The 566,546-nt window shown below is 46.8% G+C and overlaps 2 protein-coding genes across 3 annotated transcripts; both read right to left on the reverse strand.

Moving 5' to 3' along the window:
* Window positions 1-133,825: 133,825 nt before the first annotated feature.
* Window positions 133,826-201,757, reverse strand: LOC126523450 (neprilysin-1-like). 2 transcript variants are annotated; one of them, XM_055066963.2, is made up of 11 exons: window positions 201,675-201,757; window positions 168,523-168,635; window positions 165,479-165,537; window positions 164,722-164,773; window positions 158,032-158,115; window positions 157,028-157,095; window positions 147,549-147,679; window positions 146,610-146,675; window positions 142,409-142,516; window positions 135,584-135,660; window positions 133,826-133,996 (listed from the first exon to the last, which is right to left on the reverse strand). In XM_055066963.2, exons 1-11 carry the CDS (start codon window positions 201,708-201,710, stop codon window positions 133,897-133,899), a joined length of 894 nt encoding a protein of 297 aa, XP_054922938.2. In that variant the 5' UTR covers window positions 201,711-201,757; the 3' UTR covers window positions 133,826-133,896. The 2 variants fall into 2 exon arrangements, with proteins under 2 accessions (XP_054922938.2, XP_072144975.1); XM_072288874.1 differs by lacking the exon at window positions 158,032-158,115.
* A 23,720-nt stretch (window positions 201,758-225,477) lies between these two features.
* Window positions 225,478-395,191, reverse strand: LOC140219130 (neprilysin-1-like). Its single transcript, XM_072289020.1, has 12 exons — window positions 393,671-395,191; window positions 392,711-392,916; window positions 379,354-379,437; window positions 372,145-372,306; window positions 358,526-358,612; window positions 351,567-351,769; window positions 273,431-273,616; window positions 255,920-256,006; window positions 229,515-229,645; window positions 227,352-227,583; window positions 225,668-225,766; window positions 225,478-225,507 (listed from the first exon to the last, which is right to left on the reverse strand). The coding sequence occupies exons 1-12, from the start codon at window positions 393,775-393,777 to the stop codon at window positions 225,478-225,480; spliced, it is 1,614 nt and encodes a 537-aa protein (XP_072145121.1). The 5' UTR covers window positions 393,778-395,191.
* Window positions 395,192-566,546: the final 171,355 nt, after the last annotated feature.

Consider the following 566,546-nt stretch of genomic DNA (forward strand, 5'->3'; position numbering starts at 1 on the left):
CCGTCCCTGACAGTTCCGGACTGCCTGAGACTGCTTTCCCGCATTCGATTTTCTCGAACAGTTTCGGAATCTCCGCCTACCAGTTCGAGAGCTGCAAGAATCGCATTCGTTCTTTTTGCGCACCAAAAGTGGCGCACTGTCCGCGGACTCTCGAAGCTGCCCGCAGATTTTTGCCCGCACAAGCGCAAGCAGCTAGCTGACGGCGGCTGCCTTAAGGAGATGCGCGCGGCGTCTGACTCCACGTTGTGAAATACGCCGTGTGCTTCTGTGTACGTTGCGCGCTCGAGACGGCAAATATTGTGCACTTAGCTGTAGCTCCTGTTACATCGGTAGTTTGTGTGCCATCGTGCGATCTTTTTGACGAGCGCTCTAATTGCTGCAGCTTTAATCTTAGTTTTCATTTAAGAGAGAAGCACAGCAATCACGCGCACAAGATTCCTTTTCTTGATGCGTTTCATGAAACCTGACCTGCTCATTCCTATTGCGACGTAAACTGGTGGATTTCGCTTCTCAAGTGAGTGAAACTGGTGCACGATTCAGTAGCATATCATAATGCATGTGGCTATCTTATGCCGGTAGCTGGGATCGTACACAGTCGGAGGTTTGCCGATTGCTGTTGACGTTTATGTTGGTCCCGTCTGTTGGAGCGCTTGCTTCTGGACATGCCGGATGGCACGCACTCTCCTTGACACGCATCGGGCCTTCAGTAGACGATCTTGTCGGCTTCGAGAAGGGAGCTTTCTGCGTGAACAGCGACGTGGCACGACCAGGATTTGCTGATGTCCGTGTGGGAATTCCGCTTAACTTTCGCGGGCAATGAGCTAGCGTGCATACAGTGGTTAAAGGGCAGGAAGAGCGAGAGCCAGACGTAAACTGCCGTTTGCGACCACCTTCTGTGCGCTCAGGCTGCGGTTTCACTATGCAAACTTTATGTATGTGTCAGCGACGTGACCCCTGGGACTGCACCATTTCGCGCACCACGCTAATGACTTCGCTGGGCAGGGGGCTATCTAGAAGTAGCTAAGAGAAGATGACGACAGCCAGGAGAGTGATTTCCGGTCACGGTGCTTTCGAACAAAGCGTGGGACAGTCATTGACAGCTGCATGCCGTGTATGTGACGCGCCTTTCTGTCAGGGCTGGTAAGACTGGAAGCCGCAGATGGTTTGCAGACAGTCCGGGACTGCATAATCGAAGCTGCCCAATTAGGTACATTGCGCTCATCCGCTTACGGCATCGGCAAGCGGTCCAATCTCACGACTACTACTTTAACTGCGCGCGTCCTCGTTCTCGCACCCACAGCAATTACAACATCGCGGCGCTCGGCGTTAGGCCTAAGTGCCATCTGCATCATTAGTATCGACATCATCATCAGCCTACATTTATGCCACCTACATGTGGGAGGTATCTCGCAGCCATTACAAAAATGACTTTAGACTGTCTATAGAAAGTCTATAGACATTTTATAGACGACCTTGTCTTGTCTTGTCTTGTCGATCTTGTCTATTCCCACTCCACCTAGTTCTTCACAAACACGCACCTGCACACACACACATACACAAACACACACACACACACACACACACACACACACACACACACACACACACACACATATATATATATATATATATATATATTGCTGCGTGACCGGCGGCTCGAGTCACATTGCGTGTAATCGCGGGTTTCTTCACGCTCGGACAAACACTTCTATGGAGCTCGTATTGAGCGACAGAAAGCTGTATCGGGAGTTTCTAATCTTGCTCTACAAGTTTATCATTGAGAATATTCATCTAATTAACATAATTGAGAAGTTAATTAACACTGATTATCCAGTCAGGGGAATGCAAAATAATCTGAGTATCTCCAAGCGATTGCAAACAACATTACCTTGGTTCACTCCAGCTACGTAGCATTTGCATATGTGAAAGTCTGGCTCAAATTAACTGAAACATCCCGTATACTTCTTTGCAGTTCCAATTATTCTCCACGGTTTCCTATATCACTGCCGATGAAGCCCATAGCGTGGGACGTCACCAAGGGTCATGTTAACATGTGCGAACAGCCCGTATACTGATTGTGGTAAGGCGTGAGGGGAAGTAGAAAACAGCCGATACTGTAAGATTCTTATTGCTTCAGGTTTACATGCCGTCTATAGATTGACAATAGACAAAAATCGCTAATCTGGGCCCAACCCGTTTACGCTGTAACCAAGCGCATGTACCGATGGATAATACGGAGCTGTGTTTGATATAAGCCACTAAAGTTGTATACTGCTGAGATTGCTGTAGAGCCTATTTGTAGACTTTATTATACACATAGCGTATACCTCCGCATTTGTTGACCACATGATCTGATCCACGTAGTCGCTCTTGGCAATCCCAAGACAGTCTTCACAGTTGTCATAGCATGACTTTTGGGGCAGTAGAATAAAGAAAGCAGAACGCCGATCCAATTGTGATAATAGATGGTATGAACGCCAACTTTAGCTACAAGCGGATTCCAAACAGGCATCAAGCAAACATCACAGAGACTGGTAATGTTTGTAGCTGACAACGCGGACTTTTTGAGTGTGCGATGGACCGACGTCGCGCATGTGGTGTGCGCGTTGTGTGTCATCCGATTCTGCGATACTTTTCACATTGTCTTCATATCTCGGCTGCATCACTAACATCGCGCGGTTTTTCGTTGACTGATATTCTGCACTATAAACTCAACAAAGTTTGTCATTCACTTAAAATATGTGCCAATTTCTCTGAGCCCACCCAGTATTTCGCAGGCGGTATGCCTGCGCGGCCACGCATATGTGTACCTCATTGCCATGCTGATTGCTTTGGCCTATCATCGGAGCGGCAAATTAGCACTAACATACGTGCGGGCATCACATATGGCGGTACGCCGGAAGATATGCTACAAATGCGCTGTATTACTTATCGTCGCTGGCCATAATACAAGCGCCTGAAGGGCCCTGTAACGGCTTTTACAAACGGCGCATTCATCCATGTGGGCGTTCCAGTCTCAGACGATAGCCCACAGCGTTTGTAATATAATCTGCCAGCGCATTTCCTTTGTTCATGAAAAAAGTATGAAAAATGGAAAAGAAAAGCAACCTGTTCCGGCGCGCATGGCGCGCAGAGAGAGAGAGAAAGAGAAAAAAAAAAAGGCGCTCACACTCCTCGGAGCGCGCACGCCCGGCGCGCGGAGCTCCTGCGCATGCGCGGAGTTCTTGCGCATGCGCGGCAATGCGCCATCTGTCCGCGTCAGTTTGAATTCTCAACGAATGCGCCAAGCACGTAAACGCTTGTAGCCGTGTGCGGTGTCTGCCTGAACGTTGGTGTCTGTGTACGCGTCTCTTCTTTATGGCGTCACACGTCAACTACACTGAACGGTAAGCTTAGCAAAGCTGTTTTGCTTCAATAGATCATGCATGATTAGGTAAGCGCATTTCGTAGCGCGAATCGGCTGCATGTAGCGCAGGCGACTCGGGTATAGTGTCGGTTTGTCGTTGACATGATTTGATAACGCGCTCTTGTTTTCGCTTCTACGATACGGTATGTTTTACGGCGAGCGATCGCTCGGGCTTGTTGATTTAAGCGTTATAGTTGACGTGCGTAAAAAAGGAAGTACGCCATGCTTTAACTTGATGCTGAGCTGACACTAAGCGGATTGTGTGTGTTGAGCAGCCAGTGTGGTAGATCTCATTTCGTGGCGCTTGATCGGACCGCGATGAATGCTGCGCTGCTTGTGTAGCGAATATATCGTGGCACGCTTTACGTATATATCTCGAAATTGTGTTAGCATGAATTTTCAAATAGAGATGTATAGTTGTATAACTGCTAGCGTACTCGGATAAAGCGCCGTGTTTGCGGGGCATGCTCCAGCAGTCTGTGAGCTGCCGTTTTCGTATAGTTTAATAGTATCAGTATTTTTAAGCTTCCTGGCAACCAATCTAAATAATTTTTGTTAGTTACCGCAAGCAAAACACGAGACTTGAAGAAATATCTAGCAGAAATATCTAGATTCACAGTATCTAAATATATGCAACCACAAACGCTTTTGGAGCATGAGACCTGTGATAAGCTCAGGTACTCGCCGCTTCGCAACTTAGGCGAAAAAATTAGAGAACAATAAATTAGGCGCTCTGGAAAGCACCTTTACACGTTTTAAACTGGAGGTATTGTGTTTGACGGTAGTTAGAAAGGTTTTTTTTTTTCTCTTTTATAAACAGTTCAGCAGCAAAAGTTAGCTTTCGGGCTATATGAAAAGCGTTACCCGCCTTTCGATGCTTCGGCGTTATGCAGTTTACGTGCTGTTAATCACTAGACAGCTGCTTGCGCAGATTCCCTATGTGGCAGTCGTGCATGGTATGAAGCCCTTGTGGAGCGTAATAAGTTTTGCGGTTTTCATTACTGTTGCACTTGGTGGCGTCGTCTTGGACAGACTGTATAATATATGCGCTGTACAAAAGAAAAAAATATAGCCAGATTATCCATTTGGTGGGGTTTTCTTAGTAGATAACGCACAGATTATTCAAATAATTTAGTGGACATTGCACTTGTTCTAACCTTATCAACAGACCTAAGAGATCGTAACATGTTTTAGTTGGTAAGTAACCATATCAATACGTCCCCATTTATGTGCATTCTACTGAAAGTGTGGCAAATGTATTCATCTCGAAGTATGAGAAAAGAGACATTGTAGACTGTTCTAAGTGGAAATAAATTGCAATTATTAACGTGATTGTTCATAACTGAAGTCACTATGCTGAGGATGTTCGTTCGGCACGGGCTTATTGCATTAACACCTGAAAATGTGCCCAGTCAAGCCGGGTATCATTGTTTCAACAATTATTAGTAAAGGAATCGTCTGGGATTCTCGCATTTCTTTTATTTTTATAAGTACACTGTGTGTAACATGAACCTGTCTTGAAACGAAACGTACCGTTGCTGGCACCGGCGACCATTACGGTTGTCTAACTGCTTATCATACTGTCATAATGGTACGTCATAATGGTACTGATTTATATTGCCAGGTAGTCTTTAGTCAGAGGTAAACAAAGTTAACTAGAGGCAAACGTGATGAGAGGAAATTATATAGAAAAGTACTATTAAACTGTAAAAATTACTAATTGAATAGTTTTCCCTCACCTTGTTGCATTTGCTTTACGTGTGTGTCTGTGTCCTTGTCTTCCGTGCTGTACTCATGTGGCCATCAATTACGAATTTGCCCAATCCCTTGTCACCTTTATTAAACAAGGCATTCAAGTCAGTTGGATCCAATACTGCATGTCAAGTGACTGACGTGTTATTTGTTTTATTTAAATATTATGGACTGGCAGTACTTGGCAAGCATTAAACCACAATATTTTTTTTATTGCACTTAAGCTGCGGGCGTCATAGATTGCCAGAAAATTTTCATGAAAACAGCCAGGGAAGGCTTGGAAAAATATCCTGAAATTTTAAAAGGACCACATAGGTATGCTGTCTCGTTATAGGTCATACAAAGCTTCGAGAGAATCCCTCTGGTAAACATACTTTTAAAACGTTTCACTTCACAGAAATTTCAGGGAAATTTGCCCATTTATTGAAAAAAATGAAAGTGAACCATACTGACATGGCATATCCTACTGAATTTGTCTTTTTCTTGCGTTAACTAAAGGTCCTGAACCTCGAAACCCTAGAAAACATTTTCATCTTTGAAAGCACCCTAAATAATTTACTGTAATAGAATTCATTCTAACTATAGTATCAGTTCTGTTTCCTAGGAGGTGCATGTCTGTCGTGCCATGACACAAAGTGCTCGCGTGGTATTTCGGGTGCTCATGTGGTATACCTAACTTGGAAACCTGTTAGCATGCCCAAGAGGACTCATTACCTGTAAGAAACTAAGTGGCCATATCAATACAATCAATCCATCTGCCTCCTGTAGAAGTTATAGCCAAAGACCCGTTCATTTAAAAGTAGGAGAAAGACATTTCAATGTGTATTAAGCAAAATAAATTAAATCTTTGGCATGATACTGTGAATAATTCAGTCACGTCTTCTGAGTATATCCCTCTGCACGGGCATACTTAACTACCAGCCAAAAAAATGTAGACAGTCCAACTGGGTAACGTTTCAGCAATAAATATAGAGAACATTTGGGATAGGTACATTAATGCATCATACATGAACTTGTCATAAAAGGGAATATACTGTTGCTGGCACGAGCAGCAGTTGTGACTGTATAATTGTTCACCATACCATAAAATAAAACATTGTATAATGGTACTGATTTCTATTGACAAGCAGCCATTAGTCATAGTTAAACCGCATGAAGTATTGACTTATATGGTTTGAGCAAATATATTAAGCTGCTTAATGAACACACAAAGAATACACACTTGTTATGTTTGTCTCATATTGCTGCATCTACGTTTTTGTAGCATACACCTGCATCTCCTTTGGGTCTAATGACACAAAGGTCAAGGCCAGCCTGGCGACTATGCTTACCAAGCGGAAGTAGTGTATATATTTCGTGTCTTTCTTTAATAGCACAAGACATGTATTTTAAGAAATTCGTCTATTATATCGCGCAATAAAAACAGTTAATTCATTGCCGGTGAATGTGTTTTCTTTTTTGCACTGCATGATTCAGCAGTCAATTCTTTCTGTTTATGCAACATATATGAGAGTATAGCTGGTTCAGGAGCACTAGTAATCTACCAACATTAAAGGGAAGCTGAAAGGTTTTCCAGAAAAAAATTAGTGAACATCTGTACATAATGGTTTTCAACCCTCCGAATTCGAATATCGTATCGAAATTGAGCGAAAGAAAGCGCAAATATATTTTATTTCGACGAAAAGTGCAGCAGCGGACACGCCCAGCTCGCGCGTCTCGTTTCCGCCTGTGATTGGTCGGGCGCCTCGTGAGGTCAACACTAGTAACCGACCGCTGCCGCTACACATGAAGCGCGGTGCCAGGTAGTTTGGTGCTGTTTTTCTGAGGCGGTAATGGAAAATTTAGAGAGACCGCGTTTTTCTGAGGAGTTGGGCGTTACTCCCTACATGTACGAGCCGATTGCGAAGAGCCGGCCTCTCGAAGAAGCAAACGATGCTGCTCTTTGGTGAGTATGTTTTTTGCAAAGCGATCTAGTGATCTCGCCGACCTTTCGCCGATCTAGTGAGCTCGTTTCCGGTCAAACAACTGTAGTGTTGTGTTCCTGCATGCCTCCTCGTGGAAAGTAAGCGGGGATGCGATCGTCGGCATTTGTGCGCTGTCTAAAGCTGTCAGCAATCTACAAAGACAGTTTAAACGCGTGAAAAGCTTCCCGGTTCATGCAGTACGTGTAGTGGCCTTCATCTGTTGACTACCACGTTGACTACCACTCACGTTGATTACCACTCACGTTGACTACCACGCACGTTGACTACTACTCTGCATACACGCAGACGCACCAACAAAGGAATGCAGGGTCGATCAAAGCAGATTACGATGGCACGCACGCAGAAACAAGCGCGGTCAGGCCCTGTCGCGGACGCTGCGAAGGAACGAAACACTAGAGTTGACGTCGCAACACCGCGGTTTCCGGTCTCCGCTCGCATTGTCAGCGTCAGCAGCAGCGCGCGGCATTCGACGGGGGGCGGGGCTGCAGCGCAATTTGAACCGACGATCAGGTCACTCCTAATTGAAAAAACAAAACCCCCAAATTTTACCTACATGGTTTATAGGGTTCCCGCATCCGTATATGAGCGTCTTATTGAATTCGACAGACTCTTCAGCTTCCCTTTAATGCATAAGTACAGAATAAAAGCAGCAGTTGCACATGCATAACACATTCAAAATTTTATTGCTACCTTATGTAAAGAAAAATGTAAAGTAACTTGTAGATAGCAGATAGCTATGGACTTATGGCCTTATACACTCCTCGTAGACTTGTCTATAAAATGTCTGTTTCTATAGATTAATCAAAATTCATGTTTGTTGACAAATATCTGCAGAATATCATAGAAAAAAAAGTGTATAGGATTATATAGTTCTGTTCTTGTAGACTATAGATAGTCTATAGACCGGCTGTAGACTATATATAGACATTTTATAGACTTAGTCTACAAAAGAAGAACTGTATAACCCTATATGCTTTTGTCTATAAACATTCTGCAGACATTTGTATCAAACATAAATTTTCATTAATCTATAGACTCTCTATAGATTCAGACTTTTTATATACTAGTCTATAAAAAGTGCATGGCCATAAGTCTATAGACTGTCTATAGACTGGTCTATAGAAATAGTGTATAGATAGTCTACAGACATTTGTCTATAGACATTCTATAGACTTCAGTCTACAAAAGTAGAACTGTAAGACATTCTGCAGACAACTGTCTACAAACATGAATTTTAGTTAATCCAGACACTTTATAGACAGACTATAGACTCAGACATTTTATAGACTAGTTTATAAAAAGTGTATGGCCATAAGTCTATAGACTGTCTATAGACTAGTCTAAAGAAATGTCTGTAGACTTCATAGACAAATGTCTACAGACTGTCTATGGACTTTCTATAAAAATTTTTGTAAGGGAGCGATCTACAGTTACTCTTGTCTTGAATCAGAATCAGAATTTATTATTAAAAATTTGGTTACATTATATGTATTTAGTATCAGAAGGAGGTCCCATATTCAAGGGATGTAATGGGGCCTCCTATAAAAGAACAACTATGCTAGTTAACATCTCAAAGCAACAGTAGCACATAGTAGGGTAGTACACGAGCAAAAAGAAAAAAAAAACGTTAACAAAAGAAAATACAGAATTGATAACAAATAATGACAAGCTGTTAGCATATCACATGGTACCAACAAAAATCGTATGGAAAAAAATTAAACATTTCTCATCGTTACAAGAACACTGAACCACCTACCTCCCCACCTCCCCCAATGATAGGACACGTTAAATCTTAGCGTTAATCTGTCCAAAATGAGTGAATTTCTAGTTCTCCTTTAAATTAGCGTAAATATCTTCCGGTTTTCATTAATAGTGGAACAGTGTTACATACTGATGTGGAGGCAAATTCTACAGTCTGTTTATCATAGTTAGTGTGGGCGTACGCTTTGTAAAATGAAATTGTTATTCAACGCGAATCTGGAGGCCAAATAAATCATCAGGCTAGACAGTGAAAAAGGATCGGTGGTAACCCATTATTCACAAATCCATAGAAAAAAATAGCAAGGTTGTGTTCAGCGAGTGTAGAAATGGTAAGGCTGCTATTTCCCTCTTTGAGGTATTTGGCACTCGAAAAGCGTAAACTTAAAGTAAATATTATATTGGCTGGGTTTTGGAGTATCTGGAGAGACGCAATACGACCGTCATAGGTGTTTCCCCAACATAATATACAATAAGTAATAGGAGAGTGGACAAAAGAGTATTAAAGTGCGAGTAATGTGTTACGTGTAAAGTAAGGGCGTGTTATAATTAAGATGCATATACCGAAAGCTATGTAGTTTTTTATGTTAGCAAATGGTTCAGATGATATAAAAAACAATCGAGTAGAATGCGAAGTAAACAAGAGCTTTAACTTGGAGGAAAACAGCGAATACCAAAATTGATGGCTGGAATGGATGCCAAGTTTCGCTGATGTGAAGAAAATGCAACAAATTGAGTTTTAGTAGCATTAGTAGATATGTTGACCTTACACCACCTTAGCATATTTTCTAAATCGGCATTTAGTTTATTAACGAGAAAATAGGATATCTCTACGAAAGGGAAATATAGTGGTATAATCAGCATACAGAATGCTCTTTGTGAAAGAAAAACGGAGCCCCTTTGTCTTCGCTCGTGGGGTGCGCGAGCCCCGACCAGCAGGACAAAACCAGAGGCGGAAGGAACAGAAACCGCTTTAGTTTACGACGTCATGCAGCACTAAAACAATCACCGTAGTCTCGATGCCAATAGCAGAAAGAACAAGGCGAAGAAGCAACCACAGAAAGAGCGAGGCAACCAAGTGTGCCGGCAAAGGGGAGCGACTAAGGAACAGCCGTAGCAGACGATCAAAGACCACAATCTTGCGGTCGAAAACAACACGTAAGGCGGAAAAGCAAACGTCAAACCGTGCAGGCATACACAGTCGCAAATGGGAAAAACAAATACTTTTTTATTAAGCAGGGACTGTGCGAACGCTTTCCCTCGCTCCGCAGCACGCTCTGAAAAAAAAAAACAACACTGGATGGGTCGCGCCGCACCAATGCCTTACCAGGCGCACCTCTCAAAACAGCCTCGACTGCAGTCTCGGCTGCCTTCTTATGGCGTATCCACCTTCCCTGCCGCTCCCGCGCGATTTCTAACGCTTACGGGATCAGTGCACTTGCTCATTGCGGCGCCTCCTGTTGTGGCGCCCGTTTCAAAGGCTTCCACGACGGCTGCTGCAGAGGAGGGTTCAAAGGCCCGACAAAGTTAGGTAAACCACTTTTGTGTATTAAATACACAAGTGAACCAAGGATAGAGCCTCGGGGCACACCAATGTTAGTGGCTCGCTGTGGAGAATAAACATTGTAAATAGAAACAACAACTCTCTTGTATCAGTACTTGTTCAGTAGTGAAAAGGTAGAACCACAAATGCCAGCTACCTCAACCTTAGCCAATAGGATATTGTAACAAACAGTTGTCACATCCGTTTCTATGAAAACTAATTTATTCTGTCTGAACTAGTGCCCGTCAACAAAAACCGACTGTACACTCAATAAAAACGTCCCTCGAGCTTCGCTTCTTCGAACGTCGTTCTCCTCTTTTGTCACCTCCTGTCTCTTGCGAGTCGTCTAATTCTCGTGCACGAGCCGCCGGTCTGTGAGCACCGGTCCAGCGTGGCCTTGTGGTGCTTTGTTTGACGTTTGCGGTGTGGCGGCTCTTTGAAACGCAGTTGGAATGTGGCGGTCATCTTTTTGTTCTCGCAATGCTGGTGGCATTAGCCCTCTCTGAAGAAACATCGTACCGATGCGTAGAAAAGGCCTAGAGAGGCCAACTGCTTTAAAAGGACAATGGTCAGAGGATGGCCGGTGCTAGGCTTGATCGTATGTGCAAATTCTTTTATTCAATGCCTTTCATGGTAAGGCTTCATTCGTACAGCGATGTGTACGACCTCTAGGTGAGCCCTACGTCGTGTGGAGCAGACTTAGCCTTCAGGAGTTACCTTGTAAATTAAGGGACTTAGCCGGCGAAGTACCCTGTAGGGGCCAAAGTAACGGCGCAGTAACTTCTCCGAACGACCGGGCGTACGTATAGGCGTCCATACCCACACTTTGTCTCCGGGGTTGTACTGTACCTCTCTTTTCCCTAGGTTGTACCGGTTTGCGTCGACGTATTGATGTTGCACGATACGGTGCCTTGCCAACGGCCGTGCTTCTTCTGCCCTTTCTATGTACTCACTAACGTTAGGGTCGTCTTCACTACTGTTTACAGGTAACGTCGCGTCTAGTGTCGTTGTTACTGTCCGACATTAAACAATTTTAAATGGCACGAAATGTGTCGTCTCTTGTACTGCAGCATTATACGCAAAGGTAGCCTATGGTACAATACTGTCCCATGTCCGATGCTCGATGTCCACGTACATTGAGATCATGTCAGCGAGCGTTCTATTGAGCTGATCAGTCAGGCCGTTTGTTTGCGGATGGTACGCTGTAGTTTTCTATGAGCAGTATGTGCTTGTTTCACAACAGACTGCACCAAACGGGCCATAAAAGCTGTTGCTTTGTCTGTTATGATTACCTTAGGTGCGCCAGGTCGTAACGCCATGTGTGTGACAAAAAATTGAGCGACTTCAATGGCGGTTCCCTTTGTGAGAGAAGATGTCTCAGCATACTGGGTCAGATAATTGCTTGCTACCACAATCCACCGCTTTTCTGAGGTTGAAAGGGGAAATTGTCCAAGTAAATCCGCTCCTATTTGTTTAAAGGGTGCTGCTGGTGGCTGTATCGGTTGCAGAAAACCTGCTTGTTTGAGTGGCGGTGTTTCGCGTCGTTGACAATCTTGGCACAATTTGACATAGTGCTGCACTGAATTCATCAACTTAGGCCAGTAATATTTCTGGCAGATTCTCGCAAGAGTCCTACGAACGCTTAAGTGGCCAGCTGCAAGATTATAATGGCAAGCTTCAAAGATCGCAGCTCTCAGCTTTGATGGTACGAGAAGCAGAAACGTCTCACCAGTGTGCTCGAAGTTTCGTTTGTAGAGGACGTTGTTCCGTAGGACATACGAACACAATCCGCGGGCGAAAACGCGAGGCACTTTCACTTGTCGACCCTCCAGGTACTCGATGAGCAGGAGTAATTCCGGATCAGTACGCTGATGATGAGCCATTTCCGTCGTATTCACAGCCCCAAGAAATGGGAAATCTTGCTCTGTTCAGGTGACGTAGCTTCGATCGGTACGCGTGATAAGTAATCAGCATCATTGTTCTTGAAACCGGACTTGTAAACGACCGTCTTGCCATACTCCTGTAGACGAAAGCTCTATCTAGCGAGACTTCCAGAAGGGTGCTTGAGGTTCGCCAGCCAGCACAATGAATGATGGTTGCTGATGGCTTCAAACGGTCTGGCATATAAGTATGGCCGGAACTCTGTGATGGCCCATGTAACCACCAGGCATTCCTTTTCTGTAGCTGAGTAATTTGTCTCGGCTTTCGATGAGGTACGGCTTGCGTACGCAATAACTTTTTCTTCTCCATTCTGCAACTGAATCAATATGGCACCGAGAAAAACGTTACTCGCGTCAGTGTGGATGTCCGTTTCGGCATTTTCATCAAAATGGGCAAGTATAGGAGGACTCTACAGACGCCGTCGTAGGTCAGAGAAGGTGCCTTCTTCTTCTTAATCCCACATAAAAGGGACATCTTCTTTTGTCAGTCGCGTGAGTGGTTCGTCCATGTTAGAAAAATTGTCTGCGAAACGCTTGTAGTAGGCACACAGTCCCAGGAAACGTCTAAGAGCTTTTTTGTCTCTTCGCTTCGGAAACATTTCTACTGCAGTGATCTTCTCAGGATTGGAGCGGACGCCTTGAGCACTGACAATGTGTCCGAAAAAGCGGAGCTCGCGAAATCCGAAGTGAAATTTTTCGGGTTTTATGGTCAATCCCGCCGTGCGAATAGCATCCAGAACTGCTCTCAGTCGCTGCATGTGCTGCTCGAATGTAGTGGAGAAGACCACCACATCATCAAGGTAGAGGAGGCACGACTGCCATTTGAGTCCGGAGAGAACAGTGTCCATCATCGGCTGGAAGGTGGAGGGCGCAGAATACAGACCAAATGGAAGCACCTTAACTCGTATACACCATCCGGCGTCACAAATGCAGTTTTTTTGCGATGTCGCTCGTCCACTTCTATTTGTCAGTATCTGCTTTTGAGATCTAAAGAGAAGTAAGCATTGCGTAGCTTGTCCAAGGTGTCATCGATGCGTGGGAGTGGATAAACATCCCGCTTCGTGACGAGGTTGAGTTTGCTGTAATCAACACAAGATCGTAGGGTGTTATCGTTCTTTTTGAGCAGGACAAACGAAGATGCCCACGGGCTATTGGATGGCTGTATTACATCGTCCTTGAGCATTTCCTGTACTTGACTTCTTATCGTTTCTCTTTATTATAGAGCCACTCGGTACGGTGTGGGTGCACTGGTCTTGCAGGTTCTTCGACCACAATGCGGTGTTTTGCGACGGGAGTACGACGGAGTTTCGATGAAGTCGAAAAACATTCAGCAAACTCTGTGACGAAGTTCACAATCTTATTTCTTTGTGGTGATGACAGCTCTCGGTCAATGTCGGTAGAGGTAAGGACACTGTCTAAAGTGACAGAAGCTGGTGATGCTGCATAGAGGGATGACACATCCGCAAGTTGTGCACAGTCAGGAAGAGACGCTATGGCTGTTCCCTTCGCCACGTGTTGTGCCTCATTGCCAAAGATTCTCAAGAGGACATCCGCACATCCGTTATACAGGTGAAATAGACCTCTTGCCACTCATATTTGCTTTTCTAGTACAGCTCGATATTTCCGTCTGGAAGCCCTTCATATTCACGAAATACGTCGCTCCTTACAACGACAGTCACACTGCACTGTGCTGATACCGTCACGTATTCATCCACAATACGGAGAGAGGAAACATGTGGCTGCTGTTCATCAGGAACGGTAACAGCATTTTCTGTAGAAAACAACACGCGTGATTTTTGCAAGTTGGTAATTGCGCCATTCGTTTGCAAAAAGTCCATGCCCAGTATCAGATCACCGGAACACAGGGAGAAAAATAAAGCTACTGAATTATTTAAACCCTGTAATTCCGATTCTTGCTGTGCACATTTCTACGGTGTCGACTAAGTGTCTCCCCGCTGTACGTATTGGAGATCCGGTCCAATGGGTCAATACCTTTTTTCATTTTTTGGCGAGTACACTGCTAACAACTGAATAGTCCGCACCAGTGTCTATCAACGCAGTCACTTCAAAGTCGTCGATGATGACGCGCAACTCAGATGTAACGACGTCATCACTACACTTTTTTGTCATTTCGTCACTGCCGTCGTCTTGTCGGATTGGCGATGGAGGGCCTTCGGTGTTCCGGGCGTCAGCGGCCTTGCCTCCACAGGTCGCTGGCTCTAGTTTTCCCATCGCGGACTTTGTGAGCGAAGCCTCAGTGAAATGGAAGAGGGACGAGGACTGGGCGACCTATAACGCATAGGCGCTGCCAATCGAGGCTCATAAGTGCCAGTTATGTGGAATATCCATGCTGAATACCAAACTGGAATGAAGAGGTGACATTCAATTAAGAAACTAATTTCATTAGTAGGCATTTCAATTAAGTTTTCAGTAACCTTCCCGAAGAACGATAGAATACAAATAAGTCAGTAGTTGTGTAATAATTAGCTGTCGTCTTTTCTTATAACTGCGATGATTTCGCCACGCTTAAGTTCAAGAAGGAGATATATGAGTCTGGAATAATAAATTAACGAGGAGGTAAAATATATCTGAAATTATTTGCGCGCTTTATATAATGTTAGTAAGGTGGATCTCATCAATTCCAGCGCTTGTCACTTTTGGATTACTTATAACAATGGGTGCTTCTTACGGTGTTGAAGCAAATAATAAGGATGAATGAATGATGGTTTAACCTGAACTTATCCGCAAGAGAGGGTAAATTTTTATGAAACGAAATAACTACTGAAAGCCTCAGCTATATCAAGAGGGAAATGATGCCATACTTTATCATTTAAAATTCTGGATACCTGGTCCTGTTATGTGTTTCTGTTTACAATATCCCATTTGTTAAGTGGCACTAGCCATCTTGTAAAATTCTTCGCCCGGAATAGAAGTGCTCAGGTAATTTTTGTTTAGAATTACAAGTCTTACAGAAGATTTTATATCGGGCACGTAAGTTCGTGCTATACGGTTGCTTCTAAGCTTTGCACTATGAGTTATCCCGCTTGCACAATGCTGATAATAACTGATGCAAGATTCTTGGATTGTGAGAAAATGTCAGGGCATATTTACTTTATTTTTCGAAGATGAACTTTGCGAAGTATGACATCGTGACACTCTTACGTGCGTAGTGGGTTTACGCCTCAACAATATGGGGCGCATCTAAGAGAGGTGGAGGAGAAAGACGCCGTGCGGCTAGCTTGCTGAATCTCGATATGCGCTCAGCTTATCAAGACCGTCGCGTTCAACTCTACCTGGCTTGTCAATAAACGCGTTTCGTGGGCGTAACAGAGTGGTGGAGGTACGGGGTACGACACAAAGTACCATGCAGTCGCAACACCTGGAACGTCGCTGGAGCCGTCGTCTGACTGGTCTCTTGCCAACGACCGTCCCTATGGCTCAGGACGGAAGTGGGCAAACGCCAGATCTAGTTTTACCTGCTTAAAGGTCAGTGCCACTTGCAACTTTGGAGCACTACATGGAACCACGACCGTGCGCAGGAAACGCGGGCGAAAACGTCCACGAGTGGTTGACGCACTACGCAAGGGTAAGGAGCTAGAACCGTTGGGATTCTGCCACTCAGCTTGAAGATGTTCTACTGTTTTTGAGTGACTGCTGATGTGGTACGAAAATCACGAATACTCCCTAACAACGTGGGAGCGCTTCGTTGAGGAAATTAAAACGTCTTTGGTGACTCGTACGCCAAACAGAAACGCGCGGAGAGAACACTAGCTCAAAGAGCGGAAGCTCTTGGAGAAACACACACTGAATACATAGAATAATTCCTCAACCTGTGAAAAATAGTCAATTGGCAGTTGTCTGAGGAACACCGAGTTGGACATCTCCTGAAAGGAATTGCAGAAGATGTCTGCAATTTTCTTATACGCAGGCAACATGTTCATTCCGTCTCAGATGTTGTACGTCACTGCCGCATGTTTGATACGTTGAAGACACGTCGTATTACGCGAAAATTTGGATGTCTGTCGCATGTGACAACCGTCGCCAGCGTCTATGAGAGCCCGTCCGCTGATCTTTCGTCTACTGTAGGGCAGATCGTGCGTGAAGGGCTGCTGAGACACCAGGTACTTGCGCGCAACCTTATGCAGCAACCTTATGATTATTACCCGCAACATACGGCGCCTGCTTTTTCTGCGCTTCGTGCCAACCACCGGTATGTGTCACAGATGTCAAAGAGAGAGGAGCTCCATGGCCACCTGAGGGCACATTTACGCCCGAACACCCACTTGCAGAACACACAATCGCTGCCAACCACTGAGTTTCGACCGATCGACGACGTTTAGGCGGTACCGGAACTTCACTTGGCGAAACCTATTCGCCCTCGCACACATATCCAGGAAAAAATGGTACATGGCGATTATGTGTTGATTACCGCCGCCTCATCAGCATCACTAAAAAGGACGCGTATCCTCTTCCGCATACTGATGGTGCTATCGATGGCCTTTCATCAGCGTCTTACTTTTCTTCTGCTGACTTGAGTTCAGGGTACTGGCAGATTCATATGCAAAAGGCAGACTCAGTAAACAGAATTTGTAACACCAGATTGACGTTTTGAATTTAATGGGAGGCCATTCGGACTATTTAATGCACCTGCAACTTTCGAGCGCTTTATGGACAACATCCTGAGTGGTTTGATGTGGGAAGTATGCAAGTGCTATCTAGACGATGTACTGAATTTCGAGCGCACCTTCAGTGAGCACAACGCACGTCTCGATTTTGTGCTAGACTGCTCGGGAAAAGCGAGTTTGGTGGTCAGCTCGAAGAAATGTCATTTTGGAGGGTGCCATGCACTGGTTCTGGGTCATCTTGTGGATAAGGACGCTGTACAACCCGATCCAGCGAAGACTGCTACTGTGGAAGCCTTCAAGCAACCTTGCCATGTAAAAGAGCGGCGCAGTTTCATGGGGCTTCGCACATACTTCCGCCTGTTCGTGGATTTGTCAACATCGCGTATCCGTGGACATTTCTCCTCCAGAAGGGCGTTCCCTTTGAATGTACTCCTGAATTTGAGGCTAGTTTTCGTGACCTGAAGTTTTTTCTCACTTCCAATCCCATTGTCCGACACTACGACTATGCGGCTCCCACAGAAGTTCATACGGATGCTAGCGATATAGGCATCGGCACTGTGTTTATTAAACGCGTCGACACCAAAGAACACGTCGTCGCCTATGCGAGCCAATCTTTAATTAAGTGCGAGCGCAACTACACCGTTACCAAACTAGAATGTCTTGCAGTGATTTTCGTACTACATCGCTTCCGGTCATACCTGTACGTGCCCCCCGTCACTGTGGTGACAGACCATCATTCTCGCTGCTGGCTGGTTAACATCCGTGATCCGTCAGGCGGGCTTGCGCCTTGGACACTTCAGGGACTTTACAGGGATATGGCTTTACCGTTTCTTATTAAAGCGGCCGATGGCACGCCGACGCAGACCGCCTTTCGCACATACCGCTTCCAGTGATGGACTTCGACGCGGACATCTTCGACTGCTATATCGCATCACTGGAGCCGGGATTTCCTGATATATATACTTTCAAGGTCGAACAACAAAAAAGACAGAACTTTAGAGCCACTCCTCATTACTGCAAGAAGATAAGCACAATCCACTCGTTTCTGCGTTGGTGATGGGGTTCTTTCTAAAAGGACTATTCTGCTACAGGCCCACAATCTCTTCCAGTGGTCCCGGAGAACTTTCGTGTCTCCATCTTGCGTGATATGCCTGCCGACTCAACATCTGATCATTTGGGCTCTGCGCGAACGCTATACTACGTTCAAGGAAGGTTGTACAGGCCTAAAATGCGCTGGACAACCGACCGGTACGTGTCCAGCTGCAGCGAGTGTCAACGTCACAAGCCTCCCACAAGTGCTCCTGGTCGACTACATCAAGTACCAACCCCCAGAGCTCCGTTTGAGCAAGTTGGCATCGATCTTCTTGGTCCTTTCCCGGTGTCATCTGATGGGAGTCGCTTGATTGCCGTGTGTGCCAATCATTTGACACGCTACTGTGAGACAGCTGCGATATCATCGGCTACTGCAGCATAAGTGTGTATTCTTCTGCTGCGTTTCGTCATTCCCCGACATGGACCTCCCCGAGTCATCAGCGATCGTGGGCGGCAGTTCAATGTAGACGGGGTCGAAGAGATGCTTCGGCTATGTGCTTCAAGTTTTCGACATTCCACCCCGTATCATCCACAAATGGCCTTATGGAACGCACGAAAAAAACTCTTAGTAACACGGTGTCCATGTATGTCGCGTAAGATCATAAGAACTGGGACAGTGTGCTTCCTTTCATTACGTACGCATTTAACACATCATAGCACGAAATTACGGGCTACAGTCCCTTCTTTCTTCTTCATGCTCGTCCGTGTCGTTATACACTAGACACTATCTTCCCGATTTCAAGCCACGATAATCGTTGCATACACGACACAGTCTCTCTTGCTGTACAGGCACAACGACTTGCTTCCTTGCGCACTCTTGTTTTACAAGACCGTTCCGAGGCACGCTACGACCGCCGACGCCGACACGTGATATATGAACCTGGTGACTTAGGCTCTGGAAACACACCAGAAAACGTGGATTATGTGAAAAACTTCTGGCGCACTATGTTGGATCCTATTTTATTACCGACCGTATAAGCGAATTAACCTACCGCGCCGCACGTCTAACGTCAAATGGCCGACGGGCTGCAAATACTGAACTTTCGCATGTCGCCCTTTCAAGCCCTTTTATTCTCGACAGCCTGTTTGACTTGTCCAGCGGGCTTCGTCAGCGCGGTGGGGAAATGTCACACCCTTACGTGCGTAGGGGATTTACGCCTCAACAGAATGGGGGCATCCAAGAGAGGTGAACGAAAAAGACGTCGTGCGGCTGGCTAGCTTAATCTCGATAGGCGCTCAGCTGGCCAAGGCCATCGCGTCTAACTCTACCTGGCTTGTCCATAAACGCCTTTCGTGTGCGTAATAATATAGACAGTGGAAACAATGTGAAAAAGGTCTTCTGTGGGTCGTGTAGCGATTTAATTTCAGACCAATTTGTATTAGCAACAGTAGTTATGAAGCCGTCTTTGTCCAAAATGTTTAGTATGTGGAGGTGGGCAAGGCCGTATATTAACTTTGAAGCGTAAAAGCAGGGTTTAATGATCAATTAGGTCGATGCGGATAACTTTCGTCCCGGTAAATAAAGCAAGTGAGAAAGTACATGATTAATAAGCCTACCTTTGCCGTTAGAAAATGCGCGTGTGGGAACTTCAATTAGACAATCACATCCGTTACTGTGGAACAAACTAGTACAGTTAATGCAGATGGGTGATGTTTCATCCAATTAATTGATGTTTATATCACTCATTATGCTAACACTTTTATTTCCCAGTGATACAGTATGCAAAATATGATCCAGGTTGGTACATAATTCGTTGCTGAAGATGAAGGAGAACGGTAAATGCAGTCAAATATGAAATAGTTGTGGCCTTGAGCAAGAAAGCAGTTACGGAATTCAATACAAACACATTCGCAATTAGTAACGGTTAAGCAGAAGTCATGTCTTCTACAAGCAATATTAAAAATAACATATTGACGCAAAATAAGTTTGCACATGATGACACGGGACGCTTAAGGCGAGAACGACGAAGTTCGTTGTGGCGCGCGCGCTCTCCGAGGACCAGCCATCGCAAAAAGGCAGACGTTTCTTTGCCAATCTGTCGGTGGTAAGCTGTTTTAGTTGTAATAGCTGGGTGACAATATATGGCTGCACCGCCATGACGCTTTGTTAATCCATTGCAGTGTTCCAATTCATAGTTGGGGAACCAAACTAAATTTTGTCGTCGACAGATAACCAAGTTTGAGATATGGTAATTCATTCTATTGCCTTCGGTTATCCATGTACCAGGGTATTTATATTCTTTTACCTGAGGTATTTCCAGGCCCGGTATCGCCACTGCCTGTTCACTGTTTTCATTGAATAGCATTACGCCCTATTTTCTAACGCTGAATTTCATGCCTAAATTCTCGCCTTCCTGTCCACAGATATTAGCCAGAAATTGCAATCACTTTGATTTTTAGCAAGCAACACAATGTCGTTCGCATAGAATAAACCTGGAAGGTGCTGCTCTACTACACTATACCACCTGTTCGTATGAGATAATACAGATAATACCTGATACCTGATACCTGATAATACAGAAATTTAGCTAGTCCGGCAAGGCACCCCGTGGGCGTATTACCAGACTCCCGGGGACCTTTTACCGGGTTTCCGGAGGAAAGCGAGCGAACCAGTTTTAGAACGTTTTCCATACGCCTGCACGCCCCAACGCCCGCGTAGTTACGCTCTAAGCTCGGATTTACTGCCAAATACTGATACCCAGTAAACCATACTGTCGTTTTTTTTTAAATAAGTCATTTGCTTGCTTTATTCAGCTTGCGTTATTATTTGAGCGAAGCAATAAACAAACCTCAGCATTGCGTTTGCTACGCGCCAAAGTAGCCGACATTAAGCCCTACCGAGACAAGCCTGAACTCTGAACGCTCCTTTGTGACCTACCTAGGCTATATGCAAAAGATCTCGTTAATTAGTCTTTGAATTGTGTGCACAATTGTGTCTGCATTCATCAGCGATGCCCCATAGCGTGCTTCACGACGAACTGCTGCTGCGATCTGTGCACTGGGACAATTTTAAAGATGTGTACTTGCTCCCAGTGGAACCACGGCGGCATCTTCGGAAGCATGGCCTGCCTACTTTGGATGCCTTGAACAGCACGATGTTCTACCAAGTGTTCAGGTTCGAGAAATAGGACCTGGAAGATCTTATGGCCGGCCTACTGATTCCAGAAGAGGTAGAGAGCGCTCAACGGGTTTGAGTTCCAGGCCGCGAGGCGCTGTGCATCACGCTGCGGCGTCTTGCCTATCCAAACCACCTGTGCGATCTTCAGGGCTTCTTTAGCCGCCACAGTTCCGTGATATTCAGTGTGGTGCCTAAGGTTTTTTCTCATAATAAATACTACTTTGGACACCTCCTAGCGAACCTCATGGAGCACAGGTTGCTCAAATTACAAAACCTGGAGCTGTTTTCCCAGGTATGAGCACGCTTTCATCAGAAGTGTAAAACACAGATCCTTCCTCCTCTTCCCTCCACCCCCACTTTCATTTGTTCGTACTTCTTTTTCGTTTAAGCGAAGCTACCTTTGTTCTTACTTCGACTTTACCGCGGGGATAGCCGAGAGCGTGCAGATTGTACACATGACCAGCAGGCTAGAGGGGCAAAGGCAGCGCCAGGAAGCATGCCCCGTTTGGCGGTCTCTTCAGTAAAAGGGAGAGAAAGGATATGCATGGTCAGTTAGGGTTCCGACGAATTTTTTTATTATTGCACTGAAAAAAGGTAACGATACGGCCAAATCAACAACATTGGAAAATGTAACCTGGTAGCTTCTCGAAGCAAGGAACTCAGGGACATTGGCTGAAGGTTTTAGGGTTTTATGAATACGCTCTCGACGTGCAGAAGTATGCTTGCATACATCATCCTGCTAATGCACAATGCGGTTTGTCCATATGCCATACAGAATTAGAAGGATTACAGCATCATAAGGTATGCCATGTCCTTTCTCAGCAAATGAACCTATGAATGTAAAGTTAAGCCTTGTTTTAAATTTTGCTGTAGTAATCCCAAAGAACATTTGACTACACCTTTTGCCTCCATACAAGATTTAACCAGCCGTATGAGACCAGTACACTGGAACAGTGTGTGTCTTACGCTTGTCCTGCCACCATTGCTAACACACGTGTTGTAGTATGGCGCGCACAAGCACACCATGTGATCAGTGTCGTCACTTTCAACTGTGTGGTAAATAAATCAGTGAAGAGCCTTACTGCTCTTTACTCATAGCAAATTGCGAGGCGACACTACAAATGTACGAATGCTTCAAAGCATGTGAACATGGAAGTCATATGGAGGTATGGTATGGTATGATGAACTTTATTCATGTCCGGAAGATCAACCCTTATGTTTACGCAGGCGGCTACCACGTCGGGACAGTTGGTTTAACCTTACCGCCGTATCGTGGGCCTTCTGGATGGCCTCTACATGAACAAAAGAACTCCGCTGTGAAGGACTCGTCGCCACCAGTCTCTGTCCTTGTCACAGTCTGTGAAAGACACAGGACACTGCCAAAGCATATGACCCAGAGGAAGGATGTCATTACACTTCTCGAAATTGATTGGTAGCTCTCTTTCTGAATATAGCTTGTGAATAAAGTTTGGACTCGGATGAGTTCTTGCCTGTGAGGTGCTTTATGAAATTTTAGAATTCGACGCGAGAACAGTTTCATCGGAAAGTGAGAGCTGTGAGAGTATTAACATTAAAATGGGCACTGGGCAAGGCTAACTTGATAGACGGCAAGGAACTTGTATTTAGGAAAAGCCGAAACGTTCTGGCTGCCAAATTTTATGGAAGATACCATTGGTGCAAATGTCGTGCGCTGACAGTTGAACCCACCTTTACCTGCATTCAGAGCTAGTGGTGGTGCCGAATATCGTTTTCACAAGGGGGACGTAATACTTTTCCATTACAGAGCCCTTGCTCACACCCAGATCGTGACATCAAAGTGACACTAATATGCAAGGTGCAGTCCAGCACATAAACAGTTGTGCCACGATACAGTGTGCTGTGCAAGGTGGCGACAGCGCGCAACTGCATACTGGACTAAAATTGTGCAGGAAAAACTGCAATAAAACGTATCACTATGTATTCTTTGTACTGCGTAGACAAACAGGTTTTGTACCGATGATAATGTTTAATATAATTTAACACTGTCACAATTCACTAAACTGAACATGAAAAGTCGGCACTAATTAAATGTTAGCCAGTGCCAGCATTAAAGGAAACTTGCTTCAACTGATTCCCATAGCGTGTGGGATATTCATGCTTTTGCACCAATTTGTGTGCTTATATGAGTTTGCGTTTAAGAGAGCGAGGGAGACCCCTAGTTTATTTCGTTGTAGTGATGCTAGAGTTTTGATGTCAAAAGTGCAGGCAGTTAGGTATGCTTTTTGCGTCGTGAGCGGCAGTGCTGGCTGAGAAAATAAGTTTAATACATGCTGTAAGGCATATATACTTGTTAAGTGTGCGCACAGGACAAGGAATGTCGTCGCGAGCGCTTCCAGATAATGTACCTTCACCTTGCCCTTAAGCATTCCGGTCAAAGCACCATCCGGTGAGAAATCAGTAGATCGCACCAAGAAAAAAATTTTATAAAAGGAAATGGTCTTGCTGCCAAGGTAACTGGTACACAGTTCACTCTCTTATCACGCACAAGAGCGACGCGGATATTTCGGCCTGGTCAGTGGCACGCTGGTATTCATTACTTATGAAAAATAGAATAGTGAGCCAAACAGTATCCCGTCTCAGTACCTTCTAAAATAGTTTGTTTTACTTCTCATGCGACCATGTGCAGATGACGCAGATTTGTCAGAAGAACACAGTGAAGTACATTTGTTATTGCACACAAGTGCATGTTTGAAACGACGCCACAAGAGCAGACATTTGCACTATACAAGCATCGCCACCTCTAACGTGAGACGCCTTTGGTTGGAGAGACATCTTCTGGCACCATTTCAGAATAGGGACTTAATTAGCTCTTCTCACAAGGCGCGAATCCCACACCTAATCCCATTATAATAATTTTTTACGGTACGTTAGAGTTATTTGCTATAGTTAGCTGTTTACCGTTCTTTCTTTTTCTTTTTTTTAACAGGCCATTCACACGAGATGTGCTTCAAAGAAGAACCATTGGGCCTTAATTGGTGGTACAGCGCGACAAATTTCCTGGCCTTCATTTGGGCAGCAGGAGCATTTCTCTTGCCACAAACATAATCACGTTCAGAAGTATCAAGCCGTGGTGTGCCCCAATGGCTTGATATGAAAAATGGATGGAGCATTTAACGGTCGGCGCCACAATGTTGGCGCGTGAGCTTTGCTCTTATCACTCCTCGAATGCACCATGTAAATTAGCTTCAGTAACTGAAATACCTAATCTATTATTGTAATATTCAATGTTATAAACGCTACCAAGCTGCCTAAGCATGTCCTCCCTGGCGTGTTCCGTATTTTCAGTGCCATTATACTCTTGCAGGAACACTTACACCAAATATCTAACTATAGATGTTTGTGTTGTTCAATTCCCGTGCTTACTTAGGTATGTTTGACCGAGAATTAAATGAGTCCTTAACCACCCCTCGGGCATTGCGAAAAAAAAAACACATTCAGCGGATAGCATACGCTGCTGTGAACATTTCAGCTAAATTATTCAGTCATGCGTGACACACAAAGTTCACACGGTTGTAAGGCGAATTTTTTCACAAACACACTCTACTTAAACACAGGCCTTCTGCTCAGCGATTTTGAAGCTGCCACCACCTTCCATGCTTAATGATGGGAATGCATACCTTAATTTCCCTTAACTTTTCTTATCTCACGCACTGCTTCTGTTTGTGCAAGACAAGTGCATTTTCATGAATCTCTATTTCATCGACTCTCAGAAGAGGTGTAACCTTGTTTTTGGAATTCTGAAGAAGACGGCCCTCTACCGCAACCTGGAGAAACTCACCCAAGGCCACAAATACGTGATCTATGGTGACCCAGCCTACCCACTCCGGCCCCTGCTCCTTAAGTCTTTTGGAGGTGCACCTACGCAGCCGCACGAGGTTAATTTTATTAAGTGCATGAGCACCGTGCAGCAGGTTGTAGAGTGGGGGTTCGGCATACAAGCAGCCGGTTGCGTTCGTTGATTTTCAGAAAAATCAAGAAATGACACATTACAGGGTAGGGCGACTGTATAAAGTTACAAAACTTCTCTCCAACGGCCGTAATTGCGTGTATGCCATTCAAGTGTCTGCATATGTTTGCATTGCACAACCGTCCTTCAGAGAATGTCTGGTACCTTCTCAATAAGTTGCCCGAGATAGTACTTAGAAAAAGAACGAGGTGAAAGAAAGAGTCGACGTTTCGGCAGGTGGATGTGTCTTTTGACCGGTGGACTTGCATGCACCACTTTCATACTCCGAGCTGTGTGTTCCTGGATCACCAATCAATGAACGACCGACAAGAAAATTGGGCTGGACATACTTCTGAAGGATTCCGTCACCTCAGTATACGTGTAGGTCAAGTGTTATGAAATGACCGCTGCTTCCACTTTCAGCAGTACTGTCTCGGTCTATTTGCTATTCAGGTAGCTTTTTTCAAGCACTTTGCATACTGAAGACTCGATTGAGCGGATCGACCTCCCCACCGGGGTTTTGCTGGCACAATGGAGTTCCACTGAACGCTGCTGCTGTGGAAAGATGCAAAATGGGAGTGTTTTGTAATACCTAATGTCTCTTAAAGGGGGCCTTGAACCACCCCTCGGACTTGGCGAAATAACGTAGTTCGCTGGTAGCATTCGCTGCTGTGAACATCCGAGCCAAGTTTTGCTGTGGTACGCGGTGCGTGGAGCTCACAAGCGGATCGCGAATTCACATTTATCTCAAACGCTCGCTTTTCAATAAAGGACCCTGTGCTTACTCTCTTCTAGACATATGATGTCCTCATTGGATGCAACTATTTCGTAATTCCTTTGGATGGCTGCTATCGACCACTCCCTGACATCAAGCTGGGGTCTGCTACATGGCGTGGATACGGCGGCCGCTGCGGGGTACCGTCACGAGTCCACTGCCTAAGTGCACTGCGCCTCGCTGAGGACAACCAAGTTTGCTTATGTTTAGTGCCCCATAGGCACCAAAGGTGGAAGTCGTGGCGTCTACCTTAACATCCAAAATGAAATTTAACCTGTGCGCCAAGATGACATTTAGAAGGCAGTGTGTTGTGGGCACGCCCCACTGCGCAATTTAAGACATTGAAGGAGGAATGGGAACGCAGCGGAGGCGGCGTTTGATTGCCAATAACTTCGCTTCTGCTGAACGCATTGAAGTACTTTTTGCAGCATTTCTGAAATAGCCGATCTTCACTTCAAATGCTTTTCTCCATTTCCATAAAAAGTATTTCTGGGTCCCTTCTGAGCCCCTGGATTTGTAACTGCGGCATGATTGGATGTAATAAATATTATTATTATTAATAATAATATTATTATTATTATTATTATTATTATTATTATTATTATTATTATTATTATTACTATTATTAAGTTCTGTGATGCCTTTTTCAAGGCCAATACTTTATCTAAGTAAAGTATCAACGGCACTCCTGTCCAAGCTACAAAACTTTAAAACGCCAGGAGGAAGGTTTCTGCTCGGAGACCACTCGTCAATTTCAGGTGTACAGCTAGGGTGGTGACACATGTGAATAGCAAACTGTATCCTTTGCGGTGACAGTCTGTTTGCTATATGTAGAGGGGTTCTGCAAAATGTAGTCTAGTTAACGCCTTGTGTCATAGAGAGCTAGGACGGGTTGTGAAGTTAAGGATTTCTTATTTTGTTGAAAAGCCTGCTTTTGAGTGGCACACCAGATGGAATACTAGTTGGATTAATGCAAGAGCTCCATCAGAGAGACTTTGTAGTTTGACATGAAGGTGTCTAACTTGCGGCCGAACGCTGATGTTTGGTCATATCCCCAAGAGGGGTGTCGACAGTTGAAGTCTCCGAGGATTAGGACAGTATGGTGAGGTGTTAAGCGTTGCTGGGAGGGGTTGTAGCTTGATAACGGCCAGATATTTTGGTTTGGCGTCCAATAACAGTTTAAAATATCTAGACTGTGACCATGGACGTCTGTCCTGGTGCTCACGTGCTCAGTAGTCGGTGTATTCATATGCGTAGTGTCGAGTTGGATTGTGGGCAAGGAGCTCTTGACGTAAGTCACCGTCACTGTAGGAGTAAGTGGGTCTGACGTGCCCCGTTGTTTGTATGTAATACTAGGAGCAACAAAATGTTCATAGCCAGTGAGGGGAAAGGCACCGTGGGTCTCCTGCAACACAAGAATGTCCGGTTCTGTTTTCATGAATAGCATATGTTGCAGGAGATGTTGTTTCTTGCGTCTGAAACCACGACAGTTCCATTGCCATATCGTGAGAGATGGGGATGGTGGGGTTGGGATCGGAGGTGTTTGCCTAGAGTTAGTGGCCATGTTGTGATTCAGAAGGGTTATGGGGGATGGGGCGTTTGTGTGGGTGCATAGTGTCCTCTATATGTTGGAGGCGGGTGGAAATTTGCGCAAATTGGTTTGACAAGGGGGTTAGAGCGGTCAGAATGGCGCGTTGCATCTGTTCAGTAATTATAGTTGCGATAGTAGATTCGATCGCTTGTTGCACGATGCGACGAATACGTGCATCTAACTCCTCTGACAGAAGGTCTGAGCTCAATGGGGAGGGCTGCGGAGCGGGGGCAGTTTCTGGGAGAGCTGTACCACTCACCTTTAAAGGCGTAGACTGCGTCTGTCGCTGGTTAGGTAGCGCAGGCCAGTTTGGGTCGTCAGCAGCAGGCTTGGGTTTAGGTAGTTGCTGCCACGAAGGACGGCGCGGATCGTGTTGATCACTTTGTGATTTAGCTGGCTGGCTCTGTCTGAAGTCCATCTTCTGCTTGTGGGCGGGCTTCGGTTTTTGTTTGGGCCCATTTTGACTGGGCTTGCGGTTGTGACTTTGACTCTGGTTGCGACTGCGGCTACGGCTACGGCTGCAGTCGGTGTCGAGTGCCGAAAACCGGTTGCTGGTTGGCACGCGGGAGTCTTCTCGAGTAGGCGGTCGTGAGAGGTGGGGGGCTGCTCGGTGATTTGGATTGATCCGTGTCGGTGCTTTGCGCCGGCGAAGTGCCTCCTCTGCAGCGCGGCGGTGTGGGCAGTTTGCGTCCGTAGCCGGGTGGTCACCCCCGCAGTTGCAGCAGCGCATATCGCACTCGTGAGGAGTAGTTGACGTGTCAGTTCCAGGGGGGAAATGTTGCCCACAAGATCTACAGCACGAATATGTCGAGGCGTTGGGGCAGACATCAGATCTGTGTTTCAGGCTGTAACAATGCCAGCACTGAAGGCATTTCGGCTTGGGTGGGTAAAGCCGGTAGACCGCTGAAAACAGGATGGCGCTCTTCGGTATTTCAGGCCCCTCTACCGTGATGATGAGAGACGCCGTCTTGCCAAGTCGCCGAAAAGACAGGATTTTTCGGCCCGGACTAAGAAGTTCTTCCCGTACGGCATCTTCAGAAAAGGAGAGTGGTACACCGTGCAGGACGGCGCGGGCGTTCTGTGGGTCGTTGGCGCAGTACGCACTCACAGGGTGCGATTTTCCGCAGACATCCACGGACTGTAAGGCGAGTAGTTTGGTGGTGGCCGATGCACGGTACGTGTCGATGGCGATGAGGTTTTGGGTAGTTCGAATTTTCACGACTGTGTCCTGCCTCTCGAACTTGACAAGGTGGGCCGCCCGACGAATTTGTAGGCTCAACTCGATTGGTGTTACTGGGGAGAGGTTGAAGCCATCGGTCAACTTCACAACTATGGTGGTGGCCTCGTCCTGCCGTGGTGATGAAGGGGTCACGCACGTAAATGCTCCATGTGAAGCGTCACCAAAGTCCATGCCCTGTGGGTTCAGCGTGGTGGATTGCGCAGGCTGCGATGCAGTCGTAGCTGTTGAGGGCGGCGGATCCATGCCGAGCACGGCGGCGGCGGCGGCGAAGCGCCTGCAGTGCGGCGCGGGGTCGGGGGCCCTGCGCTGGGGCCGACCGAGGCCGCCGGTGTTTAGGCGAGGCGCAGTGCGGCGGGCCAAGTTTCGCCCAGCGATGACAGGGAGCTCTCAGAGTTCGGCGGAGCTCTCGTTGCGCACGTCCGCTCGGGGCGAGCACTGAGCGCCGAATCTCCATCAGCGGGTGCGCGGTATCACAGAAGTTCGGAATGAACCGATGCGAAGTTGGTCCTCGCCAGGAAGTGCTTGAGCTCTGTCATGCCATGAGATGTCATTTTAACGATGGCTTCTATATCCACGGTGTTGTTGCGCCATCAGTGATCGCTCCCAGGAAGCTCGTACTTTCCGGAGATGTGCTAAATTGCCTATGATAAAGAATGCATGATGATCAGCATACAGTGGCGCAATGTCCCTTTTGGCTGCACCTCTTGCGGTACACTTCTGATGCTGGACTCTTTCTTGCGGTGCCTTCCTTCTCTACCGCGCCAGCCACAGGAACGCTAGTCTGAGGTTGCTCAACTGTTTTGCGTTTCCTGTTGATGCGTCGCGTTAGGTGTTGTATGCAGACAATCGATGGCTACTGTTGTTTCCGATGAGTCGGCAGCATGAATATGCGGTTACTGCTTAAGGACTTCCTCAAACTGCTTGGCGCAAAGTACTGCTGTGAGGTCTTTTTCAAGCTGTAGTTTCATCAACAACTTTTGGTCACGTACGCCGATAACAAGCCTGTCACTGATTAATTAGTCCTTCAAGTCGCCGTATACGCACCACACGGCTAAGGAGTGCAGAGCTGTGATGAAGTCTGTCATGGGTTCACCTTCGTCTTGTATGCGTCAATTGAAGACTGCTCTGTCATAATCTTGTTTTTCTTGATTACGAATTGACTGTCGAAGGCTTCCATGGTCTTAGCGTGTTTCTTAGCGCTGGCTGATGTCAGGCAATGTGCTGTGAGGGCGTCTTCAGCTTTGTCACCCCTAATGTACGCTGAGTTTATCAGTGCCGGATTGTTGGTGAAAACCACTGGCGATTCGCAAACGCTCGCACCGTCGCTTCCAGGCATTCTATTGCTCGGCGATGAATCTGAAGGCTTGTGGAGGCTGGAGCTGGTTGCGCTGAACGCTCTCATTTCCCGGCTCAGTCATGGTTAGGATTCTGAGGAAGACTCACTTAGTGACTTGAGGTTACGCTCCTCCAATGTGTGCCACCATGTTCAATAGTGATACGCACTAGAACTAGCTCATTTAGTGCAAGTTTTGAAGGAACAGAAGTGGTAGTCGCCTGGCGCATCATACCCAGTGAAACGAGCGACCCAATTACGCAGTAACTCACGCACCTCTCACCCTCAAGTTACCTGAGCCCCGTGCGTCGCTCTCCGCATCTGTGAGCGCCCATGGCGCAGGACATCCGTAAGTAATCTTGGAGGCCGGATACTGTCGCTTCATCATCATCATCATCATCATCATCATCATCAGCCTGGTTATGCCCACTGCAGGGCAAAGGCCTCTCCCATACTTCTCCAACTACCCCGGTCATGTACTAATTGTGGCCATGTTGTCCCGGCAAACTTCTTAATCTCGTCCGCCCACCTAACTTTCTGCCGCCCTCTGCTACGCTTCCTTTCCATTCGAATCCATTCCGTAACTCTTAAAGACCATTGGTTATCTTCCCTTCTGTCGCTTGTATTGGGCCAAAGGAGGCGCCTGTTACAGTGCCTGTTAGAGTGTGCCTGAAGCACCATGATATGCGGCACCCCAGTCTCATAACCATATGTGACATTTCCACCAGTTGCTGCTCTCCCGCAAGACTCTTGCAGATATTGCCCAAGTCAATAAGTCGGATGGATTGTGTTTGCCTGGTCAGCAACACCACGTTTCTAGGCCAGTGGCGTATAATATTTCTGCCACTGTAATTTTGACAAATTGGCCTAACTTTCATTGCCACAGATCCAGTTCCGGGCGCTCATGGAGTAAGACCACATTACATAGGGCAGAAACGTCGAATCCCATGACCGGATATATTTCATTAGCCTTGCTGCTAGGACTACTCACATAAGGTAAATTCTCGGCAGCGCTAAAGGTTTTATTGGCGCTACTCGCTATTTGGCTGCTATGAGCAGCATGGCTCTTGCCATGGGTGTCAACTGCCTTCAAATAAACGCAAGCTCTAAAATAAATTCAAGCTCTCTGGGCTTTCAAGCTCGTATAAGAGAAGCTATGAAGCTCAGCAGTCTGCATCTGTGGCCAGCTCTTGCATATCGTGCAATCGTCACAGAAAAAAGGTGCATGACGTCGGCACACCACTCTTTCCATTAGGTTCTTATCTCCTCAAGCATTTCTTCATCCCATGAGCTCTTTAAGACCAGTAAGCGCTGAAACAGCCGCTTTGCAGTCGCAGTAAACATGGAGACTATGCCAGCGGAGTTGAAGATTCAGTGAGCTGTTTTTAGTACAGTGCGTTTCGTGTCACCTTGGGCTTGGTTCGTGTATTCGAATAAAAAAATTGCAGAGCACTCCAAAAAGGTTATTCGATGTGCCCCAGTGTGAAACATACCTTTTCTGTGCACCTTCTACTTGTTCTTTCTTGCAATCAAATACCTTTTGCTTGCCATGTTTTCACTTGCGCAGGTTTATTCTTGCATCCCTGATAATGGTTTTCCATTTCTTGTAGGTGACCAAACCTTCTACACAATAAAAAAACGTTTACACGCTTTGGGTGTATGTCTGGCACACAACAATAATCGTCATCTGCCTTGCTTGCGTTTGCTTTTTTGAAAACACCGCGGCTGCTAGTTTCCTGTCGGCAATGCTATGTCATGCTGATAACCTGCTTGCCGTTCTTTACTGGAAAGTACCGGGCCCGCAGCGTTAAGGAAAGGAAATGGGAACTACATAGATGACGTTTATTGTTCTGTGGCAAGATACGACTCAAAGGGTGTAAACTTTTCTTAGAGTGTATGAAAGTGTCTACGCCAATCAGACATAAAAAGCATTATTCCGGATGGGTGCTTATGTCTTGTTGTCACTACATACGGTGTCTAAGTGATGATGTACCGTCACCATTAGTAGAAATGGACTAGATGTTGATCTGCAGGGCACCTGAGTCATATGCCATGGTACGATGTTATCGCTTGGGCTACCAAGGGCTATATCAAATCAAAGAAAGCGGGATGCATCTTGATCAGGCTCCTGTATCTCAGTTTGCAGAAACGCCTTCTTGATGTCCAAGTGGAACGCGATGGTGTACCAGCGAAAGCGTATCAGGACCGGCAATACGTCCGCATTCAGATTTTTCTCTTCATCCAGATATTCAGTAAGGGATGGGAGACCTAGTGAATGCAATGTCGCGTCCAACGCAGCTTGAGCTTCATATTCAGTGAATCCTCTTATCACTTGTATATGAGGCATATAGCAGACAGTTCATCCATTAGGAATGTTTTTGGGCGCTAACAGTGTGTGTCGAAGCAAAGGATATTGGCTTTTGACCATGTCGAATCGCTGTAGTTTTCTGCCACGCAGCGAAAGAATTTTTACCAGCATGCTAAGGCAAGTGAGAGCTGTATCACGGTTATCTCCGAATAAATGCTTGCGATGTCCTTCTTTAAGTAGCCCAACAAAATACCTGCCATTGATTTGTTGTTCTTCTCGTGAAATCGCTCCAGAGACTTGTACATGAGAGTCACTTTCATAAGTGCAACACATTGCTTCGTGTCACTAAAAGGACTGCAAATTTTAACGTTTCTTCGTGATCAGAAAGACTTGCCACTTATAGGGCACGGACCATCAAGTTCGTATTGCGTTCGATGAGTGCGTCACTTTGACTTGGTCCTTGAAGTGTCCATCCAAACGTGCAATTTATTTCGGCTAATCCTTGGTTACCTGTGCTCTATTAGAGTTTTCCAGTCAATAACTTCCAGAGATGATCTGACAGCGGAGGAAAAAAAGTCCAGCTTCGGCATCTGCTTCAAAGAAACGCCGTTTATGCGCAAGAAATTTGCCTTCAAGTCGTAGCTGTCCCAGAAAATTGTTGTCGATGGATGCTGCAGAAATGTAGTGGCATAAATACGGCACGATGATTGCTTGCACTGCTCAGGCTTGAGCATTGTACTAGTTACGTGAAGAAATTTGCACAATTCTACTCTTCAGCCCTTGATGGAAGCACATGCACCTGTGTTGAAAGCAATTTTGTCTCACCAACAAACTTCAGTCGTAACCTTATTGGGAGACTAAGTGAGCTCTACATGACAAGATCTTGACTCGTTAACTCATGACATACACCCGAAGCAACGATTGTCCTAGACTAGCTGTTGCTTTTTCTCAGCCAAAGAGAGCTTAGCATCGCAGGTGCGTGTGGGATGATTATTTGATTAGCAGAACAAATGTGCGTCTCACCAAAGGCGCATTATGCAGAAGTCGTGGTGCGGTCTCGTGACTGTTCGATGTATGTACATCTTGTGAATGCGTGCTGCTGATGTGAAGCACTTCACCTGGCTTTCTAATTACACCCTGTTAAAGTTGAACAGCTCCTTCAACTTGAAGGCCACTGTCTGTCCGGAAACCTTTCCCGAAGGTTCGGCAATGATAGGTAACCTTGGCGTCTTTCTGCACTTCTCGTGCACAAGATCAATCACATGTCACATGGCAAGACATTCCACATGGTATCTACCAGCATTCCCGAAAAACTAAAAGCTAATAAGTTCACTGCAGCAAGGACACAAACATCTGGAGACCTCTCACATCGTGCTCCCGACGTGACGTGCGGAATGTTTTTTAAGGTTTGACAAGCGACACTGTACGGTCTCCGTTCGGTCACCGAACCTGTACTTAACAAGCGCGACGGCATCCACATGACATTTTGGGGCCACTAAACCAATAATCGATGCTGCTGCCTTATCGACAAGGTAATAGCACAAGTAGCAGAACTTGGTCTTGTGCGGTAATACCTCACTGAGTTGAACAGTTTTCTTCAAGTTGTTCCTAAAATTATTACAATTGCGGAATGTCTCCTCTAAGTATGGGAATGACCAGCATGCCTATGACCTGATTTTCGTAATCTGCTGCCGTGCTGTATTCTTCCTCAAGCTTGGTTGTCAGGAATGTGCCCTTCAATAGCAGCATTAAGACATGAATTTCAAAGTTGGGGCGACTCAGGCAGTTGAGAATACGTGTGAGACTGCCGATTTTCAGTTGTTGAGCAGCACTTCAACCTCTTGCAGCCGCTTGGTGTTCTAGGCACGTCAAGCTGTCCGCTTGTCCTTTAGACGGTCCACCAGTGAAACACTTCAGCTGTGATTACACAGGCGCCCAGCTTCCATGGTGATGCTCGGGAGCGTTCGCCGGTCTCTCGGTTCCCTCCACCCGCAGCATGAAGTAGTCGAGTATAAGGTCCCTCGAATCGAGTGAAGGAACGTAGTGTTCTGCAGGGGGTATTCGGCCCCGAAAATATAAGGAAATTGAGCTGACGCAAGAAGCAAGACACCGAGCCAATTTCCGTTGCGTGCTGAACGCTCCTTTCTTCCATATTTTTAGCCAGCGCGCAGTTATTATTATTCGACAAGAATAGAAGAGTTATAGCATTCCCGTATTGTGCGAACTTTTTATTTTGTGACCCAAATTTGTGCAATTCCTAGCTTCCATTTTGAATTTAAAGCAAAGGCAGTAAATTGGGCACACGTAAGCAAGAACATGTTTCATTCTCCACTTTCGAATTAGTTACAAATTTCACTCACAACAACGTAATATTCCTTTATTCTGACTGAGTATGACCACAGAATAGTTTTCACAAGAAACTGACAGCTCCCATATATTTGTATATTTGAAAACGTCACATGTTTCCCGTAGTTGCATTGGTCGCACTTTAAACGATCAGACTTTCCTTTATTGACATTTTGGTGCAGTCCCGTGGCCGCTGCCATGTTTGATCATGTGGCGACGCGTCGAGGGCTTGCCCCAACTGCGTCCATTGCCTCCGCGTTTACAATGGGTGTGTATGACGCCGGTACGGCTTAGCAAACCTCTTTTTTGGTGGGAGGTCATAGATGGTGTCATAGTGGACAACACGAAGCTTTGACTACAGTTTTAGAGGACAAGCAAAAGTGCAATGCAAGCTGATTAAGCTATGTCCAAACAGCGCATATGGAGCTTGTATTAAAAGTGAGGCTAAATATGCAATTTCAAGCTATCCAAACTTGCCACTCATGAATTGAATCAGGATTAGTGTTTTGCTATTCGTTCTTTATTTGGAAAATATTTTGAAGCATCGGCTTGTCACATTTCTTACCGTAAACTTCCTTGGTGCGGTCACTATCTGATTATTTCTGCCTAAACGCTCGCAGGTGTGCTCAGTTACGATAGATTTTTTTTCTTGCGGCGCGCGCGGTTTGAAACGTAGCCATTTTGAACATTGTAATACCTTGCAGCAAAGATGTATTATTGCTTGGAGCTCACTTGCTACTGTGGGGCTCTCAAAACATTCGGGTTCGACCATTCGTGCGCTTTCGGTGCAGTCCCTCATTTATTGCGTGTATATGGCGCGCATATATTCGAGTGCGTGCCCATTCACTTATTGACGCGCTGGCAATTGAGTAGATGTAACATTCCGTGCCAGGTGGGGTAGATGTTTGTAGATACTATGCGCGAAACGTGCTGTGACAGGAAGGGGCGCTAGTCTCTTCGTCATTATTTAACAAGCGGTGCTGACTGTTGCCGACATCCTGGGACTTTCTTTGAAGGTAAACGGTAGAACGCTGTTGGATGAGCAAATTTCTGTATCCTCGAAGAAAGGCGTACATCTCGAAGTGCCGATAAGATGCACGGAAAGTTGAAGGAACGGTCTGCTAACTTCACTGCACAGATTCATTCCATTCCTTGGTATGCCAGTCACTACTTTTGGAGCCAACTACTGTACATGTCTTCAATCTACATGATTCTATCCGGCATGATTAGAGCAAAGTGCGTTAGCGCAAACTCAATTTCATTTCCGACAGCTGATCGCACAGAAGGAAGGTGGAAGCGATAATGGTTTCGTATTTGTGCGCTGTCACTGAGGCGATGTGCGGCGCGCTGCTGAAAGCGCCAACTCATTTTACTACAACAAAGTGCTCCGTGAAAGGGGTCAATTTGGTAAAGCTTACTATATATGTACAATGTTTAATTTTATGTTTCTGCATGATGTAGAGAGAGAGAGAGAGAGGGCTCTTTATTAGAAAAACAGAGAATTTTGCCGGCGCGTATATAACTGCTGGCATGCTACTCTGTATAGGGTAGGGGGAATGGGATTAAAAGATTCCAGAAAAGAGTTGGAGATGCATGATGTACTTAAGCATGTATAACATAAGACCCTTTCTGTTTTATATGTTTTTCAGTGTTACTCTTTCACTTTTTGCTCTGTAGGTGTTTTTTTGGGATTTGTGTTACTGTGTGTTTCTGGACCTATTGAAGCTGTTAAAATATGTTTTTAGTCCAGAAACCTTCGTCTCAAAGGAAAATAAATCTGAATTGACTTTAGGTGAGTGAATGTCAGCAGGAATACAAAAACAAATTAAATTTTGCTTAGAAAAGGTGTTTCACTTGTTGGTTTGTGAACTGTCCGTCGGAATTGTTTTGTTGGTGAGAGGATCCAACACTGGTGTTTACATTGAGCAAGCTTATATTGACAAGTTACTGAAGCATTCATAATCTACAACACGAAAGTAGAAAAAAGTTCTAAATACCGTACGTTGCTTGTATTGTTGTTGTGTCCACAGGAACTGGTTAGAATTAAGGTTCACAAGTGTGTTAACACAAAGAAGGCTGCCCAGTAACGTGTTGCAGTGTTGATCTGCAGAGGAAAATATAACGACCCATTCCAACATGGCTTTTGGCAATGAACAACTTCATGCGATGGACTTCGCTCGAGCCGCACATGACACGCAAGGAATACAAGTTGTTAGAGAGTTGTGCATTTAGTTGTACATACTAAAAATGAAGGAAAACCAGAGAACAAGAGATAGACTTTGCGTACCAAGAAAACTAAGCATTCTGGCAACATGGCAGCAAGACAACAGGTAAACGGCCAAGATTAGTCAGTCTTTTATTACTCAGATTACTCAAAAATCTTATTTTAATACAGATGTAATTCACAGTCAAAATATTGCACCTCAAACTGCAACGCAGCGTACACTTCGCTGCCCTGCCCACCCTGCCAAATAGTACCATGATTTGTGTGGACAAAGCACTGGACACACAGCACAATAGATCATTTTTTACATAAACAGAACTAGAAAACCACAACTGATGAACGCCAACTTAAACTTCAAATATGACTATTCATTCTCATGGCCTGAAAAGATCGCAGCATGGATATTGTACTTGAACCTGTGTATCGTGATCTGTACGAATTGAGACTAACAAAAAAATATTTGATCAAGTAATTGGGGCATCGTGCATTCTGATAACTAGACATATTTAAGAACACCTGAACATCCAACAAATTGGTTCCTAAATTTACTTTCCATGAAAACACCAAGAGTTGTGGTACACTAAGGCGGTAAAGAGATTACAAGGCGAAACCGATTGTTTAGTGCTGCTAAGCTGAGAGCCTCGTTAATGCATGGCAGCAGTATTATACTGCTGAGAATTCCTGACTGATTGCTTTGTGCAATGCTAAGCACAAATTTTTCAACTGAGATCTGACAAAATTTTAAATGATAAATCAAGAAAATTTTCGAAGGTCATCAATGCTATTTAATCACGCTGTCACTTTATTTAACCAATTGGGAGAAACCGTTGGAGACCTCGAATGTGTTAATACCTTTAACATTGTTTTTGCACTGCCTTTACCAAAGAAACCAGCACATTTTTGCCTACGCAACTGGGTAGAAATCTGTCTTCTATGCCTGCTATCACAATCTCATGATGGAATTTCATCTTTGTTATAAAACGTTAAGTTTTTTTCCATTGACAGGTGTCAATGAAATGAATTCCAAGCTGTTAAATAACACCAGACATACCATCACTACTTATTTTTGTATTTTCTTTTATCATTCACTCGCTCTAGGCCACATGCCAAATGACTGGAATGTGGAAGGTCATTTCTATTTCCAAATCTGGGAAAAAAGATTCCCCGCTAAATTACTGCACCATATATTGAAATGAATGAAAGTGTGGTTTTATTGGCGCAAGGGCCAGGTATGGCCAAAGAGCGTCATGCCACTGTTAGTGACTTCACAGTGGAGTGATATGAGTGGAGTATGCGGCATGCTCGCCATCACAGTTGACACCGTGTGGAGTGTTCTGGCACGTTTCAGAGGAATATTCATTGTCACTACACTTGGCACTTGTCAGCCGGCCTCGACAGTTCTGTGAACTGTGGACGAACCTTTCGCACCTAAAGCCTCTGAAAGAATTGGGCACGTATGGCCTAACACGAAGTTTGATATAACCGATTTCGTTGTACTCGGGAAGGACACTTGAGCGGAAGCTGAGTATCAGGCGCATCGTCTGGATCACTGTGCCATCCCGCCTCATCTTAATGCCTTAAACACTTATGACACTCTATTTAAAATTAAATTATAGGGTTTTACGTGCCAAAACCACTTTCTGATTATTAGGCACGCCGTAGTGGAGGACTCCGGAAATTTTGACCACCTGGGGTTCTGTAACGTGCACCTGAATCTAAGTACACGAGTGTTTTCGCATTTCGCGCCCGTATTCTGACACTCTCTTCACTGAAGCCTTCCAAGAATTCAGCCTAAGTGAGCTCCAGTATACTATCGTCCGACGCAATGCCGCGGGTGGTGTTCGTAGTACGGTGCGCGGTTACTGTTATATGAGTCTCCCGAAATGATACTAGTTTCTCTAGTTTTTCATATTGCTTCTGATCGCCGAGCTCCAAGAGGAGGTCACCGTTTGCCATCCTCGACGCCTTATAACCCGTACCAAAAACATCAGTCAAAGATTATGAAACAAGGAACGGTGAAATGGTTCGCACTGGTTTGTCTGTCTTTTCAGAGTGAATAATGTGGAAACGGGGGAGGTTCAGGATTTGGCGCCCGAAAAACTGGAAGACATCTTCGGTGCGCCCTCGTTTCTGAGGGCGATATGAAAGTTTAGGGAAAGCATTTTCCATCAGTAGAGATGGGGTTTTCAGCAGCGATGTAACCACCCATCATGGAGCCCAACGTGGGGACGGGACAGAAGTTCCTGCGAGGGAAGCCCTGCAAACGTCAGCCGTACATCGCTGCTAAAATCAAATAGAGCATAACCAAGACCGGCTAGCCACACATGGTTAACCCTTGCCGCCGAGAAACTCGGACGTGAGAAGTGAAGAAAGACCGGAAAGATGAAAAGACGATAGAGAAAGACGAATATTGGAGAGGAGAATAGGAAAAAGCAAGTACCGATTTCGCCCGGGTGAATCAGGCCAGGTGTGCCGTCTACGTGAAGCCGAGGGGCCGTAAAGGCCCAAACACCCGGCATCCCCTTAACTCCTATGATCCCCTTTTTCCCGGACACGGCTAAGCCGCGCGCGGTTAGCCGCAGGAGGCTAACCGCGCTACGTGGTGCCGCAACAAACCAAACGCCTGCTGACGCATACGCACCTGCGGGGCCCATATATTAGAAGTTAGAAGGGCCTTGCAAGACATGAAATGAGAAAAGCGGCAGGAGAAGATGGATTACCTGTCGATTTAATCAAAGATAAGGGAGGCATAATGCTTGAAAACCAGCGGTTCTTTATACGAACATTCTATCGACTTCAAGGGTCCCAGAGAGCTGGAGGAAAGCCAACATTATCCTGATCCAAGAAGAGGAAGACGTTAAAGAATTGAAATATTATAGGCCCATTTGCTTACTTCCAGCATTATATCAAATATTGACGAAGATTATCTCCAATAGAATAAGGGCAAAACTGGAATTTAGTCAACCAAGTGAACAAGCAGGTTTCAGGAAGAGATACTCTACATTGGATCACATTCATGTTGTCAATAAGGTAATCGATAAATCCGCCGAGTACAATCAGCCTTTCTACATGGCTTTTATAGATTAGGAAAAGGCGTTTGATTCAGTACAGATACCAGCAGTCATAGATACATTACGCAACCAAGGAGTACAGACAACTTACGTAAATATCTTGCAAAATATCTAGCGAGATTCCACAGCTACATTAATTCTACACAAGTAAAAAGATAGCTGTAAAGAAATGGGTCAGACCAGGAGACACAATCTCTCCATTGCTATTCACTGCGTGCTTGGAAGAAGCATTCCAGCTGTTAAACTGGCAAGCCTTAGGAGTAAGGATCAACGGCGAATATCTCAGCAACTTCCATTTGCAGATGACATTGTCCTGTTCAGCAACACAGGGGACTAGTTACAACAAAAGACTGAGAACCTTAAGAGGAAGTATAAGAGTGGGGCTGAAGATTATTATGCAGAAGAAAAAGATAATGATCAATAGCGGAGCAGGGAACAAGAGTTCAGGATAGCCCGTCAGCCTCTCGAGTCTGTGAAGGAGTACGTTTACCTAGGTCAATTACTCACAGGAGAAGCTCATTATGGGGAGGAAATTTACAGGTTAAATGGGCTGGAGCACGTTTGGCAGACATTGTCAGGTCCTGTCTGGAAGCTTACCATTATCACTAAATAGTGGGTTGTATAATCAGTGCATTCTGCCTGTGCTGACAAATAGGGCAGAAACTTGGAGACTGACAAAGACTCTCGAAAACAAGTTAAGGACCGCACAAAGAGCGATGGAATGAAGAAGGTTGGGCTTAACGTTAAGAGCCAAAAAGAGAGCAAACAGGGACGGCCGATATTCTAATTTACATAACAGAAATAAATGGAGCTGGGCAGTTCATGTAATGTGTAGGTTACACAACCGGTGGGCCGTTCGCGTTACGGAATGGGTGCCAAGAGAAGGAAAGCGCCATGGAGGACGGCGGAAGACTAGGTGGGATGATGTTAAAGGGAAGCTGAAACACTTTTCGAAAAAAATGAGTTCTCTGCGGCATTCTACAGTTTTGAGTCCCCTGAACACGAATATCTGGTTTAAAAAGGGCGGAAACAAACGCAAGCGGCTGTTTTTCCAAGAAAACGCGCACCAGCGCCTCAGGGCATCGCACGAACGCCGCTGTTGCCCGTGATTGGTCGGGGCCGCTGTGACGTCTTTCGCGGCAGTCTCCGGTCGGCGCCGCCGTTTCAGAGCGTAGCACGCTATTCTGTTCTGGTTTCATAGCTGAGTTGTAAGCATTATGGAACGTTCTCGCTGTCTCGGACAGCTTGTATTTTCGCCGTACATGTTCGAACCGACAGCCGATACGGAAAACGATGGCGGCAACGGCAGCAACGACGATGTTGAGTGTGCCAACAGCGAGAGCGATGTGTGCACCTTCTCGCGCGTTGGAAATTTTAGCTGGTACTTATGTTTTTTTTTTTTTTTTCATGTAGCTGCAGGTTCCAATGCCGGGAGAAAAAATGCGCTAAAGTGTCACTGCGAACTTGCTGCTGGAAGAATGCCGAAGCACTAACTTCTCATTAGATTGTAAACACGGGTGCAATTCCGCGATGACAAGCACCTTGCCGCTGCTTGTCTAAAGTAGGCCCGTGGTTTTTGAGTGCTGATGCACGATCGCGAACATAAGTGCCGCGTTTCAAAGCGCGCACATGCAGTGCTGCGGGGTACAGTCATGGAAGTTGCTTATCATACAAATCCAGAGATGGCCAGTGGTATTATATGCGCAATATTCATACTATGGTTCGACGACTTTGCCATTGTGGCTCGATCAAGAATCCGTATGCGTGCTCCATGCTAGTGTTGACATAAAGATATTAGGCAGTTTTAGCACCGCCATGTGGTAAACACGATAGCTGCAACCGTACGTTGACTGACACTAGGCAAGCATATACTCCATTTCATACCTCAGGTGCAACGCTGTGGAAGCTACGCATGAAGTCCGGTCACCAAAATTTATTACTGCGCGCGTTTCCGTCTATGCTTCGCAGCGTGCCAGCGGCGTTTGCTCGCGCAAGCATGCATGTGAAGCTGTCGCGACGGGCTGCAACTAAAAAATACCGAAAAGAAAATTGATTTAAAAGAACGTGTTAGCAGCCGTATAAGTACACGGATTGTTTCTGTGGGTAAATTCTTTCTTTTTTTCATTCAGAACTGAGCTTATATATAGAAAATTTTCTCATAAATCGGGTCAAGCAACACCGAACTTTTTCCAAGTGCGAACGCAGCCACTGCAAGAAGTATCTCAAGCATCCACAGCGTTGCACCTGATGTATGAAACGGAGTATAGCAACGCTAGCAACAACGTGTTTCCGCATTTGTCGTAAGGCTATCCGGCTACGCTAAACCTCTGTTACCAGAAGTTATTGGCTGCGAATGTTCGCATTTCTCGAGTGCATCAATCTGGGCCTAATCAGGCTTTCATTAAACTAGGTGCACCTGCATGTGCTGCATATTAAGGGAAGATGAAGAGCACAGCACAGTTGATTTCATCGGCACGAACTTATCTCTCCTCACCGAACGGACCCACTGCGCTACAAGCTTCTTGTCCTTCGGGAACCTGTGAAACACCACATCGTCTCGCCCGCCTGTGTTCGCGCAGCCGAATGCTGCACAAAACGAGGGCATGTTGGGCGCCCTTGGCTGTAGGCACTCACGCTGCACAGAAGGAAAGAACAGTTTACGAAAATCGCAAAAGAAAACAAACGTGAGCGGCGGCGGTGGCAGATCTCTCATAGCGTCGTTCAGTAAAGCGCAGGACGGAAAGAGGCATGCCAGCACATGCCAGCACGCCGGTCCGGCAGCTCGGTCCCCGCCAGTGACGTCACTCTCGCCGGTTCTCTCCTCTGGCAACCACCTCAACCGGCGCTCTGGGAGGCGATGGGGGCGTGTCCGCGGGGGTGATTTAGAAAGCGATTTCCGCCCCTTATATTAATAAAACTAAGAAAAAAATTACGGAGCCTTCAATTATTAGGTCTGTTCTTCCCAATCCCAGCAATTCATGGAAATTGAAAACCCTTTCAGCTGCCCTTTAAGAAATTCGTACGCGCTAGCTGGAATCGGTTGGGGCAGGTCCGGGGTAATTGTAGATCTGAGGGTCGTCCTGCATTGGACACAAAATAGGCTGGTGATAGTGATGATGATCATTAACAAGTGGCCAATGCAAAATTGTTGAGCATGTCAATTATTCTCATATCGTGGCAATTCTCGATAAAAATACTTTTCATTCACCCAGCATGGCTTTAGAAAGGGCTGCTCATGCTCTGTACAACTGGCCATTTTCATTCGTGACTTGCTTGTTAACTTCGACACCAACATACAAATTGACGCAATTTTTTGAGATTGCGCAAAGTGTTTGACCAAGTGCCGCATCAACTATTGCTATACTAGAGCCACAACCTTCTGGTTTTGATAAAAGAATTCTTGTTTAACCAATTTCAACACGTTTTTGTTAATAATCATACCTCAGACCCTGTTCCTGTAACATCTGGTGTACCCGAAAGTTCTGCTCTCGGTCCTCTGCTATTTCTAACATATATTATTGACTTGCCTCAACACTTGCCAAATGCGCCGACGACTGTGTAATTTACCGATCAGTTTCAAACCATTGCAACGCACGAAAACTTCGGCATGATCTAGACTGTGTCCAGGAATGGTGCGACCAGTGGCTGATGGCGCTTAACCAGACTAAATATAAAATTTCCAATTCCGCCTAAAGCGCCCCACAACACTCCCGTACACAGATACCAATGAACCTACACACCCAGTAACATCTTTCAAATACTTAGGCGTTACATTATCCAATGATGTGTCATGACATGCACATGCTACATACATCATATTGGGGGCGAAATGCGAAAACACCCGTGTACTTAGATTTAGGTGCACGTTAAAGAACCCCAGGTGGTCGAAATTTCCCGAGTCCTCAACTACGGCGTGCCTCATAATCAGAAAGTGGTTTTGGCACGTTTCGCCGCCTAACAAATGTTATCGCACAGCGCGGGACGCGTCTGCATGTATTCGAAATTTCTGGAAAGTTATCGATGCTTCTATCCGCTGTCTGTTGTAGCCGAACCTTGTGTTATCTGATTTCATCGCGTGACTCGAATGATGTAGAATATGTGAAAGGCATGCGGGTCCCAACGATTAGTCTGGAACATTCGATGACTGCTGCATAAAAGCCGACGCGCTTGACCCACTGATCAGATTTTTCGACGATCGCCGACCGTGTTCGCCGCTATCGTTGTGCTATAAGTGTAGCCTCTTTTTGTGGGCACAGGTTCGCCCAATAAAGGTAATTTTGTCTTGGCGAGCAGAAGTGTCTTGGTGCTCGTCGAAGTGCGCAAGTACTGGCGGCGACTGCATGCGTCGTTTGAGTTATTGAAATGCGTCGGCCTGCGGCGTTTCCCTCTTGAACTCGACATCACATTTCGATAGATGTGTTAGTGGCTCAGCGATGCGTGAAAAATCCTTGACAAAGCGTCTGTAGTAGGCACACATGCCAAGAAATCTACGCACTGCCTTCTTGTCGATGGGCTGCGGGAACTTTGTGATGGCAGCTGTTTTTTGCGGGTCGGGGTGGACTCCAGACTTGCTGATGACGTGGCCTAGGAACAGAAGCTCATCGTAAGCGAAGCGGCACTTTTATAGCTTCAGAGTGAGCCCCGATGACTTGATGGCCTCTAGCACTGTCGCAAGCCGCTTAAGGTGATCATCGAAATTTCCGGCGAAGACAACGACGTCATCCAAATAAACGAGACAGGTCTGCCACTTCAATCCTGCTAAAACCGTGTCCGTCACGCGCTGGAACGTTGCACGCGCTGAGCACAGTCCAAATGGCTTAACCTCGAACTCGTAGAGGCTGTCTGGGGTGATGAAGGCGGTCTTCTCGTGATCTATTTCGTCGAATTCTATTTGCCAATATCCAGACTAGAGGTCCATCGACGAGAAGTATTTGGCGTTGAAGAGCCGTTCCGATGCGTCGTGTCCGTGGTAGGGGTATACGTCCTTCTTCGTGATCTTGTTCAGACGACGGTAATCAACACAGAAACCTAGGGTTCCGTCCTTTTTCTTCAACAGGACAACAGGGGATGCCCACGGGCTTTTCGACGGCTGGATGATGTCGTCTTTCAGCATTTCGACGACTTGTTCTCTTATAGCTTCACGTTCTCGCGGCGAAACTCGGTAAGGGCTCTGGCGGAGTGGTCGAGCGCACTCCTCGGTGATTATGCGATGCTTGACGACTGGTGTTGGTCGAATCCTCGATGACGTCGAAAAGCAGCATTTGTATCGTCGGAGCAGACTTCTGAGCTGCTGTTGCTTAATCACGGGGAGACTTGGAATAGTGTTGTAGTCTGGTTCGGGATCCATAGTCGTCGGGGTAGATGCGGCGGAATCCCAGAGGACAAACGCATTACTGGTTTCTAGAATTTCCTCGATGTACGCGATCGTAGTGCCCTTGTTGATGTGCTTGAACTCCTGGCTGAAATTTGTCAGCAACACTTCAGTTTTCCCTCCATGCAGTCGAGCGATCCCTCTTGCGTTGCAAATTTCACGGTCTAGCAGTAGACGTTGGTCGCCTTCGCTGACGCCTTCTACGTCAGCGGATGCTTCGGTGCCGACCGAAATAACAATGCTGGAGCGACGCGGGATGCTCACTTGATCTTCGAGCACACTCAAGGCGTGGTGACTACGAGGGCTCTCCTTTATCTTCCGACAGCGTTAATGACTTCGACTTCAGGTCGACGATTGCGCCGTGTTGGTTCAGGAAGTCCATACCGAGAATGAGGTCTCGTGAACACTGTCGGAGGATAACGAAGGTGGCAGGGTAAGTCCGGTCATGAATTGTAATTCTTGCCGTGCAGATTCCCATCGGCGTCATGAGGTGTCCTCCAGAGGTCCGAATTTGAAGGCCTTCCCATGCGGTCTTAACTTTCTTTAACTAGGCGGCGATGGTTCACTCATTATGGAGTAATCAGCCCCTGTGTCCACTAAGGCAGTAACTGCGTGGCCGTCGAGAAGCACGTCGAGGTCTGTGGTTCTTTGTCTGGCGTTGCAGTTACGTCTTGGCGTCGGATCACGGCTGCGTCGTGTTGAACTGAAGTTGGAACGTCGCGTCGTGAAGTTGTCTTTCGTTGGTGTAGTCTTGGCTTCCTGACTTCGTCGGGAACCCGGCGTGTCGTTATTATGTCATCGAGATGGTCTCTTTGTCGTCTTCGTCGGCGGCGGAGGGTCTTCGTCAGTTCGACGAACAGCAACCACACCTCCATCGGTTGGTGCTTTTAGTTTTCCGGATATGGGCTCGCAGAGGGGCCCCGTGCTCGGCCGGTGTATGCAAGGCGCTGAGGCGACAGGTAGCGGCCTGCTGACGGCGACTGGGATGACCGTCGAGGTAGTCAGCGATGTCACGAGGGCGTTCACCTTCCCGAGGGCGCGGTGCGTTGACGGCGAACCGTCGCAATCCCAGGTCGCGTTATGGGCATCGGCGGTACACATGGCCGGCTTCCCCGCAGTGGTAGCAGAGCGAGCGGTGGTCAGGAGCGCGCCAAACGCCTGTCTTCCTCGGGTAGCTGCGATGGGCGACGGGTGGGCGTGCTGGCGGCGGCGGCGGTGGTCGACGCAATTGCGTTGTTACATGGGCCTGGCGCGGTCGTGGAGGGGGACCTTGACGGCGGGCGACGGCGGCGTAGGTCATCGCTTCTGGCTGGGGCTGCGAGGATTGTGGTTGTACCTCGGGAACTCCGAGCGATCGCTGGACTTTTTCTTTAGCAATTTCGGCGATTTAGGCCACTTGAGGTTGCGATGAAGGGAAGATTCTTTGAAGTTCCTCTCGCACGACTGCCCTGATGGTCTCGCGCAGGGCGTCGGTAGCCATTGATTGAACTTGGCGTAGCTTGTTGGCTTGGTGCGTCGGTCGAATTGCCGGTTCCGCAATTCCAGTGTCTTCTCGATGCTCGTCGCCTCACGAAGAAGGTCGTCGACGGTCTTCGGTGGGCTTCTTACCATTCCGGCGAAAAGTTCTTCCTTTACACCACGCATCAGTAGGCGGACTTTTTTCTCCTCGGACATTTGCGGGTAGACGTGGCGGGCCAGACGGCTCATTTCCTCAGTTAAGTTCGCGATCATCTCATTCGGCAGCTGCGCTCTAGTCTCCAAGAGCTTGGGCTCGTTCTTTTGGCACGACGCTTGTAAATGTTTGCAGGAAGCTCTTCGGAATAGGTCCCACGTCGTCAAGGTGGCTTCTCGATTCTCGAACCACGTCCTGGCGGCGTCTTCCAATGCGAAATAGACATGTCGCAGCTTGTCGTCACTTGCCCAGCTGTTAAACGTAGCGACCCTCTCATACGTTTCCAGCCAGCTTTCCGGGTCCTCAAATGTGGAACCGCGGAACGTCGGTGGTTCCCTGGGCTGCTGCAGCACGATGGGGGACGCTGGGGCTGCCATTGGGGTTGCCTTGGCCACAATCTTCCTTGTTTTACAGGTATAAGTCCGTGCTCCGGGGGCATTTGTTGAAGGCGGCGGCTTGCTCGATTGTCCAGGACTACGTTGGTGTTCTCTTTGCGGTCCGGGCTGGGATCACGGCTTGTCGGTTGCATCCCGAACAAGAACGAAAAGCACCTCCACCAGTTGTCACGTGGTAGTTACGTTGAAGAACACAGTAGCAATACTGTGAAAGACAAAACTAACTTTTATTGGGCCAGCCTGTGCCCACAAAAACAGGCTACACTTATAGCACAACGATAGCGGCGAACACGGTCGGCGATCGTCGAAAATCTGATCAACGGGTCAAGCGCGTCGGCTTTTATACATCAATCGTGGAATGTTCCAGACTAATCGTTGGGACCCGCGTGCCTACCACAAAGTTCTCCACCATTGGCGTCAGGCGATGAAATCAGATAATATAAGGTTCGACGACAACAGACAGCGGATAGAAGCATCAATAGCTTTCCAGAAACTTCGGATGCATGCAGGCGCGTCCCGCGCTGTGCCATAACATTTGGTAGGCGGCGAAACGTGGTCGCCCGATGAAGATAAGTACACGTGTCAGTATTTATGACTCGGTTATGCACTGTAGTTACCAAATGACACACCGGGGCTGCACATTTCATTTAAATAAATACAGGGACACACTTTCGAACCTATGGGGAAGTTGGAGAGAGACTGCTGCACGCGCGCTCTGCTGCGAGAGAGAACCGACGTCACTATCGGTGTAGCCAATGGCCCACCACACCTTTTCTGCGAGCCTGGGCCGTTCCCGGCGGTCAGCTCCAGCTGCAGGCAGACAGCAGTGGGCGGGCAGCACCAAGCAAAAAGCACTAGGTGGACAGCAGCACTCTTGAAACATGCTTAAGACCCACCCAACGTCTAAAGTTACTGCCGAATAGCACTGAGAAGCTGCTTATGCAAACTCATCCGAACAATGATAAAGCGTCTTCTTTGGTATATTTTAAACTGAACAAAATGCTTGACCCTAATCAGTGCGGCTTCAGGAGGGTCGATTGATTACCGACCATCTCGTGCGGAATGGCGCAAAAATTCGCATCGCCTTTATTCATAAGTAGTTCTTTCTTTCCGTGCTTTTTCATAAGGTAAAGGCACACGACACAGCTTGGTCATATGGGATTTTACGAGATCTCTCAAAAATGGGCATTCGAGGCAATATGTTGAATGTAATTGGAAGTTACTTATCACGCAGTACGTTTCGAGTTACTGTAGGCAAAACTCTATCCAGACCGCTTATTCGTGAGACTCGGGTACCAAAGGGTGGGGTGTTAAGTTGTACGCTGCTTATAGCAAAGATGAACGCTGATTTCATGTAACCACGGAATATGTTTCATTCTACATACGTAGATTATATAAAACTGGGATTCAAATTACGTAAACCAACAATCTGTGAGCGACGTGTTAAGCTTGGCTTGAACAAAATATGTAAATGGGCAGAAAAAAAGGTCTAAACTAAGTCCTCCCTAGAGTTCCTTCCTTTTGTTCATACGAGAGTGTTATTTGCACAGCCTATTTAGAACGGCACAAACAGCCACGTGGCAGTGACATCAGAACACAATTTTTTAGGCATCATACCGCATTCGAAGCTAACTTTCATCCCACATGTAAAGACACTTAAGAAGAAATGGCTGAAAACAGTGAACACTATTCAAATACTGTCGAATTCTAGTTCGCGTAGTGACAGTAAGTGCGTCATGAAATTTTCCCAGCAGGGGCGTCTGCATAAGCAGACGTTTGGTGCGCTGTGACACCACATAGAACCACTAACACGAGGGTTGGACTTTTCGCATTTAACCGTGCGTGGCTCAGCCATGTCCGGGGAAAATTCGATGGTGGGAGTTTAGCCGATGCGGAGTATTAGGACCTTTAAGGCCGCTCAGTGAAGGCAACACACCCCTTTGGCTTCGGCTTCACGTAGCTGGCCCCCCAGGTTAACCCACCCGGAGAAATCTGTAGTTGCCTTTTCCTGTCCTGCAGCCTTTCTCTTTTTCTCACTTTCCAACTTTCCTGTCTTCTCCTGGCTTGCCCCTTTAATTTTTCCAGGCAGCAAGAGTTGACCTTCTGAGAATAGCCGACCTAGGTTACTTCAAATTAGCGTATTATGGTAACGTACAGCTGGCGTTTGCAGAACCTGTTTTACAGTCTCTGCAGCGTCCCCTTGTAAGGCTACATGGTGGGTGGCTGGCTGGCGTTACTGCCGAGAAAGATACACCCACTTATGTCTGCTTTTACTCCCCTCTACCCGATGTTCCTTGAAGAGTGGTCGGGTAGTGAAGTTTTCAATAAAGTCTTCCAGTTTTTTTATCATCAAAACAACTATTTCCCCCAGTTTCATGTTATTCAATCTGAAAAACCAGACTAACCCATGGGAACACGATCTCAGCATTCCACGTTTTTAAGTCTCTTACCAAAGTTTTTGGTACACGTTATAAAGCATCCAGGATGTCAAGTGGTGATCTCTTGGAGCTCTGCAACCCGAAACACTATGAGAAACTAGCCAAGCTAGTGTCATTTGGGGACGATTAAGTTACAGTAACCTCGAGCCCAACTATGGACACGACCCGTGGCGTAGTCTCAGATGATGACCTGTTTGAGCGACTGAAGCTGAACTGGAGGGTTTCACCGAGCAGAACGTTATCAACGCTAAAGAAATTCGGATGAAGCGTGACAAGGAAACCCAGACCAAGCACCTGACAATTAATTTTGCCACCAGTGGTCTGCCCGAGTCCATCGAGGCTGGGTACGTCAAGCTCCGTGTTAGGCCATAATTGCCAAATCTCCTCAGGTGCTTCAAATTTCAGCGCCTCTGTCACAATTCACAAAAACGGCCGAGGCCGCCAAAGTTGTGGGACATGCAGTGCCCAACAGCATACCTCTGAAGCTTGCGAGAACTCTCTCCACTGTGTAAACTGTGATGGGGAGCAAGCTGCATACTCGCGGTCGTGCCCTTCATGAAAAAAAAAAGAAACGGAAATAGCAACAATTAAAGTAAATGAAAATATAACTTTCAAGAAGGCACGCAGGCTTGTGTCCTACCTGCCCAAGAACACCTTTTGCCGCTGTGACGCGACAGTGGGCGCCGACAGAAATGCTTCCGGTTGCTGTCCGGCCCACATGCAGGGAGCGGACGATGCCGCCATCCGGCCCCCGGCGGCTACCCCAGAAGAAAGGACCATCGACCTCCGGGCCGGTTGCCTCAAAGGTATCGTCCAACGTGTCGAGGGCGCCACATAAAACGCAGTTTTTGGAAGAGCGCGTGTCCAGCGCCTCGCAAGAGGCTATGGACACAACGACCAGCCAGATCACCCCGCTAGCAGCAAACGAGCGACGAGCTTCGCGATCGCTCCAAAACAGATAAAGCTCGTGTCACGGCGCCTGGAAAGGGCCTGTGACCTAATCTCCGTCTCTTGAACGCACAACACAAAACACATTTACAATAATGGAAGCACAAATCCTATAATGTAATGTCAGAGGACTTCTTCATAACCTAGACGACATTATAGAACTACTACATGAACTCAAACTAAAGTGGTTGTGTGTTCAAGCGACACATCTGAAAGCTACGAATACCAATTATCTTTGTAATTGCAGCATGTTCCGGAAATACTGCAACGAGGCTAACGCCTCCGGTGGTGTACCCATAGCAGCTGACAGGTCTGTTGCTCGCTGAGACGTCGGCCTTCAGACGCCCCTTGTTGGCATTGTCAGTTCGGACCATTTGTTTAATTGAATTAGTCAATTTGTGTTCCATTATTATAGACCCGAATCATCATCTTGAAAAAAAAAAAACTTTTGTAACAACAGTTATCACCTTCCCGTGCCTTACCTACTTGTGGGAGATTCTAACGCTCACCACAAGATCTGGGGAAACTCAAGATACGATGCCTGGCTAATAGAAAACTTTCTTGCATCCTCGGGTGCATGCCTCTTTAATAAAAGAGAGCCCATTTATTAGAGGGCCCAACATAATTTGTGCTCTTCATTATATTTAGTAATTGAAATCCCTTTTGAAATGACCAATTACCTGTAACACTAAACCTGACACATCCATACGAATGCCCTCCACTTGTTCCTCGGTAGAAACTATCACCTGCTGACTGGGGCGATTTAAAAAAAAATCAAGGTATGCATCATAGGATTTTATCAGTGAATTTAGCATAGATGACACAGTAATATATTTTAACGGTTTTAACGGTGTAACGGTTTAGACTTAGCTGAAAATTTCATCCCGCAGACAAATGGGAACCCATGCAAAAGATGAGTCCCCTGGTTGAAAGGTGGCTGTTGGCAGGCGCCAAAAAAAAAAAACGAAGCATGGGGCATTTTTTGCTAATGTCCTAGTGCGTAAAAGCTGTAGTGTTCAAGCAGATAAAATCGCAAAGGAGGAGCACCCGAGGGCAAAGAAGGCGGGCAAGTTGGGAAAAATTTCCTTCCGGTATTACTTCGTACACACAGGACGTGAAAATTAGAGACGGGCTGAGAAGGCTGTTGGGGCTGCAAATCCATTCGAGAAGACAGTCCGAAGGACCAAGCTGACTCTCTTCGTGAACACTTTGAGTGCGTTGCTAGCTCTATGCACTATTCCTTGTCTATCTTGAAATATATTAAAAAGAACGGAAGCCACTCAACCGCAAATGTAGCCCAGCCACAAACGTAGCCCAAACGAACCTGTTAACCAGCCTTTCTGCATTGCTCAGCTGAGAGCTTCCTTAAATGCATGTCAGAATTCTGCTCCGGGTCCCTACAGAGTTATGTACAAGATTATTAAACACCTTCCGAAAGACACGCAAATTACACTACTCGCAGTTTTTATTGTTCTCTGGGCAGCTTGGCATTTTTCTTTCCAATTGAAAGGAGCAATTGCCATGCTTGTTTTAAAACAGGGCAAAGATCACGCCTCAGTCCGATGGCGCTAACACGTTGCCTGTGAAAGTTGTTTGAAAAAGTAATAAATCGTCGCCTTCTACATTACCTGGAATTAAGAAAATGCTTGATTCTTGCCAATGCGGATTTAGAGTGGGCCGGTCAACAATTGACCACCTCAGTGCGTGTTGAGGCCAATATTCATGATGTTTTTGTCCATAAGCAGTTCTTCTTATTCTTTTTTTTCACATGGCAAAGGCCTCCGACATCACGTGGTGGTACGGAATCCTCCGAGACCTGTCGCGCATGGTTATCAGGGGAAACATGCTGAATGTAATTGAGAGTTACCTCACTAAACGTACTTTCCACGTAAAAATAGGCAACACACTCTATCGTTCATTTATACAGGAAACTGGAGTACCCCAGGGAAGTCCTTAGCTGCACGCTTTTTATTGTGAAGATTACGAGGAACCTCAACAAAACAATGGCTGTCCCACTTTTTGAAAACGCGCTAATGGCTCCAGCCAAACCATTGCCACCGTGGCTGTGGAAGTTGATAGATTGCGACATGTCTTTTGTAAAAGGTACAAAGAATGCCCCAGAAATACACATAAAAATGCACTTACTAGAAATTCAGTCAAAGCACTCGTGCCCAGAATTCTACATACATGCTTCCAATATGCATGACGGTATTTTTTATGCCGCAGTTGGCCCGTCCTTCCCAGAATCAGGCTGTTTGCAGCTGGAAACGAGCATCTTTACGGCGGAGACCTACGCATTCTTGTCTGCTGTACGGCACATCAAGGAAACAAAACTAGAATGAAGAATAATGTTTACAGATTCATTCAGCGTCGTCAAAACCTTAATTTTTCTACTGAAGAATAAAAATCACGTCTTTACTGAACTTTATTCAACCATCTGCACTTCACACGTATCATATTAAATTTTCATATTGTGCTGGGTACCGGGCCAAAGAGGCATTGAGGGTAATATACTAGCCGACCACATAGCGACAGCAATGAACCAAGTAATCCTTCTTTATATGTACCTGTTGTAGATCAAGGCCCTTCATGGGAACGAAACTAAGGGGCCAGGGGCAACGCACGTCGGACACTGAAATGCTTAGTAAATTTCACGTTATCAAGCCAAACGTAGGGAACTGGCCACCAATAACAAAGGCACGACAGACTGAGATCTTTTCTTTCGTCTTAAAAGAGGTCATACTTATGGAACTCAATGCTACCTACTAAGCTGCTGCTGATTCTCCTGTATGCGATGTGGAGAGGCGCTTTCGGTCACTCACGTCTTTTTTTACAGTGTCCAGAAATAGAAGCTTAACGACAAATGTACTTTTTTTCTCACCGTATAGTCAACACATTCCCCTCCACCCCGCCATGTTTTTCTGCATAGAGCCACTATGTAACAAGAAGTAAATTTTCACAATTTTGTGAGATGTTGGCACATTTCAACTTATCAAACCAAGGTATACGTTGCACATCCTCTCACTAGAGGCGGCTGTTGCAATGCCGTTTTAAGCACATGCCTCCCAACCCTTGCATTCAAGGGCTCATTGATGAGATACATGGCCTACTCTTACTCATTTGTTCAGTATATCATCACTTCGTATTATAACTTTTATGTTCATAGCATACGTCAATGGTCGTTGTAATTATCTTATAGCTCGTACATTTTTTTGTTCTTTCGAGCGACTTAAATTATGCCTGTCTACAGCCAAGTTACATGTATCATTCACATCCGCATTCGCCACTCTGTCATTTATAATCTTTTACCATTGGCACTTCATTTATTATATTTGGCTTGGCGCTCTTCGGCCATATTTGGCACTTCATTTATTACATTTGGCTTGGCGCTCTTTGGCCATATTTGGCACTTGCGCCAATAAAATTCATACATCATCATCATCTCTACAAGAGCCTAATACGTACGCGACTGGATTACGGCCCCACAGTGTACCAATTTTCTGCGCCAAGCGCTCTAAAGATACTTCATCTCGTCCACCATCTAGGCATTCGACTGGGCACAGGCACCTTCAGGGCAAGTACTGCGACAAGCCTTTCACTATCATCATCATTATCAACCTGTTTTATGCCGACTGCGGGAAGAAGGCCTCCCCCTGCGATCTCCAATTACCCTGCCCTGCGCCAAGGGATTCCAACTAGCGCCCGCGAATTTCCTAATTTCATCGCTCCACTTAGTCTTCTGTCGTCCTCGATTTTGTTTTCCTTCTCTTGGTACCCATTCTGTAAGCGTAATGGTCCAACCGTTATCTAACCGGCGCATTACATGACCTGCCCAGCTTCATTTTTTTTTCATATTCATGCCAATTAGAATATCGTCTATATCCGGTGGCTCTGCGCTCCAAACCACTCTCTTTCTGTCTCTTAACGTTATGCCTAGCAACCTTCGTTGCACCGCTCCTTGCGCGGTCCTTAACTTGTTATAAAGCTTCTTTGTCGGTCTCCAAGTCTCTGCCCCATATGTCTGCACTGGTAAACTGCACTGATTGTACACCTTTCTTTTCAATGATAATGACAAGCTTTCAGTCAGTAGCTTGTAATGTCTGTCGTATGTGATCCAACCCATTTTTATTCTTCTGTGAATTTAGTTCTCATGATCAGGGTTCCCTCTGAATAAGTGACCTAGGTAAACGTACTCCTTCACAGACTCTAGAGGCCGACTGGGGATCCTACATAAAAGGTAATGAATGGTCATTCCACGTGCAATAGTCATATTCGAGCTGTTTTTACTTTGTGAAAGTAAATGCCAATTTCATACTTGCCTCTTCTTATAGCACAAACGATATCACCAGCGCTACACTGTTTTATAATTTGCCAGCAGTGGGAAAGCCTTTCTCCTTGCGTGTGATAAGCCTCAGTGAAGAAATGAATTTCGAACTTTTTCAGCATAGTCTGCTTGCTCTAGTACCGCCGTGGCTCCGGCATGACGTAGAATGTTACACATCATTTGTAGACGTTACAAAACACGCTCTAGGGGCATATATTCGAATGCAGCGGTGGCGTAGAGGTAGAACACCCGCCTCGCGTACAAGAGGTCCGTGGTTCGAATCCCGGTGCCGCGCAATTTTCCACCGGATTAAAAAAAAATCCGCGTGTTGATAAAATTGCATAAACAGGCCTGGAGTGTGGCCTGATCCCGGTGACCAGAACCGGTAACGCACTCCCTCACCAGAGCAGGATTGGCCATCCTGGTGCAGTACTTGGCCACAACCTCCTATATGAACACAACAATCAAACCCCGGCCGTCAGTCCCCAGCAGCTGCGAAGCAACTGACCACGGCGGCGGTCAGACCTGCGACGCTGCAGAGGGTGCTAAGAATCCCTGGCTCCGGACAGGCCGCCATTGGAATATGAACCTGGCAACGTTTAACGCTAGAACGTTATCTAGTGAGGCGAGTCTAGCAGTGCCATTGGAAGAATTAGAGGGCAGTAAATGGGATATAATAGGGCTCAGTGAAGTTAGGAGGCCAAAAGAAGCATATACAGTGCTCAGAAGCGGGCACGTCCTGTGCTACCGGGGCCTAGCGGAGAGACGAGAACTAGGAGTCGGACTCCTGATTAATAAGATTATAGCTGGTAACATACAGGAACTCTATAGCATTAACGAGAGGGTGGCATGTCTTGTTCTGAAACTTAATAAGAGGTACAAAATGAAGGTTGTACAGGTCTACGCTCCTACATCCAGTCATGATGACCAGGAAGTCGAAAGCTTCTATGAAGACGTGGAAACGGCGATGGGTAGAGTGAAAACAAAATACACTATACTGGTGGGCGATTTCAATGCCAAAGTAGGCAAGAAGCAGGCTAGAGACAAGGCAGCGGGGGAATACGGCATAGGCACTAGGAATAGCAGGGGAGAGTTATTAGTGGAGTTTGCGGAACAAAATAATATGCGGATAATGAATACCTTCTTCCGCAAGCGGGATAGCCGAAAGTGGACGTGGAGGAGCCCGAACGGCGAGACTAGAAATGAAATAGACCTCATACTCTGCGCTAACCCTGGCATCATACAAGATGTGGACGTGCTCGGTAAGGTGCGCTGCAGTGACCACAGGATGGTAAGAACTCGAATTAGCCTAGACTTGAGGAGGGAACGGAAGAAACTGGTACAAAAGCAGCCGATCAATGAGTTAGCGGTAAGAGGGAAAATAGAGGAATTCCAGATCAAGCTACAGAACAGGTATTCGGCTTTAACTCAGGAAGAGGACCTTAGTGTTGAAGCAATGAACGACAATCTTGTGGGCATCATTAAGGAGTGTGCAATAGAAGTCGGCGGTAACTCTGTTAGACAGGATACCAGTAAGCTGTCGCAGGAGATGAAAGATCTGATCAAGAAACGCCAATGTATGAAAGCCTCTAACCCTACAGCCAGAATAGAACTGGCAGAACTTTCGAAGTTAACCAACAAGCGTAAGACAGCTGACATAAGGAAGTATAATATAGATAGAATTGAACAAGCTCTCAGGAACGGAGGAAGCCTAAAAGCTGAGAAGAAGAAACTAGGAATTGGCAAGAATCAGATGTATGCGTTAAGAGACAAAGCCGGCAATATGATTACTAATATGGATGAGATAGTTCAGGTGGCTGAGGAGTTCTATAGAGATTCATACAGTACGAGTGGAACCCACGATGATAATGGAAGAGAGAATAGTCTAGAGGAATTCGAAATCCCACAAGTAACGCCGGAAGAAGTAAGGAAAGCCTTGGGAGCTATGCAAAGGGGAAAGGCAGCTGGGGAGGATCAGGTGAGAGCAGATTTGTTGAAGGACGGTGGGCAGATGGTTCTATAAAAACTGGCCACCCTGTATACACAATGCCTCATGACCTCGAGCGTACCGGATTCTTGGAAGAACGCTAACATAATCCTAATCCATAAGAAAGAGGACGCCAAAGACTTGAAAAATTATAGACCGATCAGCTTACTGTCCGTTGCCTACAAAGTATTTACTAAGGTAATTGCAAATAGAATCAGGAACACCTTAGACGTCCGTCAACCAAAGGACCAGGCAGGATTCCGTAAAGGCTACTCAACAATAGATCATATTCACACTATCAATCAGGTGATAGAGAAATGTGCGGAATATAACCAACCATTTTATGTAGCTTTCATTCATTATGAGAAAGCGTTTGATTCAGTCGAAACCTCAGCAGTCATGGAGGCATTGCGGAATCAGGGTGTAGACGAGCCGTACGTAAAAATACTGAAAGGTATCTATAGCGGCTCCACAGCCACTGTAGTCCTCCATAAAGAAAGCAACAAAATCCCTATAAAGAAAGGCGTCAGGCAGGGAGATACGATCTCTCCAATGCTATTCACAGCATGTTTACAGGAGGTATTCAGAGACCTCGATTGGTAAGAATTGGGGAAAGAGTAAATGGAGAATACCTTATGAACTTGCGCTTCGCTGATGATATTGCCTTGCTTAGTAACTCAGGGGACCAACTGCAATGCATGCTCACTGACCTGGAGAGGCAGAGCAGAAGGGTGAGACTAAAAATTAATCTGCAGAAAACTAAAGTAATGTTTAACAGTCTCGGAAGGGAACAGCAGTTTACGATAGGTAGCGAGGCACTGGAAGTGGTAAGGGAATACATCTACTTAGGACAGGTAGTGACTGCTGATCCGGATCATGCGAGTGAAATAATCAGAAGAATAAGAATAGGCTGGGGTGCGTTTGGCAGGCATTCTGAGATCATGAACAGCAGGTTGCCATTATCCCTCAAGAGAAAAGTTTATAACAGCTGTGTCTTACCAGTACTCACGTACGGGGCAGAAACCTGGAGGCTTACGAAAAGGGTTCTACTTAAATTGAGGACGACGCAACGGGCTATGGAAAGAAGAATGATGTAGTATAGTGTCGCCCCCTGTCAGATCTCTGTCATCGTACATGTATGTTTTGTAGTTGTTTAGCTAGATGGCGCACCCCCCTTCTGTCATGTGACAAGCTTGGACCAATCGGGAAGTGCCATCTAGCAGGTGAAGCCTTTATAAGTAATAAACAGCCGCAGGTCGGCGGAGTCTTCGTTCCGGTTTTCATCGGGAGCAGTTAGCTCCGTGTCTCCTTTACTGCGCCGGCGCTAGCCGCGCGTTCGCCCGTCGGGGCCCCCCGCTTGCCTGCCGCTGCCGACACAACATCTTTTGGCGACGAGGATGGGATTCCCGCAGCGGTTCCGACCGAAGCCCCGGGACACCAACAAGCTTCGTAAGTGAAGCGACCCTTCCCGTGTCCGCACGGCAGGCAAACGCCGCCGACGCACTTGGCGTCGCGAGGCTTCCGAGCCTAGGCCTACTCGCCCCCTTTGTTCTTCCTTGCCCCATTCCTGCTGCGAGCTCCGGCTTGTTTTCTGCACTGTCTCCTGCACGCGCTACCGGGCATGGCGTCTTTCACGGCGAACCTTCCCGTTTTTCTGGAATTGCCCGGGCCACCGTTAATTCCATGGCATCGATGGAAAAAAATTTTTCAGGCCCACCTCGAAGCGGCCGGCGGTGGCGACTGGACAGACGCGCGACGAGCGTCCGCGCTCGTCAGCGCTCTCGGGCGTGAGGGACAACGGAAGTACTTTGCAGACGAGGAGCAGGAAGCAGCAAGGCAGTTAACCAGCGCAGCGTCAGCTTCAAGCGAAGCAGCAAGGCAGTCGACCGGCGCAGCGTCAACGTCAAGTGATGCGGTCCCGCCAGCGTCAGAGTTTCCGAGACTCTTGGAGCGGCTTGACCGGCTGTTCGCCGCGTCAACAAATGTCCTGGCGGAACGGCACGAATTCACCAGTCGGAAGCAGTTCGAGGGTGAAGGATTCCTGGAATTCGTGACCGCATTGAAGGAGAAGGCGGTACAGTGCAACTTCGGCACAGCCTACAACGAGCGCGTCCGAGACCAGATAATACATGGCGTAGCGAACGTCAGCGTTCGCGAAAAGTTGCTGGCTCATGGCGAAACCCTGTCCCTGGACAAGGCAGAAGAAATTGGACGCTCGTTAGAAGCCTTGCATCGAGCGAACCGCGCGTTCGGCTCCGAAAATGTTCGAAGAATTGAAGCATCCCAGCTTGGCGTTCCGTCGACGGGTCAAGATGGCCGACTTCTTCCGGGGAGCCGCCAAGATGGCCGACGTAGTCCGGGAGGCCATGAAGATGGCCGACTTCTTCCGAGAAGCCGCCAAGAGGGCCGACTTCTTCCGGGAAGCCGCCAAGAGGGCCGACTTCTTCCGAGAAGCCGCCGAGACCACGGCCTTCTTCCGAGAAGCCGCCGAGACCACGGCCTTCTTCCGAGAAGCCGCCGAGACCACGGCCTTCTTCCGAGAGGCCGCCGAGACCACGGCCTTCTTCCGAGAGGCCGCCGAGACCACGGCCTTCTTCCGAGAGGCCGCCGAGACGACGGACATTTCGCACATGGCTTCTCCGGGAACCGTGGTGCATGCGACCGGTGTGGCAGCACGAAGCATATTGCAACGTACAGGAATTGTCCAGCAAGGAACCGGCGGTGCAACGCCTGCCACACGTTGGGCCATTTTGCATCAGTTTGCCGAAAAACCCGTACTGTTCAACACGTCTCTTCCGCAGAGACGCTGTCTTCAACTTCCGCAGGGCAGCCGTCCGCGTCTGTCTTGACGGTAAGCGCTTTCGAAACCAAAAAAGATTTGGAAGTTCCAGTCGTAGTGAACGGCGTCGCCATGCGACTGCCGGTGGATACGGGAGCGTCTGCCTCATTGATGACGGCCGAGGATTTTGGAAAGCACTTTGGTCGACAGCACAGACTGTCAAATACAGCAGTGGACTTGAAAAATTTCTCCAAGCAACGCATCGACATTCAAGGCCTGTTTCAAGCCACTGTCCAGTTTTTCCAAAGGTCATGCTCCGTCACGTTCCACGTAACGACTACAGGAACATCACTGCTGGGTTTAGACGCCATCCAACGCTTGGGCATACAGATCGACGGTACGTCGCTGACATGTCGTCTACCATCGCTTCCTTCAGTACAGAGCCCCACAGGTGTGCCTCCGGGTTTTGATCACCTTTCCAGTGACGAGTTGGGCCTCGTCAACAACTTTGTGCACCGAATTCATCGGCAGCAAGATGCGAAACCAGTATCTTCAAAGTTGCGCCGACTACCCCTGGCTCTCCGTGACCAGGTCACACATGAATTGCGACGTCTCGAGGACTGTGACGTCATCGAGCGCGTCGAGGCTACTGAGTGGGTGTCTCCACTCGTGGTGGTGCGCAAGAAGGATGGAACCATGCAGCTCTGTGTAGATCTACGAGAACAGGACAGTCTTGTGTCTCAAGTCCAAGAAAGGGTCTTGCAGAAACAGTCGCAGACTAAACAGTACGTAGACAAACGTAGAGGTGCTCAGGCAACTCGTATCAAGGTGGGAGACACCGTCAGAATTAGATTTAACAGGAAAGGAATTTTTAAGTACAGTAAAACTCGTAAAGTCCGGGCCCAGATAGGACCATCTATTTTTGTACTCAGTGATGGGAAGACGTGGCATGTGTCTAAGTTAACCGTAGTGATGAAGGATCCAGCAGATAGTACATTGTGTACAAGTAATAGGGACTTTTTGTACTCATATTCAAACTTGGATAGTCATTCCGATGACTTGTCTGTAGTGACAGCGTCTTCTCATAGTCATAAGCTTCAGTTAAGTTGTGCGTCTGACTGTATCACTTCAGAGTCTACACAGTCAGCAGTCGTCTCTGATTCCGTGGAGGAATCAGCAGCCTCCCAGGACTTGTTGGGACTTCGAGAGGAGCCTCCTGGGCAACCCTCTCCAGCTTTGAGCGATAACCACATTCAATTGTCCAACCAGGGGGAGGTAAATAATAGTGGGACGACTGGGTCTTTAAAGTTGACCGATACGCGTCGCAACCCCCAAAGTTCTTCTGAGGTACGCACGCGTCCTCATAGTGACAGAAAACTGCCTCCGTGGCTCGATTTTGTTTCTGTACTGTAGACCGTATTTCAGTCTTCGAAATGCCACGGCTAGGGGCCTCGTTGAGACAGTCCACATGTTTCATTAACACAGGTATAAAATGTGCTCCTTGTTGCGGTGCAGTGAGTTTTGTGCCGTGTTCTTTGTCAGACTTGGTGACTGCCTGTGTTTTGTTGCCCAAGACTGGTGCACGTGTATGTGAACTTGGGCGGGGATGGATTGAATTTGTTGTGGACTTAAGTGCGTGCTTGTGTGCATCTGGTGCACGTGTGTGTGAACGTGGGGGGGAACGAACTGAAATTGCTTTTGGACTTAAGTGCGCGCCTCGTGTGCGCGTTTCACTGTATGCTTGCTTTGTTTCCAGGGGGGGATGATGTAGTATAGTGTCGCCCCCTGTCAGATCTCTGTCATCGTACATGTATGTTTTGTAGTTGTTTAGCTAGATGGCGCACCCCCCTTCTGTCATGTGACAAGCTTGGACCAATCGGGAAGTGCCATCTAGCAGGTGAAGCCTTTATAAGTAATAAACAGCCGCAGGTCGGCGGAGTCTTCGTTCCGGTTTTCATCGGGAGCAGTTAGCTCCGTGTCTCCTTTACTGCGCCGGCGCTAGCCGCGCGTTCGCCCGTCGGGGCCCCCCGCTTGCCTGCCGCTGCCGACACAACAAATGATAGGTGTAACATTAAGGGATAAGAAAAGAGCAGATTGGGTGAGGGAACAAACGCGCGTTACGGACATCTTAGTTGAAATCAAGAAAAAAAAAAATGGGCATGGGCAGGACATGTAATGAGGAGGGAAGATAACCGAGGGTCATTAAGGGTTACGGACTGGATTCCGAGGGAAGGGAAGCGTAGCAGGGGCCGACAGAAAGTTAGGTGGGCAGATGAGATTAGGAAGTTTGGAGGGTCAACATGGCCACAATTAGCACGTGACCGGGGCAGTTGGAGAAGTACGGGAGAGGCCTTTGCCCTGCAGTGGGCGTAACCAGGCTGATGATGATGATGATGACGATGATGATGATTCGAATGCATTTGCTCAAACTGCAGTCAAAATATTCCTGCCATGAATTTTACACTGGCGTATCCAACTCTCATGTCGGCGTGTCTTATTTAGCAGTTAATCCATCCTTCTCCAAAGCAGACATTTTATATCCGGAAATACGTGTCTTTACGACTGAGGTGTATGGAGTATTGTCGGCTGTCAAACATATCAAAAAACAAAAATACAAAGAGCTGTTATATTAATTCACTGTTAAATTGTCATAAGAGCTATAACACCGTAGACTAAATATAAAGATCACATGGTTAATTATCTTTATTTCTTTCTGTGTACATTTTATATCCCTAACCAGGATATCACAGCATGCTAGGTACCTGGCCATAGAGATATTGAGGACAAAATTCTTGCAGATGAAACTGCTGCATCAATAGCTACAAGTCACAAACTTCTCTGAAGCTGGCCCCAGCCGATTTAACTCTTGGGACACTGAAATATCTATTAAACTGCATGTTATTAAGCCATAGTTGTGAAATTGCCCACCCATAAAAAAACACGACTAATCGACGAAATTACGTGTCGTCTAGGAATGGGGCATACATATAACACACACTCACACCTGTTGACCAGCGGTGAGCCACCTGTATGTGGCAAGTGTGGTAAGATGCCTTACGCATCGGACATTTTACATCCAGAAATGAGTATCTTTGCGGCTGGGGCCTATGCATTACTGTTGGCTGTCAAACGAAAACGAAGATACAAAAATATTGTATATAAGTCAGATATTGACAGGGATTGGCAGGGATAGAATCCAAATTGCCAAGTATGGATTCGAAATTGCCAGTGACATATTCGAAATTGTCAGGAATAGATGCCGAATGGCCAGGGATGGAGTCCAAATTGGCAGTGACAGATTTCAAATTGCAAGAGATGGATTACAAATTGCCAGAGATCTCATGTTGCTAGGGATAGCTAGAGATTTCAAAGTGATACAGGTTCGAAATTGTTGTAGTTTTCAAATTTATGCAAATTTCAGAATGCGAGAACGTGGAGGACGTTGAGCCTCTCGCCACATCTACGACAGGTTGGAGGTTCATTACTAGTCTATAAAAACTGCCAGTACCATATGTGTGCCTTATTAGACGAGATAATGGGACATCAATTCGTCATGTTTTCGTGGCCGAGGGCCAGAAGCCTAACTGCGATTTATAGTAAAGCTTGTTTGTTTGAGCGTTCCAGAAGCGTTGCCAGAGGATTCGCAGTTTCGTTTGTGAAAAGGCTTGAGATCTCTGCTACGAATAGCAGCGTTAGGATTATTAGCTCTCGGTGTATTTTATGTGGCCATTTAGTCTGTTAGCACATTACCGTCTGTGCATCTGTAGCCAGGAACGCAATGTATTCTCACATGTCTACGAGATAAATAAATATTGCAGGAGTATGAGTAAAGCTCAATAAAAACAGGAATTTTGTGCTTTCTTAAGGATATTACTTTTTTAGGACACATATTAGCGTAAATATTATTGCCTGCTCTAGTTTTAATTTCTTAATGTGTTCAACCACACAGAACTGCATAGGTTTCTGCAGTAAAAATACACGTATGAGGGTTCAATACGTTTGATTCAGAGAAAGGTGATCAAATAGCTGCATAAGATACGCCAACATCCAACTTTGATGTATCGGTACGAATTCTGAGCAACAGTACTTGGATTGCAGTTCATGGAAATACATGAGAATTTCGAGCTCTGGCGCCTGCTTTGTAAGATTTACAAATGATATTTGACGTTCTGTTAGCTGTAACTTCCAAGGCGGTAGCAGCTTAGGTAGAGGCATTACGTGATGTTCGAGAAGTGGCACGTCTATTTCAACACTCAACTCCATCACATGCAATGAAGAAGGTTGTCTTATAGAAGGACGATTCTTTAAAAGTGTTGCACATGCCAAATCCTCAATGGTTCTAGAACACAGACGCTCAGGCGACTGCATTTTGAGGAAATATCTGAAGCTATTGTGTGATCTTTGCAGATGGATGGACCATTAATTCAATTTCAATTCTACGCAAAGCGTTTTAATACAGTTTGCTTTAAAGGTGCTGGTAGCCAGGCGGACACCTAGATGGTGAACAGGATGTAGCATACTTAAGGTGCGCAGGGGGGCAGAGTGATATAAGACAGCAATATAATTTAGTTGCGATCGAATGAGGTTCATTGTTATTAGGAATTTCGCTTTGACATATTTTAGGCTGGCAATAAAAGTAAGCTTCCAGTCAAGAATATTGCATAAGTACTGGCGTTCTTTGATTACAGGTATCTGTGATACATACAGTTCTACAGCGGGATCGGGAGTTAGTCCTCTCTTTTAAACACAGCACCAAAACTATTGTGGGGGTCAACTTTAAACCAGTTTTGTCTGCCCACCTAGAAACGTTGTGTTCAAGCACTGCTGTACTTGTCTTTGATGCACTGGATTTGAAGCGTGTTTGTATATCGTCTACATAGAGAGAATAAGATATAGCTGTTGGTATTGAAGCCCACACCAGTACATCCTAATGATAGAGTGTATGCGACTCAGCAGGTCTTCCTGGGGTACTCTAATTTCTTGTATAAACGGACGGGATAATACATTGCCGACTTTGACGCGCAAGGTACCATGGGATAAGTAGTTTTCTGTTAGGTTTAGTACATTGGCCGCGATGCTCATTCCCGGCAAGTCCCTCGATATTCAGTAACGCCACATTGTCTCTTACATATTCTTCATATCTAGGAATAACATAGGAAAAACATGTTTATGTACAAATGCACCAGGAATATTTCCTTCAATGTACACAAGATGGTCAGTTGTAGACCACGCACCTCTGAAGCCACACTGAGGGGGATCAACAATATTGCAGATAAATCTTCCAGCTTTAAAATTATTGAATGATTTTACTACGACTACTTTACCCTATGAATATTTGAGCATTAGAAACGGTAAAAACATGTTTGGCATTGTGTATAGGCCACCAAATGGCAGGATTCCGGCATTTATTATTTTCTTTAGCAATTTTTTTTCACATCCAAATGAAAATTGATACACGCTAACAGTAGGTGGTGATATCAATATTAATATCTTAAGCGACTCTGAACCTGCTATAGATGTACTACTTATTTTACATTGCAATGGTTTTCGGAATCAAATAGTATCTCCAACACGAATTACGACTTCACGCACATATCTACTAGACATATTTATCACGAACTCTCGCGTCGAAAAATATGTCTCCAATGTCCTAAGCTCAGATTTGAGGGATCATTTGTCCACTGTATTAATGATGGAGAGACTGCAGCCAATCGAGAAACAAGAAGCTGAAGAAATAGCGTATGGCGATATTTCAATATTCGCGTTAGAAAATTTCCTACAGAACATCAGGAATGTTGACTGGTGCAAAGTACTGGCGATTACAGATGCAAATGCGTCCTATGATAAATTCCTAGATCTTTTAAAACAATGATATTAGGCCTCTTTTCCAATAAAAATTTACGTAAGAGTAAAAAATCAAGGAAACCTTGACTTACTCGACACCTGCTGCAAATGATTAAAATTAAAGATCAAATGCTTCAGGCGTTTCTTCTGTCTCGTGACCACAGTAAGTTTATAGAATTCAAGTCATTTAGAAATCAGCTTAGCAAAGCAATTAGGATGTTCAAGAAAGAATACTACAGACGTATTTTACTAATGATTACCTGCACAACAGTGATGTTCTTTGGAAGAAATTAAATACAATATTAAACCGAAAGCCTATGTCTAACTGTATTGATCATCTTGTCGCTGATAATACCATATATAAAGGAGAGGAACCTGCGAACCGCTTTAATGCATTTTTTTACATATAGGTAACACAGCGAACATTTCTGAATTTACTGCGTGTATCTCTAGGACTCCGCATTCTCTCTTCCTTCAGCCTACTTCGATCGCAGAAGTTATAAGAGTTTTCGAAGGCCTTAAAAATAGCCATAGTCGAGATGCCCATGACTTACAAATTAAGCCCATTAAGTATGTGTTAAATGAGATCGCACCTGTCATTTCACAGATCTTTAATATCGCCATTTCTGCTGGCATTTTTCCAAATAACATGCAGGTAGCTAAGGTAACCATAATCCATAAAGGTAGGGATAAAAATACTTTTTCTAACTATCGTCCAGTCTCAATTTTACCTGTTTTCTCGAAAGGGCTTGAAAAGGTGAATAATGCACGAATAGACAGTTTCTGTAGCAAACATAACCTTATAACAAGTCATCCATTTGGGTTTAAGAAACATCGTTCCACATAGAGTGCTTTTTTGCCGCAAAAAGAAATTATTTTAGAGAACATGGAAAATAAATTGATGACATTCGGACTATACTTAGATTTCAGTAAAGCTTTTGAACTTGTAAATTACACCATTTTATTAGATAAAATGGAACGCTATGGATCTCGAGGAGTAGCGCTGGAATTAATTCGTTCATACCTCGCGGGTGAATCACGATATACTGAAATAGGAATGCACAAATCGCGCATGATAAAGATGGTATCAGGGGTGCCACAGGGAAGTATTTTGGGACCTACCATTTTACTCTTCTATATCAACGATGTAGTACAAATAATCAAAACTTGCAAAATTGTTATCTATGCAGATGATTGCCCTATGTTTTTTGCGGGAAAATATCTAGTGCTCGTTACTTTAGAGGCAGATGCGTTTTGTTCTAGAGCAAGTGAATGGTGCAAGACAAATTGTTTTACACTGAACGTATCGAAAACAGTGTGTTGTTTCATGCGTTAGGAACATTGATTAAGGTACCTGATCCCCTTATGAATCGCCAGTTGTGGGGTTCTCCTCCCGTCCTCTTGGGACAAAGGAACGACAAGACAGTAGTGCAAATAATCACAAGGGTATTTATTGCACCTTTCATAGATGAATGCCAGCTAGCCGAGTTGCTATCCCCAAAACATGGCGATGGGCGCGCGACAAATCTAGGAAGTCCGACTCACCGCGACCGCATAGCGAGCGAATATGTTCGCCCCATGCTGGATCCCATCGCCTGGTCGTTCGCGTGTACGGTCACGCCAACGGTAGCGCGTTCGAAGGCGGCCACGCGAGACGGTCTCGCAGAAGCATGGATCGGCGCACGCGCGGCACGTCCGTACTGCTTGTTGTCCCGACCCAAAGAGAGCAAGCGCCTTCTCTTTCGGCGCCCAAGTAACCCCGCAGCAGCGCGATACTCGCGTCATCTCTCGCACCGCGCTTGTACCACTCCGACCACCGCGGGCCACGCGGCGCAGCCGCACGGAGACGGGGGCTATGCGGGAAAAACATATCAGGGGACGCGTGAGAGTCACGCATCCCCACACAGTTCAATTTTCAATTGAAAAGTGTGTAAAAAGACATGGCATTATATTTATTGAACATGTGTCCTGGAACCAGCACATTCAGTCAATATTGCCTAAGTTAAGCAAAACAGTAGGCATAATGAATACGTGCAGACAGAATCTCTCGGTGGCAATTAGAATATTGCTTTATGATGCCCTGTTTAGTTTTTATTTGTGTTATTGTGTGATAGTTTGATGTAACACTATAGCTGAGAACCTACACAAACTTGTTTAAGTACAGAAAAGGGCAGTTCGCGCGGTATCAAGTGCTTCTTGCTTAGAACGCACCGCACTTATTTCTGAAAAACATAAAATCCTTAATGTTCGAGATTGGTACACGTACACTCTACAGTGTTCCTATAAAAAGGCAGTTCAGGGCAGATTAGATGCTTTTCTCGACATTGCACAACTTGAGCACACCCCGACAACATATCGTTTTCGGTATCAACCATCATGACACGTTCCTTTTTCGCGCACACAGTACGGCCGACAGAGAATTCGGCCTACATTGCCAACGACAACAAATCACCATGAAACACTAAATATTGACATGACAACGTTAGTGAAGAAAGACATAAGGAGTTTATTCACGCAATAAAAAAATGTTTTGTTTTGTTGTCTCTAGCCATTGTGTTATGTATGTTAATTATGAGCACTTAGCCTTTCTATTTCATTCTTACTTCCTACATGTCCTTAGAGAGGCGTGTTTGAATGTAATGTTATTTTTGGATTCATTGTATGTCTGGTACAGTGCTTTTTATGAAGCTTGCAGTCATGCTAAATGTGTTTCGTCTCCATTGCTGATCGGTGGCTGGAGCCCAGTCAAGCTACAGTGTGGCAGCTTTTTTTAAAAAAAAAATTAAATTATTGGGTTTTACGTGCCAAAACCACTTTCTGATTATGAGGCACGCCGTAGTGGAGGACTCCGGAAATTTAGACCACCTGGGCATCTTTAACGTGCACCTAAATCTAAGTACACGGGTGTTTTCGCATTTCGCCCCCATCGAAATGCGGCCGCCGTGGCCGGGATGCGATCCCGCGACCTCGTGCTCAGCAGCCCAACACCATAGCCACTGAGCAACCACGGCGGGTGAGCTTTTTTTTTTCGGCCACCCTTTTCGCCTTGTAAAGTTGCGAAATAAATTTGCTTTGATTGATTACTTAGTTGTTCAAGGAAATGTGTGAGTCCGATAATTATTTTTCAATTAGCCCGCAAAGGCAACATGTAAGTGCTATCGCATGGCTCCTCATGAACTCATACTAAGTTACTATCAGTTTTGGAATAAAGTCTCCGACAATAAGAGTGTAAGAAAAAATTTGATAAAACAAAATAAGGCATACGCAATGATTGTTAGTGTTTGGTTTAACTGTGCCCCCTTTTAAATTCCCCTTCGTCTACAGTTTTACGACGTACAAATGTGACCACCCGCATGCTTTCGTACGTTTCCATTAAATAAACTAAAATGTCGTTTGTGGTATATTACATCAGTTTTAAACAGTAATGGAAATGTAACGACGCTATATTTTTCCAGTAAGTGTAACACTAAGAAGTTACTTTTGGAAACTAACCTCAACCAAGTTACTTTTTTGCCTTAGATGACTAACTGTAGCACCGTTACTTTTTACTCGTAACATTGCTATGATTGCGGCCTTTCATGTTGTGGGCCTGCTGCCCGCCTGCTGCTTCCCGCCTATTCCTTCCCATCTGCTTCCGCCCCCCGCTGCTGCCCGCCTGCTGCTGTCCGCATCCTGTCCGCCTGCTGCTGCCCATGGGCTGCTTTCCGCCTACTGATGTGCGCCTGCTGCTGTCCGCCTGCTGCTGTTCGCCTGCTGCTGCCGACCTGTTACTGCCCACCTTCTTCTGTCCGCCTGCTGCTGGGCGCCTGCTCCTGCCCAGCTGCTTCCGGATCCCTGCGGCATTGTGCCTGTTGCTGCCCATCTGCTGCCACCCGCCTACTGCTGTCTGCATCGTGGCCGCCTGCTGCTTTCCGACTACTGCTGTTCGCCTGCTGCTAGTCGCCTTCTCCTGCCAAACAGCTACGGCCCACCTGCGACTGTCCGCCTGCTACTGTCCGCCTACTGCTGCCCGCCTTCAGCTGCCCGCCTTCTGGTGCCCGCCGGTTGCTGCCCACCTCCTGCCGCGCGCCTGCTGCTTTCCGTCTGCTGCTGTCCGCGGACTTCTTTCCGCCTACTACTGCTGTCCGCCTGCTGCTGCCGACCTGCTACTGCCCACCTGCTGATGTTCGCCTGCTAATGTGCGCCTGCTGCTGACCGCCTGCTGCTGCCCGCCTGTTCCTTGCCACCTGCTTCCGCCCCCCTGCTGCTGTCCACCAGCTGCTGCCCAACTGCTGCCGCCCGCCTGCTGCTGTCTGCATCCTGTCCACCTGCTGCTGCCCGTGGGCTGCTTTCCGTCTACTGCTGTCTTCTGGCTGCTGGTCGCCTGCTGCTGCCGACCTGCTATTGCCCACATTCTGCTGCCCGCCTGCTGCTGCCCACCTGTCCCTGCCCACCTGCTTCCTCCCCCGGCTGCTTTGCGCCTACTGCTTCCCACCTGCTGCCGCCCGGCTGCTGCCGCTGGCCTGCTGCCGCCTGCATCCTGTCCGCCTACGGCTGCCCGTGGGCTGCTTTCTGACTACTGCTGTTCGCCTGCTGTTGGTTGGTCGCCTACTGCTGCCGACCTGCTTCTGCCCACCTGCTGCTGTCTGCCTGCTGCTGCCCGTCTGTTCCTGCCCACCTGCTTCCGCCCCCCTGCTTCTGTCCCCCTCCTGCTGCCCACCTGCGGCCGCCCACCTGCTGCTGGCCGCCTGATGCTGGTCGACTGCTGCTGGCGACCTGCTACTGCCCGCCTGCTGCTGTCCACCTGGTACTGTGCGCCTGTTCCTGCGCACCTGCTTCCACCCCCTGCTGCCGCCCTCCGGCTACTCCCCGTATCCTGTCCGCCTGCTGCTGGCCGTGGGCTGCTTTCCGCCTACTGCTGTACGCCAAGTACTGGTCGCCTGCTGCTGCCGACCTGCTGCTGCCCGCCTGCTGTTGTCCGCCTGCTACTGCACGCCTGCTGTTGTCCGCCTGCTGCTTCCCGCCTGCTGCTGCCCGCCTGTTCCTGCCCACCTGCTTCCGCCAGCTCGTGGTGTTCGCCTGCTGCTGCCTGCGTGCTGCTGTCCGCATCCTGTGCGCCTGCTGCTGCCCGTGAGCTGCTTTCCGCCTACTGCTGTCCGCCTGCTGCTGGTTGCCTGCTGCTGCCGACCTGTTATTGCCTACCTGCTGCTGCCTGGTTGCTGCTGCCCGCCTGTTCCTGTACACCTGCTTCCGCCCCTCTGCTGATGTAGCCTGCTGCTACCCACCTGCTGCCGCCCCCCTGCTGCTGTCCGCATCCTGTCCGCCTGTGCTCCCCGTGGGCGGCTTCCGGCTACTGCTGTCCGCGTGCTACTGGTCGCCTGCTGCTGGCCGCCTGCTACTGGCTGTCTGCTGCTGCCGGCCTGGTGCTGCCAACCTGGTGTGTGCCTGCTGCAAAGTTTCCATGGTTTCCTCTCGCCGGATGTTTGTACGTTTTCCTCTCGCCAGAAGTTTCCACGTTTTCGTCTTGCCAGAAGTTTCCACGTTTTCGTCTCAGGCAAACAAAGCACTTAACATCCTGATGGTACAGCATTGGTAAAGCATTGCGGCGCCGACCGAGCACGCCTATTGCGTATTTACCGCACTGTCATGAATATTACTCATGACTATGGCTGTATAGCTTACGGGTCAGCAAGGCAGTCGTACTTCAAACGTCTTGATCCCACACAAAATCACGGACTACGCTTAGTGACTGGTGCATACAGGCACTCACCAGCAGAAAGCCTATATACCGACAATAACGAACGCTGTTTGGTACACTGAAGTGTCTCACTCGCATTTTCATACGTACTGAGAATCACAGCTCTACGTAATCATATATGCTACACTCTTGCCACATAAAGCACGAATAGAATACACTATATCAATAAACCACATAGCGTGAAACCATTTATCCTTCGTTTCAAAGAAATTTGCAGAAACTACCATATTCTGAGCGAGGCTCTCAGGGTCGCCGAAAGACCGAAGATACTACGTCCATGGTATGAGTTTGCACATTTTTGTGATTACGCTCTTAGACACTTTGAGATAAAAGAAACACTGCGTGGCCACATACTAGAAGATTTATAAGAAATACAAGAACAATACAATGATTACATTGAGGTTTACACTGACGGATCCAAGACAAATGAACATGTCGGAAGTGCAGTCGTATCCAAAAACTGGAAAAATTGTCTTTGGTTGCCACAGTTTGCTTCAGTTTTTACAGCCGAAGTATATCCCCTGCTAATGGCTTTGGAACAAATATTAACAAGAGAGTATAAAAATTAGCGGTCTGCAGTGATTCTCTCCGTTTACTTAATTCCCTCCTTATAAAATCAGAGTGTGACCCTCTTCTCGTCGCCATCCTGCGTTGTAAATCATGATAAATCATGGTAAATAAGATTGGTAAATGATTGGTAATATGGTAAATGTTGGGTTGCAAGCCACGTCGGAATCCCGGAAAATTAACAGGTGGACCATTATGCAGCAAATACAGCGCATGAATTTCTAACAGATAAATATTTCACTCAAAGACCGTGTTCGGGTAGTCCGTGCTGCAATTATCACAAAGTGCTAAAAGGATTGCGGCTGTCAAGTCCCAACAGACTACCAATAGTAAAGCCCATACTGCAGGAGTGGAAGACATCCTACCAGCAGGAAGATTTCATGCAAGTTTTCCTATGTTGTATTCATGTCGGATACACATCTGACGTAAAATTTTCATTGAAAAATCGAGAACAAGTGCTTTGTAGTTAATGCAAATAAACTCTACCAACGAATCCCATTTTCATGACATGTCCGGCGTTGGATCAAAAGATGCTAAAATATTTTTATGAACTTTACAAAACACTAACACCACCTTACCATCTGTGATCCTAAATGAAAACGCACTTGTATCCCTGGACGATATCTTTAAGTTTCAAAAGAAGCAGGTTTCTTAATCATACTCTTAAGTATTGAATTTGTTGCTTGGAGAACTTTCATAAAATTATATATACCCGTCTTGTTCATGGCACATCATAGCCTTAGTTGCTTTTGCGCTATAAATTCCTCAATAATTAATAATATTTGCCTGAAGATGTGCCTACCTTCGCTTTGATTTAGTGTGCTTAAATGCTGTGAGATTTCGCGCATTCAGCGATCTACGTATTGTGCCCCATTCTTCTTTCTGTCTTTTTCGTGCATACCTGCAGTCTTCAGTTCAACCAAGTCACGCACCTTTTATGTGAAAGTGCATTCGTTAGGAGGATAAATTGTTCGGCTGTATGAATAATAAAAGCGACAAAATATAAGATATTATTGTATGTACTAAAATAATTTATATCATATAACCAACATTTACCTAATTAAACAAGAGGAGACAGCTCACGTTCTCCTCTTGAGCGGTGATGTGGAACTAAATCCTGGGCTTCGTAAGCCCAGCAAGGGTAAGGGTTGCCTGGTGGCTGATACTGGCGTGCGAAGCTCCTCCCTGCCGATGAAGTGGGTACTGCGGTTGGCAAGGACGTTGATTTGTCTTAAGTGTCTCAAATGCTTGCCGAATTAGTTAAGGGTGTGAAACGTATGTCACAAGGAATCGCATACAGCGCGGACTTCCATCAGGTTGTTAATTCAAGGTTTGATGCCTTAGAGACGCGGGTCTTCGCGTCGGAATCTCTCCGAGACACACTTCCATCTACCGCAAGCAATGGTAACATGAATAGCGAACTTCAGCAACTACAAATGGAAATCAACCAACTTGCCTTGCGTAATGACGATTTAGAAAATTGATCTCACCGTAACTTGCTGCTGCACGGCTCACTGCAACACCTGATGAAACCTATGATCTTCCCCTGTCTAAAATTTCCGCGAGGTTCAAAGAAAAACTTCAAATCGATTGTCCAAGTATTGAAAAGGCCACAGGATTGGTCGAAGGCACGTTGATTCTCCACGCCCCATTATCATCTGCTCGACTATAGCTCGACTGCTCGACTATAGAAACTGCTCGACTGTAGCGAAACGATAAAGGTCCTTAAAAATTGTCACACACTTGAAGGTTCGGACTTTCGTAATTCCAACCATTTTTCAATGCGCATACAATCAATCAGAAAAAAAGATATGAGAAGCGTCTAAGCCATTTCGGGATGGTGGCTCCATCGTTCGCTTAAGCTTTCACCAATCATTTATGGGTAAAGTGAGGTAAAAAGATAACGATCATACTAGTATCCTCACTAAGGTTTTCTCTCATCTATCAAAAGTTCTTTACAACGTCTCCACTATTACCCCCTGACGCCTGAGTAGCCAACCACAAGAACCCCTACGTATCTTGAAAGTAAATGACATAAGCTTAAGTAACAAGTTTTCAAAGTTCCTTCGCTTCGTTTTCAAAGTTTTCAAAGTTCCATTCGCCACATATTGCTGGTGCATAAGAAACATCTTGGCAGGATAACATATACGACTGCGAAATAACACCGCCAGGTTTTACACTCGTTAGAACCGATCGACGTCATAGAAGAGGAGGTGGCGTTGCAATATTTTTGCGATCTGACCTTAAATTTTTAATAGTCCCTATCCCAGCTGATACAAAATCAGTTTGGTGTGAGGTCTTTTTCAGAAGTATTTCTATAGTATTTGGTGTTATCTACTATCCGCCGTCATCGAACATAGTTCAGCTGCTCGCTTTGACTACATTCATACACGAGCGTATCTTGTCTTCTTCAAGATTGATCTCTTGGTGATTTTAACGCCCCAAGTATTTAATGGCATCTTTATCGCTCTCCGGCTATGATGTCGAAATAAGTGAAGCGCTGTTAGCTTTTTCATTTTACTTTGTTTTAAAGCAAATTGTTCAATCGAACACAAGAGCCGCTGCAGTTATAGACAAAGTTTTTGTTAATCCCCGCCTTTTAGATAATGGTTTCGAATGTGAAGTTATAGATGGAATTTCAGACCACATGGCCGTTCTCGTATCCATTTCCCCTTCTGTTTGATAACACTCCTTTTGTTTATTCTACTTTCCCTGATTTTTCCAACGCCTACGATGCATCTATTATTGATCTTTTATGTGACCACATTGATGATTCCGAACGTCTCAGCGAATCCATTGATGTTAGCTTTTTACTTTGAAAAGATTGTGGCAAGCTGCATCCAATGCTTCGTCCATTTGAAAACAAAAAAGAAAAATCCTAATCTTCCCTATATCTCGCGTGAGATACTTCACCTGTTGTGTCGGGTTACTAGGTTATGGCGTTTAAAACGAAATGGTGACTTCCTTGAAATAGCCGAATTTAACGTAGCCAAAGCGGAACTTCGTCTAAAAATTAATTCATCAAAGGACTTCTAATTCAGGGTTACATTACCAGGTCTAATGAAAAGTAGAAAAGCAACACTAGAAAATTTTGGGCTTCAATCTTACCGAACTCAGCCTCCACAAACACAGTTAGTATAAATAATGCCCCTTACTCCCTTCCCGTGATCCACTAATTATCGCTACCGCATTCAACAAATATTTTCGATTGGTAGTCAGAACTGATAACTTCGACTTACCTACCTTCAGTCATGCCTCACATTGTGCAATTGGTGTTATTACCGCGTCTCTCGAAGATGTTTTGAATTGAATCTTGCGCTGAGAAATTAAAAAATCCTGTGGCCCTGATCGCATTAACAACGCTTCTTCAAAAGTCTTTATCTACTTCGACAGTCCCTTTGGTTTGGAAATTGGTAAAAAACCTTGACTTGTCTAAATCAGCCAACAAACAGTAGCCATTAAGCTATCGTCAGATTTCATTAACGTCTCAATCATGTAAACTTCTTGAATATATAATCGTTAGGCATATTGTGCAATTTCTTGAAAATATTTGCATTTTTAGGGATGCCCAGCATGGTTTTCGTCGCGCGTTTAGTAGAATAAGTCAGGTCGTAAATTGTCGCATGACATTTCACACGCTCTCGACACTGGAAATCAAGTTGACTTAGTTGACTGGATCGCTCCAGTTGACCGGACTGGCTTCCTCAAAGTCACCAGTAGTAAATGTGACGTCCGGAGTTCCCCAGGGTTCAGTGCTGGGACCACTTTTGTTCTTATCGTATATCAATGATTTGCCGAATCATCTGTCCGCAAAAGTCCGCCTTTATGCTGACGACTGTGTGCTGTATAATGTAATTAACACGAAAGTTGACCACCTTTTACTTAACAAATTTTTACACAATTTTGCAGGTGGTGCGACAAATGGCAAATGAATATAAACTTTGTAAAAACAGTCACTTAAATCTTTTAGTAAGTGCACTTCTGTTTCTTTGTTTAACTATTCGTTTAATTGCTCTTACCTCGAACGGGTGTCTGAATACAAGTACCTTGGCCTCATCTTCACACCTAACATGTTATGGCCTAGGAATATTGAACACACAGGCAAAAAACACTAATGAAAAATAGGCTAACTCGTGCATTGCGAAATGCTCCACGTGAAACAAAATTGCTATTATATAAGTCGCTCATCCGACCCATTCTCGAGTATGATTGCCCCATCTGGAACCCTTGTAAAGTATTTGACAGTAACACCCTCGAATCAGTTCAAAACAAAGCAATCCGTTTCAAATACCACCGCTATGACCGGGACTTCTCACCGTCACCTCACCTTGTTGCACTAGGTCTCCAACCTCTGTCCGAGCGGCGCGATCGTGAATGCCTCAAATTGTTGCATAATCTCACTAACACCCCACCCTACTCATTAAAGAACAACTGATACGTCGAAACTTACTAGGAATAGCCACAAACTGTACCTTGCACCATTTTAACAGCGTGCTAACCGGGGAAACAAGTTTAGCTTCTTTCCTCGTACAATAGAAGAATAGAACTTACTACCAGATGAAATTATGTCACAGCCTTTAAAGGAACTTTCGTAAAAGGTATCTTGATTCATGTTGTGTTTATTATAACTCATTGTATCTTTTGTTTTGAAGTCCTCATGATTCCTACGTTGTCGAAGTTGATTTGTGCAGAAGAATGTTTTGTTTAATGCAATGTACAACCATATTGCCTTGCTTAGTAACTCAGGGGACCAATTTCAATGCATGCTCACTGACCTGGAGAGGCAAAGCAGAAGAGTGGGTCTAAAAATTAATCTGCAGAAAACTAAAGTAATGTTTAACAGTCTCGGAAGGGAACAGCAGTTTACGATAGGTAGCGAGGCACTGGAAGTGGTAAGAGAATACATCTACTTAGGACAGGTAGTGACTGCTGATCCAGATCATGAGAGTGAAATAATCAGAAGAATAAGAATGGGCTGGGGTGCGTTTGGCAGGCATTCGCAGATCATGAACAGCAGGTTGCCATTATCCCTCAAGAGAAAAGTGTATAATAGCTGTGTCTTACCAGTACTCACGTACGGGGCAGAAACCTGGAGGCTTACGAAAAGGGTTCTACTCAAATTGAGAACGACGCAACGAGCTATGGAAAGAAGAATGATAGGTGTAACGTTAAGGGATAAGAAAAGAGCAGATTGGGTGAGGGAACAAACGCGAGTTAATGACATCTTAGTTGAAATCAAGAAAAAGAAATGGGCATGGGCAGGACATGTAATGAGGAGGGAAGATAACCGATGGTCATTAAGGGTTACGGACTGGATCCCAAGGGAAGGGAAGCGTAGCAGAGGGCGGCAGAAAGTTAGGTGGGCGGATGAGATTAAGAAGTTTGCAGGGACGGCATGGCCGCAATTAGTACATGACCGGGGTTGTTGGAGAAGTATGGGAGAGGCCTTTGCCCTGCAGTGGGCGTAACCAGGCTGATGATGATGATGATGATGATGATGACAAACCCACTACTGCGATAGACCAATCGGGCTGCCCAGTATGTGTAAATAAAAGTAAATAAATAAATAATATGTTGTGCTGAATAAGTCGGGTAATTAAAACGCTTCCAGTCAGCCGATGGTAATTCCCATCGAAAAATATGGAGATGATTCTTATGTTGCACTATCAAGTTTGAAGTTATAGGCAAGTGGTCACTTTCAAAATGAGTGCTGGTGACATTCCATTCCCGGTGAGGCAGAAGAGAGGCAGAGCCAATTGCTAGATCAATCAATAACTCTGAGTTGTGTTGCAGCTTCTAATACGTGGGCTCTGTATTAAAAAGGCATGGACTAGAAGACAGAAGAAAATTCTCAGGTGTGACCTGTCGCGTCATAATGCGGGTCTCCGCAGAAAGTGTGAGCTTTAGGAGTACTCACGAGTGTTTAGGGCTCTGGCAGTGGATGCAGAAGTTTATAGAAATCTGTCGTCCTGAGTTGACAGCTGGGTGATATACATACATACATATATATATATATATATATATATATATATATATATATATATATATATATATATATATATATATATATATATATATATATATGGCATATTGCAACCATTCGATTAAAAACAACTGCCCACACTGCCTCAAGGAGTGTCTGAAGGGGGCAAGTCTCCAAGCAACACTCTTACCGACGACCATGGCTACACCGGCAGATGAGAGGCTAGCCCTGTTGCAGCGTTTAAAAAATATGACACGCCGTGCAAGAAGTTTATGTGTCTATATTTTATGTGTATTTTTTGGACAGACCGGTAGTAGCCTCGGGAAATTTCACTACAATATGTGTGTGTCCATCTTACAAACGAGGATGATGCTATGTGTCTAATATGTGAAAGCAGAGCGTGCCTGTAGTCTTCTTGTAGTGTTGTCGCTGCTCGCCTGCTGCTGTCCATCTGCTGGTGCTTGCCTGCAGCCACAAGTTTCCGCGTTTTCTTCTCGCCAGAATTTTTAGGGTTTTCATCCCGTCAAATATTTTCGGCTTTTCGTCTCACCAAAAGTTTTCGCGTTTTCATCTCACGAGAAGTTTTCGTGTTTTCTTATTGTTGGAAGTTTTCGCGTTTTGTTCTCGCCAGACGTTCGCTGCTTTCTACGTGCGATAAGTCTGCACATTTTCGCCGTGCCAGAAGTTTTCGGATTTTCGTCTCCGAAAAAAATTTAGGGTTTTTGTTTTTGCCAAATATTTTCTCGTATTCGTCTCGCCAAAACTATTCGCGTTTTCATCTCACCAAAAGTTATCGTGTTTTCGATCACCAGAAGCTTTCTCATTTTCTTCTCGCTATAAGTTTGTTCATTTTCGCCTTGCCAGGAACATTCGGGTTTTCGTCTCACCAAATGTTTCCAGATATTCGTCTAGCCAAAATTTCGCGTTTTCGCATTGCCACAGGATATGGTGTTTCGCTCTCCCCAGAAGTTTGCGCATTTTCTTCTAGCTATAGGTTTGCATATTTTCGCTTTGCCAAAAGTTTTCGGGTTTTATCCTCGCCAGACGGTTGTTCGTTTTCGGCTTCCCTGAAACTTTCGGCTTTTACTAGTAACACGTTGCCGGTAACTAGTTTCTTTTGTTCAGTAGCTTGTAACTGTAACGTGGTATTCTTGTGTTTGGGGAAATTGTAACTGTACCGCTGTTACTTTATTATGCAGTAATTTTAACAAAGATACCGTTCCAGGTACCTCCTTTTACAATAACTTATCAAGCAGCAACACTCGCTGAAGGCTGACGTTTCTTTAAACTTTTTCTTCTCTTGAGTCGAGCGGAAAAAAAGCGACGAGACCAACTGCTGAACAGCACTGAGGCAAGGCTGCCGGTGCGGCTGTGCCACCGCGTCGCTAGCTGGATGGACGGATGGATGGATGTTACGAGCGTGCCCTTTATCCCCTAGCAGCGGGAAGCCCGCGCTCCCCCTGGCGGCCTCGGTGTGCAAGGGGGACACACCCGCCTGAAGGAAAGCGTCACCGGTAACCACAGCTCCCAATTGTAGCCATGCCTGTTCACACAGAGCAACCGTTGCCTGCTTAACGCGAATATTTTTCGGTGTTGAAGACGATAGCAGCAAACATTACGCTGTCGTGCTGCATTTTCAATAAGGAGTATTCTACGAGTAAGACGTCCTCGCCAATCGTACGTAAGAATCTAGAGGGAATTTTCATGTTTATGAGTATAGTGATTCTGGTTTCGCATGTCTATATCATTTTATATAATGAATAATGCAGATGAATTTGAAAGGAGTGTGCCTAACTTAAACTTTTGTTGCGCCCAGAAGGAACACCCGGTTCTCCTGAAGGAGTTCGGCTCCAAAAAAAAAGGAAGAACGAGGATGGTCCCACAGCGGGAGAGAAAAGGCACACGGGCGGTAGGTCGGCGCCGACGCTGGAGCCCTGACTTCGTGCAACGAGTCGATCCAAGGCTCTGTCGCGAAGTCGCATAGACAGTCTGTGACACTACCGTACACGGTACTCTTACTTTTCGTCGTAAGATAAGGAAGATGCATAGGAATCCGAATACATTAAGACTCAAGTGGCTGATCTGGCCTAGACGTTGCTTATTACTGAATAAGTAAGGGGGTCAGCAATGCTGAGTTACCTTATCTAATAATGGTGGATTCTAAATAACTGAGCAATGTTTTTATTAAATTGGTAAGTACGATTCAACGCAATGAAACTGGGACATTTGTGTGCGCGTAATTGGCGCTACAGTTGTGAACTTGTGGAGGTCCCTTTCTCATTTGCAGTTGACTAGATTGATGTCGCTGATAGTAAAGTTACGCATTTTGCTTTCATTAATTTTCCACAAGATCTGTCGAGTTGTGACGGTTCACTTCATAGGGGAACAGTCTCTGCAAAGAAGATCCGAAGAGATTGCGTGTCAACGGCTTTCAGATCGTGACGCCTACGACGTCTCGCGACAGTACTCCGTGCAGGGTTTGTGCAGTACATGATCCTGAAGAAAATATCTGTCATCATTACGGACAATGGTTCAAACTTTTTGATGGAGTTTAGGTAAGTTACAACGCTGCTCTTATTTTATTTTAACGCCTACACTGGGGTTCTAATTTTTTTATATTTCAATCCTTCTCAATAGTGAAATAAAGCTGCAGTATAAAAGTTCCACTTCGTTTCAGCAGTGCTTATTTCACTAAAACATTTTGAATTTTATAAATACCATTATTGTGTTATATATTTCTTTCTGTTTGAAGCGTACCACAGATTTATGTCTACCTGTGAAGTTGTCATGTTTATCTTTCCTGTTTAATCGATAGTAACTTTCACTTCCTTCGTATCTTTCTCTAACAGCTCTATTAAAACGGCAGTATTAAGTGATCACCCAGCCCAGTCCGCTATTCTTTTCCTAGCTGCTCGCGCTTTAATTTCATAGTCTTTAACCAGCTAGCCCATCAGATGAAATTGATGCTGTATAAAAAGACTCAATCACCACCACCTCATTTCCGCCCTAACTTTTTGTTGAGAATGTCCACTTTTCATGACGCAGGGCTTTTGCAGAAACTGGTGAAAATGATCAAGATGTTGTCGCAAAGAGCATGGCTGAGGACCTAGGCAGTGGGTTGTACAATTATTCGTCTCAGGGGATTCACTTGCCACGGCACAGGTGTGCCTCTCAAACATTAAACCATGTCGCTTCGGTCTATGCCGAAAGTGCATGCAACAATGTAGCCTAAGACAAAATGGCGAGGTCTGTTTTTTTTTTTTTTGCAAAGCTGAAGGCTCTTCGGAGAAAAAAGCCCAGTGCGTGCTGGCAGCTGAAGCCATAAAGACTGCCTTGGGCGGGGGCAGCTTCCTTTGCCGAACACGATGGAATTCGTTGTTCCACACCAAGAAGTTCATTACAGAAGTTCGGAATGGGAGGGTGAGCGCAATGTTCGACATACTTTCGTTGCCACCATTGCAACACGAGGAATTTCTCTTCATTGACGAATACTGCAAGATAATGGACGACGACGAAGTTCGAAGGAGGCTTGTGGGCTTTTATGGTTCCGTCTTTTTCGAAGCTTCCGAGCCTTTTTTGGTCACCTAGTGGTGCAACTTTGATATCATCGGATCCTTGAAGAAGAGAAGATTCAGCGGATACCCGATTTTGAGGTGGGCCACCCCTTTTTTGGACTTCATTGGAACTTTTGTGCTCACGCCACGCTGGCCGAGAGCTAGCGTCTGGTAGACCTAGCGCGGCATGGCAGCAATGCACGTTGAAGGGGAAGTGCTCCCGGCGGAGGACTTTACTGAAGACCTGGGATGGCGGACAGTGTCCAGCCGAAAATCTAGAACTACGACGAGGCATGGATTGTGTGATGGCGGTTCGCCAAGTGAGATGCCTGAACGACGGGGCGCAGGTGAACGGCGCAGAGGCTCGGCAATCAAGAATCGCATTGTGAAGGCGTCGCGCATGCCACCGATGCCACAAGAACACATCAAAATAGTCATTCGCCCACGGGGTGGACTGAATTTGGAGAAAGTTAGCTCTACAGCGGTGGGCAAGGCAATCGTAGAGGCGGCAGGCCTCGGTATTGAGCAGATTAGGGAAGATGTTATTTGCCCGAACTTCATGCAAGATATCTTGGTGGCTAGTACGCCAGAAAGGAGCAACGCTGAACAATATGTGAGACTCAGGTCAATCAGAGTGGCAGACAAACGATTTTGAAGTCAGTGCGTACGAGACGGCCCCACCCACTACGTGTAAGGGGGTCATTCGCAATGTAGATATTATGGATGGCCCCGCGACACTTGAGCGGAACACTGTTAACCATCGCAATCCGCTGGCTATGGCGGTCAAACGAATCAAAAACACAGGATCAGTCATCATTGTTTTCGACGGGTTAAAAGTGCCCAATTTCGTCAGATATGGGCCAACTCTGGTACGGTGCTTCCTGTATCGAAAGCAGTTGGATGTATGTTATGTGTGTGGCAAGCTTGGACATCGGGCGGATGTCTGCCCAGCGCCCGATTGTTTTGAATGCCGAGGATGCGGGGCTCGGAACCCTGAAGAGGATCACAACTGTGTGCCTTGTTGCAAGCTTTGTGGCGGACGACACCTGACCGCGGATAAACATTGCAGACAACGATACCAGCTTCCCTACGTCGTGCGTGTTCGACGACAGGAGAGAGCCAGGGCGCAGCTAACGGCGGAACAGGAGGCAGCCGAGATGGTGCAGCTGGTAAGCGCTCGCCAACGCTCTAAGGGACGCTCGCGCTCTAGGAGCCGCTCCAGGTCGAGGCAGCGGCCATCTTCTGGGACTCTTACGACCAGGAGCCGATCCGTTTCTATGGAGGCGCGGGTGCGCTTTCCTGCAGCTGGTGGCGGCGGCGGTGCAGCTGGGAGCCAGACCACCTGGGCTGGCAAGGTCAAGGGTGGCATCAGCGCCGGCCGAGCGCGCGAGCAGCGCCAGGAGCATGTGGATGGTAATAAGGATAGGGATAGGATTGCGCAATTGGAGAGAGAGAATCGTAGCTTAAAAGCAGCCATTGACGGGCTTATCAAAGAGATAGCTGAACTTAGGAACGGCTTACCTTCCGGTAACAGCGATAGCTTAAGACAGGCTAGGAAACATGGTGACTCGGTTGAGGTACCAAGGTCTAAACGAGACAGTGGTCCCTGTTATGGAGCGGGAGTGCACTCGGTCGCTAGCCAAGCAGGGTAAGCCGCCGAGTGGACTTGAGCTCAAAACTAGTTCACCAAATTTTTGTGGTCAAGATGGCTCTATTAAATAGTTCATTTAGTATTTGGCAGTGGAATTGTAGGGGGTTCAATCATAAGAAGGCGTCTCTGCAGCAGTTTGTTAGAATGCATGGTGTCAAGCCTCAAGTTATCATGTTACAGGAAACACTGACGTCTAACGTGACCTTAACGAATTTCAAAGCGGAAGTTAAGGATAATGAACAGGGCTGAGGACTCACTGCTCTCATTAATAGGAGGTTGGCGTATATTAGACATGATCTTGACATGGCAGATTGCAAGATTGAATATATTATGGTGGAAGTAATCTTAGGTCGGCAAAGGTCATGTCAGAGGAGCGTTTACCTGCTTAACCTGTACAGTAGCTCCCGGGACACGAAGCAGAGTTTCAAATCTCTCGTGACCAAGGAAACCAATCTGGCTAAGGATGCACCGTTGCTTATTGGAGGGGACTTGAATGCACCATATCATGTGTGGAAGTATGTTTATAGCACTATTAAGAGGGAGAGACTATGGCAGCAGGCACTAGACTTGAATTTAACTCTGATTTCAGACCCCTCGTATCCCACCAGATGTGGCACGTCAACATGTAGAGATTCGACACCTGATCTCACTTTTGTTCGGGGGGTGGTGGATTCGTCCTGGTCCAATTCTAATATAGATTTTGGTAGCGATCATTAGATACTTATGATTACTTTGGTAGTGGCTAATAAAAAAGAGCGCACGTTCAGGATGGTTGACTGGGATGCATTTAGGAAACGAAGAGCGCAGAGAATCGAAGATGAGGGAAATGAGTTGACCTTGGAACAGTAGACTAGTCAGCTTAAAAGTGACGTTGAGGCGTCCACTAAAGAGGTTCAGACCGATATTGACACGGAACACATGGATAGTCGCTTGGCACATTTGTTGGAAGCAAAGCAGTCGATGTTAGCGAGATGGAAGGGTCAGAGATTGAATAGAAGGCTTAGAAAGCGTATAGCAGTGGTTAATCAGGAAATTGAAGACCATTGTGGGGTACTGTGCAAGCAGCAGTGGGATGAAGTGTGCAATTCTATTGATGGTCGCATTAAGAGGGGAGGCGCCTGGAGTTTGCTCAGACATTTACTAGATGAGACAAACACTAAGTCTAATCAGAGGACTGTGATAGGTAAGCTGGTCCATCAGGTGTGTCGGGACTCCACGGAGCAGGAGTTGCTGAAGGATTTGGCTGAGAGATACCTTCCGTTGGAGACCTGGCACGATACGCCTGACGTGATTTGGGAATATAGTGGAGACGAAAATGCAGCTATGGACGCAGAATTTACTGAAAGTGATATAAGGATGCCGCTGCAGAATCTTAATGGTCGATCGTCATCAGGGCCGGATGGCATTACGAATAAAATGCTACGGAATTTAGACGATGGGTCAATTGAGTTCCTTACGCGGCAGATCAATTGCCTATGGAAGGAAGGCTCTTTCCCGGAAGAGTGGAAACTTGCAACTACTGTTCTGATACCCAAAACGGGGAAAGCCATAGGGCTTGAAAATCTCAGACCCATTTCCCTGCCGTCGTGTTTGGGGAAAGTCGCTGAGCATGCCATTTTAAATAGGCTAACGCGTTATGTTGAAGGCAATGGGCCTTTCCGCACTCGATGATAGGATTTCGGCCCGGCCTCTCGACTCAGGATGCTATGATCAGGATTAAGCATCAGATCCTTGACCGGCGGACAAGGGATACTAAGGCACTAATTGGACTTGATGTGGAAAAAGCTTTCGATAAAATCCGACATTCTTTCATTCTACGGGTGCTATCGGACTTGAATTTGCGGCAGCGGCTTTTCCATTTTGTCAAGGCTTTCCTTACGGATACAAGGACATGTCTCAGGTTTGGGGAGATAAAGTCGGAAGTCTTTAAATTGGGTTGCTGTGGTACTCCGCAGGGATCCGTACTCTCGCCTATGTTATTCAATCTGGCGATGTCGAAGTTGGCTAATAGACTGGACACTGTCCAGGATATTGGCTATTCTATCTACGCGGATGACATTACTATATGGAGTGTCGGTGGTAGTGATGGAGAGCTTGAGGCTAGGCTGCAGCAGGTGGTAACGCTTACGGAGGAGTATCTGGGTCTCATGGGGCTCAAGTGCTCCACTAAAAAGTCGGAGTTGTTGATCTTCAAATCTAAGAAGCTAGGTCATAGGCCGAGGGTTTGGGTACCGGAAGTTGAGCCTTGCATTAGAATTCATACTAGGGAAGGGTCGGTGATAACCAAAGTTGAAGCAATCAGGGTCCTGGGTTTTGTACTTGAAGCAAACGGATCGAACATTAGAAGCATTCAGCGTATTACTAAGAAGACGGAGGAGGCCATAGGACTTATAAGAAGGATCTCTAATAGGCATAGGGGTTTAGGAGAAGGTGCGATGCGCTTAGTTCACGCATTTATTGTGTTATTTCTCGAATGTGCCAGCTATGCTAAATTGGAATAGGGGGGTGAAAAATAAATTGGAAGCAATAATCAGAAAAGCCATCAAGGCTGCGCTTGGTCTGCCTATGACTACGTCAAACGATATGTTGTTACAACTGGGTTTGCATAATACTTTAGATGAAATTGCTGAGGCTCAACGTACCGCACAGAGGGAGCGGTTGCTAGGTACACCAGCGGGTAGGTATATTTTAGAGTCAATTGAAGAATTGGTGGCTGTGTCGCACGATAGGGCGCCCGTACACGAGTTGAACGTGAACCTTAGGGCAAATATCATGGTTCGTCCGTTTCCGCGGAATGTGCACCCCGTGCACAATGTAGGGAGGCGGGTCGCGAGAGCTAGGGCTTTGTTGCGAGAGGCAAAGGATCAGGAGGAACAGTCTGCGTTTGTTGACGCCGCATGGATTAATGGTAAAAATGCTTATACGGTGGTGGTGGTAGATGGCAAAGGGAGCGTTAGAAATGCTAGTTTCATTTATACTAAAGATCCGGGGGTTGCTGAACAGGTGGCTATTGCTCTAGCACTAATTGATTCAAGAAGAGTTTTGGTGTTTAGCCACTCGCGATCTGCGATTACAGCCTTCTCGAGAGGACTTGTTGCGAAACCGGCTAACAGACTGCTACACGGTAGGGATATCACTTCGCATACAGTTACTTGGTTCCCGGCGCACATGGGGACAGTGGAGGGAGCCCCGCGTAACCTCAACGAGGTGGCGCACAGGGATTAGTGCGCCGTGTACTCCCTGAAGGGGCTGGATCTCCCGCTCCTGAGTACAGGGACCAACTGTTAACCTACAACGAAATCACCAAGCACTATTACTTAGGGCGCAGGGCATTCCCGCTGCCACATCCTAAATTAAATAGGCCGCAGGCGGTTACATTAAGGCTTCTGCAGACACGAACGTACCCTAACCCGGTCATCATGAATAAAATTAATCCGGACTGCGGGGTTTCAGTCTATTGTAGTAAGTGTGGGGGTTTGCTCGATTTACAACACATGCTGTGGCGCTGCTTGGCGTTGGCCGGTGATGGTTCTCGAGGCGAACAGTGGTGGCAGCGGATGCTGCACAGTGAAGTGCTGGCGGACCAACTCAGGGCTGTCCAGAGGGTCCGTGTGATGGCAGAGGGGCTCGGCCTCTCTGTACCGACGTGGGAGCGGCCCGCATCAGTCCCAGACTGATCCCTCAGGACCTAAATAAAGTTTTTCATACCATACGAATACTGCAAGGTATATTTCGATTGTTTGTTTAACATTAAACAGTGCGTTAATTGTATTTTTTTTATTTTCCGAGGTAATGTACGCTGTGGTAAAGGCCCCAGATATATTACAAAGTGAGCAATATATGCACTAGCGCGTCCTGCAGCGATCGCTTCACTGTCTGCACTGGTACCAGCGACCCCTCATGCCACTTAAAGGGAAGCTGAAATGGTTTCCAATTTCCATGAATTGCTGGCATTGGGAAGAACAGACCTAATAATTTACGGTTCCGAAATTTTTTTCTTTTTTTTGTTAATAGAAGGGGCGGAAATCGCTTTCTAAATCACCCCCGCGGACACGCCCCCATCGCTTCCCGGAGCGCCGGGTGAGGTGGTTGCCAGAGGAGAGAACCGGCGAGAGTGACGTCATTCGCGGGGACCGAGCTGCCGGAACGGCGTGCTGGCATGTGCTGGCATGCCTCTTTCCGTACTGCGCTTTACTGAACGACGCTACGAGAGATCTGCCGCCGTCGCCGCTCACCATTTGTTTTCTTTTGCGATTTGCGTAAACTGTTCTTTCGTGAAGCTGTCCGTCCCAGCAGCTTCACGTGCATGCTCGCGCGAGCAAACGCCGCTGGCACGCTGCGAAGCATAGACGGAAACGCGCGCAGTAATCGGATCGGATCGGAAAACATTTATTGGGCTCTAGAAAAGAGATCTTCGCAGCTTCAGACGGCCTCTTCCATCTTCTGATGGATTCTTTTGTCTGCAATCACAGGGTTGGTGCCCTAGTCCAAGGCTCCACTGAGTATGGCCAACCCGCTAGCTCGCTCTACTAGGCGCTTTTGGCCGTTCAAGCTTACGCTGGAAAGCATACTCTCCCACTGTTCCGCACTCGGGTTTTTATTTTATAGATTTTTTTTTATGCGTTCTGTCGAAACTAACTGGCTGCTTTTTAAAAACAAGATGCTCGATGTGTTCGCGAGATACGTACCCGTTATCACCCTAACCGAAAAACAGTCATCCCCATGGTTTAATATCACACTAAAGCGTCTCAACAATAAAAAGAAAAGCTTTTTCGCTCTGCTAAACGATTTAACAACGCAGGCGCATGGAATAAGTATTACCTTGCAGAAAAAGAATTCGAAGCTCTAGCAAATAAAGAAAAACGCACTTTTTTTTCGCAAACGCTACCGTCTATGTTAAGAAATAACCCCCAAAAATTCTGGAAAGTTATTAACCCTAATAACTCCCAGCCATTAGCTCTGTTTGACGATCAAAACCATCGTATTCCCGATTGCGAAATTGCTGAACAACTTAACCGTACTTTTTCTTCCGTCTTCACAACTGAACCTGTTAACATATTACCTCGCTTCCCTCTTTCGGATCATGCAGTCATGCCTGATATTACCTTTTGTCCTTACGGCATTGAGAAACTAATTGATTCATTAAAACTTACATCATCGTCTGGCGTCGATGAAATAAATGTTAAAATGCTGAAAAACACCAAAACAAATGTGAGCGCGATGTTATGTGCTATTTTTCAGCAATCATTGTCATCAGGAGTGGTGCCGGAAGACTGGAGAGTAGGCAAGATTGTTCCAGTCCCCAAAAAAGGTCCTCCATCGTTGTGCTCTAGTTATCGCCCCATTTCACTCACCAGTGTTTGTTGCAAACTAATGGAGCATGTTATTTACTCTCAGATGGTAAACGTTTTAGCATCCAATAACTTCTTTCACCCAGCTCAACATGGCTTCCGTAAAGGTCTTTCATGTGACAACCAACTAGCTTTATTTTTTCATGATCTAAGCTCTAACCTCGTCTTGAACGTACCTGTAGATGCTATTTTCTTAGACTTTGAAAAGGCATTTGACAAAGTTCCACACCAACGGCTACTCCTAAAACTTTCCCGTCTCAAGATTAATCCATTTGTACTAGACTGGATACGTAGCTTCCTCACTAACCGACAACAGTTTGTATTTGCTAACACACAGTCATCTAAAAGATCTTCTGTCCTTTCGGGCGTACCACAAGGCACAGTTCTCGGACCACTACTCTTTCTAATTTACATTAATGATCTTCCTACTGAGATCTCTTCTAACATTCGATTGTTCGCAGATGATTGTGTAGTTTATCGACGCATAACTAACACTTCAGACATGCATTTGCTTCAAGATGATCTAAAACGCATTGAATTATGGTGCAACAAATGGTTGATGTCTTTAAATACTAAAAAAACCTCGCTAGTTTCTTTCCATCGCAGACAGCATCACCAATCAGGGAAATACACCATATACGGCGCCGAAATCTCATCCGTAGACTCGTATAAATACCTCGGCATAACTTTTTCAACTACCCTAAATTGGTCACATCATGTCATTAACTTAGCCAATGCCGCGAATCGAACCCTCGGTTTTCTCCGCCGGAATCTAAGACTTGCTCCCCCATCAGTAAAATTGTTAGCTTATGTTACATATGCCCGCCCTAAGTTAGAATATGCATGCTCTGTCTGGGATCCTCATCAACATAACCTATCTAATACACTGGAATCAATTCAAAACCGTGCAGCCCGGTTTATCTACTCTGAATATTCTTATCATGCAAGCGTGTCTGAACTAAAATCCCGTGCCGGTCTTACTAATCTAGAATCGCGACGTCTTATTTCTAGACTGTGTCTTTTTCACAAATTCTATCATTCACCATTCCACATTTCAGCTATATTACCAGCTCATCGTCAGTCCAGCCGCATTAACCACAGCAAAGCCGTGTATCCTCCCCCGGCGCAGACTACCTCTCATCTACTATCATTTTTTGTGAAAATCGCCAGGGACTGGAACGGTCTGTCTGCCGACATCACGCACCACTCCGACACTCATCACTTCAAGCATGCTCTGGAATCACTGTTTTGTTAAAGCCCATCCCTCATGTAATACCCCATCTCTGGGGCCTTTGAGGTATAATAAATAAATAAATAAATAAATAGATAGATAGTTGGGGACTCAATATTTTGACAGGCCCATGATATGTGGTACAGATCTGGTTCCTCTCCGCACCATGGGCACTTAGCCTCATATTGTGTAGGGAAAATTTTATTCAGAAGGTTTAGATTCGGGAAAGTACCCGTCTGCAGTTGTCGCCATGCAACAGCATCCTCTCTGCTTAGATCCTTACCCGGCGGTGGGTACTTCAGTCTGACCCCTTCATTATAATTTAGGATATCTGAGTAGCCCACGGGTACTGACTCGGGTTCCTCTAGGCTGGATGTGTCGGACGCCCGGTTGGTATTCCCTCGAGCTATCCTATCCGCCTCTTGGTTCCCTGTTATGCCAGTGTGCCCTGGTACCCAGATTATGGTATGCTGAACTTTGTTTCCCGGGTCGCATGAGCAGAGTATGTGGCGTGCTCTGCGCCCATTTCTACCGTTTGTATAATTACGGCATGCTGCTTGAGAGTCTGTTATTATTATTAGGGACCTGCCAGATCGATAGCCCTCCAGTGCTGCCAGAGCCACAGCGGCCTCTTCAGCCTCGACTACCGTGCAGTCCTGTAGTGATGCGCTGGTGATCTCCTTGAGGTCCGAATTAACCACCGACGCCACTGCTCTGCTGTTGTGTCTTCCGTCTTTGACGAACGTTGCCGCGTCCGCATACCTTGTGTTGTCCTTGTTCGCCAAGGTTCTCTGCACGTACTCCGCTCTTGCTTCTCTACGCGCCTTGTGCAGGTTCCGGTCCATATTCTCGGGTATCGGTGCGACTCGCAGTGTACTGCGATACTTGTCCGGAATGGCCTCGGTACGTTCGATCTCTTGGATCATGTTGCCGCCGCCATATCTTCGCAGGAGCACCCTTCCCGTGGGGGTCTGCATCAGCCTACGTGCCTGAGAGCATAGTAGTGGTTCTCTTAGTTCACTGAAGGTATTGTGTAGTCCCAGGGCCAGCAGTTTCTCGGTCGATGTGCGCTGCGGCAGGTGAAGCGCAGTTTTGTACGCCTTTCGCAGTATGGCGTCCGCTTGTTCTTCTTCTTGCTTGATGCATTTGTGGCAGGGAAGGCTATACACCACTCTGCTAACCACGAGGCTCGTGACTAGCCTAAGTGTGTCGCTCTCCTTCATACCGTGTCTCTCGCTAGATACTCTGTTGATCATACGGGCTACCTGCATGGTGGCAGCCTTCAGCAGTGTCAGAGTATGATTGCACCGTTGATTGGACTGAAGCCACATCCCCAGGATCCGAATGGTGGTCTTCTCCGGAATGCGTTGTCCCGCGAGGTATACGTTGAGGCTGAGCTCATCGCTTGTAGGGACAGTTCGATTTTGTTTGCCTCGCCACACCCTTAGGAGCTCGGACTTCTCCGTCGAGCAGGTGGCCCCTGGCCCTAATGTAGGTTTCTACGCAGGTGGCCGCTTTTTGCAGGCAATCTTCTTTTTCTTTGAGCGATCCCCGGTTCACCCATACCGTGATGTCATCAGCGTAAATGGCGTACCGTATGCCTTCAAGTTGTTCGAGTTGTCTTGCTAGCCCGATCATTGCGATGTTGAAGAGGATGGGGGAGATGATCGACCCCTGAGGAGTTCCCTTTTTGGGGTGCGAAACTTCCCTGATCTGACTGCTCCCAGGCCGATTGTTGCTGACCGGTTAGACAGCAAGGCCTTGGCGTAGCCATGAATCCTTCTGCCACAGTTCAGGCTATCCATTCCTGTGACTATGGCTTCGCGGCTGACATTGTCGAAGGCTCCTTTAACGTCCAGTGCCATGATGACGTGTTCGCTGTTTCGTGTGACGTTGCTGAGCACCTCCTCCTTGAGCTGGAGGAGCACATCTTGCGTCGATAATTTAGCGCGGAATCCAAACATGCTGGGGGGGGGGGGGGAGGGTACAGCTCGTTGTCCTCCATATAATTTTGTAGCCTCATTGTAACCACCCGCTCGTACAGCTTGCCTAAGCATGACGTGAGAGAGATTGGTCTAAGATTTTCTACTTGCAGTTTTTTGCCAGGTTTTGGAATCATCACTACCTCCGAATGCTTCCACTCCTCGGGTACTGTCTCCTCCGCCCAGGGCTTGTTGAGATAGTCAGTAAGTTCGACTACGAGCTCGTCACTGAGGTTGCGAATCAGCGCGTTTTTTATCTTGTCTGCGCCTGCAGCCGTGTTCCTAGTGGTATTTCTTATTGCTGCGTATACTTCTTCTTTGGTTATAGGCCTGTCCAGATCAAAATTTTTTTCCCCTTGTAGCACTCCGTGTAGGCTGCTGGGTCACCGTCCCCGAAGCACTTGTGCCTTACTCTTTCTATGAGCTCATACTCTGAGCCCTGAAACTGGTGAACCAGACTCTGTATGGCCTTGTTGTTCTCCGACTTGGTTTTAGTCGGGTCCGGGAGTGCTTTGAGTATGCTCCACGTTCGGGCGGTACTCAGGGTTCCGCTTAAGGAATTGCTAAATTGCTGCCAATTTGCTCTCGCCAATTGTTCCGCATACTCTTCTATCTTTTGCGTAATTTCCGCAATCTTCAGCTTTAGCTTCCTAGTAAACTTCTGTCTCCTCCACCTTTTGGTCAGGCTCTGTCTTGCCTCCCATAGCTGAAGCAGTCTAGAGTCAACCTCCGGTATTTGCTCTGTGCGGTCAATCTCCTTGGTGTACTCGCTTTGCCTTTCCTTCAGCATATTCCCCCATTCCTCGATTGACAATATCGCGCCCAGCGGATGTCCATCACAGGCTTGTCTAAAGGCATCCCAATCCGTTATTTTTGCTGGGCCTATCCGACGCTTTACGTGAGCCATTCCGATTTGCGTCTCGGTGATGTAATGATCACTACCCAGGCTTTCCGGCATATTTTCCCAGACCGCCTGTCTCGCTCTTCTTACGAAGGTGAGGTGAGGGCTGGTGTCCTCCTGGATGCTGTTTCCCATCCTGGTGGGGACCTCTGGGTCCGTTAAGAGTTGGCAGTTTATGTTGTCAGCCGCCTCCTTGACTGTCGTACCCTTTTTATCGGTGGTCTTGTGTCCCCAGCTAGGATCCTTGGCGTTGAAGTCTCCAATGTTTACGAGCGTGTTGTTTTTAGCCAACCTGCTCACACCGTGGAAGAGGTGCGTGAATTTGCCCTTCTTCTGCTTTGGAGGACTCTATACGTTTATAATAAAAGTACTTCCCCCGTTCTTCTTTTTCGGTATAATTTCGATAATCTCATGATTTGTGTCTGTGTCAGCAATCTTGTCGTGTGCTATGGCGGCAAGGGTATGAAATGGAGTATAGGCTTGCCTAGTGACATTCGACGTACGGTCGCAGTTATCGTGTTTACCACACGGCGGTGCTAAAACTGCTTAATATCTTTATGTGAACACTAGCATGAAGCACGCATACCGAGTTGTAGACCACGCACCTCTGAAGCCACACTGAGGGGGATCAACAATATTGCAGATAAATCTTCCAGCTTTAAAATTATTGAATGATTTTACTACGACTACTTTACCCTATGAATATTTGAGCATTAGAAACGGTAAAAACATGTTTGGCATTGTGTATAGGCCACCAAATGGCAGGATTCCGGCATTTATTATTTTCTTTAGCAATTTTTTTTCACATCCAAATGAAAATTGATACACGCTAACAGTAGGTGGTGATATCAATATTAATATCTTAAGCGACTCTGAACCTGCTATAGATGTACTACTTATTTTACATTGCAATGGTTTTCGGAATCAAATAGTATCTCCAACACGAATTACGACTTCACGCACATATCTACTAGACATATTTATCACGAACTCTCGCGTCGAAAAATATGTCTCCAATGTCCTAAGCTCAGATTTGAGGGATCATTTGTCCACTGTATTAATGATGGAGAGACTGCAGCCAATCGAGAAACAAGAAGCTGAAGAAATAGCGTATGGCGATATTTCAATATTCGCGTTAGAAAATTTCCTACAGAACATCAGGAATGTTGACTGGTGCAAAGTACTGGCGATTACAGATGCAAATGCGTCCTATGATAAATTCCTAGATCTTTTAAAACAATGATATTAGGCCTCTTTTCCAATAAAAATTTACGTAAGAGTAAAAAATCAAGGAAACCTTGACTTACTCGACACCTGCTGCAAATGATTAAAATTAAAGATCAAATGCTTCAGGCGTTTCTTCTGTCTCGTGACCACAGTAAGTTTATAGAATTCAAGTCATTTAGAAATCAGCTTAGCAAAGCAATTAGGATGTTCAAGAAAGAATACTACAGACGTATTTTACTAATGATTACCTGCACAACAGTGATGTTCTTTGGAAGAAATTAAATACAATATTAAACCGAAAGCCTATGTCTAACTGTATTGATCATCTTGTCGCTGATAATACCATATATAAAGGAGAGGAACCTGCGAACCGCTTTAATGCATTTTTTTACATATAGGTAACACAGCGAACATTTCTGAATTTACTGCGTGTATCTCTAGGACTCCGCATTCTCTCTTCCTTCAGCCTACTTCGATCGCAGAAGTTATAAGAGTTTTCGAAGGCCTTAAAAATAGCCATAGTCGAGATGCCCATGACTTACAAATTAAGCCCATTAAGTATGTGTTAAATGAGATCGCACCTGTCATTTCACAGATCTTTAATATCGCCATTTCTGCTGGCATTTTTCCAAATAACATGCAGGTAGCTAAGGTAACCATAATCCATAAAGGTAGGGATAAAAATACTTTTTCTAACTATCGTCCAGTCTCAATTTTACCTGTTTTCTCGAAAGGGCTTGAAAAGGTGAATAATGCACGAATAGACAGTTTCTGTAGCAAACATAACCTTATAACAAGTCATCCATTTGGGTTTAAGAAACATCGTTCCACATAGAGTGCTTTTTTGCCGCAAAAAGAAATTATTTTAGAGAACATGGAAAATAAATTGATGACATTCGGACTATACTTAGATTTCAGTAAAGCTTTTGAACTTGTAAATTACACCATTTTATTAGATAAAATGGAACGCTATGGATCTCGAGGAGTAGCGCTGGAATTAATTCGTTCATACCTCGCGGGTGAATCACGATATACTGAAATAGGAATGCACAAATCGCGCATGATAAAGATGGTATCAGGGGTGCCACAGGGAAGTATTTTGGGACCTACCATTTTACTCTTCTATATCAACGATGTAGTACAAATAATCAAAACTTGCAAAATTGTTATCTATGCAGATGATTGCCCTATGTTTTTTGCGGGAAAATATCTAGTGCTCGTTACTTTAGAGGCAGATGCGTTTTGTTCTAGAGCAAGTGAATGGTGCAAGACAAATTGTTTTACACTGAACGTATCGAAAACAGTGTGTTGTTTCATGCGTTAGGAACATTGATTAAGGTACCTGATCCCCTTATGAATCGCCAGTTGTGGGGTTCTCCTCCCGTCCTCTTGGGACAAAGGAACGACAAGACAGTAGTGCAAATAATCACAAGGGTATTTATTGCACCTTTCATAGATGAATGCCAGCTAGCCGAGTTGCTATCCCCAAAACATGGCGATGGGCGCGCGACAAATCTAGGAAGTCCGACTCACCGCGACCGGATAGCGAGCGAATATGTTCGCCCCATGCTGGATCCCATCGCCTGGTCGTTCGCGTGTACGGTCACGCCAACGGTAGCGCGTTCGAAGGCGGCCACGCGAGACGGTCTCGCAGAAGCATGGATCGGCGCACGCGCGGCACGTCCGTACTGCTTGTTGTCCCGACCCAAAGAGAGCAAGCGCCTTCTCTTTCGGCGCCCAAGTAACCCCGCAGCAGCGCGATACTCGCGTCATCTCTCGCACCGCGCTTGTACCACTCCGACCACCGCGGGCCACGCGGCGCAGCCGCACGGAGACGGGGGCTATGCGGGAAAAACATATCAGGGGACGCGTGAGAGTCACGCATCCCCACACAGTTCAATTTTCAATTGAAAAGTGTGTAAAAAGACATGGCATTATATTTATTGAACATGTGTCCTGGAACCAGCACATTCAGTCAATATTGCCTAAGTTAAGCAAAACAGTAGGCATAATGAATACGTGCAGACAGAATCTCTCGGTGGCAATTAGAATATTGCTTTATGATGCCCTGTTTAGTTTTTATTTGTGTTATTGTGTGATAGTTTGATGTAACACTATAGCTGAGAACCTACACAAACTTGTTTAAGTACAGAAAAGGGCAGTTCGCGCGGTATCAAGTGCTTCTTGCTTAGAACGCACCGCACTTATTTCTGAAAAACATAAAATCCTTAATGTTCGAGATTGGTACACGTACACTCTACAGTGTTCCTATAAAAAGGCAGTTCAGGGCAGATTAGATGCTTTTCTCGACATTGCACAACTTGAGCACACCCCGACAACATATCGTTTTCGGTATCAACCATCATGACACGTTCCTTTTTCGCGCACACAGTACGGCCGACAGAGAATTCGGCCTACATTGCCAACGACAACAAATCACCATGAAACACTAAATATTGACATGACAACGTTAGTGAAGAAAGACATAAGGAGTTTATTCACGCAATAAAAAAATGTTTTGTTTTGTTGTCTCTAGCCATTGTGTTATGTATGTTAATTATGAGCACTTAGCCTTTCTATTTCATTCTTACTTCCTACATGTCCTTAGAGAGGCGTGTTTGAATGTAATGTTATTTTTGGATTCATTGTATGTCTGGTACAGTGCTTTTTATGAAGCTTGCAGTCATGCTAAATGTGTTTCGTCTCCATTGCTGATCGGTGGCTGGAGCCCAGTCAAGCTACAGTGTGGCAGCTTTTTTTAAAAAAAAAATTAAATTATTGGGTTTTACGTGCCAAAACCACTTTCTGATTATGAGGCACGCCGTAGTGGAGGACTCCGGAAATTTAGACCACCTGGGCATCTTTAACGTGCACCTAAATCTAAGTACACGGGTGTTTTCGCATTTCGCCCCCATCGAAATGCGGCCGCCGTGGCCGGGATGCGATCCCGCGACCTCGTGCTCAGCAGCCCAACACCATAGCCACTGAGCAACCACGGCGGGTGAGCTTTTTTTTTTCGGCCACCCTTTTCGCCTTGTAAAGTTGCGAAATAAATTTGCTTTGATTGATTACTTAGTTGTTCAAGGAAATGTGTGAGTCCGATAATTATTTTTCAATTAGCCCGCAAAGGCAACATGTAAGTGCTATCGCATGGCTCCTCATGAACTCATACTAAGTTACTATCAGTTTTGGAATAAAGTCTCCGACAATAAGAGTGTAAGAAAAAATTTGATAAAACAAAATAAGGCATACGCAATGATTGTTAGTGTTTGGTTTAACTGTGCCCCCTTTTAAATTCCCCTTCGTCTACAGTTTTACGACGTACAAATGTGACCACCCGCATGCTTTCGTACGTTTCCATTAAATAAACTAAAATGTCGTTTGTGGTATATTACATCAGTTTTAAACAGTAATGGAAATGTAACGACGCTATATTTTTCCAGTAAGTGTAACACTAAGAAGTTACTTTTGGAAACTAACCTCAACCAAGTTACTTTTTTGCCTTAGATGACTAACTGTAGCACCGTTACTTTTTACTCGTAACATTGCTATGATTGCGGCCTTTCATGTTGTGGGCCTGCTGCCCGCCTGCTGCTTCCCGCCTATTCCTTCCCATCTGCTTCCGCCCCCCGCTGCTGCCCGCCTGCTGCTGTCCGCATCCTGTCCGCCTGCTGCTGCCCATGGGCTGCTTTCCGCCTACTGATGTGCGCCTGCTGCTGTCCGCCTGCTGCTGTTCGCCTGCTGCTGCCGACCTGTTACTGCCCACCTTCTTCTGTCCGCCTGCTGCTGGGCGCCTGCTCCTGCCCAGCTGCTTCCGGATCCCTGCGGCATTGTGCCTGTTGCTGCCCATCTGCTGCCACCCGCCTACTGCTGTCTGCATCGTGGCCGCCTGCTGCTTTCCGACTACTGCTGTTCGCCTGCTGCTAGTCGCCTTCTCCTGCCAAACAGCTACGGCCCACCTGCGACTGTCCGCCTGCTACTGTCCGCCTACTGCTGCCCGCCTTCAGCTGCCCGCCTTCTGGTGCCCGCCGGTTGCTGCCCACCTCCTGCCGCGCGCCTGCTGCTTTCCGTCTGCTGCTGTCCGCGGACTTCTTTCCGCCTACTACTGCTGTCCGCCTGCTGCTGCCGACCTGCTACTGCCCACCTGCTGATGTTCGCCTGCTAATGTGCGCCTGCTGCTGACCGCCTGCTGCTGCCCGCCTGTTCCTTGCCACCTGCTTCCGCCCCCCTGCTGCTGTCCACCAGCTGCTGCCCAACTGCTGCCGCCCGCCTGCTGCTGTCTGCATCCTGTCCACCTGCTGCTGCCCGTGGGCTGCTTTCCGTCTACTGCTGTCTTCTGGCTGCTGGTCGCCTGCTGCTGCCGACCTGCTATTGCCCACATTCTGCTGCCCGCCTGCTGCTGCCCACCTGTCCCTGCCCACCTGCTTCCTCCCCCGGCTGCTTTGCGCCTACTGCTTCCCACCTGCTGCCGCCCGGCTGCTGCCGCTGGCCTGCTGCCGCCTGCATCCTGTCCGCCTACGGCTGCCCGTGGGCTGCTTTCTGACTACTGCTGTTCGCCTGCTGTTGGTTGGTCGCCTACTGCTGCCGACCTGCTTCTGCCCACCTGCTGCTGTCTGCCTGCTGCTGCCCGTCTGTTCCTGCCCACCTGCTTCCGCCCCCCTGCTTCTGTCCCCCTCCTGCTGCCCACCTGCGGCCGCCCACCTGCTGCTGGCCGCCTGATGCTGGTCGACTGCTGCTGGCGACCTGCTACTGCCCGCCTGCTGCTGTCCACCTGGTACTGTGCGCCTGTTCCTGCGCACCTGCTTCCACCCCCTGCTGCCGCCCTCCGGCTACTCCCCGTATCCTGTCCGCCTGCTGCTGGCCGTGGGCTGCTTTCCGCCTACTGCTGTACGCCAAGTACTGGTCGCCTGCTGCTGCCGACCTGCTGCTGCCCGCCTGCTGTTGTCCGCCTGCTACTGCACGCCTGCTGTTGTCCGCCTGCTGCTTCCCGCCTGCTGCTGCCCGCCTGTTCCTGCCCACCTGCTTCCGCCAGCTCGTGGTGTTCGCCTGCTGCTGCCTGCGTGCTGCTGTCCGCATCCTGTGCGCCTGCTGCTGCCCGTGAGCTGCTTTCCGCCTACTGCTGTCCGCCTGCTGCTGGTTGCCTGCTGCTGCCGACCTGTTATTGCCTACCTGCTGCTGCCTGGTTGCTGCTGCCCGCCTGTTCCTGTACACCTGCTTCCGCCCCTCTGCTGATGTAGCCTGCTGCTACCCACCTGCTGCCGCCCCCCTGCTGCTGTCCGCATCCTGTCCGCCTGTGCTCCCCGTGGGCGGCTTCCGGCTACTGCTGTCCGCGTGCTACTGGTCGCCTGCTGCTGGCCGCCTGCTACTGGCTGTCTGCTGCTGCCGGCCTGGTGCTGCCAACCTGGTGTGTGCCTGCTGCAAAGTTTCCATGGTTTCCTCTCGCCGGATGTTTGTACGTTTTCCTCTCGCCAGAAGTTTCCACGTTTTCGTCTTGCCAGAAGTTTCCACGTTTTCGTCTCAGGCAAACAAAGCACTTAACATCCTGATGGTACAGCATTGGTAAAGCATTGCGGCGCCGACCGAGCACGCCTATTGCGTATTTACCGCACTGTCATGAATATTACTCATGACTATGGCTGTATAGCTTACGGGTCAGCAAGGCAGTCGTACTTCAAACGTCTTGATCCCACACAAAATCACGGACTACGCTTAGTGACTGGTGCATACAGGCACTCACCAGCAGAAAGCCTATATACCGACAATAACGAACGCTGTTTGGTACACTGAAGTGTCTCACTCGCATTTTCATACGTACTGAGAATCACAGCTCTACGTAATCATATATGCTACACTCTTGCCACATAAAGCACGAATAGAATACACTATATCAATAAACCACATAGCGTGAAACCATTTATCCTTCGTTTCAAAGAAATTTGCAGAAACTACCATATTCTGAGCGAGGCTCTCAGGGTCGCCGAAAGACCGAAGATACTACGTCCATGGTATGAGTTTGCACATTTTTGTGATTACGCTCTTAGACACTTTGAGATAAAAGAAACACTGCGTGGCCACATACTAGAAGATTTATAAGAAATACAAGAACAATACAATGATTACATTGAGGTTTACACTGACGGATCCAAGACAAATGAACATGTCGGAAGTGCAGTCGTATCCAAAAACTGGAAAAATTGTCTTTGGTTGCCACAGTTTGCTTCAGTTTTTACAGCCGAAGTATATCCCCTGCTAATGGCTTTGGAACAAATATTAACAAGAGAGTATAAAAATTAGCGGTCTGCAGTGATTCTCTCCGTTTACTTAATTCCCTCCTTATAAAATCAGAGTGTGACCCTCTTCTCGTCGCCATCCTGCGTTGTAAATCATGATAAATCATGGTAAATAAGATTGGTAAATGATTGGTAATATGGTAAATGTTGGGTTGCAAGCCACGTCGGAATCCCGGAAAATTAACAGGTGGACCATTATGCAGCAAATACAGCGCATGAATTTCTAACAGATAAATATTTCACTCAAAGACCGTGTTCGGGTAGTCCGTGCTGCAATTATCACAAAGTGCTAAAAGGATTGCGGCTGTCAAGTCCCAACAGACTACCAATAGTAAAGCCCATACTGCAGGAGTGGAAGACATCCTACCAGCAGGAAGATTTCATGCAAGTTTTCCTATGTTGTATTCATGTCGGATACACATCTGACGTAAAATTTTCATTGAAAAATCGAGAACAAGTGCTTTGTAGTTAATGCAAATAAACTCTACCAACGAATCCCATTTTCATGACATGTCCGGCGTTGGATCAAAAGATGCTAAAATATTTTTATGAACTTTACAAAACACTAACACCACCTTACCATCTGTGATCCTAAATGAAAACGCACTTGTATCCCTGGACGATATCTTTAAGTTTCAAAAGAAGCAGGTTTCTTAATCATACTCTTAAGTATTGAATTTGTTGCTTGGAGAACTTTCATAAAATTATATATACCCGTCTTGTTCATGGCACATCATAGCCTTAGTTGCTTTTGCGCTATAAATTCCTCAATAATTAATAATATTTGCCTGAAGATGTGCCTACCTTCGCTTTGATTTAGTGTGCTTAAATGCTGTGAGATTTCGCGCATTCAGCGATCTACGTATTGTGCCCCATTCTTCTTTCTGTCTTTTTCGTGCATACCTGCAGTCTTCAGTTCAACCAAGTCACGCACCTTTTATGTGAAAGTGCATTCGTTAGGAGGATAAATTGTTCGGCTGTATGAATAATAAAAGCGACAAAATATAAGATATTATTGTATGTACTAAAATAATTTATATCATATAACCAACATTTACCTAATTAAACAAGAGGAGACAGCTCACGTTCTCCTCTTGAGCGGTGATGTGGAACTAAATCCTGGGCTTCGTAAGCCCAGCAAGGGTAAGGGTTGCCTGGTGGCTGATACTGGCGTGCGAAGCTCCTCCCTGCCGATGAAGTGGGTACTGCGGTTGGCAAGGACGTTGATTTGTCTTAAGTGTCTCAAATGCTTGCCGAATTAGTTAAGGGTGTGAAACGTATGTCACAAGGAATCGCATACAGCGCGGACTTCCATCAGGTTGTTAATTCAAGGTTTGATGCCTTAGAGACGCGGGTCTTCGCGTCGGAATCTCTCCGAGACACACTTCCATCTACCGCAAGCAATGGTAACATGAATAGCGAACTTCAGCAACTACAAATGGAAATCAACCAACTTGCCTTGCGTAATGACGATTTAGAAAATTGATCTCACCGTAACTTGCTGCTGCACGGCTCACTGCAACACCTGATGAAACCTATGATCTTCCCCTGTCTAAAATTTCCGCGAGGTTCAAAGAAAAACTTCAAATCGATTGTCCAAGTATTGAAAAGGCCACAGGATTGGTCGAAGGCACGTTGATTCTCCACGCCCCATTATCATCTGCTCGACTATAGCTCGACTGCTCGACTATAGAAACTGCTCGACTGTAGCGAAACGATAAAGGTCCTTAAAAATTGTCACACACTTGAAGGTTCGGACTTTCGTAATTCCAACCATTTTTCAATGCGCATACAATCAATCAGAAAAAAAGATATGAGAAGCGTCTAAGCCATTTCGGGATGGTGGCTCCATCGTTCGCTTAAGCTTTCACCAATCATTTATGGGTAAAGTGAGGTAAAAAGATAACGATCATACTAGTATCCTCACTAAGGTTTTCTCTCATCTATCAAAAGTTCTTTACAACGTCTCCACTATTACCCCCTGACGCCTGAGTAGCCAACCACAAGAACCCCTACGTATCTTGAAAGTAAATGACATAAGCTTAAGTAACAAGTTTTCAAAGTTCCTTCGCTTCGTTTTCAAAGTTTTCAAAGTTCCATTCGCCACATATTGCTGGTGCATAAGAAACATCTTGGCAGGATAACATATACGACTGCGAAATAACACCGCCAGGTTTTACACTCGTTAGAACCGATCGACGTCATAGAAGAGGAGGTGGCGTTGCAATATTTTTGCGATCTGACCTTAAATTTTTAATAGTCCCTATCCCAGCTGATACAAAATCAGTTTGGTGTGAGGTCTTTTTCAGAAGTATTTCTATAGTATTTGGTGTTATCTACTATCCGCCGTCATCGAACATAGTTCAGCTGCTCGCTTTGACTACATTCATACACGAGCGTATCTTGTCTTCTTCAAGATTGATCTCTTGGTGATTTTAACGCCCCAAGTATTTAATGGCATCTTTATCGCCCTCCGGCTATGATGTCGAAATAAGTGAAGCGCTGTTAGCTTTTTCATTTTACTTTGTTTTAAAGCAAATTGTTCAATCGAACACAAGAGCCGCTGCAGTTATAGACAAAGTTTTTGTTAATCCCCGCCTTTTAGATAATGGTTTCGAATGTGAAGTTATAGATGGAATTTCAGACCACATGGCCGTTCTCGTATCCATTTCCCCTTCTGTTTGATAACACTCCTTTTGTTTATTCTACTTTCCCTGATTTTTCCAACGCCTACGATGCATCTATTATTGATCTTTTATGTGACCACATTGATGATTCCGAACGTCTCAGCGAATCCATTGATGTTAGCTTTTTACTTTGAAAAGATTGTGGCAAGCTGCATCCAATGCTTCGTCCATTTGAAAACAAAAAAGAAAAATCCTAATCTTCCCTATATCTCGCGTGAGATACTTCACCTGTTGTGTCGGGTTACTAGGTTATGGCGTTTAAAACGAAATGGTGACTTCCTTGAAATAGCCGAATTTAACGTAGCCAAAGCGGAACTTCGTCTAAAAATTAATTCATCAAAGGACTTCTAATTCAGGGTTACATTACCAGGTCTAATGAAAAGTAGAAAAGCAACACTAGAAAATTTTGGGCTTCAATCTTACCGAACTCAGCCTCCACAAACACAGTTAGTATAAATAATGCCCCTTACTCCCTTCCCGTGATCCACTAATTATCGCTACCGCATTCAACAAATATTTTCGATTGGTAGTCAGAACTGATAACTTCGACTTACCTACCTTCAGTCATGCCTCACATTGTGCAATTGGTGTTATTACCGCGTCTCTCGAAGATGTTTTGAATTGAATCTTGCGCTGAGAAATTAAAAAATCCTGTGGCCCTGATCGCATTAACAACGCTTCTTCAAAAGTCTTTATCTACTTCGACAGTCCCTTTGGTTTGGAAATTGGTAAAAAACCTTGACTTGTCTAAATCAGCCAACAAACAGTAGCCATTAAGCTATCGTCAGATTTCATTAACGTCTCAATCATGTAAACTTCTTGAATATATAATCGTTAGGCATATTGTGCAATTTCTTGAAAATATTTGCATTTTTAGGGATGCCCAGCATGGTTTTCGTCGCGCGTTTAGTAGAATAAGTCAGGTCGTAAATTGTCGCATGACATTTCACACGCTCTCGACACTGGAAATCAAGTTGACTTAGTTGACTGGATCGCTCCAGTTGACCGGACTGGCTTCCTCAAAGTCACCAGTAGTAAATGTGACGTCCGGAGTTCCCCAGGGTTCAGTGCTGGGACCACTTTTGTTCTTATCGTATATCAATGATTTGCCGAATCATCTGTCCGCAAAAGTCCGCCTTTATGCTGACGACTGTGTGCTGTATAATGTAATTAACACGAAAGTTGACCACCTTTTACTTAACAAATTTTTACACAATTTTGCAGGTGGTGCGACAAATGGCAAATGAATATAAACTTTGTAAAAACAGTCACTTAAATCTTTTAGTAAGTGCACTTCTGTTTCTTTGTTTAACTATTCGTTTAATTGCTCTTACCTCGAACGGGTGTCTGAATACAAGTACCTTGGCCTCATCTTCACACCTAACATGTTATGGCCTAGGAATATTGAACACACAGGCAAAAAACACTAATGAAAAATAGGCTAACTCGTGCATTGCGAAATGCTCCACGTGAAACAAAATTGCTATTATATAAGTCGCTCATCCGACCCATTCTCGAGTATGATTGCCCCATCTGGAACCCTTGTAAAGTATTTGACAGTAACACCCTCGAATCAGTTCAAAACAAAGCAATCCGTTTCAAATACCACCGCTATGACCGGGACTTCTCACCGTCACCTCACCTTGTTGCACTAGGTCTCCAACCTCTGTCCGAGCGGCGCGATCGTGAATGCCTCAAATTGTTGCATAATCTCACTAACACCCCACCCTACTCATTAAAGAACAACTGATACGTTGAAACTTACTAGGAATAGCCACAAACTGTACCTTGCACCATTTTAACAGCGTGCTAACCGGGGAAACAAGTTTAGCTTCTTTCCTCGTACAATAGAAGAATAGAACTTACTACCAGATGAAATTATGTCACAGCCTTTAAAGGAACTTTCGTAAAAGGTATCTTGATTCATGTTGTGTTTATTATAACTCATTGTATCTTTTGTTTTGAAGTCCTCATGATTCCTACGTTGTCGAAGTTGATTTGTGCAGAAGAATGTTTTGTTTAATGCAATGTACAACCATATTGCCTTGCTTAGTAACTCAGGGGACCAATTGCAATGCATGCTCACTGACCTGGAGAGGCAAAGCAGAAGAGTGGGTCTAAAAATTAATCTGCAGAAAACTAAAGTAATGTTTAACAGTCTCGGAAGGGAACAGCAGTTTACGATAGGTAGCGAGGCACTGGAAGTGGTAAGAGAATACATCTACTTAGGACAGGTAGTGACTGCTGATCCAGATCATGAGAGTGAAATAATCAGAAGAATAAGAATGGGCTGGGGTGCGTTTGGCAGGCATTCGCAGATCATGAACAGCAGGTTGCCATTATCCCTCAAGAGAAAAGTGTATAATAGCTGTGTCTTACCAGTACTCACGTACGGGGCAGAAACCTGGAGGCTTACGAAAAGGGTTCTACTCAAATTGAGAACGACGCAACGAGCTATGGAAAGAAGAATGATAGGTGTAACGTTAAGGGATAAGAAAAGAGCAGATTGGGTGAGGGAACAAACGCGAGTTAATGACATCTTAGTTGAAATCAAGAAAAAGAAATGGGCATGGGCAGGACATGTAATGAGGAGGGAAGATAACCGATGGTCATTAAGGGTTACGGACTGGATCCCAAGGGAAGGGAAGCGTAGCAGAGGGCGGCAGAAAGTTAGGTGGGCGGATGAGATTAAGAAGTTTGCAGGGACGGCATGGCCGCAATTAGTACATGACCGGGGTTGTTGGAGAAGTATGGGAGAGGCCTTTGCCCTGCAGTGGGCGTAACCAGGCTGATGATGATGATGATGATGATGATGACAAACCCACTACTGCGATAGACCAATCGGGCTGCCCAGTATGTGTAAATAAAAGTAAATAAATAAATAATATGTTGTGCTGAATAAGTCGGGTAATTAAAACGCTTCCAGTCAGCCGATGGTAATTCCCATCGAAAAATATGGAGATGATTCTTATGTTGCACTATCAAGTTTGAAGTTATAGGCAAGTGGTCACTTTCAAAATGAGTGCTGGTGACATTCCATTCCCGGTGAGGCAGAAGAGAGGCAGAGCCAATTGCTAGATCAATCAATAACTCTGAGTTGTGTTGCAGCTTCTAATACGTGGGCTCTGTATTAAAAAGGCATGGACTAGAAGACAGAAGAAAATTCTCAGGTGTGACCTGTCGCGTCATAATGCGGGTCTCCGCAGAAAGTGTGAGCTTTAGGAGTACTCACGAGTGTTTAGGGCTCTGGCAGTGGATGCAGAAGTTTATAGAAATCTGTCGTCCTGAGTTGACAGCTGGGTGATATACATACATACATATATATATATATATATATATATATATATATATATATATATATATATATATATATATATATATATATATGGCATATTGCAACCATTCGATTAAAAACAACTGCCCACACTGCCTCAAGGAGTGTCTGAAGGGGGCAAGTCTCCAAGCAACACTCTTACCGACGACCATGGCTACACCGGCAGATGAGAGGCTAGCCCTGTTGCAGCGTTTAAAAAATATGACACGCCGTGCAAGAAGTTTATGTGTCTATATTTTATGTGTATTTTTTGGACAGACCGGTAGTAGCCTCGGGAAATTTCACTACAATATGTGTGTGTCCATCTTACAAACGAGGATGATGCTATGTGTCTAATATGTGAAAGCAGAGCGTGCCTGTAGTCTTCTTGTAGTGTTGTCGCTGCTCGCCTGCTGCTGTCCATCTGCTGGTGCTTGCCTGCAGCCACAAGTTTCCGCGTTTTCTTCTCGCCAGAATTTTTAGGGTTTTCATCCCGTCAAATATTTTCGGCTTTTCGTCTCACCAAAAGTTTTCGCGTTTTCATCTCACGAGAAGTTTTCGTGTTTTCTTATTGTTGGAAGTTTTCGCGTTTTGTTCTCGCCAGACGTTCGCTGCTTTCTACGTGCGATAAGTCTGCACATTTTCGCCGTGCCAGAAGTTTTCGGATTTTCGTCTCCGAAAAAAATTTAGGGTTTTTGTTTTTGCCAAATATTTTCTCGTATTCGTCTCGCCAAAACTATTCGCGTTTTCATCTCACCAAAAGTTATCGTATTTTCGATCACCAGAAGCTTTCTCATTTTCTTCTCGCTATAAGTTTGTTCATTTTCGCCTTGCCAGGAACATTCGGGTTTTCGTCTCACCAAATGTTTCCAGATATTCGTCTAGCCAAAATTTCGCGTTTTCGCATTGCCACAGGATATGGTGTTTCGCTCTCCCCAGAAGTTTGCGCATTTTCTTCTAGCTATAGGTTTGCATATTTTCGCTTTGCCAAAAGTTTTCGGGTTTTATCCTCGCCAGACGGTTGTTCGTTTTCGGCTTCCCTGAAACTTTCGGCTTTTACTAGTAACACGTTGCCGGTAACTAGTTTCTTTTGTTCAGTAGCTTGTAACTGTAACGTGGTATTCTTGTGTTTGGGGAAATTGTAACTGTACCGCTGTTACTTTATTATGCAGTAATTTTAACAAAGATACCGTTCCAGGTACCTCCTTTTACAATAACTTATCAAGCAGCAACACTCGCTGAAGGCTGACGTTTCTTTAAACTTTTTCTTCTCTTGAGTCGAGCGGAAAAAAAGCGACGAGACCAACTGCTGAACAGCACTGAGGCAAGGCTGCCGGTGCGGCTGTGCCACCGCGTCGCTAGCTGGATGGACGGATGGATGGATGTTACGAGCGTGCCCTTTATCCCCTAGCAGCGGGAAGCCCGCGCTCCCCCTGGCGGCCTCGGTGTGCAAGGGGGACACACCCGCCTGAAGGAAAGCGTCACCGGTAACCACAGCTCCCAATTGTAGCCATGCCTGTTCACACAGAGCAACCGTTGCCTGCTTAACGCGAATATTTTTCGGTGTTGAAGACGATAGCAGCAAACATTACGCTGTCGTGCTGCATTTTCAATAAGGAGTATTCTACGAGTAAGACGTCCTCGCCAATCGTACGTAAGAATCTAGAGGGAATTTTCATGTTTATGAGTATAGTGATTCTGGTTTCGCATGTCTATATCATTTTATATAATGAATAATGCAGATGAATTTGAAAGGAGTGTGCCTAACTTAAACTTTTGTTGCGCCCAGAAGGAACACCCGGTTCTCCTGAAGGAGTTCGGCTCCAAAAAAAAAGGAAGAGCGAGGATGGTCCCACAGCGGGAGAGAAAAGGCACACGGGCGGTAGGTCGGCGCCGACGCTGGAGCCCTGACTTCGTGCAACGAGTCGATCCAAGGCTCTGTCGCGAAGTCGCATAGACAGTCTGTGACACTACCGTACACGGTACTCTTACTTTTCGTCGTAAGATAAGGAAGATGCATAGGAATCCGAATACATTAAGACTCAAGTGGCTGATCTGGCCTAGACGTTGCTTATTACTGAATAAGTAAGGGGGTCAGCAATGCTGAGTTACCTTATCTAATAATGGTGGATTCTAAATAACTGAGCAATGTTTTTATTAAATTGGTAAGTACGATTCAACGCAATGAAACTGGGACATTTGTGTGCGCGTAATTGGCGCTACAGTTGTGAACTTGTGGAGGTCCCTTTCTCATTTGCAGTTGACTAGATTGATGTCGCTGATAGTAAAGTTACGCATTTTGCTTTCATTAATTTTCCACAAGATCTGTCGAGTTGTGACGGTTCACTTCATAGGGGAACAGTCTCTGCAAAGAAGATCCGAAGAGATTGCGTGTCAACGGCTTTCAGATCGTGACGCCTACGACGTCTCGCGACAGTACTCCGTGCAGGGTTTGTGCAGTACATGATCCTGAAGAAAATATCTGTCATCATTACGGACAATGGTTCAAACTTTTTGATGGAGTTTAGGTAAGTTACAACGCTGCTCTTATTTTATTTTAACGCCTACACTGGGGTTCTAATTTTTTTATATTTCAATCCTTCTCAATAGTGAAATAAAGCTGCAGTATAAAAGTTCCACTTCGTTTCAGCAGTGCTTATTTCACTAAAACATTTTGAATTTTATAAATACCATTATTGTGTTATATATTTCTTTCTGTTTGAAGCGTACCACAGATTTATGTCTACCTGTGAAGTTGTCATGTTTATCTTTCCTGTTTAATCGATAGTAACTTTCACTTCCTTCGTATCTTTCTCTAACAGCTCTATTAAAACGGCAGTATTAAGTGATCACCCAGCCCAGTCCGCTATTCTTTTCCTAGCTGCTCGCGCTTTAATTTCATAGTCTTTAACCAGCTAGCCCATCAGATGAAATTGATGCTGTATAAAAAGACTCAATCACCACCACCTCATTTCCGCCCTAACTTTTTGTTGAGAATGTCCACTTTTCATGACGCAGGGCTTTTGCAGAAACTGGTGAAAATGATCAAGATGTTGTCGCAAAGAGCATGGCTGAGGACCTAGGCAGTGGGTTGTACAATTATTCGTCTCAGGGGATTCACTTGCCACGGCACAGGTGTGCCTCTCAAACATTAAACCATGTCGCTTCGGTCTATGCCGAAAGTGCATGCAACAATGTAGCCTAAGACAAAATGGCGAGGTCTGTTTTTTTTTTTTTTGCAAAGCTGAAGGCTCTTCGGAGAAAAAAGCCCAGTGCGTGCTGGCAGCTGAAGCCATAAAGACTGCCTTGGGCGGGGGCAGCTTCCTTTGCCGAACACGATGGAATTCGTTGTTCCACACCAAGAAGTTCATTACAGAAGTTCGGAATGGGAGGGTGAGCGCAATGTTCGACATACTTTCGTTGCCACCATTGCAACACGAGGAATTTCTCTTCATTGACGAATACTGCAAGATAATGGACGACGACGAAGTTCGAAGGAGGCTTGTGGGCTTTTATGGTTCCGTCTTTTTCGAAGCTTCCGAGCCTTTTTTGGTCACCTAGTGGTGCAACTTTGATATCATCGGATCCTTGAAGAAGAGAAGATTCAGCGGATACCCGATTTTGAGGTGGGCCACCCCTTTTTTGGACTTCATTGGAACTTTTGTGCTCACGCCACGCTGGCCGAGAGCTAGCGTCTGGTAGACCTAGCGCGGCATGGCAGCAATGCACGTTGAAGGGGAAGTGCTCCCGGCGGAGGACTTTACTGAAGACCTGGGATGGCGGACAGTGTCCAGCCGAAAATCTAGAACTACGACGAGGCATGGATTGTGTGATGGCGGTTCGCCAAGTGAGATGCCTGAACGACGGGGCGCAGGTGAACGGCGCAGAGGCTCGGCAATCAAGAATCGCATTGTGAAGGCGTCGCGCATGCCACCGATGCCACAAGAACACATCAAAATAGTCATTCGCCCACGGGGTGGACTGAATTTGGAGAAAGTTAGCTCTACAGCGGTGGGCAAGGCAATCGTAGAGGCGGCAGGCCTCGGTATTGAGCAGATTAGGGAAGATGTTATTTGCCCGAACTTCATGCAAGATATCTTGGTGGCTAGTACGCCAGAAAGGAGCAACGCTGAACAATATGTGAGACTCAGGTCAATCAGAGTGGCAGACAAACGATTTTGAAGTCAGTGCGTACGAGACGGCCCCACCCACTACGTGTAAGGGGGTCATTCGCAATGTAGATATTATGGATGGCCCCGCGACACTTGAGCGGAACACTGTTAACCATCGCAATCCGCTGGCTATGGCGGTCAAACGAATCAAAAACACAGGATCAGTCATCATTGTTTTCGACGGGTTAAAAGTGCCCAATTTCGTCAGATATGGGCCAACTCTGGTACGGTGCTTCCTGTATCGAAAGCAGTTGGATGTATGTTATGTGTGTGGCAAGCTTGGACATCGGGCGGATGTCTGCCCAGCGCCCGATTGTTTTGAATGCCGAGGATGCGGGGCTCGGAACCCTGAAGAGGATCACAACTGTGTGCCTTGTTGCAAGCTTTGTGGCGGACGACACCTGACCGCGGATAAACATTGCAGACAACGATACCAGCTTCCCTACGTCGTGCGTGTTCGACGACAGGAGAGAGCCAGGGCGCAGCTAACGGCGGAACAGGAGGCAGCCGAGATGGTGCAGCTGGTAAGCGCTCGCCAACGCTCTAAGGGACGCTCGCGCTCTAGGAGCCGCTCCAGGTCGAGGCAGCGGCCATCTTCTGGGACTCTTACGACCAGGAGCCGATCCGTTTCTATGGAGGCGCGGGTGCGCTTTCCTGCAGCTGGTGGCGGCGGCGGTGCAGCTGGGAGCCAGACCACCTGGGCTGGCAAGGTCAAGGGTGGCATCAGCGCCGGCCGAGCGCGCGAGCAGCGCCAGGAGCATGTGGATGGTAATAAGGATAGGGATAGGATTGCGCAATTGGAGAGAGAGAATCGTAGCTTAAAAGCAGCCATTGACGGGCTTATCAAAGAGATAGCTGAACTTAGGAACGGCTTACCTTCCGGTAACAGCGATAGCTTAAGACAGGCTAGGAAACATGGTGACTCGGTTGAGGTACCAAGGTCTAAACGAGACAGTGGTCCCTGTTATGGAGCGGGAGTGCACTCGGTCGCTAGCCAAGCAGGGTAAGCCGCCGAGTGGACTTGAGCTCAAAACTAGTTCACCAAATTTTTGTGGTCAAGATGGCTCTATTAAATAGTTCATTTAGTATTTGGCAGTGGAATTGTAGGGGGTTCAATCATAAGAAGGCGTCTCTGCAGCAGTTTGTTAGAATGCATGGTGTCAAGCCTCAAGTTATCATGTTACAGGAAACACTGACGTCTAACGTGACCTTAACGAATTTCAAAGCGGAAGTTAAGGATAATGAACAGGGCTGAGGACTCACTGCTCTCATTAATAGGAGGTTGGCGTATATTAGACATGATCTTGACATGGCAGATTGCAAGATTGAATATATTATGGTGGAAGTAATCTTAGGTCGGCAAAGGTCATGTCAGAGGAGCGTTTACCTGCTTAACCTGTACAGTAGCTCCCGGGACACGAAGCAGAGTTTCAAATCTCTCGTGACCAAGGAAACCAATCTGGCTAAGGATGCACCGTTGCTTATTGGAGGGGACTTGAATGCACCATATCATGTGTGGAAGTATGTTTATAGCACTATTAAGAGGGAGAGACTATGGCAGCAGGCACTAGACTTGAATTTAACTCTGATTTCAGACCCCTCGTATCCCACCAGATGTGGCACGTCAACATGTAGAGATTCGACACCTGATCTCACTTTTGTTCGGGGGGTGGTGGATTCGTCCTGGTCCAATTCTAATATAGATTTTGGTAGCGATCATTAGATACTTATGATTACTTTGGTAGTGGCTAATAAAAAAGAGCGCACGTTCAGGATGGTTGACTGGGATGCATTTAGGAAACGAAGAGCGCAGAGAATCGAAGATGAGGGAAATGAGTTGACCTTGGAACAGTAGACTAGTCAGCTTAAAAGTGACGTTGAGGCGTCCACTAAAGAGGTTCAGACCGATATTGACACGGAACACATGGATAGTCGCTTGGCACATTTGTTGGAAGCAAAGCAGTCGATGTTAGCGAGATGGAAGGGTCAGAGATTGAATAGAAGGCTTAGAAAGCGTATAGCAGTGGTTAATCAGGAAATTGAAGACCATTGTGGGGTACTGTGCAAGCAGCAGTGGGATGAAGTGTGCAATTCTATTGATGGTCGCATTAAGAGGGGAGGCGCCTGGAGTTTGCTCAGACATTTACTAGATGAGACAAACACTAAGTCTAATCAGAGGACTGTGATAGGTAAGCTGGTCCATCAGGTGTGTCGGGACTCCACGGAGCAGGAGTTGCTGAAGGATTTGGCTGAGAGATACCTTCCGTTGGAGACCTGGCACGATACGCCTGACGTGATTTGGGAATATAGTGGAGACGAAAATGCAGCTATGGACGCAGAATTTACTGAAAGTGATATAAGGATGCCGCTGCAGAATCTTAATGGTCGATCGTCATCAGGGCCGGATGGCATTACGAATAAAATGCTACGGAATTTAGACGATGGGTCAATTGAGTTCCTTACGCGGCAGATCAATTGCCTATGGAAGGAAGGCTCTTTCCCGGAAGAGTGGAAACTTGCAACTACTGTTCTGATACCCAAAACGGGGAAAGCCATAGGGCTTGAAAATCTCAGACCCATTTCCCTGCCGTCGTGTTTGGGGAAAGTCGCTGAGCATGCCATTTTAAATAGGCTAACGCGTTATGTTGAAGGCAATGGGCCTTTCCGCACTCGATGATAGGATTTCGGCCCGGCCTCTCGACTCAGGATGCTATGATCAGGATTAAGCATCAGATCCTTGACCGGCGGACAAGGGATACTAAGGCACTAATTGGACTTGATGTGGAAAAAGCTTTCGATAAAATCCGACATTCTTTCATTCTACGGGTGCTATCGGACTTGAATTTGCGGCAGCGGCTTTTCCATTTTGTCAAGGCTTTCCTTACGGATACAAGGACATGTCTCAGGTTTGGGGAGATAAAGTCGGAAGTCTTTAAATTGGGTTGCTGTGGTACTCCGCAGGGATCCGTACTCTCGCCTATGTTATTCAATCTGGCGATGTCGAAGTTGGCTAATAGACTGGACACTGTCCAGGATATTGGCTATTCTATCTACGCGGATGACATTACTATATGGAGTGTCGGTGGTAGTGATGGAGAGCTTGAGGCTAGGCTGCAGCAGGTGGTAACGCTTACGGAGGAGTATCTGGGTCTCATGGGGCTCAAGTGCTCCACTAAAAAGTCGGAGTTGTTGATCTTCAAATCTAAGAAGCTAGGTCATAGGCCGAGGGTTTGGGTACCGGAAGTTGAGCCTTGCATTAGAATTCATACTAGGGAAGGGTCGGTGATAACCAAAGTTGAAGCAATCAGGGTCCTGGGTTTTGTACTTGAAGCAAACGGATCGAACATTAGAAGCATTCAGCGTATTACTAAGAAGACGGAGGAGGCCATAGGACTTATAAGAAGGATCTCTAATAGGCATAGGGGTTTAGGAGAAGGTGCGATGCGCTTAGTTCACGCATTTATTGTGTTATTTCTCGAATGTGCCAGCTATGCTAAATTGGAATAGGGGGGTGAAAAATAAATTGGAAGCAATAATCAGAAAAGCCATCAAGGCTGCGCTTGGTCTGCCTATGACTACGTCAAACGATATGTTGTTACAACTGGGTTTGCATAATACTTTAGATGAAATTGCTGAGGCTCAACGTACCGCACAGAGGGAGCGGTTGCTAGGTACACCAGCGGGTAGGTATATTTTAGAGTCAATTGAAGAATTGGTGGCTGTGTCGCACGATAGGGCGCCCGTACACGAGTTGAACGTGAACCTTAGGGCAAATATCATGGTTCGTCCGTTTCCGCGGAATGTGCACCCCGTGCACAATGTAGGGAGGCGGGTCGCGAGAGCTAGGGCTTTGTTGCGAGAGGCAAAGGATCAGGAGGAACAGTCTGCGTTTGTTGACGCCGCATGGATTAATGGTAAAAATGCTTATACGGTGGTGGTGGTAGATGGCAAAGGGAGCGTTAGAAATGCTAGTTTCATTTATACTAAAGATCCGGGGGTTGCTGAACAGGTGGCTATTGCTCTAGCACTAATTGATTCAAGAAGAGTTTTGGTGTTTAGCCACTCGCGATCTGCGATTACAGCCTTCTCGAGAGGACTTGTTGCGAAACCGGCTAACAGACTGCTACACGGTAGGGATATCACTTCGCATACAGTTACTTGGTTCCCGGCGCACATGGGGACAGTGGAGGGAGCCCCGCGTAACCTCAACGAGGTGGCGCACAGGGATTAGTGCGCCGTGTACTCCCTGAAGGGGCTGGATCTCCCGCTCCTGAGTACAGGGACCAACTGTTAACCTACAACGAAATCACCAAGCACTATTACTTAGGGCGCAGGGCATTCCCGCTGCCACATCCTAAATTAAATAGGCCGCAGGCGGTTACATTAAGGCTTCTGCAGACACGAACGTACCCTAACCCGGTCATCATGAATAAAATTAATCCGGACTGCGGGGTTTCAGTCTATTGTAGTAAGTGTGGGGGTTTGCTCGATTTACAACACATGCTGTGGCGCTGCTTGGCGTTGGCCGGTGATGGTTCTCGAGGCGAACAGTGGTGGCAGCGGATGCTGCACAGTGAAGTGCTGGCGGACCAACTCAGGGCTGTCCAGAGGGTCCGTGTGATGGCAGAGGGGCTCGGCCTCTCTGTACCGACGTGGGAGCGGCCCGCATCAGTCCCAGACTGATCCCTCAGGACCTAAATAAAGTTTTTCATACCATACGAATACTGCAAGGTATATTTCGATTGTTTGTTTAACATTAAACAGTGCGTTAATTGTATTTTTTTTATTTTCCGAGGTAATGTACGCTGTGGTAAAGGCCCCAGATATATTACAAAGTGAGCAATATATGCACTAGCGCGTCCTGCAGCGATCGCTTCACTGTCTGCACTGGTACCAGCGACCCCTCATGCCACTTAAAGGGAAGCTGAAATGGTTTCCAATTTCCATGAATTGCTGGCATTGGGAAGAACAGACCTAATAATTTACGGTTCCGAAATTTTTTTCTTTTTTTTGTTAATAGAAGGGGCGGAAATCGCTTTCTAAATCACCCCCGCGGACACGCCCCCATCGCTTCCCGGAGCGCCGGGTGAGGTGGTTGCCAGAGGAGAGAACCGGCGAGAGTGACGTCATTCGCGGGGACCGAGCTGCCGGAACGGCGTGCTGGCATGTGCTGGCATGCCTCTTTCCGTACTGCGCTTTACTGAACGACGCTACGAGAGATCTGCCGCCGTCGCCGCTCACCATTTGTTTTCTTTTGCGATTTGCGTAAACTGTTCTTTCGTGAAGCTGTCCGTCCCAGCAGCTTCACGTGCATGCTCGCGCGAGCAAACGCCGCTGGCACGCTGCGAAGCATAGACGGAAACGCGCGCAGTAATCGGATCGGATCGGAAAACATTTATTGGGCTCTAGAAAAGAGATCTTCGCAGCTTCAGACGGCCTCTTCCATCTTCTGATGGATTCTTTTGTCTGCAATCACAGGGTTGGTGCCCTAGTCCAAGGCTCCACTGAGTATGGCCAACCCGCTAGCTCGCTCTACTAGGCGCTTTTGGCCGTTCAAGCTTACGCTGGAAAGCATACTCTCCCACTGTTCCGCACTCGGGTTTTTATTTTATAGATTTTTTTTTATGCGTTCTGTCGAAACTAACTGGCTGCTTTTTAAAAACAAGATGCTCGATGTGTTCGCGAGATACGTACCCGTTATCACCCTAACCGAAAAACAGTCATCCCCATGGTTTAATATCACACTAAAGCGTCTCAACAATAAAAAGAAAAGCTTTTTCGCTCTGCTAAACGATTTAACAACGCAGGCGCATGGAATAAGTATTACCTTGCAGAAAAAGAATTCGAAGCTCTAGCAAATAAAGAAAAACGCACTTTTTTTTCGCAAACGCTACCGTCTATGTTAAGAAATAACCCCCAAAAATTCTGGAAAGTTATTAACCCTAATAACTCCCAGCCATTAGCTCTGTTTGACGATCAAAACCATCGTATTCCCGATTGCGAAATTGCTGAACAACTTAACCGTACTTTTTCTTCCGTCTTCACAACTGAACCTGTTAACATATTACCTCGCTTCCCTCTTTCGGATCATGCAGTCATGCCTGATATTACCTTTTGTCCTTACGGCATTGAGAAACTAATTGATTCATTAAAACTTACATCATCGTCTGGCGTCGATGAAATAAATGTTAAAATGCTGAAAAACACCAAAACAAATGTGAGCGCGATGTTATGTGCTATTTTTCAGCAATCATTGTCATCAGGAGTGGTGCCGGAAGACTGGAGAGTAGGCAAGATTGTTCCAGTCCCCAAAAAAGGTCCTCCATCGTTGTGCTCTAGTTATCGCCCCATTTCACTCACCAGTGTTTGTTGCAAACTAATGGAGCATGTTATTTACTCTCAGATGGTAAACGTTTTAGCATCCAATAACTTCTTTCACCCAGCTCAACATGGCTTCCGTAAAGGTCTTTCATGTGACAACCAACTAGCTTTATTTTTTCATGATCTAAGCTCTAACCTCGTCTTGAACGTACCTGTAGATGCTATTTTCTTAGACTTTGAAAAGGCATTTGACAAAGTTCCACACCAACGGCTACTCCTAAAACTTTCCCGTCTCAAGATTAATCCATTTGTACTAGACTGGATACGTAGCTTCCTCACTAACCGACAACAGTTTGTATTTGCTAACACACAGTCATCTAAAAGATCTTCTGTCCTTTCGGGCGTACCACAAGGCACAGTTCTCGGACCACTACTCTTTCTAATTTACATTAATGATCTTCCTACTGAGATCTCTTCTAACATTCGATTGTTCGCAGATGATTGTGTAGTTTATCGACGCATAACTAACACTTCAGACATGCATTTGCTTCAAGATGATCTAAAACGCATTGAATTATGGTGCAACAAATGGTTGATGTCTTTAAATACTAAAAAAACCTCGCTAGTTTCTTTCCATCGCAGACAGCATCACCAATCAGGGAAATACACCATATACGGCGCCGAAATCTCATCCGTAGACTCGTATAAATACCTCGGCATAACTTTTTCAACTACCCTAAATTGGTCACATCATGTCATTAACTTAGCCAATGCCGCGAATCGAACCCTCGGTTTTCTCCGCCGGAATCTAAGACTTGCTCCCCCATCAGTAAAATTGTTAGCTTATGTTACATATGCCCGCCCTAAGTTAGAATATGCATGCTCTGTCTGGGATCCTCATCAACATAACCTATCTAATACACTGGAATCAATTCAAAACCGTGCAGCCCGGTTTATCTACTCTGAATATTCTTATCATGCAAGCGTGTCTGAACTAAAATCCCGTGCCGGTCTTACTAATCTAGAATCGCGACGTCTTATTTCTAGACTGTGTCTTTTTCACAAATTCTATCATTCACCATTCCACATTTCAGCTATATTACCAGCTCATCGTCAGTCCAGCCGCATTAACCACAGCAAAGCCGTGTATCCTCCCCCGGCGCAGACTACCTCTCATCTACTATCATTTTTTGTGAAAATCGCCAGGGACTGGAACGGTCTGTCTGCCGACATCACGCACCACTCCGACACTCATCACTTCAAGCATGCTCTGGAATCACTGTTTTGTTAAAGCCCATCCCTCATGTAATACCCCATCTCTGGGGCCTTTGAGGTATAATAAATAAATAAATAAATAAATAAATAGATAGTTGGGGACTCAATATTTTGACAGGCCCATGATATGTGGTACAGATCTGGTTCCTCTCCGCACCATGGGCACTTAGCCTCATATTGTGTAGGGAAAATTTTATTCAGAAGGTTTAGATTCGGGAAAGTACCCGTCTGCAGTTGTCGCCATGCAACAGCATCCTCTCTGCTTAGATCCTTACCCGGCGGTGGGTACTTCAGTCTGACCCCTTTATTATAATTTAGGATATCTGAGTAGCCCACGGGTACTGACTCGGGTTCCTCTAGGCTGGATGTGTCGGACGCCCGGTTGGTATTCCCTCGAGCTATCCTATCCGCCTCTTGGTTCCCTGTTATGCCAGTGTGCCCTGGTACCCAGATTATGGTATGCTGAACTTTGTTTCCCGGGTCGCATGAGCAGAGTATGTGGCGTGCTCTGCGCCCATTTCTACCGTTTGTATAATTACGGCATGCTGCTTGAGAGTCTGTTATTATTATTAGGGACCTGCCAGATCGATAGCCCTCCAGTGCTGCCAGAGCCACAGCGGCCTCTTCAGCCTCGACTACCGTGCAGTCCTGTAGTGATGCGCTGGTGATCTCCTTGAGGTCCGAATTAACCACCGACGCCACTGCTCTGCTGTTGTGTCTTCCGTCTTTGACGAACGTTGCCGCGTCCGCATACCTTGTGTTGTCCTTGTTCGCCAAGGTTCTCTGCACGTACTCCGCTCTTGCTTCTCTACGCGCCTTGTGCAGGTTCCGGTCCATATTCTCGGGTATCGGTGCGACTCGCAGTGTACTGCGATACTTGTCCGGAATGGCCTCGGTACGTTCGATCTCTTGGATCATGTTGCCGCCGCCATATCTTCGCAGGAGCACCCTTCCCGTGGGGGTCTGCATCAGCCTACGTGCCTGAGAGCATAGTAGTGGTTCTCTTAGTTCACTGAAGGTATTGTGTAGTCCCAGGGCCAGCAGTTTCTCGGTCGATGTGCGCTGCGGCAGGTGAAGCGCAGTTTTGTACGCCTTTCGCAGTATGGCGTCCGCTTGTTCTTCTTCTTGCTTGATGCATTTGTGGCAGGGAAGGCTATACACCACTCTGCTAACCACGAGGCTCGTGACTAGCCTAAGTGTGTCGCTCTCCTTCATACCGTGTCTCTCGCTAGATACTCTGTTGATCATACGGGCTACCTGCATGGTGGCAGCCTTCAGCAGTGTCAGAGTATGATTGCACCGTTGATTGGACTGAAGCCACATCCCCAGGATCCGAATGGTGGTCTTCTCCGGAATGCGTTGTCCCGCGAGGTATACGTTGAGGCTGAGCTCATCGCTTGTAGGGACAGTTCGATTTTGTTTGCCTCGCCACACCCTTAGGAGCTCGGACTTCTCCGTCGAGCAGGTGGCCCCTGGCCCTAATGTAGGTTTCTACGCAGGTGGCCGCTTTTTGCAGGCAATCTTCTTTTTCTTTGAGCGATCCCCGGTTCACCCATACCGTGATGTCATCAGCGTAAATGGCGTACCGTATGCCTTCAAGTTGTTCGAGTTGTCTTGCTAGCCCGATCATTGCGATGTTGAAGAGGATGGGGGAGATGATCGACCCCTGAGGAGTTCCCTTTTTGGGGTGCGAAACTTCCCTGATCTGACTGCTCCCAGGCCGATTGTTGCTGACCGGTTAGACAGCAAGGCCTTGGCGTAGCCATGAATCCTTCTGCCACAGTTCAGGCTATCCATTCCTGTGACTATGGCTTCGCGGCTGACATTGTCGAAGGCTCCTTTAACGTCCAGTGCCATGATGACGTGTTCGCTGTTTCGTGTGACGTTGCTGAGCACCTCCTCCTTGAGCTGGAGGAGCACATCTTGCGTCGATAATTTAGCGCGGAATCCAAACATGCTGGGGGGGGGGGGAGGGTACAGCTCGTTGTCCTCCATATAATTTTGTAGCCTCATTGTAACCACCCGCTCGTACAGCTTGCCTAAGCATGACGTGAGAGAGATTGGTCTAAGATTTTCTACTTGCAGTTTTTTGCCAGGTTTTGGAATCATCACTACCTCCGAATGCTTCCACTCCTCGGGTACTGTCTCCTCCGCCCAGGGCTTGTTGAGATAGTCAGTAAGTTCGACTACGAGCTCGTCACTGAGGTTGCGAATCAGCGCGTTTTTTATCTTGTCTGCGCCTGCAGCCGTGTTCCTAGTGGTATTTCTTATTGCTGCGTATACTTCTTCTTTGGTTATAGGCCTGTCCAGATCAAAATTTTTTTCCCCTTGTAGCACTCCGTGTAGGCTGCTGGGTCACCGTCCCCGAAGCACTTGTGCCTTACTCTTTCTATGAGCTCATACTCTGAGCCCTGAAACTGGTGAACCAGACTCTGTATGGCCTTGTTGTTCTCCGACTTGGTTTTAGTCGGGTCCGGGAGTGCTTTGAGTATGCTCCACGTTCGGGCGGTACTCAGGGTTCCGCTTAAGGAATTGCTAAATTGCTGCCAATTTGCTCTCGCCAATTGTTCCGCATACTCTTCTATCTTTTGCGTAATTTCCGCAATCTTCAGCTTTAGCTTCCTAGTAAACTTCTGTCTCCTCCACCTTTTGGTCAGGCTCTGTCTTGCCTCCCATAGCTGAAGCAGTCTAGAGTCAACCTCCGGTATTTGCTCTGTGCGGTCAATCTCCTTGGTGTACTCGCTTTGCCTTTCCTTCAGCATATTCCCCCATTCCTCGATTGACAATATCGCGCCCAGCGGATGTCCATCACAGGCTTGTCTAAAGGCATCCCAATCCGTTATTTTTGCTGGGCCTATCCGACGCTTTACGTGAGCCATTCCGATTTGCGTCTCGGTGATGTAATGATCACTACCCAGGCTTTCCGGCATATTTTCCCAGACCGCCTGTCTCGCTCTTCTTACGAAGGTGAGGTGAGGGCTGGTGTCCTCCTGGATGCTGTTTCCCATCCTGGTGGGGACCTCTGGGTCCGTTAAGAGTTGGCAGTTTATGTTGTCAGCCGCCTCCTTGACTGTCGTACCCTTTTTATCGGTGGTCTTGTGTCCCCAGCTAGGATCCTTGGCGTTGAAGTCTCCAATGTTTACGAGCGTGTTGTTTTTAGCCAACCTGCTCACACCGTGGAAGAGGTGCGTGAATTTGCCCTTCTTCTGCTTTGGAGGACTCTATACGTTTATAATAAAAGTACTTCCCCCGTTCTTCTTTTTCGGTATAATTTCGATAATCTCATGATTTGTGTCTGTGTCAGCAATCTTGTCGTGTGCTATGGCGGCAAGGGTATGAAATGGAGTATAGGCTTGCCTAGTGACATTCGACGTACGGTCGCAGTTATCGTGTTTACCACACGGCGGTGCTAAAACTGCTTAATATCTTTATGTGAACACTAGCATGAAGCACGCATACCGATTCTTGATCGAGCCGCAATCGCAAAGTCGTCGAACCACAGTATGAATATTGCACATATAATAACTCTGGCCATCTCATGTGTACGATAAGCAACTTCCATGACTGTACCTCGCAGCACTGCATGTGCGCGCTTTGAAACGCGGCACTTATGTTCGCGATCGTGCATCAACACTAAAAAAACCACGGGACTTTAGACAAGCAGCGGCAAGGTGCTTGACATCGCGGAGTTGCACCCGTGTTTACAATCTAATGAGAAGTTAGTGCTTCGGTATTCTTTCAGCAGCAAGTTCCCAGTGACACCTTAGCGCATTTTTTCTCCCGTCAGTAGAACGTGCAGCTACATAAAAAAAAAACAACATGCGTACCAGCTAAGATTTCCAACGCGCGAGAAGGTGCACACATCGCTCTCGCTGTTGGCACACTCGACATCGTCGTTGCCGCTGTTGGCGCCATCGTTTTCCGTATCGGCTGTCGGTTCGAACATATACGGCGAAAATACAAGCTGTCCGAGACAGCGAGAATGTTCCATAATGCTTACAACTCAGCTATGAAGCCAGAACAGAACAGCGTGCTACGCTCTGAAACGGCGGCGCCGACCGGCGACTGCCGCGAATGACGTCACAGCGGCCCCGACCAATCACGGGCAACAGCGGCGTTCGCGCGATGCCCTGAGGCGCTGGTGCGCGGTTTCTTGAAAAAACAGCCACGTGTGTTTGTTTCCGCCCTTCTTGAACCAGATATTCGTGTTCAGGGGACTCAAAACTGTAGAATGCCGCAGAGAACTCATTTTTTTCGAAGTGTTTCAGCTTCCCTTTAACTACTGCACGCCTCTTGCTAGCGCCCTTCAGGAAGCAGTCACATAGTTTGTGTGTGCCCCTTTTCAAATTCCCTTCATCTACGGTTTCACCATGTAATATTTTGACCCCCTGCATGCCTTCCTGCGTTTCTACTAAGTAAACACCATCATTAGGTTTGTGATATACTACATAAGTTTTAAACGGTAGCGGGATAGTAACTACGTTACTTTTTCTTGGTAACTAACAGTCAGAAGATACTTTTAAAAACCCTGTAATTGTAACCCAGTTACATTTCTAGCTTAGGTGACTGCAACTGTAACTGTAGATATAGTTATCTTGGTGTGGCATTTAAGACTATTAGGCAATTTCTCTAGTGCGCAGTGATGCGCAAGGAAAACAAAGAATCGTTTGGGAACATTGTCCTATTGTGTACATTTAAAGAATCCAAAAGAATGCGAAATTAATATGAAAAGTTGGCGCCTTCAGTGCGTTCACAAACGAGTACACGAAAATACACGGGCTGAAGCAATGGCGTGCTGAAAGGCTCAGTGTTCCATGGTTACAACACTGTAGAGCGCCCGTGCTTGAGGAGGCTGCTACGACGACAGATTCAGGGCTCGTCCTGCATGGTGCTCGAGACTCACAGCACGCTCAGGAGCAGCAGCGGCCTCCTGGAGACGCCATGTCCAGTGCGGCCTCAATGCCCGGCCCGTATGCTGCTCGCAACCCCCGTACGGGAGTCGTGCGTGAAGACCGCGTCCAGCACAGCCACCTGTGGCGCAAACTTGACAGCTGCACGGCACAGCTCAGGTACGACAGCTCACGGATCGGTGACCCTCGGGTCAGCCGGCATCGTCAGCACTGGCAAGTGGAGCCTTAGTACCTCCAACACCCTCGTCCGCAGTCGGCTCCGCGGCACTCCCCTCGTTGCCACGCATTTCTGACCCTGCAGGACTTCGTTCACCCCAGGAGTCCGGAACTGCTGTCCGTCTGGTAAGAACACTGCAAGAGCGCGCCTCGTATGACTGCTCTCTTGCACCCGGTCGCTTCTTCTTTCTTCACGGAGATTAGGTGTCTGCTGCGATGTTCTCGCAGGCACTTACATATCCCAATTGGCACATCATGTCATTTTCATTACTAATTCTGCTACTTGTGCTTTTGGTTTGTTGTCTGCACCGTAGGATCTGAGCATGCATTGTTGAGAAGATAGCGTTGCGTGCAGATATGGTGATCCGCTGCCTTGAGAAAGTATGGAGCTGTGGAAATGGAAGCGTTTGGAAAATAGTGTGTCAGAAGGTCATCCATTACAGATTCATGTATTTCCTGTCAGGGTCTGCTATAAACGCACATTAGTCTTTGCTTATACTTTTTTTGTGCATTCAGTTTATAGCTTGTCAGCCAACATATACTTTGCATGTTGATTAAAGTTTAGGTTGTGAGATCAGCTCAGTTTGCTTGTTCGTCCTGTGTGTTCTCTGGTGCCGTTTGCAGCCTGGGGATTCTTTATGATATTGCACTGCAAAAAGTCACTTTACTGGCCCTTAAGATGCTTTACCTTGGAAAAGTTTCTTATTTGGGTAATGTTGTACAAGCGCATAGTGCAAAGCAGTATGAATAGGGTATGCAAACTCCCAACTAATAAAAGGTTTATTGTTAGGTGATAGCAATGATTGTTTTGTTTTCCTACACTTGTACGTTTTATCTGTCTTTTCTTGATGTAACGTTACTATTTTTGATTCGTTGCATCACTCATCAATTCCTATCATGTCTTTCTTGCTGTGCTTCTTTCGGGGCCTCAATTTCAGAATAAACAGTTGGAAGTTGGCACTCGTCCTTGTCTCGTGTCTTCCTGCCGATACTGCTTCATGATGTGCGTCCCTGCAACATTGTATGCACGCGCGCGCGTATGTGTTTGTGTAACAAACGTTTCGATGTCAAGAGTGGACCTTAAGGCCATCGCTTATCTCTTGTGCAGACTCATGCATTCATTAACTACAGCGCAACAGACAGACAACAGACGGGAGCGAAGTGAGCACAAACATTCTGCACACGCCATGAAGACATGGTCTTTCGGTGGTCCAAGGACGTTTGATCAGCTCGTTCACCTGCTGTGGGCGTTTTGGCCAAGACTTGACTAGCAGCTAATCTTTTCGCGATTGTTAACTGTTTTGCAAGTGTTATTATTGTTTAGCAAGTGCTAGTAAGACCAGGCAGTTGCCATTTCTTTACCAAGGCCAGCGGCTTTCTTTAGTCCGCTTCTATTCCTACACTCTGGTTACCTGCCGAAATGCTTCTAGACAACGGCGTCACATAAGTTTCTGTGGCTCTCATTGCAACCAGTGACGGTGTCATACTGATTAAGAATCCATAAGTGATTTAGGTGGAACTCAGATGGGCGACATGCCATTTCTAGAACATCCCTGAGGTCCACCAGTCTGGCAGAGGAGGTGTTGTCTGGTTTTTGGGAGACCAACCTTGTGTACAAGACCATCTACAGTGTTCGCTGTTTGCTTCCAATCCGGTGAGCGCATTTATTCCTCCCTCCTTGGCATGTGCGAAAGGACTTATCCGTGACATCGACGTGAACACGGTACAAGCTGAATTATTAGAGATGTTTCCAGCAGCGGGAGGAATTTAAGTTTATCGGTGTGGACGTCTAGTTGACTAAAACAGGATTTCTACTGAGAAGGTCATAGTCACTATTGCTGGGACAACTCGAGCATTAAGGCATGGACCCTAATCCATAGAGTGAAACATGTCCCACCGTCCCTTAAAATGTGTAATGTGTGGACGTTATGGACACACCTTGAAATGATGTAGGTCTGCTCCCATGGGCCGAGTTTGTAGTGAGGACCACAATTCTATCGAGCGCAGAAGCAAGGAAGAACGGTGCTGCAGCTCCAATGAAGCGCACTCTCCTGATTATTCTAATTGCCAGAAAATTACAGAAAATACAAACACTAGAAATTGTTTAGCGAAGGCGTTGCACCCGTAGAGAAGCCATAGCTGAAATTCAGACTAGGACACAGGGATACGGCAGGGTCACATCCTGTGGGCCGGCAGCAACGGACACGCCTCTTCCACTTTCTATTGCCGATGCTGTCGAAACGAACATGGAAAAGGCAATGGAGCGCCTAGCTGGAAACTTTTAGGGGTTCATGACACGACTCCTAACTAACCATATGGCGAAGATATTCCGTACAACAACAGCTATCCGAATAAATTATCAAACAACTGACTGGCCACGTCCATCAAAGGAAGAAGTAGGTCCCAATTTCACGTCCGAAGATGCCCAAAACACAGTCCCATCGTTCAATGTCAACCAGTGTCCGTGTGAAGGCCTCAATGGAGACACATAGGGCTCAGAAGAAATGAGCATGGATCCTCGATCGTTAAAACGATGTATATCCCCTTTGTCAATAAAAAGTGCTACACTAATTCATTGAGAGCAAACAATATCTGAAATACAGCCTTACAAAGCTAGTTTTCTTAAAGGAAATCATTTTAAGTAAGGTGCTTACTGAATCAATTCTCTCACATTCATGGCATTGCTCAAAATTATTCATTCGAATTGCCGGACAATTCATTCTGCACTAACATATTTATTGTATTTAGAATTGCAACTCTCCCTTGACTTTAATTCTTTGCAAGAAATCTGGCTTTGAGGACATCAATCCTTTCAATTAAAAATTTGCTGGATGGTTTAGCTTCGCCTTTAAGAGTGGAACGCGATAGCGTTCGAAGATCTTTTCTTCCTCATTCTTCTCTTTCCATCTCATTTTTCTCGGAAACTGCAGCATATGTAACCGTAATGTTTACCGGAAAACGCTCTCGGCGAACGCAGAGCATGAAGACGAGCTTTTTGGTAGGAAGGCCGTGTCTACGTGAGCCGCAATGCATGCATGGATGAATGCTATGAGCGTCCCCTTTCGAACGGGGCCGTGAGTTGCTCCGCCAAGCTTTTGTTATTGTATGGCCTAATGTCCTACGTATGTTAAAAAAAAAAAAGAAAAGAAAGCGTGAAAAAAGACGCGAAATATTCTGATGACCAAACTTTCTGAACCCTTCTTGGAAGCTTTGTTCCTGTACGCCTCCGTTGTTTGTAGTTTCCCTACTTGCACCAATCTTACAATTGTGTCTTACTAAATCTATCGCGGACGTGTTTACTTTCCCCCTCCTTTTGCTGAACCGAAGGGCATCAAGGACGCCAGAGGTGCCTAGGTCGAGCACCCGGAAGATATTTTCACATTCTGATAAAACATGCGCCATTGCTTTCCAAGCACTACCGCCGCAAGCACATGCTTATTATTTCTTGTTGTATCTCTCTTTATAAGGGCGTCATCTAAGGCATCCTGATAACGCTTTGAAATGTGATGATTTACCTTTGAGTTCTGATAAATTGTTTCTATCTTGACTTAGTTTTTTTTTTTTGCTTTTGAGTAGTTACTCATAACAGGTTTCTTTTCCAAAGCCGCAACCCATGAGATTATCGCAGCCTCTCCGACGTTCCCTTGAGATTCTTTGTTGCCATCTTGGTCACCATTCCGGTCCCAGCTTCCTAGTTATTTTCCTCTACCGTTAGTCAATGTTTTTCCTGTACAAATATTTGACCTCTCTTCCACCTCATTTACATCCTGCCATATTCTTCAGTCGTTCTTCACAACCAGTTTTACTGTGTGCTTTATTCACTTCAAAACATGTCCATCCCATATCACTCTGCACAGCTTAATGTGTAGTTTTCCCGTGAGCGCCCAGTGCGAGTCGTCCGACAAACCTTTGGTCGCTATTGAGTCCTGATTGTGCCCTTGAGTTCAGGCAAACAACCAGATTTCCAAATGTAAGTCCAGGAACCACAGCACGTTTCCACGTACGTCGGAGCACCTTGTACGTATTGTATCTGCTTAGCGCTTTGTGTTTCATTATGGCGGCATTTCTCCTCCCATTTCCTGTTATTGTTTTTTCCTGTGTTATCCCACATCTATTGCCTTCGTTTATCCATACACCAAAGTATTTGTATTCTTCTACCGGAGGTATTTCCTGGCCCCGTATTGACACTGTCTGTTCAATGCTTTCATTTAATGCCATGACACCTGATTTTTAACGCTCTATTTCTCACCTAAACTTTCACCTTCCTGTCCACAGGTATTTGAAAGACGTTGCGTGTCACTTTGCTTGTTAACTAGTAGCACAATTTCGTCTGCATCCAACAAACCTGGAGCTGATGCTCTACTACTGCACCCACCTGTATGTATGACCGGTTAAACCGGATATTACTTCCCTATGGCGCTGTTTCCATCTTTACTATGCACATGAAAACAGCTGTGGGGATACACGGCACCCTTGTCCCAGTCCCTTGTTCATAAATTGTTCCTCGCATCTCTTCCTGTGCAGTGCAAAACTGCATCTTCTAGGTGTATCTCGCTTGAAAGCGGTATACAGTTGTTTCCTATAGGCTGTTTGACATGGAGTGATTGGGGAGAAAAAAAATAGTTCTGCCGCGCACGTCGCAGAACGATCTTCCCTGACAACTTTCACATGCGTTTGCCGCAGTGCGATTTCCGTCGCGGCGACGCGCAAGGTTGCCTCCTGCTCACGAAGTATTCATGCCTGCATCGTTAAACAAAAACAACATGGAAGCTAGTCGAATATTCGAATTTTCCTATTATTATTCCATAATGGAATAGGTTTACCATTTTTGACGTTTAAAAGCGTTGAGACTTTACGACAGCATCCAGATACGGTGAGCGAGGCGCTGCACAACAATGCAAGTATGAGCGCGCGGCTTGTGCGTTGTCCGTGGGGTGGTTCCGTTTAGTACACTCTAGTTTCGTTGTTACAATGCAAGCCAGAACTTTTTTCTTGGATGAGTATTTGCTTTTGAAGAAGAACGAACTACTATTGAATGTGCATGTATAAACAGCTGGCACAATTTGTAGAGATGAAGAGGTTGACGACGGTGGCGATCAAGTGGGTACGCGCCTTATGTTGAAGCAGCGTCCTTCTCCCGGCCTGGATAGCGTGCAGCTTCTCCTTTTAAAGGAATTGTGTAAGCGGAAGAAAAGAAAAAAAAAATGGTTATGAAGCTCCTAAGCGGCAAATATGGTGGGTGTGCCCTATTAAATCATAGCGAAAACTGGCGCATGACATTGCTCCACAGAGCTACCACCACGTGGTAAAACAGGAAAGGGCCTACTTTGAAGGCGCTTTGTTTCGTCGCACATTGCCCCTCCCACATCACGCCAATCGCTGCGACTCAGCGACGGTGCTACCAACTTGTTGGAATCCAGCCGCGGAGAGTCCACGACATCGCGGCGATCGCTGAGCGACGGAATTCGCTGTGACGCTGACTGAAAATTGCGCCATATGAAACAGCCGTATGCCCTTGTCTTCCAGAATATCTCACAATAAGTTGCTTTTTATGTTGACATGCAATCCGATAATGTCGGAAAAAAGCCACATATAGCGGTCTCCTTTCTTCTGATGATATTTATATGCACCGAGTAAGGACAAATAAGTTATCATCCAGGCGACTACCGATTCTGAAGCCAATGTGAAGTTCTCCCTATATGCCCGTATTCTCTCCCCATGCTTGCACCTTTAATTTAATCCCCTGCATTGCGAACTGTATATTACGCATGTAATGGTCGACAGTCTATGTGAGTGAATTCTATCTTTTTCAGACTTACGTTTACAAATTAAATTCACTCTACTTTTTCCCCAACTGTCTGGTATTGGTCCATCTTCGAAGGTTTTTGCAGGGCTTTCAATCGTTTCCTTACTTTTTTGGTCCCAGTTCATTATTGCGCCTAAGGGGAAAACTCGTCTAACCATGTGGCTTATATTCTTGTTTGCTCTCTTCCAGGTGAATTTTGACAGGACCAGCTGCTTTTGCATCAGGTTCCCTACCATGCTCTTTTTTTTTTCTAGAAATACACCCTCTTCATTGACTTCGAAAGATTCGGCTGTTATTTTTCGGATGTAATTCATTGCCGCGTCCCCCTCTACTTTGTTTCCGTCTTCGTCTAGGATATGCTGCTGTGTCGTTCCAGACTGCCTGCCTAATATTTTTACGTGGTTCTAAAATATTCAAGGTGCGGCATTCTTTTGCTCACGTATTTTTGACGACCAACACTCACTTTTCTTTTATGATTGCTTGAACGCGTATTTGAACCCCATTATTTCTCGCCCGGTATATTTCCCATTTTCTGGCTACTTCTTCCTGCAGCAACCGCGCCTTTTTGCCTGCTTGCGCTCTCGTGATTCCTGATGCCACTCGGCAATCAAATCTCGTATCTCCCTGTTCGACCAGCTTTTTGGTTTCTTTTTTGTCCTTTCGAAGGAGCACATCCCTTCTCTTTCCGTATTTCCGTCGTAATTACACATAGAAGCTCACTATATCCCCACTTCTTGCTCGGCCATTTACCCTGTTCTTCCACGACATTTCGGACAATATTTGTTATTTGTTCAGTAATCAAGTTCTGACTGGCCATTCTTCGGTGTTTGCCCTCTTTCCCAACTACATATCCCACTTTCAAAAGAATGCGTTTATGGTCGCTTCCTATGCTACTGTACCCTTCCTCGTCAATGACCAGTTCTTTCAACTTATCATAAATTGCTTCGGTCATCACGCAGTAATCAGTGATCGATTGCCAGCTTGCCACTTGCCCCATGGTCTGTCCATCACACTTAGGCCCTCTCTTCACGAAAACGAGGCTATGTTACTCATCAAGATCTAGCAATGACTTCCCATGGTGTGGTATAGACATCATGATCCCTTGTCTGGGCATTTATGCAACCTAACATGATTATTTTCGCATCATTCCCGAAACCCTTAATATCAGATCTAAGACATTCCACTAACTGGGCATTCTTCGCTCTACAATTATTTCCGCTCCACAAATACCTTACACCTTGCCAAGTTTTCTTTCCACTCATCCTGCGTGATAACACAAGAAGCTCTTGACATTTCGAATTTACACTTTTTCATTTGGCTAACTGATGGATAAGCATTCCGACTCCCTCTCCCTTTCTTTCCGATTGAGTTCTGTTTCACCCTTCCCAAACATAATTCTTAATCACTGGCGGCTCTTCCGAATATCTAAGCTGCGCTTCTCCAACCCCTACTTGTTCTCTATATTACTGCTCCTGAATCTCTGCCCAACTTTCCTTTCTTCTGCCACCCTGAATATTTATGTAAGTTTTCCTCTTTTTTCTCTTATTGAAGACGATGGCGTTCTGATGTTACACTAAGGGACCTTATTCTTCACTACTACTTACGCTGGCATCCTTAGCACTCGCGGCCCCCCCCCCCCCAAAAAAAAAGAAACATGAAGTAACTGCGCAAGCAGCAAGTTACCAGCTCAATTCACGTCCAAGCCTGTAAGCAACATGGATCCCATATCGTTAAAACCTAAGATAGCTCCTCACTTCCCTATTTACTTCTACAACCCCGGAACCTCTCTCTCGGATCAATGTTCAATAGCCTCATTAGCAGTCGCAACGGCTCACGTAGCCCGTGATGTTTTTCCCGTATGGCTTTTTCATCTCCTGTAATCCGGCTTGCAGGCACAGCTGGGCTCTGGTGGCAGTCGGTACAGCTGCAGATTATTAAGAGATAGCGTGAGTGTTACACTGCTAACGCCAACTAACGGCGGGTTTACTCGGGCGCAAAAGAGTGGGTTGGGGTCGGCGAGCTGCGCGGACGGTTCGCGCCTGCACCGACACGCTCCGCAGGACCATCCTGAGAAAGGCTTCGGAGCGGCGAATCGGGATGGACGGAATGGATCATTCGAAGGCGACACCGTACGCGTAATTCTACATGCGCACAATTATGCCTTGGTGTGCAGCGTGAGGGCGAACATATTCGCTCGCTATCCGATGGCGCTGAGGCGGACTTCCTGGATTTGTGGCGCCCCCATTGGCATGTTCTATTGGTAACCATTCCGCTGGCTAGACTGGTGCGTAAAAGTCTCAATAAATTCCCTTATGATTGTCCGCAACACTATGTTGTCGTTCCTTTGTCCCAAGAATAAGCTTTCTTTTGTTTGTGCTTGGATCTTTAGGACTACACAATGTATATATATATCAAAAAGCATAAAGTTCACTTTTTAAGTATACTCCTCGTACATTTCATGAGCACCACTGTCCCTACCGTTGTTCTGTGTTCTAGCTGGCCGCCTAACACCTATAGTGAACTAGCCTAAATTTTAGTACATAGGAAAACTGTGAGAACTGTTTAGTTTCATATATTTCCTATATCTGGAAGCTATCGTAAACGCTCGAGTGGAACCTGGCATACACGTCTTCCAATTCGTGCGAGAACGTTTGAATACCCAGCAGTAACCGTCAAACCTGAAACCCTGCGCACGAGGGCATCAGCTATAAAGTTCACTTCAAAGTAAAAGTTTAGTAACGTGAAAGCATTACGTGCCTTCTGAAGCAGAAAGTTTTGCATGCCGCGTTATCATGTAATTGCAAGAAAACCCACGTGGCCATGTGATGACGTCTTGTTCTTCACACAGGACCTGCTGCGGCTCGCACTGCATATCCCACGGTGAATGGTCATAGCGTCAGACGGTCGCCGTGGCGCACAACCAAAAATTGACTGCGCCCAATTGGAAAATTTATTGACGCGCATTCAAAACCGGCCTGATCCACTTCCGAAATTCCCTTAGCCCGCCTCCAAGATTTGCGTGGCCCATGCCCATAACCGACCTTAATCAATTGGAAAATTGAGCTGACCGACTTTCAAGAGCAACCAGGCCCTTTCTCAAAATTGAGTTAGCCTTATTTCAAAATTGAGCTGACCCATGTTCAAAGGCGTTCTGGTGCACTTTCAATATTGATTTTACCTACACGCGAAACTGATTTTGCCTAATTCGAAAATTTAGTTCACCCGGGCTAAAAACAGAACTGACTCACTCCCATAATTCACTTAGTCCAATGGGATTGAGTCAGTTGGCCTTTTTTCAAAGTTTTAAACAGCGCACATACACGTACATAGACAGGGAACAAACGAAGGACGAAGGCTTGTCTTCGTGGTTCCTTTGGCCCCTGTCTATGTACGCGCTCTGTGTGATGTTTGAAACAATGGAATACCAACTACCCCCTACCTAAACCCTTTTTCAAAGCCGGCCGGGTCCACTCCTAAAACTGACTTGATCCACCCGCCAAATTTCAGTGGCCCGCCACTAAAATTCTTGCATAATTAAAAATTGAGTTGACCCACGTTGAAAACCAATATGGCCCTCTCTAAAACTTGGCTTGTCCTCACTTATAAATTGTCCTTGCATAATTTGAGCACATGACCATATGAAAAGTATCGCACGGAAAACTCGGAGTACTATCGCGCTGAATGCACATAAGGAGACATAAGTGCCTGCGTGACTTTTGGACACCACACGACCGCAATTTACTTGATGCAATGTGGAGGCCCCAACCTAAAAGCTTTGAAAATTGCCTTGAGGAGAGTGCGACAGCTAAGGCGAATAAAAAATCCGCGGCTACATTAAAAAGTGGACAGTTACTGGAGCATACGCTGGAGTTACTGGAGCATACGCGCATGGGGGACTACTAAGGGACTTAGTAGTCCCTTAGTAGTCCCCCATGCGCGCTCATGAGTCCTTCATTACAATACTTGCCGTTTTCATTCGAATGCATTGTTACTTCCTATTAGCTGCTTTCTCCCACCAAATGTTGTGGGTTCAAGTGTCTTAATTATTTCTACCTTAATTAACTGTGCCTTAACAAACTTCGCATTTAATTAACACCAAAGGTCAAGGGCTCGCCTCTCGCAATAGGTCATAGGTCCAAATTAATTATTAATATCTCAATTAAGTGTGTCTTAATTATTTGCCTTAACACCAAATACACTGTGTTCGACGTTCTAACTTCACGATGTCAATTAGAATCGAACTTGAAAATATGGCTGCTTTGCCAATATCTCCATGCTAGGTCGCGGGCCTTAACTTCGCGCTAATTAACACTAAAGTCGTGGGTTCGACGCCCACCAAAAGTCAGGGGTTGAACTCCATCTTAATTTTGGTGCCATAGCGCCGGACATCGGAGTTTTCGTGCCATGAGGTTCTTAGACTTTCGCCTTAATAAGCAATACAAATGAACACATACCTTTTTGGATACTAGAGGCGTCATGCCGTTCCTAACAATATTAGGAGGCGTAATACATTGTACAGTGGAAAGCCGAATGCGTAAAGACCTCCGAAGGAGAGTACGCATTTCACGTTTTATTTTCAAAGCAAAACTCCAACTTCCACTGTGGTTCGCATATTTAATGCTCAATATAGAGAGTTGAATATGCCTCACTTGTTAACTGTGACTCACCTTGAATCAAGGAAGTGAAGAGCCGCTTGCTTGCCAACCTGGCCGAGGTGGTCAAACAGCGCTCATTCTCGACCCTTTTTGCACGCGCTTAGAAATTCTCGCAATGTCGGCATGAGTCATCGCAGACCACGAAGTAACGAGTGAAAAACAATCTACTGTATTTATTATCAAATTAACTCCAAGGTCGGTTTCAAATCAAATACGCTCAGTACACGTCGCATTTCAGCTCAGGATTCATCGGTGATCCCAGAGGACAGTCGAAGGCGATTGCAAATCTGTCGAAATTCATCAATGCAAGATTCGTCCTACGCGAGAAAGAAAAGGAGAAAATGAGACAATATGAGCAACATAATTTGCTTGCGCGAGATATGTGGCGCCAAACAGGAGAAAAATTTGCGCAGCAATAGTTGGTCTTATGCATGCGTTTGTTGCGTGGGGCCATCAGAAAAAAAAAAATGAAAATAACACCGACAATAGTCCATTGCCCCAGCTTCTTTACTTCTCCACTGCATAAAGTATACATAGGAGGGCACTAAAAGAAGCTGCAAAGGGAACTTAAGCGGAAAAGTTGCAATTGACAACTTTCTTTCACTAGAATCAATAACGACTGTGCACATTTGTATACGCTCTATACACACTAATTGACAACGACAAATTTTCATGCTTTCCAGCTGTTAAACAATTCATCAATATTATCAACAACGAGCATAACAAAAACTCTGCTTGCTGTATTCGTGGGCTTTTTGAAGCAATAAGTTAACAAATTCTTCCTTCTGCTTCGAGTAAGTGTGAAATAACGTCATTAAAGATAAAATTTTCCAAGCATGTCGCCGGTTAGGCTTTGACTTTTATAACTGTTATAGCTACGGGTTTTCTTTGCCATGAAACTCTCCTTTAGTATTTCGGATTATTCATCTGGCGACTATGCAGAAGTTCACGTTGGTGACTTCAATTATATTTTCCGGGAACCACTTTTATGCGTAGGGTTCTTACTTCTCTACACTATGTAACGGTTCTGCTCCCAATAAGCCGACTTTTAGAAGTAGAATGGGCGACTGTTCGAATTTTCGAATATAAATCACACATTACACACTAACTATTTGTATTCGCATTGGTAAAGCAACTATGTGGTATTTTGAATGATAAAAATTGACAAAATATTTCACAACAACGAAAGTCTGGTTATGGTGTTCTGTCTGTTACACAAAGAATCGCAAAAGTTAAACCGCGACAAATGTTTTCGACGTAATGTACAAATAAAATGGGCAATAGCATCTTTTCTTCTCGCTCAGTGGCGGAAGCCTACATACAAGGCTGTGCTTTTTGCTTGTAGCCTGTCATTTAGTGTTCCTGGCAGTCTGTAGTCACGTAGCAGGTTTATCTGTTACGCTGCAACTATTAAAGTTTTTTACTTGCAATGCGGGCTTTTGCATAAGGCTCTATGGCAGAGAGGTCCTTCAGCAGCCTTCCTTTCATTTTTTTTTTTGCTTTTCCCGCAACTAGCCATCTTCATTTGCCGACCATTCATCGAATGTTTTTGGCAAGCTTGTAGCAAAAAAGCTATTCATCCTTCGGACGTTTATTTGTAACCAGGTTCTAACGTTATTTAGAGGCTTTTCACGCGGTTTTGTAAAGGTTACATATCACGGATTTAAAACCTCTTCCGTTTTTCCTATTCCCTCTTTTTTGAGCTACTGACAACATTAGTGCTCCCTAATTATATTAAGATAAATATTCCGATTGCAATTATATGTGTAAGCATTTGCCTACTCTAGTTTCAATTTGATATTTGGTACATAGGATTTGTGTTTATTTGTATTGTAAAAAGTTGGTATTGGGCCACCTTGAAATGAAAGATGATACAATAGAAAGAGAGCAACTGTGGCATGCACCTGTGGTGGTTCGGCACGAGCTTCTTTGGGTGCAGGTCATAGTAGAAGGCACGGCCTCTTACCTTCTCGCACATAGTCTGCAAAGGGTAAGCACACAACAGCAGAAATCGTTGTGTAAAGTATTTCAGAGCAGTAATTTCGCTCACATATCCTATAACAGTGCGCCAAAGTTCAGAAGAATTATTCGGGACACAAAAAGTGGGCCTGAGAAGCGACGGACTGCACCAAACATAAACCAAACATATATGTAGAAAAGCAATGTCCCCTTCAAGAGACGGGTAGTTCTAGCTAGTTCTGTGTAGAAACTAGAATTATGAAAACAAAGATGTTGACAAACAGTGACCGTTTGCCAACCGCACTGAACAGTGATCACTTCTTGTACGCCTTTTTAGGCCTACCTTCGATAACTACATAGCTTTAACGCATGTAAGGCTGTGCGCTTCTGGTCTGACGATCTTCAAATCCATAATATGAGGGTCTGGTTGTAAGAAGAACATTACCCGTACGTAACTTCGCCAAAAACGAAACGCTTCATGCAAGATACGGTGAGATGCATTGCGATGAATAATTCTGCAAGAAAGGTAAAGTCCTCAAATAATATAACTCCTATCTCTCGTCAACTTAGACACTAAGTCGAAAGCAATTTATTATATGGAGGAATGTGCGTACGCCAAAAATTTTTTCGCGCCAATTACAACCCTCCCCAAGGATATGATCAGCTATGAAGAAATCTCAATACGGAAAATTTCTTAACGTTTCCATGAGCTCAAGTCAACGCTCATATCTCGGCTTTTATTCTAAAAATAGGTGTTACACGTTTTTCGTGCTTGCCTTCAATATTTAGGATATGGCACTCACGCCTCGCATGCGCTGCTTGCAGAGATGAGAAAAGATAGTAAAATCAGCACTGTGTTGAGCTTTAAGAAAAAAAAAACATTTTGTTATCTTTTAATTGAAAGAGTAAATGTAAAACTGCTAAAACTTGTAATTTGTGTATATCACTCACCCTGCATAAGCACAATTGTTATGGTGGGATTCAACACCGAGCAGTAAAGTTGCTAGGTGCCTATGTTATCGCTTTTTGCGTTTTTTTTATTGGTAGTGATCTCCAGAGCAGTTCTAGCACTACGCGAGGTTATGAAGGCCGCGTTTATCGCAATACTACCTTCCTCAAAACTGTCGATCAGCATTGCCTTATGTTCTTTAACAGGACGCCACCTGTCTCCGGCTGGAGAGCTTAGAATTACTGTGAATTGCTAATCAGTTGTCATTTTCTTTCCTGTGTATAATTAACAAAAACTGACGCAACTGTGTTATGACAATGCGACAAAATAAACACGGCTTCGCTTCTCCTCTCTTAGTTAACCTCGGTTTTCGTTTCTTCAAATAGCAGCTGTGTCGCTATTTCTGTCGCTACAAAATATTGATCTTATTTCCTTGCGGAACATTTTATTGTGCTGTAAGTTAAAAGTACATACTGCCTAATTGTGTGTCTATAGCGGGGCGGTATATCATTATTGATGGTCATATTGTTACGAAGGAAGACGCAGACGAAAAGCTATATACAAGTATATTTAAAAGAAAATACGCTGCACTTGGCCCGCACAGCCCGCGCTAGCCTCCAATCGTCGTCGTCGTCTTCTCACTTTTCGCCTCTTCGTCATTGGAAATACTGTTCCATAGCACTACCCCCGGCAGCAAGAGCGCCGTCCCGGATCGACTAAATGTCGGACTCGGAAGCAGTGTAGTAGGCCTTGAGCCTACTGACATGCACGACATCACTAGACGCCAGATGACAGGACGAGGTTGAACCCACAGGAGCAATTTCGTATGTCACAGGCGTCACCTGGCACAGCACGCGGTAGGGCCCTTTGTATTGCGAAAGGAGTTTCTCTGAAAGTCCGACGTGACGAGAGGGCTGCACAGGAGCACGAGCGCACCAGGCGAAATCTGTATGTCACGATGACGGGCGTTGTAATGACACTGCTGAGTGGTTTGTGAGGCCGTCAGTCAAGCACAGGCAAGCTGGCGTGCATGGTCGGCAAGGGCGATGGCGTCGCGCGCATACTCGCTTGTTGAGATCGCAGCAGGAGGAAGTGCCGTGTTTAGGGGCAAGGTAGGTTCGCGATCGTACAGTAAATAAAATGGAGAAAATCCGGCGGTGTCGTGCGGGGAAGAATTGTACGCAAATGTGACGTAAGGAAGGGCAATGTCCCAGTTGTGGTGGTCCTTGGAAACGTACTTGGACAGCCTACCGGTAACAGTACGGTTTAAGCGCTCTGTGAGGCCATTGGTATGAGGATGGTATGAAGTAGTCAGCTTGTGTTTAATGGAGCAGCAACGCACAATGTCGGCGATAACTTTCGAGAGGAAGTTTCGACCACGGTCAGTAAGCAGCTGTAGCGGGGCGCCATGAAGCAAGATAATGTCATGCAAGAGAAAGTCCGCTAGGTCAGTGGCGCAACTGGTAGGGAGAGCCCGCGTGATAGCATATCGGGTGGCGTAATCAGTTGCGACGGCTGCCCATTTGTTCCCGGAGGACGACGTGGGAAGGGGACCGAGTAGGTCTAATCCAACACGAAATAACGGTTCCACAGGGACGGTGATCGGCTCGAGATGACCAGCAGGTAGCACCTGAGGTGTTTGCCGATGCTGGCAGGGATCACAGGCAGCAACATAGCGTCGTACGGAGCGAGCGAGACCAGGCCAATAGAAGCGGTGGCGGACGCAGTCGTACGTTCGGGTTACCCCAAGATATCCTGCAGTGGGTGCGTCATGCATCTCAAAGAGCACAGTCTGTCGCAGATGTTTTGGCACGACAAGAAGAAGGTCAGAGCCATAAGGGAGGAAGTTGCTTCGATACAGACTGCCGCCCTGGAGGACATATCGGTGAACGGATGCGTCGCTAGGTGTAGAGTGCAGACGCTCGATGAGTGCTCGCAGCGATAGATCTTGGGACTGCTCATCGGCGATGTTAGCGAAGGCAGACACAGAGAAAATGCCGTTGGCGATACTACTGTCGGCGTCGTCAGGCTCGTCTACCGGGTAGCGAGACAGGCAGTCAGCGTCCTTGTGTAGTCGGCCGGATTTATACGTGACACTATACGAATATTCTTGGAGGCGTAAGGCCCAGCAACGAAATCTCCCTGTAGGATATTTCACTGAGCATAACCAGCAAATCGCGTAATGGTCTGTGACCACGGAAAAGGTGCGGCCATATAAGTATGGGCGGAATTTCGCAACCGCCCAACCTAGGGCTACACGCTCACGCTCAGTGATGGAATAGTTGCGCTCCGGGGGTGAGAGGAGCCTGCTGGCGTAAGCAATAACACGGTCGTGGCCGCGTTGGCGTTGTGCCAGTACTGCGCCGATTCCGGGACCGATGGCATCAGTACCGACTTCGATAGGCGCAGATGGATCGAAATGGGCCAGAACGGGAGGCGTTGTGAGGAGGTCGATTAGATGCGAGAATGGAGAGGCCTCGTTAAAGCCCCACTGGTAAGTGGCGTCTTTTGTCAAAAGCTCGGTTAGTGGTCGTACTATGGCCGTGAATTTTTTACGAAATGGCAGAAGTACCAACAAAGGCCGATGAAGCTACGCACGTCCATGAAACACTTCGGAACAGGGAAGTGCGTAATAGCATGCATCTTAACTGGGTCCGGTTGCACTCCGTTCGCGTCAACGAGATGCCCGAGGACGGTAATCTGGCGACGGCAGAATTGGCACTTCGATGCGTTGAGTTGCAGACAGGCTCGACGAAAAACGTCCAGGACTGCTGAGAGGCGCTCGAGGTGCGTAGCGAGCGTTGGGGAGAATACTACAACGTCGTCCAAGTTGCACAGGTACATGGACCATTTGAAACCGTGAAGAAGGGAGTCCATCATGCGTTCAAAAATGGCATGAGCGTTACATACACCGAACGGCATCACTTTGAATTTATTAAGACCGTCTGGTGTTACAAAAGCAGTCTTCTCGCGGTCGAGATCGTCCACGGCAATCTGCCAGTAGCCGGATCGAAGGTCAATAGAGAAGTAGCGAGCACCGCGGAGCCAGTCAAGGGCGTCTTTAATCCGTGGTAGGGGATACACGTCCTTTTTGGTAACCCTGTTAAGGTGCCGATAATCCACGGAAAAGCGCCATGAGCCATCTTTCTTTTTTACTAACTAGTAAAGCCGGTGACGCCCATGGACTACATGACGGTTCAATAATGTTCTTGGCAAGCATTTTAAGAACTGCTGCGTGAATAACTTGACGATACGGGCGATACGGTGCGTGAATAACTCGATACGGCCGGCGATGAATTGGAGTGGCATCGCGGGTATTAATCCATTGTTTAACAGCTGCAGTTTGGGCCAAAGGACGGTCGTTAAAGCAAAAAATATCGTGGTAGGAAAACAAACGCGGTAGAGCTCACGAGCTTGCTCGGACCGCATGTCGGGCGCAATCATTTTCTGTAAGTCGGCCATGGTACAAGTTGCCGACTGCGATGGTAGAGGAGGATCAGCTGAATTGTCGTCTACTGTAATAGATGCAACTGAGTGACCCTCGAATGAGCAAAGCTGGGCCAGAGACATCCCCCGTAGCAGCACTTGTGTCAAGCCGAAATTGACCACTGGCAGGCAGACGCAATTCGCCGCAATACATAAAACTGTATGAGGTACTGTGATCCCGTGTGTAAGGAGGACGAGTTACATAGAAGCCACGATGTAGTGACCGTCGGGGACTCGTGGAAATGACACTAAGTCAACGTAAGTCACTGCCGAAGGTGGCAAGCGAACAAAGTCGGCGGAACTGAGGCAACTGGGGTGTGGTTCAACGGGATCAAGAACAGGCAAGTCAAGGCGCATAGAACTGGCGGAACAATCGATGAGAGCAGAATGTGCGGACTGGAAGTCTAAGCCGAGGATGATGTCGTGGGAACAGTGGGCGATGACTGAACAGCACGATAGTGGAGCGATCGGCGAAGAAGACGCGGGCGGGACACGTACCAATTACGGGGGCTGTTCCACCATCGGCGACACGGACAACAGGCGTCGTGGCGCGCGTGATTATTTTCTTGAGCCGGTTACGAAGGTCAGCACTCATTACCGACAAATGCGCCCCAGTGTCTATAAGAGCAGACACAGAAACACCGTCAACTTGCACGTCAAGAAGGTTCAGTAGATTAGGCAACCTCAGTGGAGGATTTCGCGGCGTAGGGAACAATGCAGCGTCACCTCGAGGCACTGCATCGTCTAGTTTTCGGCTGGGAGCGGCGTGCGAAGAGAGTCGGCGAATAGGAGCGACGGGACTGGGGAGAGCGAGATTGTCGTTGTTGGGGCGAAGGCGAACGCGAATAGGGGCGGTTCGGCGCAGGAGAATCAGTGGCGGCATTATCGGAGCGTGCGGCATAGGGACGAGACGGGCCACCTGGGGAGCGAGAGTAGGCAGATAAGTAGAGCGGGTTGGGGAACTCCAGCGACTGCGTCAGTGCCGAGAAATGTGCCCGATTCGATGGCAGTGAAAACAAATGGGCTTGTTGTCAGCAGTGCGCCATTCAGATGGGTTGCGGAAACGTGGTGGGTAAGAAGATGCGGGACGGGGCGGAATCGAAGAAGCCGGGCGGGTATCAGGGCAATGGGCCGAGCAGATGGTGTGAAGACCCATGTTTTCGAACTCCTGGCGGACAACTGCCTGGATCAGGGAAACCGTGACTGCAGGTGCGCTGGTGGGGCTGGAGTCGAAGGCAGCCGGATAGGCGGCCTCGATCTCATGCCGGACGATCCTGGTAACATCGCCAGTATTGTGACGAGGAGCGTCGGCACATGATGATGTCGCTAGGGTGTTGGGCATACGGGCAAACTGCTGATCAATACGTCGGATTTTAGCGAGTTCCAGGCGGCGGCACTCTTTTATAACTGCATCCACCGTCGCCACGTTGTTACAAACGAGCCTGACTCAGTCATGTGCGCGTCAACTTTGCGGCACAGAGCCAAAACGTCCTGAATGTACGTGACATAGGGCTCTGTTGACGTCTGCACACGGCCGGAAAGCGCCTTCTGCGTGGCAAGTTGGTGACCATAGGGGTTTCCGAACAAGTCTCGAAGTTTTTGCTTAAGTGAATTCCAACTGGTGAGCTCGTATTCGTGCGTCCGAAACCAAACTCTAGGTGTGCCACCGAGGTAAAAGACTACGTTGGCGAGCATGATAGTAGGGACCCACTGGTTATTGCGGCCGACGTGCTCGTACAACAGGCTGACCCAGTCATCGATGTCTTCCCCATCTTTGCCCGAAAATACGCCAGGATCTTGTGGAGCTAGGAGAGTGATGTAGGTCGCCGACGTGGCAGCAGGTGTTGGAGCCGGTGGAGTCGAGTTCCAGTCGCCGGGAGCCATGAAGGAAGGCTTGACGTACCGTCCACTTCGAAGCTGCGTGACAAGGTACAGGGAACATCCACCTCCACCAGATATGTTACGTAGGAAGACGCAGACGAAAAGCTATATACAAGAAAATTTACAAGAAAATACGCCACACTTGGCCAAGAGGCAACAGCCCACCCTAGCCTCCAATCGTCGTCGTCTTCTCACTGCTCGCCTCTTCGTCACTGGAAATACTGTTCCGTAGTAATATGGAACACTAGTTAGCAAAGATAATGTATTTAAAAAATTGCATTGGTGTACGAAAATATGCCAGTTTCTTGGTTCTTGCCGTATGGTTGTTGTTTGAGCCGCATTCGAATGACTTGAGGCTGTAAACATTATTTTATTGAATATATGAGAGAAGAAATTCACAATTTAGCTTTACTGCGTTTTTCACATTCCTTGTATTACTCTTACATGAACTTACCATAGCATATGCGAAGAAAAATATCTGATCTTGGTTGTACGTTTCCAAACCAGGAACCAGAACCATCTTGTAATACTCTTCGTACTTTGTCATGTATACCCTGTAGGCCTGCACATTGAAAAACAGTCTGTCAGAATAATATAGGCCTCAATTACACATCTAAACGATGAACTGAAACATTTGATCCGCATACTATATAGACGTGCTTTTTGAGTACGCATGCCGTGTAATACACGATCTTACATTGAGCGCGACAGGGCCGTACTCAGGAAATTGTTTCGGGGGGTGTTTGTGCGTAAGAAGGTAGCCATTTCAAAATATTTATGCTCGCTTATTTTCATGTGTGGATCGAGTACAACGCTAACATATCACAAATAAAGGGTACTTTTTAAATTGGTTGTACGCAAATAACTAAAAGATTGGTGTGTTAAAGTTATATTCATGTTAAGGCAAGGAATAAACGTTTGGGTTATAGCATCACCTTAGCCGGCGACACAGCGGCCTGTATTTCGTGAGAGAACACTAACTGCCTTTTCCATGCCATATTGTGCACCGTGCCTATATAGTAGAAGCTGTGTACAAAATAGTTTCCGCACTGAGCAAAATGTGTTTTTTTTTTCATTTCTGAACGCTAGTTCGAAGTAGAAAATCATTCAAGGTATTGAATATAAGGATTATACATTAGGCCTTTTTCTAGATTTGCGAAAAGCGTTTGATTCGCCGAATCATGATATTCTACATCTAGAACTGCAATGCTATGGAATGCGTGTCATGTCATTGAAATTATTAACCAGCTATCTTAAGAAACGCTTCCAATTTACATATGTTAATAATTATTCCTCGATATCGTTAAATACAACAAATGCAGTACCCAAGGATCAGTATTTGGTCCTACCCTGTTTTGTTATACATTAATGATATAATGCAGATTGATAAGACCATTGATATAGTAATGTTTGCAGACGATACTAACGCATCTTTTACTTCACGGACAAAACGTGAACTTTAAGAAAAAACTAATCATTATCTGCAAAACCTATCCGAATGGCTAAATGATTATTGTCTCCAAATAAATGCCTCTAAAGAAATACATAATTTTCTCGCCTCCAAATAAACGCGACCAACATTTCATGCATATTAGGTATGGAAGCCAGTATTCAGCAAATACCTAACCAAAATACTTCTTAGGCTAAAAACTCTTCATTACACTCTAGTAGATTTTAAGATTGCCTACTGTTCAGTAGTATGAGGTACAGCCACTCAGCGCAACTACAATAGATCAACGGTACTACAAAAGCGCGTGCTACGTATTCTTGAAAATTATGCAGGACATATTCGTGAATTACATGCCAGGGAGTTATTTGTGAAACACAACGTGCTTATGGCCAATCAAGTTTATCTTTATAAATTAGTGCAACATATACACGCCAGAAACACAAAAAGACAGTGATATTGTAGTTGAACACCAGTATGGGTTTAGGCAGCATAGGAGGAGGCTTCCGAAGATTACGACAAATTAAGGGAGACAATCGGTAACATATCAAGCTTTACAGATTCTAAATAAACAGAAATACACAATAATTTGGATAGATAGCCATGGTAAAATTAAAAAAACGTACACAGCGTTTATTGTCACAACCGCATGTGTATTGTAGACTGTTTTACGTTACTTTCTACTTTATTCATAGCATTTGAGAATTTTTCATTTTTTTAGTTTTCTACGCACAATGTACTGGTACATAATCGTTCTCTACATATCTGCAACATGATAAAAAGGCCTACTAGCTATCTAACACAAGAATTCGGTGTGAACTTGTTGTATATGTATATTTATGTGCGTGATCTGTGTGCATATGTATCCGCCTCACACTTATCTGATGTAGTAGAAGTCACTTTTTTTTCCTTCTTCGGCTGTACATTGAGTGCAACTGTAATTTTCATATATTGTTCACCTTATTGTATACGTTATTGTACGCGTAAATGCTGTAATAACTGAACGGGGGCAGGGGCGCAGTAAGGCTGCTTCAGCCTTTAGTCTCCGTCTCCGCAGGAAGTGCCCTGAAATAAAGTGATTTTCATTTTTTGATTGATTGAATTTTTATGTAGATGAATGTCTGCAGTTATCGGAAATGGTGATGACATATCTAAATACATTTCGTTTGCATTTTGTAGGTGGTGCAGACCCATTATTTGTGCATATGATGGCATCATAGCTCTTTCAGACGCGCGTGCTAATTGGCGTGAGCCTTAAAGTGTGTGTGTAGGTTTTGATGTGACAGTACAGCACTCGCATACGAAACGTGCAGTCGCTCGCTTTGTTCGCTGGCTTATTTCGTCGTCGCTTGTTTAGTCGTTTGCTTGGTCATACATTCACTAAAGTCATACCTTACAAATGTTATTTCGAAGCGAGCACAACCGTCCTCAATGCATGTAGCTCTGAATTGCTGCCGGTGCAACTCGGTTGGCCCCATGTTCGCCCATTTGTGAATGGACGAGCCAACAGACAATGAAATGTTAATCGCGATTGTGACAAAAAAGACTCAAAATAATTTACACAACATATGGACACTACGCTTTTGTTTGAGCATGAGTGAAGCGCTGTTACCGCGTTGCCGCTCGCTAAAAAATTGATTTCTTTTTCTGTGTACGCAGGGTCCCGACTCGATCATCAGCCATGCATGTTTCAGTCGACATTTAGGCTTGAGAGACAGCACCAACGCCGATCTGCGAGCCTTTCCGCGTACTGCAAATATTGCCAAGCAAGCACGAAGCAGACACTGTGGCTGATATGCACCGCAAACTTGATTAAATTATGGGGTTTTACGTGCCAACACCACGATCTGATTTGGGGCACGCCGTAGTGGGTGACTCTGGAAATTGGGACCACATAGGGTTCTTCAACGTGCGCCTGAATTTAAACACACGGGTGTCTTCGCATTTTACTCCCGTAGGAATGCGGCCGACGTGGCCGCGAATGGATCCCGCGACCATAGCGGCTAAGCCACCACGGCAGGCGTACCGCAATTTCACTGGATAAGGATGGCGCAGATTATTTTGGTTACGTTGAGCTTGCTGGAGGCCGATATATTAGCGCTCGATCGTGAAAGCATTAGTTACGGCTATTCTCAAGACGCTCTTGCAACCGATAAGGTGGCCATGGGGAAGAGGGAGCGCTAAAGTTACCTTGCAAATGGCATATTGTGTAAAGGAAGAAGATTGAATTAACCTCGGGAAAATTACAGTGTATGAAAATTTCTGGCAGTAGGTGGTCGCTATAAAGGCAAGTGTACATTTTGATATTACCCAAAAAGTTGAACCACAAAATAACTTCGCTGGGGGACGATCAGGACCCCCCCCCTCCCTTCCACCCCCGCCGTAGTTAGACCCTGGAACGGGAGCTATTCGTACGTACGTCCTGCTCCACCACAAAGCGTTATTCACATTTTGCATGGTGCAGGAAGCGTGCAGCTGCATCATTTTGTAAAATGGACAAAATATGACAATAAAATGCAAATCCGCTTGAGCACGAAAGTGTGAACCGGTGCGCCATCTTTCAAAAAGCATCATGCACGGCGCGAAAGAGCAGGTTAATTTCCCGCAATCTCCTTTATTGATGGTTAGCAATTTTTTGCGCCTTACTCAAAGACTAGTAATACTAAACAGTGATGACCAGTTTTCTAATTGTGACTGACATTTAAGGCAGGCGGTAGTGCTGATTTCATAAAACCAGTTTCAAAATTTAGAGCTTCCTGCATTGCCCGTAACTAAATTGTTTCTCATCTAAAGATTATTCACTATATCAATGTTGAGGTCAAGTTATGCTTGACATGATGAAAACAGTGATGCACTTTTTCTTGCTTCAGCAATGTAACTAAGAAGATACCTGAAAACAAAGCAATACATTCGAGTCACTGTGAGTATTAGGCGTTAAAGAAATAGGAAAGCTTGAAGTTTTTATATTCGTTGGGAGAGCCTAATGATGGCACGATCATATCGACAAATAGGGCATGTCATTGCGAACATCTAAGGTGCTACAGTTGCAGAAACCTGTAAGAAATGGTATCTCTGAAGACATGTCCTGGCTGAAAGATTCTTGAACGGTAGTGCCGATGAAAAGAGAAGCATGTACTTAAGTTTTACTCTGGCTTGGCTTACTTTAAATTGCACTATCACTGGAATCTCAGATGTAAATAACACTCACCTTGAATGCTTCTTTAATGGCGGCATTGTCAGCGACGAGTTCGTCTTGGTTGACAGTACCATTTATCTACGGGTGCAGTAGAAAAAATCATTTTTTAGATAATCATCTGTGGCCAAATATAAGAAACGAAAACAATTGCGATGCGGTATAGCAAAACAGAAATAATACATTAGAAATTTCCAGTACAAAGGACAAATTATACCAAACTATGATAATAGAATAACAGATCTTTGAAAAGCCCTTGTTTCTTTAGTGTTATCGCCTACAGATGTGTAAAGTAAAAAAAAATCAAGCCACTCATTATTTTATTGCATTCAGCATTCTTCGGGTGTTAACAGTTAGCATGATTACCCATACGCGCTATAATATAAAAGTTGACTGCCAGTCACTTTCTGAATACGTTGTTTGATGACCAGAGTTGGAGAACCAACTTTGGGTAGTGCGGTTGGCTGATAACGCCACCAAGTTTCAAGGTCTTGCCGGTGCCTGAGGAAGGAGACTCCGGTTGGGGTACTCGCCCGGCACCTCGCTTCCTTTGACCCCAGCAAGAATTTTCAATAAAGTTTCGTCTCTCTCTCTCTTTCGGTACGTATAGCTACGACTATACAGCTATAAAAAAGCACACGGGGAGTTATAATGCAACCCAATGCCCGCAGGTGTCCGTCAAGTGTGATAGCTTTCTTTTTGAAGCGACATGGTGTGGCTAGCAGGCACATTTGTTGTACCTGCTAGCCGTTACAGCAAACCCACACTTCTGACGCCTGTTCATTTTGAAGCACATCTGTAGTTTACTCCTGCGTGTTCCTGGAGGGCATTGTGCAATTACATGCAATGTGGAGTCCGATAACCACGCTAACTTGAAGCATTTTAACTGCGTTAAGAATCTACCAATGGCGCACTAGACTCATTCGTGCCTGGATTTATACGTTGGCAGCATACCTCTTCACCGGTGAAAGGGTTGGTGAACCATTCTACTTGTTTCTTGAAGCAAACCGATTCAGCGCCGTACTGACGGCGCGTCATGCCACTCCACCAGTCATCCAGGATTCCTTTGTGGTTGTACATGGAGCCTCAAGGGGTACGAAATTAAGATTGTTTTTAGTTTACTCACAAAGAGCACACTATTCACAATCCTGAGCTGCTTAAGCTATGGAGTGCTTGGGTGCTGTGCAGATAGTCAGTTACTGTAGCACTTCAATGTTTTCGCGTTAGGCAATATATTAACTAAATCAAACGAGTATCGCATTCAAAAGACCATGAATGGTAATGAGCTTTAGAATAATCCAACAGAACTGCTTTGCTTGACTACGGAAACGAAACATAGAGAATCAGTTTGCTGAAATTTCAAATTGAATACATTTGTAGAGTATTTCAGGGTATTTATAATGAGCTGTCATAAAACTAGTTTAAGCAAGTAGCTTATCAAATTGTGCAACGTTACACAATCGCTACGCACATGTTCTCAAGGGCTTGTTTAGCATTTTTTAATTATGCAGTAGTGTAATTAGCCACGGGGTGGTCTTTAAAGAGCGTTGGCACATCGTGTATTCTTTCATTCCGTGTTTACTGCGTATTGGTAGGAATATATACTCGCTTCGGCAATGTCCGCTTCAATGACAGTTTTCAGTAGACTCCGAAGCAGGCATCTGTCCGGCCAGCCCCAGACTGAGGACACCCGGGCAGAAATTGAGCTCATTCTACAGTAACACAAGTAGGGCGTGCACGATTTGTTCGGGTAATATGTGAGAGAAAGCCGCTAGAATAAATGAGGCAACTGGTGTCCGCTCATCAATCTGGTCTTTATTTTGGACGGCAATGCGGCACTCTCGTGTTCAAAATTACAAAAGCGCGCTAACCAAGTGGGAAAAGCTTGAAGGCAATATTGTGGAATCGCTATTTGCAAAAAAAAAAAAGAACCTGAATACTGAGGTTATGGTAGCACCAAGGAGACATGGTCGCTGTATTGCCTGGCGGATTGTCTACGACATTCATTGAGGAAGCCATAAAGCTTTGCGGAATCGTTATTGTGAATACGTCTCGCATGGATAAAGTCAGACATCTGATGATCGCAACGCGAGCAGTTGTCAAATTACGAAAAAGTGTTTAAACCATCCTACTCGTGGCAATGAAGCGAGTTCCAGGCAGGGTTTCGGTCCCCCTAGAACACGGCTTCTCGATTTTATTCCTGCAAGTTACAACAAACCTCCAAGTGCATCTTTCTCTAGTACGCTCAAGCCCATGTTTATACTGCAGCTGCGGTCTCCTAAGATGTATTTCACGCTGCTGCCAGCGTGACCGCCCACAGAAGGTGACACGTTTTTCAGCATATTTGACACTTGGGCACGAAAAGGCGCGCATGCCCTCTGTCATCCTTGGTGTCAGTAGCGACCTAGGCAATTACGTGATCTGTTCACCGTCTTCGAGACCAGCGTAATGTCATCGCCACTTAACCACGCCATACACCGTCGCTGCATCGCCGGTTAAACGTCACCTAAAGACATCGCCTCACTACAAACGCAGACGGCTTTTGTTTGCTTTTCAAAAGCGTGTCAATTCTTGATCGGGTACCCTTATTTGTTTCAATGTGTACTTCCTACGTCCTGACTAGATCCTTCGAGTCAGAAGTTTAATAATTTGTTCATCCTGATCAACTCCCACAGCCAACGGGCCTACCAATTTTGGTTAACTTCGAAACCATTTCGAGATTGCACACAGTATTTCTTATTTATTGTGGCCCCGAAGTTAAAAAAATTAAATGATGGGGTTTTACGTGCCAAAACCACTTTATGATTATGAGGCACGCCGTAGTGGAGGACTCCGGTAATTTGGACCACCTCGGGTTCTTTAACGTGCACCTAAATCTAAGTACACGGGTGTTTTCGTATTTCGCCCCCAATCGAAATGCGGCCGCCGTGGCCGGGTTTAGATCCCGCGACCTAGTGCTCAGCAGCCCAACACCATAGCCACTGAGCAACCACGGCGGGTTCGCCCCGAAGTGCTCTATGTTGTTATTGCTGCATTCCGCTTCCCCTTTATTTGCGATTTTCGTGGTAGATGCCTGAATAAGCCTTTCTTCCGTTTCTGTATACGCCGAAGTATTTATATTGCTCCACTATACGTATGACTTGCAGCTGAATTGACACTGCGTAATTACTCGTCTCTGTATTAAAGATCATAGTTGCAGATTTTTTCGGATTGAAAATTAAGGCCTAGATTTGTCGCTGCGTTTCCACACATATTCCCAAGTGGCTGTAAACATTTTATCCTCCTAGTAGCATTGTGTTGTCCGCATAATCGATGCGCTACTCATTGGACCACGGTATATCCAGTGACCCAGGGTATGTATGTATACATACATACATACATACATACATACATACATACATACATACATACATACATACATACATACATACATACACCGCCTCCCTGGGTCACTGCGTATCCCGTGGTCAAATGAGTAGCGCATCTGTACACGTATCTGTATGTAATGTATGTGTGTATGTGCATGTATGTGTATGTATTTCTATTTTACTTTACCGCATCGCAATTGATTTCTTTTCTTATATTTGGCCACAGAATGTTGTCTAAAAAATGATTTTTCTACAGAATCCGTAGATAAATGGTACTGTCAACCAAGGCGAACTCGTCGCCGACAATGCCGCCATTAAAGAGGCGTTCAGGGTGAGTATTATAGACATCTCAGGTTCCAGTGCTAATGTAAATTAAAGTAAGTCAAGCCACAGTAAAACTGAAGTACGTACTTCTCTTTTCATTGGCACCACAGTTAAATAATCTTTCAGCCAGGCCATTCCTTTAGATACCATTTCTTACATGTTTCTGTAGCTGTAGGGCTTTAGACGTATATGTATGTATACACGTATGTATGTATGTATGTATGTATGTATGTATGTATGTATGTATGTATGTATGTATGTATGTATGTATGTATGTATGTATGTATGTATGTATGTATGTATGTGTGTGTGTATGTATGTATGTATGTATGTATGTATGTATGTATGTATGTATGTATGTATGTATGTATGTATGTATGTATGTGCGCAAACGTCGCTCTTTCGCGACGTTTGCGCACTGATTTGGTCTTCTGCGCAAGTCTTTTTCTTGACAAGAGCGACAGGAGAGCACCGCCGACTATGTAAAGGCTGAATGATGCCATCATCTAACATCTCCTTGATTAGGGCTTCAATTGCCTCATGTTCTTTCCGTGAGACGGGCGCGCGTCGTGGTATGTCCTGATTCGGTGGCTCGTGATTGGCGTTTCGCCCACCTTGAGCGCTATATCTTATAGGTATTGCAAATTTTTGTATTCCCATTCTGCAATAAGCCCTCCACGATTGGTCAAATATCTTTTCGCCCCCCCCCCCCCCCCCCCCCGCCTTCACCTGTCTCTCACGCGGCGAAATCAAAACAGCGAAAACGCCCCATCTGAAGTGACATCTGCACACAGATTATGCATAAGTATTCAAATGAAAGAAAAATATTTCTGATTCGACGCCTTTTTCGCTATTAGCCCTCTACTACTGGTGAGTTATTTTCGGGCTGCGTCCTGTTCGCCTGCATATCACGCGACGTCACAAAACCAGGAGAACTCACCGTGTCAAATAGACCCTTACGCTTAAAGACGCAATATTAGGCCGAATAATGCTGAATTTTTCCTGCATAGCCGGAGTGTGCCCCGGTGCAACCGGAATACGAGTTGGCTGCCCGCCTATCGCTTTGGCACTGGCTACTAAGAGCTGCCGGGGAGCATGGATTTTTTTCCGTATAGTAAAGTCCTTGCGGTGCAGATAACTCTACAGAGCGTTTTCCGCACCTATAACACATCGCTCTGCCAACTCTTCCTTGCTGAGCATCCCTTTTAGCGTTACTTTTAAGCTTCCGTTGCAGGTCACCGTAAGTTTCGACTAGCCACAGCAAGCTAAGTAAGGAAAAGCGGACCAATCGCAGGCACCGGCACCACCTTCCTCATTCGGCTATCTGCTTTCGCTGTGCTGGCTCGGCCCCATCGGAACCCTTTCCAGTTGAGCGTGCTCTTCGCCTCTTATAAGCCAAATGAACATGAAATGCTGCTCTCTGCAGGCAATGCTGAAGGAAATAAATGTGACCTCCTATAAACGAGGAGCGCGTTTGGTCGAGGTTTTCAAACGTTGCGGGTTACCGCCCGATGCTTGCCTCGGTGGTTACCTAAATTGCACGTTAGGATATTGGAACAAACACAGGATGGAATAGTTTTACGCTGTAGGGCCACTTAGTACACCGACCAAAGCACGCTTCGAACTCGTTCAGGACTTCCTGCAGTGCACTGTTTTGGTCTTCTATAATGTCGGAGTTTATATCGATGCTTCTGAGTGAACCGTCGTCTGTGCCCAGTTTAGAAGGAGAACACTTGCCGATGTGCCTAGGTGGTTCGGCGTAGGCGACGGCAGTGCGACAAACATGCGCCCATGCTCAAAGGTGAAGCTGGTACGGATGACAGTGGCCTGGCTATAACAATGCTGAACAAGCATTCGTGCTGTGCAAATAAATCTGGTCAGCAACAGAAAATGACTGCTTTCTACAATGACTTCACTGTCTAGTAGCTGGTCAAACTTGACCGGAACCATCACACCCTTTCGCGGAGGTGTCGGCATGCTGTCGTCCTAAACGCGTAGTGCGGATCTGCGTCCGATGGCGTCGATTGGTGCTGCTTGCCTCTTTGTCGAGAAAGTGATGCAGCGCTCGCGAAGGTCAATGATGGCGCCATATTCTCGTAGAAAGTCCATCGCAAGAAATAAATTGCGGGAACCAGACAAGTGGCGAGAAAAGCAGCAGCGCAAATTTCTACTCAAGCAGTGCACAAGCCAAGCGGTGTGACGACATGGCCACCTGCCGTACGAACTGGCGCCCCAGTCCAGAGCAACGTATTTTTTTTTTCAGAACGCCGGCCAGTGTAACACTGAGAATCGAGTAATCTGCGCCGGTATGTACAGGTGTTCTCATTTTTGTGCCGTCGATCAATACAGGTATGCCTAGTGAAATCTTGTGGCGTGAGCGGGTTCTGACGTTGTCGTACATTCGTTGTGCTGCAGTACGGTCTATAGGCGGTCTTCAGTGCGTCGGGTATGAGCAGTGTCGTTTCGGAAGGTCGCTGACGTCAGTCCTGCCGGCGTGTACTTGGCGACCGCCCCTGAGCCGTCTTCCAGGCTCTATCACTAACAGGGAAATATCGTTGCGCTGAGGGTGAGCGTGACTGCCGCTGCCATGTGCCCGACCTGCGCTGCTGGTCGAGCAGTTCTGCAATGTCTAGAGGCCTCTTGCGGAACCTGGGTCGGGGCTAATCGATAGAAGAACCCCGCAGTCAGAGTTGTCGGCAGGGGCACTCTCGGCACACTTGACCAACTTCGCCGCAGTTGTCGTCATTCGCGTTGTCACCAAAACTGTGACCTCCTCGTGGGTATCCGGCGGTCATCGACTTACAATAGCGCAGTTGACAGAGTGGCATTCGCCGATGTCAAGGAGACTGGTGAAGCAATGTAAGCAAGTGTGAAAGCTTGGGCGGAGTGCAGCAAAACTACTGCGTAATCTTGCGCCGGGATATCGCCTGGCTGAGGCGGTGCTTCACTGCTAGTAAGAGATGCATCAAGCGCCTGCTGTACTTTGCTACGTTAGGCGCCGGTGAAGGAGCCCAGTGGAGGTGACGGCGCACTGAGTTCCTTATCCAGCTCATCGCGCACCACTCAGCGAATCAGCTCGGAAATGAAGGCGAAGTCGCACCCGAAGCCCACTGGCATATCCGAAGTGGAGGCAGCGTTTACTTGTCGGTTGTACATGTCGCACCATTGATGAAGTGTCTTCTCCATAGCAGTAGCTTCCGTAATGACCTCCTCAACAGCCTTTGGCGGATGCTGCACTAGGCCTCCAAAACGTTCTTCCTTGACATCTCTCACAAGATGACGCACCTACTTCTCTTCCGACATGCTCAGATTGGCACGCTGAAGAAGACGCGTCACGTCTTCCATGTACATTGTGACGTTCTCGTTGGACTTGTGAACGCGTCATTGAAAGGCTCGCTCCGCTTTTTCCCACCGACAAGGGCTGGAGTTAGTCTCCAGTAACTTGTGCTTGAACTAAGGCCTTGACCACATGGAACTTTCACGGTTCATAAACCACGTGCGACCGCCATCCTCGAGGCTTAAGTAGACGTTCCTGAGTTTGGTGTTGCCCCACTCCTTAAACGTAGCAACGCGCGTAAGCTCAGCCAGCCAATCCTCCACGTCTTGAATGGTGTCCCCATAAAAAGCCGTTCGCACTCGCAGGTTCAGCAACGTCATGTAAGTTGGCGCCATCCATTATGTCGTGTTCGCAGAGGTCGCACTCATAAATTTTCCCTGGAGGTTGCCAACTTGAACTTCTGGGTCTAGGCATCGGATTCACCTGCATGTGCGGTGAAATGGAGTCAGGTCCAATCGTGGGGTGCTTTTATTCTTCCCTAGTAGGGTCTGTTGCATAAGTCGAGCTTCCCCAGCAACCTCCACCAAAATTTCCACGTATACCTTGTTGATATACATGCTGAGTCTCCAGGCGTTAGCAGTTTACTGAGCGTAAGCGTCAACGCGGGGTGCCAAAGGGAACCTCGATTTTTTTCTTCTTCAGTCCCTGGCTGTGCCGCGGCATGTGGCAGTATGTTTGGGGCTCTAGAGAGCACATAACTACTTTTGCTTAAGATCGTGTAATGTCTTATAAAGAATAGTATCGTAAGTATCCTGGTAGAAGAAAGCAAATTGGAAATCTTGTGTGTTGTTTTGCCACGGTAGAGCAAAGTGGGGGAGGAGGAATTGTCATGAATTGCAGCCTAGCCATAACATAGAACACTTGTACTGAGCAACAGCGGCGCGCAAGCTGTGCAGGCCTGAATGAAAGTCATTCAACATTTATTCGCTTATCATGTATTCTCGTGCTTCGAATTGGAAATACTTTCTTAAAGAAGGGAATTGCGCTAAGAAAGACACGGACGAGTAAGGACATGGACGGGCGCAAACTCGCGACTGATTTTATTCAGAAAGAACATAAATATATATACCTAGATTCTTATTCAATCATTGCCTAAGCGCACATGCCAAGAACGTTTTCTCTTTCTTATACATATTGATACTAGAATCGCTTACGCATTCATCACCTGACTTATCAATGTAAAAAGCCTCTGCTAGTTCACGTGCTACCTGGTTACGACTGCGCCTTAAGATTTTGGTTCTAGCCAGCAAAGGCTGGCATGCTTTATCAGGCGTAGCCAAAGGGCATGCGCCGTATGTCCATGTCCTTACTCGTCCGTGTCTTTTTTAGCGCAATTCCCTTCTTTAAGTATGTACGACCGACTCGCCCAACAACGTGCTCTATTGGAAATACTTGTCTGGGTAGTGCTGCATAGTTCTCTTTGCTCAACCAAATATTTCGACACAAATAAATTTTCATTCAGAAAGAAACCTCTATAGGCACAATAAGAGAGAGAGAAATTTTCAGGAAGATAGAAGCTCGCAGTGGTCAACTCTCCTCGAACGAAGTTACTGTAGCCAATGTTTGAACAACAGTAGCTGTCTTCTCCAGGGCAGCAGTTGCTTTCCTTTGCAACGACAATGTACGTGGCATCCTCGAAGCGGAACAAGAAAAAAATGGTCAACAGAGTAATGTGAAGAAGTCGGAGCGTTCAATTACGATGATCAAAGTGATCGATTATGATGACAAGCCCACTGCTATTGGTTCTTCCAACCCTCCTCCCCCTTGTACAAGATCTTGCTCACTACTTGTGTCCCCTGCGGCTAAATCTAGTTCATTGCCCTGTCGGTTCTCCATCAGCCACCAATGAACCCATGTGCTGTTGCCTCTCCTTTCTGTGAACCTGTCTGGTAATTAGGTGCAAGAAAATTTTGAACTAAACCTACGGCTAGTTGATACAGACTTATCGAGGTGTAAAGGACGCGAACACAGTATATAGAAGAAATAGATTGAAAATAGTGCTCTTTGTCCCTTTCTATTTAGTGCTCGGTTTGACAGTCACTACGCCTCGATGAAATTAAAGTTAAGTATCGTCCGTCAGCATTTCTTTTAGTACTATTGTTTTTTGCGCTTCTGTTGGTGACACTAACCTAATTGCGCACAAAAGTTTCATTAGTTTAAAACTAAGATAGGCGTTTGCAAATGGCCTCGAGTCCTCAAAAATGAGGCAGCTGGCTCTTATGCTTTCCTTTAATTATACAGATCAGGTTACCCGCCACAAAGCAGATTCTTCGCAATGATAGGTCAAATAGACACTACCTTCTCTGCTATAATCAGTTTCGTACACCTAAAATTCATAAGAATCCCGCATATCTGCGGAAAGTCTTCTGATTTCATTTCATTTATTCAACCTTAAGGGCCCGAAGACATTACATAAGGGGGGGCGTGCATCAAAGTCGAACAGCTTCATAAGAAAGTTACATAAGAAAGTGAACATTGGTTGTAATAGGTACAAAAAAAGAAAATTTCACCATTTCAATTTTATGCTACCTATGTCGGGCTGCACGAGGTGTGCCATTTCACCTCCGTAAAACTGCGCCCAGGTTGTGCGCTGCACAAGACTAGTTTATGAGGCATCTCTCTTCTACCGCTGTTGACGAGGGGTTGGGGGGTATTGTGCATGTGTCCACTTAGTGGACATGCCTATTTTGTCTGCTGCTGAAGTGCTGATTGGCTGGGACGGCTGTCCCCTTCGAACACGTACCCCAGTCACTTCAGCGAAATTCCCACAGCAGACAAAATGAGCACGTCTATTAGGTGGAACTTACAGGATACCTACCCGTTCGCCTCTTCAGATATTTTACAGCTGCGTAATCTGCGACCTAATGTAGTTGCTATCTCTGATAATTCTACTGTCATTTCAGAGCTAGTGAACAATATATTAGCACAATACCTGTTCACATCATCAAAGCACGTCAGTAAGTCTGATCCTTATTTGCGCAATTTGTTTCTAATCACATTAGTATGCTTGATACAGTTTGCATATACAGCCCCTCCACATAATGCCTTTTGGGCCTATTTATGTTTAATGAATGATGGAGAAACACTGATCAAGAATGTGGCCTGTTAGTATCTGACAATGATGAGAAGTAAAACGTGCCCATTTCAGCGCTCGTGCCCGTATGCCCTTTGTAGTTCCTTGATTACTTCGCACCTAGTCGGTAGTCTAGCATTTAAACAAGCTTCTTTTCATACGAAATTACGTTACATTTACCTAATGCCCTCTTTTTACTGGACCTTGGTTATGTCCTCCTGGAAGTCGTGTTACTTTCGTTCAGTAAGCTTTAAAATAGCTCTTGGAACAGTCACCCCCAGTGAATTATTGCCAAGTTAAACGCATGTATAAGTTTTGAAGTTGTTCTTACCATAAGCGCCAAATCCAAGCGTTAAATAGTAGGCGATAATGCTGCCCAAAGCACCGAAGTTGATTGACCTGTAATTAAGAAAAGGATGTGTCACTGTAGACGACGAAATAATAAGTGTGTAAATATAAAATTCATCTATTCATATTGATATGGGACCGCCGCAGGACAAGATATATAGTGATTTTCACGAAGAAGAGGCGCTATTTTCTGCAACCCATTAGAGAGCAGGGCTGATGCCTTTGGGGAAGAATAGGCGGACACAAGGTAGAGAGAGAGGGTCGATCTGGCCCATGGCCTTTGGATGTCAGCAGTAGCCAGGTGACACATTTACAACTTACACAACCGCGTCAAAGATAAGTGCCGCCTGATCGTGGCCGCAGTAAAGGGGAAAGAGACGAAGTGGTACCGATATCAGCCGATCATAGTTTTGTTATCGCTTGCATTAACACTATAATCATGCCTTGTAAATAACTTTCTGATCATGCTTGACGTAACATTATTAGTGGAGGCTCGCGTTCCCCATATCCGCCATGGAACATCGGAGCGATTGCACGGCCAACAATCGCCTAGGTTCCTGTTGACGGAACATCATTTACACTAGTTGCGGCTACTGCCTTCGTCACGGTTGCACAACCTCGTGATCCTGAAGTGTTCTTTGGAATTAACAGTCTTATAACAACGACTGCCTGAGTTTACAAGAATGTGTGAGCACCAATGGTCCGATTTCATATTTATGCTCCCCAACATCCTTTTCTACCTCGGCGCTACTCTTCGGGTGTGTTTCCACACTCATGAGGGAGAGATAGATAGCTGGTATCTCTTCAGATATAAGCTGCGTAACCTTTTCCGCAATCCGTTTGGTCTTCAGCTCGCTGCGAAGAAAGCCCTTGCTATCCATGTACAGATCTCGACTGAATCCTGCGTTTCTGATATTCTCGACCTATTTGTACTTTGTCGCAAAGCCTACCAGACCATGTCAGAGGAAGATGTGTTTGTCAACGTACTCAGAGGGGTTGCTGACGATGCCTTCAGTTGACCAGTGTTCGACAACGTCGACAGCATCGAAACCATCCTCAAAGATTGCCGTTCTACGAAACAAAGGAAAAGCCGTTGAACCTTCCAGCTCTTCACCAACATTGCTAATACGGCTGCGACGTTTTCCCGCCACGAGCTCTCGCACCAGCCCTCTCGGTTTGGGAACCTCACTCACATCGCTCATCGCGAGTTAAAGGATGCATACCCTGTACCCATTCCTTCCCAGACCCATTATCCGTTCCCCGCCACAATCTCTTTGATCTAGGCCATTTCCCACCGAGAATTTAGGAACTTCGGCCTTTAGTCTGTATGCACAGTATGCCCTCCTGAAGTCAGCATACTTCTATGTCTGCACCCCATTCCAGTCAATACTTTGCCAGACAACGCAACCCATCCGAATGGTGCACCCTCGACGACAAGCCCATATGCATCCGATACCGACGTATCGGTCACGCCACTCGTCACTGCCGCTGCCATTGGACCTCACCGACTCGCTATTATTTCGCGGATTCCCTTAGTCCTAGCGTCCATCTTTTTCGTCCGCCTCCCTTACCGCCAAACCAGTCGCCTGCCCATGCGGCCTCTGCGGTGAGTCTCGCTACACCTGGTCCCCTCTTCTCCATTAAGCCAACAGTCTCGTTCGACTTCCTCGCGTCAAGCTCCCTCCCTGACTTTTAGCACCATCCACCATCGGAAAACTAAAAAGCGCAGCCTCTGGAGGTGGAGCTGATTTACCGGCCTTGGGAAAAAACCCTCGCTTGACGTTGCACACTATGCACGACCTCTTGGAAGTTAGGTTGATGACATATCTCTAAGCGCATCCACTGACACTGGCGCACGTGACTAATATAAGCGCTAATGTAAAAACTAATATAATATAATATGTAATATGTTATAATACAATATAGTATATAATATAATATATAATACAATAATTAAGACTAATATAATATAGACATCGGCTAAAAATGTCCTTAGGTCTGCACTGAACGGACGTCCAAGAGTCGCCGACGGCGAAACAGTGGTTATTATCGGCACGTGCCCTGCCCGAGCGACCATCACCAATCAGCACATTGTCATCCTGTTTACTGTCAAAGCCCACTGCCCTCACGCACCTATACTGGGCCTTAGTTTTCTTTCCGTCCATTCTGCTCTCATTCACTCAACTCTAAAAAATGTTTACCCATTTTGGGTTGTACTTCGTCCCCAAATAATAATCGTCGTCTGTCTTACCCGCATTTCTTTAACGCTGCGAGTCCGGTACTTTGTAGTCATGAACGGCTTGCGCGTTATCAGCGTAACACATCATTCTCAACAGGAAAGTAGTGAACACCGAGCTTTCAACAGAGCAAACGCAACCAAAGCAGATGAGGACTATCGTTCGGGGACAAGATAAGCACCAAAAGGTGTAAACTTTTTCAGAGTGTGCGTACTGTAAGAAAAGTTTACACCCTTAGGGTTGTATATTTGCCACACAACTGTAATCGTCATCTGTCTTGCTTACGTTTACTTTCTTGAAAACGCTGCGCTCGCTACTTTCCTGTCGAGAATGCTCTGTCATGCTGATAACTCGCATGCCTTTCGTGACTTGGAAGTACCGGGCTCGCAGCTTTAAAGAAAGAAAATTCGCGCAGGACAGATGACGATTATTGTTGTGGGGCAAATATACACCTCAAAAGTGCAACTCTTTCTTAGAGTGTGATACTGGCTATCTGCGCCTTGTCTTGCTCCTTCACTACACCTTTAAAAAAATGTTCGCATCTTTCCATCCAACGATAACCGTCATCTGTCACGCTTGGATTTCCTTACTTGAAAACGCTGCGCTCGTTACTTTCCAGTCGAGAATGCTCTGTCATACTGATAATGCGCATGCCGTTCGTGACTTGGAAGTACCGGGACCGCAGCGTTAAAGAATGGAAACACGGACAAGACAGGTGACAGTAATTGTTGTGTCGCAAGATACGACCCAATGGGTGTAATTTTGTTTAAGAGTGTACGAAGAGTCAGTAACCCGCCTCAGAGCCGCATACGTTCCATTGACTTCACTCGGCTGCCCCCTAAAACTGTGACGCACATCGAGCTGGGCTCCTGGATTGTAGTTTCGTGTCGAAGCGCCTAGCTATCCAACAGCAATTAAAGAAGGTGCTAGTAAATGATGTGATTGAGCCTTCGCGTAGTCCTTGCGCTTATTGCATCACACTCGTCAAAATGAAGGATGAAACATGGTGCTTCTGTAAAGATGATCGTCACTTTAACAAAATTTAAAAAATGCCCTTTACCCGCTGCTGCGTATCAATAACGTTTCAGATTGCCTGTATGCTTGAACCTACTTTTTCTCGGTACGCCTATGATCTGAATGCTGGCAGATTCCCGTTGACATGTACCGGGAGAAGACCGCGTTAGTCACCCCTGACGGCCTTCAGTATTCCATTGTGATGCCCTCCGACTTCTGGAAGGCACCGGCCACATTCGAAATAATGATGGACTTCCTGTTTCATGGGTTCAAATGTTTGATGTGCTTGTGCTACCTGGACAAAGTTGTTGTTTTCTGCCCTATACGTGACATACATCTGGAACGTCTATCAGCAATGCTTCATGGATTCCACAGGGCTGACCTTTCGTTGAACTCCACGAAGTATCTCTTCGGTCACCGCCATTCTTGGCCATCTCGTGGATGCCGCATGAGTAAGACCCGATCCGGACATAGTTCGGATCGGGTCTAGCAAAGCCGGACATAGCAAAGCTGGCGGCGCAGGATCTCCTGCGCCGCCTGCTTTGCTATATTCTCAGGTGCTCTCTTGTAGCCTCCGTTTGTCGGTTACATGTGCCCTCCTGGAACAGAGCTAGTAAAAAATCCAATCTATCCTCGCGACGAGAAAAGCAACCCGTGATTTATACAAGGGCACCCCAAGGGCTAGCGAGGGAATCAAAGCTGGAAGCAAGGCGGCACGTGGGCTGGGGCCGCGGAGGCCCAAGCGTGTCAGGAGGTGTCCGCATAAAAAATTGCCTGTTCGCGAGAGCGGACAGCCGATCTTATCCACGCCTGGCACGCGCAGGCTTTGGCGAGCTCCAACCCACTGGACCAGTCCTCGTTCTAGATTTGGTGTCCCCGTTGTTGCCGCTTTGGTTTCCTGGAGGCGCCGCCAATAATACGAAAAAATGACACGTCGTTGCAATTAGCGAAAAAAAAAAGCATTGATTAAATAGAATTACGTCCAGCCGCTAACCTGTGACGCTAAGTTCAACACTACCTCGCCCCGCGACTTCTACAACACCAGTCAGAACATTGCCTCTGAAGGTACGTCGGACAGAATTTCTCGCGCTTACGGCGGCGGTACTGGGTCAGTCATCGTCAGTGGCGGTCTTTCAGCCACTTGCGTTCAACCGCGGTTGCTAAGGCGCTCTGGCTTCTAGATTTTCAATATATGCGGCCCGGGCTCCACTATGGTCGGTACTGCTCCCACAAAAACATCTGTGATGTTATTTACAGGGTACATTGCCGTAACGCGGGAGAAAGCTACGATCCGCCACGACTTAGCCCGCAGCTTCACCTACTATACCGCGGTGGCAGCCAGCGCCCGAGGGCAAGCAAACTCGACTCCACTCCGCAATGCAGGCACGCCTAGCGACACACGCCTACAACACGCGCTCGCTAAGAAACTTCCTTCGTAGTACCTAGGCAGGGTCATATATTCAAGGAGCAAAAGCCCCCAGATTTTCTCTCTCACGACCGCTCTTACTCGCCACTGCGCCCCAACGACTGGCGATCCCTCAAATGAACGTTTCGTAATATCCAGCGCTTGAGTGATCGGCGGCAGCCATCTTCTATTCTTTTCGGAACATGGCAGTCTCCGGCTATGCCAAAAAAAAAAATCCAGTTTTGCTCGGCATACTAGTGCATCTTTAACGAGTAAACGTCACACCGACACAATGAATTTTCGCGGTTTCTTGACATGGGGGAATGACAGGCAGGAGAAGTGGGTGCAGCCTGAAGCCTTTTGACCAATAGCAGAGGGTTAAAGGTGAAAAGGAGTCGAATCAGAATAAATTGTTTGAATCATCCATAATCAGTGTGCATAGGTCATGTCAGACTAGGAGTTATCCAGGTTTCCCTGACGTCACACGACAGACTGGCTATGTAGGGATGGTTCAAAACAGTTTTTGATAGATTGCTGACGGGTGATTGCAGAATTGGAATAGGAAAGTTTGGAATAGCTTTACGTTTTAGCACCCCAAACGCAGTATTGCAGCAAGAAACAGGAATTCGTAAACATATCGCTAGAAATTAATTTCCAAAATAAAACTTCTTATCGTATAAAACAGCAAGCTAAATACGTATCGGCATTTTCTCTGGGATTTCTTCTGAACCCATCAATTAAACCCGACCCTTCCTCTTGACCCAGAATCTAATTGTGATAATCAAAGTTTTCGCGACACACTAGCCAGCACTGCATAATAACGTCTTACTTTTCATTGTTATTACTATATTAGTTTTACTTGTTATTACGGCATTTTCTTCTGGTTGCAGCTACTTATCTTTTTCTATGCCCACGCACCCAATTCCTTTCGGAATGCCGCTTGCCTCAAGGGTGAAAAAATAGAAAAATCAACGCAAGCGCCTCTCTGTCATAGTACTAGTAATTATGCACGGCTTAGGACGATAACGATGCGACTTACTTCGTGTAGCCTAGCTCGCTTTTGTTTGCGCGTGCCTATTGTAATAAGTAACCATGGTAACGCCTCCCCGCTCTAACGCCTGGATAGGATGCATCATAATTCGAGGCTGCTTTGATTCAGCGAGTTCTGGAGTAAGCCGTACTTCATGACTTCATGAAGAAAAAACACTATCACTAACTTTTGTACTGTATATCGAGACAATGAGCGAATGATTGTCGAGAGGTATGTTGTATAAGAAGCACAACGATTGCATCGCTGCCCCTGCCTAAAGAAAGAAGGACCTGATTGGGGTGAACACGCAAAAGTTGTTTTCTTCACGGCTTTGAATTAAACTCATAGAGCCTTACGATACTGCATTAATTTTAGATATTGGCGTTGTCCTCCTTTATAGCAAATTATAAAATGATTCGTCCAACCCACAATATAGCGACCTAAAATAATAGGCAGTAACCTAAATTGCAGAAGCATGTCACGTTGGGCTTGTTGGTTCAACCTGGCTTTTGACGGTAAAACAACACAGGCAAAATGACAGAAGAGATGGAATGAATACTAACCACAAAGGCTAACTAACAAGTTCAGGGTTTGTTGCGATGATAGGCATAAATAGCAATAGCATCCCAAAAAAAGAAAGTTAGCAAGCGTTGTCGCCGGAACACTGCGATCAATAAAGTATCACAAGGGGAATGGTTACAAATATAACATGAAATTCATAAAGCGCTCTTTGTGGTGGCTGTTTATTCCTTCTGCCAGTTTTCGTGTTCTGTGGAGTGTTTCGTTCAAAAGCCGTAAAGTAACAACGGGAATTTCATGCAATTTCCTTGCTTTAATTTGTGATAGGGAGAGAAATACCGTACCGTTCCGACCTTAGATAATGTCCTATAGTTTCGCTAATAACTTTTACAAACACAAACTATTTCAAGCGAAATACCAAACAGCATTGAATCAGGCTAAATGTTTTGGTAATAGAATATGTATACGGTGACAATATATTTTAAATGCCCAAGTGGAAAAGTATATGCTTTTTAAATGTCCGTTACCTCAAATGAGAACACCGTGCCGTGTAGGAGTGCTTATACGATGGTCTAAAATTAAGGTTGATATGACGGCTTGCTGAAGTGGAAGTTATGGTGGCTTAATAACACCTAATTCTTTATTCAAATATCCTTTAAGAGATGATAATTGAAAATGGCAGCAGGGCTGTCACAAAACCTGTCAATTTAAAAGGTAGCTTTAGCTCAGCTGCTCCTATCTAAATACTTGTAAAAACAGAAATGGTATTTCTCGGCACCCACTGCACCAAATTTGACGAGGTTTGCTGAATTTAAAAGAAAAACATAAAATCTAGTGACCGCTGGTATGGAATTTTTGTTTACATCGTCAATATTTTAATAAAAATTGCTAAATATCGAAAATCTTCAGGAAATGAAACTATCAAGTTTGCAACTCTGTAAGTCAGCAATGAAAAATTATATCACAATTCTGTGAATTGCAGCTAATAGTACATCTAACGCGGCAAAAAATTGTAATGTTGCGCATGAATATTAAAAAGTCTATCAATGTGAAAATACAGCTTTTGCAGGCCCCTTGAACACAACGTAAGGAATTCACGCAACCTATAACTTGACATATTGGATTTGTTCGCTTTGAATGATCTAAAAGATACCGTTTACAGAACCGTGATATTTATTCTTGATGCCGAGATATTAATTTGTAAACTTCGTGCTTCTATATTTTTTACCTGTCCAATTTTTAAAACTTATTTTAAGAAATTCAGGCCCTAAATCAAAATTCCACTTCCAACAGTCACTAGAATTTAGCTATATCTCTGAAATGCAAGAAATTTAATTAAACTCGGCCCAGGGCTTATCTCAGAAAAACATTTTTGCGTTTTACATGTATTTAAATAGGCAGCGTCGGAGTTGGGTCCGAGCTAAAGCTTCCTCTTAAACTTACGATCTACTTGCTATAGCAACAATACTCACGGGCTTGTCTCGACCCAAAAGAAAGGCTTGTGTATGACTCCTTCGGGGAGCACTGTAACGATATAAGGTAACAGTCAGTGTAATATGTTATCGTAAGGATATTTTGCCTAGTGCTCGAAAAAACTTTTCTTCAAAAATTATTCTAGGGAGCTTGCACAGCCGCCTTCATATTGTTTTGGCAATGTGCATGCACTGTACATGGTTACACGCAAATTATGATCATATAGTGACACAGAGCAATTTACTGTTCTTGTTGAGGTGCCTGTTATATACCTCTTTCATAAAATGACAGAAGCACACTGCTTCGAGTTTTATAGGTTATTTCGGTATGGCACCACAGTGACAGACATCATAAGTGCGCGAAGCACTTCTCATGTATGCGGCGTGAGCCAATATTTTTGGCCACGAGCAACCACATTTGTCCACGAAGATTCGCCAACTGATGTCGCTCCACTTGCTGTGCAAAGAGGACTAATAACCTATATTTCATGTTCTGCTGCTTTTAGATGTTGCGCACTACTCTGCTCAAGCAGGCAGGCTGTATTTGCGGGCTGGGCAAAAAAATTTATAACACAGTTGGCTGCTTTGTTGCGTTGGTGGAGCCAGAGTTCTAACCCACCTTCGTGACATGAATGCGGTTACGGTGATGCTCAACAGTATTTGGGAACCAAGTCGTTTACAAGATAGCATACTTATGCTAGCTTTTATGCGTTTATGCTAAATTTCAACAGAATACGAATGAAATTGCATTACTTACGCATATAATTTCCGAGGTATTGAAATATGGGATCCGCTTGAGGCTGCGACTCGACCCACCTGTGTACACGAAGAGATGTTATGATAACACAGTAGGTAAACTATTTACACGGTTTATTGACAAGGGGTAGCAAGCACTAGCCAACATGGAAGCACGCCAACACCAAGCTAGGGGCCCGTCGTTTCCTATGCGGCGGAGGCACCTGGGCGTTGCGGCTACATTCCTCATGTACGTTGGGTGCAGAGGATTCGGTGCGGGGCGGATATGTGGCTTGCAGTACACAAGGAACCAGATTAAGCGGGAAATAGGCTGTGGGCCTGCGAGGGCCACTGCCCGCGGCAATAGAGAGCAATATAATAGGCTCGATTGCAGCGAAAAGGTTTATCGTCGCCTGTTCTCCACTCCAGCGGGTTTCTGCAACGATGAGGGGCGTATGGTCGACGAGGCTTGTCTGAGGAGACCAGAGCGGCGTCAGAACTCCTTATGGCGCAGCCAGTAGAGAGGAGGCAAATGTTCTGAGTCGAACAACAGCCTGGATCAGTAGAAAAGCTGGCGTCAAGGTATCGGATACAGTGGCTTTGTATGAAACGTGAATATGCGGCTTTGAGTTCTCGGCGGACGATTCGCGTCACGCCGTCCGAAGGGGATGGCTGACAAGCAGTTGCCTCGCAGGACAGCCTTACAGTGGCATTCGGTAGATGCTCGAGCTGAGGCGAGTTGAGCTGACATGTCGCTTGCTCTACATGACAACACTCTTTGACCACAAGCTCAACGATGGTCACGTTGGCGAATACGAGCAGATTGAACGCGTAGTGAGATACCCTTTGAAATGAGGGTGATCTTGGTCATGTTCTGGTCAGCTCTGGTCCTTTGTGTACGACAAGTAAGGCTGAGTTGACTTCTGCATAGGTACAGCCAGTTGCTTCTTGGCGGCAAGCTGTCGACCAAACTGGTTGCCGAAAAGGTCTCGGAGCTGCTGTTTGAACATGCCCTAGCCGGCGACATCGTCCTCGCATGTCCGAAACTGCAGGCGAGGGGTCGCCAGAGGCTGCTTAAAGCTACGTTCTACTAAATCGAAGTGACCAGATCATCATCTTCGTATAGTGTGCAGCAATATGTATATAGTATATGCCCATAACTAACAAATTGTACAAATAGTTCCTTGAATAGAGAATATTGGAAACAGTACTGAATTTTTAGGTGTGCATACGTACTGGTTGAGACGTCAGAAGTCAATTCTTTTATAGAAAATATTTTTATTAGTTTCTTGGTCGTTTGCTGATTTCTGCTTAATTAAGTATTATTATCATTGGAAAATATCTAGTACTTAAAATTTAATAATCAGAAGAGTTTTGGTACAGGGACACATGTGTAATAGGCACAACCTTTCACAACACCTTTGAAGTTCTCGGTCCTAAACCTATAATTTAAATGTACTTCACTGTCTTTTGTTACCAGTAGGCTCTCCCACTAAAAGAAGGAAAACGAGTTTGACCAAAAGCAAAGCTGGTCGAAAAAGGCAAACAGTGCTGGTACTAATTCGGACTTGGCTTGAAGCCAGCCTTATACAAAAGCATCACTGAAGTTTGAGGAAAAACGACCCACATGTATTCATATGTTGAGTCTGGGCAGTCATGATTTCGATTTACAGGAGGGCAAGAGCGGTGTTGAGAAAAATGTATTGCTGACCCCCGTTTTATATAACCGCATCGAAATTGGACGAAGTGCTGAATACCCCTCAATCAATAAAATTATGTACCGCCAGTTTACGGCAGATTTTTGTGCAGGCTTAGCAGTCACGTCGATCACAGTTATACAGGGTGTTTCAGCGAACACTTTAGAAATTCTGAACGGTTTCCTGTGGCAGAAACGCAATTATAGCTTATGATCTGGCCTTCTTGAAGTGGCGGACACTATTTGCACAAAACATTGAAGTGCATAATTGACTTATTACCAAAAAATTGCTAATTTCGTTTTAAATAATTCTTTTATGGCCCATATTTTATTTACACATTATATCCGCGGTGTTCGCAAGGCGAATTCACTCAGAACGAATTCTCAGGATGTCACAAGTTCCGAGATAATAATTCCCAAACTTTGTGGAGAAACACATTGGCGTTCCAGTTATTTTCTTGCCAGAACGTACCTTTATGAACTTAGGAAGAAGCATAACTGGAACGCCAATGCATTTCTCCACAAAGTTAGTGAATTCGAAACTGGTGCATCCTGAGAAATCGTTTCAAGTGGATCCGTCTGGCGAAGTTGTAAATTGTAATGTAAATTGTAAAGAATTTCTAAATTGCAATGTTTGCCATAAGGCAATCAGTCAAAAACTGAACTAGGGACTTTTAGATAATTAGCCGATTATTCATTGCACTTCTTTTGCAATCATTTCCTCGTCTTTGTGTAGACGAGCTCATGAACTATAATTGTTCTATCTGCCACAGAAAACCTTTTAGGAACTGAAAATGTTCGGTGAAACACCGGGTGTATGTTGACTACACGTGATCATATCGCTACAAAGCATTAGAATACGTGGAATTCAACAGAGCATTCTTTCGCTATGCTGTAATGTCAGTAATATATTCTTTTATTTAAATTTGCTTTGATCATAAACAGCAGAGTGAATTTTTCAGGAACATCAGCTTTCAGCTATAGAGGATTTGTCGAAGGAACAAGGTTTTTATACAGCTGTCATATTATTATAATATCAAAAAAGAGAGCATAAAAGAGAGCACCATTAGCACGTAGTGCGCTAACATTCATTGGCGTATATTTGTAATAGCTCGCAGTGCAGTGACAACGGCGTTGGCTTCGCTATCATGTCCAATAATTTCCGGCACGAAATAGAATTGCACTGCTAGGAGCGTCATATCGTTTCTTGCGAAGAAGCAAATCTATCAAAGTGTCTTTAAATATAAGTACTGATGAAATAAGATAAAGGGTGGTGATGCGAATACGTTCAAACACTCGGTTGTTATGCATCACTTTTAAGTGCAATGTTTCCATTCACAAGCATATTGACAAAATGTTGCAACACTTACCCGAAGTCTGGTGCATGACCATGCCGCCTGAGCTTAAAGAAGTCGTTCAGTACTTTCTCTTTCATAACGGCCAGAGATGCGGCGAAAAATTCTTCTCTCTTAAGATCAGGTATCTAGAAACAAATATTGTATTTCCGTTAGGCGATTCTAGCTCAAACACCTTAGTGCCAGTCAGACAAGTCCTAGCCGAACCTAAGCTACAAAACCAAATCAATATAAAGTTAGAGAGCGCATATAAGTAATAATTTACAGAGTTGGTGAAAATAAATATGGGAAAAATGCTAGATTTGCGATCGACGTAGAAATACAACTAGGGGGAATAAAACTGAAGAGGCACTATAGCGTCGACAAGAGAACCTACGACCCCTACCTTACGTTCGCATTTATCTACCCATTGGTAAACGACGGCGTGATTTTCGCCCTTTGACTTTCTTGGGCACGCATGCACGTAGGTATTTAACTTATCCCTGCTACTGACACCTCAACTCACGATCACGCTGTGGAATGCGGAACACCCACCAAATTGCCAGTGACAAGTAACAAGCCACCTTGGCAGCAGAAAAATAGTCAAGGAATACTTGACATACGACTTAATCTGGAAAATTCATAAGGTTGAGGTTAATCCGATTAAAAGCTAAGCAAGTGCACCTAAGAAGAGCGCGTGCGCGTGCGGGCTTGCAGTGATACCTAAAAATTGCTATTAAGATGTTCCCATATTTTTCTCATAGGGTGTCCAATCGAATAGTTTGCCTGAGAAAGCACATCAATGTAATACTGGCCGGTCTCTTGTCTTAAGTTGACATTGTACGGCAGCAACGTTCAGGAGCATGTTTCCAAATTTATTTCATGGCTTCCAGTAACACTAGCTCACGCAAACACTGTTGACAATTCTGTTGTTTGTCTGGTTAACGTTCCTGCCTTTCCTTTTTCCTGCTTCTCCTAATAGTAGACCGCCACGCGTAGTGTGCATAATTTTGCGGCGGTTCCCACTTGCACCAAATCTTCTTTCTTCGCTTGCTTTCACCTCTTGCATTATTACAACTGGGAAAGCAGTGCGAATTCAGCCTATATTCATAATTGATATAACACTTCTTTGAAAAGATTTGTCTGTACTAATCTATGCTTATTTAAGATTCAACTTGTTCACAACCTTCCCAGAGGTCCTTGAAGATGTATTAAACTAGAACGGGAAGAAGAAAGGAAGACACAGAAAAAATAAGACCAGCTTTACCAAACAAAATAATATACGCAAATAAAACAAAATGTCAAGCGAGGGTAAGACATAAGAACAAATTATCGATAATGAAACACAATGAATATAAAATAACTCTAAGATCGGTTACAAAGGTAGACAAATTGAAATTGATTGAAAAACGTCGCAACGAGAGGTAAGCGAAACTAACCGCGATTAGATATCGACACGTGGAGTTGTTTATCTATTTCGGGTGAGCGCTTTTCAATGTCTAACAAATGTTGTCGCTCAGCGCGGGACACGCCTGCATGTATCGGAAGTTTCTCGAATGTTATTGATGGTTCTAGGCGCTGTCTATTGTCACGGAGCCTCGTGTAATCTATCTGGGGTGCGATCGTAGATCGTTGTTCGGCACGTTCGTTCGGTTACCGGCGGGCGCGATTGGCCCACTCCGCGCCGACGTCGCCAGCCAGGGGCGCGGCCACGTTTTTGACCCTAGTTTTATTAGAATGTGAAGACGTCTACCCAGCTGTCGATTTAGGCACCACTGGCCTCCTTGATGTCCTTGGGTTCAGCGGGAGCAGTGGTAAAGCAAACATGTCCGCAACAGGCATTAGTAAGAGGCGATTGGTGGATTGATAGAAGAAAAGTAGGGAAACGACAAAAGACGGAGACGTACAAAAGCACAGTTCGCAATGGGGGATCAGAAAATTTGGGCGCGGTAGTTCATAGTGTATTTTTTTTCTTTTTTCAATGTTTAACCTAGGTAGGACATTCGGCACTATAATAGCAGGAGCTTGGTGGCGCAACCCACCGCCCCGTTCCAAAGGGGACGCTCATAACATCCATCCCATCCATCCAGGATATCAAAATGACGACACGCTCCTGTCAAACATCGTGCAGCCGAGCACGTCGTCTGCTAGGCGCCGAACCCGACGGGAGTTGGGAAGTTTGGAGAGATCACACGCTCGTTGCGAGACCGGCTTCGCATAACACGTCTGGTGGATTGGATTGGATCCAACCGGCGGCTGTGGCTGCGGAATGGCATGTTTGCATCCAATTCATAGTTTAATTCGAGAAAATGGCGCTTGCAAAATGGCGCTTGCGTTGGGAGCTTAGGTGGTTGCGCTGGCGTTGCTCGAGGAGGAAGGAGAGCTGGTGTCGGTGCGAAACGCGTTTGCAGAAATGGCAGAAAGCAAATTCCGGCATCGCTTTAGTTTCTCGAAAGAAATAGTGCGTTGGTTGGACAGCGAAATCGACCTCATGATCGGTGCCAGCGAGCGACTAGAAATTTGTTGCTGCCTTTTGAAAAGTGTGCCACTGCTCCCGCCGTTTCTTTCTTTCTTTTTTCTTCTCGCTGTGCCCTACACCACCTAGGGACGACGCAGAAAAAGTAATAGTTATAAATTGCAGTAGTCACACGTACTGCTATTTGAAAAAGTGTTTAAGCTTTAGCAGAAAACAATACATGTTTTAGATAAAGATTTCATTCATAGGAAGACGAGAAACTGCTTTGTAGTATACTGTCTGCAAGCAGACGACAAACGAGGGAAGTAAACTTCCGGGGGGTTCACCGCTTGCCGATTGGCAGCCCTCGCCTCATTCTCAGAAATGTTGCATACTGCCTCTTTGTGACATTGCAGCAACCGTACAGAACGCCTACCGAACAAAGATCCCCGATCGCGCCCCTGATTGCATGTATGCGCGACGCGAATGATGAACTTTCTGGAAGACACGCGGGTACCAGCGATTACTCCGGAACATTCCATGGCTCGTGTATAAAAGCCGACGCACTAGACCGGCAGATCAGATTTAGACGATTGCCGACAGTGTTCGACGCTATCGCTGTGAGTGTAACTTGCTTTTGTGGGCACATGTTCGTGCAATAAAATTTAGTTTCGTCATTCACAGATTTGCCGCTGTAATAGTCACCGTCAATACAACGTGGCACCTGATGGAGGTGTTAGTGCGTTCATGTGCCGAACGCCCCCGCAAAGCCGTAAGTCAAGCCCCAGCCACGAAGACAACACGAACATCGCCAAGGACAAGTGATCTAGATGCAGGCTGCAAGGTCTGCCCGCAGAGCACGGGCTTTTGTCTGAGAAGACCAAGAAGTGGACGACCACGACAGCAGCTACAATGAGAGCAGCAGAGTCGCCAACACCAATCGTGCAGCAGCAGCCCAGGCAGCCACCAACGTTCCGCGGTTCAACATTCGAGGACCCGGAAAGCTGGCGTGAGACGTATGAGAGAGTCGCTAAATTTAACAGCTGGAACAGCGACGACGAGATGCGACATGTCTTTTTCGCACTCAGAGACGCCGCTAGGGCGTGGTTCGAGAACCGAGAAGCCACCTTAACGACGTGGGACCTGTTCCGAAGGGGCTTTCTGCAGACATTCCCAAGCGTTATACGCAGAGAGCGAGCCCAATCGCTACAAGAAACCCGAGCACAACTGCCTAATGAGATCATCGCGATCTTCACGGAGGAGATGAGCCATCTATTCCGCCACACTGACCCGGAAATGTCGAAGAAAGTTCGCCTACAGAACTTTCTATGAACTTTTCGCCGGAACGACACGAAGCCCACTTAAGACCGATGACGAATTTCTTTGCGAGGCAACCAGCACCCAGATGACAATGGAAATGGGGAACCGTTAATTCAAACGTCGCAAGAACTAAACAAACTATGCCGGAGTTCAATCACTGGCCACCGACGACCAGGGTGGAACTGTCACAACGGTCGCGCGGGAGGAGCTTCAGGCGTTGTCTCTTCATCACAGCCACAGGTGGCTTCGTACGTCGTACGCGAGGAGCTCCAACAATAATTCGGACTACGTCAATCGCCGCAGCCTCAGCCGGAAGCGATCACGTACGCGGCCGTAGCCCGCCATCACGTTCCCCCTTCGCGCCTGCGCTAGGGCGCTGTATCGACGCAGTTCCGTCGGCCGCCGCCAGCTCGCCCGCCCATCGCCCAGCGCAGCCAGCCGAGGAAGCCGGACATTTTGCGCGCACCCGACCACGGCCCGCTTTACTATCACTGCGGGGAAGCCAGACATGTCTACCACCGATGCCCATACCGCGAAAGGGGCTACGAGGGTTCCCCGTCAACGCCCCGCGCTCGCAGCAAGGTGAACGCCCTCGTGGCATCGCCGACTACCTTGCTGCTACTCGGGGAGCGCTCGACGAAGTCTTCACCAGGCTCCTACCGGTTGCCGCAGAGCCGTGCATACGCTCACCTAGCACGGGGCTACTCTGTCAGCTCATATCGGGAAAACTAAAAACAGCAACCGATGGAGGCGCGACGTACCAGCCACACATCAACACGATGCATCCGCGATCCGATGCCAAGACATAACTGCTACGCAATACAAAGAACAACCGATCTCGACGTGCTTCTAGACGGCCACCCAGTCACCGCCTTTGTGGACACAACAGCTGACTACTTCTTCAGTGAATTATTCGCCGCCAAGCTGCAGAAAGTCAAGGGTGTACGGGACGAACCTCAAATTCAGACAGCTGGAGGACATCGTGTAACGCCGACGCGAATCTGCACGGCAAGAATTACAGTTCATGACCGGGCCTACCCTGCAACTCTCGTTGTCATCCAACAGTGCTCGCGAGACGTAGTTCTCGGCATGGACCTCATGAACCTACACGGTGCCATCATCGACCTGAGGTCGAAGTCGATAATGATGCCCACAGTCCAAGCCATACCCGACGGAGAGGCCTTCCAGTCAGCGTGTCTTAAGTGTACTTGAGGACCAAGTCAGCATCCTGCCTCGCTCCAACATTGTCATTACTTTCGGTGGCGAAACAGCCGCAGACATAGAAGGCGTCATCGAGGTCTTCTGCTCGACCGTAAAATTTGAGTTGCAACAGGGATCGCTTGATTGTACGGAGGGACAGCCAAAGTGAAACTTAAGCCAGGAGTTCAGGGACATAAACAAGGGTACGACAATTGCATACATCGAAGAAATTGTGGAAACCAGCAATGCGTTTGTGCTCTTCAATTCTGCGGCATCTACGCCGATGACCGTAGTTCTCGAAGCATACGTCGACATAAATCTAAGTCTCGCACTGAGCAAACAGCAACAGGTCAGAGGTCTTCTGCGTCGATACAAGGACTGCTTTGCTTCTTCATCGAGGATTTGACGAACACCAGTGGCAAAGCACCGCATAACAACCGAAGGGTGTGCGCTCTACCACCCCGCAGTCCATGACGAGTTTCGATGCGAGAAAGTGAAGTTATAAGGTAAGAAGTCAACGAATTACTGCACGACGACATCATCCAGCCGTCGAAAAGCCTGTGGTCATCTCCTGTAGTCTTGGTGAAGAAATAGGACGGAACTCTACGTTTCTGCGTCGATTATCGTGAACTGAACAAGATTACGAAGAAGAACGTGTACTCCCTCCCACGGGTAGACGACGCATCGGATCGGATCTGCAACGCTAAATACTTTTCGTCGATCGACATCAAGTGTGGCACTGCCAAATAGAAGTCGACGAACAAGATCGCAAAAAGCCCGCCTTCATCACGCCAGACGGCCCCAATGAGTTCAAGGTAATGTCATCTGGACTGTGCTCGGCAACTGCAATGTTCCAGCGCGCGATGGACACGGTTTAAGGAGGATTGAAGTGGTAGGCTTCTTTACTTGAATGACGTCGTCGTTTTCGCCGGAAATTTCGACGACTACCTTAGGCGGCTTGCGACAGTACTAGAGGCCGTCAAGTCATCATGGCCCACTCTGAAGCCAGAAAATTCCCACTTCGCTTACGATGAGCTTCTCTTCCTAGGCAACGTCATCAGCAAATCTGGAGTCCGCCGCGAACCGCAGAAGACAGCTGCCATTGCAACTTTGCCGCAGGCCATCTACAAGAATGCAGTGCGTATTTTTCTTGACATGTGTGACTACTACAGGCGTTTTGTCAAGGACTTCTCACGCATCTCTGAGCCGCTGACATATGTAACTAATGTGATGTCTAGCTCAAGTGGGAAAGGCCATAGGCCGAGACCATTTCAAGATCTTAAACAATGCTTTTAGCAGCCGCCGTTACTCGCGCTCTTCGACGACGACGCCTATACCAAAATGCATGCCAGTAGCCTAGGCCTCAATGCCATCCCTGTCCATAGCAAAGACGGACTTGAACAGGTGATGGCTTACGCTAGCCGGTGGCTGTCAGAAAGGAAGTCATTAATTCTACAAGTGAAAGGTATGCCTTGCCATAATTTGGGGTACAGGAAAATTTCGCCCTTGCCTATATTGCAGGCCATTCTAAGTCGTTAGCTATTATCACGCGTTGTCTTGGTTAGCTAATTTAAAGGACCCTTCAGTACGGCTAGTGTGGTGGAGCCTCATACTGGAATAATGCGACATAAGAGTAATGTACAAGTCCCGACGCGCTCTTCGCGCTCTTCGACGAGGACGTCTATACCAAAATCCATGCCAGTAGCTTAGGCCTCGATGCCATCCCTGTCCATAGCAAAGACGGACTTGAACGGGTGATGGCTCACGCTGGCCGGTGGCTGTCAAAAGTGGAAGCTATTATCACGCGTTGTCTTGGTTAGCCAATTTAAAGGACCCTTCGGTACGGCTAGTGTGGTGGAGCCTCATACTGCAGTAATACGACATCAGAGTAATGTACAAGTCCCGACGAAAACAGTCTGATGCCGATTTCCTACCACGCGCGCCCATTGACCCGCCGTCGCAAGATGATGAAGATGACCACTCCTGCCTTGGAATAATAAGCGCGGAAGACTTCGCTGAACAGCAACGAGCAGACCTGGAACTAAAAAGCCTCGTCGAGTATTTGGAAGGGAACACCGACTTTGTCCCTAGGGCACATAAGGGAGGATTGTCTTCGTTATCACATCAAAATAGCCCACTCGTAGAAACAGCGCTTGTGTCTCGTCCTTGTTCCATTGTGGATGCATTGATATTGATGTCATATTGATATTATATTGACATTAATATCGAGACTGATATTGTACCCAGTAGAAAGTCTATTGGTGTTGTATTCTCTGAGACGCTCAATTGTTACCTACAAATTGAAAATATTCGTGCTAGAATGAACAGAATAAATGGCGTGGAATGTAAACGTAGGTTAACCCTTCCCACACAGGTTAAACTACGTTTCACAATACATCATAAGTGACTTGAATGAATTCTATTCATCTGTATTTTTGTCTACGTTCGCGTTAGAATTCTGTAATGGAAATTGGCGCGAAATTGTGCAATTGCGTTAATTGTGTAAAATGATAAATATGTAATTTATTTCGTGATAGATTACAATTATGCAACAGATTACGGGTATTGAGAATGTTTTTCTCTGATTTACAATTCTGTTGTGTATACTTTGCAAGCTATCGCATTGCCTTTGTTTTTCACGATACTGCTGCTCTGGGGGCGTAGGGGGTCCTCATTTGCATTTGGCAGCTTTTTCTCTTCTATACTCTCTCATTCTGCCCTTTGTTTACAGAGAAATAAATCTTTCTATCTATATATGTCTTAGCGCTGCTATAACTTTCAAATAAACTACTCGTAAAGAAGAACTTCTAACCAGTCCGCGCCGACTAACTTCTTGTTATTCCTTAGGCGCTGCGTCCACAAGTACTGCACGCCCTGCATGACGATCCGACCGCTGGGCACCTCGGATTCTCCCGGAGGCTATCGAGGATACAGGAAAATTATTGCTGTCCGCGCCTGACCGCTAACGTCGCCCGTTATATCAAGGCATGTCTAGACCGCCACGACGCAAGAGACCACCGACAAGTCCAGCAGTATTACTACAGCCGATTGAGCCTCCTTGCCGACCATTTCAGCAGATCGGGATGGATTTGTTCGGACTGTTTCCGATGTTAACATTCGGAATTAAGTGGATCTTTGTGGCAACCGACTACAAAAGTCGGTTCGCTGAAACAAAAGCTCTGGCGAAAGGTAGCACAGCCAAAGTTGCGAAATTTTTTGTCGTGAACATCCTGCGGCAACATGGCTCCCAAGAAGTCCTCATCACCGACAGAGGAACGGCCTTTACAGCGGAGCTCACCCAAGCCATTCTGCAATACAGCCAGACAAGGAACAGGAGGACAACTGCCTGCCACCCGCGGGCAGGTAGTCTCACGGAGCACAGAATAAGACCCTCGCCGATATGCTAGCTATGTACGTCGACGTCGAACACAACACCTGGGATGCCATCGTGTCGTACGTAATCTTCGCTTACAACACGGTGGTGCACGAAACAACACACATCCCTCCGTTCAAGCTGGCTTACGACAGGAACCCCACGACGAATCTCGCCGCCATGTTGCCGCACGTCATCGACGAAGAGAATTTTGACGTCGCCACCTATCTCCAGTACGCCGAAGCCCGACGGTTCGTCCGCCTGCGCATCGTAAACCAGCAGAGGATGGACAGCCGACACTACAACCTTCGACGACGCTACGTCGAGTACCAGCCCGGCGACCGTGTTTGCGTTTGGACCCCAATACGCTGACGAGGACTTAGCGAGAAGCTTTTACGCCACTATTTTGGACCCTACAAGGTGAGCCGACGCAGTGGCGCACACGACCATGAGGTCGTACGAGACGGTATTTCGCTATCACAACGCGCCGCTCATGACCTGAAATGGTCCACATTGTCCGACTTAAGCCGTTCTACCAGCGCTAATGAACTTTAGGACTTTGCGTAGCTGGGACCTTTGGTCTTTCGTTTATTTTTGGACTGTCTTACTTTGGATATTGTTTCTTTGATAAGTGTCCTCTTGAATTTCGCTGTCCTGTTATGTTTGTAGCATCAGAACGATGCTTTTTGAGGGGGGGGGGGGGGGGGCATTTACACGCGGACTTGTTTATTTTTTTCGGGAGAGCGATTTTTACCGCCTAACAAATGTAATCTCTCAGGGAGGAACGCGCCTGCATGTATCGGGAGTTTCTGGAATGTTAGCGATGGTTGTATTCGCATAGTGTTGGCACTGAACCTTGTGTAATCTGACTGCATGTATGCGTCACGGGAATGGTGTAGAACTTTCTGGTGGACACGCCGGCAGGAGTGGTTACTCTGGAACGTTCGACGGCTCGTGTATAAAAGCTGACGTGCTTGAACCGCTGATCAGATTTCGGCGATCGCCGACTGTTTTCGCCACTATCGCTGTGTTTAAGTGTAGCCTCTTTTTGTGGAAACAGGTTCACCCAATAAAACTTAGTTTCGTCTTTCACAGTATTTGCTACTGTGTTTTTTGCCGTCACTATCACGCGACAATATATATTCGCTAGAATGTTACTAAAATCAATCCCGCTTTTACAGCAGATATATCCCGCTCACGATGGAAGTGTCCTTTGGCAAACGACTAGACGACGGAGTGTTTAATTTGATGCTGAACCTGAGAGCGACGCTAACGTGACGCCAAGGAAAGATCAAGTTTGGTCATACGTGCTGGCTGTAGCAACAAGCGAAAAAGAAAGAAATGAGTACGAAAGACGCGCGAGTGATACATTTTCACAACTCAGTCGGTGCTGGGGCGTTTGTAAGCGCAACCAATGCGACGGGTTAATGGCCGACGCCTCAAGTCATATTGTTTTTACCTTTCAGCTGCGACTCCTCTCGGTCACGAAGACCTGTCGTGGTGGAGGAAAATTACCAGTAGCTGAAGCATTTGTTTGACCTAATGTATAGTGTTCTTTTTATATTTTTCATACAAGAGGTTCAATTCCCCGTTCCCCCAGAAATCTATAACTTGCCCCGACTGCACTGACTCAGCCCAAGGAAATGAATAAAGTGCCAACTTCGCATAAAGCGAAGCTCGTGGCCTCATTGTAGCGGCAGAATTAAGGGAAAAGTGATAACGTCAAGAACTATCTATATAGCAGCTATCCGATGCCATAGAGGCACGTACCCTCGGGTCAAAACATTATGAACAGCTGTTACACCAGGGGCCAAAACAATGAAGTATATCAATACGTGCGCGTTCCGTACATTTTTTCATATATCTAGTCAAATCAAATAAAATACCTTGGAGTGGCAAACAGAGCGCCAGATACACTTGCACGTCTTGACGTGGAGCTTCGTTTCATAACCAAATACTCGAAGCGTACGCGAAAATGACTCATGATGCAAAATATACATAACAGTGTTCCATTTACCTACAACAAATGCCGGGCCAACATAGAACTGTGGCACTGGCACTGTGAATAGACACAGCCGGATAACACTATGATGAAGATTTCAACGGAAACTCGTCTTGCGACGGAGCAATATGATTAAGTTAAATTAAACACTCGCCAACAGTGTAATAGAGAGACAAAAAACTGTGGCGAACCCAGTCATGATGACTGTTCACGGTAAGCAGTAAATCAGAGAGAGAGAGAGAGAGAGAGGGCTCTTTATTAGAAAAACAGAATTTTGCCGGCGTGTATATAACCGCTGGCATGCTACTCTGTATAGGGATGGGGAATAGGATTAAAAGATTCCAGAAAAGAGTGGGAGAAAAAAAGAATAAAAGTAAATATGAAATGTCCGAGTGGACCTGATACTAATATTTACAGGTGACATGGCGGGTAAATTTAGGCTTTTGTATAGGAAGGATGCAATTTTTAAAGCTTTCCTATCTGACCGATTTCTGTCAGGTATTTGAACAATACATCCAAAACCCGTCGCTGTTTTGAAGGGCCGGGCATTGGACCTAAGATGCTCGGTAACGTTAACGGTTCATGGCAAATCATGTCCATTTGCTGCTCAAAAAATTGTCTCTCGTCGGGGTACGCGGGGTATTCTAGTAATATGTGCTCAATAAATCAGTATAGCGATGCAACGTATTGGCACAGTGGGAACGACTCATATGTATGATGCTCGTACTGCAGCGGGACTCGTCTTTGGTGCTTAGGTAAGGACACTCCGTGCGATGTGGTGGTTCCGCCACGAAGCCTCAGCATGGCTTCCGAAATGCATGGCGTCGCACGCTGAGAAATTCGTCATGTGGCAACAAACAGGGTTCCTCTCTCGCACATTCTGCAGCACACGCTACGCCATCTAAATGCACTACCGTGAAGTACGTGCGTGCCCTCCGAGACGAGAAGCGTGGCTCTGCAGTGTCTGCGAACGCTGAAAGTTGTTCCCTCGGTTGCCGCAAACTCAGTGGCTCACACTCAGCGACTCAATATGGCGATAGGATTAGTAAAAATCGGCACATACCCACTGCAATATTGCTGCAGCTCACTAAAATATTGTCGTGAAAAGCCCTCTTTCGAAAGCGGCCAATGAACATTGCTATTGTTGCAGAGCCTTCTAATCCGTCGGGTTGCTGTCCTTGAGCAACCATTGTGACGGCGTTCTATTTCGCACAGCATCACATGTATTTAAAGGCTGTTTTTTCTTGTCATTTTATTTCGGTACATTACATTGGCACGTAGCTAGTTAGCCAAGTTGACTTCAAGTACGTTAATCGAAGAGCGACGCACGCTAAATTGCACACACCTAGGGCGTTATAACGTATAGCTATTCCAATTTTTTTTATCCTAATTGTGCAATGAGCCATCCAGGATTGGTAAAAAACTTTTCAACCACCTCCACTTCTCTTGTCTGTCATGCGACGTCACGAAAACCGTGATAGCTCCCCATCTCACATGACGCGCACGCACTAACTAGGTATCATTGGACCGAACAAAAGAAAGTTATTTTTGATTCGACGCCTTTTGATCACTCGTCTTCGGCTATTGGTCAAAACTGTTCGGGCTGCACTCACTTTACCTGCCTGCCATGCGACGTCACAAAACCGCGAAAACTTACGGCGTCAAAGTGACCTCTACACCCTCTTCCCTTTAGAAGAACCCCACCTATATATACTGTGGCAAGGAAAGCGTACGTCGCCTTGAAGAAAAGTCCACTTGTCGAAACGTTCGCTCCTGCATTGACCTTGATGACGTATTGCTCATCATATTGAATTTCAATCTCCCGCATACCCCGTATTTTCCCTGGATCTCTACACGTTAAAGATGCAATAACATGCGGAACAGAATTGAATTATTTTCCTGAATAGCCGCAGGCTGCCCCTTCCCAAAGGAATAAAAGATGGCTGCCGTCGATCGCTCGAGCACAGGCTACTTGCACCTGCCGGAGACCATGGATTTATTTGCGTACAACGAGCCTTTTGCGTGGTCGTGTAACGTTTTCGAGCCCTTTCAGCACGTTTACGACTTCGCTCTGCCAACTGTTTTTTGCTGAGGATACGTTTTAGCGGCCTTCTTAACCTTCGGTTGCATGCGGCCGTGATTTTTGACCAGCCACCGCAAGCTCAGTAAGGGAAAGCGGATCAATCACAGACGCCGACACCGCTCTCTTGATCCGGTAATCGATTTTCAGTGCAGTGGCTCAGCCCCTTCAAATTCCTCTCCATTTGAGCATGCTCCTCGCCTCTAATCAGCCATTTAGATAAGGCAAACCACTCAGTGTAGGCAACGTTCTTTTTTTCGTTTTTCAAGCAAACAAAGTGACCTCCTATGAACGAGGACAGCGTTTGATGGGTCTGTTCAGACAACCCTGCGGGTGACCGCCAGATGCTTGCGCCGGCGGCTACGTAAATGTGACGTTAGCAGTTTGTAATAAAAAACATATTGGGATGGTTTTGCGTTATAGGGCGCCAGATGACCGAGTGGCACACAACGAGCGGTCCCAGTCGGCGTGAAAGAGCTCCCTTGAACAGTGGTACCTACCCAGTCCCGCATCTTTAGTGGGTTCGATTCCACTCCGCATTAGCAGAAATTTAAGGCATCTTTTTAGTCATTGTAGAGCGGTACATTCATGGTGACACGTACTTAGCAACTCCACTTGGCCTCAAAGACGTTCAGTGAAAAGTGGCGCACACTTATTGGCACATAGCCACTGGAATGAGCTGGCGTCAAAGAGGTTCAATAATGACCAGCACAAACCGTATGGCATGTGCTTACTGCTACAAGTCGGCGCTAAAGAGTTCCTTTGAACAGCTTGCCTACCCAGTCTCGCATCTATAGTGGTCCATGTCGGCGTAAAATAGGTTTGTTGAAGAGCGGCACGTATGTAAACGTTGGTACATACTCAATGACTAAAGTTGGTCCGATTGTTGGTTTCGAACGTGCTTACATAAGCCAAGCAGCCCGTAACGCTAAACACTCGACCACGGACTGCCCAGGGAAGAAAATAAGAAGGAAATCGGTTAGACACAAGTATACATAAATACATACAAACGTATATACATAGATAGATAGGCCCCGGAAAATGCGTGACGTATCATAACAATGCTAACGGCAATAAATCGAGGTATCCCGTAAGAGTCCCTTGTCCACCATGACAGCAAATGCAACAACTCTTGTTTAAGGATGGGCGACATTACTCATTGCTCATGCGTAGATTCCGATAACGCGCTAGAAGCAGAGTTCCCTTTCGCGGCCGTCGTATTGGTGCTGCGGTTTCGGCGCGTTTCGACGTTTCGAGATTCACCAGTATAGGCTGCCTCACATTATTCGCAAGAAACTTTATACACAACAAAAAGATAGTTCCATCGTTCCTTGCGGTCCTTTACGTGCGCCAGCTGACAAACTATCTCAATTGAAGGGGCATGTGCAACCAAAACGTCATATTTATTAAACACTCTGGCCAATGCCTCACTCACGCCGCGCGCATATGGAATGTCAGTGCGCTTGTTTTAGTTTGGCACTACGGAGTGGTTGGGCACTGAAGCACCCCGCTCCTGCTATTTAGCAGTTGAGGTGGGTAGCCATTAAGGTTCCGGTGCTTCCGTACCGAGGTAAAATGCGCATTGCGCCTTGTAGGACTCGAGCAGATAGGGAATGCGCGGCCGAACAGTAATGAACCCACCGAGCTTTTATGCTGTAGTGTTGTACGGATGGAAAATCGAAGTATTTTGCCGTGTGTCGATTTCCGATAAATCTTTGTGGTAGCGCCTTCGGCGGTTCATTACACCAGAACATCAAGGAATGCGATGCGGCCGCTCTCTTCTTGTTGCACTGTGAACTGCATACTCGGCTCGAATGAATTCAGCTGGGCCCCAGAACGTTGTAACGTATCTGCGGCGAATTTGCGAAAATGTGAGGTGCGCTATAAACTCCAACGGCGATAACACCGTCGCCGCGCGCCCTACGCTGTATGTGCGAGTGAAAGCGTGCAACGGGAGCCGTCGATCTCGGCTCAATCCCGTGCGCCCAAAAGAGAAGAAAGCGGGGAGTAATCGGAAAGTCTACCGGCGTGCGCCAGGCATCCTACTTTGCGAGGCACTGGGAGGAGCTGCAAATGCGCATGTGGCGGCTGCGTACGATCCTGTGGCCGTATCTTGAGAGCCATCTGCATCAGTGGCTTGTAGCCTCGTGCAGGCTCTGTGTTCTCGGCGCTCACTTTGCGTTGATGAGATTGACAGCTCGAAGGTCACCTCAATCGCTGCTGCTGCTGCCGCGTTTCCTCACGCCATCGTTTTGACGGCGAGTTTCAGCGGTCATCGAGCGAGATGTGTTCATGTGTTCATGAAGGGGCAGCCGCCTTTCGCAGACACCGGCACGGCGAGAAAGCCACCGGAAGAGGACCAGTCAGCGAGGATCAAAGCGCGCATCCCTGTGGTGGTGATCGTAAAACGTTTCATGAGCAGTCTGAGAAGCTACAAGATCGTCAAGGGCAATGCGTGGGTAGTTTCGGCGCGTGCAATTGCATCGAAGGCGTAGGAGCAAGCCGCAGTTGAATCGGTGGGAAGCAATGATTGAAATGGCAGGACTGCCATACAAAAGATAGAAAGGTCAATAACCTGCAGTGTCACTGTGCGAAGCGCTATAAGCGAAGGTGAGAAAGATAAATGCACAGTCCCAATTTCGATGATCTTCCGATATTTATCGAGCAAGCACGTCGGTAAGCGTGCGGTTGAGGCACTCAGTCAGTCCATTTTTTGGGGATGGTAAGCTGTCCTGAACTGATGAAGAGTGGAGCAGGATTGTAGAAGGTTGTCAACAACTTTGGCGAGGAAGAAACGGCCGCGATCCGTTAGGAGCTGACGAGGAGAACCGTGCTGTAGGATAACATCTCGAAGGAGAAAATTCGCGACACCGGTGGCACAGCTCATGCAGACGTCGCGTGAAAGCGAATCGAGTCACGTAATCCGGGGCGACTGCAATCCATCGGTTGCCAAGTGATGATACAGCGAAAGGTCCAAGTAGGACCAAGGCGACGCGGAAGAACGGCTCGCCAGGAATTTAGATCAGCTGGAGTAGGCCATCTGGACGCAAGGAGGGTATCTTGCGGCATTGAGAGATCCGGCAGGTTGCAACATATCGTCGAAAGGAAAGATGAAGGGCAGGCCAGAAGAAGCGCCAACGGACGCGGTCATAAGTGGGAGCTACGCTTATGTGGCTAGCTGTAGGGCGTCGTGAAGCAAAGCGAGCGTGTCTGAGTGTAGGTGTTTCGGAACGACAAGAAGAAGCTCGGCGCCGTTGGGATTAATGGTCCGCCTGTACAACACTCTTCTAAAACGAATGGCCGGAGTGGAGGGTCCGAGGGTTGTGGGGTGAGGCGATCGATAATATTTCGTAAGAAGGGGTCCGACGGTGCTTGATGGCGGTGTTGAAAAAGCTCGTAATGAATAGAACACCACCAGTGTCGTCCGTGAGATCAGGTGACCAAGCCGGTGTTGACAGAGGCAGTCGGCGTCCTGATGCAGTCGCTCTGATTTACGCCGCAGGAAAGGAGCAATCCTGTAACCGTAATGCCCAGCGGCCGACACCCCCCGCAACGTCTTTCGCCGAAGATGGCCAACAGAGGGCATGGTGATCCGTAACAAAACAGAGCTGTCGCCCGTAAAAGTAGGGGCGAAAATACGCGATGGACCACATGAGAGCCAGGAATTCACGTTCGGTTATGGAGTTATCTGCTCAGAGCGACATAGACGTCGGCTAGCGTAGGCAATGACGCGGTGCAAGGAATTCTGTCGTTGGACAAGAGTAGGGCCAATTTCACGACCATTCGCAACTGTACAAACTTTTATTTCGGTGGCCGGGTTAAAATGAGCCATTATGGGCGAATTTATGAGTGTATTAATAAGTTCGGAAAAGACGGCGGCCTGATCGACTAGGTCCCCACGAAAAAAAGCGCCCTTCTTGAGAAGACCAGCCGATTTCTGCGAACTTATCATCGAAATGTCGAATGTAGGAACATAGTCCTATAAAGCTGCGGACATCGTTCGACGAGCGTGGAAGCGGGAATTCTTTCACAGCACCAACCTCGTCAAGATCAGGCTGCATGCCGGCACCGTCGACGAGGGGACGATAGACTTTGCTGTGATGGCACCCGGAATGGCATTTCGCAGAGTTGAGCCGTACACCATCTTTTTGGAAAATTGTAAAAACAGTGGATAGGCAATGCAGATGGCTTCCAAAGTACGCAAATAAGCAAGAACAACATCAAGTCAGTAGAGGCATATGTACTATTTAAGACATCGAAGAAAAACGTCCAACATGCGTTCGAAGGTGGCAGGGGCACTGCAGAGCCCAAACGGCATGACTTTAAATTGGTAGATGCCATAAGATGCTTTTTTGTGAACGCGTTCTTCAGAGCAATTTAGCAGTACAAAGAGCGCTAGTCAATGGAGGAGAAGTGATTGGCTCCGTGCAGAGAGTCTAAGGCATCGTCACTTTCTGGAAGAGGGTACACGTCCTTCTTGGGGACCTTCTTGAGATGGCAATAATCCACGCAAACACTCCAAGTGCTGTCCTTTCTCTTCATCTGTACGACTTGAGAGGTCCAACGACTAGAAGACGGCTCTACAACGTTCTTCTCAAGCATTTTGACGACCTCATTTTGTATGATAGCACGTGCGGATGCTGACATACGGTAAGGTTTCTGTTGAATGGGAAGGACATCGCCTGTCTTTATGCGATGCGAAGCCAGGGCGGTCTGACCCAGCGGACGGCCACCAAAATCGAAGATATCTGGAGATAACAGCTACGGGAGAGCAGAGAGAACCAGCGTAATCAGGTCGCTGGCCAGGTGGAATAATTCGCCGCTACGGGTCCTCACATGGGGAAGTTGAAGTAAATTCTACAGTAGTCAAGCTGAGAAGCAGCAGCCAGTGCCAAAACACTACAGTGCTGCATGGAAAGGAGCATTGCTGGGGAAATATCCAGCGGAAGAACTTGCGCTGATGAAGTTTAGAATGGGAAGCCACGCTTGATTATTCCGAATTGTAACAATGATGTCGGGTAACGTAACACGGCGGGTTAAGCTGAAGTTGAAGTTTATTCATATGCAAAACATAGGTACATACATGTAATATACAGACCACGCTCCCAAAGTAATGATACTGAAAACGGGACCCTCGGTTAGTAACTACAACAGAATTGTAAAATTGTTGGCAGCATACCAGTGGATAGCCTAATAATATATTAGTTGCAAGAAAAGCAAATGATAACGAAAGAAATAAGAAGAAAAAACCCAACAAACTATGCTCTAATCGATGTAGTGTAACAGAAATAACAACGGGAGTGACAAAAATTATACAATTGTTAAAGGCAACAAGGAAAAAAAAAGAACGAACAAAGAGAAAAAAAATGTGACGGAATGTGAACACTGCAAAAAAAAAAAAGAACGGGTGATACTTATTAGTTAGGTGACTATGAAAACACAAATATTTATTAGGAAAAATTACGACAGGTTAGCCGAAAATCTTTTAGCGAAGCTTTGAAACGCTGAAATTTAAGTAGTATTTTAAGCGAAGCAGTAAAACGATTCCAAAGTGTAATGGTAGCAAATGTAGATATTCTTTTACCATAGTTAGTGCGGCCTGATGGTAACAAAAAATTATAATTAGAAGCGAACCTAGTAGGGTTTGTATTGAAGGTATTGAATATTGAATATATTGAAAGGTCAGATGGGAATCAAGCAACTTATTCAACATTATTGCTAAATTGTAGTTGAATAATCTTTTTATACATAAATTTTGGTATTGCTCAAGTAGGCCGAAAGCATTAGAGCGCGGTGAACTGTGGGTGATGATACGGATTGCTAGATTTTGTGTATGCTGGACTGAAGACAAATAATATAAATATGTATTACCCCAAACGATTAATCCGTAGTTAATGTGTGAATGAATGAACGCAAAGTAGAGTGAAAGCAAAGAAGAAGGAGAAAAATAGTGTCGTGCCTTGATAAGCACACGGATACCAAAAGCACACTTCAGCTTGACATGATTGATGTGAAGGTGAAACTTCAGATTGCTGTCTAGGATAACCCCTAGAAATGAAACGGAGTCGCTAATGGGAATAGAATGATTGCCTAAGCTTAACGAAGGAGGAATAATTAGTGAATTTTGGTGCGAATGGAATACTACAAATTTCGTTTTAGATGGATAAATGACTAGATTGCTGTCATTGCACCAATTCATTAGGTGGTCAAGAGTCTTATTTAGTTTGATTACTAGAGAAGAGATAGACTTATCAGCTATAGATATAGTTGTATCGTCAGCATCTAGAACGTAATTATTTAAGTCAGTGACGTCTGGCAAATCATTATTGTAAACAGAAAAAAGCAATGGCCCCAGTATTGAGCCTTGTGGCACCCCTTGATTAAGTTTTTTAGAACTGGAAAAAGTTTCACACGCATAAACAATAAATTCCCTATCAGACAAATAACTTTTCATGAAGGCTAGGGTAGGGCCAGTTATTCTATATGCTTCAAGTTTACGAAATAAAATCACGTAATTAATAGTGTCAAATGCCTTAATAAAGTCTAAGAAAACTGAACCAACGAATCCATTATTGCCAAGACTATTCTTAATAAAATCAGTTAAGGAAAGTAGAGCTAAGTTGGTGGAGCTTCCAGACCGAAAATCGAACTGGCAGGATATCATTATATGGAATTTTCCCGAATACTTGTTAGTCTGATCAAAAATAATTTTTCAATTATTTTAGTTAGGGAAGAAAGAATCGAAATTGGACGGTAACTTGAAATTAGTTCTTTATAACCTTTTTTTAAAAACTGGAATAAGTTTTGCACACTTTAGCAATGGCGGAAATTCACCAGAATTAAAGGTCAGGTTAATTACTATGCTCGGGGTTTCGCATATGGCATCAGCGATTAGCTTTAGCTGACGCACTGCAATACCATCTAATTCTGGACTTGTGTTACGAAGATTACGCGTAATAGAAAGCACTTCATGCGGCGTGACAGGAGGAAGGAAAAATGAATGGCTCAGGCGTTCTATTTTAGGCTGAAAATTTGTTTGTTTGTTTTTCTCAGGTAATGCGAAATGATCAGAAAAAGCGTTTGCTATTTGAGCAGGCTGACAAAAAGTAAGATTGTCGCGTACAATTTTAGAGATAAAACTTAGGCGGCTCATTGTTGAAAAGTCAATCAGCAACTGCCATTGCTTTTTAGGGTTGTTTTTATTCTGCAAGAATGCTGTTTCATAGTAAAGCCTTTTGGCTTCTCTGAGAGTCTTGTTAAGAACGTTGCAGTATATTTTGTACCGATTTCTCAGAGAACAGTTAAATGGTTGTCTTTTAGTCTTCTTATACAAATTACCTTTTCTGGGCAAGCTCTTCAGCAGACCAACGGACATCCAAGGATTATTGGGGCGTTTAAATCGATTTTTACATCGCACAGTTTGAGAGCAAGTACTGATAGCTTTAGTGAATAAATTGCCGAAGAAATTAAGAGCTTCAATAGGGTCTTCAATAAAATTCAGATCTGACCACTCTGTGGAGCTACTGGTAGAAATTAATTTATCTGTGTCGAGTACTGTAGTGAAGTAAGAGGTGACAATGTTGGCCAAACGTGTTTCGAAGATTGCAAAAATCGGAAAGTGATCAGTAAGGTCAGTGTTAACAACGCCCGCCAAAATGGGTAAGTCTAGGTTTGTTAAAAGATGATCAATTAGTGAATGAGAACCCTCACGAACGCATCTTGTAGGCGATGTAATGAGGAATTCAAGGCCGTAGCCACTGAAGCAGTCAGCGTAGGCTGTATACAAGCTAGAATTAACATCCAGAAAGTTGATGTTTACATCTCCCACAATCATTACACTCTTCTTTTCCGATAGCAGTTTGTTAAGTACGTTATCAAGAGCATATATGAAATCCGAAACGTTAGAACCTGGTGAGTTGTAAACACAACCGACAACAAACATTTTAGTGCTGCATGCCTCGATGGGTTCGTTAGTTTCCGCCCATACCGTTTCGCAGCAATAGACGTGAAAGTTTAAATCATTTCGGCGAGTGTAACTGATGCGCGGAGAAACAAACATGCAGCCCCACCCTGCCTACTGTTTAAACGGTGACAGTATTCAGGAGTGCAAGACTGAAACCCACACATGTTACTATCATCGCTAGAAAGCCACGTTTCGGAAATACAAATAAAAGAGAAATCATGATCAAGCGAAGATAGAAAATTATTTATCCCCTCGTGATTCCTTGGTAGACTGCGTGCGTTAAAATGAATCAGTGAAGGATTAGTGTGACAAAGTAAAGAACGAAGTTTAACAGAATACGTAAGGGACATATCGATGACAAAGTGGCCAGGCACGTGCAATCTGCACAATAGGCCCTCTTACGTGAATATGCGCAGATCCGACTCGGCTGAAATTCGGAACACCTTGCTATCACTAGCTTTCCGAGCTTTGATCTGGCTGTTTTCAGTACAGTGGTACTGCCACTTTTTAGCCTTTTTCAGGGCAAGTGCCTTGGAAAACAGCATTTTATTACTGATTGTCAAATGGTCGTTCACGTAAACAGCCGTGTCATTTGGGCCAGAAAACCCAAGGTGGGCTCACACGGAGCCGAGCCTTGCGGGATCTCTTTACAAATTCATTTTTCTTGTCTCTTGAAACAAAGCGAGCAATTAAATGTAGGATCGTATGATTTGGAAAGAACACGATGAACTGTCTCAATGTCAGGTTCAGATACGGGACACTCGATGACGTCGCCCATACGCTTCAGAATGGCTCGGTAGTCCTCCCCCTTTGTGAGAGGAATTCCTTTAAGTTCAATGTTGTTTAGCCTAGAATATTGCTCCAAATCTGCCACGCGTTTCACATGCATATCATTGTGGGCCAATAAGGACTTGTTCTAAGTCATCAATTCATCCTGCGTGGCTCTGAACTCATCGAACAGGTTGCTCATAAAGTAAACGCTTTCGCGAAGCAAGGCATTTTCAGACAGACCAAAGTCGTTCAATTTCAGTTTGATCTTACAACCCATTTCTAACATAAGCGATTCCATCCCATTGTTGAAATGTTGTTCCAGTTTTCAATTTTTTGGCAAGTTCTGGACACGTAGGCATGACGTAACAAATATGTGGGCAAGCAAAAAAAAATATTCAAGAAAATGGCAGCAGTTGCAGCTAAAAAATGTTGCAAAGATGCAGACAACCAATCTGAAAATACAAGCGCAGAGTTTAGGCGTTGCACAATTGCCGCAACTGCCAATGCCAAATGACCCGAGACGCAGTTGAAGCTTCCTTATATGCCGTTCGAAGTAGATCGAAGCTGTAATCCACGCAGCCGCAGCTGTGACCGTCGATGAATTTGCAGCACGTGCTCAGTTCAAACAAGTTCGTCAGCCGCGTCCAGAAATCAGCACTGGAAAGCTTGATAAATCCAAAGCCAAGACGGCCCAGTCGATGGTAAGGCTCCTGAAAGTACAAGCGCAGAGTTTAGGCGCTGCACAATTGCCGCAACTGCCATTGCCAAATGATCCGAGACGCTGTTGAAGGTTCCTTATATGCCCTTCGAGGTAGATCGCAACTGTAGTCCACGCAGCCGCAGCTGTGACCGTCGATGAATTTGCAGCACGCGCTCAGTCCAAACAAGCTCGCCTGCCGCGACCAGAAATAAGCACTGGAAAACTTAATAAATCCAGGGCCAAGACGGCCCAGTCGATGGTATGGCTCCTGAAAGTACAAGCGCAGAGTTTAGGCGTTGCACATTTGCCGCAACTGCCACTGCCAAATGATCCGAGACGCTGTTGAAGCTTCCTTATGTGCCCTTCTAGGTAGATCGCAACTGTAGTCCACGCAGCCGCAGCTGTGACCGTCGATGAATTTGCAGCACGTGCTCAGTCCAAACAAGCTCGCCTGCCGCGTCCAGAAATCAGCACTGGAGAACTTAATAAATCCAGGGCCAAGACGGCCCAGTCGATGGTATGGCTCCTGAAAGTACAAGCGCAGAGTTTAGGCGTTGCACAATTACCGCAACTGCCACTGCCAAATGATCGGAGACGCAGTTGAAGCTTCCTTATATGCCCTTCGAGGTAGATCGCAGCTGTAGTCCACGCAGCCACAGCTGTGACCGTCGAAGAAATTGCAGCACGTGCTCAGTCCAAACAAGCTCGCCTGCTGCGTCCAGAAATCAGCACTGGAAAACTTAATAAATCCAGGGCCAAGACGGCCCAGTTGATGGTATGGCTCCTGAAAGTACAAGCGCAGAGCTTAGGCGTTGCACAATTGCCGCAACTGCCACTGCCAAATGACCCGAGACGCAGTTGAAGCTTCCTTATATGCCGTTCGAGGTAGATCGAAGCTGTAATCCACGCAGCCGCAGCTGTGACCGTCGATGAATTTGCAGCACGTGCTCAGTCCAAACAAGCTCGCCTGCCGCGTCCAGAAATCAGCACTGGAAAGGTTGATAAATCCAGAGCCAAGACGGCCCGGTCGATGGTAAGGCTCCTGAAAGTACAAGCGCAGAGTTTAGGCGTTGCACAATTGCCGCAACTGCCACTGCCAAATCAACGTCCAGGGCAGTATACGTCCAGAACGTCCAGAACAGTATAACAGTCCGTGAACGTCCAGAACAGTATATGCTACGTAGCCTCCCTCAGGCAGAGCAGGGAAGGGCACCATGAGGCGTATGTTGCGGCAAGGGGGCAAGACGAACAAATTCAACTCAATTCAGCTTTATTTATTTATTTATTTATTTATTTATTTATTTGCAATACTGCTAGACCCAGTGAGACCAAAGCAATGGGGCACAGTTTTACAAAAAGAAACAAACAGGTCATTATACATGGTACAGTAAAAGGGAAGTACAATACTTTTGGTTGGTACAACAATATGGTCATAACAACATAACAATAGAGTTGGTATTACAATATAATAATATAGTATTACTAGAATTTATATAAAAATCAGCGAATCAATGACTGATGTAAGATTAGAGAAGCTATAAAGCTAAGCGGCCAGTTTGGGGGTTGAAATGCAGACGTTCCACGCGCAGGAGTAAATATTACAGTTTAATATATCTGGATGCGTTAAGTGGCGTCTTCTCAGTTGGATGTGTCTAGTAGGTTGATAAATGATGAAAGCGACGGAGAGGAAACTATGTCTGAGTGGAGGAGATTCCATTCTTTGATCGCACGCGGGAAAAGTGAAAACTTGAACGTGTCAGTGCGAACAGAGTACTGGTTTAGTCTAAGTGGATTATTTTTTCGCGATAGACGTGATGTAGACAAAGTAATGTACTTAGCTCGGTCTATCTTATAACTGCCGTGCATTAGTTGTTAGATGAATTTTAAGCGGGCTTCTCTGGCCCTAACAGATAGTGCATTAAGACCTGCGCATTAGTTAAGAGGTTTGTTGGGGAGTCATAGGGCCTATATTTGTTAAAAATGAACCACACAGCTTTTCTTTGCACCTTTTCTAGTTTTGATATGTTAGTTGATGTGTGCGAGAATCAGACGATGTTAGCGTATTCTAAGATAGTGCGAACAAAAGTTGTATAGGCTAGCAGTCTGGTGTGCTTCTGCGCAAGGCGCAAACATCATCTAAGAAAAAGAAGCTTGCGTAATGCGACTGAGGTAATACTATCAATATGAAAGTTCCATGAAAGGTTAGAAGAAAATGTCAAACCTAGGTATTTGTGGTTATTTACTTTATTCAGGCAAGTGCCGCCGAGGGCGTAAGTAAATTCCGAAGGCTTCTTTCTTGTTGTAAAGGACATGCATACAGATTTACCGGTGCTAATTGACATTTGCCATTCTTTACACCAATTGGACACCAAATCGACTGCTCTGTTTAATAATAAGTGGTCTGCGTAACTGATCATTTCTTTATAAATAATACAATCATCCGCGAAGAGCTTAATGTCAAATTCAATGTTAGCAGCAATGTCGTTAATAAAGATCAAAAATAGCAATGGACCCAATATTGACCCTTGGGGAACACCTGACGTGACAGCTACAGACCTGGAAGGGGTGCTATCTACAATAACGCGCTGTGTTCGATACGATAAGAAGTTCTTTATCCATGCAGTTATCTGACCGTCCCCGATCGTAGCCTCTAGTTTTGCAACTAATTTTACATGGCTTACACAATAAAATGCTTTACTGGAGTCGAGGAGGATCATGCCTGTCTGGCTTCGGTTGTTTAACATCTGCCAGATATTTGGAGCACGGACAAAAGTCTGAAAAGGCTTGACTCGCCCCGTGCACTTGACTGGGTCAGTGAGTTGGCTGCACCTAAGGAGGAGTTCGTCTGCGGCGTCGTCGGCAGTACAAAGGGGTATATCTAGGCACAGAACGCCGGAAGAGCAGTCGATGAGTGCAAAGTGCAGTGTCAAAAGTCCATACATAGAATAAGATCATGGGAGCAGTGATCAATGACCGCGAAGACGACAGACCTAACACGGCCGGCAATATTATTACCAGCAGTACATAGGCTGAGTACGGCAGTTGTGCTGCCATTGGCAACTCGAACGGCAGGCAAGGGGGCAGCTGTGAGCCCTTTCTTAAGACGTTGGATGAGAGCAGAGCTCATAAACGATATGTCGGCACCGTTGTCTGTTATAGCGGTGATGGACAGACCATCGAAGAGAACTTCGATACGGTTGCGTCGAGGTGTCAAAGGTAAGAGGCAGGGGGCTCAAAAAGTCAAGAGGAAGATGTGCGCCGATCGGTCCGAATGGCACGAGCTCTCGAGGCGCGTGACCCGAGCTGTGATCGGGAAAGAAGAGGCGCTGAGCTGGCATTATCGACGTGGCTCTGGGCCAAGAATGTTGGAGCGTCAGCATCCACTGGCGAAGGGAGCCGTGGAGGTTCGGGCAAGCCCGTGACGCTGGTGATCCAGCGTGCGGCCGTCAATCTCGGCGACGTTCGAGTGAGGCTCCTTGGACCTGCCGCAGCCCCTCACGGCGGTGCCGGGCACTCCAGGAAGGTTGCTTCAGAGAAAGACCACCACGGACGACAGTCACCGGGGCGTCTCGTCAGCACTCGAAGAAATAGCGGCAGAACCCGGTGTTAGGCCTAGCCCTGGAGGCTGGACTGCCACGTCATTGATCGAGTTCACGACACCGACATCCGAGACTGACGAGCTGGCCGGCCGATACCAAGGCAGCAAAGGTTGCGGAGTCGGCGGCAACACCGACTACGATGCAGCGCTGACACGCATCGGAGATACAGGCGACGAAAAAAGGCTGTAACGACGCTCCTTTTTGTTAGTGCGCCGCCATAGGCTAGGCTTGCCGAACTTTCGCCTAGGAAGTCATCATCATCGTCATCATCATCAGCCTGATAACGCCACTGCAGGGCAAAGGCCTCTCCCATACTTCTCCAACTACCCCGGTCATGTACTAATTGTGGCTATGTTGTCCCTCCAAACTTCTTAATCTCATCCGGCCACCTAACTTTCTCACGCCCTCTGCTACGCTTCCCTTCCCTTGGAATCCAGTCCGTAACCCTCAATGACCATCGGTTATCTTCCCTCCTCATTAAATGTCCAGCCCATGCCCATTTTTTTCTTGATTTCAACTAAGGTATCAGTAAATCGCGCTTGTTCCCTCACCCAATCTGCTCTTTTCTTACCCCTTAACGTTGCACCCATCATTTTTCTTTCCATAACTCGTTGCGTCGTCCTCAATTTAAGTAGAACCCTTTTCGTAAGCCTCCAGGTTTCCGCCCCGTACGTGAGTACTGGTAAGACACAGCTGTCATATATTTTCTCTTGAGGGATAATGGCAACCTGCTGTTCATGTTCTGAGAATGCCTGCCAAACGCACCCCAGCCCATTCTTATTCTTCTGGTCATTTCAGTCTCATGATCCGGATCTGCAGTCACTACCTGTCCTAAGTAGATGTTTTCCCTTACCACTTCCAGTGCCTCACTACGTATCGTAAAGTGCTGTTCTCTTCCGAGACTGTTTAACATTACTTTAGTTTTCTGCAGATTAATTTTTAGACCCACCCTTCGGCTTTGCCTCTCCAGGTCAGTCGGCATGCATTGCAGTTGGTCCCCTGCGTTACTAAGCAAGGCAATATCATCAGCGAATGGCAAGTTACTAAGGTATTCTCCATTAAATCTTATCCCCAATTCTTCCCAATCCAGGTCTCTGAATACCTCCTGTAAACACGCTGTGAATAGCATTGGAGAGATCGTATCTCACTGCCTGACGCCTTTCTTTATTGCGATTTTGCTCTTTATGGAGGACTACGGTGGCTGTGGAGCCGCTATAGATCTCGTTCAGTATTTTTACATACAGCTCGTCCATACACTGATTCCGCAATGCCTCCCTGACTGCTGAGGTTTCGACTGAATCAAACGCTTTCTCGTAATCAATGAAAGCTATATATACGGGTTGGTTATATTACACACATTTCTCTATCACCTGATTGATAGTCTGAATATGGTCTATTGTTGAGTAGCTGTTACGGAATCCTGCCTAGTCCTTTGGTTGACAGAAGTCTAAGGTGTTCCTGATTCTATTTGCAATTACCTCAGTAAATACTTTGTATGCAACGGACAGTAAGCTGATCGGTCTATAGTTTTTCAAGTCTTTCGCGTCCCCTTTCTTATGGATTATGATTATGTTAGCGTTTTTCCAAGATTCCAGTACGCTCGAAGTCATGAGGCATTGCGTATACAGGACGACCAGCTTCTCTAGAGCAATCTGCCCACCATCCTTCAACAAATCTGCTGTTATCTGATCCTCCCCAGCTGCCTTCCCGCTTTGCATAGCTCCCAAGGCTTTCTTTACTTCTTCCGGTGTTACCTGTGGGATTTCAAATTCCTCTAGACTATTCTCTCTTCCATTATCGTCGTGGGTGGCACTGGTGCTGTATAAATCTCTATGGAACTCTTCAGCCACTTGAATGATCTCATCCATATTAGTAATGATATTGCCGGCTTTGTCTCTTAACGCATACAGCTGATTCTTGCCTATACCTAGTTTCTTCTTCACTGCCTTTAGGCTTTCTCCGTTCCTGAGCGCACGTTCAATTCTATTCATATTATACTTCCTTATGTCAGCTGTCTTACGCTTGTTGATTAACTTCGAAAGTTCTGCCAGTTCTATTCTAGCTGTAGGGTTAGAGGCTTTCATACATTGGCGTTTCTTCATCAGATCTTTCGTCTCCTGCGATAGCTTACTGGTATCCTGTCTAACGGAGTTACCACCGACTCCTATTGCACACTCCTTAATGATGCCCACAAGATTGTCGTTCATTGCTTCAACACTAAGGTCCTCTTCCTGAGATAAAGCCGAATAGCTGTTCTATAGCTTGATCTGGAATTCCTCTATTTTTCCTCTTACCGCTAACTCATTGTTCGGCATCTTATGTACCAGTTTCTTCCGTTCCCTCCTCAGGTCTAGGCTAATTCGAGTTCTTACCATACCATCCTATGGGCACTGCAGAGCACCTTGCTGAGCACGTCCGCATCTTGTATGAGGCCAGGGTTAGCGCAGAGTATGAAGTCTATTTAATTTCTAGTCTCGCCGTTCGGGCTCCTCCACGTCCACTTTCGGCTATCCCGCTTGCGAAAGAATGTATTCATTATACGTATATTATTCTGTTCTGCAAACTCCTAGGAAGTGCTAAGGACTAACGTAGGCGAGGATAATGACATTGTTTTGGCCATGAAAGTCTGTAGTTTTGTTGTTTGGAAATTGAGTTTTGAATTTTACATTTCGAGTTTGGTTAAATTAAAACCTGTTTGCTGCGTTGCCCTGCGTCTCCCGACTCCTTCTCTCCTAACATCCGCACGGCCCCGAGATCAGTGACACGAGGTGAGGAGGTCAAGAGAGGATTCTCGGACCGGGTGGTCAATGCAGCGTCACCTCTTGCGCCGCATTATTTACTTTTCTGAGTTGCGATGGGGGTACGACGGAAACGGCGAGCGTCAACACGGCGGTCAGCGGGACTGTCGGACTTGAGGTGAGGGCGGACGGCTGGGTTTATACGACGGAGCGGGGACGTCATCACTTGGACAATCAGAGCGAACATAAAATTGACCGCGTGGATTCTATGCCAAGCTGCGATCGATATTGACGTTGGGACGTGGAGATAAGTACCAGCGGCTGCGGCAGTACTGAGGGATGTGGCCGACGCCACAGCGCGCGAAACAGACGGGCGAGTTGTCTGACTTTTGCCATTCAGCTGGGTTCGATAACGCACTGGGGATTGCCGCAGACTTGGGGCAGCTGAAGGACCACTGCAGCATTTTGCAGCAGACGGCTCTTTCTTTGACTGGGGAGACCCATGTTGACAAGCTCTTGTCGGACGACAGACCTACTAGTGATGTGGTCGCCACATCCTTTTCGAGTAGTCGATAATGACGGATTGCTGGAGCTATGGCCACCAGCTTCCGATTGACGATCTCTGTCACTGTAGATATACTTGACGACTGACGAGACGCTGGAACATCGATGCAGGAGGAAGTAGCCGCGGTTGTTGGCCTGCTAACGAATCACTGAGCAAGGCATCAGGTCTTCGCTCGTTCGAAGCGGCGACACGCCGCAAGGACGGCATTAACTTTCTCCTACTCCTTGCACAAAAGTAAATTGGAGGTGACGTCTGCAATTCCCTTTAGCAGACGGCAGACATTATGTAATTCCCACATGTCCTTGTGTGCTTTTTTACAAAGAGCAACCACGTCCTGTATATAGCAAATATATGACCGTGGATGGCTGGGTCCGGGTCGCAAGTTCTTGTCTGGTCGATAACTGGCGTCCGGCAGCTTTTCCAAATATCTAACGCATCTTTTGTTTGCAGACATCCCAGATAGTCAGATCTTCATGTGTGTGACACCACACGCGAGCCGTGCCTTGGAGGCAGAAGATTAAGTTGGCAATTACGAGTGGCGCGTCCCATCTGTTGTAGGTACGGACGCATTCAACAATGTGAGCTAGACTTCCAGGTGCATGCCCGGAAAGTGCGATAGCACTATATGTGATGAAGCCTTGGTAGATGTAGACAGGGCGGTGTCGTTTTAAGACATCGTGGCGGAAGCGATGTGGCATCCACTAAGGAGATCCTGCGCAGTGTCGTAGCGAGTATACCGCGCACCTCCCACCAAATGTGACGGTGCAGGCTATCTGCACCGGTTTTCAATTAAACTCAACAGCGAGCGTTCCGAACCACCATATGGGAAAACGGTCGGGCTTATGCTCCTTCCGTTCTCGCGCCGTCAGCAAATATTATACTGCAACAATATTATCCACACTAGCACCTGGACCGCCCCTTGAAGTTCTTTTTTGTGTTGTGCTTCTACAATATACGAGGGTAAATCCGAAAGTATTTGTCGCCAGTTTTTCGCCAAATTACGACTGTAAATGTGAAGTAAACATACATATCCCAGCGGTGGACTTTCTTGGACAGACCCGGCCTTATCTGCCCATCGCTACTGGGCACGGCGCTGTTGTCCGTTCTTGAAGGTGGCAGTTGTGCTTGATACGTCCAAGGTGTACGAGCAACGAAAAGTGATTCGTTCTTATAGAGCAAAGGACGAAAGCCCATTGAAATCCACAGGGAAATGCAGCCCACGTATGGGGAAAGGTGTCTCGCTTTGAGGAGTGTGAGGTGGCGGTGTTGTAAGTTCGCAAAAGGCAGTGAAGGCTTGCATGACAATGAGCGCTCGGGGAGAATGCCTGCGTCGCTGACTGAGTGCAAGGGAATCTCAAATTTAGTGCATCGATGGGACAAATGCCTGAACCGGTGTGGGTACTATGTCGCAAAATAGAGTAAGCTATTTAGAATAGTATGTATATTTGCAATAAACTGTTTGTACTTTACTTTGAATAATAAACATAGGGGAAACGACTTTGTGATTTGTCCGCGTATTTCGATGCACTAAGAGACTGGACGAGATTTTATGTCAAGCGCTCCTGTCCACGTTTGGCTTCCATTGGTGGTGTGCAAATCCGCTATTTTAGTGGCTTAAACTATGCGCTCATGTTGCTGGTATTAAAAAAGTATATTAACTTGCAAGAATGACAGAAAATGCATAATGAGAAAAGCAAGAAGCCGCTTCACAAGTGCCAGAACTCGGTGTAATCACTGCAAACAAATGCATAGGGTTGTTGTGGTGCCAATTGCTAGAATTGAGGGCTAATTATGTCAATATATTCAGTTTTTCGAAGTACATAAGTTATAAAATAAAGAGAAAAGGAAGTGCCATTGCTGTAAAGGTACACTTAAGAAAACGTGTAAATAAAACTTCTAACTGTGGTTTCAAAAAAAGGTCGAATGTCTTAATTATTATATCTTATAAAGAACATCAAATAGATGCCTAATTCGCGTTGCAGTAGTTGAAGCGTGAATAAGGAAGCTATCTTTAGAAAATTAAAACAAATGTATTTTTGTAAAAAATTGGTATTTCTAGTGTGGCGCCATATCTTACGCCTGAGAAGTAGTCCAGGCCGAGATGAATTCCAAAACGCACCTGCGCTCCTGTCGAGCCATCGGCCGACCGCTCGGCAACTTTGATAACTGAATCATGCAACGGCGAGCTAGTAGCTAAGACTTTTCAAAATGAGAACTTCAACAAAGCAGCAAACCCCAAACGGTTTGCCGAAACTCTGTTGACACGCAGGAATACAGCATAAAAACATTTAAAAGGTATTGCGCATCGCGAAATATCGATTGACAACTGCGTCCCGAAACAGTATTCGGGGCGAGCTCCACCACTGGAAAAGCTGGCGCCACCGTCGACGTGACTTGACATGAGGGATCACGTGGACACAGCAGCCGCGTCGGCTGCTTCCGAAGCGCCGATGCGAACTGAAAACGAAAGTTTAAACTCCCTCCTGCGCCGCGGTTCTGATTAAGTGGTGAGGCTTTACCGCCTTGGGTGTCTGCTTGACAACATTTGGAACTACTATAACATGTATTAGCTGCCTTTTGAGGCGTGCAGCATGGTAGGCTACTGCTCGGTGCCGCAGTGCCGAACGTACGCAATGGAGCCCGGTGTCAGCCTTATTCACACGTAGCCGCTGGGCAAGGAGCTGCGTCAGGCTTGGCTGGAGAAACTTAGAACCAGCAGACAGCCATCGGCTACAACTCGGGTATGCAGTAAGCACAGACGCGAGGAATATTTCTGCTACGGCGCCGGGGCTGCGCGATGTTCGGTGAGTACCAGAAAACGCGCCTGAGACGCTCGCCCGCGCCCGCTGCCCAGCTAATGTCATGACGCTTTATTAGGTCTATGAACTTGTTGGTACTAGATTGTGGCAAGTTCACTAGAATGGAAAGGGAGTGGTCAAAAGCGCATTAAAAAAAGTCATGACATATATGGCCATGTTTGCGTTATGAATAATGCACTGGATTACGAAAAAGAAGCAGAGGGAAATCTCACGCTGAGAAGACCGATAAACATACAGTGCGACGGAACTTGAGAAATAATATTGATATGTCCAAGAATTTAGAAGACAAGGAAAGATTGAATCGTTAAGACGCCACATCACAGTCACCGTAGGCATCGAAGTCTACAGCAAAATTACTTTGGAACAGTTCTGACAACGCCCACGCAACAATGGTTGCTAGTGTGCTGTGAAATGATCATATGCTACGGCCTGAAGCTCACGACTCGGTGAGAAAACGCGTTCACAGCGATAGCAGAACATTGTGCACGGACATGCATGTAGACGCGCAGTCGGCCGCTGAACCCGTGCGATCGCTGCATTGAGGCTTCATTCTGTTATGCTCCATTTGGTTATACAGACATACCACTATAAGAACATATTTCACATAGTTTACTCTCAGCGTGCGTGTACCTACCTTTCACGCAAGAAGCCGGTTCGGGAGACGGAGACTCCATCCCGGCGACCGCGCGCAATGGCGTTCACTGTACGTATTCGGTAAAGAGATAGCGTCTGTAAACGATTCTGTGCTTTCAGTTTGCCTAAGATTACTATATCGACAGTCAAAAACTTCCCTCGTTTTGAGAGTACCTACATAAAATGTCCAGTAGGGCTGCCGCGTGGTGTTCCTATTGAGCGCCGTAAGCGAAAGCTATGAGGTGCGCGCCGCGCGATCCCTCGTACTACGCAAGGGAGGCACTTCCGACAGATGGAGACTCCGTAACTCCTCGCCGCCAATAGGATTCCGCATCGATAATGCGTGGTTTGCGCAGTGAGTTTTTTTGGAACAACCTGTGCAACGGTGCAGGGCTTTGTCCGCCTGCCCTGGCCTATTGTACGCCCGTGGTGTGTTCGTTTGTGATGAGGCACGCCGGGTTGTCATATCAGGGTTGATGCGAGATGCACGACTTTTCTTAGTGTGTGCAGAAACGCAAGGCATGCACCGCGCATTACGATGGAAAGGAGGGGGGGGGGGTCACTTCTCGTGTATAAAGATGACTTGTCGCTCTGGTAGCTGAGGAATGAAGGTAAACAACCATTTTGCTACGTTAAGCAGACCGTAACAAAAACTGCCCTATATCGTCCGTGCAGGAACGCGTCATACGATGACTGAATTATGGCACGGTGCACCTTTGTGAAAAATATACGCTTGATTCTTCGACATCGAATCGAACAGTGCATGTCCCACCTTGTGTGCGTTATTGTTTGTGGCATGGTCGTCTTTATAGCACAAGTAACGAATTATTCGTGTATTCTTGACCTGTCACTCAGTTATCAACATATTGCTCGCCTGCTATTAAAATGCTCGGCTGTTACCTAAATGGCAGCGGCATGCGATGTCCGTCAAAGCACGGCAAATACGCATTTACGCATGATGTTCACTTACCCTGCGGTAGTAGTCGTCAAGATCGCTTTCTGACATCACCCAGTGCGGAGACCCCGGATTCACTTGCACATCCCGTAACTGAAAAAGCGAACGTTTTCCAGGCATGTGTGAACAACTCTTAGCTTTGCACAGCATGCTTTCTCTCAGAAACATTTACAGCCGACAGGTTCCATGTTAACTGCAATACAGGGTCGATTATGATAGTAATGCACATTTCCTGAGAAAAATGGGTTTATTGACCGGACCTGCACAAGTGGTTAAAATTCTTCAAAATACTCCCCGCTGCATCAATACACTTGCAGAGACCTGTATGCCCCTCCTGGAAGACACCCTGAAAGTTCTCGACGAGAATGTCTCTTAGACGCTGTAACATGCTTCTGGATGTTTTCCACAATTCCTAAATGCTTTCCTTTCAGCGCTTTCTTAAGTCGGGAAAACAAGCAAAAGTTGCACTGAGCCAATGGGGTTGGGAGATGACCGGGGTGTTGCTCCTGGTCAGGAAGTTGGCAACGATGAAGGACGTATGGCTGGGGGCATTATCATGGTGGAGCTTGACCGTGTCTTTGATGTCAGCCCTAGCGCGCGTGACCCAGGGTTTCAATCTCTTGAGTACCTCCAGGTGAAAGGCTGAGTTGACAGTTTCTCCCTACGGTACAAAATCAAAGTGAACGATTCCTCGGGCGTCAAAGAAGACAATGAACATCCTTTTGATGTGAGACTAGGTGATTCGCGCTTTCTTGGGGCAGTGGATGATATTGTGTGCCCCTCACTGATCTGCCTTTTCGATTCTGGGTCGTACTCGAACATGCAGGATTCGTCGCCAGTTACGACAGAGTTAAGAAAGTCCGGGTCATTTTCAATCAACTCCAACAATTCTTGTTAGTGCAAAACTCAAAGTTCTTTCTTATCTGCCGTCAACACTACCGGCACAAGCTTCGTGCAGACCTTGCGCATTTGGAGAGCCTCAGTCACTATCCCATGTACCGCAAATGTGGGCATGCGTAGAGTAAAACCCTCACCACATTTCCCGACCAGTTTTACCGCGCGGCCATGGATAGTTGCGTCATAATAAAATCATGCGCATTGCTTTCATAATGGACTCTGTATACGTAAGGTTTGTTTTCGGGTAAAACCCGATTTTACTCAACTTTTACACCCCGAGCATGGTTGAGAAGAATCGGGCTAAACCAGATTTCTCCTCAAATGAACCTTCCCAGTAGCGATCTGCATGATTGTACGTTGACGGTCCGCCGTTCTCACCGGGCGCCCCGCGCAATATAAACAAACGGGCGCATTCTGATCCTGCAGCTTGGAGAGTAGGTATAGCTTTTTAGCGCTACACTTTTTTTATACCCGCTTTCTTGACAGGTCGGCGTGAGTTTGTACGTGCAAACACCAAAAAAGAAGACTTGCAAAGGAAAGCAGTAAACACGTTTGAGGCCGACCACGCTGCGAGCACATGGTTGCCAGTCAGGGAGTAAAAAATTTAGGACGAAAAGAAAGCAAAGAAAACAGCGATTTGCCTACTGCACATTAGTCTCGGGTATGTGCGCCTTCTTCCGTGGCTTTCATGCGAAAGGAACGGGTAACTAGTTGATGGGGAAGGGATTGAGCGACAAAGATGTTTTGTGCACGCATTTTTACCAGCGAGGGCCCCAACACCTATTATCACTTTTCTTCAGTCAGCCTCTCTCACGGTGACTTAGACGCATTCGTAGGTCGGCCTTGTTGAGAGCCGTGTTGTGTTCTCCATCCTCCATGCTTCACGCAGCTTGTGATATTGCTTTTCGACTGCCCACAAAAGAAGGGAAAGGAGCCGCTGCACTGAAAGTTCTGTTTTGACAGGAACAGCAAGATTGCGATAATGGTGGCATTCTTTCGATTTGGAGAGCTTCAAGAAAGAGTGACGTTTTAGTGAGGGGCGAGTGAGAGACAAACGAGAGCATGTGACGAGCAAGCGATGGGAGGTTGGTCTTTTATGTTCTCCCACAGGTTTTCTTGTAAAATTCGAAGCAATGCTAACAAAGAGCTCACTAGCCACGTGGAGACAATTAACTGGCGAAGAAGTGAATGATGCGTCTAATTGGTTTAGAGTGCGAACTCTAGACGCATGATCGCCATCATCAGTTCCCATTATCAGGCACGGCTGGTGAGCGTAAAGCCACCGTTGCGAACGTAATGCTCCAGTACGCGGCACGAAAAATTCAGCGTGGAGAACGGAAGAAAACGAAAGACGCTGTATTATGATTGGTGTGAAGATCATGAAGGCTTCCAGATTGCCACGAAAGACAGTGAAAGCAGCCACGCTTTTGTGTGCAAACATAGCAATGCAGAGATAGTCAACAATACAGTCAAGAAGCACTACGACCGAATTTGCGAGCATCTAGTGTCATCTCGTCATAATAAGTTCAAGATGTCGACCCAGGAAGCTGAGAAGGCGGTAACATCTCAGCAAACGCTCATTGATATGTCCTGTAGACAACATGCGAAAGGAACTGGAGCGGACGGCCTAATCCATGGTTTCGCTCGTCCCCTAGCGTACAGTGGAATCAGCATGCACGAGGCGGACGGACCTCTGGCGGACTTTGTACACAAATGCTGCAAATCCGCGAAGATCATGCCAGCAAGACATGCAAGCAAGACAAATGCAAGCAAGACAAATACAGACATGCAAGCAAGACATGCAAGCAAGACATGCAAGCAAGACAAATACCTGAAACAAGCTTTGGAGGAAGACTTGGTAAAAATTCGCGATGATGTGCGACATGTGAACGTGTCTTCGTCGACGAATCCCCAAACATCACTGGAGTGCCTACCACCCCCACTGTCCTGTGATACTATAGCCAAAAAACCCGGAAGAAGCAATTTACAATTTATTTCGCTAGACGTTAAATGCTTCGAACAGCTACAGGCTGGCCAGCATAGTCAGCAAGGCTCTCCCGACTGTAGGCAAGGCGTGGAAAGACGTGGCTGTAGCCATAGACTCGGAAGAGTACATGCGAAAAATCGCACGAGAAATCTGTCACGCTGAAGGGATCCAAATCTTTCATGCGAAAGATTTAGCGCACATGATTCATGTGAGTGTTGACCATGTCCGCTCTTTACCATGCATGGCAACAGTTCGATCCGTATTGATCAAGTTTTGAGAGTTATTTAAGCACGCTAATAAGCTCTACCAAAATTACACCGAAATTTGTGCTTCTGACGGCCTCTTTGGACCTGATGTTAAGAAGCCACCTTCTGTTGTCCCGAATAGATGCAAAGCTTCTACAAAGCGCTTGCGGCTGTCATAGAAATGTGGATCTCATTAATGGCACTTGCTGAAAGCTCAGATAATAGCAGCAAAGCGGAAGCTATTCGAGTGATACTTCATGAAAAAGTTGTTCATTCGAAGAAAATCCTGCTGAGAGGCATAATCGGCCCCCATTTAGACGCCCTGAAAACGTGGAAAGCGGAAAACTTCTCATACCCAGCTTTCATTGCCTGGCAAACGTTAAGTTGCAGCAGACCCTAAGCGAGCTTTCAACAAGGATCGTTAAAAGGGATCACGCCATAGCTGTTTTGTCCGTGTTACCCAAGAGCAGTGCCACATTAGTAAGAACATGTGATGAGTTTTGCATGAAGCTCGCCACAAGAAGGCAATGCACTGCTGAACGGAACGTCTCAGAGAAATGAAAACCAGCTAATTTTGTGGAAATGGGGAGCCGTCCTGGATCCATTTCAGAAACGTCTGTTGGGGTGGACATTTGATGTCTACCGACCTCTGTTCATGTCCGTAACGGAAGATGTATATTTACTTCAGGACGAGTGCGGCCAGTACTTGCTAGAAACAAACCCCACAAACACAGCTGTCGAGCTCATTAAATACTGGTATGACTCTAGCGCTCGCTGCCCCATGCTGGCAAATGCTGCATTGACATTGTTGTGTTTAGCTAAGGGAAGCTGTGATGTCGAGAGAACTTTCTCCACGCTGAGATACATTCAACGACCGGACCTGACTCGATTAGAGACTGACATGTTCTGCATGCAGATGTTATTGTATATAAAAAAGGGTGTGTAAAAATTGATGACCAGGTTTTTGTGAATAAGATGTTTCACTTCTTAGAAGTTATCAATGCGCTTTTTGTCATGATTACCGATCCATTTCCAAACACACGACAAATTTCGGACAGCATTTGCTAGAAAATCTTGATGTCCCCCCGATTACCAGCTTTAACGAAACAAACATTTTAAGGCGTTAGAGTTAAGAAGCTCGTTATACTTTCTGATAAAATAAACTAAGTGTATTACTTAGTGCATTTGTAGTTTTAACCAAAAAAAGTGCATTTCGGTATGCTTTCACAACGAACCCGTTTTCTCTCCGATTGTCAGCTTGAAAAATGGCACCCGATTAAAGAAGATACACTGAAATCATCATCATCATCAGCAGCAGCAGCAGCAGCAGCAGCCTGGTTACGCCCACTGCAGGGCAAATGCCTCTCCCATACTTCTCCAACAACCCCGGTCATGTAGTAATTGTAATTGAAGCCATGCCATCCCTGCAAACTTCTTAATCTCATCCACCCACCTAACTTTCTGCCGCCTCTTGCTACGCTTCCCTTCCCTTGGAATCCAGTCCGTAACCCTTAATGACCATCTATTATCTCCCCTCCTCATTACATGTGCTGCCCATGCCCATTTCTTTTTCTTGATTTTAACTAAGATGTCATTAACTCGCGTTTGTTCCCTCACCCAATCTGCTCTTTTCTTATCCCTTAACGTTACACCCATCATTCTTCTTTCCATAGCTCGTTGAAATAAGGCACCCGAACCCACAACGTTTGGTACGAGAAAACAAGTAATAGGAAGTAGCAACGCACTCCAATGAGAATGTCGTCATTTAATGAATGTCTCGTGAGCCAGCAGGCATTCGCTTTCATTCTCCCTGGCGTAGGCTAAACTGGCTGTCCATTTTTTTCATGCTTTGAGTTCCTTGGTGTCTTTGCTAAGATATAAGCCATCAGCATCATCAACTCCTTTTATGTCCACTGCAGGATGAAGGCCTCTCCCTGCGATCTCCAATTACCTCCTGTCATGCGGCGACCAATTCCAAGTAGCGCCCACGAATTTCCCAATTTCATCGCTCCACCTTGTCTTCTGCCATCCTCGACTCTGCCGTCCCTTCTATCGGTACCTGTTCTGTAACCCTAATGGCCCAACGGTTATCTAACCGGCGCATTACATGACCTGCCAAACTCAAGATCTTCCTCTTAATGTCAATTAGAACATCGGCCATAGCCGTTTTCTCTCTGATCCAAATCGCTCTCTTTCTGTCTCCTAACGTTATGCCTAGCAATCTTCGTTCCACAGCTCCTCGCGCTGTCCTTAACTTGTTGCCTAGCTTCTTTGCCAGACTTCAAGTCTCTGCCCCATATGTAAGCAATGGTAAAATTCACTGATTGTACACCTTTCTTTTCAATGATAGTGGTAACCTTCCAGTCAGGAGCTGACAATGAGTGCCGTATGCGATCCAACCTAGTTTTATTGTTCTATGAATTTCCTTCTCATGGACGGGGTTCCCTGTGATTAGTTGACCTAGGTAAACGTGCTCCTTCAGAGACTCTAGAGGCTGACTGGCGATCTTGAACTCTTGTTCTCTTGCCCGACTAATAACCTTTGCCTTTGTCTTCTTGATATTCATCTTCAACCCCACTCTCAAACTCTCTCTGTTGAGGTCCATAGTAATTTCTTGTAATTCGTCTGCATTGTTGCTGAATATGACAATGTCATCAGCAAACCAAAGGTTGCTGAAATATTTGCCGTTGATCGTTACTCCTAAGCCTTCGCAGTTTATTAGCTTGAATACTTCATCCAAGCTCGCAGTGAATAGTATTGGAGAGATTGTGTCTCCCTGTGTGACCATTTTCATTTTAGGTATCTTCCTGCGTTTCTTGTGTAGAATTAAGGTAGCTATGGAGCATCTGTAGATATTTTCTGAGGCATTTATGTCAGCGGTCTGTACTCCTTGAATAACTAATGTGTCTATTACTGCTGCTATCTCCGTTGGATGAAATGCCTTTTCGTAATCTATGGAAGCCATATAGAGGGGCTTACTGTACTCTGCGGATTTCTCGATAACATGATTAATGACATGATAGTGATCCATTGTACAGTATCCCTTCCTGAAGCCAGCCTGTTCCCTTGGTTGACTAAAGTCCAGTGTTGCGTTTAATATATTGGAGATTATTTTGGTAAGTATACTGTGAGTAAACTAATGGGCCTAAGATTTTTTAATTTTTATCGTCTTCGTTTTTTTGGATTAGTATAATGCTTGCATTCTTCCAGCTTTCTGGGACCCTTGAAGTCAATAGACACTAGATAAAAAGAGTCGCCAGTTTTCCAAGCATAATGTCTCCTCCATCTCTGGTTAATTCGACTGTTCCATTTTCTCCTGCTGCTCTTCCTCGTTTCATGTCGTGCAAGGCCCTACTGACCTCATCGCTATTTATAGGAGGAGTTTCTGTGTGCTCTTTATTACTGTTTCTAATTGAGGTATGCTGATTTCTATGGGTACTGTAGAGGTAAGTATAGAATGCTTCCGCTGCTTTTACTATATCTTCGATATTGGTGATGATATTACCCTGCTTATCGTTCAGTGCATACATCTTGGTTTGTGCTATGCCAAGTTTCCTTCTCACTGATTTCAGGCTGCGCCGATTTTTTAGGGCTTCTTCAGTCTGTCTGACGTTATAGTTTGGAATTTCACTTATTTTCGCCTTGTTGGTTATTGTTTACAGTTCCGCGAATTCTATCTTATCTCTTGAGTGGGACACTTTCATTCTTTGTCGTTTCCTTATTAGGTCCTTACCTACTTGGCACACTTTCCTACAGGTTGCCTTGGTGCCTTGCCTTGCACTTCAATTACTGCCTCTGAAGCCAGCCTAGTTACGGTTTCATTCATTACCTCTATGTCATCTTCATCTCTCTGGTCTACGGCTGCATATTTATTTGTAAGTACCAGCCTGAATTTGTCTGCTTTTACTCTTACTGCCTCTAGGTTGACCTGTGTCTTCTTGACCAATTTTATTCTTTCTCTCTTCAAATTGAGGAGAATCCTAGCCCTCTCTAACCTATGATCATTGATCCTTTCTACGCCCTGCACTATGCTAGGATCAACAGAAAGTGTAAAATCAACCTAAAGCGTTGCAGTAACGCTTGTGGTTGCTACACTTCCTGAAAAATATGTTCATTATTCGAAGCTTATTCTTTTCTGTGAATTCTACTAGCATCTCTCGTTTAGCGTTCCTAGAATCAATGCCGTAGTTGCCAATTGCTTGTTCACAAGCCTGCTTTTCCCCACATTTGCATTGAACTCGCCCATTACTACAGTATGCTGAGTTTGCACTTTTCTCATCACTGATCATACATGTTCATAAAGCTGACTTACTTCATCATCATCGTGACTGGATGTTGGAGCGTAGGCGTGTACTCCCTTTAATCTACACCTCCTTTTAAGTTTGATTACGACTACAGCTACCCTCTTAATAGAGCTGTGGAATTCGTGATTGCTTCCCGCTATGTCCTTGTGCAATAGGAATCCGATCCCTTTTGCTTCTTATCTGGAAGACCTATAGCAGAGGATATGTCCATTAGTCAGCAATGTATAAGCCTCACCAGTTCTTCTAATCTCACTAAGGTCGATGATATCCCAAACAATATCTGATATTTCCTCAAAGAGTTCTGCTAAGCTAGCCTCACTCGACAGAGTTTGGCAATTAAAGGTTGACAGAGTCAGTTTTCATTGGTGGCCTGTCCGGACCCAGAGATTCTTAGCACCCTCTCCTGCGTTAAAAGTCTGACCGCTGCCTTGGTGCTCCGCGGCTGCTGGGCACGGAGGGCCATGGGTTAATTGTATGAATCATTCGGGAAGTAGTCGCGGAATACTACAACAGGGAGGCCAATTCCTATTCTGGTGACGGAAGGTCTATGTTAAAGCTTAGTGGGCCTTCCTAATTTGGTTGTACCTGGATTGGTATAGCCCCACTGGCTGTCGGCATCTTCTGCCGGTGTCAGGCATCACTCCAAGCCTGCACATGCTGTGTACTGGAGGAGGTGAGTTTCAAGCACATCATCCTCAAATTAAACAAAAAACTTATAGAGGGATTCGAGCTTCCCACTATGGCAACCGAGCGTTCGGCATAGCTGCGTCAGATTATCCCGTAGGCGGCGAGGCTACCTTATCGACGGTACAGCCCAGAGGGCCCTACTTGCCTAAAAAGATTTTTGATTTATCCGCGATAGATATCCACGATAGACTCAATATAGAACAATTTCTAAACGGTTCTGGCCCTGTAGTTCTGAAATCTTACTTCTGCAGGTGGCCGTGAACTCGGCTAGGCAAACCACACCGGCGTACCCATGACCTTTCACCGTTCCGAATTCATGCTCGTGATCTACAGGAGTACAAACGGAAACCCGCGAGAACGAATATAAATACTAATGTAGAATAAATAAACGGACGCAAATTACGACCTTTTCTTTCTTTTATTTTCTTAGATATAAATAGGAGACTGATAATGTTTTTTTTTTCTACAGTAGAGTTACTTTTATACTACGTCTTGTTAGTAGAAGGTGATTGTAGGTATTAGTAGGAACCCACGCTTGCGTTGTTCTGAGTGCGAGCGTTCCTACACGTTGGAAGAAATGCGGTTTCACTTAGTGCGCGAACCAAACGGGGAAGTTTTATCGTTAGCAAGTGCGTGCTAGGGTCGCGACTAGACCGTCTTGAGCAGAAGGATAAGGTAGCTAAGGGGGTTCGAAAGCTAGAAAAGGCGCTCAAGAGCAAATAGAAGCAGGCGAAGGCGGTAGCAGTTAAGCTAACCAACGTAGCAGTTAAACTGCAGCCACATACCACAAATCAATGAAGAACGCTTCGATGGCGAACGGTGCTGCCACTGAAACGAGAGCTGGTAAGAATGCTCAAACCACCTTGCCGGATAGCAGTGGTGAACGCACCAGTTACGCTGACGAAGGGGCGATCACGAACGCGCCAGCCGCGGAAAAGAACAAATTGAAGGGTGAGGATGAGAGCGGGGGCAGCTTTCGGTGGCGAGGAGGAGGAAAAACGTCAAGCTGCCTTTCGTTACGACTAAAAAATGGGAAAATTAGAACGGTGATAATAGAGAGAGTTTGTGCAGGTGAGCGAGTTTAGAATAAAGGCCCGAGCGGAAAAGCGATTAAGGAAGCGATAGCGAAAGCCGAGCATCATATGTACGACACATTGGAAAAGATACACATAGTGGTGATAATTGCGATTGCTATCGAGCCGATCACGCGACCACTGAAATCAATCTGAAGAGATAGATGATCCTTATCCCCATTAGTTCGTCATTGTCAACCCAAGACGTTGGTTACTCGCCTTTTGAAGCAATATTTCTGTTCGCGACGCCAGCTTACCACACATTATTTTAACACCTACGTTATACAAAACAAATAAAATTTGTTTTGCGCGCGCTCATATGCAAGTTACGAGCGCGCGTAGACTGTTGAACATCCGTCGAGACTAGCTATCGTATGTCCAAGCGCATACGTGCACCCGAACACAGGACAACTTCTTCGATGCAGCAGCGTGCAGAGTTTTGGACACGAAGTGAAAGACATTCAGCGGAAATATCCGCGCGATATGACGGCATATGACGAGCACACAAGCGTATACCACACAGCGACGAATTCGGAACTTTGCCAATTTGAACATGCCGAGATTCGAGCAGCGTAACCATCCATCGCTTCTGTTCTTCGCTCCCGATGCATCAATCTCTCTTCCTTGGGGCCTTGCTCCACTCTTGAGTACAAATTAAAACATATTTACGGTAAGCGAACCATTTTACAACATGAAAGGATAAAAGCCGGCTGGTCCCGCATGCGCAGCTTTGTCTACCGCTCCTTTGATTGGAAGTGCAGAGCGCGCTGCGCCCTGTTGCCGCACTCTGTGAGCACACAGGACAAAACTGAATCGGTTTCGTTTTCGCATTTGTGCTCTAGTTGCTGGAACCGTAATATAATTGCTTGTCAATAATTGAATTCTGAAAAGGGAGAACGCTTTCTCTACCACAAGGTAGTACATTTTATACAAAGAGATAAAGAATGCAAGAAGTAGAAAGGCCGGGAGGTCAACCAGACGGTTTGCTACTGGGGATAGAAAACCCCAGTGTTTCAATTCAGTGCAAAGCAGTGCAATATGATGCGTCAATAAGCTCTAGTATAGTGCTCATTTGGGCTAGTCGGTGCATGTAATGAACGGGTAAATAATGAGTTTTGTCATAACATTTACCGATTAATAAGCACATGGAATAAATGATGCTGCATGCTGGGTCCAAAAGAAATAAAGGTTGAATCGTTACGCCAACTCTGCACTGCGCGTTCTTTCTTGCGTATTCCTGTTTTTCTTCTTTTTGACAGTACACACAATACAAGCACGGTACGAGATTCTTCATCTTCAGTCACCTTCGCGTAGTTTGCACATATGTCGGTGCGTGTATGTTCGCGATCTTTATTCTGACATACAAGAACGTGCACGCTCACCGGTCTTGTTTCAAGATGAAGCGCCAAATGTGTGCGATTACATCTTACCGCAAGAATTGACAACCCATGAACAGTGAAGATCATGCGTAATTGTTGTGTGTCAATGAGTAGCTAGTTTAGGATACAAAACAGAAACAGCGCGACACCGGACGAGCGAGTAAAGAGCACAGGACATCACAGGACAGAAGCAGCATACGCAGACATCAGTGAAGGCATAAAAGCATAAAAAACATAAAAACACATAAGAAGACATGAAAAGCACAAATATGCTACTTCAGCAAATAAAGCATTTGGTTGCTAGTCAACCCTGTGTCCTGTGCTCTTTACTCGCTGTTCCTTCGTCACGCTGTTTGTGTTTTTTATTCTAAAGATGAACCAACCAGCCCCTTGGAACACACTGCTAACGAATAAACAGTTATTCACAGATACGAGATACTTCAGAAATACTATGGGAATGAGGGAAACCAACTACATTAGAGTTCAGCAAAGCTCTCTCATTATTGGTGATTTGCTTCCTGCATTCGACAATTTCACCCGACCGTTGTACTTGGATCTATAGGCCGCCACTTCCCTTCGAGACCATTTGTTGCTCAATGTAAACGCAGTTACGGTCATTGCACCACACCCCTGCGTTTGTGTACTGATTTATAGCGCGCACAAATTTTGGCATAGAGAAACAATGTCATTCCCAGCGCACCAGTACCTGAGTGCCTCAAGTTAGTTTACATTACCACGTATGCGCACGGCTCTTCGTTCACTAAAACATATATGCTGTATTATTACCTGCAAAGCGCTTAATTTGAGAACATTGCAAACACACGCATATATTTACGCATGGATCAGCGTTCTACAAGGCCCTTATGCGCGGCAAACTGCGGCCGGAATAGAGGACCCGTGTATGTATTTGTAGGATCTGTTGCAGCTTTCGGTAGAAGGACAGCTCTCAAAGTTTGTACGTATCTTCATGATGCGTACCGTTTGAGTGTTCAATAAAATATTGTTAGATGAAACTTTGCGAGTACAAGCATGCATTCTGGCAGTGTGTATAGTTTTTCCTCGCAAAAATAGGGATGTTCGCCCGACAAAAATACGGAATTCTGACTGTTTCGTGCAAAACAATGCAGCGACTGTATTATTACAGTGAATGTCCGTAAAACTTAAAACAGGGAGCACTTCCCGTATAATAATGAAAACTTTTACCGTATTTTTGAAATAGGACATACTCTCCATTTCTTACCTGTAATTCCACCGTCTAATGACGGAAATCCTCCAAATAATGACTGAAATGTTTTTGTACTGCTGATGAGGACTTCAGCAGCAGACGAAACAACTGGACACCTACAGACTTTGCGTTCCTCCCCCATTCTACTAAGCAATTCGTATATATCTTATACTATATCTTATATTTTATATCTATACTATGTCCGCGGAGGTGAAAACTTACCGTACATTTGCTAAAATTTTATGTTTAATCGGGCGTAGTCCCCGTTTGGAAATATTTGAAAAGTAAAAAAAAATATTCGCATCTACGAATACTGATTATTCCAAAGTTGCGAATATTCACACATCCCTATTCAACATGGCAACGAAGAACGTGAAACGCAAAGTCAGAAAGGCTAATACCAGCTCCTGGGTGGCGGAAATGGAACGGAAACATTCCACGAGTAACTACCCAAGAGGTGAAAACGGAATATGCAGACGACATTTTTATAACAGCTAAAAAGGTGGTTTTTTACTTTTGTGAGCGATATTCCCTGCGAAGGCATAGTTATAAAGGGAGGTACACCAAGTAATCAGAAGCGTTTGCTTGCTGCTGTAAAGCGATGGAAACGATGGAACACGCTTTCTTGTAATGCGAAATTATCTACCCAGCTCTATACCTACGCTTCGCTGGTGTGTTTAAAGCCCTGAGGTTCAAGTATAGCAGGGGGAAAGTAAACATATTCGCGACATAAATTAGTAAAAGGTGGTTAGAGGTTTCGCCGTCGATAAGCTGGAAGGCCACAAAGATCGTATGCATACACAAACGACCTTTCCGATAATCGCTCAGAAATTTCGATACGGCGTATTTATTGTCTGCAAAAAAGATAGGACTTTCGGCAATATAAGGAAAATAGAGCTTGGGGGCGCTGGCCGCCACCCCTTTTCAAAGGGTATGCTTACAACATCCATCTATATATTAATCAATCCAACAATACGACTGCATCCATCACACTTGCAACATGCTCAGCGCAATGGAGTTTAGAGATCGGCGTAACATGGCGTGGACGAGAAAGATAGGAAGGTATAACGGAGGAAAGATTTCACAGTTGGAACTTTGGAGCGAGAACCTTAACCTCTTTTTTGTCAGAGTGCCTTCTACGGATACAAATTAAGACAGGAGTTCACCGGAAAATGGAGGCTCGGAGTGATATACATTGTTAGGTCATGGAATGTGGTTGGGGTTAGTGATATTTATTGGTCGACTAATGTTACTTATTCTTTTCGCACGTTTGCTTACAAGTAAATGAACGGGACTGTGAATTATGTAGGTGTTCCGCTGCTCAACGCGAACGGGGCTGTGTCTTATAGAGGTGTCTCGCTGCTCAACAAAGTAACGAGAGAAACCCGATGTCTCAGTGGCGACGCTAAGCCGCGCTGGCCACTGTTTTATAGAGACGGAATGAAACAACTCTCATATACCTCAAATTAGGTGCACACTGAAACACGCCAAGTGCTCAGTATTTCTCTGCAACATGTAGTACGAGAGTCTTCATCGCCAAATCCACATTTCTGCTATGTTAAGCCATAAAAAAGAACAGCAAGTCTGAACAAATTTTTGCGTTGCAGTCTTGTGCTAGCCTAAACGTTGCTGATAAGTGAAAATGTCTTCAGCAGGGACTTGTACTCTAAACCAATTAGTTGAAAGCATAGTCGTATATAGTTTAACGAGAAGGGAAATCGCAATAAAGTGCAAACCGATTTTTGCTAAAGCCAGCACACACAGAAGCCAAGGAAGCTGCACTTGAAACTAAATGAAGAAAAAGAAACGAAGAAACTTTCGTTAGCCATAGCCACATGAAGCCAATAAATGCTGACGCGAAGGAAAGCATGGAAAAGCTCCTGTGTAGCTTTGAAAGTGATAAGCAAGGGACAAATGAAAGGGAACGAAAAGATAACTGGCCGCCAGTAGGAGCCGAACCGACAAGCTACGAATTAGACGTGCGTTCCACTGCCAATTGTGCAATATTGTGGACATCAATCCAACCACAACCTTGTGTATTTATCTATACTAGATTTAGCACTGCGCGTGATGGCCAGCGCAGCTCATAGCCGTGGCCCGGTTGGATGTGGAACATCATTATTCTTGCCGGATGGCTTCACATAACACGTGAGCTTAGGCGAATGCACGCGGCTAGAAAAAAAACGCTTGCGCTACCTAATATAACAAGGATCGCCAGAACCGCTGGCCAGGATTATGGCAGACACGGGGCAATAGAACGGTCTAAATTACATTGAAATCAAAGCCATCCCCTGCACACAGGGTGAAGACTGCGCTGTCATCTTAAAAACAATTCCTGAAGTGGTTGAATGCCCCATTTCATCAACAAAGAAAGACGCAGCTCTCCGTGTCGCCACCAAGACATCAGAAACAAGCATCATCGCTCGTTTTTACTGGCATGACAAGAAAACGAATTCCTTCTGAAAACTCGGAAAACACATTTGCGTACGTATCAGATAGGTCTGACTAAAAGTAAGGAACACTCGTTACGTCAGTGAGCACGTGACTATCGACGACAAACGCGTATTCAGCAAAGCACTCGCCCTCGAAAAAGAAACGAAATTGCGTTACCTTTGCACCGAGAATTGCCGCATCAAAGCGCGCAAGCCTTCAGGACAAGTGCCGAACCAGATCTACGCATCTTCACGTATTTTTCAATTTCGACATTTATCATTTTCCTAATCTGCTCCTCACAACATCCCTGTATGTCATTGCTCTCAACTGTTGAAGCAGAATCGTTGCTCGTTAATCACTCATCATTACTACACACCAATGCGCGAAGTTAGTGCAGAAACCAACATTGCACTACTGCCTTTATTGATTCACTTGGAGATTCCTTTTCATTTTTGTCCATTTCCGAAACTTGGCTTGGCTATTCTGATGGCAACTTATATGGTTTTCTGTCGTTCCAATACAAATACTGTCACGCTATTCCGATCGGCATGGCGGTTCGGCTATTTTCGTATCACCGAAAGTCAAGTAGGAACGTAGGCTTTACCTGTCTTTAAACGCATCTAACTATGAATCAGCGTGGATTGAAACTAACATGTCGCCTTCTAGTAATCGCACTGGCATATTGAACGGTTCCATTTCTCGCTCTCCAACTTCATCCATTCCTGATTTCCTGCATAATCCTTGCACAATTCTTCATAAAATTTCAGCTGAAAATAAGCAGATTTTAATAGGTGGCGATATTCAGAATAATTTACTCGATACTGATAATAGTTCAATAATATCATATAGCGATTCCTTTGTTGGATTTGTGCTTCAGTATTTAAGTACTTCTCCTACTCCATGCTCCCTTCTAGAACTAATACTCCTCTTGATGACGCCTTAAGCAATATCACACCATCTCCAACTGCAGGTGTCATTGACATGTCTATCACAGATCATCTTCCCATTTTTAATACCTTCGCCACAGAAAAACCTCACTATGACGCTAGTTATTTCACTTCCAGCTTCGAGTGGGATAACTTTGTTCATGCAATAAGTTGTACCAACTGGACATCAATTAGTACTCTATGTCATGCTGAAGAGGCATTCGAAAAATTCTGTTCATAATTTTTAAAGGTGTGTACGCTAGCACTAAGCCTTTCATATGAAAAAAAAAACAGTTTAAATATCCGCGTAATCCTTGCATAAAAAAAGCTTTGTTAACCACCATGCGTAAAAAATATAATTTTTACAGGAGCACTAACAACAGCCGTTCCATATAAGTGTAGCACAATGCTATAAATTCACAACACGATGTTGAACAACCTACTGAAAAAATCCAAACATCTTTACTTTGAAAAATAATTCTGCAGGGTTAAAATAATCACAAGAAACAATGGCAAGTTTTCAATTACTTTTTTAATACACAACACGCTAGTAGAACCATTGATAAAATAACTTATGAAGAAATTTGCCCTGAATCTCCTTGTATAGCCAACTGGTTCAGTATTTGCTTCTTTGAAGTGTGCAGTAATAGCCTGATAGCCTCTTCTTACCCACGTAACCGTTGCAATCATACATACTTTCTTTTTGCCGCCTCAGCTGATGAGGCCTTTTCTGCTGTATTGAATGAAAACACACTTGCCCAGGTCTAGATAATGCATCTGATTATCACTGAAAACTTGTTGCCCCTTTTATTGCGGAAACACTCAGCAGCAAAATTAATCTGTTTTTTAAATAAAGTATCTTTCCTAGTTCGCTCAAGAAGGGAACAATAATTGCTGTATTTAAAGAAAAGGTAATAAATCGCTGGTGTCTAATTATCGCCCTACCTCTATTTTGTCCTCCAGTGGTAAACTTATCAATAAAACATTTCTTAAACTTATAAACAGCTACCTAACAAACTTTAAGTTGTTGAAATCTTGCCAACTCGGTTTCCGTCCTGGCAGTTCAAGCAGCTTACCTTTTATTGCAAAAACCGATTACATAAGGTGTTCTAGTGACAGCGGTAATTTTGTTGGCTCAGTATTTTTAGTTTTTACTAAAGCTTTTGACACTCTTAATCATACATGCTAATTTTGAAAACAAGAAACTTTAGATGTAAACGGTCCAGCTTTAACTTTTCTAAAAAATTACTTACATGACCATGAAAAACAGTCCATTCGCTTATTCCGAGTACAAAGTTGTTAATCAAGTGGTACCACAGGGCTCAATACTGGGAGCCTTATTTTTATTTATTTTTTTGCATTTACATTAACGACTTACCTGATGTTCTTATTCCTTCTAATCCTATTATATATGTGGATGATACCTTTGTTTCTATGTCAGATAAGTCTTTAACAATCTTATTCATTAAATTCAACATTAAACTAAGTGGAGGAACGGGGTCAGTTAAACCGTTTAATTTTTAACCCTCTCAAAACTCACTTCATGATATTTAAAACAATGCGGAGGGTGGTGCCGTGTGTTCCCCTAGTAACCCTCGACAGTCACCTTATTCCTTAAGCGGAGTGTGTGTCGTTCCTTGGCACAAAATTAGATCCTAAATTACAGTTTACTAATAATATTGCGTTTGTTAAACAACAGCTTTTGGCATAATAGCTCTCATTAGATCACGCCCATTCTTTTCAGAACACGCATTATTATCTTTATACTTTGCGTTCATTCAGAGTCATGTCACCTATAGTATTGCTTCCTGGGGAAACACAGATAACAGCCACCTTTCGTCTACTAAACACATACAGAACCAGGATATTCGCTTAATCACCAATTGTTCATTTTCAATTGTCACCAATCACCAATTGTCCTGCTACTCCAGGCTAACTTTATCTTACTTATAACTGGCTTGTTTAAGTATCACTTAAGAATTCTCTTCTTAAAAGACTTAACATCTTGCTTACGACTTTGTAGACTACAGAAATACTCACTAATACAAAGCACACTAGGTTTGCGCATAATTTCTACGTTCTACTACCTAGATGTAACATCAGCTATGGAAAAATGACACCCCCGTTTTCAGCATTAATAATATCGCTACGGAATGGTATTACCGATGACGAAGAGGCGAGCAGTGCGAAGACGACGACGACGATTGGAGGCTTGCGCGGGCTGTTGCCTCTTGGCCAAGTGCGGCCTATTACGTTTAATTATACTTGTATATAGCTTTTCATCTGCGTCTTCTTACGTAACATATCTGGTGGAGAGGGGACGTTCCCTCTACCTCGTCACGGAGCTTCGCAGTGGACGGTATGTCAAGCCTAGCTCCATGGCTCTCGGCGATGACAACTCGACTCAGCCGCATCCGACACCTGCTGCCACTTCGTCGACCTACATCACTCTCCCTGCTCCTCGTGATCCTGGCGTATTCTCGGGCAAAGATGGGGAAGACGTCGAGGACTGGATCAGCCTGTACGAACACGTCAGCCGCAATAACCGGTGGGACCCTACTATCATGCTCGCCAACGTAGTCTTTTACCTCGATGACACACCTCGAGTTTGCTTTCGGACGCACGAAGAGGAGCTCACCAGTTGGGATTCGCTCAAGCAAAAGCTCGGATACTTGTTCGGCAACCCATACGGTCACAAACTTGCCGCGCAGAAGGCGCTTTCCGGCCGCGTGCAGACGTCAACAGAGCCCTATGTCACGAACATTCAGGACGTTTTGGCTCTGTGCAGCAAAGTTGATGCATACATGACTGAGTCAGATCCCACATCCTCAAAGGCATTGCCGATGACGCCTTCAACTTGCTCGTATTCAACAACGTCGCGACGGTGGATGCTGTTATAAAAGAGTGCCGCCGCCTGGAACTCGCTAAAACCCGACGTATCGACCAGCAGTTTGCCCGTTTGCCCAACACCCCAGCGACACCTTCCTGTGCCGACGCTCCTCGTCCCAACACTGGCGATATTACCAAGATCGTCCGGCGTGAGCTTGAGGCCGCCTATCCGGCTGCCTACGACTCCAGCCCCACCAACGCACCTGCAGTCACGGTTTCCCTGATCCAGTCAGTTGTCCGCCAGGAGTTCGAAAACATGGGCCTTCACACCATCTGCTCGGCCCATCGCCCTGATACCCATCCGGCTTCTTCGATTCCGCCCCGTCCCGCATCTTCTTACCCACCACGTTTCCGCAACCTAGCTGAATGGTGCACTGCTGACGACAAGCCGATTTGTTTTCACTGCCGCCGCATCGGGCACACTTCTCGGCACTGTCGAAGTCGCTGGACTTCGCCGACCCGGTCTGCTTATACTGCCTACTCTCGCCCCTCAGGTGGCCCTTCTCGTCCCTATGCCGCACGCTCGGATAATGCCGCCACTGACTCTCCTGCGCCGAACCGCCCCTGTTCTCGTTCACCTTCGCCCCAACGACGACAATCTCGCTCTCCCCAGTCCCGTCGCTCCTTTTCGCCGACTCCCTTCGGACGCCACTCCCAGCCGGAAAACTAGATGATGCAGCGCCTCGAGGTGACGCTGCATTGCTCCCTACGCCGCCAAATCCTCTACTGACGTTGCCCACTCATCTGAACCTTCTTGACGTGCAAGTCGGCGGTGTTCCTGTATCTGCTCTTATTGACACTGGGGCGCATTTGTCGGTAGTGAGCGCGGACTTTCGTACCCGCCTGAAAAAAATAATCACGCCCGCCACGACGCATGTTGTCCGTGTCGCCGATGGCGGAACAGCCCCCGTAATTGGTATGTGTGCCGCCCGTGTCTCCTTCGCCGACCGCTCCACAATTGTGCTATTCACAGTCATCGCCCACTGTCCCCACGACATCATCCTCGGCTTAGACTTCCTCTCCGCACATTCTGCTCTCATCGATTGTTCCGCCAGCACTCTCCGCCTTGACCTGCCTGTTCTGGATCCCGCTGAACCACACCCCAGTCGCCTGAGTTCCGTCGACTTCGTTCGCTTGCCACCTACGGCACTGACTTACGTCGACCTAGTGTGATCCCCACCAGTGCCCGACGGTCACTATATCGCGGCTCCTATGCAAGACGTCCTCCTTACACACGGGATCACGGTACCTCATACAGCTTTATCTATTACGGCTAATTGCGTCTGCCTGCCAATGGTCAATTTTGGGTTAACGACACAAGTATTGTATTGTATTGGGTTTTATGGCGCATAAGCAACTTAGGCTATCATGCGCCAAACACATGGTATAACTTATTTCAAAAATTGGGTATCCTCAGCGAGGTCCTTGTCCGGACAAGGCCTCTGAGGAGCCCAACAAACCAAATGAAGACCTCAGCCTTCTTCTCAGAACTGAGAAAATGGGTGAGCTGCATCATAAGATGCGTGAAGAAACCGGGTAATAATTTTTAGAATTAGTAGTTCTGTGATACTTTATATTTCGTTTAGGATCGCTGCGTCTTTCAAAAAACTAAAAACAGATGAAGTTTCTACTAGTGGGTTATCTCCAAAAAGCAGACTGGGATGGAAGGGAATGCGTTCATTGTAAAATACAGTAAAATGTTTTTTCCTTAGCCGTTCGAGTTGTGTGCACGAGAATAAAATGTGATTTACAGTGAGTTCATCTCCACATTTCTCACTTAAGGGTTTGTCTTGTTTTGTCAGTAGAAAGTTATGTGTTAGGTGTTTTGTGTCCGATGCGCAGGCGGCATAAAATTACTTCTATAAAACGTTCCTGATGCCTGCATGATCTCCATTCTCCTAGAATAGGTGCTGCCACGCGGGATGTCTCTGGCCTAGCTTTGCTCATTCGAGGATCACTTAATAGCATCTATCGAGGTAGACGACAATTCAGCGGATCCTCCTCTACCATCTCAGTCGACAACTTGTACCATCGCCGACTTACAAAAGATGATTGCGCCCGACAAGCCGTCCGAGCATGCTCGTGAGCTCTACCGCGTTCTGTTTTCCTACAACGATATTTTTGACTTTAACGATCGTCCTTTGGCCCAAACTACAACTGTTAAACATCGCATTAATACCGGCGATGCCCCTCCTATTCGTCGCCGACCGTATCGAGTGTTACCGGCTGAGCGTCAAGTTATTCACGCAGAAGTTCGCAAAATGCTTGCCAAGAACATCATAGAACCGTCATGTAGTCCATGGGCGTCACCTGTTGTACTGGTAAAAAAGAAGGATGGCTCATGGCGCTTTTGCACGGATTATCGGCACCTTAACAGGGTTGCCAAAAAGAACGTGTATCCCCTACCTCGGATCGATGACGCCCTTGACCGCCTCCATGGTGCTCGCTACTTCTCCTGTATTGACCTCCGCTCCGGCTACTGGCAGATTGCCGTGGACGATCTCGACCGCGAGAAGACTGCTTTTGTAACTCTGGACGGTCTTTATCAATTCAAAGTGATGCCGTTCGGTCTATGTAACGCTCCTGCCACTTTTGAACGCATGATGGACTCCATTCTTCACGGTTTCAAATGGTCCACACGCCTGTGCAACTTGGACGACGTCATAGTATTCTCCCCAACCTTCGCTACGCACCTCGAGCGCCTCTCGGCAGTCCTCGACGTTTTTCGTCGCGCCGGTCTGCAACTGAACGCATCGAAGTGCCAATTCGGCCGTCGCCAGATTACTTCCTTGGGCATCTCGTTGACGCGAACGGAGTGCAACCAGACCCAGGCAAGATCCATACTGTTACGCATTTCCCTGTTCCGAAGTGTGTCAAGGATGTGCTCAGTTTCATCGGCCTTTGTTCCTACTTCCGCCGTTTTGTGAAAAATTTAGCGGCCATAGCACGACCACTAACCGAGCTTTTGAAAAAAGACGCCCCTTTCCAGTGGGGCGATAACGAGGCCTCTGCATTCTCGCATCTAATCGACGTTCTCACAACGCCTCCCGTTCTAGCCCATTTCGATCCTTCTGCGCCTACCGAAGTCCGTACTGATGCCAGCGGTCACGGAATTGGCGCAGTACTGGCACAACGCCAGCACGGCAACGACCGTGTTATCGCTTACGCCAGCAGGCCCCTCTCACCCGCGGAGCGCAACTATTCCATCACTGAGCGTGAGTGTCTGGCCCTAGTTTGGGCGGTTGCGAAGTTCCGCCCATACTTATATGGCCGACCCTTTTCCGTTGTCACAGACCATCACGCGCTTTGCTGGTTATGCTCACTGAAAGATCCTACAGGAAGACTTGGTCGCTGGGCATTACGCCTCCAAGAATATTGATATAGTGTCACCTACAAATCTGGCCGACTACACAAGGACGCTGACTGCCTGTCTCGTTACCCGGTAGACGAGCCTGACGACGCCGACAGTAGTACTGCCAACGGCATTTTCTCTGTGTCTGCCTTCGCTAACATCGCCGATGAGCAGTACCGAGACTTACCGCTGCGAGCACTCATCGAGCGTCTGCGCTCTACACCTACCGACGCGTCCGTTCACCGCTATGTTCTCCAGGGCGGCATTTTGTACCGAAGGAACTTCCTCCCTGACGGATCTGATCTTCTTGTCGTGTCAAAACATCTACGACAGACTGTCCTCTTTGAGATGCATGACGCACCTACTGCAGGACATCTTGGCGTAACCCGCACGTACTACCGCGTCCGCCGCCGCTTCTATTGGCCTGGTCTCGCTCGCTCCGTCCGACGCTATGTTGCTGCCTGTGATACCTGCCAGCGTCGGAAAACACCTCAGGTGCTACCTGCCGGTCATCTCCAGCCGATCACTGTCCCTGTGGAAGCGTTCTTTGGTGTTTCGTGCTGGATTACACCTCTTCGGTCCCTTTCCCACGTCATCCTCTGGGAACAAATGGGTAGCCGTCGCAACTGATTACGCCACCCGATACGCTATCACGCGGGCTCGCCCTACCAGTTGCGCCACTGACGTCGCGGACTTTCTCTTGCGTGACATTATCTTACTTCATGGCGCCCCGCGACAGCTGCTCACTGACCGTGGTCGTAACTTCCTCTCGAAAGTTATCGCCGACATTGTACGTTCCTGCTCCACTCAACACAAGCAGACTACCTCATGCCATCCTCAAACCAATGGCCTGACAGAGCGGTTAAACCGTACTCTTAACGATATGCTGTCCAAGTACGTTTCGAAGGACCACCACGACTGGGACATTGCCCTTCCTTGCGTCACATTTGCTTATAATTCTTCCCGGCACGACACCGCCGTATTTTCTCCCTTTTATCTACTCTACGGTCACGAACCGACCTTGCCCCTTGACACGGCACTTCCTCCTGCTTCTATCTCAACAAGCGAGTATGCGCGCGACGCCATCCTCCTCGCCGACCATGCACGCCAGCGTGCCCGTGCTCGACTGACGGACTCGCAAACCACTCAGCAGCGTCAGTACAACGCCAGCCACCGTGACGTACAGTTTTCGCCTGGTGCACTCGTGCTCTTTTAGTCGCCCTCTCGTCACGTCGGACTTTCACAAAAGCTCCTTTCGCGATACACAGGGCCCTACCGCGTGCTGCGCCAGGTGACGCCTGTGACGTACGAAATTGCTCCTGTGAGCTCAACCTCGTCATCTACTCTGTCATATAGTGATGTCGTGCACGTCAGTAGGCTCAAGGCCTACTACACTGCTTCCGAGTCCGGCCTTTAGTCGCTCCGGGACGGCGCTTTTGCCGCCGGGGTTAGTGCTACGGAATAGTATTACCGATGACGAAGAGGCGAGCAGTGAGAACACGACGACGACGATTGGAGGCTAGCGCGGGCTCTTGCCTCTTGGCCAAGTGCGGCGTATTACGTTGTAAATATACTTGTATATAGCTTTTCATCTGCGTCTTCTTACGTAACAATATAGAAGGACCTACCACATTCAATCAAACTAACCTCAGCTTTGAATGTATCTAAACATGCATTAAAATAATTTATATTTTGTAGATAGTTTCATACCCTATAACGCGTTCTTCTTTATAACTAAGCGTTTTAATATATGCCCTTTTCGTTTGTTTTCCCTTACCAATGTATTGTATTACAGGCGATCATTAGTTTTCCTTGTACTTTTTATATTTTGTTGCTTTAACCCACGTCTTGTATACATTTTTTTCTTCTTTTTAGAACCGAGGGTCCGGTTGCAGTCATGGGCTCTGGAACCCTCATATGCATATTTCTTACATACTCATTGTGATAGAATGGAGAATAAACTGAAACTGAAACTGATGGCTGCAAGAATGGATATTCTCAGTGTGACGGGTACCGTGATATTTGGTAATGAAAGCGTCCACAAATTTCAGTAAACGTAAGGCAGTTTAGTACATAGTAGACCTGCGTAGAACATGGCCCACAAAGCATGTCCCCCGGTGCCCCCTCATGATCTGCCAGTAGTAAGAATCACCTTACTATGAGGGCGATTTGTCCTTCGGTATACCTGCGCTAATCTTTCAGTTAATATTCGCTCTGGAGTAATAAGAATCACCTTACGATGACGGCGATTTGTCCTTTGGTATACCTGCGCTAATCTTTCAGTAATTATTCGCTCTGGAGCCAAAAGTATTGGCACAACACAAACATTGCGGTGGTTCTTGAAGGTGGTATAACAAAAATTTACGCAGCGTTATTTGTTAGCGTTAAAATATCTCAGCGTTAAATAGCCCAGATATCGTTTTAGATAGGTGGTATGCTGGACTCCGCATGCTACGTTTGCAAGAAAGGCAAGAAATAAGAGCACGTTTGCGGTCGTTCAACTTTTCTCATTGGATCGGCATACAATGATATTTAAACAAAACTTGAACGCGAGTGTCACTGTGTCAAATAAGCTGGGTCCCTGTAAAAGAAGTTTGAACACCGTCCTTGCCTTGAAAGCAGCCAGCTTCTTGTTGCTGTCAGTCATCCAGGTTGTAAGGTCGAGCCACACGGCAAATGCGTCCTTTACTTCCTCTGCTACGACTTGAACCTGCGAAAAGGAGTGAAATGGGCGTACTAGCAAACAAAATAGCATAGATATGACAATTCATCGTCTGCTATATCCTGAGCGAGCACTTATCCCGTCAGAGAGAGAGAGAGAGAAATGGAAACGGGTGGGTTACGCCGCACTCTATTGCTCCGTGTCTCAGTTACAGGGGCAGTGGGGTAAAGGACAAGAAAGGTTTTTGTGTGCGCACTTTTAACAGAAATTATAGCTTTCAGCCTTGCAAGAAGCGCTGTGATAAGTTCTCTTCTCTGCGTTAGCGTTTGGGGAGTGTTGTCTCAAAGTATTCCTTTCGTCTTGTGTTTCCGCAATGCCTTGACGCCTTGAACTTTTTACAAAAAGATGTGGAAACTTGAAATAAGATATGCAGATCCCAAGAACTATGGGAATCGATGAAAGCGAAGCTTTCCTTGCTCCATGCTTTGAGTGACGATAATTAGCGGCAATCTTGACGGCTAAAGCTTAATTTCTTCAATGTTTAGGCTAACACGAGAGTGTGGAGTTGATGATAAACGTTGCATTGCGTGCACCACTGCTGTTTGTGTAGCACACATAACACACAGGAAAAGGTGTTTGCTTGAGGCGTTGTTGTGCGCCATATTTTAAAACCTCTGAGAGGGTTGAGCGCTGTCATTTAATCGCATGCCGCATATCATTGTGCCAGAAGTATTAAACTTGAATTGGATTATGGGACTGTACGTGCCAAAACCACACTCAGATTATGAGGTAAGCTGTTGTGGCAGATTCCGGATTAATTTTGACACCGTGGTGTTCTTCAACATGTCGCAATATCTAAGTGCACGTGCGTTTTCTATTCCGCCCCCATTGAAATGCGAATGCCGCGATTCGGGTCAAATCTACGACCTCTAGCAATGCCATAACCGCAAAGCTTCCACGGCGGGCGCAGAATTGTTGATTTTACGGTCTACCGCTACCGTAGTGTCTCCTGGACCCTGCGGTGCACTTTAAATATTGCCGAGCTGTTTCTGCACGCCCTGCGTAATTCGTAAGCATGAAATATTTGAATAGCGGTTATTTTTTAGAAATAGCAGCAACATACTGTACCGTACCTAGAAGTTAAGCTTATCCTGTTGCCCCGCAACCGCTGTCGTACAATATCGGGGTTTCCTTGACTTTTCACGTCACCTCCCCCCTCTCTTCTATGAGAACTGCCTCGTCTGCTCCCTCTCCTTCTTCTCTTCTTCTCCTCTCTACAGTTCTATCTTCGTCATCCTCTGGTCTCGCATGTTAGTAGAAAGGGAAGCGCCGCAGTTTCTGCAATGCTTGTGAGGGGAGTAACGGATAATTAGAGCTCTCGAGCGGCTAATGTGGTGACGGCAAGGGGGCATTGTTGGCATTCGACGCGGTGGGGCGAAAACGAGATTCTCCCGTCTTCTTTCCTCTTTTACTCGTGCATGTTATATATATACACGCTCTGAACCACCTCCCGACGCGGTGTGCGCGACAGAAGCAGCCACAGCAGCCCACAGCAGCAGCAGCAGTGGGAAAGTCGAAGAGGCAAAGAAATCTTCGCCCTAGCAATAATATACAACAGATGTTGGTGCATTACCTTCGTATGGCGCTCGAGTGTTCTCTCGGGCACCTGATCGTAGAGAATCTTGGCCACGGCAAACTTCATGTAGCGTGCCGTGTGTTCGTAGCATTCGCGCGACAGCGGGGGCAACTCGAACTGTGAGTACCGGTACCGGTCGAAGCGGAACCGACAACGGCGCATGCGCTCAACCGTGAGCGGACCCATGAGCTCCACCACCCTCCATGCCAGGTAGTTGGCCACCACGTAGCTGCATCCAGAGAACAGCATGCAATCTGAGGACCACATCCTTAAGATCCCCTCGTACTCAATGTGTGATGCTTCATGCGAGGCGAAACTGCAGGATTCTCGTTAAAATGAACCTATTTCCTGGGCAAACTGTCACGTCCGCAAGATTATGCACATCGTCTTAACCGAAACAGCGCACATGAAGCACGTCAGGGAAGATATGATTCGAATACTGCCAATGTTAAGTTGATTGCGTTACATTTTGTTTGCGCTTATTCCTTCTGCGCAATAGCAGTAACCACTCGTGAAGTAATATTAGCAGGCCTTCTGTCACTCGATTTTCTGAGCCATGCAGCCTGACTGCCAATATGGGAACATTTAAAGAGAATACCTCCTGAAGCTGCTTAGTTGCCAGTCCCAAAAGCCATGGTGAATGCGTTGCGGTTAAATAGTGCAATGATAAGGAGCGCAAACACTCACAGGAAGACTAAACAAAGAAGCAAACACAACAAGCTATACACAAGCGCTTGGTTCTTTCTTTAGTGTTCTTGGAATCTTTTGCGCTGCTTATCATCATGGATTTGTACAAACTAGCCCTGATTGCTTGAAACCTCAGGCTCCTGAAATTTGGGACTTGCGCAGGTAGTTAATTTGTACCCTTAGTTTCGTTCTCTATATATTGTTTTCATTCTAGACCTTTTAGTGCCCCGCATAGCCTTGCTTCGGCATATTTGTGCGGTTACAGTCAATATGGAGACATGGATAGAAATAAAATAGAGCCATCATATGTATCTACAACGTTTGCAAAGATTGTCAACCATAGACATCACTCTGAGGCCTACGTATCGCCCGTTGATTATGTTGACCTTAAATGTCCCGTTTCGAGGATGCCAAATTTATTGAGATAATTTCTACACTATGGTGAATTTCTTGAATTGAGATAAATTCTGTAGTTTTACTTGCCAAAACCACGATTTGATTCTGAGGCACGGCCCAGTGGGGGATGCCTGATTAATTTTGACCAACCCACTCCGCAGGACACGGGCGCTTAGCACTTTGCCCTCATCAAAATGCAGCCGCCCCAGCCGGGTTTTGGTACCGCAACCTCGTGCTGAGCAGTGCAACACCTTAGCCACTAAGCCACCACGGCTGGTGGTTAATTTCTGAATTCACGAAAACAATACACGCAACACCAACGAATGGCAGCAAAACGCGTGAAACGCTAAAAAAAATTGTTTTGAGATGCAAATTGAACAGAAAAAAATTCACGTTCTACTAGGAAGTCGTCTGATCGCAAAACGCTCGTTTCTAAAATTAAAATATGGAGTTTTAAGTGCCAAAACCACAACCTCATTATGAAACACGCCCTGGTGGGTGACACCGGAATAATTTTGACCACCTGGAGCTCCTTAACGTGCACCTCAGTCTAAGTACACTGATGTTATTGTATTTTGCCCCCATTGAAAGGTGGCCGCCGTGGCCGTAATTTGATCCCGAGACCTTGCGCTTAGCAGCGCAACACCAAAGTCACTGAACAACCACGGCGGGTGCTCGCTTTTCAACGCCGGACTGCGTTCACTCACTTCAGTGATAGGAAGAATAGTTGGGACAGTTCGTATTTCATTACTGCGAAGGTAGGCCGTAGCCCTCACGATGCCCGAAGAGTGTAATCACGAACAGTCGCTTGTACATGTCTTTACAGTGTCTATTTGCACAAGTGCTCTAGAGCTGCAACAAAGTCTCCCCGTAAATACATTTCTCAGCATACTGCAAGTGAAGCGCAAAAGGGAAAGGCAGAACATCCAATGGTCATTAACTTGCTGTATGTGCAATCAACACGGTAGAATTTCTACCCTTCTCGAGTACATTTCATGGACTACATATGAGTGACGAATGCAGATAATTCTTATTCGCAAAGATCAAATCACTCTTTCTTAAAGCGCGCACGCTTACGCCTTCTCTTCAGCGAGGATATTTCGAAGGCGCAGCAGGTACTGCCTGTTCGAGAGGATGATGCGATCGCTCTTCTCCAAGGTCACCTGGGCGTCGCGCAGGACATTGTTCAGGAAGTTCGTCCACCTCATCTGTAATGTGGCAATTGGAAGACTAGAAGCCATGTGCCGCATAATGACGCGGACAACTCTTTCTTATTTATTTATTTAGTTGAAGTACCTTACAGGCCCGTAGGCCATTGCGTTAGGAGGGAGGGGCCGAAAAATCCCGACACTACGTACACAACCAGATGAAAAAGAGGAAGTACAATACGTGGTAAATAAAATTTGCGCACATATTAGCAGTAATGAAGATGAGACCAAGCAATGCGGAAATAACGAGAAAAAATATAGTACGTAGTTTAAAGCATATGATAACACAAAAAGCGCATAGAGCATGAATAAGTGCGCAATTCATCAAGCGTGTTATAGCAAAAGGGGAAACGAAACGCTGAATATCGAAATATGAACTAAAACATGAATATGAAACACGAATATGAAACATGAATAAACATGAACTCAAACACGCTAAACGACGGCCTCAGTGAGATGTGTAATAAGTTGGTGATTAAATGTATCAGGACTAGACAGAGATGCGATGTTGTTTGGTAGATTATTCTATAACCTGGTGGCTCGTGGAAGTGCAGATGAACTAAAAGCTAAAGTATCACCATAGATCCGCGTAAGACTCAAATGATTGTGCAATCTTTTGGACGTCCGGGATGGGACGTCGAGCTGAAAGGAACATGATCCATTGGAGTGTACATACTCGTGAAATATTGTTCGCAGCGCGATGTCCCGGCGTGTGCCTAAAGATTGGAGAAAAAAATCTGTTTTAATCTGAGTGACGCTTGAATGGTAGTTTCTTGAGATGAATCGTGCTGCCCTATTTTGAAGGAATTTAAAGTAGTGACCATGTTGTTATGAGACCACGGAGACAAAATGGAAGAAGCAAACTAATGCTGTGGGTGAACAAATGTAAGAGGCTAGTTTGAGAATATTAGCAGGGGAACTTCTGAGGTTACGGCGTAAGTAAATATTTAGACAGGACGGTGCAAATGGATGCGATATGAAACAACAATGAAAGACACGATGAACACCGAGATATTTGTAATGGGAGACGTGAGACAGTAAGTCATATAGAGTATGGTATGCATAACTAGAATTGTTATGTTTGATGCTGAATTAGATCACTTTACATTTCGAAACGTTAAGGGTCATTATCCATTTGGCACCCCTCTTTGATAAGATGAAGATCGGATTGGAGTGCCAGGTGGTCATTAGCAAACTTAAGATGGTAGATGATGCAATCATCCGCGAAAATTCAAATACAGGAAGAAATGTTATTAGGTAGATCATTTATATAAATAAAAAATAATAATGCACCGACTACGCTGCACTGCCGAAGTAAAGAAATATACAATCAGTTTGTAGGTTATCGTTTATATTAAAATGCAAGTCAGTCGTTAGTTCGAATAACTGTCTTTCGACGGAATGATTCTTTCTAAACCCATGTTGATTAGCGCAAAAAAATGATTGTGCTCCAGATGACTGAAACCATTAGATGCGATTATATGTTCTAGCATTTTGAAGCAAATGCACGTAAGAGAATAAATCTGCTGACCAGACGGTCATTTTCAGGTGAGGTTCTGTTTCCAGTTTAAACTATGGGAATTACTTCAGCTATCTTCCAGTCAGATAGTACTATTCCAGTAGTTAAGCATTGCTGAAATATGTGTGACAAAAATATACAAGACACTGAAATGCTATTTTTTAATTATTTTAGAATTAATGCAATCGATACCGGCTGAAGTAGATACTTTAAGGTTATTTATGACGCACTTGATGCCTTCTTCAGTTATTTCAATGCGCGTCATATAGTGGTAATCAAGATCGGGAACTTCAGGAAGATTAGAGTGAACGTCTAAAGTCAACATAGATAATAAGAAGGTGTTGAATATTTGGGGGTGCTCAGTGTCTAGGATGGGAGTGTTGTTACTTCGTAGGTTAACGAAACTCGTGTCGTGATCAGGGCGTATTTGCTTCCAAAAGATTTTAGGATTAGTTTCTAAGTGATGGGAGATCATGTGCAAAGTATTTTTCTTTCGCAGCGTATAAGGCAATGTGATAGGATTTCAGACAGACGTTGTATCTGTCCCAAGCTGAACGTGCACCCGCACGCTCGGCAGTCTGGTATGACCACTTTTTTGGTTCCTTAGTTGCTTAATCTTCCTAGTGAACCAAGGGTTAGGATTACCTTTAGTTATTGGGATTAAAAGGCCGTACTGGCTGACCAAAGATGAAACCCTATCGCTAAAGAGTTTCCAGTTTTCATCACTGCCTCAGCTGTTAAATGAAGGTAGAAATTGATGGTAAAAGAAGGTTTCAAGTTCTCTGTTGATGTCTGTGAAGTTAGCTTTATTGTAATCGTAAACTGTCTGCGTCATATAGCCCATAAACGGAACTGGAATGTCTAAATTTAGCTGAAGTAAAAGATAATCACTGAATCCATCCAAGTACCTTATCTCTTTTATCGTTTCTGGTGCTGCTGCAAGTATTAGATCTAATATATTGGTCTCACGGGTGGGTCGCTTAATGACTTGAATCAAGTTGGAATCAAGCGTGCAGCTACAGAATTCTCTTGAAATATAACAAGATGATGATGGTTGAGCCCAGTTGATTAAGGCGTAATTAAAATGTCCAATGAGATAGATGCTATCAGTAGGACACAGCTCAGTTGCCTTAGTAATACTGATGCGCAGCTCATTAACGAACGAATCACCAGAATCTGACGGAGGGTAACAAGCGCCCATCAATAACTTAACGGAAGATATCAAACAAGCTGTCCAGACAAATTTGGGATTGGAATCGGTATTAACCGAGTATGATGTTAACGCCCTCCTTATTCCTAGAAGGACGCCGCCGCCTCTTTTATCAATACGATCAGGCCTGTATACGTTATATGAATGCCCATCGGGAATAATTTCATCGTCTGTAATGTTAGGATTCAACCATGTTTCTGTAAGAATGACGATGTGCGATTCACTATCGTCTAGGAACGAAGAGAGCAGATCGCTCTTTCATGAAGAAGCCGTTAATGTATAGAGTTTCAAAGTCCGTGGACTGGTTTACTCGAACAGACAGAAATAAATTGCTATAGAAACTGAAATACACAATCGAGTAACATTATTTCAATATTTACTTTTGTAAATAATTTTGTTGTTGCTTATATTACGACTTAAGAACTGCATCAGGTGTGTTCGGAAGATGTATCCAAGTCGAATGAATTCTCCGGATGACATAAGTTTCGAAATGTTCAATCCCTTGTTGTGCGACAAAATACAATTTTCTTCCAGTAATTCTCGTTCTGTACTATAGAGTGGCGTTTCGTAAAAAAAATAGCTGGCACGTTTACGCTAAATTTCTGCTGCACTTTGAAGGCCACATATCTCTAAACTGATACCATCCTCAGAATTCGTTCTGAGTACATATGCCTTTTCAAATAATAGCGGCTAGAATATTTAAATGGGAATATGTGTCATGAATAATTAGTTAAAGAATAGGTAGTACAATTTTGTTACAGAAATATGCACTTTTATTTAATATACAATAATATCTACCTCTACGGATAATGTAGGTAAAGCAATAAAATTAGTCTGTGTTATTCAGGCAGTATATAAACACTACATTTCTAATTAGGAAAACACGCCTCGTATACCTGCTTTTAGAGAAACCGCTCTTGTCTCTTGTACACTGCAGTAAGAGTTCTCACTGTTATTATTTCGCAGCAAAAACGATTGCAGGCTCAACGATGACTTCTTTACCAGTAAACATGTTCACATGTAAAATTATAATGCAAGAACTGCTAGAATGTCCTTGATAAGACTTCCGGCAGGCGCTGAACGTCTTTGTGCGTTTTTCCTTTTGAGCTGGTACCTCCGTCGAAGCGTCCGTCGCGCGGATGGCGCGGCCGCGCTGGAGTGACAGAATATAGGTGTTTGCGCTTGTTTGGCCGCGCCGGAGAACTCCCATGGAAATGTTGAAATGCTGTCTTCATTGTGGTGCTTCTCAGGATATTAATTTTCCAACAGCAGTGAGCGAAAAAAAAAATAGAACTGCGTTGTTCAAAAGCAAGAGGTTTTTTCCCGAAACCTGCGCGGCGGCCCGTCGCGTGAGCAAACCCCTTTGCCCACAACAGCATCAAGGCGCGCGGGAGCTCGTGCGCTCGATGCTTCTTTTTTTTCTAGCAGCAAAATAGTGTGTGCATTGTACTGCTTTTCTTATTATTGCCTTTTTAATGGGGAGGGGGTGTGGCGCCCATATGTGCTTGGGTATAGAAGACGAAACGGTTTCTCGTTCGCGGCGCCCGAAGCCGTGTTTTTTTTTTCTTTTACGAATTGTTGAAAATTGTTGAGAATTGTTGAAACACGATGCAGTAAGAGTTGGCTGCTAAGAGTTCGCTGTTGAAACATGCAGTAGTAAAATCTTGTTTCAACAATTCTCTGACGAAGTCATGTCACCACAATATGGAAGCCAGTTTCAGAGATCAGGCCAAGCGCCTGGCAGATTCTGGTTAACCGATGCGTATGCTATCCGTTGTCGCGAATGGCTTCAGTAGGAAGTGCAAAAACGCGTCGAACGGAAGCAGTGCAAATGCTAGAGCAAACAAAGTTGCTGTGGTACCTTACATTCGTTGCATTTCACATAATCTCAGAAGAATAGCAGCGAAATCGGGGGTGGACGTGGTTTTCTCTGCCCCTGAGCGTCTACAGAAGCTATGAAAACAGGTTAAAGAGAGAATAACAAAAGGCACGCATGTTCTAATCAACATCGCAAACAATTTGTAACCTGTACTCATAACGTTTTCTATGCCATTCCACTTTCATGCGGAAGTACGTAGGTTGGTCAAACCGGCAGATGCACCAATGAAACATTAAAAGAGAATCGATATAACGTCACTACGGTAATCTCGGGTCATTTGGGTATTCACTGCCGAGATTGTTCCTGCAAGCACATGTTTGAAAGTACTTCCATTCTGTATAGGGCTCATAGCAGGATGACGAGGGCGATTGTGGAGGCCCACGAGGTGGCAAAATTAGAGGAAAAGTGCGTGGTTAGGAAAAATGCATAAGCAAGCTTTCGGTATCGCTATCTGAAAAGGAGATACGATTGCTGGGTTTAGCTTTGCAACCACTACCATACATGTTTCCCCATGCCTTGCACACGTGTACGGTTCATCGAAATGCACCCCTGAATGTTCATTTTTGCTGTCACGTTTGTTTCCGCTCGTACAGTATATATTTATCGATGCATGGGAAAATAAAAGCTATAGCTGAAAGTGAAGCGCTGTGTCTGTGTATCTGTTTCTTTCTGCGTCCTCGTTCAGTCGCGCTTATACACCCTACCAGGGAGCCTAGTGCAGGTTAAGGAGCAGCGCGCACGCGAGCGAGGAACGCAGCCCGGATGCGTGCCCTCTCCTGTGGGACGTGAGGCAGGGGGGTCAGGTGACGGAGGTTGGGCGTTCTACTCCGGCGGCTTCTAGGGTGCCTCAAAGCCCTGCTCGCCCGGCGCTTTGTACAGAGTGGAAACAACCGGGGCGTCACCCACGGCGTTGGCGACGCGAATCGTGGACGCCGCTGTAGACGCCTTTGGCGGACGCCTTAAGCCCGGGATACATGGAGCGTTCTTTCACGGCGAACATTGCGCGGCAGAAATAGACGCGGTGGGACGACGCCGGTGGTTCGCTGACTTCGCTTACATTCAGCGACAAACGGGCTGACGCCGCCGCGTGCCAGCAGCATTGTTGCCAAACTTTGCGAATGTGTTTCTGGATAACAAAAAAGGAATAAGCAGGATTTTTATTGTATTATTTATTGTTACTGACTAAACAACTTCGAAAAAAGTTTCATAGAGGCGCTTACGAACGATTTCTACACATTTCACTTAGTTGCAAGCATTTTAGCGGGCTGGCTTTGCGCCGTCTGGCGGGTCTGGCTACGTTGAGTGAGCGGTCACCTGCGATCATAGAGTTTTCTGCAAAAACTACTAGAGGCAACTCTGGCGCTGCAGTCGTTGCCCTACCATGGGAATGATGGGAAGTACATGGATTTGTCTGAGCTTCGTGCTTGTGGATTCAGACGTTCTTGTGGCTTTGTATATTACCCTATATAAATCTTATTGTCGCATATTTCTGCGCAATCTATATTCTTCGAAGTGCAGAAGACGCCGGGAACGCGTACAATTGCTATTCCAACGATTGAGCTTGTCCAGGTGGCCAAATCGAAACGCGCCAAGCGTCTCAAGGCACTGGCATGCCCGCGATAAATTGATAAGGGCGTTTCATTCACTTGCGGATACATGCGTCCGTGGGTTAATGATTTCAATATCAGGCTACTGTGCTAGAGTCCCTGTGTTCGAATCCTGCCGTCGGGCAATTTTAATGATGTTCGAACACAGGGACTGATGCATTCGAACACAGGGACTCCAGCACAGAAGCCTCATATTGAAACCATTAAGCCACGGACGCATATATCGACAAGCGAATGAAACGCTTTTATGAATTTATCGCGCGTATGCCAGTGCCTTGAGACTTTGGCGCGTTTCGATTTGGCCAGCTGGACAAGCACAATCGTTGCAATTAATAGCAATTGTAGGCGTTCCCGGCGTCTTCTGCACTTCGAAGAATATAGATTGCGCCGAAATATACGACAATAAGATTTATATAGCGTAATATACAAAGCCACAAGAACGTCTGAATCCACAAGCACGAAGATCCGACAAATCCATGTACTTCCCATCATTCCCATGGTAGGACAACGACTGCAGCGCCAGAGTTTCCTCTAGTAATTTTTGTAGGAAACTTTATGGGCCCACACAGATGCAAACAGCCAGGAGACCAGGCATGGTCGGCTTCTAACTGTAATATGTCGTCCCTCCTTTTCCTCGAGGCATTCGAGCACAACGGACTTTGGGTGTAGTTGAGCAGGGTGATTTCTAACCGAAGAAGCACAATACCAAACTTTACGAGCAAGCGTGCCGAGAGCGGAAAAGAAAAATGGCTGTGGCTTAGCCAAGGTTAAGCCCAGGATGCGAAGCATACTAGCCTTTATTTTAGTTGTTGAACCACTGTTTAGCCTGGTGAACTGCTGCTGCTTGGCTATATTTGGTTCGGCTAGACGAAGAAACAACTCATGCGTTACTCTGCTTCGCCTTCAAGAGTGGAACGCGATAGCGTTCCCGTCGACCCGCCAAGGGGTGTAAGACAATGGGCTACGGCGCAGCGACTACGCGCACCGCATTGGACGCGGTGACCGTCGAGCAACGCAGCGTTCGGCGCGGCAACGAAATGTGCGCCTGAGCAAGCGACGCACGCCTGAGCCTTAGAAACAGCTCGTTTCTAAGGCAACACCGCATTCACTAGAGGCGCTTTTGTACCGCTTCGAAGCATCGTACTCGTGGCTCCAACTCGCGACGGCGCGAGTTGGAGCCCCGTTTCTCCTCTGTTGTGACGTCACGGTGTCACGTGGTCAGCCTTGAAGGCGACGCCGCGTGCGACGGCGCGAGTTGGAGCCCCGTTTCTCCTCTGTCGTGACGTCACGGTGTCACGTGGCACCCACGACGATAGTGGAAGAGAAAATAGCCTAGAGGAATTCGAAATCCCACAGGTAATGCCAGAAGAAGTAAAGAAAGCCTTAGGAGCTATGCAAAGGGGGAAGGCAGCTGGGGAGGATCAGGTAACAGCAGATTTGTTGAAGATTGCTGGTCAGATTGTTCTAGAGAAACTGGCCACCCTGTATACGCAATGCCTCATAACCTCGAGCGTACCGGAATCTTGGAAGAACGCTAACATAATCCTAATCCATAAGAAAGGGGACGCCAAAGACTTGAAAAATTATAGACCGATCAGCTTACTGTCCGTTGTCTACAAAGTATTTACTAAGGTAATCGCAAATAGAATCAGGAACACCTTAGACTTCTGTCGACCAAAGGACCAGGCAGGATTCCGTAAAGGCTACTCAACAATAGACCATATTCACACTATCAATCAAGTGATAGAGAAATGTGCAGAATATAACCAACCCTTATATATAGCTTTCATTGATTACGAGAAAGCGTTTGATTCAGTCGAAACCTCAGCAGTCATGGAGGCATTACGGAATCAGGGTGTAGATGAGCCATATGTAAAAATACTGGAAGATATATATAGCGGCTCCACAGCCACCGTAGTCCTCCACAAAGAAAGCAACAAAATCCCTATAAAGAAAGGCGTCAGACAGGGAGATACGATATCTCCAATGCTATTCAAAGCATGTTTACAGGAGGTATTCAGAGGCCTGGAGTGGGAAGAATTGGGGATAAATGTTGATGGAGAATACCTTAGCAACTTGCGATTCGCTGATGATATTGCCTTGCTTAGTAACTCAGGAGACCAATTGCAATGCATGCTCACTGACCTGGAGAGGCAAAGCAGAAGGGTGGGTCTGAAAATTAATCTGCAGAAAACTAAAGTATTGTTTAACAGTCTCGGAAGAGAACAGCAGTTTACGATAGGTAGCGAAGCACTGGAAGTGGTAAGGGAATACATCTACTTAGGGCAGGTAGTGACCACGGATCCGGATCATGAGACTGAAATAACCAGAAGAATAAGAATGGGTTGGGGTGCGTTTGGCAGGCATTCTCAAATCATGAACAGCAGGTTGCCACTATCCCTCAAAAGGAAAGTGTACAACAGCTGTGTGTTACCAGTACTCACATATGGGGCAGAAACCTGGAGGCTTACGAAAAGGGTTCTGCTGAAATTGAGGACGACGCAACGAGCTATGGAAAGAAGAATGATGGGTGTAACGTTAAGGGATAAGAAAAGAGCAGATTGGGTGAGGCAACAAACGCGGGTAAACGACATCTTAGTTGAAATCAAGAAAAAGAAATGGGCATGGGCCGGACATGTAATGAGGAGGGAAGATAACCGATGGTCACTAAGAGTTACGGACTGGATTCCAAGGGAAGGGAAGCGTAGCAGGGGGCGGCAGAAAGTTAGGTGGGCGGATGACATTAAGACGTTTGCAGGGACAACATGGCCACATTTAGTACATAATCGGGGTAGTTGGAGAAGTATGGGAGAGGCCTTTGCCCTGCAGTGGGCGTAACTAGGCTGATGATGATGATGACTCGTGGCTCAGTGGTAACGTCTCCGTCTCACACTCCGGAGACCCTGGTTCGATTCCCACCCAGCCCATCTTGCAAGAGTTGAGCCAAAGCCACCTAGAAACAAGCGCAGCTGCTTATATACCGCCGCGACGCCGTGAGCGACGGCGCGAGTTGGAGCCCCGTTTCTCCTCTGTCGTGACGTCACGGTGTCACGTGGTCAGCCTTGAAGGCGACGCCGCGTGCGATGGCGCGAGTTGGAGCCCCGTTTCTCCTCTGTCGTGACGTCACGGTGTCACGTGGTATTGAAGGCGTCACCGCCGTGCCTGAGGAGCTGGGTTGAGCTCTACTAATATGCTTCGCATAAAAAAATAAACAGCTTCGGGCGCCGCGAAAGAGAAACCGTTTCGTCCTCTATACCCAAGCCCATATGGGCGCCCCCCCCCCCCCCCTAAAAAGGCAATAATAAGAAATATAATAATAAGAATAATAAGATTTTCCTGCTAGAAAAAGGAAGCATCGAGCGCACGAGCTCTCGCGCGATTTGACGCTGTTGTAGGCAAAGGGGCTTGCTCAGGCGACGGGCCGCCGCGCCGGTTCCGGGACAAAACATCTTGCTTTTCAGCAACGCAGTTTTTTTTTTCGGTAGCTGCTGTTGGAAAATTAATATCCTGAAATGCACCTCAGGGAAGACAGCATTTCAACATTTCCATGGGAGTTCTCCGGCGCGGCCAAACAAGCGCAAACAAACCACATTCTGTCACTCCAGCGCGGCCGCGCCATCCGCGCGACGGACGCTCGACGGAGGTACCAACTCAAAAGGGAAAAACACGCGCAAAAACTTTCAGCGGCTGCCGGAAGTCGGTGGGAGATCGATCGTCACGACGCCTGTTGAGCGCGAGAGGCACTCCCGCCACTTCCGCCGGCGTCGATCGCCGGGCGTCGGTTTTTCCGATCAGTCCGGATAGCCGGCGGGAGTCAAATTTTTGGACGCCGAGGCGCGAGCGTTCGACGCCGGGCGTTTTTCGCCGCCTGGACGCCGGTTTTTCGCTCCATGTATCCCATGCTTTAAGGCGGAACCGCATGGCACGATTTCAGGCGTGATTGACGCGCGGATGGTGGGAAGCGTGCGTCATTTGGCGCGTGCCCAGCATGATCCGTCACGAAATCGCGCCACTGCGTGCTGCTGCTCGGAGTAGAAAAAAAAAAAAAAAAACGCGTCGCGCGGCACGTCCGCCAAACCAACGTTACTAGACTAGCTTCAGTCCTGAAACTCTCCGCCCGCGCGCTTACAGCCGCTGTCGCCACTTCTGTAACAGCCGCCAGATGGCAGCGCCGTTCCATCGAGCTTAATCGAGCTCCACCAGCTCCACTTCAGACGCCTCGCCGCAGCCTTGAGCTTGTGCGGACGGGCAGTTTGCGCGTGTTTCACACTCGCTGGCGTTCTCCGCTGTCCGAATTAGTTATGCCACGAGAAAGCGGTATCCACCTACAGAAATAAGATTTATCGGGCGAGTTGGTTCTTACTGAAAGAAGGGTAACCTGCACGAAAGGAAGAAACGCATACAGCGAAGCGCAGAAGCTGCGTTTCTAATTGTGAGCTTCTTCCTGTCGTCTTAACGTTTCGCGCAGTTTAGGCTCAGGAGGCTGAAGATCTGGCCAAAGTGCGTGATTGTAGGATGATCTTCACCCCCCCCCCCCCAAACTTCGCACCACGCCAAAGAAACGCTACAAGAAGAAAGGTCGGTCTATGACCAGACAAGCTACAAAAAATAAAAGAAAAATTTAAAAAAAAGACCGTCGGCTCTTCCACTTCGCGAAGATGGTTAACCAGCGAAGTTGAAACGTGCGGCCCCTGCGTTTATCCCTGGATTAATCCCGAGAGTTCATTAAAGTATTTATCAATTACGAGGCTACACACACCGTCGGCTGCGACGGAGAGAACGATGTCACTGACGGTATGCCCGCAGTCCGCCGTTGTCGCTTGCGCTCGATGTCTCGAGTTTGCTCGGCGGCATGGTTAGCATGCCTTCGCCTGCCATTTGCCGCTTGTGATTCTTCGAAATTAATTTTATTGCGAAATATACTACTTTAGGTCGCACTTCAGCCCGTTCCGTGGCGAGGCGGTGGTAGGCACCATTGACCTTTAGCGTGACCTCGCTGCGTGACGTCACACCACGTGACCTAGAGTGACGTCACATAAATAACGTCATTTCATAAATAAACTACATCTTGTAAGCTGGGCTGGTGGGAATCGAACCACGGTCTCCGGAGTGTGAAACGGAGACGCTACCACTCAGCCACGATTTCGCTACTTCATAACGGGACAAAATCGCCTCTAGTGAATGCGGTGTTGCCTTAGAAACGTGCCGCAGATAGTTACACTACGGTATATATCGGTAATTATGACCACGTAACTTACAGAAGTCGCAGTTTCACGAGTAGCGAAGTACCTTTCCACTACATTTCTTGTGCGCTCTGCGCGCACGCAGAGCCATCTTGGGGCAAACACAGAAGACACCCTCCTCGCAATGTACGGAGCTGCCCCGACACGTAGCGCACCACTCGCCCCATGATCGCGTCCGCCTTCATGACGCGTCGGGGCCCGGCTATCTTTGCCGATCGCGACGTTTGGCTGGCGTAGCGCGTTTGAGTAGGCGGTGCGAACGGGGTGCGATAACGCTATCGCGTTCCACTCTTGAAGGCGGCCTAACTCCCGAACAAGGCAGCTCGGCAGAATGCAAAGAGGAAGCATCAGCGAGCTACGGAAACGGAAGAAGAACGAGAAGAACGACTTTCTAAGCGGCGTGCCCAGTATGCAGCTCGGCGACACACTATTGCTTCGCAATCACCAGGCTTAACCAAGCTAAGCCACGGCCGTTTTTTGCTTTTTCAAGATTAAATCTATCCGTTACGTAAGACAATGAGTGGCCTATACTCCCTTAAGCAATGACTCATACCCCCGAAACGCGGCATCACCATTACGACGACACAAGTGAAGTGAAATACTACGCTGGAATGATCAACGGCAACACAGCCAGCTGTGGAAGACGACGACGACGAACGCGGGAGCAGTGGCACGAGTGCGTGCCGTGGATTTCGCAGAGTTCTCGGTGGGCACGAGGAATCGCTCTGTTCCACACCGAGCAAAACGTCGTATTGCTGTGAGCACAGAAAAAGTGGCGCGCCGAACTATCGACATCGTTCCGATAGCCGCCTATGCAGCCAGGTGCGCAGCACGCCGGCAACTTGGCGAAGGCTACAATTTCGCGGATGACAGGCTTGCTGAAATTGGCCGTCAACAATGAACCACAGAAAACACCAACGCTGCACCGCGAGCTTAGTCTACCCCCCCCCCCCCCCCCCCCCCCCGCGTATCCGGCTAGTGAAGCTGGGCGCGACTGCAGCGCCACAAAGGCGCGGGCTGGTGGCGGTTCCGCGCAACGACACCGAGTTTCAAAACTGAAGCTGGTCTACTAACGTTGCGCCAAACAGCACGGCCGCTCAATGGAACGCACTTGGTGCGGCCCGTCGCGTCACCGAGAGAGGCGTGACGCACCTAGTTTCCATCGCCACCACCGCAGCGCCACTGCTGCGGGAGAGTTGTGGGGGAGAGCTGTGCTCTCCGCCCGCCGCGGCCGCGCGGTCAGCGCTTGATTTGTTCCGATAAAGAGCTGTGTAGCGGTGCTTCAAAAAATATGAATGGTAATGCCAACTGGCGATTTGCTACTGACAGCAATACGTCAGCGTCGCTGCAGTTGCCAGCGACAGTTTGTGTCGGAAGTCACCTATGTTAGGTGCGCTTCTTCGAGCGTTCACCTATTCAGTAACTCGCTTTCGACGCACAAGAAGCAGGTTGTCCGCCATATTAACTTGTTGCATATAATAAGTTGGTTAGCATAAAAATGCTCGTTTTAAGAAGTCGGAACTCTGATCTGTCTGGTCCACAATTAGAGCCGATGATTAACGCTGTTTTACGTTTCTGGACATGCAGAAATGTACTTCATTATAGTTCAGCCGGTTCATGGGTATATGCGGGAAATATCTTGCAAATGGGCACTACTAGACTCATCAATAGTCGAAAAGAAAACAATACAGCCAGAAGTCAGTAGGTTGAGTCCAGTTTTTCTTTTCATTTCAAAGTTAATGCACACAGAATCTGAAAGCGTTACAAGCGGAGAACTTTCCTAGAGAGAGGTTTATGTACAAGCAAAATTTTTCCACGGTCGAATTCAGGCTGCTAGCCCAGTGCGTCAACAATAGTCTCATGAGCTTGCTCTAAAATACTCTGCAGAGGTCCTCAGCGCACGTTGTCGCGATCCTCTTTTTCACAAGTCAGCGCCGGACATTGTGTGAAATGAGGAAGTAGTGCTGACATCAAGGTGTTGCATAGCCTGCTGTTTCATCTCACGCCTGAGCACTTCATAACCTTGGTGACGAAGGTGCATACAAGCTTACACAGGCCAACTGCTGCTATTGTTGGGTACCTTAGCCATCCATCATCAACGTTGCGGATCAATCCATAAATTGCCTCAGCTGGCCTCGCGGCTTGAAGAAGGAGTTTGCCGGAATTACAAGCCACCTGAAGACGAGCATAATAATTTAGCTTGAAAAACGGTACTAAAAGAACAATCTATTATATTGTCACGTGGTAGTGACGCTGACGAAGGAAGCCAAACTGTGATTATAGAAACTGGCGTTATATTGGGTGACCTTGTGCCCTCAAAAGCAGGCTATACTCTAAGAACAACGATAGCGGCGAACACACTCTGCGATTGTCGAAAATCTGATCAGCGGGTCAAGCGCGTCGGCTTTTATAGATCAGTCGTCGAATGTTCCAGATTACCGGCTAGGACCCGCGTGTCTTCCACAAAGTTCTACACTATTCGCGTCGCACATACGTGCAATCAGAATACACAAGTTGCGGTGAAAGACAGCGGACGGAACCATCGATAATATTCCAGAAACTTCTTTTACATGCAGTCGCGTCCTGCGCTGTGCGATAACATTTGTTAGGCGGCGAAACGTGGTCGCCTGATATAGATAAGCACACGTGTCATGACCCCCCTCTTAAAAAGCATCGACCCAATGCTGCAAACAAACGAAAGTAAGAAACAAAAGCACTCGTAGCAAAGAAAACAACAAAGATAAGGAAGTTCGTCAGCGTCCGTAAAAGGGTTTAAGGCGTACCACGTGGACCACTTCAGATCGTGCGTGGCGCCGCTGTGAATGCGAAATGCCGTCTGGCACGACCTCATAGTCCAGAGCGCCAATACGTCGGATGACCTTGTAGGGTCCGAAATAGCGTTGGAGTAGTTTCTCACTGAGCCCTCGTCGGCGTATCGGGGTCCATACCCAAACACGGTCGCCGGCCTGGTACTCGACGAAGCGTCGTCGGAGGTTGTAGTGTCGGCTGTCGGTCCTCTGCTGGTTCTTTATTCGCAGGCGGGCAAGCTGTCGGGCTTCTTCGGCGCACTGGAGATAGGTAGCGACGTCAAGATTTTCCTCGTCAGTGACGTGCGGCAGAATGACGTCGAGCGTCGTCGTCGGGTTCCTGCCGTAAACCAGCTTAAATGGCGTGACATGTGTTGTTTCTTGCACCGCCATTTTGTAAGCGAACGTTATGTACGGCAGGACCGTATCCCACGTCTTGTGCTCGACGTCGACGTACATTGCTAGCATGTCGGCGAGGGTCTTGTTCAGGCGCTCCGTGAGACTATTCGTCTACGGATGGTAGGCAGTTGTCCTCCTGTGACTTGTCTGGCTGTATTGCAGAATGGCTTGCGTGAGCTCTGCTGTAAAAGCCGCTCCTCTGTCGGTGATAAGGACTTCTGGAGCACCATGTCGCAGCAGGGTGTTCTCGACGAAAAATTTCGCCACTTCGGCTGCGCTGCCTTTCGGGAGAGCTTTAGTTTCAGCGAAACGGGTGAGATAGTCCTTCGGCAAGACGATCTACGTATTTCCGGAAGTTGATGGCGGAAACGGTCCCAACAAGTCCATCCCGATCTGCTGAAAAGGTCGGTAAGGAGACTTGATCGGCTGTAGTAGTCCCGCTGGCCTTGTCGGTGGTGTCTTGCGTCGCTGACAGTCTCGGCATGTCCTGACGTAACGGGCGACATCGGCGGTAAGGTGCGGCCAGTAATACCTTTCATGTATCCTCGATAGCGTCCGGGAGAAAACTAGGTGCCCAGCGGTCGTATCGTCATGTAGGGCGTGCAGTACTTCTGGACGCAGTGCCGATGGAACAACAAGAAGGTAGTTGGCGCGGACTGGTGAGAAGTTCTTCTTCACGAGTAGATTGTTTTGAAGCGTGAACGAAGACAATCCACGCCTAAATGCCCTAGGGACAACGTCGGTGTGCCCTTCCAAATACTTCATTGGGGCTTTTAGCTCCGGGTCCCCTCGTTGTTGTTCGGCAAAGTCTTCCGCGCTTATTATTCCAAGGAAGGCGTCGTCATCCTCGTCATCTTGCGGCGGCGGGTCAATGGGGGCGCGTGATAGGCACTCGGCATCTGAGTGTTTTCGTCCGGACTTGTATGTTACAGTGATGTCGTATTCTTGTAGTCTGAGGCTCCACCGCGCCAGCCGTCCTGAAGGGTCCTTTAAGTTAGCTAGCCAACACGATGCGTGATGGTCGCTGACCACTTTCAATGGCTTGCCATATAGGTGAGGGCAAAATTTCGCTGTAGCCGAAATGTTGGCGAGGCATACCTTTTCCGTTGTAGAATAATTGCCTTCCGCTTTTGACAACGACCGGCTAGCGTAAGCTATCACGTGTTCATATCCATCTTTTCTCAGGACTAGGACGGCACCGAGGCCTAGGCTACTGGCGTCAGTGCGGATTTCGGTATCGGCGTGCTCGTCGAGGAGTGCACGGGCGGCGACTGCATGCGTCGTTTGAGTTCTTGAAATGCGTCGGCCTGCGGCGTTTCCCACTTGAACTCGACGTCACATTTAGTTAGCTGTGTCAGCGGCTCAGCGATGCGTGAAAAGTCTTTGACAAATCGCCTATAGTAGGCACACATGCCAAGAAATCTACGCACTGGCTTCTTGTCGATGGGCTGCGGGAACTTTGCGATGGCAGCTGTCTTCTGCGGGTCGGGGCGGACTCCCGACTTGCTGATGGCGCGGCCTAGGAACAGAAGCTCATCGTAAGCGAAGCGGCTCTTTTCTGGCTTCAGAGTGAGCCCTGATGACTTGATGGCCTCTAGTACTGTTGCAAGCCGCCTAAGGTGATCGTCGAAATTTCCGGCGAAGACAACGACGTTAACCAAGTAAACGAGACAGGTCTGCCACTTCAATCCTGCTAAAACCGTGTCCATAACGCGCTGGAACGTTGCAGGCGCCGAGCACAGTCCAAATGGCATAACCTTGAACTCGTAGAGGCCGTCTGGGGTGATGAAGGCGGTCTTTTCGCGATCTCTTTCGTCGACTTGCCAATAGCCAGACCTGAGGTCCTTCGACGAGAAGTATTTAGCGTTGCAGAGCCGATCCAATGCGTCATCTATCCGTTGGAGGGGGTATACGTCCTTCTACGTGATCTTGTTCAGACGACGATAATCGATGCAGAAACGTAGGGTTCCGTCCTTTTTCTTCACCAGGATAACAGGGGATGCCCACGGGCTTTTCGACGGCTGGAAGATGCCGTCTTTCAGCATTTCGACGACTTGTTCTCTTATAGCTTCACGTTCTCGCGGCGAAACTCTGTAAGGGCTCTGGCGGAGTGGTCGAGCGCACTCCTCGGTGATTATGCGATGTTTGGCGACTGGTGTTTGTCGACTCCTCGATGACGTCGAAAAGCCTTTGTATCGTCGGAGCAGACTTCTGAGCTGCTGTTGCTTAATCACGGGGAGACTTGGAATAATGTCGTAGTCTGGTTCTGGAACCATGGTCGTCGGGGTAAATGCGGAGGAATCCGAGAGGACAAACGCATTACTGGTTTCCAGAATTTTCTCGATGTACGCGATCGTCATGCCCTTGTTGACATGCTTGAACACCTGGCTAAAGTTTGTCAGCCAGGAGTTCCCTCCATGGGATCCCTCCATGCAGTCGAGCGATCCCTCTTGCGATGCAAATTTCGCGGTCTAGCAGTAGACATTAGTTGCCTTCGATGACGCCTTCTACGTCAGCGGGTGTTTCGGTGCCGACCGAAATAACAATGCTGGAGCGAGGCGAGATGCTCACTTGATCTTCGAGCACACTCAAGGCATGGTGACTACGAGGGCTCTCCGGCGGTATCGCTTTATCTTCCGACAGCGTTATTGACTTCGACTTCAGGTCGATGATTGCGCCGTGTTGGTTCAGGAAGCCCATACCGAGAATGGCGTCTCGTGAACACTGTTGGAGGATAACGAAGGTGGCAGGGTACGGCTGGTCATGAATGGTTATTCTTGCCGTGCAGATTCCAGTCGGCGTAATTACGTGTCCTCCAGCGGTACGAATTTGAGGGCCTTCCCATGCGGTCTTAACTTTCTTCAACTTCTTAACTTTCTTCGCGGTAACTGCGTGGCCGTCGAGATCGGTGGTTCTTTGTCTGGCGTTGCAGTTAGGTCTTGGCGTCGGATCCCGGCTGCGTCATGTTGAACTGAAGCTGGAACGTGGCGTCGTCAAGTCATCTTTCGTCGGTGTAGTCTTGGCTTCCCGATTTCGACGGGACGGCGGCGTGTCGTAATTATGTCGTCGAGATGGTCTCTTCGTCGTCTTCGTCGGCGGCGGAAAATCTTCGTCAGTTCGACGAACAGCAACCACACCTTCATCGGTTGCCGCTTTTAGTTATCCGGATATGGGCTCGCAGAGCGGCCCCCTGCTGGGCCAGTGTATGGACGGCGCTGCGGCGACAGGTAGCGGCCTGGTGACGGCGACCGGGACGGCCGTCGAAGGCTCCACTGAGTAGCCGCGAGGTAGTCGGCGATGTCACGAGGGTGTTCACCTACCCGAGGGCGCGGTGCGTTGACGGCGAACCCTCGCAATCCCAGGTCGCGGTATGGGCATCGGTGGTACACATGGCCGGCTTCGCCGCAGTGGTAGCAGAGCGGGCGGTGGTCGGGGGCTCACCAAATGTCCATCTTCCTCGCATAGCGGCGCAGGGTGACGGGTGGGCATGTTGGCGGCGGCGGCGGCGGTGGTCGACGGAATTGCGGCATTAGAGGGACCTGGCGCGGTCACGGAGGGGGGCCTTGACGGCGTGCGACGGCGGCGTAGGTCATCGCTTCTGGCTGGGGTTGCGATAATTGAGGTGGCACCTCAGGAACGCCAAGCGATCGCTGAGCCTCATCTTTCACGATGTCGGCGATCGACGTCATTTGAGGCTGCGACGAAGGCAGGACCTTGCGCAGTTCTTCGCGCACAATGGCCCTGATGGTCTTTTGAAGGTCTTCGGAACCCAGTCCTTGGATGGCGTACTGCGGCTTGAGCCCCTCGTGGTTATATTGCCGGGTGCGCCTCTCCAGATTTTTCTCGATCGTCGATGCCTCTGCAGAAAACTCAGCAACAGTCTTCGGTGGGTTACGAATAAGTCCGGCGAAAAGTTCTTGCTTAACGCCCCGCATCAGGAAGCGGACTTTTTTCTCCTCCGACATTTCCGGGTCGGCGTGCCGGAATAGACGGGCCATCTCCTGCATGAAGATCGCGATTGTCTCATTTGGCAGCTGTGCTCTGCTTTCTAGTAGAGCTTGGGCTCGCCCTTTTCGCACGACGCTTGTAAACGTTTGCAAGAAGCCGCATCTGAACAGGTCCCAGGTCGTTAAGGTGGCTTCTCGATTCTCGAACCAGGTCCTGGCGGCGTCTTCCAATGCGAAATAAACATGTCGCAGCTTGTCGTCGCTCTGCCAACTGTTAAACGTAGCGACCCTCTCATACGTCTCCAGCCAGCTTTCCGGGTCCTCAAATATGAAACCGTGGAACGTCGGTGGCTCCCTGGGCTGCTGCAGAGCTATTGGGGCCACTGAGGCTGCCATTGGGCCTGCCTTCTTGGTCGTCTCTGGACGATCTTCTTGGTCGACTCTGGTAGAATTCCGTGTTCCAGGAGCAGCTGCTGTAGCCGGCGGCTGGCTCGATGTTCCGGGACGACGTTGGTGTTGTCTTTGCGGTCCGGGCTTGAATTATGGCTTGTCGGGGGCGTTCGGTACATGAACGTAAAGCACCTCCACCAGATGTCACGTTGTAGTGACGGTGAAGAAGGAAGCCAAACTGTGATTATATAAACTGGCGTTTTCTTGGGCGAACTTGGGCCCTCAAAAGCAGGCTATACTCAAAGAACAACGATAGCAGCGAACACACTCGGCGATCGTCGAAAATCTCTGATCAGCGGGTCAAGCGCGTCTGCTTTTATAGATCAGTCGTCGAATGTTCCAGATTAAGCGCTGGGACCCACGTGTCTTCCACAAAGTTCTTCACTATTCCCATCGCGCATACGTGCAATCAGATTACACAAGTTGGGGTGAAAGACAGTGGACGAAACCATCTATAACATTCCAGAAACCTTTTACATGCAGTCGCGTCCTGCACTGGGCGATAACATTTGTTAGGCGGCGAAACGTGGTCGCCCGATAAAGATAAGTACATGTGTCAATATTCGTAATGAAATCAACCACAGACATATTTCAGTATATATATATATATATATATATATATATATATATATATATATATATATATATATATATATCTGTGTGTGTCTGTGTGTGAATTATTCCCTTAAACAAAAGCCAACAAAATGCAAGCCTCATACATTTTTTTAAACTTGTAAAACAACTGTACCTTTTCCTCACATGCACGTGCAACGTAGCTGGCCAGGTATGCAATTGGTGCTAACTCTATATCAGCTACTAGCTCACTCCACATAGTGATGAATTCAAGCTCACTCGAGAGGTCACTGGCTGCAGATGAGATGGCAGCTGGCAAGACAAGTTTCACCATCCTGAATGGGAAGTTTTGCGGCTGCTTTCGCCAACCATGGCGAAACCATGTTCTTCAACCATGTTGCCCCCCGTTGAAGATCGCACGGAAATTCATGATATCGGATCTTTCTTTGCGTTTGTGTTGCACAGCGGCACACAGCAGTTGCGCGGCATGGCACTGTCTGTGCTAAAACGCCTGTTCACACCGTACACGCTCACACACGTGCGCAGATCCAGTAGGGCAGTCGTATATCATAAAGAAACCCGCTGCGACGCGTAATGGTACGTTCACACTGAGGAATTCGGCGTCTACAGCGAATGGAATTCTCCTGCCGCCGAAAATCGCGTAGTTCACACTGCTTGCGGACCGCGCCGCCGGAAAGACATACAGCGCCATCTGCCCCATAAAGTGCTAACCTCCAATCAAGCTCCGAATATCCCGGATGTTCGCGCGGCTCGAAATTGCGCAGTTGTCTCCGCTCGCGTCGAGTTCGTGTGTTTACGTTGCGCCAAGACAATGATGAACCCCGAGCAAGAAGAGGCAGTACTGCTCGGCCTGTTGGCAAGCACCTTTCTGGCGATGCATGACGCGCAGAAGCATTCGCCGAAGAGACGGTGGCAGCGGCGTTGGTGGGTTCGCCCAGCTCTGCAAGAGCGCGACTCGGCCGCCATCTTTGGAAGTTCTGTTTCGCGGTCCCCGATTGGTCAGCGCCGCGCGGCGGCGAGGCAATCCGGCGGCAGCTGCCGCAAAAATCGGTACGGGAGCGATCGGCGCGGAAAGGGCTATTCCGGCGGATCTCGCCGCCGCCGAACTGGGTTCCGCCGAACTGGGCGCCGCTCCAGACGCCGAATGTCTCAGTGTGAACGGGGCATAAGACCCAGTGGTTCTGCTCCGCTCGGGCACTCTTCCTCCTGCAAAGCGTCCTGGAGCAGTGGCGCCCCGACGTCGGAAACTAAACTCTCGCATCACGCCCTCACCCAGTAAAACCGGCGCGACGCGACGGCCCGCACCAAGTGCGTTTCCATTGAGCAGTCGTGCAAACAGAGTTCGGGTAAATCACGAGGCATTTGGTCACGTGGCATTTTAGTTTTTAGTTTCGCCACCAGATGGCCCTGCTCTCTGGACATCTCTAGAGTCACTGGAAAAAATTTCAGAGTACCGCATTCGTTTTCCCCGCGCCGCCGACGGGTTCATTGGCCCAACCGTACCATGTGACCTCTGGGGTGCCATATACCTTCCAAGCGCCGGGCGGGCCGGCTGAGTTAGAGCGCAGGCAGCGCAGGCGCCCTACGTTTTTTTTTTTTTTTTTTTGTGTGTGTGTGTGTGTGTGTGTATGTTCCGATTGTCGCACTCGCAGTTGACTGCAAGGAAATCATGCCTGGCTGCTGCGCTTTTGGATGCAGCAACCGAACTGAGTCTGGAAAAACTTTTTTCTAGATTCCGACCGGGAAAAATGACCGAGAGCGCCGTTCTGTGTGGTTACACAGAATCGGCCGGGAGAACTTCAAGCCTACAAAAAACACCCGCATGTGCGAGGTATAAGTACACCTTGCTTGTGCTTTTCGGCACTGTTTTCGAAGATATTTAAGCGAAGTGCACGCGGTGTTAGCGATGCTACGAAAATAGGAGTTCATTGCAGGGGTCGTTCACGTCTTGCACTCTTGACGCGGGTACACGTGTACGCGTTTGTTGCTCAACACACGCGGTTATTCCGTGCTCGTGGCACGCGAAGGCACACTTGTCGCGCGAGAATTCCGCGTCCTCACGTGCACCAGGTACTCGCATGATTTCTCCACGCACGTGAGCGCGCTCTCGCCTCGAGTCACTCGACCCATATGGCACTTGTTTTTCGCAGATCGTGACGATCGCAGTCAATAAAAACATGGTCAATACGAGGCCCATGATACTTCCTTTTGTCCACTTATCCTTTGCTCATTTATACATACGCATTTCGAGCTTGAAACCAATGGCCAGGTGATATTCACAACACATGCTTCAAATTTTGAGCTTGTAAGCCGAGCACATGCAATGAACTAAGTCAGCATACATATTATGTTTTATGTTGAAATGCTACGGTGCATACCCAAATAATGTTGTTCTTGATGCAAAACAAGAAATACAAAACAACAGAACACCGAGTAGCTTTAGTTTCACTCTGTCACTATGCATGTTACATACGCCGCTCTAAAAGCACAAGAATTTTATACATCGCCTATGTAACTGAGAAAAAGAAAGTGCTACGTCACCAGCGGGCGTTCGTGCTTTTTTTTTTTTACACAGGCAGCAAATCTTAGCAGTCTAAGAAAACAGTCATAAATAAGTTGAGAAGAGTAGTCGCTCATGAACGCACTAGACAGCCGCGTTCATAAATCGCAATGTAGCAAACCCTCGCTCATTATCAGTGTACAGAAGTACATATACGTTGCTGTAATCAAGCAAATGGCTCATATTGGCCTTCCACAAGATTTAGTGCGCAAAATGGTCATCGAAGTTGCTTTTTACGCCTGCTGTGCACAGATAGTCTTACGATCACGGCCAAACACCGGTGCGCACATGGCAGTCGCAGTGTGTCGTGCGTATACGGCGGACAAAGTCGCCCTGCAGAATCGAGAACGTGCGGTATCCGTTTACAAACTAAATTAGATGTATCCGATTTAGCTTGTGAAATTATACAATGAACGTACGTGCCTGTGACACTGTCAGGTGTTAGTTTCGTCCTGCTTGGAAACATTCAATAGAAGCCGACGGCGGTCCACAATGTTCATGCCCAAAACACAAGCTTGCCTCATTCCGGCTCGAAGGGACGAAATGTTTCCTTCGTAGCTCGCTCCGCGGAAGGGGAAAAAAAACGCGTGCATAAGCTCCCGATAGCAGCGCTAAGATGCTGCCCACAATCGTAGCACAGTTCCAGCAGTAAACACGATCGGCGTGCAAAACAACCACCGGCTGCATTACTTCGCACAACATAACATTTTATTTTAGTTCTTAGCAACCATCATCTCCGGGCACAAAGTATTTGTGCTTCAGTAAACACTCAACCCGACGTGTCACCGAATATCAAGCTCTTCCAACACGGCGGCCTTCCCGCGACGCCGTCGGCTTGGAAGGTATATGGCGGTAGCCGCTCAATGTTGCCAGTCAAATCCCGACCTTTGCGGTACTCTCAAATTTTTTCCAGTGACTCTAGACATCTCGACGGAACCTCTCTGGCGCAATTTTTTTTCTCTTGGCAGAACTGGCGCGTGCGTCAAAGAAAGCGCGTGCTACCGTGATTTCTTTCGCACACCGTGTTGATTCGCGCATCGTGTTCACCTAAAATGAACAAAGGAACCTTCAACGAGGCCCTAATAACTCAAGTGGAGAAGCGTCGCGTCCTGTGGGACGTACTTGACCGCAATTACAAGAGAACATCAAACGTGACCAGACTTGGCGAGCTATAGCAGATACCCTCAGCATCCCCCTTAATAGTAGCAATCGCCTCTTCTGCTCGGTAGTAAGCGGCCGACACTCTATTTTCTATGTGAAGTTGTAAACAGGCAGCGGCCTCTCAGCATAGGGAAGGTACATAGTCGCAGTTTCGCACAGAATCTTGCTGCTTGAAATTAAGCTTGATAAATACTGTGGTCTCCGCCTATAGCGGTGCTCCGCCGGGAGTCACCTAGACCACCGCACGGGTCCGAAGATTTGAGCCCCTCAGGCGGACGATCAGCCCAGCCGCGTGTGTAGCGTGTGGCCGATGCGGACGCTCGTTCGATCTCCTCTGGGAGCGAAAGAGAGCGCCGCAAGGAGAAGGCCCAGAGTACAAGGAAGGCGTTTAATATAAGACCACCTTGGCGTTCAGGATAGCTGTTACACTCGTATCAGCGGGGGTCCCGTGAGCAGAAGCTCCCGCAAGTCAAGGGTGACACTCAGTATCTCAAAAACACCGTAACACGCCGCTATACGGGAGGATGGCTCCCAACAACCATGCTACAAGGGCAACGTTCTTTCAGCTCGTAGTAGCCTCCGAGTGCGACGCAGTACGACTCGGCGCAGTACGACCGCGCACGACAAGTGAGCCGCGTCTCTTTGGCCTAGCCTTCAGAACAGGAGCAGCGAATAGGTATACAACCGCCTCGGGTCGAGGACCGTCGGCAAGACCGGCCAACAAAAGGGATGACCGGGAGAATCGGAAGTGCGTACGCACCATTTCGCTGTCCGAGAGCTTCTCCCCGCGTTTCCGCTCCTCGGTCGGCTTGAGTCGCCAGGAAAGAGGTAACGCGGGTTCCCACCCAAACAGACCAATCGGGTGAGCCCCTGGACCGTTCGGGGGCGAACAGCAGCAAGTGTACGGTCCCGCTGCCGTTCGGCGCCCTCGGAGGAACGAGAGAGAGGGAAAGCGGTGGACCACGCGCGCGAAGTTCGAAAGCGACCTCGCCGCGCTGCGGCTCCTACGCCCAAAACGTGCTGCGCTATGGCGCTGCAACGAAATGGGCTACGCAGTCCCCACAATACACTTCGGACAAAAATTTCGCTGTCTAATTACACTGAGATTATTTTTGTTGTAGTGTTCTGTAAGTTCAAGGGCATATTATGTATGCGGTAACAGAGACAATTCATGTCGTTGGAAGTTATGTTATCTAGCAACCCGGAAAACGCGACGCGAAAGCGCCGCTCCCTTTTTTCGTGCGTGCGTTTTTCGCTCGCGAAGAACGCGCCATGCGGTTCCAGCTTTAGGGACTCCTTGCCGTCACTCGTGAGCCTTGTGTGCGTTTTGGCACTATTTTATTGGTCTTTCCCCAGCTGCACTGGTCTCTGGTGTTTCCAATAGCAGAGCCAGGCATAATTTTTTAAAAGAGGGGAGCTGTTCTAAGTCGAGCTTCGCCTTTCGGCGTCCGGTGTGACGCAGGGGCGCAGGTGCCGGAGCTCACCGCCAGAGGGTGCACTTAGCGTACCAGTTGGGCGATTGGAAGATTGTAAGAGCAAGATTGTAAGAGATAAGTAAGAGGCCATTGAAAGATCGGTGGAAGTAGGGAAACGACAGAAAACGGAGATGTACAAAAGCAAGTTCGCGTTAGGGCGTCAGAAAATGTAGTTGTGAGAGTTTATAATGCTTCGTCTTTGATTTTTTTTCTTTAACTTGGGTAGGACATTAGGCAGTATAATAGAAAGAGCTTGGTGGCGCAACCCACTGCCCCGTTCCGAAGGGGACGCTCATAACATCCATCCATCCATCCATCCATGGGGCCCCTCCGGCATGTGTGCAAACCAATCAGAGGTCGCGCCGTCGGGTGGAGGAGGAGGAGCAGCGGACCAATCAGAGTGCACGCCGGAGGAGGGGGACAGAGGGGTATAGGAGCAGGTGTTTTGCCAGCGCGCGCCCATTCGCCGCACGGATTCCTGTCGGTGCGAGCGGCAGTGGGATCTCGCACGGGAGCGGCAGCGCCGACGTGGCGCATATCCCGGCCTTCTTGAACGACAAGCGCAAGCAAAATGCCAGCAGAGGGAAGCCGCTACCGCAGAGGATCGCGAACGGGAACCGCAAGTCAAGCGCTTGTGGAAGCAAGCCAACCCCCCTCCCCCCCCCCCCCTTTTAAGAGAAGGCAACGCAAGCCAAGCGCCAGCAGAGGCAAGCTAACCCCTGACTTCGAGAGTAGGAGGCAGAGCAGAGACGTCGATGAAGAGCACTTCCTCCCACAGAGGGTGCCGATGGACAGTTCAAGAGAGAATTCCTCGACAGTGAGTGCGGCCATAGCTGCAAGGTGTGTGATAGACTGTGGCTTGATCATAACCTCACTCAATTGAAGAGTGTGCGCAATCCGGAGCTGTAGCACGAGTCTAGCAAAATGACGAAAACGAGACAAAAGACTTTCATGAAAATCGCACAAAACACGAGTTCAAAGTTGAGAAAACGACCACCAGCGTTGCTGTTTTGACAGCTTTCACTGTGTGGAACAGGTTTTACGTTTTCTACCAATCGGCGACCCACGGAAACGCTCAAACACGGCGAAACCATTGTTACTTCCCCATGAAAGCTAAACGCTTTAAACGCGAACCCGCAGTTTGACCCTTCAGAACACGTGGTTCTTTAGCGGTGTGATCTTAAAGCGCGACTGTCAAGGGGACAAGCGTTTTTGTGTGGTGTGTGACGGCGTGTTAGACATCATTTTTTTAATAAAGAGAACAGCTTCAAACGCAATCTTCATCGGAGTCTCAAATACATCCTTTGAAGAGTAATTATCCATGGCTACCAAATGAAGCTTATTATACAAGCTACGTGTATTTTATGCACCAGTTTATCAGATTGGCATATGTCTGCCAAGGTCTTTTTTTCTTTATGCTCACATCTGGAATGGCGGTCTCAAGGGATTCCAAGGATATAAGGTGAAACGACTTCTTAGGATTCGGCAAATCTTCGGGCTCCTCGGATATCTGCAAGGAATAAAACTACCTATTACTGTCTTGTCCTGGACAATTTAGTAAGGTTAAAGACTCCTGCGAGTCTGGCCTAGTTATGCGCCACGCTGCAGATAATCTTCGCTGCTCGGTTTATAATGATTTTGACGATGGTATAGCGTGAGCGATAAGAAAATCAAATTAGAAAGTTTACGAACGTACGTAGCCCGTTATGAAGTACACCTTAGCAAAAGGCTACGTGTATAATTTTACCACTTGACGAAATTTGTGCCAAGTATAATAGTCTTTTACCTGGGCGTGATAAACTCAGAACATTGCAAAACGAAGGAGCGTGACACAATTAAAAAAAAGCATGCATTGCGCATTTGCAAGCAAACATGTAAGCATAAGCAAATATAAAGCGTACGCAATGCAAGCATGACTAGCAAACATACTCACCTCGTTTGGCCTTAAAGCGCGTTTCTTAAACGCGGATATGTACGGCGTACACACAGAAATAAAGGAAACATACATACGCAGCACCCCTACTAACTGAGATTTTTTTCATGGACCGCATAAGGAACCATGCGACAACTTTAAGAAACGTGTATGGTGTGCAAATAGGCACGCACATATATAACTGTAGGTGTGAAAGACGATTTCAGAATTTTATGATTCTCGGTAAAAGTAAAGGCGGCGGCATATCACAAAAATAAAGAATGTGAGCGATGTGTGTCAGCTACACGTCTCTTTCATTGTAGGACGGGAAACTTGATTTATTGGATGCTGTGCCACGAGCAGTACTTTAGCAGTTTTCTTTTTCGTCCTCAGTTTTTCATCCTCGCCTCCTCGGAATGCTATCCGTGCCCCTCTCAGAAATTGAACGCATTTGGAGTTCCTATGCCATAAAAAGGTTTTCCTATGAAATAAATTTTCATTTGGTAATGGTGCTACATTTCTCTGCCTCCTAGTTTGTTTTTCTTTCGTTTTTAATTTTCCGTACGCTATACATTGCATGTGCATGTGTTTGTGAAGAAGTTACGAATTCAACAAGCAACAAGTTCCACGGACTTATCGGGATGTCAGAGAGAAGAAGGATAACAAAGGGGCCAATATTTGTTATCCAAATCCATATGAAGCCCTCACGTAATAAAGCAAAGGGAAGCATTGGGAGACTTATTTGCATATATATATATATATATATATATATATATATATATATAAACTGTAGAAGTGGCAACGTAAACGTAAATAAATGTGGACAGAAAAAGACGACTTGCCGCCAGTGTGAGCCGAACTCACACCTTTCGCATCACGCGTGCCATGCTCTAGCAATTGAGCCACTGACGCGTTACCGTTCTTGGGTGTTAGGTATGTCTAGAAGAGCTGAGGCTGAGGGAGTTAGCGAGCGTGATTCATGGCCATGACGGTGGGTGTGGAGCGTCCGTCTTTAACAGCAGGTGGCACGCACTAGTAGTAGGTGAAGTTTGATGCAAGCGAACTGACGGCTAGACCCTCGCATTGCACCTGGAAGCACCAAGAGTGCAAGACTTTATACCCTTGCTGTGTTATGAACGAAGGAGAAACTGAGAGACTCAAATTTTCCTTATATATTCGAAAGAGTGGAATTCATAATAGCCGTCACCGCAACTCAATCACACGCATAATGCTGAACATGTGAGTTCAGCTAACGCCAGCGGCAAGTTCTTTTCCCCTATTACTTTAAACTTTTTCCCTTCTGCATTGTAAATTGGAAGTAATATAAGCTTAGCTTTCCCCATCTTGTTTTGTGCGTTGTCTAGAGATTAAGTAGGTAATTCATCTTGACGATGTGATGCTAGTCCTTGTGGTTTAGTGAAATTTATTTATGCATACGTGTTCCTTACCTAGAATCACATACGAATAAAGATATGGAACCACTCATCAGCGAAAAATCATATGTTTGATGCGGCATGGTTAAATGAAGTTTTTGACAACTGCCTGGCTGCGATTAAATATAGCGCCGACCACAACGGTGCGAAAGATGGACAACCATGTTGGGAGCCAAATATTAGTTTATTTGGAAGAAATCAGTGTACTATATTGAACTCTGTCAGAGCTGTTTCCAATGAAGTACACTCGTAAACGTTTTATTTACTCTGTGGCCCAAGAACCTTAGCTGTGAACAAACTTTTTTTGAGCGGGCAAATGAAAAGCCTTTAACGTCTCCATGACCAAAACTCCTTAATAACGAGAACAAGCTGTGCAACATCTGTGGTCGTACCATTTCAAAATGTGGCTGAGCATAGAAAACCCGCATTTTGTGTGCGTGTGTGTGTGTGTGGTTACTAGCAGCACCCAGTGTCAATGAACCGAAGCGAATTTTAAATATCAAAGAAACTCTTTTAACCGGAAAGGTATGTATTCGCTATTCTGCAACATGTGATACCTACGTAACGTGAACAGTTATATGCGCGAACGTTAAAGCAATGCCAAAAGACGCAAAACTTTGGCAATGGGTGAGAACCGGTCCTTGCACGCCTTTGGCAGTTAAATAAATTGGAAATAAACATCACTTTGTAGCATATAATGTAAACGCTTTAAAAGATTCTGCGCTTAACGTACTGACGTACAGTAATATGAGCAAAACGAGAACAAGGTGAAAGAAGGAGCCAACGTTTCGACAAGTGGACTTGTCTTCTTCAAGACTACATATGCTATCCTCGTCACAGACGTTCAGTAAAACTTTTAAATTATTTTCTGGTATTTAATGGTTTTTCTGGTCATATATTGAGAATTGTATGGTTTACATTCCTAGTGTATGTAATCATTGCGTTGTTTTTCCCCTACAGATTGTCAAAGACAGTAAATTGTTTATATTGTTGCTATATTCAAAGAATATTGCTAATACAAACAATAATGTATCAGATACAATATCCGTAGGTATTGTTTTTTTACAAGGTTAGCATTCTTTCTTTCTTTTTTTACAAACAGGAGGTAAACTCTTAATTTTTGAAGTCATTCTAGTCACATTTCGCAGAATCAATTATCATTACACCTAGCTCAGCCCCAACCCAAGCTGATACGACGAGCCCAGTAACTGGCAGCCTAACCATCGAGTGGAGTTTGTGCACCTAAATTTTGCTGAAAGCGAACTAGTCACGTACTACATTGGCGACTGCTTCTCGCGGCAGACGCAGTGTAGCGAAAATTATGACAGCAACTAAGCAGCGCGAACGCTGGCAGTTGGCACGTTTACCGGCTGTGAATTATACAGAACGCGCTTTCTCTTTCAACAGTCAAGGAAATGAAGACGGAGAAAGAAGAACGGAAGACCGATGAGGGCTGTCAAGAATCGTGGGACGCCATGCCCACGGCCAGGGATCAGTGGAGAACAGAAGGAAAAGAAGTGCGGGATTACCATGCTCACGTAGAGGGGAAACGGGGTTGCACTGAAGCAGTGCTCCATTAGGGGTGCGATGTATTGTCAGCCTTGTGGTGATAACATCGCCATTGTGGGACGCAACCAACGCCCGGCGTTCTTTGGACGTGCCTCGCATGGGCTCCGCGATTTCTTCTCCTGGCTTTGGCATCTCGTCCGGGATATCCTCCAGTTTCTGCTACCGAGCACGCGAAGGTGTAAGGACCTTCCTGACACCTCATTTGCCCGGACCCGCCGACCACCGTTTCACCAGAGCCTCATCTTTGACCAACCACAGGGCCACCGAGCTAAGCCCAACGCTCGGCGCAACGCCTCCTCGCCCGCAGCGCGCAGCTGCCCCTAGCGTCGCACCTGCGCCCGCTGCGCCGGCGCTCGTTCCCGTTGCCTCGAAGCCGCCGATATGAAAGGTATAGTCGACGGTACACTCATCTCCCAACAAGAATTCGATGACGACCCCCGCTGGACCCGAATTCTCCAAGCCCACCGAGCGGCCCATCCAAAGGAAGCCGTTTCAGCCACGAACACTAACCTCAAGACCGCCATGGCAACCCCGCCATCGCTGAAGACTCAACACCTACGCCGCCACGTCCCGCTGCCACGACTCCCAGCGGAAGACTACAAGATCGTCTTCTGCCCTGGAGGTGGCCTCGACCTCCGTACAACCACCAATGGGGCCCTCCTTGCCTTACTGTGTTCTAGCGCCAGCATTGAGTACACCGCCGCCCGTGGCGATGACCGCGTACGCCTAAACCCATACAACAACTCTTTCACCGTCAGTAGGCCCTCGGAACAACGCACCCGGCAGTACGTGCATGCCTATGAGTTGCGTCTCACCACTCAGCTGTACCCACTGCGCGCTTATGTGGCCGCACCTGACAACGCCCTCCACGGCATAATCTACAACGCCGTGGATAATCAAAACCAAGAGGAGATAATCGAGGACTTGCAGGCTATGAATCCCAGAAGCACTTACGCCATCGCCGACGCAAGGCAGATGGGTCGCACCCGGTCCATCCTGATCACTTTTGTCGGCACGAAAGAACTCCCTCGCACCGTGGTGTTCAACTGCGGCATGATCATCTGTCACCCCTTCCGCCCCAAGGCTGAAGCTTGTGTCAATTGTTGGAGCCATGGTCACCGCTCCGACGTATGTACCAAGCCCACGTCCGGCCTATGCCCACGCTGCGGAGCTGTGCACGCGGCTCGGGACCCCCCTTGACTGCACTCCTAAATGCATCTTGTGCAGCGGCACACATGTTACGGGATCCCGCCCGTGTAAGCTCCGCTTCGAACGGGGAGGTCCCTCCCCATTCACATCCAATCCCAAGTCAACGTCATCCAACTCAGCGCAGTCAACACCATCCGCCAAGGACTCCCCTTCACCCCTCCCCCGTCAACGATCCAGCTCACGATTAAGCCAGGACCGCAGCCCCAGCCGCCGCTCCGTCTCATTTCCACCTCTACCGGGGCAACACACCCCATCAACTGCTTCCCAGGTGAGCTGGCGATCGCAGCCTCCCACAGTCGACCCCGAAAAAGAGGAGCTCAAAGCTCAAATCGCAGCCCAGAGCAACGAGATTGCCCTACTAAAAGAAAAGCTGCAAGCGCTGCTCGCGCGCCCCCACGTCCCCACCTCTTGCCCTCACCAAACCTCACACTCTATCGCTCTCCCGCCCCCACAGCCACCACCTCCCGCCCCTATGTCCACCTCCTCTTCGGTCGCGGCTTCTCGTGCCGCCTCCCCCTCCCGGAGCCCTCCATATAAGAGGCGTTCCTCTACCGAACCTGCCCCCACCCCGGAGATGGAGGCTGTCATCCGCCACACGGCCTCGTTCCTCGAGGCACATGAACGACGCCTCATGGCCGCCATTACAGCTCTGCGTGCGGACACGCAGACCTGGATGGCTCAAATTAACAACCGCGTGGCCGAAATTGAGGCCCGCCAGAGTTCCCTCGAGGCCGATCTCGCCCTGATGACCGTTAATGTCTCATCCCTCCTCCCCTCATCCTCATCTCCAAAGCACCCTGCACCAGCAGGGGCACCCCGGCCTCAAGATGGCCAGTCACACCCCACGCCTTAATTTTTGGCAGTGGAACTGCCGCGGCTTCCGTGCAAAGCGGAACACGCTGCAGCTCCACCTCCAGAACATCCCTGCCTCCGACCTCCCCGCTATCATCGCCCTTCAAGAAACCTTCTCCCCAGTAAAACTACGTGACTACACAGCTTTCCACCCTGTTTCCCTTCACCTCCGAACTTTGCCACGCTAGTTCATCGCGCCTACATGGCAATCGAGCATCCGCTCGACGTTCCAGAATGCACTCACCTCTTCTTGGAACTCCTTCCCCGGCGGAGGCAAGATGCCAGCCTTTTTGTCCTTAATGTATACAGCCCTCCCCGAACAACTGCAGGTCCCCTCCTCCTCCTTCTCCGCAACGCCATATCATGGGCGAGCCGGAACGCGCTCCTAATTCTTGGGGATTTCAACGCTCATCACGTAAGTTGGGGCTACCCCAAGAACTGCAAGAAGGGCCTGGCGCTATGGACCTTCGTGCAGAACGAACAGTTGACCGTCCTTAACGATTTCTCGGAACCCACCCGCATTGGCTCAAGCGTACAACGGAACACTAATCCGGATCTTTCCATCTGCAAAAATGACCCGGACGTGGTGTGGGCGAACACCGGGGTCTCTCTCGGAAGCGACCACTATATCCTGTCCGTCTCTTTCTCCTTTCCCACCCTATCTTCCTCCCGCAAGCGCCTGGTGCAGGTGGTGGACTGGGATCGCTTTCGCCACTCGCGGCAACAGGCCTCCACCTCCATCTCAGACCTTTCGCAGTGGACCACCACCTTGCTTCAGGATATTTCCTCTGCCACCTCCACCGTCCCCACCCCTCCTCACTCCTACACGGCTGACAGTCGCCCCCTGCACCCCCCGCCCCCTGCACCTCACTCCCTGCACCGCCGTTGGCTTTCCCAGAAACACAACCGCTCGCTGCGACTCCGTCTTGCTCGCCTGGCAAGGACATGGAGGAGCACTGCTCTTCTCTCACCAGACAGCAGTGGGGCCAGACCTGCGAGCGCATGGCTGGTAACCTCGGGCTGAGGGATACGTGGGCTCTCCTGCGTGTCTTGACCCGTCGCACTCCAAGGCCACGCAGCGCAGGGACGTGACTCGCCTCCTTCACTCGTCTCCACTCTCTGATTCCAACTTTCTTCTTCCTCTGCGTGATCGCTATCTCTGCACCAACCCCCCTCCCTCTCTCCCTTCCTACACCGGCAACCCTAATCCTACGCTCGACGCAGATATCACCCTCGGAGAGGTTCGTGCCGCGCTGCATAAGCTCCGCACCACCTCCACACCGGGGGCCGACCAAATCTCTAACAAGGCCCTCCGTAATCTGGATACCCCGTCCCTCGAGGCCATCACTGACCTCTTTAATAAACATTGGCATGAAAGCACTCTGCCTTTCGAGTGGACCCACGCTAAGGTAACTTTCATACCCAAACCTGGCAAACCAATAGACATCCAAAATCTCCGCCCCATTTCGCTCACCTCTTGTCTCGGTAAGCTCTTAAGCACGTTGTTCTTGACCGCTTGCAGAACTTTCTAGACGATAACCACCTTTTCCCCGATTCCATGTTCGGCTTTCGCCCCTCCCTTTCTACCCATGACGTCATGCTCCAGCTCTCCGAAGAGGTTCTTCACCCTCTTCACGCCAAGCGCACTCGTGCGGTCTTGGCACTGGACATGACGAAAGCACGTCCTCCATTCCGCCATCCTGGATGCTCTTTCCACCCTTAACGTGGGTCCTCCTATCTACGGTTATATCACGGCTTTCCTTGCCCTTCGCACGGCTGAGATCTCATTCGGCCCTCTCTCCTCTCCAAATTTCACTCTTGAAATCGGGGCACCCCCCTGGGTTCTGTCCTCTCCCCCGTTCTCTTCAAAATCACTCTTTTCTCCATGGCACGCGCTCTCGCTACTATTCCTAACCTGTCCCATGCTTTCTACGCCGATGATATCACCCTCTGGGTGACCACCGGAAATATTGGAGAGATGGAGGCCGTCCTCCAGGCGGCCGCGGACGTGGTTGCCGGTCATGCTCGCGCAGTCGGGCTGGCCTGCTCCCCGTCAAAGTCGGAGCTTCTGCTCCTCCCAGCTCGAGGCACGGCCGCCCCCTCATCTCCCATGCTTAGCATCATTATTGACGCGCACCCCCTCCCTTCTGTCTCCTGCCTCCGCATACTGGGTCTCCTTCTCGAATCCAATGGAAAACACACTGCCGTCCTTTCCCGCCTAACTACCTCTGTCCACCAGACCGTCTGACTTATTCGACGTGTCGCTAACCGGCACCACGGCATGCGTGAGCACGACCTCCGTCGTCTTATCCAGGCCTTCGTTCTCAGCCGCTTTGTCTACTCCCTCCCCTATCTCTTTCTCTCTCGCACCGAGGAAGACAAGGTGAACTGTCTCATCCGCCAAGCTTACAAGTCGGCCCTTGCGCGATGGGCGTCCACAATACTGTTTCAGAGCTTGTGGAGGCCCATCGCACGGCACAACTCGACCGCCTTTCTCGCACCCCCTGTGGTAGAGCCCTTCTCTGTTCCCTCCGCTTGACCCCTGTGTACCCTGCCTGTGTAACCCACCCCTTACCCTCATCTGTATCTTCCATGCTCACTGTCAACCCTCTTCCGAGGAACATGCACCCTGAGCATCACGCCGCCCGCCGCTCTGCCCGCGCCTCCACCCTCTGGCGCCAGTATGGCTCACAGTCTAATGCTGTGTATGTCGATGCGGCGCCATACAATTCTCACCCCGCCTACGCTCTTGCCACCACTTCCCTACACTTGCTCCCCTGACCGTTGCCACTATACCTGCCCCCACCTCCACTGCCGCCGAGGAAGCAGCTATTGCGCTCGCCATTGCCACTACCCCGGCCCGTTTCACATTCAGCGACTCCAAAGCTGCAGTCCACAATTTTGCGAAGGGTCGCATCTCCTCCTCTGCGCTCAGCATCCTTGAGCACTCCCCTCCCCCTTCTCGTCGTATCCAACTCATCTGGGTTCCGGATCATGCGGGGCACCCTGGCAACGAGGTGGCAAATTCCATGGCTCGCGAGATGACAAACCGAGCTGGCCCCCTCCACTCCGGGATGGACACGCGTGACTCCCTCCTCACCTTCCAAGACATTACCCTTCACTACCGCAACTCTCGCCTAGCCCTCCCTCCCCCTCACAAATCCCTCTCTAAGCTCCAGCAGAGTACGTAGCGCCATTACAGGCCCACACTTTCCTCTCTCCTGCCCGACTTGCCCTTATTCACCCCGGGGCCTTCTCACCCGAATGCACGCTCTGCAGACGCCCACGAGCAGACTATGCTCATATTCTCTATTCATGCCCGAAACACTCTCCCCCTGCCTCTTGGCATGTATCTAGCCCGCACCTGTGGGAGGCTGCTTTGGCCAGCTCGCAGCCGGATGTCTAGCTACAGCTAATGATCTGGGCAGCGGAAGTCGCCGCCAGGCATGATCTGGAGGCCACGACCGGCAGCCTGAAGGCCACCCACGGAACGGCGGCATCTTCATTTTCTTTTCTTTTTTCTGGCCTTCATTAAATAAAGTTTATACCACCACCACCATTAAAGCAGTCGTAGCGAGCTGCTATAACCGACGGACGCGCCGCCGCTTCATTCGTTACATTGTTTCCGTGAAACGCGCCAAAGAGACTGCCGTCCGCACAAAAAATTATGGACCGACCCCGCCGTCAGCGCCACATCATTCGAAGTGCCGCTACCCGCGTCGTCAGCGCCGCAACCAAAGCCTCGCAAAAACCGAACCGACGACTGCTGACTCGCCAGTGCTCTTAACCGAACTCGTGGAGAAAGACCGTTGTCTCACTGAAAATAAGGTCAATATCGAATAGGTCGTAAACGACGATGACGAATACGAAGCAGAATCCACCGAGGCCCTTTATTACCACGAGAAGATCCGTCACGCCATCAGCCGGATTCCTTTTCGCCTTCATTCCCGCACCTACATTGGATCACTACCGAACGACGTTAACCCTATGCGAGTACAGCAGGCACTACATTTTGTCTGTAGGCCCGGTAATCAGGCGAACGACAGCGCAAACGCAAGGCCACCGACATCACGCCTACAACAACCAAAGCTCCAGACCGAGGCGAGTACAGCGTTAGTTCATCCTGAACAAAGAGAAGGTGATTGCCGACACGAGCCCCAGATCACAACTAGAACAGAAAGCAAGCACAAGCTGCCAGTTGCTCAACCGCCAAGAATATTTTGCGAGAATTCGCTAGTCCAAAGCACTAGCCATGCAACCTGCGGGGAACGGTGGGCGCTATAACGTAAAGCAATTTCAAGCGTTTCTATTCCAATTCTGCAATCAGTCCTCCACGATTGGTCAAAAACTTTTTTGAAACACCCCCACTTCGGCGGTCCGTCACGGGACGACACGAAAACCGCGATGGTTTCCCACCTGATATTACACGTACACACTGATTATGCATCATTGGACCGAACAAAAGAAAAATAGCTATTTCTGATTAGACGTCTTTTCGCCATTAGCCATAGGACATCGGTCAAATTTTTTGGGTTGCGCCGACTTACCTGCCTTTCACGCGACGTCATCAAAACGCGAAAACGTACCGTGTCAAAGTAAGTTGTACGCATTAAAGGTGCATTAATATGCCGAACAAAACTGAATATCTTTTTCTGAATAGCCGCAGGCTGTCCCGTTCCGAAAGAAATTAAATATGGCTGTCGTCGATCGCTCAGGCACTGGCTACTCGCCCATGCCGGGGAGCATGGGTTTATTTGCGTACAATAGTGAATTTTTGTGCGTCCGGTGTTCCGTCAAGCGCGGGAGGTTTGCCGGTTAAGCGGGGCTGTAAAAGTGACCAGCCAGATTCGTGGCGCCAGCTGGTGCTTCAAAGCTCAACCACACAACACAAAGCCAATTATTATATTCTGCTTAGCTGTTGGTGTATATTTTCGACAGCGACGTAATCGTGTTCACCATTGCGCCTCTCCCGAAAATTTGCACAAGCAGCGAAGCAGGATATACTGGGTTACTTCAATTTTAGCTTTGTGTTTGTCTGGGTGAACTCTGTGCCACCAGGCGGCTGCATCACTCCGGCCGCTCACGTTTACACCACCGCACATCCAAACCGCTCCTGTTTGCCGGAATAGCGGATGCGCTAAAAGTCTCTAATAAAAGATTTTGCGTGACCGTGTAACGTTTTCACGCACGTTCGGCACATTTACGACCTCGATCTGCCAACTGTTCTCTCCTGGGGATCCGCTTTAGCGGCATTCTAAACATTCCGTCCCATGCCACCGCCACTTTCGAACAGTCAGCTCAAGCTAAGTAAGGGAAAGCGTACAAATCGCAGACGCCGGCACCGTCCTCTTCTTCCGGTTAATGATTTTGAGTGCACTGGCTTGGCCCCATTGGATCCTTCTCCACTTGAGCGTGCTCCTCGCCTCTTGTAAACCAAATAGATAATACAAACGGCTCACTGTAGACAATGTTATTCGTTTTTAAAGCAAACAAAACTGACCGCCTATGAACGAGGAGAGCGTTTGATTGGCCTGTTCAGACAACCCTGCGGGTCACTGCCCCCAGCTTGTGTCGGCGTTTACGCAAATTTGACGTCAGGTGATTTAAATAAATACATATTGGAATAGTATTACGTTATAGGGTTCAGTGTCAGCGACCAGCCGTATGGTACACCCCACGTTCGATGACGATCCGTACACACATGCCCACTGGTGCTACATTGTGAGCGCGGTGCGGCAGATTCGGAGCGTATCTCGCGATCATCGGAAATATAAACGACACGTTGACCATAGCTCTTGCTCCTGCCACCACCGCCAACGCAGCGAGGAGAACCAACACCACCGACGATGCCGTATTCGGAAGGACAAGCACGTGCTCTGTCACGAAAACCTATTCATATCTCTTTTTATTCCAATCTCCTGACGTCAAAGTTACGTGACCACCGACGCAAGCATCAGGCAGTAACACGCAGCATTGTTTGAAAAGCCCAATTAAAGGCGCTTCTCCTTTATAGGATGTGATTTTATTTTGCTTTGAAAAAGAATAGGATAGCCTGCATTGAACAGTTTTTGTTATCTCATGTGCTGAGAAGAGGCGAGAAGCAAGCTCATTTGAAATACTTTTTATCGTGCCGAGCCAGCGCATTCAAAGTAGATAACCGTAGGTGAGGCGGTTGGTGCCCGCGTCTGCGATTGGTCCGCTTCCCCTTACTTAGCTCGCGTTGGCTCGTCCAAAATTGCAGCAGCATTCAAAAGAAGTTTTAAAAATGTCACTAAAACGGATCCTCAACCAAGTTGAGTTGGCAGAGACATGTACTCGTGCCGAAAGGTCTCAATAAAGCCATACTCCAAGCAGAACCTCTTTTATACGCAAATAAATCCAAGCTCCCCAGCAGCTCCGAGTAGCCACTGCCACACCGATCGGTGGGCAGTCATCTTCTTTTCCTTTAGGAGCAGATAAACTCCAGAAAAAAATTAAGTATTGTTCGGGATATTCGTCATTTACACGTACACGTCACTTTCACACGGTAAGTTACAGCGGTTTTATGTCTCCGCGCTATAGACCAGCAAAGTGGGCGCAACCCGAAAATTTTGACAAATAGCATAAGGTTGAACGACCCGTTTTTCCTTAATGGCAAAAAAGGCGTCGAATGAGAAATGATTACTTTTTTCCGTTCGGTCTAACCATGCATAATCAGTAGGCACATGTCATATCAGGTTGGGCGTTCTCGTAGTTTTCGTGACATCGCGTGACAGACAGGCGTAGTGGGTGGGGACTTGATTTTCTTTGACCTTTTAGCTTTACGTTACAGCATCCTATGGGTGTTATAACGTAAAGGTATCCCAAATTTTTATATTCCAAATCTGTAGTCAGCCCTTCGTAACTGGTCAAAAAATGTTTGCACCACTCTCAATTAGCCTGTCTCTCACACGACATCCCGAAAACAGCGTAAACGCCTTATCTGATATGATGTGTGCACACTGATTATGCATAATAAGACCAAGAGTAAGAAAACTATTTTTGATTCGACGCCTTTATCGCCATATTATACGACCATTGATCAAGCCTTTTCGGACTGCGCCCATTTCTTTCTGACTGTCAGGCAACGTCAATAAACCACGAAAACTCACCGCATCAAACTGAAGTGTGCGCGTTGAAGACGCAATAATACGCAGAACAAAACGATTTCTTTTATTAGCCCGAGAATGCCCCATTTTGAACGGAATAGAAAATTGTTGCCGGTAGATTGCTCAGGCACTCGCTACTCGGAGTGGGCGGGGAGCGTGGATTTATTTGCTGATAATAAACATTTTTCGGTAACATCAATAATGTGATGTTATTGAGCCCTTTCCGTACCTATACTACATCACGTTGACAACTCTTTTTTGTTGAGGATCTGTTCTGGCGGCATTTTTAATGTTCCGTTGCACGCCACTACGATTTTTCATCAGCTTCCGCAAGCAAAGTAGGGGGAAGCGGATCAATAACAGATGCCGGCACCACCCTCTGCAGCCCGTTATCTACTTTCACTGCGATGGCTCGGTCCTACTGAAACCCTCTGCACTTGAGCGTGCTCCTCGCATCTTGTCAGTGAATTTGATTAAAAATATCCGCCCAATGTAGGCAATGGTATGAGCTTTGAAAGCAAAAAAAAAAAAAAGAAAAGAAAATTGGCCTTCTGTAAACGAGGAGCGCGTTTGATTGGGCATTTCAAAAAACGCTGCGGGTCGTAGCCCAATGTTTGCGTCGGGGATTACATAAATTTGGCGTCAGGATATTGGAATAAAAACACATTGTAATAGTTTTACGTCATGGGGCCCCATGAGTACCACATATCGACGACAAATTCGAGGCTTCCTATGCCCTTCCACAACGATAAAAAAGACAAAAAGGACACACAACAACTGTCCCACGAACGATTACGTTATTGTTGAAAAAGGCGGCTACGTGCAGCCACCGCGGTTTAGAACAGACCCACGCAACCGCTACTACTCCGTCGAGGACCTATCCGACTGCACCGATCTCTTCAACCAAAAAGTTCACCCTGTTCGACCGACGTAGCTATTTCCCGACTGCTACTTCGCACTGCCCGCTACCGCCAGACTGCCCGTTCTACGACTTAAGAGGAAGCTCTAGCTCGGGCCCAACTCCGACGCGGCCTATTCAAATACATGTAAAAAGACAAAAACGTTTTTTTGAAATAACCCCTGGACCGATTTTAATGATATTTGTTGCATTTCAGAGGGAAAGATAAAATCTAGTGACTGATAGAAGCGGAATTTCGATTTATGTCCTGCATTTCCTTAAAAAGAATTTCAAATATTCAACTATTTAAAGAAAATAGAAGCACGAAGTTTACAAATTCATAGCTCTGCATCAAGAACAAATATCGCGGTTCTGTATACGGCGTCCATTAGATCATTCAAAGCGGACAAATTCGATTGTCATTTTACATCTTACGTGAATTGGTTACCTTGGTAACAAAGGTTCTGCAAAAGCTGTATTTCCATAATACTAAATTGCTTTAGATTCATGTGTAACAGAATTTTATCCGCTTTAGATGTACTATTACATGCAGTTCACAGAATTGTATTGGCATTTTTCGTTGCTGACTTACAGAGTTGTATACTTGAAAGTTTCGTTTTTTGAAAGTTTTCGATTTCTGACAATTTTTATAAAAGATTTACGACCTAACTCAAGAATTAGAAAGAAATAGTGACTTGATTTTAAGTTTTCCTTCTAAATGCAACAAACGTCGTCAAAACTGGGGCAGTAGTTGCCGAGAAAAACGAATCCTCCTTTTACATATATTTAGATAGGAGCACCCGAACTAAACCTTCCTATTAAGTCAAAGTCGGCTTCGTAACGGCTGCGGAACTGTCTTGATCTACAACACATCGCCGCGCCGGTGCACCACCGGTGCCTACATCGAGAACAAGAACGGCATGGGCGACCTGCTCTTAATGAAGTGGTCCAAGAAGAAAAGTAAACAAACCCCTCCGATGACTCCTGCGGTCACTCGCGCATCGCCGTGCGATTCCTGGGCTTTTACAGCGTGGCGGGACGCCAGTAGCAACCGCCGTCACCGCGGCAGCTAGCGCGAGAACGCCAGTGCAATTAAACTTAGGTGCACGGTAAGGAACTCCGGATGGTACAAATTTCCGGAGTCACCCACTTCGTGGTGCCTCATAATCAGATCGTGGTTTTGGCACGAAAATCTCATAACTTAATTTTTAGTGAAATTAAGGAAAAGGCGAAGGAAAAACAACGGAAGAGAAAGAATCGTCCGAGGTCAACTGGAGACTGCAGCTGCATCCACGGAAAAGTGGTCGGACGATGAACGTGCCAATCTTGTTCGTCTTTGCTATCCTGACTATGGCAAGAGCACATAATGTTAGAAGATAGTGCTTAAAGGGACACTAAAGTTTACTATGAAGTCAAGTTAAAGTGATAAAGTAGTGTTCTAGAACGTCTAAGGCGTCAATATAATCACGAACAGTGCGTTAGTAACCGAGAAATTGAGGTAAATGCATGACATGATTTGAGACCCCCCCCTGCGACATTCCGGTACTAGCCCGATGACGAAGGCCCTCATCGTCATAATTTATGCCACAAGTACTCAACTACTCCTATCAAATGTATCATTTTATTAGGTTATAAGACAGAAGAAAGTGCTATTTGTGTACTTCTATTCGATTCTAAGAAAAAATAACATTGTGACGTTACCCTTCAGTAGTATAGGTGGTAGAAAGGTTTCGTTTTCGCTCCACTCTGCGCCGCGCGCGCTTTGGCGTTTCAGTTGTTTCGTTATCGCGTCCTGCTGCGCTGGTTCTCCTGGCTCACGAAGCTTGCCTTTGGAACAAGCAGTGAGAATGCCACGTCCTTGTGATGTCGTGGGATGCGTGAGGGGTTCGCGGAACTTGGCCAAGGGCAGTTGCAGCGGCGAATCCAACGTTACTTATCACTGTGTGCCAACGAGGGAACCTCTCCGTTCGAAGTAGTTAAGTGCCGTACCTCTGCCACAGCGCATTGGCAAAAAGCCAAAAATCGCTGCACTTTCTTCCAGAGGATTACGAGTTCAACACCGACTTACTGAAGTCGTGTGGAGTTCCTTTCAAAGCAATGCTTTCCCATAGCGCTGTTCCGTAGGTCTTGCCTGCATTAGCCGAAGTGCCAGAACAACTACAGGTCGAAGACGGGGTAGTGAGTGCGGCATTCAGTTTTCACGAAGGAAAAGCTACAAATGCGGGAATATGTACAGCGATGACAGTTGCCGTCGTAGTAATACGCAACGACGCCGGCAGCCCAAGCCCTCAGCAGCAGGTCATGTTCATGAGTGCTTAAATCGCTGAATTCGAGCCCAGCATCGCGAGCCAGTGTGTCGTTGTCAGGGTCGTCCATTGCAACGAGCGTCGAAGTTGGCGTCACAAAGTAAAGAACCAGCTTATCGTCGCGCGCTTTCCCTTCCGCTAGCCACCATAGTTCCGCTTTCGCGCAGCTGTCGGCTCTGTCTTGGCTGTGTTTCTGGCCGCGCGTTTGCGTTTTGTGCAGAAAAGCCGTAGCGCAGTCTGCAGGCGCCGTTTTACTCGCCGACGGGGCAATGTGACTATGAGACCATGACGTCACCACTCCTCGATCGGAGGGCGGGTGATTTGAACTGCGCTTCTGGTACGCGTACGCTTCAGAACGCATTTTCTTTTAAAACAAGTCTCTTCTTCGCATGAAACAAGCGTTTCGAGGTTTCTGGGATGGTATTTCAGCAGTCCACGTTGACTTAATAGTAACCTTTAGTGTCCGCTTAAGTACGCATTTATGAGGTATTCGAGGAATCTCGAGTAGAGGTCACCGAGCCGTGGACTGTCATCATCGACTAACCCGTCCATTTCGTCGCGGGTGGCAGCATGTTGAGAATAAGAGAAGAAGTGCACAATCACCACGCGCACTGACAGGGGAAACGGGGTTCGATTAAAGCAATCGCCGCGAACACTACAACAGGCAGACGAGTAGTTCCTTCCTTCCTTACACTGCGCACGCTAATAAACCACTGGACCCAAGATGCTCATGTTTAAAAATCCGAACTTGGACGCAAAGCGTGCAAGCTCTTCATTATCTACTCTTAAGACGAAGCTTTAGCTCGGGCGCTCCTATGTATATACATGTAAAATTAAAATTTGTTTTTCTTGGCAACCACTACACCAAATTTGACGAGGTTTGTTGCGGTTGGAATAAAATCTTAAAATCGAGTGATTGTTTGTTTCGAATTGTTATTTCGATCGTTCATTTCTGTTAAAAATTTCGAATATCGCAAATTTTTAGAAATCGAATTTATCAAGTTTACAACTGTAATTAAGGAACCAAAAATCATATCACAATTCTGTCAATTGAATCTTATAGTAAATCTAAAGCGGACAAAATCGATATATTACACATTAATATGGAAAGAAAATTGTAGCATAAATACAGCTTTTGCAGAACCCTTGTACACAACGTAACAAATTCACGGAAGATGTTAATTGACATATCCAGTTTGTCCGCTTTGAATGATCATGAATTCCGTTTACAGAACAGCGATACCCGCTCGTGATGCGGAGCTAATAATTTGTAAACATTGTGCTTCTATTTTTTTTCGAACGTTCCAATTGTTTAAAATTATTTTAATACAATTCAAACCCTAAATCGAAATTCCGCTTCCAAGAGTCACTAGAATTTAACTTTCTCTCTGAAATTTAATAAATTCAATTAAAATCGATGGTGGGGTTATCTCAGAAAAGTATTCCTGCCTTTTACATGTACTTGAATAAGCCGCGTCGGACTTGGGCCCGGGCTAAAGCTCCCTTTTAAGGCTCGTTTTTGTTCATTACAATAATAACGCTCATATTCCTCTATACTTAAAAGGATTACAACATGCGTGCAAACTCAAGGTAGAAAAATTTTCTCGCCTGTCTGACTATGTACTTACTGCGGCAAGCTTTCCCTCGAACTGGACGATGTCATTGACCACGAGCTCCGCGGCAGCCACTGTGGAGCCCATGATCTGAGCTGAGCGGAAGATAAACAGCTTGTAGCGGTGCCGGATACGGAAGTAGGGAGACCCGAACGGCGAACGCAGCACGCTACGCTCAACGGCGAACTCTGGCTGGCCCAGCTACAGGAAAAGAGTATAGATGGGCGCCAATGACACTATTAGGCGGTAACATCATTGCGTGATCGTAGGTTGCAAATGACTTTTCTTACATAAACCAGTTGATGGTCAGCGACATATCGTAAGGGTGAGGGTTTTGGCATCTTTAAATGTGTTTAACCGAGTAGACAGGGCAAACGTCCCGAGACCTACGGTTCAGCTCATACAGACAATTATACAGATCGCCTGTCTTCTCTAAGGAATTACGCAATGAAAAAGCAAATATTCCATAAATCGTAACTTGGCTGGTGCTTTCAATGTTTGCATGGCATCTGACACACGAGCGCTCTAAGATTTAGAAACTAATTGCATCGTACAGCTTCTAATATAATAAACACACCTACAAGAGCTACGACTCATACCCAAACAACATGCTCCGAGGAAGTGAGCGGAGTCGCTTTAATTTTTGATATAACACAAGCAAGGCCGAGTTGCTGCGACGGAAGGGAGTCAAGAGATGGGAAAGAAGGCCGTGTTTCCTGGCGCGCCCGGAGCCGTTGGCGCCGCTCCCGCAGGCCGCTGTCCCCTAGGATAACCCACGGGAAGAGGATCTGGGTCTTCGGGGACACTCGCACGGCGTTCTCTCTTGCTACGGGTTGATACTGCTCTTTGGGCTCTGTGTTTGTCGTGTTGTTCTTTTATCATGCTGCTTGTGCCAGTGCTGAGTGTCGCTGAAGTATTTCGGGAGACGAAGCGATTGGAGGTAGAGCAGTTGGAGTAGGTTGGAATGAGAACTCACTGGTGACCTGGGATCCAATGCAGCGCTGCAGTGATTCCGGCCGCCTCCGCCAGCTTCAAGGCCTGCTTGTCAATGAGTACTGCAAATGAGGCTGTGTGACGCGATTTGTAGACATTCAACGCAAATATCTCGTTGCGTTTTGAATGCATACTGCCTAAAACCCTCTTGGTACGATAGTTTTAATTCCGTCGGGTCGTCGGCACCATCTGTAAACGTAGAATGTTTCTAATCCATTACGTGCTGGAAAGCTGCGTTCTTCTTCTTGGCTCGGTGGTGCGTCTGCCAATCGCTTCCCATCGCGCAACGAATGATGCCCGGCGGTGGCTGCCGTAGTAGCCTGCCTTCGATGCTTCGATGGCTGAAAGGAGGCTAGAAAACTTCGCATATCGATGCAGATACCCGACACGTGTGTCCTTCGGAATCTTCGTGTAATGCGGAGAGCTAGCTGCTCTGTGAAGTACCCCTAGATGTGTTTTTCTGAGAAAGCAGGTTATAACAGAGTGCTCCGTATAGCAATCGGAATCTCAGCAAAGAACTTTCAAGTTTTCGGCATATGTCGATACACCCATGCCGACGCCGATCCCTTATGAAAATGACTGTTGAAATGTTGGCATATTGTTGATGGATTGTTTACTCAATAGCCTTTCAACAATACCTCAACAATAATTGAAACCACATAGCAATAATTCCACAGTGAAGTTGTTGGGTAGTTCACAACAAAAAGTCGTTGACTAAATTCTGTTGATATATTGTTGGATAGTATTGAGTAATATTCAGCCATTGTTGAGTAGTTTCCAACAATAAAGTTGCTGACTAAATTCTTTTCATATATTGTTGAAAAGTATTGAGTATAATTGAGCCATTGTTGAGTAGTTTCCAAAAATAAAGTCTTTGACTAAATTCTGTTGATCTACTGTTGAATAGTATTGAGTATTATTGAGCCATTGTTGAGTAGTGTCGAACAATAAAGTCGTTGACTAATAGCTGTTAAGTTATTTTTGAATAACATTGAGTCTCGCGCAATATTGAGTTTCGAAGTATATGTGAAAAAAACACTCACATAAGTATGTGTGCGTCTTTTGCACATATATGTTGCTTTACTGATCACTTGATCACCATGGCATATATACAGGGTGTTGTTTCACGTTACATGAGCCATAGACGTATCTACGGAGTGGGCAGGGGGGCAGTGACCCCTGCCCGCCATATAGATACGCCTATAGGTCAAATTACGTGACCTGGCCCCTCCCCTACTTCAGAGCGCGGGGGAGGGTATGTGCCCCATTCACGCTCTTGGTTGGCGCCCCGGCCCTGTCCATCTACCGAGTGCAAGGGGAGAGTGACCCCTACCGTGCACCCAGTAGATACGCCTGTGGTTTAAGTTAGGTGAAACGACCTGCACGTACACACATATATATATATATATATATATATATATATATATATATATATATGTATATATATGCCTTCATGATCCAGGCATCTATAGCTGCCGCAAGGTTTTGTTTGAAAAGTTGATGCACTTCTTGAAAAACTCACTCTCATTCACATACGTTTTCTTTGCCGGGTGTTCCATCTAACTTCAGCCAGGGTTTAAAATCATGGGAACGCAATGGGGCTGGATAGAACCAAGGCTATTTTGTTTGCCGTCGCTAGGTGATACTCAAGTTTTTTATTTTTTCAGTCAGTGTAGTTGGATAATTATTAGTAATGAATTGTCTGACTTTTCAAATATTACAATAGATGAAAAGTGTCAATGAGAAAATTGTTGAGCAACCTGAAAAACCTCGGATGCAGCTTCCTGTCGCTCAGCACGTGCTACATAAAAGTGATTTTACGAGCGTGCAAATGCACGCAAAATTGACGCGCGACTGGCTGCTCGAGGCACTTTACTTGTATTCGCGGGCTTCTTTCACGCTCAGAACAATACTTTTATATGGCACGTATTGAGCAACAGAAAGCCGCATCGGGAGTTTTTCATGTCGCTCTACAATTTTCTCAATGACGTGTTAAGTTACGTAAAAAACCGTGCGCACACACGCACACACATATGTATGTATATGATTTCACGATAGAGGCATGTATGGTTGCTGCAAGGTTCTGTGTGAAACGTTGACGCACTTCTTGGAAAACAACTTTCCCTCTTTCATACGCATTCTTTCTTACACAGGGTGTTTCAGCTAACTTTACTAAGAGTTGAAAAATATGCAGATGCACCATAAGTCGATGCGACCAAATGCATGTTGCTCACTTTTGTATGTGTCACGCTATTCTTTTATTTTTCTTAATTAGTTAATTAGTGAAGAAAATGAGCTATTCTGAAGCAACAAAGGCGAAAAATTTTCACTCAGAAAGTTCTAGAGCACGTTGTAAAACGTCTTATTAGGCAATTTCCAACTTTCTATCTATTAAGTGTTAGTGTTTTTCAGCTTACTGCGGATGCCCGCGAAACACAAAAAATATCACCTGACATTCCCGCTTGCGCGCCGTGCTTGCAGCGCTCCCAAACGAGCTTATCATCGAGCAGGGTGTGTTGCCGCTTAAAAGGCGACAGGGCAGTGACGAAGGCGTTGGCTGTGGCATTGACGCCAGCGACGTGCTTCCCTCGCTGCGGTTCATGATGGCGATAAGCAGACGGGTGTTCACACCGGTTTAATGGTATGTTTTCGTTTGTGCGCGGAAGGCTTAGGAGCAGTGCAATCACGACTCGCAGGCGGGAATGTCACGTGGTGCATTTTGTATTTCGCGAGCATCCGCAGTAAGCTGAAAAACACTAATACTTAACAGATAGAAAAACAGAAACTGTTTATTCGGACGTGTTGCCAACGGCTCTGCAACTTTCTAATTGGAATTTCTTTCCTAACTTCCTTTCTTGAGAAATTGGTTAATTATCCTTGACTAATTAGCTAATTAAGGAAAATACAGATAGAGCTCGACACGCCACATACCAAAGGGAGCAACATGCATTTAGTGGCGTCGTCATAGAGTGCATAGAGTTTACAGACGGCCTAAAGAAGTTAACAGAAACACCCTGCATATATATATATATATATATATATATATATATATATGCAGGGTGTTTCTGTTAACTTCTTTAGGCCGTCTGTAAACTCTATATATATATATATATATATATATATATATGCAGTTTAAGAAGACAAACGGCCGTACAAGCAGCGACAAAGAACCGATGATTGGACGCATCCTGCATTTCCATCGGCGTCCATTATAAGGGGCCAGTGCCCTGGCTGTGTGTTAGGAAACGGCATTGCATGCCTCCATGGTAAATAGGGTCAAGGTGGCGGAGAACGTTGATAGAATTCAAGCCTGGGGTTTGACGTGCCAAAACCACGCTTTGATTATGAGCCACACCGTAGTAAGAAACTCTACATTTATTTTGGCCATCTGGGGTCCTTTAACCTGCACCGAACGCACAGTACACAGGCGTTTTTGCATTTCAGCCCCATCGAAATGCCGCCGCCGCGGCCAGCATTCGATCCCAAGCACTCGGGTTAGTAGCACAACACCTCAGCCACTATGCCGCCACGGCGGGTGTGGCGGAGAAAGCAGTGAACATCGTTTTTACAAAGTGCGTTTCGCTTAGATGTTACCCGTTAACGCGCTGCAGAACGAAACGAAAAGCTTGGTCGATATGTAAGACATGGTGCTCATATTTCGCATGGAGGCCAAATTCTTTTCTGTGACCTAGACGGGTTGCTGGCGAATGTGTTGGGAATCTGCTCGGCCACCAAGCCCAACCTGCGCTGCTATACGTTCTCGGTGACAAATCGCACAGCGCAGAAGCACACGCACAAATGTTCAAAGAATGGGACGACAGACCGCCTGCAGTTTGCCATGACGTCGAAATAAGAAGCACAAACAGCGACGTTTCCGTACTTTTCTGGTCAATAGTTCAGTTCACGTGGTTGCGGCACGCATTACTTCTTTTTTAATCCAAACGACGAAAACTGTGCGCGCACAAATTAGCACGGCGTTTGCGATGTTTGAATGTGGCGCCTTTTCCCGCGTATCCCATTAGCTCCGGCCGGTGCACTGACTTACTGCGCTAAAGAAAGTAGTTCATCAAAGAAGCGAAGCAACAAACTTTCATACACTTGCCAATCGCAACGATTATTCAGTAATAACATGAAATTACAAAATTTGTTATCAAATGGTACAATTTATGATAATGTAAGCTTGTATTTGTATGGGTGTACATGAGCACGAGGTCGCGGGATCGAATCCCGGCCTCGGCGGCCGCATTTCGATGGGGGCGATATGCGAAAACTCCCGTGTACTTAGATTTAGGTGCAGGTTAAAGAACCCCAGGTGGTCGAAATTTCCGGAGTCCCCCACTACGGCGTGCCTCATAATCAGAAAGTGGTTTTGGCACGTAAAACGCCATATTATATATATATGGGTGTACATGTATGATTGCGCGTTTTCGCTGTTGACGCTTGGCGCATTCCGGCGAGTTCATGCACGCCGTTTGTTTTAGAGCTTCCTGCGTTTTCTGCGTTGTTTGTGTGCTTCGCTGTGACATCTTGGGAATATTCCTGCGTGTTGCTCGCTTTTTATGGGCTTGCCTCAAAGATAGCCATGATCGCCTCCGACTCAGCGACATCAAAGGTGAGTGAGTCTTTCGAATTCCCCTTGTTCGTCCATTGCGACGCGGTGAACGGAGCGCGGAAAGGATTTCAGTGCTTGTGCGTGTCTTCCGCGCGCCTCTTTTCTAGTTTTCATTCCTAGTATTATCCTTCCGTTGCGAGAATTGCTTGTGCAGCACTAGATTTGTGGTATATATCATGGAGTTTTGTCCTTGTTTAACTGTACACTCCGCTTGTGGTGACGTAAGGCAGCTATGTGGGGCCAGCTAAAACAGGGCATGTTGTACGCCATGATTTCTGATACGGTGTGCGAGCACCGATTGAGTTAGCGTTATTAATGAGCGCAAAACAATGCGACGTGAAACCATCCGATCTGCACTGTAATCGAAGATATTTCGTTTGTGCCACGCTAGTACAAGGTGTGTGAGTGAGCTTGTAGCAACGGGGGGCGGTATGATCGGCGAAAGTGTATTCTGTTGCGCTGTTCCCTTCAGGATCAAGTGACGAGGCCACGTCCGATGTTCGCGCGATCGGAAAGCACAGAGGACGCTGTCGCGCAATAATAATAGAGAATTTCAAGGGTGTACATGCGATTCTATGCGATACGTGAGATAAAATAGGGGTGATGCCACGGAGCGCTGCGAAATCATCGAGTTATACACTTTGCCAACCGCGTGTGTTTTGTTTTCCACCAGTTCGCGCGCATTCAACTTTCTTTTTTCATCTTCGCCGTTCGACGCCATTGAGTGCTTCGTCCGAACGGCTTCGCGTAGGCGCTCTTTGCATTCACGGAAAAGCAGATTTCATGGCACTCCAGGTCCTACAACATTCAAAGTAATGTAATTTCGTGAAATTGCAGCTTTTCGCACTTCAGTAACTGTTTGATTTAACATAGTTTTAGGATCAGTAAAAGAACGAGATGCCTGGCATATCTGCCTTGTCGTCCCACTGTGTTTCGAGGCGGCATATATACGTTATCGGCAAAATAAACATCAATAATTATTATTGTTTCTTGTGACCATAGAAGTAGCTTGTTATGTCGAAAAGCTATTTTTGCTTTCAATCCGAACACTATGGAGTGAACAGATTAAGAAGTGAGCGCATCGTTGTGAACTAAATGACGACGCTTTGCCACAAGCTAGGAATGATGCTTTGTCGAAAGGGCAGTTCTGTGAAATTCTTTCTTTGAGAGTGAGCAAAACTTCAGTAGCATCAGGTAGACGGGGAGAAAAAGAATGTAACACTGTGGTTTTATATGACGGAGCTGCCTTTTATATGTGACCATAACACTTAAGTAGATGCGTAGAAATAATTTTTAAAATAAGTAGAGGAATGTGAAATAACTTATTTGACAAGCTCACACTGCCATTGGCAAGAGCGGCTACACTTTAGTGTACTCAATGACTAGTCATTTGTATCCGTCCATTTATGTCAGCCTAATGGTCCATGTAGCTCTTTTGATTGTCGCTTTTGCTGCATCGTGGCTTCGCGTTTTAATAGTGACATCTTTTTTCACATTCAAAAGGAGCTGGGAGATGCCCCAGCTGGAACGCTAAAAGTGAATTCTTTGGCCATCCATTCTGTAGCGTCACTATGATAAAATACAGTGATACCTTGAAAATGTATTGCAGAAAGCAGAAAAAAGACATTGCTGATGCAACTGCAAGGCATTTGCTCCACTGTTTAATTGGTGCAGAGTGCCTTCATTAGGAGACATGGTGCCTTTAAGCACTCAGCTGAAAGACTTTGCAACTGTACCGAGAGTGGGAGTGAATTTCAGTGTCTTTGTGAACATCAGAAATGCAGAATGTGCCCTATTTAGTGCATATGCCTGATATGAGAGTGGCGGTCAGAAACTTAGTGTGGACATTAGTAGTCTACATGAGTGCACATCTTCCTAGTTCTACCAGAATGAAGGTATTATGACCTATGCCATACAGCAGCGCACTGTTAGGGGTATCAAACTGAAACAGCAGCACCCATTGAGAAAGTTGGCTGAAGAGCGAGCAGTGATCAGAGCTTTCTGCATTTCAAGGGCGAAATTCCAAAAAAGATTGATGCCGAGCTGGATGGTGTGAAGTGCTGGTCACCATATACTGTAGCCCAGCATGGCATGAATCTCCTTGGCATTATGTCTCGTTAAGATACCGAAATAGCATCACTGCTCATAAAGAAATTGGAAATTGGGAGGTTGAGGGGAAGTGGCAGGGCTCCCCTCTGGAGCAGCCAGTGCATGCCCTTTGCTATACTGATAATCCTGTCTTAATGAGAACCAGTGATTCATGTTAACCTATTATGCAGCCAAGTGCATTCCTTGTTTTGTATTAAGGGGACCCTAATGACACCCTAAATGAATTTAAAATAAAGCATCGTTTTAAATATCTACTTCTGGAAGTTTCTTGGTAGTTGCTTGATTATTAGAGAAAATAAATCTCAAAGTTCAATTTTCTGAGTATCGCCCCAAAATCTTCGTTCTGACACCTCATTGTCACATCGTGGATTCCAAGTATTTTTTCAAACTTGAGCTGCATTGGTTCTGTAAAAGTTCCTAACGCGTTTTATTTTGGGTTTTTGGAATACGATGAAGAACATCTTTATTTGTAAAAAAAATTGCTACACCTGAACAGACATCATCAATATTCATGACGTCACAGCAAGCGGGTGTGGTAACTTCACGGCAGCACTGCCACCAATGTTTCCTTTTGCTGCTCTCACAGTTTACTCAGCCTCTTGTGATGGTGCGAGTGAATCTCTTGAATTGTAGGAAGATCATTTACAGATACTTCTAAAATAATTTTTCTCTTTAGTTATTTCATGCCGTAGTTGCTTATGGGCGTTGGCACAGTGCTGGTAAGCACGAGGTCACAGGATCAAACAACCGCATTTTTATGGAGGTGAAATGCAAAACTGCCCATGTACCTTACAGCCTGATTTGGTAAAAATTAATCCAGAGTTCCCCACTATGGCGTGTCTCTAGATCAGATTGTCGTGTTGGCACTTAACACGCCAGAAATCAATTAATTTAATTTTAATTTAGTGCTCCTTTAAGCTGTAGAATTTGTGATCTCTGCAAAAACTCATGCTCAAAATATTCTCCATAAAGATTAAATAAACAGATGCGTGTCTATTTATATTTTCATTAGCAGTGATATGTGATGACTATTAGAACGGTGGCACAATGAGACAGACAGAACTGTAATACATTGTGTGACGGCACGATGATGCACATCGAGGAAATGACCGAGTTTCCCTAGAGGTCCCTGACATGGACATCAACGGACTGTCCACAAACTTCTGAATTCACTCCGTGATCTTGCGCAGCCTGTGCTTTGCGAGTCGATTAATTTAATTGAGGTAGTGGTTGGCACATACTGTCCTTGCTCCTTATGTACATTTCATACAGAGGAGTGGAATCTCACATATTACTTCTGGAGCACAGCAAGCGAACCTGATGTGTAGTGGTAATCTTAGTAGTGATCGACAATCATGTCCCTCTTCGAGCTCCTAATGCTGCTTGCCAAGACAAGCAGCAGCAGTTGCCCGAGATAGCGTGAAAGAGATTCAGTGAAAAGTGGCATATGCCCAGGGTCGCATACCCAGTCGCCCAAGCTGTTCCGACGGTAGATTTTGAACTGTTCCCTCTACATAGTAGCCCAATCTCCCCATTAGACCATGGGCTACCTATTGACACAAATGGATGGGAAAATAGAGACAAACACCTGAAAATATGAAGTATCCTAAGAATGGTAATCACAATAAATAGTACTAGATGTGCATTAGCACAAGCTCTTGGGGCAGTTGGTGCATGATGAAATTGAAAAAGGGGGTTACCAGCAAAACAAAGGACGCGCACACCCGGAAAAGGCGTTAGACAGGGACGCACGCTGGTCCGTTCCAACGTCTGTCCGTGTCTAATGCCGTTTCATTGTGTGCGTGTCATTTGTGTTTCGCTGGTACTCCCCTTTTTCAAGTACTAGATGTTTGGATACTTTGGTTTATTATTCTTGTTTGTGCTGGATTCTTTTTCTGAAACATGTGGCATCCAGACAGCATAAGAAGCGAGTAAGAAGTCAAGTTTAGCATTCTAGATTTGCAACAGGTACATTTGTAATTTATTTGCAGTAAGGCTGTTGTGTGAACGTGCTTTAAAGGCTTAAAACTGTTTTGCTAACATTTACTTAAACATGCAGGTTCACATAGGTTGTAGGAGTGCACATTGAGAAGGTTATCCTGGCACAGCTCACCATGGCCTGCCATGGTGCACCAGGAAATTTGCAAGGGCCTTGCTTCACCATGTGTTCACAGGAGGTGCTCATGGGCCATTTGGGCTTTGGAAATAACACCAAGTGCCCAAAGAGGCTCTTGACCCCTGCAGGGTCAGTGCTGTTATACGCAAGTACCATCTATCCTTTCCGGATGCATTTTTACATTCACATTTTTTTCTAAAATTATGAACTTCCCATTGGCATAACAAACAACTTTCAAGTAGCCCGTGTGTGCAGTTGTGTGCTACAATAGCCTACCATTTGGAATGACTGTTCGTATGATCTTAAGTGCCTAATGCCGCCATACTCAAATGCTTCTAAAATTTAAAAGCTGCCTTCACTGCCGAAAGTTTTTAGTGGCTTCATCACATAAGATGAGCTGCATTTGCGCATTAGCAGTGATACTTGGCTGTCGTTGCAAGGCATAGTTGTCTGTGCAGCACGCTCCAAATCTATTGGCATGGAGGACATGCTTAAGTTGCCTGAAAGTGTTATTCTAATACACGAATTGCGGAGAAGCTATGCTCAAGTGTGGTTACTGCTCAGCTCGAGCAGGAGCACGTTCACGAAAATTGCAGAAATCAAAACAGCTCAGCTCTCCAGGTTCTGAGATGTGAAACAGTAGTTTCACCAATTTTAACAGACCATATCGAATTAAAGTTTCTCCTATATTGAAGGAGGTCCATGTGATGCCAGACAGCAGCCTTTCAGCAGAGGGAACCTGAGTGGTGTAGCAATTTTCTTTTGGTTGTTTCAATCAAAGAAACAACAGGGACAGAGTTGCCAGCTTCACTGTCAACAGCACTATGTTTAGTAGACGCTTACTCATTCTAAGCACCTAACGTATGACTCGTATTTATTAACATGCACTTTATCACTTTGTATTCTAAGATATGAAAAAAAATATATGTGGCTTTTCCCCATATACTTTAATAAATTGAGTATAGGCTCTTTGGGCCTAATGTATAAAGCTTCTTACAGACCATCGGACATGTCCACTACTCCCATCTGAAATTGTTAGAATTGTTTCCTGCTTTCTTACTTCACCTACCTGTTAACAGGGCTATTATGAAGCATTGCCAAGTAGATTATGGGCTTAAATTTATCAAAACGACGAATGGGCTTTTCTGTCACTCTTCTTTATCCCGTTGAGGATCCCATTTTGGGGAGAAATATGCCTCTCTAATTTAGGAGTTATATATTTTTTGTGGTGTGCAAATACTCAACTTTCGAATTGAATAGTGTCCTATTCAATTTAGTCTTTGAATGGTCACTATTTGTGAATGCAAGTATTATTCTAATATTTCGAAACACCAATAAAACATGAAATTTAAGCCAAAGTACGGTAAATTTTCACCTCCAACAACATAGCATAGACATACAACGTAAGAACTTGTAAGAATAGCAGACCAGGCTACGTTACTTAAGTAGCTGTACTTTAGAGGCTGTACAGCAATCATTTATGCTTACTGAAAAGTCCTGTGCATGTGAAGAAACTTTTTGCTGCTCCATTTGTGCTTTTAATAAACAGCTCTTCATAACATAACAATGACAGAAACTTGCTAACATTAAGAATACTAGGATGTGAACCTCATCTTACATTAGTTGTGATATCAGCTGTTCATTATTCAGAAGCTATCCAGTATCTGATTTGCTTCTGGCATTATTCAGTTCAGTCTTAAAAATCACTTTTCGCGCATCCTTAATATTTTTATTGCAGATTTAAGTTCTTCAGAGTGACTTTTCGAGAAAATAAACTGGTAAATCATTTTGAAATAACAATAAAGTGGCAATACCATTTCAATATTTGCAGTTTTACATGTTTTTTCATGCAGGATAATGCAGCATAATTTTTTTGTTTAATTAAACTTGCAAAAACTTGTGGCAACACTCCCAAATTACTGCAATGACAGACACCAAGGAGCTAAGTGAAAATCAGTTTTGGAGAAACCCATGGAGCGACAGCACTATAAGAATATTTTCTAGAAGTCTCAGAAGGTTGCAGCACCTCCAGTGGGATGCAAGGTAACACTATGTTCTGAGAAGGCAAATTTTTTCAGAACGTTCCGTCACAGTGACAGATGTACGGCGGTGAACACTAAAAGGGTTAAAGAATTAGTCCTATGGCATATGGCTCTTAAAAGACAGCATTTCTTCGTATCTGTCAAATTCTGCATGTGTCATGCTAAGCAGCTTGGTGCACAACTACACGGAATCCTCATTATAACAGTAATTCAGTCGTTGAGGCATTGTAAGGCGAGAAGTACATTCCGATCGCATGTGAACTCAGGAAACCTAGCTTCAAATGAAGCTACACTCAGTTGTAGTGACATGACAGTATTGTATTTGGAGCAAGGAAAAGGAGTGAAGTGCTGCATATTTTAATTATGAATTATGAAAGTTACAAAAAATAAGTTTAGTTTTCAGTTCAGGTTGATTTATGACCGACATGAATTTTTTTCACCATTTTGTCTCTCAGCAAGCAAAGTTCACGTCTTCGACATTGAGGATATTCATAAAGTTATTTTACTACAGTGTTTTGTTCCTCTTTGCCCTTTCGTGCATCTGTCACCTAGTGGAGTCCTGTGCCACACTGCATAAATTTAAATGGGAATGCTGTAAAGCTGTACCCGTGGAAAGTTGGAATAAAGCAACACAAATACATAAATCAATTTCATTAAAAAGAAGGCATATTGCATGGCATTATTTTGCATGTGGAAGTTACTTTTTAAAACTTGTTCTGGCTTCTTGTTTTTGCAGGCTTCCCGTGTCGAAAATTTGCTGGTACCAACATGCCCTATGTAATGAACTCTGACCTCGTTTCTCGCATGGAACCAATACCATCTGAAGAGCCCAAGTTGAACAGCTCAAACCAAAACACAAGGGTTGTGCTTTTGTAACTCTCGACATTTTATGTTTTATGTTAGTCTCCTGAAGGGCCCAATTTGGATTTCTCAAGTGAGCATACAAATGTTGTGCCTTTCTATGCCTTGCCATATTTATGGTAATTTAAGTATGTTAATTATGCTAGTCTCCGGAGAAGCCCACATTGGATTGCTCAATCCAGAACACAAGTGACGTGCTTTGTTATAGTTCACTACATCTTTATGTTAGCTTTTGATATGGTTCGAGTAAGGATAGTGTTTCCTTATTAATATATTTTTTAAGTATCTTAAGTCATTTCATGCCAAACTACCCAATTTTGTCAAGAACTGTTCCATTATGGCAAACCATTTGAAGTTTGCTTGATTTTGAGTAGCTACAACGAGAAAATTGTTGCGAAAATTTGCTTTCATACATACACTTCAGTCATTCCAGGGCAACCAACCAGCGTTTTTTTGACCATCACAGATATAGTTGAAGCACCGAACTCGTGCTCCCCATTTATTTTCCTTCGCAAACATTTTTTTGAATTTTGGCAAAAATTTATTGTTCTTGCCCAGCTAAGCTAGAAGGCACTGATACACGTATCTTTTGACAGGGAAATTGTATGATCCAGATATTCAGATGGTGTTCTTGTCAAGAGATCGAAGTGGTGTGACTGCCAACATTTGCAAAGTTTGAATTTTCTTCTAATGTAGGGAAATACAGAAAGCACAAAATAAATGTAAAATCAAACTGGCTGACTTGGGATAGCTGCAAAATATTTCAAGCCTTAGAGGTTCAGTTGGTCAGCTAAAAAAACTGGAAAGTTCAAATTTTTTCCAAGAAGCTTCGTGTTGAAGGTAAAGAAATTAGCTTTGGTGGTGGGCACAAAAGTACATGTCACCCATCATTACACAGCCCTACATGTCTGCTATGCATGTGACAAGTAACAAAAAAGGTATTATTCTTTAGGTGTGATAAATTATTTTTTATAATGTTCATTTGTGGATCACACATACAGCATAAATATATGAAGCCATGTCATCTAGGAAGGAAAGATTGTTAATATAATTTGCCACAAAAACTACTCAACAAACTGACTGCCTTTTTTAACATTACAAATGCAGGTGACGTAAAGCGCTGCAGCTGCAATCTCAACTCTTATTTTTTTAACATGAACGCAAAAAGTGGTCGCCAATGGTGCCCGACCACATCAGACTGAACATGGCACATACGCTTTTTACAGATGAACATGTTCCGGTTCTGAAACAGTGGTAGCAAACACCACAATAATTTGTTCATACTCATGTAGGGTTTTAGTCTTATTTATGAAGGTGTGTTCTACTTGCATCATCATTGCGCTCCAGGGAGCAGGGCACAAGGTGTCTTGATCCCTCTATGTTGCATTCCAATGTGACATGTCCTTTAGAATGCTTTGTATCAACAATATCAGCGCTCTTTCTGGATTTACTGCCTACATAATAGCTGATATTTCCTTTTGTAAACTGCATGAAACATATCTTTTAGCACTGCAGGATTCCCTTACGTATATAATACGTACGAGGTCTGTTAGAAAAGTATTTGACCTTTTTTTTATGAACACCTCATAAATATGAAACAAGCGCGTTTTCATCAGCCGCCCTTGAACCTTTGTGCGCATGCACGAATTTTTTCCCGCCTGCCAATAGCGTGAATTGCTGGGACGCAGCGTTTGAATGAGGCAGTACACAGTGCTCTCGTCGGTTTTTTACGGCAAGGAAAATGGCGAAGCGACTGGAGTAGTGCTCCTGCATCAAATTTTGCCAGAAACTGGGCGACAGCCAAGTGGAAACCATCCGGAAGATTCAGACTGCTTTCGGTGACTATGTTATGAGCAGCACACAGATTAAGGAGTGGTACAACCAGTTTAAAGACGGCCACACATCGGTGGAGAGCGAGCCACGCTCCAGTCGGCCATCAACATGCCGAAATGACCAGGTCATTGCCGAAGTGAACCTCGTGGTGATGCGGCACCGTCGTGTGACTATCCAAGAAACTGCAGAATAGGTGGGCATCAGCACATTTTATCCACATTCCATTATCACCGAAGATTTGGCCATGAAGAGAGTTGCGCCGAAATTCGTTCCCAAGCTGCTCATGGTGGAGCAAAAGCAACTTCGTGTTGAAGTCTCACAGACATGCTGGATTCCACAAACAGTGACCCCAACTTCATGAACACCATAATCACTGGTGACGAGTCTTGGGTGTATTATTATGACCCGGAAACCAAATCCCAGTCGTTACAGTGGAAGCATTTCATGTCGCAAACCAAAGACCGCTAAGTGTGCAGCAACGTCAAAGTGTTGCTGACTGTTTTCTTTGACTCCTGCAGTGTGGTACACCACGGATACGCACCACAGGGTCAAACAATCACTAAAGACTACTACAGGGATGTCCTCCATGGCCTATGTGATGCTGTGTGGCGAAAGATACCGAAGTTGTCAACAGGAAATTGGCGCATCCATCACGACAATGCTTTTCTCGCACTTGATTCAGACTTTTTTGGCGAAAAGCCAGACTGCTGTAGTTTGACAGGCTCCTTACTCTCCTGATATGGCCGCCTGTGACTTCTCGCTGTTTCCCAAAATCAAGAGGCCATTGAAAAAAGCGCGATTTCAGATAAGAGAAGACATGGCTGCAACGACAGCTGAGCAAAACTCTACTCGGAAAGAGGCCTTCTTGGAATGCTTCTAACAATGGAAGCACCGCTGGGAGAAGTGGCTGGAGCCCCAAGGAGACTACTTTGAGGGCGAATAGGTTTTCAACGCTCCAGCTATGCCAGTTTTTTTTCTTCAGCCAAAGGTCGGATACTTTTCTAACAGACCTCGTATTGATATTTTATGTGCAATGGCTGTATGGTTTACCTGGCCCCCACCAAACACAACACTCGTTGCGTTAGAGCTTGTGTCCCTTGGCAATAAAATGGAGACCCTAACACCGCTTCTCTGTCAGCTGTGTTGCAGACGAAGCCAGCTTTGCCGTCTGCATTCCCGGCCAGCAAGCTGTGCCCACATCCGCGAAAAGACGGTGCTGACAAAATTTAAAAAAAGAATTTCTCACATTTAAAAATAATGCCTTTTTTAAATTCACACATGCATAGCAGACATGTAGAGCTATCCAATAATGTATCACATATTTTTTGGCCAACTACCAAAGCTGTTTTTTCCTTGAACATGGAGCTTCTTGCAAAAGATAAGAATTTTTTTTTACAGGCGATCAGCTGAACCTTCAGAGCTTCATATATTTTTCTGCTATACTATGTCGCCTGGACTACCATTCTGTATTTAATTTGTGTCCTATGAACTTTTCGTTACGAAAAAAAACTAACGGATTGCAATTTGACTCATTTTTGCCGGTGGCAAAAGCAATGGAAGTATTCAAATATTTGAAAAATTGGTTATTTTGGCAGTTGTATCACTTCACCGTATTTTCACGCACACCATTTGAAGGCCTTGATCAATACAATGTGCATTTGAAAAAGAATTTTTATTGCTGTCATCTAGCTCAGCTGAGCAGGAAAATTAACGGTCACCAAATATCTGGCAGAAATAAATAAAAGTGGGTAACGAGTTTTGAAATCTAGTAAACATATGGCAATGCTTCAGCTTTATGTGTGGTGTCAAAAAACGCTGGTCCATTCGGCATGCAATCGCACACCTGCAAGTGCATCTGTGCCATTGTCAGAGTTCAGTAAAAAGTGCATTTTACATAACTTTGTAAAAATGGTTTATTGCTATCTAAAATACATGAGTAAAAATTAATAGGTATAAGACGGCTTAAATTTAAAATGGAACAAGGAATATCCGGTAATGGCAATAATGTGCCTTTCATCTTTGCATGAAACCATATCTTTTTCTGAATTCTTTCGTTATTTTTTGTGGCAGTGAATAAAATTGAAATCGAACTCACACAAGGAGTAGCTTTGTTGTATTCCAGCACATCACTAATAGCTTTTTTTTTTCATATAAATATCTGAAGCAGTTAATGTGAGTAAGTCGCTTGATATGGAATTACCTGCGCAGGAACGTTATCATGGCAGAAAACACAACTGGATCATGCAACAGCAATGCAGCATAATAGACTGCTCCCATAAGCATCACTTATTGTGATTGCCATGTTTCAAAAGTACGTAAGGTTTACTGAAATTGGCACACACCATTCAACCAACAAATAAGGATTGCACAGTGATCCTTTTTCAGTTTTACAGATATTTTTTTAAGTTGCCTGTGCCAGGAAGCATAATTCTTGTTCTTGAGCTTGATTATTCAGAGGTGGACCTTACTAGCACAAAAAATGGAAACATTAAACTGATTCTCATACATTTATTAATTCACTTATGTCTCCAGCCTGCTTCTTGCAGGCTGGAGACAAGGCAGTGGGGGAATATGGCATAGACACTACGAATAGCAGGGGACAGTTATTAGTAGAGTTTGCGGAACAGAATAATATGCGGATAATGAATACCTTCTTCCGCAAGAGGGATAGCCGAAAGTGGACGTGGAGGAGCCCGAATGGCGAGACTAGAAATGAAATAGATTTCATACTCTGCGCTAACCCTGGCATCATACAAGATGTGGACGTGCTCAGCAAGGTGCGCTGCAGTGACCATAGGATGGTAACAACTCGAATTAGCCTAGACTTGAGGAGGAAACGGAAAAAACTTGTACATAAGAAGGCGATCAGAGTTAGCGGTAAGAGGGAAAATAGAGGAATTCCAGATCAAGCTACATAACAGGTATTCGGCTTTAACTCAGGAAGAGGACCTCAACGTTGAAGCAATGAACGACAATCTTGTGGGCATCATTAAGGAATGTGCAATATAAGTCGGTGGTAACTCTGTTAGACATGATACCAGTAAGCTATCGCAGGAGACGAATGATCTGATCAAGAAACGCCACTGTATGAAAGCCTGTAACCCTACTGCTAGAATAGAACTGGCAGAACTTTCGAAGTTAATCAACAAGCGTAAGACAGCTGACATAAGGAAGTATAATATGGAAAGAATTGAACAGGCTCTCAGGAACGGAGGAAGCCTAAAAGCAGTAAAGAAGAAACTAGGAATTGGCAAGAATCAGATGTATGCGTTAAGAGACAAAGCCGGCAATATCATTACAAATATGGATGAGATAGTTGAAGTGGCTGAGGAGTTCTATAGAGATTTATATAGTACCAGTGGCACCCACGATGATAATGGAAGAGAGAGTAGTCTAGAGGAATTCGAAATCCCACAGATAACACCGGAAGAAGTAAAGAAAGCCTTGGGAACTATGCAAAGGGGGAAGGCAGCTGGGGAGGATCAGGTAACAGCAGATTTGTTGAAGGATGGTGGGAACACTGTCCTAGAAAAGTTGGCTGCCCTATATACACAATGCCTCATGACCTCGAATGTACCGGAATCTTGGAAGAACGCTAACATAATCCTAATCCATAAGAAAGGGGACGCCAAAGACTTGAAAAATTATAGACCGATCAGCTTACTGTCCGTTGCCTACAAAGCATTTACTAAGGTAATCGAAAATAGAATCAGGAATACCTTAGACTTCTGTCAGCCAAAGGACCAGGCAGGATTTCGTAAAGGCTACTCAACAATAGACCATATTCACACTATCAATCAGGTGATAGAGAAATCTGCGGAATATAACCAACCCTTATATATAGCCTTCATTGATTACGAAAAAGCATTTGATTCAGTCGAAACCTCAGTAGTCATGAAGGCACTACGGAATCAGGGTGTAGATGAGCCATATGTAAAGATACTGGAAGCTATCTATAGCGGTTCCACAGCCACCGTAATCCTCCACAAAGAAAGCAACAAAATCCCAATAAAGAAAGGCGTTAGACAGGGAGATACGATATCTCCAATGCTATTCACAGCATGTTTACAGGAGGTATTCAGAGACCTGGAGTGGGAAGAATTGGTGATAAAAGTTGATGGAGAATACCTTAGCAACTTGCGATTCGCTGATGATATTGCCTTGCTTAGTAACTCAGGGGACCAATTGCAATGCATGCTCACTGACCTGGAGAGGCAAAGTAGAAGGGTGGGTCTGAAAATTAATCTACAGAAAACTAAAGTAATCTTTAACAGTCTCGGAAGAGAACAGCAGTTTACCATAGGTAGCGAGGCACTGGAAGTGGTAAGGGAATACATCTACTTAGGGCAGGTAGTGACCACGGATCCGGATCATGAGACTGAAATAACCAGAAGAATAAGAATCGGCTGGGGTGAGTTTGGCAGGCATTGTCAGATCATGAACAGCAGGTTGCCACTATCCCTCAAGAGGAAAGTGTATAACAGCTGTGTCTTACCAGCACTCACCTACGGGGCAGAAACCTGGAGGCTTACGAAAAGGGTTCTGCTGAAATTGAGGACGACGCAACGAGCTATGGAAAGAAGAATGATAGGTGTAACGTTGAGGGATAAGGAAAGAGCATATTGGGTGAGGGAACAAACGCGAGGTAACGATATCTTAGTTGAAATCAAGAAAAAGAAATGGGCATGGGCAGGACACGTAATGAGGAGGGAAGATAACCGATGGTCATTGAGAGTTACAGAATGGATTCCAAGGGAAGGTAAGCATAGCAGAGGGCGGCAGAAAGTTAGATGGGTGGATGAGATTAAGAAGTTTGCAGGGACAACATGGCCACAATTAGTACATGACTGGGGTGGTTGGAGAAGTATGGGAGAGGCCTTTGCCCTGCAGTGGGCGTAACCAGGCTGCTGATGATGATATGATGATAACATCACGGCACATATTTCAGTTTGCAAATTGTAGCCAGTTAGCTTGAAAGACATACTCACTTGAAATTAATTTCCAGGATGACACCAGTTTCAAGATTTTTCCATAAATGTTAGAGAAATACATGGGCATTCCGGTTACTTTTGTGCTTGAATGCATAACATTGCGTTTTGTTAAAAAAAGTAAGTGCTACAGCAGTGAATTTCTACAGCCAGTTTGATGGCATGTGTCTCATTACTGGTGTAATTCTGGAAATTCATTCTAAGTGCATACACCTTGTAATATTACCGGCAGCAATTCGTAAAAACTTTATTAGGAACTGAGTTTTTGTTAATCGGCTGACTATGGTGTCTTTATTTCTTATGCAAGTAATGTTTGACACTCTGTATCTAGAATTAGGTTAGCTGCAGCAGCCAGTCTTTAATAAATTCCATGAAACTTAAAGATAACTACCCTGCATATCAGGTCTCAGTTCAGTGCTGTGGGCTCAAGCAAATCGTGCCACAGTTATAGTACCACTGGCTACCTAATAGAGACAGGAAGTACCTTTTTTGAGTGTTCTTATTTACAGTCATGTCAGTAAATTTATTTATTTAGGTATTTATGTTTTAAAATTTATTTCTTTTGGGAAATGTGTTACTTGAGGGCCACACAGACTACATCTTCAGTATTAAATTTTGTTATGGTGTCAAGCTGCAGGAAGTTTGTACTGTGCAATAGTTTTTAAGAAGCTTCTGATGTTCTCAAACTACAAATGGTTGTACGTTTACACAGATGTTTGGTTACAAATAAACAGTTCACCTAGAAAAATGGTTTTTGTCTGCATCAGTTCACTCTCTTGATTTTGTGGAGGACCATTCACTCTGACAATTGAAAAAAGTGGCATAATAGTACTGCTAGCAGTTTCACAATTTTGTTTATTACAGGCAATCTAGGAGCATGCTTTTGAGCCTAGTGTGACAGAGGCTTGCGATACAAAACGCCTGTATTTAAATTTTATCCTTATCCTGTCACAGCAAACATACCAACGTGGCATCAAAGGTAATCATATGCAACATATCTCAGCACTATTTTAAGGAAAGAGTAGGTTTCAACTGCTAAACACCCAGTGGGGCATAGAGGGCTTTCAACATATTTTAAGTTGATGTTGAAGAGATCTGCAACAATTCTTCCAAAAGCTTTCAATATTGACGAACAAGACATTTCAACAATACCTCAATGGGCTTTCAATATTGAGACACAACACATCTTCAACAATACTTCAATGGACATTCAACATTGAGAAACAACACATTTCAACAATACTCTTATGGGCTTTAAATTTTCAGCTTCAACAATGCTTCAATGGGCTTTCAACATTGACAAACAACATATTTCAACAATACCTCAATGGGCTTTCAATTTTGAGCTTCAACGATGCTTCAATTGGCTTTCAACACTGACAAACAACACATTTCAACAATAGCCCAATGGGCTTTCAACATTGACAAACAACACATCGTCAGCAATGCTTCAATGGGCTTTTAACATTGAAATACACCATAGTTTCAACGATATGCCAATGATCTTTTAAACTGAGAGGCCACAATGATGTTTCGACAAAATGTCGCGGGCCAATCATCAACACTTGTCAACAATTCCCTCAATGATGTTCCAAAAATTCCACAATGATCTTTCAAAGTCATTTGTTGACGTTGAACAATGATATTCCCATAACCTTTCAACAATTTTTGTAAGGGTGCTTAATCACGGAGAGACATGGATTAATGTCGTAGTCTGGTTCGGGAATTATGGTCGTCGGGGTAGATGCGAAGAATCCGAGAGGACAAACGCATTACTGGTTTCCAGAATTTCCTCGATGTACGCCATCGTCGTGCCCTTGTTGATGTGCTTCAACTCCTGGCTGAAGTTTGTCAGCAACACTTCAGTTTTCCCTCCATGCAATCGAGCGATCCCTCTTGCGACGCAAATTTCACGGTCTAGCAGTAGACGTTGGTCGCCTTCGATGACACCTTCTACGTCAGCGGGTATTTCGGTGCTGACCGAAATAATAATGCTGCAGCAAGGTGGGATGCTTACTTGATCTTCGAGCACACTCAAGGCGTGGTGACTACGAGGGCTCTCCGGCGGTATCGCTTTATCTTCCGACAGCGTTATTGACTTCGACTTCAGGTCGATGATTGCGCCGTGTTGGTTCAGGAAGTCCATACCGAGAATGACGTCTCGTGAATACTGTTGGAGGATAACGAAGGTGGCAGGGTGAGTTCGGTCATGAACGGTAATTCTTGCCGTGCAGATTCCAGTCGGCGTGATGAGGTGTCCTCCAGCGGTTCGAATTTGAGGGCCTTCCCATGCAGTTTTAACTTTCTTCAACTAGGCGGCGATGTGTCCACTCATTACGGAGTAATCGGCCCCTGTGTCCACTAAGGCGGTAACTGCGTGGCCGTCGAGAAGCACGTCGAGGTCGGTGGTTCTTTGTCTGACGTTGCAGTTAGGCCTTGGCGTCGGATCACGGCTGCGTTGTGTTGAACTGAAACTGGAACGTTGTGTCGTCACGTCATCTTTCGTTGGTGTAGTCTTGGCTTCCCGATTTCGTCGGGACCGCGGTGTGTCGTTATTATGTCGTCGAGATGGTCTCTTCGACGTCTTTGTCGGCGGCGGACGATCATCGTCAGTTCGACGAACAGCAACCGCACCTCCATCGGTTGCTGCTTTTAGTTTTCCGGATATGGGTTCGCAGACCGGCCCCGGGCTGGGCCAGTGTATGGTCGGCGCTGCGGTGACAGGTAGAGGTCTGGTGACGGCGAACGGGACGGTCGTCGAGGACTCCACTGAGTAGCGGCGAGGTAGCCGGCGATTTCACGAGGGCGTTCACTTTCCCGAGGGCGCGGTGTGTTGACGGCGAACCCTCGCAATCCCAGGTCGTGGTATGGACATCGGCGTTGCACATGGCCGGCGTCACCGCAGTGGTAGCAGAGCGGGCGGGGGTCGGGGGCTCGCCAAATGCCCGTATTCCTCGCATAGCGGCGCCGGGCTACGGGGGGGAGGGGGCGTGCTGGCGGCGGCGGCAGAGGACGACGGAATTTCGGCGTTACCTGGCCCTGGCGGGTTCGCGGATGGGGACCTTGACGGCGTGCGACGGCGGCGTCGGTCATCGCTTCCGGCTGAGGTTGCGGTGATCATGGTTGTACCTCAGGCACTCGAAGCGATTGCAGAACCTCTTCTTTGACGATTTCAGTGATTTGATCCACTTGGGACTGCGACCTTGGGTAGAACTTCTGCAGCTCCTCGCGTACGACCACTCCGATGGTCTCCCGTAGATCCCCGGTGGCCAGTGATTGAACCCCGGCGTAGTTTGTAGAATTCATGCAGCGGTCAAATTGCCGGTTTCGCATCTCGAGCGTCTTCTCGATGCTGGTGGCCTCGCGAAGAAACTCGTCGACGGTCTTCGCTGGGCTTCGTACCATTCCGGCAAAAGGTTCCTCTTTCACACCACGCATGAGTAGGCGGACTTTCTTCTGCTCGGGCATTTCAGGGTCGGCGTGACGAATAGACGGCTCATTTCCTCTGTAATGATCGCGGTGGTTTGATTAGGCCGCTGTACTCGGGTTTCTAGAAGTGTTTGGGCTCGTTCTCGGCGTACGACGCTTGTGAAGGTCTGCAGGAAGCCGCTTCGGAAAAGGTCTCACGTCATCATGGTGGCTTCTCGGTTCTCGAACCACGTCCTGGCAGCGTCTTCCAATGCGAAATAGACATGTCGCAGTTTGTCGTCGCTTTTCCAGCTGTTATATTCAACGAACCTCTCATAATTCTCAAGCCAGGTTTCCGGGTCCTCGAATGTTGAACCACGGAACGTCGGAGGCACCCAGGGCTGCTGCAGCGCGATGGGGGACACTGGCGCTGCCATTGGGGTTGCTTTGGCTACAATCTTCTTGGTCTTCTCAGGTTATGTCCGTGCTCCGGGGGCAGCTCTTGAAGACGGCGGCTTTCTCGATGGTCCGGGAATACGTTGGTGTTCTCTTTGCGGTCCTGGCTTGGGTCGCGGCTTGTCGAGGGCGTCCGGTACAAGAAGCACAACGATAGCGGTGAACATGGTCGGCGATCGTCGAAAATCTCATCAGCGGGTCAAGCGCGTCGGCTTTTATACATTGTCATCGAATATTCCAGAGTTATCGCTGGGACACGCGTGCCTTCCACAAAGTTCTACATTATTCGCGCAGCGCACACATGCAATCGGATTACAGAAGGTTCGGTCACAGACAGCGGATGGATGCATCGATATCATTCCAGAAACTTCCGATACATGAAGGCGCGTCCTGCGCGCTGTGCGTTAACATTTGTTAGGCGGTGAATTCTGTCGCACGATAAAGACAAACACACGTGTCAATAATCTCACGTGGTCGTGACGTCAAAGAACACAGTAGCAATACTGTGTGAGGCAAAACTAGCTTTTATTGGGCGAACCTGTGCCCACAAAATAGGCTACACTTAAAGCACAACGAGAGCGGCAAACACATTCGCCGATCATCGAAAATCTGATCAGCGGGTCAAGCGCATCGGCTTTTATACAGCAGTCGTCGAATGTTCCAGACTAATTGTTCGGACCCGCATGCCTTCCACAAAGTTCTACGCCATTCGCGTCACGCGATGAAATCAGATAACACAAGGTTCAGCGACAACAGACAGCCGCGTAGAAGCATCGATAACTTTCCAGAAACTTCGGACACATGCAGGCGCGTCCCGCGCTGTGCGATCACATTTGTTAGGCGGCGAAACGTGGTCGCCCGATAAAGATAAGTACACGTGTCAATACCCCCCTCTTAAAAAGCATCGACCCGATGCTGCATACAAATGAAAGTAATAAAGAAAAACACCCGTAGCAAAGAAAACAAAAATAAGGAAGTTCGTCAGCGTCCGTAAAAGTGTTTCAGACGCACCACGTGGATAACTTCAGATCGTGTGCGGCGCCGCTGTGAATGCGAAATTCCGTCTGGCACGACCTCATAGTCCAGTGCGCCAATACGTCGAATGACCTTGTAGGGTCCGAAATAGCGGCGCAATAGTTTCTCACTCAGTCCTCGTCGGCGTATCGGTGTCCAAACCCAAACACGGTCGCCGGGCTTGTACTCGACGAAGTGTCGGCTGTCGGTCCTCTGTTGGTTCTTGTTCTTGATCCGTAGGCGGGCGAGCTGTCGGGCTTCTTCGGCGCGCTGGAGATAGCTAGCGACGTCAACATTCTCTTCGTCAGTGACGTGGGGCAGCATGGCGTCGAGCGGTTCGTGGGGTTCCTGCCGTAACTAGCTTAAACGGCGTGATCTGTGTTGTTTCTTGCACCGCCGTGTTGTAAGCGAAGGTTACATACGGCAGGACCGCATGCCACGTCTTGTGCTCGACGTCGGCGTAGAGTGCTAGCATGTCGGCGAGGGTCTTATTCAGGCGCTCCGCGAGACCATTCGTCTGCGAATGGTAGGCAGTTGTCCTCCTGTGACTTGTCCGGCTGTACTGCAGAATGGCTTGGGTGAGCTCTGCTGTAAAAGCCGTTCCTCTGTCGGTGATGAGGACTTCTGGGGCACCATGTCGCAGCAGGATGTTCTCGATGAAAAATTTCGCCACTTCGACTGCGCTGCCTTTTGGTAGAGCTTTAGTTTCAGCAAAGCGGGTGAGATAGTCCGTCGCCACGACGATCCAGTTATTCCCGGATGTTGACATCGGAAACGGCCCCAACAAATCCATCCCAATCTGTTCGAATGGTCGGCGAGGAGGTTCGATCGGCTGTGGTAATCCTGCTAGCTTTGTCGGTGGTGTTTTGCGTCGCTGACGCTCTCGGCATGTCTTGACGTAACGGGCGACGTCGGCGGTCAGACGCGGCCAGTAATACCTTTCCTGTATTCTCGACAGCGTCCGGGAGAATCCGAGGTGCCCAGCGGTTGGATCGTCGTGTAGGGCGTGCAGTATTTCTGGACGCAGCGCTGACGGTACAATAAGAAGGTAGCTCGCGCGGACTGGTGAGAAGTTCTTCTTCACGAGCAGGTTGTTTTGTAGCGTGAACGAAGCCAACCCGCGCCTAAATGCCCTAGGGACAACGTCGGTGTGCCCTTCCAAATACTCGACTAGGGCATTTAGCTCCGGGTCCCCTCGTTGTTGTTCGGCGAAGTCTTCCGCGCTTATTATTCCAAGGAAGGCGTCGTCATCCTCGTCATCTTGCGGCGGTGGGTCAATGGCGGCGCGTGATAGGCAATCGGCATCTGAGTGTTTTCGTCCGGACTTGTATGTTACAGTGATGTCGTATTCCTGTAGTCTGAGGCTCCACCGCGCCAGCCGTCCTGAAGGTTCCTTTAAGTTAGCTAGCCAACGCAACGCGTGATGGTCACTGACGAATTTGCATGGCCTCCCATAGAAGTAAGGGTGGAATTTTCATGTAGCCCAAATGATGGCGAGGCATTCCTTTTCAGTCGTAGAATAATTGCTTTCCGCTTTTGACAGCGACCGGCTAGCATACGATATCACCCGTTCAAGTCCTTCTTTCCTCTGGACTAAGACGGCACCGAGGCCTAGGCTACTGGCGTCAGTGTGGATTTCGGTATTGGCGTCCTCATCGAAGTGTGCAAGTGCCGACGGCGACTGCATGCGTCGTTTTAGTTCTTGAAATGCCTTGGCCTGCGGCGTTTCCCACTTGAACTCGACATCACACTTGGTTAGATGCGTTAGCGGCTCCGCGATGCGTGAAAAGTCCTTGACAAAGCGCCTACAGTAGGCACACATGCCAAGGAATCTGCGCACAGCCTTCTTGTCGGTTGGCTGCGGGAATTTTGCGATGGCAGCTGTCTTCTGTGGGTCGGCGCGCGCTCCTGACCACCACCCGCTCTGCTACCACTGCGGAGAAGCGGGTCACGTCTACCGACGATGTCCATACCGGGAGATGGGACTGCGAGGTTTCGCCGTGAACGCTCCGCGCCCGCAGCAAAGTGAACGCCCCCGCGATATCGCCGACTGCCTCGCCGCTACTCAGTGGAGCTCTCGACGACCGTCGCTTCGCCATCACCAGGCCGCTACCTGTCGCCGCAGCGCCGACCATACACTGGCCCAGCCCAGGGCCGGTCAGCGAGCCCATATCCGGAAAACTAAAAGCAGCAACCGATGGAGGTGCGGTTGCTGTTCGTCGAACTGACGAAAATCCTCCACCACCGACGAAGACACCGAAGAAACTGCCTCGACGACATAAGCACACGCCGCCGTCCCGACGAAATCAGGAAGCCAAGACTACACCGACAAAAGATGACTTGACGACGCGACGTTCCAACTTCAGTTCAACACGACGCAGCCGTGATCCGAAGCCAAGACCTAACTGCAATACGAGACAAAGAACCACCGACCTCGACGTGCTTCTCGACGGCCACGCAGTCATCGCCTTAGTAGACACAGGAGCCGATTACTCCGTCATGAGTGGACCCATCGCCGCCCAGTTGAGGAAAGTTAAGACTGCATGGGAAGGCCCTCAAATTCGGACCGCTGGAGGACACCTCATTACGCCGACTGGGATCTGCACGGCGAGAATTACCGTTCATGACAGGACTTACCCTGCCACCTTCGTTATCCTCCAACAGTGTTCACGAGACGTCATTCTCGGCATGGACTTCCTGAATCAACATGGCGTAGTCATCGACCTGAAGTCGAAATCGATAACGCTGTCGCAAGATCAAGCGATACCGCCGGAGAGCTGTCGTAGTCACGACGCCTTGAGTGTGCTCGAAGATCAAGTGAGCGTTCCGCCGCGCTCCAGCATTATTATTTCCATCGGCGCTGAAACACCCGCTGACGTAGAAGGCGTCATCGAGGGCGACCAACATCTACTGCTCGACCGTGAAATTTCGCCGCAAGAGTGATCGCTCGACTCCACGGAGGGCAAGTGGAAGTTATGCTAACCAACTTCAGCCAAGAATTCAAGCACATCAACAAGGGCACGACAATCGCATATATCAAGGAAATTGTGGAAACCAGCAATGCCTTTGTGCTCTCGGATTCTGCCGCACCTCCCCCGATGAGCATAGTCCCCGAAGCAGACTTCAACGTGAATCCAAGCCTTCCTATGAGTAAGCAGCAGCAGATCAGAAGTCTTCTCTGACGATACAAAGAATGCTTTTCGACGTCATCGAGGATTCGACAAAGACCAGTTGCAAAACATCGCATATTAACCGAAGAGAGCGCTCAGCCATTCCGCCAGAGCCCTTACCGAGTTTCGATGCGAGAATGTGAAGCTATTAGGCAACAAGTTGACGAAATGCTGCGCGACGACATCATCCAGCCGTCGAAAAGCCCCTGGGCCTCTCCTGTAGTCCTGGTGAAGGAAAAAGACGGAACCCTACGCTTCTGCGTCGATTATCGTCGACTGAACAAGATCACGACGAAGGATGTGTACCCCCTTCCACGGATAGACGACGCATTGGATCGGCTCTGCAACGCTAAATACTTCTCGTCGATGGACCTCAAGTCTGGCTAGTGGCAAATAGAAGTCGACGAGTAAATTGTCGAAAATCTGATCAGCGGGTCAAGCGCGTCGGCTTTTATACAGCAGTCGTGGAATGTTCCAGACTAATCATTCGGACCCGCGTGCCTTCCACAAAGTTCTACACCATTCGCGTCACGCGATGAAATCAGATAACACAAGGTTCGGCGACGACAGACAGCCGGGTAGAAGCATTGATAACTTTCCAGAAACTTCGGATACATGCAGGCGCGTCCCGCGCTGTGCGATTACATTTTTTAGGCGGCGAAAGGTGGTCGCCCCATAAAGATAAGTACACGTGTCAATATATATATATATATATATATATATATATATATATATATATATATATATGCAGTTTGAGAAGACAAACGTCCCTACAAGCAGTGCAAACAGCCGATGATTGGACGCATCCTGCATTTCCATCGGCGTCCATTATAAGGGGCCAGTGTTCTGGCTGTGTGTTAGGAAACGATATTGCATGCCTGCATGGTAAATATGGTCAAGGTGGCATAGAAAGTTAACAAAATTCAAGTCTGGGGTTTGACGTGCCAAAACCACGCTTTCATTATGAGCCACACCGTAGTAAGAAACTTCATATTTATTTTGACCATCTGGGGTCCTTTAACCTGCACCAACGCACAGTACACAGGCGTTTTTGCATTTCAGCCCCATCGAAATGCCGCCGCCGCGGCCAGCATTCGACCCCAAGCACTCGGGTTAGTAGCGCAACACCTCAGCCACTATGCCGCCACGGCGGGTGTGGCGGAGAAAGCAGTGAACATCGTTTTTACAAAGTGCGTTTCGCTTAGATGTTACCCGTTAGCGCGCAGCAGAACGAAACGAAAAGCTTGGCCGGTATATACCACATGGTGCTCAAGTTTCACATGGAGGCCAAATTCTTTTCTCTGACATAGCCGGGTTGCTGGCGAATGTGCTGGGAATCTGCTTGGCCACCAAGCACAATCTGCGCTGCTATACTTTCTCGGTGACAAATCGCAGAGCGCAGAAGCACATGCACAAATGTTTAAAGAATGGGATGACAGACCGCCTGCTGTTTGCCATGAAGTCGAAAGAAGAAGCACACACAGGGACATTCTTGTACTTTTCTAGTAAATAGTTTGGTTCGCGTGGTTGCGGCACGTATTACTTTTTAAAAAAATCGAAATGACGAAAACTGGGCGCGCACACATTGGCGCGGCGTTTGCGACGTTTGAATTTGGCCCCGTTTCCCGCACATATCATTAGCTCCGGCTGGTGAACTGCGTTACTGCGCTAAAGAAAGTAGTTCATCAAAGAAGTGAAGCACAAAACTTTCATACACTTGCAAATCGCAACAATTGTTCAGTAATAACATGAAATTACAAAATTTGTTATCAAATGGTAGAATTTATGGCAATATAAGCGTGTATTTGTATGGGTGTACATGTATGATTGCGCGTTTGCGCGGTTGATGCTTGGCGCATTCCGGGAGTTCATGCACGCCGTTTGCTTGAGAGCTTCCTGCGTTTTCTACGTTCTTGGTGTGCTTCTCTGTGACTTCTTTGGAATATTCCTGCGTGTTGCTTGCTTTGTATGGGTTTGTTGCCTCGAAGATCGCCATCATCGCCTCCGACTCAGCGACACCAAAGGTGAGTGAGTGTTTCGATTTCCCCTTGTTCGTCCATTGCGACGTGGTGAACGGACGCGCGGAAATGAGTTCAGCGTCTGTGCGTGTGTTCTCCGCTCCTCTTCTCTAGTTTTCATTCCTAGTACTATCCTTCCGTTGCGAGAATTGGTTGTCTACAGAGCACTAGATTTGTGGTATATAACGTGGAGTTTTGTCCTAGTTTAACTTTACAGTCCGCTTGTGGTGACGTAAGTTAGCTATGTGGTGCCAGCTAAAACAGGGCATATTGTACGTCATGATTTCTGATACGTTGTTCGATCGCCGATTGAGTTAGCCTTATTAATGAGCGCAAAACAATGCGACGTGAAACCATCCGATCTGCACTGTAATCGAAGATAATTCTGTTGCGCCATGCTGTCTAATACAAGGCGTGTCAGCGGGCTTTTAGCAACGAGGAACGGGGGGATCGGTGTAGTTCCCAGCCCGCTGACGCGCCGTGCGGCCAACGTTCGCGCGACCGGAAAACACAGGAGGCTATCGCGCAATAATAATAAAGAATTTCAAGGGTGTACATGCGATTCTATGCGATACGTGACATACAATAGGGGGTGGTGCCACAGAGTGCTCCGAAATCATCGAGTTATACGCCTTGCCAACAGCGTGAGTTTTGTTTTCCACCAGTTCGCGCGCATTCAACTTTCTTTTTTCATCTTCTCCGTTCGACGCCATCGAGTGCTTCGCGCAAACGGCTTCGCGTAGGCGTTCTTTGCATTCACGGAAAGGCAGATTTCATGGCACTCCAGGTCCTATTTTACTGGGATAAAACATTCAAAATAATGTAATTTCGTGAAATCGCAGCTTTTCGCACTTCAGTATCTGATTGATTTAACAACGTTTTAAAATCAGTAAAGGAACGAGATGCCTGGCATATCTGCCTTGTCGTCCCACTGTGTTTCGAGGCGGCATGTATACGTTATCGGCAACATAAACATCATAACTAGCAAAGTTTCTTGTGACCATAGAAGCAGTTAGTTATGTCGAAAAGCAATTTTTGCTTAGAATTCGAGCACTATAGAGAGGACAGATTGAAAGGGGAGTGCATCATTGTGAACGAATTGACGACGCTTTACCACAACCTTGGTATAATGCTTTGTCGATAGAGCAGTTCTGTGAAATACTTTCTTTGAGAATAAGCAAAACTTCAGTAGCATCAGGTAGACGGGGAGTAAAAGAATGTAACACTGTGGTTTTATATGAAGGAGCTGCCTTTAATATGTGGCCATAACAGTTAAGTAGATGCGTAGAAATATTTTTTAAAATAAGTAGAGGAATGTGAAATAAATTATTTGACAAGCTCGCACTGCCATTGGCAAGAGCAGCCACACTTTAGTGTATTCAATGACTAGTCATTTGTATCCGTCCATTTATGTCAGCCTAATCGTCTATGTAGCTCTTTCGATTGTTGTTTTTGCTGCATCGTGGCTTCACGTTTTAATACTGATATCTTTTTTCAGATTCAAAATGAGCTCGGAGGCGCCCCAACTGGAACGCTAAAGGTGAATTTTTTAGCCATCCATTCTGTAGCGTCACCATGATCAAATACAGTGATGCCGTGAAAATGTACTGCAGGATGCAGAAAAAACAACATTGCTGATGCAACTACAAGGCATTTCCTCCAGTGATCAACTGGTGCAGAGTGCCTTCATTAGCAGACATGGTGCCATTAAGCACTCAGCTGAAACACTTTGCAACTGCACTGGGACTGGGAGTGAATTTCAGTGTCTTTGTGAACATCAGAAATGCAGAATGTGCCCTATTTAGTGCATATGCCTGATATGAGAGTGGCGTTCATAAACTTAGTGTGGACATTAGTAGTCTACATGAGTGCACATCTTCCTAGTTTTACCAGAATGAAGGTATTATGACCTATGCCATACAGCAGCGCACTGTTAGGGGTATCAAACTGAAACAGCAGCACCCATTGAGAAAGTTGGCTGAAGAGCGAGCAGTGATCGGAGCTTTCTGCATTTCAAGGGCCAAATTCCAAAAAGATTCATGCCAAGTTCGACGGCGTGAAGTGCCGGTCACCACATACTGTAGCCAGCATGGCATGAATCTCCTTGGCATTATGTCTCTTTAAGATACAGAAATTGGATCACCGCTCATTAAGCTATTGGAAATTGGGAGGTTGAGGGGAGGTGGCAAGGCTGCCCTCTGGAGCAGCCAGTGCATGCCCTTTGCTATACTGATAATCCTACCTTAATGAGAACGAGTGATTCCTGTTAACTTATGACGCAGCCAAGTGCATTCCTTGTTTTGTATTAAAAGAACGCTAATGACACCCTAAATCAACTTAATATAACGTATCATTTTAAATGTCTGCTTCTGTAAATTTCTTGACAGTTGCTCGATTATTAGAGGAAATAAAGCTCAAAGTTCCATTTTCTGAGTATCGCCCCAAAATCTTCGCGCTGACACCTCATTGTCACATCGTATATTCAAAGTATTTTGTCAAACTTGGGCTGTATTGGTTCTGTAAAAATTCCTGACGCATTTTATTCTGGGTTTTCGGAATACTATGAAGAACAAATTTATTTGTAAAAGAAATTGCTACACCTGAACAGATATCATCAAAATCCATGACGTCACAGCGAGCAGGTGTGGTATCTTCAAGGCAGCACTGCCACCAATGTTTCCTCTTGCTGCTCTTACTGTTTATTCAGCCTCTTGTCACGGTACGAGTGAATCTCTTGAATTGTAGGAAAGCAATTTACAGATATATCCAAAATAATTTTTCTCTTTAGTTATTTCATGCCGTAGTTGCTTATGGGTGTTGGCACAGCGCTGGTAAGCACGAGGTCACAGGATCAAACAACCGCATTTTGATGGAGGTGAAATGCAAAACTGCCCATGTACCTTGCAGCCTGATTTGGTAAAAATGAATCCAGAGTTCCACACTATGGCGTGTCTCAAGATCAGATTGTCGTGTTGGCACTTAAAACACCAGAAATCAATTTATTTAATTTTACTTTAGTGCTCCTTTAAGCTCTAGAATTCGTGATCTCTAGAAAAACTCATGCTCAAAATATTCTCCATAAAGATTAAATAAACAGATGTGTGTCTATTTATATTTTCATTAGTAGTGATACGTGGTGACTATTAGAACGGCGGCACAATGAGACAGACAGAACTGTAATACGATGTTGTGAGGGCAAGATTATGCACATCAAGGAAATGATCGAGTCTCCCTAGAGGTCCCTGACATGGACATCAACTGACGGTCCACAAACTTCTGAGTTCATTCCGTCATCTTGTGCAGCCTGTGCTTTGCGAGTCGATTAATTTAATTGGGGTGTTGATTGGCACATGCTGTCTTTGCGGCTTATGTACATTTCATACAGTAGAGTGGAATCTGACATATTACTTCTGGAGCACAGCAAGCGAACCTAATGGGTAGTGGTAATCTTAGTAAAGATCGACAGTCATGTCCCTCTTCGAGCTCCTAATGCTGTTTGCCAACACAAGCAGCAGCAGTTGCCCAAGATAGCGTGAAAGAGATTAATTGAAAAGTGGCATATGCCCAGGGTCCCATACCCAGTCACCCAAGCTGTTCTGATGGTTGATTTTGAACTCTTCCCTCAACATAGCCCATATCTCCATTAGACCATGGGCTACCCATTGACACAAATGGATAGGAAAATAGAGGCAAGCACCTGAAAATATGAAGTGTCCTAAGAATGGCGATCACAATAAATAGTAATATATGTGCTTAGCGCAAGCTGTTGGGCCAATTGGTGCATGATGAAATTGAAAAAGGGGTGTACCAGCAAAACAAAGGACGCGCACACACGGGAAAGGCGTTAGACACGGACGGACACTGGTCCGTCCGAACGCACGGACGGGCGTTGGGACGGACCAGGGTCCGTCCGTGTCTAACGCCTTTTCCGTGTGTGCGCGTCCTTTGTGTTTTGCTGGTACCCTCCTTCTTCAAGTACTAGATGTTTTGGATACTTTAGTTTATTATTATTGTTTGTGCTGGATTGTTTTTTCTGAAACACGTGGCATCCAGACAGCCTAAGAAGCTAGTAAGAAGTCGAGTTTAGCATTCTAGATTTGCAACAGGTACTTTTGTAGTTTATTTGCAGTAGGGTTGTTGTGCAAATGTGCTTTAAAGGATTAAAACTGCTTTGCTCAGATTTACTTAAACATGCAAGTTCACATAGGTTGGAGGAGTGCACATTGAAAAGGTTATCCTGGCACAGTTTATTATGGCCTCCCATGGTGGATCAAGAAGTTTGCAAGGGCCTTGCTTCACCATATGTTCACAGCGGAGGAGGTCATGGGCCATTTGCGCTTTGGAAATAACACCAAGGGGCCAAAGGGGCTCTTGACCCCACCAGGGTCAACGCTGTTATAGGCAAGTACCATATATCCTTTCTGGTTGCATTTTTACATTCACAATTTTTTCTAAAATTACCAACTTGCCATTGCCATAACAAACAACTTTCAAGTAGCCCATGTGTGCAGTTGTGTGCTACAATAGCCTACCATTTGGAATGACTGTTCATATGATCTTAAGTGCCTAATGCCACCACACTCACATGCTTCTAAAATTTTAAAGTTGCCTTCATTGCCAGAAGTTTCTGGCGGCTCAACCAGATGAAATGAGGCTGCATTTGTGCATTAGCAGTGCTACTTGGCTGTCATTGCAAGGAAGAGTTGTCTGTGAAGCATGCTCCAAGTCTAGTGGCATGGAGGACGTGTTTAAGTAGCCTGAACGTGTTATTCTAATAGAAATTGCGGAGAAGCTATGCTCAAGTGTGGTTACTGCTCAGCTCGAGGAGCAGCACGTTCACCAAATTTCAGCAATCAAAGCAGCTCTCCAGGTTATGGGATGTGAAACATTAGCTTCACCAATTTTAACAGACCACATTGAAATAAATTTGCTCCTATATTGAAGGAGGTCCATGGGATGCGAGACAGCAGCCTTTAAGCAGAGGGAACATGAGTTGTGTGGCAATTTTCTTTTGGTTTTTTCAATCAAAGAAACAACAGGGACAGAGTTGCCAGCATCGCTGTCAACAGTAGTACGTTTAGTGGGCGCTCACTCGTTCTAAGCAGCTAACCTACGATTCGTATTTTTTAACGCGCACTTTATCACTTTGTATCCTAAGATATTAAAAAAAATATTTATGTGGCTTTTGCCCGTATACTTCAATAAATTGAGAATAGGCCATTGGTGACTACTGTATAAAGCTTCTTACAGATCTGCAGACATGTCCAATACTCCCATTCTGAAATTTTTGGTATTGTCTTCTGCTTCCTTACTTGACTTGCCTTTTTACAGGCTTATTATGAACCATTTCTAAGTAGATTACGTGCTTAAATTTATCAAGATGAATGAGCTTTCCCGTTGCTCTTGTTTAGCCCGTTGAGGATCACATCTTGGGCAGAAATTTGCCTCTCCAATTTAGGACTTATATATTTTAGTGGTGTGCAAATACTTGAAACTTTCGAATTGATCAGTGCCCTATTCGATTTGATCTTTGCTTGGTCACTATTTGTAAATGCGAATAATATTCAAACATTTCTAAACACCAATAAAACAAAATTTCAGTCGAAGTGTGGTAAATTTTCACCTCCAATAATATAGTATCGGCATAAAAAGTGAGAACTTGCACTAATAGCGGGCCAGGCTACGTTACTTAAGTAGCTGTACTTTAGAGGCAGTACAGCAATCATTTATGCTTACTGAAGAGTCCTGTGGATGTGAAAAAACTTTTTGCTGCCACATCTGTGCTTTTAATAAACAACTCTTCATAACATAGTGTGCAATGACAGAAACTTGATAACTTTAACAATACTAAGATGTGAACATAATTTTACGCTAATTGTGATATCAGCTGTTCATTATTCAGAAGCGATCCAATATTTGATTTCCTTGTGGCATTATTCGGTTTTGTCTTGGAGGTCCCTCCCCAGTCTTTGACTATGGGACCTCCTAGAGTTACTTTTTCTGTAAACATTTCAAACGCATCAATAAACTGAAACTGAAACTGAAAAGTCACTATTCGCGCATCCCTAATATTTTTATTGCAGATTTGAGTTCTTCAGAGTGACTTCTTGGAAAAAGACTGGTAAAATTGTTTTAAGTGGCAATAAAGCGGCAAAACCTTCTAGTATTTGCAGTTTTACATGTTTTATTTTTATATGCAGGGTAAACCAGTATAAATTTTTAGTGTAATGAAACTTACAAAAACTTGTTTTATAGTAAACTAGGTTAAGTAGCAACCTCCTAAACTACTGCAGTAGCAGACACCAAGGAGCTAAATGAAAAATCAGTTTTGTCACCCAAGGGGTGACAGCACAACAAGAATATTTTCTATAAGTCCCAGAGGGTTGCAGCACCTCCAGGGTGATGCTATGCAACACTTTGTTCTGAAAAGGCACATTTTTCAAAATGTTTTATCGCCGGCACTGATGTACAGGATTGAACCTCAAAGGGTCAAAGAAGTCAGTCCTCTGCGGTGTGGCTCTTAGAAGACTGAGAATTTCTTCGTATCTGTCACATTCTGCATATATCCTGGCAACCAGCTTGGTGCACAACTTCTGGTAATCCTCATAACAGTTGTTATGCCATTGAGGCAAAAACACTTCGCTGTAAGCAGTATCTTCTTTAAAGTAGAGAGTCCTAAGCCATTGTAAGGCGAGAAGTGGAATCCAGTTGCATGTGAACTCGTGAAACCTAACTTCAAATAAAGCCACACTCAATTCTAGTGACATGACAGTATTGTATCTGGAGCATGGAAAAGTGCAGTAAAGTGCTGCACATTTTAATTATGAAAGTTACAAGAAATAATTTTAATTGCCATAGTTAATGTTTCTTTAGGAACAGGAAATTTTTTTTTCACCATTTTGTTTCTAAGGAAGCAAAGTTCACATCTTCGACATTGAGGATATTGATAAAGTTATTTTGCTACAGTGTGTTGTTCCTCTTTTCCTTTTTCTTCATCTGAGACAGTGGAGTCGTGTGCCACATTGAATAAATTTAAATGGGAATGCTGTGAAGCTGTACCCGCGCAAAGTTGGAATAAAGCAAGACAAATGCATAAATCGATTTCATTATAACGAAGGCATACTGTATGCCACGCTCTTGTATGTGGAAGTTGCTTTTTAAAACTTCTGGCTTTTGGTTGTTTTTGCTGGCTTCACGTGTCGGAAATTTCCTGGTACCAACATGCCCTATTTGAACAACTCTGGCCTCACTTCTCGCATGGCACCAAAAGCCTCTGAAGAGCCCAAGTTTGACAGCTCAAACCAAAACAAAACTGCTGTGCTTTTGTAACTCTCTGCATTTTTATGTTCGTTTATGTTTACGTTAGTCTCCTAAAACACCCAATTCAAATTTCTCATACGAGCGTAAAAATGTTATGCCTTTCTATGCCTTGACATTTTATGGTAATTTTATTGATGTTAATTAGGCTAGTCTCCTGAGAAGCCCACATTGGATTGCTTAATTCAGACCCCGAGTGTTGTGCTTTGTTATATTTCACTACATTTTATGTTAGTTTTTGACATATTTCCAGCAAGGATAGTGTTTCCTTATTATTATATTTTTTAAATATCTTCAGTCATTTCATGGCAAACCACCCAGTTGTGTCAGGAACTGTTCCATTATGGGAAACCATTTCAAGATTGCTTGATGTTAAAAAAAGATGGTACAATGAGAAAATGTTGAAAAAGTTGCTTTCACAACACCTGAGTCATTCCAGAGCAGATATAGACCATCACCGATATAGACGAAAAAATTTCGATGTGTTTGTTGAAGCTCCAAACTCTATTTCCCCATTTATTTTCATTCCTAAAAATTTTCTAGAATTTTCGCAAAAATTGATTGTTCTTGCCCAGCTAAGCTAGAAGGCATTGATTCAGGCTTCTTTTCAAAGGGAAATTGTATGATCCAGATATTGAGGTGGTGTTCATGTCAAGAGACAGAAGTGGTGTGAATGCCAAAATTGAAAAGCTTGAATTTGTTTCTCTGAACACAGGGAAATACAGAAGGCACAAAATAAATATAAAATCGCAGCCTAGTTGACCTCAGATAGGCGCAAAATATTTGAAGCCTTTGAGATTCACTTGATCACATAAAGAAAACTAAAGTTCAAATCTTTTGCAAAAGCTTCATGTTGAACGTGAACAAATTACCTTTGGTGGCCGGCGCAAAAGTACATGTCACCCATCATTACATAGCCCTACATGTCTGCTATGCATGTGACAAGTTATGAAAAGGTATCTTTCGTGGGAGAAATTATTTTTGTAATGTTTATTTGTGGATCACATACAGCATAAATATGTGAAGCCTTGTCATCTAGCAAGGAAAGATTGTTAATATAATTAGCCACAAAAACTAGTCAACAAACTGTGACTGCCTTTTTTATCATTACAAAGGCAGGTGACGTGAAGAGCCGCAGTGTCTACTCGTATTTTTTTTTTACATGAACGCGAAAAGCGGTCGCCAACGCAACGATATCTGGCCACATATGACTTTTATAGATGAGCATGTTTCGGCTCTGAAGCAGTGGTAACATGCAACACCACAAGAATTTGTTCGTACTTGTGTAGGTTTTCAGTTTTAATTATGAATATATTTTCTACTTGCATCGTCATTGGTTTCCAGGGGGCAGGACACAAAGTGTCCTGCTCCCTGTATCTTGCGTTTCAGTGCGACATGTCCTTTAAAATGCTTTGCATGAACAATATGAGCGCTCTTTCTGGATTTACTGTGTACGTAATAGCATATTTCTTTTTGTAAACTGCATGGAACATATCTTTTAGCACTGCAGGACTCCCTCACGAATTTAACACGCATCAATATTTCATGTGCAATGACTGTATGGTTTACCCAAGCACAAGCCTCCTTGCGTTAGAGCGTGCGTCTCTTGGCAATACTGACAGACAGATGCGCGGACGTACCGGACCACCTCAGGAAAACCATTAATGTGGGACCACTGCCAAAAAATATGGATACCAACCTACACTAAAACAAGGGAAAAGCTAGGGCCGAATACGTTGAGAGAACGCTAGCCCAGCTAGACAAACAGTATACAAGGACGCCGCCGTATATCCACACGGTAGAGAACACGTGGCCGCGACGGTAGTGGTTAACAAGGAAGGAAACCCGATCACGTATGTCACGGCAAAGGTCGCTGGCACAGCGGAGGCCGAGGAGATTGCCGTAGCGCTGGCGGCAGCGGAAGGTTATAGAACAGGCCCATCTCTCAACATACTGACGGACTCAAAAGAGGTGTGCAGGAACTACACGAGAGGCAGAATCAGCAAAACTGCCCTCAGAATACTCAGCGGAGCTACCTCCGCCGAGAAAGAAAAGCCCAGGCACAAACTAATCTGGATCCCGGGTCACGTAGGCATAGGGGGGAACGAAAGTGCAGACAGCCTAGCTCGAGGCGAAGCGTTCCGAGCTGGGCGGTCGAATGCCCCGCAGACCCACCTAAAGGCTTGCGAGGGGGGATACGCAGAGACCCTGAACTTACATAGAGGAACTAGAATTAGATGTCCGCCACCACACAAAGACCTCACAAAGGAGGAAGCGACCAGTTGGCGCAGACTACAAACTCCTTCCCCAACTTACACATGCTCCATAAGATGTTTCCGACACAATACAGGGCCACATGCCCTTGGTGCGGTGCCAAACCTGCACTCTACCACATCACCTGGGAGTGCGAACGCAACAAAGCATTCCACAAACACGAACACCCGAGTGCGGAGCAATGGGAGAGTCGGCTCACCAGCAGCGAGCTCACGGCCCAAAGGGCCATAGTGCAGTACGCGAGCGATGCAGCACGACTCAGTGGAGCCTTGGAATAGGGGCCCACCCTTGCTGAAGAGAAGTCTCAAGTCGCCAGCGCCAAGAATATGAAGACGACGGAGACCTCGTAACCGCGAAACTCTTGAAAGACTCAAAAGCTTTCACTCACTCACTCTAAGTGCATATACCGTGTAAAATTACCGCTACAATTTGTAAAAATGTATTAGGAAGTGAGTGTTTGTTAGCTGAATATGCGTCTTGATTTCTCATACAAGTAATGTTAGGCAAAAGGATAGACAGTTGGGCGATTTGGTTCGGTAACATGATTTTGGCTTGGAGGGCAAAATCATGTGCAGACACGTGCGCTCGTCCTGTCTGCTCCTTTCTGTGTCCGTGTTTCACTTCGCGCTAAAAGCCAAAATCATGGTAATGTTAGGCATTCTTTACCTCGAATTACGTTAGCTGCAGCAGCCACTTTTTAATAAATTCTATGAAACTTAAAGGTAACCACCCTACGTATCGGTGTCCCAGTGAGTGCTGTGGGCTCAAGCGAATCGTGCCATGGTTGTACCACTGGCTACCTAATAAAGAAAGCAAGTACTTTCTTTAGTGTTCTTATTTACAGTCATGTCAGTCCGCTTGTATATTTATATATTTAGGTATTTATTTGTTAAGATTTATTTCTTTTGGAAAATGTGTTTACTTGAGCGCCATACGGACTACTGCTGTCAGTATTCAATTTTGTTATGGTGTCAAGCTGCATGAAGTTTGTAGTTGCAGTAGTTTTAAGAAGTTCCTGTTGTTCTCAAACTACAAATGGTTGTACATTTACACAGACGTTTGGTTACAAATAAACACTTCACCTGGAAAAATTGCTTTGTCTGCATCAGTTCAGCACTCTTGATTTCGTGAACAACCATTCACTATGACAATTGAAAAAGTGGCGTAACAGTACTGCTAGCAGCTAGCTATACAATATGGTTTATTACAGGCAATCTAGGAGCATACTTTTGAGCACTGGGTGACCGAGGCCTGGAATACAAAAGCGACTGTATTTAAATTGTACCCCTATCCTCCACAGGAAACTTATCAACGTGATATCAAAGATAAGTATTTGCAACGCAACATAGCTGAGCAGTATTTTAAGAAAAGTGCAGTTTTAAACACTGCCAAATGCACACAGGGGAATAAAGGGCTTTCAACATAATTGGAGTGTTGACGTTCAACACAGCTGCAACAATATTCCAAAGGACCTTCAATGTTGAGACTCAACAAATCTGCAAGAATTCTTCAATGGGCTTTCAATATGACAAACAAGAAATTTCAATAATACCTCAAGCGGCTTTCAATTTTGAGACTCAACATATGTGCAACAATTCTTCAATGGGCTTTCAACAATGAAATGCATCATATTTTCAACAATATACCTATGATCTTTCACATTGAAAAGCCCCAATGGTATTTCGAGAAAATGTCGCGGGCCAATTATCAACACTTGTCAGCAACTTCCGCAATAATGTTTCAACAAATCCCCAATTATTTTTCAAGGTCATTTGGTGACGTTGAACAATAACATTTCAATAACCTTTCAACAATTTTTTGTGAGGGAAGAAGGTCTGCGAACCACGCATTTTATGCGCCTGTGCGGTGAATAGGTATTCCGAGAAGGCCCACTGCTTTTTCTGATCGCGGCGGTGTTTCGCCTCCGTAAGTGACCCGACCTGCTTCATCCTGTTCTGAGCTTGTAATCACCATCTTCGTTATCTTCGCTGGAGATGGCCACATACCAGCTTCTGGCAGGTGGTGGTCAATAATGTCAAGCGCCGCGTGCAAAGTTTCTTGCTGATGGTGGGTTGTTTGTGAAGCTGTCCAAAACGTAACGTCATCTCTGTCAACCATGGTGTCCGGAAAGAGCCTCCGGAGTGTCCGATAAGCCCAGCGGTGTGTTAGGCTTATCACGGGGAAATTGAAGAGCAGTGGTAACAGCATGGAGACACGTCGATCTAGCACCATGTTTTGTAAACCTTTCCGGTGTTATTTATGAGGCATACTTCTCTTTCGCACTTCTTTCTCTAAGAACACTCGGCGCCGTCTAGCGCCGCCACCGCGAAGCCTGTGCGTGGCCATTGAATTCCATGGTGCACCGCTGGGTGCGACGCTGAAAAACTCGTGAAAGCTTTTTCACATGGCGCGATTGGGGAGAAAAAAAATCGTTATGCTGCGCATATCGCAGAGCGATTTTTGCTGATAGCTTTCACATGCGTTTGCGGCAGCGCGATTTCCGTGGCGTCGCAGCGATACGTAAGGTTGCCCACTGCTCACGAAGTATCCATGCTTGCATCGTTAAATAACAACAACACGAAAACTAGTCAGATATTCGAATTTTCCTATTATGATTCGATGATAGAATAAGCACACAATTTTTGTTTAGGTTTAAAAGCGTTGAGACTATACGAGAGCATGCAGATGCGGTGAGTGAGACGCTGGACAACACCGCAAGCATGAGCGTGCGGCTTATGCGGCGTTGGTGGGGTGGTTCCATTTAGTATACTCTAGTTTCGGTGTTACGATGGAAGCCACAACTTCCTTCCTGGTTGAGTATTTGTTTTTGCAGAAGAAAAAGCTACTATTGACTGTGCATGTAGAAGCAGCTGCCACAATTTGTAGATAGCGTGCAGCTTCTTCTTTTAAACCTATTGTGGAAGCGAAAGAAAAGAAATGTTTATAAAGCTCCTAAGGCGCAGGCGCTCGTGGGTACGCCCTATAAAAACATAATTAAATCAGGCGCGCGACATTGCTCCACAGACCTACCAATGCGGGGTAAAACAGGAAAGCGCCAATTTTGATGGCGCTTTGTTTCATCACACACTGCCCATCCCACATTGCGCAGATCGCTGCGACTCAGCGATGGCGCGACGAACTTGTTTGAATCCAGTCGCGGAGAGCCCACGACGTCGCGGTGGTAGCTGAGCGACGGAATTCGCTGTGTAGCTTACTGAAAATAGCGCCATGTGAAACAGCATTCACGCGGCAACGGGACTACCCCTTTCTGGACGCGCTGCGCCATCTCGTAGCACTGCCGACAAGTGGGCGCGTGACTTCCTAAACGAGAAGCGTGGTGCGCGGTGCCCGCAGCCGCCGAGAATTTTTCGCTCCCTTGCCGCACAATCACTGGCACATGCTCGGGACCCGTCTTCGCGAGAGGTTCGTCGGAGAGGGATGCCTACCCCACTATGTTCATGGCGCAGCTTGCTAAGGCGTTGGCCTGAAATATGTTCATTGAAAAGCGGCAAATACGCAGCGTATTTGTGGTGCCGAATGTTAATCCATCAGGCTGCTGTCCTTGATGAAGACTTGTTACCTGGGTTCAATGCCACTCAGCAATGCCACTCAGGTTACGGGACAATTTTTGCCACTGTAGAGAACCAGAGCCCAGTGGCGCACACCTAGTTGTCGAAGTTGGCGTCAGAGATTCATTGAAGAGTGGTGCACACTTACTGGCATATATCAAGTAATCGAAGTTGGCATCGAAGAGATTCTTTGAAGGTTAGTACAGGTCGAGTAGCACATACCCAGTGCTCCAATTTGGCTTCAAAAGTTTATTGAACAGCGGTGCCAACCAGTCCGGCACCTACAGTGGCCCGTGGCGTAGTGAAAGACGTTGCTTGAAGAATGGCACGTACGGGCACAATTGCATATATTGAGTGACCCAAGCTGGTCCGATGGTTGGTTTCCAACCGTGTTACCTCAGCACAGAAGCCCGAAAGGCTACCCATTCGACCACGAAGTATCCCGTGACCAAGGTAGCCAGGGAACTATTATATACGCACATACACACAAACATAGATCGATAGACACGTACATACACTGTAAACGAAAATAAACCCACCTGGGAGTTTTTAAGAGGTGATTTGCCCTAAAACCTCCCCTCCTCAAATATTTACTCCGATGTATGGGAGCAAAACAGCGCCATTCCCTCGTTTCACTCCGCTGGCTAGCTGCGGGAGTATTAAGGCGACATGACGCGATTTTACTCCGCTTAAAAATCTTATTCTCCCGTGAAACTCCGACAGGGAGTTTTAAAAAACTCCCCTCCGCCGATACAGGTTGGTCACGTGGCGCTTCCCATGAGGCTGTGCGCCTCGCCAGCGACCGGGCGCGTTCGGCGGAGCGGGCAGTGCTCATGGCTGACGGTTTGTTTACGTGTGTGAAGTGTCGTTCCGTGACAGCGTTTCGTCAATTTGTGTCCCGTATTTCCTTCCAGAAAGTGTTATAGGCATGCCTGAAGCTCACTGTATCTCAGCTTCAAGTACATTAGCTGTGATCACTTTGCTGACAACGATGATTGCAAGAGCCACGTTTTCAAGTGCAGAAAAAGTCTTAGGTGTACCTCGAAGCTGCTCACTGGCTCGTGATGTCGGCTCACGTTCTGGCTGTGTTTTCGTGCTGCGTCACCCTGTCTTGTGTTCTTCAGTGCGTGAAATGCGACTTCTATGTCCTTTTGAGTACATGCTGACAACGTCCAGTGTAGTGTTTGAAAGGACCGCGTAGCAATGGCAACAGCAGCCACTGTTCGAGCGACGACATCCGTGCTAGTCGCGCATGAATGGCGTAACACAAGTTCGTTGCGGTGCTGTGTTGCCAGTGAGAAAGACTGGAGTGCAAGCAACTGTTTTTATGTATCTGTGAACGGATATCCTCGCCCGAAGAAAAACGGTAGGATATATGCGTACTGAAAATAAAGCTTCTTATTGAGCGATGTGAATCGAATTGTTATCGCGCATATAGGTTTTGGTCACGTCGTTGCTTCCGATATTGCATTAACACTACGTTCTATCCGAGACACTGATTTAGACGCATGCCTGATGGTTCCGAGTTTAAGGATTCACTCGACAGATCAGCGATGTAGCTCATTTTCACAACCGAGAGAGATTGCTTGGACGCACAGCAAGCAGTGCGGTATATAAAATGTATGACTGCGCGGTTTTCGGTGTTACGTCGGCTGCTGCGGGTCATGCTCACACGTAATAATTTCTTGCTACGCTACCACTATATCGCAAAAATTTAATTTTGCTATGCAGCACATGCACTTACATTTTTTTTGCTTACTGTAACTAACGCACTACTTTTTGGCCGCGAACGCCGTCAGTGTGCGAAGTCGCTTCAGCACTCACAGAATGGCATGATGATTTTGAAAAATTACGCCGTTAACTTTATTTCTCTCACTATTCTGAATTAACAGTTTTGTGTTGATTAAGATATTCTGTTAATTTCAGAGAGGCAGCTCTCGTATGAACGAGCATGTGAGTCGTAATTCTGAAAACAGCACAGCTGCTCCCTAGGTGGTTTCGAGGCACACAGTATCGTGGCTATATATACTGGCACCGTTGTTTCTTGTGTATCGCGTGTACGTGGGATGTCTTTCAAATTTCTGCATTGTGCGTTGCTGAAATGTTTATGTATGTCATGATATATGTGCCTTCATTGACTTGTTTCGTCGAATTTGACGCGGTCTCGTGTGCATATTTCGAAATTTGACCAGCAGCCTCTGCATGTAAACATGTTCGCGCAAACTCACGGGATGCCTCTTCTTATACTCCCGTTGCACCTCGAAAAAACTCCGTCAATTGCAAAGCAAAAAATATAGAAAAGACAGAAAAAGAACTCCCATAATTCCACGCGAAAATTCCGCTCGTACGGAGTAAAAATTCTACTCCGATCATACGGAGCATAATAAACTCCGAACCGGGGGGTCGCTAGAGGACAAGCAGTATACTCCCACCTCGGAGTTATTTCCGTTTACAGTGTAGCCCCCACAAAGTGTGTAAAGTATCCTAAGAATGTTCGCGCATTAAAAGTATGATCGTAAAGGAAGGGGCGCCCAAAATTTAGTGGGTTGCTTGCGACTCCGTGGCTCTGTGCTGGGCTCATCTGGCACATTGCAAAATACTTTACGGAGGTAAACCACCAGTATTTGCTCGGGTAGTGGTTTCCTAGAGCGACGTTCTATCGACGCAGTGCGCCTTCCTTCAAAAGCAGGAGGCTGTAATCCGTGCAAAGCTTTTGTGAATACCCTGTCTGTGCCAGATTTAAGCGACGCTGTTTCTAGAAAATGAGATATACTCGTAAGGCCCGTTCGCTCCGCTAGCTTACGCGTAGTAAGTGTGGGCGATGCAGGTTGCATGTCAGACAGCGCATGCACCTGTTTGTTTGGTTTCGGTTTGGGTGTGACTACCGATTGCTTTCTCTAAGTATGCGCACTGTCATGTTAACACTTACGGTACGAAGTGCGCATGCTCATATTTATACCTGTGGTTGCTCAGTGGCTATTGTCACGTGGTGGTGACGTTGGCGATCACAGTAGCAATACTGTGAAAGTCAAAATTAAATTTTATTGGGTGAACCTGTGCCCACAAAAACGGGCTACACTATAGCACAACGATAGCGGCGAATACGGTCGGCGATCGTCGAAAATCTGATGAGCGGGTGAAGCGCGTTTGCTTTTATACATCAGTCGTCGAATGTTCCAGAGTTATCGCTGGGACCCGCACACCTTCCACAAAGTTCTACATTATTCGCGTCGCGCACACATGCAATCAGATTACACAAGGTTCGGTCACAGACAGCGGATGGAACCATCGATGACATTCCAGAAATTTCCGATACATGCAGGCGCGCCCTGCGCTGTGCGATAACATTTGTTATGCAGTGAAACGTGTCGCCCGATAAAGACAAAAACACGTGTCAATACCCCCTTCTTAAAAAGCATCGACCCGATGCTGCAAACAAACGCAAACAACGAAAGTAATACGGAAGCATTCGTAGCATAGAAAACAACAAAATAATGAACGTTGGTCAGCGTCCGTAAAAAGGTTTAAGACGAACCACGTGGGCCACTTAAGATCGTGCGCGGCGCCGCTGTCAATGCGAAATGGCGTCTGGCACGACCTCATAGTCCAGTGCGCCAATACGTCGGATGACCTTGTAGTGTCGGAAATGGCGTCGCAGTACTTTCTCACTCTGTCCTCATCAGCGTATCGGGGTCCATACCTAAACACGGTCGCCGGGCTGGTACTCGACGAAGCATGGTCGGAGGTTGTAGTGTCGGCTGTCGGTACGCTGCTGGTTCTCGATCCATAGGCGGGCGAGCGGTCGGGCTTGGCGCGCTGGAGATAGGTAGCGACATCGGGATTCTGCTAGTCAGTGACGTGCGGCAACATGGCGTCGAGCGTCGTCGTCGGGTTCCTGCCGTAAACCAACTTGAACGGCGTGATCTGTGTTGGTTCTTGCACCGCCGTCTTGTAAGCATAGGTTACATACGGCAGGGCCGCGTCCCTCGCCTTGTGGTAGACGTCGACGTACATTGCTAACATGTCGGCGAGGGTCATGTTCAGGCGCTCTGTGAGACCGTTCGTTTGCGGATGGTAGGCAGTTATCCTCCTGTGGCTTGTCTGGCGGTATTTCAGAAGGGCTTGGGTGAGCTCTGCTGTAAAAGTAGTTTCTCTGTCGGTGATGAGGAATTCTGGGGCACCATGTCGCAGCAGGATGTTCTCGACGAAAAATTTCGCCACTTCGGCTGCACTGCTTTTTTGTAGAGCTTTAGTTTCAGCGAAGAGGTTGAGATAGTCGGTCGCCACGACGATCCAATTATTCCCGGATGTTGACGTCGAAAACGGCCCCTACAAATCCATCCCAATCTGCTGGAATGGTCGGTGAGGAGGTTCGATCGGCTGTAGTAATCCTGCTGGCCTGGTCGGTGGTGCCCTCCGTCGCTGACAGTCTCGGCATGTCTTGACGTAACGGGTGACGTCGGCGGTCAGACGCGGCCAGTAATACCTTTCCTGTATCCTCGACAGCGTCCGGGAGAATCCGAGGTGGGCAGTTTTTGGATCGTCATGTAGGGCGTGCAGTACTTCTGGACGCAGCGCTGACGGTACAACAAGACGGTAGCTGGCGCGAACTGGTGAGAAGTTCTTCACAAGCAGGTTGTTTTGTAGCGTGAACGAAGACAACCCGCGCTTAAACGCCCTAGGGACGTCGGAGTTCCCTTCCAAATACTCCACGAGGCCTTTTAGCTCCGCGTCTGCTCGTTGCTGTTAAGTGAAGTCTTCCGGGCTTATTATTCCAACGCAGGCATCGTCGTCCTCGTCGTCTTGCGGCGGGGGATCGATGGGGGCGCGTGATAAGTAGTAGGCGTCAGAGTGTTTTCTTCCGGACTTGTATATTACGATGACGCCATAAGAATGAGATGACACCATAAGTCTGAGGCTCCACCGCACCAGTCGCCCTGAAGGGTCCTTTAAGGTAGCTAGCCAACACAATGCGTGATGGTCGCTGACGACTTTGAATGGTATGCCATAGAGGTAAGGGCGGAATTTTGCTGTAACCCAAATGATGGCGAATCATTCCTTTTCAGTTGTAGAATAATTGCCTTCCGCTTTTGACAGCGACCGGCTAGCATAAGATATCACCCGTTCAAGTTCGTCTTTTTTTTCTCTGGACTAGGACGGCACCGAGGCCTAGTTCACTGGCGTCAGTGTGGATTTCGGTATCGGCGTCCACGTCGAGATGTGCAAGTACCGGCGGCGACTGCATACGTCATTTGAGCTCTTGAAATGTGTCCGTCTGCGGCGTTTCCCAGTTGAACTCGACATCATATTTGGTTAGATGTGTTAGCTGCTCCGCGATGCGTGAAAAGTCCTTGACAAAGCGCCTATAGTAGGCACACATGCCAAGGAATATGCGCACGGCCTTCTTGTCGATTGGCTGCGGGAACTTTGCGATGGCAGCTGTCTTGTACGGGTCGGGGCGTACTCCAGATTTGATGATGACGTGGCCTAGGCATAGAAACTCATCGTAAGCGAAGCGGCACTTTTCCGGCTTCAGAGTGAGCCCTGATCACTTCATGGCCTCTAAAACTGTCGCAAGCCGCCTAAGGTGCTCGTCGAAGTTTCCGGCGAAGAGAACGACGTCATCCCAATAAACAATACACGGCTGCCACTTCAATCCTGCTAACACCGTGTCCATGACGAGCTGAAACGTTGCAGGCGCCGAGCACAGTCCGAATGGCATGACCATGAACTCGTGGAGGCCGTCTGGCGTGATGAAGGCGGTCTTTTCACTATCTCTTTCGTAGACTTTATTTGCCAGCAGCCAGGCTTGAGGTCCACCGACGAGAAGTATTAAGCGTCGCAGAACCGATCCAATGCTTCTTCTATCCGTGGAAGGGGGTACACGTCCTTCGCGATCCTGTTCAGTCGACGATAATCGACGCAGAAGCGTAGGGTTCCGTCCTTTTTCTTCACCAGAACTACAAGAGATGCCTACGGGCTTTTCGACGGCTGGATGATGTCGTCGCGCAGCATTTCGTCGACATGTTGCCTAATAGCTTCAGGTTCTCGCGTCAAAACTCGGTAAGGGCTGTGGCGGAGTGTTCGAGCGCACTCTTCGGCTATTATGCGATGCTTTGCAATCCGTGTTTGTCGAATTCTCCATGACGTCCAAAAACAGTCTTTGTATCATCGGAGAAGACTTGTGATATGTTGCTGCTTACTCAGAGGAAGACTTGGATTTATGTCGAAGTCTGGTTTGGGGACTATGCCCATCGGGGTAGATGCGGCAGAATCCGAGAGGACAAAAGCATTGCTGGTTTCCACAATTTCCTCGATGTACGCGATTGTCGTGCCCTTGTTGATGTGCTTGAACTCTTGGCTGAAGCTGGTTAGCATAAGTTCCGCTTTCCCTCCGTGGAGTCGAGCGATCCCTCTTGCGACACAAATTTCACGGTCGAGCAGTAGATGCTGGTCGCGTTCGATGACGCCTTCTCGGTCAGCGGGTGTTTCGGTGCCGACGGAAATAATAATGCTGGAGCGCGACGGGATGCTCACTTCATCTTCGAGCACACTCAAGGTGTGACTACTACGATAGCTCTCCCGCAGTATCGCTTTACCTTTCGACAACGCTATCGATTTGACTTCTGGTCTATGATTGCGCCGTGTTGCTACAGGAAGTTCATGCCGAGAATGACGTCTCGTGATCACTGTTGGAGGATAACGAAGGTGGTAGGGTGAGTCCGGTCATGAACGGTAATTTTTGCCGTGCAGATTCCAGTCGGCGTGATGAGGTGTCCTCCAGTGGTCCGAATTTGAGGGCCTTCTCATGCAGTTTTAACTTTCTTCAACTGAGCGGCGATGTGCCCGCTCATTACGGAGTAATCGGCCCCTGTGTCCACTAAGGCGGTAACTGCGTGGCCGTCAAGAAGCACGTCGAGGTCGGTAGTTCTTTGTCTGGCATTGCAGTTAGGTGTTGGCGTCGGATCACGGCTGCGTCGTGTTGAACTGAAGCTGGAGCGTTGCGTCGTCACGTCATCATTCGTCGGTGTAGTCTTGGCTTCCTGATTGCATCGGGACGGCGACGTGTCGTTATAATGTCGTCGAGATGGTCTCTTCGGCGTCTTCGTGGGCGGTGGAGGATATTCGTCATTTCGACGAACAGCAACCGCACCTCCATCGGTTGCTGCTTTTAGTTTCAGCGCTGCGGCGACAGGTAGCGGTCTGGTGACGGCGAACGGGACGGTCGTCGAGGGCTCCACTGAGTAGCGGCGAGGTAGTCGGTGATGTCACGAGGGCGTTCACCTTCCCGAGGACGCGGTGCGTTGACGGCAAACCCTCACAATCCCAGGTCGCGGTATGGGCATCGGTCGTACACATGGCCGGCTTCGCCACAGTGGTAGTAGAGCGGGTGGTGGTCGGGGGCTCATCAAAGGTCCGTCTTCCTCGCGTGGCTGCGCTGGGCGACGGGTGGGCGTGCTGGCGGCGGCGGTGGCGGTGGCGGACGACGGAATTGCGTCGTTACAGAGCCCTGGCGTTGTCGCGGAGGGAGACTTTGACGGCGGGCGACGGCGGCGTAGTTCATTGCTTCCAGCTGAGCTTGCGGTGATCGTGGTTGCACCTCAGGGACTCCAAGCGATCGCTCAACATCTTCTTTGGCAATTTCAGCGATTGAATCCACTTGGGACTGCGACCTTGGGTAGAACTTTTGCAGCTCCTCCCGTACAACTGCTCTGATAGTCTCGCGTAGATCGTCGGTGGCCAGTGATTGAACTCCGGCGTAGTTTGTAGAGTTCGTGCGGTGGTCGAATTGACGGTTTCGCATCTCGAGTGTTTGCTCGATGCTGGTGGCCTCGCGAAGAAACTCGTCGACGGTCTTCGCTGGGCTTCGTACCATTCCGGAAAAAATATCCTCCTTTACACCACAAATCAGTAGGCGAACTTTCTTCTCGCACATTTTTGGGTCGTCGTGGCGGAATAGGCGGATCATCTCTTCTGTAAAGATCGCGATGGTCTCCTTAGGCAGCTGCACTCGGGTTTCTAGTAGTGCTTGGGCTCGATCTCGGCTTACGATGCTTGTGAATGTCTGCCGGAAGCCGCTTCGGAACAGGTCCCATGTCGTTCAGACGGCTTCTCGGATCTCGAACCATGTTTTGGCGGCGTCTTTCAATGCGAAAAAGACACGTCGACGTTTGTCGCCGCTGTTCTAGTTGTTTAAAACTGCGACGCTCTCGTATGTCTCAAGCAAGTTTTCTGAGTCCTCCTATGTTGAACCGCGGAACGTCGGAGGCTTCCTGGGCTGCAGCAGCACGATGGGGGACGCGTCTGGGGCTGGCATTGGGGTTGACTGGGCGACGATCTTCCTGGTCGTCTCAGGAAAACGTGCGTGCTCTGGGGGAAGTCCTTGCAGCCTGCGGCTACCTCGCTGGTTCTTGGCGACGTTGGTGTTGTCTTCCGCGTGCGGGCTTGGGTCACGGCTTTATGGTGGCGTCCGGTACATGAACGCAAACCACCTCCACTAGATGTCACGTGGTGGTGACGTTGACGAACAGAGTTGCAATACTGTGAAAGACAAAACTAACTTTAATTGGGCGAACCTGTGCCCGAAAAATACGCTACACTTATAGCCCAACGATAGCGACGAACACCGTCGGCGATCGTCGAAAATCGGATGAGCGGGTCAAGCGCGCCGGCTTTTATACATCAGTCGTCGAATGTTTCAGAGTAATCACTGGAACCTGCGTGCCTTCCACAAAGTTCTACATTATTCGCGCAGCGCACACTTGCAATCAGGCTACACAAGGTACGACCACAGATAGTGTATGGACCCATCAATAACATTCCAGAAACTTCCGATACATGCTGGCGCGTCCTGCGCTGTGCGATAACATTTGTTAGGCGGTGAAACGTGTCGCCCGATAAAGACAAGTATACGTGTCACTATGGTGTTGGGCGGCTGAGCACGAGTTCGCGGGATCGAAACCCGGCAACGGCGGCCGCATTTTGATGGGGGGCGGAATGTGAGAACTCCCGTGTACTTAGATTTATGTGCACGTTAAAGAACCCCAGGTGGTCGAAATTTCCGGAGTCCTCCACTAGGCGTGCCTCATAATCAGAAGGCGGTTTTGGCACGTAAAACCGCATAATTCTTTATATGTATACCTGTGCATATATAAGCAGCCCCTTGTCTGATAATAAACACACTTTGTTCCCTGCTTCCACATCGTTCACATGGTGTCAGAAGTGGGGCGGCGACGCGTTTCTCAAGCCGTGTTCACCGCTTTTCTTTCCCGCACCCTCGTCCAGCTGCACCTCTAGCACACTCCAGAGAAATAAGTATGGCGCCGAGGGTTCTGCCACCGGGAAAGCCACTGGAATGTATGGGTGACGCTTACCAGAAGTGGATCATCTGGAAATGGGAGTTCACTGTTTTCTACAGCGACCGCACTAAGGAAGCAGCCTAATGAAGTTCAGGCAGCAACACTTCTTGTGACAATTGGTGAAGAAGAAAGGCGGGTGTTCTATACCTTCAAATTCGCAAATGAGGATGAAAAGCAAGACCTCGATAAGCTGATTGAAAAAATTGAGGCCCCCTACAAAGCATCCAAGAAGTTAACATTCAACGAGTTTCATTTCGGCTCCCGAGGTAAACGTGAGGGCGAATCTTTTAGCGAGATCAGGGAGGTAGAAGCAAGCGCAACCGATGAGGCCAGTGTACGTATTGTGAAATTAAAACTTAGACTCGGAATTTGCCGAAACTACTATTTCACACACGGAACAGCAAAGTGCCCTGCGCAAGGCAAGTGCTGTATCAAGTAAGGCGGCTGAAATTACTTCGCGCGTGGGTGTGGTCAACCAGAACCGATACCGAGGGGCCAAGTGTGCAAGATGAAACAGGTCGAAATTGCAGAGGTAACGGGCTATTTTAACGCGAAAGCGTTAAGCAGCTCGTGCCGCAGAAAAGCTTGCGTCGTTGGCGTCGGCGGCGTTGGCCGTGAGAGAAAAATGGCAGAAGGCAAGCATAAATAAAAACGACTTGCAAGATGGGCTGGGTCGGCATCAAACCAGGGTCTCCGGAGTGTGAGATGGAGACGCTACCACTCAGCCATGAGTCCGATGGTTCAAAGCGGGACATAAGGGCCTCTAGTGAATGCGGTGTTGCCTTAGAAACCTGCCGTAGAAACCTATGCAGCGGTGTATATAGGTAATTATGAGCATGTAGAGCACAGAAGCCGCAGTTAAACGAGTAGCGAAGTTCGTTTCCGCTACATTTCTTCTGCGCTTGGCGCACACGCAGAGCCATCTTGCGGCAAACACAGAAGCCCCCTCCTCACAATGTACGGCGCTACCCAGACAGGTGGTGCGCCACTCCCCTGCTTCTCCCCTTCATCTCGCTTGAGCGCATTGGGGCGGTGAGGGGACCGGTGCGAGGATGCCCCAATACCCTTGCGTTCAATAAGTTTTCTCGCTCTCTCCTCTTCCAACTTCCAGCGTGCGTCACTCGAACCCTCGTGTTTAGGCGATGCGGCTCCTCTTTCCGCTCACAGCACGATCCCTAGGTGCAGCATCCGATGCGGGACGCCTCTGACGTGATCGCTGCGCCGTAGCGCGTCTGGTTGCAAAACATCCCCTGCGATGTGTGCCGTGCCGCTGGCGAGGAGTCATGCGTCTGCATGGTGCTCGCAAGCGAGATAGAGGACGATCCCATCGAGGCGTCAGCGCCATGATAGCGTGAGACTTCATGGCGCTTCGAGGCCCGGCTGTCTGTGCCGATCACGACGTTTGGATCGCGTAGATCGTTTGTCCCTCCAAGACACCGAGTTCTTTGGTTCGTTCCGCTTGCTCAGACGCACGTTTCTTTGCCGCGCCAAACGCTGCGTTGCTCGGCGCTCACCGCGTGATCGGTGGGTGCAAAGTCCGATGCGGTGCGCCTCGTAAGTGATCGCTGCGCCGTAGCGCATTGTCTTACACCCCTTAGCGGGTCGACGGGAACGCTATCGCGTTCCACTCTTGAAGGCGAAGCTTAAGTTCCCTCCAAATTTTCTTCAAATTCTCGAAATCAGTGCAATTGATGGCCACGACCACTGGTCAGCGACTGTTGAAATCGCAGGTTCCGCCATACGGTGCAAAATCGATACCGGAGCCAACCGTGCGTCGTGCCTGAAGTGACAATCAGAAACATAACTACAAAGCCAGCACAAGATTGCTGCTCTACGCTACGGTCATTTTTCAGGCACATAGAAAAGGCGACGAAGAAGATCGAGCTTCAGGTCGACAGTACAACGCAGTCTACCACGGCGCTATTCTTTATCGTGAAACAAGCTGTTCCTGTTACATTGAGTGGCAAGGTGGCTGAACGCTTAGGGCTGATTGGCCACATAAACACTGTGGACGCCTTGGAAACTAAGGAAATAGTAGAAAAATTCGAGATATTTTCCACGGGCTGGGAGAAATCAAAGACCTAGCCTACCACATGGAGCTGAAACCTGAAGCTCGAGGCGTCGTCAAGCCAGCGCGACGAATCGCCATCGCCCTTCAGGAGCGCGCCCGAGCTCAGCTGGATCGGATGGAGCACGACGGCGCCATTGCTAAGGTAACAGAACCGACTTCCTGTTCTATTCACATGGTTGTGGTAGCAAAGAAAGAAAAAGTACGCATATGCTTGGACCCATCCGACTTAAATAAGGCACTTCTGAGAGAGCACTACCACATGCCGACGTTAGAAGATATCCTACCGCAGCTGCATGGAGCGAAATTCTTTTCTACTCTGGATGCATCGTCAGGATTCTGGCAGATTAAGTTGGATGAGCCGAGCACCCGCTTATGCACTATGAGCACGCCCTACGGGCGATACAGATTCCTGCGCATGCCGTTCGGCATCGCTTCCATGCCGGAAATTTTTCAGCTGGTGATGCTCCAGGTACTAGAGGGCTTGAGGGGCGTTTCGGACATTATGGAGGACATATTGGTTTGAGGACAGTCGCCAGAGCAACACGACAGAAATTTAGTAGCTTTGCTGTCTCGGTGCAGACAACACAACCCGAAGCTCAATAAGAATAAGTGCAATTTCCTCCAGCCAGAGTCCACTACATGGGCCACATTCTCACTCTAGAGGGGCTGTGCGTGGACCCGAGCTGAGTCGAAGATATCATGCAAGTCCCGCCACCACAAAACCGTAAGGAACTGCAAGTTTTCCTCAGCAAGATGAACTTCGTCGCTGGGCTGGGCCGGAAATTCTGCGCTTGAACACACTGCACATGGAGATCAAAAAATGAAGATGGGAACTAGAGAAGTAATGTTCTGGCCCGGCATGAACGCAGACATGTCGGCTCTAGCTAAGTCTTGCGCAGCGTGCGAAAAGTACAAGCGCAGGAACACTAGACTGCCTATGCTGAGCCACGAGATACTAGGCCTGCAATGGCAAGTAGTAGGGCTTGATATTTTCCACCACGATGACCAGTCCTACCTAATCCTCGTGGATTTCTTTTTTTTTATTGCGATAAAGACTTACCCTTAAGGCATAATTCGGGGTGCGTATATGGGTATTATATGTGTGCTGTGAGGCCTGTGTTGTGTATGAATTGAAGCAATGTTTTGTGGAATCTGTTGCCATGTATCCAGCGGTCATATCTGGTTGTCACACTGTAGCGGAGGCCGGCTTGCAGTAGGATACGCGAGCGTTCTGACTTTAAACCAGTACATGTTCATATTACATGTATGTAATATGGGCATGTCCAAAACAGTACATGTCCACAGGACCATATCTATGGTCCAGTGACCATAGGATGGTAAGAACTCGAATGAGCCTAGACCTGAGGAGGGAACGGAAGAAACTGGTACATAAGAAGCCGATCAATGAGTTAGCGGTAAGAGGGAAAATAGAGGAATTCCAGATCAAGCTACAAAACAGGTATTCGGCTTTAACTCAGGAAGAGGACCTTAGTGTTGAAGCAATGAACGACAATATTGTGGGCATCATTAAGGAGTGTGCAATAGAAGTCGGCGGTAACTCCGTTAGAAAGGATACCAGTAAGCTATCGCAGGAGATGAAAGATCTGATCAAGAAACGCCAATGTATGAAAGCCTCTAACCCTACAGCTAGAATAGAACTGGCAGAACTTTCGAAGTTAATCAACAAGCGTAAGAGACCTGACATAAGGAAGTATAATAAGGATAGAATTGAACATGTTCTCAGGAACGAAGTAAGCCTAAAAGCAGTGAAGAAGAAACTAGGAATTGGCAAGAATCAGATGTATGCGTTAAGAGACAAAGCCGGCAATATAATTACTAATATGGATGAGATAGTTCAAGTGGCTGAGGAGTTCTATAGAGATTTATACAGTACCAGTGGCACCCACGACGATAATGGAAGAGAGAATAGTCCAGAGGAATTCGAAATCCCACAGGTAACGCCGGAAGAAGTAAAGAAAACCTTGGGAGCTATGCAAAGGGGGAAGGCAGCTGGCGGTCTTGTGCGCTGCACACGCTGGTGCAAGTAAGTGCCGGTTGCAGCTTGAAGAGTGAGAACGGGGCCTAGATGTCCTTGTCGGTCACTGCCGGCGGTTTTTGGTAAATGTCGGGCCTGGACGGTTCGGGAGAAACATCTTCGCGGCTTCACTTTACAGCTGGTTGACAGGCTACCCAGTTTTTAGCAAGACGTTTGTATTACCACTGACCTGTTATAGCCTTGAACGAGTACTGAACTTTATGAAGACCAGTCCTCCCATTGAAGAATGAGCATTGCGTCATTGAGAAATGCTGGGGCGGATCAGGTAACAATAGATTTGTTGAAGGATGGTGGGCAGATTGTTTTAGAGAAACTGGCCACCCTGTATACGCAATGCCTCATGACCTCGAGCGTACCGGAATCTTCGAAAAACGCTAACATAATGCTAATCCATAAGAAAGGGGACGCCAAAGATTTGAAAAATTTTAGACCGATCAGCTTACTGTCAGTAGCCTACAAACTATTTACTAAGGTAATCGCAAATAGAATCAGGAACACCCTAGACTTCTGTCAAGCAACGAACCAGGCAGGATTCCGTAAAGGCTACTCAACAATAGACCATAATCTCTCAATCAATCAGGTGATATAGAAATGTGCGGAATATAACCAACCCTTATATATAGCTTTCATTGATTACGAGAAAGCGTTTGATTTTGTCCAAACCTCAGCAGTCATGGAGCAGATTACGGAATAAGGGTGTAGACGAGCCGTATGTAAAAATACTGAAAGATATCTATAGCGGCTCCACAGCCACCATAGTCCTCCATAAAGAAAGCAACAAAATCCCAATAAAGAAAGGCATCAGGCAGGAAGATACGATCTCTTCAATGCTATTCACAGCGTGTTTACAGGAGGTATTCAGATACCGGGATTGGGAAGAATTGGGGATAAAATTTATTGGAGAATACCTTAGTAACTTGCGATTCGCTGATGATATTGCCTTGCTTAGTAACTCAGGCGACCAATTGCAATGCATGCTCACTGACCTGTAGGGGCAAAGCCGAAGGGTGGGTCTAAAAATTCTTCTGCAGAAAACTAAATTAATGTTTAACAGTCTCGGAAGAGAACAGCAGTTTACGATAGGTAGTCACGCACTGGAAGTGGTAAGGGAATACATCTACTTAGGACAGGAAGTGACTGCGGATCCGGATCATGAGACTGAAATAATCAGAAGAATAAGAATGGGCTGGCGTGCGTCTGGCAGGTATTCTCAGATTATGAACAGCAGGTTGGCATTATCCCTCAAGAGAAAACTGTATAATAGCTGTGTCTTACCAGTACTCACCTACGGGGCAGTAACCTGGAGGCTTACGAAAAGGGTTCTACTTAAATTGAGGGCGACGCAACGAGCTATGGAAAGAATAATGATGGGTGTAAAGATAAGGGATAAGAAAAGAGCAGATTGGGTGAGGGAACAAACGCGAGTTAGTCACATCTTAGTTGAAATCAAGAAAAAGAAATGGGCATGGGCAGGACATGTAATGAGGAGGGAAGGTAACCGATTGTCATTAAGGGTTAAGGACTAGATTCCAAGGGAAGGGAAGCGTAGCAGGGGGCGGCAGAAAGTTAGGTGGGCGGATGGGATTAAGAAGTTGCAGGTACGACATGGCCACAATTAGTACATGACCGGGGTTCTTGGAGAAGTACGGTAGAGGCCTTTGCCCTGCAGTAGGCGTAACCAGGCTGATGATGATGATGATGTCCATATTAGGTGGTATGTATCTTCTTCCATCACAGGAACGGAGCAGTATGGACACATAGCACCCAGTGGTAAATCCTACCAGTTCCACCTTGAGATAACAGCCGGTGTAAGGGCCACCCCTGCCCGAAGCCTCCTAAGCACAACTTCCTCCGCCCTAGTAAGGTGAAGGAGGAGGGAGCAGACACACGGTGGGATAAGAGCGGGTGTGTCCTGCCAGATAAAATTTTTACGGGCTCAGAGGGAGAGGAAGAACAAGAAGGCGGCGAGTCAAGACGCGTTCCTTGGTTCCCGCATTTTCTCAGTTTTTCTGGTATTTATTCGTCGCGTGCCGATGTTTATTTGTGCACATTTTTTCCGTGAAGTTGTAAGGACCACGTGGATATCCTTTTTGCCACAGTGAGTGACTTTTCATCATTTTACGGACATTCCTGTGCATCCGTTGGCGGCGTCTAACAAGCACTTCGGAGACCAGGCCTTGGCCTCCGGGGCGGCTCAGTGCCCCTCGCCCGCGACCATCATGAAATATCAAGCAGAGGGAGAAATTATTCTCCCGGAGGAAGTCACTCAAGAGCAGGGATGCCAAACCGCGGGTGCTAAAAGAGCTGGCGCCAAATCGCAGGAAGCTAACCCGAACGCATTTGGCAACGCCTTTGGCTCCCCATAGTGACAAGCCTAGCGTCGCAGCGCTGAAGACCAAGATTATTAGGGCAAGCCGAATGCCGGTTCGTCCCAAAGAACACACGAAGATCGTTATTAGACCAAGAGGTGGGCTGAATATTTCCAAAATTGGAGCGGCCATGGTGGCTGACGCAATACTTGCAGCCTCCGGCATCAGCCAGCACGAGCGCACACAAAACACTCTGTGCCCGAACTTACAGCAAAACATCATGGTGGCCAGCACTCCCAGACGGGAGAATGCCGATCGATATGCCCGCATCAAGCAAGTCCGAATTTCAGGCAAGATCCACGTACTCTGCGCGTACGAGACAGCCCCGCACTCCACGTGCAAGGGGGTCATACGTGGCATAATTTTACACGACGACCCAGGGACGATGGATGGCAAGATTGGTAACCAGAACAACCCTCTTGCACTAGCGGCCAAGAGAATCGCTCAGACTGGTACCATCATCATCGCCTTTGACGGGCACCGGGTACCGAATTTTGTGAGGCATGGAACGCTCCTGATGAAATGTTCCCTATATCGAAAGCAAGTGGACGTGTGCCACGCCTGTGGAAGACTCGGGCATCGCGCCGATATCTGTCCAACACCGAGCGACGTCGTCTGTCGGGGATGCAGCCTGCCAAATCCCGATGAGCAGCATCAATGCACTCCAAAATGCAAGATCTGTGGCGGTCCGCACCTTACAGCCGGTAAAGAGTGTGCGCATAGATTCAAGACGCCCTACACTGTTCGCCGACGACGCTTCGAGCGTGCCAGGCAGCAAGAGCAGCTCCCCACGCCGTCGATCGTTCAATCCTCCGATCCGCAAACCTCATCCAGCACCAACCTTATGGCAGAAGACGCTTGAGCTCGAGAAGACGCTCTACAAGCAGACGGGCCTCCAGAAGTCGCTCTACCTCAAGATCGCGACTCATATCGCCTTATTCAGCGCGCTCCAGCTGCAGAAACTGCTCCAAGTCCCGTACTGGGAGCGACTGATCCAACAGCTCCCGATCGAAGACCACCAACGGCGGTAAAGGCAAGTCCGCTCAAACGTGGGCGGATAGGGCCCGTGGCAACCGAACCCAGGCGCCCAACTCTGAAGACTCGCACGACCCGCGTCTCACGAACGAGCTCGAAGAGCTTAGGCGTGCCAATGATAGTCTTAGGAAAGAAAACGCTCTGTTCAAGCAGGAAATCAGTCGGCTAGCCACCGAGATAGCGGAAATACGAAGATTGGCGCTCACACAGCCAGCTTCTCAGCCTGCCGCACGCTCTTCGGCCATGGACACAGTGGAGGCCCCTCCCTAGGCGGTTGCAGTGAAGCGTCGTGCCCTGGATGACTCAAGGGGAGACGAGATGGTAGAACTCCTGTCTGATCTCAAGAACGCCATCACCAACATACAGACAGGTCTCTCTCACGTACAAGAAATGATCTCGCACCCTCAGCTGGGCCTGGTCGCCCTCAGCGCTAGAACACTTAGGCTGGAGGGGACCAGCCACGGATCTTTGCCAAGCACATCTACAGCACAAATCCCAATGTTGCACAGCGTCATTGCCTCCCCGACGGAGGGTGCCATTCTGAATGCGGCACATTCGCAATCCATCCCCAAGCCCAAATATGGATAGCGGAACTAACGTCATAACAACGTGGCAGTGGAATTGCGCAGGGTTCGTCAGCAAACGGGCGACCCTGCGACAATACCTAAAAGCGTAAAGGACAAACCCCAAGTAATCGCCTTGCAAGAAGCGATCGCATCATCACCTATCAAGCTCCCCGATTTCCTGACGGTGGCTTCCACTGAAGGAGGAAGGGGGGTCGCTACCCTGGTCTGTAAAAAGTTCACATGCCTTCAGCGAGACCTTGGTCTCGCGGACAATGGGATCGAGTACGTCATGGCCGAACTCCTTGTCGACCCCCCTAAGCAGCGCTTAGGAATAAACAGTATCTTCATACTCAATGTTTACTGCAGACCCAGCGTTCACAGAGCCAGGCCTGGTGGTATTCTCAAGAAGGCCGTGTATTTGGCCGGCTGTCAGCCTCTAGTCGCCATGGGGGATTTTAATGCCCAGCATCAGGCGTGGGGCTATTGTACCAATACGAAGAAGGGTAGAGACATATGGGACGCGGCAACGGGGGAGGATCTTACGCTGATAACCGATAAAGACTTTCCAGCCAGGAGAGGGAACTCGGTGCGCCGAGATACGACTCCGGATGTTACCTTTGTCAAGAACCTGGAAAACGTCAAGTGGACCAACACAGCCATGGACCTTGGTAGCGATCATTGCATCATCGAAGCGGTGATCAAGACTGCCCGTAACAAAACGAGGACCTTTAGGTTCACTGACTGGGACTTGTTCCGAGCCAACCGCTCCGAGCGCGTCCTTAACGATGATATGGACCTAGACCCTTGGTGCGACGAGATAAAGAAGGATGCGGCTAGAGCCACCAGGGAGGTGACAACCAATCTGGAGGTGGACAGGATGGACAGTAGGCTGGCGCATCTATTGGAAGCCAATCAGGCACTGCTCGCGAGATGGAAGACTCAGCGCCATAACAGAAGACTACGCAAGAAAATTTCCGGTATAAACAAGATGATAGAGGCTCATTGCAAGGTACTATGCAAGCAGCAATGGGACGAGCTGTACGACTCGGTGGAGGGCCAGCTCAAGAACGGTAAAAGCTGGGGTCTCCTTAGGCACATATTGCACGATGCTAACACCAAGTCCAATCAGAAGAGAGCTTTGGCGAAAGCTGTCCATTTGGCCACAGACTCGGCTCCAGATGACGCGGTCACAGAACACCTCATAGACAAGTACCTGGCGGCCACGGACGAACCGGTGCCCCCCCCCCTCGTTTCCCGAGTACGAAGGGCGTGACGTACCATCTATGGACGAGGATTTTACCGTGGCTGAGGTCAAGCGGGTTCTCGCATCCCTCAAAGGCAGATCTGCGCCTGGGCCCGACGGGATCACCAACAAAATGCTCAAGCATCTCGACGACAACTCAATCGAGTTTCTTACGCACAAGATGAATGATATCTGGTGCAGCGGTCTCATTCCCAAGAGCTGGAAAGCAGCCTACACAGTACTGATACTGAAGCCAGGTAAGGCGCCGAGCATCGACAATCTACGGCCAATCTCCCTGACGTCGTGTGTTGGGAAAATGGCCGAGTACGCCATGCATAACCGCCTCACTGACCATCTCGAGTCTAACGAATGCTATACACACAACATTATTGGCTTTCGGTCGGGGCTTTCGACTCAGGACGCCATGAGAGTGATCAAGCACCAGATCATTGACTCTACCTCCGCCGACACTAAGGCAATTCTCGGCTTGGATCTGGAAAAGGCTTTTGACAACATATCGCACACCTTTATTCTCAAGAGCCTCACAGAGTGTAACGTCGGCAAACGGACGTACAATTTCGTGCGCTCCTTCCTTTCCTCAAGGTCCACTAGATTCAATATTGACGAGTTTCTGACCCACGAAATCCAGCTGGGGCCAAAGGGGGCGGTGATCTCCCCGACGCTGTTCAACATCTCCCTGATCAACCTGTCGAGGGCCTTGAGCAAAATCCCGAACATTAACCACACGATCTACGCGGATGACATCAGCATCTGGTGCTTCAGCGGATGTGAGGGTCAGGTCGAGGGTGCTTTGCAAGAGGCCATCGATGTGACGGTGCGGTATCTAACCCCACCGGGCTGAGGTGCTCGGCCGCTAAATCTGAGCTCTTGCCCTACAAGAAGAGGCTCAGAGGTGGTTCGCACCGGTTCTGGAAGCCAGCAACAGAGCGCCACATTACATTATTCACCAGTAAGGGCTCCCCAGTACCGCGGGTAGACACTATCAGGGTCCTAGGAACGTTTATCGAGTCGAATGGGGCCAATGGAGCCGCCCTCAAACGCATTTGTTCCAAGACCGAAAGCGCCCTCGGCCTCATCCGAAGAATCGCCAACAGGTACCGCGGAATCAGGGAAGACAATCTGATCCGGATTGTCCACGCCTTCGTGCTATGCCACCTCGCTTATTCAGGGGCTATGCACAACTGGCTCGTATCGGAGCGCAACAAGATCAATGCCCTAATCAGAAGAGTCTTCAAGCTTGCCCTCGGCCTTCCCATCCGAACGCACACACAAGACCTCCTCAATTTGGGAATTCACAACACGTTCGAAGAAATCGTTGAAGCTCAAGAATTTTCCCAGTTTGTCAGACTCTCCGGTACCCCAGCGGGCCGAGCCATACTTGGCAAGCCGGGACGTAACCCCACGGTCGTCAGTCTGGACGCTGTGAAGCTGCCCTGCGACGTAAGATCCAACATTTACATACGCCGGATGCCACGAAATATGCATCCCACCTACAACGAAGGACGAAGACGAGCCAGGGGTAAAGCTCTGCTCGCCAGTGCCCGCTTGAACAAGGACCGAACATGCTTCGTAGACGCTGCTTCGTACGTTCAAGAAGAGACCTTCTGCTTAGTGGTCACCGACTGCGATTCCAAAATCCTTAGCTGCGCTACCATCCGCACTTCTAATTCCAGCGTTGAAGAGCAGGTTGCTATTGCTCTTGCATTGACGGACAGTGTACATGACACGATTTATTCGGATTCCAAGGCCGCTGTCAGGGCCTTTCAGATGGGAAGGGTGGCTCCCCAGGCCCTACATCACTCAAAGTGCCGAAGACATGAAGCATCACTCTTTGGCCTGGTTCCCTGCGCACCTTGGAACCATTGAGGGTGCCTCGATCAACCCCAACGAGGAGGCGCACTCAGCTGCACGAGGTTTGACTGACCCTGCGCTGGGGCAACGCGTCCTCTCCTGGGCGACCCGAGGCTCTCTGCTCCTACAACGCAATCTGCAAATACAATTATCTGTCAAGAAGACTCCTACCTTTGCCGCACTCCTCGCTGTGCAGGGCCCAGGCAGTCACTCTCATACTTCTGCAAACAAGCACTTACCCGAGCCCCTTGGCGCTGCACACTATGTACCCCGAATGGTTCCCAAGCCCGAACTGCCCTTTGTGTGGTGATTATGCGGACTTCGAACATGCCCTGTGGGGCTGCGCCTCTGCCGGTCCCTTTATCACTCAAGAGGAAATGATGAGGCTAATTAGGGCCCAGGATCAGACCTCTCAAATCCTGGCAGTCCAGAGGGCTCGCGAGAGGGCCGTCAGGTTTCACCTGATGGTCCCCAAGTGGGCCTAGCCAGGTGACGTGGAGTTTGCTTACGTCTATAGTGGACCAAATAAAGTTGTTTCACTCACTCACTCACTCACGGGCTCGGAGCGAGTTAATGGGTTGAGGTGGGAGGGGAATAGGCGGAAGATCAGGATTAGGAGGGCAGTGTGCCTGCTGGTCAGCAGCAATGTTGTGAGGGTTCGTGGATTTCTACGCGTTCTTTTTCGAGGTTCAAAAGCTACGTCAGACAACAGCGACAGCGGTAAATAATGTGTGCATGCTCGTCTTCGCGACTCATTGAATCCCAGCAAAGCTGTGCAGTGATAACGGCCCACCTTTCAACAGCACGTGCTTCCGCTCTTTTGCTGCGCAGCTTGGAATTGCCCACGTAACTTCAAGCCCGTACTATCCTCGTGGTAACGGCATGGCGGAGCGTGCAGTGCAGGAGGCGAAAACACTGCTAACTAAGTGTCCTTTCGCAACCCTGGAATTTTACAGCGTCCTGATGGAGTGGCGAAACATGCCAAGGGACGAGCAAGTCGCCCGTTCAAAGGTTTATGGGCCGCCAAACAAGGACGCAGTTGCCGGTTCTCCCCCAGCACCTCGAACCGCAGACTGTGCCACCACAATCCGTTTGCAATCGCCTCCAGGAAATAAAAGACAAGCAGTGGATCTTCTACAACCTGAACGCCAAGCCTCTACCCCATCTTTGCAGCGGGTCTCCAGTATCAGTGTACGGCACCATACGCAGAAAATGGTCGCCAGCTGTGGTTGTCGGCCCTGCAGGCACACCTTGGTCGTACACCCTACTTACAGACAGCGGACAAGAGCTGCGGAGCGCTAGGGATCATCTCAGTTCCATTCAAAGAAATGCAACCTGTGTCGGATCTTGAAGCTACAGTTTCTGCGTAGTCGATATCCCAGCCTGACCACAGGGCAGAGCTACAACCTGAGGACATCCTTCGTAGAAGTGACCGTCGGCGTAGACCGCCACAACGTTACCCCCTGCCAGACAGACCGCAGCATTAGGTCGCTGAGATGCGAATTTGTTATTTTCTTTTTTCCTTTTTGTTTTCGCTTCGAAAAGGAGGAAGATGTAAGTATGCGCACTGTCATGTTAACACGTGCCCTTACGGTACTAAGTGCGCATGCTCATATTTGTACCTGTCCTTATATAAGCAACACCTTGTCTGATAATAAACACACTTTGTTCCCTGGCTCCCGGCCATTCAAACTTTCATCCTGCTGGAGTTTCACCGTTGATCCACACTGCGTTAATGTCATCTCACCGTGAAGTTGCCTATTCGCGTATTCGAAATTCCGCAGGGCCGCTGACGTCACGGCGTCATGGTCTTGTGCGCTCCGCACGCTGGTGCAAGAAAGTGCCGGTTGCAGCTTGAAGAGTGAGAACGGGGCCTAGATGTCCTTCTCGGTCACTACCGGTGGCTTTCGGTAAATGTCGGGCTTGGACGGTTCGGAGAAACATCTTCGCGGCTTCACTTTAGAGCTGGCTGACAGGCTACCCAGTTTTTAACAAGACGTTTGAATTACCACTGACATGTTATAGCCTTGAACGAGTACTGAACTTTATGCAGACCAGTCCTTCGATTGAAGAATGAGCAGTGCTTCATCCACCATGCCTGAATCAGACGCGTGGCGTATTTCCTAGATACTGCAGTGCGAGGTCGAAATCACACACGGTCGCAATTCGGCGGCCATTCGGTGCGTACGTCAACTGTGCTCGGTTTTGCTCATCCTGAAGACTGAGATGTGCATATCTTGAGGTGGAGCATGAGCTCTTACCTGAAGTCTTATGGGGCTTCAGTCCCTGCCGAATTTTTTTTCGGGCTGTCCATGCACAGCCGACCAATACAACCCCCGGCCCGGAAATCATTCTGGATTTTACAGAGAATGTCTTTTTTAGGCTTGAAAAAACATTTCAGCGCGTAGATTGCGAACACTGGCTGGATTTCGCGGCAAAGCCCATGCGCCTGGAGTCACATAACGCAAGGAGGCCCACCAGAGCACAGAGTTTCAAGGTCGTTTTGATGGCGAGCAGGCTCGTCGGGCATCTCGCGCAGGTCACGGAATCTACGTAGCGCATGGATTTCAACTCTGAGACTTTATGGGTGTAAAGTTCTCATAAACTTTCGATGTGCAAGGTGCACTGACATTTCTCAAGTCGTGCTTTATATTTTCAATTCCGAACTTTGTGGGTCTAATGTCGTTAAAAACATTTGACGCCATAGGTGCGTCGATTTTGCTAATGTCGCACATAGGAACATACAACAAGACAAGGCAAATTAACACACAATCACACAAGTTGACAAAGCACGCTGCGCGGTCCGATCAGGCGAAGCGTAGTGGTGGGTCATTTGTGCCGTCATGTCACAGAGAAAAATAATATTTTATTCACCTGTGCCAAAGCATCCATCTCATGACATCCATCTCAGAAAAGGTAACTACGTTCTTCTTTTTTTCTACTTTGACTTTTATTCGCGACGACACATTGAGCTTCTTGAATTTTCTTGTTATCACTACGCGCAATCTGCTGGAACCAGCCAGAGCGCATGCGTTTTTCTCGTGTTGTCCCGACCACTGCGCGGCACACTTCGGTGCGCGTTCGTTTATCCATGGCCGAGTGGATTTTTGCCTGGCAAAGTTGTTGATGCCTTCTGGCTAGCAGATGAGAAAAAGAAACAATGGTCGCTCGCCGCCATTGCTTGGGGACTCGACGTATTGGAACGCGTTCGCTTGAGCGCAACCTCTCCGGAGTCTTGTCTCGCCGGAGTACGATGCGTATGGTTGTCTGTGGACCAAACGTCTCACGTTGTCTTAGATATCATTAGGCAGCCACATTAGGTGCCCAATGTAAGCATTCGATTCTGGCCAACATGCTTTCTTCTGCGTTTTTTTTTTCATTTCGCTGCCCCGACCCACACACAGAAAAAAGGCATTGTTGCAGCGCAGCAAACGGTCGTGTGGTGAAAGACCGATCTTTTAGTTCTTCTTTTGCGGAAAGTAATGGGCCACGGGTCGTTTCAGTTGCCGGATATTATAAAATTATTGCGATAGCAATTACATGGACACTCCAAGCGTATTCCTGCCGCCACCGTCGCCCTCATGTTCCGTATAAAGTGCAAGGGCGATAACATCGTCAGTGCGCTACGCAAGCTCTATGTATAAGTGAAAGGGTGGGGAGGGGTGGCATGGGTGAGGCCGACGGTGGTGGCTCAGCCGTGTGTACGCAAGGGAGAAAAGCGGTGAGGAAGCGTGCTGCCTTCCGTCGCGTGCGATACGTCGGGGGGTGTGATGGGAGGAGCGGCGTGCCTTAGGGTTCGAGGATCTGTCGCTCTGTGACTGCGCCACATGTTTATTTGCCTTGCTTGACGAATTATATGCCGCCACTTTTTCTTTGATACGTAGATTCATTGGAGACTTATACGTATATTTAGATATCTTATTGCGAGGTTTTACGTATACGTGCAGTGAACTTTGTTTCCAGTGACACTTTTTGGCCCTTTATCAAGCTGTATCTTCGCATTTCTAACGTACGAGGGCGAGTGAAATGGGAGTGAGCCAACCAACCCCGCGCAATGATGGTTCTGTTCATTATCTGCGAAGCACGCGCGTAGACTACATGCATCTCTCATTTACAAAAGCGACACGCAGGTGTGAAGATAAAGCCTAATGCTCTTATACACTGGGTTGAAATGGTTGCATAACCTAATGGACACTGCAACAGTTGAACAACGTGATGTAGTGAGGTTTTCGACAGCTGAACGTGTTTCCCAAAAAGAAATTGGTCGCCATATGGCTGCCGTGTACGTTGAACATTGAATTTTATTGGCCACTGTGAAGCTTTAAAGCAACCGGTTCAAAGAAGATAGTGAAAGTTGAAACGACAATCCAAGGTTGAACCAAAGCCACCGTGCAATCACGCCCAACACAATTGCAAAGGTTGATGAGCTGATTAAATAAGAACCGTGGATAAGCATCGATGAACTGGCAGAGCGTCTGAACTTAAGTCACGCTTCGGTTCGCACCATGATTCATTAACATCTCAGTTATCGGCTCTTGTGTGCGCGATGGATGCCCAAGATTTTGAACCTCCGCCAGAAGACGGAGGAATTCGGCGCTGCCTTGACTCATCTGATCTGGTATCACAGTGAAGGTGACGACTTCTTGTCTGCAGTTGTGACTAGGAACAAATCATGGTGCCAATATTATGAGCCTGAAACACGATGGCAAATCTTACAGTGGAAACGTTCGAAATCGACACCCCTAAAGAAAGCAAAGGCTGTCGTTTCCACCGGAAAGGTGTTGTTGACTTTCTTTTTCGATCATTAGGGGTCATTACTGATAGAATTTGTTAATGCTGGAGAAACTATCAATCGTTTCCGATATTGTGAAACGCCGGATCGGCTGCGCATGGAAACAAGAAAAAACGACCTGAAAAATTGAGGAATGGGGTCATTTGCTTCACAACAATGCCCGTGTCCACGTCGCTGATGTGGTTATTACCTAACTAGCAAAATTCACGTGGGAAACGGTGCAGCATCCGCCATACAGCCTAGACCTGTCGCCTTGCGAATTCCTCTTTTTGGGCAAATTGAAAAAAAAAAAGTCAAAGGAACCAGATTCGTGTCGGACGATGGCGCAAAGGAATCAGTTACAGATTTTTTGAAGCAGCAGCCCAAGGAGTTTTATGAGACAGAAACGATGCGACTCTACTAAGTCGGACAAATGCCTAAATGCTCTTGGAGACTAGTTTTAAATAAACTAACCCATATGTCATATATTCACATTGGCTCACATTCATTCAACTCGCCCTCGTATGTTTTGCGGAACGCCTGCTTTTGATATGTGCTCTCTTTTGCGACTATAATTTCGGTGCAATGACAATACACGATCGGTGAAAGCAGCTCCTACGCAATGCATTGAAACAAAGGAGAGGGTCATTGAGATTTTCCCCTGGTAGTTACATATGTACAAAAATGTAAACAGGGTTCTTTATAGGCAAAGTTTCATCAAAATATTTGTCCTCGATCTGTTCATTCAGGCCTATAGGCTTTTCATATCAGCGGCATCCAGTGCATTGCTGGTTTCGAACTAATACAGTTTTAAAGTTAGTGTGATACTTTCTTTGCTTATTAAACAGGCAAGAAACATGGAAGCATTGATACCAGTTATTTCGGACACACTTTTTCGGACATACGAGTGTATTCTTTTATGAAAAGAAAAATACATATTTTACTTGTATTGACAGTGCGTAGCGTTCAAGAAATCGTTTGCAGCATCTTTCGCAATGGCAAAGGTATTGTGCGTCAAAGATATCGTGTTGGCGACAGCGGATATAGCTGTCGCGAAGTTGCGGTGGAAGTGCGGGCTTGGTAGTCTTTAGCACCAGGTTGAACCGTTGTTTCACGACTAGCACCAAAGTGTGCGGCGGTGTTTACTTATCTGGCCATGTTTGGTCACGCTTACGCTGTTGCGCTTTCCACGCCCGTCTGTCGCCGCCATCGCCGAACGCGTCCGGTGAGAAGACTACGGAGTCTCAACTTCTCTTGTTTCTCAGCTAAGAATGCGCAGGAAAACCATTCTTGATACGCGGGCAGAACAGACTCTATTTGTAGCGGCGTTGTCACATCAAATTGTCGGCCTGAGAATGTCCGCGCTGATTGCGTTTACATGTCGTCTTCGTGGTGGGACGGCGTGTACAGCTCTTCGTAGAAAGATGAAACGAAAGCGTCGTGCCGCGGTCATTTCCGTACCGCGATAGCCGTCATTGACGCTTTCGAAGAGCAGCCCCTGTCACGACGGTGGCGGTTGTGGCTGCTTTCGCTCAGTTTAAGTCTGTTCTTTCGTTTTTATTGTGCGCGTCTATGTCGTTGGTCAGCGGTAGCGTGCTCGCAAGCCTTGTTCACAGGTTCCAGCAGAGCGTGGTTTACGCTCCGGTGGTCTACGCTCCTGGAACGCCTTCGGCGCATTATGCCGCATTCAGACTACAGTCGCATCCGATATAAGTTGCGTATTTATTGCAATTTGCGCAACTGCTGGAACGACTGTTTACGCAGCTAGCAACCGCCTGTGTTCACATTGAGCCTTTCGATAAGATATGTTTCTTATGACTGGCCAATCACCGTTCTGGGGCAGCAGCGTTTCACATTTTTCAACATGGCGCCGATCAGCAAGCGGCTGTTAGCGCAGGTCGAGGATCTTCAAGCCCGAAGTTTTCAGGCGCGGGTCATAGAGTATCGGCCTCTGTCGCACTTCTTTAATTTGTAATTCATCGCTGCACAGCAAAGAAGCTTCCGCACTTAGTATCATCACTAGGCACGGGCAGTGTACACAACACAATGAGACCGGAAAACCGCACTGCACTCAGGGACACGGCGCGCGTTCGGCGCAAACCCGGGAAAACGCAGAAGGCGTCGGCAGCAGCAGCAAGGAACAGCGCTGCAACGCCGGATGGCTAGGATGGCGGTCACGCAGAGGCTTCCGAAGCTAGTATCATCACCAGCCACGAGCACGCACAGCGCAATAAGACCGTCAAACCGCATAGACACGCAAAACAACGGTGATACATCGGATTGCTGGGATGACGGTCACCGGATGAAAACGCGGAATCTGGGGAGGCCGGAAGCTCCGTGGCCGGAAGAAGCAAACCGAACCTGCTTCGTGCATTGGCGGCGTCGTAACAGTCGTATCTGTGCCTGTCGTAAAAGTAGCGGGTACTCCAACATTTACACCCAGGCTGGTTGCGATTGTTGCGTACTTTGCGCTCAATGCAACAGTAGTGTGAACAAACTAGTTGCGCTTTTTGGGTTTACGCTTATGATCCGTGCGAACGATCCGTACGTAACGCACGTAGTCTGAACGCGGCATTACGCAGCCGCGTCTTCGCTGCAGTCTTGGGCCGGCGCCGTCAAAGCTGATTGTCCCGGGTGTTGTGGTTCACGGTCGGCAGATGGCGGTAGCTTTGATGCCCTGGGCTGGGCCGTCGATGCCGCGTGGTCATGCATTAGGCTTAACAAGGCCGTACCCTGATGCGAAAAAGCGGGCGTAAAACGGCTAAGAAGCAATGCATTTTTTTTTCGAGGCTTGTCTCGACGTATGGCCAATGCGACGGGGAAGAAGGTGAAACGTGAACAGCGCGCAATAAATCGAAAAGAATCGGAGCGCCAGGAACATACGCACAGTCGCATCCGAACAAGAAGTTTATAAAGAAACCTGCAAAGACCGGGATACGCACTGAACTGTATGAGAATGATTTACGACAATAATCTATTCCAAGTATTCTTAAATTTCAATAACAAGATGGTACTGCGCGTATAAAAAAAGAAACAAGAAATAGCGTGCCATAAGCTAACACATCAAAAATGTTAACTGAACTTACTATAGACACAAGTTCCTTCATTACTCGGGCGATTTTCACCTTCTATGGGAAGCAATAAATGAGATGAGAAATAAGAAGCACTCTACCAAGACGATTTTACTTCAGAAGCCTGCTATGACCGGCAATGATATCACAGACAGGTTTAGCAAACACTTTCCTACCGCAGGCTCTTGCTTGAATGACAACACACAAGTTCTGTGTGATCGCTATAGAGCTACACATTGTTCATCAAGTATATTGCTTTCTCCCAATGACCCGCATGACTTGCATGACCTAATACCATGTTTAAGGGAAAGGTGCGCTGGTGGAACAGATGGCGTTGCAGCGAAGCCGCTAAAGGCTGCCATTTATTACGTGCTTACACGTCTAACGCACATATGTGACCTAATACTTAGAATAGTGGTGTTTCCTGAGAAAATGAAGTTAGCCAATGTAACTGTAGCGAAGGCAGGAGGGTCATTTGATGATCTCAAGGATTGCAGGCTGATCTTCTGTCTTTAAGAATTTTCAAAAAATAAGAAATTTACAGGTTATTTAACAGCATAAAATACGATTGCAAGAGAAGAATATGACTTGCTGTACAACAAGTAAGCAATTGTACATACTGCCTCCGAAAGATATTTATACCCTTTGAATAGTTTTGGACTTCAGCAATTAGCTTGACTGCGTACAACATGATCTCCTCTTGCGGAAAGTTCCTTCCTACGGCATTCGAATTATAGCCTGGAGACTAAACAAAAGTCAACTAACCTCTAGGCTACAATATACAGCAGTAAATGGATTACTATCGAAACGGAAAAATAACTAAGTATGGTGTCCCGAACGGTCTGTTCTTGGGCCAGTTCTATTCCTACTTTACATACACGATATTGTAAACATTTCAAGTCGCACCAATATGATTTTATACGCAGACGACACAAACATCTTTTTTGCAGATGTGGATTTATGTAAATTGAATATTATAGTCAATGCATGGTTGGAGAAAGTAAACAAATTGCTATTAGCAAACAAACTTTCACCAAAAATACGTAAAACGAACTGTTTGGTATGCAACGCAAAACGAGTTTCTTTCATACCCAACCTAATCCTCAGTTTTCTCAATGCCACTAACCAATGCCACTAAACTGATTAAGACATTCTCTTTCTTTAACTGCTAAACGCCAAATTTATTAGGCACTCGTGCATTGACGCCAAACATACTCCTTGTTCATATCGTTACTGACCGACGTAAACAAACCTACCTTTGTTTACCCTACAGAATGATGTGATACGAACCAGTGGCAACCTTCAAATGTATTGAATTATCAGTCCTTATTTCAAAAGCATTAAGATCAGATGTTACCAAAAAAGCAACTGTATATAAGTACTATTTATCCATAAGAATTCCACGTCATAGCCGCACAAGCAAGACTCTGTTTTAAAAGATATGCGGCATTAAACTGGCTACAACAAACTAAGGAAACATCTAAGGAGAGAAGGCCCTGTAATTACAGTGCTCAGTTACTATCCTCTGACATACCAAATCCCCTAAACCAGTACCGTATAATACTCCATATACTAGAATGTGGCGCTTGGCCAATTACATATAAAAAAGAATTTTAAGGAAGTTTTTCTTGCAGAGTTATAAATCGTACCGCTTATATGCAGTGTTCTTTTATCTACGTTTCGGTAATAGTGACATCGTGAGTATCTTGCATGCAAAGGTGTTTTAAATGTGTTTATATTCAACGAATGCTACCTATAAATGGTATTGAAACTAATCTGTATGATGCAGTGCGTATTTTTCGTGACGTATCTGTGTAAGGAAGCTGCGGTTGCTGTTGTGAATAATAAATAAATAATTACATAAATTTTAGCGAAGAAGACAGCGCAACGTCAACGCCTCACTTGAGAACAGATCTCGCGCGTTCCGTGTCCGACGGTTGATAAACAAACCTGTCTGTGTATCGTGCAACGTTCTAGCTGGTTAATTAAACCGCCTTACATTTGCAGCGCAAGTACTCGTCTACATTCTATTGTCACCAAGCGACTTCAGATCGCACATCGACTCTGTATCACGAGATCGATACGGGCGCCTAGGCCCCACTGCGCCAGCGACCTTATCGCGTGTCACGCACACAGCACCGCGCTATTGAAGACCATGAGCGCTATAACGTAAACCTATTCCAAACTTTTCTATTCAAATTCGGCAGTAAGCCCTCCGCCATTGGTCAAAAACTTTTGTGAACCACACCCGCTTGACCTGCCTGTCATACGACGTCACAAAACCGCGAGAACTCACCACGTCAAAGTGACGTGTACGCATTAGAGAGGCAATAATATGCCGAACAAAACTGAGTTTTTTTCTGAATAGCCCCGGGCTGCCCCGTTCCGAGAGGAATAAAATATGGCCGCCGCTGATGGCTCATTCACTGGCTACTCGCACTTGCCGGAGAGCATGGCTTTATTTGCATACAGTAAAGCTTTTTGCGTGGGCGTGTAACGTTTACGAGCAATTTTGGCATGTTTACAACCTCGTTCTGCCAACTATTTTTTGCTGAGGATCCGTTTACAGGCATTCTTAACCTTCCGCTGCATGCCGTCACAATTTTCGACCAGCTACAGCAAGATAAGTGAGGGAACGCGGTCCAATCACAGGCACTGGCACCACCCTCTTCATCCGGTTATCGATTTTCAGTGCGCTGGTTCGGCCCCATTGAATCCCTCTCCACTTAATCGTGCTCCTCGCCTTTCGTCAGCTAATCAGATAACACAAGCCGTTCAGTGTAGGCAATCTTAATTGTTTTTGAAAGAAAATAGGCTTATATAATCGTTGAAATTGTTTTATTGGTCTGTGCAGACAAACTTGCGGGCCACCGCCCGATGCTTGCGTCGGCGGTTCCGCAAATTTGACATCAGGATACTGGAATAAAAACATATTGGAATAGTTTTACGTCATAGAATCCCAAGTCAGCAATATGCTTCAGTGCGGAGTTGTTCAACCTTCTAACAGTCCCGTCTAGTCCTTGTGAATAAGAAGGATGGGTCCAGCCGGTTTTGCATAGACTACCATCGTTCTAACAAGATAACGCGCAGAGACGTATATCCTTTGCCGCGCATTGACGAAGCCCTCGATTATTTGCAAGGCGCAGAAATTTTCCTCACTCGACTTACGTTCCGGCTAATGGCAAGTGGCCATGGCACCAGCCAGTTGCCCAGAAACAGCTTTTGTACCATGAGACGGCCTGTATGAATGTAAAGTTATGCCTCTTGGTCTTGGCAATGTTCCTGCTACTTTTGAACGGATGATGGACTATCTCCTCCGTGGTCTAAAATGGAAGACGTGCTTATGTGACCTTGATGACGTAGTCGTTTTTCTCCTGAGTTCGCCTCTCATGTGTGCCTTCTAGAGCAGGTCTTGCAGTGCTTAACTAACGCAGGCCTCCAACTCAATATAAAGAAATGTCGCTTTGGAGCCAAACAGCTAACGATACTCAGACACGTGGTTTCCAAAGACGGCATTTTACCTGATGCTTCTAAGCTTCGCACTGCCACCGATTTCCCCAAGCCGACGACCCTGAAGCAACATTGAAGCTTCATCGGGCTCTGCTCGTACTTTCGTCATTCTATCAGGGATTTTGCTTCCGTCATTGCTCCCTTAACTCAGCTTCTTCGAGGCGACACCGGCCTTTCCACCTGGTCGCCATCTTGTGACTACGTGTTTACAAGATTGCGCCGTTTGCTCACATCGCCGCCTGTACTGCGCCATTTCGACCGCATGGCTCCCACCGTAGTTCACACGTACGTCAGCGGCGTAGCGCTTGGTGCTGTCCTCGCTCAGCGCAAAACTGGATACGGTGACTACGTGGTAGCTTACGCAAGCAGGACACTAACCAAGGCCGAATGTAATTACTCTGCAACTGAAAAGAAGTGCTCAGCAATCATTTATGCCTTTGGAAAATTTCTACCATACCTGCACGGACGTCCCTTCGATGTCATTACAGACGATTTATAGCGTTGTCGACAGCCACCAGTGTTAGCTGTCGAAACTGGAAGGCCCATAAGGCCGCCATGCCCGCTGGGTTCTCCAGTTACAAGACTTCGACAGGCGCGTTGTCTATCGCTCTGGCCGCCAACACACCGACGCCGACGCTTTCTCTCGCTAACCCACGTCAACTGACACGAATTGCCTTGCTGACATCGACTACGTGTTTTCGTCACCAGCGCTCATCGATATGGCTGTGGAGCAGCGCAAAGATCCGTGGATTGCGTCTCTTTTGGATGGCCTATGTGACTCCCGATTGACTCGACCTTCTCGCGCTCTCCATCGTCAAGCTTCTCACTTTACCGTACGGGATGGACTGCTGTATGGCGGCAACTACGCTTGAAACAATAGCAAGTGGTTGTTCGTCGTCCCTCGTCACCTCCGCGCAGATGTGTGCTCCGCTTTCCATGCAGACCCACAATGCGCCCACGCTGGCCTTTTCAAAACGTACGCCAGCGTATCGGCTTGGGACATACAGTTTTCTTCAAACATACACCCGGTCATGTTCAGAATGCCAACGCCGCAAGTCGCCTGCTCACCGGCTTTGTGGTCCCTTGCAGCCGATGCCGTGCCCTTATCAACCATTCGAACGCGTCGGCTTGGACCTCTACGGCCCTCTGCATTGGACATCTGCTGGGAATCGCAGGATTGCTGTAGCCGTAGATAAGCTTACGCGTTATGCAGAAACAGCTGCTCTACCAGCCACCACAGCGCATGACGTAGCGGCCTTCCTCTTGCAACACTTCGTACTTGGCCATGGTGGGCCCCGGGAATTTCTCAGTGACAGAGTATGTGTCTTCCTTTCCGAGGTTGTTAACTCACTCCTTACTGCATGCCGTACTCTCCATCGCACCACTACTGCCTATCACCCGGAGCCTAACGGCCTGACTGAGCGATTCAATGGCACTTTGGGCGATATGCTATCGATGTACATTGCGTCCGACCACACCAACTGGGGCCTCGTTTTACCATATGTGACCTAAGCATACAACCCCGCTTCACAGGCCATGACAGGCTTTTCCCCATTCTTCCTCGTGTACAGCCGTAAACCTTCCTGCACCTTCGACACGATTCTCCCTTACCGACATGACCCATCGGAGTGCACGCCACTGTCTGAAGCTCCCAGATATGCCGAGGAATGCCGCCAGCTAGCCCTCTCTTTTACAATTGAAGACCAAATGGCAGGAAAAGTTCCGTCGCGATGAAGACCGACCCACCAGCTCCTATCAGACAGAGTGTCTAGTCTGGATCTGGATATCGTCTACCACCCCCCGTCTTTCCTGTAAACTCCCAGCCAAGTACCACGCTCCTTACGCGTCGTGCTCCAGACTTCTCCTGTAAGTTACGTTGTCGAGCCTCTCACGCTGTCCGCTGACTTAAGGCGCCATGGAAGTGAGACGGTGCACGTGCAGCGACTCAAACCTTACTACGACCCGGTCGTCCTCCCCTCACCTTGAATCGCCAGGATGGTGTCTTCTCCGTGGGGAAGTAGTAGCGAAGAATACAGGCGTGTGCTTCAGGCGCATAGTCAACGCCTCATTCGAGAACAGAGCTCGCGTGCTAGGAGCCCGACGCTTGATCAACATACTTGCCTGTGTATTGTGCTACGCTCTGGCTTGTTAATTAAACCACTTTGCAATGTAACTAAGTAAAGAAATTATAAATCTCCGTGCTGCAATGCGTATATGCCTTGAACAGCACAATTACGTCTTAGATCATCTTTCCTTGCCTATCACGTCAAGTTTTGGTGCATCTGCTTGGCCGGTTCCAGCCGACTGTAGCGCACAGATCTTTGAGGCGGCTAAATTCTTGGTTGGGTGGGTCATGTGGGTCACGCAGGGGGGCGGGGGGGGGGGGGGGGCATTTGCTTTTTGCTCTCTGGTCATGCACTACCAGACTTAGCGCAGAACGAAGACCTACATGCGCGTTATCCTGAAGTTAACTCTCACAGAAATGCTATGGAAGAAGAGCTTCGACTACTGCTTGCGTGTAGTTAACAATAGCACTAATCATGTGTTCTGGTACATAGCATTTAGTTCTGTTAAATGCCATGTTACACTGCTATGCGGAGTTACGTCTGTTACACTGACACTCTGTGTTCGTGCATTTCAGGGCACTGTCACATGTGAAGGTAATATATCCAAAAGATGAGAATCCGGACAGCGGCGAGAGGCGGCCAAGACGTCTGAACAACGAGAACCTTTGCTTATTTAACCAGTCATCTTCGATCGTGTTAGCATAATTGTTTATTTTCACTGAGTATTTTTCTAACGTCAGGAGCATTCGGTACATAAAGAGGAAACAATTAAACATTTCACAAAAGAAAAATATTGTATGTTCAGCTCTCAGAGGCAATTCTTTACAGTCCCTACTCTTCTTAGAATAAGGTTATGTTCGCAGAACGATTGCAGAATAGCATGAAGTGCTATTGTTAGTAGTGAATCTGCCAGTACGGAAACTTTGAACGTAAAAAAAAAAGTGCTGAGGACCTCTTATACTTCTGCAGCTTACGGCGACAAAAAAGTTTTTTTTATTTACGTGAATCTTTTCTTGCTTCTATGCTTTACGGTCTTAAACTGCTCTTATTATTTGAATAAGTGCACTGCGTTTTATTATAAGAATAGGTTGTGTTTAATTTTGGGGGGACGTACAGATTGCATCATCCGTTGTGTCGTAAGGGTGTGTTTCTTCCCCTCACTTTTTGGCAATGCAAAGTTGTGTTGCTCGTAAGTTCGGCTTCTAGCCCCGGAAGGCCAGCAGGATGGGCAGATGAAGAAGTAGAGATAGTAGCTTGAAATGTTAATTGCGAGTACGACTGTTCTGTTCAGATCTATTTTCCCCGTCGTGATTTTCACGGCTATTGCGAAATTCATAGTAAAGCGGTGAACAGTGAGCGCTCTGATGGCCTTGGTAACTTACGTAGACGATGTGCTTGCGAGTGTCGTGACTGTCGGGGGCGACCCGAACGGACACGATGGCGCTCAGTCCCAGGTCCCGGATCATGTCGGCCAGCGCGCGCATCACATCCAACTGGAATTGCTCGTGCAGGATGGGCCAGCGGGGGATGCCATATTTGTCCAGGAGATTCTCAAGGGGTTTTGTGCCCTTCGTATTGCGCAAGCCTGCAATAAAGTAAAAGACGGAGTTTTACAGACGCTTTTTACAACATCTGCTAATTAGCAAAATGCTGTCTAGGCATTCTTCGAGACGTATCGTCAACCGTGTGCGCGTGATCAAATCTCCCATGTCCCCATTTATGCCACATTGACTTGATTTCCTTGAATATATCTGACATTTGTCAATGCAGGAGAAGCAGTTTCTTGCGACTTTCTTAGAACCACAACCAAAGAGTGAAACCACACTACCGCACTAACTGTAAGGAATAATTTTCATCGCCAAATTATAAGGTTTTGAACTTACAACGTATAAACAGAAACATTAATTTTGTATTACTTCCGTCTTAACCAATGCACCCTACTTTGTCTATTGGGCGTCGACGCTACAGTTATGTGAAAAAAAATCTGAGTAACTAAAAAAACGAAAGCATATAAAATGTATATATACACGGGCAGAGTCAGTGTAGCTAAAAATGGCTGACCAGCAACAACGCGCAGCAGCCAACGCCTCGCGAACCGCTTCCTTCCTCTTGTTTTATCCTTCCGTAGCCGGAACTCAGGGTGACGAAGCGCAGTATCGGCGCATAGTAGGCGAAGAATTGCGAGCGAAGTATGGTTTTGGCAGCCAAATGTGCCCGATGTCAACAGGCGTCGGACTTGATGAGGACCAAACTGTAATGGGAAAATCTCGTAATTTACGTCGTTAACTTGACGTAGAACTTAATAAGGCCCTGAGTAGCGAGAAATAAGCGTCTGGGAGAGGCCAATCCGACGACACGGTCACCAAAGGAGCACCCAAGCACCTAGGGCGAACTTAACATCGCGATGGCACACATCATAACGCTCTTTCTGTATATGCTGCGAGGCTAATAAACGGGTGACTTGACACGCCATGTGAGCGCGATCGATGACTTCACGAGCGTACTCAGTTGCAACACGTGGTACAGAAGAGAGGATGCTGTCAAACGGCAATGTGGGGTCGCGACCATACAAGTGATAAAATGGTGAATATCCTGCGGTGTCATGTAGGGACGAGGCGAACGCAAACGTCACGTAAGCCAGCGTGGCATCCCAGACGCGATGATCGTTGGAGACGTACATCAACAGCATCTCTGTGATTGTTGGGTTAAGACGTTTCGTAAGACCGTTCGTTTGTGCTGGTAGGCGATGTACAGCTTGTGTTCAGTGGCACAAGAAAGGAGGAGGTCGTCGACAACTCGAGATAAGAACGAGCGGCCGCGGTCTGTAAGTAACTGTCGAGGTGCGCCGTGGTGGAGAATGACGTCGTGGAGGAGAAAATCGGTGACATCTGTTGCGCAACTAGTCGGCAATGGCTTTGTTATCGCGTAGCATGTCGCGTAATCAGTAGCGACGGCGATCCACTTATTTCCTCTAGTTGTCTTAAAAGGGCCAAGCAGGTCACGGCCTACGCTAAAGAAACGTTCAGAGCGAACTTCAATTGGATGGAACCATCCGACAGGTGGCAGGGGAGGTTTCTTCCGTCGCTGACATAATTTGCAGGTTGCGACATACCGACGCACAGAGCGGTAGAGACCCGGCCAGAAGAACCGGCGTCGTAGGCGGTCTTATGCACGCAAAACTCGAAGGTGTCCCGCGGTTGGTGCATCGTGAAGGTGTTCGAAAGTGACGGATCGCAGATGAGAGTAAGGACAAGGAGCAACTCAGGGCCGTCAGGGTTGATATTGCGGCGAAAGGGGATGTCGTCGTGCAGAACGGACCTGCGGCACGTGGCGTCAGTGCTGCAAGATTGCCCTCCGGCGATGACGGACTGTAAGGATTCGTCGTGTTGTTGTTCAGCGCGCATGTCGGTGATGTCAGTAAAAGCCATCACGCAGGTCACCAAATCATGCGTATAAGGTTCAGGGGAACCACGGGATGATGAGAGAGGCAGTCAGCATCCTCGTGCAGACATCCAGACTTACAGATGACAACAAACGAAAATTGCTGGAGCCGCAAAGCCCAGTCACCAAGCCGTCCTGTCGGGTCCCGGAGGGAAGACAGCCAGAAGTGTGCGTGATGGTCTGTAACGACCGAAAACTTGCGGCCGTACAAATATGGCCGGAACGTGGCGACAGCCCAAACTAAAGCCAAGCATTCCCGCTCGGTGATGGAGTAATTTCTCTGGGCAGGTGACAGCAGGTGGCAGGCGTAAGCTATCATGCACTCGGTACCATTCTGTTGTTGGGTGAAAAGAGCCCCGATGCCATGGCCGCTTGCGACAGTGTGGAGTTCGGTCGGGGCAGATGGATCAAATTGGGTAAGTGTGCAAGGAGTGGTCAGGAACCAAATGAGAGCGGCGAACGCGTGAGCCAGCTCCGGGTCCCATGAGAACGGCGTGTTCTCATGGGACCGGCGAAAATACGAACACAGGCCGACGAAGCAGCGCACGTAAGGCGTAGAATGTGGCACAGGAAAACTGCGAACCGTGCGAACTTTTCAGTGATCCGATTGTACACCGGATGCGTTAACGAGGTGTCCCAACACGGTAATCTCACGGTGCCCGAAGTGACATTTCGTGGAGTGGAGTTGGAGGGCGGCTTTTCAGAAGACCGCAAGAATTGCGGTGAGTCGGGAAGGTAACGTGGGCGAAAAAACAATAACGTCGTCAAGGTAGGAAATACAGGTGGTCTATTTGTAACCTCGCAGAAGACAGTCCATTATGTCGCAGGAGCATTGCTTAGGCAGAAGGGCATGACTTTAAACTGATATAAACCATCCGGCATGATGAAGGCCGTCTTCTAGCGGATCATTTCCTCAACTGAATTCTGCCAGTAGCCGGATCGAAGATCGATGGGCGAGAAATATTTAGCTCCGTGCAAGTAGTCCAAGGTGTTATCTATACGTGGTAGTGGGTAGACATCTTTTCGCGTGACCTTATTTAGGTGGCGATAATCGACGCAAGCATGCCAGGTACCATTTTTTTTTCACAAGGACGACAGGCGAAGCCAAAGGGCTGGCTGATGGTTCGATGACCATATAGCAGAGCATTTCGTCCACTTCTGATTGGATGACCTGACGCTGAGCATGCGATACACTATAGGGACGCAGACGAATAGGATTCGTGTCTCCAGTGTTTATACGGACATGAACAACACATGTTGGGCCTAAAGGCCTGCCGCCGAATTTTAGAGATATCATTGTGCGATTCCAGCAGGATACGTATGTCAGTGGCCTGTGGAAAGGTGAGGTCAGGTGCAATTATTTTCGCGAAGTTATCCGTTAAGGAGCCAGAGCTGTGAGCTGCAATTCGCGCTGATAAACCACTCTCGTTATTCAGACTCTCAATGTCAAATTGCGAACTAATAGACAGGCTGGCCAAGAACATGCCGGCCAGAAGCTCTTCAGAGCAGAGGCTGAAATTCAGAAGCGATAGAACGACGTCATTAATATTAAGCGTGGCCAGCGTATGCGGAAACAACGTTCCAGTTGAAAAGCACGTGGACAATGGGGCGAAGCACATATTCACCATTAGCAACCTGTGGCTCGGCGGTCGAAGGGACGTAAGTAACTGCCTTGGGTGACAGACGCCAATCGTGAAGCGAGAACAAGAGCGTTGGGGCGGTGCTCGGAGCATCGGCGAGTTGAGGCACTTCTAATTGCATAGAACACAAGTGGGGCGACTGGTTATACTTATACGCGCAGTATAGATTCCAAGAACACGCCGCCGTCAGCCACATGAAGCACACGAGCAGCTGCTGGAGTGAGGACCTTGTTTAAGCGTCTACATAGGCTAGCACTCCTGACAGATACGTCGGCTCCAGTGTCGACGAGTGCTTGTACTAGTACGCCGTCTATTTTAACATTATTATACTTCTTTTTGTGGCCACATATAAAGGATTTGCCGCAGCAGTAGGCAACGCAGCACCACTTCCGAGGGCTGCATTGCTTAGTATTTGGAAATGGTGCGGCTAAAAGCCACAGGGCACGAAAGGCGACGTGGCTGCGGCGAACGGGAAGATGGGCGACGTGTTTTCGGGGAATGAGTGTCCGCGCGGCGATGGTGAGCGACTCCACCAAGTGTTCCTAGCAGAGTTGTCCGCGCTGTTAGACTCGGCGGTGGGCGAAAGATTGCGGGAATTTCGATAACCATGGCTCAGTTGGTCGGCGTGGGAGGTGTTGAGGGCCACGAGTTGCGATAGTATAAGGCGACATGACCAATGCGGTGACATATGTAACATATTGGCTAGTCGTCCACAGTTCTGCACTCGGTCGCGGTGGGATAACACGGAGAGAAGCGTCGGGGTGAAGCGAAAATGGTGGAAGGGTGTTCGTTGGCTTAGGGGTTGGCGACAGCACAGCCAGAATGTAAACAATTGTTTTCATGTTCCGGCCGAACGATGGCTTGACGAGGTGAACTGAAAAGGGGTAGCGTCAGGGCTACGTGAACAGAAAGCTGCGGGCTCCATCACATCCAGTTCACGTCTAAGAGTTCGCACCCCGTCCTCTGATGGTGACGCATGCTGCTGCGGAGGTTTATCTTCACACGTTGATGTTGCGACAGTATGGGAAGTCTGGCGAATGATAGAAAAACACGTCGACTTTTGGCGCGCTGGAATTGTCGGCAATCTTTAATGATAGCATCAACTGTAGAGCAGCTTTTGCCCATGAGCAGATTAAAGGCTTCGTCAGCAACGTCCTTCAGCACGTGCCCGACCTTCTCAGCTTCTGTCATGTCGTGATCGGCATACGACAAAGCGCCAGCACGCCCTGGATGTGTGAGACATAGGATTCTGGGCACGGGAGGCCAATGCGGCTATTTTGCGGGCGCCTGGTTTGCCAAACAGCTCTGTCAACTTCTCTTTGCGTTGGTCCCAGCTGTTTAGCTCCTCTTCGTGGTTTTCGGACACTACCTTTACCGTGCTTCGTAGGTAGTATAATAGGTTGGCTAGCATAAGCGTAGGGTACCATCTGTTGATTCCACTAACGCGTTCGTACATCGCCACCGACTCCTCAACGCCGGCGCCATCGGTGCCGCAGAATGTTCCAGGATCCTTGGGTTGCACAACCACAACCGAAGGAGACAGCGCCGTAGCTGGCGACGGTGACGTTCGAGGCGGCAACGACGTTGATCCCAGGTGCTCGCCGTCATTCATGGTAGGGACGTTGATGTGACATCCACTGCGTAGCTCCGTTTCTGACCGTGGTACCCCGCACCTCCCACCAATATGTCACTGGGATGTTGGGAGTATAGAAAAACTGCATTTACAGTATACAGAAGCAGAGTCAGTGTAGATGAAAATAGCCGACCAGCAACAACACGCAGCAGCCAGCGTCTCGCGATCTTCTTCTTTCTTTCTCTTCTTTTATCCTTACGTAACAATACGAACGGCGTCATCATCACTAGAGGCACACGACTCTCCACGGAGTCACGATTTAGCGCTGATCAATGCCATTAAGTTGGTAATTTTACCAAACATACAACACAAGAGAGCTACAGTCAAAGTTATCTTCCACTTCTGTGCTTGATTGTGTCGCTCTGCCTTACGCTGTACACTAACGTGTAAAGGGTGAGATTTAGTAGCGGAAGCGAGAACACGGACAGAGCAGGGCACAAATACACAGACACAACATTGAAGTGCAACACGTGACAACGCCTTATTAACAAGCGCACGTACCAACCCGCGCAAAACATGTTTTGAACGAAAAGTAGCCGCTATCCGACATTTTTTTGAATTTCAGTGTTTTGAATAAATTAGCAAAGATCGAGAGGCCTTGTTATAATGCTGTGTGAAAGGCACATTTTTGGCTGCTGTGTTTGCGCCGGCCTTCCCTTATATGTCTTAATTAATCGTGCTATGCGAGTTCACGCTAATGTTATAGCACATGTGTTATGTTAACGTGGTCCGCTATGGAAGAAGCTTGCAAAAATATTTTCAGGGCTGCTTACGCCGTCGCATATACAGGCATTTCGTAGATTCTCGTGATTAGAAATTTTGAGAACTCTCAGATCCGTGGAACATTTCTGTAAACACGGCAGAGCGCTGAATATCAGTATGAGATGAGAATGTGAGCGAATTTCATTAATTCTATGGCCCCTAGATATCTGAAGAAGCAGTTAGATGTTCAAACAAGCAATGCACAGTAATCTAGGCTAGCACATTACGCCACGGGCTAGAACCAGTCCTCCGGCTAAACGCCGCAGCAGCTAACTGACAAAACTCCTGTATTGCCCAGTTACGTTTCCTCGTGATTAGCGCTTTTGCAATGTTTGTTCTTTAAGCTTGAGACAAGCTTGAGACATGAATACTGTTGCATCGCATGGCGTTTCTATTGTCCTTCCGTGCACGCAACCTATTTTGACACATCATAATAACAGGGGAAACCACATAGAAGTGGAAACAGTTTAGGGCTAATTCTGAGAGAAAGCTGCGCGGGCTTTTTTGAGACTCTACACTCCCTAGAAGCAAGGACAACGTAAATTTTCATTACAAATTTACGCGTGCAAAGCAGCAAGGCATTCGTATGCTTCCTTGACAAAAATAAATTTACAGGGTTGGGTACGCTCAATTCATTCCACTAGGATAAGATTTGGAATAATATACAGTATTCATGAGCAGATAATACCCGTTGAGCAAACTTTACAGTGTTCTGATAGTTTCTTCAGCGAAGTAAACACATAGAGGTCAATAAAACGGAGCAATTTTCATGACAGGCACATCAACATTTCGTCCTCCTAAGCAACGCCCCACACTTGCACAAAACATTTCGGAATTGTCCTTTGACGGAAACATGCCTGCTTACCCATACTCGTGCAGCCGATGTAAAGTGCGACGGCCTTTTGAACGGCGTGCTGATCGGTGTACGAGACAGGAGTGGAGTTCAAGCTTTCTGAAAGTGATGCAATAAATGCGCTGTTAACAGTTCCCCGAATCGCTGAGGGCTGCAGGGCACTCAACGGGCTTGACCAGGCGCGGCAGTTTCAAGGTGAGCATTCTTGTTAAAGACAAAAAAGTCGCAGCTTCGCCTGAAAGGTGCAGTATATTGATTGCGATAGCACATTAATACATAGCTATACGAAGTAAGGACAGTAGATTTCCGTTGAAACTTGTAAATATTGGTTTACTAAATAAATGAATAAGCAGTGTGTCACACTCGCAGAAGCACACATCAACGCATCTCACTTGATGACTTCGCAAACTCACTGAAAAACGCTGTAGTGAGAAAGCTCGGCAGCAGTAGCGAATTACCATTGCGCTGCATCTCGTTGCAACGCGAACTAAGCGGGGACAACCAGCGCAAAACCAACTACTGCAAACTTAAACGAGCCTGAATAGGGAAGGGTTTTTTTATGTTTGAATACCTATCAAAACTCTATAGGCTAATATATTTACTCCATCAGCATGGAATAAAAAGCATAAAAATGTGATTTTACCTCATTAACCAAGTGACGGAACAAGAAGACGGAATCACCTGATATCACTCCATTTATGTGATGACCCGAACATGGGGGCAAAGGTTCGTGCACTCATATGTTTTAACGGTTGTCCCCATTGAGGACAAAGTCGTTCTTTTCGACCACACACACAAACATTTAATGGAACAAAAAAGGCTTAAAAGAAATAGAAGAAAATAGAAAACATAAAAGAAACACTCAAATAGACATAATCGCAGAAAAAAACACTTGGGGCTAGTATGGAGCTGCCTAGTGCGCGAGTCCGGGCTCGCCACGACGGCAGGGACACACAACAGTCGACGCGGCGACGCGGCGACAAGCTGACGAAAGGAGTGGCGCCGGTCTCACCAAACGTCGTGATCTAAGTTGGTTGACCGGGCGACCGGAGCTGGCCAGCTCTGGCTTGGAGAGGTAAAGCAGGCGGCTTGGTGGCACGAGTAAACGGCGGCGTCGTTCTGGCCGGGCAGCTGGGTGTAGAGCTCGGGCCCGTAGCCCGACTGCTCTTGTCGTGCCCACGGGCACAGAAGCTCGAACGCCGGCCTCGGGCAGCAGGCGGCACGACAGACGGGGGCGGCGTTCTGGCCGGGCAGCTGGCGTAAAACTCGGGCCCGTAGCCCGACTGTTCTCGTCGTACCCACGAGCACAGAAGCTCACCGGCCTTGAGGAGCTGGCGGCACGCTCGGCTAGACAGGCGACGCACAGGAATAGGTTGGCAGGAAGCCCCGGTCGGGTGAAGTCCTGGTGGCTCGGGTCCGGAACCCGACGGCGCGTCTTCAACGCTCGCTCCGGTGGTTGACCTCCTCCTGGCGTCGCTTCCTGGAACTCTCCTGGCGTCTCCCTTGCGTCTCCTCTGCGTCTCCCCCGTCTGCCAGCGCACCACGCTTTTTCTTCTCTCTGGCCGATTAGGCAATCTCCGATTGGCTGCCTGATGCCCCGTGTCTTTTCTAATTGGTTTGCTTTTCTTGTTTTAGTTGTTTTTCTTGCGCCGCGCGTTCTCGTGCCGGACGCTCTTCGGCGTCGTTGTTTTCCTTCTTCCAGCACGGAATCCGCCTTTGCGCCTGCACTCCTTGTCGTCTGCTCCTGACCGTCCCGATCACCGCACCATGTCGCGCACCACACATCACAATTTACAAAAAGGGAATTTAGTAGTGCGAAAATTTTGAAAACTGATAGATGGCACAGGTATGGTATGCGACTCAGAACTTGTTTGAACTCCGAGGCACCAAATTTCATTTCTTCAGCAGGAATGCACATGATATTAAAAAAAAAACATCACCGCTCCTTACAGTCCGTCAAGATGGTCGAAGCGCGAAGCTGTCTTAGAACACCGAGTGTTACACCACGCAAGTCAAACTTTGCAAGCAGTCTATGTTGTAAGTCATATGTTTCACCATTCTTTCAGCTCATTTTCTCTTTTTCATGCTTCGAGTGCTGGGCATGCTTTAGGAGCGCTGCCATTTACACTTGGCATCTCCGGTGCACTGCTCCGGGATGGCTCTACGAAGACGAGCCCATTCACAAGCCAACTCTTGCTGACGCCCGCAGTAGGCCAAAGAACACCCATACAAACTTAGAGAAGGCAAACTGCACCTTCCACAGTGCAACGAAAATAAGCGTAGCGGTGGCGTCGTGAACTAAAGTATGCGACCACAGATGGCGCTGTACAACAGGAAACGGAAACAGTATTGCCGCTTTACCAGGGGTTCTGTGGCTTTACTGGGTTTCTGGCTGTTGCGCCTCGATCGTGCTCCCGCCACTTTGGTTGCTGTGTGGCAAACGTAACGCCTATGTAGGCGCTACGTTTGCCACACAGCAACACAGTGGTGCGAGCGGGATCGAGGCGCAGCAGAATATATGTAGCCCTGAGTCATATCGAGTTAAGGCACACTCTAAACTGACTTTTAAGGGCATCCCGAGCGGTTTTTCGTTTATTACGCCGCCGTTACCCTGAGTTGTGCCACCGCGCTCCAGCTGTTGCATTTCGTGTAGGGCTACTGACAGAATGCGGTTTCCAGGTGGCACGATGGCCTCGACTGGAATAAACGCACACGACACCAAAGATTGAATAAAGGGAAAATCAGACATCCACCCGTTCGTAGCAATTGCTACAAAGGAACGGGTGGATGTCTGATTTTCCCTTTATTCATTACTTCTCTCCATCTTGCGGGTTTCTGCAGAATTACTTCACCAAAGATTGAGTAAGCTTGAAAATATTTTATTTGCATTTCACAACTACAACAAAAAGCACACGTCTACGCATCCACACAAACGCGGTTACATAGTCAAGAACATAGTCAAGAAATGGCGCATTCATAAGGCTAGCACAAACGCACAAGAAAGAAGACCTAAGCTACAAAACGTACGGTCGGCTGCTAAGTATAGTAATTTCCCTGTCACCGCGTGTCACTTTTATACAGCATCTTTACAGCACTACCAGGCCGGGTAGTTTGGCGGAAAGAACGCAACAGCTTACGGCCGTCAGCTGCCTCTTCTTTATGGGTGTCATAATTATCCTAATCTCCGCATCAACGTCGTGCAAGTCCGCATACAGGTATCTGTATCTGAACCATACGTGCCAGCTTAATACATGTGTAGTGATATTATGATAACCACTACGTCTTATCAAACATGTATTGATTTTGCAAATGCGCATTACAGCTGACAAAACGACATACTGTAAGTGAAGCACAAGAGAACAAGGACAAAAGGAGGATACAACTCTTGAAGAAGAAATGAAGAATTAGTAGGCGTACAGCAAACAAGCGATGACGGAGAACACACAATGATGCATCGGGTGTTCTGTGACATCGGTTTGCGTACTTACGGTGTTATGGAGATCAACGGCATAAAAACGTACCTTCAAGCGTACTCCCTCAACCTCCACCGCATTCATTATGATAATCAACGCCTAAACGAAATGAGGCACTATTATTTGCCAAGAGCAGACCTCTTTATAGCAAGTCTATGTAATGACTCGCAGACGAAACCACCATGCTTTTCGAAAATGTTTTACCGCCGTAGTATTCGAACGCCAACGGCCAGGAAACACATCGATACCAATAAGCTGTCGGTGGTTAATCAAGTACAAAAACCTTGACGCTATGACTAAAAAGCAGCTTCAACAATCAAATTAAAACAAAATCAACTGCCTATTTGCCTGAAATAAAAAAAACATCCTTAGACACCCCGATTGTTTATGTTAATGGTTTACGTCAAGTAAAAAATTCAGCATGTTTAGCGCCCCTAGTAGAGAAAGCACAAATTAAAATATGCGACCAAATTACAGTAGCTCCACTTGGCGCTTACGATGAAATGCGCCTCGATTGATTTTTTGGCCTCTGTGTCCATTTGTTGAACTTGAGAGTGTGCGGGGCCTGGATAGGCAGCTCCATCCTCAGGGGTACGCATTACTCGTGGTCTCCCCATAGTTGTAGATGGTATAGAATGTGCAGAACCACTAATTTAAAGCTCCGTAAATTGGGTACAAGCCCACAGCTGGAGATGTGAGCACTGCAATCGTTTTGAAGATTGGGTGGACTGCTTTGACGATCGACGTGGCCGGCGGGCATTCCTTGCTGGCGCAAGAAGTGCCGGCAACCATGCGCTCCTAGTGTCGCGTTTCAATAACTGGGCGCTATTCGCTCGCCACAAACCGCCAGCATGACATTTATTTCGTTCGCGGCAGGGTGGAATCAATCGTCGATAAATTCGATGCCAACGAGGCTCGATCGCCGAAAATGCACCGTGTGACAACCGTACAAGATTCGCTCATAAGATAGCATTCTCGCGGGGCGAAAAGAGACACTCCAAACCTTTTCCCCTATTGAGCTCCCCTTTTCCTATCCCGCTAGGTCACGCGGCCCCTTTTCAGCGAAGTGCAACAGCGACGGCACGTGGTCCGAATAAATAGTTTCGCTGTAAAACAATTCTAGTTGGAACCAGTACGAAACAGCCTTGACTACAACGAACTTTACCGGTGCGTGGTGGGACCTGGGGTTACGGGGCCCGTATCATGAAGTTGCCCTGCGTTCTGTTCACCGGCGCCAGTTCTTACACAAATATTTAATGTACGAGCTATCACCCTCGCGGGCTCTCACCATGCACTAGAATGCGGTAAACGCGGCCGCGACTGAGATCGCGTTCTGTTCGCAAGACACATTTACATGAATGCTACAGTAGCGTATGAGGTGTTTAGCGCGTGGCGCTAATACTTATGGGACAGCGTTTACGTGATGCGCGTCTCCTCTCGTCCGAAACAAACCGGAACCTGTTCCCAGTGATTTGCAATCCGCACCCTTGAGTGGAGAAGAGCACACGCTGGTGAACGGCTAACGTTTAAATGCGTTAGCATTTCTAAGCTTACCCAACGAGAAAAACGCCGGCAGATCCCACGCCCTGTGGGAATCGATGTTATGCAAAACAGTGAGAGGAGGGCCTACCAAGTTAACGAAATGATCCCGAGAGCACGAATACGTATGGAGCTCCTTCATGACCTACGTGATACGCATGCCATCAGATTCATGTCGTGACACATCATTTACGTTCGTGATACATTCTTGTCATACTATGCCATTTTTCGTACGCACGAAGTTGGCGAAACGACCATGAGAGCGCCAACACGTTGGCAGCTAAATAGATAGATAGATAGATAGATAGATAGATAGATAGATAGATAGATAGATAGATAGATAGATAGATAGATAGATAGATAGATAGATAGATAGATAGATAGATAGATATATAGATAGATAGATAGATAGATAGATAGATAGATAGATAGATAGATAGATAGATAGATAGATAGATAGATAGATAGATAGATAGATAGATAAATAGATAGATAGATAGATAGATAGATAGATAGATAGATAGATAGATAGATAGATAGATAGATAGATAGATAGATAGATACTGTCATAGTGACAAAGAAATGTTTCGCATTGAAAAACGTGAATTGGCCTACACTTGCAGACCTACAAAAACCTGCCACAAACTGAGATTTCTCCTCACGAGAAATCTCATATCTAAATGAAATAAAATAGAGGGTAGTGCGGCATTCGCATGAAATAGGCCCTGTCGGGGTTTTACGCCTCTGCAGTTGTTTCTTCTTTCGTGTACTTCAACTATCAGATACCACTTTTGATAAACAGTGGCTGTTTCTACAAGGGTTTCGCTTCAGTGTGACACCAACGACATCTTTCTTTCTCAGCACGCCGCACACGACGGACATTTCGACCACCTCCTCGACAATCGCATGCAGACGCGATTTTAGGCCCACGGACACATCATGGCTGCGCAGCAGGAACGTCATTCATACACGCGCGACGAGCCTCGTTCACCGGCGTTTAACGTGGATGCAACCTTGCTTAAGTCACCTTAGGTGAAATGTGGCGAAACAATTTTCCATGCGCGATCACTATAGCTAGTGGTACCTGCCTTCGGAGTTATGGCGTTTACTTGTGCTCTTATGGACGCCTTCGTCCCAGTGTGTTGACCCACCAGCTTCCTCAGCGGCTTTCGTGTTGGGCTGCTAAACACTAGGTCGCGGGACTGAGTCACGGCCATGGTCGCCACATTTCGATTGGGCGAAATGCGGAAACCATGTATATTTACATTTAGGAGCATGGTAAAGAACTCCAGCTGCACGGTACAAATTTCCTTGGTACCCCACTACGGCGTGCCTCATAATTACACCGTGGTTTTGGCACGGAAAACCTCGTAATTTAATTATTTTGGTCCCAGCGTGTAAGAACAATATTATTCGAGAATGTCAGGCGATGCTGCGGGAAACAGTTAAGCCTGAACATTTCGGCCGTGGAATTAGATGTTGCACGGAGCGAAGGAGGTGCCTCTAATGTGGCGCTAGCGCTTTCTTTAGCAACTCGATTCAAGTTGAGAGTACCATGAGAATACTGTGGAGCGGTCTAACTTTATGATATAAAAATAATGTGCTTTGCTTGGGTGCGTGTGCGAGGAATGCGCGCGCATGTCGATTGAGTCTATGAGCACCTGTGTGAGCTCGCGCTTTTTAGTCTATGTGTGTATGTCGCTGCTACTTTCGTGGAAGCTTACGCATGAAATCTTTCATGTTCGTGTCCGTGTGAATGTAGTTTCGTTGCACCAGCGCATTCACGTTCTTGCTAGCGGGGTTTTATCATTGGTCAGCGCGCAGGTAGGCACAGACGCGCGACTGATTCAGTGGCGACCCGAGGCACGGGGATTGCAAGCAAGTGGCAGACGGTATCGCCGCCTCTCATCCCTCCGACGGGCGTTCAGTGGCTCTTTTTGGCCACTGGCCTCGCCGGAATGCGGCATGTCCGTTGTCGCTACACTGCCTGCATGTTCTCCCTCTCCCGGCGCGCCGTTGAGGCGCCTGTGGTCAGTGGACGCCATGCATAACTTGAACGGCGTTTCGGCAATCATACTTTCTGTACGTGTCGTTTGAGCGTGTTCACTTGCTGCGATTCCGGAACTCCTGTCGTCAGTGATTCAGGAAGACTGCAACGCCATCCAACTTTGAAATATGGGATGAGCTACGGGCTTCTCACAGTGCCATATTTTGAGTGAAAACCATATGCAACAGCCCGCTGGACGGCTGCCATGCTATAGGTTGTCTCCTTTAAGGAAAAGCTCTCGGTAATGGAACACATTTCCTGTTTTAAATGTCGTTCACTCCAAGTTAATGATAGCGATACTTTCTATGAATCACTCGAATAATTTAATTGTTCTAAGAGTTGACTACGCATTGCTTTGCCATTCAATCTAGTCCGCGCTTGCTCTTACAGCACATCTGCATTGTTTTGTTTTTGTGCCCGTTTGTGCATTGAATGTGCGACATGGACTTTTCGCGTTGTTGATGTGCGGTATATACTTTATATTATTGCTAAATGGTCCTTATCATTTGAAATAACATGCTCTCATTACGCATAATTTAACTCCAATGATGTGTTTCACTCTATGCTTTGCCTCCAGTGTGATGTATTACCTCGACATAATAAAATACACTTCATACAGCTACCCCAACAACCATCCGATTTATTCTCTTCATTAAATCATAACATACGTTGAAATACTAACTAGAAGTACAGCCGTCAGCACGCTTAACACGAACGCTCTGCAGCGTGGCCTGGACCGGCTTGGACTGACACCAGCGCCGCGAAGTGTTGTGCTCTGTTATCTCGGTATGTTTGCATCGGCTCACAATAGCTGGAGCGCAGCTAGATTTGACTGCTCGTCTTGTCTTTCGCTTGTGCCTGACCGGCGGCGAGAGTGCGCTCACTTGAGATGTCCGATCCGCCGCGTTTCGCTCGTGGCTCCGATCTAACGCGCATCCACAAAACACGTTGCGGTTTGCTTATCTCGGCAAAGCGAAATGGCGCGTGACAGCTTGCGCGCCTTTCGGGTTTGGCCTCAAAGCTGGTGCTTCAAGGAAAAGATAAATAGCAAAAGGAGAGCAAAATGACCGTGGATCTTCAGTACATCGTGGACTAAACAGGAAGCCAGACACTAACCTGCGAGAGCACTCCGAGGTAATAAATGAGTGTAATAAAAGAATATAATAAATGAAGAACATGAACAACTATGCCACCGGATTTGCAGATTTATTTGTTGTCCTAACTTTACATTGCACTTGCTCCGTGGCGGCTACAAAAAAGAAGTGTGTCTGTGCGTGTGTGTGCGCGCGCACGCTCTGAGCTTGCTTCTGCTTTCTCAGTTGCTGATTTTTTGCGTTGAAGTAGGAGATTGATCGATATTTTCTTTTGTTTTTCGTGTGCGTGTGTGTTTCGTGTATCTGATTTTTCAGGACAATCAGAGCGTCCTTTCGTGCCACGTACTTCAACACGTAGAACCGTGTGGGATGTTAAGTATTTATAGGCTTTAAGTACTAGTTTCGAAATGGCAAGACTATTAGCAATTATTGGTTTTAGTGTGTGCATTTGTATCAGGAACACTGCTTTGTTAGGACAATCAGAGCATGGCCGCGTGTTTGAACACGTTCGAAAGCATGCCATACCTTAAATCTGTGCGGCACTTATTGCCTTTAAAACCTTCAGGACATTTAATTTGCTGTATATTAAGAATTTATCTTCTTTTCGTGTCGGCCTTTCATTGTAGGTACGTGCTCGAATAGCTGCCGTGTTTATATTAAAGTAAGCCAAGCGCAACACATGGCAAAGAAGACGATAAAGTGTGCAGTGTGCGGGGTGTTTTCAAAAGAGACGAGGAGAAGCACGAGAATGGAGAGGAACTAGAGTTGATCGGCAGAGACTGTGATGTAGACGCTAGACTAATTATTATGAAGCATTTCCACGAAGAGCTTGTAAAACCGGTCGAAGAGCTAAAAATGAGCTAAATATGGAGCGTAACTTCCGGAAGGCGGCGAAAAAGCGACTTTCGTAGCAGTGCAAGCGATAAGGAAATTATGGAGCACGTTTTATTAGAATGTGAAGGTATCTGCCTAGAGATCGATTTAGGCACCTCTGGCCTGCTTGAAGCCCTTGGGTTTAGTGAGGGCAGCGGGAAAGGAAACATGTCCGCAATGGGGAGATTAGTAAGAGGCCATTGGAAGACTGGTAAAAGTAGGGAAACGACAAACAACGGAGGCGTACAAAAACAAAGTTCCCTATAGGGGCTCAGAAAGTCGATGATGGGAAATTGTTCGCGTTTATTCTCTTTCTTCTTTTTAGGATAGGTAGGATATTAGGGAAATAACAACAAGACCTTGGTGGCGCGACCCACCACCCCATTCCATAGGGAACAGTAATAGCATCCGTCCATCCATCCGCTCAACGCGCTCCTCCGTAATTTGTCCAGCTCGCAATTCTTTTGAACTCCAGGTGCCTTCCTGCTCCGGCACTTGCTTCCCTCGTGGCGACACACAGAATTGAATTGAATTAATTGAGTGCATTGAGTGAATTGAGTGAACTGAATTGAATCAAGTTCGAATTGAATTTTCGCACTTACGTGCGAAAAGCCCAATTCTATTATAAAGCACGTCCCAGTGGGGGTATTCTGATTATATTTGACCGCCAGTAAACGTTAACCTGCCCCAAGGCATCAGACACGGGCACATTCGCGTTTCGCCTGATCGAAATGTGGCCGCCGCCGCCGGGAATTCATCCCGCGACTTCGTGCTTCATAGCGCAACACCATTGGCCCTAAGCCACCGCGGTGTGTACACGATCTCGCCGTTTTCACAGACGAGGCACGCTTGCACGCAGAACGGCTTTCACGTTACACCGATGCCTACGAAGACTAAGCGACGTTATCTATTCAAAGGTCCCTGTTGAATTTACGTCGTCGTCTGCGCAATTACTAAGTGATGGAAACGGGTCCCGCTTAAGATCCTAGTATTTGGCAGTATCGCTTGAAACCATACGGGTAGCAGGGTATCCGCTGCAGCTGTTTATATACCACTGCGTGTCTGCTAGTGCACCTTCCACGTATAAATGGGATTTGTACGTTTGTCTTATACGCTTCCTCCCGGCCACACAATGCAAAAGTTAATGCATTGCAAAGTTAATGCGGTACCCGTGGGCTATCGCATTTACCTGCACTAGTAATTTCAGAATTAAACACGAAAATTGTTTGCAGAATAATACGTTAAATTACCGGGCACAGTGGCTACTATTACTTGCACGTTTGCCACAATATTACAAAGATGATTGCGCGAACGTTAAACACCTAACGGTGCTCCAAATGTCGCACTTTGGTTATAGCGAATTGAGACACAACTATACGAAGGACAATAGGTTTATCGGCCGCATCAACTTAGAAACATTTGCCTACTACCTGAACTAACAACCGTATAGTGTCAGCGCACACAAGGAAACAAGAACACATGACACTCGACAAGCGCGGATACTCGCTAACAAAACGCTTGTGCGAGCAAGCACGGCAGCAGCAGCGAGCGAAGTGAGCATAGCGCTGTCTACCGCTTCAACGCAAGAGTGACGAGCACACAATGCGCAGAAATGTGCGAGCGGCGTGAGACACGGCGCGCGGCCACCAAGTACGCACTTGTTGACGAAGTCGAAGCCGCCCCCCCCCCCCTTCCCACCCCGTCCCGCTGGCGCTACGTCGAGGCTTGCCTCCATATATGGCGCGCGCGTACGAGCCGCGATCATCAGTTCCCCGAGCGCCCGGTCACGAAATCCGCAGTTGCTGCACAACGCCTACCCCTCCCTCCCATCCCCCAAGGCCTTTCTCGCGACAGAAAACGGCACGTTTGCTGTCCGCTTTCTTCTTTCGCGCCCGCCAGATTGAGCCGCCATCGTCGGCTTCCGTCGGGCGCTTTCGGTCGAACATACAGCCTACGACGCGCGGCCATGTTGTTATAGTCCTTGGAATTATTGCGGGACATCACGGCGACGGCCACGGCAATGCCGGCGGCAAAAATGCGTTGGTAGTGTCCATCTAATTAATATCGCAATATAAACGATGGTAATGTACGCATTCTATGCCTCACGAATGTGTCAGACTTTATTTTATTTTATTTTATTTGTAAAATACCTTACAAGGCCCCTTCTTGGGGATTGAGTAAGGGGGGCATACAATCAAGTACATACAATTAACAACAATAACAAATGAAAACAGCAGCCAAGTGCACAGCCTAAAAGTCATGAAACATATTAGCTACATAAAGCTGCATATGATTACAATAAAAAGGAGCAATATAAGTTAGTAACAACGTATAACACTGCAAGAAAAAGGCCAAGAAATAATACAGAGCAGTGAGTGTGATATTAATGGTTAACATGGGTTAAGCGAGTTCAGTGAGCTCTTGAATTTATCACGGTCAGTTTCCAAAACTATGTTGTCGGGGAGGTTGTTCCAGAGCCAATTGGCACGTGGAATTGCAGACGAGTCGTACTTTAATTAGCGGGGACTTATAACAGAACTCTCTGGCGAGTGGCGATAGCGACCATTTCAATTAAATCAGGTTGCCTACCATATAAATTGCGAACTGGAGCTCCATTCCTTTTTCATGCCGTACAAAACAAACACGACGCTTCCGCTAACTGAACAATGCAACGGGTATGCCCTAGACAGTGTACTAAAATTGTGCCATTGGCTTTTTACCAATAATATATATATATATATATATATATATATATATTAATAATTCCGATGGAGCACATAGCGTTAAACCACCTCTTCAGGTGTATTGCATGAAAAAGCGGGCATTACTTGCATAACAAGGTGTACTGTCCAAGTAAATATTCTCAAATATTAGCTATCCTAATAAATATTTACTTTTGAGACATTGACCACGCAAAATTTAACCAAGTGGTGATCTCTGATTGCCAGGAATCTAGCACTGTTTTGGAGATGCATCTCATTATAATATATCAAGCAATACTTTAGCAATGCAGCGACGAACTTCCAAAAGTTCGGGTTTAGAAGTCTAGGACGATATGAAGCGAAACGCCATTGATGTTTTTACAAGATTCGGGGGACTGATATCTCGTAATTGGTACTAGCACCGGGAATTTTGTAAGGACTTGACTGCTCATGCTCTGATTAAAATTTGCAATTGCATCATGCATCTCAAACAGAATAATTGGGCACTTAAAGGGACACTAAATCGAAACAATAAATTAGTTTAGACTAATGAAGCATTGTTTCAGAACCCTGCAGGCAGTCATTTCAGAAAAATAGTTTGATTATTAGATGAGAAAATGAAGATCCAAGTATCAGTATTTGAATTTCGCGCCGGAACCCCAGCACCGGTACGTCAGCGTGACGTCAGGGATTGCGAAGTATGTTTTCGCATTTGGACCGCGTTAGCTGAGTAAAGGTTCCCGAAACTTGCAATGTTTAATATTTGGTTCTTTTAGAAGACGATGTAGTCAATTTGCACCGCTATATATAATTAGTAGGCCCTAGAAGATGCCATAAATATCCATGACGTCACAGCCACCAGGTGCGGAAACTTACGTAGGGGTCGCCATCCGTATTTCGTTCTTGCTCTTTTTCTGGCTTACCAAACGTCTTATCGTTGTAAGAGTGGTGTTTTTGGTGTTGTAAAAAGGTTTTTACTGATGCAGAAGAAATCCTTTTTCACTTTAGTGTTCCTTTAAGTAGTGAATGTTTTGTCTATCTGAAAAGTGAACGTGAACGTGAACGTAATTCAGTCTCTTGCTGAAACCGTAGTAAGAAAGCTGCACAGCGCTTGCTGTCGCAGATTTAAACATATGTCCGAACTGAAAGAAATTAGTGCAGAAACTCCCCACTGTGGAATTGTCATATAGAGCATAGCAATCTTTCTAATCATCACTTATCAAGCCTATTATACTCTACACTTAATATGAAAACTGCCGTATTTTAAGAGATAAGCTAAACCGATGAATACGATGCACACCATGGCAATTTACCTAGTAAACACATTTTTACAACCAAGCTCATGTTTCGGTAATGAAAGAAATGCTTCTGTAATGCTTTTAGCTTTCGCCTGCGACACGCTCGCCTGCTTTCCAGCGCGTCCTCTTCAGAAGTTTCTCCCTGTTGTTGCAAACGCAATTCTCTGGTCGCAGGACCGGAAGTTTTCTGGGATCGTGAATGCACTGCTGCCACAGAGTGGACCGAAAGGGTTTATACTTAGGGGCCGCATAGGGGTATTTCACTAAGGGCTCTTATATTTATTGTCGTATCTACCCTTTCAGGTTGTGCCTGCCACGCCGTGGTGTGGTCACAGTGGGACGGAGGGGCCAGCTAAATTTATCTGATCTGTTCTTCATGCGCTAAAACCTGCCTGCGGTGCCACCTCGTGGACCAGCGCGATGCTACGCCGCTGTTGGCTCTACTCTTAACGCTAGCTTTCTGATACGCTTTCGGCCGAAAGCTACATCTTGCAATCGTTTCCAGTGCTTGGCCTTTAGGCGAAAGTGGTTTTTTATTTTTCTTGATAAAGTGAGCACAATCGTAATGACGCCGCAAGTAGCACGACTCCGTAGTTGCCACGCACCTATGATGCTCCCCTCGACGGCCCACTGTGCCTCGAGCCTGGTGCTGGTCAAGTAGCGGTGGCGAGGAACCTTGGTGCTGCGCAGCCAGCCGCCACAGACGTGCTCGTAAAAGTCCTCGCACGGGAGTATCGAGTCTGTCATTGACGCTGTGAACACGTTCACTGGTGGAAGGGCCAACGAAATGAACGAACAGTGTTAGCGCCTTTCCAAGAACTGAAAGTTGGGCGAGCCAGCATGGCGTATATTTTCAGGAAAGGCGCCACCGAAAAAGAAGGACTCCGACACGAAATGGCACTATAACGCAAGCGCTGATTCTCAGCTACGAGCAATATTGGACAGTCCGGGCCCTGCGCAAATATAAGGCTAACGGATCACGAATCGTCTACACGTGGCAACTGTGAGTCGCACATTGCCTTGCGTTGCGAGAAATAGGCAGCGCGGTTTTTTAACGACAAAGATTGCTGTTTGTTTATTCAACTATTGTTATATATCTTTGCGTTTGTCGCGAATAAACATGAAGTGTAGAGTTGGCACTGGTGATGTGCCATTTCATATCTGTTTTTTTTTCTTTGGTGCCTTGTCGAACATGAAACTGCGCCTCTCTATGTACGAAAGCGTCTGACAACTTCATCTTTCTCACTTTTGCAGCGTTTTGTCGTTTTTCAAATATTTAATATTGGTAAGGCTATGGTAGAAATACTGCACAGGTGTTTCGTCTATTATAAGATAATTCAATTTAAAATTATTTTCCTGCTCTAGGAAAAATTACATGGAGTATTTGAGGGAGATCAAAGGATCTTTACGTGCGCTTCGTCCAATTCATAAAGCTTACTTTTCTTGTTAACTTGTTCGTTAACTACGGGGACATAGCTTCCAAATCCATACGTGCGCCAAGCCCACTAGCTAATTTAGGTGATCACATACCTGCTACCTATGACTCCTATTGATCTGTTGCGGCGGTTTATGTTGAAGAAATACGTTAACATACTATATTTATCATGATTAATATATAATCCTTAAAGGCGCAATACGTTTCACCATAACATTAAATTTCTAGGTTTTGTAGAATGTTACAAATCTAGAGATAGCAACATTTAGGGCAACCAAGTGTTCAGCCTAGCATATTTTTCTGAACTATGAAGCAAGCTCCGTAAACCTATCACATCCACCACGAGAGAATGCATAGCGCGCCAGCGAATGCAGTAGTCACCAATGTTCATCGCATGAGCTTGCACACTGTGTACGTGGTTACGTGGTGCTTATCCGGGCTTAAAGAGAATCGATGATGCTGTAGTGAGAATAGCATGATGAAAATAAGATAATCATTGTGTAGATGCTACCGTCTATCCAGGCTCTTTCAAGACAGCAGAACTGACTCCCATTCAGACAGACAGATATATACGTCAGAGCCGTTAAACTACCTATGCCTACACATTGAGTTTTCAGGCTATATTGATGTACCCGGGCACACTCCATGCTCGATAAAGGACATTTGCTCCACTTCTTGTTGTCGGTTAAAACGACGCTCATTTCAAGAGCTGATATATCGGAGCTGTGTTATTCCATGAGTGCTCAACACAGCTCCAAAACTTCACATATCAGATTCGACTGAATGTTTTGTGTTTTGATCGCATATTACTGAGTAGCACGAAATAGCACTTGGCTTCTTTGCCAACTATATACTTTAGGAGGAAAAAGATACCGAAAGTCTTCATTGCGGAGGCGCCATTTTTATGCACCGGGCATTGTCGCAAATTCACAATAATGTGAAATAGAAAATATTACGGCTACAATCAGTGCATTTCTTGTGTGAAACGCATACGTAAACAAGCGCCATCTAGCATTTTTCTAGGTTTCTGTGCAAAACGGACGTCTTTTACAAAAATTCCTTAATTTGATACACTTTCCGAAAGTTGCTATATTCACGAATGCTACGTATCAAACAAATGTATGTAGTCTTTCAAAATTTAGTGGGCCGTGAGATCTTAACCTATTCAATAATTTTTCTGAATATAGTTGCTGTATCACAGACTATCATTTTTACAATTTGCCTCAAATGTGAAGTTTCCACGAAAATGAACACAATTTAAAAATGAAAATAAAAATCCCCTGCGCTAATCTTTCGCACAATCTCGTAAACAGCTGTTCACAGACACTGGAACAAGAACATTAAAAAAAGCATGCTCCATTATTTTGCTTGTAATGACAATATAGGTGGTAGAAATGAGAACTTCGCCAGCATGCAGCAAAGCGCTAAGAAAACGAGACATCCGGATAAAAAGAACGTGCATAAGCTTCTGACTTGCCTAAACTTTACCATGATTGCGACAGAAGGGCAATTTGGGTACACTGGAATTATGATTTCAAGTAGCGACAGCGACGCCGGCAGCAGAAATGCGCTTGGAATGTCCATATAGTTGCTATCGCACTAAATCGCCTTTCTTAAAGGTGTTGGTACAGTGTACAAGAATGGAGAGTGGGCTCATGGGAAGCGGCGGCAGACGGAGCAAGTGAAGTGAAATACGGTGAACGTCTCCGGCGGTCGGGACACCCCGTTGACCTGAAGAAACTACGGACACTCCGTCTGTTTCGGGTGTGCTGGCACTCATTGATTTTGGTTGAGGAGCTCAGCAATTGCCATTTAAGTCTGAAGCTTCAGTGGGTACCACCACATGTTCGACTTGCACGCAATGAAGCAGCAGATTAAATTAGGAGTGCCTACGAATGAGCTCTTATATAAAGAAAAGGCAATTCTGGGCACTTTGTAAATCTCCTCATCATCCAAGAGTGGTTCAAAAAATGCACCACAGAGACCCATACCTGACCCAGAACCCATACGCTGCTACATAGAGCAGGCACGTACCCAGGATTTTTTTTCGGGGAGGTTGGGCAACCCAAGGTAGCTTTTCTATGCAAACGAGGGGGAAGAGTACCTGTACTAGTTCGAATGTCAATATAACGCCCACCATTTGCCATAAATACGCTGAAACCCGCAAACTTCACGGCTCAAAGAAGAGAAATGGTACAAGGTGTATCTCAAAGGATGCCTGTGATTTACACCTCTTCTTTACTTGGCAAACAAGGAACCACATCAAATATCGACTCGCGCAGAAAGAACACTTCCAATAACAAGTAACCAAACGAAAGTGCAAAATAAAGATTTCGATCAACATCATCACCAGCCTGTTTTATGTCCTATTTTATTTTATGTTTTTAGCCTATTTTATGTTTTATGTCAGTGGTTGCTTACGGACTGCGCGGGGTTTGTTACTTCACCAGCCAATCACAGAAGGAAACAAAATTGTCGTAATGTGACCTTTTCAAAATGGCGTCGTACTTGATACCTCCGGAGCATCTGCTGTTCTTGAAGAGTCTTTCCATCGACGGAAGCAATGAGGTGTGCAACAGACATGGACAAAGCGTATAGAGTCTGAGCATTTCACTCTTCAAAAATCTACCCGCCGCGGTTGCTTAGTGGCCAGGGTGTTGGACTGCTAAGCATGCACGAGTTCGCGGGATCGAATCCCTACCACGGCGGCCGCATTTCGATGGGGACGAAATGCGAAAACACCTGTCTAGTTAGATTTACCTGCACGTTAAAGAACCCCAGGTGGTACAAATTTCCGGAGTCCCCCACTACGGCGTGCCTCATTATCAGATCGCGGTTTTGGCACCATAAACCTCCATAATTGTTTGGATATTCAAAAGTCTGCGGTACAGTTCATTTTACTGCTGAGCCCGTTTTACTCATTAAATTTCACTGCCAACTGAAGTGAACTTGACAATAGATAGTTGCAGCGAAGCAAGCATTTTATTGCACTTCAATAAATAATTAGGCTTCGTCATTTCCACTATAATAGGCGAGGGAAAACGTATAAAATTGTGCGCTAATAACTTTATTTTTGTGGCTACCGCCTTATTTGGGTATTGGAAAACTTTGAACTACGAACGATTTGCAGCCTCCCGGAGGAACAGCGGTCATGAGAGCGTGCGCGAGATACGACTATAGTGGCGTTTTTTTAATCAGTTCCGGAAGAATTATAGAGAAATTTGTATTTGCGGAACAATTACAGTTCTCTTGGATTCCTCGTTTACTGCTCTACCAAGTGAACTGCCAAAACCGACTCGTATTGTTATTTGGGATGTTCCGTAATGATGCATGGCCGCCAGTGCCGCACAACCACGTCGAGCACAGGACGCTGCGGTGCTAAACGTACTGCGCCCACCGCGGAAAGTTAGAAAAACACCTACATAAGCACAGCAGAGAAGTGGCTACGTCAGGAAGCTCGACTGATGCATTATTCAAAAGACACAGAATTGTTCTCCACTTCCTGCAGCGTTTTCTCTACTTCCTTTTAAATAAAAAGATACTGATCCATAAATATTTTCACACACAATGGTTAAATTTGTTAATTTTCGTTTTCGCTTACTGTTTTTGGCTGTTGCCTTGGCTTGATTTCTCAACTCCTTGCGACTCTTGCTTCCAGTTGCCAATTTCGCACAAGGAGTGCTGCGCAATTAGGGAAAACCAGACGAGGTAACGGGCGGCAGTCATATTGCTTAGGGGATTAAGGGTTATTGCAGGGTTTGATGATGGACGGTCTTTCGCATTATTTTTTTTTTCACTTTATTTAACCCATTTCGCGGGTATATGGTTCCGACTATCTGCCAGCGTCGCGGCAAGCCGCCACTCGAGGGAATAATGAAGCAAAAGGAAAAGCTACACTCAACTGGCATTTTCTCCGGCTGCAACTCGTTCCTCAAGCACTCAGACCAGCTGACTATTAACCGAATCCCGTTCCTGGTCCCTGAATCAGTCTAAACGAAGGAGGTTGAACTGACGAAGCAACAGCCATGCGCGTAACTGTTGAATAGATGGTGAGAACTGAACGCATCTCGAGTTATTCGCGCGGGCACCGAACTGATGAGAAAATTGGCCTTTACACCCTAGGACATGCCAATAAATACCGTCATCCAAAAGGAGGGAAAAAGGCAGCAAAATGTTCAGCGCCGGATAGCTGTCAAGTCTCAACATTGATTTGGCGGCGCTTTAGGAATGTGTGTGAGTATTGGTGGCATGCGCGGGGAGGGTGGGGGGACGGGTATGCACTTAACTTCGGTGGGGGGGGGGGGGGGGAGTCAGGGCCCTGGGTACCTGCCTGTCTTGAGCGCCAGGAGCCGGCAGCGTTTTCCGAAATACCTCAGTTTCTGAGAGACGAAGCTTCGCGCCTCTTTGCAGATTTGCTACCAAACCGTGGCTTTCCGAAAGTGGGGATCATTCTTAGGGATGGTGAGCTTTGCTTTATGCAGTATGTAACAACCTTCTGTTTCTTTTTTGAAGAAGGCGGTAGAACAGAGAAATCGCGGGCACTATCTGCCAGCTAACCCCACCCTAACTAACGCCATCCCCACTCGCACCACCGCATCTTAGGTTATATTATGGCGTTTCTGGCAGAGCCATGGTCTGCACGATGTATATATATATATATATAAATATATATATATATACATAACAGCATTTACCTGCCGTAAATGCGGTTACTTGTGTACAAAGCTACATCAACATCATCATCAGCCTATTTTATGTCCACTGCAGGACGAACGCCTCTCCCTGCGATCCCCAATTATCCCTGTCTTGCGCCAACTGATTCCGGCAAGCGGCCGCGAATTTCACAATTTCATCGCTCCACCTAGTCTTATGCCGTCCTCGACTGCGTTTCCCTTCTCTTGGTATCCATTCTGTAATCATAATGGTACAACAGTTGTCTAGTCGGCGCGTTACATGACCTGGCCAGCTCCATTTTTTTCTCTTTAATGTCAATCAGAATATCGGCTATACCCGTTGCTCTCTCATCCAAACCGTCAACCACAGAAGGAACAAATTATCTGCGCTGCAAGATACGAGCATGTGCGGTTGAACAAAATGAGCCATGCTAAGTTGTTCTTTGGACGTATCTTTATTTGATTCAAGCGAATGGGTATTGTACTAAGTGCATTTTTCTGCATAGGTATTAATAAGTCCTTCTGTCGCAATCGTGGTAAAGTTTAGGCAAGTCACACGGTTACGCGCATTCTTTTTACCACGATGTCTCTTTTTCTTAGCCCTTTGCTGCATGCTGGCGAAGCTCCCATTTCTACCATCTATATTGTTATTACAAACAAAATTATGCAACATGTTTTTTTTAATGTTCTCGTTCCAGTGTCCGTGAACAGCTGTTTCCGAAATGTTGAGAAAAATGAGCGATGTGGTTTCTTTTATTTTCATTTTTTGATAGTGATCATTACCCCACATATGAGGCAAATTGTAAAAAGGATAATTTGTGATACAGCAACAATATTCTACAAAATTATTGAATAGGTTATGGTCTCACAGCCCACTAAATTTGAAAAGACAACGTACATCGGCTTAGTACCTGAAAATTCTTAAATATAGCAGCTTTTTGAAAAGTGTATCAAATGAATCAATTTTTCTAAAATAGTTCTGGTTTGCACAGAAACCTCTAACAATGCTAGATGGCTCTTCTTAACGTATACGTTTTACAGGAATATGAATTCATTGTAGCGCCAATATTTTCTATTTCACAATGTTGCGAATTTAGACAATGTCCGGTGCATGAAAATGGCGCCTCCCGACTGAAGAATTTCGGAGTTTCCTTCCTCCTAAAGTAACCATTTGGCAAAGAAGCCAGGTTCACTTTTGTAATAGCAAGTCATATGCGCATAAAATGCAGAATGTTCTAGGAAATATAAAATATTAATTTTTGGACGCGTGTTGATCTCTTGTGGAATCACACAGATACAAAAGGGTACCTGCGGGCTACACATAGGCTCGGAAACGAATAATGTGAAGGACTAAAAGAAGGCAAATTTGTCCGTCTCCTTGAATTTAGATCTGGCACGGACATTTACCTTAGACGCACTGCATATTAGAGACAGGATTTCAGCCAATCTAAGAGCAATTTTTTTGCTACCGCCGAGAAACGGCCGCGTCTCTCTGCGTGAAAGAAGTCTTTACTTGCACTGGCTGTAAAGTTGCTCGGCACCACAGTTGTAAAGTGCGCTATGCACTATAACAGCACTTTTTCTTCGCCGTAGGCACAAGTGCTAGCGCCTCCAGAATTAAAGTAAATAAATAGACGAACAAAGACACAAACACAAAAATAAGTAAATACATAAATGAATGTAGACTGGCCTTTTCATGTCCTTACCAAATTCTTTGCAGTCGTTCGTGTAGCAAGTCGTGTTCTCCAGCATTTTGTTCATTGTTGGAAACAGCGAGGGATTCAAGCAGCCTGCGAAAAAGGTTTAGACTAATAGATGCGGCCACTGAGTGGGTCATTCAGAATTGGAAAGAAAAAGTTAGGCCTATAATGAAAGCCCGCCGTAGACTGTGCCAATGTGGTCACCAGATTCCCGCATTTCTCCCTCTTTGTGAGATATGTAGAGACAGATCTTAATTAAACAAAGATACATTGAAATATAAATAAGAACTACAGCCCTCACCCTTAAGCAATGTTAGCCAAACCATCGGTTCACTAAGCTCTACTGTACGACTTTAAAGAGTATAGAAAATTCAGTGTGTTTACGGTAAGTGCTGCGACCTGGCTTTATAGAACAGTGCTGGAACAAACGACGGCCGGCTCCCACCGAGGAGAACCGGAAGTTGGCATTGGATATTTCCTCGGAACAGCGCGAGAAGGGGGGACATCAAGAAGGAAATTGCAAGACAGCATTGACTAACCTCTCTGACTGGTAGTTGACAGTCAACTAGTATTCAACTGAGTTAATAAACAAAACGCTGATTATGCGGTTGACGCGCCGCAGAAACAATTTTTAAAGCAATCTCTAAAGCAACGCAAAGGTAAAGTTCTTAGAACGTGTTGACTATGAACACCCAGAATTAGTTCTGGTCCGTCCAAAGAAAGATCTAGCATATCTTGCACATATAAAAAGAAGAAAGAATGCCCGTAGAAATATTCTGTGTGCTAGGAACACCACCTCAGTTATTCTGTTTGAATGGTTCCTCGAGTGGGCGCGGGCTTGGTGCACTAAGACACAACTATTTAAAAATAATATTGCCCGCTTAATAGCTGTTCGTTTGATGGCTGAAGGTGTAGGTGTGCGCGCGCTCAACGGCTGCCGGTACCAGTGCAAGTGTTGCGCCTTGTGCGGCGTGCGCAGATGAGAAGGGAAGTGCTGCGAAAAAGAAAGAAAGAAACAAAAAATACACACAGAAAAACAGAACGTTAAGCAAACAGCAGGTAGCAGCCTTGGCTAGGAAAGCTCTCCAAGGCGAAAATAAAAACGGCGACGGATGCTGAGGGCTCTCTGCTTATAGGCTCTCTCCCATGAAACCAGTGCGGATACTCCAAGGGGGCGCAAAAGAACATTTTTCTTTTACTTCACACACGAGAGCGCGATCACGTTTATTAGCGAGATTAAATTTTTATTTCAATGGTTATGCGTCGGGGAGGGTGACGTATTATTACACGCTGCTGCTTACGCCTTACGCAAGGGCATCACGTTCGAAAGCGAATTCTTCGGCACGCCCCTTTTAGTTGAACGTGTCCCATGTGTCGCCATGTGAACAATTTCCAAGAAATTCATTCTTAAATTAGAGCGTTCCTCAGCGTTGCCTCTAGCGGTGGCATAGAACCTTCACAAAATAGGCAGTCATTTTGGTCCATGTAAAGTGTCAGTGGTCAACCCTTTCTAGTCGAGTCCATGTCACAGCCATTCAGTTTAACACGTTTTATTTGCTGCTGTGCGCAAATTGTGCTTTAAACGTGCGACACTGGCGATAAAGCAAAAATGAGCTCGCGCGTTCCAGCGGCAGAATGGTACTTTTTGTTGCATTGCTTTTTTTTTCTTTTGCTGCGTGGAGGGAAGTTATTGCGACACTCGGTTTTATTTTGGAAGATGGATCGAGCAGCCTTTCCTTAAGTCAAACCCATTCTGTAACTGCGGATCTTTGTAATTACGCTCTGGAACTTGCTGGAGGACGTACGCGGGCCAGCGCCTAAAAGCCAAAACAGCGTCAAAGTTTCCAACAGCGTCGAGGCGCCACCCACCGATGCCAACAAAACACAGGCGTGCTGTTCTTGAACAGGGGCGCTATAACTTAAAGCTATTCCAAACTTTTCTATTCCAATTCTGCAATCAGCCCACCGCGATTGGTCAAAAACTTTTTTGGACCACCCCCACTTCACATGCCTGTCACGCGACGTCACGAAAACCGTGATTGCTCCCCATCTGATATGACGTGTACACACTGATTATGCATAATTTGACCCAACAAAACAAAAATAGCTACTTATGATTCGACTTCTTTTTGCCGTTAGCCCTCGGCTATTGGTCGAAAGTTTTCGGGCTTCACCCACTTCACCTGCCTCTCACGCGACGTCACAAAACCGCAAATCTTACCGCGTCAAAGTGACGCGTACGTCTTAAAGATGCATTATTATGGCGAACAAAACTGAATTTTCTTCTGAATAGCAGCAGGCTGCCCCGTTCCAAAAGGCATAAAATATGGCTACCGCCGATCACTCCGGCACTGGCTACTCGCCCCTGCCGGAGAGCATGGGTTTATTTGCGTGTAATAAAACCTTTTGCGTGGCCGTGTAACGTTTTCGAGAACTTTTGGCACGTTTACGACCTCGTTCTGCGAACTCTTCTTTGCTGAGGATTCGTATTAGCCTCATTCTTAAGTTTCCGTTGCATGCCGCCGCGATTATCGACGAGCCACCGCAAGCTAAGTAAGAGAGAGCGGACCAATCGCAAACGCCGGCTCCACCCTCTTCATGCGGTTATCGATATTCAGTGTAGTGGCTCGGCCCCATCGAATCCCTCTCCACTTGAGCATGCTGCTCACCTCTTGTCAGCCAATTAGATAAGACAAGCCGCTCAGTGCAGGCAATGTTATTCGTTTTTCAAGCAAACAAAAGTGACCAACTATGAACGAGGGGAGCATTTGATTTGTTTGTTCAGACAACCCTGCGGGTGACCACCCGATGCTTGTGTTGGCGGTTACGCAAATGTGACGTCAGGAAATTGGAATAAAAACATTGAAATAGTTTTACGTTATACGGCCCCAGTGTTCGTCGTTTCGCCGCTTTTGTCGAGCGACAATGCCCGCGCCTGCGCTCACTGTTGGCCGAGTTTCTGCGTACATGACAAATCATAAGAAATAAAATTTCCTTCCTGAAAATGGCGCGATCATGCAAAGCAACATCGGAGGTATATCAACCGGTAAGACACAGCGCTGGCACTCTGCCCACGACCTCAATGTTTATCCCAGTCGCGGTTAGGAAGTTGACGCCAATGCAATGCCATTGCAAAGAATCTTAAACGTATTTCTACCCAGAACATTGCGGAAGAGAGCCGTAACCCATTGGTCATCATTGTCATCAGGAGCAGCCTATTATCATGCCCAGTGCAGGATGAAGGCCTCTGCCAGCGATCTCCTTTTATTCTTATTTTGCGCAAGCTGATAGCATCTTGCAACTGCACATTTCCTAATTTAAACGTCCAGCCTCATTTCCTGCCGTAGTCGACGGCGCTTCTATTCCCCTAGCACCTATTCCGTACCTGCGGTGCGGTCTGTGTCCCTCTCTTCGTCCTGTTGTTTAGCGCTCTTTACTGCTCCTAATCCTGAATCAACCAGCCATAACGCGCACTCTTCTGCAGTTAAGCTTAAAGATTTTGTACCACCGTTCTTATCGCCATGCTCAACCTATTCCCGCGCTTTCTTGTGAACCACCAGTTTCTGCTCCATATGTTAGCTCCGGTAGAATGCAAAGATTGTAAAATTTTATTTTAAATGACAGCGGTGCGCTGCCACTCAGCCTACCGTATTCGCTTCAACCATTTTTATTCTTCTGTATATTTTCTTGTCAGGATTACGGTCCCCTATGCCTAAATGACCTAGTTAAACGTACTCCAGCACATATTCGAGACGCTGACTGCTGAGCATAAATTCTTGTTCCCATACAAGGCTATTAAACATTATCTCTGTCTTCTGCATGTTAGTCTTCAACCCTACTTTCACACTTTCTCCGTTAAGATCCGCACTCATTTGTTGAGCAAAACGAGGACAGGTAAATTGAGAGCCAGGGTTTCTACAAGTGGACTTTGCTTTTTCAAGGTGACCTAGGCTTTGCTCGGCACAGTATATATAGATAAGGTTCTTCAAAAGGGGAGATGGCGTAGGGCGCTTGGGCGAGGCAACGACCAAGGGTGCGTTAGCGGCGAGAGTGTAGAATTGAAAAGAAAGATGTGTTAACGTCGGTGAAGGAATGTCAGGAAGCTCCGTGTGTCAGCCGACCGTTTGTTTGTTTTTTCGTGGAAGGGGTCTTGACGACTGGGGGAGAGGTGAGGGAATTTATGCTCCGCTGGATGTCAGTTAGGTATAGTCTCTCTGGAAGAGCGAATAAAAGCAGTGGCAGAAAATGGTGCTCTTGAAAAAAAAAAAACCTAAATGGAATGAATATATAAACCAAACAAAAATACCAAAGGAAAATAAACAAAACACTAAGCACCCCAATAACAATAACTAACGGCTGTTGCATATAGCTTCAAATTTGGCATAGCGAATATATTCCGAAGTTCCCTTAAAAACGTTCATGCCCATTGGTCGCAATGTTTTGAACTTATGGATTAGGCATGGTTCTCTGTATTTTGTGTCTCGCGCAGAACGGGAACTTGAATGTGGGGTATAGTGTTTAAGTTCATGAAAGTTATGACCTGGTTAGTTTAAATGTTCTGCAAAGGCTTTGGGCAGCTTTTTAGCTGTGCTCGCATGATGTCCGTTTAATCTTACGTTGTTTGATGGGCCCGGCTCACCGAAATATTGTTTTGGTACAGAAGGAACAGTTTAGTGTATGGATGACATCGAAAGTAGTGCGAGTAAAGCTAGTTTTCACTTCTTGTGTATGACTACTTGAAGTGCTCTTAATTTTAATGTGACTTTGAAAGTACCTGCAGATTTCGCACCTGGGGCGACAAACTGCTATTATTACGGGGGAATGATGTCGGCTAACTGTTGCTTGAGCAAACGCGTCTTTACTGTTTCTCTTGCGGCTGCAGGTCACCCTTGGCACCACCTGGAACGTTTTTCTCCGACGCTCATTACTTCATAATATTGTGTGGTATTTTCGTAGGATGTTGTTTGCGTTTGGTAATGTATTAGAATATCTTTTGTAAAGGCTGCTAATCTCTCAGATTCTGGTGTAGGCTATTTCCTAGCTGATTCCGACTGCCTCTCCAATCTCGATGCCACATCATAAGCTTTGTCGAGACGGACTTGTGGATAGTTTCTTTCTGCTATCGTTGCTTTAAGGTCGTTTAGGTGGTGGATACTGACGCGTGTACTTGTCTATCTTGCACGTGGGACCGCTCTCTATTCTCGCGCAGGTCGTCCGCGGCCAGTGATGGAACTCCGGCGCAGTTGTTGAATTCGTGCGGCGCCTCAAGTTTCGGTTGCGCATTTCCAGTGTCTTATCGATGCCGGTGGCCTCGCGAAGAAGCTCGTGAGGCCACCGGGGCCGGGCTTCGCGTCCAGAGAACTAGTCACCCCATGTGGACATCACTTCACGATGCTCAAGAACAAAGAAGCAGGCCGCTTTTGTCTTCTTTCTAAAATGAATTAGGTTCCCGTGGAAGAACATTTTACAGCAGAAATCTTTGGTCGGCCTATATGGTGTATAATAACAACACACTTACCCAGTGACTATGTAAATTCTTCAATCACCACCTGTCAAACATCCCCACAACCCTCCCGTCTCTTGTTAAAGACACCCCATTTCCTTCGCATTGTCGACAGCATTCTCGCCAACCCAATGTTTTCCAACCGCGTTATTCTAGTGATTTTGCATGTTTCTGTCATTTACACTAACATACCCATGAGTGAACGAATCGAAGCCGGGTCGGGATCCCTCGCAGGCAAATTCCAAGCGCACGCGCGTGAAGTTTGCCTAGTTATCACGCTTAACTATTTCGAATTCAACTCTATTCACAACCTGAAAATTTTAGGCACTAGCATGAAAACACAATTCTCTTCCACGTGTGGCAACATCTTCAAGGGATGCCTTTAAGATAATTTTATAATATAATGTCCTAAAATACCGCGCACCTATCTGCGTTACAATGATGACATACTTATTTAAATAATTGGGACACAGTACAAACACGTTAACCGAAATAAGTAACGATTTCGAACATTTTCATCCGCGTAGTAAATTTACTGCTCCCCGCTCTCCTTGTCTGGGCACGATGGTCCAAGTAGAAAATAAAAAACTGAGAACACCACTTCAGAGGAAGCCTTCGAATAGCCACCAATATTTAGACTACAACAATCATCACCTGCGACACTGCAATCAAGAAATGTTTGTCGGGCAAGCGAATAAGAAGAATGTGCAGCAAAGAGAACGATTATGTCCACCACCTAAAGGACTATAAAGCAACGCTAGCAGAAATAAACTATCTACGACTTCCTCTAGACAGAGCTTATGATGTCGCGTCAAGAGAGGCAGTCCTTAAGCTAAGAAACAGCCTACAACAGAATCTGAGAGACCACCAGCCTTAAAAACAAGATATTGTAACACCCTCTCAAATATAAACATCCTACGAAAATACTACCCAACGTTATCAAGTAACGAGCGTCGGACGAACGCATTCCCGGTGTTACCAAGGGCGACCTATCGCCGCAACAGAAACAGTAAAGGCATGTTCACGCAAACGTCAGGCGACGTCATTTCCCGTAATAGAAGCATGTTGTCGCCCCAGGTTCAATATCCGCACGCACCGTCAACGTCCCGTTAAAATGAGAAGCACCGCCAGTAGTCATACGCACGAAGTGAAAGCTACCTTTACTTGAACTAGTTCCGATGTGATGTCAACCCTTGAATGTTTCTCCTGCAGGAAACAATGTATCGGTGAGACGGGACGATCAATGAACACGAGGGTTACAATGTGGGCTTGTTGGTAACGCATCATTAGCGCTGTGTGTGGCCCTGTGTGTTTTCTTTTGTCCTGTCTTTTAACCGCCCTACCGTACACGTATTCAAGGTCAATGAATGTCAGGTTAAATAGACATCGCGCGGACATAGGTAAAAAGCTTCCCAAAACCGTTGCAGAACATTTCAACCAACCAGGTCATAACTTTCATGGACTTAACCTCTACATCCTACAGCAAAATTTCTGTTCTGAACGAGACAGGAAAAACTGAGAATCATACCTCCTCCATAAATTCAAGACATCGATACCAATAGGTATAAAGGTTCTGAAAGAGAGCTTTATATTCCATGTCAAGCTATAGCTATTTAGAAATGTGAAGCTATAAGCAACAGCACTTAGTTACTTTTCATTAGGGTGCTTAGTGTTGTGCTTTTGTTTGTTTTCTTTCCTGTTTTCTTTTTTCTTCAATAGATATATTCATTCCGTTCTAGTAAAAAAGATTCCGTGAGCACCATTTTCTGCCACATTTCTTTTTTTCAGAAAGACGATAGCCCACTGACCTCCTGCGGAAAAAACAATCCCCCTCCTACCCCCCCACCCTGGCTTCCAGGCCACTTCCACGAAAAAACACACTGCCGGCTGCCACATGGCGCTTCTTTATGTTCCTCTACCGACGTGGAATGACACAACTTACTTTTAATTGCATAGCCTCACCACTAACGCACCCTCGGTCGTGGCCTCGCGCACCTATCTTACTCCCTCTCCCTTTTAGAAGAACTCTACGTATATATACTTTGTTGAGTAAAGCATATGTCACCTTGAAAAAGAGAAATCCTCTTGTCGAAACGTTGGCTCCCTCTTTGACCTTGTTCTCGTTTTGCTCATCGTATTGAATTTCCATCTGCCGCCTTCCCCGTATTTTCCCTCAATCATTTGCCGCAAGTCAAGCCCACTGTTGCTGAACAGGACAATGTCAACTGCAAGCAGATGCCTGTTGAGAAATCCGCCTAGATACTCACTCCAAACCATTCGGTGACTTAAAGCTTGAAGACTTTTTCTCAGCATGCCATGAATAATAAGGATGAATGCGTATCTTTGCCTGACCCCTTTCTCGATAGCTATTTTCCCACTTTTAAGGCGGGAGCGTTAAGGAGCCCGTGTCGTAGAAAGTCCGGCGTCAGCCTCCCGCCTCCGCATCCAGCGTCCGGCGTCGTTTCTACAAAAATATTTTCAAACCACTTACAGAACTAACTTAATTTCTCAAGATAAAATACGGGGGAAAATCGTGAACTACGACATACACACAACCCACCGACACGATAGATCTCGGATTGTCATTAGACTATGCAATAAAACATGTTGTTACTTGAAAACTCAAAGAAACCCCTTTTCCGGTATTTCCACAATTCACAGACCGACTGCGGCGTCCACCATTTGAGCACGCTGGCCCATGGGTGTCTCAAGGACAACGGAGCGCCGCGCCCGGATCCTTCCGATACCTCCAGCAGGCACTCGCCTCCACCGCATGGCGGCCCACGCAAGAGGCCGCGTTTCGACCACAAAGCCAGCCTTCGTTCATAGCGTTCGCGGCTAGCGTTTCCCGGTAAAGATTACAGTTACATACGCTCCAGTTGCCGGGAAGCGGAGAAGCGGTCAGGGATCTTTGAATTTAATCGCGTAACACTCTTAAAGGCGAAACTTAAGCATCCTCCAATTTTTCTTCTCGAGAATGAAGGAATGAAGGCTTTGTGCATATTTCCAAAGATAATCTCGTATGCCTCCTGCGCTCCTTCCTCGCGTCATGTCTCTATGAGCGCTGGTATCTGTGCTGTATCGAATGCCCTTACATAATCTATGAAAGCCACATAAAGAGGCTGATTGTACTCCGCAAATTTCTCAATTACCAACTTGATCATATGAGCATGATACATTGTAGAATATCCCATCCTGTGGCCAGCCTGGTCTATTGGTCGATTTAAGTCCAGTGTTTCCCTGATATGATTGAAAATTATGTTGGTGAACAGTTTATACATTACTGAAAGCATGCTAATCGACTTATAATTTTTCATTTTTAACGTCGCTCTACTTATGGATTATAAAACTTTTGGCACTCTTCCGTTTCTCAGGTACTCTTGAAGTCGTGAGACATTGCTTATAAAGGGCCCCAACATTTTGAAGCACAAATGTTCTATGTTTGATTAAATCCACTGTCATTCCATATTCCGCAGCCTTCCCTGGGACAAGCCTTGCGAGGCCGTTTTAACTTTATCGCTAGCCATGTAAGGAGCTTCTGTATTTTGTTCATCTCTACTTCCATTAAAGGTAGCGTGGTCTGGGTATTCTACAGGTCAGCATTGAATTTTTCCACTGCTTTTACTATATCATCGAAATTACTGATTGCATTACCCTGCTTATCTTTCACTCCATGCATGTTGCTGTGTTCTAATTTCAAGTTATGCTCCTATTTCATGCTACGGCCATTTTTTTTGCTTCTTCAATGGCTCTGACGCTATAATTTTGAACATGAGTTACTTCCTTGTTCTTATCAGGTTTCATAGACGAATTGTTTGTGATGTCTTGATTTATACACACTCACGCTTTGTCGTTTTCATATTAGGTCCTCTTTTGTTAGAACTCGCCTAGTGGTTGCCTTGGCGCCTTACCTCCAACTTCAATTGGTGCTTCTGGAATGAGCCTAGTTAAGGTTTCATTCATTACCTCTTTGTTAACTTCTTCTTTCTGAAGCTGCATAATTGTTAGCAGCCATCAGCCTGTATTCGTCTACTTTTACTCTTACTGCGTATATGTTGGCACGTTTCTGCTTGACTAATTTTACTCTTTCTTCAAATAGAGAGCAATCCTAAACCCCACTATCCGATAGTCACTGCCCTTTTAGCTTACCTAACTCTTCTACATCCTGCCCTTTGCTGGGAAAGGCAGAAAGTATAAAATCACTTTGTCACGATCCACCCGGGTGGATCATTACTTGTTCCTCCATTAGGGCGTTTACAGGTCCACTCACTGTTATGGCGGTTACTGAAGAAAGCATTCAATATCCAAGTGTTGCTAGGATCTATGCTGTGGTTGTCAATTGCTTTTTCCTCAGCCTGCTTTTCCCCACGCTTGCATTGAAGTCACTCATTGCTACAGTATACTGAGTTTGCACCTTTTTCATTCCTAATTCAATACCTTGATCAAACTGTTCTGCTTCTTCATCATCATGACTGGATTTTGAAGCATAGTCTTTAAGCGATATCTTTAGACTTACTCTGCTAGACCTTTATTCTATATTTCTCCTATTCAGTAGTATTACAACGTCTACTTCCCTCTTATTACCGCTGTAGAATTCGTCAATCTTAGCCACTATGTCTTCATAAATTAGAAATCTTGCCCCGTTATCTCTCTTAGCTGGAAGACCTCTGTAACGAACGTCGCCGTTATTCAGCGCTGTGTGAGCCTCGCAAATTTCACTAGCCTCACTAAGGCCAATAATGTCCTTCACAACGCCAGACAATTCCTCAAAGCGGCCACAGCTCATTATACTAACCCATATATAGTGTGATTTACAGATTCAACCGTGCATAGGGAACATCAGCGGGAGTAACCTCAATGTCTTTCCATGTGTTTAAAAATCTGACGCTCCCAGCCGTAACGGCATCCCGTTGGAGCTGACTGCTAGAACCCGCGAAGTCCGCACGCAACGCCGGACTATAGAGTTACGCTCCACACACGTGCACTGTTGAACCAACTAGCTTGCAGATGCGAGGCCATTACGCATGGTAAAGTAAAACCGATAGAACTATCTACAGGCAGCCAGCGCTAAAGCTTCACATTGTTACAGTAGTACAACCTTCGCGGGAAGAGTTTGAGTAGCACGTGGTTCGATTTTGCTGTAAAAAGCTTGCCGCTTACCAGGCGGCACATGTGTGCCTTTCTGATTAACTTATGGTGTATTCGGTTGGCGGCTCTGGTCCTCTGGCTCACTGTATGCAAATACAGGCGCAGCGCGCAATATGAGCGGGAGAGGCAGTGTACCAACAGAATGCTTGAGCGAGAGCAATATGAGCTGGAGAGGCAGTGTACCAACAGAATGTCAGAGCAGCGCGCCGTTGGCGCAACTACGCAGGAAGCGCGGGAAGCCGCCTCGTAAGCATTCGTGCGTCGTCGGGTTCGGAACTGCCTCAACGCAGCCGCCCAGTGCGGACACTCTACCGCACTATAGATAACCGTAACTTGAGCAGAAACTTGCAGAAACCGCGGCAAGCCACGGCCAGTAGTGTCACATGAAACTCCTCCCGGCCAGATCGCGCCAACGCTCTCATTTCGAAATCAGAGCGGTCATGAGCGCTCCGATTGGGAGGCTTACGCTCCGAAAGAACAATCCGAAGGTAGTCCGAGCGCTCGACTTCTACCAACCGAACGCGTGCCCACTTTTTAGAGCCCTTTATAATAATGCGCTAGAAAATGACCATCCGAATACAGCATTAAAAACGACGTGCTAGAACGCAGGAGCCCTTAAGCTCCTGATCTCGAGATTGCTATATGTAGACATTGACTGGATGCATCGGGCGAAATCAAACCCAGACGCAGATGCGCGTATGTTATTGCTCAAAGTTTTGTACCATTTCTGTGTTAGCTCTACAGGGCGGTGTCAGCGTACTTTAGTTCCACACGGAACACAGCGTAGCGCCTACTAGGAAGCGCTGGTTCCCATTGTCGCCTCCATGTATGGTACATTCGGCTGCTCTATACCACGCTCTTGCTTGGATCTGAAGGATACAAAGCCGGCTTTTTATCGAAACGAGAAAAAGCATGACCCAGCTGGACCTGCACCGCTTGACGGTGCAGTCATAGAGCGGAAGAGGAAACACGTCAGCACGTTGTAGAGAACAGCTCTTAGGAGCCCGTTCCTTCGGCGAGTATTGGCGTCGTCCCACGACGAAGGCGATGTAGCCGAGCGAACGAGCGCCGCGAAGAATGAAATCACCTGCCCTGGTTATGGTTATGGTAGCGGGATCGATTCCCGGTCACCGCGGTCGCATTTCGATGGGGCTGACATGGCAAAATACCCGTGTACTTAACTTAAGTACGCGGTAAAAAGAATTGGAGGACGCTTAAGCTTCGCCTTCAAGAGTAGAACGCGATAGCGTTATCGCACCCCGTTCGCACCGCCTGTGCTCAAACGCGCTACGCCAGCCAAACGTCGCGATCGGCACAGATAGCCGGGCCCCGACACGGCATGAAGGCGGACGTGATCATGGGGCGAGTGGCGCGCCACGTGTCGGGGCAGCGCCGTACATTACGAGGAGGGGGTCTTCTGTGTTTGCCGCAAGGTGGCTCTGCGTGTGCGCAAAGCGCAGAAGAAATGTAGCGGAAACGTACTTCGCTACTCGTGAAACTGCGACTTCTGTAAGTTACATTACATTACGCCGTTAGGTGGGCAGGGCTACGCAGATCCGTGGCGTCAGCTGCTGAGGTCAGTCTGGCGGACCAGGGCGTGTGACGGAGGATCACTGTTCCCGTAAGGGGCGGTATCGAGCGGCTACAACTAAGGCTCGACGTGACGATCCCTAAGGCGTTGTCGCCGCTGACACTGGTGGCACGACTTCCCCACGGCAAAGGGCCGCCTTTATGGTTGGTGGAACGAAAGTGTGAGAAAAAAAAAAACTGTGGCGCCACGCAAGACGGGCTGTGTGACGACGATGGCTGTGATATGGCGCCAAAGTAAAGCAAGTTGTCTCTATGGGAAGAAAGAGCTGCATGAGCCGAGTTCTGTCTTTGGTGGCTGCTGTGAATCGCACCCACGCACAGCCTCTCGCGATCTCCCGATTAGCAAGGCAGACAATCACACTTTTCGCCGTTTGGAACATGCCGTGCGAGACAGATTGTTCGCGTCAGCCAATAAATAGCGCAATGACTACACGTATAGAACGGCGCTCAAATTTTGCATTGAGTATTGTAGTCATCGGTGAATTTTTATAGTTGTTGCAAACAAACAAGGCGCACAGGCGCCAAGGCATGCCACCAGGGCTGACAACACGCTGCGGTGTTCTGGAGCCACGCGACCACAATCCGCCAGACCTCGGTCGGTCTTCCGTGTTGAAAATGAGAGACCGCCGAGCACTCTTTGTTCAGAGGGCTCGATTTCGGCCAGAAGAATGAAATGCCTGCTGCCAAAGCGCGCTGGAGCCCAGTGTACCATTCATTAGTGGAGCTTTACTTAACACATTGAAACGCGCTAAATGTCTTCAGTACTGATAATCATTTTGGGCTACATCCGCATCTATCACATCAGCAAGAATAGATTTCTATCGAGTAGAGGTGTACGCGGCATCTATGCTGACATCAGTTTAGTTCTCGTGAAATTGAGTGGTTTCCGAGCAGCGACGCTCTTATTTATTTCCTAAGATCCTGCAAATATTGTGCATTGAGCAGTTCAAAGGATTATGTAATGTCTTATGCAACATCAGACCACTACCTTTTCAATAAGTTCAATTTACGGTATTCTAATTAGTCCACATAGCTATTAAAGATTGGCGCAGGGAAGAGCCCTGATTATATCGTCAGCGATGGGCGAGCAGAAATTTTATGAGCAATGCAAGGAAACCTCACCGAAAAACTTGAAGGCGCAGGCAACCATGATGGCGATGCCAATGACGAGCACTACAAAGCATAACACCGTGTAGACTCTGAGCGCTTTTTTCATTCCGGCCAGGCGTTGTTCCATGCGCTCCTCCAGGGTGGGTATGTGCCGGCGGGGCGCCTCGGACAGAGGGGGACCCGGTATCAAGACCGATGTCTTCGGCTCATCTGTGACACTGGGTGATAATATTCACATGTGAACATTTTTATATTTCTCCCATTGCCGCTTTCCACCGGCTAACAAATGTTGAACGTCGCCGCTCGGCTCAAGCTGCGTATGCATGCATTGGAACTTTCAAAATGTTATCATTTTAAGCACTGTCTATCATCAAATAACCTTGTGTAATCTGAGCGCATGCGCGACGTGAACCATGCAGTACCTACTTGAAGGCACGCGGGCACCTCTATTTACGCTGCAACCTTCGATGAATCATGCATAAAAGCCGATGGTCTTGCCCCGCTGATCAGCTTTTCAATGATCGCCGACTCTGTTCGCCGCTATCTTTGTGCTTTGAATGTCACTTGCTTTTAGGGGTACAAGTTCGCCCCAAAGTTTTGCTACTTTGTGGTCGACGATCTCTACAACGTAACTTGCGGTGGAGGCGCTTTTGTTCAAGTACCGGACCCCGAACCCTGAAGACAGCAAACCCCGAAAGCAGCACCAGGGCGGACCCGAACCATCGATCAAGACGTAACGTACAAAACCTGCCCCGGGAGCACGTATTTCTGCCTGAGATGACCAGAAAGCTCGTGGCCAAGTAAACAGCTTCAACGGCAACCCCAGCGCCCCGCATCGTTCTGCAACAGCGCAAGGAGCCACCGACCTTCCGCAGATAATCGTTTGGAGACCCGGAAAACTGCCTGGAAACACATGAAAGGTTTTCTACGTTCGAAAACGGGAACTCCAGTGACAAGGCGCAGAATACATACTTCAGCTTAGAAGATGCCGTCTGGACGTGTTTCGAGAATCGTGAGCCAACCCTGAGAATGTGGGCAATCTTCCGCAGCACGTTCTTGGACAGCTTCAGGAGAGTCATACGCAAAGAGAGGGCTGAAGCGATACTGGAATCCCGTGTGAAACTGCCTCACGAGAACATTGCGATATATGCGGAAGAGATGACCCGCCTGTTACGTCACGCTTCCCGCGGCATGGTTGCGGACAACAAAGTTCTCTTTCCCATGCCTGGTGTGTAGCACGAGTTTTTCAGCAGGTTGTTTCGCAATTCACAAAAGAACGCCCGAGAATTTTTAACGGAAGCCAAGGGCTTCCATTCCGTTTCCGGAAACCAAGAGCCAATGCCGACTAGGCCATCAGACAGCTTAGTGTTTTCACCGAATAGCGAAATCCAAGCACTAGGCCCCGACGAATACCGAGAGACCATGAGAGTCGTTGTGCGTGAACAACTGCGCAGGATGTTCCATTCGACGCAGCTTCAAGTAGCTTCCATTGCTGACATCGGCCGAGCTGAGGTCCCTCAGTCACTTGGGAGTCCCTGACTCGCCGCGGCCTCAGCGGGAAGCGATGACCTATGCCGCCGTAGCCCGTGGTCATGTCCCTCATCTGCGCCGGCACTAGTGCCTTGTAAAGCCGCATTTCAGCCGCCAGCCACCACAACCACGCCAGCTCGTCATCCTGTCCGCCCACGCAATGCCCTGAGGAAGAGAGAAGAGAGACGTGCGGCTTGCTGAAGACCACCGACCGCTCGGCCATCACTGCAGAGAAGCTAGCCTTGTCTACAGCCGATGCTCACACGATGACTTGGGACAACGGGGGTTTGTCGTGAAGGCACCGCGCCTACACCGAGCGTCATGGCTTCATGATATCGCCTACTACATCGCAGCTCCTCCGTTGTCGCCGTCAACGGCCGTTCCGTTCATCGTCACCAGGCCGCTAGCTTTTCTCGCAGCGCCGGCACTACACTGGCCCAATCGGGGGCTGGTCTGTTATCCCACATCCGGAACACTAAAAGCAGCAACCGATGAAGGTGCAGTTGCTGTTTGCCGAAACACCGAAGATCCTCCGCCACAGGCCACAACGCTTCAACGTCCTGCTCGATAAAGTAGATACCACGCGCCACTATCAAGAGCCCTCGAAGCCAAGACTACGCTGCCTACAGAAGGCCTCCCGACGAGACATGACAACAACGGTAGAATGCGACGCAGCCTCGACCCGACTCCGCGACCTACCTAACGAGAACGCAAGCCAAACAATCACCGATCTTGACGTGACTCCCGACGGACATGCAGTCAACACTTTAGTGGACACACGAGCCGACTATTCCGTCCTGAGTGTATCCTTCGCCGCCAAGTGAAACGACTTCAAGACTGCGAGGGAAGGCCCCGATATTCAGACATCTGGATGGCGCCTATAAATGCCGCCTAGAGTTTGTACCACAAGAACTGCAGTCCCTAACCGGATCTACCCTGTGACCTTCGTCATCCTCTAACAACGATCGTGAGACGTCATTCTCGGCACGGGCTTTCTACGCCAACACCGCGCAAACATTGAACTGAAGCCCAAGTCGATAACCCTATCGGAAGACCATGTGATATCGCCGGAGAGCTCTCTTTCACCACGCCTTGAGTGCGCTTGAAGATTAAGTCAGCGTCCCGCTTCGCTTCAAAATTATTATTTCCGCTTGCACCGAAACACCGGCAGACGTAAGGGCACCGTCGAGAGCGACTAACATCACCTGTTGATGGTGGAATTTGCGTTGCAAGAGAAATCGCTTGACTGCATGGAATAAAAGTAAAAGAAATGCTGACAATCTTTATGCAGCAGTACAAACACCTAAGCAAGGGCACGACGATCGCATACATGGAAGATATTGCGGTAATCAGCTATGCGTTTGCGCTCTCGGGCTCTGCCGCATACACCTCGAACTCAGTTCCCCGACCAGCCTTCGACATCAGAATCTACACATGCGTAAGCAGCCACAGCTGAAAATTATTCTCCAACTATCGAAGGGCTCCGTTTAAGTGTAGTCCAGGATTCTGCAAACAACAGTTGCTAATTGCGTCAGACAATAACCAAAACATGCGCTCCGCCACTAGGTCAGAGCCCTTACATTGTTTCGAGGCGGGAACGAGAAGTCATAAAGCAACAAGTTGACAAAATACCACGAGTTGAAATCATCCAGGCCTCGTAGCCACCTTCGTCGATTTCATTTCTAGAAAAACAGGCCCTTTAAGTATGTTCCTCGGTATTCCGGGCGTACTGTTGCCCTCATCGCCACGGCTGCCTGCAGCGCACCTGCCCTAATTTTCTGCATCCGTAACAAGCAGCTTCGCCAAGATATAAACTCGTTGGTTGGTGGTTTGGCACTATTCGTTGCCCAGGAAAAAATAATTTTGAAAATTGTACGTGCTGAACGACTTCGGCAGGTGCATCTCGACCGAACTTTCCTCGCAATGCAGATGTTCGATCAGCATGAACGGTGCATCGCATGTAAAGTTCTTCGAAGACAGAAAGCAGCTGCCATGTACCTGCTTTCTGAGCTGGCCGGTCTAGAGATTGATGACCCATTTCGCGTGAAAGGTTTCGATGAAGTCCTTGACTTTGTCAGGTGGCACGCCGGAAAAAGCTTCGACTTCTTCAATGTGTCGAGGATTGTATTAACAAATATGGCGCCACTAGGGTTTCACAGAAAGCAGGCGTTTCAGAAGGGGCCTTAGAATTTTTGCCTTTTTACCTTTCTTTCAGTAGAACTATAGGCCGCATCTGCAGAAGTGATGCATTTCTAAAAGGCCATGTCTAGCTCCCGTCCTTAACAATCTCTACTTAGCCCATTTAGATGGGGGCATGTATGTACGCCTCACGGGGCTACTAGGCTTACAGGGAGCTGTCAGATTTGTCTACAATTGTTTATTTTTCCTAGATTGCCCTAACAACTGTTTTCAAGAAAGATGTGCTAGTGCCTCTACTACATTTAGCGATTGTTTCAGGCTTCTTGACGTGTCTGTCGACAATAAGACTTCTTGAAGTGTCTGTCGACAATAAGCCTCGGTTTATTGGCGTTCAGTTAACCTCTACTGATAGTGAGACCTTCTGGGCTTACAGCCCATGAGCTAACAAACCTGTCCTCCAGTTTTATTCAGCCCTTTCCAAGTTCGTGAAGAGAGAGAGGCATAACGAAGATGTGCTTCAACAACGCCCTAGAAAAGTTATGCCCTCCCCCATCTCATGAAAACCAGTTTCCAGCAGCAGTCTGTGCATCTTAAGGACGCTGGTTATCCTAACCATGTGTCGGTGGCGGAAAGGTTGCTATAACAGCAATGTTCGAGAAATTGCTGCCGTGAGAATACCACAGCTAGCAGCCGTGAGCAGGTGAAGACAGCCCTGATTCTGTACGTACACCATGTATTACATAGCCTGAACAAGATAGTAAGTCGCGATAAAGTACGGCTTGTTTCTTTTCAGCTCGAAGTAAGCTAAGTACCTTGTGCAAAACCGCTAACCCAATGAGGACAACAATGCTGCTCCGTGATAAGGTACAGAAAGATCCGTTCGTCGGATGCGCCATACAGGTGGTCTATCATATTCCGCTGTCATGAGGTAAATGCTACACAGGTCAAACCGGAAGGTGCATCAATTAGCGCCTAAGAAAGCGAAAAAATAAGTGCCAGAGTGTCCCAGGCGAAGGTTTTCTTGCTTTTCATTGGAGAGTGTGTACATGTGGGACATGTCCCCACTTATAGAAGATACCACTATAATAGATAGGGATAAGGGCGAGTGTGTAAGAATAATAAAAGTAACGGAGCTAATGCTCTTATCCACTGACCAATTGCATCAGCACACCGTCACTATCATTGTCCGAGAGAGATTATTTTCCCATGGCATGAAACTGACCGCGTTTGCAATACGTCATTTAGGTTTTCTTGTGTTTTCCTGATGTACCGGTTTTAGAGTGCTTTCATGCCGTCCTGTAATTGTACTTTCACGGTTGGTATCGCTGTCCACGTCGTTGTTTGGGTTTATAAGTACGGCTGATCCCGAAGTAAATTTTCGTTGTTGATAGCGCTTGCTTTCGTCTTCGTTTCTTCGTGTGTCCTTTTGTTGTGCTATCCTTATAACTTTCCATGATGACCAACCAACGGACCAATATCGCCCCCCCCCCCCCCCCCTGGTTGGAACATTAAGTATTTCGCATGGATGGATCTCCAGATTGGAAACTCGCAAATAGAAGCCGACCAAAGCAGAAGACCTCCTTTATCACGCATAAGGTCCCTACGAGCGTAATGACGTGTCATGCGGACTGTGCTCGGCACCTGTAATGCTGCAGCGCATGAAACACGGTACGAACAGTGTTGAAGTGGCGGACTTCTCTCGTCTACTTGGATGAAGTCGTTGTTTTGCCTCGAATTGCGACGATCACCTTAGGTGGCTTGGGGCAGTACTAAAAGCCATCAAGTCGTCAAGGCTCACCCTGAAGCCGAAAAGCATCGCTTCGCTCACGATGAGCTTCTGTTGCTGGACCATGTCTTCCGCAAATCTGGAGTCCGTCCTAATTTGGAAGACACCTTCCATCGCTGATTTTTCACAGCTCGCCGACAAGAAGGGAGTGCGGAGATTCTTTCGCCTGTGTCCCCACATCAGACGCTTTGAGAAATATTTTTGGTGCATCGCCGAGCCGTTGACATATCTCACAAAACCCCACGCCGAATTCACGTGAGAAACGTTACAAATCTAAGCATTTGAAGAAATTAAAGGATGCCTTTAGTCACCAGCAGTGCTCGCCCATTTCGGTTAAGGCGGCGATGCCGAAACCCGCATCTACGCAAGTAGCCTAGACTTCGGTGCCATCGTAGACCAAAGGAAAGATTGAGTAGAAAGGGTCATTGCTTAATCTAGAAGGTCGTAAGGGGAAGCTAATTATTCTTCGGCGGAAAAGGATTGCCTTCCCATTAGTTGGTCTACCAGGAAATTACGCCCTTATCTACACAGCAGGGCCTCCAAAGTTGTAACTGACCATCATGCACCGTGTTGAGTGGCAAATTGATAATCCAAATTCAGATCATTCCTGGAGTCTCAGCCTCCAGGAATTCGACATCACCGCCGTGTACAAGTCTGGACAGAAACATTCTGATGCCGAATGCCTATAGCGCGCACATACTGACCCGCCACCGCAAGACGACGACGATGACGACACCTTCCTGGGAACTATTCTCTATGTCCTCACTTATTATTTTCTTTACAACTACCATGTCAGCGTAACACTCAGCTGTGAACGGTGCACTGAGGAAGTCTTGCCATTTTTTTTCCTGTTCCCCTCCACTACAGCACTTGCGACATAAGCTGCGGCTTTTGAATCATGTGTGAAAAATTCAGTTTTTTAAGTGCGAGATATTCTTTAAGTGCAAAGTATTCTTGTATAACATATTCTCTTGGGACTTGCCTTGTGTTGAATTGTGTAGAAGTAAGATCGAACACTGACGGAAAACTGTCCCATGGCGCAAGTGCGACGTGGTATTGTGCAGTGTCAGAAAATGCGCCCGATAAATGCAGTTCCGCAGCATACCTCTTCAAAGCGGAGATGCACTGACCTTGTTGCTTAGGGTCTATTGGCGAACAACATTAGAGCAGGACAAGTTCTGATGATCGGAAGCACAAATCTGTTCGCGCGGTGGTTCATAGAACATATGCGCATGTGAGTGCTATTCTTCTATCGTCTAGTGAGGGCTCATTTGTTTGTACACAAAGACTTACTACAGGCGACGTTCTGTATGCGCCGCCCGAGAGGCACAGACCTATATTATCAACTGCATCTAATTGTTTTAAATACAATGCTTCTGCCGAACCACACATTATGCTCCCATAATTTAGACAGGAACATACCAGAGAACGATAAATCAGTAAGGCGTGCTCTGTCAGACCCCCAGCATTTCTTTCAGAATACTTGAATTGATATTCAGATCTCCTGGAGCTTTGACTTTCAAACTATTTATATGTGGCAGATATGTGGGCTTTTTGTCCAATCTAATGCTTAAAATTAGTGTTCTTTTCCTGAGAGTACTGTTTTATTTAGATCCAGGGAAGGATCAACCTGTAGGCCTATTTTGAGTAAGAAAACAACAGGAACAGTTTTTTTTTTTGTGGGGAAACCTCAAGCCAATTGTCTGGCCGGATCGCAAGCTCGTTCAATGTGAGTTGTATGTGCCTTTCACATGTAGGAAAGCTGCAGAACGTGCATGCAATTCCAAGGTAATTAACATAGACGGGCCACACAATAGGCTTTGGGATTGTTTTCGCCATGAAGCCCTTTTTACTATGAAGAATGCGGTTTTAATCTACGGCACTCTATTCTCCTGAACGAAGTTCCTCGAAAAGGTTGCACCAAGGAGCACCTTAAATAAACGATTGGAGAGGAAGATCTTCAGGCATTTCAGCATCCTGCCGCGGATGTTTACGTATGCATGGTCACGGAGAATCACAAACCGCCAAGTGCTGTACTAAGCTTTGTCCATATCAAAGAAAACTGCCAGACAGTGTTGTTTGGTTATGAAAGCTTTTCGGAGTGGGTTTCAAGGCGAGCGAGATGGTCAACTGTTGAACATGCTCCTTAAAACTACATTGGTGTACATCAAAGAGTTCGCGAGATTCGAGTATAAACATTACCCTAATATTCAGAACGCTTTCTAAAGATTCGCCAAGACGGCTTGTGAGAGCAATGGTTCTATAACTACTTGGGAGGTTGGCGATTTTTCGGGTTTCAGGAACGGTAAAATTGCAGCCTTTTTTCATTCTTCCGTTCATTTTCCCCGTGTCCATATTTTGTTAAAAAATCTTCATAGCGCCTCTACAGCAGATTCTGAGAGATGCCCTAGCATCTGATAACGTATTTCGTCAGGTACTGGTACAGTCTGTTTACGGGAGGCCAGTGCATTGTTCATGCAATGTAAGTAGGCTGTTTATGAAGCTCGTTCGTGCTGCCACTTGTAGGAACTCCTTGTTTTTCAACTGGGTTTTCGTACTTTAAAAAAAGTCTATGTTTAGTAAAAGGAACTCGAAACACTACAGAAATGTTCGGGTGGTGTGGCAGCCTGTAAGTCAATACCTGAGTGTGTACCATGGGTGTCAAAAAAGAGTTTGCGTAGGGGGAGAAGTTACCATTTACGTTACGAACTTGCACTCAGATTCTTACGTGCTGTTTTTGTTTATGAACGACAAATAATTTTTCCAGAAATGTATTTAGAACCACGACGGATGTGCCATGCTTTAGCTATCGCCTTTTAGAAACCGATATGTAGTTCATTTGTGCCTTGGGTACCTACAAAAATTCCACATGCTTTATTTTGTTTCTTTTTGGCTACCTTGGATTCTCGTGTGTACAAGACTGTGATTAGGTCGTGCTATCCCAGAGGATCTATAGATTGCTATGCGTGCAGCATCTATGATGCAAGTTCTAGCTGGTTACATTTAGTTTATCAACGCTAAGAATATAGGAAAATGTTTCATGGAGACTGCCTTTTCCTTGAAACAGTAACCAGTCGACTAGCCGGAGCTTCCAGGGGTGGGATTTTCTCAGAATAGTTTGCGGTGGGGTTGACAAGCGTATCACGACAGAAAATATTCATTTCCGTGTGGATTATCAAGAGCATCCCAATTAAGTACTGTGCAAAATATAGAACTAAAATATAAATCAAAACAGCTCATTCTTCCTGAGCTCCGAGAGGAGCATGTGTGTTTTTCCTTTGTTGACCAAAGATACATTACTGAGCAGGACAAGGTCCTCTAAAATACGGGCTCTAGTGTCCGTTTTTTTTTTCATTTCTCCAAAGATTGCATGGTGCATTAAAGTCTGCAACAAGGGGTATGGCTCTGGTAGCTGTTTCAAAAGTGATTCTAAGTTAATAAGCGTAAATGTTAGGCGTGCTTCGATATATATAGAACGTATTGTTACTGTTTTAAAAACAAGCACAGGACTGCGACCGCTTTATATTTGCTTTTAAGCTTCAGTTCGCGAGTTGCATCACCACTGTCCACTATAATTGCGAAACTTCAAAAAAAGGCTACCTGCTTGCTCTCGATTACACCGACAGTCTTTGTACTTCAAAATTATTTTTTGTTTTGGGGACCTAGGTTTGTCTCTTGGAGAAAGAAGGCTGTTGGCGAGAATTCATTTAGGACGACTTTGATGTCAGCTGGATTATGGCTCAGGTCTCTGCAAAATGGATGGTGAAAGCCATTGTAAAGTAATGAAAACAGGTGTAGGTCGGCTATAAAGTGATAGCTGACATGTTATGAAACAGTCACTCCCTATTCAAGGGCGGTAGCGGTTAAGGTTACCTGTTCCTTTTTCGGTGCACTTAAAAGAAGTTTCTCCTTCTTGCACGCTCCAGCGAGCGCAGTTCTTTTGGCGTCGATGAACCCGGTGCTTTACGGTTGACCGCCTTCTGCGATGCGCTAAGTGATGGATAGCGAGGTGCCGAAACGCGCGTCTTGGGCCGTGCAGTTCGCTTCAACTTTGGGTACTGCGTTTCTGCGGTCTGCCAGCCCAACTTTGATGATGCTGGAGCAGCACTGGCGGCTGCCATCAAGCGGGCAGATTGTAGTTTCTGCATGAATACTAGGCGTGGACCTTGTGGACTCTCGAAATCGACGTGACACTGCCCCCTTGCAGCGTCGCACTGGCACAGCATGGGTTACTTGAGGTAAGCACCGTTGCCTTTTCGTCACCTCATAGACTGATAGTTTTTTTTACGGTGATTGCGATGGATTTCTTTTTGTATTTTCCAGCAAGGGCACTTCCGTAAGTAACTGGGTGGACTCTCTTGCAACTACACATTATGCAGGGGCGCTGCAGTTTTCAGAAGGATGGTTGTTGGCACTACACTTCGCGCATGTTTCTTTCCCTCTACATAATTGTGAGGCTAGCCCGAACCTCCGGCACTTGAAAGAGTGCCTCGGGTTCAGTATGTATGGCCAGACGTTGATTTCAAAGTGTCCTGCGTCAACTGAACTGCGCACAGTAGTGGTACCAAATGTGAGTATAACGTGTTTCGTGTGGTTCTGTTGGTCATTTTAACGGAGTGTTATTCTTTGGTTTGATCTTGGAGTTCTTCATGGAGCTCTTTCGCCCTAAGGGGGCCTTAGGGCCGAAGGCTTCGGCCCTAAGCTAGATATTTATCAAACCAACATTTCGATCGTCAATGTAGCCCTGTAGTCCAGAGGCCAGTTCCACCACGGGCACTGTGTCGGAGCTCATATTTCACGCGACTGTATGCGCATGCCAGCACTATTTGTCACAAAATTACAGTATTTTCTTTTTTAGTTCCTAAAGGAGGCCTGTGAAACTCCTCCGATTGGTGAAATAAGATAATCCGCAGGAAGCCAACGCTGCTATGAACATCTTAGCGAAGTTCTGCTGTCGTACGCGGTGTGTGGAGCTCCCAAGCAGATCGCGAAGTCACTTTTCTCTCAAACGCTCTCTTGCCAACGGAAGGCCCTGTCCTCTATCTCTTCTAGGCGCACTGTTTTGTCATCGGACACAGTAGTTCGCCATTATATCAGACGGCTGCTATTGGCCGATAGCTCACATCAAGCGGCGGTCGCCTACATGGCGTAGATACCGCAGCCGTCATGGGGTGCCACCACGAGTCCCCTGGCTAAGCGCACTGCGGTTGCTGAGGACAACGGCGTTTGGCGTATGTCTAGAGCGTCGTGGGCACCAAAGCGGAAGTCGTGGTGTCTACGTTAACATCGAAAATGAAATTCGGACTGCGGGCCACGGTGACATTTAGAAGGCGGAGCGTTGTGGGCACCCCCACTGCGCTGTAGCCTTCGCAGTGTAAGGAATTGACGCAGGAACGGGATCAAAGCGGAGGCCGTGTTTGATTGCCAATATCTTCGCTTCTCATTGACGCATTGAAGTACATCCTGAGGCCAATTATTTCTGAAATAGCCTAACTTCAAAACGCCTTTCTCCACTTCGGTAAAAAATGGTTCAGGGACCTTTTAACATTATACAGCCGAAATATATATAGGAAGACGTTATCCCTAATTCTGATCTTTTCGTTCTAACGTACATGTCCGCACTGCTCCATAAGTTATAAAGTACTCAAAATATATCCAATGCTTTCCCCCAGGCAGCTGTTTTTATTCCTAATGTGACCAGGTAAAAGAATCTCGTGCTAGCAACGCTCATAAATATAATCGGGAGCGCGCACAATGTCCTCGCACATCTTGTGTGGTATACCTTAGCGCTGTGGTGGGTCTTGTATAATGTAGGAGAATCGATTGTGAAGTTAGAAGTCCACGGTGAGGCACATGCGTTTAAGTTCGTGAACCTGATTTGCCCGAAAAATCCTTCAACAAATAAATGTATTAAATCAATACCGATATTGCTGACATCATTTTCTCCTTCGATAGTTTAGATTGGTAAGCTATAAATACGGAGTCATAATTCAAAAAGGGTAAGGCATGCAGACACGGACACAAGAGAAGTGGACAGCACGAATGCCGACTATGAACTGAAGGAAGCACTGAGACGAAAAAAGAAAGAGGACACAAAACTCATCTGTGCATGCTCTGGAAAGGTAGCACCACGTGTCAGTCGGGTACACATGCCGGTCTACGTGAGCGATAACTGTTAAGGCAATTGATCTCTTCCTTATGTAAGGTAATCGAAGGCTGACTCACGCACGCACTGCTACCATTATTGATATGCCATGCCTCGACCATAAGACGCGTATCTTCATTCCTATGCCTGTACAATATCGCGTATTCATCTAACTAAGGTGTGCAGTTACAATTTTGGCAGTCTTGGCAATGTAAGGATACACAGGAAGGCAATCCACCGGTTAACAACCTTTTATGTTCCATTAGCCTCTGATTGACACACCGCCCCGTTTTCCCTACGTAGAAATGGCCACAGCTAAATGGAACTTCATATACCACACCCATACGACAGTCAGTAAAATTGTTGTTCTTGATGCGCTTCCCTGGACAAATATCTGTTTTCTTTTACTTTTACCTGCTCCTTTTTCCTCTGAATGACCGCACATATCTTACCAAGCTTATTGGGAGCAGTCCAAACAACATTAACACCACATCTACTCGCAAATTTCTTGACCATGTGCGATACTGAATGAATATAGGGAATAGCCAGCGCTCTTTTCTTGTTATTACTGCCTTCTGTAATCACATCTGTTCCCGTTGAAATCGGCTTTAGGCGTTCAGCTAACTGGCCACTGCCACGCTAGGATAACCTGCTTCTAGTGGGCACCGGACATGTGCATTAAACTTGCGCTCATTTTGTGCAAGCATGATCTGGTGAGAGAAGATTTAATGCACGACATGGAAATTCTGTTTTTTTACTAGTTTGGAACGCTTGGATTGAAAGTTTAACAATGGCTTGGAAGAGCTATGCGAGCACTGCCAAGACACGTGATTTTGTATGAGGACCAAGGAAATGTCTATAAACTGTATTACACGTCTGCGAGGAAATTCCTTGGAAATTCCAACACACGTGATTTTGTTCGAGGACCAAGGAAATGTCTAGAAACTGTATTACGCGTCTGTGAGGAAATTCCTTGGTAAACTTTAATCCTCATCTACTGACTTTATATTGCTCACTTACTGTGATAGCAGCTGAATCAAATTCGTCCCTATTGCAGAAAATCATGTAATCATCAGCGTAACGAAAATCCTTAATAACACAATCGCCTAAGGCCTTATCTAAGCAGTTGTCAATCTTGCTCAGTTAAATATCACTAAGAATAGGGGCAACCTTTGAACCAATACAAATTCCTGATTTCTTCAGCAACACGCCATCTCTCCACCCAACTAGCGTCGACTGTAAACACATTGAAAGAATTTCATGAAAAAGCACCCGTGGAAACACCGCATATGTCTATAAATCCGGACTCTTGTACATGTTCTTTAATGCACTCATTTGCGGTATTTAACAACCCGTCATGCAGCAAGGAGTATTATAGGTCTTAGATATCCACACTTAAACCTGTACAATCACCAGGATTTTCATTGTCAAAAACTGAACTAGTGCCTGAGAGTTACGCAGGCGAAGGGGTCTGAAAAACTAGTGAAGCTAATCAGTTCTGTAGGTAACTAGCCACACAGACCTGCCATGTCCCTTTCTCTGACACTTTAGTACGAAAAGGAATCTCTTGCTTATGGGTCTTCGCCAAGAACAGTTCTAAGGTGAGCGATTTTGGTTTCTTGACATTAGAGACAATCCTATCTAGATTATGTCTTCACAGCAGGTCAACCGCACTTTGCTTGACTGCCGATGGGTTGAGTTTTACTGGCTGAAATTCGTTTTCTATAGCCGATACCGCTTTTTCTAAAAGCATGTCATCTGGAAAAATTACGAAATAACATTCCTTGTCTGATACTACTATTCTAAGTTTATGCACCTAATTAACCAACGGTCGCACAGTATCATGCGTCTTAACATGAATATTCGATTGTTTTCGACCGTTGGACAATAAGTGAGGAATTTAAACTTTATGAATTAGGATTAAAGTTTACCAAAGAATTTCCTCACAGATGTGTAGTACGGTTTCTAGACATTTCCTTGGTCTTCGAAAAAAAACCACGTGTGTTGGCAGTACTCCCCTAGATCTTCGAAGCCAATGTTAAACTTTCAATCAAAGCGCTCCAAAGAAGTAAAAAACGGTATTTCCAATGCCTGCCTTAAGTCTTCTCTCACAAATAATGCATGCACAAAAGGACCGCCAATTTTAATGCACAGGTCCGGCGCCTATTAGGAGTAGGTTATCTTATTGTGGCAGTGGCCAGTGTGGCTGAACGCCTAAATAAGTCGATTTCGAGGGGAACATACGCGATTACAGAAAGCAGTAATAAGGAGAAATGAGTAGTGGCTATTCCCTAAATTCATTCAGTATCGCACAGGCTCGAGAAAGTTGAAGTAGATATGGCGTTAATGTTGTTTTCTCTGCCCCCAAATAAGCTTGGTAAAATATGCACTGCCGTGGAGAGGATAAAGGAGCAGGTCAAAGGCAAAAAAGAACAGATATTTGTCCAGTGAAGCAGATCAAGAACAACAATTTTACTTACGGCCGTATGGGTGTGCTATATAATGTTCCCTTTAACTGTGGCAATTTCTACTTAGGGTAAACGGCGAGGTGTATTAATCAGAGGCTAATGTAACATAAAAGGTCGTTAACGGGTGGATCGCCTTCGAATCTTTCCTTGCATTGCCAAGAATGCAAAGATTGTAACTGCATACCTGAGTTAGATGAATGCGCGATATCGTACGGGCATAGGAATGAAGATACGTGCCTTACGGTCGAGGCATGGCATACCAATAATGGTGGAAGTGCGTGCGTGAGTCAGCCTTCGATTACCTTACATAAGGAAGAGATCAATTGCCTTAAAAGTTATCTCACGTAGACCGGCACGTGTACCCGACTGACAAGTGGTACTTCCTTTCCAGAGCATGCGCAGATGAGTTTTGTGTCTTTCTTTTTTTCGCCTCAGTGCTTCCTTCAGTTGATATTCGGCGTTAGTGTTGTCCACTGCTCTTCTTTTGTGTCCGTGTCTGCCCGCCTTACGCTTTCTTGCATTATGAATCCTTGCCAACTAGCTCAGCTTTCTGTCGCTCTAAAATACGCAGTGTGCGCGTAATTAACGAAGCTATGTTAATTAGCTTTTTATAATTGATCTCAAGTGGCTTAAGCAAATGAGTAGTTTGGAGCCCGTCCACGAGATTATGGAGCCGAGCGAAGTAATTTTTCTTAAACATGCTTCTATAATAACTATCCAAACAAATATTTTGAAATTAAGCGCTCTCTGAAAGTCTAACTGACACAAATAAATTACGTCTGTAAGGTCAGCCTGACCGCACTCAGCCCTTTGTGATATTGCTATGAAGGTATGGCTCCGTGAGCATGTTCCTTCCGGCCAGTCCGCTTTTCATTTTTATCCACATTCTTTTTTCGAAGGCGAACAGTTTAAAGTTTTAATGTCAATATAGCAGTGCACGTGTGCCGCCGAAACGTTGCATGGCCGCGGAACCGATAGAGGACGCATTGATGGTGCAGATTTAGCCCGTTTCTGGCATGAAGACGATGCGCTACCGCCAATGGAAGGAAGATAACGGAGGTGAACAGCCACCTAGCTGTTCAGTTTCTCATTTATAGCGTACAATATGAACAATAGACACTTAAAGAAACAGAATGTTTATCTTATTTGTTTTATTTTAACGTATTCAATTGAGGGAAAGTGTAGGTGCAAGATTGTGCCGCATGTGCCCTGTTCGCATTCGACGGAGGGTACAAGATAATGCACGAAAGGGGAGGCACGCCCTTCACACCCGAGAAAGGCGTGGCAAACGGCTCACGGCGAGTGTGCAGATAGACAGCCGCGCAGTCACGGTATTGCTCAGCGGCGATAATTCGTTGACGAGAAGCGGCGATGGCGCGTTTGGCTGTGCAGCCTTAAAGAGGGAAGCAGTGTGCCACGCTTGGTGCGCTTTTGTCATACGCGGCTTTTTCGCGGTATTTTTTTACTGCTGTTTCGGCGCCTTCCATGCTGTTTCCGTTCACTGACTGCCATCGAGCCAACTAGCGAGAAATTGTGTGCGAACGAGAATCTCGGCGCATCCTGCTTTGCACGCCTTGTCTCCTTGTTTTGAGGCCTTACGAACTTTTTGCAGTTCTCTTTTCTTCCTTTGCGTAGTTGGTAATGAAATAAAGACATTTAGTAGTGTTGTAGTATGGTAGTGGCGGAGGTCGTGATGTTGCTGCAGGTGAGGTTAGCCTGGCAGGCCCGGTCGGCAACTACTCCACCTGAGTGTGACTTTTTGTGCCAAATATGTTGCATGTGTCCATAAGATACCCAGGAAAGGAAGCTGTCTAGTAAGGGTGTGTAGCGATTTCCCGTATGAATATGTATAGCCTCAAATACAGATGCGTGGTTTGCAATGATGCTATGGTTTGACCACGCTCCTTTCATTTCTTGTCGTTTAATCCTAGCCTTGCTTCCTCCTCGTTCTCATAAGACGGCGTAGATTATATGCGCTGCCACTTTGGTTTGCGCCCTCATCTGAGCTAAAAAAAAAACTTTTTGGCTAAGAAATTGCGTAGGAACGGCGCAAATTAGTTAATTGCGCCCCAAATTCGTTTTAATGATTTATGATTCGCCCTAACTAGTTCGCGTTAGCTACTAAGATATCGCATAGCTGCACAACCGAAACTTAAGTTCTGCCGCTGAACGATGGAAGCTTAGCTGTACCTACAGGGTGCGTTATGGACGAATGCAAGACAGGCTGTTGCAATTACCAGGTTATAAGCACCAGCCGGGGTGCACCTGCAGACAAGTGCAAAGCTTAATATATTTTTTTCGATATTATGCACTGATTGTAGCATTATTTACTTCGCCTGAACAGCTTCTTGAATACCCTGGATATAAAAGTAAACAATTGATATATCGTTTGTGAGACAGAGACTACTGCCTTGAGAATAATAAATGGACTTACTTCAACATTTCTTCCTTGACGATTTCTTCGAAAGGCTTCTCAGATTGGCCATTGCCACCTTGTGCAGCCGCACCTTCAGTGCCGCTCTCTGGAAGGAGACAAAAATACTTCTGATAAGCGCATTGTCGAAAGGGCATGGATGCAGCAGCAGATGGTGCAAGTGCAGATATTTGACAGTGTACCTTTGGAAATCCATAGAATTCGTGGCACATTATAAATAACAATGTTTTGTTATTTTACGTAAGCTTTGTGTGCCTAAAAGAAAGTATCATGAGACGCCAACAAACACTGACACCAAGGAAAACATAGGGGAAATTACTTGTGCTTAATAAATGAAATAAGGAAACGATAAATTATTGCAAATGAAAGTGGATGAAAAAACAACTTACCACAGGTGGGAACCGAACCCACAACTTTCGCATTTCGCGTGCGTTGCTCTACCAAATGAGCTACTTCTGCGTGTTTCCCCATCCACTTTCTTGTGTATTTATGTGTACTAGTGGAAAGTTCCACGTCCGCCGCCAAGGTCTGTGAGTGGTGGCGCTGGCTAACACTCCCAGGGTTCTACTAGTACACATAAACACACAAGGAAGTGGATGGGGAAACGCCGCCGCGGTAGCTCAATTGGTTGAGCATCGCACGCGAAATGCGAAGGTTGTGGGTTCGGTTCCCACCCGCGGCAAGTTGTTTTTTCATCCACCTTTATTTCAAATAATTTATCGTTTCTTTATTTCGTTTATTAAGAACAAGTAATTTCCCCTGTTTTCTTTGGTGTTAGTGTTTGTTGGCTTCTGATGATATGACTAATAAAAATCGGGCCCCTCGGTTATCCCCCTTTCTTCTCCTTTAAAAGTAACGTGCTCACTCGAATGTTCTGTGCATTAGGGTGGCCTCTTACGCGCTATACCTTAAGAATGACCATTTACAGAAAACTACTCAGTAAAGGCTACAGCAGAATGCAGTACTGATAAATATTCTATAATGGCAATGTTCTTCTTTTGTTGGCTAAACTTGAAAGTATTATTCAAAATTCTGTTTGCCTTTGAGCCCTGTACTTAGTGCCATTGCTTAGGAATAAGCAATTGTAGAAAACGTGAATGAATCATGCTACAGCGAAGTAGTATACCTTCGCTACCCGTATAGTCATGGATATTATCCTGGACATAAGTACTTCTTCAGTTAGAGCGCAGCTCTTAGGCGCCGGTTCCCGTGTTGAGCCTCAGCGTTGTTCCTTGTCGTAACCAACCGAACGAGTACAGCAGAAGAAAAAAGGCGAACGCGGTTCGCAGCGCGAAATGAAAGAAGAGCGCGCAAAGAAGAAAAGGGAGGAGGTGGTTACAGTGAAAGCATGAGGCAGAAGGTTGGGCAGAAGCGGAGAGGAAACGGCCTGCGCTTGCGCGGAGTTGCCAGCGGCGAAGGCATGCACAACCACATGGGCGATCTCATCTGCGTTTTCCGAGGGGGGGGGGGGCGGATAGCGTGAGGTGGGGAGTGCAAAACTCGCCCGCGGCATCAGCAGCTGAGGTTAGTTCATGGTGTCATCGCGTGTGAGCGACAGCACTGCTCTTGCAAGAGGCGATGGTGAGCGGCTACCAATAACGCTCAATGTGACGCTTCTTTTGATGCTGTCGCCACCGACACTGGTGGCGTGGGTGCCCTGCGACGAAGGCCCGCTGCTTTTTCGCATTACGCATTCTGTTATCCACCGTAAGATTGTGGTGGTTGATGGTTTGTAAGTACCGTTCTTTCGTCGCTCCCTTTTGCCTGTACATGTGGTTGTCTCGCTCTTCTGGTGCTCGCTTCTTCGTCTTGTTCTTTTCCGCTATCGGCCGCGAGACTGCGGTAATTGTTTGAGTGCTTCGTTACATCGTAAATTAAAGCGGTTTCTGTTCTTTGCGCCCCTGGTCCTGTGTCGTGCTGGTCGCGGCTCGCGGACTCCCCTAGCGATGGCAAGGGGCCTTCAAGTTATACGAGGCTACGTTTCTAGTGGCACGCGATGTCATCCGGAACAGGGACGCGGGTGGAGGTAGCTTGTTTTACTATAATGCTAGTAACTGGAGCACTTTTTCGTTGAGCTCGAAATAAACTTGTACATAGCTTCCAAAGTTCCAAAAAATGTCACGCATGCGTTGACGCTTTCAAATGAATGAAGGCCGCAAAGGTTCATGGAATGATTCGCGCATGGCACAAACAGGGCCTTTGGATTGACTTGTTTGATTCTGGCCTCCACGCCACCGTGAACGCCAGCCATTACTGCTGCGTTGTCGTACCCTTGACTGTGACAAAAGCTTATGTCCAATCCGTCGTCTTCAAGCTGTTTCAGAATACTTTTTGTAATCTCAGCAGCAGTTTTTCCTTCTATTGGAAAAAAGCCTAAGAATGACTCTTTTACTGTGACTTCGCCGTCATTGATGCACACGTACCTTATTACCTGACACATTTGGTCCACACGCAAAACGTCTGGTGTGCTATCGAACAAAATGCCAAAATATTTAGCATCCTTGATTTTTTTTCACAATTTCGCTCTTCACGTGTCTGCCCAAGAGTTGGATAAGTTCATTCTGCGTTTGAGGCGACAGGTATGAGGTCCCCCTTCCGCCGGAAGGGATGGCAGCATTAACTTTTGTGAAATGTTCCCTAAAAATTCTGTCGTAATTCGAAAGAAATTCCACCAGTTCAAGAAAATTGCCTCTGTTGTCCGACTCCATGTTTTCTCTGTGCCCGCGGAGAGGAAGGCTCATTTTCGCCAGAAATAAGACTACGTCCAGAAAGCGGTGCAGTATGTCTCTCCAGCGTGTTCTCTCCGCCTCCTTCTCTCGTTGAAAGGCCGCGTCCAATGTTCGGTCATGCTTGAGACTGACGTCCATTGTCCTCCATCGCTCGTATCAGGACATGTGCGAATCCGAAGACTCGTGTTCCGCTACCCTAGGGTTCAACTTCCACCAGCAGTTGAACCCGGAGACGAAGCAGGCACCTGCAGCTTTTCCTTCTCCGAGGAGCTTGCAGCAGAAACAGTAAATCGAATTTGTTGACTTTGAGTACACCATCCAGGTTCTCAGAACTTGGCTGCCATCTGCGGATGTTTTGTAGAACCAAGACTTCGTTAAATGCCTGTTAAACGTTTTACTGCACCCTAATTCTGTCGTTACACCAGGGAATGGGCCTTCTTTGTTTTGTAGCGGCTCACTTCCTCTACGCACTAAACTTACTCTGACGTCATCTGAGATGGGTATGGCCGACGTACCTATGTCAGAGTACATGTCATATTTAACTACGTCTGTCGTCTTTGTGTAGTTCGATAATGCTTGAGCATTAGTGCCTTTATGTGACGTCACAGAGTCCTCGCCTTCTTGTACTGAGCTGGGCTGCACGTATTGCGGCTCTTCTCTGACCATCTCCACTTGGCTGTCATCAAGAATGCGGGTTTGAGAAGCATCGGACTGATGTACCGGGTCCACCCCAGTGTGCGTAAATATACTGGCTTCAAAATTTTGATATGCGTCCTCTAGCTGCTGTGTTCCTGCACGTCGGCATGCGTCTGATTCCAACGAATCAACCGGTCTGTCCACAAACAGCTCGTGCGCCTCAGGAGGCATATATGTAGTGGGTTGCAAGCAGTCTTCGTTTTGCCGCTCCCTTTCTTCGCAGGTGCATATTCTCGCACTAACCTCTTCGGCGTCATTCGTGGGCAGACGCAAGAAAGCCCTCACATATTTCTGAATTGACCCAGCCATGGATTGAAGAGTCCTGGCTCGCTCCCTTTTGGTTTTCCTTTGATGAGCCCCGCTGGGTCGGCGCTTTTCCATTTTTATCCTACGGAACAAGGAAGAACATTAATTTATACCTTTTGTCTGTGACAGCCGTGCGGCAAACTCCCAGAAAAAGCCGCTTAAATAAAGAGGCAGGTCGGACATGCTCAAAGCGCAGTATTAAGCCCACAAGAGCTGGTAGTTTGCAATACTGACAAGGCGACTTCACTTCTGTAGAAGAAAGCAGTAACACGGCTAGGCAACAACACCATATAGCGTGTCATAAATACGAAGCAACAGTAGAAATAAATCTGCACGTGTACGTCCGGCTACCTTACTAAACACAAAGCACAACAAGCGATTAAATTAGGTTACAACAAAACTAAACACAATGATCAAGTATATACAAAATTGCTCTCTGCTAGCAGAGCTTATGACTCTAAAGTTATCTGTAACCGACTAGCCAGTTCACATAGGTCAAGCGTATATTCACCGGGCACCGGAGGAAGTCCGTCCTCAGCAAGGTTGTAGTCTTTTGTCGACGCGAATCCGGTGATGTTCTTCGTTGACCGACGCCGTTCATTTGCGCTGTGCAAAACACAAGCCCTTGGGGTTTTGACGACGAGCCGAAAACTTTAACGTGCGATCTTGGAAGCGCAATGCGATGGAGATTCCATTCGAGGAGTCGCGAGATCGGCAGCGCGACCAACAGAATAAATGTCTCAAACTAGCACAGAAGCAGCGGGCGGGCGTGTCACAGAATCACGCTGTGCTCGCGCAATTGCCGCAGTGCGCCTTCTGTGGCGAAGTGGTCCCTAAAAAAAAAAAAGTTTTCGGAAACCTTCGAAGGTAGGAAGGAAAGCGTGAAACAACGGCAGGCTTCGCAGCGGCTTGTCGGAGCGAGCGGGAGAGGGAAAGTAAAAGCGAGTCGAACATCGCGGCGCCCGCGACTACAGCCTGTCGAGTCATACGCCGCTGAACTCTTCGGCCGCACCGAGTCTGAAGACGATCCAGAGAATGCCATTCGCGACTTTTGACGGCCGCACTTATGCAACGTCGCTTTCAACGAACGCGTCGCCGCGAGCGCCGGGCGCGCTCGTTGAACGCCCTCTTGCTGGTGTCTTTGTTCGTCTTCGCTGCGCGTTCTGAACGGAAGAGGGACCCAAGAGCCTCAACGTCTTACAACGCCTGACTGTATGTTTAGCGACGCACGCTCCCAGCATGAAAGTACGGCACGAGCGCACCCCACATTAAACGTTTCGCTAAGGCGAGTAGTTTAGCGACCATATTGCGAATTAAATTTTTTAGCCCGCACATTCGTGCAATTATATTATGGGGTGTTGATACAGCAGCAGCCCACAATTCTGCGGCGCAACACATCGGGTACACGAGCTCGGGCTACTGGATGCCGGAGCATACTTTGCCATATGCGCCCAGTCAAGCCAGCGGAAAGAGGGGTGTCTTCAGACGCATATGACACCCCCCCCCCCTCCCCACTGGCCCCTTGCACCCGGGGCCCACGGCCCCCCAGCCTCCCCCTTTGCTACGCCACTCGGTGTGGATCAGAGAGCAAACGGCGGGCATAGCCACTATGCTAACTGATGTTAAGAAAAAAAAATAGAGGTGGGCAGGTTATGTAATGAGTAGCTAAGATAACCGGCGGAGTATTAGGATTACAGAATTGGTGCCACGAAAAGAGAAGCGCAGTCGAGGACGGCCGAAGATTAGGTGGGGTGTTCAAATTAAGAAATGCGCAGGCGCTAGTTGGAATTGGATGGCGCAGGAGAAGGTTAATTGGCGATCGCAGGGAGGGACCTTCGTCCTTCAGTGAACATAAAATACAGTTATGATGATGATAATTGATAAAATCCCCCATAGAGCATATTACATAGCGCATCAGTGTGGTTTTCCCAGTGTAAGTGATTGTCTTATACTACGCCAAGATATTTGAACGAGGGGGTGCGCTCGAGAGGATTGTTATGAAGGGCTATCTGAACTGAAACTACATCTAGAGGCTACATGTATTTGTTCTTTTTTTTCTGTTAGAACTGCTATTTATTTTCCGCAAGCCATCTTGAAATCTTAGCCAGCTCGGCAGGACAAAAGTCCTTAATTACCTAGGTCAGGCAGGCGCCCTGGACTGAGGGGCTCCTTAAAGGAGGCACCCCTCCTTAACATCTGTTCCTGGGAAATAAAGTTTCTATATATATTTATAGAGCCAGCTCGGCATTAGTTTTACTTTGGCCATGCTGGGTATAATCTGCTGTTACTATTATAACTATATCGTCGGTATACATCAGTGTGCCGAAGTAACTCCATTGGGCAAGTCATTAATATATAGGGGAAAAACACAGGTGCCAGGACTGATCTTTGCGGAACACCTGTACTGACTCGTTTAGGAGACGATACGAAGTGTCGACCAGTACGACTACGGTTTTGTCAATAACTTCCCCGCAACTCGGCAACCTGTCCGCGAAAACCATCGCATTTTAGTTTATTTAGTGGGATGTAGCGATCGACGGTGCCGATTGATTTTTTAGGTCAAGAAATACCGGTACGACAAGCATATTATTTTTGAGAACTGCTGTAAATACATGAATGAGAGGCAATACTGCAGTACATGTGTAAACACCTACCCCGAGTTGTTACCTACCCCGTGTTATACTTTTCTAGAAATTTCTGAATTGGCTCTGCGAGAATCTTTTCGTAAATAGTATTGAGTATACTCCGGATAGGTCGTCGGTCGATAACAAGAGGGATCAGATTTATCAGCATTCTTGAATATGGGTATAACCTTGGCCAATTTCAGTGACGATGGGTAAGTACCACTGCTTAACGAGAGGTTGAAAATGCAGCATAGTATAGATCCTAGTAGGTGAATGATTTCTTTAACCATGCGCATAGTTATACCACCTAGGCCAGGGGCCTTGTAACATGACATGCTTGCTGCAACTGAAACCAATTCACATAGCTCTATGCCAAAAACAGAAAACGCGTTTTCAATGAAATGGGGTATGCCTGCGCAGTGATGCAAGCTTGAGAAATTATAAGTTAAAGATACTCCGACATTTCAATTTCAAAACATTGTTGACATTTGACATTTCAAAATTGTCAATTGTACTAGCATCATTTTCCGTAAAACAATATTTCGGATCTGCTCATACCAGCCACTTTCACCATCTCCGAAACTTTTTGTGGCATTTTGAGTGCTCTCCATGAGATTTGACTAGTACTGCTGCTTTCAAGCTGTCATCCTTGCGACAGATTAATTGCGCTGGGTTTTGCATTGTCTTAGGTAATACATATTATGCTTCTGTTGGCTCCATTTATGATGCCCGTAGCCTCCTTCCCTGAAAATAATTAGCATGTCGGCGGCCATCCAGCGACATATTGGACATTTGTAGGAGCGGGCGGCTACGGTTACGCGGCTACTGTCGACGGCGCACGCAAGGAAGTCACGCCGTTATGCTCTATTTCCCCTATTCTGATTGACTGAATGTTCTTGGGGAGCTAGCCGTAGTGTATTCTTGTTACACGATTGTGCTGTGCTTTCGCTGGGTCTCTGAAACTGGTAGCTCTAACAAAAAAAGGGTAGATCATCGGTTATTGGGGTGTCATACACACCATCAGTACCAGGCTCTTCTATGCTAGTTTGAGCGCAATTCATTAGTGTCGCAGATGTGGTTGGTAGGCTCGTAAGTGTGGTAATGAGGTTACAAAATCTTAATGAATCGAGTAAGTATTTATAGCTATCTACACCTGGGCATTGCGTGTTGATATTCAGCTGGACACAATTACTCCTTTGTAGCTTTTTTAGAGCCAATAGAACCGCTTCTAGGGATTTTTGTCCTTGGGAAAACAGTGCTAGCTTCAAACATCAATGCACTTCCCTTCGTGCTGTCCTAAAGATTTTCCCTCCTAATATCCTTTTTCTCATTCCTTGCTTACAAAAGCTTGCGATACGGGCAGCTTGTTCGTGCCCCACAGTTAAGTGTTGCTATCTTGAATTTTTTTATCACAAAATATGTGCCTATTATTCAGGGGTCCTCATGGTAAGCGTCGTTATATGGAACTATTTTGTCCCCTAACAATGTCCGAATCGCAGGACGAGCCACTTCGCAAGCGCCTTATTTAGAACTATTGTACCACATAAAAAATATCGCCAACATAATGGGCCGCAAGATACCTGACAACGTAACTAGGATATCGTTATACTGCCAGCCTTTTAAACTCGGTTCGCGTAATAAGCATGATTATTTTGAACTTTCATCCTAGATACACGGTGCTATTATAAGCGACATCTCACTAAGAGTGCTGAAGGGGTGCCCTTATGTCCTGCAATTCGCAAGCAGAAGAATAGTGAACTTAGTCTACAAAGAATATAATGAAACGAACTACTTTTAAAGGATTCAGGCAAGAGATGATACATGGGCTATTCACCACTTCTATTTGATTATCCTTGTGGCTGTCCATGCTCGATATGTCAAAGATGCATACGATGTCAAAGATGCACACGAAAAGGCGCAGGTTTTGGTGCGCGTTTTAAAGCGAAGCTGTATACCTCAACAGCCAACGCATACGCTTGGTTAGTCGGCAAAAATAACCTCTTTTGTGGGGCGATCCTGGATGTAGTTCAATATCACGCCGACCCGCGGCGGAGGTGAAGCAGGCTTCAAGTGCGCTTCTACTAATAGTACTAAATCAAATAAATTTCAACATGCAATATTCCAAGTCTATGGTATACTGAAATTTGTTGTGACAGCAGATGGACAAAGGACAAAAAGTATGTGCATGCGTAGGCCCTTGACTCGCAAGAGGACAATGTAAGCAACTGTAGGGATGTCTGTGCAGTACAAACGAAAGAGGGAATTGCGATAGCCGCGGTGTATATATTTCCAGGTACACCCAAGTGTGATATTCAGAAGGTCATGACCACGCACTGTGCACGAGTTAGCCGTGATGACACCACCCTTGTGATCGTCGTTGAAGACTTCAATGAGCACATCTCAAAACCACACAAGAAATGGTTCACAGAGTTCGTGCTAGGAGAATTTGGTTTGAAGTGCCACACCGATCGAAGTCAGCCAACTTCTCAACAACGGTCTTGTATAGATTTAACGCTCGCACAAAATTTACCTAAATTCTAACTGAACTGGATATTGCAGTAATCACAAAGCTGTCGTCGCTACCATTGCCAAATGATTAAAATAAATACATGTGCCCATATCTAAACCTGTGCGATGTGCTGCAGCTCCGATGCTCATCCACCTTCTCAAAATAGAATGACTCCTCAATTTTCTTATTGCCTGCCTTATCATAAGAAAGCGTTCATTTTTCTTGTCGACGCTTTCGTAAATAAAATTAATTACTTGTAAACAAACGAAAAGCACACGTTATTAAACAATATATATTTGAAACTGGCTCAAAATTCTGAAAGCTCTCAACTGGTAACAAGCACCCTTCATAGTGGATTTTCAACTTACCTGCTGCGCTGGCCGCTGAATCCTTGCGAGGAGTTCCGCTGCAATGTGGCAATGGAAAAGAGTTGGGTTTCAGGAAACATAACAAACCCCCTACGTCTACTCTTGGAAAATAATTATCCGTGTTTCTGTAGCTTAAAAGTGGTCCGCAAATTCTATGTTTAGGCAGCTAGATATTAGAAAGCCAGGAATACGCGCGTAATTAGTTGCCCTGCTGAAGCATTTGGTGTTTAGTGCCACTTACAAGTGTCACACTTCGTAACGGCGGAGCTGTTGCCAGCTCTCTTACTGCTGCGAAAACAATGATACTGCGCGATATGTGATTACTAGCTTAGTCAGCAGAGTATTCGCTTAGTATAACAGGAGTTTTGCAATTCCATCTTTCTTTTCCGGTTTTCTCCTCTTGCGTGAAAACATCCTTTTTCTTTTGCGTGTGCTCATTCCTAACAGCAACGCCCTTGCGACTGATTCGGCTCGTGTAGCGCAGTTGAAGGGTAATTCCCCACACCAACACACAAGGGATAACGTTGCGTCCACTAGTAACGAAAAGCTATTAATTACTTGTCACAGAGTCAGCTACGATTCTAGTAAGGCTTAGTAATGACATCGGTTGTTGCATTTGCTACCCAAAAGAAGCGGTGCATACGAATAGCACATGTAGCTAACTAACAAAACGTAGATAAAATGTGAGTTGTATAGTGCCATTTAATACGGAGTTATGTTAGGGAGGCCTTTTTTGTTTACAAGAGGCGCTGCCATTGATTAGAAATAATTTTATTGCTTCGCTTCTAAAAGTGTTGAATAAGTACTATATTGTTACGATGTATTAACGGTGAAGAATACAGTAGCAAAACCTGTGAATTACAAAACTAACTCTTTATTGCGCGAACCGGTGCATGTGGCACTCAAGCACAACAGTAGCGGCGAGCACAGGCGGCTATCGTTGACATGTGATCTGGGTGACAGACAGGTCACCTGTTTGTACATGGTCCAATGAGCCTTCCAGCCTACTGACTGGTTCTCACGGAAATTCTAGACTGTACACAAGCGTTTGCGTCACGCACAAAACTCGATTATACGGGGAACATTAACAACGTTGGCAATTGATATTACCATAGATAACATTCAAGAAAGTTCCAGTACAGAAAGGCATCTTGCGCTAAACAACCTTCAACAATTTCGGTCACGCGACGAAGCCTAAACAGCATGCGCGTCGCGCACCCCCTGTTGAAAAGCATCCCTCCGATGCTACAGACGTAACACGAGAGCGAAAAAATCTTAGTGCCCTTCAATTCTGTAAAGAAGGATGACCAGCGAAACTGTGTATGTGGGCAACTCCGCCGCATGTTGGCTCGGCATTGCACTATCTTCGGGATCGCTCCACGTGTGGGGAGTGTTTAACGCCTGCTTCACATCCGCCGCGCGTCGGGTCGGCGTTTCACTATTTTCGGGAACGGCCCACGTATGGGGGATGTTCAACGCCTGCTTCACCTCCGCCACGCGTCGGCTTGGCGTTTAACTATCTTAGGGATCGGCCCACGTGTGGGGAGTGTTTAACGCCCGCTTCACATCCGCCGCGCGTCGGCTCGGCGTTTCACTATTTTCGGGATCGGCCCACGTATGGGGGGTGTTCAACGCCTGCTTCACCTCCGCTGCGCGTCGGCTTGGCGTTTAACTATCTTAGGGATCGGCCCACGTGTGGGGAGTGTTTAACGCCCGCTTCACATCCGCCGCGCGTCGGCTCGGCGTTTCACTATTTTCGGGATCGGCCCACGTATGGGGGGTGTTCAACGCCTGCTTCACCTCCGCTGCGCGTCGTGTCAGCGTTTCACTATCTTCGGGCTCGGCCCATGTATGGGGAGTGTTGAACACCTGATTCACCTCCACCGCGGGTCGGCCGGGCATTGGACTATCTTCGGGATCGGCACACGTATGGGGAGTGTTTAACGCCTGCTGCACATCCGCCGCGCGTCGGCTCGGCGTTTCACTATCTCCGGGATCAACCTACATACGGTTGTTTTTTTTTGGCTTACCACGCCAACGACACGAATTTTCCTCGGACGGTATAGGTATACAGCTTCGCTGTAAAAACAAACCTACACGTAACAAAGAGCAACAACAAAGCAAAAAATAAAGAAAGCACCCAAAGTTCACTAGCGCGGGCAGAAAGACTTCAGGCACACAAGTGGCCCTATAACAAAACTATTCCAAACTTTTCTATTCCAAGTCTGCAACCAGCCCTCCGTGATCAGCCAAAGCATTTTTGGACCACCCCCACTCAACTTGTCTGTCACACAACGTCACGAAAACCGTGATAGCTCCCCATCTGATAGGACGTGTACACACTCATTATGCATGATTTGACGGAACAAAGGAAACTGGTTATCTGTGATTGTACGTCTCTTCGCCCTTAGCCCTCGGCTATTGGTCAAACGTTTTCGGGGTGCACCCACTTCACTTACCTGTCACGCGACGTCACAAAACCGCTAAAACTCACCACGTCAAAGTGACGCGTACGCGTTAAAGATGCATTAATATGCCGAACAAAAATTGGAGGACGCTTAAGCTTCGCCTTCAAGAGTGGAACGCGACAGCGTTCCCGTCGACCCGCCAAGAGGTGTAAGACAATGGGCTACGGCGCAGCGATCACTTACGAGGCGCCCGGCATCGGACTTCGCACCCACCAATCACGCAGTGACCGTCGAGCAGCGCAGCGTTCCGCGCGGCTACGAAACGTGCGCCTGATCAAGCGGAAAAAACTAAAGAACTCGGTGTCTCGCAACCTCGTGATCGGCACGGACAGCCGCGTGGCGACGCGCCTCGCACCGGTCCCCGCACAGCCCCAATGCGCGCGTGGCGCGCCATCTGTCGGGGCAGCGCCGTACATTGCGAGGAGGGGGTCTTCTGTGTTTGCCGCAAGATGGCTTTGCGTGTGCGCCAAGCGCAGAAGTGTAGCGGAAACGTACTTCGCTACGCGTTTAATTGCGACTTCTATAATTTACGTGCTCATAATTACCGATATACACAGCAGTATAACTTTCTACGGCCCGTTTGTAAGGCAACACCGCATTCACTAGAGGCGTTTTTGTCCCACCTCGAACGATCGAACTCATGGCTGAGTGGTAGCGTCTCCGCCTCACACTACGGAGACCCTGCTTCGATTCCCAGCCAGCCCATCTTGCAAGTTGTTTTTATTTATGAATTGCCTTCCGGGATTTTTCACTCACGGCCAACGCCACCGACACCGACGACACCAGCTTTTCTGCGTCACGAGCTACGTCGCGTTTCTGCGTTGCGTTAAAACTGAATTTTCTTCTGAATAGCCGCAGGTTGCCCTGTCCCGAAAGGAATAAAAGATGGTTGCCGCCGATCGCTCAGGCGCTGGCTACTCGCACTTGCCGGAACGCATCGGTTTATTTGCTTGTAATAGCACATTTTGCGTGGCCGTGGAACGTTTTCGACCAATTTCGGCACGTTTACATCCTCGTTCTGCCAACTCTTCTTTATGATCCGTTTTAGCGTCATTCTCATGCTTCCGTTGCATGCCGCCGCGATTTTCGACCAGCCACCGCAAGCTTAGTGAGGGAAAGCGGACCAATCGCAGACGCCGGCACTACCCTCTTCATCCGGTTATCGATATTCAGTGCACTGGCTCGGCCCCATCGAATCCCTCTCCACTTAAGCGTGATCCTCACCTCTTGGGAGCCAATTAGATAAGACAAGCCACTCGGTGTAGGTAATGGTATTCGTTTTTCAAGCAAACAGAAGTAGCCTCCGGTGAACGAGAGCGTTTGATTGGTCTCTTCAGACAACCCTGCGGGTGACCGCCCGATGCTTGCGTCGGTGGTTAAGCAAGGTTGACGTCAGGAGATAGGAATAAAAACATATTGGAATAGTTTTACGTTATAGGGCCCAAGGACTACTTAAGCTCGTGAGCGGCGCCGCTGTGATTGCGAAATGCTGTCTGGCACGCCGATATATCGGAGGACCTTCTTTATTATTAATACTGTAACCCTCGCTTGAGGGTTGTTACAGGGAGATAAAATAGCTGAACACAAGCAAATTTGACATTTCATAGCATCAGGTTGGGTGCTCACGATACAAAATATCCATCAAGCATTCAAATTTGTGCACATCCGTCTGATCTACAACAACATCAGGTAAGGCATTCCATATTTAAATTACATCCGGGAAAAAAAAATAACGGAAAACATCATGTCTGTTTTAAGGCTTGACGGCTCTGCTGTGGTTTATTCTCCCGCTACGATTTGCAGGGAACTGGGCATATGTTTCCTTTTTTTTATCTTCAAAACCCTTTGAAGTATCTGAAAAAAATCTTAAGTCTGGCTTTTTTCCTTTGAGTTTCCAGCAACTCAAGCCCACACGAACGCAGAATTGTTCTTACCGAGTCCGTCCTTCGGTACCTTGAAGCAATAAAACGAGCACCCATTCTCTAAATTCTTTCTAGTTTGTCTATTATAACTTTTGGTGGGGGCTCCAGACAACGCAAGTGTGTTCTAAAGATGGACGTATGAGAGTTTTATAAGCAATTAATTTGGCATCCTTCATTGCGTGTTCCAGCTTTTTCTTCAGTGAATACAGTTTTTGTGAAGCCGTCGAGCACAGGTTATCGATGTGTTTACACCAGTCTAATTATGTGAAACTGTGACCCATAAATACTTGAATGTATCTATATTTCTTAGTTTGTTGCTTGCAATATAATAAAATAATGGTGCCACACTTTTTTGTTAGTAACATGTGTAAAAGTCGATTTGTTGTTATTGTTTTCCATGTCCCGTTTTTCACACCAAAGGTGAAGGGAATGAAGAACCCGGTTAATTCTGATTTGGTCATCAAAGATTGTTACCGTAGAATAAATCAAACAGTCGTCAGCAAAAAGCTTCAATTTCACAGGGAACTCGACAATCTCTGTAATGTCGTTAATGTAAACCAAGAACAGCAACGGGGCCAAAACAGACCCCTGGGGAACACCAGAAAGCACTTCTAACGCAGGGGACAAGCACTCGTCCACACGCACAACCTGCCTCCGATTGTGTAGGTAGGCTTCAATCCATTTTAAAATAGTGTCATTTATTCCTGCTTTATGCAACTTGAAAAGTATTTATTGTGTGAACCTTTGTCGAAGGCTTTCGCAATGTCTACGCAGATGATGTAAATTTGTTCTTGGGCCTCTATAGCTGAAGCAAAATCATAAATAGTTTCTATAGCGGGGTTACTGTAGAGAGTCCCTTTCGGAGACCATGTTGGTGCTGATAAAGAAGTCGTTATTTTAAAGAAAAACGAAAATATTCTTACCTATGATATGCTCTAAGACTTTACAACAGACGCTAGTCAGGGAAACTGGGCGATAGTTATTTATTAGCAATCGGTTACCGCTTTTAAGAACAGGAGTTATGACTGCGCAACGCGAGTCTTGTGGCAACGAGTGAGTTTGCAATGACTTAACGAAGGTTTTATTTAAGAAAAATGACACCTACTCCGCGTATCGCTTTAGAAATTGGGTTGGTATTCCATCCAGCCCGCTAGCCTTCTTAGAATCTAAAAGTAGCAGTTGGTTAAACACGCCTGCTTGAGTGACGACAAGATTTTCCATCCCACATGAAAAGGAAGACGGCAGACAGGTGTCTGCGCAATTGCTGCTAGGCGCTGAAAAAACTGATTGGAAGAAATTATTAAAATTACTCGCAATATTTGCTTTTTGCGTTACTATTACATTGTTAACTTGGATCTTGTTTATTTGTTCTTTTTTTGTCATTCAGATAAAGCCAGAGTTTTTGAGGTGAAGTTTTCATAAAGGTATTTAATGTTTGGGTAAAAAACTGCTCTTTTGATTCCTTCAGAGCCGTTTTCAATGCCCTTCGCAATTTCGACACCCCGGCGGAGATACCTTGCCTTTTGCGTAAGCGTTTTATATTGAGCTTAATATGGAATGATATGTCGAATAATCCAAGGGTTCGGTCGTTTTATATTTTTTAGTCGAGTTGGGATGAAACTATCAACGCAATGTCTTATGATTTTCTTGATGCGCTGCCATAGTTCGTCAACCGATTCACAATCGCAGACAAGTTCAAATTGGTTAAATGACAATTCTAAGAAATCGAGAATAGATGTGTCGTCTGCCCGACTATAGTCTTTAACTTTCACAGGTATAAATGGCTGGGAACGAGTGCTTGCGCTCGACACTATGTGTACAAGAACCATCTTATGATCTTACAGACCATCTTCCACAGACATTCTATAGTCGCCTATTTTATTCGAAAGAAACACCAAGTCCAACAATCACCAAAATTCAGGCGTTACCCACGTGTTTTCTTTCACGATTTGCTTTAGATTGTGGGAGGTTATTATTTGAAGCAGCTTCTCGCTACTAGAAATTTCTACGTGTCCAGGTAGTAAACTGTCCCACCTAATATTAGGTAGATTAAAGTCCCCTGTCATTATTAGTCTGGTGTTACGGTCCAAATGATTGCATAGGAAATCATTCAGCTTATCTAAAAATTCGGGTGCAGTGGCAGGTGGCCTACATATTGCGGCAACAAGATATACAATGTTCGCGTAAGTAATTTTGCACAGCAGTGTCTCAGGAATAATACATTCAATCATTAAAACATCAATGTGCTGTTTAAGAATAATCGCAATGCCTCCACCGCGAGTGTCTCTATCCCATCTAAACATTCGGTAGTTTGGTGGCACTATACAGTGACCAGGTACATTGATGTTCAACCATGTTTCGCTTACCACTAGCATATGAGGGGTCTCCATCAGCAACAAATATTCAAACTCAGTTACCTTATTAACAATACTGCGTGCAATCAGTGACAAGATTCGGAGCTATGAAAGGCTTGAAGTACATGGGGAATCGCTGAGACTGCCTGAGGGACCAGAATCAACATGCGTGTCATCTGTCCTTTGTGCGCGGGGCTTGTTCTTATCTCGGTGGTTTAGAAGTAAACGTGCGTTGTTTCCGTGGTCCCATACGTAAAGCGTGTCGTTTACCTTTAGCTTGTCGTCAATCAAAAATACATACGCGCCCATCGCCCGTTCGGCAGAAGCGCTCGCCCACAACTTCCTTCGCACATCCACAGTTTCCTTTGCATAATCATTGCTGATACTATATCACTTTCCTTTAAGTTTTTTGCAGTTCATCGGTACCTTCTCCTTTTCTCTGGTATCATAAAACTTCATAATAACTGGTCTCGGTGATTTACTGCTTTTTTTGCCAATGCGATGAATTCTTTCGACAGTTTTAACTTGAACCCCCAGTTTTTCATGAAACAGTTCATCAGTGACACCTGCCCTCAAGTTCACCTCTGAGTCACCGCTTTCCTCCGAGATTCCAAAAACCAACAAGGTGTTACGCCGGCTGCGGTTCTCATACTCGGCCAATTTTTCAGCCTGGTGCGGAACTATAGCCTCAAGATGCCCAATTTTCTTGTTCATTTCCTGTATCATAACAAGAAATTCAGTCAGTCGATCTGTTTTTACGTTTAACTGCACGACGTTCTCGCTTATTGAGGATAGTCGGCGATCAGTCGCCTCCTGACTCTCTATAATTGTTTGCAGCAGTTCAGTAGATTTAGGTCCGGGATTTTCCTCTATGTCTCCTGACACTAATAGCAACATCATGGACCAACAGTTAATAAGAATGCAAGAAAACCTGTGAGGGCAGGGTAGGATAACCAAAAATCTGTTGTCACTTCGGTAGGAGCAATCAGTGCACTGACGACCATCCTGCACAAACAGCAGAAGCGGGTAAGCCATGCTTTCCGCCGGCCAGGTGCCGTGCCCTCTGATCCGGTCGTAGTCGCGTTGCCCCTTTAGCAAGTCTGTTGCTGATGACGTCACGCCTTGCAGTGTGTATCCCACGAATGAAAAGATCGTTGTCACGTGGTTAGAGTGAAACACCAAAAACGGCATTATTCCAGCGCTAGTCGTCGTTATCGAGGCTGGCATTTCATGCAGGATCCACGGCAGTACCTGCACGAACAGCAGAAGCGGGTAAGCCATGCTGTCCGCAGGCCAGGTGCCGTGCACTCTGATCCGGTCGTAGTCGCGTCGCTCCTTTAGTAGGTCAGTTGCTGATGACGTCACACCTTGCAGTTCGTATCCCACGAATGAAAAGTTTGTTGTCACGTGGTCAGAGTGAAACACCAAAAACGGCATCATTCCAGCGCTAGTCGTCGTAATTGTGGCTGGCATTTCATGCAGGATCCACGGCAGTAACTACACAAACAGCTGAAGCGGGTAAGCCATGCTGTCCGCAGGCCAGATGCCGTGCCCGCTCTCCCTATCTCCGTGCCCTCTCTCTCCTAGGATCAGGAATAGTGCCGCGAAAATTTTCAAGTCCTTGTCGGTGTGTCGGAGTGCAAGACCGAACACGACCGGTGGGCTTCTACTCCAGGTAGTGTCATTGATTTTTGGGTCGGCTGTCTTTCCTTTGCTGTTTCTTGATGCACAGGCGGCCGAGCTGTCGGATTAATTCACGAGCTGCAGATGGGCGGCGACGTTGAGATTGTCGTAATCGGAGACGTACGGCTGCATGACAACGAGTATCGTCGCTGGGTTCCTTCGGTAAATCAGCTTGAACGGCTTCATCTGTGTTCTCTCTTGCACTGCCATTTTCTAAGTGAAGTTCACATACGAAAGGACGGCATCCAACGTCTTGTGCTCGACGTCGACGTACATTACTAACATGTCAGCGAGTGTCTCGTTCACGTCAGGCGTTATTTTAGACCATTCTTCAGCAGGTGTTAGGTGGTTGTCCTCTGGTGACTTGTCCGGCTATATTTCCGTATAGCCTCAGTTAGCTCAGCTGTAAAATCTGTTCCTATGGCAGTGATGAGGTTTCCTGGTGCACCATTTTGGCATCAGGATATCCTCAACGAACACTTTAACAATCTAGTCAATTCCGCTGCGCTATCTTTAGTCAGGGCTTTCGTTTCGGCGTTGCGGGTAAAATAGTAAGAGACCATGAAATCTACTTGTTTCCTGATTTTGACGTCAGAAGTGGCCCCAGGTCCATCTCGATCTGCTGAAATGGTCAATCGTTCAGGAGGCTCGATTCGATGAAGCAATCCCACTGGCCTCATCCGTAGTGTCTTGCGTCGCTGGCATTCGCGGCACGTGTTCACATAATGGGCAACATCAGCGCTCAATTGTGCGCAGAAATACTTCTCCTGAATGATAGCAGAATCCGAGGTGCCCAGCAATCGGAACTTTATGTAGGCAGTGCAGAAACCCTGGAGGCAGTGCTGTGGGTACAACAAGAAGGTAGTTGGCGTGAACTGATGAGAAGTTTTGCAGCGAGGCTGTTAGCCTCTAGTTGGTCGAGGTTTTCGTGTCCGCCAGCAAAAAAAGAAAATGAACAAAAAGTGCATATCTCCTTTGGAATCAGGCATACAATACATACCTCATTATGCATTTCAATAAAGAAAAGCACAAAACAAGCGTCAAAACCTTATCATTGATAATAAGGGGCCTGTGAACAATGATAGGCACATTCCTTCTCTCATGGTGTGTTTCCCACTAAAAATCACGGTTGCATAAGCTACTCCAGCGGGAAATGGGCAACAGCAGTATACGCATCAGTGAGTGACGTCACCAAAGTTCATATATAAAAGGCAGACCTGCCTAGCAACACATTCAGTTCATTATAAGACCGCTATAGGCCGACCATGCAAAGACTCCCAAAGAGCAGCGCGTATACGATGAGCGCCGAAGAGTGCAAAATTTGAATGCTGAACAACGGTGTCGTGCAAAACTAGGTAGAACACTAAAACATTACATATCATGCAACGCATGCGCTTTACTTCAGTTCAATGAAGCATTGGGCTTTCACCGTTCCAATATAATAGACGGGTGAAAACGTACGAAATTACGCGCCTATGATATTATTTTTGTGGTTACCGCATTATTTAGGTGACAGGGAAAGTTTGAAATATGAACTATTTGCAGCTTCGCGGAGGAACAGTGGCTGGCGGTTACGAGGGCGTGGGCGGGGCGTCGTAGCAGACCTAAATTGTATCTGACAATAGAAGGAACTGTGCCGCTATTTCCTAAATGAGCTGCAAGCAGGGTGATTGAGCCAGAATGGGAATGTTGCTTAGTACACGGATTTGTCTAATATTTGTTCTTGTGGCTTCAAACGACCTTGTGAGTTCGCAAGCCCTCATTATCACAGAAGCCCTGCGCTATAAACAATTAAACACATAATTAAAATTGTCGGCCGGCAGACTTCGAAAATAAGATCTCTAGCACAAAAGCCTGATATTGAAAATATTTTACTGTGGACGCTTCTTTTTAATCTTTCGTGGTATGTATCTCGAGTAAAAAACATATTGTTACGGGGAAGGAAAAGAAGAAGGCGACATGAATTAGAGGAAGACAAAGACTGGCCGTTGCCTAAACGCCATTTAAACCAGTTGTAAATATACATTATTCTACACTCGAGGGTCTGCTTTCTTCCTGCAACGTTTTGGTGGAAGGTGTAGGGTACAATCACAGAACTTCGCAGCGGACGTCATCTACCTGCCGCCACAATGGCAAATCAACCGACACAAGCGACAACGCCTCAGCACCCTGTGCCAACGGTCATCCTCACTCATCCGTGGGACCCGGGGACATATTGTGGCACGGATAACGCCGACTTCCAGGACTGGCTTACGATGTACGAGCGAGTGTGCGACAACAACAGGTGGGATTCAAGAATGATGGTAGCAAACATATTTTATCTGAGAGGAACTGCGGAGCAATGGTACGATGCACATGAAGCTGACCTAACGAGCTGGGATGTCTGCAAAGAAAAAAATGCCATACCTATTTGGCAGACCTCTCGGTCCTCAGCTGGCCGGAAAAAAAGAACTTGCGTCCCGCGCTCAGACGTCCACAGAATTGTATGTCGTGTACATACAAGATATGCTGGCTCTCTGTCGCAAGGCTGCTTAAAACATGACCGAGGCAGACAAGATTGGTCACATACTAAAGGTATTGCCGACGATACGTTCAATCCCCTGATGTGTAAGGATTGTGCCACTGTGGATGCACTTATAAAGGAGTGCTGACGCTTCTAAGAAGCGAAAGGATGCCGCGTCGCTCAAACCTTTGACAGATTGCCCAGTACCGCCGTGACATCTTGTGAAGACTCACCGCGGTTCTTTCAGCCGACAGGACCGGAAGATATAACGCGCATCGTTCGCCGTTAGCTTGAGGCCATGGCTCCAGCTCCAGTTCGTTCCGACTGTAGGGAAAGCGTGCCCGTTAGCTCTCTTATACAAGCGGTCGTTCGGGAGGAAATCGCAAGTTTGGGCATTCCATGTCTCTGGTCGGTGCGCCATACAAACACCTATCAGACTTCTGCCGCCGCTCGCTCCCAGGCGCAAAGCTTTCCGCCCCTCCGTCGCAGCCCAGCTGACTGGCGCACAGCGGATGATAAACCCATCTGTTTTAATTGTTGCGGTATTGGACATATCGCCCGTCATTGTCGCAACCACTGGTCGTTGCCTCCTCGGTGGTCGTCTCCGATTCACTACCGCCAAGATCCAGACAATCGTACTTTCTCGCCCTATACACTGACCAGGAACATCAGCGCCACATGGCGCTCGCAAAGCCCGCAGCCACATGCCATCGAGATGCATGCTGTCAAGAGCAGTCACGAGGCAAAGGCCAAGTTTGTTTGGGTCCACGCGAATGGAGTCCCACTCAAATTCAAGGTCGACTCAGGAGCAGAAGTTACCGTCGTTCCAAGCACTTTCCCAGGAGTACTTTCCCAGGAAATTGGCCTTTGAAAGTAACAGGCCAATTCTCAGCTACGTTGGAATGGAAAAGCCGCACCTGCGTACAGTTAGTATACGTCATTTCTTCGCAGTCTACACCTCCACTAGCCTATCCTGCTATCCTCTCATTGGGAGTCGTTAAGTTCGACACCGCACAGCAACCTGAAAAGCAAGCTAGCCCTGCAAGCGACGCAACCCCTGGCGAAGAATTTTTCGAAGGGCATGGTACCGTAAGGGACGAGTACCCTATTCGACTCCAGCCAAATGCCAGGCCATTTGCTCGCAGTGTACCTCGCAGAATTCTCATTCCTGTGTACAACCAGGGAAAAAAGGAGTTGGATCAGATGGAAAAACAAGGTGTCATCAGGCGCAATACGAAGCCGACGCCGTGGTGTGCCGGTCTGGTCGCAGTACCGAAGGCGTGAGATGGCATCAGAATATGTGTGGACTTAAAGAAGCTCAACGAAGAAGTTCTCCGTGAAACGCATGTGCTTCCAACGGTCGCATGGGTGCTCGGGCAATCGGATGACGCTAAAGTGTTCTCGAAGCTGGACGCGAAAGCAGGATTTCACCAAGTGCGATTGTCGCGAGAGTGCCAAGAGCATACCATATTCATCACACCATTAGGTGCTACTGCTACTGTCGTCTACCTTTTGACTTGACTTCAGCACCGGAATATTTTCAAAGAGAAATGGCTCGAATTCTGGAGGGGCAACCGAACGTCGTCAACATGATAGATGACATCCTGGTTTTTGATAAAGATCGAGAAGAGCACGACAAGTGACTTGTAGAGGTTCTTGATCGTGTGGAGACAGCCGGAGTTTCACTCAAGTCAAAGTGCTGCTTCAGTCAATACCAAGTAGTTTCTGGGTGGGGTGATCAACGCCAACGGTACTCGCCATGTCCCAGCAAACTCAAAGCACTGCGCAACTTGGAGCCACCCAAGGACGTTGCTGGGGTTAGGCAATTCCTCGGCATGGCTAATCACATTGGTCGCTTTCTGCCGAGCCTATCGCAGCCAACCGCCCCTATTCGCGCCTTGCTAGGCGAGCAAAATGTATGGCAATGGAGACCGCTTCAAGAAACCGCTTTTAATCGGGTAAAAACGATGCGCACCTCGGACCTGTGCGTCGCTAAGTATGATCCCGGACGTAATACGATTGCCTCATGCGACGCGGGCTCATTTGGATTGTGGACGGTTCTTCTGCAGGAACAACCATCAGGTGAGCGACGCACGGTAGCGTTCGCATCCAGGTCGCTTACTGAAGCGGAACAGCGCTACAGCCAAATAGAGGAAGCGCTGGCGGTAGCATGGGCAGTGTACCGTTTTGGCCAATACGTGCGTGGCCTAAACTTCACTGTAGAGACTGATCACCAGCCGCTGGTAACGCTACTTGGAAATGCTGACTTGGACACGATGCCCCCATGTATTCAAAGGCTTCACATCAAATTTATGCGCTACAAGCTTAGGGTGGTCTACGTTCCTGGCAAACAGCTAGCCACTGCGGATACCCTTTCAAGGGCTCCGGATGAGAAGCCGTCGATCAGCCCGGTGGATGTGGCAGAGGAGTTTGTGGAATTTCAAGTTGCTACGGTAGAGACACGAAGCTGGTTACTGTTGATAATGTTCGCAGGCACCAAGAACATGACTGGGAATGCAACCAGCTCGTCAAATACTGCACTCAAGGATGGCCTCGTCGAGACAGGCTTCCGGAGCACATCAAGAAGTACTGGCGCCATCTAGATTATCTCTCTTAGCGCCACGGCATCCTGCTAAAAGGTAATCGCTTTGTCATCCCAGCTTTACTGCAAAAGGATACGCTTGTACTTATCCATGAAGGCCACCAGGGAATTAACCGATGCCGACTAAGGACTCAGGATTCCGTGTGGTGGTACGGACCTTCTCAGCAAGTACGGGACATAGTCAATCGCTGCAGACAGTGTGCAGTCACACGAGCGCAAAGAAGTGAGCCACTGGTGGTAACGAAGACTCCAGAACAACCATGGCAAGAAGTAGGAATGGACTTTTCTAGTTACAAGGGACACAACTACCTATTAGCAGTTGATTATCGTTCTCGCTACCCTGAAGTCATCTACATACGAAGCACAAACTCTGAGGCGGTCATCAATGCAGTCAAAAGCAGTTTTGCTCGTTTTGGCATTCCCGCAGTAGTACGAAGTGATAAAGAACCGCAATTTGCTTCACAGGCCTTTGCAGCTTTTGCGAAGTGCTATGGCTTCCAACAGATCACCTCAAGTCCAAACCATCCGTAGTCAAATGGGGAAGTGGAAAGGATGGTGCGTACGGTCAACGAATTGTTCGTGAAAGCAGACGATCCTTTTCTGGCTCTTCTGCCGTACAGCGACACTGTAGCCGTCACAGGGTTCAGCCCAGCGCAGCTACTGTTGGGTCGCAGCTTGCTAACCAGGCTTCCAAAGACAGTGGACCACCTGGAACCAAAGTGGCCTGCGCAAGACGATGTGAAATGCCAAGTCGTAGAAGTGAGAAGGCGCCAGACGAAAGACTTCGATCGCTGTCATGCAGCGACCATCCTTCCTCCACTGCAGCCGGGAGGTATGGTGTGGGTTTGAGACATCAATGATATGGCGTGTGTTCTCAGCCCAGCCTCCAAGCCCCACTCGTACGCCGTGGCAACACCCAACGCCGTGCTTGTGTGTAATAGGGTACATGTAGTGCCCTATTCAGAAAAAAACGATGAGCCAGCTCAACGAGCCAGTTCGGAGTGAAAAGCGCGAGGAGCACGAACAGCAGGCCATGGTAACAGGCGCCACGGCAACAGCAACACCACAAGTCTCCAATGATTGTGGAGTGAGAGTCACCGGGTTTGGGCGTTGAGTCAAGACTCCCAGAAGACTTGACTTGTGAATCATTACGCAAAAAAAGGTGAGACGTGCAGACAGGACACAAGAGAAGAAGAAACACTTGTGAAGTGTTTGGTGTTTCTTGTGTGCATATCTCGGGGGAGAGATGTAGAGGGCGTTACGCGCCGTGCGTTCTATATATGCGGTTGTCGAATAAAGGTGTGTGGCATTCGTTTGGTCGACGCGGCTCCGAGTCACTTGGGTAGACGGGGCTAGCGTATGTCAGCACTCCGCGTCGTACAGGTCCTACGCCCTATTTGTACATTCGTAGGTGTGTAATATATATGTGTATGTATATATGTACATACAAACTGAAAATTTCGGAGCGTTGAAATTCTAACCCCCTCTGACTAGGCCAATGGTTCGAGCAGAACCTGCTATAAAAAGTGCGATCTTGGTCTGTGACTGCGAACAATTGCTGCAAGTAGCTCGCGACCAGCAGGCAAAAAATCTAATGGAACACTGCGCGGCATTTGCCTCTTGCACACGCGAGGAGTGTCTTCACTGCATAGCTCTAACATAATGACGGACCTATACCCAACTCTTCTCCCTGTGGGAGCACATACACGTACACTGCGCTACCCTGCCGGCACTGCCGCGGGCCCTGATGCGTGGTTTGTCCATATTACACGTGCTGTGCTTGTTTTCCAATGGGACAAAAATGCAGGTGCTGCGCTGTAGAGGTTGCGTTCTTGGCTAACTGTGATATTGCAAGCATTAGAATCCTGCATAGTCTGAAGAGAGCGCTTGAAGCTGCCCTCTCAACAGGGTGCTGGACACGTAAACGCGCCAGAAAAATGACTGAAAAGCGAGTACTCCGCTTAGAGGGCACACAGGCCGCAAAGAAGCGTCGCGCACAGCAGGAGCGTCCTCACTACGAAGCGAAACGTGGTGGAGACCGCGAATGTATGTATACGTGTACATGCACTAATAATAATTTATTTATATGCAGTCCTATGATTCAATTATAGTTTAGCACTTTTGCCACGGTGCGATGTGCTATGTAAAGCAATTGTTAGGCTCAACTTTCTCAGTTTATGAACAGTGACGAACAACAACACCTCAAGCAAGCATTCCCTGCGTGTTCTGGGGACTACCCAGACAAACAGCATTTGTGCACGCAAGATCATCTTTAACATCAATGGACCACTCTCGCGTTGGGCTATACACTGCAGCAATTACACATCCGCCGCCAACATCACCGCCACTTATCACCAGTCAAGGCAAACACTATACAAAGCTTCGTTTACATTGACTCCCAGAGCACGTGGAATGCGCAGATTTTTGCATTAGGATTCCCGGCAGTTTTTACAAAAAAACCCAGAGGCCTTCCAATCTGCGAATGGGATGACCAGTGGAGCTGCGTATGCAGGTTTTTAATAGCGAAATGCACCTCCGCCGCGGGCCGGCCGGCATTGCGCTATCTTCGGAAGCGGCGCACGTATGGGGAGTGCTTAACACCTGCTTCACCTCCGCCGCGGTTTGGCCCGGCATTGCACTATCTTCGGGAGTTTGTGTCTACACACGGACAAGATAGACGGGGAACTAGCCCTCAACACCTTCGCCGTAAAAGAACGCATCATGCAGATGTCTCTATTCCGTGGATGACTACCATAGAGTATCGCGATGCGAAAAAAAGCACTGTGCTTGCTATTAACCCCTTCTTGCCACCTTTCTTGTATAGCCAACACTACCAGGGGCTGGTATGTCATCACTCGGTACGGTTGATTCAGCTTTCGCTTTGTGGCCAGGGGTCGAGCGTTCAGCGTGGCAATACGAGGGCTGGTTCGCTAGGCATTTGAAGTGCTTGGTGAATAAGGACCCACAGCAAGGTACCTACCTTTCGCATCTAGCGCTAGGCTACACGCCTCCTGAGCCATCTAGTCGGTCAGTCAGCTCAAGTCCCGGGCGCGTTTTGTCGACAATCTCCTGGTCGCTGGTGACGTTCAACGATGCCTCAATTGTGGTGAACCTTCGCAGAGGGGTCTCGGCAGCTGGGCCTCCGACGTTCGTGGTGGTGGCCTTATTACCATGTTCTGTGACTTCTGCATTGACAGGCCTCTTAGTAGCGCTGCTAGTGTACCGCAGCTGCTTTTTCCTTTGGCCGGTGGTGAGACAGCGTCGACCTTTGACTTCAAGATCCGTGAGAGCACAGATCGTTCTCGCTGCATCTAGGCTACTCAGCCTCGCAGCCACATGCATGGTTGGTTTGGTATACCGTCAACGTTTCCAACGATCGTCGTAAAGCAGCTTCACCCACAGCAGTCGCGGTTCTTAGTTTCCCCTGTGAACCCGCGATCGGTTCTTCAGGGAAGCTAGGTGACACGCACCGACGAGGTGATGGTGATCGCGATTGGCGGCGCTGATCAGCAACTTACTGGCCCATAGATACGCTTCGATTTGGCGTGGATGCTCACTGTAGCGCGGGCACCACGCTTCAGAGTGGAACCCGCGGAGACCTAGCGGGCGGTACTGGCTGCTGCGATTCACGTGACCGTTTCACCACAGTGGTATCAGAGCGGACGGTTATCCGACGAGCGCCATACACTTGCCTTATTAGCACTCTGTATTGAGCCCGGTGGTAGATACGTAAATACATTCGTGCACCTTGAGCCGGGTAGTGAATGCAAAGGGGCGTCCGAGAACAGAGGTGTAGCCTGGTTCACTGTCCGCATGATGGAATTTGTAGACAATGGAGCAGGAGCCCTCAGCACTGCCACATATGTTAGGAAGGGGACCGCATGTCTTTATGGTGCGAGTGGTTGCACCGCCGGTCAGAATTCGCTACGGATGACATCCGCAAGTTCTGTCACAGTTGGTTAGGGTGCCACTGGTCTCACTGCTTGGAGTTGTCACAGTTTATGACGCACAACAATTGGTATGAAGTCTGCGAGGCCCTGCTTCTCGCCGTTGAACCCAATAGAGTGCAGTAGCCGTGATGTCGTGGCGTTCGTACTGTGACGACCGTTGCTGGAGAGTACGCTCCATCGTGGTTGTCTCACTCGCGAACTCAGCCACGGTTGTTGGTGGACTGCGTACGAGTCCGGCGAAAAGCTGTTCCTTGACTCTACGCATTAAGTGCCGCATGCTCTTTTCCTCGGGCATTGTAGTGGCTCACGCCTCAAAAGACGAAGCATGTCCTCGACAAACATCGGGACTCTCTCGTTTGGCGGCTGGTTAGCAGAAGACATAAGTTGTTCAGCTCTCTCCTTGTTTTTGGCGTCGCGGTACGCATCGCAGAGCTGTCGACTAAACTCTTGTCATGTCGCAAAAGAACTCTCATGAATTTTGTACAACATCCTCGCCGAGTCTTCCATCGCGAAGTAAATCTGCGCAGCTTGCGAACATCGCATCACTCGTTGATGCTGGTAACACGATCGAAGTGGTTCAGCCAGTCTTAAACGTCCTCAAAAGTGCCCCCGCGGAACATTCTGGGTGTCAGTGGCTCATGAAAAACATGCAGGAGAGCTGACTGGGCAACGCAGGTTTTGCTCGCCTGGTCTGTAGTGGGCGTGGACATGCTTATTGGCAGTCTGGATGACAAAAGAATGAATTCGGGTGGCGGCGGCTGCTTTTTGCTGTGGGAGCTGTGGCTGTCTGTAAGGTGCTAGAAGTTACGGCGAACACTTGGAGGTGGGAGGTGCATTTACCCAGCACTACCACCAGCAATGCTAGGGGCCAAACAACAGAGAAATCCAGGAGTCCACGTCTTTACCGCAACCAGAAAAAGAAAGCATTCTCCTCATCTTCCAACCCTCAACTGTATACGTGCCACAGCGGATGACTCACATGTCGCGGCATGTGTATCATCATCATCATCAGCCTGGTTATGCCCACTGCAGGGCAAAGGCCTCTCCCATACTTCTCCAACTACCCCGGTCATGTACTAATTGTGGCGTGTTGTCCCTGCAAACTTCTTAATCTCATTCGCTCACCTAACTTTCTGCCGCCCTCTGCTACGCTTTCCTTCCCTTGGAATCCATTGCGTAACTCTCAATGACCATCGGTTATCTTCCCTCCTCATTACGTGTCCTGCCCATGCCCATTTCTTTTTCTTGATTTCAACTAAGATATCATTAGCTCGCGTTTGTTCCCTCACCCAATCTGCTCTTTTCTTATCCCTTAACGTTATACCAATCATTCTTCTTTGTTGTGTTCATATAGGAGGTTGCGGCCAAGTACTGCACCAGGGTGGCCAATCCTGCTCTGGGTGAGGGAATGCGTTACCGGTTCTGGTCACCGGGATCAGGCCACACTCCAGGCCTGTTTATGCAATTTTATCAACACGCGGAGTTTTTTTTTAATTCGGTGGAAAATCGCGCGGCACCGGGATTCGAACCACGGACCTCTTGCACGCGAGGCGGGTGTTCTACCTCTACGCCACCGCTGCAACCACTGCGTATGTGTATATATGTGTGGCATGTGTATATATGTTTCCAAATGAAATAATAATAATAATCAACGCCACGACAACCAAGAACATACCTATACCTGGCCTGCATACTAGCAAATCGCGAAAACCTTTCATAAAGGCCGCTCCCACAGGCCATCGTGTAAAAGCAAGGTATTCAGCACTACACGTCGTGTAGGCAGTCAGCAGAAGAAACTAAAAGCCACCCGCCTTTGGTAGCAATACACCTACGCCGCTGGGCTCTGTAGGCGCTCTGAACCCGCTCTGAAGAGCCCGACATACCGCGTCAGCTCATTTCAGTGTTTTGGGTTGCCTCACTAGACATGTTTTAAAGTACACATAGCCATATCCTTCAGGAGTACAGGTTGTACACGTGAGCAACTATGTACGATAATAAATAAAAATTTATAAACTGTAAAGGGGGGTTTATTCAGCTCGTAGAGCAGCAGCGACAAACTCAGCACCAGCAGGTAGGGCGCAGCCAGTGAACGAACTGGGTACGTGCCATGCGATGGCAACGGGGCTTTTCAGCCTGCCGGTCTTCTTCGTCACAATCACCCCCGGAATTGAAGAGTAGCCATCCTGGCGACCTAGGAAGAGGTGGGCGGATGGTAATACTGCTTCAGCCGGTCAATGTGCACAGTCTCTCGCCCCCGACGACGCAGATCTGAAGATGGCGATATGGGTTCGACCACGTAGTTCACTGGTGATGTTTGTGCAACCACGCGGTAGGGCCCGTGGTACTTCGGGAGGAGCTTGGACGAAAGTTCAGAAGCAGCAACAGGCGGGACCCAAAGCCACACGATTGAGTCGATGGGGACGGGGTGAGGGGGAGGATTGAGGTCATGGCGTTCTTTTTGGCGGCACTGTTGAGCAGACGTCAAAGAACGGGCCAGTTGTCGGCATTTGTCGGCGTGCTGAGCAACCGAAGAAACAGTGAGCATTCAGCAGGGTCCGATCGTTACGGGAGAACCGTATCAATGGTGCTGGAGGGATGACGGCCATAAAGCAGGAAGAATGGTGAGAATCCGGTAGTGGCTTGAGAGGCAGTGTTATATGCGTAAGTGACGAACGGAAGTACAAGGTCCCAGTTGGAGTGGTCAGATGCAACATACATTGATAGCATGTCACCAAGAGTTCTGTTAAATCGTTCTGTTAAGCCATTGGTCTGTGGATGATAAGCAGTAGTAGTGCGGTGAATAATTTGGCATTAAGATAGGAGTGACTGCAGGACGTCCGAGAGGAATACGCGGCCCCGATCGCTCAACAGTTCACGAGGTGCGCCATGGCGGAGAACGAAGTTGTTTAGAAAGAACGAGGCTTTGTCTTTTGCTGATGCGGCAGGCAAGGCGGCGGTTTCAGCATACCGTGTGAAATGATCTACGGCGACAACAATCCATCGGTTGCCAGCGCCAGTACATGGAAGAGGCCCGTATATATTATTGGCGACACGGTCAAATGGCTGAGCTGGGCAGGGAAGTGGTTGGAGAGGTGCGGTGGAGAGATGCGGGACACATTTGCGTCGCTGGCAGGCAATGCAGGAACGTACGTATTTGTGGACGAAGGTGTACATCCCTCGCCAGTAATATTGTAGGCGAAGCCGTGTGTAAGTTTTTCACACTCCGCCGTGACCACACTGCGGGTCAGAATGAAAAGCGGAGCAGAACTCTTGTCGTAGGTGGCGAGGCACTACTAAGAGCCATTTGCGGCCATCATTGTGGTAGTTGCGGCGGTATAAAAGTCCGTCCCGGATTGTAGAAATGCTGCGCCTGTCGGCGTAATGCTCGAGGTGCCGAAGTTGCCGGAGGGTTTGACAAAAAGTGGAGTATCATGACGATCCATGGGTCTTTTCGTCGCTCCGATGCCATGTCCAGGATGTCAAGTGGTGTGACGTCACGTCTGTCGGTAGAAGTGCTGCTGTCTGAAGTAACTGGGGAGCGCTAGAGGGCATCGGCGTCAGCGTGTTTGCGTCCAGATGGATAGACGACACGGATATCATATTCCTGGATTCGGAGGGCCCACCGAGCGAGGCGGCCCGACGGGTCTTTTAGGTTGGACAACCAGCAAAGAGCGTGATGATCCGTCACCGCGTAAAAGCGTCGACCGTAGAGATATGGACGAAGTTTTTGACAAGCCCATACGATAGCCAGGCACTCTTTTTCTGTTACTGGGTAATTGGCCTCAGGTTTCGTGAGGGCACGACTGGCATAGGCGACTACGTACTCGGCATTAGTGTTTTTGCGTTGTGCGAGCACGGCACCAAGGCCGACACCACTGGCGTCAGTGTGAAGTTCTGTAGGTGCGCTTGGATGAAAATGGCGCAAGATTGCCGGAGACGTGAGTAGGTGACGAATAGTCGTAAAGGCATCATCAGAGGCTTCCGACCAAGCAGAAAGTTCATTGTCGCCTTGGAGAAGCTGGTTTAGTGGTGCGATCACAGTAGCGAAATTGCGAACGAAACGTCGAAAATAAGAGCATAGGCCAATGAAGCTGCGTAGTGCTTTCAAGTTAGTGGGCTTAGGAAATTCGGATACGACGCGAAGTTTAGCAGGATCAGGAAGAATGCCTTCTTTGGAGACAACGTGGCCTAATATAGTCAGTTTTCGAGCTGCAAATCGGCACTTTTTTAAGTTAAGCTGAAGACCAGCATTCCGGAGACAGGTCAAAACTTGATGTAAACGGCGAAGATGGGTCGGAAAATCAAAGGAAAAGACTACACGTCGTCGAGGTAGCAGAGACAAGTGTGCCACTTCAGGTCGCGCTGGATGCCGTCGATCATGCGTTCAAAAGTGGCAGGCGCGTTGCACAGACCGAACGGCATTACATTGAATTCATACAAGCCGTCTGTGCTACAAACGCGGTATTCAAACAGTAAGCGTCAGCCATGGGCACCTGCCAGTAGCCAGAGCGGAGATCTAAGGAGGAAAAAAACTCCGCTCCTTGCAAACAGTCAAGTGCGTCGTCAATACGTGGCAACGGGTATAAATCCTTTCGGGTAATCTTGTTAAGCCTTCGATAATCGACGCAAAATCGTATGGTGCCGTCTTCCTTTTTAACTAGGACGACTGGCGATACCCAAGGACTACTAGAAGGCTGGATGACACCGCGATTGAGCATATCGTTCACCTGGTCATTGATAACGCGCCTTTCAGTCCCCGATACTCCGTAGGGATGCTGTCGAATTGGTGCATGGCTCCCAGTGTTGATAGTGTGCGAAACAGTCGTTGTGCGGCCGAGTGATGTTGCTTGGCAGTCAAAAGACGAAGAGAAGCCTTGGAGCAAGCGAAGAAGTTCGTCGCGCTGCGTCGTCGTAAGGTCACTGGCAATAGCTGGCGTAAAAGAATGCGGCAGTGACTGAGGAGGCGATGCCTCGAGAGCAGCAAGTAGGGTCTTCCATCGTGTCAAATATCGAAGATGAGGTCAGTGGCTCTGCTCTGCCAAGGCTTTCACGGCGGCGTAAAGTAATTGGTTCAGCCGATGGGTTTGAGACGCACATGAGATAGACGCCAGCTTTGAACTCGAGGACGGCGAACGGCAGTGGTAGTGAACGGCGACGAACTAAGAGTTCGGAGGGAGCGAAGAGTACTGTGCCGTCATCTACAGATTCGCAAGAGATACTGACAAGAGTGGAAGACCCGGCAGGTATAACGGTGTCTTCTGAAACAGCACTTTTGCGACAGTGGTCCTTATGGTCAGTGATAATATCGGTCGAAACTGAAACAGTTCGATTTCAGCGCGGGCGCAGTCAATGATCGCATGATGTGTGGAGAAAAAGTCCCAACCTAATATGACGTCGTGTGAACATGATGGCAACACGATAAATTCTATGATATAGAGGACCTCCTGAATTACGACAAGAGCAGTGCAGGCGCCGGATGGCTCTACGTGCTGCGCGTTGGCAGTTCGAAGAGACAGTCCAGAAAGCGGCGTCGTCACTTTTCCTATCTTGCGGCAAATGCGGGCATCTATCGCTGAAAGTGCAGCGCCGGTGTCGACAAGTGCTAGCGTCAATGTTCCTTCTATTGCGACTTCAATAACGTTCTTCGGGGAAGTGTGAGGCCTTATACATTTCGCTGGCACCGCAGTTCTCGCCTCCTGAACTGCGATATTTAGTTTTCCTGGCGCAAAGGGCTCCGCCGCCGGTGCATGCGTGAAAGCGAGCGGCAGCGAGGAGAAGGTGAACGGCGAGCGGCGGGGAATGCGGTGTCGACGACAGGAGAAGATTCAAAGGCGTCCGAATAGTTGCAGCGTTGTTGAAAACATGGCGCATACGGACGCACATTGTTCGGGACGTTCGGTGTAAGCAGGCGACAGTGACGTGCTACGTGTCCAGCACGGCCACAATAAAAACAAATCGGACGGTTGTCTGCCGTGCGCCAATGGTCTGGAGGTCGTGCATAGTGTACCAGTGGACGGACTGGAAGGAATACGGGTGGGCGCAAAGGTGGGCGAAGGGGGCCGTAGTTCTGTGCCGCAGGCCTCATCACGACTTCGGCGTACGTCAGGGGAGCGGCCTTCGGGGCCTGCTGAAGAGAAGGCGAAATGTGGTCGGCTACCTGCTCCTTGATGACAGATTGGAGAGCGGGCGCCAACGGAGTACTCGGCTGGCCGTGTGCAAGTGGAATCAAGGAAAGCTAACGAACCACCTCTTCACAGACGAACTCCCTGATCTGTAGCAGCAGCGAAGCGTTATCCGGGGCAGCAGCCAAGCTCCACATTGAAGTTGCCTGAGGTGCAGATTGGCGGGTGGCTACGCGTTGTTTGCACAGTTCGTCGAAGCTTTGACACAGACTGACGAGTTCAGAGACTGTCGAGGGATTTTTCGCCAACAGCATCTCGAAGGCGCCGTCTTCAATGCCTTTCAAGATATGGCGGATCTTCTCGGCATCAGCCATTGCGACGTCAACGCGGTTGCAGAGGTCGACAACATCTTCTATATAGCTGGTAAATGTCTCCCCGCACTGTCGCGCACGGCCACGCAAACGTTGCTCAGCGCGAAGCTTGCGAACCGCGGCGCGCCCAAATACCTCAGTCACGTTAGCCTTGAAGGCCGTCCGCGTCGTCAGATCACGTTCGTGGTTGCGGTGCCACACGCTGGCGACACCACTCAAATAAAACGACACGTAAATAAGTTTTTGGTGTCGTCCCAGTGGTTGTGGATGCTCACCCGGTCGTAGTCAGCAAGCCAGTCTTCTACGTCATGGTCTTCGGTACCACTGAAGATGGGTGGGTAGCGTTGCCGCAACGGGCCGGGGCAGACCACGGCAGTCACCGGGGCAGCGGGTTGTGGTTGTGGTGGTCCTTCTTCCGGCATTATGAAGACGGGCTGCAGTGTCCGATTACGAAGTTCCAGAATTCTGGTTGTACCCAGCAGCTCCACCAATTGTAAAGGGGGGTTCATTCGGCTCGTAGAGCAGCAGCGACAAACTCAGCACTAGCAGGTAGGGCGCAGCCAGTGAACGAACTGGGTACGTGCCACGCGATGGCAACGAGGCTTTTCAGCCTGCCGATCTTCTTCGTCACAAAACCTATATAATTATAAAGTAAATTGTCCACGTTTATGCTGCAGAACGCACATGCAGGGTCCACAGCTAAAGCGGACGAGGTATCCGCTCCAGAAGCCGCATACTCGAGTAATATCGAGACAAAGAGGATATCTGTAGATTTATTACGAAGCACGACAGTATCCATATACACCCACAAGTATATTATACATTGTATTTCAGCTTGCCTAGCCTCTAATTTTATCCTGATCTTAGTATTGTAGAGATTTCGTTCTTCTGATATAATTTCTCATATGTACTGTCAACCTACTTTCTCACAGAAAATGTGTGATAATCTCAGCTGAATGCTTGCGGCCGCAGTATGATGGAAGATGATGATGGAAGGATGCAGTATGATGGAATCACTCTCCCGTTCAGTATAAGGGAACTTCTCCGCACCGCCAAAATGGCTTGCGCCAGTTACACGTCCATTTTGCTAAGCATGAGGCAGCCATGCATTAAGGAGTGCGCACAACAACCTTAGCTTGCTCTGTGTTGCTAAACCACTGCGTCAAAGCGCTTGACGACGACTGCGTGTTACCAAATTTTTTGTTGGGGTAACTAAAATATAAAGGTACTGTGAAATTCTGCAATGGCGGCATTTTGATCCAATCAGAGAGGCCGGGAGGTCCTCTGAACAAATAAGAGCTGACTAGATGGCGAGTTTGACATCGTAGTGAAATAGAGCAATGTCCATAACAGAACGCTAGTTTTTGGTCTTGAGCACAGTATCAAACAAACTGAAGTGCTGCTTCGAATAATAATTAATTGATTGATAGATCTTAGCTTTTAATAGAAACATTGTGGCTGATAGGTAGCGCAGTGGATAACTTCGGATCATTTTCGCCACATCTGGATGCCTTTAATCATGCAGTAAAAGCTCCACACGGAATCATCTTCTGATTATTTTTATACTGAGACGTGGCCGCCGAGCCACAGAATTGATGTTTTTGCGTTGCACTAAGAAACGTCAATGAAATCTTTTCCCAGTACAAGTCCTGTTGATCGTTGCTTCGTGGCGCAAAAGGTACTAAATTGAGTTGGCATTATGCAGTCATGGCATATCGGCTCTGTGGATGTCCGCAAGGTGGAGAAAAGTACGTGAAAGGGAAAAACTGGAATCCACGCCAATTGTAACGCAAAGCTACAAAGGAAACCCATACGAGTTTCTCAGAAAGAAAGGCTCGCAACTGAGCAAAATTCATCTTGGTCCATGATTCGAACCTAGGACCAACTTCTTTCCGGGGTGGTCGTTCTGCGTCTGAGCTAACAAGGAGGCTAGCCAATTGCAGAGCAAGAGAGAATTAATCTAGAGCTCGAGACACTGGGATACGAATATCGCAAATCAGCTCTGCGGAAGCCCGCAAGGAGGTGGAAAGTACATGAGAGTAAAAAATTGGCATCCACTGAAATTGTAGCACGAAGCTACAAAGGAAACCTATGTGGATTTTTCAGAAAGAAAGCCTCGCACTTGAAGAAAAATATGTCCTGGTCCAGGACTCAACTCAGGACTCAAGCGGTTAGCTGAGATGGTAGAGTGACCACCTCGGAAAGACGTTGTTCCCAGGTTCGATTGCCGGACCAGGATTACATTTCCTTCAACTGCGGGGCTTTCTTTCTGTGAAACCAACAAAGGTTTCCTCTGCAGTTATATAAGAAGTAGATGCCTGTATAGGATGCACCTGAGCAGTCAAGCAAAACCGACCGCATAGCATTTAGCCTTAGGTGGCGAAGGATCATTCATCACGTTGCAATCTCCTGGCAAAATACGCTCTGACATCACTCACACAGTATTTCACGCGGACGGCATGCACAGAGTTTCGTGATTGATGGCATAGTCAATGAGCTTAGCTTTTAGTGCCGAGCTCGTTCTTTATTGTTTTAAAGTCATCACAGTGGCAGTAAATTCAATACCAGTACGTGCATTCAAAAACTGAATTGAAAGAGCACATTACAAGAACGTGAAAAATAAGACGGTGGAACAGAAAAGAGAAGACGGTAAACATCAGGCACTAGACTTCACCTAAGCGTTATTTCGACGCACGAGGAACTTAGAGATAGATAAATATATCTATTCTACATTGCTCCGTGCCTTTCGCTTTACCGCTGTTATAGTTCACTTTGTGCCGCAATGAATGGAACGCATGCCATACGCCTCAGAGACGACGTGTGCCTAATCGTCAACATAATGAGATTTGTCTGTGGGGTCTGTGCGACGGGATTATGCACCAGTGCAAATGCAACTCTACTTTGTGTTATGTTCAACCTTTCTACTCAAAAGGGGGATTTCTCTGTGTGTTCCTTTGTGTGGGTTCACTGGACTTGACCTATGTTCAACCTTTCTATGCCAAAGAGCGTTTTCTCTCCGTGTTCCTCTTTGTGCAAGGCCCGCTACCTGGGAGCACGCGAGAATGAGGTTTCCCGGGTGGTTGAAGGTATAGGAAGGCCAACGGGACACCACGTGGTGACACATCTTCTCTGCCCTTGCGTGCAGGAGCACGCACTCCGAACATTTCTATATTTTTTGTTGTCTTGGAGCGCACTGCTCACGCGTAATGGTGTATTAAACTTGTGTTATTGTTTTTACATTGCGTCGTCTTCCCTGCAGAACCCGCTTCGAGCTCCAAGCAGACGCTGTTGAAGGTCGCGGAAAACAACTGGCAGCAGCCTTGTCAGAGCCTAAAGAAATCCACCACGAACAAACTCAATCCGTCGTCGTAGCCAAGCCTGTGAAAACGGAATCTCGAGCGACATTGGCACATCAACATTCGCACCTCAGCACTTGCACGCACGCAGTAAAACATATTGCACCATTGGCTGACTTGTTCAATGGCGAACACTCTTACCTTTCTGGCTACAAAGAAATATTATCCTCATGACACCGTTCTTAACCAACGCCTGAGAACAGAGAAGACGTTGTTCAAAATAGTTTAATATTTCTGACCACGTGGTCCACTTGACAGGAGCGAAAGACAGCGCCAGCTCATAAAGTTTGTTTCACAGTACTTGTTGTCGTCATGTTATTTGCCTTAAAGTGTTGCTAAATAAACACGTTCATTTGTCCCTGTCACATATTGGGTCCTTTACAATAAAAGGAAGCGTTTCCTATTTTCATATTCTGATTTCCCTATTCAAATACATGTAAAACACCGAAACACCGTCATGAAACAACCGGTGGCCTTATTGAATGAACCTTGCTCTATTTTAGAGAACAAGTTCACTTATAGCAACCGTAAGAAGAAGAAATCTAAGTGAGAACGTCAGACCTCCTTACAAAGCCTGTGCAAAATTCATGTCTACAATATTGAGATACAAATTTACAGTCGGTACCTGAGCTCCAAAATATACATCGTTGTCTTCTCAATAACATCAGTTAGAAAAGCGAAACTGTAACAATTGGCTATAAAAGTTTGCAGCTTACGTCTAATCGTTACAATGTCGACGATAAATTGGGGAAGTCGTATTAAGGAATATGTCGTATATTTCAGAGCACTGTATAATACATCGTGCAATTTCATACGATTTTTGTTTCCTAATAGGTGCAGTTTAAAAAGTTGGATTATTATTTATTACGGAGTTACACTGTTGAAAGTCTCACATTGTGGAAATGTGACAGAAAATACTTATTTTTAGAATTTTATTTGATGATGCCGTAGTTGTTAGGTTTTGGTCTCAATTGTGCATTCTCGAATGCACGTGAGCCCAAGCGGTCACTCTAAAATGAACTGTGGTACCCGCTATGGTTGCTACGAGGTGGAGGTCGAGGGGTGCTACGAGTACGAGGTCGCGGGGTTGAATCCCGGCCATGGCGGCCGCATTTCAATGGGCGCGAAATGCGAGAACACTGGTGTACTTAGATTTAGGTGCACGTTAAAGAACGCCAGGTGGTTGAGCTTTCCGGAGTCCCCCACTATGGCGTGCCTCATAATGAGAAAGTGGTGTTGGCACGTAAAACCCCATAATTTGAGAGAGATAATTTAATTGAAAGAAGGCAGAGAGGTCGGCCTGAGCTAACGCGCTCTAGCCTGCTACTCTGCACAGCGGGAGGGGGAACGGGGACATGAAGGTGTGATAAGGGATGATGATGCCATAGAAAGAGGGGTGCACAACGGTAAGATCGAGTTCAACATTCTGACGATACATTCAGAAATCTGGTGCATGAAGCCACTAGCAAGTTCCGTAACAAGACTGTAGTCACCAATTCAAGTGTACTTAACAATAAAGGCGCTAGCACGAAGCTGGTGTATGGGCCTTCCCTGCATGATTAGCACTAGCACCAAACAAAAGCTTTATAGCATATAAAGACCTGCGATAAGCGGCTCCAGCACGGCCAGCACTTGCAGGGCACTTTTAGCAGCCGGATTCTCGAGGCCACCGAGAATCACGCGCATTGCCTCCACCAGGTGCTTCAGCATTTTCTGTACACTCTCCTTCTCATTGCGTTCATCGCCTTGCTTGCCCGTAGTGTAACCGGTTTCATAGGCCCCATAATTCTTGGCTTCAGGGCGCAGAGGACCACTAGGGCCCGCTGGCATGGCCGTGGGCCTAGAAGGCAGCAAAGGCCATTCCGTATCTGTATCAGCCGGTGGAGGTGAATGTTTGGCGCGTGCTGTCATCGACCTAAAATAAGCACTAGGCACCGTTACCGTCCTCGATGCACGCACAATTCGCCCAGCGGGTAACTGTCTCCCTGGACCCATTTGATTAGAAACCACCTGGGCCGAAAAACGACCTGGGCCAAATACACAATTCACCGACATCGGATCATAAACACCCTACATCTCCCATTACTGCTCTACATTACATTATAGGCCGCGGTCCTGGTGATGGAACCGAGGCTGCCACCCAAATTCCGCAATCCATGAAAAAGGGTGAGTACATCTCCAAGCAGTTACGGGTTCTGACCCGACTTGCCCGCCCATTCATAAGCGCACCGTTACCTAAAGTGGTCTCCGCCAACCGCCGATAGCAGGCTGACGCCTCCACCTCCCTGATCCATTCTGGCCGAGCGTCCTAGACGCGAGTCCATGGGTCAGGTAACCAAACCCTTAACTTTTCCTCCACTATTATCAACTACCTTCAGGCCTATTTTCACCATGCGGCTAATTACGAGCTCCATGCAGAGACGTCAAATACAGCTTCACATAATCACGGTTTCACCCGTAGTGAACCAGACATAGCGAACCAGACATTCAGTTTTTTTTTTTTTTTAATGTACGGCGGTGATACATGCATAAATAGTAGGCGCATTTGGCTGGTGAGATCGGATTGGACGGCTGAAAATAGTGCTCGCAGCTATTGCTCTGCCTTGAAGGTGAAGGCTCGTTCACATTGGGGCACTCGGCGTCGTGGGCTGCGTGAATTCACCTGCCTCCGAAAAGCGGCATCGTTTACAATGCCCATCCTTCGCACCACCAAAGTTGCTGCCAGCTCTCGAAATGCCGCAAAAAGAAAGAGAATGCGGGATATTTACTACACTGCACCATATACTAAATAAGCACTAACACATGCCAGCGCAAACTTTACCTCCTTACGTTTTTTCCACATTCGTATGTTTTCTTCGAGGGACCGTGCATTTTTTTCGAGCAAATTCTTCTTTCATTGTATCAATCATATGCTTAACATGGCATTTGTACAGATACCTGCAACTTCTCACCGCCTCTGTTAGCATCTAGGCTCTCGTGGCAGAACGCTGCGATATGCTGAGCACGAAGGCCGTCAGCGCGACTTGCAGAGAACTTCCAGGGCTTGACTTCCTTGCTTGTTCGAGTTCTGATTAATCCGCAGGGAAGGATGCCAGAAGCAGCGGTGGCAGAAATTATTCGGGTAAGAATAAGTGCGGACGCGGCCTTATGGAGTGATTTCGCCAAAGCAGACTCGGATTCCGTGCTGCTCAAGATACCGAATTCATCGATGTCAGTGATCATTGAGCTTTGCTTCTCTTTCTTGGCAGAAGCTTGCGTAGTAGAGCGTTAGATTATGAACAAAAACATTTTGCAGTGCTTCGGTGTTCCGTTTTCACTACACAACCATGACAATATTCTATACTCTACGTGATGTTTTGCTGCATATGTCTCTTTGTTACCTCGTTTCGGACGACAATGGATGTGTGCTTTCAAGTTGGCAAGGTTGCTCAAAGTAGCGCTGCTTCATAAACTATTCCTTTTAAAAGAAATAAAGCTGGACTTGTAGCGAGCTCATGTGCAAATAGGAAGCGGAACGGGCAAATATCCACTGTCACCTGGCGTCTGACTGCGCTGCGTCGCTGTCACTTTTCTTTTCGAGGGGTGCCGCTCGCAAGGTGGGCGTGGATCCCAGGTCCTCGGGGATGTCGAGTTCTGGCTCGTCCCCTGGTTTCACGATGCTGGCAGCCGCATCCTTCTGCCACGCAGAAGTCGGCACAGGGTTCGCCCTGAAGAAGAACAAATGAATAAACTAAAGCAAGGTTGATAAATGACACGTCTAGCAAAAACATGATATAAAATCGAGTTGCATAATGAATCTATCTTGCTTTTTTTTGCTACGGCAAAGCACTCTTCGTGACCTTCGAGCAAAAGTGCTACATTTACGATAGAGAAGACGGATGTTACTACGGTGCTGCGAAATTATGTGTGCTGAAGTCTAGACCAGTAATCCTTGTCAGTATGACACTTGAATGACGAAGTAAATGAAATACTGATTTATGTAATCTTGGGGGAGGGAATAGTTGCTGTAAATGTTGTGGCACATTAGTACGGTGTTCTTGAATGAAATTACAGAGGTCTGTATATTTTACGGGATGTCACTGGCAGTTGATGTTGCCCCGAAAGGTCCATTGAAAATAACGGAGTACATTTTTAACTTACGTGCTTACTGGAAGAGCAACAACTGGAGGCAGTGGCTTTCCAGGTGGTGGCACAGGTGCTGGCGTCGGCTTTCCGCCGGAGGCAAAGTAGCGGGAAAACAGTGAAGGCTTGGGTTCAGTGGCAGGAGGGGCACTGCTATCAAAAAATGGAGGAAGTAACAAACAAATTTAGCATGTCAATTTTACACCTGAAATATTACCGGTGCTTCAGAAGCCCCTGCTAATCAACGTGATTCTAGGGAGAGAGTCAATATGCCAGTACGCGCAGAAAAAATGGTCTTTGCAGACTGCGGTCTGTGAATCCTCAGGGTCCACGGCCATATATGCGAACTTTTTTGGTTTCTTTATAAAGTTACATTATATGGAGGTTGGTCGTCTCGAAACTGCATAGCTGGTTACGATGAATGCCGTATTCAAAAGCTACAAGTTAGTCTTGTATGTCTCCATCAAAATAGTTTTAAGTAGCTTACGTTAGTCAACGTGCGACGAAAGCGTAATACACGAACATTTTTACATTCCGTCTCCATCGGAATGTGGCCGCCACGGCCGGCAATCAAACCCACCACATTGTGCTCAGCCCCGCCATGGTTCCTTCATAAATACAATGCTATGATTGGTGTCCATAAACACATACGAATTTGAGTAAGTCTGTTCGTGCTCGAACTTTCTGATTATGCAAGAAAATACTGATCGACTCCTGGGACCTTGCCAAATAACCACCTGAATTCTGCGGATCAAAGTGATCAGTGAGAACGAGGCCGCTGTGTCCGGCACTTCCTGCGATGCAGCTTAAGAGCATTTTGCCACCCAAGAAGGATATTCTTACACACGTGTGGCGTTTGATGGCTTGAGCAAGGCGCGTAGACGCAATCTATCGAGAAAAAAGGAGGAACAATGAACTGGGCTCGCGCTGTGAATCTAACCGGTCCGCGCTGCAACTGCTGTTGTAAATATAACCTGTACATAGCTGCTCGTCTTACTGACTCGTCCTTCGCGTAACATTGTGGTGGAGGTGGAACGTTCCCCGTCCACAGCACGGAACTCCGAGCGGCCGCACCGTTGTCTTCTCAGCCGTGGCTTCCGATGGAACCACGCGTCGCTACCTACACCTGCGGCGCCAACCACAACATACGTTATGGTTCCTAGTCTCCGTGATCCTGGGACATTCTCTGTCCAAAATGACGTTGATGCCGACGACTGACTCAGCATGTATGAGCGTGTTAGCCAAAGCCACCACTGGGACCCTACTATCATGCTTGCCAATGTGATCTTTTATCTGGACGGGACACCGCGCGTCTGGTTTCGCACCCATGACATCGAGCTGGGACATTCTCAAAGAGCGGCTTCGCTACCTATTTGGGAACCCGTCAAGTCGCCAACAGGCTGCGCGAAAAGAGCTTGCCACCCGTGTCCAGTCGTCGACGGAATCGTATGTCTCCTACATACAGGAAGTGCTCGCGCTTTGCCGGAAAGTCGACGAGCAGATGACCGAGGTTGACAAGGTGGGCCATATCCTAAAAGGCATCGTGGAAGACGCCGTCAATTTGCTCGTATATAAGGACGTTTCAACCACCGACGTCATCGTCAAAATATGCCGCCGCTTCGATGTAGCCAAAAGCCGCCGCGTCGTCCCACAGTTTTCCCGGCTCCCAAACACCCCTGCCACGTCCTCTTGCTCCGCTTTTAGCGCCGCATGACCATTTCAAGAGAACGTCACACGTATCGTTCGCCGTGAGATTGATGCGGCGACTCCAGCCCCTCTTCATCCACGACCCCCTGACGGTACCTTTGACCAAGCGGTCCCCACTATTTCCGTTATTCTAGCAGTTGTGGGGCAAGAAATTGGAAACCTTGGCATCCCTACTACCTGCTCAGTGTCCCGACCTGATTCGGCACCCATTCCCGTCTCCACAACCTGTAATAACCAGTATTTCACTCCCACACCAGGCAATCCCACTCAATGGCGAACCCCAGACGACAAACCGATCTACTTCCGCTGCAACCGCTTGGTCAAGTATCGCGCCACTGCCGCACCAGCTGGATGCCGCCGTACTGGAGCTCATTCCCTGCTACTCGCCAAACCGATGGACGGTAAACTAGGCCATGCAGCTCTTGGAGGTAGTGCTGCATCACGTTCGTCCTGTTGAAATCCTCCTTTGACGCTCCTCACCAACACGAACCTAATTGAAGTAGACGTTGATTGTGTTCCGTTGACGGCATTAATTGATACTGGAGCCCAAGTTTCCATAATGAGCGCTAAGCTAAGTCGTCGCCTCAAAAAAGTTCTTACGCCTGCCATCCCTCAACCCGTACGCGTCGCTAATGGCTCCACTGTTGCCGTCAGGGGTATGTGCACTGCTCGCACAGGAACTGCTGGCCGCTAAGTTCCAGTCCTGTTCACCGTGTTGACCAGTTGCCCTGATGACCTAATCTTCGGGCTTGACTTTCTGACGATTCCTTCTGTCCTCATCGACTGTTCCACCGGTACACTGAGCGTGCCTCGAGCTTCGTCTTCTTTCAGACGTTCGCCCCGAACAACCGAACACCCTCTGCAATACAGCGTTTGTTCGCTTACCTCCAAAAGCCCTAAACTTCGTCGAACTGGCTTCAACGGCAACCGTCCCTGATGGCGACTATGTCGTGGCTCCTATTCGTGATGTCCTCCTGACACGCGACATCTCTGTGCCACACTCCGTCGTAATCCTTGCAGCTAATCGGTAACCCTTGCAGCTCTCCGTTATCAATTCTGGCTTGACGAAGTAAGTGGTACCTGAAGGCATATCGGTGGCCACGCTCCGGTCAGTGACAGTCGACCACGTCACTGCTTTTGCAGCCAACGCGTCTCCATATCCTCCTGATAACCCGCAGGATGCCTGGAACCTCGATGGCCCATTACGTCCCATGGTAGCTCCGGACCTCGCACCTGACCAAGCAGCCGCCCTATATCGCCTTTTGCTTGCCTACCACGGCATATTTGACACTGCCAATCGACCACTTGGTCAGAGGTCCCTTGTTAAGCATCGGATAAACACTGGTGATGGTGTTCCCATTTACCGCCAACGCGGCTAGTTTTTCAGCAGTAAGTAAACAAGATGCTCGCCAGAGGCATTGTTAAGCCCTCGTAGAGTCCTTGGGGGTCGCCGGTCATGCTCGTCAAAAAGAAAGATGGCACGTGGCGTTTCTGCCTTGATTGCCGCCACCTAAACGGTATTACTAAAAAGGACGTGTATCCTTTACCACGAATCGACGACGCTGTTGATTGTATTCACGGTGCCAAATACTTTTAGTCCAGCGACCTTCGATCTACTTATTGGCAGATTTCCGTCGATCAGCAAGACCAAGAAAAGACCACTTTCTTTACTCCGGATGGCCTCTACCAATTCAACGTTATGCCATTGAGTTTATGCGATGCCCCCGCCACGTTCGAACGGATGATCGACTCTCCGCTTTAAGGTTTCAAATTATCAACTTGCCTTTGTTACCTTGACGACGTCCTTGTGGTTTCTCCAACATTTGAGACGCGCCTTGAGCGTGTCGCAGATACCCTGGACGTCTTCTGCAAGGCTGGGCTCGAAATAAACTCATCGAAGTGCCACTTCGGGCGCCGACAGATTACATTGCTAGGCCATCTCGTCGATGGTTCCGGAGTACAATACGGCCCAGAGAAGGTTCGAGCAGTAACGGCTTTTCCTCTACCTCAGTCTGTCAAATACGTACGGAGTTTTGTGGGGCTCTGTTCTTATTTCCGACGGTTCGTCAATCGCTCGACCACTCACTGAACTTCTGAAGAAAGACGTGCCTTTTACGTGGGGTTCCCCTCAGGCGGTCTCATTTTCACGCCTTATCACGATTTTCACCAATCCATCGGTCTTGGCCCACTTTGTCCCGTCCAAACCTACAGAGGTCCGAACCTATTCCAGTGGTTACTTCGACCCGTCCTCACCTACAGAAGTCCGAACCGATGCCAGTGGTTATGGGACTGGCGCCGTCTTATCGCAACGCCAACACGGACCCGACCGTGTTATAGCCTACGCTAGCCGGCTCCTGACAATTGCAGAGCGCAACTATTCGATTACCGAGCGCGAATGTATTGCTCTCGTCTGGGTTGTTTCAAAGTTCCACTGATATTTATATGGCAAGCCGTTCTCAGTCATCACAGACCATCATGCGCTCTGGTGGCTTTCGTCGCTCAAGGATCCTACTGGCCGGCGCGGTCGTTGGGTCCTCCGACTACAAGAATATCCCTACACAGTGACATACAAGTCGGGACGACAACACCAGGACGCAGATTGTCTCTCTCGTTAACCAGTCGAAGACACGACTTCTACGTCTGATACTGACACCAACGGCTGTGTTCTCTCTCTTTTTGCACTGCTCCATGTCGCCGACGAGCAGCGCCGTAACCCGTCCTTGCGTATCATCATTGACCGCCTGGAATCCTCACGTGTCGACAGGTCCCTTCGCTTATTCACACTTCAAAATGGCGTACTCTACCGGCACAACTTTCACTCTGACAGCCCTGCATTACTCCATTTGACGCCTAAACACCTTGGCTCGGCTGTTCTCCACGAATTTCACGACCTACCCACTGCCGATCACCTGGGTGGTTCACGTACCTACGACCGGATCCTCCGACGCTTCTTTTGGCCAGGGCTTGCTCGCTCCGTTCGAAGATACGTAGCTTCATGTGAGAAATGCCAGCGACGCAAGACACCATCGACGCTCCCTGCTGCGTGCCTTCAACCACTCGACTTTCCCGCGGGACCATTCTTTCGGGTTCGTTTGGACTTACTTGGCTCTTTCCTCTTTCTAGCTCTGGGAACAGGTGGATCGCTGTGGCCACGGATTACGCCACGCGCTACGCCATCACCCGAGCGCTTCCTACAATCTTCAGCACAGATGTCGCCGATTTTTTTCTACGCGACGTGATTTTGTTACATGGTGCTCCGCGACAACTTCTCACAGACCGTGGCCGGTCCTATCAAAATTTATCGCGGACATCCTGCGGCCCTGTGCCACGAGGCACAAGCTATCCACGTCATAACATCCGAAAACAAATGGCCTCATGGAGCGTCTCAATCGCGCTCTCACAGATATGCTCGCAAAATATGTATCTTTAGACCACACTGACTGGGACCTCGCTTTACCGTTTCTCGGATTTGCTTTTAATTCCTGGTGCCACGACACAGCCGGTTATTCGCCATTCTTCCTTCTATTTGGCCTAGAACCAGCACTGCCTCTCGACACAACCATCCCTGTTCACGCGGCACCGACCAGTGAATATGCACTTGACGCCATCGCCCTCTTTGCCCGTGACCGTCTTCTGAAATTCTAAAAGAGTCAATGGCGTTTGTACGAGCGGCGACACCGAGCCGTGCACTTCCCGCCTGCTTTTTTTGGTGCTTCTATGGTCTCCGTCGCGTCAGGTCGGCCTGTCAGAAAAACTGTTGTCTGCACAGGCCCATACCGAGTGTTTCGTGCCGTGACTCCCGTCACCTACGAGATCGCCACTGACACCCCATCTGCTTCCCAGTCCAGTGATATCGCGCACATTACACGCCGGAAGCAGTATCACCCTCCCTGTGATGACATTTAGGCGCTCTGGGATGTCGCTTCTGCCGCCGGGGATTATGCTACGCGCGTTTGGTATTTGATGGTTTGAACGTGGCGCGTGGGCGCCATCACTGGAGAAAAGAAAAGAAAGAACGAACTTGGCTGCCGCTGTGAATATAACTGGCCAGCGCTGCAACCGCTGTTGTAAGTATAATCTCTAAATACTTTCTCGTCTTAGTGGCTCGTCTTTTGCGTAAAAATATCTTGTGGAGCTTTTTCGCAGTCTTCTATCTCCTTCCTCCCGACATATGCGGGACGATACGAGATACACGAGGCGACCTTGAACATGCTACCGCTTCCAATTTTGCTCGGGACAACGTGACAATGTGAGTGAAAAACATGCTATATTTGTCGCTGTAAACACAATCATTTCATGTTGTTTTGCCCTCATATGCCCTCTGATACCGAAACAACATGTTATTGATACATGCGATTGCTTCAATCCTTGAGATACACTGAAAAAGTAAAATTATTTTCCTGGTGGCAGTTTGTAGCACGTTCAAATCGGCGGACGTTGTCCCGTAGGTATTTCTGATGATTTGGTACATAAAAAGTTACTAGCAGGGGTATCTTAAGTGTAGATTGTACAGTGTAGAAACGCGTCGAGAGAGGCAAGTTTACAATGTAGAAATTTGGTGAAGCTATTCAAAAATACGCTTTCGAGTGCCTGTTTGGGCAGCGCAGTATTTGTGAACGGCAGCGTTCTGGAGGAGCAGTTGCGTAACCAAGAATTGTTTTCGGGGTAGCGGGTTGCACGCACTGGATGGGGTTTCGGAGTGGGGTGTTGTTGCACGTGGATCTTCTCAGATATCTTTAGTACACTAATAATCTGAGGCAGGAAGGGGGGGGGGGGGGGAAGAGGGCGCAAGTACCCGGGTGACCGTCCCCTCGGCTGCGTCCCTATGCATGAGGCGGGTGGCTCTTATCTACAACCTTCGCTATTTTTTCGCGACTGACATATGGTTTTAGGGGAACACTGGCATAATGATTTTTTGTTGTCTCAATATTCTCCAGTTTCAATCATCAGAATCCCCTTTGCGCTGCAGAAAACAATCGGCGTCCTTTTCTTCCAGGGCGACTTAACTTACTGAGAAGGGATGACCGAAAATGTTTCTCCAGCATAGACATTTGCTTTGTTTTTATATGGCGCTAGTAAACAGACGTCTTATCACCTCTCGCAAGGTAGGAGAGAAGGCTTTCCTTACTGATTTCATAAAGATTGAAAAGCTCGCATGAGCATTGCAAGTAGAGGCGTCGTTTTTACGTGAGGAGGTTTCATGGTGCCTGTTGTACCGAGTTTCGAGATTGCCAAAGTGTCATGAATGATTGTACCCGCCCTACAAAAGGCTGAGTTCAATGAAAAATTTCGACATCTCAACAAGGCAATTCTTCATGAGGCGGTCATCTTGGGCAGACTGACCCAAATCGGTAGAAGTAGTGGGCCGTCCTGATTATGGATTTCCTAAATATCTGTCGGCGTCTTCACTGGTAAGGTCAATACGTTTAAGACGGCATTTCATTTACCATTTACTGTGAATTTACATTTACCATCCTACTGTGAATTATCCTGGTTAAACTTTCTTTGCCGAGAAACACCTTCAGGATCCGGTGCGGCACTCAAGCTTGAAATCACGGCAGGTGCCATGTTTAACTGGCTGATGCGGATCATGTGACAAACTATACAGTCTTGTTATTATGATAGAAGCTGGGCTAGTTGCAGATTCACTGTAAAGGAGGGCAAATGAAGAGACACAAGGCAGCTGTGCACTAGATGTGGTGTCACGATGTCTTACACCTGCTTGTTTGCGCTCCTTTACAATAAGCTTGTCAGTACGAACACGTTCCTCTGGATCTGCGAACTCACCAAACGAATGGGTTACATCGCTGTTGCTGTTTATATTTTGTTTGATCCTCGCAATATGTGCGAGATCTCTTGTTTAGATATTTAAAATTTTGGGGCTTGAAAAGTGTCTGGGGCAAAATGAACATTGTTTTATGAGCAAAATTTGCGCAGAGTTCCTACAATAAATGTGCTTGTGATTTCACTACATTGCATAGGAGCTTTCTGTTCATGAGATTCCATAGGAGCACCTAGAATTCCAGGTACGAAATGCGTCAGTATTGGCGGTAGAACGCCACCATTTTGGGATATATACTACAGGGTCTAAATGTGACGCTATCAATAATCTTAAAAAAAAAAGAGAGCATGCTAGCTGCTCAAGTGCTAATTGCGAGGGTTGCTAAAGCGCCAGTGAGCTAGTAAATAAGCAAATTTTGTTTATCAACATCTAAAATGTTTATTATAAATCAAGATGATAGAATTTTGTTGCGATTAGACTCCATTTGCCAGATCAACATTAGACTCCAGTTTATTTGATGCCTTGCAAGTGTTTGTGTTTCTAAATATTCATATTAAAATTTAATTATCAGTGCGCTAATTCTGCATTCAGAGGGTGGTGTCTCGATACAAAGACGAAACCTGGAGTGAGGCGTCTCATTGCAGGGGAATAGGGGAAGCCATGCCTTTTCATTACCGCTTTTGTCAGCTCCACTCGCTTTATAGACGGACATGCCATGCATAATAAGTTACGTCGTGTCAGTTACTTGCTTCTTGTTGGGGCTCCCACGAAACCTTGTCGGGACTCACTTCTATGAATACGAAACTAGCGTATTGATCGTCAAACGTGATAATGATTATCTTGGAACACGAGCGCTTTAGAAATGCCAAATAAGCTGAAGCTGTTCTCGAGTACAATTTTTTCATGCTTCTGATATGTACATAAGCCATATTAGGAAAATTCAATTGAAGGGAGCAACAAGTTTCCCTAATTACTTACGCACCCGCTCTTCTTACTAGTGAAACTTGTGTACGCCATAGAGCCGGAACCATCTCTGCAAGCGGCGCTTATTTAGCCACCATACAGTTTATTACAAACTGGAATCATTATTGTTAGAATGTTATTGATCTCTTCAATTCCACACCATACCAACAATTTCGATGCGGCATTGAGTGATATCACAAATATTCAAACGCCAAATATTTACTTGCAACAACAACGAAGCCTTTCGTTCGGCCATGTAATCTCTGGATCAAGCCAACAATGGATATTAATTTTGAGTTTATCGAATCCTTGAGGGACAGGTAGGATTCTAGGTTCAAAATACCTCAATATTGATGATAGGGCATTTCATTTTGGGATATATTTTACAGCCTGTAAGATTAAGACATTAAGATTTTGTAATCCCGTACTGAACAGCTAAAGGCAATGTTCAAGGCACTGCGTCCTACAAAGATTGTTCGCTATTGCAGGTGCTTATACGCCACTATGTTGGGTAGCCGAGCGCACAAAGCGTATTAATTTATTATCCGCTTGCTTGAAAGCTTCCATAGATGTTAAAAGTCGCAGAAAACGCACGCAGCATTTGACTGCGTGAGTTCGTAATTGTCGCATGCGGGAAGTTAGGAAAGCACCGAGCCAAAATTATACGTGTTCTTACGGCTACAATTGCACAATACATATGCAGATATATATCCGCATCATCATCATGATCTGCCTGTTTTAGTGCCGCTGCAGGACAAAGGCCTCTCCCTGCAATCTCCAATTACCCCTGTCCTGCGCCACGTATCCACCTGTTCTCTTGGAACTCTGGGTTGACGACGGGATTCTTGGAGGTGACTTACGCGAACATTTTAGCGAACCACAGGAGGAATTTGTACTTATTCAAATGCTCCCTTAAAATCACTTCAGGTTTTGTTTATCAATGTCAGTTGCCTTAAAGGAAAGCAAAACTTTAGTTCGCTGGGAAGCATGTCGTTTCCAATTCCATTTGTATTCTTCGATATTTAGAAATATGAAGTACCTTGTCTTTAGATGGACTAGAAATGGAAGGTAATGTAATTCCGCCTATTGAGATGAAGTACTTCAATAGGTGGACCATATGTATGCAATTAAGGGTAATGTTTACGCGGACAATTAAAGCAAGTCAATGATTTTCCCTATAATTCTAACATGCCCATAGGGGCTTTTGGTGCAATTACTCAATGGAAGCCGCGCGCCAACTAACTCATGGCCACTAGGAGAAATTTTGAAACTAGTATTATTACTTCAGATATTTGTTCAGGAATTCTGCTGAGAAATGCCTCGTATGTGAAACAAAAAAATGCCTTGCGTCGTGTAGTACCATACAGAATAATGAAACACCAGCATTTCTCGCAGAACAATGCGAAGGGGTATGTGAACGCTAGTGATAGTCATAGCATCTCTGCTTTTGGACATAGTTGCCACTGTCCTGCCGTTTTGCCGCTGTTCATGCGCTTCATGATGAAATATAAGCGTTAGTGAAATGTAATTAAAAACAGAGCTGTTACGCTAACAGTGAACAGTGCCACTTCGATGCCAGTTTTACTAGCAGGGTGTCGAACCGTAACACTTTGGGTTTCGTTCGTGTTTAAGTACAGGCTTCTGCATATTTTCCGGTTTGTTTCAGTTTCCCCGCTGGAGCAACAATGTGCCGGTTCGAACCGATTTGAACTTGTTTATACTGTTCGAAATTAGGGAGAATGGAAATCTGTAGAAAACAAGGTTTATAAGCTTCACCCATGAATTCCAATCCACGAAATATAGTTTACATGTTTACATGAAGCCGACCGCTGTCTCTCCACTGTTTTTAATATTACGCAGGAAACTGAATGCACTCTTGCACGAAGCGCCCGAGCGTACTGCATACATGCGAATAGTTCTAGAAGGCCATGGCGCCCAATTGGTTGAAAACGCATTGAATTTGCTCTAATCGCCCCTTTCAGCTACCTTAGAGAGGCATGTGCTACGCGCGTTGAAGTTGACAGACCTATGAAGAAAAATAGATTAAAATTTGCCGATTACCGAGGCCTGTATGATAAGTGTCCTGTGTGAGAATAGAGCACCCCTTTAAAGGATGGTCTATTCAGTACTGCCCGAAACTGACTTATAATAATGAACCCATGAAAATTGCGCTGCTTCGAAAGGTGAACATTTGGTGCTCTCACATGCTCTTTCCGTGTTTGAATTACCGCGCTTGTATGCTACAGACGTTTGTGGCATTTTGTAGTTGGAGATAAGGTATTTTAATCCCATGCAACATTTGACCCAAGAAGCAGCTACGGAGGTAGCGTTTCTGTTGGTTGTCCAATTTCGAAAATTAGTGCACCGACCAACAGTGATGGCCTCCTAGTATTAATGCGAGCAAACTACCTATACCGCAGAAGCAACTTGCGGCGCACGCAAAATTAACTGGCGTTCAAAATGAGAAGTATTTTCTTTTGAACTTGCTAATCGTTTTAAAGACATCACTTAGACGACTAAAGATTCAAAACAACCATACGCAAAAGCAGTATTGTTCTTACAATTCTATTCATGAATGTCCTGTCTGTAACGCACTTTAGCAAGTTAAAATGGATTGCCACGTCGCCCGAGTTAACAAATTTTTTTTCACGCACCTATCTGCTGCCCAAATCCCAAAGCTTCCCATTCATAAGTGCTGTTGACCGCGGCCGTCAGCTTTCCCTAATTTATTATCCAGCGTCAGGAGCGGCTGGAATTCTGTTCTTGCGAAGAATCCTGTTTGAAGATCTATTAGTGAATATGAACCCTGATCTGTTGATTGCAAGGGGGGCTTGCCCGTCCCACTTCTTTCACCGTCATTGTCACCGTCACGTCCCACGTGGCGTAAAACAGGAAAGAAGGTCAGAAGTTTCAACGCTATTGATTTATAGTGTACCGTTAAATTACAACAAGCGTTGCCAAACCTCTTCAAGCGTGCTGCAAGACAGAGAAAATGACATTCGTTAGTACTTATGAAATTCCCAAGCAAAGGTGCTAAGAAGCGACGTTGAAAGTGCCAAGATAACTTGACATAGATGGTCTGCCATACGTTCAAATACTCGTGCACCTAAGCGTTTAATGTTAGTTTTCTGTCCATGCAAGTAAAAAATATACAGTAATTTTACCTTGCGGGTGCTGATAACGTAAGCTTTACAAATATGTTTACAGCACAACCGATGACAAACACGTTTTTTGCATACATTAGCACGGTAAAGTTACAAATCCGCCACAGTTTTACATAACGCGATAACGTAGCTTTCTTAGCAATAACTCACTTAGTCCAGGTTATTACTGGCAGCTATCTGCAGTTCGGCGCCCGTGAGATGAGAACTAAATTCTGTGGCATGCGCTTGTTTATGCTGTTATTACGGCGACGAAATTTACGCTAAATTTATACAGGTATATACGGCAATGTTTTTTCCACTTGAAATCTCCCAGCAATAATCAGTTCACCAGCCGAGGAGGCTACGGCATTGCGCTTCTAAGCCCAAAGGAGCGTAATAAGATCCCTGCCGCAGAGGCAGCATTTGCATGGAGGCGAGCGACATGCAAAAAAATGCCGCCTCCATTCCTCCCTCTGAAAGTGGATGTACAGCCACGCTGTTGGCGACGTCAGACAAGCCCATCCTACGTCAGCTGACGCCTACCAATAGCTCGGCTGCAATCACACTGGAATCCGTTCCTAGACTGCAACAACTACTACTCGTGAAGGCCCCGCCAGATTCCTCTGCGTCGCGCTCATCGACATCAATCCACACGCCACCCACTGCAGATGCGTGCTGTCTAGAAGTGTCAGCCCACACGCCCGGTGTTCTAGGCCATCCGTCAAGCGCAACTACCTTATTGAAATTGGCGAATTTTTCAAAAAATATTGCGTCAGGAAATTCGTAAAGCACGACTTTACACAGGCTGCAGACATGGTAGCTGCGGATTGTAATTTAAGTGTACGAGAAAACATAATTCTGTTACGCGGAAACTCAACACAAAGTCCTCTTCCAGCTGTCGTTTGAGGTCTGTCTGAGCTGCCGCGGCCGCTAGGTGGCAGTGCTGTTTTTGGATGGGTCAATTCAGAATAGGGGATCAGAAAATTTGGTTGTCGCAGTTCATCGTGATTATTTTTTTTATTTTTTTTTTCACCTAGGTATGGCATTAGGCAACATAATAGCTAGAGCTTGGTGGCGCAACCCACCGCCCCGTTCCTAATGGGACGCTCATAAGATCCATTCCATCCGTTTCATTCCATCGCCTTCCATTCCATTACGAGCCCGAGCCGACGAAATATTCCGACCAACTACAGGCTAGCAGTTTCGCTGTGAAACGCCCGTGTGCAGTGCATTGGGTGTGCGCTAGAAACCCAGGTTGTCGAAATTAATCCGCGTCCCGGGCACTTGCGTGCCTCATAATTTATTCCTGGTTTTAAATGCGATGGTCCATATTTTGAAATTATTTATTTCATCTAAAGCTAAGAGAAAAAGACACTGAGCATTCAGATTCCTATAAACTTCGCGGGAACGAGCCTTCACCATTTTTCGCATTTCATCTATCGCGTTATCGACGTGCTATCTCATCACAAATTGTATACAACTGCTCCTTTTATTTACCTGGTAAAGTCCACCTAATGAACGAATTCAGTTAAAGCGCAGGAGCCGAAGCTTTAAGACCCCTCCATACTGTGTCGTAAAGAAGAAAGGCGTTGATTTTGAAAGCACATAGACCCTGATTCCTTCGGAACACTTCAAATTTTTGTATGGCCTGCGTCAGTTCATTTAGTTATTGTGTGAGCATGCATGCTCAAGCAATAACTAAATGCAATGGTCGCAGAGTCCATGCAACACACAGCTAGCTTAAGCCATCTCACAACTCCTGCTTGAAAGTGCCGTTGTCAGGCAACGGTCTTATTAACACCGAAGTCGCTAAAGTTCACCCAATAGTTCCGCCTTTCTCTAAAAATTCACTGGTCGCTAATAGGAAAGGTTTGTCACTAAACAGCCCAGCCGGCTATTTACAGCATTAGCTCATTAGCGCCCAATGCTTCTTAATGTGTCGCAACTTTGTTATGTCTAAATATAAGAAAAGCGTATACTTTTCTATATGGCATTTTACTATGAAAAGTATTGCCAAAATGACAAAATTTGGCATTTTTGTCAGCTTCCTGATATATTTCATATGAGTATCGCCAAACTGAAACAAGAAGGAAACACAGCAGCTACTGCTGCGCGTCCTGCCTAATTATCTTTTACTATTCTTTGGAATTTCTACGGCAAATTTCTTATCATGCGCACGTTTTACGAAAAAAAAAATTGCTGCAAAAGATAAAATCATGACATTTTGTATACTGAATGTTTTTGTAGCGCTGCAACAAAAGGAATGCAAGGCTACTTTATGAAAAACGCTAGTCTTTTGTGTATGCTGGAAAGGCTTGCTTGATTTGTTTCAAAGAAATATTTTTTTTGTCGGCAAGAAAAAACTTCATTTGCCGTTGGAGGTAAAATTATGGAATATGAGCGTGGGCCACAAGAACATTGCTACTGATCGTGCCGCTCATTTCCTTCCCCTAAAGAACACTAGACGATGAAGTTGTTTTCATGGCCAATGCAAATGTCAGCAATGTAATAAATAACCTAGGGTAATTAATAACTATTCACACATCGCACGAAGCTTTTTTGACATAAAGAGGTCATTTATGCATTGTCTTACACATTCTAATATGATCGGGAGAAAGAACATAAATAACAAAGGCAATGTATACTGCTTTGTAAACGAGACAAGCTTCATAGTAAAGGTTAAGTAGCCATCAGTCGGAATCAGTGGTGGTTTAAAAAGACGGCTGGCGAAAAACATCCAACAACAATAGGTTTATTCAAATATCGTCAAGCAATGTATGCCACAGCCTTGCAATACAAGAAATCGACTCCCATCGCAAGAAGGACCAATAGTGATGTTGATAGTTTCTATTTCCTTTGAATTAAATGTCCAATGTTGCAGTATTTAATGCCTGCGTTCATCCTGAGATATCTTCACTTCTATTAAATGTATTGGCTACACTGCGTGCGTCTCAGAAAGTAGGACGAAAACGCTTCCCTATTACCTAGCTAAGTGATACGCCATGCGCAAATTAATGGTGAAAGCATCAGTCTAACAAAGAATAATTACTGCTAAAATGCCACTTTTTCAATCAAACGGCGGAAGAAGGTTTGGTGGGGGTCTTTTTTGTAAGACTCTTATCGTAAAGGTGTCCCATATTAAACATAGTTCGAGCACCTGCACCGATCTTTGCTGCAAAAAGGGCCCGGCGCACTATATACAGCTCGCTATTATAGCTCCTATATCAATAAAAAAAAGGTTCATTTCCCAATGCAGTTGTTGCATGGAAAGATCACTGCGTACCAAAAATAATGAAATGTGGTAGGTAGATTGGCAATGAAGGAATAGAAACACAGCAGAAAGTTCACTTTTGTGCTGCAGTTGCATCAAGATGTGCCAGAACGTGTAGAGCACCAGCACATGTCATCGCGCAATAGGCAGCCTTGACTTCACAAAAATTTGGAACCTAATTAGTGCTGCAAACGATTGGAAATTATTCAAAGTCATTTGATTCTTGTCTGCAGCGTCGAAGTTGTTTGTTGACTTCGGGATGCAAACGGGAGCCTTTGTCCAACCTTTATTTCTCATGTGTCCTAGCCATGGTTTCACTAGGCTCATTGAAGCACTTTTTGAACGCACTCTAAATGCTCTTTCAGTGAGCTCCGGTCGAATTGTAGAATGTAGAAAGGTAGGTCGTAGAATGGCAGAAAATAACCGTTCGGCTCATTCAGTTGTAAATAACGGTTCAATTCCCGTTTTTGCTTCAGTTCTCATTTATTACACACCCTGCTTAGGAGACTTTTCTGTGTACGAGAATGAGGGGCGCCTTGTTCTCATTTAGGCTGCTACATATTATGTGATGATGTGACAAAGCGAATTGTATACATTAAGATTGTCATGCTAAGTAGCGCACGGTACACGTCATTTTTCAATGTTCTTAACAGAGAATTAATACATTTTCATATATGGAGGTGGCAAAGCTTATAAGCTGGTATGTATTGGGCACTACGGGTTGCAGATTTCTTATTTCCATTTCAGAAGTTTTATTTCCAATGTTTCGAAGTGCTTTTACATTTCTGAGAATTTTCCTTTACGTCTTCGTATCCGTAAAACCTTATATCAAAATAAGCGCTTACGGTGGCTGCTGGGATGGCGGTGGTTTCGAAGGCGTTGATGCACCCGACGCTGGCTTGCGAAAGAAAGGCAACCTCAGGCCAATCCTTTGAGGTGGCGGCGGAGCTTCCGCCATGGTCTTCGTGGCATCAGTGGGTACTACGGGAGCGTCGTCCACGGGCTTTGCAGATTCTAAAGGTGCTGCAGCTGCTGTTTCAGCGGCAGGCTTCCTTCGGAAGAAATCGAAGAAGGATCTCTTGGGTGGTTCTGCGGCTGGTGGTATCTTCTTTTCTGGCAGGTCAAGGGATATTGATGGAGGCGTAGGAATTGCCTTTTCATCGGGGGTCACTTTGCCAGCCCCAGAAGCCGACTCTGGGTATTCCGTGCTACCTTGCCCGCTCTCGTCTGCACACGCATCAACAGCAAGTAAACCGTAAAGTGTAGGCCGATGGTAAGCACTGCTTTTTTCATTCCAATCTCCATGCCATGCCATGCCATGCCATGCCTGCTAAAGTACATGCTGAGGGCTACCACCCTTAAGCAATTACGTGCAAGTATATAGAGAAAAGACGGGGAATGCGGGAGATGGAAATTCAAGACGATGAGCAAAAACGTGAACAAGCATAATGCAGGAGCCAACGTTTCGACAAGTGGACTTGTCGCCTTGAAGAAGACAAGTCCACTTGTCGAAATGTTGGCTCCTGCATTCACCTTGTTCACGTTTTGCTCATCGTGCAAGTATATAGTTACCTGCCGTCACAAAGATAAGCTCTGCGATCTGTTACGTTCTGTATAATTAAACTGTGATGATTTTCTACTTCAAGACAACCAAGTCCTCATGATGGTTTTCCCATGTTCGACTTGAGAAAACGGAGTGGACAAAAAGGAGCAGTGTTTAAATCACAGAACGCTGGGCAAATTCGGTTTGCATTATACTAATGGACGTCTTAACCACCACAACTCCTTTCTTCGGGCCTTGTCAATGCATGTCTAAAATATGTAAGCGCAATCATTTTCGGTTTGGACCAAAATATATATTATTTAGATATTAGGATAAATATACTAGAACAGATAGGAGACTCTACCATGAATGGTGTCGCTGCCAGAAGCTGACAGAGGCTTGAGCTCTCACCTGGATGGTGTGGGCCGTTAAGCCTAGTACCCACAATACAAGCTAGATAAGGGATAGATAAGTAGACTATAATCCTCTTTTACATTTAGTTAGGGCACAGGAAGGTCTCAGAAAACGTGCGCAAGGCAAACACCGGACAGAATACACGAAGAAGCACATACTTCGACAGCCCCGTCGACGTAAGCCGGAGACGGGAGAGCGTGCGTTTAGAGTGGTTGTCCATGTGTACAAACGAGTCGTCATGCGCAAACGTAACATCTAGCTTATGCTTGCCGACATAACTGTGGGGGGGGTGACTGGAAGACGTAGCCACAGTGGTTACTGTTTATTTAGGTCGGCCAATCATGGCGTCGCGGGATCTCGGGAGCGGCCGATGCCGCGGCAACTCAGGTCGGGCGCCTTCGCGTGTTCTTTTCTCGCACCACCTGCTGGTGAGCCGTCTTCTCTACCGGCTCTGGAGGCGATGGTTTGAGTTATTGAGCGTTACATGGGGGTTACATATGGAGACATGTATAAAGAAAGAGGTCCCTTAGTATGAACACTGCAATAGACCTCTTGTCAGAGTATGCATTAAAATAATACAAACAGACGCAATTGTGAAATGCAGGCATACAATACAAAAAAAACAGAATCAGTTGCTAAACACAAGCAAACAATGCTCACAGATACAGGAAGTTGGCAAGAATAGGAAGTAACGAACAGAAGAACTAATCAAAACTGAATAGCGTATGCCAATAAGTGATTAAATAAGCGAAGGCATAACGAAGTGTACCAGACGAAATCAATAAAAATTGAAGACTAATAAATAGCACGACATGAACTAAATGTATGAACATAAATAAGAATACACCAAGTACACTGGAGAGGTAGGCCATTAGGAAAAAATTAAAGAAAATGTTATTTCAAATAGGAAGGACATTTTATAAGGAAAATAGTGCAGTCGAATGTGCGTGATATGTGCTTTTGGTTATAATACGGAGTGACTGTTTTTGGATAAGTTCTAGTGGGCACACGTAAGTTTTATATGTAAGGTCGCATGACTCGATACGATAGGTCAAATAACTATAGATGAACGCAAAATAGAGAGAAGTTGGAGTCGCCGCTACAGGCATCACTTCTACGTCTACATCGTGACTAACACGTGCGTTATCTCCACGCATGCCCCAAATGAAGAAACCAGATGGCAGAGCTGCTCCTGTAAAACTTCGGTAGGCCATGCATCCGCAAAAGGTGTGAGCACAGAACATGATGCTGTTTGCGGTGAAATCTCCAATGTCAATAGCATCAGGGCTGCCGTGGTCACTGAAGGCATCCCCAAAGTTGTGCTTGTGGCGTCGCCGTGCTTAGGAGAGTCAAATTTGTGCGTAATGAAGACGGTCGGAGAGCCTTTGAATCGGTGATGAGGGGTAGCTTGCGGAAACGTCCTAGGAAGGGGAGCAGCAGGCCGTAGAGCAGCTGAAAGCCTTGCGTTCAGCTCAGTGAAATCCTTGGAAAGAGACGCCGCGCACCTGCCTTTGAGCTGGAGAGGAGGCTCACGCGCCGAGCAGACGTTTGATTCCGGGGACTGCGCGCGCTGACAATCCAAACGGGTGGACGCAGGTGATATGGGACGACAAGACGTGGTATGATGCGATGGTTCAAATGGCGAGAGTGGTTGTCAATGAGCGCTCGAGGTGGCGTAGTGAGCAAAGACGGCTGACAGCAAGTATGCGTAGAAGTAGGTGCCTAGGGGGTGGCTGCCGGAGCCTGGATCCTTGTCGATACGAAAGTGGCTGTCCAGCTTGATGAAGCAGATCTTCGGCACGTGGATGTAGAATTTCTGGACATCCTACAACCGTGGAACACCTGCCGGAACGCGTGAGGCCATGACACTGTTGCCTGGGTGTCGGCACGCTGACGCTGGCATTACTAGGCTAGGTTGTCCGGAGTCACAAATTTGTGGGAGAGATAGCTCGGTCGTTCAGTGTGACGAATTTGCGGGAGGTGGCGCGAAGAGGCAGCCGCCATGGCCGAGGCTTATTTAGGCCGGCCAGTCATTGTGTCGCGGTTTCTCAGGAGCGGTCGATGCCGCGTCCGTGGCCACTGAGGTCGATCGCAATCGCGCGTTCATTTCTCGCGCTACACACTCATGAGCCGTCTTCTCCACCGGCTCTAGAGGCGACAATCGCGCCGCTACGATAACGTACTACTTGAATGACAGCACAAAGTCTGCCAACAAAATTGACGAGCGAAAAGTAGCTGGTTGCAACTCCGTCCGCAGGAACTTGGGGAGGTGCTCCTCAAGCACGTTGTCCGCATGTAATAACGGTGCCAACGCGCTTTAGTTATAGAGATTGCGTGTAAAGAGATCTAGCGTAACCTGTCTCGTGCACGTACCATCTTCTTGATTGGCCCTAGAGTTCCATGATAGAAAAATATAACGGCAGCCTTGGCGTAAGTCTCGGTTAACTTCCATTTGGGAGCGCAAAAGCCGGGGCTGCGACTGCCGCAGGGACTGAGATCGAGCATGTGGAGCCGTGGGTTGACACGGCTGTAGGCGTCGCCTGGAGGTTGATTTTACGCTTACTTGCGCTGCGTTCGGCCCTTGCCCTTGAGCATGAGGCCCGAGGCTTGCAAGCTAGGGGTGTCCATGGAGATTCGTGATGCACACCCTATTAGCCTAGACCTCGGTGAAGCTTACGTTGTCATACCTACCCATTCACCGAAGTTTCCCTTGGACGATAAGTCTGGGGCTCGCAGCGCCACAACGGCCAATTTCTTCGGCCGTGTTGTAGGCCGTGAAGCCACCGACTGGGAACCTGCAGATCTGCGGTGCCGTCGTCGCAAGGGCCACTTGGGGGTTTACGAGGATGGGTTGAGGTTTTCCAACTGGAGTCATTTTACCGGGCTTGCCATTAAAGCACCGTGCACCACGTTAACAAAATCATCAATCGCATGAAGCCACTAGAAACATAGGCAATGACTACACAAGTTTGCGGAACGACCATTGGTGTGATCTCGCACGCGATCACAGGATAAAACAACTTGAATACAAGGAGATAGAGCACCTACAAGTTACACGGATTGCCATATGCTTGTATATTCAAGAGATTATAACGAAAAATGGTCAACTCTTCCTGGATACTCGACAGGTTTTCGTTAAGCTAAATGACAAGTGCTAGCTTTTAGAACAAAGAATGCCGAACTTGAAAAGCGCCGAATAGACCAATACATAACCTCATCAAACTGGAAAAATAAAGAATGACGTCTAGGCGATCGAAGAATTCAAATTTAAAACCTGCCTCACAAAGCAAAGCTTCCCGTCAGAATTGAGGAATTAGAAAGACGGCCAGAAAAGAACACTGAAGCTAGAAGAAGTAGTACAGCTACGGAAATCATAACAATTCTCTTAGATAAGGTAACTGCACCAAGGGACACAGACAGAAAGCGTGTGAAGTCACTCGAGCTAATTCAATCGGAAGAGGTCGATCCGAGGATGTTTGCAAGAAACAAGTTTCTTTTTTTGACATTTAGCTCCGACTGCGCTGAAAGCCTTGAAGATGTTCGCAGTCATGTGGTCATCGAGGAGCAATCTAGTGTTTTGAATTTTCCCTTAACTCTGTCTCACGGACAAAAAGTATGGTTGAGAAAAGGAACAAGGGAAATAGGACGCCTCTGAAAGAAGAAGCGGACAAGATTAAAAGATAGGCTCTTGCAACCTCATGCAAAGAAGTAAAAGAACAAAAGTTGAAAAACAGAAAAGAAGCGGAAGTAGTGCTCAAAGCGTCGAGAAAATTGTCACCAAGACTGGAAGAAAAACCGGGTCCTTGCGACAAAGAAACGTCCATGAAGATGTAAAAAGGACGCGTGCCTTAAAGGGGGCGCTGGAGAATACTTATGAAGACAAGAGGGACCAGCAATACAAAAAGGAAACAAAACAACGCAAGCACATTCAATGCCGTCGCATCGGGCCGAAAATGGATGCGGCACTCGCATGCAGCGGTGCTGAAACGCATAGCAGTAATGGTATCAGAAGGTTCATTGTGTGGAAGCACTGCAACCAGTGGTAGTACGACTGGAAGTCTTTTTACGTAAGTGTGCATATACAAAACCTCTATTGATTGAAGTGACTGGGATGCTCAACAAAGACGATTGTTAAAGCGCAACGTAAAATAAAGGCAAAAACAACATAGTAGTTGGCATGCTACAAAGATGCTCACTGGAGGGTGATCGTCTAATGCGTATGATGGCCCAGTTGCTGGTAGCTGATGAATGAAAGTTCACTGAGTTCTGCAACATTTCTCGGAGAACCACCTGGAACTGCAGTCTAACGGACGAACAGAAATTTGATTCCACCGAGTGAAAAGGAGAGATGAACGCCAAGAGTCACGAGAAGACGCCCAGCATCGAAAGCTTGATGAGGTGGACATGACTGTCTTTCCGAGGGCCAACCACTCGCATCGACGGCTGCCAGCTGGCAAAGCTCTCAAGCGCCCACGCTGCACAAGTTTTGATTTCGGCGACTTCACGTTGGCGTGAGCAGGAATATTCTCTTATGAATATTGTCATATTGTTCTAAGCGGCAGCTGCAACTAAACAGTACGCAGTGTAACCATCTGCTATTTCTACTGCTGCTCGTGTTTACTGCTATCATCTACGGCAGACCATATCTCCGTGCCTCCCCTCTGACTCCTGCATACGGCTTCATCAGGCGTGCTGCCAAGCAGGGCGTACTACACACGTACAGCAGGCACACTCTGCGACATTCCTGGAGACCTACGGCTCCTCCGCTTTGTGGACTAGAGAGACAAAAAATAAAGAAAGTCTAAAGTAACACAGCTCCCCCCCAAAAATGAAAGTTAGAAGTTCTGCTATGCAAAGTCCCAAAGTACGTTAGCATTGACAGAATGGCTTAGGTTGCACAATATGGACTATTTCAGATAACAAATCGCGCCGGGGTGTTTACGAAATGCCGTCTGGCACGACTTCGCAGTCGAGTGCACCAATGCGTCGGATGATCTTGTAGGCTCCGAAATAGCAGCGCTAAAGCTTCTCGCTAAGTCCTCGTCGCCGTATTGGGGTACGAACACAAACACGGGCACCAGGCTCGTATTCCACGTATCGTCGTCGAAGATTGTAATGCCGGCTATTGTTCCTCTGCTGATTCTTCATGTTCAGGCATCCCGAGCTGTCGGGCTTCTTGGCGTGCTGGAGATATGCGGTGCCGTCCAGATTCCCTTCGTCGGTTACGTGCGGCAGCATGAAGTCGAGAGTAGCCGTGGGGCTCTTCCGTGAAACAGCGTGAATGGCATCATTTGACCTGTTTCTTGCACTGCCATGTAATAAGCGAAGAGTATTCCATAACAACTTCTTTTTGGGCAAGTTAGTGCTTCGACTTCCTAGGTATAATTGGTGGTGCAAGATATATTTCTTGAAGAGGGACAGAAGAAATGAAGACAGTGAAGAGCCAATCTACCAACTGTTTAATGACAGCCTGAAAAAACGTACAGAAGAAAAGGCAACTTCCGCTCATGCGCCGGGAGCCAAGTTGTGACAGAAAAACATGGTCATGGTAACATACTTAGGATAAAGCACATTTCTGCGAAATATAATACAATAGATGTATCGATGACACAAACAGGCAGTTTCTTTTTTACATAAAACGCTTCAATCTCCCTTGCACTTTCGTTCCTACTTTTGCCAAGAATCAACACTTGCTCGAAGCATGGCGTACAACGACAGGCTTTACAGTGAGCAGGAAGATACGCTTTGTCACACATACCGACGCTATTGGCATGCTCCCTCAGTCTGTCATTATTACAGCGTCCCGTTTGTCCAACGTATGACTTGCTGCAATCTAGGGGTACCTCGTAAACCGCCCCTTCAATCCAGTCCCTGAAATGTTTGGCGTGCTGCTTCTGGCAGCCCCGCGGCCCTTCGCAGGTGATCCAGGGGCATAATTGAGCTAACTTGTTGGCAGCCGAAAAGACAACCCGAATGCCATATCTGGTATCTACCTTCTTGAGGTTATGGCTCACATGGTGCTCATAAGGTACCACTACTTTTACCCCTACCAAGGGGCAGAAAGATAGAATTCACTCGTATAGATAATTGACCATTACATGGGTAATATACAGGCGGTAATGTAGATCAAATTGAAGCTGCAAGCACGGACAGATAATAACGTAATTTTGGGAGAACTTCAGTATGGCTTCAGAATAGGTAGCCGTTTAGATGTCAACTTCTTTGTTCTTACTCAGTGTATTCAAATATCAAGAGTAGAAAGCAGACCGTTATATGCGGTCTTTTTAGACATTACAATAGCCTATGGCAGCGTAGACCGCGATATATCGTGGTTTATTCTGGAAGGGGAAGGCTTAGCTAACGATTGTCTACAGCTTTTGAGAGAGATTTACCTAGAAAATATTGCATGCGTTGAATGGGAAGGGATGAGGAGCGCGGAGAAAGTTGATATCAACAAGAGACTGAGGCAGGGGCACCCTTTATCCCAACCGCTGTTTAGGATGTGAATGGCGAGGAGGGAGAGGACATTGGAAGGAAGTAATGTCTCGTACAAACAGGCGAGTACAATAGTAGAGCAGAAGTTTCCAGGCTTCTTTTATGCGGACTACATTGTGCTGCTAGCTAAAAAGCAAAGTGATTTGCAACGTCTGGCAAATATCTATGGACAGGAAGGTGAGAATTTAGGTTAAAAATTTAGCCTTACAAAATCAGGTGTTATGGTATTCAGTGAAAATAGTGCACACACAGTGGCAATACTGGGCCAGGAAATACCTTGTGTAAAAGAAGATAAATAACTTCGGATATGGATAAACGAAGGCAATAGATATATGGAAACACAGGGAAAGAACAATAACAGTAAAGAGGAAGAGAAATGCCTCCATAATGAAGCACAGAGCGTCATGGGGATACAATAGGTACGAGGTGCGCCAGGATATGTGGAAAGGCGTAATGGTTCGAGGACTTACATTTGGAAATGCGGTATTTTGCTTTAAATCAGGGGTACAAGCAGGACTCGATGGGAACCAAAGGTCAGTGGGTCGCCTCGCACTAGGCGCTCTCGGGAAGTCTACAAATGAAGCTGTGCAGGGTGATAAGGGCTGGACTAGTTTTGAAGTGAGGGAAGCTCACAGTAAAATTGAGTATGAAGAACGCCTGAGCAATATGGAATAAAGTATGTGGGCTGGCAGAGTGTTGAGGTATCTGTACAGGAAAAGCATTCATTCACAGTGGAGAAAAAACTAGGAAAGTTACCAACAAGTATGGGGCCTGTAGGGCGAGAAGGACAGCAAGAAAGAACGTCAAGCGGAAAGTCAGAGAGGCTGAAATGATCTCATGAGTGGCGGCAATGGAAAAGAAACATGTGATAAATAACTACTTAAGAGGAAAAAAGGAAATCAGGAAAGAAACAAATCATGATAACTCAAAAAGAAGCTAATTAATTTTCGAAGCGAGATCGGTATGCCTTAGAACACCCAAATATAGAGCAAGATATAAGATGGAAGAAGAAGCATATGCTTGCGGCGGTAAAGCTAAGGGAACGATGTAGCATATTTTATTAGAATGTGAAGACATCTGCCCAGCGGTCCATTTAGGCACCACTGGCCTCCTTAAAGCCCTTGGGTTCAGCGAGAGCAAGGGAAAAGTACACATGTCCGCAATAGAGATTAGTAAGCGGCGATCGGAAGATTGGTGGAAGAAAAGTAGGGAAACGACAAAAAACTGAGACGTACAAAAGTAATGTTCACAATGGTGGGTCAGGAATTTGGGTTGTTGGGTTCATCGTGGTTTTTTTCTTTGTTTAACCTAGGTGGGACATTAGGCAGTGTAATAGGAAGAGCTTGGCGACGCAACCCACCGCCCCGTTCCAACGGGGTCGCTCACAACATCCATCCATCCAGCGGTGGGGTGAAAACGAATTTCTCCAGTCGCCTTTCCTCTCGGACTCGCGCCTGAGATCTATATACACACCAGCATCCACAGCAGGCCACAGCAGTAGCAGCATTGGAAAGTCGAAGGAAGCGGCAAATAAAGGTTCGCTTTAAAAAGATTAGGTACAGGTATCAATATGTTGAATATACAAGACGCAGACCGCAGCGTGCCGCCCCCATGCCATCATCGTCATTGACACTAAGGTTCCAACAGAGGAAGCAAATCCGCCGATGGAGGCATCTGTGTCGGTAGTTACAATGCCGGCAAGTAGATGAGCACGATAAAAATGCAGCGGCCTTCCTTAGTGAGATACCAAGGGAGGTGGAATAGACTGCAAACATGGTCGCCATTCAAACACGACTGATACATCTATTCGTAAAGACCGGAAGGCCTCCACCTCCGGATTATGCAAACAGCTTCGGACTCTTCGTTGCTCCGGTGACGGGCAAAACACGGTAATACTCGTTCAGGCGGACATTCGTTCAGGCGTTCGGGCGTCTCTACCGTCTTGCCTGTTGTTACATTGAAAGGACTAAGCACTGCCTGAGCACCACTAGTACTGAACGCTGAGGTTTAATTCGTGATTTATTTGTAATAGTGCAGAAACACGTGTTTGAGATAAGGTACTACACATTTTTTATGGATGAACTGCAGTGCTTTGTGCATGCCGTTTTCAAGGCAGCAACGTACCGTTTCAGACATTTGAGTTATGGTTGATTAGCTTCTGTAATATTCTGCGTCCTTTTTAGGAAACACTTGAACAAAATTGTGGATGCGTGGTTCTTCGGAAACATATGGAGCTATTCTTGCAATCGTCATTTACCACAGTGCCCACAAAGACCGTCTTTTATATCAAGCATATTAATTTGTAGAACGGTTATCGACGGCTTGCTGAATTACTGCCGACGAATGTAAACTTCAGAAATGCTTATAATTGCTGATCAACTGCACAGTCGCCTGCATAATATGTGGCTTGACGGAAATAAAGAAAATCTATGAACGAAAATGCCCGCGTCCTTCCTCCGCATAATCTCGTTACCTTTGTAGTGAAATAATTGGCAATGGCTTAGCTCAGCTATGCCAGGATTTCCGTCGCGACAGCTAAGGCATAGCATGGTTGGCCTTCGTTAATCTTGATTGCAAGTCCAGGTTAGTCTCGTTCTCTAGCTATGTTGCGGCGTTTACCCAGTCGTTCGGCGCGCTGTTTGCCTGTTTCCTGGGCGATTCGTTTCCTCTTCATCTCGTGCCGATGTCGATTCCAGGCCTCCTACTGCTTATCAGAATTGTCGCCGTCCACACTGCCGCCTCAACTGTGCTTGCGACGCAGGTGAGCTGTACTTTTCAATCCTCCGACAGGTTATCAGGCATGCGACGCAGCTGGCGAAGCTAGCGGAGGCAAGCGCAACGACGAGGAAAGCGGTGTGACGTCATACGAAACGGTGGCAGCGAAAAGGCGCGGTGCTGCGCAGAGGCGGAACCCCTGTGGCTCGGTGCTACTAGTGGCGCATGCGCAGTAGTGACTAGGGAGCGAAAGAGAGAGAAATATTCTCGACGAGGCACGCGTTGTGAGGTAATGTGCCTCCTCAGAGCACCGCCACGGCAAAATCACCAGTTCGTGGCCAGTAAAGCTTTCGCTTGAAAATGCGGGCGCCAGCTAGAAACGAAGACGAAGACGGTTGTTGTTACTGGCGCTCGCGCTTTTTTTGTATCCGTGTCGGAACCTTATGTCGGTGTCGGTGCCGTTCTACGGGGCTCAAGAACATTCGTTGTCTGCGACGGCCGTGTACCATGCCTGGTCCGGACCTCATCCGGATTTGCTGACAAGTTAGGATGGATAGTTGGGCGTGTTGGTTAAGCATGATCTAGTAGTAGTAGTCGAATATTTTAACGCGAGAGCGTTAAGGAGCTCGTGTCGCAGAAAAGCCGGTGTCGTCGGTGTCGGCGTCAGCGGCGTTGGCCGTGAGCGATAAATACCTGAAGGCCCGTCATAAAAAACATCTTGCAAGATGGGCTGGTGGGAATCGAACCAGGGTCTCCGGAGTGTGAAACGGAGACGCTGCCACTCAGCCATGAGTTCGCTCCTTCAAAACGGGACAAAATCGCCTCTAGTGAATGCGGTGTTGCCTTAGAAACGTGCCGTAGAAAGTTATACTGCGGTATATATCGGTAATTATGACCATGTAACTTACAGAAGTCGCAGTTTCACGAGTAGCAAAGTACGTTTCCGCTACATTTCTTCTGCGCTCTGCGCACACGCAGAGCCATCTTGCGGCAAACAGAGAAGACCCCCTCCTCGCAATGTACGGCGCTGCCCCGATACGTGGCGCGCCACTCGCCCCATGATCGCGTCCGCCTTCATGGCGCGTCGGGCCCCGGCTATCTGTGCCGATCGCGACGTTTGGCTGGCGTAGCGCGTTTGAGTAGGCGGTGCGAACAGGGTTCGATAACGCTATCGCGTTCCACTCTTGAAGGCGAAGCTTAAGCGTCCTCCAAATTTTTTCAAGGCAGCCAGAAGGTAGAATTAGAGGCCTTTTCTGTAGATCTGAAAGATCTATTTTACAGCATGCCAAAGCAGAATTGCTGCAGTGCGTCCAGAAGGCATTGACAGTTTCGGGTTCCTCGCTTTTCAGAACGAAGCTGGTATTCCAGAAGACAAATTCTTGGCTGTGCTAGAACTTTACCTGGCTTCCACCTATATTGAATGGGACAGTCGTTTGTACCTACAAAAGAGCGGCGTCTGCATATGGTCGTGTTTAGCTCCGATCCTGAGTAACCTATTTTTACCTCGTGCTGGCAGAACCATTTCTAGCAGTCTCCAGGGTAGTGGCGTAGTCAAAGTTTTTAGATTCGTTGACGACTTCCTAATTTTGGTAAATAATAATTACAGTGACGCCGACTAGGTCGTTAGTCAAGCATTGACAACCTTCAGGCAGATTTTATCTCCTATTGAAGTGACCCACCAACTTTCAGTAGATTCCTCCATCAGGTTTTTAGATCTTAGATTGTTTTTGCAAGTAACCACGTCTGTTGGCAGTATGAACCTCTAGCTAGTAAACCTCTGCTACCTTTTAGTTCCTCTCACTCTAACCTAATTAAAGGCAGCATTGCTAACATGTGCCTGCTGAATGTTTTAAGAAGTCCAGTGCAGATCGAGCTGCGGCAAGTTTTCTTAAGTAGATTGACCAACTGGAAGAGGCAGGCTACCCGCATCCTGTTTTAGTGTCCGTAGCGGAAACAATCCTGAAGAACTCGTGAACTCGCCAAGCGGACCTGGTGTCACCCCGCGAAAAAGAAAAGGTAGCTGCCATACCTTACATACACCGCATGTCACATAATTTGAAAAAGATTGCAAAGCCAGCTAACGTAAATGTCGTGTTTTCTGCCCCGTGCAAGCTCTCTAAGCTCTGTAGAATGGCCAACCCTTTTTCCCACAAGGCACCGGCCTGTGTCACAAAACACGATAACAAATACGTAGATTGTCAGGCAGGAGTTGTTTATGAGATTCTTTTAGATTGTGGTAGAAAGTACGCGGGCCAAACAGAGCAGTGCCTGAATGACAGGCTGAGGCAGCACAATAACAACGTCAACAATTGGAGGGAGGGCCCCCTGGCAATTCATTGTAGAAATTGCAAATGTAAGCCAGACTTCCACGCCTGTGCTGTGATTTCCAGAAACCAGACCAAATGGGTTCGATTAATAATTGAGGCCAAAACATCATTGAAGCAGGTGATAACTGCGTAAGTGTTGCATCCATATCACTATCACACAAGGAAGTGCTTTACCTGAACGCGAATGCGCACTTAGAAACTGTGATTGCGCTCCTAGTGTAAATCAGTGGCGTTTTTTCCTGATTAAACATTGTTGGAAGTGGCGCTTTGCGTGCGTGCGTGCGTGCGTGCGTGCGTGCGTGTGTGTGTGTGTGTGTGTGTGTGTGCGTGTGCGTGTGCGTGTGTGTGTGTGTGTGTGTGTGTGTGTGTGTGTGTGTGTGTGTGTGCGCTCTTTCTTCGTCCACCGTCGTTTTAGCGCCTTCACTTCAGATCACGCTGACAAGTAGCCGGTGGTTACCTTTCTTTTCATAACTATTGTTTCTTTCTGGTTAATTTTGTTAAAGGTGGTGGTTATTGATTTGGGCCAGAGGGCTACCCTGTGGTCTGCTTCCATTCCCCAGCAGGATCTACCAGTGGAATTCTTCCTTCGCAGTGGAAACATTAGCGCTCCTGTGGCTTTGGTACCTTCGAATGGAGGAGCTATTGGTCTGAAGAACCCCAATGCTATTCAATCAGAGCATCGCGCAATCTCGTCGCACTTCCTGTACATAACCGAGGCACATATTCGAAGTCAGTTTGGGCGTTGTTCAAACTGTTGTTACTTAAACAACGAACAAAAAATCTTCTGTTGCTCACCAGACCAGGCCTTTATGCAGGATCTGCTGAAATGCACTAACTTTGCCACGCAGCCGGTGAGCTCCTTCATCCCTCCTCACCTAGCTTGCTGAAAAGTCCTAGTCCGCGGTGTGGACATAAGCTGATGTGCATCAGAAATCCTAGAGATATAATCTGCAGCAGGTGTAGTTTCCGCGTAATGCTGTACCAGGCTTGTAGATGAGAAGAGGGTCTTTGCAGTAACATTAGCAACGTTTCTAGGAACGGTTCGTCCATGAGCGATAAAGGTGTGGCGATTATTCTACAGAGTAGAAGCCTTAGCTCCACGACCACTAAAATGCCTCAAGTGCTGGCGGTACGGACACATTGCTCATGGTTCTCGATCAAGTACTCATTGCCGTTTATGTGGTTAAGGCTATCTTGCCAACGATTGCACGTCTCAGGCTCAGTCATGCTGTTTGTGCATTGCAAATCATGCTGCCGACTACTCCAACTGCCCTACAAGGTCGAAAGCAATCCAAGTAATCGAAACAATTGAGAGGAGGCGGTGCTTTTGTCGAGAAGCCCAGAGCAGAAGTTCAGAGCAGGACCCAGGGTAATGCCGGTGTAACAGCCCGTCAGTCACTTGGCATGGACTCGTCAATTTCCCAGAAAAGTGAAACCGTGAGAGAAAAAGCGATGGACAAAGCATTAGAAAAAATTCTACTAGACCTATCTGACTCTTTGGCTACAGATATATCCACGCAATTTTCTGGTATGTCTCAGTCAATAACAAACAGCGTACAAAATTCCACCACCTTATTTAAAAAGTCACCTGAGTGTCAGACTGATGTTCTCTCTAGCAGTGTGAATTTAGCAAGACTTTCGACTTAAAAACAGGTTGATCGTGAATGCCATTCCGAATGAGTCTCTAGGCAATCAAGATGTGGATATGGACTCTACAGTTCTTAAACGCCCAACAAGATCGCCTAACAACAAACTGCCTGATTGTCCTGACTCTAAAACAAAAAAGGGTGTGAAAGAATCACTTGCGAGAACTGACTTTCTAAAGGACAGGATTCTGGAGGAATGCATTTGACGCTGCTTGTCCACTGTCAACATAGGGTTCCTGAGAATACCCCAGTGAACAATCTCCAGACGTTATACTATTACAAGAAACTCTTATGTCCGCTGACCAAGACATTCACTTAAACGACTACAAGTGTTTTGTTTGGATAGATCTTTCAAAGGTGGCTGATCAGCTTTGTTTATTTCGCGTATATTCTGTCATAAATCAAAAATTTCACATCATAATTTATCATCCGATTGTGAAATATTAATGTCACAAATAACTATTCTGGGTTGCGCCCGGCTCTCAATAATTATCTCCTACTTTCCCGCTGGGGTGCAAGACGTACGCTCACGTTGGCTATTGCAAAAAGAGCTTCCGGGAGACTTCAACTCACATCATGTAACATGTGGATCCCGCACTGACTCATCTGGAAAACGCTTATGGGATTGGACTAATGTCCACAATTTCACATGTTTGAATACAAAAGTTACCGCTTTCGTGCGTTCTCAGTCGCGATTTGTCCTAGATTTCACATTTGCTACCTCAGGCGTTTTGATCTTTTCTTGGGTTGTGGTCGATACCACCACTAGTAGTGGCCACCGCCGAACTATCATAGCTATTAACAACCCTCTGATTTCTTTAAATATGCATGCGCAGACTTTCATGGACAATTCAAAATTGAAAAACAATTTAGTCTACTTTGTATTCTATGACCAAGTATGGAAAGATGTATTAAAGCAATAAGTCTTTCTGCAATATTGAAAGGTACTATTAAAAAATCTGAATTTGTAGTCTCATCAAAAAGAGGGAAGCACTGATTGCCTAAGGTGGAATAGTGATTGCGTTCGACAATATAGACGCTGAAAACTGCACGGAAGAAACTTATGTTCAATCAGTGCCGTACTAATTGGAGTAATTATAAGTATGCTGCTGCTATGTTTAAAAGAACAATTTCATTAGCGAAGGATAAATGTGATGAAAAACAGTCAATTTTTTTTATCTAGAAGTGGTAATTAAAAACACTGCTTAGGTGTCTATGCTCTCGCAAGGCCATTCAATGCCCATGAATATTGACTCAATTGTTCTGTCACCAAAGAATTGTTAGAATCACTAGATAAAATTGCTAAAGGTTTAGAACAGCGCTCTACAACTTAGCTACACGTTAACTTCGTAGGGGCCCTAGCAGGGGATGATTTCTTCGAAGTAACAACGGAAGAGCTTCAGCACGCTGTTCAACTGCTTCCTGGCACAGCACCGCGTCCAGATGGCATTACAGCAGGCATGTTAAATATATTGTTTCACCTCTACCCGCAGGACCTCTACAACAACGTAATTACTCCCTCATGAACACATGGCTGCCTACTGAGTAGAAACTCGCAAAACTAATCCTCCTGGCTCAAAAGCAAGGAGCGGGAATGTATATATATATAACATGGGGCCAATCGCACTAACTTCGGATGTTCTAAAATTGACAGAAATGGGTATTTCACATTCGTATCATGATATTTTTCAATGGTAATACACTATTAAGCCCATGTCCGATTGGATTTAGACCAGGATGTTCGCTATGGTACGCACATGTCAATAAGAGGGCCGCATTAAGCTTGCTCGAAACAGGTGGCGATATGCAGCTTAGTGACCCTTGATTTAGCTAAAGCATACGACAGAGTAGAGCCTGAAATAATCCTTAACGCTTTAAGTAACATCAGGGTTCCTCGGTACATTTTAAATTGGATGTATGAATTTTCATATGGTAGAAAATTTTATTGTTCCCGACGTTACTTGTTGACGAAAAGATACAATCAAGAGGCGTTTTCCAGGGATTAGTCCTTTCTCCTATTTTATCAATTTATTAGGCCCAATCCCACTGTGAGATACCGTACAAGTGTGTGTCTATGCAGACGACATAGCATTCTTTGCATCTGAGAGTGATATTTACTCGCTACAAGGAACAATGCAATCATACTTAGGAACGCTTGAAGCTTGGTTTGAAGATATTTGAATGTTGCCTAAAGTCAACAAAAGTTCGTTGATCTTATTTCCATTGAATGTACCAAGTAATATCTCCCTCCAATACCGCCAGTAAATAATTCCGCAAGTTGACTTCATCAAATAGCTAGGTGTAATATACGACGCAAAACTGAGCTGGCGAAATCACATCGATCCTGTTCAATCTAGGGCAGCACGCACTGCTGGCATGATAAGCAGACTTCGCTGACATCGCGCTGGGCAATGCAGGGATACTCTAATAGCGATTTCTCGCATCTACGTTCGACTGATACTGGCATTGGGTTCGTGCTTTCTCTGGTGGGCCAGCATACAAAATTAACCCCCTGGTTCTTCTAGAGCGGAAGACTCTCCGGAATTCTCTTGCTTTACCAAAATTTGTAGATAACAGGGTTTTATATCAAGAAGCACGGCTTCCTACACTTTCCTGTGGATTCCGCATCATAACAGTAAAGACATATTTAAATAGTTATGAATCTTCTTTGAGACAATCACAATTTGTATTTATTAGTGAAACGAGGGAATATTTCGATGTGCATTGGTCTCGCTCATATTGACCTCGCGTTTTGTTTGTACAAGCTGAGCTTGATCAACCAAACAGTAATATACTGAAGCAAGGTTTGGGTACGGGCTAGTTGGTGTTCCATGGTATCAATCGTCACTTACAGCGCATACATAGGCGAGGGACAAGAAAAGGACGACGAAGACAAGCGCTGACTTCCAACTGATTTTTATTTTCAGAAACAAACATATATGTAATGCGACACCAAGACAAAAGTGCCCCCTACAAAGCATCAGCCCGACATGAGTGTGCATTCAAAATTCATGACCTAAGATGAACGAGAGCGCATGTGAGACCTCAGAAAAACCAGTTCTTTGTCTGTTAATGCAATTGATGGCCTGCTAGCTGAGTCACCAGTCAACAGTTAGGCATTCATTAAAATGCCTAGCTAAGATAGTGGTTTCTTCAAAAAGCGGAATACAGCCGCATTGTGCGCAATGAACACCTAGAAACCCTTCCCGCCCTTTGCGCACTTTATTGCTGTGTTCTTGTAACCTAACGTTAAGACATCTACCCGTCTGCCCTACATTAGACCGACCGCATTTCAGACGTATCTTATACTTAACACCTTTCGAACAAACTCTATACTTTTTTCTATGAGCGCTGGTGACGAAAACACGTAGTCGATGGCAGCAAGGCAAGTCGTGTCACTTGACGTGGGGGAGCGAGAAAAAGCGTCGGCGTCGATGTGTTGGCGGCCAGAGCGATAGACAACGCGCGCCTGTCGAAGTCTTGTAACAGGGGGGGCCCAGCGGGCGATGCGGCATGATGGGTCGTTCAATGCCGACAGCCAACATAGGGAGTGATGGTCGGTAACGACATCGAAGGAATGGCCGTGCAGGTATGGTGGAACATTTCGAAGAGCCGAAACGACAGCTAAGCCCTAATTTTCAGTTACGGAGTAATTAGATTCGGACTTGGTTAGTGACCTTCGGGCGTAGGCTACCACGTATTCACCGTGTCCAGCTTCGTGCGTAGCGAGGACAGCACCATGTCCTACACCGCTGGCGTTCGTGTGAACTTTTGTGGGAGCCATGGGGCCGAAATGGCGCAGTACGCAAGGCGATGTGAGCAGACGGCGCAATGTTGGAAACGCGTCGTCAGAAGCTGGGGACCAGGCAGAAATTACGGTGTCACCTCGCAGGAGTTATATACAGGAGTTATATACGAAGAAATTACACCAAAAAAATTCCTAGTAGAACGACGAAAGTATGAGCAGAGTGCGATGAAACTTCAATGTTCCTTCAGGGTCGTTAATTTCGGGCAACCGGTGAGAGCGCGAAGTTTAGAAGCATCGGGTAAAATTCCTTCTTTCGAAACCACGTGTCGGAGTATCGTCAGTTGCTTGGCTCCAAAGTGACATTTCTTCATATTGAGTTGGAGGCCTGCGTAAGTTAAACACTGAAAGAGCTGCTCGAGATGTCACAGATGAGAAGCGAAGTAAAGAGGAAGGACTACCATGTCATGAAGGTAACATAAACACGTCTTTCCATTTCAGACCACGGAGGAGATTATCCATCGTCCATTAAATAGTAGCAGGAGCCTCACAAAGACTAAACGGCATAACGTTAAGTTTATACAGGCCGTCTGGTATTACAAAAGCTGTTTTTCGGCGATCTGCTGGTGCCGACCTACTGTCCGCAGTACTTCTCCTTACCCGACCTACTGTCCGCAGTAGCCGGACAGTAAGTCGGGTAAGGAGAAGTACTCCGCGCTTTGCAAAGAATCGAGGGCGGCGTCAATACGCGGCAAAGGATATACATCTCTGCGTGTTATCTTGTTAAGACGGCGGTTCCACGTAAAACAGGATGCACCCATGCTTTTTCTTCACAAGGGCTATAGGGGACGCCCAGGGACTGTTAAAAGGTTGAACAAGTCCGCGCTGAAGCATATCATTGATTTGGTCTTTAATACCGCGTCACTCTGTGGGTGACACGCGCTAAGGTCGCTGGCACAGCGGAGCGTGGACGGCGCTATCGACCTCGTGATACACGGTCGATGTGAAGCCGAAAGTCGCTTGTTGACACTCGAAAGCAGAGTAGTAATTTCGAAGCAGGTTGAGAAGTTGGGAACGTTGTACGAGGCCCAGGTTGGTATCCATAGAACTGTCGAAGACGTCCGGCAGAGGCAAGGGGCAAGCAGGGTAACAAGGCAATGTACTGATCTCGGAGCAGGTGCCACCAAGAGGGGCATCGAAGATGGTCATAGATTCGATGTGTTCAAGACGTTCAAGTAACCTACCATGACGCATAGTGAGGGCCGAGAGTTAATCTTTGGAGATAGGTATATGAGTGAAGCACCCCGTTGGCAGTTAGGACAGCGAAGGCAAGATAACATCCTCGATGAACAAAAATATGCTAAGGTGTAAAACGAGCAGTGGTATCTTTAACACCGTTGGAGTAGGCAGTTGCAATCACAGATGAGTGCGGTGGTATCGTAGTGCCGTCAGCAGCGAGCAGCTTGGCGCCGGAATAATCAGGATTGTCAAGTTGGGCGTTAGGATACGGCGAAAATTCGACTTTGGCGCGAGAAAAGTCAATGACGGCCTTGTGATTGGAAAGGAAGTACCCCCCCCCCGCCCCCCAAGCTGGTGTCGTATAAGCATGAAGACAGAAACACAAATTCGACTGTGCACCTGAGTCCTTGAATGGCGATACGCGTAGTGCATGCCACAACAGGGGTAATGTACTGCACGCTTGCGGTACGGATCGACAGAGCAGACAAGGGTGTCATTACTTTTGAGAGCGAGCGACGAACTTCTTTGGTAATTACATAAACGGTGGCTCCTCTGTCCACTAGCACAATTGAAACAATTGCATCTACAGATACTTCAATAACGTTCATCGAAAAATAGCGATGCCTTGCGCTGTTCTACACAGATGCAGTTCTTGCGTCGGGAACTGCAGGGACTAGTTTTCCTGCTCGGTAGGAGTTGGACGACGACGCATTGGTGAGAGCGAACGGTTTCGGGGAGATGGCGAGCGGCGCCCGTTGGCAGGGCTGGCGGTGCGCAGAGAAGTCGGACGTGATTCACGAGGTGACGAGATGACGGGAACTTGAGAGGCCTATGATGGCGGAGGTTGGTCAGCTAGCGGAAGCCATGGGCGACGGCGACAGAAGCGTCCCACATGACCAGGGGTGCCGCAATAGAAGCATATCGGGCGGTTTTCGGGCGTGCACCATGGTCCTGTGTTGGCTGGTATCCTGGTGGGAAACGCAGACGGACATGATAGTAGAGTGGGCTGTGGTGGCGAGAACGTCGGCGGTATGATGCGCGGCACAACTTCAGCGTATGTCATAGGTGCCGGCGCCGGCGGTGGTGCACGCAAGGACGGAATAGGCTTAGATACTTGCTCCTGTATCATTTGTCGTAGGTTTCGAGGCAAAGACGGTGGAGAGCTTGGAATGGAAGTGAGTAGAGACAGCTGCCGAGAGACTTCAGCATGGATGAACTCTTTGGTCTCGCAGAGCAGGGGCCATGGTCGGGAACTGTAGTTAAGCTCGAAACAGAAACATTCTGCGTGGAAGAACGCCGGGTCAGGAGACGTCTGCGGAGTTCATTGTAACTCTCACAACCACCAGCGACTTCGACGACGTTCTGCGAGTTTTTCGATAGGAGCATTTGAAAGGCATCATCTTCAATACCCTTCAAAATATGACGGATCTTATCGAATTTCGTAAATGATGAGTTGACACGCGTGCAAAGGTCGAGGACGTCTTCTATGTAGTTTGTCAACTTCTCACCGGGCTGCTCGGAGCGGTTGCGCAAGCGCTCTTCGGCACGAAGCTTTCGCACCGCGGGCCGACCGATAAGTTGCCTGAAGCTCCTCTTGAAGTCTGACCAGGTGCGATGGTCGGATTCGTGGTTGTGGAACCACACGTTCGCAACGCCCATGAGGCAGAAGACTGTACTTGTTCAATTTGTGAGCATCGTCCCATTTGTTGTGCACACACACGCGTTCATAGGATGAGAGCCAGCCTTCGGCGTCGTTTTCGTCGGAGCCGCTGAAGATGGCGCGATCCCGTTGACGCAGCGAGCCGGAACAGAGAAAGGTGACCGAGGCCGGTGGTGGTGTTTGGCTTGCGTCTTCGGGCATGATGGGTGGCCACGTACGACAGCGGAGTTCCAAGGTTGAAGAAAACCTTGAAACCTTCACCAAATATGTAAGATCGTTTAAGTAACAAGCCATAACGTTGCACGATACACAGGCAGGTCTGTTGATAAAGCACCGGGCACCGAGCGCGTGAGCTCTGTTCTCGAGGGAGGCGCTGACGATGCGCCTGAAGCACACACCTGTCTTCTTCGGTTCAAAAGATTGAATTTAATTATATATATTCATCGAATTCCAAACTCCTGCCCAGTGCATATTTAATAAACATCATACAAGATAATTTAACGCAATTGGGAATGGATCATGGGATTGCGACCGATGCGTCAATGAGTGAGGCGAGAATGGGTGGCGGTATTTTTTCCAAGCCACTATCACAGTAATATACATTACGCCTTCCGGATTTCGCGCCCATATTTTTGGCTGAACTATGAGCCGTTATCTTAGCTCTTCGAAAATTTCCTTCAAGTTATTCAACAGCGGCTATAGTGACTAATTCACTGTCAGTATTTACATCTTCAGACACTACTGAAGCCAATGCATTTAAATCACTAATACTCTCAAACTTAAGCCTAGTGCGGTTGGTATGGCTTCCAGGCCATCATGGTATATTCCTAAATGAAATGGCAAACACACTTGCTCGGATCTCGCTTGATGGGCCAGCTATGTCCGTTATGCCTACTTCGGTTTATGTCACTGCTTTTATGCTAAGAAAGTTTTATCTTTTCCAAGATTCTATAAAATTCAAAATGTAAATGTCAGAATTTAACCATTTGGCCTTTTCATGGGAAAATAAATGGTGCCGTACGCATAAATTTGAAATCTCCATAACCAAATTACGATCCCGCATCCTACCATTAAATTTTTACCTATACAGGTCTGGTCCGGCACCACAACCTCTGGTCCAACCTGCCAGGAATACGAAAACATTGATCACTTTCTATTAATATGCCGTCAATTTAGAAATCAGATGAAGAAATTAGAATTTTCATTCCGAAGATTGGGTATTGTTTTAACTACTCAAAATTTAAAGGAACAAACTTCAGCGTTGGCGAGGATTTTACGCGTCCTGTTCAATTGGCCCGCACACACCTTCTATCATTCGCAAAAAGCAAATCAGCACCTTACTCCCTGCGCTTTAAAACTCTGTTTATGGGTAATAAGCGCTATGTTTTCGATGAACGCACACAGAGTGTGAAAGAATTGCAATAGCAGCCAACTCGACGCGGGAAACGCCCCACGGTATCGACACGAGCTAACCTCTACCTTTCCGTAATCTTTGCCAACGCACGCAGCTTCCTTCCTAAACGCGATATTCTGTCTAACCTCGTGTTGTCGTCTAACAGTAATTTGCTGATAATAACTGAAACCTGGCTCACTGACGATATTACCGATACTGAGGTTCTTGCTGACTTGCCGAATTTCTGCCTTTTCCGGAAAGACCGCGAAATCTCACGAGGTGGTGGTGTGCTAATCGCCGCGCATCACCATTTATCGTGCACACTTGCAACCATTGAGACTGACTTGGAAATAATATGGCTAATCTGCCGCGCTTCACCACAGACTGTTCTCTTGGGCGTTTGTTACAGACCACCACATAACACTCCTGATTTTTCGCATAAGCTTAATAACATCTTGAGCAAACTTAGGGAAAAACACCCTAATGCAGAAATCCTGCTTTTCGGTTACTTTAATTTTCCGCAAATCAACTGGACTAACAATAGTGCTTTAATCATAGGCAATGAAGCTGCTAAAGAATTTGTTAATGTGTGTCTTAATTTTAGTCTAACTCAACTTGTGCTAGAGCCTACGCGGGTTACAAAAGACACATCTAATGTACTCGACCTTATACTAAGCAGCCATCCTGACAGTCTATCATCCATAACTTACCTCCGTGAGGTAAGTGATCATAAAGTAATCCATGCCACCTTCAACTTTCAACCCATGCGACAACCAAAATCTAACAAAACTATATGCCTGTATGATAAAGGGAACTACGAAGCTATTAATTACGAGTTACGTGACTTCTTTTCTACTTTTGAGACATTATTCCATATGCGCTCGCCTCAAGAAAACTGGACACTATTTAAAAATAAAATTAATGAACTCGTAAACAAACATATACCAAGAATAACTATGCACACTAATCAAAATAAGCCATGGTTCACCAGAGATTTAAAGAAGCTTGAAAACCAAAAGAAACGTCGCTTCCGACTAGCCACGCGTCTTGGAAGCACCGAGGCTTGGTCAAGATACTACACGGCCGAGAACGCCTACCTGAGTGCCCTTCGCACTGCTAAAAAATCTTTTTATAACGTCGACCTGCCCAAGCTACTTACTCAAAATCCTCGGCAGTTCTGGCGCATTTTAAATCCCAAAGAAGCTCGTACCATCAGCGTGACGAATGCAGCAGGCGACACCGCCACGGACGCCGAGTGCGCCGATATATTCAACACAGCATTTTTTTCCGTGTTTACAAAAGAAACTACCACTCCAGACTCTCCACTACCTACTAACATAACATCACATATGCCACCCATTGTATTTTCGGTAGATGGTATACTATCAATCATTGAAAAAAAACAAATTATGTACTTCTTCTGGTGTAGACGAAATTAACTCAAAGATCCTAATGAATACTAAGCATATATCCGCGGCATGTTTCACTCTGTTGTTCACGCAATCATTGTCTACAGGTACTTTACCGGATGATTGGAAAGTGGGAAAGGTCGTTCCAGTATTCAAAGCAGGTAACAAAGACTCCCCCTTAAACTACCGCCCCATTTCATTAACTAGTGTTCCTTGCAAAATCATGGAACATGTCATATACTCGCATATCATGAACTTTTTAGACTCGGAAAACTTCTTTCATCCTTCACAACATGGTTTTCGTAAAGGGCTTTCATGTGAAACACAACTAGCTGTCTTCCTTAATGATCTCCACGTTAATCTTGATAACAACGTTCAAACCGATGCAATATTTCTAGACTACTCTAAAGCTTTTGACACAGTGCCTCATAACCGCTTGCTAATAAAATTATCTAGATTGAACTTGGATCCTCTTGTAGTACAATGGATAAAAGAAGTCCTTACTAATCGTTCCCAGTTCGTCTTTGTCAATAACGTCTCCTCCGAACCCCTCCCTGTCACTTCAGGTGTCCCTCAAGGCTCAGTCTTAGGACCGCTTCTTTTCCTAATATACATTAACGATCTTCCGCTGCATGTATCTTGTCCTATTCGTATGTTCGCTGACGACTGTGTGATTTATCGTACTGTGACTAACATCTCTGACCAAGCATCTCTCCAGAATGACCTTAATAACGTGCAGGACTGGTGCAACCGTTGGCAAATGGCCTTGAACCCAAACAAGTGCAAATTTATTTCAATTTTCCGCCGTCGTAATCCTTATCTGTCTACTTACACAATTGCAAACGTCCCACTAGAATCAGTTCTAACCTATAAGTACTTAGGCGTAACCCTGTCCTACGACCTTTCCTGGAATGCGCATGCTACTAACGTAATCTCGTCAGCAAACAAGTCCCTTGGGTTCATGAGGCGTCATCTTCGTCATGCTCCACAGCACGTCAAACTACTCGCATACAAATCATTTGTCAGGCCACAACTGGAATATGCCGCCGCCATCTGGAACCCTCATCAAACATATATCATCAATGCACTTGAGTCGGTTCAGAATCGTGCGACTAGATTCATCCATTCTTCATATTCATATAACATCAGCGTTTCACACTTAAAGGCACAATCTAGCTTGGCATCTCTTGCTTTTCGTCGTCGCATCGCCACGCTCTCTCTTTATCACAATTTTTTTTACAGCTCACTAAGCAGCCCGCCTTACGTCACGCCATCATCTTCACGCATGTCACAGCGCACCAGCCATCAACTCCAAGTTTCTCGTCCTCGAACACGAACTGTCACTTTTCAATCATCATTTTTTCCTCGAGCTGCCAAGGACTGGAACGACCTACCCATTAATGTCGCTGCCATCACATGTCATTCACAATTTCTAGAAACTGTTGAAACTTGTATTTCAATGTAACACCTGCCTTTTCCTATGTTCACATGTTAACCACCCCTTATGTAATACCCCGAATGGGGTCTTTAAGGTAATAAAATGAAATGAAATGAAAATATCCTCTCCTTCGAGGCTTCTTCATTGGGCTTTAGCCAGAGGAACGTCTGCGTGGCCATTTGCGACAATCTTTGTGACACAAGACGGCTACCATGTTAATTCTTGAAATGAATCATTGGATTGATGATTAAATCTCTGATTTTATCTTGGAAATTATTCCAATAGCACCGAAAAAAAGAATACGAAATTTGCTGTTTATCTAGAATTTTTAAAAAATTATTTCTATAACTGCCACGCAAATGTATTTTTTAAGTAGCATGAACGATATACTTCATCCCGATTTAATTTCGCGTTCAAGTTTTTTTCTTTCCTTTTCCCTATAAGTTTTAACCTTTAACCGCCGGCTTCTTGGCCAATCCCCCGTAGGAGGCAAGCGCCACAAGTGAGTAACAAACAAACAATAGAAATCGCGCTCGCCCCACTCGGCCGTTGTGTCTTTCTGTGCATTCTTATAAAACTCCAAGCGCATCTAACCTTAAACGCCTACTATATCAAATGGTGGAGCGTGCACACAGCGACATTAGTGCGGTTAAACATGCTACCAACGAATGTTCGATCCTGCAGGCAGACCTAACCATGAATGTCAAAGGCGATCAATCGAAGACAATGGTCCTGGCGTCTAATTTTTCCACGCAATCTCGTCTCTTGATTTAATGAAGGAAATTGAGCCAAGGGATACACGATAAGTTGTGCACGACAGTTCTTGAAGCTTTGTCAGCGTTTTAAGTACAGCTCTTAGGCGCCCGTTGTCGACGCCCTCGCAACCGAGCGAACGAGCACAGCGAATCATGAAAGAGCGAGTGCGGAGCGCAGTGGCGATAGCGAACATAGCGCGAGGAGGTAAGCGGAGGAGGAGGGTGCTGCGGAACCATTAGGCGGTAAGTGGAGGAAGAGGGTATCGCGAAAGCGTGATAAGTGTAGTGCCGGGCAAGACGGAGTTTGTGGCGACGATGGCTACGAGATGGTGCTGAAGTACCACGGGTCGTCTGTTCGCCGATGACGTCGCCGATACCATACTCGGAAACAAAGCGCTGCAAAACTGGAGGTCTGTCTGCGGCGGTTGCTGTGAATCGCGTCCACGAGTCACCCACCCTCTGCCCCTCGCGATCTCCCGATTATTGAGGTGGTCGTGCCACGCTTCACTTTCTTTGCAACATGCCGCACAAGGCAGATTGTGCCCGCTAGCCAATATACCGCGAAATGAAAACGCGCACACAGCTGCGATCAAAATTTGTATTAGGGAGTATCGTAATCGTCGGTGAATTTCTCGCTGTCTAGAGGCCGCATAAAAGGTGAGGAGCTTTTGGTGGCGGATGGCGACGCATCAGAGACGGGCACGGCGATCGCCTCTTATTTTCACTAGCGGCCACTCTATGGTCCCAGTCTGCCTGAAACATCGATCATTTGTTTGTAATACGTTTGGGGGCTTTAGATTTGCTGCGCGTTTAGCTTAGCTACATGGCATTTTTTTTTCAAATCTAACGCGCTTTCGTCCTTGTAGCCCGGAAAAATAAAATTTATTCCATCGCAAGTTTTTTTCATGTATATGAATGCTTCGGATATTTGTGAATAGCCTCAGCAAGTTCTGTAATGAAGATTTTACGTTTAACTCAATACGTTAACAGTTGGTCAATAATTATTGGTAACTGATAACTGAAATTTATGTAGGAACTAATTGTTTTTGCTCAAGAGGACAGTGACAAATACCACTTTGCTGCATTTTCCTACTACTGTGTTGTATTTTTTAACGCTTAATTGGAACAAGTTATCTGAAAGAGACGGTATAATCACGAAATAAACTAGGGAAGTGATAGAAAGGATGAAAGGGGCGTACGAGTCGATCCGGTACGAGTCTTTCGGCTACGTTGTCCGGTGCCTTCTTCGTTCTCTTCACTTTCCGCAGCTGCAGTCTGTTCCCCGCTTGCAGGTGCCTCCGTCGCCGCGGCACTGTCCTTGGCGGATCCCTCGCTACCCTGCTTAGAGCCCGCCTCCCCGGCTGTGCCTTCTCCAGAGACTTTAGTAGTGCCTTCCTGTGAGCCTCTGCTGCTTCGCTTGCCACTGCCCCTGCGATTTCCTGCAGAAGTCTCCTTCACTGCACTGCCCTTTGTAGTCATGGCACCGGTCTCTTCGCTTTCTCCCGGCTGCTGTCCTTCGGTCTCTTCTTCCGGATGCTCCGTGGCTTCAGCTTCCGTTTCTTCATGTCCTTCCCCTTCAAGCAAAACACAAAATCAAATAGTGTTATCTTTACATCACGCAACTCATTTTGTGTTGCTGCACTGATATCCATTCTGAAAAAAGTAAGACACCATTGCTGTCGCTCGACATGGAAGCCCGTTGAACCATAACCAACTACCGTATCAATTTTGTTTAAGAGTGTCCCCTCACTCCAGGCTGGCGTGAATACACCTATCAAAGCAACCTAGTCCAATGGCTACCAATCATTTGGATGTTACTGAATATTTGTAGAGCTTTTGCTGATCCTGAATTCTTTGAGTTCCAGTCAGCTAGGCATCGTCCAGCGTTGGGGAGTCAGTGCAATGATGTCACCTGGGTCTGATATAGATCAACGTGAGTGAGTCTAAAGTTAAGAATATGTGCTATGGTTATGCATATTTAGTTTCTTTTCCATACTTTTACTGATTTCTGAGGCAAAACATAAGTTATGCAGCGATTTCTTTCAGCACGTTTTCATTCTGCGCATGGGAAATTCAAAACATGATGCGTCATGAATACATTGAGGCTCACTGCTCTGGTATTAGGGGACTGGTGAAATAAATTTCAAGAGCATCTCACCTTTGGCGTGCTTGCTTTCTTTTGACGTGATTGAACTGCGAGTGCGGCGCTTGCCGGGGCTGCCTGCAGCATCTTCCTTCCCAGTGGATATGCCTGTTCCCTGGTCACCAGCGTCGGCAGAGACAATAGACTTCTTGCTGCCCTTTCTGGACCGGGACACTGACTTCTCCGGCGAGTCGTGGCTTTTACTGCCACTTGTTCTCTTGCTAGACCTGCGCATTGAAACTCTACTAAACTTCGGTAGTAACATCGTTATGGATGACTCCGGCCTCTACCGATGAAAAACATAGGGAACCTTAAAAAATCAGTTGAACTGCACATTTTATTTTTCTTGAAGAATGGTGCAGTAATTAGGTATTCAAATATGATGCACGAAAAAGGAGAGCATAATTTCTGAATGAGGAAGGAACAAGATATCAGGTGCAGGAATAAGGACGGAATGCCAAGCATCGTACATGTGCGCTGTTCAGAGAACTTTTTTACGTCGATCCCTGGTGCGGCGGGCGGCTGGGCCTTAGAAATGAAATTATGTATGTGATTTAAACTTCAATGCTGCGCACTTGTCTATAGTGAAAGCGGTAACCGAGTGTGAAGAGCCATATATGACCTCCTGGGGTTCTTCAACTTGCACTCGTAGCCTGATAAACGAAAGCTTCGCAGCCCCTCCACGGTCCCTTGCCTTCGAAAAGCGACCACTGGGGTATGGAGTTGAACCGGCGACGTTGTTTTCGGGAGCATGCCGCCCTAGCTACTGAGCCACCGCAATCACTATACATTGTATACGAGCCGATGCAAGAGCTAAACAGGGGTCACAGGCCGCCGCTTGGTGCAAACAAAAGTTGAGCCATTATTGGGCTTCGTTACCGCATTAGAGAATTAGCTGTTCTTTACAGCGCAACTACAGCTCTATCGGCATCACCGCAGAGTCAAAATTTTCTAATTGTATGGTGACACCATATGACTTATCACTTTCACGTTAATTCCGTAGTGGGGAACGAATATATGCATTGTACTTGAACATTTGTTTTACTCCTCATGTTATTACACCAACACTTCATTGGATACCCGTTCCATATTCTGAGACGAGACAGCCGTACTTTTCATGGCCACCAGTGCCTTCCTCTTCTTCACCTTCGTTTTCTTCTTCCTCGGGAGCTTCAGTCTGTTCTTCAGCGGTCTCTTCCTCGCTAAAGGCATCACAAGGAAAAACAATCTCTCATTAGCTTCCACGGCAGTCGCTTTGAAAAAAGAATGCTAGTTTCTGTTGTACTCGGATAGGCTGCTGAAGAAAAAGGAGCGCCGGATACGCGATAAACCAGCCCATTTGGTTCATAGTGTATATACATTCAAATAGGTATTGCGTCCACCACTCACATAATACAGGATTTCACAAATAATATTTGGCATTTCGTACATTTGAATTTCTGGAATTTCCAGTAGACATAATTGTTACAAAATATTCACGTGCACTATTAAGAAAAACATGCGAAAAATTGCTCCAGAAGTCATGAAAGATGATTGTGAAAGTAAACGAAGAGCCCCCTACACAGACTTCAGAAATGAAATGGACACAATACAATAACATTTATAACGAATAATGTCGACTTCGCTAACGGGCGGCTCTGATTATCGCCTACAAAGTTTGGTAGGTGGCTTGACAGAGTGAGAAAGGTGACTTCGCTGTGACAATGATTGAACGGCGGTGATGGAGGTAATGACGATGCGACACTGACGGCAGCGTCACCAAAAGGCCATGACGAATTGGATTCATGGCAGCGTGTTGACGACGGAGGCATGGCACTAAAGGAATGGCGACATCGTGATGACAATGGTGTGACAAAGGCAACGCACCTGCCCTTTCTGCTCAATTTGCTTTATACACGCAGGTCACGTACTCTCCCGACAATTCGCTTTACGATACCTTTAAATTGTGCGATGGTGTTGTGACACGGGAAGACTACACAGCGCATCTTGACACGTCACGTGCAGCGGACTTCGGCGACAAACGCGGCCCGCAATGATTTGTTAAGGCTGTGGATAACCGCGGCACAGCGCCACAACGGACGGCACTTCTGAAACCTTCAAAAGTGACGAAGTGTTCCCGAGGCAGCCCAAGCTCATGCATGCAGTAGCTCCTTGCAGCAGGGTTACAGCTGCAAGACTCCTTAGCCATTCGAAATATAGAATGCCCCTCGACGTGTGTTCATCCACGCCGCGTCATCGGCTCGGCTTGTGCGCACCGCCCTGTCCATCTGCGTTCTCTGAATTAGTGGGAACGTAGATGCAAAAGCTTATTCGAGCTGTATATCATAAGAAACGAGTTTCGTGCCAAAAACCACAAACACAAGAAAGGAGACAACACAGGCGCTTACTTCAACTCTAGTTTTAAACAAGCAATGGACTGTTTCTACTGAGGCAATGATAAACAGTGTTTTAGATGACCCTACAGAACTCGGAAAGGGGCTATCGTTTATCCAAGAACTGCCGGTGAACGGCATGCTTCAATTTTTTTTATGTAAGGTTAAAGTTTGTAGATGGTAATATTTGCTGGGCTATTTGCTCTTCGTGCGCAAAAAGGACTCCTGCCGTATAATTCCGCCCACGAGAAAGTAGTAAAAAGAGGCATCGCAAACTACTGTCTGGGGGTTGTCGCTCCAGAACTCGGATGTGCATGAGATGCAAGCTAGCTTTGACAACAAATTGGGCACGCTGGTTGCAGCTGGGTTCCCTCAGTCGGTCTCGGTCCCTGTGGCAGAAACCCGTCTGAAGAAGATAACAGCTGGTGTCAGCAGGAAAGGATCGGTGAGCAAGGAATGGCCTGTAGTGGTTCCCTACATCCACAGGGTTTCGCACTGCCTGAAAAAAGTGGCCAATCGACACAACGCACAGGTAGCGTTTTCAGCTACAAAAAAGCTAGCCCAGCTTAGCCGACCCATATGTTGCGAAATCCAGAAGGTCGGCTGTCAGAAAGGACTTACGCAACCTTTCATAAAGTGTGCCACAAACGTCGTTTATGAAATTCTCCTGCCCTGCGGAAAAAATTATATTGGGCTGACGGGCATTGCGATAATGACCGAATTAGAGAACATGCAAAAAATATTGAAAATACTGGTGGTAAATGGCTAGTATAAGAATACAGGGCTTGCACCAATTGCATTTCACGGTTCCGAGTTGTAAGGATTTTGGGTACAGGCAGGCAGCAAACGGGCACGTGAAACGTTGGACTCTTTTTACATTAGCAAAACTGGTCCATGTTTTGTCAGTGACACATGTATTTTTCTATATGAGGGCGAGCAGATATTTATTCCACGCTTATTCAGATTACGTGTTTTTTACCCGAATCTACTTGATGCCTTGTATGCGTGCGCATGAACTCGGGGTCTGGGAGGGCTATATATGTAGGATGCTTTTAAGCTCAATAAACAGTGGAAGAAAACGCTAGTGTTTTCTCCTTTCTCGTCTCGGTGGCTTTGGGGCAAAACTCATCTATTGTATCGGATAACCGTATAGCCCAGTAGTTCACTCTTCTAAAGTATATCATAAGCCACGTTTACTTGCGGGAACGTAGATGCAAAAGCTTATTCAAGCTGCATATCATAGGCCACGTTTACATGAACGCAACAGTGGGGCATCGTGTTACCTATACAGTTTAATATTAGTTTCTGGCAGCCTGTTTAGCCAACCTCACGGGAGAACGCCTCTGTAATGGTAGCATACACTCCAACAGCCGCTTACAAGCCCTGAGCTCTCCAGTGGCGCGGTCTACACTCGGCTAATTGAAATTGAGTGCTCTGAAGACAATCGCCTGGCTTATTAAGAGTGCCATGCTCGAGTCCAGAGCGCTCGAAGGCTCTGTGCTGGAAGCCTGAGTAGGCTGCGCTGTGTAACACTAAAGTCGACGATCAGCTCCAATTAGCAGAGCGAGCTCGCCATGCAGCACAAGCCTCTGTCCTCCTGAACTAGACGTGCCAACTATGAAGACTCCCAGAAGCGTCACCTTGCTTTTAAACAATAAAAGGTATTCAATGAATCAATCGATCAAGAAATCAATCAACCAATCGACCAATCAATACTCTTTTACATTTTTATCCAAAACATTGCTGCAGAGAGCTCTCTACATGCCAGTTACAACTACTCTCATGAGGTACCCTTCCAAGCGCCTCATCGCTTACGCCCCTAGGCATTACTCATCACATCGCCTTTAGAGGAGCGCCAGCAGCGCTTGGCACATGGCGGTACATGGCGTGTCTCCCGTACACGCGCACGCGGCAGCGCCTGAGTTCCCCCATCCGATGGGAAGTCACGGCGGGGTTCCATGTCTCCGGGGCGCATGAAAGTGTGTTCAGTGTAGAGACGCGGTTCATTGTTTAATAGGCGCCTGTTAACTCTACTTGCAAATTGCGTGAAAATACTTTAGTATTGAGTTTCCGGGCACAAGTTCACACACAATAAACCAGTTTCTTTAGTGTGCCTCATTGAAGAGTGCTACATTTCTGCTGGAGGTGCGTGGTATGATTGGAAGTCCCCAGTTCGTAAGAGAGCAGGGCCCCGACCCTCAGCGATTGGAACCGAGAGAACTGACTCCAGTACATGATTGCACAAGCCGCCGCCCGAGTTCTGACCGCTTCCTGTTGCTGCATCAGTGCAGCGAACAGTTACCAGCGACGGTGCAACCATGGCCAGCCCGGTAGCATCGTCCCAGCTCATCATGTACCCACCAAGCACGCCCAAGTCCTTCCACGGCGATACGTTCGAAGATGTGGAAGGCTGGTTGGAACACTACGAGGGAGTCGCAGATTTCAACGACTGGGAAGAGGCGCGGAAGCTTCGCAACGTGTACTTCGTGTTAGAAGAGTAAGCGAGAACATGGTACGTGAAACATGAAGCGGCGCTCTCTTTATGTGAAGAATTTCGGGGACAGTTGCTTGCCACGTATGCCAGCACTGATCAGCAAGGGAAGGCAGAGCACGCTACCCTAGCCAGAAACCAGCGCACTAACGAGACTGTCGGCATGTAGAACGAGGACATGTCCCGCCACTTCAAGCGCGCTGATCCAAACATGACCGAAGTGAAGAAATTACGCCATCTGATTCGTGGCGTGAAGCAGGAGCTGTTTGTAGGACTGGTTCGCAACCGACCACACAGTGTTGCTGAGTTTTGCACCGAAGCGACGACCATAGAGGAGGCGCTGCAGCAGCGTGCCCATAACTACAATCGTGATGTCCACAGCGCACCAGCCGACCTCCTGTCAGAACGCCGAGGTAGTAAGCCTGAAGCGCTAAGAGAACTGGTGTGATCAATCGTAAAGGAGGAGCTTCGAAATCTGCAGCTACCGGAAGCCGCGTCGCCAGTTTCAACTCTGGCCGCCGTCATTCGGGATGAAGTTCGGCACGCCATTCTGCACCCAGGACTTAAGGCGCCTGTGCATTTTGAACAACCACCACCGTTACGGCGCCGACCGACGTACGCTGATGTGTTATGCAAAGCCAACCGGCCATAGTGCTCCATTCGCGACCCCCAGCAGCCGCCAGCCGACTCTGCGCAGTGGACCTTTACTAGCAGAGCTGAGGCCATGAAAAATTGACGTGTAGCATGCACCCGACCGGACGCCACTCTGTTTCCACTGCGGAGAAGCTGCACTCCTTTACAGAATGTGGCCATATCGCAGAGCAGGTCTTCGCGGCTTTACGATAAATGTACCTGGTCCCCGTATTGGTGAAAGACCCATCGAAATTCAGGACTAGTTTACCAGACGACAGGACCAGGCTGCTAGATGCCAACACCAGCCACGATCACCAGCGTCTACGCGCTAGCGATCACTGAGCCAACGTTAGGAAAATTGAAGCGAGCTACCTCTCGAGGTAAGGCCGCTGCCGTTCGAAAAAGCCAAGATCCTCCGTCAAGTTTATCAAAGAGCAGCGACGAACGGAAACGGATGAATGGGAAAAGTAAAGAGAGAATTTCTTCAGACTTGCGTATTACCGTAGACGTTTCCTAATCGAGAGCATTAGTTCACACAGGTGCTGATTATTCCGTCGTAAGATATGCACTCACCAAGGAACTGAAAAGAAGATTTGATGCCGTGGAGTGGACCCCAGATAGGCACGGCTGGTGAGCACCTCATTAGGCCTCTGAGTAAATGTACAGCGAGAATCGGAATCCGAAGTTTTCTTACGTGACTGATTTAGTCATACTACCAGAATGTTCGAAGGCTGTAATACTCGGAATGGACTTTCTTCTAGCAAATGGTGCCATAACTAACCTGCAGAATTATAGTGTATCATTTTCTACGAAGCAGGCTATAGACATGCGAGAGTCGGAGGAGACAAAGCACGTTGTCTCGCGGGTTACCGACGATGACATAACCGTGGCACCACGATGCAGAGTGCTGGTTCGCGTAAGAAACGAAGCATTCGACGGCTCGGAAGGTGTAGCGGGCGCCAACATCAAGCTACTGTTGGAGAAAGGTATGTGCGTGGCGCGAGTAATTGTCTAACTACGTGATGGGCGTGCTGATGTATTGCCGACGAATTTCGGAAGTGAATTTCAGCATACCGCAAAGAACATAGCCTTCGCCTTCCTGCGCAGCGTTACTGCAGTCACAGATGTATGTTGCTTAGGGTCAAGGTCCCCTGCTGTGGAAAGTACGCATGACGTCGTAACATCAGTTGCGATCAACCCAAGTCTGTAGCTAGCCCAGAAATAAATGATGGAGAACCTTGTAAATGACTTCGCAGAATGCTTCTCCACCTCGTCAAAAGTAAGGTGAACACCGATCGTTAAACACCGTATAATAACAGACGAAGTGACCAGGCCAGTATACCAACATCCGTACCGAATGTCACCGGTTGAACGAGAGGTCACAAAGAGTCAGGTACAAGAGATGCTTGAGGACGATATCATTCAGTCATCAAACAGCCCGCGGGTGTCGCCTGTAGTCTTTGTGAGAAAAGAGGACAATACATTGCGAGCCTGCGTCGATTACCGGAAATTGGACAGTGGGACCAAGTGTGATGTATACCCCCTGCCACGCACTGATGACACCTTGGATCGGCTACGACATGCAAAACTTTTTTCTTCATTGGAACTCAAGAACGGGTATTGGCAAATTGAAGTAGATGAAAGAGACCATGAAAAAATCGCTTTCATAAACCAAGACGGCCTGAGTTCAAAGCGCTTGTATTCGGTCTCTGTCGTGCGCCGGTGACATGCCAGCGCATGATGGACAATGTCCTCTTGGGTCTGAAATGGCAATCATGCTTAGTTTACCTAGACGACGTAGTTGTATTTTTCGCAACATTGGACCAGCACGCACAGAGGCTGCGCTAGCACTCGAAGCTGTCCGCTCAGCAGGCCTGACCTTTAAACCGGAAAAGTGCCAGTTTGGATTCCAAAAGCTTCGTTTCCTGGGTCACGTAATTAGCGCGCAAGGTATTGGTCCGGATCCCGACAAGAGTACTGCCGTGGCGTGATTTACAAAGCCGACAAATAAGAAGAGAATACGGCAATTTTTGGCACTATGCGCTTATTACAGTCGACTTGTAGAAAACTTCTCAAAAATTGCCGAACCTCTAACGAGACTCACTAAAGAAGTCCTGCCCTTAATGGGGCATACTAAACAAGTGGGTGCATTCATTGAATTAAAAGAACGATTGCAAGCCCTACCAACCCTCGCCCATTTAAATGAGACAGCGGACACAGAAGTCCATACAGATGCAAGAAATCTTCGTCTCGGCGCGGTTCTAGTTCAGCGGCCAAATGGGGAAGAGAAACTCATAGCGTATGCTAGCCGAACTCTCTCCAAAGCTGAAACAAATTACTCTCCGAGAGAAAAGGAGTGTTTGGCTGTCACATGGGCCAGCAGCAAGTTCGTACGATAACTCTACGGTAGGCCATTCCATGCTGTCAGCGATCACCATTCTATTGGCTGGATGGTAAGCCCAAAGGTTCAGATTCCAATGGCGGCCTCTCCAGTCCCAGGGATTCTTAGCACCCTCTGCTGCAACCCAGGTCTGACCGCCGCCGTGGTCAGTTGCTTCACAGCTGCTGGGGAATCTGAACCTGGCAATGTTTAACGCTAGAGCGTTATCTAGTGGGGCGAGTCTAGCAGTGCTATTGGAGGAACTAGAGGGCAGTAAATGGGATATAATATGGCTCAGTGAAGTTAGGAGGACAAAAGAAGCATATACAGTGCTAAAAAGCGGCCACGTCCTGTGCTACGTCCTACGCAATGCCTTACGACATCGAGCGTACCGGAATCTTGGAAGAACGCTAATATAATCCTAATCCACGAAGAAGAGGACGCCAAGGACTTGAAAAGTTATAGACCGATCAGCTTACTGTCCATTGCCTATAAAGTATTTATTAAGGTAGTCGTAAATAGAGTCAGGAACACCTTAGACTTCTGTCAACAAAAGCACATGGCATGCTTCCGTAAAGGCTACTCAACAATAGGCCATATTCATACTTTCAATCAGGTGATAGAGAAATGTGCGGAATATAGCTAACCCTTATATATAGCTTCCATTTATTACGAGAAGAAGTTTGATTCCGTCAAAACCTCAGCTGTCCTGGAGGCATTAAGGAATCGGGGTGCAGACGAGCCGTATGCAAAAATACTCAAAGATATATATAGCAGCTCCACAGCCACCGTAGTCCTCCATAAAGAAAGCAAGAAAATCCCAATAAAGAAAGGTGTAAAGCAGTGAGATACGATCTCTCTAATGCTATTCACAGCGTGTTTACAGGAAGTATTCAGAGATCTGGATTGGGAAGAATTGGGGATAAGAGTTAATGGAGAATACCTTAGTAACTTGCGATTCGCTGATGATATTGCCTTGCTTAGTAACGCAGGGGACCAATGGCAATGAATGTAACTGACCTGGAGAGGAAAAGCAGGAGGCTGGGTCTAAAACTTAATCTGCAGAAAACTAAAGTCATGTTTAACAACCTCGGAAGAGAGCAGCAGTTTACGATAGGTAGCGAGGCACTGGAAATGGTAAGGGAATACATCTACTTAGGGCCGGTAGTCACCGCGGATCCGCATCATGCGGCTGAAATAATCAGAATAAGAATGGGCTGGGGTGCGTTTGGCAGGTATTGTCAGATCATGAACAGCAGGTTCCCATTCTCCCTCAAGAGAAAAGTGTATTACAGCTATGTCTTACCAGTAATCACGTACGGGGCAGAAACCTCTCGACTTACGAAAAGGGGTTCTACTTAAATTGAGGACGACGCAACCAGCTATGGAAAGAATGATGGGTGCAACGTTTAGGGATAAGAAAGAGCAGATTGGGTGAGGGAACAAACGCGAGTTAATGACATATTGGTTCACATCAAGAAAAAGAAATGGGCATGCGCAGGACGTGTAATGAGGAGGGAAGATAACCCATGGTGATTAAGGCTTACAGACTGGATTCGAAGGCAAGGGAAGCGTAGCAGGGCGCGGCAGGAAGTTAGGTGGTCGAATGAGATTAATAAGTTTGCAGGGACAACATGACCACAATTAGTACATGACCGTGGTAGTTAGAGAAGTATGGGAGGGGACTTTGCCCTGCAGTGGGCATAACCAGGCGCCATGATGATGATGATGATGATGAAGCCTAAAGTACTTGCGAGCTAGAGCGTCAGGCTCCAAGAATACTACTTTACTGTTGTGTACTGGTCTGGGAGAAAACATCACAATGCTGACTGCTTGTACCGGTCACCAGTGGAGCCTACTCCTTCAGAAGAAAAAGGTTTCCAGTTTCTTACAGCCATGACGGCTTCGGAAACCACCGAGCATCAACGGACCCACACAGAATTGCTCCCAATCACCAAGAACCTCGAAGAATACGATGTCCAAGTCCCGCGTATGTTTTTGAGAGCTTTATTGTCATTTTTCCTCCGAGATAATGCGCTCTACAAGAGAAACGTTTAACGCAACTAGAAAAAAAATATTCCTCTTCATAGCGTGAGCCACGCGACCGATAATTTTGGAAGGCTGTCATGATGATCCATCGTAGGGTCACTTAGGTGTTAGCCGAACGTTCGCCAGAATTCGTCTCAGATACTTCTGGCCTAAATTGTTAGCATCGGTGCAGCATTACGTGAAGACAAGTCGCCAATGCCAAAGGCGGAAAACACCACCCGTGAAACCGGCCAGCCTTCTCTCCAACCCATAGACCCACTGAAGACTCCACTTCCAACAAGCTGGAATGTTTCTTCGATCGTTCGCAACATCATCGTCAGGGAAGCGATGGATCGTAGTAGCGGCGGACTATTTATTACGATATGCTGAAACTGGTTCCTTTGAGCGAGGAATGGCTGTTGAAGTTGCCAATTTCTGCATTTGTAACATAGTAGTCAGCCATGTTGCATCTATAGTCGCGATTACTGATCGAGGAACGGCTTTCACAGTTGATTTGATCCAGTATTTGATGAACATGACTCACACCAGGCAAAGGAAAAGCAATGCATACCATCCCCAAACAAACGGCCTGATGGAATGTCTAAACCGAACCTTGGCCAACATGCTGTCCATGTATGTCGATCTCTAACATAAGACACGGGACGCAATCTTGCCTCACGCCACTTTCGCCTATAATATGGCTGTACAGGACAACTCAGGTCACCATACTTCCACTGGTCCCTGGCCGTACAGTCACAACCACACTGGATGCTATGTTGTCAGTAGATGATGACAACAACAACTGGCACGACGCCGACGACTTCCTACAACAAGCTGAAGAAGCCCGGCAGTTGGCACGGTTCCGTATACGCCAGCAGTAACGCAGGGACGCAAGCTACTACAACCTGCGCCACAGAGACGTTCAGTACCAGTAAGGCGATAAAGTGTGGGTATGGACACCAGTGCGTCCCTGACTATGTGAAAAACTCCTTCGCCGATACTTTGGCCCTTAGGATGGTATTCGGCGGGTAGATGACCTGAATTACGAAGTCATCCCTCATGAACAAGAGCGCTCAAATCGGCTTTACTGCATGAAGCCTTACTGCGACAGGCAATGAAAACACTTCTATATATCAATTTGTTTCCCGCGTATCGCGATGATGCGTTTTCGGAGGGTGTCTAATGCCGCCGAGAGCTCTTCACATGCCAGTTACGAGCACTCTCGTGAGGTACCTTTTGAAGCGCCTCATTACTAAAAGTCCCTAGGCATTACTCATCGCATCGCCATTAGATGAGCGCCAGCAACGCCTCGAGCATGCCGAGACAGCGCGTGTCTGTCGTGAACGTGCACGCGGCAGCACCTGAATCCCCCCATCCAATGAGAAGTCATGGCGTGGCTACTGCTTTTCGGGGCGCGTGAAAGTGTGTCCGATGTGTAGACGCGGTTCACTGTTGAAGAGGCGTCTGTTAACTCTGCTTGCAAATTGCGTGCAAGTACTTTAGTCTTGAGGTTCCGGGCACAAGTTCGCCCCCAATAAACGAGTTTGTTTAGTGTGCTTCATTATAGAGTGCTACGATATTTCGCGCATCTTTCCAATCTAATCATTCCCTTACAAAATTATGTTGCGCTTATGCCAACTACTATTAATGAAATAGCTTCAATAATACATAAGGTAAAAAAATCATGTTTCACCAGGGCATGATGGTATAGTAGCGGTACCTTTGAAGCATGTATCTTCTTTGATATGTGACGTCTTGTGTTACATCGCAAATCGTATGTTAGAAAGCGGAGTGTACCCAGATCAGCTGAAGATAGCACGTGTATGTCCAGTTTACAAAAGTGGGAAAGAATGACATATCGAATTATTGACCCATTTTAATTCTACCATTTTATCAAAAGTTTTTGAAGGTGTCATTAATACTCGTCTCGAGAATTTTTTCCATAAGTTCAATGTTATTACTTCCTCGCAGTATGGATTTCTGAAAAACAAATCTACAGAGCAGGCGCTTTTAACAGTAAAAGAAAGAATTATTAAGAATATTGAAATGAAACAGTACACTCTTCGTCTTTTCTTAGATTTCCGAAAGGCATTCGATTGCGTTCATCACAACACCCTGCTACGCAAGCTCAACAGTTATGGCATACGTGGTATTGCATCTGACTTGCTAAAGAACTATTTAAATAACAGAAGACAGAATGTTCAAGTTAATGGCATACCCTCGGAGAAATTGGCACTTCAGCATGGTGTTCCCCAAGGATCTATATTAGGACCATTATTGTTTTTAGTATACATAAATGATATCGCTAGCATATCCGAATCGCCTAATCTGGTCATGTACGTTGACGATACGAATATATTTTTTTCATCCCACTCCGTGTCCCAAATGGAGGCTGCGGCAAATGCATATTTAGGAAAGCTACATAACTGGTTATTGACGAATTGGCTAAGCCATAATTTATCAAAGACTAACTACATAATTTTTCATCCTCTTAATACAGTGGAATGTATCACTATGAAAATTTTCTGCGAACAGACTGAATTAAAGCGTGTTTCAAACCAGAAATTTCTTGGTGCTTGGTTCAATGAGAATCTTTCTTGGAATTTTCATACCACCAAATGAATGTCTGAGTTAAGTTAAACAGTCGGCTGTTTGTATAAGATATCTCATTTGTTGCCCCCTGGTTAAAGATATCCATGTATTACGCACTTCTGTACTCAAGGTTATCTTACTGTATCCTTGTAGGGGGAACTACGACGTCCAGCAATTACCTTAAACTAATTTCAATTCAGAAACGCGCTATGCGTGATATTGAGGGGTTTCATGGCAGACCTTCAGATTTACCTACGTCAACGCTATTTCAGAAATATGGCATCCTTAAAGTAAAAGAAGTATACAACTTCTGTCTACTAAAGTACATCCATCATCATTGATTGTTCTTTTCTTGTCCAGATAATTCCAGCAGCCGTTATGCATTTCGGACGAAACGTAAGCTTGTTCCTATCCCACGCACCAATTATGGCAAGAAAACACTAAGCTACCAAATTCCCACGGTAATAAATAACTCTCCCATTGAAACTGAATATTACCTTCCGCAAAAACGTTTTAAATCTGCAATTAAAAAATACCTATTGGAACAAACGGAATGATATTGTTACGATGAGTTGCGAAGAAATGGTTTTATTTACAGGAGATGGACGATGGTCGTAGCGTGATCGCAGCGCAGCCCGGCCTCTCAAACTACTCGTTCTCTTCGTCTTCTCTTTCGTCTCTTCTTGTCCGTGCCTTTCGTATCTGTTACATTTCCCCGCAAGCAGACGAAGCCCGTGGGGCGAGTCAGGATGGACAAGCAGGGTAGAAAGGCTTCAGGCGAGCAATATGGGTCAGCTGAGTTCTGCTTGATCGCCGACCATTGCACAGTAGACGAGCTATGACGTAAGTGAGTTCGCTCAGGCGGTCCACAACTACAAATGGGCCTGAATGTTGTGACAAGAACCTTTGGCACAATCCACGCTTACGTTGCGGTGTCCGAAGGAGGACTAAGTCACCTTTTTGCAGCGATACTTGTACGTGACGGTCGTCGTATTGCTCTTTCGAACGACTTTGCGAGGCCAGAGTATGAAGACGAGCTATTCGACGCGCTTCTTCGGCGAGACAAAAAGTTTTCGATACAGAATCATCACTGTGCAGAACGAAGGGTAAGAAAGTGTCCAGAGGGCTTCGCGGTAACCTTTCATACAGGAGATAAAATAGGCTATAGTTCGTGGTTTCGTGCTCCGCCGTGTTGTATGCATAAAAGATGAAGGGCAACACGTCGTCCCAGTTCTTATGATTGGAGGAGACGTACATGGCAAGCATGTTAGTCAGCGTTCTGTTTGTCCTTTAAACGAGGCCATTGGTCTGTGGATGATACGGCGTGGAATGACGGAACTGTGAAGTGCACAAACGAAGTAACTCTTCAATGGCATCAGCCGTGAACTGGCGACAATGGTCGCTGATGATGACACGTGGTGGGCCATGACGAAGGACCATGGAACGGAGCAGGAAGACCGCCACGCAAGCAGCGGTGGAAGACGGTATGGCTGCAGTTTCTGCATACCGTGTGAGATGGTCTACGCAGACAATTATCCAGCGGTTCTTGTTGTTAGATAACGGGAACGGACCCAAAAGGTCAATGCCTACTTGCTCGAACGGCGTACTGGGCGGTGTCAATGGCCGAAGGGGACCCGGGGCTGCGGTGGTCGGTCGCTTGTGACATTGGCACGCTTCACAACTAGCGACATAGCGCTTGGTTGTTTCGTACATCTTGGGCCAGTAAAAGCGCTCCTGCGTGCAGTGCAGCGTTCGTACGAAGCCGAAATGACCGGATATCACATCGTCATGCATGGCGCGTACAACGTCGGAGCGGAGACTCTCGGGAACAACAAGCAGAAAACGCGCTCCATGCCCGGAGTAATTAGTTTTGTACAGCAATTTATCACGGACAGTAAAGCGACCGCTGCCTTTAGAAATACAGGCGGCGACAAAAAGCGGATCAAGGATAACATCATCCCGTTGTTCTCGCTGAACGTCTGCCGCGTCAGGGAACGTAGGAGTAACAGCAGCGAGACAGTCGTCAAAATTCTCAGCATCGCAGTCGGTAGTCGCAAGAGGAATCCGAGAGAGGCAGTCTGCGTCAGCGTGACGACGGCCACTATTGTACGATACCACAAAGTCGTATTCCTGGAGGCGCAGCGCCCAACCAGAGGGATCACGCAAACCGACCAGCCAGCATAAAGAATGATGGTCGGTGATAATCTTGAATGGTCTACCGTAAAGATAACATCGAAACTTGTGTACGGCGAAAACGGCTGCCAGGCATTCCTGTTCCGTAACCGTATAATTGCGTTCAGATTTGCTCAGACAACGGCTGGCATATGCGACAACATGTTCTGCGCCACTGTGACGTTGTACAAGCACCGCTCCTATCCCGATTCCACTAGCATCAGTGTGAACTTCAGTCGGGCAAGATGGATCGAAGTGACGCAAGAGGGGTGCTGACGTTAGTACAAACTTCATTTGAGAGAATGATGCGTCACACTCTGCTGTCCAATTGAAGGATGCATTTTGTCGCAAAATACTTGTCAACGGGTGAACGATGTCGGCAAACCAGGAAACAAAGCAACGAAAATACGAACATAGGCCAATGAATGAGCGGAGTTCTCGTGCTGACTGCGGTGGCTTGAAGGAGCTCACCGCTTCAATCTTACGAGGATCGGGTCTGACGCCATCCTTGTCGACCAAGTGTCCCAGGACCAGTGTTTGACGTTCACCGAACCGACACTTTTTTGAGTTTAGAACCAGTCCAGCTTTCTCAATGGAGTCGAGTACGAGGCTGAGGCGTTCGTTATGTTCTTCAAACGTGCGGCCAAAGATAACACCATCATCGCGGTAACACATGCATATCTCCCACCTTAGACCACGTAGTACTGTGTCCATGAAGCTTTCAAAAATGGCAGGAGCATCGCAAAGGCCAAAAGGCCTAGCATCAAATTCGAATAGGCCATCTGGAGTCACGAAAGCGGTCTTTTCCTTGTCGGCAGGGTCCATAGGTATTTGCGAATACCCCAATCGCAAATCAAGTGTTGAGAAGTAAGAAGCAGAGTGTAAGCAATCAATGACGTCATCGATTCGGGGTAGTGGATATACACCCTTCTTCGTCACTGCGTTTAGATGTCTGTAGTCTACGCAGAATCTGCAGGAGCCATTTTTTTTCCGAGCAGGATTACTGGGGCTGCCCATGGACTACACGACTCTTGAACGACACCTTTGAACATCATCTCCTTGACTTGTTCTGCAATAACTTTGCGTTCGGATGATGACACTCGGTAGGGCTTCCGGCGGATGGGGTGTGCTGAGCCGGTATCTATACTGTGACGAGCGCGGGACGACGGTAAATGAAGGGGTGCATCACCATGCGTGAAGTCGAGTGCTGCCTCATGCCTGGCAAGGACCTGTACTAGTGCTTGCCGTTGTGATGTACCGAGAGCCTTGCTAATCATGCCGAGCATTAGCTCTTCAGAATGGCGATTATCGCAAGGAGAGCAAGCTGTAGAGACGTCCGTAGTTAGTGCCGCTATTGAGCTACACGCGGCTTTATCGAAAAGAGCGATTTTCATACCGCGAGGAAGGACAACCGGCGTGGCGGAACAGTTCAGCGCCAACAATGTGGCGACTCCTTTCGTCATGCACACGACAGAGCAGGGTACAAGTATTTTTTTTTAGCACAGTTTATGCGCAGAGGCCAAACTACAAGGTCAGCACAATCAGCATCAACAGTAGTTGTAGAAACACGAACGGGCTTCAGGCACCACGATGGTGCAATCACTTCATCAGGAACACTGAGGGTGTCTGTGTCCCCGTCTTCACCACGCAAGCTTTGTTCGGAATGTGCTGATATAAATAACTTGTTCAATGAGATTTCGCCACAACCACAGTCCACGGTAGCGCCGCACTGTTCAAGAAAATCTATGCCAAGAATAACGTCGTGCGAACAACGAGAAAGAACAAGGAATTCCGACACAAACACTTTCCCAGCCAACAAAACACTCACAGCACAAACACCACGGGGATGAAGCCACTCGCCGCCTACTCCACGAAAGGTAATACCGTCGTTCCAAGAAAACATAACTTTGTGGCCTAGCCGGTTCTTGAAAGCGAGGCTCATCACAGACACAGTTGCCCCAGTATCAACTAACGCCATGGTCGGTATTCCGTCAATCGAGACATTTTGTTTTTGAAAATCACAACAGGCAGAGGTATTTCTTGCAAAGACCGTCCGGCGACCACACCTCCACTGGCCGCGGATGCTAGTTTCCGGGCGACGGTGAGGAAGAACGGCGCCGAGGGGACGGAGAGCGACGGGGGCGGTTATTTGGTGGCGTCAAACTCTGCTCAGATGCTGGCGAATTGCTGCGCCTGGTCTTCTGTGTGAAGTGGTCCATTGGGAGCAAATTGGTAGTCCGCAAGTCATATGAAGTACGGGTTCTGCGTGGCGAGAACATCGGTGGTGTCCTACGTGATTGACGGCCTTGGCGACAATACCGAGCTATATGGCCTGTGGAACCGCAGTTGTAGCACACGGGAGGGTCGTGGTTCACAGCGTCTTCCTCGAAACGAATGGTAGGCGGCTGCGGTCGGCGAGAAAGTTCGTTTTCATGTGGATAGCGTGACCCTGCTGCTTGCTGAAATCCGTTATATCGTGCATAAGTCGCGTCGTGGTAGTAGGGTCGGTGCTGTTCTTGTCGCGGCCTGACAGAAGTCACAGGGCCTCGGGGGTGAAAAACGCGGCTGCTCTCGCTGTGGCCGAGCGTCATAGGTAGGGCCTCTGTCGTAGAGACGTGGCTGCTGTCGGGGCGCGAGTTCATAATCATCAGTGCTTCTCGCCGCAGGATACGGGGAGAAGGATGCCACGTTTGGCTCGAAGTCTGGTGATAGGCGGAAGCTATGGGTGCCTGGGTGTGTCACTTGCGCGTGCAGGCTGAGTTCTTCCCGAACTCTTTGTCGTATTGTTGATGCCAGATCGAGGGGCTGGTTGCTGTGCACGCTTGCAACTGTCGTCACATTGGCTAGCCTGCCAAACTTCGGCGTGATGCGCCTCGTCTTCAGTTGCTCGAAAGTACGTCAGTGCCGAATGATGTCAGCGACGGAAGCCAGGTTGTCCTTTGCGATGAGGAAATCATAAACGTCTTCGGCAATTCCTTTCAAGATGTGCCCGAGTTTGTCTTCCTCAGACATTCCAGAGTCTACCGTCCTACACAGTTTTATTACCGCCTCTGTAGGTCGTGCAGGTTTCGCCTGGCACTTGCGCGCGTTGCAGTAGCGTCTGTTCTGCCTTTTTCGTCGTGGAGTCGCCGAATCGCTCTTTGATTTCCGAAACAAACCTTCCCCATGTTGTGAACGTTTCCTCGTGATTGTCGAACCACAACAACGCAGTATTCGTTAGAAAGAACACGACGTTCGAAAGCTGAGAAGCTCTGTTCCACTTGTTATCGGCACTCACCCGGTTATAATGGATGAGCCATTCCTCGACGTCTTCGTCCGATCTTCCGGCGAAGGGACGCGCATCTCTCAGTTGTAGAACGGAACTGGTCGGGGCAGCAGTGGGAATGGGCCGTTGTTCGTCTGCGTCGTGGGACATATTCAACTTCGGTGGATTCAGTGGGAGTCCAGCAAGGCGACGGCTCCGTCGAAGAACTTGTGATTCAGCCTCCGTCTTCGGGTGTCGATTACCCAGCACCTTCCACCACAACTGTTACGGTGAGTTGCGAAGAAATGGTTTTATTTACAGGAGATGGACGATGGTCGTAGCGTGATCGCAGCGCAGCCCGGCCTCTCAAACTCCTCGTTCTCTTCGTCTTCTCTTTCTTCTCTTCTTGTCCGTGCTTTTCGTATCTGATACAATATATTTATTTAGTCGACATACCTTGTATTTAGTTGTATTTATTTTACTACATTTCAAATGTTTTTTCTATAACGCACATGTAGTAAGCTGTGTGATATTGTTTCTGTGTTTTAGGACTGATATTTTTATGTTTGTAAAAAAAATTACGTATCTTTATACCGTTCATACAATAAGTTGTGTATTCAATTTATTCTTTTGTTCTACAAATTTTGTACATGGTAAATTACTGCTTCATGCTTTTACAATGCTTGAGAAATTCATTGTGAATTTGTTGTGAAATGCTCGTGCACAATGCCAGCTGTTTTACGGGTGACCAGGACCTTGTCAGGCTCTTGCCTTTTGTCTTGGCGCCCCCTTTTCGTTGAAAAGAAAATAAACTTTCACTTTCACTTTGTCTTCGTAGCATTTGCCGACTCACTAACTCAAAGCGAAAATGATTCCTATTCACGATGATGTTGACCGACGCTGTGTACACGACTGCTGCCAATCACTCTGACCACGTCTTGCTGTAAATCGAACATGTCACTGCCAATCATGTGCTCACAATATTAAACTTTAACAATGTCTTCAGGAATGAATTCTTCGCTACTACTCAACCGGTAAAAGCCATTCGCAATTTTAGCGCAGCCTTTGACGAATCAGACGGAACTGATATTCCAATTTTAGATTTCACTGAAGCCTTTGCAAGGTGCCATATAACGAACTCCTTTCAAATGAAGACAGACTGGAGTACCTGCCCCACTCGTTGCCAGCTAGTTGCCTGGATTGCTGCTTACTTTCAGCACAGGAAGAAGTTTGTGGAGTCTGGTGGTTCTTGTTCTTTGCCTCTGCATGCAACTTCCGGAGACCCTCAAAAAAGTGGGCTAGGAACCGTGCTTTTTCCTGATTTATTTAAATGATGCATTTCTTTCATTATGCCAACAGTTAAAATCGGTCTGTTTGCTGAGCATTGAATGATATGTAGCCAATAATCTTCCATTTCCGACCTGCGTTTCCGACCATTTGTCTCGGAAATTTTAATTTTAATTTAGAAGCTTGCTTTGGCAACGTAGAATTAGCGCATTTTCAGGAAGGATTTGAATTATATGGGTGCTCAAATGCCATCTACGTGCCTACTCGCATTCATCTACAAGCAAGACAACGCTTGAATTCTGTGTGAAGACTTTTTCTTCTTAATGCACAAGAGCAGGACCCCTGATGTCTGACCTCAGTGATAACTTCCCGATGTAATGTCTGTTATCCCATACACAGCCATCCCGAATATGCCGTGCAAGCTTAAACCGAATCTATTAGGAGCAAAATGTCAAGAAATTTGTACAATTTGTCTCTTGCAGCGAAGTTGTTAGCATGCCTCTTGCACGTATCTATAATTTAATTCCTTCTAAAGGTGTGTTTCCAAATAACATTAAGCTAGCCCGAGTGACCGTTATTCATAAATGTGGCACACTGAATGATATGAATAACTACAGACCAATCTCCGTACTGTCTGTTTTGGGGAAAATTGCTGAGCAGGTTATTAACAGAAAACTTCGTGAGTTTTTTGACCACGTATAAAATAATAGCACGAGACCAATATGATTTCTGCAAGAGCAAATATTCAGAAACCGCTTTACTTAATATAAAAAAGCAAACCCTTGACAACACAGAAATGTGAACGCTAACCCTAGGTATCTTTCCCAATTTAATGAAAGCCTTCTATCGCGTACAGCATGCGCTCCTTTTCGAAAGCCACCTCTGTATGTTACCAGTGGTGTCAAACTATCCTTAATAAAACATCTGCCTGCTCAAGAACACAGTAGGCAATAATAAGCGGAGTTAGCATTGAAATTCAGCATATTAAATACGGGGTGTCTCAAGGATCCGTCTTAAGGCCTGTTTAACATTTACTGTAGATTAAGGACCTCGTAAACATTCAAAGATGCTCAAACATTATACGTGGTTCATACTATCATGTTCTTCTCAGGAAGAGCAATACAATATCGTTTTCAGCTAGCTACCATTGGGTTACAGCAAGTAAGCTTTTGGCTGAATGCAAATGAACTCCAATTAAACATAAATAACTAAGTATGTAGTATTTAAATCAAAAGGAAAAATAACCCCTCCTCAACTGCAACGTTCATTTTCAAAAAATTCCATATCGAACAGGCATCAACAGCGAAATTTTTAGAAATTATATTCCATGAGAATCGGTCTTGATCACCGGACGTAAACGATCTCAGAAGTCGGTTTCGATATTTGGCACCGATAAGCGTGAAACTCAATATTTACAATGTGCTTATACATCGAACCCCGGCCCTCAGTCCCCAGCAGCCGCGAAGCAACTGACCACGGCGGCGGTCAGATCTGTGACGCTGCAGAGGGTGCTAAGAATACCTGGCTCCGGACAGGCCGCCATTGGAATCTGAACCTGGCAACGTTTAACGTTAGAACGCTATCTAGTGAGGCGAGTCTAGCAGTGTTATTGGAGGAATTAGAGGGTAGTAAATGGGATATAATAGGGCTCAGTGAGGTTAGGAGGACAAAAGAAGCATATACAGTGCTAAAAAGCGGGCATGTACTGTGTTACCGGGGCTTAGCGGAGAGACGAGAACTAGGAGTCGGATTCCTGATTAATAAGGAAATAGCTGGTAACATACAGGAATTCTATAGCATTAACGAGAGGGTGGCATGTCTTGTTGTGAAACTTAATAAGAGGTACAAAATGAAGGTTGTACAGGTCTACGCTCCTACATCTAGTCATGATGACCAGGAAGTCGAAAGCTTTTATGAAGACGTAGAATCGGCGATGGGTAAAGTCAAAACAAAATACACTATACTGATGGGCGACTTCAATGCCAGGGTAGGCAAGAAGCAGGCTGGAGACAAGTCAGTGGGGGAATATGGCATAGGCTCTAGGAATAGCAGAGGAGAATTATTAGTAGAGTTTGCAGAACAGAATAATATGCGTATAATGAATACCTTTTTCCGCAAGCGGGTTAGCCGAAAGTGGACGTGGAGGAGCCCGAATGGTGAGACTAGAAATGAAATCGACTTCATACTCTGCGCGAACCCTGGCATCATTCAAGATGTAGACGTGCTCGGCAAGGTACGCTGCAGTGACCACAGGATGGTAAGAACTCGAATTAGCCTAGACTTGAGGAGGGAACGAAAGAAACTGGTACACAAGAAGCCAATCAATGAGTTAGCGGTAAGAGGGAAACTAGAGGAATTCCGGATCAAACTACAGAACAGGTATTCGGCTTTAACTCAGGAAGAGGACCTTAGTGTTGAAGCAATGAACGACAATCTCATGGGCATCATCAAGGAGTGCGCAATAGAAGTCGGTGGTAACGCCGTTAGACAGGAAACCAGTAAGCTATCGCAGGAGACGAAAGATCTGATCAAGAAACGCCAATGTATGAAAGCCTCTAATCCTACAGCTAGAATAGAACTGGCAGAACTTTCTAAGTTAATCAACAAGCGTAAGACAGCGGACATCAGGAACTATAATATGGATAGAATTGAACAGGCTCTCAGGAAAGGAGGAAGCCTAAAAACAGTGAAGAAGAAACTAGGAATAGGCAAGAATCAGATGTGTGCGTTAAGAGACAAAGCCGGCAATATCGTTACTAATATGGACGAGGTAGTTCAAGTGGCTGAGGAGTTCTATAGAGATTTATACAGTACCAGTGGCACCCACGACGATAGTGGAAGAGAGAATAGCCTAGAGGAATTCGAAATCCCACAGGTAACGCCAGAAGAAGTAAAGAAAGCCTTAGGAGCTATGCAAAGGGGGAAGGCAGCTGGGGAGGATCAGGTAACAGCAGATTTGTTGAAGGATGGTGGTCAGATTGTTCTAGAGAAACTGGCCACCCTGTATACGCAATGCCTCATAACCTCGAGCGTACCGGAATCTTGGAAGAACGCTAACATAATCCTAATCCATAAGAAAGGGGACGCCAAAGACTTGAAAAATTATAGACCGATCAGCTTACTGTCCGTTGCCTACAAAGTATTTACTAAGGTAATCGCAAATAGAATCAGGAACACCTTAGACTTCTGTCAACCAAAGGACCAGGCAGGATTCCGTAAAGGCTACTCAACAATAGACCATATTCACACTATCAATCAAGTGATAGAGAAATGTGCAGAATATAACCAACCCTTATATATAGCTTTCATTGATTACGAGAAAGCGTTTGATTCAGTCGAAACCTCAGCAGTCATGGAGGCATTACGGAATCAGGGTGTAGATGAGCCATATGTAAAAATACTGGAAGATATCTATAGCGGCTCCACAGCCACCGTAGTCCTCCACAAAGAAAGCAACAAAATCCCTATAAAGAAAGGCGTCAGACAGGGAGATACGATATCTCCAATGCTATTCACAGCATGTTTACAGGAGGTATTCAGAGGCCTGGAGTGGGAAGAATTGGGGATAAAAGTTGATGGAGAATACCTTAGCAACTTGCGATTCGCTGATGATATTGCCTTGCTTAGTAACTCAGGAGACCAATTGCAATGCATGCTCACTGACCTGGAGAGGCAAAGCAGAAGAGTGGGTCTGAAAATTAATCTGCAGAAAACTAAAGTACTGTTTAACAGTCTCGGAAGAGAACAGCAGTTTACGATAGGTAGCGAAACACTGGAAGTGGTAAGGGAATACATCTACTTAGGGCAGGTAGTGACCACGGATCCGGATCATGAGACTGAAATAACCAGAAGAATAAGAATGGGTTGGGGTGCGTTTGGCAGGCATTCTCAAATCATGAACAGTAGGTTGCCACTATCCCTCAAAAGGAAAGTGTACAACAGCTGTGTGTTACCAGTACTCACATATGGGGCAGAAACCTGGAGGCTTACGAAAAGGGTTCTGCTGAAATTGAGAACGACGCAACGAGCTATGGAAAGAAGAATGATGGGTGTAACGTTAAGGGATAAGAAAAGAGCAGATTGGGTGAGGCAACAAACGCGGGTAAACGACATCTTAGTTGAAATCAAGAAAAAGAAATGGGCATGGGCCGGACATGTAATGAGGAGGGAAGATAACCGATGGTCACTAAGAGCTACGGACTGGATTCCAAGAGAAGGGAAGCGTAGCAGGGGGCGGCAGAAAGTTAGGTGGGCAGATGACATTAAGACGTTTGCAGGGACAACATGGTCACAATTAGTACATGACCGGGGCAGTTGGAGAAGTATGGGAGAGGCCTTTGCCCTGCAGTGGGCGTAACTAGGCTGATGATGATGATGATGATACATTCCCGATTAACTTTTTGTTTCCTGGTTTGGTCGAAAACTGCACAATGTAATTTAAGATTTCTTCACAAACAACAAAACTGCGCACTGCGCGCAGTAAGAATTTTAAGATGTACTGATACCACTAAACCTTATTACAGCAAATATAGAAGACTAGAAAGTCCAAACTTCCGACTTTGAAATTATTCCACGATATTTCGCGGCATTTCTTTGTACACAATTCTTCCTTACAAAGCAAATACCATGGTAAAACGACAGGCTACTCCACAAGAAAATGTCACAGTTAGACGACATTGCAGAACCAAATGACGAGATCGACAACTGGCAGTGCATCTTCCTGGCAATCTAAACAACTACCGCTTTGTATTGGACATCATGAACTCTAATATTTCGAGGCAACGTTTTAAGAAGACGGAAAATAATTTTTTGACTTTCGGAAGGCTAGTATTAATGTGAAACTACAAGTATAAAACATTTTGGATATGTATTTGTTTTATGTGTCAAGTGCTTAGCAAGCTGTACAAGATGACTTTATCCTTCGTGAACTATTTATTGAACTGTTTAAAAATATCTAATTTCATATGTGCTTTGTTGAATGTCTGACATTTTGCCATTCTACTGCCACTGTACGGATGACACGGCCTAGTCAGGCAAATGTTTGCCCTTAGACATGTGCTCTAATACGATATCAATACTGTAATAAATATATCAATAAAGAAATAAAAAAAGGACATTTCTGCTCGATGTCGTTTACTGGAGTGAAAAGTGGGGCACGGAAACAAACGCTCAGAAAAACCTGCTCTTGGGAATAACCAGACTAAAATGCGGTTTTCTTCAACTACTTTATTAATTGCATTTTGGTGAAACAAGTGACTAAGCGCAAATATCTCGGTGCTGTGTTAAACGTGCACCTGAAGTGGAACGAGCACATGGACGCATTGAATCAACTCGTGCAAACTTAGTTTTCTTCCTCATAAATTTATGGGTGCTGCTAGCTGCTGCAAATTATTAGCTTATAATGCATACATAAGGCCAAAACTCGAATGTGCCGCTATCATTTGAAACGCCCATACAAAAAATGATATAACATAAGTAGACAAAGTACACAGGCGTGCAGTACGCTTCATATATAATAAATACGATGGAACCCATTCCCTACCTTATTTAGCCACAGCCTACCGTATCCGTCTCTCCATATCAGGAATAGGATCGCCGGCCTATCCTTGTTCTACCAATTAATTCAAGGCAAACTAGGCAGTTCTTCCGCTCCTTATATAGTTAAAAATATGCTGTACTTGTTATCACCATGATCTTAGCTTAACCCCATACTTCGCGTACATACAAGCCTTCAGGTTTCCATTTTTTTCCTTAAACTATCACCGAGTAGAATTCCTTCCGGTGAGCTTGCTATTCGCTACTGACTTCAAAATCACTTTATTGTATATTTAAATATTCTATATTGTGCCAACTTTATTTTATGTTTGTTCTAACAAAGCTTGCTGGCCATTGCATTGATATTGATGAATATAACTTCCTCCGTCCCTGCCTTGACCCAAAACAAGGTACGCAGTGTTCTGCAAAGAAGGCGCAGCTTCGCTCGAGATGCGGAGCATCGTTTACGATAGCAACTCAGTAGAGTTCTATGAAGTAAGGATAGTAGTTTTATTGGCCGTATAAACTTCGAAATATTCGCTAACTGACTGAATTAACAGGCCTGGTGTCAGTGCGCACAGGCAAACATGAACGTATCACGCTCTATGACCACGGACGCTCGCTGCCAAACGCTCACGTGGGCAAGCGAGGCAGCAGCAGCGAGCGAAGTGACCCTTGCGCTGCCTATCGCATCAACGCAAACAGCGGCAAGAAAACAGCACGCACCAACGTATCAGCCTTCCGCAGGTCGCTTTCGAGGTACGGCGCCTGACCACACGACGCCGCTCAATATGCGCAGTCGCTGGCGGAGTAGAAGCCCTCTCCCCTCCCTGCCGCACTGCCTGCCCACTTTGGTTCGCGCGGGAGGCTCGATCGTCAGTTCCCATTGCGCCTGATTGCGTAATAGACAAGAACGGCACCGAGAGCGGCGCTGCTGCGCCGGCGTTGAGAGCGCCGCATGCGAAGCAAAATTCTATTAGCGGGTGGTACCCCTCTCCCATCTCTCGTTCGTGCCGCCTTGATTGCCTCCTGCACTGCGCGTGTTTTGGCATGTTTCGCGCCGCGCGCGGTGTGTGCCTACGTGTGTGCGCGTGGAGATTTCGTTCGAAGGGCGGTGTACAGTCTGTTTCACATTTAGGGGAAAACTCGCAGCGCATTGCATCGCGATGCGGCGAGCGCTTGAGTAAGGTGGCGCCAGCAGCTCGCGCAGGTGCTCGAGGGGCGGGATCTTGAACGGCGTCGTCTGCTACGGCGGCGCGCGCTGGCCGCATTGTCGGGAAACGTTCTACTATCAGTTGCAGGGCGCCGATCTCATCGCTACGGCGTGAAATGAGCCGGTATTCTTTACTATGCGTTGTGCGACGCCAACTGATACGCCTCGAAGGTAAGTTCATCGCTGCAGGGCAGTCATAGACGACGTACTGATTCCATACATTCTTGACGGCCCGTTTCTGGAAGGAGACTATATATTCTAACGCGATAGGTCGCCAATCTACACTGCTCGTGTGGTGCAACAACTGCTAGAAGAGCGCGCAGTCACTCTCTTGGAGTGGCCGCCTCAATCCCCGGGCGCCAACATCATTTAAAATGTCTGGGGCTCGTTGAAAGTATCGCTGGCGCACCGTCCCCTCTATCAGTCGCCCGAGGATAGGCTTCGATCCACCATCGTCAGTGACTGAGACGTGCTGCGAATGAACACATCCCTGATCAAGTCATTCTGCACTTCACTGCCTTCCAGGATGAGCGCTGTCATCGCTGCCGCTGGGGACATGACGAGATACTAACTGAAGTTCCGAGCGTGACGTGTCCATTTCCCCGCCGGCGGGCAGAGTCTGTGTGGTGTAGCGAATGATTGTCGAGAAAAACCATTTCCAGCTCATTGTCTGAACTTAAAACATTCATTTAATCGTATCCGTTTGTTTCATCGTGTTCGACTCCCATAGTTATCATTGTTGAGTGCTTTGTTTTCCTTTCGAGTCAAACAAAGACTGAACACGTTGCGCGCACATCTTGGTGCGTCTTGTCGCTGCTTATTACGGTAGCACACACACTGAAGAAATATACGTACACTCCCCTGACAGTAGCACGCTTCCCGACAATGCGGCCAGCGCGCTCCGCCGTAGCAGACGACGCAGATCACGACTCCGCCCCTCGAGCGTCTGCGCCTGCTCGAGCTGCTGCCACCGCACGACTGCATTGCTTGCCGCATCGCGATGCAATACGTTCCCAGTTTTCGCCTAAGTGTGAAACAGACTGTACACGCTTCTATTTGCCTTTAAGAAGATCGGTAGGCTTGACGATTATTTTTATGGCTGCAATGCGGCGAAAGGGCAGCGTCTGCTTAACCATGTAAGTGACGCTGAGCAGGTGATCGGAAACGACATCGTATGTACCGCCGGAAAAATCGTCAGCACATACGATGCGGCACATACGAGCTAAACTCATTTTTGCAGTTTCTCACAATATGTTTGCTACAAATCCGTGTTGTCTCTGATGGCGACAACGGTCTTCCATCGACACTGTGCGGAAATAAACAAAATATATCGCTGCATAGCACAAGTACGACATGCGCACACAACTTTAACTAGTGCGTCCCCTACAATATGGAATAGAAGCAGCAATTTAGACAGCTTGGCCATTTTTTAACAGTGCTCAAGAGACGGAAGTTGAAAGTATTAGTAATCACTCCTGCTTCAGCAATGCCGGCGCGACCAAGACGCGGGCCGCGTATCGTCCAGTAACTCGATCGATCGGTGCAGTGGTGAAGCGGGAATGAACTCCGGTCATGTTCAATGCATCGTGCACATATTCAATTTCTCGGCACGCGTGAACTTCGGCCACTGCTAGCGCATACAACAGAAGTGGTTTCCATTCTTGGGCAGCGCACACATAAACGAAACACGAGAAAGAAGACAGGACAAGCGCTCGTTGAACAAAAGTTTTTATATGAATAAAAGGATTATGTACCGAGTAATTATTAAATTCATGTGGGTTACATATAAAAACCGTCATACACTCAGGAGTGATCAATGAACGAGCTCGCTTCGTTTGCCAGTTGTTTACTTCGCTCGGCGCACCGCAGTAATCCATGTGTGTCGTCTGCTTTTTTCGTACCATTTTCTTGTGAATCGGCAGAATTTCACTGGTGGCATCAACCATTTCGTGTTTACATTGCTGTCGTGGCAGTTAACAACACACTAATAATTTCCGGTCATCCGAAGAGGCGCCCTCGCAAACAAGAGACGTTTCGCGCGCAGCGCGAACTGAACGCGGGCGCGACCGGGAAGCGGCGGCGGAAACCTACACCCGTTGGACATGAAATCGTTCCGCCAGGGGAGAAACGAGCGCTGGCGTCTAGGATGAAACTTGGCGTGCGGTCGTCCATACACAGTTTCTGCCGGAGCCCAACGCACCCCCCTCCTCCTCTCCAGTCCCCACACTGCATTTTGAGCGACGGAAGAGGGCGCGTTTGCCCTCCGCCTTCTTGCCGCCTTCTTCCCGCGCGCGCGCCAGATTGAGCCTCTATGGTCGGCTCCCCTCGCGTGATTTTTGGCCTCGAGCTCCACCACTGGAAAAGCTGGCGCCACTGTCGGCGTGACGTGCTAGGAGGGATCACGTGGACATAGCGGCCGCGTCGGCTGCTTCGGTCGCACCGAAGCGAGCTGAAAACGAGTTTAAATTCCCTCGTACGCTGCGGTCCTCATTTAGTGGCGAAATTTTCCCGCTTCGAGTGTCTCCTTTACAACGCTTGAAAGCACTACAATGGGTAGTGGCTGCCTTTGAAGGCGCGCAACATGGTAGGCTACTGCTCGGTGCCGCAGGGCCGGACGCACGTAACGGAGGCCGGTGTCAGCCTTATTCACACGTAGCCGCAGGACAAGAAGCTGCGTGAAGCTTGGCTGGCGAAACATAAAACCGGCAAACAGTCATCGGCTACAACTCGGGTATGCAGCAAGCACAGACGCGAGGAAGATTTCTGCTACGGCGCCCGGTCTGCGATGTTATGAAAACGCGCACTGAGACGCTCGCCCGAGTCCGCTGCTCGACTAATGTCGTGACGGTTTGGTCTATGAACTTGTCGATGCTATAGATACTGGCAAGTTCAGTGGAGTGGAAAGGCAGCGGTAAGAAGCACATTTAAGGAAAGCATGGCATATGGTCATGTTTGTGTTATGAATTAATGCGCTAAATTACAAAAAAGGAGCAGAGGGAAATTGCACGCTGAGAACACCGATAAACATACAGTGCGACGCAACTCGAGAAATACTATTGAAAGGTCAAAGAATTTAGAAGAAAAAAAAGATTGAATCGTCGCGACGGCACATCACAGTCCCCGTAGGCGTCGAAGTCTCTACAATGAAATTATTTTTGAACAGCTGTGATAGTGCCCACGCAACAATGGTTGCTTGTATACTGTCAAATGCTCATATTCTGCTGCCTAAATCTCATGGCACGGTGCGAAAACGCGCGCGCGGTGAAAACGAAACAGTGCGCGGACAAGCATGCAGACGCGCAGTCGGTCGCTGCGAATCTGCGCGATCGCTGCATTGAGGCTTCGTTCTATTACACTCCATTTAGTTATACAAACACTATAAGAACATATTTCCCATAGTTTGCTCTCAGCGTTTGCCTACCTTTCACGCAAGAAGCCGGTTCGGGAGACTCCATCGCGGCGACCGCGCGCAGTGGCGTTCACTGTACGTATTTGGTAAAGAAATAGCGTCTGTAAACGATTGTGTGCTTTCAGTTTGTCCAAGATTATTATTTAGACAGTAATGAACTTCTCTCGTTTCGAAAGTACTTACACAAATGTCCGGAAGAGCTCGCGCATGGTGTTTTCAGTGAGCGCTGACAGCAAAACCTATGAGGAGCGCGCCACGTGATCCCTCATAATACGCCAGCGAGGCGCTTCCGATAGATGGCGACTCCGTAACTCCTCGCCGCCATTACTCGCACATGCACTGCAGCACACGGTGCCACGCGACGGTGTTATCGCCCTTCGAATTGATACGGCACGTCACAGAGATGGGCACGGCAAAAATGCGCCTGTAGTGTGCATATAATTGCTAACGCATTAAAAAAATGCAACTACATGTACGTACACGATAAGTCAACTACGTAGCGCTACCAATGTACGACGTAAACTCGATCGCGTGGCTGAGCCAATTTCTTTTGGAGCAGCTAGCGAATACGGGTGACGCAGGCTATACCTGGCTTAATTCTCGAGAAGGATCCGCATCGCTGCAAATTGAGTTGCAGTGTGGCAGGAATCCGTCGAATGTAGCAGAGACATGGCCACCATCGCCGACTCGTCTGATCGCTGTAAACTTCGCGCTTGCTTGCCACCCAGCGGAATCTATCAATAACGTTCGGGTTTGCATACCTGCAATGAGCGATTTCTGGTGCTTTGGAGAAAGGGGTTTTCTTTTTGTTGTTGAAAACTATACATATAGCTAGCCCCGAGCTTTTTTCTGACTGCACCAAACACACTTTTCGATCGTTCGCCTATATTGGCTAGGATATTCAGGTGACGCTATTGTGCTCAGTTGCGGTACCCTACGCAGCTGTTACCGTGATTCGATGGACGCACTACGCATACGACAGCTTATCTTATTACCAGGGTAGACATGGCGAGAGATCCGTGTTAGAGCATACCATCATCGCATAGCGAGCTAGGGCGTTGTATTAATAATGACGCAGTGAAAAATGAGGATTTCAAAGCGCTACGTAATGTCAACGCATCACCAATGCTGCTGCTGCTGTGACGGCATTTTCAAGGCTAAAATCAAACCAATTGTGCGGCTAGGTACCCTTCCTGTAGGCGAATCAGTGCCAAAAGAAACTGCTCTTCTCAATAAAAACGAGATAACGTCGCTGATACTTTGTCCTTACTTTGAGGCGAGACTCAGCCATAGCAGATTTTACCATTTGTTTCCTGTTGTCAGGATGGACAGCCAACAGAAAATGTGAATTGCCATCGACGCGGAGGTTTGCCTACATATATGCGCCCTATCATTTCCGCCATTTCCCTAAAGTATAAACTTCATCAATGATGTAGCTTTTTTTGTTTGTTAGAGAACCGTCAAAACCAGCATACTACCTTTTTGGGGATCTCTAGTCTATGTGCTCTCTCTCCCTCTCCCCCTTCCCCATCTTTAATATCCCCCATCCTTCTCCCATGTGTAGGGTAGCAAACCGGTTAAGCTAAACTGGTTAACCTCCCTACCTTTCCTTCTCCACTTTTTCCTTCCTTCCTTCCTTCCTTCTAGTCGAACACACAGCTTCGCTTTAATCGAAAATAAGCTTCCGATAAAGAAGAATAACTACTAGACAGCACTGTATGCAGGCACTGCAGTTGTTCATAGATGATGGTTCAACAACTTGCGGTGCTTGTCCGTTCTGTATCCGTTCTCGTCAACGTACGCTTAATGTACGCGGCAACCTAAGGCGACGTTTCCTACTATAATTAGTCTGTTCATATTGTGCACCACATGTTTAGGTTCCTTTTAATGAGGAAGCAACTTGCCCTGTATTTAGTCTCGACAGAATGAACGACGTTCACATTTACATCAATGCGACCTCCTTGAAGCGATGGTATATGTCATGAATTGGGTTCAGAGTTGTTCGTGTAAACCGAAAAAAAACATCATTGCAAATTTCTTTTTTGGAATTCTCGTTGTACCTGAAACTGTGAGTAAAGGCAAATTTATTAGAAAGCTGACACAACGTTCACGGTGCAGCTACAAGCCTACACTTGTTCCGATTCAAGGAGCCTAGCGACGTGAACACCACCCGTCATATTTGATCTTATGTGTTTTATATCACGCATCGGTTGCACGCACAAAGTCATGTTCTCGGATAAAGATAGCAGGAATATATTTACAAAATGCCTTCCCCTGCTTGGACAACCAGCAGCAAGCAACGTATCCGAGAATGTAAGTGCTGTAGCTCAGCACCAGAAATCACGGTCTTTTTGTTTTATTGTGACAGGAATTATATGGAAATTCGAGGCACATTTCTGCAGTCGTCGTCGTCATTGCCAAGAATTCCTGTGTGAAGTCCAAGGGCGATAAAATTGTCGCCACGCGCCGCATGCTGTATATGCGAGTGAAAGCGTGTGAGGGTGAGCCTGCGATGGTGGCTCAATATCGCACGCGCAAGGGAGGAAATCGGGGAGGAAGTGCACCATCTTCGGTCTCGCGCAAATCACCCGGTAAGCTGGAAGGGAGGGAGATGGCGTACTAGTCCGGCGGCAACTGTGTATGGCGCACCCTCGCGGGCTCTATTAGTGGCGAGAAGTTGGAGTGGCGCCCTCTGCCGTGTGACCTCATGGCCAGGACGCCGCTCGCTCGGCTGCTAGGCGCGCACTCGTTCTCTTCCTTGCGTGCTTGAGGTATTGGTTGCTCGCGCCGTGCTTATTGAAGGATATGTTGGCTTCTTTCTGCTCGCATGCCTGAACCGCAGTTTCTTCTTCAAAGCAGCGTGAGTGGAGAAAATTTACGGCTTGGATGTCGCAAGCTATGTAGCGTTGAAGATGTCCAGTGGTTTTGCAATGCATATATGCGCCTTTCCTGTCCATAAATACTGAGTAAAAAAGATTATGTCCAAATTCAACATGCGAAGTTATGTCCGATGCTTAGCTAAACACTTAACATTCCCTTCGTACTTAGCTATGAGGGACATTACATTTTACATGCAAGAAAAGTCTTCGCAATTGGTGTCGACATTATAAATTCGTGATAAGGACACTGCGCAGCGAAGCTTTCATCATGATTCTTATAACTATGGTGAGTTGTTCTGGTGAAATATGGCCACTTTAGTAATTCGTAAAAGGTAGAGTTAGGTGCGTTTTGCGTGAAAAAGTATGCTACTTTTCTTACACCGTTGTCTGAAACAGGCACCAAGATGGCGGTTAACGTGACGGCGGGCCATGTAAATGCTTCATGAATACCCTAAAAATTACCTGAAACAAAAGTTTCTTTGTTAAGATGGAGAACCAATCAAGTGGCGCTATGTATATCTTAAAATAGTGGCCTTCATAGTGGCCGCCAGTAGCCCTTATCAGCAATGTGGCAAAGCCCCCACGAAACAGAAGCAACCGACTGCGCTTATGGCGAGGCACGCATTGTTCGCAAAATCCATCAGTTCACTACAACTTAGAAATCAAGCGCTGATGCTGTTTTTACAGCGCCACTTCCAATGCCTAATGTATACTCGAGGCACAGCAGCGTAGCGTAGGCTGCCTTGAAAATGAAAATTCAGACACCTTCTGCCTGACCATGTCTCGAACCTGCGTAGTTTAATTATACAGACTGAGAACTATTCGCTTCATCAGTACATCAAACGGAACCTCGCATATCCGCCTCATGAGGAAGACACCAGAAGCCTGGCATGAATTTACTTAATTTTTGACCTCCACCACGGAATAATGATATCTTCAATATGTCCCACACCACTAATAATTGAGACTTCCGCGTCTTTCCGGCTGCAGCCATGCGGTCCAAAAGGCATGTTTCCCTCAAAAATTTGGGCCTAGGAGCCTGTGTCAGTTCGCCAAACAGATTCTTCATGTTTGTTCCTCAAGGAACAAACACCAGTAAATTGCTCAAGTGAATTGAACGTGTACCACAGAAAAGAGAATAAATATTGGTACATTCCCTACCGTCTCCTGCAAAGAGCTGTAAGTCTCAATTACCTTTGCTTCATGTTACCGCCACTTAAGATTAACACGTGAAGAACCGCCTAATTTTGAGAAGCAGTTAAAGAAGCAAGTTGCGTTGGTAGAATCTGAACTGCAGTGCTGCTCTTGCAGTTGATATACAAGACCAACTTCAACATGATACATCCTCATGTTACTGCTGAGTGCTACGGTGAAGAAATTCGATAACTCGTTATTATACCATGAATGACTCGTCCTGAGCAAACATAAATTAGCGGGCTAAAATGAAGGTAAATGTTGCAGGAATCACATATTGCCAGCGTTTGGGATGCTTCTTTCATCGCAGTAGGCATGCTATTTTAACCGGATCCTTCTGTGCTGTGTTTTTTTGCGTTTATGTTTTTATTATTCACGTTAGCTACTACTGCAAAGTATAGATCCGTGCACGACAAACCCGCAGTAAGCTGGACTGAGCTCCTTCAGCTATTACTGTAGAGTTACATTTGTAAAATATATTGCGACATAGGAAATAAGCTCTTAGAATAAATGTACGCGAACGAAGATATCGTAAAAATATATTTGAGACGACCGTCATAAGTATGCAATCATAGGAAATGAAAGCGAACAAGCGAAACACTTCAGAAGGCGCCCGGACGCATCTTTACAATTGCTAGTAGGCACAACGAGGCGTGGCGTTTCTCGAGGCGCTCGACGTTTCTTCGCAGGCGCGAGTAAGAGCGGGTGCGAGAGAGAAAACATGCGGATCTTTGCTCCTTGTATAGGACATTTTATTCAGGACGCCGCCATTTTGTAATCGCAGCACCGTCTGTCGTGCGGCGCCATGCTGGCATGTGGGATCGCGCTGGAGGGTGCGTGGCGAACGCGCTGTTGACAACGAGTGGTAAGTTTTCACGCTTTCCCGGGAGGTGTCAACAAGTTGTTTAGATTGCAAAACTTCTTAGGGTGTCCTCAATAAGCGTTTGGCTTATATAGAGTAGCAAAATCGGACGGCGACGGGCCCATAGGGGCTCCCGCAGCTCTCCCCACGATCGAAATAGGAGGCGAGTCAAGTCTGAACATTGTCGATACGTAAAGTATACATGTAACGTGCTATTATTGTATGTCTAGCCTTAAACTCTGCTAAAGTATCACTCAGGAGACAAGAATCAGAAGTGTCTCCATGTGTCATGGGGTGTGCCGCACCAGCGCACATCCCAATCCTAGTAACTCCGAAGCTCCGAGGAAGCACGTTTTGCTAGCTTTCGTGGTCCTAAAATTTTCGCGGTATGATTTTCTCAACATGGCTTATCTGGCACTCGGGCATGAAGTTTTATAAAAGGGACTGTAAAATGACTCGATCGAAACCGCTAAAATGGATAAAATGAACTGATAGTACTCACTGCGAATGTGCCACGATCAACCAGACGCAGCCGACGCGTCGAAAAATTGTGCGCCCTCTTAGGTCTCGAATGGTGCCTGCGCGTGCAAGGGCACTTCGCCTACTCGAGATACCTCAATTAACGAACAACTACTCTTTAAACAGCAACTTTACTTTCTGCAGTAATACAGCGCTGGGTGAGCGGCGTCAACAGCATCCCGGCGAGAGTCGGAAGCACGGGCGAGCCCATGTGAACTAGGGCCGGCCGGCACATGGTAGGCATCGCTTTGATTACATAATGGAAAAGAATACACCTTCATTTCTTAGCCGCCGCTTACTATTGTTATAATACGTCCTCGGTCATCTTCCGCCAGAACGTGGGTTGCCAAGAATGAGAATCGTGGAACACGTTTGAATAAAATAAGTTTAATGCGTGTGCACGAAGAAATTCACCAATTCGAAGTAGTTGACCTACTTGAATATACGCATCTTTCTTTCGTATACAAGTTTGATCATGAGTGCCCAGTTCCGAGTTCGTCATCGAGCGCTCACTGGGAACAAAATCTTCTGCACATACACGCGATGGCATGAAGTCCTTTCTGTTTATGCTGGCAATGCAACGGGGATGCTTCTGTATCTTAGCCGCGGTTTCTACGAAGATGCCGCGGCTGAAGATGCACTTCACACTTGCTCCCTAAAGTTATTTTAGCAGCCCAATAAAGCAGAGTGGGAGCCCGTCGACCTTGAGTCATCTGAAATGGCAGAAATTCCAGTACGAAGACGCTAGAATCGCACTAATTCGCACTTAAACCACTAGAGAAAACGCAATCCGCACATACCGGTGGGAGGAAGAGAGCGGCGCGCTGGTTTGAGGCTACGTTCCTCCTCGCCGATGAAACGGTCTATATGTGAACCTGACTAGGGACTACGGTGGAAAAGTTCATTTACGAGTGTTGTAAGCCGCTTTCCCTAGGCGTGCCGGCATTGCGGAGCGAAGTAGAGTTTGTTTACGCACAGACGCTGGCTGCCGGCGCAGTGAAACAGGTGAACCAGCGCGCATTGACGCCCCATTTGATGATGGCTGTGCCGAAAGGTACATCGGACAGACTTTCTCGCATGTGTGGCGCTGGTACTGAGTCAGTCATGTAAGATTATAACTATGACGCGCCTTACGGCACGCTACCTCCCAAAACAAGATAAAAAAACATCGCTGATGTTCCCGGGGACACAATAGGGGCAATAGTAAAAGCCTGGCCCGCTTTTCTGGACTTTTAAGGAGTATTTTTTAGTTGGCCCCTTTGAATGAAATAAACGCACAGCGCCTTAGCAACCACGGTTGAACGTGCTTGTCTGATATCACGACGCGACGATTATTGGCTGTGCGTCTCGTCCAGGTTAGGCTAGGTTAGCTAAGGTTTAGGTTATGTTTACGTTAGCTTAGGTTGTGTTAGGTTAGCGTAAAAGGCGTTAAAGTGGCGCGGCGTATTCTCACGGCGGTTACGCCGGGCCGATTGTTGTATATAATAAAGGGAAAATCAGACATCCACCCGTTCGTAACGATTGCTACAAAGGAAACCCATACGGGTTCCTCGAAAGAAAAACCACCCGTTCGTAGCGATTGCTACAAAGGAAACCCATACGGGTTCCTCGAAAGAAAAGCCTTTCTTTTCGAGGAACCCGTGTGGGTTTCCTTAGTAGCAATCGCTACGAACGGGTGGATGTCTGATTTTCCCTTTATTAATTACTTCTCTCCACCTTGCGGGTTTCCGCAGAACTATTACGCCAAATTGTTGTATATGTGTCTAGGCCACGTTAAGCTATGTTCTGTAAGGTTTGGTTAATGTTAACTTAGGTTGGTTAAGTTATGTTAACGCTACCTTAGGCAAGGTTAGGGTAACTTCCCGCAAAGTGGGGCAGCATATCCTCACAACAGTTACGTCGTGAGCGTTATTGCATTTTTATCTTGGCATCGTTAGGTGAGGTTAACATTGGCTTAGGTTAGCGTCAAACGCGTTAGGGAGCGCGGCGGATTCTCATAATGGTGGCAGGGGTGTCGAACAGCACCGGCTCACTTTCAGTCACTCGCGTTCAACCGCGGTTGCTAAGCCACTCTGCCTTCTAGATTTTCAATATATGCGGGGCGACCTCTTCCACGCTTCTTACTCCTACCACGGAAACATCTGTGATGTTATCATCTGTTTCACCGAACCGGCAGCCAGCGTCAGAGCGTCAACAACCTTGACCCCACTCCGCAATGCCGGCCCGCCAAGAGACAAACCCATAGAACACACGCTAAGAAATTCATCCATAGTGCCTAGGCAGAGTATTATATTCAAGGACCGAAAGCTCCCACATTTTATCTCTCGCACCCACTCTTACTAGTGCATGCGCGTACACGTCCCACGCCTCCGCAAGCGCCACGCCCCATTGTACTTTCTAACCATCCGCCTTTTGGGACGCCGAACTGCACATGCGCAGAGCCCTAGCGGGCGAGGACCGAATCGATTTGGCATGCACACGGCCAGACTCGACTCTCTCCTCCGAGTGAGTGGAGTCCGGCCGTGGCACGCGCTGCACTAGTCAGTAGAACAGGGCGCAAGCCGTTTCTCTTCGACTCTCACAGACCGGCCCATATCCGTGTCTGGCTGTTCTACACGAACTTTACCTCGACGTATATCGCGACGACGCCTGCCCGTACTGCAGGCAGACTTCTACTCTCGCGCACATTCTCTGGGAGTGCAGGTCGGAATACACCAAGTTCAGCAAGGAGGAGTGACACGCGCTTCTGCGTAGCTTCGCTCTTCACAAGCAAGTCCTGGCTGTCCGGCGTGTCCGCGACCGGAAAGGTCTCGACGTGGGCCCAGCCGGGTGCACGACGAGTTCGCGTCCTCGTCGGACCACCAAAAAAATCGCCGTTCTCGCTTCCACGCGCCCGGAACGCCTTTCGGACATTATTGCTATCAAAATTTGGCGCGATGCAAATGTCGTGCGTCGCTTACAACTGCACCTCCTGTGACCGTCCCAGCAGAACAGTGCGGTTTTTCCGATTTTCGTTGGTAAAACGCGATCGACAGCGCTGTGAAGCCTCGATTAGATGCGCAAGGGCGTCTATGGCAGCCGGCAGCAGCATTTCGACTGTGCGGGAAGCGCATTGTGACAGGTATGCATTGGCATATGTAGTTCACCTCTCCATTTTCGTCTGTTACTGACCCGTGCGAATAATCTCGACAAAGACACAAATATATGTTTGTGCTAGCTGAAGAAACAATCTCTGAGCTCGCGCGAGTCACCTGAGTGAAATGCGAAGTGTTTATTTTTTTTTTTATTTTTCCTACCGTTTCTATGCGGCCACCGCAAGAACCCCGTCATTTCGCAACTTCACACCATGTGCACTTACAGATACGATACGGATCACTGCCCTCTCCAATGGCTGCAGACCATCTTCCAAAAATGGCCGCCTCCTGCGCTGGAGCCTCGCTTTGCAACAATATTCTTTTGAGGTGCGTTACGAAAAGGGGAGTCTCAACGGTAACGCCGATGGCTTAAGTCGAGGCCCCTAACGTAGGATTCAGCCTCAAAGTTGTTTGTTACTGATGTTTTCTTCCTGAGGCAGGATTTTTAACATATTGCTTTTGTTTAGTGTTTCAAAGTGATGACGTGCTTTCTAATGCAATTTTCCGATTTGTGGACGCGTTCTGAGTGCTGCTAGACTACTGTAAGGAACTAGGCAGTAGTATAAAAGGGGAAAGAGCCTCGCATAGCTTAGTGAGGGTTGTGTCGTGCTTGCTGACTGAGCGGTTGAGTTTCGGCGTAGTTCTAACGCTTGCTGGGAACGAGAACAAAAATGGCAACTCTCCCGAAGTCACTTTGCAGTGTCCTGTGTGAACCTGAACGTGAGAACGAGGCCAACTCTGGGCGGTGCGCTCAAGAAACGCCGAGAGACGACCGACTTCGGTTATGAGCATCATCGAGCGACATCCCTCCGGACAGCGGATGCAGTCCCCTGACCATCGGGATCTCCTTCTCCCGGCGGGGTGGTCTGTTACGTTTCGCCTACGGCGCGCGGTATAGCCGGCGCGGATGCAACGGACGCCGGGGCTTCGTTCAAAGCGGCGGACATTTTGGCCCGTTCAGCGCTGCCGCAACGCTTCCTGCCAAGCGCATCCAGGCATGTTTCAATGCCACGTGTCTTCGTGTGTGTGTGTGTGTGTGTGTGTGTACAAAGCGCGGCAGCAGGGAAGAGGAGCTCCCCAACTGTGAAGCGAGGAGGTCTGACCGGCGCCGGCCCGGCGGATGCGTCACTTCTCGTCTTAACGTGTCCGTGCGCCGCCGTCACGTGCGCCTCAACCCGAGCCGTTCCTACTTGCCCTCGACTCCGAGAGTATAAAAGCAGCTGCCCCCGGACGCCGAGAGAGGCTTCGAATTCTTCCGTCGCGTAACGTGCTCTCCCGTCTCTCCACTTCGGTCGACCTGACCGGCCGCTCTTTTGCGATGCTATAATAAACAAGTTGTTCTGTTAGCAGTCGACTCATCCTTTGCCAGGACCTTCGGATGCTTCCAGCTGTGCACCAGGCCGCCAGGCCAACGCTACCCTTGGGGCTTGCGACCCATTTGCGACAGAGCCAAGGGCGCCTGCACTGTCGGGATAACGTGGGAAACTGCGTTGTTACGACTGGGGGTTCGAAGACGTAGGATCCACTTTCCTCGTGGAGGGGTAAGTGAACGTGAGGCTGGGCCCGATATTTAGGACGTTTGGAAAACAGGTTTATATTTACTTATGTAAAAGAAAATGCAAAGAAAATGCAAAAATGCAAAGAAAATGCAAAGTAACACAGAAAAGTTGATGATGAAGTTGTCGTCGCCGATCGCTCCCACCGTCTGTTGCTCCTTTCATGCCTTGAGTGATTCCCCCATATCCGGACTCAGGATGCCGATGACATCAGGTCCCGCCAATGCGCAGGTCGGTTGCCCTTTTCCCACGAAAGGGAACTTGGTCGGAAACAAACGCACATCACTGGACACAGACAGGGAAAGGAGGGGACGTACGCTGAATCCGACCATATTCTGACAGGTGATACCCGGATCATATAGCTGGGAGAGAGAGCAAAGAGTTAAAATGGTCAGTTCATATTGGAACGCTGTACAAATAACAACTATTGTCACTAGAGTCGAGCAAGAACTTGGCAAATGGCCAAGCGTAGGAATATAGTGAGCTTCTAAGTGCAATAACGACAGAAATACGGAAAGAGAAACAACATGTTCGTTGGAAAGAGAAAACGAAACCGAAAAGCTGGTGGAAGAGGGAGATACGAGAACCGATCGCCGAACGACACAAAGCATCCCGATAACACAGGCAGGCAAAGAAGGCGCAGTTGCCGCAGGATGAAATAGCCAGTAAATCGGAAATATACCGGGAGAAAAAGTCTATGGTTCATATACTGGTGCAAGCCAAGATAAAAGGTGAAAGTGAACGTTGGTTGTCAAAAATACAAGAGAAAAAGAAGGCCACACCTAGAATATTTTGGAACGACATAAAATTATTAGGCAGGAAGTCAACAACAATAAACAACATATGCTAGACGAAGATGAAAACAAACTGGAAGGGGATGCAGCAATATAATACATCGGAAAAATAAGAGCCGAACCTTTCCAAGGCAATGACGAGGTTGTAGTTGAAGAAAAAAAGCGCATGAACGAGACCCAGGTGGAAAAAGAGCTGCTGTTTTCAAATTCCAACTGGAAGAAAACCGAATAGAAGATTCCTAAGCGCACAGCCACAGGGCTAGACGAAGTTCCTGTTAGGCTGTATAAGGAACTAGGACCAAAAAGTAAGGAAGCTCTTGTGAAAGCAGTGGAAAAAACTTTCAAAGGTAGACAAATACTAGAGAGTTGCCGAAAAAGTAGAATGAATTTAATTTATAAATGTAAGGGGCGAAAGATAGAATTGACTCGTATGGACCGTTGACCATTAAATCAGTAATATACAGGCTAGCAATGCAGGCAATAAATTAAAGCTGCAGGCATGGGTAACAAATAATGGCATCTTGGGAGAACTTCAGGACGGCTTCAGAATAGACAGGCGTTTCGATGATAGCTTATTTGTTCTGAGCCAGTGCATTGAAATATCAAAAGTAGAAAGCAGACCGTTATATGTAGCCTTTTTAGACATTACAGGAGCCAATGACAACGTAGACAAGAAATGAAATAGACTTGATACTCTGCGCTAACCCTGGCATCATACAAAATGTGGACGTGCTCGGCAAGGTGCGCTGTAGTGACCATACGATGGTAAGAACTCGAATTAGCCTAGACGTGAGGAGGGAGACCGATCAGTGAGTTAGCGGTAAGAGGGAAAATAGAGGAATTCCAGATCAAGCTACAGAATACGTATTTGGTTTTAACTCAGGAAGAGGACATTAATGTGGAAGCAATGAACGCCAATATTATGGCCATCATTAAGGAGGGTGCAATAGAAGTAGGTGGTAACTTTGTTAGACATGATACCGGTAAGCTTTCGCAGGATACGAAAGATCTGATTAAAAAGCGCCAATGTACGAAAGCCTCTAACCCTACAGCTAGAAAAGAACTGGCAGAACTTTCCAAGGTAATCAACAAGCGTAATGCAGCTGACATAAGGAAGTATTGTATGGATAAAATTGAGAATGCTTTCAGGAACGGAGGAAACCTAAAAGCAGTGAAGAATAAGCTAGAAATAGGCATGAATCAGATGCATGCGTTAAGATACAAAGCCGCCAATAGCATTACTAATTTGGATGAGACAGTTCAAGTGGCTGAGGAGTTCTATAGAGATTTATACAGTACTAGTGGCACCAAGGACGATAATGGAAGAGAGAATAGTCTAGAGGAATTCGACATCCCACAAGTAACGCCGGAAGAAGTAAAGAAAGCTTTGGGAGCTATGCATAGGGGGAAGGCAGCTGGGGAGGATCAGGTAACAGCAGATTTGTTAAAGGATGGTGGGCAGATTGTTCTAGGAAAACTGGCCACGTTGTATACGCAATGCATCATGACTTAGAGCGCACCGGAATCTTGGAAGAACGCCAACATAATCCTAATCTATAAGAAGGGGGACGCCAAAGATTTGAAAAATTATAGACTGATCAGCTTACTGTCCGTTGCCTACAAAGTATTTATTAAGGTACTCGCAAATAGAATCAGAAACACCTTACACTTCTGTCAACCGACGGACCAAGCAGGATTTCGTAACGGCCACTCAACAATAGACCATATTCACACTATCAATCAGGTGATAGAGAAATGTGCGCAATATAACTAACCCTTAAATATAGCTTTCATTGATGATGAGAAAGCGTTTGAGTCAGTCGAAACCTCAGCAGTCACGGAGGTATTACGGAATCCGGGTGTAGACGAACCGTATGTATAAATACTGAAAGATATCTATAGCGGCTTCACAGCCACCGTAGTCCTCCATAAAGAAAGCAACAAAATTCCAATAAAGAAAGGCGCCAGGCAAGGAGATACGACCTCTCCAATGCTATTCACAGCGTGTTTACGGAGGTATTCAGAGACCTGGATTGGGAAGTATTGGGGATAAGAGAATTGGGAAGATTGGGGATATTGTGGAATATTCTGGAAGGGGAAGGCTTAGGTGACGATTGTCGACAGCTTTTGAGAGATAGTTAGCTAGAAAATACCGTTTGCGTTGAATGGGAAGGGATAAGGAGCGAGGAGAGAGTTATTATCCAAAGGGACTGAGGCAGGGGTGCCCTTTATCTCTACTGCTGTTTATGACGTACATGTTGATGTTGGAGAGGCGCTAGAATGAACTAATATCGCGTTTAATCTCTCATATAAACTGGCAGGCGCAGTGGTAGAGCAGTAGATTGCGGGATTATTTTATTCGGACGACATGTGTTGCTACCTAAGAAGCAAATGATTTGCAAGGTCTGGCTAATATCTCTGGACAGGAAGGTGACAATTTAGGTTTAAAATTTACTGTTAGAAAATCAGGTGTTATTGTATTCAGTAAAAACAAAACAGTTACCAAACAGTGGCAATACAGGGCCAGGAAATACCTCGGGTGACAAGATATAAATACCTTGGTATATGGATAAACGAAGGCAATATATATATGAAAACACAGGAAAAAACAATAACAGTGAGGAGGAAGAGAAAAGCAGCCACAATGAAGCGCAGAACGCTATGGTGATACAATGAATACGAGGTGTTCCGAGGTATCTGGAAAGGTGTAATGCTTGCAGGACTTACTTTTGGAAGTGCGGTTGTTTGCTTTAAATCAGGGGTACAATCAGGTCTCGATGGTAACCAAAGGTCCATGGGACGCCCCGCATTCGGAGCTCACGAGAAGACTACAAATGAAGCTGTGTAGGGTGAGATGGGCTGGACTAGTTTTGAAGTGAGGCAAGCTCACAGTAATATTGAGTATGAAGAACGAGTGAGGAATATGAAAGAAGATAAATGGGCTGGGACAGTGTTGACGTATCTGTACGGGAAAAACCTAGATTCACAGTGGAGGAAAAGAACTAGGAAGCTTACCAGCAAGTATGCGGCCTGTAGGGTGGGCAACACAGCAAGAAAGAACGTCAAGCGAAAAGTGAGAGAGGCTGAAATTATCTCATGGGTGGCGGCAATGGAAATGAAACCTGCCATGACTAACTACTTAAGAGGAAACAACGAAATCAGGAACGGAACAACAAGGAGGGAAACTCATTTCGAAGCAAAATCCGGACGCGTTTAGAACGCGCACCTATAAAGCGATATATAAGAAGGAAGAAGACGAATGTGCTTGCGGCGGTAAAGATGGAGAAAGGATGGAGCATATTTTATTAGAATGGGAAGACATCTGCCCAGTGATCTATTTAGGCACCACTGGCCTCCTTAAAGCCCTTGGGTTCAGCGAGAGCAGGGGAGATGTAAACATGGGCGCAATAGACTTTGGTAAGATGCGATTGGAAGATTGGCGGAAATAGGGTAACGACAAAAGCGGAGGCGTACAGAACCAACGTTCGCAATAGGGGGTCAGGAAATTTGTTTGTGGGAATTTATAGTGTTTTTTTTTTCTTTCTTTTTTCTTTTTTAACATAGGTAGGACTTGAGGCAGTATAATAGGAGGAGCTTGGAGGCACAACCCACCGCCCCGCTCCAAAGGGGGCGCTCATAACATCCATCCATCCATCCATCCATCCATCCGAGGGGGGATTGTAAAGTCGCCGCCCGGACACCGCCCGAATTGCAGCAGACGACAGGCTCGAGTACGTTTCATTACCTCATGCGAGCGGCACTCACAACGCACCTGTAGGTCGTTCTCGGGGCTAATATTGACACGTGTGCTTATCTTTATCGGCCGACCCCGTTTCGCCGCTTAACAACTGTAATCGCACAGCGAGGGACGCGCCTGCATTTATCCGACGTTTCTGGAAAGTTATCGATGCTTCTACCCGGCTGTCTGTTCTCGCCGAACCTTGTGTTATCTGATTTCATCGCGTGACTCGAATGTTGTAGAACTTTGTGAAAGGCATGCGGGTCCCAACGATTAGTCTGGAACATTCGACGACTGTTATATAAAAGCCGACGCGCTTGACCCGCTGATCAGATTTTCGACGATCGCCGAGCGTGTTCGCCGCTATCGTTGTGCTATAAGTGTAGCCTGTTTTGTGGGCACAGGTTCGCCCAATAAAAGTTTGTTTTGTCGTTCACAGTATTGCTACTGTGTTATTCAACGTCACCACCACGTGACATCTGGTGGAGGTGCTTTTCGTTCATGTACCGGACGCCCCCAACAAGCCGTGATCCAAGCCCGGACCGCAAAGAGAACACCAACGTAGTCCCGGAGCATCGAGCAAGCCGCCGTCTTCAACAGCTGCCCCCGGAGCACGGACTTCTACCTGAAAAGACCAAGAAGATTGAGGACAAGGCAACCCCAATGGCAGCCCCAGCGTCCCCCGTCGTGCTGCAGCAGCCCAGGGAACCTCCGACGTTCCGCGGATCAACATTCGAGGACCCGGAAACCTGGCTCGAAACGTATGAGAGGGTTGCTAAGTTTAACAGTTGGGACAGCGACGACAAGCTGCGGCATGTCTATTTCGCATTGGAAGACGCCGCCAGGACGTGGTTCGGGAATCGGGAAGCCACCTTAACGACGTGGGACCTTTTCCGAAGCGGCTTCTTGCACACGTTTACAAGCGTCATGCGAAAAGAGCGAGCCCAAGCTCTACTAGAAACCAGAGTGCAGCTGCCAAACGAGACGATCGCGATCTTCACGGAGGAGATGGCCCGTCTTTTCCGGCACGCCGACCCGGAAATGTCGGAGGAGAAAAAAGTTCGCTTCCTGATGCGCGGCGTCAAGCAAGACCTTTTCGCCGGACTTATTCGTAACCCACCGAAGACTGTGGCTGAGTTTTCTGCAGAGGCATCGACGATCGAGAAAACTCTGCAGATGCGCACCCGGCAATATAACCGCCAGGGGCACACGCCGCAGTATGCCATCCAAGGACTGGGTTCGGACGACCTTCAAGAGACCATCAGGGCCATTGTGCGCGAAGAACTGCGCAAGGTCCTGCCTTCGTCGCAGCCTCAAGTAGCTTCGACCGCTGACATCGTGAAAGATGATGTTCAGCGATCGCTTGGGGTTCCTGAGGTGCAACCTCAATTACCGCAGCCCCAGCCAGAAGCGATGACCTACGCCGCCGTCGCACGCCGTCAAGGTCCCCCTCCGCGACCACGCCAGGGCCCTGCAACGACGCAATTCCGTCGTCCGCCGCCGCCGCCGCCAGCACGCCAACCCGTCCCCCAGCGCACCTACGCGAGGAATACGGACAGTTGGCGAGCCCCCGACCACCGTCCGCTCTGCTATCACTGCGGAGAAGCCGGCCATGTATATCGCCGATGCCCATTCCGGGAGATGGGACTGCGAGGTTTCGGCGTCAATGCTCCGCGGCCGCAGCGAGGTGAACGCCCTCGCGATATCGCCGACTACCTCGCCGCTACTCAGTGGAGCTCTCGACGACCGTCGCGTTCGCCATCACCAGGCCGCTACCTGTCGCCGCAGCGCCGACCATACACTGGCCCAGCCGGGGGCCGGTCAGCGAGCCCGTATCCGGAAAACTAAAAGCAGCAACCGATGGAGGTGCGGTTGCTGTTCGTCGAACTGACGAAGGTCCTCCGCCGCCGACGAAGACGACGAAGAAACCATCTCGACGACCTAATGACGACACGCCGCCGTCCCGACGAAGTCAGGAAGCCAAGACTACACCGACGAAAGACGACTTGACGACGCGACGTTCCAGCTTCAGTTCAACACGACGCAGCCGTGATCCGACGCCGAGACCTAACTGTAACGCAAGACAAAGAACCACCGACCTCGACGTGCTTCTCGACGGCCACGCAGTCACCGCCTTAGTAGACACAGGAGCCGATTACTCCGTCATGAGTGGACCCATCGCCGCCCAGTTGAGGAAAGTTAAGACTGCATGGGAAGGCCCTAAAATTCGCACCGCTGGAGGACACCTGATTACGCCGACTGGGATCTGCACGGCAAGAATTACCCTTCATTACCGGACTTACCCTGCCACCTTCGTTGTCCTCCAACAGTGTTCACGAGACGTCATTCTCGGCATGGACTTCCTGAATCAACATGGCGCAGTCATCGACCTGAAGTCGAAATCGATAACGCTGTCACAAGATGAAGCGATACCGCCGGAGAGCTGTCGTAGTCACCACGCTTTGAGTGTGCTCGAAGATCAAGTGAGCATCCCACCACGCGCCAGCATTATTATTTCCGTCGGCACTGAAACACCCGCTGACGTAGAAGGCGTCATCGAGGGCGACCAACATCTACTGCTCGACCGTGAAATTTGCGTCGCAAGAGGGATCGCTCGACTCCACGGAGGGCAAGTGGAAGTTATGCTAACCAACTTCAGCCAAGAGTTCAAGCACATCAACAAGGGCACGACAATCGCATACGTCGAGGAAATTGTGGAAACCAGCAATGCCTTTGTCCTCTCGGATTCAGCCGCATCTACCCCGATGAGCATTGTCCCCGAACCAGACTTCGACGTGAATCCAAGTCTTCCTATGAGTAAGCAGCAACAGATCAGAAGTCTTCTCCGACGATACAAAGACTGCTTTTCGACGTCATCGAGGATTCGACAAACACCAGTTGCAAAGCATCGCATAATAACCGAAGAGAGCGCTCGACCACTGCGCCAGAGCCCTTACCGAGTTTCGACGCGAGAACGTGAAGCTATTAGGCAACAAGTCGACAAAATGCTGCGCGACGACATCATCCAGTCGTCGAAAAGCCCGTGGGCCTCTCCTGTAGTCCTGGTAAAGAAAAAGGACGGAACCCTACGCTTCTGCGTCGATTATCGTCGACTGAACAAGATCACGAAGAAGGATGTCTACCCCCTTCCACGGATAGACGACGCATTGGATCGGCTCTGCAACGCTAAATACTTCTCGTCGATGGACCTCAAGTCTGGCTACTGGCAAATAGAAGTCGACGAGAGAGATCGCGAAAAGACTGCCTTCATCACGCCAGACGGCCTCTACGAGTTCAAGGTCATGCCATTCGGACTGTGCTCAGCGCCTGCAACGTTTCAGCGCGTCATGGACACGGTGTTAGCCGGACTGAAGTGGCAGACGTGCCTTGTTTACCTGGATGACGTCGTTGTCTTCGCCAGAAATTTCGACGATCACCTTAGGCGGCTTGCGACAGTGTTAGAAGCCATCAAGTCATCAGGGCTCACTCTGAAGCCGTAAAAGTGCCGCTTCGCTTACGATGAGCTTTTGTTCCTAGGCCACGTGATCAGCAAATCAGGAGTACGCCCCGACCCACAGAAGACAGCTGCCATCGCAAAGTTCCCGCAGCCAACCGACAAGAAGGCAGTGCGCAGATTCCTTGGCATGTGTGCCTACTATAGGCGCTTTGTCAAGGACTTCTCACGCATCGCGGAGCCGCTAACACATCTAACCAAATGTGATGTCGCGTTCAAGTGGGAAATGCTGCAGGCCAAGGCATTTCAAGAACTCAAACGACGCATGCAGTCGCCGCCGGTACTTGCACACTTCGACGAGGACGCCGATACCGAAATCCACACTGACGCCAGTAGCCTAGGCCTCGGTGCCATCCTTGTCCAGAGGAAAGAAGGACTTGAAAGGATGATATCGTATGCTAGCCGGTCGCTGTCAAAAGCGGAAAGAAACTATTCTACGACTGAAAAGGAATGCCTCGCCATCATTTGGGCTATAGCTAAATTCCGCCCTTACCTCTATGGCAGGCCATTCAAAGTCGTCAGTGACCATCATGCATTGTGTTGGCTAGCTAACTTAAAGGACCCTTCAGGACGGCTGGCGCGGTGGAGCCTCAGACTACAAGAATATGACGTCACGGTAATATACAAGTCCGGAAGAAAACACTCCGACGCCGACTGCTTATCGCGCGCCCCCATCGATCCCCCGCCGCGTGATGACGAGGACGACGACGCCTTCCTTGGGATAATAAGCGCGGAAGACTTCACTAAACAGCAACGAGCAGACCCGGAGCTAAAAGGCCTCGTCGAGTATTTGGAAGGAAACACCGACGTTGTCCCTAGGGCATTTAAGCGCGGGTTGTCGTCGTTCACGCTACAAAACAACCTGCTCGTGCAGAAGAACTTCTCACCAGTCCGCGCCAGCAACCTTCTTGTTGTACCGTCAGCGCTGCGTCCAGAAATACTGCACGCCCTACACGACGATCCAACCGCTGGGCACCTCGGATTCTCCCGGACGCTGTCGAGAATACAGGAAAGGTATTACTGGCCGCGTCTGACCGCCGACGTCGCCCGTTACGTCAAGACATGCCGAGACTGTCAACGACGCAAGACACCACCGACAAGGCCAGCAGGATTACTACAGCCGATCGAACCTCCTCGCCGACCATTCCAGCAGATTGGGATGGATTTGTTGGGGCCGTTTCCGATATCAACATCCGAGAATAAGTGGATCGTCGTGGCGACGGACTATCTCACCCGCTTTGCTGAAACTAAAGCTCTACCAAAAGGCAGCGCAGCCGAAGTGGCGAAATTTTTCGTCGAGAACATCCTGCTGCGACATGGTGCCCCAGAAGTCCTCATCACCGACAGAGGAACGGCTTTTACAGCAGAGCTCACCCAAGCCATTCTGCAGTACAGCCAGACAAGCTACAGGAGGACAACTGCCTACCATCCGCAGACGAATGGTCTCACGGAGCGCCTGAACAAGACCCTCGCCGACATGCTAGCAATGTACGTCGACGTCGAACACAAGACGTGGGACGCGATCCTGCCCTACGTAACCTTTGCGTGCAACACGGCGGTGCAAGAAACAACACAGATCACGCCGTTTAAGCTGGTTTACGGCAGGAACCCGACGACGACGCTTGACGCCATGCTGCCGCACGTAACTGACGAAGAGAATGTTGACGTCGCTAGCTATCTCCAGCGCGCCGAAGAAGCCCGACAGCTCGCCCGCCTGCGAATCAAGAGCCAGCAGAGGACCGACAGCCGAAACTACAACCTCCGACGACGCTTCGTCGAGTACCAGCCTGGCGACCGTGTTTGGGTCTGGACCCCGATACGCCAACGAGGACTCAGTGAGAAACTACTCCGACGCTATTTCGGACCCTACAAGGTCATCCGACGTATTGGCGCTCTGGACTATGAGGTCGTGCCAGACGGCATTTCGCATTCACAGCGGCGCCGCGCACGATCTGAAGTGGTCCACGTGGTGCGCCTTAAACCCTTTTACGGACGCTGACGAACTTCGTTATTTTTGTTCTTTCCTTTGCTACGAGTGCTTTTGTTTATTAACTTCGTTTGTTTGCAGCATCGAGTCGATGCTTTTTAAGAGGGGGGTATTGACACGTGTGCTTATCTTTATCGGCCGACCACGTTTCGCCGCTTAACAACTGTAATCGCACAGCGAGGGACGCGCCTGCATGTATCTGACGTTTCTGGAAAGTTATCGATGCTTCTACCCGGCTGTCTGTTGTCGCCGAACCTTGTGTTATCTGATTTCATCGCGTGACTCGAATGTTGTAGAACTTTGTGGAAGGCATGCGGGTCCCAACGATTAGTCTGGAACATTCGACGACTGTTATATAAAAGCCGACGCGCTTGACCCGCTGATCAGATTTTCGACGATCGCCGAGCGTGTTCGCCGCTATCGTTGTGCTATAAGTGTAGCCTGTTTTGGGGGCACAGGTTCGCCCAATAAAAGTTTGTTTTGTCGTTCACAGTATTGCTACTGTGTTATTCAACGTCACCACCACGTGACAATATTGAAAGGGATCCGAGTTGGGCACCGACTCTAAATGCGCCGACGGCTCATAACTTTGTGCGCGTTGTGTTCTCGCCGCTCAGTTTGCGTTGAAGCGAAAAGCAGCACGAAGGTCACTTCGGTCACTGCTGACGCCGCACTTTATCACTCCAGCGTTTTGACAGCGAGTGTCCGCGGTAATCAGGTGGAATGTGTTCACGTTTGCCTGTGCGCACGTGACACCTTGCCTCTTAATTGAGTTAGTAAGCGAAAGTTTATTAGTTTATACAACCGATAAAACTACATTTAATTCGCATAGGTGCCTACTAGTTTACGATCGCAATCGATGCTCCTCTTTTCCGGCCAAACTTCAACTTTCTTGTTTAAGAAGCCCTGGTAAATATTACAGGTATACATTGACGCTATCGCTCATTGCGAAAATCATTTACTTAACTAGCTTTCACTCACAAGATCCAGTATATATTTTAGTACGTCACTATCAATTTTCTCATGTTTTATCACTGCATTTACACTGCGATATCCTCAACATGAACAACATTCGGTGTGTTTACTTACGGTGTCTCTTCTTTTGATTTGTCTTCCGGCTTCTTTGCTGGCTGTCCCTTCTTCATGGTCTTCCACTAGTGGGGTATGGCGGCGGAAGAGGAAGCTGCGAAATATGATGCGCCTAAAGTCATTCCAACTCCAGTGTAGAGCAACATTCTGCAAATATCTAGCAAATGTAACATGCCCACACATGTCTATCTGATAAAGTTACAACAATAGCACAGAAAGGCAATATAAAGATGGCACTGTGCTGTTTTTCATTTTCCGTGTAAAAAAATCAAGTATTTATCTTTTTGTATGCTGCAGTATCGTGCGCTGATTACTACTGGAGCTTGAGAACTGTTTCTGTGAAGAACTAACAATACTGAACATTTCATGTTTGTGAGAACTGAAGTTTCAAATGCATCTGAGAAAACGGTAGCCACAGCGCTTATTTGTAGGACGTCCATTTCAACAAGAGTGAAAAATATGGACTTAAACAACGAGAGCAGTTAATGAACACAAAGCGGAACGAGGCGCTCAACGACTCTTTTCGGGAATATAATTCAAATAGAAAAAGAATTTGAACGTATTTGCGGAATTAAATATTACATGTCCTGTCACACAATATACCCGTAATATTTAGTTAGCAAATTTATCTGATTAGTGGACCTAATGCTCCAAGCCAAAGTATCACTTAGTGTTCCAACATGAAGGCAATGACCGCAATGAAAATTAGAGCATAATTGTGAAACTAACTGTAGCGACGTAGTATTTCTGGATTTCATTCATTTCCTGCACACATTTCTTCTAAAAACTTAAAGGACTATTTTCTTTACTGAATACAAAATCGCCACGTAAATATAGATATAACACCGCGCAAGGTGAGGCCAACCCGCGTGCTGGACAACGCAGTTAAGCCCTTGCAAGCGCAGATTTCCGATCATACCAATGTTCGTTGCCGTGTTCGATCTCTGTCAGAATTTTAACTTCGCGTGCTGCTGAATAGTTATCACAGGTTGCTGGAAACAAGGTGTAAGCAATTACGTGATCGACATCATCTTCAGCCTACGTGAATGCCACGTAGGCCAGCGTGGCGTCCCAGTCGCGGTGACCGTTGGATACGTACATCGACAGCACCTCTGTGAGTGTTCACTTGAGTAGTTCCGTAAGACCGTTCGTTTGGGGGTGGTAGGCCATAGAAAGCTTTTGCTCAGTGGCACAAGAGCGGAGGAGGTCGTCGACAACTCGAGACAATAGCGAGCGGACGTGGTCTATAAGTAACTGTCGAGGTGCACCGTGGTGGAGAATGCCGTCATGGAGGAGAAAATCGGTGACGTCTGTTGCGCAACTGGTCGGCAATGCTTTTGTCATTGCGTAGTGTGTCCCGTAATCTGTAGCGACGGCGATCAAATTGTTCCCTCTAGTCGTCGTCGGAAAAGGGCCAAGCAGGTCAAGGTCTACGCGAAAGAAAGGTTCAGAGGGAACTTCAATTGGATGGAGTCATCTGAAAGGTGACAGGTGGCAAGGAAGGTTTCTTCCGGCGCTGGCACAATTCGGAAGTTGCGACATAACGACGCACAAAGCGGTAGAGACCCGGCCAAAAAAATCGGCGTCGTACGTGGTCGTATGTACGCAGAACTCCAAGGGGTCCCGCCGTCGGTGCATCGTGAAGTTGTTCGAGAACGACAGATCGTAGATGATGAGGAAGGAGAAGGAGCAACTCAGGGCCGTCAGGGTTGATATTGTGGCGGTAGAGGATGCCATTGTGCAGCACGAACTTGTGGCACGGGCCGTCGGTGCTGCCAGATAGCATGCGGCGATGAGGGACTGTAAGGATTCGTCGCGTCGTTGTTCAAGGCACATGTCGGTAATGTCAGTAAAAGCCGTCACGCAGGTCATCAGATCATGCGCAGCAGGATCACGAGGATCCACGGGGTCACGAGAGAGGCATTCAGCGTCCTTGTGTAGGCGTCTAGACTTGTACTTTGGAATAAGTGAACATTCCTGGAGGCGCAAAGCCCAGCGACAAAGCCGTCCTGTCGGGTCCCGGAAGGAAGACAGCCATCAGAGTGCATGGTGGTCTGTAACGACCGAAAACGTGCGGCCGTACAAATATGGCCGGAAATTGGCGATCGCCCAAACTAAAGCCAAACACAACCGCTCTCTCATGGAGTAATTTCTCTCTGGAAGCGACAGCAGGCGGCTGGCGTATGCTATCACGCACTCGGTACCATTCTGTTATTGGGCGAGAAAAACGCCGATGCCGTGGCTTCTTGTGTCAGCGTGGACTTCATTCGATGCAGTTGGATCAATGTGGGCATGTGTGGGAGTGGTGGTCAGAAACCTCTATGAGAGCGACGAACGAGTGAGCCTGGCCCGGGCCCCATGAGAATGGTGTGTTCTTCTTTGGAAGATCTGTGAAAGGGCCGAGCAACGTCGGCGAAGTTTGTGACGAAACGGCGAAAGTACGCATACATGCCAAGGAAGCAGCGTACGTCTGAAGACCAATGGGGCAGAGGGAAATGGCGAACGGCGCGAACTTTTTCCGGATCTTTTTGTACACCGGATGCGACAACGAGGTGTCCCAACACGGTAATCCGATGGCACCGGAATTGACATTTCGTGGGGTTCAGTTAGAGGCTGGCTTTTTGGAAGACCGCGAGAATGACAGCGAGTCGGGTAAGGTATCTGCCGCATGTGGTAGAAAAAACAATAATGTCGTCAAGGTAACAAAGACATGTGGTCAATTTGTAGCCTGGCAGAAGTGAGTCCATCACACGTTAAAATGTCAAAGGAGCATTGCATAGGCCAAAGGACATGGCTTTGAACTGATTTAAGCCATCCGGCGTGGCGAACGCCGTCTTCTCGCGGTCCATTTCATGAACTGAAATCTGCCAGCAGCCGGATCGAAGATCGATGGACGAGAAGTAGTTAGCTCCATGCAAGCAGTCCAACACGTCATCACTGCGTGTTAAGGGGTAGACGTCTTTTCGCGTGATCTTTTTTAAGGGGCGATAATCGATGCCAAAATGCCAGGTACCACTTCATTTTTTTTCACAGGGACGACAGGTGAAACCCAAGGGCTGGCTGATGGTTAGATGACCCCTTTGCGGAGCATTTTGTTGACTTCTGATTGGATGACTCTAGTTCAGCATGCGATACACGATAGAGACGCCGACTAATATGATTCGTGTCGCCAGTGTTTATACGGTGGTGAACAACAGATGTTTCGCCTAAAGGCCTGTTGCCGAAATCAAAGAAGTCAAATGTACGATTCGAGCAGGAGGCGTATGTCCATGGCCTGTGCAGAGGTGAGGTCAGGCACAATCATTTTCTTGAAGTCAACCATGAAGCAATCAGAGCTGTGATCTGCAATAGGCGGTAATAAACCACTCTGCGCACTCCGACTCACAATGTGACATTCGGAACTACTAGAAACGCTGGCCAAGAACATGCCGGCCGGATGCACTTTAGGGCAGAGGCTCAAATTCAGAAGTGATAGAACAACGTCTTCATTAGTAAACGTGGCCAGTGTATGCGGAACAGCAACGTTGAAGTTCAAAAGCACGTCAAAGATGGGGTGAAGCACATGTTCACCGTCACGAACCTGTGGCTGGGTGGTCAAAGTGATGTAAGTAACTGCCTCGGGTGATAGACACACATCGTGAAGTGAGCACAAGTGTGGTGGGGCGGTGGTCAGAGCATCGGCGAGTCGAAGCTGTACTAACTGAGGAACGCCGGGTGCGCAGTTGATGAGAGTAGAATGATTGGATAAACCACCTAATCTAAGGATAACATCGTGATGGCAGTTGTCGATCACAGCAAATAGAACAGAAGTAGGGTGGTCGGCTATACGTAAACGCGCAGTACACATTCCAAGAACAACCAGCACGCCGCTGTTAGCCACACGAAGCCCTCGAGCAGGTGCTGAGGTGAGAACATTCTTTAAACGTCTACACAGGCTAACACTCATGGCGAGTGCTTGGACAAGTATGCCGTCTATTTTAACGTTAATTACACTTCTTTTTGTGGGCTACAGTAGCAGGCAATGCAGCACAACCTGCAAAGGCTGCATTTCCTTAGTTTTCCGAAAGGGTGCGGCCAAAAGCGACAGGGGACGAAAGGCGACGTGGCTGCGGCGAACGTTAAGATGGACGACGTGTTTGCGGTGAACGAGAGTGGTGTCCCGCGCGGCGATGGTGAGCGACTGTACCACGTGTTCCTAGCAGAGTTGTCGGCGCTGTTAGACTCGGCGGTGAGCGAAACGTTGCGGTTATTTCCATCAAAACGGCTCAGGTTGGTCGGCGTGTGAGATGTTGAGGGCCACGAGTTGCAACAGTATCGGGCAACATGACCAATTCGGCGACAGGTGAAGCAGATCGGCTTGTCTTCCGCAGTTCTCTACTCAGTCGGGTTGAGATAACGCGGAGAGAAGCGTGGGCTGGAGCGAAAATAGTAGAAGGGCGTTAGCTCTGGGATTCGCGACACCACAAACAGAATGTAAACCAATGTTTTCTAGTTCCTGGCTATCGATGGCTTGTACGAGGGGATCTGAACATGTGGTAGCATCAGGGCTACGCGAACAGAAAGCTGTGGGCGCGATCGCATCCTGTTCACGTCTAACGATTCGCACCACGGCCTCTGATGGCTATGCATGCTGCTGTGTGGGTTGATCTTTACACGTCGACATTGCGGCAGTACTAAGAAGTCTGGCGAATGGTTGCAAGACGCCTCGGCTTGTGGCCTGCTTGAATAGTCGGCGCTCTTTGATGACTGCATCGACTGTAGAACAGCTTTTGCACATGCGCAGAACAAGCGCGTCGTCAGCAATGCCCTTAAGCAGGTGCCCGACCTTCTCAGCTTCTGTGATGTCGTGATCGGCTTTACTACACAGTGCCAGCACGTCCTTGATGTACGAGACATATGACTTCGTGGGGGATTAGGCACGGGAGGCCAGTTCTTTCTTTGCGGCAATTTTACGGCCGGTTGGGTTGCAGAACAACTCTGTCAATTTCTTTTTTGCATGGGTCCCAGTTGGTCAGCTCCTCTTCGTAGTTTTCGTACCACACCTTTGCCGTGCCTCTTAGGTAGAACAACAGGTTAGCTAGCATAAGTGTAGGGTCCCGTCTGTTGATTCCACTCACGCGTTCGTACATGGCCATTCACTCTTAAACGTCGGCGCCATCGGTCCCGCAGAAGGTTCCAGGATCCTTGGTATGCACAATGACAACTCAAGGTGAAAATGACATAGCATGCGACGGTGACGTAGGAGGCGGCAACGACGTTGATCCCGAGCACTCGCTGTCATTCATTGTGTGGACGGTAATGCGACGTCCACTGCGGAGCTCCGTTTCCAGCCGTGGTACGCAGCACCTCTCACCAATATGTGACGGGGATGTTGCAAGTCCAGATAAACTATATTTACAATATATATATATATATATATATATATATATATATATATATATATATATATATATATATATATATATATATATATATACAGGATGAGTCAGAATAGTTAAGAAGGCTGACCAGCGACAACACGTGGAAGCCAGCGTCTCGCGCTCTTTTTCTTCCTTCCTCTTTCGTTATCATTCCGTAACAATATGTATACACAGAACCCTATGTTCTAAATTGGTTCTAATTTAGTTATTGAATCTGGTGGTAAAATTTAAGATGCTTATCTTGTAGGACACTTGAAACATAGCACTGTGTGAACTGAGGTTCCATAGCTATGAAACTTAAACTATAAGTTCTTCTTTACATCTGAAATTGCGGATAAACACAAGTAAAGGCGGTTTTACAAGGTTCATCGGTGCAACATCTCATTCAAACGTGGATAACGGGGCGTGAAGGTGCATTCTTTATTTTATTGAGGAGTAGAAATCATAGTCTTCGTTAAATTTACCACGGCATAATTACTTTGAATATTGCCTCTAATTCGAATGGTACCACAGCATGGGCTACAGATTCTAATATCTTAGCGTTGCTTCTACAAGTTTCGTAGAAATCCAGCACATGCAGAAAATAATACTGCAAGTTGGCAATGATTAATAGCCTTGTAGACATGGCAAGTGGAAATTCTGGTAACATTATGCGTTTAGGCACGTCATTCACCGAGCAGGTTGAGATCTTGAGATCTCTTTAGCGTTCGTCTTAACAGTTCTCTGTGCGCAAGGAGGAACAGTGGTCGTATGCTGTAATTACGAAAGTAGAAGTATTACCAGTTCGTATGCGCGCAGTATTGTTTAAAAATACTTCTGGAACGTAAGCTGATAATGCAAATATTTAGATCGCTACTCACATGGCTGCCAAATCCTTGCTTTCTTCTTCCTCCTAGAATTAGAAGAAACCGCGTGCCGACCGGAATGCCACCATTCTTTATCTTTTTTTAGTCACAGCAGGTACTAGGGCAAAAGTAAAAATGGGCAGCGCTCAATATCGGTTCACTGTGTGAGATAGAGCGAGATAATCTATTTGAAATGCAAAATGGTCGACCTGAGCTAGTATTCTCTCACCTGCTACTCTGCACAGCTAAAAAAGGGGGCACGAAAAACATTGAAGAATGATCATGAGGGCTTGAAGGAGGTATGTATATATTATTAACATAATAGTTTCCTCAAAGTGCTGAGTGTAGTCTTCAAAAAGTCCAGAGCATTTCTTGTAGCTGTTGTTACTAGTGTGCGGTCACACACTGTGGGCAACATGGTACTCTGAGACAATGCGTGCCAATTACTGTTTATGTGGAAGCCAGAGCTTTCTGCTGTGACGCGTAATGGGGCAGCCGCAAAACAGGGGCGGCATTCACGAAGCGCACTTACGAACACATTTTGGCGGAAGAAAAATCTTACCAAAAATTGTTTTTAGGAAGCCTAAACTGTTAATACGATCAGCAAGCTTGCAATGTCCGCCGCTGCAAAGACGAGTCTTCCGCTCGAAAAAATCCGTGTATGCAGTGGTAGGTAGCACTGGTGCGAACTTCAGTACTTGCGCCAATAGAAGATGCAAGTCGATTCACAAAATATAAAGAGCTGTAGCAGCTCCCGGCGTAAAAAGAAATTTCTGCGAAATGAGGGTAGCTGTTTTACGAACATAATTATGTGTATGTGCGGCGCTCGAGCTGAAGCGGGTAAGTGTTAGAAAGCGTTGTTGAGGGACATTGGCCAGAGGGCAAAACTGATAGCCGATGACGGCGTGTACTTATATCTTTGTGGCACGCTCTTATTAGTCATCTCGAAGTGCGTTGAGCAGCTTGAGTGTATAATTGTGTTGGGCGTGCGGTGTTGTGGAATGCAGTAACATTAATTAGTAAGCTTTCTAATGTCTTGTAGCCTGTGTTCATGTGCGCGATAGCTGACTTTTCTAACTCGTCATGACACTGTATTAGGTGGTAGCAAATAGAAGTGTAGTGTACACCCGGGATAACCGTGAAATGTGCCACTGATTTGTTTTGCGCAGTTCCATCTTTCTAGTTTCAGTTTCTATCGTTCATAGGGCCTCGGATTATTTTCCCCGACGGTTTTGAGGCTGTAGTTCTCCATGCGAGACGAAACAATGAAAAAAAAAAAAAACGTCAAAATGTTTCTATTGCTCATAGTGTCAATTTTGCACCAAATCGAAGCAGCATGCCGTATGTGCCCAGGGTTTTGCTCATGCTTAGGCATGAGCAAACGTAAGCGTACGGTGGCCGGCAAACCTCTCTGATATTTATTTATTTATTTATTTCAAGTACCTGCAGCGCCCGAAGGCATTATTGCAGGGGGGAATATACAGTGTACATAAGCTCGACAAAATACAGAACTGGTCAACCAAAAAATAACACAACAATAGAAAAATTCACGCAACTATATGCTCAGCAGAAATGCTCTGAATGATGCTTCAGTGTGACAATCAGCAATTTCCTGCGGTAGCTGATTCCACTGTGATATTGTGTGTGGAAAAAATGAATGCTTGAAGATGAAGCGCGACGTCAATACGATGACATATAAACACACATACGTGTGTGTGTACTGGCCCGTATCGCTGCAGAAACTTAATTCTTGGTAAACGGGCCAGTTCGTTTATGTTTTGCATGCGCAAAGCCAGTAACGGGCAGTACGCCTCAGGAAAACCAGATGACAAAGAAAAGCGATAAGAGACGACAGCAATCGCTGTCTCTATGATTGCTTAGAGATGTTTATTCTAAAGGACAACCTAACATCAGGCTAGGGAGAAATGACGTCGCTCACGTCTTTCAGTCGGTTCGTGCTATCTTCTTCCTATCTTTTCCTTCTCTCACTTAACAAACACGTCCGTAGGCGTTTGCGAATTCAGCGCAAGAGTGTTCTTCTACTAAGCAACGGTGCTATGGTTCTCCGTGCCTGCTGCGCAGTAGTGGGGTCACCATGACGCTACAAAAATGCCGTTCAGTGCCCTGGTATCCCGGAGTGAGCAATGTAAAGCGTGCACGACGATAAGTGCGCTCACTAAGACGCGTAGTATCAGCAAGATACTGAGCGTCTTCGTGTTTATGTCGCTTGAATTTTGCCGTCTTGTGCGCTCTCCCGGCAGCGCACAGTTCGATCACTTAATTCAATCTGTTTGCACAAATCCACGGCATTTGTGGGTAATTCGCTGTCTAAGTGCATATCGTATAGATCGTGCTAAAGAACTGAAGGAACTTTTCGTCGCGGCCATGGCGCTTGCAGCATACGCCTAACAACTGGAAAATTATTTCATTTACGTGTAACTGCCGTATTTACGTTCACCCATATAGCACGTATCCGCAACTCCTCAGCCTCACGCTCTGCCTCAGTAATGGTTCCGGTTTCACATGTTCTATTTATCCGCAAGTGGAAAAATACTTGAAAAAGTTATCAGCAGAGAAGACACAATCTCTCAAATGATATTCACTGCATACATAGAAGAAATGTTGCAGCTGTTACACTGGGAAGGATTAGAAGCGACAGATCAACGGTGAATATCTCAACAAACTTCAGCTTGCCGATGAGATTGTCCTCTTCAGCAACGCTGGGCACACATTGCAACAAGTCATTCGGGACATTCACCGAGGAAGTTTAAGAGCAGATTGAACATCATGCCGACCAAAAAGCTATTGTGAAATACCTTTAAAGTGAATAAAAATTCTTAATGAGCAGTCAGCCTCTACAGTGTGTACAGGAGTAAGTCTAATTTAATTACTCACAGGGAACCCTGATCATAAGAAGAAAATTTACAGAAGAATAAAGATGCGTTCGAGCACATACGGCCTTATCAAACCATGACGGGGAGCTCACCGCTGCCGTTGGAAAGAAAAATGCACAATCATTCCATTCTTCGGATAATATAATATGGGGCAGAAACATGGAGCTTAACAACTGAGCTTGAAAATGAGTTACCGACCGCTCAATAAAGCGATGGGACGAACAATGCTAATCCTGTGTGGATTCGAAAGAAAACGGGGGTAGTGTTAGTTCAAATTAAGAAGAAACATTTGACCTACACAGGTCATTTAATTCATAGGGCAGATAACCGGTGCTCCATTAGAAATACAGAGTGGAAAGGAAGCGCTGTTCAAGACGGCAGAAATTGTAATCAGCAAGTACAGGTCAAGGATAAGTAGAGACCACTGGGAGAGGCCTCCATTCTGAAGTGAACATAAAGATAGGCTGATCACCTTTTACAACATTTCAATTTGTCCAGAATTTTAAGCACTGTTGTTCCTGAGCCACTTCCTACTGTTCGCTTCCTACTGCGAGGCTGCATTTGCATATCTACAGAAGGGCGTCTGCCGTCTCTTGGCTACCCCTATTCTCGGCTTAGCCTCGTACTATATCAGCACTGGTGGCTCCGAAGAAAGTAGGTTAATGGTCGCTAAATCGACAATTTGAACCGATTTGATCCGGAACCAGCTAGAATGTTGAACCGTTATGTGGTTCATGCACGGTGCTGTGCAGTATTCTGACGTGCACTTGACCGAGTGCTTTTATGAGCTTGGTAAATTTATAGATAAGTTGGTGCTGATCATCGTGTTGATGTTCATTGATTAGTTGTGACTTCTATGAATTGCCACCAGGGCACGGAGAGATGGCATAGTTAGAAACTCCAGGCCCTTACATCACCAACCTATGATTTATTACGGGTTTCCGAAATTGTAGTGCGCGCGCCTTTGTGCCTTCGCCTCTGTCGGAATGCGGCTGCTTGAACCTGCGAAACAAACTCTTGACCTGGTAGGAGGCGTCATCGTGTTTTATCAGCTGAGCAAAGGCCAAGAAGAAGCAACGAACGCTGACACGACGTCAAAGTGCGAGGGGCAGCGACACTTGCATATGCGCATGTTACGTAGTGAGGTTTTCTGTCATCATTTTCTGAATGTCGGTAGCCATGTATTCTTTCTGCATTTCTCTTTCAGGGTTACTTCAACAGCTCTCTCTACCATCGACATGGACCCTATGCCGTGGGAGCGCGCGTTTCATTGTCGGTTGGTGCTAGACGACATCGTCGACCCGCACCTTAGAGACGGCACCGGCACCCCAGGGAGCTGTCATTGAGCCTACTCGCCGCATTAGAAGCGCACCTGCAACCATGAGCAGTGTGATCGCATACCATACCGACGAATGTACGGGTGCATGCCGCCTTGCCATAACGCCTCCTGAACTATTTTTTATGAAGCTTTCTTTTTCCCCATTCGTATTTTGTATTGAGAATAAAACATTTAGTCGTTTCGTTAAATCGTGGTGGGGGTGCTGATGTTGCTGCAGGTGGGGTTACGTTATATAGGTGTATTATATATAGAAATAGGAAAGGAAAAATATAGAAAAATAAGAATGGACTGGAGTGCGTTTGACAGGCATTCTCAGATCATGAACAGCAGGTTGCCATTATCCCTCAAGAGAAAAGTGTATAACAGCCGTGTCTTACCAGTACTCACGTACGGGGCAGAAACCTGGAGGCTTACGAAAAGGGTTCTACTTAAATAGAGGACGACGCAACGAGCTATGGAAAGAAGAATGATAGGTGTAACATTAAGGGATAAGAAAAGAGCAGATTGGGTGAGAGAACACACGCGAGTCAATGACATCTTAGTTGTAATCAAGAAAACGAAATGGGCATGCGCAGGACATGTAATGAAGAGGGAAGATAACCGATGGTCATTAAGGGTTACGGACTGGATTCCTAGGGAAGGGAAGCGTAGCAGGGGCGGCAGAAGGTTAGGTGGGCGGAGTTTGCAGGGACGACATGGCCACAATTAGTACACAACCGGGGTAATTGGAGAAGTATGGGAGAGGCCTTTGCCCTGCAGTGGGCGTAACTACGCTGATGATGATGATGATGATAATGATGATGATGATGATGATATATAGAAAGATCAACGGACCTGTTTCGTGGTCGCAACAGGATTAGCTTAGTTTTATTATTGTTAATTTATAAGACGTACTGAGTTTCTCAGTGATGTCTGCTAGATATTGCTTTATTACCACTCGTCACTATGTACTCGAATTGCGGCAATAAATATGCTGGTATCTTCAGTATATAATTTTAATTCAGCTGTGTTACCGATAGCTGCAGTCTCATTATTGTCAAGCAAGAAGGAAAACTCTCAAACTGCTCCCCTGGTGGACAGCACATTGGCAGGTTTTTCACGTGAGAGTTCTCTTGTAACCACTACAAACTGAGATCTGTGTTGTGTATGCGATGAGAAAAAGGAATGTGCTACGCGTCTAATCCCATAAAAGCTTACCCTTATTTACAAATAACATGGTCGAACGCTCTAGTGAAGTCTAGAAGTAAGCCTAGTACCATTTTCTGACAGTCTAAGTTCTCCAATATAAACACTTTCTGAGCAAGAAGAGCAAGTCCTGTGGATTTATTTATGCCGAACGAAGCCGTGTTGGGTGTAATGTTTGATTACGACGATCTGCGCAGGATGACAGATGTTGTAAGATTGTTTTTTTAGATGCAGTTAGAGAAAACTGGCACTATCGTCATGAGCCTGTAGTGCTCACTTCCTTTTAGAGGGCCACTCTGAGGCGCCCGTCCTTATACATCGTTTTAGACATCAGATGCAGCACTATGGAAGCTACGCAAGAAATTAGGTGACCGGAATCGTGTAATTCCGCGCGTTCTATTCATGCTTCGTTCCGCGCCAACGGCATTCACTCGTGCGATTGTGCACGGGAGGCTGCCGCGATGGGCTGCCAATAAAAAACCGGAAAGGAAACGCAGTGAAAAAGCGGAATTAATCAAAGACAACCCATTAGATAGCCGTATACCAACGTTTGTTTGTTCCTAATAATTAACACTTTCTTCATTCAATATTCAGCTTTTATAGAGAACAGTTTCGCACAATTGCGATCAGGAACTTCGAACTACGGCTAAGGGCTGGCGCAGCCAGCGCAAAAAGTATCTCTGGCCTCCCCAACGTTGCACCTGTTTTCTGAAACGGCGTCTGGGTTGAGCGTCGGCGTCCCTCGGCGTGACCGCACGAACACGCTCGTGCCGCTGCTCGCGCGTTCGTTGTCGTCTTCCACAGCTGGCTCCGATGCCACTCATTATGCCAGCACTGGCCTAATGCCTCTCCCTCTGCGAAGGCGCTGACGGCACCGGTGCACTGTGAGTCGGTGCTGTCGTGTTGGTCTCAAATTATTTGCCACAGCATACCGCGAAACAGAAACGAGCATCGAGCTGGACTCAAATTTCGCATTAGGGAGTATAGTAATCGTCCGACATTAGTTGCCACCTTTTTAATACTGTAGTTGTCAATTTATATGTTTTTTTATATTCGTAAATCTGAAATATGTATTTCAAAAAACACGTAAATATAGAAGAAGGTGCCATAGTCAAAAGGCTGCGTGCGAGATTTCTTCTTAATTCGTATATCAGAGAAAAATTACCTAGGCAATGAAATGCACCAGGTTATTCTGAACGGCTGACACCATACAATGTAGAGAACATTTTGGTGAGTACAATGCAGCAATGCAAACAAACATTTGTTTGGCAGTCTCAGTTTCACAGGCAACAATTCCTGATGATAAACTTTGCTAAATGAAATGCGTTAGAAAGGTGCTAAAATGTCGACTACATGTTTCGAATGTTGTATTTGGATTATTGACTGGCACTTCACTTTACTGAGGAGAGATTCTCCATGTGTGGCGTTCTCGGACACTGCTGTTAGAAATACAGTGTACCGTGCTAGTCTCTTGAGCAATGTTAAAAGACAATCCAAAAGAATGCAAAAGTGATTGAATCTGTTTACCAATTCGCGACCCCGTACTTCTACGTCATTGCAAAATTTTATTCGTTTGCTGTGAAAGCTCTCTTAGCATTGAATTTCGTCTTCCAAACGCTTTCAGAGCATGCTGCAATCATATTAAACTGGTTCATGAGACATTCGTTCCTACATTTCGGTAGTTACTTTGTAAGAGGGCTTCGAAATTCCTGAATGGGCTCCCGTATTAATCTTTTTTTTTAGAATTCTTTATATAAGTAGTCCGCATTATCGGCGTATTTTAATTAGGGAAATTTCCTTGTTGGCAATGTTTATTGGCGTATTTTCAAGCGGGTCACTGTCTTTAAAGGAAATTAAGAGCGATAGGACCCAAAGAATATGCTTAGAAATATTTGATGTACAGTGTTAGTGTCACTCCCTTCCAACACAATACCCAGGTAAATACAGTGTTAATGTATAAACGTTATTAGGTTTTAACATAGCATTTGCGGGGGAACTTCTTAATAGTGTAGATTGCGAGCTCGCGAGTACACGCAATACTGCTCCGCGACTGGCCGCTCGAGGCACCTTGCGTCTATTCGCGAGTTTCATTCATTCTTGCAAAAACACTTTTATGTTGTACGTATTCAGCACGAGAAAGCTGTATCGACAGTTTTTCATGCTGCTCTACAATTTTTTCAGTCGCACTTTTCATTTAGTTTTAATAATGGAGAAGTTTAATAACTATTAAAGACTAATTTTATAACTAGGCGGATTACAAAAAACAATCTGAATGTCTTCATGCGATGGCAAAGTACACTACCTTGGTTCCGTCCAGCTACGTGGCATATGCGTATTTTTAAAGTTTGGCTCAAGTTTTATGCAGCACCCTGTGTATGTAAAAGCGCGCCAAATATTCCAAACAGCACACAGTCACAACTTCTCTGTCGAGCTGTACAATATTGTGCGACTCATGCATGGGACACGCTTTAAACTATAAACGAGCTTTGATGTCGTTTCATTGTTACGTGCGGTAATACATTAGTACAGAATGCCGTGGTGTCACCGGCCACCACGAACAGAGAATGAGAGCTTCCTCTGTGGACAGACACTTTATAGGCAGACTCGCATTGAAGGAAGGAGATACGGAATCTTTGAGAAAGCTTGGTTAGCTACATTGACACTGGAGGTTACTGTTTTCAATTACGCACCGATGACGTATGCTCGTTCGCTGCGCTGTTGTCATGTTACGTCGGTCTAGCCCTGCACCTTACATTTGCCCATGCGCCCGCCCAACTTCATACTAGTGTACTGTCACGAGCCGCCGCGGGGGAGGTCGATTTTTCTGGTTAGTGTTAGAGTCACGCCTTATTTTGAAACATTCGCAATGCTTTTTCTTTATGTCTATTTTGTGCTGTACAAGGAAAAGAGGACAACGCGCGACGTATTTCTGGTGGTACAACTGTTTTCGGTACCGTCTTGTCTAGCGTTCACATTCTCAGGTATGACTAATGGACTGTGATTAGTCGGTTTGAATAACTGGCAGTCCTAATTCATGGCAACGTCGGGAGCAAATGTTATTTTTCACCCGCAATGTGAACATTCCGCTAGTAGCGATAAGTCGCACCAGTCGCAGGCACGTACTAAGGTTTCTTTTTCGGAGGCGGGGGGCCCAACCCAGCCTCACTTTTCAATGCAAATGAGGCGGTGAGGGATACCTTTAGTAGTAGAAGCGTGAATTACACCGCCAATTGGCCATGAAGAAGTAAACTCGCAAAACAGAAATGAAATAATGTGTATCTCACAGGTACGCCTGTGAGACTCATTTCCCTTTTTCTTGGCAAACAAGGAACCACATCAAATGGACTCGCGCAGGAAAGAAGCGCAGGAAGAACACTGCCAAGAACCAGTCAACAAGTGAAAGTTTAAATTAAAGATTTCTATAGTTGCATACAACTTAAAGAAAATAGAACAGCAGTTGGGAACCACAACCAAGCCACGCGGACCACGCAGGGTTGTGTTACTCTGCCATCCAATCACAGAAGCAAACAAAATCGTTGTCATGCGGCCTTCTTAAAATGGCGTCGTACTCGATAGATGCGGAGCGTCTGCTGATCTTGAAGAGTCTTTTCAACGAGGGAAGTAATGATGCGTGCCACAGACATGGACAAAGTGTATGGAGTCTGAGCATTTCACTCTTCAAAAGTCTTCCTTCCGTGGTTGCTTAGTGGCTATGGTGTTGGGCTACTAAGCACGAAGTCGTGGGATTGAATCCCGGCCACGGTGACCGCCTTTTCGATAGGGGTGGAATGCAAAAACACCCATGTACTTAGATTTAGGTTCACGTTAAAGAGCTCCAGGTAGTCCTAATTTCCGGAGTCCCCCACTACGGCGTGCTTCATAATTAGGTCGTGATTTTTGGCACATAAAACTCCATAATGATTTACATAAATGTTCAAAAGTCTATTGTACACTTCACTTCACTGCTGAGCCCATTTTGCTCATGTAACTTGACTGCCAACAGAATTAAAACTTGAGAATAAATAGTTGCAGCGAAGGAAGTATTTTATTTCAGTTCAGTCAAGACTTAGACTTTCGCCATTGGACTATAATAGGTGAGAGAAAACGTATAAAATTACGCGCTAATAATTTTATTTTTGTGGTTGCCGCCTTATTTAGTCATCAGGAAACATTTGAAGTATTAATTATTTGCAGCCTCGCCGAGGAACACTAGCTGGCGGTTATGAGGGCGTGGGCCGGGCTTCACTGCATGCGACTATAGTACCGCTTTTTGAGTTACCTCTGCAAGAATTATAGACAAATATATATTTGCGGAACAAGCACAGGGGGGCTCTTTTGGATCCCTCGTTTACTGCTCTACCAAGTGCCAAAACCGACTCGTATCGTTATTCGGGAACTTGCGTAACAATGCGTGGCCGCCAGTCCCCTACAACCGCGTAAAGCGCAGGTCGCTGCGGTTCCAGACGTACTGCGCCCACCCCGAAAGGTTAGAAAACACCTACATAAGTACAGCAGGGAAGTGGCTATGTTAGGCGGCTCGACTGATGACTCTAGAAGCGTCATTCAAGACACACGGTATTGTTCTCCACTTCCTTTTTGAATAAAATCATGTTTAACCATAAATACTTTTAAAAACAGTAGTTAAATTTGTTAATTTTAGCTGTTACTACGTATTTGGCTGTTGCCTTGGGTCTCTCCCTTAGTATATCCCTTAATATCTCAACTCCTTGGGTCTCTTGTCTCCCTTTGCAAATTTTGCACGAAACGTGCTGTACAATTAGAGAAAACAAAGACGAACTAGCGGGTGATAGTCATATTTCTTATAGGTTTAAGAGTTATTGTAGGGTTTCATGGCGGCCGCTCTTTAGCATTATTTTTTCTACCTTATATAGCCCATATCGCGAGTATATGGGTCCGAGGATCTCCCAGCGTCGTGGTGAGCCGTCACTCGAGGAAATTATCAAGGAAAATGAACAGTTAAACGCAACTGGCGTTTTCTCCGGCCGCAACTCGTTCCTCGAGCATATAGACCAGCTGACTACGAACCGAATCCCTTTCCTGGTCCCTGGATTAGCCTGAACAAAGAAGGTTGATTTACCGAAGCAACAGCGATGCGCATGACCGTTGAACAGATGCTGACAACTTAACACATGTCGAGCTGAGCGCGCGGGCACCGAATCGATGAGCGAACTGACCTGCACACCCCAGGAGATGCCGATAACTGCAGCCATCCAAAACGAGTGAAAAAGGCAGCAAAATGTTGACCACCGAATAGCTGTCAAGTCTCAACATTGATTTGGCGTCGCTAAAGGAATGTGTGTGAGGTGGGGATGGGGGGGAATATGCCGCCTAATATAGGGGGGGGGGGGCGGCGCCCCCCCTCCCGTCTGGGTACATGCTTGATCAGTCGTCTGCATGAAGCATTTTTCTTCTTTGAATGTCACGATGCTGATCCCAGCACCTAAACTTCCGTGACAGTAGCGTTCTTGCCCTTATTTTCACATGATGTACAGCATACACAGAACGCGCATTCAGCTTTTATATCAAATAATTTCAATTAAAATCAGGTTTACATTGAAAAACAATTCGAACATGCATCACCTGTAAAATTGCTTGCAATTATTATTCAACCAATAAGTGAAACATTTATTTAAGGTTAGTGATCTATTCACTATAGCATACATATTTGTAAAAATTAACAAAGTAGTGTGCCTTGCAAATATATAGCACTAAGAAGCATTAACAACTTTTGTAAAGAAATGTAATCATAAATCGGCGGGAGTAAGCGCACATTTTTGTTGACCAAAGCTATAGTAAAGGCAAACCATACGTTTGTTCTTTTTACGTGATGGTTCCCTTGCTCTTAAAATATTCCTAGAATGCAATGACCTGTTTCTCACTACCTTCATAATTTTATGTACCCTTTGGCATACGCTTTTTTTTTCTTTATTTCTTGCTAACCTTTAGAGTTAAAGTACACTTGATGGCATTTGAAGTTTTTCTGTCTCACTCCCATCTACAATGTTTTACAACCTTGACGGTGTGATAAATAAATACATGAATAAAGCTGCATTGAATCCGAAGAAACTAATTGTCAACGAAATATACTTCTCATACCATTTGCGATTTATGCATGTAAGCCCTAGAATGGAATTGAAATCTGACGTGATTTCCGATATCAGCTCCAAAGGTTAGTGAAACGGGGTTTTGAGACGCCAAAACGACTAACGCTGTGCTGCGCCTAATACAAGGTGTTATAGCTTAAACTGCAAAATAACGCTTCGTCAAGAAGACGCCGCGCTCCCCACAAACGAAGCAAGCGCAAGAGCCCGCCCGGGCCACACGGCGCAGCGCGTCCCACCGTAGCACCTTCAGCAGCCGCTCCCCGGACCTCCGTGCTCGGTCGACGTCATTCCTGCCGCTCGACTCCAATGGCCAACCTCAAAGCCGAGCCAGCAAGTTGCGGTCCCGCACCCGCCGCCCTAGATCTCGCTCCACCCAACGATCCCCCTTGGCAAGCCGGCCCTGGTCATCCAGCTGAGGCGCAGGAGGTCCACTCGAGATGGTGGCCTGGCAACAGGGACCCCCATCATCGCTACCATACAGTTCACAAGTGAGGGAGATGTCAAAGGTGAATTCCGCCTCCAGAGCCCATATTTAGGTCCATCAAGTCCAAATCTCCGATCAGCAGTCCCAAATAACTAAATAACTACATAGTGCGCGCTTAGTAAGCGACCTACTGCACACAATCATACGATCAAGGGGATTGGCGCCACGTACGCGACAGCTAGCAGATACCACGCACAAAGTAGCGCCGCCGGTTCTCACTCAAGTGAGCGCTGTACAAACGCGCACATACGCGCATCGCAGCAAACCTTAACGAGTCGCCACATTTTTAAGGCGCCGCTTAAGCGACGAAACTTAGCCCACCTCGCACTGCACGTAAATTTGCTAGGAGTAGCTTGCGCGCCTGGGAACATGTCGAATGCTGGCAGCCATCCAATTAAAGACATGGCAAAGTCCTTCTTAATCTAATATCATGATTTTTAAGTAGCCTTGCTTTACTCTAAGCACTCAAGTCACCTCGAATACGACAAAGCTCGCACAAGCACAGTGATCGTGCAAAATGGTTCTGCAGGTCCAGCTGTTGCACGTGCCATGTCGCAGAGAGGCGGCTGAAGCCTTCAGTAAGTCATATCAGCGCGTCTGGTCACTTAGAACACATACGCACTCACAGAACGTGCAATTGTCGTTCACAGTCACTTACCGCAGAGTCTTGGGCGTTCAAAACAGCGCGAGATATCAACAACGGTAGAAGAATGCGCCGTTACTGGCAATGGCTGCTGCTTGATAGTTTTTCACGCGCACGTGCACGCTCCGAAGTCATGTGCTCCTCCGCGCGTAGTTTCGGCTTTCGGCGTCAAGGGATTTTATTTCGGCGTCCTCTGCAGTGTGATGGCGCGGCTACTCCGAACAGAAAAAGTGCGGAAACACATCGTGAGGGATATTTCGAATCTGACTGCAGAAATCTACTGAAGTTGTCGATGGGCCTGCCAGCCGTGTTGGTCACGGCTGAGTTATTCTTTTCTCTATTTGGCTCGTTTCAGACGTGGGCGTGTTTAAACAATACCAATCTACCGTACGCCACCGTTATTCTCAAATAACGGGGTTTTACGTGCCAGAACCACTTTCTGATTATGAGGCACGCCGTAGTGGAGGACTCGCTAAATTTAGACCACCTGGGGTTCTTTCACGTGCACCTAAATCTAAGTACACGGGTGTTTTCGCATTTCGCCTCCATCGAAATTCGGCCGCCATGGCCGGTATTCGATCCCGCGACCTCGTGCTCAGCAGCCCAACACCATAGCCACTGAGCAACCACGGCGGGTCCCACCGTTATTCTTCGAATACCCCATTTTACAACCGCAATGCCCCTTAAAATGAGATCGGGGGTAAACTATGGTTCTAGCTTATTTTACTTCTTCTCATCGGAGTACTTACCTTAAGCTGGGGGGGGGGGGGGGGGGGGATTGCATCTCAGCTGCTAAAACGCCCATATGGGCTAACTTTTGTTTACGGTGTGGAGCGAGCCGGAGAAGTCGCCGTCACGCATCGCCTGGCGGCCATGTGGCCTTCCTGACGATTACAACGAAGGCGACAAATAACATAATGAACGATGGAAGGCGACACGCGACAACCACGCCTTCCTTCGTCCGTTGTGTTATTTGGCGCTTTCGTTGTAATCGTGTATAACCAACTCGCCCATCAACACGTGCTCACTGACTTCCTGACGAACCAATGAATCAGCTCCTCATTTTCACGCATAAAGTTGTCTCTCTCTTACTCTTTTAATGTCAAAATTAAAATAGCAGAAGCTGTGTTGTTTTATAGCTTGTGTAAAATGCGGGTTTGTCGTAGGAATTTACTCTCGTCAGGTAATGGCACTAGTGGATCATCTCCTAAAACTAAAGTAGGATATCAAGGAATGTGTTTTCGACTGTCATTTTCATTATGTGTACATGTCAGCAAAATATGTATAACTTTCAGCGGTACTTGACACCTCTCACATGTTGTTGCGTTCTCTTTTCTAATTACAAAATTCTGTGTAAGTTGTGAATGCCCAATGCATAGTCGGACTAAACCGTTGCTGCTGAGTTCGTGACTGCCACTGCCGAAGTACGGTTTTAGTAAGAGGTAGCTTGTTGTTTGCGCAACAGTACCATTAGTATTGTCATTTTGTCATTAAGACTTTTCGAGTTGCCTGGACACTATCTTTGTATGGAAGTGTTGCGTTGGCTGTGTCTTTGTACACAGTCATGGCTGCGCACCTATCTGCTGCTTCATTGCCCGGTATTCCAAAATCTTGGGACCCAACAGAAACGAACTGATCTCCCGTAATTCTTTGAAGGTACCATATGTAACATACTCCCTATTTGACGTTGACGCTAGGATTTCAGATGTAGAGCCTTTAATGTACTTAAAGAGTCTGACGACCGATTTTTAAGGAACTAGTGTTTTATGGGGAAATCCAACGCTCACCCTCGATAGTGTTCACATCTGCAGCGGTTACTTCCAAAAGTGCGTGGATATTTACTAAGCACAATTTTCGAACTGAACAGCTTCTACAAAAGTAAGCGTCCCTCCTCCAGCAACGCTGAGAAATGAGCGGTGTGGATAGCCCGCCTCGCAAATCGCGAAAGCCGCCCGTCGTTCTGCTTTCGCATGAGTGAGTGCAACTGTGGCTAATCACCTAAATTTCGATATTTTCAGCCACTTTTAAAATAAAATGATGGTGCAATACGCTCGCACTTTTGTGAATACATTTCTTATATTTGTACCGTGTTTTTCTTCCCTAAGTGCACGCCTACGTCATGGTTGAATGGCCCCCGCCGTCGTTGTTCTGTCTATCGACGAGCCAGTAAACTCATCGAAAACGATGGCGATGGCAGTGCCACTTTTCTGCTCACTAGATCTGAAAGCTTTAATTATTAAAAAGTATATTGCATTTGACTACTGACACGTGTACTTGTTTGTCTTTATCGGGCGACACGTTTCACCACCTAACAAATGTTATCGTACAGCGAACGACGCGCCTGTATGTATAGGAAGTTTCTGGAATGTTATCGATGCTTCAATCCGCTGTCTATTGTCGCCGAACCTTGTGTAATCTGATCGCATGTGTGTGCGACGCGAATAATGCAGAACTTTGTAGAAGGCACGCGGGTCCCAGCGATTACTCTGGAACATTCGACGACTGATGTATAAAAGCGGACGCGCTTGACTCGCTGATGAGATTTTCGACGATCGCCGACCGTGTTCGCCGCTATCGTTGTGCTTTAAGTGTAGCCTGTTTTTGTGGGCACAGGTTCACCCAATTAAAGTTAGTTTTGTCTTTCACAGTATGGCTACTGTGTTCTTCAACGTCACCACCACGTGACATCTGGTGGAGGTGCTTTTTGTTCATGTACCGGACGCCCCCGACAAGCCGTAATCCAAGCCCGGACCGCAAAGAGAACACCAACGTAGTCCCGGACCATCGAGCAAGCCGCCGTCTTCAACAGCTGCCCCCGGTGCACGGACTTCTACCTGAGAAGACCAAGAAGATTGTGGCCAAGCCAACCCCAATGGCAGCCCCAGCGTCCCCCATCGTGCTGCAGCAGCCCAGAGAGCCGCCGATGTTCCGCGGTTCAACATTCGTGGACCCGGAAACCTGGCTTGAGACGTATAAGAGGGTCGCTGCTTTGAACAACTGGAGCAGCAACGACAAACTGCGACCTGTCTTCTTCGGATTGGAAGACGCTGCCAGGACGTGGTTCGAGAACCGAGAAGCCACCTTAACGACGTGGGACCTGCTCCGAAGCGGCTTCCTGCAGATCTTCACAAGCGTCGTACGCCGAGAACGAGCCCAAGCACTACTAGAAACCAGAGTGCAGCTGCCTAATGAAACCACCGCGATCTTTGCAGAAGAAATGAGCCGTCTATTCCGCCACGCCGACCCGGAAATGTGCGTGGGAAAGAAAGTCCGCCTACTGATGCGTGGTGTAAAGGAGGAACATTTCGCCGGGAT

This window comes from Dermacentor andersoni, chromosome 6, assembly GCF_023375885.2.
Source record: "Dermacentor andersoni chromosome 6, qqDerAnde1_hic_scaffold, whole genome shotgun sequence".
NCBI classification, from domain to species: domain Eukaryota; kingdom Metazoa; phylum Arthropoda; class Arachnida; order Ixodida; family Ixodidae; genus Dermacentor; species Dermacentor andersoni.

Bases quoted from the DNA above. Each gene is read 5' to 3' on its own strand.
- LOC126523450 (XM_055066963.2), bottom strand. From the start codon at position 201,710: ATGTCAGAAAGCGATCTTGACGACTACTACCGCAGG. The intron at 168,636-201,674 runs GTAAGTGAACAT...ATTTGTTTCTAG, and splicing joins TTGACGACTACTACCGCAGG to ATACCTGATCTTAAGAGAGA. The intron at 165,538-168,522 runs GTAAGTGTTGCA...TCGTGTACACAG, and splicing joins GGTCATGCACCAGACTTCGG to GTGGGTCGAGTCGCAGCCTC.
- LOC140219130 (XM_072289020.1), bottom strand. From the start codon at position 393,777: ATGACTCTCCTGAAGCTGTCCAAGAACGTGCTGCGGAAGATTGCCCAC. The intron at 379,438-392,710 runs GTGAGGTTTCCT...CCTTTTTCGCAG, and splicing joins CTGCGCCTTCAAGTTTTTCG to GCTGCTTGAATCCCTCGCTG. The intron at 256,007-273,430 runs GTAAGTACATAG...TATTCCTTGCAG, and splicing joins TCGAGGGAAAGCTTGCCGCA to ATATCCGAGGAGCCCGAAGA.